A 527326-nucleotide genomic window follows, 5' to 3' on the forward strand; every position below is an offset into this window, starting at 1 on the left:
GCACAAAAAATGTAGTAAAAAATCAGGTATGGCAAGTATACTTATGATTAAAGAGCAAAATGTGTGTATGTGTGTGTGTATATATATATATATATACACATATACACACCCAGCTTTTACAAAGTAGTATCAACAATCAATAATATAGTATCAGTCAATAGTGTGGTAGCAATAGTCTGATAGCAGCAATCAATCACAGAACAACAATCACTAACAGCAACTACCAATTAGACATATATTTTTGCAAGTTACTAAGAGCTTTTCATTATTGAAGCAATGTATCAACAGTGTAGTACCAGATATGATAGATTATTTACATAGATCTATAATATCAACATCAAGGGAATCAGAGACAGATTTCAGAAAGTAACAGACCACCCCAAAGTGAGGGACAAACTAATCCCAGAGGTGAACCCCACCATCCCAGAAATGAGAACACAAACCAAACCTGCCCCAGAAGTGGTTCCAAAAAGGGGGACTAATGAGATTACAGGCTGTCTCACTTCAAAGGTGATCTGTGGTACAGATCTGTGGAGTGAGAACACAAAATCTCATAGAAAGTTAATGTGGAGAATTCAACCTGTTTAGAAAAGAAATAGTAGGTGTGGCAAGGATACTCCCAGGAAGAAAGACTCAGCTTTGTGTAGAAATTAGACTTGTTTTATATTAGAGACATGAAATGGCACAAAATATCATCATTTTGTGCAGCCAATAAATGTTTCAATTTCTGTTTTTCAACTGATGATGGGGTTTTCTGTTATTTCAGAGAAATTTCTGTTTTTCTTAGACTGTTTTCCACTTTCTTGAATGATAACGTGTCATTTCAGTTCCTTGTGTTTACACTTATTGCTAGTATCTCAGGATGTCTCCTCTCTCCAGGTATACCAATGTTATTTCCAAGCGACCAGCTTCCCGTTTCAAGGATGGTACCAGTTCATAAGTTTAGTTCCCAGGTTCATACCTTCCAAGCTGGCATTTTCTGACAGTATTTTCCAGCAGACATTTTCTTCTGTTCAGCTTCTTTTTCCCCTCTAGTCAGGCTGTCCTTCAGGCAGCTCACATTACTGGTGCATCTAAACAGAAGTCTCATTTCCAGTCTGATAATAAGCCTTACAGCTTCTCGGAATTCCAGTTTTGTCAGATGTTTCTTAGGTATTACATTTATTCCAACTGCTATCTTAAATATATATTTTAATTTCATCTCTATTCTGTATCACATGTTGTTTTTCAGCACTGTAACATTTTCAGAGAAAACATCAACAAAAAATTACATCATTCCAGAACTGTAAAGTGGAGATTGCTTTAATTAAAAGTCACTTTTGTTGATATGGGAACAAGCTGCAGAAAGAGATCAGAGAACACAGAGGATTTTAGGCCAAGCCTAGTGTGAATATTTTGGAAGATTATGACAAATTATCTACTGTTTTGTCACACAAAATGTAAATTTGTATAGATAATATTTTCTGAAGGCTTGAGATTTTCAGGTTAGTGTATGTCTATTTAGCTATTATGTAAAGGTCAAGAGTATACAAAAAAAAAAAAAAGGATGCAGGACACACACTGTGGAAAAATTGGAAAAATAAGAATTTATCAGTCTTCAGAACTCGACTGCACATAGCAAATGAAAATTCACAGAATCACAAAACAGTTAAGCTTGGAAGGCATGGCTGGATTTCTTCTAAGCCCAAGATGTCAGCTCAAAACATGATCAGCAAGAGCAGGTTGATCAAAGACATGTCTAGTCTGGTATTGAATAACTTTAAGGATGGAGATAATACAACCTCCATGGAAAATATGTTCCAGTCCTGGACCAGACTCCCAGCAAAGAAGGTGGGGTTTAGGCTTAAATGGATTTTCTTCTAGCTCAACTCTTTTTGTCCTCTACTGAGAAGAGGTTGGCTCCATAGTCTTTGCTTCTTTTGCTATTATAAGATTCCCCAGAGACATTTCTTCTCCTGAGGCCAAACAGACCCCTCTGTCTCACGCTCTCCTTGCATAAAGGATGCTGCAGTCTAGAATCCTTTAAGGCTCTGGGGTAGAATTGCTCCAGTGTGTCTATCTCTTGTAGGGAGCCCGCAACTGGACGCATTACTCTAAATGGGAGGGAAAAGAAGGTGCCCCTTAGACTGCTTGTGATGCTCCCTCTAAAGCTGGAGGTTGTTGGCTTTCTTTTCACAAAGGCACATTTTTGCTTTATGTTTACCTTGTGGCCTCTCAGGGCCTTTTCTGATCAGCCATTGTCCAAAGCCTCCAGTGGGTGATACATGGTGTGCTATATTTCTTCCATTATACATGGGGTTATTTCTTCCCAGAGGAAAGACTTTCAAATTGCCTTAGAACTTGTTTTCTTGCTTCTCTATGTCTCCGGGTTGTCCATGACCCTCTGAATAGCTGCTCAACCATCTCATGTATCAACCACTTTCCCCAAATTTGTATTATGTGCAATCTTGCTGCTAGGCATACTTTGTCCTATCATCCAGGCCATCCAGAACTGATAGAATACTGAAGAATTTAAAATTGTCATATTTTTAAACCAGTGAGTATGACAACATGGAGAAACCTTTCATGTGTCTTTGCATCAAAATATTTAGATGGGAAATAGTTTTTCTATATTTATTTATTTATTTAACTTGGGGTTTAGAACTGACATAAAGTAGCATAAGGGGAAATAGTGTATCTGTGACCTCAAAAATCAGGACTTTTCATGCTTAATGACAAATCACGGAATCACAGAATCATTAAGGTTGGAAGAGACCTCTAAGACAATCCAGTTCAACTCTTAATGAAGTACCACTGTGTTCAACATTTAACATGTCTCCAGGTGTGACATGCATATGCTTTCTGAACACTGCCAGGGATGGTGATTCTATGACTTCCATGGCAGCCTGTTCCAATGCTTGACAATGCTTATGCATGAAGAAATATTTCCTAATATTCAATCTAAACCTCACCTGGCCATTTTCTCTTGTCCTGTCAATTGTTACCTGGGAGAAGTACACTACTTCCAGGTAGTTGCAGAGGGTGATAAGGTGACCCTACTTTTCTCCAGTTGCTCTTCATGACAGTAATGGTCCCTTCACCAGCTCCATTACCCATCTCTGGACATGCTACAGTACTTCAGTTTGTTTCTTGTAGTGAGTGAGGGGCCCAAAACTGACTTGATATGTGGCCTTACTGGTGCCAAGGATAAGGGGATGATCCCTTCCATTCCTTCCATCCTGTTGGCCACACCATTATTGATAAAAAACAGTAGTATTTGAAACAGTAGTATTAATTAATAGCAATTAATTGTGAAAAGTGAGAGAGTTACATTTCACTTATGTGCTTCTTGTCATAATATCAAGAAGTTACAGAAGTCCTCATATTAGAGAGAAGAAAGATCTCTTACTTCAATATTCCTCCTCCTCTTTTCCCAGTCTTGAAGGACTGTTCTTTTTTCTAGAATTATTCACCCATCCATTGTGCTCTATGTTAGCAACTCTAACATGGCAGTAGCAGGACGATGTCACACTCCACATCTCACAACCACATTGGTATTTTTCCTCTGGTCCTGGACTTACACATCTTGAAGTGCCTGTAAATGTCACCATGCAAGCAGGGAGCAGCTCATACCCAGGGTTACTTGTTATACAACAGTCAGTAAAGTAATGCTTAAAAGCACAATTCACAGATCACTGATATTATTCTGACAAACCATTCAGCAATTTAAATTTTATGTGTCTCAGACATGAGCATGTGACCATGTTTATTGTTTTCCTTTCATTTCAGAATATGTAATTTTTGGCAGAATTAATAAAAATCCAAATCAGCCAAGGACAAATTAATGATCAGACAGAAGTTTAGATTATGTTTTACAGTAACGACTCTGATGGCAAAGCCAATTTGTAAAGAAACTTATCTAGTGAGGTGTAATATTGATCACATCTGAGTGTTTTGGTAGAAGGAAGATAGTCAAATCTGTTGCTGTGAAGTCAAAGAACACTTAAGAATTATAGTATTAGTTGTACTGTGCAGAATAATAGACAGATGAACTAAGGCTGAGGAATATTTGATTCTGTTGGCTCAAAGAATAGCTAAAAGATCTTTGTAACAACAAAGAGCAGTATTATCTTGTACTTTTAGCATACTTAAATTAGTTTATTGACATTTCTAATTAGCTAGTTCTTGAAATAAGATTCTATGCAAATCATGACAGACAGAACATGCTGCTTTAGGATTCAAGGTGAGGACACCATGATTTAGCAAATTAGTGACAGTAATTATGGAGCACTCCAACAAGACTGGATCACACCAAGAAAATACACTGAGATACTGGTGGGAAAAGAGTCCCAAATCAGAGCTACTTGTGTTCTTTGGAAATGTGCAAGATGTTTGGAAAAGCCTTAAAGAGCATTTGGTGGTGCTGACCTGTTGAGAAGATGACCATAGCCATTTAAACATATCAGCAAACTGCCCAGAAAAGAAGGCTGGGCAGAGAACAGTGAGAGAACTGCAAGAGACAGGCTCTGAGAATTGTGTATGCATTAGACAAGCACGCATGTATGCTGTAGTTTCTGATAAATGTGAAATGAAACATTACTACTGTGCTGCAATACCAGCAGGCGTGCTTGTACCTATAGCTGAGAAAGCACCTTTGAGTCAATAAGCACACAATTGTGTTGTAAGAGTTGTGCATGAATGGAAGCAGTTGAAGCAAGAGAATTCTTCCTCTGTATCAGTCAGAAAGGCAGATACTCAAAAAGAAAGCCCAGGAGCAGAGCTAGTATTGCTCATTGTCCAAATAACACCCACTCACATCAGAATGTCTACATCCAACGCTCCTTTTGCAATGCTTTTCACTGCATCACACTCATGTTTTTCAGACTTTTGCTCTCTGCAATCTGAAAACTGATGAATCATAAAATAACCAAAAAGGTCCTTTCCCACAGAGAGTGAAACAGAGCCTCCCTAGAGATCCTTGTGTTGAAAGCAGTTGTTCAGCATTGTGTTTTCCCTAAAGTCCTTGCTCTTTCTGCAGAAATAGAAAAGAATATCTTGGTTTTGGAAGAGCTAAAGAAAATAATGAAACATATGGGGCTTTTATTTGCAGTGTTAAATTTTAAAATATCCTACATGCATTATATATTATTTTAATATTGAGGCAAAATAATGAGTATATTAAGTCAGACTTTATTATTACAATGTCCATACTTTCTTTTTGAGATTACAGTTTCATTTCTTAAGCAACTATCCATGTATTGATTGACCGGTACTATACCAAAGCTAGACAATTTCATTTCTACGGTGTTGATTTTTTTTTTAAAGCTGTTGAAATTTCTGTGTTCCTTAATGTCAGAAATGTGTGCCTTTAATGTCAGAAAAATTAAACAGAGTGTACTACTTTCTTACTTTCAGTGTGGTGTTCTAAAGGCTATGGATCATTAAAAATACTGCATTATTTATGTGGCTGTATAATAAAAACACTGTTACTATGCACTTGTGGTGTTGTGCTAAATTGAAATGTTGAACATAATAATCCATTCATTTACTAGAAAGGGTCGATGACTAGTCTTACACTTAACATTGAGCATCTTACTGATCTGCATGATTAAACAATTGTTAATTTTCCTACTGCCTCTGGTCTGGAAGATGAATCTCTTTATTAACTTTCTAAAAATAAATTTCCATTACAGGAAGCTTTATTAGAAATGGGCCTGCTTGTGCATCCAATATTTTATCTTCTCAGATTTCATCTTAAGGCATTGCATTAATTGGTATGTAACATAAGATATGAAGTGTTCTCAATAGGAAAAATGATGGATCACATTAGAAATATTCAGGGAAAGGAGAAGAGAAATTCAGATGATGAATCGGTGTTACTGGCTTGTCATATCTGTGGTTTTGATGTGTTTTGTATGTGTGAGAGTTACTAGCATGTATAGGACTACATTTCCTTATATACCATTTGATAGTCCCTGTTGAAAAGATTTTTGAGGAAAAAAGGCATATTTCTAACTTGTGGTAATCTTGCTGCGGTAGCCAAAGGTCCTAGTCTGAATCAGGGCTCTAAGATGTGAAGCTGTAGGAACAAAGTTCTCCCAACTGTGAAGTGGTATAGTCCAAAGGAACTGAAAAACCATAATGAAATGTGGGACAGAGATGGAAAAAGTGAAAAATAAGAGAGGGGCAGGGTTAATTTATCAGAAAGGTAAAGCTTTGTGTTGGTTTAGAACTTGGAAATTTCACAGACTTTCAGAACAGATTTATGCAAGTGAAAGGATTTACACCAAGTTCATTGTCTTCCAAGACTGTCATGTAAGTCTTAAGGCTTCTGTCATCATTTGGTTCTTTCACAGGATTTTTCATGTGGTATTGTTTTTTGGTTTGGAGGTCTTTTTCTACAGGAAATAGGAAGGCTCCTAAAGTCTAATAAGGGATTAAATTTCAGTACAAGTGCCTCCTGCTGTAAAGTTTTAGTTCCTACAGTTTGTCTTGGCTGTAGTAACAAAACCAAGAAGAGAGCAAATAAGAAAAGAGATATTGAGAATACTTGTGTGCAGTAAGTTGGCCCTGGCTGGGTGCCAGACACTCATTCAAGCCACTCTATCATTCCCTTCTGCAACCAGACAGGGGAGAAAAAATATGAAGGGTTCATGAGATGAGATAAGGACTGGGGGAGGTTGCTCATCAAATACTATCATGGGTCAAACAGACTCATTTTATGGAAATGAATTGAATTTACTGTTAACAAAATCTGAACTGGATAATTAGAAGTAAAATAAATCTTAAAAACACCTTTCCCCAACTCCTCCCTCTTTCTCAAGCTTTACTGATGCCTAGGGATTTTTTTTGTTTTTATATATTTTTTCATATATTTGTAACTTTGTAGATTTTTAATGCCTAGCTTTATAGCCTCTAGCACCTTATTATCCTTTCTCACACTTTGGAATAGTAGCTATGTCACATTCTTAAAATTCTGTTTAGTCTTATTTTCAAGAAAATAATTTCTAACATGATGTTTTGCACTGGAACTTAGGAGACATAACAAGAAATAGGGAAATAAGCCCCTGGAGCAACTCCAAGAGGCTGACCCTAGGGTGTATTGCTGGGGCAACTTGTCTCTGATTGGATGTACCCGCTAAATACACTAATACATAAATACATAAATGTTATAAAATTAGAAGAAATCCTGTACTACACATGTTCACCTATGTTTTGTGCACCTGAAAGCTTTCAAGATCTACTCTTTGTACTACTATTTTAACATTGTTTGGAAAAGTTTTTCTTCTTATTCCAGGTAACATGGCATGCTCCCTCACAATGGTACAGGAAGATAGTGAATGGGGGTAACAATCACTTCATCACAGGTTTGTCCTGCTGCTTCTCAGGGGGAGGAGTTTTTCTCCTGCTTCAGTGTGGGGTCCCTCCCACAAGAGATAGTTATCCACAAGCTTCTCTATAATGAGTCTATCCCATGGACAACAGTCCTTCACAAACTGTTCCAATGCAGGTTGTTCTTCCATGGAATGTAGACCTCTAGATACACCATACTCCCGTGTGGGTCCTCCATGGGATCACAGGTCCTTCCAGGAAACCTGCTTCAGAATGGGCTACTCTCTCCACTGGTCTGCAAGCCCCAGCCAAGTGCCTGTTTCAGCACAGGTCTCCCCCAGCTTTCTCTCAGGCATCTAATTGCTCCTCCAAGGGCTGCAGGTGGATCTCTGCATCCCCTTGGACCTCCACAGGCTGCAGGGCACAGCTGCCTCGCCATGGTTTGTCCCACAGACTGCAGGAGAACCTCAGCTCTGGCACCTGGCACACCTCCTGCCACTGACTTTGGTGACTGCAGAGTTGTTCCTCTCACGTGTTCTCACCCTGTTCTTTTCTGGCTGCAGTTACATCTGTGCAATCAATTTTTTCCTACTCTGTTGTTAAATCTCTTATCACGGGAGCATTACCACCATTTCTGACTGGCCCAGCCTTGCCACCAATGTCCATCTGTCTGGGAATCAGCTGGGATTAGTTCTACAGGGATGGAGGAAGTTTCCAGCACCTTCTCACAGGAGCCATTCCTAGCACCTAAAACCTGGCCATGCAAACCAAATGAATTGTGTATATAAAAGAACTATCAAAAAAACTTGGAAAGTGTTAGAATTAATAAAAATTAGTAAACAAATGCTGAGCAAAGATCAGAACAGATTTTTTAAAATAAGTCTAAATGAAACCTGATATCTAGAAGCATCTAAAGTTCTCTTTTTCATTGAGTTAATGCCTTATACATTTTGTATACATGTTCTGCCATACTCATATAATTATTCTAATAAAGAAATCTCAAACTTCTCATTATTAAGTTTTCATGCTTCTTATATAATTGCACTTGCATTACTACCACCTGCCTGTGAATATTTTTTCCCTGCCATTTTCTAAGTCTTTTACATACAAACCCAAAGGCTATACTCTTCTTCATCTTTAGTTATACCTTGTTTTAATCATAAACTTTTTTTTTTCCAGCACAAAAACTGTGTTTTAAAACACTCCTGAAAATTCTTACGGATGTAAGATCCAGATAAAATCTCCAATCTTCATATAAATAGTGACATGTAATGCAGTCCAGGAAAAGATCAGCCAGGTTTTCAGTTGTTTTTTTTTTTCATTTTTCCAGTACAAATTTTTATATGAATGCCTTATTTCTCTCTTTCCCTCCATAAAAGAAGAACATGATTCTTGAAAGGTAGCTTGTGATTACACTGTGTCCTGAACATCTTCCGTTTAAATGGCAATAGTGCTGGATTAATCCACAAGAGTTTGTGACTTCCTTTCTGCAAGCCTACCAAAACTCACCTCAGTTATGGAAGACCCTTGATGTAAAATGGCTCAGCGTCTCAGCAACAGCACTGAGGCAGTGATCTGAAGGAGACCAGGAGCAAGGAGTGGGTATTTGTCTAGATAGCCCCACTAACAAAGCCTGTGCCTATTGCATCACAGCCCTTAAGTGTTTGACATTCAGTGTGGGAGAAAAGGATGACTCAGAGGAAAAGTGTCCTTCGACAATATCTTACACTTTTCAAATTTCCTTGGCTATCAGGAATGGTAAAAATATGGATTTAAAAATACACATGTACACATAGCACTTAAATCCCATCCAACTTTAAAAAGTTCTATTTCTGTGATGTTGTGCTTGTATACATGTTTTTGTTTTGTTCAAGGGATGTAAAATGGAACCTCTACTTGTTTTTCTGAAGAGTGACTCTGAAGTGTGATCAATTACTGATGCCCAAATATTTCTCGATATCTGAAAATACATTTTCTTTTTCCTTGGATCCAGAGGTGATGTGAGTTCCTCTTCTGACCCATTAAAGTGCCTCGGACTGGCTCCCATATTGATATTAACTATTATGACCAGTCTCTAAATCAAGCTGGTCTAAAAATGCACTGAAGGGGTGGCTTATTGAGACATCCAATATGTTCCCTTCAGAGTGAGGGAAAACAAGGGATCTGAGAACACACAGAGTCTGAAGAAAGCCAGATGATCCCCAAGGGGAAGCAGAGGACAGCGGTGCCCTGGAGGAAAACTCTGCATTTGAAATCAGTAGAAAGTTTGTTTCCTCTCTGGGAGATTCAACCTTCATTGCTGAATTCATAATTTCTTCCTTGTTTTAAACTTCATTTCAAGACCCTTTGATTTCTAATTTAAGTCCAGTATTTTAAGGATTGCAGAGCACCAACTTTTCTTTTTCTTTTTCTTTTTTAATTTCCCCAAAGCTAAAATGGTTTATGCAATTAAATGAGGTGTACAACCAAGTGTTTAGCAATTCCTGAGGTAGCAGGTACTTGGCAAAGCATCTGTCACTTATCTGTCAAATCTTTCTTACAGTGCCTTGTGATAGCTGGTTGTGCAATTAATAGCACACAATGGGGAGATGGAGAAGGAGATCACCAGAGATTCCTGTATTCTTTTGATCTGTCACCCTTTGTAAACCATACACACTGATGTTCAACTGTTCAACATTTTATTTTTATGAACAGGATTTTCTAGGACCCTGCCTCTCCTTCCTAGCTTGTAACCCTCTGATCTGAAGAGAGTTTGACACCTCTTTCACTGTTGGTTTCTGAAAATAAGCAAGTGTGAAATAAGGTAGAAATATTTTCTGCAATACTGCTATTAAATGTGGATATTAAATGTAGAGATCAGAGTCCTTGTGATGCTAACACAGCTTCTCAGCACTGACTTCCCAAAGTTCCTGTATGCTGGATACACAGCCCATAGGTTAACTCCAAAGTTTATGCATCACACCTTGCAGCCAATAAGTGAAAGTCATTGAAGAGGCAACTGCCACCTCTGATAAACACAGCTGAGGCATCTTTTACTTTACCAATAAGGCTGAGTCCTGGAGCTTGTACTTCCTCCAAGCTCTGTTATTTTACCTGACTGCATCCTCACCCTGGTCCAGAAGAGGCCCCGTGTTGCAGCAGCCATCAGAGCAGTGAGGTCTGGGTGTTCCACCCAGCAAGGTGAGCCAGCAGTGAGGCAGCAGAGCAGGGCTGGCAGAGGTGGTGGTGTCACCAATGAGAGCCCAGGCATACGTCCTGTGGTCCCACCTGGTTCAGTGCAAAGGGTTGAGGCAATATGGAATAATACGAAGTGGGATTTTTAAAGGATGTTTTCTGCTCTCCCTTTCTCTGTCCAGTCTTTAGTCTATGGAATGTGTGAATTCAACAGATTCTGCTAGATCAGAAGATAAGGCTACCACAGAAAGTTCCCTGAAGATAAAGGGCCTCTCTCTTTATCCAGGGAAGATGAAGAAGTCCTAAGACATACCCAGGGGACAAAAGGTGTGGGTTTTTTTTTTTTTTTGTTTTGTTTTGGTTTTGTTTTTGTTTTTGTTTTTGTTTTTGTTTTTGTTTTTGTTTTTGTTTTTGTTTTTGTTTTTTTCTGAATGTTGTAGAGAATGCTTGGCTCAGGCCAGAGCATTGTACCTACCTTCAATTCATGTTTCTGTAGTAAACATGATATCAAATGTAAAAGACAACACAAAAGAAGGCAATTTACAACTGGCTTCTAGTCGGAGTATTGAATAGTATATTTGCTCTAAAACAGGAGCCACTTTGAGTCAGCTGGAGACTGTCCAATAGTTTTAAAACTATGTGCTTAGTTCTTATTGCTTTTTAAAGCTATTACAAGAGAAGCAGGGTATTAATCTATTTTTATTAAAGGCAGTATCTGTGTGTATTCAATTTCCACAGGCCTGAGGCAATATGTTACTACAAACATGATAAGTAATTTCAGTGAAGCCCTTAAAGAAGATATTAGTTGTAAGAATTCCTTAAAAACCATTTATCCAAAACTTATTTAATGTATATTTGAATGTATAACTGCAGGAGCAGATACCTCTGTAACTTAAGAAGCAACTTAAATCTCTGTGGATCCAGTCTCTTAGAAAGAGTAGTATTGATATTTTGGCTTTATGTCCTATAATTGCTAAAGATAAATTTTTACTTCAGTGTTTGTAATAAGCTTTATAGGTATTTGAGCACAACTGTCCTGTGCTTGTGTTCGATAAGACTATATTACTGGCAGCACCAGACAGAGCAAATAGGTCTGTAAAAATCTGAACAAACCAGACACATTTGTAGATGTAAAGATAGCTTGCATGCTTTAAATTAATATTTTTAAAGTGAGTTGACAGTTTCAGCTATACAAAGAAAATTCTATCAGTAATGCAGATTTTTTTCTTTAGAATAGTGTCTTGGGGTGATTTTATGATGATAGCTTATTCCCTAATAATCTGTTTTATACCCAGAAATGGCTGCTGTACTTTAAGATGAACCAGGTGGCAGGACAGGAGACTGGGAACCCCCGCCGGGCTCTGTTCAAACCTTGCTCTCTCTCCGGTGTGCTCAGGCTGCGGTGTGGACCGGGACCCTACCTTGTCCCTTTTGTTGCATTGGTTTCTGCTAGCTTGAAGCAAGAAGTTTCTTCTTTTCCCCTTCCAGTAGCTTGGAGGTGGTACTGGGAATCCTCTCAGTGGCTTTTAGTTTTTTTTTTTTTTAAATTTTGATCCATCTAGGGAGCTGGCGGGGGCCACCCTGAACCCAGGACCTTGGGGAAGCAGAACCAACACAAGAAAGGACACTAAAATCTACCAATTTTGCCTGCTGTGAGGAGACCAATGCCAAAAATCCAACAGGTTCCCAGCTGCTGTGTGAAATTTTTTTCTCTTCCTTCCCCTGAGACAAAGGGGGCCAGCTCCCACCTTTTCCTCCCGGCCACAAGGTAAGGTAAGGGTGCAGTGTAAGGTTCAGTTTTTTTCCAGTGCCTTCTTGGTATCTTGCATTGTAAATAAACAGTTTATTTTTTTTTTTTTCTTTCGCTTTCACCCACTGATATTCATTTCTCTTATTGGCTAAAAGGTATTGCTGGAGCCCTTTTCTTTAGAGAAAAAGCACTCTTTCCAGTGTGTTTTCTCCTAAAATTTGTCTCTAAACAGAGACAAATGGCTATGTAGTCATGTCAGTGCATCTGTACAGCTTAATCTGTATTCTTAAAGTAAAATGGGCATATGTGCTATTGGCAAGTTTGGGTGTCACAAAATAAGTAGTACAAGCACCAGGAATATGGAAAAAGTCACTGTATTCCATTGAAATCTAGCATAGGATTAAAGTAGGGCACTAAAGCTAAGGAAGTTGTCAAGCTAAAGGATACAGGAGATGTTTCTAAGTAATACTGATGGCTCTAAATCTATCTTTAAAATTTTTTTCTTACACCCTGGCAGTAGAGTAAATGTAGACCTGTGACCATGCCTGAAGATGAACCTGCTAAGGATGTGCTTTTCTGCGCTTTGGTATTCAGATCCTGTACTAGCTATGGTCAAGCCTTGCTTCTGGAAACTTTCTTGCTGGTGAAACTACAGGAGGTTAACAATGACAGGTTGTCCTTCTTCTGTTGTAATTTCTAACAGAGAAAAAAACCTCTGTCCGTCTTAGATGGTATTGTTTAATCCTCCATGGATAACTGTTTCATACTTTGGTCTCAGTCCTTAGAAGTAAATTACACTAATTGATTTGAGGAGTTAATTCAAGGACCAAAGTGCAATTTTAGTCTTAAAAAGTAACTAAGCAGGATAATCATCTTGTTTTTTCAGTGAAAATTTAGAATTTTCCACTCAGGGCTCCAGTTTGAAATTTGACTGAAATACAGTAATTCTCAGGCAGGCAAGCTCTATGAAATACAAAGTGGACTCAGGTTTTTACTAAGTTTCTTTAAAGTATCTGTTTTATTATTAATATGCTTTTAATACTATCTCTCTGATTGTTTTAAAGACTGACTATAAATTAAGTTAATGCAAAGACATTAAAAGGCTGCCTTTTAAATTTTTAACAGGAATAAAAATATCCACAGAGCATGGACTGTATTGAACTATCTGGATCTGATCTACAAACAAGCGAATACCATTTCACACTTTGTTTTAAATATTTTCTTGGAAGTCACAGATGCTTCTCATTTGTATTTTTGTAGCCACTCTTTCCTAGGTGCTCTAAATATCAGTTAAATGATCTTTTAGAGGTTTCCAAAAAGTTAAGGACAAATTTCCATCCACATGAAAGATACTGAGAAAATGAAAGATGGAGATTAATTAATTTAAATTGTAGTTAATCCCCTCAACAACTACAAAAACAAAAACATCAAATAAAACTAACGAACCAGACTAAACCAAACCCACCCCAAAACCACAAAAAAATTCCCAACCCTTCCCAAAACATATTGGAGAAACGGAAACAGAGGAGAGAAAAATAAAGTAGCTTGAAATACTGTCTTTCTTCTCTAGCAGAAAGCTGTAATGGACTTGTGTGTGGGAGATCAGACAGCTACAGAAGCTGAGCTGGGTAGTGCCTCCGTCCTGGCCCTGGTACAGTGAAAGCTGAGGGAGAGACAAACTTAAGGCAAGAACAAAAGTGAAGACATCGTGTCTGGTGATGCTGACTGCTCTGACAAGAGAAGAGATAACAAGGCCATGGCTTGGCAAAAGAGTTTAACAAGGACATTACCAGCATAAGAGGGATTATTGAGAAGATTGTGTTTCTAAAGGGGACTAAGACAAAAGGGTCTGAGTGGAAAATTTCGTATCAATGTAGCGACCTATAAATACTGGTAAACTGTGTAATAAACTGGCTTTGCTGTGCTGGCATAGCAGAGTCCGTGTCTGTCAATCCCTGCAAATGGTGCTTACTGTGTGAGAAAGCATAGATTTGCCTATCTGGCTGCCTGGCAGGGCACTTGTGGACTAAAAACTGTCAGGAAATTCTGATTAGATTGTCAGCAGTTTGAGATGTGACATTTTGGACTGGATTCATCATCTGGCTGTGTCTTCATTCTTCAAATGAAGAAGTGAAAAGCCAGTTATCTCACAAGGTGAATTTGACTTTTAGCTGGTTTATACTGTATTACAGTTGTGAAGTGTAGGAACAAAACAAATAAATATTCTTGTCTACTTAAAGCAAAACTTTTTTCCATTGTTTTCTTATTTTCTTTTTCTTTCTGTTTCATATTTAGCTGTTCAATCCCATAAGTACAGGAGTTTTGCATAGCAGAACAGTAACTTTTTTCACTCACATGAACCATTATTTTGAAAATGTAAGTCTCTTAAAACATTGCATTTGCCACATGTATATTATAGTTGATAAAATCTCTTTTTGCTGATTTTCTTTCAAATAAGAAGCAGTGAGTTAATAAAGTTTTCTTCATGTTTTTAAAAAACCACACTCAACTTCTCTTTTCTTTCTTTGAACAATGTAGAGCTCCAGAGCTTTAAGGACATGGGATGATATTGGTGACTTCTAATATGATCCGCCTTCCTTTTCAGATCATTCTCCTCATCCTGAACTAGTCCACACAACTACGTGTGAACTCAGAAAATTCAGAGGTCTAACATCACAGGCTTGAAGGTCTGCAACACCTCTCAGCTATCAGGATTTGTGGAAAAATGTTGGCTGTCACTCCAGATCTCATAGCTGAATCTGGAGGATCCCAGCTGCTCAGCTTTGTAACCTGTTGGGATAAGCTATGCCTCAAATTTCCTTTTCAAATATGAAAAACAAACGTGGGGAGGACACTGTGCTGTCCAGTGTCTGGAATGCATGTGTTGGCAGAAGAGCAGGGAAGTGTGCCTGCAGTTTCTGACTAAGAGATGACCCAAGGGATCTACTATTGCCCTAAATGGATGCACTACAGAGCATGCATGTGAGTTATAGATGTTCCTAATCAGTCTAATCTAATCTGTAATGGAGAAAAAGCATTTATCCTTTACTATCCCTCTGGAAAAAAAGCTGCATGTTTACACACATGTGATTTGTTCCTATGCACCTATGATTACAGATATGAGGGTATGCCACACCTTACATATTAACAGGATTATTGACTAGGAGAAACAGTTAGCAAAACATAAATATTCTTGGCTATTTGATTGCTTTGGCAATCAAATCTTTCTCTGCACGTTAGATAGAACATGAGACATATCCAGGAAACTGAACCAACTTATTTAATGAGCTGCTTTATTAAATTTTTACCCTAAAAACAGCTAAAAAATAGGTTTCTTCTCTTTAGAAATTAGAATCTCTATCCAGCTCAGAGTAGAAGATGACTTTGAAGACAAAACAACAAAGTATGGCAGAGAAAAGATACTTCTAACTATTGCAGTGAAACATGGTTATAAACAGAATTGAGCTTCATTTTCTTTTCTTTCTTCTTTTCAGTTTGGCTGTAATGAGCGGTGTTCAGAGTTCATAGATTGTTTTACACTGCTGATGAGTCAAGACAACACAGGAGAGCTTCTGAGCTGGGACCTGCAGTAGCTTCCAAGTGTGAGTCATAGTCACTGGGGTGTCTATTCTCTGCGTTTTCTGGGAATCACAGAGTCAAGAAGGCTTGCCACAGACATCAGCTTTACCAGGAAGTCCTGATCTAAAACAAAAAAATGACAAAGATCGAGGGTTCATCAACCAACAGGAGTGCAGACAGCTTCAAAAGTAACTGAATTTGGACTCTGAATACTTGGCTGAGAGGAGACAGTAAGTATTATTCACTCATTTGTTATCATTGTTAAACAAAATGCCTAGAAATACACAATAATGGGATAAGTGTGAATCTATCCACTGTGCTCATCCTGGGAAATAAATGAATGAACATATCCTGTTACAAAAGAGCAGAGATATGAGAGGAGCATAAGAACTTCTTACTTCTATTGAGGAATTACTGGCAGCTACTACCTCTTAGCATTGTCTGCTGCAATCTTATGCAGTTTACACCTTGCCATCAGGTACCCACTAATGTAGTTTTGGTGCTTTTCATCCCCGAAAATTGAATAATTGGAGGGGTTTTGTTGTTTTTACCCTACATCAGGAATCCCAACAGTATTCTTCTACTTTCTCTTAATGATGAGAGCTTGTGTCTGTGCCAAGCAATTTGTGGTATAATTTGTAGGAGTTGTATGCTGTCCAGAATGTGCTACACTAATGCCTCATCTCAAGAATGCCAGTAGTACAGTGACTTTCTTTTAATTAACTGTGATGTCAGCTTCATGTAGGAGGCAAACTCACAGCCTGTGAGTTGAATCTCTAAATTTCTGATCCAGGAAAGAGAATCATAGCATGTAAAGGCAAGCAGTATTTGATATAGTTACAAAAATTTCCATGTGTTTGCTCTCTGAAGATAGAAACCTGAACAACACTTGCAGGAACTTCTATGTTTTTACTGCTAAAAGGCCTGGTCTGAACAGAATAATAAGAATACTGTGCACACAAAGCATAGGAATTTGCCATTAGAAAATCAATTTGCTGAATGGAGTTTAAATTGTCCCAAATTATTTCTAATATTGAAAGAGAATGAAGTACAGGGATGGAGAAAAAAAATAGCAATCTATTTGGAGATGGTGTTCATTTCTCATAGTTTAGGCGAATCCTATATGAACAAGTTAAGAAAATTTAGAAATAGAGTAACATTATTCTCCAGAAATTTGCAGGAGAATATCACTGGTTTCACACTTCTCCTGTCTGACTAATATTCAATTCTGATCCTTCAAAAGATGTTGAAAAGTTTCTCAAAGTTTTCAAGTTGCAAAACCATCACAATTCCCTCAATAATGCACAATTAGGCATGTTGTTTCTATGGCTATGCTGCAATCCTCACCTCTATAGTCTCCTGAGAGGAGTAGCAGAAATATTTTTCTTTGGAAATAACTTAATGCATGGGACAAAATGATGCTTTTAGTAAATATTTAATTTGCAAAAAGGGGTAAAACTAAAGCAAAACCAACCATCGAAATGAAAGATATCCAACAAAAGAGTTCATTTATCTGAACAGTGACCCAGTTAGTTCTTGGTTTGGTACCTGGCTCAGAACATAGCTGTGTTTTCTTGAGAAATTACTAGGCATTTATTTCATGTGCCTTGATGATCACTCTGAATTTGGGAACTGTGACTTGTGAGCCTCTGGATTCAGCTAGGTCATACTTATTATTCTGGCAACTCTTTCTGACAGGAATTCTCATGGGCCCACTGGTTTTGTACTGGTTACCCACTACTCAACACCAAGACTAAAAATTACATTGGTGAACACTTGGAAGTGCCTGGAATTCAATGCCTTAGGCAGTTGCCCTCTGTTACAGGGGATAATCTCTGCAGTATTCCTTCAGCCTCACAAAAAATATAATTAAATGGCTAAAACTTCTGCAAATTTTTTCCAAGTCTCATTGTGATTCTGGATCTCTTCTCTGGTACCAGGTAACACACTCAAAGGGTCTTTCAGCTGACAAAATGAATGATTTACAAAGTCTAGGATTATTCCAAGACATGTATTTGTTATTTATATTCACCCTTTCTAGGGGTCTTTAAATTGCATAGAGCCAACCTCTTCTTTCAGCAATCCAGCAATAATATTGTTCCTGTTTTCAGATACAACTTTTCTTCAGAAATTACCTACATTTTGAAGCAAAAGTAAAAACTCTTCTGCCTTGATTGCTCACCTTCATATGGAATCTCTCTCAAAATACAGTATAGCTTCTTTTGCTTTTTATGCTAAAAAAATTTATTTTGTAGATTGGAGTATCAACAATTCCGGATGACAATGTCCATAAAACATAGATGAGAAGTAGAATCTAATTTCTGTAGTTTGCTATGACATTTATAAGATTGTGCAGCTTAAATATAATGATATGGAACATTGTTTCATGTTCTGTTTCAACAAAGTAAGATGTTTTTAGTAAGCAAAACTGGCAAGTGGAAATCTTTTCCTTGAGATGAGCTAGATTAACATCTTCAACACCCAGTTACATCTTTTTGCTTCAGCTTGTTTTCAGAGGGGTTACCATGACACAAAACCAGGGTAACTTGTTGTTGAGTCAGGCCTTTTGTCTTACTGTATTTTTTGTGAAAGCACAGTTTTTAGCACCATTATTGCCAGACAAAGAGATAATTACACGGTTGAGAAAGATAGTTTTGGACGCTCAGCACAGTCTGACTTACTCCAGTGCCCCAGGCCTCTATTAAGAACACTCCAGCATTATTCCTACGTTTACATTTGGCATACTACTCTTATTATTTGCTTTATTTTCCTTTAATCAGGGTTGAAAATGCTATCGTATTCCCTTATTACTTTACATTTCTCACAGAGTGCTGTCACACTCTGCAGTCAAAAAGCATGAAAAACCTCAAAATAATTGACCTTCTCAGACTGAGATGGAGCTTAAAAGTCAAATGGTCAATTAAGTGCCTGTAACAACACATTGAGCAATTTTTCAGTTAGGAACATCCACTTTCACAGTGTCTGAAATCATCTGGGCCAATGTTCACCACATAAATAAAGTTAAAGGATGTTCTGTGAGATAAGATCACATTCTATAGCGCAAAGACACACAAGAAGTGGCATAAAAAATGGAGTGAACTTCACTGAGAGATAAACTGCTTCTCCATTTTCCCCCCTCATAACTCCAAAAAGGCAGTATTAATTTTCAATGGAGGAAAAAATCTGAAAAATTCTGATTCAGCATAATGGCAAACAACTTTTGACTCAGCCCTGAATTTACACAAACGTGAAAATTACTTTAAAAAGAAGTGCTATGTCACAGGTTTGGTAATTAGAAGATGATATTGGGCACCACCAGGGTAAAAGGCTAGAACATTAGCATGCCAGTGAAAGTCTATGCTTTACAGCAGAGTTTATACTGCTTTGTTTGATGTGACTTTAGATGTGCCAGGTGTTGGTACATCCAACAATATTCTCATGAGAGACCATTCTGCAGCCAACAATTATCACTCTGGGGCAAATGGTCTCCACTCTTCCTTGCCCTTGCCAGCTTGCCATCTGAACACAGGTGAGTCAGCTCTGTGTTCTGCTTTGAGGTGTCTTGGTAAGTTCTCAAAAATGTTCTTGATTTTGCAGAGCAAAATCTTGTGTTTAGCCTCAAGGAGGAGACATTTTCAATTTTTTTTTTTTGGCCTCACAATACTGAGGCAAAATCCCCATTTTCCAAGTTGTCTCAAGTGACAATTGAACAGCTTCCTCATTTTACCTGAGTTACCAGCATGGATAATGCTCAGGATGTGCAGACAAATGTGTTAATGCACATGGTGACTCCACAAAACCACAGTACCTTAAGAAATGGAAGAAATAGTATCCATTTTAAAAAGGCACTGCATGCTTTTTATACTTTTTAATCAATACATTGGTCTTCATATGACTCTGAATTCTCAGGAATCATTCTAAGCAATCAGAACAGGAACTTAATCCAAAAGCAGCAACAGTCAGAACATATTTTCATGGCTGCTTCTTTCCTTGAAGAAGGATGTGATTTCTGTTTTGTCAGTTTTAAAGGGTTTGCATCCTTGTGCTTATGGTCTGCATTTCTAGGTCAACAGAAGTAACACAGTGTGTTTGTGATCTTGGATAGCTTTTACAAAATACTAGTTGTACCAGTGACTTCTGAGACTGTGCTACCACACTGATTCTCTAAATACCATAAATATATTACATAAGCTTTTTAGACTACAAAAATGCTTGGGAAGAATAATGCTAATAGTTATATATTATTGTAAACAAAAGTGTTTTGTGTATATACTAGTCTATTACTAATTGAATCACAAATGCATGTTGCTGTACCATCACTTATCATTTGTGTTACCATTGTTTATTTTTTCTGTATCTTATCTTTAAAATTAAATACAAATTTTACAAATCCAGGTACAACTAAGGAAGCAAGGCAAACTATTTATTTTAATTTCAGGTCAAAAGACTAAAACAGAAAAAATTAAGCAGTCCTACAAGTATTAAAAACCTTGTCCAATTTGCATATAATCTTAATGGTGAGTTTTGCATATAAGTTTTGCACATCATCTTAATGATGGTGTTCTTAGTATTTCCTTCCTTGCTTTTCAGAATAGTAACATTCTTTTCCACACATGCCTAAGTCTGCCAAGTGGAAAGAGCTCCTGAAACGAAATCTGAAGGTCTGCATTTTAACAATAACAACCTGAAAAATTTTTTTCAGCTATGCTAGATGTATTGTGTCAACTCAATCCTGGATTTTTGTTAGTCCTCTCACCACATAGAAAGTTACACTGAAGCTGCAGTGAACTTCCATGTACCCAGATTTAACAAACCGCAGTAGTTTTCATCCACTGTACTTCAGTCCTCTGACCCACATTCTGTGGTCAGTTAATAAATTGAGTCTGTAAGGTGGTTTCACACTGAGATTGAGTAAGGATGACAAGGAGAGGGACCTACATCAGTGGTTTCCTTTCACAGTACACTTAAATACCATCAAATCCACAATCAATGGCAATGCACACACATGTTTAACAAAGCTTTTAACCTTTTAGCCATCATGCCATCTGCCTTTCAAGAAATACTGCTTGTGCTTCAAACAAGGGATTGTGTCCATCCTACATTTTCTTATGACTAGAATCTCTGGGTGGATGGAGGCCTGGAAATCTCTTCAACTACTCCACTGCCTCTCAAAAAAAAAAAAAAAAAGTTTTAGGGACTGCTATGCAAGAGTCATTCCATGAAACAAATCCTATCAAAACACCATATATAGTGATGGGAAAGACTAACCTTTTCTCAGTGACTCCTCTTGAGCTGCCCAAGATCTAATGTGGGTACATATGCAACATGAAGTAGGACATGCAACTCCTTCCTTTAAAGAAATGATAGGAAAAAAACCCTTGTTTTTTTTAACATAAGTACCTCAGCCTTCAAGAATAGTCACACAAGTGGCAAGAAGTGGAAAGACCAGGGACACCTGGACCATGCTTGGTGAAGCCCTGTAATCTGCATTGGACCAGCAACTTGGGATGCCAAAAGTAAAAGAGAGATTTACACACATCCAACTGTGGGTAACTATTACCTGTACTAAAGGGCAAAACCAACACATGAATTGGATTTGGCCACCTGTGAACCCTGACTTTAGAAAATTATACTTCTCTACAGAATACTGGGAAATCCATGGCTGATATGATGGCACAAAGCTTTAATGAGGCATGGTTATGTGCCAAGAAGAAGAATGCTGCACAGAAGATGTTTCATTCTGAGTGTAGGAGCTAAAAGAAAATTAATTGTGGGGTTTTGAATACTGGTGAGGACAGTAGACAGGAAGAAATATTCCTGGGGTAGATAAATTAACAGGAATTGGCTACAAGAACATGAGCTTTTAGGCTAGATTTCAGAAATTACTTTGCTTCAGGAGGGCTCTGCTTCATTGGTTAAAATAGGTTGAAGTATTTGAGTAGCTGGGATTCAGCAAGAAAACACCAATCAATTATTCTGAAAGCATGAGAGTCCCCAGGGGCAGAAACAAAAAGCAAAAACTGGTCTGTTACAGGTATGTGTGTATTTGTCTTATAACACACTTTGTTGCTGAACAGTTACATCTTTGGCAAAAGAATTCCACTACATGTAGACTTGATGAAGAATCATCTGCTTGAATCAAGATGAAAACAAAATATTACTGGCTATTAGTCAGTGAAATTAACCTTGTAAATATACAAACTGTAATGGAATGTGATACACATGAAATTGAAGGGGATTTTGCTCATTGTTTTTCTGGAGAATGTTCTTTCATATCTCTTAACTTCATTGACAGAGATAAAAAATGACCTGTAATCAAGAAATATTTTTGGATGGAATGATCAAGGAGAGTCACTTAAATATATGCATCTGGAATAAAAGCTTCCACATCTGGGTAGTCACCTTGCAATCAGTAGAGAAATTGGTACTTTCAGGAAATGATCCATCTGATATGGATCAGACTTTAATGTAGGGTGAGATATTTCAACCACTGTCCATCTCTCCCGAGTAAATTTAAAAGAAACATAGAGTTACGATGTGAAATTCTACATTTAGTAAGATAAATCCTGATGCTAAAGTCCGCCTCTACTGCTAAGGAAACTCTGTCTTCAGAAGATTCTCCAGGAGAGATCTTCAAAAGCAGATCAAGATGGGCACAGCTAAGAAAGGCTGTGTTTATTTGATGTCAACAGGTATGAGGTATGAGGTTTGATATCAAACTTCTGGATTTTTTCAGCTTCTTTTCTAGGTGTGAGACCAAATAACTAACAAAATCAGAGAATTTTTTACTGCAGAGATAAGTGGTCAGTGGTACTTGTAAGGAATAAGTCAAACGTGTCATGCCAACCTCATCTCTTAAGTGTGGGGAGCAGTGAATCCACAGAAAGTGTTTCTTTTCCTTGTTACAGGGTGAGTTCATCTGTTTTTTCATCTGCTTGTCTCTCAGCTGGGATGGACTAAATTCTGAAATAGCTGAAGAGATAAAAGATCTAGAAAAAACCTGAACACTGCAGCTAATGTGCCACTGGTGTTGTTAGTTACCTCACCTATATATTTGTATTTACCGAAAAAGTTTAGAAGAAGGCCTATGACATGAGTGAGGTGTGGCATCTGACAGTATGGAATCCCTGGAAGAAAGAGATGCCATTAGGAGATACTTCTGATGGGAACAGATCCCAAAAAACATTGCCTATGTAAATGCCAAGTAAAAGTACCAGCCTCTGAAGAGAGAAGGTGATCTTCAGGTAAGATTCGTAATAAAACTGCAAATGGTGGAGGAAAAACAAGTATTAACTGCCTTATGCTGATGAGTTTGATAGAAGGTCCTTTTTGCCCTGTAATTTGTGGAACAAATGTTCAAGTGAAAATACATTTAGTGAAAATTTAGGCATCAACATGGAGTGTTGACAAAAAAAAAAACCTCCAACAATAAAAAAAACCACAGGAAGACAACAAAATCAAATATTTTGGACATGAATAGAATGCACTAACAAGAATTTTCATATATCTAAGAAAGATAATCTGTTCAAAAACCTAAAGAAAATTCCACTGAAAGCAGGTATAAACTTTTGCTACATTGTAACTTCAAGCTAACAAATGATACCCCAGGTAAGGCAAAAAAGTACAACCCAACCAGGATTTAACTGCTGAGGACTAAGCAGTGCATGACAGGTAAGCTTTAGTTAAGGTGATAAGAATTTTTCACAACTTCATTTTAATGACCTAAGATGTAAGGTGAATTCACATTAAATAACTGAATACTGACAGCATTCATCAGGTCAGCATTGTTTCCAGACAGAATTGTATTTAATGTGCTTAATCTAACTGTTCCAGCTGCTTGCCTTACCTAGACATTTGACTAAGGTACCAAACCCACAGTGATTTAAGCTAACACCTTCAAAACCCAAATGTTTCCAGACTTTAAACTTTTTTTGCATTTCTTGTCACCAGAATGATGACTATGATCTCTTTCTTTGACTCAGAGGCCCTAGACAATATTGTTGAACTTAGAAAACTGACACCAAATGGTGCTTCTGTCTTAGCTGGACGTGACCATGTGAAAAAACAATGTTATCTCAATCTTGTGAGAAGGATTTATAACTGATGATGGTACATCTTAAAATGTCTCCTGCTCTGTATGGTTGCTGTGGGAAACTGAGTGGAAGTACCATAGAAACCTGCAGAACATTATGTAAGAGAGTCCCTCATGCCCTGTGAGCAATTCTAGGTGTTGTGGAGAGGAGAAGACTCTGTAGGAAAATACAAAAAGATCAGAAAATCTTGGTGGCCACTAAAGGCTGTGGAAACCATAGAAAATAATCAGCAAGGGAGAAGCTTCATAAGTAGTTGAGGCAGGGAGAGGATGTAGGGAGACATCCTCTGGAAAAAGTGTTAAAGGGATCTGCACAGCTTCCATGCTAGACTGTATTCTGAAAATAATCTTGAATCTTGAGGGAAGCCTCCAGAAGATAGCAGAGTGACTTTGCAGCAAACTTGTCAATATGTCCTTTTAAGTCAGGCCAGAGAGCAGCTGTCAGCATCAAGAGATGATTCCATAAACAGTGAGTGAGATAGACATTTTCTGGGAGCAGAATACTTTATTGTACTGCAAAGAAATTACCAGGCTTTTTATAAAAGTTTTCCTATTTTCTTCTTGCTCAGTCTTCAAAAGAGTTAATGTCATGTAAATTTTTCTATTGTATAGAAGCTGCACAAGCTATGTAAAATATAACTAGACACAGGAAGAGTCAAACAGGAAACAGAAACTGTTAACAGGTATTACATTTATGTGTTATTAATCTCTAGTACCAATATCCTTTAAAAAGGGAAAGAAAATTAATCATTGTCCTGTACATGTGATTTTCAGTTAAATGAAGATTGGATTTACCAAGACATTCACAGTATATTATCTATAAGTGGAATAATTACCTCCATTTACAGCTGCTATAAGAACCATCAGGATCTGTCAGTCCTAAATCAATCAGTTGGAAGCAATTGATTTCTGACCTTCTAGGTCTCTCCTGGTTTGACTGCTTATCACTGCTCAAGGCTGTTATCTGTGCCATTGTGACAAGAGGCAAGCTCAGACACCATCAGTAGTTTTGGAACACAATTACTGTGTCCTCTGTATGCTATCAACAATGAACACAGCCATACAAGCAGTATTTCCCCTTGGAGAAACAGGCCTTATAATGAGATTTGCTCTCTGTTAGAATGAAACACTAACTAGCACAACCATGATAAGCATATCTGCATCAAAACCTAAATGATATCTATCTTGAGCATTAAATTACAGAGCTTTCTTTCTTCAGGTCCCTGTATTTGCTGTGGCCTAGAAGGACAAGGACTTAAAAATCATTACCACAAGCAGTGCAAAATATTATATACTCTGTGTGAATGTAAATGATGAGAGCAGCTGTAACTCAGTAACTTGTGCTAAATGAAGCTAACTTGCAATGTTCCAGTAACTAAATTTTCAGATGACTGATGATTTTAGATCTTTTAAATTAGTGTACTGGAGACTGGGGTTTGGGGAGTCTTTCTTTGTCTTTTTTTTTTTTTTTTCTTATTTATCTTATTTTACATTGACTACTCTAAAGGAAGATTCAGAATATCATTGGCTCAATGTGGCCAAAAAATCCTTACAGTTTGGACAGCTTTTAAATGGGAAGAAAACTCAGAACGGGCTGTCAGATTTTTATTATGGTGCCATTCCTGTCGAATCCTTGTAATTGGAAAGACAAGCATGATTTGCACAACAAAATATGTATGTGCAAACAGACTTGTAGAGAGTCAGCTGAGTTATCTGAGGAAGAAATTACATCTATGAACTGAGGAAATCCATGCAATTGATATAAACTTAACCTGAACAAACACTGTTTGGAAATAACCCAGCAAAATAGAACATTAGTGCTGATCAGTTGCTTTGAGATGTCTGTTGCTGAAGTCCTACAGGTAGGCTCACCATTTATGTTTGCTACCAGGCATCCAATGTGGTAAGTGCATAGCTGCAGAGTCAAAAAGCTGCACTGTTTGTCTGGCTACACAGAGACTCACAGGCGTGGTGGATAAGATAGGCTGATGCTGAGGTAGGAGCTCACAGTGACAATATGAAGGGAAGGGAGGGGCAGGGGTACAGGACAAGGCAGGGGTGAGGAGGAGGGGAGGCCCAATTTGGCATGTGGTGGAGGAAGATACCTTCCCAAGTCTTTTTCAATTCTACCACCTTTGGGATGATGTTTGCATTCATGCATTACCAGAAAGGTACTGGTGGAATCCTGTCAGACAGAAGAAAGAATGCTGACTTGTACTTCAGCAGAAAAAGGACATCCAATGGTCCTAACAAGTATTAGTTTTACTATCCCCTCAAAAAATACTCTAATTTTGTTTATAAATGAGAAGGCTCTTTCCATCCAGTCTGTGATGTGATTTCTTATTGATGAAAAATAATGCTGGTCTCATAGCAAATGTGACCAAGCACAACCAGAACACTGTGATTAATACCTTGAGCCATCAAACAGACAGAGATTTTAGGATGAGAGGCTGGATATCCATCAGGTCATGGGGGAGACCACAGATTCAAAACCCTCTGGGGATATGAAAAGTGGCTGTCCATGGTATGGACAGAGTCTCTAGGAGAGTGATTGTCCTTTTGAGAAGACCTCAGGTAGATATCTCAGGCAATATTGAACTGGAACCAAACAATTAAATCTTCAGATCCTCTATGGATTCCTTGTTTAATAGAAACATGGTAGTTAATAAACTTTTCCTTTCCAATTTGGTCTGTTTTCTCTCCTTCCCAAAATAAAGAGATGTGCTGATTTTCTTGAGCACAAGGTGGCAGGATTCAGCTTCACTTTAAAGCCAATGAAGGCTGAGCGGCGCTCCAAAGTGATAAGGTAAACACGCTATTTGCATTTTAGGAATGCAAAATGAGCCAGGACAAAGTAGCTAGATAAATCTGCAAATAGGTGGGACACTGGAAAGATTAAAATGCAGGCTAAAACACTCGGAGACTGTCACATATTTGGAGGAAATTCAGAAAAGTGTAGTATGGAAGCCAAATTTTGCCATTTAGGGAAAAGATACAGGATCTCATGTAAGAGAAGGTACAGCTCAGAGTAGCTGTCAGCCCAAAAGATGCTGTCAAGTGGAGTTCATAGGCTTGCTCTGAGTCATAGTACAAACGCGTGTCTTTGACCACAGTTCTAGCTTGAATGCAAGAGCATCTTCATGTGAAAAGTTTCATGGGAATTGGGATATTTCGCTGGAAAACAAAACGTTTCTGAAAAGATCATAAGGTCCCATGAACTTTCCAACCTCTACCTCTTACAACAGCTAAAAAATCTCAAACTGTAAGGAAAGTTTAAGCAGTTTATTTCTGCGCAGTTTTGGTAAGACTGGTCTTTGAGTACACATTCCTTTGGATGGGATAGGATACCACAGCACACACACTAATTATGTGGCCTTTACCTGTTCCCAGACTCTGTGGTATAATTCCTTATTCCTCCACCTAAACAACAGTACTCTCACAAGGAGCCTTTGAGTTTTCAGCTCCTACCTATTTTCCAAAAATACATGTTTAAATCTTTACAGATATTTACTATAATTCCTATGCTGTGACACATTCTTTATGTATGGGGTATGAGTTAAAGTTTCAAAAGTTTTGAAGTAATCACTCAACTTCAGAACAGCGATTTCAAGCAAACGGTGAGTTTTTCAGAATCTTCAGGTTTTCCTTATAATATATTCAGATGAATGTTTTCCCATAACTTTATCTATGTCAGTAAAATAAAAATGGGCAAAGAAACATGTATTGCAAAGGAACTGGGAAGTCATTGATTTGTTTTCACCTACCTAAGGCAAATATCTTTACCAGCTTGGAAGAGGTTTACCTCATCTGCTCTGAGAAGGCTCTATTACTCAAGATTGAGTGTTCTCTGAAGTGATCTATTTGCTGTGCTTAACTGTCCTTTTCAAAAGTTTTCATGATGTCAAACATGAATCTGCCTTGTTGTAAATCAAGTATATTAATCCTTGTCCTATCCTATAGAGAAAAAATATTACCTGTCCTTGTTACATATTTCAGGGGTGTTATTGAACTTCCTGTCAGACTTTCATGAACTGAAGAAAGTGAGTTCTTTCAATCTTGACTCAATTCATATTTTCTAGCCCTCTGATCACACTCTATAGCTTTGTAATATTATGAAGTCTTTGCTATAATTTTACCACCCTCAGGATGATGTTTTTTCCTGTAGCATTACCAGAAAGCTACTTGTCTTTAGTGGTTTAGTTGTGGCTCTTCCTTAAATACTGATTCATATTGTGGCTCTTCTTTAAGTACTGATTAATAGGAAGTACTTGAGCATTTTAATTCTCTTCTACTTTCTTGAATCTATGAGAAAAAATATGCACAGAAAACATAGAAATAAAACTTCTCTATGTAGAAATGAAGTAATGATTTACCACCAAATTTCTTTGTACAGCTACTCTCTAGTAATTCTAGAATTTAAAGACTCGAAGCAGGACCTGTGCCTGTAGAAAGGGCTGCTGTTTCCCCCAGCAGCCAGCAATGGTATTTCTTGATGGAGCATTCTGTATCTTTCATTTTGACAACTTTGGTGGCCTGAAAATATGACACTTTTAGTTTGTTTCTTCCCACATTCTTCTCCCAGTCAATTTTGGTAAAATACTAATTTTAGGGAGAAAATAGATTCTTAACAGTATTTGGCAATTTTACCATCATATTTTCATGCCTGGTAATTTTTGACATTGTCAAATAGAAATCTATGCGTCTCAGACCTTCTAAGATTACTGTACAGTTCAGCAACACTGAACTGAAAAATATTTTGAATTGCAGCAAACATAAACTGATGTTTACCACAACAGGTACTCTTCTCCAAGTGTTGACTCAAGCTTTATTTAACACTGGTCTGCAGCCTTATGATTATACGACCTGGCCTACAGAACTTTACTTTTTCAACACTATTGAATTATCTAATTAGCCAATTTGATCCAACGGCATGGTTTTATCGAAAACTTCTTTGGCAACTCCTCAATTTCACAGATTCACAGAAAACAGAGATGTCTGTGAAAGACTAAGGTTCACTATATGCTGATTAGTATATATGCTGATTCAGTATATATGATTAGACTAATGTGAGCTTGTTGCCATAGGATGGCTAGGAGAGTTAAAATGGTATTTATTGCCCTAAAGAGGTGATATCTTTGTGTTCCTCCAGGGGAGAGAGAGGGAATAAAGCACATTTTCCAAAGCTGTAAGAAGACTTGGCTGGAGAACAGTAATGCGGGTGTTGCAGCAAATTACAGGTTTCAAAATTTCTATCCTGTATTAAGGCTCTTTCTCAAGGTTTTTTCTAATTTGACTCATATTGCAGTTTATGCTATTAATTTTTCTTTCTCTTTCCTCCAAATTCTTTAATAATCACCAATGTTTTCCTCTAGAAATTGCTGCATGACATTTTAATTTTTCTTGTTACCCCTCCATAAATATTTTGTTCAGAGAAATACTTTACTTCAAAGTGCTGAACTTCATAGAGCGGCAGTATATTCGGAGTATCTATACAACAATTTTACTTAAACTTCAAAACTTTGGTTAAAGGTATAATGACTGACAATTCTTTTGATTTAGTCTGCATTTGTTGATTTATGGGGAGGTATATTATTTCTGTATGGTGTGTTTCAGTTAAGTATGGCTATGACTTTCTTAGTAGGATGTTCTTTTAATGCAAAATCAACCCATGCCTGGCCTACAAAGCCACCTGGTCAGATGTGGGTTTTCCTGTTAGCCTGAGCAAATGCAAATGGAATGGAGTGTGTTTTCAATTAGTAAGTGTCACGTCAAATTGATTCCCAAGCACCTTCTAACAACGTATTAACTGTTCATTCTGTACCTTTGTAATAGGAATTCTTTCTTCTTTGATTCGCCCTTATTTAGTAACTTCAAAATACTCACCTGGGTAACTAGGTAAGAAAGGACCATCAACATCTTTATACTTAATGGTGAGGTGGTAAGTGAAGAACCTGTTGTCACAGGCGAAGGACTACCTGCCATGTGCCAGGACAGAAGCACAGAATCTCAGAAACGGCAGTGGAAGAGCATCTCAGATCAGCTGGTCTTTGCACCTGCGAATACGTGACACACGTATGTCGCTTCAGCCTCGATGTAGGGGAATGGTAACTACTTCTTGAGGTGCGCCGTGTGCCGTCCCAGCCGGGCCTGGGTGTGGGTGGGCGCGGGCAGCGCGGCGCCCCGCGGGCCGGGCCGCGGTGCACGGCGGCGGCGGGACGCGCGGTGGCGCCTGCGGAGCGCTCAGCGCGGGGCACTGCGGCGGGATCCGCTGCACCGGCAGCGCTGCGGAAACCCGCAACCGGGGGTGGGGGCAGACAAACGAAAAGCAGCCCCGACCGCGGAGCTGTCAAGGCGAAAACAAGGCATTTTAGGGTCTCTCATCCGTCGTCTCCCGGAGTTCTGGCACGACGCCCGTTTATCACCCGGTGGCGAGCTCCCGCCCTGGAGCATGCCAGGTGCCTCTCGGCACGGTGCCTCCGTCCTCCCGGCGGGGCACACAGTCCGCGCAGGCGGCGGCGCGCTGCCCATCCCGTGGGGTGCGTGTACGCCTGTATGAGTATGTGTGTACATGTATATGTACGTGCGAGGCTGAAAGCTCAAGTACGGACTGCCTATTGGTATCTGCTCTTCGGCACCCTCCCTTTCCCCCGTTCCCTCCTCCTCCTTCCCTTTTTTTTTTTTTTCATTTTTATTTCAGGCTCATTTTGTGGAGTTTCTGCCCCTCTCTGCGTCAGCCCCACGTCACTTTGCCGGCAGCTCCCCGTCTTGGGCTGGAGCAGGAGCCGGAGCGGCTTTATTATCAGCTGGAGGGAGGGAGGAGGAGACGGTGCATAAAGGGGCGAGCGCGGAGCTCTGAGCCCCGCCGCCGCTCGCTGCGCCTCCCTCGCCGCCCGCTCGCCGTCCCTCCGGCGGGCAGCGGCCGCCCGAGCCCCCGCAGATAGGAGCGCAGCCTCCGCCACCTGCCCCCGCCGCCCCGCGCGTTTTGCAGCATCATCGGCAGCAGCCGCGGGGGCAGGCGGTGCCGCTGTCCGCCCGCGGGGCTAGGGGCAGGTGCCGCGCCGCGCCGGAGGCCCCGCTCGCCCCTGTGGCCGCGGCGCGCAGCTCCGGCGCCCCGCGCAGCGCCCGGGCGGTCCGAGCCGCGGGGCGCCCGTGGCTGCGGCTGCGGCGCGCCCATGTGAGCCCCGGTCGCGGCGTGCCCGCCCGCGGCGCGGAAGGCTGCGCACCCTCCGGCCGTGCGCGCCGGCAGCGGCGGCGGGAGCAGGAGGAGGCCGTCGGGGCAGTGCTGGAGTGAGCATGGTGTCCTGGCGGCGGAGGCCGGGGCCCGGCCTGGCGCGGCTGTGGGGCTTGTGCTGCCTGGTGCTGGGCTGCTGGCCGAGTGCGCTGGGCTGCCCCGCGTCCTGCGGGTGCAGCTCCTGGCGGATCTGGTGCACGGGATCGTCGCCGGGCATCGCCTCCTTCCCCGTGCCGCAGAGGATCGCCGAGGGCGACAATGTTACCGAGATGTGAGTACGGCCCGGGGCCGGGCGCGGGGGCGACGGGCCGGAGCAGGCGGGGGAAGCCGCGGGCGGGGGCGGCGGGGAGCTGACCCACGCCAGAGGCTTTTGCTCCGCGGGCAGATGCGGTGCTGGAAGCCTAAAAGCCCCGTGTGATTTTATTTGGACGCGGCTTGCCAGAGCTGCCGCCGCCAGCCCGTTTAGAGGATGAATCCTAATTGTTCGCGATGCAGGTCGCGGGCACCGGGGCGGGGGTCGGCGGCAGCGGGACCACGGGGCAGCCGGGCAGCGGGACGGGCCTGGGCTTCGCCTCCGACCGGTGCCCCAGCTGCTGCCGCGAGCTGCGCACCGCTCAGCCCGCACCTCTGCGGCGGCAGTAGGTATAAAAGGAAGGGCTTTTTATATTTCTTTTTTTTTTTTCCTTTTCTTTTTATTTTTTTTTTTTTCCTTTTTTTCCCTTTTTTTTTTTTTTTACTTTTTTTTTTTTTTTTACTTTCGTTCTCTCTGCTTATCGCTGCGAACCAAGGGTATTAGTGGGTGGTTTGCCCTTCACCCCAGATTTCTCATGTTTTGGTAAAAAAAAAAAAAAAAAATAAAAAAAAAAAAATAAAAAAAAGTAAAGGAAGTGATGCGGCAGAAAGTGACAGCAAACTGTCTTTCATACCCTAACCATAGGAATGCGAACCTGCTTTGACCTTCTCAGTGGAGGTGGTTGGAAGGGAAAAATACAAAACCTGCAGAGGAATGAACATAGGACTGCTTGTCAGCAGTTGGGAGGGAATTAGACAACCCTAATTAAGCGTGAAGAAAAAAGTTTTTTCCTCTCTTTCCCATGTGGAGCTTCCGTCCTCGTTGGCCTCAAAGACACAATGCGATGAGGGAGTTCTGTAGCTTTTTGTGTTAAATCCGTCATAGTTTCATAGTTCCGAGCACCATGGCATTCATGTCCATTGCCTAAGCAAACCTCTTGCAGAGCAAAAAATTTTGGATACCGGGTGTATAGATGATAGATCTCGGGAAAAACCTTCTCAAGCTGTTTTGTTTGTATTTTCCTACCCCTGTTTTTGAATTGCTTTCTGTGACATTTAATGTAAAAGATACCATTATATTTGCCCCAAATCTATACAGATTTCTCACTATTTGTGTTCTCCATCCTTCTTCTGTTTTTCACTGTTTTTCAATGTCTTTTAGAAGAAATAAAAAAGTACTGTGCAATACTGTGTGAGTTTAGATTAAATTCTAGCCCTTGGGCTGCATTCCTACAGTTCGTTGAAGTCAATTTGCTGCATTTCCCTGCATTTGCTTGGGGGAAAAGCTGGAGGCATTAATTTCTGCTACTCATGTATGGCCTACCTTTGGGAGAATTTTTAGGACCTGTGATAAAGAAATGAGTCTTTCTGAGTTATAACCGTTATTGATTCAGATGTTTTTGTAGATTGCTTAAATAGAAAAAAAATACTTTGAGCTATGCATCTGTGATCATTTTTATAGGCTTTGGTAGCCTTTTTATCCACTGCATTCTGTTTAGAAGTAACAGGGCAATTTTTATCTTGAATTTAATCTCTGGTGTGAAAGGCCAGAACAGAAAACACATATTGTAAATATGTTTTCTTCCATGATGAGCTTAAAACATGTCTAGTCATTTTACATTGATACTTTTGGCTTTAATTTTTATGGGTTTTTAAAGCATCATTTTCTATATTGCTCTTTTTGATTTTTACTGTATCATTCTGTGACATTGCACATTGTTTTGTTTGGTGATCTAAAAATAATTTTGAGTCATGGATTTCTCAGGAGATGCTGTTGCACGTATTTGAGATGGTATTTTCATGTGTGCTTTTAACATAAAACACAGGGACCCTTTAATTAGTTTATAGACAAATTAAAAATTGAATTGCAGTAGCTGTCATATTATTTCATTGTTTGAGCTCAGTAAACACTAAGTACGTACAGAAGCAGTTCTAATACAGTAGGTACAGATTGTGAAACTGTTTATAACACCACAGATCTTGCTTAATTCTAGCTAAGAAACAGGTTTAAGAGACTGGATTGTTACATTTCACTTAGCTTCAGCGTAGCTTCAGGCCTGTTTCTTCTTTTATGTGCTCTGCAGATACATTCCGTTGGTCTCTGGTGGAATTACTCAATTACTCTTGGTATAAATAACATGTAGAAAGCATAAGACAATTAATTTGAAGAATTTATTTGCATGTATTTCGTGAGTATCTATTGAAATCAATCCTTCGCTTGTTGGTTACGTCCTGGTCTTGACAGGAGTGCAGTCCTAGGCAAAACACCCACAGGCACCCAGGGCATGGATCCTGAGTTCAGTTCTTTACCCCAGACACAGGCACTGGGAGCGCTGGGATAACTGCATGGTCAGAGTGTGAAACCCATGGTGGTGCAGAGGATTGGCTCTGGGCCAGGTGGGTGGCACTGAGCAGGCAGGATGTGAGTGGGCAGCCAGGGTTTTCCACTTGGCTTTAAGAGATGGAAAAAGATGGGATGGTGCAGCAGGAATAACAGAGATGAGGTACCATGTATCTGGCAGCCACCAGCACCTAACACTCAGGTGTTTCACTGTTTTGGTCCACAGGTGGATTGTGCTTTCGAGTTTATAAGCAGTCTCATCCTAGTCTAGCTATTTCTTGATTCCTGCTTGGATTCAGCATCCAAATCTATGGAGAGGGTACTTCTGCATCAGCCCTATGAAGGCCAGCTGCTGAAACTTGGTGTGGGAGGGCATAAGATTATTTATGCCTGGTGCTTTCTTAGTCATCTCTCTCACTCTTTCCCTTCCTGGCTGTTTTTGCATAGTGTTCTACTACAGTAAATGAGACAGATTTTAGATTTGCCCGGTTGGTTGAGATGATGGTCTTTATCTGGAAAACAAGTACTGGTGCTTATCATAACAGACTGTACTTGTAATAATTGTCTGGTCACTTTGATATTATTTGAGATAAAGTGAACTCCAGAGTGAGATTCTGCGTTAGTATAAATGGTATCAGTCATTGATACATTAAAAGCCAAGGACCAGAGTGACAAAAGCAGAATTACTTTATCAGTTTTGTAAAATCCATGCATTGCAGACACAATGGCAAATAAGTCGGCCTTGTTGAGATCACTCATACGAAAATATTGATAGGATAGTAAAAGAGAAATTTTTAGAGTGGTCAGGACTTGTTGTAAAAGGACCAGTGTAATATTTTCTCATTAAGGAAAATGTATTGCTGTTGTATCTCAGTGTACATGACTCTTCAAATGACTTTGATTTAAAAGTGACATCTTGCAGTACAAATATATTCCTGGCCTAGCTTCACAGTTCTGCTGTCAAGTCATTAATATGTTTACTTATGGTTATTCAGGCGAATGAGGTTTGAAATTAATTGGTGTTTTTCAGGAAGAACGGCGTGCCAACAAAATAGTAGGTGACTTTTAAGCTCTTGCCTATTAAAAGAGAGGTGATTGTGTATTGCGTACATTTTAAAACCACAAAATAAATTTCTAATGCAGTTATATAAAGCACTCTAGAATTGTTAATAAGTAAGACAGGATAAGTAATTTATAGAGTAAATTATTTAACAAGTCATGTGAACATGTACTAAAAAAAGAGTGTGTTTAAATTCATTGAAGCTCAGAGCTGTTGGTATTTTGAGTCTTTTTCATTCTAGATTTTGAGACTGTTGTAGATTTAATGCCATATAAAGCTGTCTATGAGGCTCCTCAGCCTCTAGCCCCTTCCTCCTCAAAGCAACTTCTGGCTGTGCATCATTGCATGACTTGGCTGGATTGAGAAGTTATTTCTGGTGACTTGGAATTGTATAATAAAACATGAGACACCAGGCTACAAATTATTAAAGGCATTTTGGACAGTGGTGATGTAATAGCTTCATTTAGAAATTTGTCCTTTTTTTTTTTTTTAACTTCCTTTAAAGGTCTGGGTAATTGGTTAAGGTGAGTTAAAAGTAAGCACTGTGAAAATCAGTTTTGTAATTTTTAGGCTCTAAAAATACTCCAGGATCACAAAGCACTGAATTTTATATATGTTCTTTTCTTTGCTCCCGGGGAACCTTTTGTATGTGTTGTTCTAGACATTGCCCTTCTGGTTTGTGAGGACTAATGGGGCTCCTGAAGGTTTCCACTGAGGCTGTCTCAATCAGACAGAGACAAAACAGCTCATGAGGCTAAGGCTGGAAGAGAGCATCATCCTTCAGGAGGCAGTCAGTGTTGGGCAGGGTGGCAGGAACACTTTCTCCCTCAATATCTTTGGTCACTCAAGAGTTTTGAAAAAGGTTGGGATGTATATAGTGCAATGAAAGATTTGTTCTTGAACACATTGTTTTCAAGAAACTTCCATTTTTTCCCATACTAATGAGGAAATAGGGCTTGGCAGTGCAGCCTGCGATATCTTTAGGATGGCATTTTCCAGATTTCTCAGGTTCTATTTTTTCTCCATTATTTTTATGCTGACAAGTGTAACAGAGAAAGTAGCTTAGCAATATTCTGGGTCCCTAATCACCATAGAGCAAAAAAAATTTTACATAACTGAATATGGGCCTGATTTCTCCATTTTGGTTTTCATTTTTAATTAAAGAGGGATCTCCTATCTCCCCTTTTTTTATTTTATTGCAATTCTTTCACCCATGTTTGTCATCTGTCTCTACACAAACATCTAAGAGTATGGCCCTTAAGGTGGTCATCCAGATACCCTTGCCCAAGCAGGAGAAATGTAGCAGGTAACAGAGCAAAGAAGTCTAAAACTGCTTCAGTGTGTTGTTGATGTCAGATGTATATTTAGCTTGTTACCTCTGAAAAACTGCTCTTTAAAACTGCCCTTTAAAAAGCAAAGCAGATTATATAAAAACATGAATTTACATGCATTTCAAATGGAGAGATAAATCCATAGAGGTTTGAAACCTATTGCTTAGGTTGTGAATATGTTTTTTTACAGGATGCTGTTATGTTTATGAAGATCTCTTAATCCAGATGTATGTAGTACATCATTGCTGTTAAATTATATATGATCATATATAATTGGGATGCATCTTAATTCCTGGTTGATTGTGAACCTATATTTTCAGAAAATGCAAAAGGCAAACCGAACTACTGCCTATCCTGAAATGCACATATGGAGTTTCTGTGTTTTTACATAGCTACTATTAATCATAATGTTACAGTATCACGGGATCACAGAATGGGTCAGGTTGAAAGGGACCACTGGTGGGATCATCTGGTCCAACCTTTCTGCTCAATAAGGGTCTACTGGAGCATGTGGCACAGCATTGTATCCAGATGGTTCTTGAATATCTCCAGCGAGGGAGGCTCCACAACCTCTCCAGGCAATCTGTTCCAGTGCCTGGTCACCGGCACACTAAAGAAGTTCTTCCTCGTGTTCAGGTGGAACTTGCTGTGCATCAGTTTCTGCCCACTACCTTTGTCCTATTGCTCAGCATCACCAAGGAGAGCCTGGTTCTGTGCTGTTGACGTTGTTCTTTCAGATACTTCCATACATTGACAAGATCACCTCTGAGTGATCTCTTCTCAAGGCTGAACAGGCCCAGATTCTTCTACTTTTCCATGTAAAGGAGATGCTCCAGTCCCTTAATCATCTTCATAGCCCTCTGCTGGTCTCTCCTAGGAGCTCCATGTCTGTCTTGTCCTGAGGAGCCCAGAACTGGACACAGCACTCCAGATGTGCCTCACCAGGGCTGAGTAGAGGGGCAGGATCACCCCCCTCACCCTGCTGGCACTGCTCTTCCCAATGCACCCCAGGACACCATTGGCCTTCTTGGCCACCAGGACACACTGCTGGCTTATGGAGAGCTTGCTGTCCACCAGGAACCCCAGATCTTCCTCCTCAGAGCTGCTTTCCAGCAGATCAGCCTCAGCCTGTGCTGGTGCCTGGGGTTCTTCCTCCCCAGTGCATGACCCTGCTTTTGCCTTTGTTGAATTTCAGACAGTTCTTCTCTGCCCTTCTCTCCGTACTGTCAAGGCTGCACTCTGGGGTATTGACCACTGCTCCCAGCTTTGTGCTGTCTGTGATCTGCTGAGGAGGCATCTGTATCTTTGTCCAAATCACTGCTGAACAAATTAGACAACACTGGGAGACACCACTTGTGATGGGCCTCCAGCTAGACCTTGTACCACTGATTGCAGCTCTTTGGGATCTGCCATTCAGCCAGGTCTCAATCCAGCTCACTGTCCACTCATTTAGTTTGAGTTTCTTAAACTTGCCTATGAGGATCTCATGTAAGACAGGATCTAAAGCTCTCATCCATCCAGGTAGTTGTATCATCATGGAAGGCAATCAGGTTGGTCAAGCATAATTCCCCTTTGCTGAATCCATGATTCTACTAATGAATCAGAACTAATTCTGATCACCTTCTTGGCACCCATGTGGATAAAGATGGCCTCCAGAATGGGGCACTTTCCAAGGATCAAGGTGGAGCTGCTGGCCAGTAGTTCTCTGGGTCTTCCTTCTTGCCCATTTTGAAGACTGGGTTGATGTTTACTTTCTTCCAGTCCTCAGACACCTTTCCTGATCGTCATGACTGTTCCAGGACAATTGCAAGCAGCCCAGCTGTGGTGTGTGCCAGCTCTTCCTCAGCTTCTTGTGAATGCCTCCCATCAGGACAGCATCTTTTTATTTGTTCCAAGTATCCTGTTGCTGCTTTCACTTCTTGGGTATCACCTGCTTGTGTTTCACTTTTGACAGGAGTTTTTTGCTCATCCATGCAGCTGTCTTGCCCTCTTTGCTTCATTTTTTACTCATCAGGGTGTACTGGTCTTGAGCCTGGAGGAGGCGATGCTTGAATATTTATTGATCACCTCTCTTGGACCCCTGTTCTCTGCAGGGCCTATTCCCATGGGATTCTTCCAAGAAGATTCTTGAGGAGGCTAAAGTTATCTCTCCCAAAATCCAGGATTTCAATCTCACTTGCTGCCCTGCTTCCTCCATGCAAGGTGCTGGACTCCACAATCATCTCATGATCACATTGCACAATTGTAGTGGACTTACTGGAAAGGAGCCACACCGTGGAAATTCAGTATTTATGTTTTTATTATATTCTTGTAAGAAAATTACCTGCATTGAGTGTTGATCGTGGACAGAGGCTATAGCTGAAACTTAAATATTTTTAATACCAATTCTGCTATATCTGTTTCTGTGTTGTGTTTTCATTGTTAGGATAAATTCTTGGAGTTCAGGTTTCAGGTCAATATTCTTTTTTTCCTAGACAAGGCCTAAAGTAATGAGATTTTTTTTTTTTTTTTCTTCAGAAGTAAGATAAAATGGAAGGAAGCAGGCCAAAGTTGTCCGAGGTATTTTCAGAGGCACTTTGAGAGATTGTAATCTTTGAGTGGTGTAACTTGAACTTTACTTTGCTAAAGCAAACTAGTCCTGATCTTGCAAGGTAGTTAGATGCTTTTTATTTCAGGGGGAAGCTGAGGCTGGGATTCTGGCCTATGTAAAGTCAGTGACAAAAATGAATGGAGTTAGTGTTTCGCCAGCAGAGTTTGGAGTATGTATGTGAAGGGTGAAAGGAACCTTGATTCAGGCATTTTCCTGCCTTTTTAAAGTTTGGAAGAGATGGGGCTTGTTGCTTGATTACTTGATGTGTTTATGACTTGAATTTTTTTTTTTTTTTGCCTTTCATGTGTTTTCATTCTGTATGAATATTAAATACTTTGAGGTAAGAGGAAGCTAAGAATGAGTATTTCAGTATTGCGGCTCCAGCTATGTATTGGTAGAGGATATATGGTTCATTGTATACAGTTTTCTGATGTATAAATAAAAGGAAGGCAATGAATTAATCAAAGTCAATCTATTGCTGAAACAGACAACAGTGAAATGATAACACTTCTGAGCTTCTTATGAAAGCATCTGTCTACAGAGCTATAGTAGAGGCTGGGAAAGTTGGTTTGACAGGTGGGCCAAAAGAAATCTTCCAGTTTTAGATATAAATGAAATTAGTTTTACCTTTTTAATTTCCTAACCATGCCTGTAAGACTAAGTAAGGCTGTGTTCAGGAAGTATCTTGTGGACCATGGCTGCCCCACACTGCGCAGTAAGATTCATGTGAAGAGTGCACTGGGTGTGACTTCCCATTCTTTTGCAACAACCGTCTGGTTTTCTGAGTGCCAGCCGGCACGGCAAGCATATGCGGATAAATCATGTGCACATCCTGGGCATGTCAGACTTTCTGGGCATGGACTGGAAGACCTTCCAGCAGCATGTGCTCTGGGCATCATGCGCTGGCCCTACTAATTATGTCTGGGACTGTCTCAGACCTCAGCATTTAGAATCTGGCAACTTCCTACTAACTGTGTAGCTAAGGCACTTAACTCAACTGGCTACTCTCCACAATGGAGAATGTGCTTCTTCCAAGAAGTGATTCAGGAGGCTAAATTAGGATCCCACTGCAAATTACCCCATGCAGTTATCCCCTTCCATCCCACTGACTACTAAGAAAACAGTGGTGACTTAGTTCACTGGGGTGAGGAACAAAAGCAAGACCTTCCTTTTAGCAAGCGGGGTCATAGTGTGGGGTAAACTGATTTTGTGGTCCTAGGTGAAGTATTTCAGCATGCATGTGAAGAGCTGCTCTGCTAGAAGCGGAGCATAGGTCTGAACCAAGGTCTTGCATGTCAGCATCTTAACTGCTGGTCCTGTATGGTGTACAGATGTGGGCTTGCCTTGGTTCTTCCTGTCTGAGTTGCCTTCTTTGGCATGGAACATTCAAACGTGCTTTTGGGTCAGAGAGCAGGACAGTCTGTTTAGCTAAGAAGCTGTGATGCTTATTTGTGTAGTGAGACAGCTGAGTCCTGCTCCTCTTCGCTGAGTCTCAAATTACAGCCAAAATGAGAACAGTACAAACAGGTAAGGTGAAGATTTCCCTCTTTCAGATGGCTTTGTAAATATGGTATCTTCTGAGAGACAGGAATCATGTTTCCTTAGGGAGACAAAGAAATTGAATCTGGTGCCCCAGATGCCACTGGAGCATTATTTACAGCATTTCCTCCAAATGTGATCTTCAGCCTCATAAAAAGACGTCTTTTTTTTTTTTCCCTCTTCCTCACTCACTAGGTGGGTGAATAGTCTACTGCCTATTCATCTCCTATTCTCCTCTCCAATCTTGCCTCTTCTAATTTTTAGAAACAGGTTTTGGAACACATTATGCATACAATGATCGTCACCTGGTAAACACATATACTGTACCCTCTAGCTGGGAGCAGTTTTGTTTGCTCCTTGGGTCTAACTATGTAATGTGCATAAGCATATGTTTTAAGAGTGTTAAGTTTAGAATAGTAAGTAAGCGTCTTTCTAAGACTCTATTGTGAACAAATCACAGGGTCACATCATATGCTGAGTTGGAAGGGACCCTCAAGGATCACTTGATGCCCTGCACAGAGTACCATCTCCAAGAGTCACCAATGCTTTTTTCCAGTGCTTCTTGAACTCTGTCAGGCTGGTGCTGTGACCATTTCACTGGAGAGCCCGTTCCAGTGCCCAAACACCCTCTGGATGAAAAACCTTTTTTTCTAATACTCAACCTAAATCTCCACTGACACAACTTCAGGCCATTCCCTCAGGTCCTGTCACTGGTCACCACAGAGAAGAGATCAGTGCCTGCCCCTCCTCTTGCCCTCATGAGGAAGTTGTAACTGCAGTGAGGTCTGTCCTCAGTTTCCAGATTGAACACACCAAGTGACCTCAGGTGCTACTCAGGGCTTCCCCTCAAGACCCTTCAACATCTTTTTTGCTGTCCTCTGGATGGTCTCTAATGGTTTAATATTGTTCTTATAATTTGGTGCCCAGCACTGCACACAATATTCAAGGTGTGGCCAGTGCAGAGCAAAGCAGAACAATCCCCTCCCTTGACTGGCTGGTTATGGTTTTGCCATTATTTATAAATATAACAAAATTACAAAATTACAAACATTTTGAATTGAGGCAAATCCATGTGGCATCAAGCCACAAGGATCACCTAAGTAGAAAATACTAATGCTGGATACTACTTCTGCTATAGATATCACTGCAAATCCAGAACTGTGTTTGTGTGCTATGACTGTCTTGTTACCTGAAGCTTGTGTCAGTTAGGGGATATGAAGGTAGCACAGGTGCAGAAATAGTTACCATTGCCTTAGAGGTGGATGAAAGAAAGACTCCCAACATTTCTCCCAACTCTTTGTGGCATTCCCGTCTGCATTGACACAGGGCAGTTCCTTCTGTTGCATGGTTTGATTGTGTGCAGGGGTTTTGCCTGCTTTAGAGCACTTCTGCATGTTCTCATGAGTTCTAATGAACAGTTTAACTTGTAGCAGTGTCTGAAATGAAAGTTTTAGGAGGTGAGAATCCCAACAGTTGGAGGCATCATCAAATACCAATCTATCTTACATTTGCAGGTGAACACTTCACAATTACCACCTATGTCTTGGGCCAGGGGCACTGCTGCAGAGGATGTGTAGGGTGGAGGAATGCTGAAAGTGTGTCTGGTACTGGCGTGCAGTCATGAGAACCATAAGCAGAAGCAGGCTGGAGGATGAGAGAAGTACTGCTCCAGGCATAAGCAGTGGCAGGGACAAAAGCTGTAAAAGTAAATGAAGAATGATGTGAAAGTAGTGGTGATGAGGAGAAGGCAGCTTTTCAGAGGTAGTAAAGAAGGCTGAAGGCTAAAGATGTCACCTTGTGAAAGAGGTACACGTAGGGCAAGAGTTTCATTTGAAGGCAAAATGGTAAAGAAAGTGATCTAAGGTTTGAAACTATAATGTATAGTAATAATATGTGATATGTAATACGTTATATATAATATATAATGAAAATAAATGCTTACAAAATAGTGTATTTTCCTTCTACTTCAAAAGTATAACAACAAATACAGCCATGAGCAGGCTTTATGAGTACAAGCTGATCACTGTCTAGAAGGAGCATTGCATGTGTCACATAGCAGAACAAACAGAAATACAAAGACAAAACTCAAAAACACAGGCTAGTTGTCTGGGTGTGCCATTGTGACAGAGAATTTGCTCAAATTAAACTGGCCTAGTACAGAAATGTGGAAAGGGAACAGTAGCAGCCATGTGGCAGTCAGCACAAGTATTAGAAATATTCTGGATTCTGACAATTGTGCAGAAAGTGTAATAAACACATCATTATGATAATATATGCCGTGCCAGTAAGAAACTACTTATATTAAATGAAGAACAGGATTCCTCAAGTGGAATAATGCTAATAGAAGAAGCTATGAATTCAAAAGCTTGGCCAGCTACAATGAAGAGTGGACTACACTATAATGTAAATAAATGTGATGAAGTGAAATAGGAAACTCTGAAGAGCACATAAATGCGAGACAGTGAATAATGCATCTGAAAGGTAATACAAATGATGTTGAAATGTTCCCTGAAAAACACACAGGCTAATTTTAAGTAGTAAGATTGGTGTCATCATACAGAATGTGGCAACCTCTTCTGGTGCAAGACAGGATGAGGTAACCATGAAAAGGACAACCCATAACCTTTTTGGAATGTTTCAGTAACATAATGTGAAATTCTGTTAATGCGTGTTTTTCATTAAAAGACAAGAGTGTCTTGGAGAAGACACAGATCTGTGATTAGGGCTGCAAAAGATATTTCACAGGTTTTGGAAGGGAGACTAGGAAGCCAGTTGTGAACTATGGCAGCAGATGGTATCATTTGCAGAATGGAAAAACATCTACTTGTTGGGTTCTCAGTGTAATAATTGCACAGAAAAGGGGTAGAGGTTATGGCCATATATAGGCTCTCAGGACTTAAATAAAAATAGAAGAAAGAAACTTTTTGCTGGCTAATGGAAAGGGTACTATTTTTTGAGATGTCAGGAGTCAAATGATCCAGCAAGTGTAATGGTATTGACAGGATATAGATGGATTTTCCTAGCTAGAGGCCTTTAAAATTTGCATCTTTTCTCCACCCTTTGGAAGTACTGCCTTTTGATCTGTACCTGGCATGAAGTGCACTGCATGCAGTGAATGAGACATTAAACAGGGTAGCAGGTGCAGATATATGTCTTGATGATCCAATGATCCAGAGTGGACTGATTGGAGTATTTGATATTCTAATAGCCAGTAATTTTAAACTGAATAAAACCAAATATTTATGTCAAACAGTGAGAATTGTATATGTGGAAGAAGACTGACTTCAAAGGAGATTTCAGAAGGAATGTCTTATATTGACTGAAAGAGTCAAGGAATACTGAACATGTCAGAACCCATAGGAGGAAAAAACTGTTGTGGGGGACAATGATGTATGTCAGAAGCTATTTAATTACAAAGGATGTGTGGCTACCTAAGACATCTCTTCCAGAAAGTCTGTCTCAGCATGGGCATGAAAGGAAGAGTATTCCAAGGTTTTGACAGCAACCAAGAAGCTTTAATGTTTTAATTCACCGAGGGACTTAAAAAGATGCATATAAGGGATGGCTGTGTGAAATCTTATTGTGCTCTTGTGGAATGGATGTTTTTCCATTCTCATTTGCATCAAGGCCAGTGACAACTATAGAGATCATTTATGCAAGTGCTGAAAAGAGAGTATTTGCATTACTACCTTTTGAAGACTAGGTGGTTCTGCAGGAGAAAAAACTGTCACTTGTATTTGTATTTATTCATTCCTTTGAGATGTTCTTTCATCCTTGCAAAGAAATAATATCATCAACAACAATACTAAAGATTAGTGTTATGACTGCTTTCTGTTGAGAAATAATGGAAAGCCACCTTTGCTACTCTCCTTTTGTATGTTAATTTACTGTGTGATTTTTAGCATATATATTATAAAGGGTCTGTATCATAGTTTAAGCCTCATGCTAGCAATCTGCGTAGATTATTTCATACACAGGGGATGAAAACATGTTTTGAAGATAAGTATAAGGTCAGAGATTAAAATATATCTTTTAGAATAATAGGTTATTGTTTGGCCTCCTGACAATAAAAAGGAATATCAACATTTCCAAAATACCTTTGCTAAAGAAAAACAAGTCTGAAGCTGTCATGTATTCCTGGAAAAACATCAAAAATTCATGTCTTGATGCAATATCAAATGTACAAACTTAGGGATCTCGAAGAGGAGGACAGGTTTCTAAGTGGAGAAAATACTTAAATAAACTCTACATGCATTTGGGGGAAAGTAATTCTGAAGATGGGGTCATCAAGAGCATAAATCTGGAAAGCTGTATGAAATGTCTTGAGAGTTTGCTTGATTGGGTAGTCTGCTCTCTGAATAGAATAAAACAAACACCTTGAAGTTAAACCAGAAACATAAGTAAGACCAAGAGTGAATTACATTTCATTTTCCCTGCCTTACAGTAACTTTCTTTAAACTTTGCATTCCAGGCATATTCATTTATTTTTACTTTTGCCTTTCATGCTATAAAGTGGGAACTAATGTTGGCTGGAAACTTCCCATTTTCCAGGCAGCTGTAGTCATAAGCAAGAGCCCAGATCTGTTCCTGCAGTACCAAAACAAGTTTGGTATCGCCACTGAATTCCTGTTTTCTTCTGCTTTAAACTGGTGGGTTGGCACTAATTGTTCAAGATGATGGCTTTGGAGAATCAATTTGCAGTGGCAGCTATGTGCTACTAACTGAATAATAGTATACTGTGATGGCACAGAATGTTTGGGCCCTGTGGCCTCCTGGCAGTTGACACAGCCGCACATCCAGAACAGTGAATTGTTGAAATTAACTGATCTCTGACATTGCCTGTGAGATGTTGAGTTCCAGATTGTCCTGAACAATGCGTTACCTGAGTATGGGATGTGTGTAGTGCAGGATTTGCTGAAAAAATGGGCATGACTGTGTCTGTGAAAAAAGATCCCAGAGCTAATTGTGTTGTCTCCAGAGCTGCTGTACTGGCACGTGGAGAGCTATTTCCTGAACTCTCTGTGACTTGTGGTTAAATACTCTAAATGTGAGGAAAAGCCCTTAGGGAACCTGTGATAGTGGCAACCAGTTTTTCACTGTTTGTGAAACACAGGGTGATTCACGGTTAAAAAAACCAAACAACAACAACAACAACAACAACAAAACCCACAAAAAACCAAAAACAAACAAAAAAAACCCCCCCAAAAACCCCAAAAAACAACAAACAAAAAAACCCACCAAAAAACAAAAAAAAAACCACTGCAGCACTTGCTCAGAATTTTTCAGGAGACACTGGGCAGCCAAAGGAGAAATCAAGCACTGATATTAAAATTTCTGAATGCTAGGTAGGTCCACTGTGGATGTTCTTGACACACTGCATCTTTCCTGAGTTATGGCACACTCCTCTAGCAGTAGAGTTTCTGTTTCCTGAAGTTATTCTCATTAAATCTCATACTTTTGGTACCAGATGGAGGAAGCAAAATAGAATAAAATAATTGGAGTAAGCTTGTGTATTTGTAGAATATTTGCTAGGTTTAGGTGTCTGTATCACATTCATTGCTTGTTAGAAAATTCCTTCCTAGAGGAAGGTTGGTCCTATGCAGGCAGATTTCTTGATTGAACAGAGATTATAGCATTGATGCCTACATCTGTCTGAAACTTTATATTCCTGATATGCAGCTTGTGTAGCTCTGTGCTTCATTTTTCAACTGTTCGTACCATTTCAGCATTATTTTAAACTTGGTTTCAGAGGGGGTACAAATGTAACCCAGTACAATATGCCAGATTTTATTAAGTATTGTATCATTTACAAATTTTACATGGTCTTAATGCATAACAATGAATCAGTCTGCATTTGTCGAAAAGGCCTCTAAGTTTTAGTCTACCTTTTAAAGAACATGGTATCGCATTTGAGTTTGTAAGAAGATGTGGCACCAGGGAAGATTGCAATGTTTAATTCTCAATATTAACATACAGCTCTCACAGTAGTCTAGACTAGGGACACAGTGACCTGTCATTAAATGGTAATTAATCTCCTGACAGTTCAATGTCTGAAATGTGCTGCCTTTGTCCTCTAAAGACTTAGTGAAAAAACACCTTGGAATATAAAGCTTTTCCAGAGTTCAGAAACATTTCACCAGTGAGTGTTTATTAATTTTAAAATCTTTTTTTTTCTATGAACTAGAGCTAGACATATAATTTATTTATTTTTTGGAGTGTCAAGAAAATATGTTTCACATAAAGGGAGTTTTTTTGCAACAAAAATACTTTTCTGCATTACAGTGTTTTTTGCTTGAATTCATGTTGTTAAGACTAGCATGTGCTAGTTTTTTTCTAATATGTCCTTATAGCTCCAGATGGAGTAATATACCTTAACATGCATTAAGCAGGAGGAAATAGAGTAAGTAAGTTGGGAAGGCATATTTCTGCTGGTCTTTTATATTCAGGTTAAGGAAAATATTTGAAAATTGGCATGGAATCCGTTTTTTAAATTACTAAGGAATTACTAAATAATCTAGATGGTTTTAAAGATCAGAACCCACTTTCTCTTCATGCCTTTGCAGTTCAGAAGTTGCTTCACTGATGTTAAACATAATCTGTATCCTTTCACTTTTATAATGAGCAAAAGTGAAGACCACTCTCTCAAAGGAGATCTTATTTGGAGGAGTTGACTCTTATAGGTGAGGATTTCAAATTGTTGTTTCCAAAATGCTACGACGGTGGTGAAGGGTGAGTGTGTGACATTATTCAGCAGCTGCTGAAGTGTGGTGAGATGAAGACGCTATTGTAGGTTGCAGTGTGCAACCTAGGTGTGTGATTCTGAATCCCTTTATTAGAATTATTCAGTAGTTTACTATGTAGACATTAAGATAAAGTCCTGAAGAAAATTATTGTTGTTTACTCTCTACTCATTGAAGGAGATGCAGAATGCCATAGTATAATCAAGCAAATAGCTTTGTAGGCAGCTAAGGGCTTGATTTAGGGGCAGCAGCCAGTATTTGTGAACTGATATATGTGGTCTGTCTGGTGCTATCCAGCCAGGCTCTGGCAGAGCAACAGTGCTGTGATGTTCAGTGGGAGCTTCCAAGCTCTTCACGTGACTTCAGCCAGCTGTGAGTCAGTATGTTTTTCTTTTGTGCTACATTAAAAATGTTCCGTTGAAGAATAGGGTTGATATTCTTAAGGGCAAGCAGGGAAATTACATTTCTCAGTGTCGCCCACTGCAAGTCAAAGCTTTTAGAGTATTAATGTTTGATGATAAGTAACATTAAGGTAAAGTAGTTGTGAAGAAGGTAAAAATAGACTTCAGTTAGGGGGAGGTTTTATTTCAGATCTCCCTCTAAATTAAACAGAAGAGCAACTTCCCCTTACAGGGTAGAGCTACATCATTCTACTCCTTCCTTTCTCTCTGCTATGACATGGCTGCAAAGGCTTAACTTGTAACAGACTTGTTAAATGAGTAAGGAAGTGTAAGAGGACGTGACATGCTTATGGTAAATTATGTCTTTCTACTCTTTCTTCAAGGATTTCCAAGTGCATCAACTTTGCTTTACTGCTGTGTTTTGTACTTCTTTTACAAGTGTATTGCAGGGAAGTTATTGAATTAATTGCACTTAGACAAAAGTTCTTCTGGGTCCCAGCCAGTATGGTTGTGGAAAAGCAGTGGTTTCTTTTGGTTCTTTTAGCTAGAAACTGGAATTATAAATCATTCATCTTAGAGAAACCAGTACCAGCTCAAAGGGAAGAATGCCCTGCTCTCCCCCACCTAGGGTTTCTTCTAAGGGATGCAATAAGAAAAAGAGAGGAGATACCACAAATTCATACTACTACTCCCCAAATATAATTTATTTGGTCTATTTCCTGATGGACCGATACCAATCTTTTTATATAGACTGTGTGCTCATACTAAGATTTGTGTTTGATGTAAATTGTGAACTTCATTGGCTTCAGCAGAGCTGAACTATTTTATGCTGAGGCTTAACACAGGATCTAATACACTAACAAATTTTCGTGCAACAGTGTAACATGTCATGTTCTGGAGTTTCTTGTAGTGAGTGGTTCTGGTTAAATATTTATGTGATTAAAATTGCAATCTCAGGTTTGGATTGGTGGTATGTGTGTTTAAGTAATGGATCTGCATTTTGGCAGTATTTGTCAGGTTTGGGTTTGGTTTTGTTTTGTTTTGTGGTGGTTTTTTTTTTTTTGTTTTGTTTTTTTTTTTTTTTTTTTTTTTTTTGTTTTTTAATGGCCTAATTCTTAGCTAGTGCAACTGGTTATTTTGTTTCTTTTCTTTGACTCTGAGTCTCTTCACACTTTGTGTTTCACTGTCCATTTTCCTCAATTCCTGCTCTTATGTGATTTTCCTATCTCTATTTGACCTTGAGGATTACTGTTGTTTGATAACTGATGACAGGATGAGGAAGGTACCTTTGAAAACTCTTGCATAACTTTATTTTAGCATTAGGTCCAAGTGGCAGAGAAGACGGATGATATTTAACTCAAAAATGAGTTCTTCAGGGCATGTTTAAAGGAAGTATGTTCATTGACTTTCAGGACTCTTAGATGAAGGAATTGATAGATGTTAATATACTATTTCATCACTATTACTTGCCAAAATATGTAAACTTACCAACCCACCAAAAAAATCCAACCAAACAAAATAGATTCATATATATTGAAATATTAAAGTACTCTGTCTTAAAAATTCAGGAAAGGAAATATGAAAAACAAAGCACTCTTATCTTCTAATGGATACACTTTGTTAAGCTTATGCTGGAAAGTCTTGCGGAGCAGTCAATGTCATATGATGCTGTAATAATGTGTTCCATCTAGCATCAGGTATTCTTTTTACTGCTCTTCTTTTTCCCAAGGGACAATGGATGCCATTAGGGGAAACTTTTTACTTTTACTGGTGCATGGTGAGAGCATAGCCCCAGTCAGCACTGCAGCTTTGGAGGAGATCCCAACTCAACTCAACCCAACTTAACTCAGGCTTCTGTTGGGATTTAGAAACACAATAAATTTCTTTTAACGAGGTAATCCATGCACCAGCTCAGGTGCATGGATTACCTTTGGAAGAGCAATATACATTCTTACTAATTCACCAGAATTCCCTTTAAATAAATTCTAAAAAATGCTTTGAATGAAGAAAAGTTTTCTTTTAACAAAGAAAGACTCATTCATTTTAGGAGAACCTGCATCTTTGGATAGTTTGTGATGCATGTGAAAACATATGTCTCTTTAACTTTTAATCTCTCTTTAAGTTTTTTATTTTGAAACACATGGACCCTTTAGCAAGGCATTCGTTAAATCAGGCATACTTTCTGCCCATAATGTCAGAAAAATTGCAGTTTCCACTGATTTCTTCTTCCTGTACTGTGTGATTTCCACTGTGAATTTTTTTCTTCCTGTAGAAGAAGTAATGATACATTTGCTGTGAGCATTTTAATTTCCAGACTGTGGGATGTCACTTGGTATTTATAGATCTCACATGGTCATAATACAAAGGACTGGCTTGCATGCTCACACCCTTTTAGGCAGTTATTAAGGATATGTGAGTGGACTCGGTACTTTAGTCTGATACAGCAGTTTCTTGTCTCTTAATTTCTGCTTGTGTGTATAACATCAAGAAGTACAACCTCTCCTTTCTCAATTTTCCCATTGCCACACCTTGTAAAAAGAACTGAAATTACTTAGTGTCAGGGAAAAAATAAGTGTAAAGAAGTGATTAAGTTAACAACATGAAGGAAAAGACTAGGGAAGTATGATTGTCTCTTATAAGTGGGGATAACTCCAGTACTACCTTTAAACTTGCCCCCTTTGCTGTTGTTAAACCTGTGGGGTAATGACATGTGTGTTGGAGAATGGTGACATTGTAATCCAGCTTTATTTGGCCTTCAGGTTGACTTGCTTTCTTCATTTCCCCTGTGTAATAATGAGCTGCTCCCTTGTTCCAAAGTACCATTGAAATGATGAGGAAGATTTTAAAGAGCACTTTTGTTTTGCAGCTGGTCTAATTAGGACTTAGAACTAATTACAGTAGGTCAGCAATCATGACTGACTTCCATAAATAAGTGCATGATTTCTGAACAGTCAGAAAGTCAAGGAAGGATCCTCTTACATACTTCTTTCTGTTTTGCTTTTTCAACAGTTACATCGCAAACCAGCCGAATTTGGAAAGTATCAATGACAATGAGGTTGGATTTTATGTTGGACTTAAAAATCTGTGAGTATGAGATACATTTTATACAACTTTTTTTTCTGTATTTCTTTTATAGAAGCATGTAGAGACCTTATCAAGGTTATGCCTAACTTTGTGTATTACTGAAGAAAGTAGTAAATCTTGCAGCTCGACCTTGTAGAGATTTCATCCAAACTCTTATTTTAATAGTGATTTTCATTACACTTTCCATCATATTTTAAATTAAACATTTTAACAGTTTTATTTATTTTCCTAGGACTGTGGTGGATTCAGGCCTAAGATTCGTGTCCCGTCATGCATTTGTGAAAAATGTGAACCTACAATACATGTAAGTAAGAATAATGTCTGCATTCTAAGTCAAAACTGCCCAACTCATGTTAATTTATTTATTGTTAATTTATTTCTATCTCTTAATCGATTTCTATCTCATTTGCATAATTTAAAAATATTTTAATGAGACAGACTTAGAATGGTCTTCTATTTTAGTTGCCCTTAAATAAGACATATATGGTAAGGAACTGGTGGATCATAGAAACATACTGTGTGAAAAAACCATCCAGTTCTTTATTCTGTCTCTAGAAGTGTCTTTTGTGATAAGTAATGTAGCACAAAGAGTGTGTCTCTTGAGGGTATGATGTCCACAGTGTGCATCACACTCAGTGACATGGTTTGGACTAGCCCTAGTCTGATTTGATGAGCTGAGCATATTTTAGCAGCTGCAGTGCACGAGATGCATGCATGGAGCACATCTAATATTTTGATCAGTGTATGTGCCCAGAGACAGTGATATGACTATCAACTGAAACTCTACGGGTGATTCACTTAGAAACTCACTTAAGATCAGAACCAATGCTCCCAGAACAGAATATAGGAATGATGTTGCTTTCACACCCAAATGTGATTTGTAGTTCATGACCCATAGGAAGCAGAATTTGTACCTGCATGGCTTTTTGACTGTGTTTTCCTAGAATTGTTATGCTTTAGATTTAGCAAAGGATGAACTGATCAAAGCTCTCTTTCTACAACTTTTGTGCCTTCTGTGTGGGACAGACATAGAGTAGCTCACTTTGCTACTTACATGGGAAACTGTGGATCATATGAGTGGCTTAGTTCCTCACAAGTACCCTGTTTTAGCTAAGTATTCCAAGTGTGTGCTTTAGTCCATACATCTTCAGTAGATGAACACTAACCTATACTAATATTTAACCGAACCCTTTGCTTTATCCTAGTGAGACTGGGAAGACATAATGCCAAACCTTGGCTTTGTAAGACATGTCCTTGAAAAGGAAAGAACTGTTGAACAGAACACAGGGTTCTGTTTGATTTGATTGCTTTGCTCATGAGATGGAATCACTTTCTGACCGGTGTTTTCTAAACAACAGCAATTAATTTGTATAAGGAAGTAGACATGAATGCCCGTTTCTGTCTTGACAGTAATTTCTATCCTTAATATGGAACAGTCACCAGAGGAGTGTGAACCAGATCTTGCAAGCCTGTTAAATTTATATCACTTCATATAGTTATTAATAAAGAGCTTTTACTATAATCAATTGGTGATATAAAGGAAGTATGTTCCAGAGTAAATTCAAGTGTTTGCCTGTGTAACAGTTGCTCAGTGAATTATGGCTGTAAACTATGAAACTCCATAAAGCCAAGTGCATGTGCACTGGCTGTGGAAATGTGCAATAAGAACATGCTGTCTAAGGGGCATATTTGCAGAGAAAGATTTAGTGATTCTGCTGGGAAAGAAGTGGGATTCTCTCTCTGTGCAATGAGGCAGAACAAAGCAAATTCAAGTCTGTGATCAAAAGGAATATTGTGTTACATTTTTGCATCTTTTCCCCATGGCATTAGCTGCTCTGAGGGAATCTATTGGGATACTGTATATAGATTAAGACACTGAATCTACTCATCTTGAAAGATGCTACAGAGAAGAACAGTGGAGCCAGAAGAAGCTTGTAAAGCAAGTAATATAAGTAATATAAGGAGGCTCAGAGCCTGAGTATGTTCAGAAGATTGAAAAGGAACATACAACATTGCAATAGGTCAAAGAATAATGATCTGAAAATCAAAGAGGATTGATTTATATTAGATATGAGGAAGAAGTTTTTTGCAATAAGGGTGATGAAACACTGGCACAGGTTGCTCAGAGACATGGTGGATGCCTCAGCCCTGGAAGCATTCAGGGTTACATTGGATGGGGCTCTGAGCAAGCTGGTGTAGTTGAAGATGTTGGAGAGTTGGAATTAGATCATCTTTAAAGGTCCCTTAAAATATTCTATGATTCTATGCTTCCATGTTTGTCTTATAATTAAAAGAAGAATAGTTATGATGAGGAAAGGAATTGGTTCTCTCCACGACCGTGAGTACAGTGTGAGAAATAAGGAGTTTAGTTTGGAGAAAGATCAAAATAATTTTGGAAGGCCTTTCCAGCTGTCTGGGCAGGTAGACACCACCTAGAGAGTGTGATAACTGGTATGATCCTCTTGAGAAGATTTTTTGCCTGTTGCCTTAGGGAAATGAGTTTCTTCCAGTCACAAAATGAGTCTGTCTCCAGTGTTTGCTTTTAACCAAAACTTAGACAGGTAAACAAGTTTTCAGAAAACTGACTGTTGAACAGGAGAGACCTTATCAAAGTTACCACTTAAAGGAAAAGTATCATTGTACATATGTGAGCTGCTAGGCTTTAAAGAATCCAGTTGGATAAGATGCCTCTAAAAGTTTTTCAGCCATAGCAGGAGCTTCATTTGAGCATGCAGTCAAACTGGGAATATGTGTCTGCTGGTAAGCAGACTTTGGTAGAGCTGTAACTCATGAAGCTCCTTGTTAGAAACAAATTAGACTGACTTGACATCTGTTCAGTTGATATGGATGAGTTCTTGATGCAGAATACTTACATTATGAACCAGAAGATTATCCAGTCTCGTACTGTGTTTCCTTTTGGTGGGGATTTAGTAATGTTGGCAGACACAGGATAAGCCCAGATAAGATGGAAAATATTAAGTGGCACCAGCTGCTCTAGATGCACAGGACAAAGAAGTAAGTATAGAGGTATTTTTTTACTGAGGCTGATCTGTTATCCCTGCAAAATGCATTTGTTTGTTTTCTTTGGCAAGTTATTCTGCACACTAAAATGTTTCTGAAAGCCCCACTGGATCATGGCTTGTTGTCATCACCAATAAAATTCCTGTTGACTGCCTGTGAAGGAAGTATAGCTCTTGTTGTGGTTGGGACAGTGAAAACTATTAAGTGCAAAGGGAATTTCATTTTGCAAGGGTAATGTACAGTACAGGTTTTGAGAAGTCTTACATTTTATTTGGAAACAAATTTTTTACTATCCCATAAAGAAAACTAAAAACATTTTTCTGAAGATGGAGATAACTTTATAAAAAAATTAATGCTGTGATACTGTTACAGCTTTCTTTTTTGTTCTATGAAAAATCTTTTGATATAGTTAAGGAGCTAGGTAGTATTTATTTTATGTATGATACAGGAGTATCAGTTTAAAAAAACTTATTAACATGCATTTTCTCAAGGCCTTTTTTGTCATTTCCTTATTTTTTTGGGAAAGCTTAAGTGTCTTTCTAAAATTATCTATCATGACAAGATTTGAGTAATAACATAAACAACAGGAAAATGAATGTCCTAATAGATGCTATTAAAGTGTAATTAATAGCCTTGCTGATCTAATTTTGATGTTTTCACTGCCCGTAGACTCAAGTTAGCCAACAGTTTCATTTTTGTAGTGCTGTAGTTTATAAGCTTATTTGCTGCTAACAGCAATGGACCTGTGTAATACACATGCATATTGTCAGTACCTTTAAATGTGAAAACATTTCACAACAAGTGCCTTTTTACAAAAACTTTAAAAAATAGTTGTTATGTGCCAATCTGCATCACTGAATCATAGATTGCGAGTGTAGTGTGTATGTACAGCTCCAGGTATTAAAATGTATTTGTATCTCTACACTTTTCAGGTTTAGGTAAGGCAGCCAAAGGAAACCATTTGAGATCAACTTTGCAGCAGATTTCCCCTCGTTTGCACACACGGCTGGTTCCAGCCATAGGCAGGGCAGGGTGTTGCCTGTGGAGGGAGACTGAGTGTAGCAAAATGGCCATATCTTCACCTCTTTCCCCCAGTTCTCCTTAGATCTGTTCTGTCCTTTCTTGCCTCCCCTTTTCAGAAGCACTATAGATGATAGAACTCTATAAATTAACTATAGAATTCTATAGATAGAGCTATAGATGATAGAACATGATGCTAGCTCTGCAAATCTTTATGTGGCTTCTCAGTCTGGTTTTGTTCTACTCATATTTACTCATATACTGGTTTGCTTTTAGATGAATTAGGGCTAGCAAGTTTAAAGTGAGCTTGATATTTTCAAATACAGGCATACTTTTGATTGAATTTGGGTCCTTTCCCTAAAGTTTAGATTTGGAGCCAGGCTCTGTACTCTTGACATTTTTTTCCTATAATAAAATACCCTTTAGAACCTCAGATGTATTTTCTTTGGGCTGCTTGCTGTGGTCTTTTTTGTGCAGCTGAATTGGGAAATTAATTCATATTCTCTTTCCATGAAAGTGGAAGTGGGATCATTGACTACTTCAAAGTAAACCTGGCAGTGATTTTTTTTTCACTTAACATGAATTAAGGAGACCACAATAGAGATATCTGTAGTCAATAAATAAGTGATAACTTTATGAAAAAAAAAAAAAAAATTAAATTTTATATAATTTGTCAAAGTATCGCTTAAGGTGATACATTTACAGCAGTGGTCTGCAGGTAAAGCTCATTTCATATCTGGTTGTGTTTTGGGAAAGGTAGGATTTATTTGATCTGCAGGTAAGAGAGGCATGCCTTGTCTGGCGATACCATAGGGGCCCCCATACATGCCTCTCATCAGTATGGGAGCAGAAGATCTTCCTGTGTGGTGAGTGAAGAGTTTCCCATGGAGCGATGGGGTTTGTTGTGGCTCCATGTTGGAGGAAAAAGCCCAAGTCAGTATGAAAATCCTGCTTCTTTTAGTCAAACTCCCAACACAAAGCATATGCATACTAGGAAAAAAATGCATAGTGACAATTTTTGCTTGAACATAACTTCTGTTCTATATGCAAATTGCTCCTTAATGTTGATTTATATGATCAGGGTCCATGAGTTCACCTGACTAATGAAATAGTAGCTCTTGTGTTTTGCTCTCACATGTAAGGACCAGTCAGTTTGTAAACTTCAGACTCTTTGCCAGAAGGAATCAGTGATGAAATATAATCTGTTTGATTCTGCTCGAAACAGTTTTAGAATATCCAACTTGTAATTTATGTGAAAATTATCTTGTACTCAAAAATCAACACCTGAAATTTTCAAAGTAAATACTGTGTTCTTTAGTCAGATAAAAAAAAAATACTTAATCTTGGGGTTTAGATGCAATGCAACGGTAAGTGTGGAGCCCCTATGGAACCTTTATTATACCACATAAAACTCATGGTATTTTGATTCATAACACTGATTTGTGCTTTACTGCTGGCAGTTAAACAGTTTACTGCCCTCACTACCTTTAATTCATAGACTGATAAGACTGTACAAAAACAGCATAATTTTGCTTTAGGGTGGAGAAAACAGTTTTGTAAGCTATGAGGGGAGAAGTATTTCTGTTTCCTATCAACATTTCTTTGTTCTGCATAATGGGAGAAGACCTTTCACTTAATTACCACTGAAAACCATAAATGCTTAATTGACATAAAAAAGCCCAATATAGGCATTTTACAGTTTTCCTTTTGATCTTCCATGTGGGTGCATATTGCACATACAATTTGAAAAGAACAACTAAAAAGCTCTGATGTGGATGTGTGCTAGCATGTGAGGAGGGCTTATATGAGTACAGAGTTTGGTGCAGCATCAAAGAAGGGGATACACCCATTTCACATGAATAAATTGAGCATATAATTAACACCTGGACTCTGCAAAATAGTTTTGAAACACAGTCAAATCTGCTGCTTTTCTGCAGTTGACAAAGTGCTAAAAGTGAAAATATTGATCCCTGTTGAGTTTGATATTGAATGTACTTGACATTAGATGCTGAGTGGACTCAAGTTCTTGAAACTCTTCAAACCATCAAGTAAGACTGAACACTACCCTTTTACAACTGAAGTCAAAGGACTTTTGGAGCTGGTTCTAGTTCTTAATTGCTTTTTCAAGAGACGCAAGTTGTATTTTTAGTGTAAGAAGAAGCAATTCTAATTAATGCAATCTTTCTCTTTTGCCATAGCAATTTATCCAGAAACAAGCTCTCAAGTTTGTCCAAGAAGCCTTTTCGCCATCTGGGTTTGTCTGATCTGTAAGTTGTCATTTCTTAAAATATAAGTTTATTTTTGGCTGGAATGGAAGAATAACACTTCAAAGTTTGTTCTCTTGAAGGTAGAGGAATTAGAAGTGCAGTTCTAGTCCAAAGAAAGCATCAATTCTGGACACTTAAATGCAGAGAAATTTTTATTCCAGGGCTTCAAGGAGGTTAGGTATATATTTTAAAGCAATGTAGAGGTCAAAGCAGCCTCTTCCTTCAGCTTTAAGATATTTTATTGTGAGATTACTTCACACAAAACTAATGGTGTTTATTTAGGTATTTGAACTAGTGAAAATACAGTCTTTTGCACATATTCATATAAGATTGTCTCTTTTACTCTTACAGTGGTGTGGCTGGCTATTTAAGAGTATTTTTATTTTCTCAAATTATTGAGTTTCACTATGCTTTATGTAATTATTTAGCAATGAAAGCACTGGTAAACATTTCTTTATTGATTTTTTTCAATACTAACATTTTTATTCTCTGTTACATCTGACATATATTCTTATTGATACATGTTCCAAAGTTTTGGTCATCCTGTGCATTCTCTGCTAATATGCAGAGGGTCTGCAGGAGTTCTGGGAGATCTTTTGGCTGCAGAGGAGAGGGAGGTTGCTCTCCTGGATCTCAGAACAGAGTCAGAATTTGTCCAAAGTGCCAATCCAAGTATTAATTACCTGACACGTAATCCTAGTCCTCTTCTGGTAGACTTCAGCATGTGAGAAGTGAAGTGAACAAAGCTCAGTGGCACAAAAAGAGGTTATGCCCCTTAGGTATACTTTGTAGATAATTAAATTGGTATAATTATTTTCTTTATGGCCCTGGGAACACTGCTCACTGGAATATTCTTTAATAACTTGAGCTGAGCTCTCTAATGAGGAGTCTAGGTAGTTGCAAAGCTCTCCCATTGCTCCATGTCCCTTGTTGTTCTGTTGCTTGTGCATGAAGAAGCAGGGCAAATGTAGTGGGAGTGAACCAGATATGGGAAAAGTGGATATTGTGAAGGTTAAAGAGAGTAGTATTTGTCGTATGGAGGCAATGCACAATGATGTACAAGTTGAGAGAAGAAGGGGATACAAAATTGAGGTAGAGTGTTGTGGGCTTGGCAGAGGGAGTGTAGGACCAGAGAAACTGAAGTTATGCAAACAAATGTGATAAAGTGAGATAAAGAGATGTGGGGGAAATGAGGGAAAGAAAGTGGAGGGATAAAAGCAGAGCCTCAAAGGAGGACAAGCAGTGATAAAATCAGTATAGCTGAACAATTCTGTTGATAAGAGTTTAATACATAGCTGCAAGATCAGAAACAGAAGAGAGGAGGAAGAGTGTTGGTAGGTGAATCTGAGATATGAATGTTGTCATTAATAGCTTCTGAAAAGCTTCCCCTCAATCTGACAAACAAGTATGTTTGTCCTATCAGTGCCTTTGCATATAAAAATGTAAAGGGATGAGAAGTCTAGAATGTGTAGCAGAGGTTAGTCACCAGGTATTACAGAGCAGGAGATGCCACTATGGAAGGTTTCTTCTAGAATAAATGAACTGCAGCCATAAAATTAGAGCAAACAACATAAAGACTCGGAATTTGTTTACTGTAGGTCAGAATTTTTTTTCACATACATGTCTGTAAAGGGTCATTATAAGTACAGCATCCAGCCAATGATGTGCCTAACTCCTTAGATGGGTTTAGCACAAAATAAAACACGTGAAGAAGCCTGCTCAGCCATTGGGCAAGAGAAATTTCTCTTTATCAGGAAACCATAGTATGAAACAGAAGTAAATGTCACTGTTTTGAAAATGCATGAGATAGGCTTTGACCCAAAGTTATCATGTTCATACTATGTCTTGTGCAAACAATTTTTGTTCATGCTGTGTGTTAAAGTCCAGAGGATGACTTCTGTAAATACAAATTGCTCCTTCAGACTCTTTTGAGGATCCATGCTATTGTTTCTCCTCAAAGAACTTGAGATGGCTTTTGGGGAAACTGCTCTAATAAGACAATTTTTTTTCATGATTTGCACACTTCATGTCTTCAGGAGGCATTTGTGAGGGTAGATTCTGCAAGAAACTTGAGCTTCTGTACATCAAAAATACCTGTAAAACTTTGTTAAGAATGACTGTTCTCTTGGTAATGAAATGCCTTAAACAGACACTTGCCCATCCACTTTATTGGATCTCATGTATGCCAGTAGAAGGAGAAATAATACTGGTCACTCTTTATGTAGATATGTTTCTGTTCATATTTAACATGCATGTAATTGCATTACAGTGTTGTGTAGCTTTGTTAAATTTTAAAACTGCAATTTGTTAAGTTTGCTAAGCTGCGGTTTAAATTCCATGCAGGGTACTGTATCAATTTCTATTTCAGGGCTATTTTTTCATTTAGTATTTCTTCATGACATTGCCTACGGTTTTACTGTGAGGTTTTTCTAGAGTGTTGTAGCGGATGAATTTTAAAGATTAGGCAAAATCCTTTTTTGTGATTAAAGTTGGTAGAGTGTGTCTATAATCCAAGACTGTTTGACTTTATAAAGAATTTACCACTCCACAGCAGTAAACCATTTCTGAAGTAACTGAGTGGTAGCTCAGGTGTAGGAGAGATGAATTCTAATAACTTCCTGATTTATTAAATAAAATGGATCTTCTCGAGCAGCCATTCTCCACGGGCTCCTGACTTACACTGATGAATTTGAAATAGTAGCCAAATCCCTTGCGTGGTCTCTCCTGCCTGTGATATTCTGGGCCCTCAGTGGATGCAGCGCTTAATTCCCATCATGGAAACTGCTACCAACTTGGCAGTTTACTCTGCACTGAGCTTACCAAGGGTGCATGCGTTATTAAAGGGTGCATGTCTTAATTAAAGGGTTCATCCTGCCTTCCTTAATCTTCCTAATGAACTTGCATTTTTGCCCAGCTGAATGTTTGAAGCCCCCCTGCCCCTCATTTTTTTCCCCATGTGTGAGACACCTTATAAATAAATTGGTGTTTAACCTTGCAAATAAATTGGTGTTTTTTCCTGTAGGATATTGGTGGATAATCCATTCAAGTGTTCCTGTGAAATCATGTGGATCAAGAAATTTCAAGAGACCAAGTTTTACACAGAAACTCAGGACTTATATTGCATAGATGACAACAACAAGAAGACAGCCTTGCTGGATATGAAGGTCCCAAACTGCGGTAATATTCTTTTAACATAAAACTACTGCTAAATTATTGTAAGCCAGGGAAAAACAAATATGCTTTTCTATAAAGTACTTCTCAGAATGAGAACAATGGAAAGGTTGGTGGTCTTTCAGTAGTCTTTTACCCCACATGGAATGGTTCTTGAACTTCACAGAATCACAGAATATCCTGAACTGGAAGGGACCCATCAGGATCATGGAGTCCAACTCCTGGCCCTGCACGGGACACCCCAAGTAACGCTGTGTACCCAAGAGCATTGTCCAAATTTTTTTGAAGTCAGGCAGAATTGGTGCTGGGACGAGTTCCATGGGGAGTCTGTTCCAATGCCCAAGCAGACTCCTGATATCCAGCGTAAACTCGCCCGACTTTTCTTCATACCATTTCCTTGAGTCCTGTCATTGGTTACAAGTGGGAAGAGATCAGTGCCTGCCCCTCCTCTTCCCCTCATGGGGAAGTTGAAGAACCCAGTGAAGCCTTCCATTAGTCTCTTGCAGGCTAAGTGATCTCAACCACACCTCATACGGCTTTCCTCAAGGCCCCTCACCAGTTCATGTAAACCTGTTCATTTTTCTCTTGATCCTTTAAGAATGTACCATTATTCAAGTGCAAGGGAACAGAATACTGATTATAGATAGCAAACAAGTATTATACAGAATGCATGTGCCTTTTTTGAGCTAAATATTAGTGTTTCCAAACTCAACAGACATTCATAGCTCAATTTTACCTACTTGAATTTTTTTTCCAGGTATTTATAGCTAATGAAGTCTCTCTCTCTATTTGCTTTCAAAAATACTAGTATTAGGGGCATAGGAAGAAAATGCAGAACTTGAGCCAAATTAGCAAGAGCTCTGTTCTCCATACAAGTGAAGCTCTACTGAGTTCACTTTAAAGGCTATACAAAAGAGTTATATCAATCTTAGGTCTGTGGCATATTGCAACATACTATTTTAGATATATGGATCTAGAAAAATATTGAATATTATATATCAGTAAGGCCATCTCCTTGCCTTTTTTATATACAGTTTTGCTGCCTACGTATAGTCCTGGGATAGCTGGGGAAAGGTTTCACTCACTAGCTGGAGATTCCTACTCCTCTGTATGTAAGGGGCAGAAATGGGGTCTTTCTAACATGATGACACATCTGCTGAACTCTAGAAGTAGAGTGGGAAACTGGGGTCCCCAGCAACAGGCAGGCAGGCAGGAAGGAAAGAGAGCAAGAGAATCTTCATGAAGGGTTGATTTGGACAGGAAAAGCTATAAATGAATGTGACCAGTAGGAGAAATTATACCTTTTCTCCTTCCATCTTTGCCCATTGAGCATCATTTTCTCCACTGCCTGTGTGGAGGGTGTGACATCCTCTGAATAGTAGTTGCCAGCAAAGAACAGCCATGGTGGGGACCACTGCAGCAAGTGCAGCATTTACTGCCAATAATGTGTTTGTGGCCCCATATCACTGTTGATCTTGTGCCCAGCTTCTTTCTGGGGCCAGGTGTGGTGGCAGAAATGGTGTTAGTGTCTCATGCAATCAAAAAACCCCCACATGTTCTGGAAGTCTTGTGAGCTGCAGAGTTGGTTTTGTGTGCTCCAGGATCTGATTTACCTGAAATGAGAGAGATACAATACCTAGCTGAGCTAAATGGACCCAACCTTCTGCTCCAGCTGGATGAACTAGAAGGTAAATTAATGTGCTGGGTGTAGAGAGGTCGGCTGTTGGACTGAGATCAATTATTGCAAGAGAGAAACTCCAGCTCATTTTGTAACATTCTTGGCTGGCACATCTAGAAGCTACCAGGTTGCTAGGATTTTCATTTGAAAACTTTTAATGTTAAATTCCCAGAATTAAACCTGTGAGAGTTTAGTTCTTTCCCCTGATTTCTTAACCATCTGCAGCCAAAAGAGTCTTGTCTCTGGGCCCTGGATGCTGTTTAGGTGTATGTGTGTACACATGCATGCATCTTGTGGGCATATCTTGACTAAAATACTTGTCATGACAAGGAAAGGTGGTACTTCCAACTAGAAGAGGAAGAGGAGGAGGGAAGGTGAGTATATACAACACTTGGACTGGAATTTGCAGTATGTGTAATTTGCATATAGAAAACATCCATTGTATTGGAAGATCTGAGTGGATGCCAGCATATGCCTACAGATAATTTATGTTAGTTTACAGAGCCCAAATATCACCAAATTTTACATCACTTTTCTTCCCCCTTTTTTTCTTTTGTTTTAGCAGCTGTTTCATCTTAATTTACTTTTTCAAAATTAACCAATGCAGGACATAGATTTTTCATAAAGATGACAGCACATTCTTTTCCTAGACATAGAGTAGAGAATGCCTGGTGAAGAGCAATGACCCCCATATTGGTGGGCTGTGTTCTGGAAAATTCAGTGGCTCTTGGTTTCGGTATCTTTGCAGGTATTTTTCTGTATTTTAAAGGACAGGACTTAGTTTCAAAACAAAACCACAGATGAAGCTGGTATATTTCATTTCCAGAACCTTTAGGGAGGCTAATATGTAGAACTGAAATAGAAGAGAAATTAAACTTTTGACATATTGAATTTTTTTTCCTGTGAACCCTTTTTTAGATGTTTTTTAGCTCCCTTTAATGTGGAGAGAAATATTTGGGTGTGCTAACTTCTGCTTTTTTATAGTGAAACATTTTCTCTGCTTTTCTAATTTTCTCTGCTAATAAAATGGTTCCATCTCATCTTCTTGATAAATTTGTTTTTTCTTTCCTTCTTTTTAAAATTTGTAAACTAAGCAAAAGTGCAGTCTTTGTGTTACTAAGGGGTGACTTCATAATGTTATAGTAGGAGGCTTATGCAGTTTTTTTGAAAATAAAGAAGTGTTTTGATAAGAGGATGTTTTTCTGCTGTGTGCTGTAAATGAATCTTTTGCTGGGTAGTAGGTAGAGGCCGATGTGATTTATTGATCATAGGGCTTTGGTTTGTAGGTAATTGATGAGAAAATTAGCAAATTTCTGTGGTACTTTGCTAACTGTTTGTACAGTACGAGTGTTCAATAATGTGCTGATTAAAGATTGCCATTTAGATGTAATCAACTTTATGATTTAATTTCTTGAGGTTTAAAGTCAGGTATGCTCACTCACTATCTAGAAGATCCTTTCCAGCTGCAATATTAAAAGTATCAATCAATAATTATTTTTCCAACTGCATTTGAAATGTATGTAGATACGATGAAAATTATCAAATTCTTCTATGTTTGAGGATCACATGTAATTACTGGAAATTACAACTGAAAATCAAAGATTTTCAAGTTGCATCTACCACAGAGCCTTTTGTGTATAGAGGTGGTGATGTTCAGATTTGCCATTTGTTCAGAGAATTTGCCAGTTGTCTGTACAGCATGGACAGCACCACCACCTGGGACATCTCCTTTTGTTTCCATCTGGTAAATAGCACTAGTAAATCAATAAAGAGAACTAAATTAATAAACACTTTATTCTTATTAATGCTTCTAAGCTCTGTTGGCTATTACCACTTTAGAAGAGAGGCATGTTCTGTGCCTTGGTTAAGGTCACTCAAAAGACTGTCAGTCTGCAGATCACCTGGAGCTTGCTGAATGCCAGGGAGGCAGGACCACATCCTTGGGACTGATTGTTGGTGTGTTGCTTGCACCTCTGGCAGACAGTTACTGAGCCATTACCATTGATTTCAGTGATATGGAAAGAAGTCTTTTTATCTTCTGGTGTTTTGGGAAAAGGCGTGGCTGCTACAGCTGTCTCTGCAGTCCTGTGCAGAATTTGTATTGCTTTGCATCTCAGTCTAGTTAATGGCATTTTGCCTTATCTGTCCAGTTTAGTTTTGTATATGGAGAAGTGATGCTGAGTCTTTCTTTCAGGTTTGCTTACTATGCTAGCTTTGGATGCTTTTTTTAATCATATATTGTTCCTTTAGGTGCCTGCTTTCTTATCAGTGGTCACATATGCTAGCTACAATCTACTGAACAATGTTGCAGATTAGTTCCCTGTGCTAATTTGCTTTACATATCATTAAGGTATATCCAGAATGGCTGGCTGTTTACATCTGCAACAGAACTGTTGTTGTGTCTAAGACCTGTGTGATGTAATGATGCTTACATTCTTTGCCTGTCTTTTCTCCTGCACACAGACTACTGTGGTGTTGCTTTTAGTGCATACTATGTATGCCCGGAAAAATTTTGGAAGTTGTTGTAATGTAGAATTTCAAGCTTCAACAAAGTAATTGTTTTCCCATTTCTTGCTTGTTGGGGAAACCCCTGATTTTTTACAGGCAATTGCTCAGATGACTGAAAATGGACTGGAACTGGGTCTAGCTTCATTTAAGCCTGTTTCTGGTGATTTTGCTTTTCGTGCTAGAGGTAAATATGTAAGTGTTAAAACGAGACTGGAGGCAGTTGGTTATAAATCCTAAGAAGGAATAAAGGCAAACTGAAGGATTGACACTTTTGTTTATTTGAATTTGCAGAAAAGATTTGTAGTATTACTGAGCCAATAAAATAAGCATTAGAACTTAAGCAATCACAGTACAATGCAGTCTAAAACCACAAGCAAAGGCATAATTCAGTGGGTGTTGATTTTTTTTTCTACTATCAGCTAGATTTCACTGATAAGACTATTAGAAGGAGAATATTACAGGCAAAATTGAGTTTTAGAAAAGCCTTAATTGTTCTCAGTGTTTACGTTTCAGAATATTCATGGATTCTCTATCCTATGTTGTTTATTTTGGCACAAGAACTAGATGTGGTGAATGATGTGTAGTGGCAAACTCTTCTTATTTTCTCTGTAAGAGTTTTAATTCTTATCTGTGATTGTGAGCTATGTGAGAAACTTCATTTTTTTGTGAGACTTTGACAGTAATGGGGTTCACTGTTGCTCTCAAGTTGAGTTAAAACTTAATAAAATAATTTTCTAGCTTCTAAGTGGAAATAACCAAAATTTTATGGAGTTTGAAATGCAGCAGGAATCCTGTATTCAAAGATACATATATAACTTTCTTCTGAACATACAACATTTAACTACTTGCAAATCAAACATAAACTTTCATACAGATGTTTAGACATAACAATCCATGTAAAACAGAGATTGTGAATGATGATAGTTGAGCCACATGTGGCATATGTGAATGTCTCATAAAAAAAAAAAAGCTGATTTTTGTTTGATAATACTGACTCAAGTTCTGCTTTAATGTCAATAAAGGAGATTTGTAATAGAAAGTAGATTAGAAATAGAAAGAAGTAAAGCATTATCGAAGGGAAAGAAGTGTCTATCAGGTCATGACATATCTTTTCTGGTGATATTTTTACTATGCTCTGTCTAGGTGAAGACTGATGACTAGATAACTCTACCAAAGTCTAAAGAAAGTGCTGTTTTCTTTAAAGGGAGAGTTCTTTCTTCAAGGCATCCCTTCAGTAATATATTTGGCATATGGTATACTTGGTACCAAAAGTGAAACCCATCATTTTACTTTTTTTTATGTTGTTCTCTGAAAATGTTCTTGTTTCAAGATCTGTTAAACTTGTGGCTGACATATTCAGCCCAATGGCACTACCTGTCTTTGGTTTTCCTTTGAAAGCTAGTGTGGATCATGTAGCTTAAATGCCATGTTAGAACAGTTTCACCAGATGTAATTTAATTTCCTTAGCCATTCAGAAAACATGGTTGGATAGACATGATACTACAAACAAAAGAATTGTTGATAAGGTTGTTAGCCTCTGTAAAAACACTTTATCTCAAAATTCTTGCAGACAAAGTGTTTATATTATTACTGGGGACCGTGTAATAATATGCTAGATCCTATTTTATTCAGCAGTTTCCTATTGGAATACAGACTACACCTAAGGGTCTTAAAAGAAAGGTCCTGGGAAGAAGTTAAGGAGCTGATGTAAAACTTGGAGATGTAAGCCTTTCATCTGGTTTGAAATATCAGCAGTGGCCTTCAGAGCTTCTGTAGAGGTTGACTGCAGATGACAACTTGGTGTCCAAATGAATTTGTGTGGATGCACATGTGTTGGTGGTTTTTGGCTGCATGGTGTTCATGATGGCTTTTGAAGCCCTGGGTGGTGATGGTGTGACACTTCTGTGGAGACACAGCTTGTCGCTGTGGTCGTGAAGAGGAGTTAGCAAGTCTTGTGGTCTTTGCTGTGGTATGTGCTGTAAAGAAGTTTGCTTCTAATGAAAGCTTTAGTTGTGGATGGAGTGTTTAAAGGCAAAGTGAGAGTACATTTGATCTGGGAAAGCAATACTTTAAATTAGACTCATCATCTTCTGATAGAGATTGTACTTGTTTATTGTTTTCTGTGAAGGTTCCTGGTTCAAAGTGGCAATGGCATGAGAGGAGGGAGATTTCATTTAGTATTTTAAAATATTTTGGAAGGCCAGTGAGCTGCCATGTCTTTAATTCTACCTCCTGACAGAAATACATTCTGCCCGACCTCTACAAAGTACCATTGGTACATTTGGTCATTGTGGAAAACACCCATCAATATTTACTGTGCCACATGGCAAGCATATGTCTATTCAGCCGTGATTCAGTGCTTTATTCAATGGCTGCGTATTCTCTTGAAGATTTGAAGAAATTTTGATCCAAGTTTTTTAAATTTACATTCACACACAGTGGGTAGAGTATGGAAATCTGGGGAAGTGGGTCATAATCGCAGATTAATTTTCATCTTTTCCTCTTATTCCTCTTAGATTAATACATTTACTTTCTATTTTAACTTATTGGAAATTTCAAGTTTTGTTGTTCATGATGGCAAAATCTTAGTGAAGTGATAGACATGTGTGGTGGTTAGTATCATGAAATGAAGACTGGAGAGGAAAGGGATCTTAGATCTTCAGAAAAAAAATGGAGATGGGGATCTTTGGGCTCCGGAAGATAAATGAAAGATTAAAATTTGTTATAAATGTTCTTTATTTCTGCTAATTCTGTACATTATTTGCCTAACATATTTTTTTAATCTTCATTGAATATGTTTGTGCCTGTCATCTTGTTACAACTTCTCTGAGATTTCTGCAATTTTCTATGTAATGAGGATTTTAATTCTGTGGTTGTGATACAACAGGAAATGGAAACAACTGCTTGTGTTTCTTTCATTCATGCTTTGCATATAAATTTTTGGGGTATCCTTTTTATAGTCCTTTGAAGATGCAGCCAGGCTGGAAATCTGGCTCTGGGCTTGTTGGCTGCAGGCTTTTGTTAAGTGAAACCCAAGAGGTGAATCACATCAGCTCTTATCTTTATAGCTAGAATTACTAGAATGTTTGTCACTGTTTTTTTTGTTTTGGTGGTTTTTTTTGGTTGGTGTTTGTGTGGTGGTTTTTTTTGGTGGTTTTTTTTTTTTTTTTTTTTTTTTTTTTTTAGGTTGGTTTTTTCTGTGGGTTTTTTTCCATTTTTTTTTTAAGCCTTGAAAGCACATAGGAAAAGACCTCTGGAATTAGTAAATATTACTGCCTTTTTAAACAAGCACAGTTTCAATAGAATGATACAAGGAACATTGTATCATCGTATCCTGCTTTCCATACATCCAGTTTTGAGCAAGTAAGACCTCTGATATTTGCAGATCCATGTGGATGGTTGCATTGTCAGCCATCCTGTTTTCAGGCTCCGGACAATGCAAGTAGTGGCTGTTACCAGGCTGTACTGTAGTGATGTAATTGTATGTTTTGTCTCTAGAGGGAAAAAGCCAAACCAGGAGAATCAAGAAACCTAGTCTTTATTGGAATCTTATGTGAGGAAAGTAGATTGATTTTAATCACTGTGCCCTAAGAATTGCAGTGGATGTTTTATAAATTAGTGGTTCTGGTAGGCTGCCAGGAATGGTGCAGTTTGATAGATGGTTGCTGCCTCAGTATTATTTTAATCATTCTGTGTCTTGATATATTTATTAAAAATATGGGTTAAGGATTTCAAGTAAGGATTAAAATTACCTGGTTAAAAATCAGATGCAGAAAAAATTGTCATTTTTTTGGTGGTATTTCTTGTTCTTATTACACAACAAATTGGCCTCCAAAAGCATGCCAAGAAAACAGGAGATGACATGGGCCATGTTGAAAACCATTTACTGATACTCTGTCATGTCTAAACTCCTGGGAATTTGTTGAGGCCAATGAAAATCAGGGGCTTAGTGTGCAAAGGATGGCATAAATGAATGCAATATTGAATTTACAGTATTCTCTCAGGTACTAATTTTTTCATCATGTAATTTCTTAGGTGTTAGTGAGGCTAATTGACCATATTGAGATAATTTTTAAAGGTTTTTTAGCAACTGAAAAAATCCTAGAACTGAGAAGGTGAAAGTTGAAGCAGAAAAAGTGAATTTGCTTTTATTTTGTAAAAAATTTTATAACTGCAGATAGTGAAACAATATCTTTGTTGTAATGGTGGATTTGCTTCTTCTGGATTAAGACCACCTTCTTTTTAATGTTCCTTTAGCATACTGGCTAAAGTTCTTGGTGCTAAGAGTTGAGTTACAGAGTAGAGTTTTTATTTCTCTATTAGATTATATCCTTCCTTTGACATGTAGTGACAGTCTGGCTCTAGGAAGGCCAGTTTAAGTTTTCTATAGAAAGTAATACGTAACAGCATGAAGTCTTGGAAAGCCCTGTAGGAATACAGGCACATTAATTTTCTTAATTTCCATTGACAGTTGTGTAGCCAAATGTAGTAGTAACCTTTGAAAATGGCATCCAAAGTGTTGGTTTTGTGGTTGCTGAAGTCCCAGCTGTGCACAGGGAAGATGTGAGTCATTCCCTAGTGATGCTTGACAGTTTCACTGTCTGATGGCTTTAGGCCATCCTTTTGCACTAATGATGGTCTGTGAAGGTAAATGCCCCCCCTCCCCCAAGCCCTACTTTAAGGAGTGTTTGTTTCTCCTAAAGTATGAGATGGAATTTGAAGAGACTCAGCTGACATAAATTAGTTCCTCCTGCTTGTCTCTAGTTCTGTCTAGTTGTGCTGGGGTGAGGGAAGTGGCTGCTTATTCTAATCCAGAGCTGCCTATTCCTGAGAATAAAGTGTAATCATGCTGAATATGAGCAAATAAATCCTGCATGCGATAAAAGCACATAGCTATTATGTACCACTGCATAATGGAAACACATGGCTTTTAGCGTACGATTTCATCTTTCAAACTGTATTACTCTCTACATTACAGTTTAAAGTTCTCAGTAGCAGGTTCTGTCCTCCCATTTTTGTTGAGATTGAAAAGCTTTGAATAGCTTATTGAAAAGAAAGAGGAATTGAAAAACAATATAAAAGAAGGTGGTCTTAAAACAATCATTCAGAAACTCTCTTTACCCTGTTCCACCAAAACAGGAGAGTGCTCAATAAATTTGAATGTCTGTGAGAAATTCCAGAGTTCATAAAAGGAAGAGGTGCTTGTATGCAACCCGTATACAACACATTGTTGCAGAAGGTGAAGGTAAAGAATATAGCAAACTTCAAATATACATCAAAAATCAATCAGGTAGTAGCAGGATTATTGCTAATATCCAGAGTTATAATAATTAATTCTATCAAAGTTTGGAACAGAGGTTGTGTTTTGAGTTTTGAGGCATGGATTAATCTGTTTGACAGGTACCAAGATTAAACTTGTGGACGGATGATGTCACGTCTACCTTGTACAGGCTCTTATGCTACAGTCTAATCTTACTATGCTGGCAGTATACAAAAATATTTGAGTGTCCTATCTGATAAGTTTGTATCAGCTGCTGTTTACAAGTCCTTTAAAATGTACATCCTTGTCAACAAAAGTGATAGCTATCTAAACCACTGTGTTTAACCAAATTAACTCAGAAGTAAAGGCAGCATGGCTGGCTATCTCTGAAGTTCTGTAAGAGTCAAAGTGTTGCTGGGCAATATAAATGGTCTCAGACTACACTGGGCATACAAACTGAGCATTTGTGTGTGTTAAGGTCCATTGTGTTCTTTTAGCACACAGTTATTTTTCAGTACAGATTTTGCTGCTTAGTGTCATTTCTTTGCTGGTAAAGGCAATGTATCACATGTCTAGATGAGGCCTTATGTTTCTGCATTTCCCAAACAGAGCCACATCTCAACTAGTGTGGATTCTACTGTGGAGCAATCTGGGTGCTGCTGGAAATCAAAGCAAAATTAGCCTGCAGTTAAAGCACACTATCTCAATATATCCAACAAGAAAAAATGAATCCCAAGACAATTCTTGTGTTTTCCACCCATCTTAGGATTGGGAAGAAGAGTAAAAGAAAACACACACAATAATGTGATTTCTAATCTATTCTATCTCTAGTTCTAGCTCCATTCCATTCCATTCCATTCCATTCCATTCCATTCCATTCCATTCCATTCCATTCCATTCCATTCCATTCCATTCCATTCCATTCCATTCCTTTGTACCTTTTTAGATGCAGGGGCCTTACCACCGGTTTTTAGAACTTTATAAACATACAGAATAACAAGCACTATTATTTTATAACCTTCTGGCAGGATGCAGCATGATGTAGTTGTTTCCATTAGAGATGTGACACCAACATGACATGTGCAGACTTCTGCAAATAAAAAGAACTAGATCTAGTTCTGGGTAGGAACCAGAGCCAGTACCAGAGGAATTAAACTTCAGTTGCTTATCCTATGAATAAACACATTGCAGGAAGAAGTTGTCTCAAAACTTAACAGCTATTTAAAGGAGAGCTCTAAGGGACAAAAGTTATTTTTATTTTTGCTTGCATGAGAGGTTTCACATGAAGAGATGTGTTAGTAGGAGCTGTGCCAGTTTGCGCAATGAAATGCTAATCTATCATTTAGACCTCCTCCCAAGTGGTAGGGTTAAGAAGAGTGGGATCTTTATTCTCTTTGCATATTCTGGTCTGGCAAGAGTAATTGGAATAGTATTTAGAGGTGTTGTGGAAATGTAACTTTATAAAGAAAATTATCTCATTACTTCTCCCCTTGTTCTCTAACTAGCATAATTAATATCCAAATGTTCCCTAAGATTAGTTTTATTTCCTGCTCAGCTAGTTGACAGACACTGGTGAGATCTGAATTCACAGCAGGCTGGAGCAGATGGCTACCTTCGCTAACAGATTACTGCATCAAGGCATACAAACTCCCCAGCTCTGTCTCAATAAACTTCAACACATGATTTATAAAGTGAACATAATAGAAGAAATCCATGATGCCTATAATGGGAATCATATTACCACACTACTTAAAACACTGTGAGAATTGCCTGAGCAGTTATTGTATACTTGTGCTGATCTTCAAATCTTATTAGGCAGGAAAGCATTGTCTGGAAAATTATTCATCTATTTTTCTGTATTGCTTCCACTCAGTTATATTTTATTGAACTAATTTAAGGGAGGTTTCCAATACATCTAGCTTCTGTTGAACCTCCAGCAAACATATGAATGTGTTCACAGTGATTTGATGGTTATTTATTTGTTTTGGACCTTTTACATAAAGAAAAATTTCCCTGTTACACTTCTATACCACCAAGTCCATGATGAAACTGCTGTACTCTCAACTAGAAAACAACCAAAGAGAGCTGTTGTTTCAGAAAAATAAAAGTCATTGCAAAACCATGCATAAATGTCCTGCACAGCAGATAAGCGTGATTATTTGAGATTATAAATTGCAAGTAAAATTTGCCTGGAACACTTGATGTGAAATGCCTCATAAAGAAGACCAAGACTCTTTACTGAGTGTAGCAGCTTCAAATGATGACCTAATATCTTTTAAGGAAGATTTTATTTCTAAAATTTTGCATAATTATTTGTTGCATAAATAAATACAATCTGAATCCCTCTGTGCCTGAAATCTACTGATATTGCTGGTATTAGATTGGACAGGGCAATTCTATAATTCTTTATGGTTTTGTAAACATTCAGCATAAATTTACACTCTGGGAAGTTTCTATTGCTTTGGGTGCCTTAGAACAAGGTGCAGAGTGATTTATAACTCTGTAAGATGGAGAGGGAGTCCTAATTCTTGTAAAACCTGGTCTTGTTTCCTGATAAGTGTATCTCAGTGCTTTTCTGCTTTCCTGAGGACAATAGAAAAATCAGCTGATGTGCCTTGAGTAAAGCTCTGTGCAATTGTTAACCCTCTCTTCTGTCCTTTCCCTTCTCTAGATCAGTCTATTAAGTTCTCTGTTTTCCTCCCTTTGAGCTTAAGTTTTAGGTTTTGCCCTGCTCACTCTGAGCTGTGTCTCTGTATGGGAGAGGGGGCTTCAGTCTCTTGTGGGACACTGGGAGCTAATTGGATTTTCCTTTTAGTGTTGTGAAGAAAAGTGGAAATACCACATCAGTGGAACCCAAAGGTTGCTTCATAGCTGTTATAAAGAGACAGATACAATTTCCAGTTTTAAAGAGTAAAGGGAGAGGATTTTTTTCATTTTGACGTTAAGATAATTTCTGTTTGTGCGCCTGGCATATATTCCTATATAATTAATGTGTTAATGTATTTACACATGCAGTAATGTTTTCTTAGGATGTGAAGCAGATGAGGTGCAGAAAATGCATAGCAGCAAAAGATTATACTTTTTTATTTCCAAAGATGTTTGTACTGTCTGACTGAATTGTACTGACTACAGTGAATATTTGATGTATTGCTTGCTTAGAGTTGCATGGTGTCTATTCTGTCACATAGAAATACATGTCGGGTTATTGTGTTGTTGTTTCTATCACAGACTTGCCCTCAGCAAACTTAAGCAATTACAACATCACCGTGGTGGAAGGAAAGAGCATCACGCTGTACTGTGATACTACTGGTGGGCCACCCCCTAATGTGTCCTGGGTGGTAACTAATCTTGTTTCAAACCATGAGGTAAGGTTCATATTCAAACATGTGACAATTCAGGTGACACCTGCTGAAGGATGGAATTAAGTTTCACATCCAGCTCTAGTTAATTTTCTATTAAAAGATGAAATAGAAAGTTAATGTTGGAATTACATTTATCTTCCAGTTACTTTCAATCAAGGGTGACTGTGGCAGTGCTTTTGGGGAATGACAGACATTTGTTTCTCAAGATTCTCATTTGCACTCTGGTTTTTTGGATGTTCACTTGTAAATGAGAGTAATGTAAATTTTTGGAAGTAATGTGAATTGGAATTCTGAAACACAAGGATTTCTTATTATCACTGATACCTGCCTACAGAGACTGAATTCAATCTATACTGATTGTGAAAAAAAACTTTGGGTCTGTAATTATATTATATTTTCATTTCATAATTTGGTGTGTTGGAATTTGGTTGTAAATATTTTGTGGCTTGTTTAATTTTTCTTCAACACACTTAGCAGCAACAAAAAGCCTTGAAATTTAAGATCTTACCTAAAATACTGTCAGGTTGGTTTTGTTTTTGTTTGTTTTTTATAATGGTGTATGAATATCTTTCCTCATTGAAACAATCTAGGTAGGGAAATTTTATTTACTGGGCTCTTTATATTTTAATTTTTTGTTTTTGAAGACTGTGTGCTGCCTAAGTCCTTTCTGATGGAAATATTGAAAAAGGAGGAGCATATAAGCAGCTGCTGACTTCATAAATTGCTATTTCACATAGGAAAAACCCATGTTTATTATGAGTTTATGACATTTGCTTTCCTATAACCATGATGGCGTACACTGTGTAAAGCTTCTTAGTCTGAACAAAGTGTGGGCAGTGTACCTTCAAAACTCTTTCAAAAACTGCAGTGAGGAGGAGACAGGACCTCTTGAGTCTCATAGTTTTTATATTTTCTTTCCGAAGTTCATTATATCAGGCTTGTACAGAATTTAAATAGTCTGTCTTTCCTTCCAGCTTTCATAAGTAAGAGCTCTACAAAGCTGTAGTTGTAATTTTAAAATTTTCTCTGATCTGTAAGACTCCCCAAAGGCATCAAGGCATCAGTCGTCATCAAGAACAAGAAATTAAAACACTTTGGGGAACCTCTGCCAAGTTGCACTCTTTCAAAATTTTTTAAAAGTTTTAATTCTAGGAGCCAAAACAAATGTGGGACTCTGTTCAAAAAGTGAGATCACCTAATTTTTTTAACCCTCCTATCTTTGAAATGCCATGGTCAGTTTTCTTCAAGTTTTCCATGAGTATTCTATCCTGGCATAACTTCGCCATACTATTGTAGAGGAGCTTATAGTATAGGCTGGCTACAAAAGGAGCCATGGAGCACAGCAGTCTTTTCAGTAGCAGAAAATCATGAACCTTTTAGACCTTATTTGTGATTCTCAACTATTCTTTTCTATGAGTGTTGCTTTTGGTTTCTTTTCTTTCACTCCCATATCTCAATTTTTGCCTTCATTTTCTTCATCTTGTATGCTTCTTTTAACTGTTTCCTCTCACCTCTTTTAAAATAGGGACATTAGCAAATGTTAAAATTAGCTTTTAGTTCTGCAAAGCTAACCTTTATGTTCTGAGTTTCTGTGTTGATGGAGGGTTTGACTGATGTTGTTTAGATTTTTCTTGCTCTAGGTTTCAGCCCTGAGTCTGTGTTTCAGCCCCTCTTCTTTCAGTCCAGCTTTGGGCATTGCTCAGCTCTGAGAACCTCATAGTCAGTATGTTTTTTAAGGTTATGGATAGGCACTCAGCTTTCTAAGGATCATAAGAATAAAGATTTTTAAGAAATATCATTCTTACCTTAATTAGCTTGTTCTTAAACACGTAAAACAGCACTTAGGCAATAGCTTAGGTAGTAGAAGGTATGCAGTTCCTTGTGGAAGGTTTCCTGAGAAAAGAAAGCTTTCAAGAGAAATTTGGTTAAGAAGGAGATGTCAGAAGAGAAAATGTGTCAAGATACAGTAGGGCTCAGGAGGCAGCAGTGGAAGAGATGTCAAACACAAATTTAAAGGAAAGAGAGAAAAGCATGAGTAAAGCAAGGATTGAACAGAATATAGGCAGAAAGAAAAAGTTCTAGAGAACAGGCAATTAGACCATAGAAATCGGTCATGAAGTCAGAAAGAGGGATGAGCAAGGGTATATGATAAAAGGGGAATAAACATTTTTCCTATATAAGAGGGGGAAAAGCTTTTGTGTAGAGGTGATAAAGTGGTAAAAAAAGGTCACAAACTGGAAGTGACAGGGCAGAAACTCGGTTGAGTGCAATGTTTGTAGCAGGACTTTGCAACTTTGACTCTGCTGCCACTGAGTGTTAGAATGAGCTCTGTACATGTTTTATGTCTGTTTGGATAAGACACTAAAATAAGGCTTTGATTAATTGTGGACAGATACAGCTAAAAGGAAGGGAAAATGAAAAATGCTATTCAGCTGTGGCTGGTAATTCCCTCCCTCTCCTTTGTTCTTAATGCTGTGGTTGATGCATACATGTTTTTCTGATCATTTTCAGAGTGACACAAATAAGAACCCTGCCTCTCTCACCATCAAGAATGTCTCATCAATGGACAGTGGACTGGAGATTTCCTGTGTAGCAGAGAACATTGTGGGAGAGGACCAAGCCTCTGCTGAGCTTACGGTATTCTGTACGTATGTGGACCTCCATACAGACCTGGAGGCTAAACTGCATTGGCAGGAACTGTTCTGGCTAATTTTTTTGACCTTCAGGCTGTTGAAATGAAAACCCTTAAGATGTGTGAACTATCTACTGCAGTTAATGCTAGGAGTAGCCCAGTCAGCCGTTGTTGCATTTATCTTTTTCAGCTCTGTATTCTGCAAAAAATGTACTTCTGACTTCTTTGTCTTCCAGTTAAAAGAATCTGTAAGTAAAGGTCTGAAATGCTGACTACTGAATGGCACTGTCAGTGTGGGAAGGTTTGTAATGGTGTGTATGTACATGCACACTGTCTTAGAAATTGCAAAGCATGAATTGCAAAGGCTAGTAGAATTATATAAGACTAGACGTTTAACTTACTACCTAAAACAACAGCTACTTTGTTCAATGTTTGTATGGCCAGATGTGAATTTTGTTTGCCTCAGCTTTGAATAAAGCAGTTATTTCTCAGGGCCAAGGAAGGGAGAAGGGGCATATAGTGTAGAGAAGCACTAGTTTCTCAGATCTGAGTTCCAGGCTGAATTAATTTGACATGAGCTATACAGCATGTTTTCACAAGTTGCAACCCTCTGTTTAATTGAAGATGGGAATGGAACAATTTGTAGATGGCAAATTTTGCTCAGCATGTGCTTATGACAGAGTAAACTAGAAAAAAACATTATAGATGTAGGTTTGTTTGTTGAAATTGGATATGTAATAACTATGGGAACAAACATAAACTAGAAATGTTTAAAGAGTGTAAATGAGATTCTGGGCTTGGAAATGTTATGGGTGATAAAAGGGAGTATAACTAGAAGAAATTTGATTTAGTTAAGAGTAAATATAAAGGAAAATAATGGGCAAGGTGTTGGAATAATATCTTGAGGGAAACAGAAGAGGTCTGTAAACTTGAGGCATTTAGCAGATTTGAACACAGAATATATAAAATAAATAATTTTTTATCCCTGACAGAATAATCTAGAGAATTAAGTAATCTGTTTTGTCTCTGATTCTGTTAAGAAAATAATCTGTAAATCTGGATTCTTAGCTGAGTGTCTTTCCAGTAGTACTTGCTTTTGGCCAATTTTAAATATTTTCAATACTGCTCAATACTGCTATCTTCCTTCAGCACTCTTGTGCACTATCTTTAGAGCAAAGTAAAGCTAAAATGTCTCTCTCCTCCTTCTAAGTGATCCAGTAACTGAAGTTCCCACACTTTACATGTTTTAAGTGATTTAACACATTTTCAGTCTTTGAAACTAGTTTATTCTATTTCTTTCTAAAGAGTGGCTTCAGTTCAGTTCAGCATAATACTCTAGACAGAGCAGGTATGTTCCTTTGTGAGTATTCTTCAAATAGGTACCTCTCCATCTAGTAACTTACTTTTGTACTGATGAATGAAAAGTACTTCCAGGAGAACTTGGGAGGGAGGAAGGGAGGGAGGAAGGGAGGGAGGGAAGGGAGGAAGGACATGTTCAGAATATTCTGATGTTCTTCACTCTTTTTTCCAATATAGTTGCACCAAATATCACATTTATTGAGTCTCCGACTCCGGACCACCACTGGTGTATTCCATTCACTGTGAAAGGGAACCCTAAGCCCACATTGCAGTGGTTCTACGAAGGAGCTGTACTGAATGAGTCTGAATACATCTGTACTAAAATACATGTTATCAATCAAAGTGAATACCATGGCTGCCTTCAGCTGGACAATCCTACACACCTGAATAATGGTGCTTATACCTTACTGGCAAAGAACGATTATGGAGAGGATGAAAAACGGGTTGATGCTCATTTCATGTCAGTGCCTGGAGATGGTGAGTAAATTTTTTTTTTTATGCCAGTAATTGCAAATTGATGAAAGTGGTGAAATAGTGCTTTTGGCTAGTTTAATTATTTTGGAGACAGGTTTTTGTAGAACTTTTTTTCTCTGAATGAATGTCTACAATATTACTTGTAAAATAATGTTTTTCTTGAGCATTTTCTTGTTTATTGCTTCTGAAGGGAAGTCATGCCAGTGCTCTGTAAATCTTCCCTTTCAGTAGCCATCCTTCCTGCTAGTCAAGGCTAATGGAAAGTTCCTGTTTCTGAAGTTCTTCCAAGTCTCAGTTCTTATCCTGAAAATCACCGAGTGCCAATTCAGCCCCTCTATAACTTGCTGAACTGCATATGAATGGAACTAGATAGTGTGCTTGTGTGGCATCCAGTGCCTTGCTGCAAAACTGATAGTGCAGATAAGTGAGCTCATGATAATATGTTGTTTTGGGACCAGAGAGAATTGGAGAAAAAAATTAACCAAGAAGGAGGATGGATAAGGTCTCAGTTCTTAACAGGCATTTTTGCTGTCCAATTGCCATTTGTCTAGATGGCAGCCAGGCACCTACATTGCTAGGAGCATCAGCGTTCAAGATGGTTGCAACTTCAGTTGCTATAAAGATTCCCCTTGCCATTTCTAAATACTATGTGGGCATGCTCAAGGTGGAGCAGCTCACTGAATTGCAGGGACTACTGTAAGTGATTAATGTTTACTATAGTTTGATCTTTTCCCACATCTTCAAAGCCATACATGAAGTGGCTGTAATAACAGTCACTGTATGTGCAAGCATATTGGAACATGTGGAAGAAAACTCTGAGTGGACCTTGCACATTTGGAGTAGAAATAGAAGTGTAATCTTGTGCAGATAATTGCATAGTCATACCTCAAAATATGAGACTGTATGTATCTTTGGCTTTTTGACCATGTGATATAAATAGTTGCCTTCATTGTTTTATAAAACAGCAGTACTCTGTAATGTTCTCTGATGGAAAAGAAAAAGTGGTGAATATTTAAATTCTCTTCCTACATCTCAGGCCACAGACAGTAAAAATTTGGTCAGTATCTCATTTTTACCCTTTCAGCTCAGTTTGCAGAAATAGGGAGAGAGGTGGTAGGTCTTTTGCTTTCCCGTCCTTAGGAGAAGATGAAGAGCTGATAAAACTGGGCTTTATTTACTCCCGCTATGCTCTCTGCTCCTCTCCTCTTTTTTCTCTGAAGCTCTTCCTTAAAGTGACTCATTACAGAAACATGCCATTGTTTCAGGTACTGGTGGCCCCTAATACTGCATTTTAATTGTTCAGCAAAAAAACAGTTCATCTGGATGTTCTGTGTACAGTGGAAGTTCTCTTACACCCTGATTATTCAATTTAATGAACCTGGCTTCAGCTAGCATCAGCTACCTCTAATACATTAGGTGATTTTATAATTTTTTTTGGTCTTTGATCCAAATCCATTTCCTCTACTGTTTTTCCTTTATGCTTCTGTCCACAGTAAATAGAACTGTAGGTATTGTCTAATTTAGAAAGAAAACATTATTTATTTGTTCCATTCCTTTTGTATTCCTATGGAATATAAGTCTACCAATATAAACTGTGCAGTCTTCTTTAAGAATTTCCCAAGATCTGTGGTAGAATAAGCTTCACAAGAAGAGTATAGAGGAAATGGGACTATGTATAGATAGGATGTAACTGCATCAGAAATTAGTTCATGCATAGTGGATGGCACCAAACCAGTCTTAAAAATTAACAACAGGGGAAATGGCTTAGCTACTTAGCCTCCTCAATATTGTTTTTAGTTTTTTTCCTGCAAGAATCATGGAACTGAGCTTCAGAAAACATCACAACATCGTTGTCTCCTCCACTGAAGCTCGCATAAAAGCAAATGCATCATATTACAATTTTTGTTCCATTGCTATTTAAAGCACTGTCAGGCTTTTTCAAATCCTTAAAAGGCTTTTTCAGTCCTGTCATTAGTGTGTAGTTTCTTCTTTTGGCCCACATATTGTACACTGAAGCATAAAGATTAAGGCCCACACCCTGGCATTATGTTCATTTTCATGTCTTCATGACTGAATTAAATACCAGTCCTGATGTTTCATGGGGTGGGGTACATTCTCTGAGCTTTAAACTGATTCTCTGGTTATTGCATCACTTGACCAAATGCTCTGAAGATAAAAAGATAAAAAAAAAGAAAATTTAAAAATCCCCTCACCTATAATCCGCATACCTACCCAAAGTAGCAGTATATACCTGAAGCATGTTCTACATCAATAGTGTAATAGTCCACTTTCAGAGTTGGATCAAACATGATGAAGATGTAATTTGTGCTAAGATGACCCTAACTTTTGGCATGCTTCTTGAAGGACTGTTTTTCAAAGGTCTGAGGTTGCATGCATGAAAGAGAGGAAACCATGTGCTGTAGTGGGATTTTGATTGTTCTAATGATACCCAAGTTAATGTTGTAAATTAAGAATTAGTTTTAAATGTGAAGACCTGGAAGAATGAATTTCATCTTTTACTAGCTGAGTTTTTTAGTCTGCAAAAGTTCTTGGTTTCCAGTTCCTGTTGACTTGATTATTTGAGACTAACTGCTGTGAACAGGAAGCAAGAAATGGTCATAGCTTATTCTGGAGGCTGTTCTCATAGAACATGATCCAAAATGGCTAGTGAATGTGGGAGACATTTTAACCAATAATAGATATTTTTAAATAAGTTTATTAATCTACTAACTCTCTACATTAAAATTCAGCTGAATGAGTCCAAGTCACATATACCTTGTCAAAGTAAAAGAATATGCTAAATGCCTTAGAAGTAGCATATTGCTTGAGCAGCAAAACATGTTTTTTTCAGAAGCATGTTTTTGGATTGATTCTCTTGCTGCTGCTTTATTTTGAAAATGCCACATTTATAAAGAAAGAAGCAAACAATCCAAGTGTAGTTGATGTAGATTGTAAAGATGAGTGAATAGGACCTGGCTTTTGATAGCTCATTTACTCAACAAGCACTTCTAATGGGGGCCAAAACAAAGGTGCCAGTCTGTGCTTGGCCTTGAAAATAATTGTGTGCAAATGTGCAAAAGGACTGTGTTAAAGTTTAATGTTAAAATAACATCATCTGACGATTAAATTGGTATGTTTGTATGTGCTAAATAGAAAAAGTAATACTAAACAGAAATTTGGGAGTTGTCCACCATCTTTATTTGAAGTGTTTAGTTATATAAAAGATATTTAAATGGAATTGGTGACTTCTTATTTTATATGCCTGGGAGGATGACATAACCTTCTTGATTTATCCCAATTGCAGTAACCAGAAACAAAAATGTTGACATTTAACTCATAAATAAAGGACTAGGATTTTTTTGGTTGCTTGGGGTTTTTGTTCCAGTTCGGATTACAGAAGGTGAATTAGAAATACTGTTTTTCTGCAGCTGGATGTTCTACACTTGGAAAACTGAATCCATGAACTTTTGTGGACAAAAATCTCTGGTCAGATTACTTGAGGGTAGATAGTCAGGCTTTCTTTGTTGGTTATTTATTTCTGCCAATTGACATGACAGTTCTCATGAGGTCTATTGACATGTGTCCCTAGATACTGGAATATTTTCAAGTGCATTTAAAAATAAGCCTAATTTTCTGCTTCCATTCTACACATAGGTTGCAGCTGGTATTTTCAGCAGGTTCTTGTGCTGTTAACAAAGAGGTTCTGCTCTTACTTCACTGTGACTTTATGCCCATGAGATGATATTGCTATGGATTTACTGCATAGTAGTATAAACAGAATTGTGCTTATTGAAGTTGCATTAAACTTCAGAGATATTAATTATTTGTTAGTTTTATTTCCAAGCCTGCAAAAATAGAGAGAAAAAATGTGGAAGAGATAACTATAAGCCTACTACATAAACTATGCTAGAGGTACATTACAGATCAGAATGAAGGGGTATGTTCAAACACAACACAGGTGTCTTGCAAAACATGAACAGCAGTTCACTGATTTCTGTAGCTGTTCCATGCATTTTACTCACTTATGTGCTAAACCTTACATACATGCAGTAAGTAATTAGAAAAAACTGCAAACAGAAACTAGTAAAATTTAGGGAAAAGTAGACTAGATAGGTATCTATTTGCCATGGTAAAGTCTGGTTTCTGAGACACCTGACTCTTCCAGTTATAGTTCTGTCTGTGTATCAGGTGTGCAGCTGGGTTCTTGGAAGCATACTTTTACAGAGTGAATCAAATGGTGCTGCTTAAGCCATTTTTACCTGTAGCCTTTAACTTGCCAGCTCACAGCTTAAAATGGTTTGCTCACACAATGATACAATAACATAATTTTTTTATCAGGTAAAAATCAGTGATTGTTAAAACTCCACAGAATCTGCTTCCACTTGAATTCATAGAAAATTTTACCTTAGATTTTTCTAACAGGAATAGTTATTGTTGCACTCATTCCATATATATATATATATATATATATATATATATATATATATATATATATATATATAAATAGTGGAAAGTAGAAGTAGGATTTTGCTCAGTTGTGAAATTATGCTTGCCCCTGACAGAGTTAGCACCATGTGCACATATAACATGTAGAAAAATATTAGCCTTTGGAATAACTCTAAGATGGTTGTAAATGTAATTAATTAACTGCAGTTATTGATGTTGGTTTGCATTTAGGTAGAGACTTGTGATCTCTATGGAAAATAAAGTCAACTCTTAAAACTACTCGTAAAGAAATGTTTATTCTGCCAGCATTTGCAATTTATTTACAAAGCTTTTCTTTCTTTCTTTCTTTCTTTCTTTCTTTCTTTCTTTCTTTCTTTCTTTGTTTCTTTCTTTTTTTTTTTTCTCTTTTCCATGTACAGGTAATGGCCCAATTTTGGATCCAGATGTTTATGGTATATATTTGATTTTCTTTTCTTTTAATAATAGAAATGAAGGAACTGAAACATTAAAAGTTCAAATGTTAGGCTTGGTTAAATTGAAATGTCACATAGAATAATACAGCTCTAAAAGGTGCTTTGTGGTTTTGGTTCTCCAGCCTTATATTTAACATATGTGATGACAATATGATGTTTTACTTACTATGCTGCTTTTGATTCACATTAGGAGAAGCATAAATCCACTGCTACAAATGGGTGCAGTTGATCCTGTAGGATGACAGCTGCGTGATGTAGTTCACAGACATGAGATTTTGTGAACCTTTTGGAGGCATTTCTTGGAGGAAAGAGAGTTTGTGATTTCTCTTTATACAACTTAATTTATTTTTTCAGGGATGATTCCATACTTGTTTTCCCTCCAAAAATGTACCCCTAAATCCCACTTAGAAATGAAGTTGGCGCAAGTAAGTTTTCCTGTAGGCAATTTATTTTGCTCTGTCCACTCATTTGTACCTTCCCTTAATCTCTCTTGCATAAGCAGACCATCAATTCAGTGGTAGCTGAGTGTGTGCCAGGAGATTTTGATGACACAGTGTTCACATTAGTTTTTTAGTTAGGCAAAATGTACCAAGTGAAAGCCAGTGTGCACTGAAATAGAAGCTGCAGAATGCAAAGCAACTGTCTGGTTTTCAAAAATATTTCTGGTATACTTCTGGTGAGTAGAAAAGTTCATCTTACACAAACAGCTTGAAGTTGGATCCTGTTTGGAGTACTTTTATTTGGATGAAATAGCCCATGACTCAGGTTACCTAAAGCTGATCTAAATGTTATTGCTTTGATTCCATTCCACGTCATTAAACTTTAGCAAATGTGCAATTGAAGCATCAATTTGACTTCAAATGCTTAGAAAAGAGGATAGCTTCCCCTCCCTCTCTTTCCAATTTCAATTTTTTTTTTTTTTTTTTTTTGAGGAGAAAGAGAAGGGAGGGTTGGGGATGGAAAAGTGGGGATGGTTTGCACAGTTTCTTCATGTGTTGTAGTATATAAGCTGTATGCATAAAGATTTTGATTCTGAGCTTTTTATCAAAGTCCTGATGCCTGTGTATGACTTTAGCCATGTGAGTGCTGTGCTTTGACTGACTTGGGTGTGTTTCTTCTGAGATGTGTGTGTGATTGAGTTTTGCTAGAAGATCACAGCCTGCAAGACCTAGTCCTGGTAAAGGCAGCCTTCCTCTTTATTTCTGGCTGTTCTTTCTGCTGCTTGAAACTGCTGTGTGATGTGAGGTGATTTCCAAATGCTTTTGTTAAGTATTTTGAACACACAGCAGAAATCAGAAGATCTGATGAGGTGACATCAGGCTGCATGACATTGAGTTTGCCGAGGGGAGTCCTGCCTGCATGGGGCACTGCTTGCCGCAAGCGTGAGCAGTCACTTGTGCCTCTGTGGCACCTCTTGGAAAAGATAAAGAGAGAATGCTGTCCTGACATCATCTGGAAATTAACTAAGAAAAATAAACTGACTCACATGGGTCTGAGCAGGACATTGAGTGCAAAGCCAGCTCCCTTGGCTCTGAGTTCTTATTTTCATGATGCCTTATTTTCACGAAGCCATGATTGGTTGTGAGCATGAGAGAGACAACCTGCCCCATATCTGCCAAACCCCAGAATGACTGTGCAGAGTAACCTCCTGGTGCTGATGTGACTGTGCTGCTGTGTCTATCCCAGCTACCATGCACCTTGTTTGTGAGATGGCTACAAAATAGTGGCCAGCATCAGCTGTAAATCACTGCAGCTGTTATTAGTCACTGGTGGCTGCATGAGGTACAGAGCACCAGACAACCTGGCCCTAAAGCAATATGAGCCTTATCTAGCATGAGTCAAAAGGCGTTATCCTGTCTGTAGGAGTGCTCAGTGTCTCTGTCCGGATTTCATAGTGAAATGAACAGGAATTTGTTCAACTCAAATCATCCAGCTTGTGCTGGAGAGCTGTCGCGTGTACTTTCCTTTCCTGATTCACCCATTTCAAGGGGCTTTGAAGATCTGGCAATACATCAAATGCAAATGATTCACAGTTAGACAGCAAGCAATGTCAACATACCACCAGTATACCAATGTAGCCTACCTTAGCTCTTGCCCATTTTAATATAAAAGGGCACCCAGAGGATTCATAGACCAGACCTGTGGTTCTCATTAGCTCTCCAGGGTATGATTTCCAGTAGTTTAGAGCAGGCTTGAGCATAAACAGAACTACAAATAGCATTAGCTGTTATTTACAAGCGAAACTGGGAGCAAAAAATTTCCTTCTTCAAAGTTTGTTTTACAGAGTCAGAGCAGCAGAGGCTCTAAATATTAGTTTTATGTGTTAGTCTTACAAAACTATAATAAATAGATGATTGGCCAAAACCATCTTTGTGAAAATTTTCCCAGCTAATTGTAGAGGAAGCCCAAGTTTTTTAGGCTGAAGTACTTCTATAAAGTATAAAGCAGACTTTGCCTGCAGATAATGAATTAGAAGTCTTCTCCACTTCTCTAGCAAAGGATGTACTTATAGTGACAGATGGTCAGCACAGAACCTTGTCTGAAAGGCCAGGCTGCTTGTGCAGGTAAGCCATTTAGGCAGCTATTGTGCTACCTGGATGAGCAAGGGATGCTTGATTCTCCTGTTGCAGCTGCTCTAAAGTTGCTCCATGGTAAGCTACACACACAGAGATGCAGTGCAAAGTTGGAGAATTCAAATGGTAAATGATCAGGATTTTTTTTTTCTCTTGAAAGCTCTGTGTATTCAATATGTATTTTGTCTTGAAAGAGTCCTGTCCTTTGGCATGCATAGTTTAAAGCCAAAATGCACTATGTGAGTTGTTTAGACATTCTGACTGTAGCCCTGGTGCCAGAGATAGCTGACAGCTTCCTGTACCCAAAAAAAAAAAAAACAAAAAAAAACCTGCAGCCTGCAAGTGCTTTGCAGAAAGCAAATGTGTCCTTGCATGCCTGAAGATCAAAAGCCCAGTGCAAGTTCTTACTAACACTGCCAGCTGAGCTCTCCAAATTGGCCTTGGGAGCTAAAGGAGAACAGTGCTTAGTTGCAAGCCCTCCCCGTTCTTGCTTAGCTGGAGCTCTGTGCACAGAAAAGCTCATGTTGCTGTAGTTAGCAAGAGCTTTTTCAAATTCACATTTAAGATTTCATCTGCAGACTTATTTTATTCTGATTTTAATCAAAACATGTAAAGAAATACCTATTTAATTGCAAACTTAAATTACGATGCTGGAGGTGTATTTTATAATAGGTGCAGTTATTGCCCTTTGTTTCTTTTATCTGCATAAATTACAGTCATGAAATTAAAGTGTTATGTGTGTTCCCAGATGCAATAATTAAATAAATGCATTTAAAAATTTTATTTTAATGCATGTTTATCATAACTTCATCTATATAACATTTAATTATTTTTCTCTCATTTGAATTTTTTTTTCAGGAGATCATGGTCTCTGTTTTATTTTGGATGTCTGTGTTTTATTTTGAAGTTCCCATGAATAATTGAGCCATGATCATTCTTTGTATGGAATAGTTCTGGTTTTGTCCTGGCAGCCATGTCAGTGTAATTATTTTTACAAATCAATCAAATTTCTTCATACCATCTCAGGCACTTTAATTTTTAAAGGTTTATCAGTATGATAGCAATGATAAACCGTAGCCTCTATGCTTATAAGATGTTTTTAAAAAAATTTTTATTAAACAAATGAAAACAGCTTTTTCACATTTTATATTAGTAAGATGGCTTGACACCCATCTGCCAAGTTCTTCTCAGCAAAACAAAAGTGCTCAAGCTATTTTCTAAGACTGTCCTATATTTGAGTGAATACAAGGCTGGTGAAGTTCATTGTAGAGGGCAGTCTTTCATTTTTAATGGGAAGTCAGAAGCACATAAAAATAGCTCTATGGATGGAGTTCTCATTTAACTCTAGTGTTTCCAGTAGGGATACTCATTATGATGTATATTGCTATTTTTTTTCATGTTTGTCAGTCTCAGCACATTTGTTCAATTACATGCCACAGTGATTCCTCCCAAAACATTTCAGCTTCTTTAGCAATCATGAATTATGTCCAAAGAGCTGAAATTCCTCAAGTTTATAGTGGCCTTACCATTTTAAAGAGCAGAAATAATATGGAAAAACATTTTCCAATCAAAGTTATGAAGTTGTAAAAGCAATACTTTTTCCTTTCTTAAGAGTATGAAACCACACCTAATGATCTTGGAGATGCCACAAATAACAGTAATCAAATCACTTCAACGGATGTTTCCAACAAAGAGAATGAAGATAGCATCACTGTAAGTATATGCATTGTTTCTTGATCTGTGATTATTTGTGGACTTTTTGGCTGTACAACTTACAGAAGTAATTATTGCAGACGCTATAATAAGACTCTGACCTATAAGAAAACTATAGCTGTTACTATGTGGTGGTCAAAATTCAGGAAAAAAAGGATGAGAAATAAAATCAGTGCTCCCCACTCTTGTCATTCCCCCATTTTTTTTAAATGAGTGAATCACTTTTCAGTTCAAGTAAAACTGCTGGTTTGTGTCTTGCTTTTCTGAAAAATGAAACTTTCATTTTTTTAGCCTAAAAGTTTGCATCTAATTTTTAGTCAAGGAGAGCAAGTCTTCATTTACAAAACAAAGACCTCCAAGATTATTTGAAGATTGTTGGTTGAATACCCATCCTGGAGTCACCTAGAGGTGTTAGAGAGGTGATATGCTGCAATGAATTTTCAAAATCTAACTGTATGTTTTAAGACATGATTTCTTGTAAGTTTTTTGTTAAATGGCTTGTGATAGATTTTAGTGCAAGTGGCTGAACTGATAGGCTTCCTAATTTGCTGCCTTGCCTCTCATGCTGTCCTGAACTGAAATGTTGGAAACTGATAGTGGGTTACCAGCCTGGTTGACACTGCAGCCTCCCTCCATCAGTGTCTCTGTAAAACAGCAAGCAGAGGAGAGTGTGCATTCATGAGTCAGACTGTCATTGGGACAATGTGCTAAAGACTGTGAGGATCCAAGACAATCTTGTCTCATCTGATAGTAGAGTTGAACTGCCAAGGTGGTAAAGGTGGAAACTGTGGAAGTCCACTGGTCCAAGCTCCCCTGATAAAAGTAGGGCCTGCATGGTTCTTTATGGTTGTGTCCCCTCTGGTTTTGGTTTTCCAGTGATGGCTCCTTCGCAGCCACTCTAGGTAATTTATATGGGTATTCAAACATCCCCACAGTAAATTCTTTTTTCCTATGTGCTGCTCTTATGTGTTTTCTTGTAACATGCCACTCTGCTGGAAGGGAAAAGGGTGATGTACACTCTCTCCCACCTGACTTGAATGTGTAGGATCTTAAAAAATTCTCCTAAGTGTCTGAATCTGTGTTCTCTGCAGAATAAAAGAAACCTCAACAAGGGTTTGTTTTCTGTACTCTTTGATCTCAATACAATTGTTTCCCAGTTGAAATTAATCTCTTTTCATAACTGGATTGATATGAATGTATGCTGGATGTCTTTCAAGACACAAAACCAAAACAAACAGGTCTGTTTTCATCCTCTCCTGTTTTAGGTGTACGTTGTTGTGGGAATTGCAGCACTGGTGTGCACAGGCTTAGTAATAACCCTCATTATTCTGAAGTTTGGAAGACATTCTAAGTTTGGGATGAAAGGTAAGCAGGGTTGGTTTTACATGTTCCAGAATTCTTGTGGGTTGTATGAACTGACATTGTAGTCTGCTGAGCTAGGAACAGTCAAAATAGCTACATTAAATTCCACGACATTTAATATTTTGATTATTCATCAGGTAAGTAAGGAAAGAGGTAGATGCAGGCAGTGTAGGATTTTAGATCAAAAACTTCTGTTTTCTTTTTAGGATAAATACAATTTCTGCCGCAGCAAAACCCCCTGAGGCAATTCCTGGAGTAAAATATTTCTTAAGTCAGTGTATGTAGGAAGAAGATAGGAAACAAAATTTATTCACAAGTTTAAACTCAAGTTTGATTGATGAGAATCTATGCTGTATGTAAAAGGAAGTTTAGGCAGTACTACATGGTTCCATTAAGGTGATGGGGAAGCAATAATGACAGCAGAAGGTGCATTTGCAGTGGATCCTGTCATAGTGGTGCTTTCTGAGATGAATTTTCATGTGCTTTTTGGGGAGCAGCATCTGGAGAGAGTCACAAGTACCCATGTCCCTGTGGAGGGGGAAATCTCAGCCCTTCATTTATTCATTTATGTATTTTACAGCCAGGTGGAGGTATGTGTAACACAATGGAGGTATGTGTAACCTGCAACAATTCTGTTACTATATTCTTTTACTAATATCATCAGTCTGTGTCTGATGATGTGGGTGAATTTGTATCTAAAACTAAAAAGAGAGAAAATTTTAAAAAGAAATAAAAAAACCCCAATGTGCTGTCTTGCTGAGAGACCTAGAAGATGCTTTGCTGTATGCTAAAGGCGATGAGCATTTTTTTCTTAAGATATGTAGATGAGGGTCTGTGGAGAACATGGTAAGTAATCTTTTGGTAGACTCCTGTTAATCTCATGTCCTTCTTCTAAATTGTGCTTATTATAAAACACTACCTCTTGGATGTATATTTTGGTAATGATTACATGCTCTTGGTAAGTGCTCCTGTCAGAGATATCTACTCTATATTTTGTGTTCCTGTATTCTGTTTAGAGTAGATTTCCTGGAACAAATGCAATTTGAGCAGAACAGAAACATAGTCGGTGCAGATCAACTGCTGGGATGGTAATCTTGTCTCTCACCTCCTTCCAATATGCCTCTGTTGTTTGGGGTAGCATTAGAAAAGAACAGTCAATGTGAAATACCCTGAGAGGGTGCTATAGTGGTAGTTTAATAAACAGTCTCAGTGGGGAAATGGAAAGGAGCTGAATTCCAGTTTTCCATGGAAGATATTTATAAAACAAAATTTTAAAATCCTCTTCAAAATTAATGATGATTTTTGTATTCATAAGAAGTAACTTCCTTAGTTACATCCGGCAGAAATGCACAATAGGCTATGCTTCTTTTTTCTGTTATGTTCAGAGAACACAACATGGTCACTCAGATACCCTGTCATTAAATGTCTGCACACCCTCAGCAAGCAATTTGGAAAAACAAAGTAACCATTCAGTAATTGCAGCAGTCAAACTGTCACTAATTCTATTTTTCATGTATTTGGAAAAATTTTCCATTGAAAACCAGAAAAAAAAGAGTGTATATAGGCTAACATAACTGTGTGTCCTGCAGGAAATATCTTTATGTAAGGGATGACATTTTCATGTCATTTGGGTTCTGAGCAGGCATCTGCAGCTTCTGTAGACATTGTTCTATGCCTCCTACTTTTAAATGTCAGTTTATCCCATCTTTTATATGGGCATCATCTGCTTACTTCTTAGACTTGAAGAGCTTGAGCACGGTTAGAGTGTGGGACTGACAGTTGCCAAGTCCCCAGAAAGAGCTGTGGATCAGGCAGGTGTGTCTGAGCTGTGGCTGTGTCAGAGCTACCCGTACCTGGAAGCACTGCATGTGCTGAGGCTGCCACAGAGCTCATCTTGAGGTCTTCTTTCCAGTACTGTATGGAGCAGAACAGCTTCCAGTCTATGTGTTAGAGAGCAACAGCGCCTCTGGGTACTTCCAGTTCTCTGGCAGAACTGATCAATATGTCATCAAAGTCTGTTGAGGAGTTGTGTAAAAATAAATTAGCCCTATTTTCTTACTTTTCTCTATTCATTTGGTATATCTAAGGTAAAAGAATAACTTGGGGTATGTTCATTTTACTCGGTTACCTTTCCAAACTGTAGTAATAGAGAGTTTTTATAAGTTAGGAGGACAAAGTAAGCACTTGGAAACATTCGGTTTAGGATCTTCTGTATTCTGATTGAAGTTGGATTGTACTGTATGAAGCAGTAGTTTTAATTCTTGCCTTAATTCTTTTTATTCTGTCTTTCAGAGCTAGGGGAGATAGCAGTTTCTAATGATTGACTTTAGGAACAGTATTAGTACAGAACAGATCTGTGGTCTGTGCTAAAGGAGTCTTAAAATAGGGTTAGTACAAAAAACTCTCATGTTGTGCTAGACTTCAGACTTCCATAGCAAAATTCATCAGAATAATTGGTGAAATATAATTCTCTATTTTGCTGCTTGTGTACATTTTAAACACCTTATACAGAACCTAGTGACAACAGCTTTGTATGAAAAGCTGTTTTTTGTTGCTTGGATCTGGAGGTGAGGTTTTTAGAACCTTGCAAGATGCTGTAGCATAAATGGTGAAAGCTTCATTTAATTTCCTAAATGTGTTTGTTAAGACTTGTGGGTTGCTCTTACGAAACACCTTGGCTTGCTTTCTTGCTTGCTTGCTGTGGGATGTGAAAATGCTTATGGTGGGAATTCACTGGAGGCTGCCAAGACAGCTCTTACTGTTTTGTGTTTATTTCTGACTCCATCTAACCAGCTTATGAAACTGAAAACTAAGAAGGGAACTGGAGTAGAGAGGACAAAGGAGCATTTGTGAACTCCCTGAGAGGATTTGTGGAAGAGTAATTCTAATCCTGTTTTATTCTACTTTGCATGTTGAATAATGATGGAAGGAACCAAATGGTTTGCAGCATAACCAGCCCAAAACACAGTTTGCAGATGTTACTCATCCCAGTAAGCATGAAGGGAAATATGAAGAAAACTGGTGGAAGATAAATTAGTGGACAAAATTCAAAATAGCATTATTCAGTTAAAAGGATGAAAACATTTTTGATGATATCAACTGTTCCTATTCCAGTGACAACACCATCCGTGGTACTCCCTGCTTCCTGGGAATCTGGAGGTGGATAGTCATGGAAAAGAGTATTATCACGGCAGCTTTACTGATAGAGATAAATGGAGTTTGTGTAGGTTTTACCAAAGTCAGAAAGGAAAGAGAAGCCACTCTCGCCCCAACCAGTGTCTTCTGTCTTTTAAGTTAACAGATAGAAACTGACAGAAGTAGAGGGAAACGTGTGTACTTGTTCTATGTTGGGTGAGAGGGATTTTTTTTTTTCCATAGGTTGATATGAAGTGTCTGTCAGTGCCTTGAGCTGCATGCAAAGATAAGGGAAAAAAAGAGTCTGAAATTTATATTGTATTTAGGCAATGCCAGCTGTCTTCTTGTGTCTGTGGGCTTGCATGTCATGCTTTGAAAGGTGCTTCTACTTCCTCAAGCACTCTCTGAACTACCTCCTGTATCTAAACATATGTCCTGACTATGAATTCTTCCCCTCTATTTGAAGCCTTGCAAGTCTGTGCCAGTCAGGCTAATCACAGAATTTACCTTTCTGTGATTAGGTAATGAGATTGTGTGGTTGATCTGGGAGAGAATGTCTTTTAGGACAAACACCCAAAAATACTATCTTTCCTTAAAGTTCTTGCTAGCTGCTTGTCAAGTTTTTTGGATTAAGTTTAAAATTTGGATGGTCAATGACAGTGCTGTTCTCTTTCATCAAGCTGATTAAAAATCAGGAACACATCCATTGATTTTGCCTGCCAAAATCTAAACAGGGTATTTTCTCCTGCTTCTTGATAGCTTTTTCTCTCAAGTGATCTTTGTAATGTATGTGTTGGGCCATGAACATCCTTGAAAACCTTTTAAATAAAAGCATTGGTTATTCCAACAGAAGCACACTGTTTGGAAAATAGTTCCAAAATACTTCTTCTTTTCAATGTATCACAGTTCATTATATTTTATTTGCTCCTAACCTCTTGTAACTTTTTGAGCTTTGGTCCAAAAGACAGTACAGGGGAAGGCAGCTTGGAATTTATTTCAGTCCCAGCATATTTCTCAGTTGTCTTATCGTATTTCAGTTTGGGTAAGAAACACTAAAAAGCATGGTAAGAGTCTCCTTACAAAGCAGAGTTGTCTTTCTGACACAATGACATAACATAATTACTGACTTTAACTCTCATTTACCCACCAAACACATTTACATGACTAAATACAATCCAGATGAAAGTAGAATGCCTTACCATTCTGTCTGAGACTTTTGCATATTCATTTGGCTGTTTTGGAATGTGTTACTTAAGGGCTATCAGGAAAGATCTTTTGTGTCTTACTTGTCTGTAAGCATATAGCAAATGGGTATTGTTTTTTCTGCTTTAATATATTTTCCATTACTTCACCTTGTTGGAGAGGGGCTGATTGCAAGGGACTTTAAAAAACCCCTCTCTTTCATTCACAGTGATGATTGAAGAATTAGGATTTTTGAGTGTTTAGATGACTGAGTAGTTTGAAGTATTGATCTGGGAAAAGGGAGAGTTTTTATGTTTATTATTAACACATGCATCACATGTTTTGCTTAAGCAAAAAGCTTATAGAGTAGGAGGAAAAGTGAAATTCAGTTAAAATAAAAATACTTCTTTGACTTTTAATTCTAAAACAATTACAAAATGAAATGATCTACAGTTTGACAAGTATGACCTAATATTCAAATTGGTATGCACTAAGCTTGTAGCAGTAATGGCTACAATTTTGCTTTTTCAGACAAATCGTTAAAAAAGATCAAGTTTGTAGTTGGGAACACATCTTCTGCTTGACTTTCAGCAAGGCACTGAAATACTGAGTTTTTGAGTTTCCACTTTTACCTATAGAAGTGATTTTTTGCTGTGTTGTACCTACTCAAATGCCAATTCTGTGGGTGTCGATCCTTTAATATCTTTAGAACATTCCATTACTTAGTCAATGAGCAGAATATAAAAGAGGGATCGATTCATGTGAGTCAGTGTTGTAAGATCATATGTAGAGCAAAATGAATGTGCTCAAATCTGCAGTATTTTTAGTGAGTAGAGAATGTAAAGGCAATGATGGTATTGCTCATCTGAACCACACACTAGGAGGTTTTTTAATTGTTTTACAGTGACATTCCAGTCCCTGTAGTCATGGCTCAATCATACAAATTGTCTGTTTTAGGTGCATCACTTGTTAATGGGGACTGTAATATTGCTTTACCACATGAATGTTTGAAAAATAGAGTTGTTAATGCTTCTAAGTACCTTACTTTGAAGAAGCAAATTGCTATAAGTGTATCAAAGATTAAGAGTTTATATTAACTGATCCATAAAGGTAATTTTGTGTAAAGGATTTTACAAAAGTCTTAAAATATTTAAGTTACCATTCTCTTGTGTTTCAGTAAGAAAAAAAAAAGAGCACTATTTATTGCATTGGTTTGGGTCTGTGTCACCCTATTAGAGTATACTGTTAGACATTTTTAGAGTTCCATTGTTCTTATTCATATAAAATTTGATATCTAGGTCTCAGTTGTCTGTTTTGGTCTGCTATTAGGTTTTCTGAGTCTAATCCTAAAGTGCAAGATACCGTAGAAGAATTTAGCTGTTTCTGTATTGGGAACAAGCAAGTAGATGATGCCACATATTTATGAAGATTTATGAAGACATCTCAGATCTGAACTGGGGAATTTTTAATGATGCAGTGGTGCATTTGACTCTTTGATTGCAAAATGTAAACTCGGTTGTAATGATTGAGGGAGAAAAGAAGTTACTAGCTTGCTTAGAGCTTTATCTGATTCAGACTACTATGGTGGTATTATTAACACTGATATTATGAATGAAGAAAAATTATCTGAGACCTCATGGCCATTACAAGTGAAAAATAAGGAAAGCAAGTGTAAACAAGTACCTGTTGTATCTCATTCCTCCTCCCCCTAAAAGAGTATACAAGCAGGAGATGGGATGAAGGAATATGCGTGTATGTGGTGTGCATAAAGTGAAATGGAGAACTCAGGAGATGCTGAGTAGAGGACAGCTTACAGATGAAATGCAAAGAGATTGAAGAGAAAACATGGATACAGTAGAATTGAGGAGAGCTGAAAATTGTGCTCTCTGAGGTTCTACCTTGGTATGGGCTGAGGCACAGAGAAATAGCAGAGCTCCTAGTTCAAGGTAGTGAAAGAATAAGATAGTTCTGTAGTTTAATCTGCAGAGTCCCAACCCCATGTTCAGTCTACATCCACATTTGCTTTACAGGTCTTTATTTTACAGTTTCTCTTTTGATTTTTTTTAATGTACAAAGGATGAATTCCCACCTGCTTGTGTATGAACTTTTTGCCCATACTATTTTGTCGTGCTATTTTGGAAATGTGTTACTTTGTGAGGGCAAATGGTGGTTTAGCCCATGGAGAATTTTAGAAAGAAATAAGTTGGGATATTGGAGGAAATAAGGGTGAGAAGAATGGAAAGTGGAGAGAAGGTAGATCATGATAATGGGAAGTTTACCAGTGATAAGACTAAAGAATCAGAGTTCCATCAGATGAAACAGAAACCAGTGAATCACAAAGGAGGAAAATTAAAGAACAGCAAAGCTGGACTATATTCTCTTCCTTCCTTCCTTCCTTCCTTCCTTCCTTCCTTCCTTCCTTCCTTCCTTCCTTCCTTCCTTCCTTCCTTCCTTCCTTCCTTCCTTCCTTCCTTCCTTCCTTCCTTCCTTCCTTCCTTCCTTCCTTCCTTCCTTCCTTCCTTCCTTCCTTCCTTCCTTCCTTCCTTCCTTCCTTCCTTCCTTCCTTCCTTCCTTCCTTCCTTCCTTCCTTCCTTCCTTCCTTCCTTCCTTCCTTCCTTCCTTCCTTCCTTCCTTCCTTCCTTCCTTCCTTCCTTCCTTCCTTCCTTCCTTCCTTCCTTCCTTCCTTCCTTCCTTCCTTCCTTCCTTCCTTCCTTCCTTCCTTCCTTCCTTCCTTCCTTCCTTCCTTCCTTCCTTCCTTCCTTCCTTCCTTCCTTCCTTCCTTCCTTCCTTCCTTCCTTCCTTCCTTCCTTCCTTCCTTCCTTCCTTCCTTCCTTCCTTCCTTCCTTCCTTCCTTCCTTCCTTCCTTCCTTCCTTCCTTCCTTCCTTCCTTCCTTCCTTCCTTCCTTCCTTCCTTCCTTCCTTCCTTCCTTCCTTCCTTCCTTCCTTCCTTCCTTCCTTCCCTCCTTCCCTCCTTCCCTCCTTCCCTCCTTCCCTCCTTCCCTCCTTCCCTCCTCCCTTCCTCCCTTCCTCCCTTCCTCCCTTCCTCCCTTCCTCCCTCCCTCCCTCCCTTCCTCCCTTCCTCCCTTCCTCCCTTCCTTCCTCCCTCCCTCCCTTCTTTATCTATCTATCTATCATCTATCAATAATTTTTGAGTCGTCCCAGTTCTCTAATGGTTTAAGCACCATTTACTATAAACTACATATGTGCTTGGTTTTGATCCCTCTTTGAGGAGCTCTCAAGGCTCAATGCTAGAAAACTTAATGCTGAAAACCCAGCAGCTCTTAAACACTCTTGCTTGGAACATTAATAGTAGATAAATAGAAGGTATTCTTGGTAGAAATGAGGCCCACTGTGTGATCTCCAGGAAAAAGGCTGATGTGGAAGTGGCTGGTACCAGAGGCTTCTCCTGAAGGCTGGGCCAGCTTGGATTGACTTTCCACAGAACAGCTGAGGCTGACAGGCAAGTGTCTAGTCTTACACTCAGCACGAAGCAGGGTGAGCTGGTGACGTTTATAGTGTTTCTTCTTTCAGAAAAAAAGGAAGTGCTGTAAAACCATTACTGCAGCACTGCTGTTGCATCTTAGGAAGAAATGAAAAGGTACAAAAATTTTGAAGAATTAAGAAAAATCAAGACAAAAGGTAGTCAAGATTATTTAATATCCAGTAAAAGAAACACATGAGGTTTTACTTCAGTTCTGGGAAAAAGTTCAAGTAAGATTTTGTAATTTGAATGAATAGGTCCTTTTTATATCTCATTTTTATGTACACACCCTGATGCATGTTCAGCATCTTCCAGAATGTCTATAACCTGGGCTCAGCATTGTATATTAGCTATTAATTCACTGCAGCCAGTGAAACCCCCAAAGTGTTCTCTTTGTGGGTAACCAAACACATCTTTTCCAAATGACTCACAGCTCTTCTCAATTGCTGTTTTTCTGGAGATACTGTACCTCACAATGCTTCCTCACTAGCGTCATATGAGTATGCCTCTCTGCCTCTGCCCCACAGTGTCCAGTGTTCCAGCCTTTCACATTTTTGTACTTTAAATGTTAGGTTTACATTCAGTCCTCAGTTCTGATGGATGATAACCCAGTGTAAGGATCAGAACAGTGTGTTATATATAATGACTTTTTTCCTCCATATATGGATCATGAGTGACATAGGAACGGTCATCCTAATGAAAGAACTTTTTGTGCTACTGTCAAAGTCCGTTTTGTCCTGACACCTCTTTTGTATTCTGCACAAAAATCACAATTGAGAAACTGGATTTAGGAAAATGAGATCTGTCTTTGAAATAAATAAAAAATATATAGGGCAGGATTGATAATCTTTCTAATTTGTTCTGTTTGATTTTTTTGAAGCTTCTTAAAAAAGAGGTCAGAGAGGGAGCAATGTAACAGGATTCTCTTCATTGAAGTAAAATGGGCAAACTATCTAGTAACTATTAATTAGCCTACATCAGTTTTATTTATGGTGTCAAAGGCTAATGCACTGTTCCTTCAACTGTCTGGCATGGCCAAATACCCTGGAGCACAAGGTGGAGTTATGTAAACATAAAAGTAAAAGAACTATTTATAAAAGGTCCTTCACCTTTCCCTGACAGATGACAAAATATGTGAACTAACTGAAAGATTGTAGGTTTAGTTTAGATATTGGGAAGAATTTTTTTACTTTGAGGGTGGTGAGGCACTGGAACATGTTGCCCAGAGAAGTTGTGCATGCTTCATCCCTGGAAGTGTTTAAGACCAGGTTGGGTGGGGCTTTGAGCAGTGTGGGACAGTGGAAGGCTGCCCATGGCAAACAGGTTGAAACCATATTTAACACCCATTCTGGCCCAAACTGTTCTATGATTCTCTTTGTCATGAAGCTTCACTTCTTGGCACTTTGGCCAGCCAGTCATGACTGTGGTCTTCCTCCATTAGTCCCTTTGCTTCTTGCCTCCTCTGAATATTGATGGTGTGGTACTACAGAGCTGGCATGTCTGAGAACTCAGGCCTTTTCCCTCATAGCTATTTTGGATTTTAAAGGCATCATTTTCATAAATAAGAAGGGGACAGCCTACAGTTGTGGCACAATTTCTGTATTGCCACAACTCTTCTGCCAAGCATATGTGGAAGCATGTGCAGCTGGAAGGAGTCAATTTGTAACCCATGTGAGTAGTGTGATCACAAATTTACCTCCACATTTGATGGGGCCAGCCCCAACATGGAGACATGCCATGTATGGCCTTTAAAGTAGAAGAAATTTTAACTTTTGTTCTGGTCAGTAGATGTGAGTAATTCAAACTGTGAGAAAAACATTCCTTTAAAAGCAGTAAATTGAGTTACCAGAACCCTTTATTTCACACAGGAGGTCTCAGGCATAGGAGCTGGTGGCCGCAGCTGAAATTTTTGGTACCAAAGGTCTTCCAAGACAGGTTTGTGCCCTTTTAGAAAGTTATATCTGTGACTTGTAGCAACAGGCAGCAACAGAAATGTAACTTGTAATAACATTCCTTTTTGCACAATAGTCTGAACCAGAACCTGTTGACATCCCTTGCTTTTATTGGAGAGGGCCCTTGCAGTGTTCTGTCACACAGTTTCTGAAGCTGCACTGTTATCTCTTTTTCTCCTGTGGCATTTGGGCATATGCACTACGAGCTGTCCATGTTTTCTGTCTTCAGCTGGCTGTGATGCAGTTGTGCGTTTGTTGAATGTCTCGCTAGTAGTTTGAAAGTCAAGTTAAAACCTTCAAATTAGAAGGTCAAATTGTGTCTTTGTGACTACCACAAGCAAAATATTTCTGCCCATGGCCATCTTGGAGACCTCTAAGCTCTCACAGCTGTCAGTCATTTTGGAGAATAGTAGAGAACCTCCCCTGCTAAATTCCTCTTTCTGTGCTTTTGAATGCTGGCTTGCCAGCTAGGCAGGTGTTGTAGCAGCTTTTCATGGTGCCTGGAGCCTGTGCATTGCATCTGCTTTTGCAGTGGTCTCTCCCAGCATGCTGCAAGCAAACATTAATGTAGACTATTTTACTGCCATCACAAGAAATCATGCAACCTGCCAGTGGCTTAGTAAAGCCCAGGTGCCTTGAGAGTGCAGGTTGAGAGTCAGGTGGATGGCACAGGGCCTGTTCCTGCCCAACAGATGTGAGTTTCAGCAATACAGCTATTAAGCACAAAGGCATCACCTCTGGCACATGCAGTCTTTGTGATGTGGTGTGGCAAAGGTGTTCTGGTATGTGCTTGTTCTGTGCTAACACAATCCCTCAGGCAGATGCTTTTGGCTCATGTCAGAGGCAGGGCAATAGATGTTTGTCTTGGTTTGAAAAGACAGTTATCTGTTAAGGAAGGCAGGAGCCTTCCTTGAAATGTAAAAATGTAAACCCCCTCCCTCTGAATTATTATAATTTTGAAATTAAGGGGCTCTCAGGCAAATATATGGGAATAGGAATAACAATTATTTACTAGGAGAATTTTTAAAAATACAAATGCAATAGAACAAAAAACACCAGAAAAGAAACAACTGACAGAGTCAGAATACAACGTGACACCCTGCTGGTCAGGGTATTGGTAGCTGTCCTGATTAAATGGTGGCTGCAGTCCTCCTGGAGCGACAGATGTAGTTCTGTTGAAGCAGTGATCCTGTAGAAGGGTGGAGTTTTCCTCTGAAGGTCTGCGGGTGGTGTAGATGGGCCTGCTCTTCCTCTGGCAATCCAGTGGAGAAGACAGATGCTCCTCTGGGAATCCAGTGGGGAAAGATTGTCTGTAGTTCAAAGTCTCAGATTATATCCAGGAAGAATGCTTGGTTCCTCCCCCTGGGCAGAGCATCTCACAATGGGATGATGCAATTTTATCAGTCATGCAGTGAGACTCAATGGCCCATTAACAGAAGATATCTCCCGAGAGGGAGGATTGGTTGTGGAAGAGATAAAGTAAACTTCCCAATTAACAGAAGACAACTGCTCTACTTCTGACAGATGGCACATAGCATACACACATATTTTACAACCCAGGACAATGTTTCATTTGATTGGACCAACATGGCTTGTTCTTGTGTTCTGTACTGCACAGAGGAAGGCTGACGAGGGAGGGAAGCTTTCCTTTCTGTTTATTAAGCACCATGTTGATTTGGTAAAGAAAAATATAAAATAAGTACACATGCCTTTATTTTAGAAAAGCAGTAGAATAGTTTGGAATGTCTTATGGTTGACTTACAGTGCAGTTCAGCCGATAATCTATCAGAGGCAGAGGATTCAGAGGAAATATTCTTGCTTTCACTCCTTGGCAAAGCAGGCCATACCTGAGTCTTGGACATAAGTCTGTCCAGTTGTACGGCTCAGGCCCAAGTGTTTCAAATTCAAATAGTGAGAAGTTGATAATGCTGGAAGAAGAATGAGACTGTCTTTTTCTGCCAGTCTGCCAGTGTTGTCTGTGGTAGCTCAGAGCTGACAGTGTGTACCCTCCTCGTGCTAAAGGAAGAGGGATTCTATGTGTTTGCAGTCTTTATGCAATTGGCTGTTGCCCATCCATGTTCTCTGAAAAGTGTTCATGCTACAGTAGGCATTCAGTATTAATCACCTAGCATTTAAGTGATTAGGTTTTGAGGCCATGAGGTCATTTTCACAAACTTTAATTTGCTCCCAGCAGTCAGGCCAATGTTTTTACTAAGTAAAGCCTATGCTTCTACAAGCAGGTGCTATGACTAGATGAAGTATAAAACTAAGCACTGTTCTCACTGACCACGAGAAGTAGGTCTCACTGGTAGTAAAAGAATGTTCATGTGCACTGTTATGTGCATCAGCTGGCCTTGGGGCAGTGATCCTTGCCATTGAGCTCCCATACTCTATGCACACCAAATTAATTCCTGTCATTTATTACTTGCTTCTTAAGAACAAGGCATAGATCTTCTGAGGGTTTTCTAGTGCCTCTTTCAGCTCTCCTAGGTTTCAAGATTACTTAAATTTAATTAGGTACTTCAGAGTTGGCTAGTTAGGTACCCTGTCTTTTTCCAACTGCATTCCATTGTGTGTGACTACTGATAACCTTTCTGCTCCGTTCCATTCCTGAAAATGCAATCAGAATTGTGAGCAATATTATGGAAATGCTTTAACTGAGATGTAATCTTGCAGTTTAACAACTTGGCCACAAATTTGTTTGCTTCAATGTGAGGAGCTACAGTGGCAGCTTCAGAACTCAGTGTCTGTTACGTACTCAAAGAGATATCTTGATGTTTTAAACTGAAGCAGTAGATGTGCTAAGTGGGGGTATTTTTGAAGGGTTTGAGGAACTAGGCTGCATAGAATGCACCATTGGTATCCAAATGTGTTGATGCAGTTGAGACATCCTTCATAAATTACAAAAAAAGGTCAATGAGCCAGAATGGTCTTTTACGTTATGGCACCATTAACTGCTCTGCCAGTAAGTGAATGTAGATGGGAATCAGGCACATTTAGGTTGATGGGGGTCAGCATTTCTTTGGGAAGAGAAGAGCTGCAGGCAGAAGTCCTGTGGTTGACTATGTCAGCTTCCATGTAAATCTGAGAAAGTAACATCAGAAACTAAATCTTCCCAGAGAACAGGTGGAACTTCATCTTGGCCTTTAGCTCCTCAGTTAACCTTGGCACAGTAACTGGATTCTACATGAATGGACATCTTAGAGTGATTCGTAAGTAGCTTTTTTAAATAGGGTATGAAATATGAGTGGTTTGTGGTATTGCTGATTCCAAACATGGCAGGACTTAAAAAAAGGTAACAGTGAAGAACCCCGGGTAATAAGGTCTCTTCTGAGCCTGCTCTGGACAAGCAATTCTTCTCTGTCTTAGCTACAAAAATCTTACGGAAGAGGGAGTTTACAGAACTGAAATATCAGAGGGTGCCCTTAGCTGCACTTCAGATGCAGCTGACTCCACTGGCTGGTGTGTGTGTGTAAAGCACAAAAGGTGCAGCAAAAGGTGTTTTGCTGGTGCCAGTAAGAAAACTGCATGAGCCTAGTAGTAGACACAACACAGGTTGTAGACTGAACTGATAAATCCTTTTTACACAGACTGGTTACATGTGCTAGTGCATTCTTGTTTTGGTGTATAGTCAGCTACAGGTAGATAAATATCTTCCTAAATGTAACTCAAAATAATTTGCTGCTTCATTTAGCAGAACTTCATGGTTTTAATTTGTCCAGTATCGTCATAGTTTAGTCTTAAAAACCAAATATATCACTTTTTAAAATATTACGTGACTTCACTGCTTATGATGCACATTTTTTGTGCAGCAATATGATTGCTGTTCTGACACATTTATCTTGTTTAATTTCACTAAAAGGTGTTGCTAACAATGTAGAAAAGGTCTAAAAGATGATAGATCTAGGATGGGAAAATATGGAAAATGAACCTCACTTGATTTTGCGTGATTATTGCAAGCAGAACAAACAGATTCAGTTTTCCTTTTCTGCAGTATAATATTTTCTAGTTCTTTGTATAGAGCTTCATCTGTCTTACATGGCAGGACATGTGGTTGGAGATTCCACATACTAGTGCTATCTTGACTGCTACTTCATGAAGAAAATTACATTTTCTCCTTTCTGAGGCAGACTGTAAGGAATTCAATAATTATATTGTAAGCAAGTGTAGTGTGTGGCAGTTTTGGTTGAACAAATAGTTCTGAACTGTAAATCATGCAAAACTCTAAGCACAGAAGCTGAATGATATCTTGAAGTAGCAGGAAGTAACTGTCATGGGTCAAGAGTAAAAGTCATAGGTCAACTGTCATGGGCTGAGTAAGGGTTTTGTTATACACAAAGGTGACTCTAGTCAGAAGAACAAAAGTCCAAGAATAAGAGCAGGTGAACCTCCTGCAAATCAGTCATTGAGCACAATGAAAAACACAGTTAAAATCTTCAGAGACAGATGGGATTACTTTTTTCCAGAATAAAAACCAAAAAAGCCCAAGCCTGATATTGTACATGACCTGAGAAGTGAGGGAGTGAGGGAGAAGTGAAAACAGAGACAAGGAAATACAGAAGAGGAGGACTTAAGGTTCAAGTGAGAAGACTAGAAAAGGTGTGCAGGTAGGGAATTTCTGAAGTTGTGATGAGGAAAGAGGAAAAGGGTGCTGTGTAACTAAGAAAAAACAAGCCAAAGAAGGCAAAAATCACACCCTTTTCCAATTTTGTACTGGAAGGATTGATTATATTGTGAATACAAAGAGAAGAGTATGAAGAGACTAAGATGGGAGCCCAGAGCTGTGTAGGAGTTGCTGGGATTGAAGATGCCATACTTGGTTGTGATGAGGAAGGTGGGATTCTCTTCAGTTCTGTTGGAAGCACTACAAAAACAGGCATAGTGTGATTTCTTGTCTATCTGGGGAAAGTCCCAAACAGGCTTTGAAATGGTTCCTGATATTGCGAAGAGAAATGAAGAAGGAAAAAAATCTGTGAGAAAGTGTATGAAGAAAGGAGTGAAAGCAAAAGAAAACCCTAAGGGGAGAGGATTGAGAGTTGTGGAGGGTATCATCTCTGATGACGTGAGAGGCCTGATAATGTATTGCAGAACAACAAAGTAAGAGCATTTTCTAAGTGCGGATGGTACTGGAAATGCGTATTTACAAGTATTTTGCAAACACTGCCAGACTTTGTCCAGTCACCATGACTGGGCCCAGGAGCTGTTCTGAGCTCAGTAACAGCAGAGTGAAAGCTTGGGAAGCTAGCTTTTCTTTTCTCTAAAGGCTGCCATACTGAAATGGAGCTCTTGCAGTCAGTGGAACTGTATGGTCGTGAGGCTGGTTTGCTAGTGTGGAATTTGATATCAGAAGCTGTCTGTGTTTCAAAATAATATCATGGGACTAGAGGAAGACATCTGTGTTTCTGTTGTAAGTGATGTCCTGCTGCTTTGTTATTAATAGTGTCCTGCAGTCACCTGTTTTTCATGGTGCCCCTCAGTGAATTTGCATAGTCTTGAATTCCAACACACCTTTTTAAGAAAACCAAAAAAAAAAAAAAAAAAAGGAACGAAAAATTAAAATATTAAACCTTGAACCAAGGCCAGATCAATGTCACTAAAAATGCAAGGTCAAGAAATGTGCTTCTTTTGCTACAGCCACTATGGGATCAAAAAGGTAGGAAGCTGAGATAGCAAAGCTCTGTACAGTGGCATTCACCCACAAGATTGGATGTGAACATATCTATCCAAGAGTACAGTAACAAATGCAATCAGCAGCCAGAATTTTCTCTATTTCAATGAATACAGTGAACTTCAGTGTGTACAATATGTACAATTAAAATAATGAATGCAAAAAAATGAGGCTTCTCCCACCCACCATGTGCAAATCCTTGTTCATGCAGAAGCAGCTGATTAGAGCTCTGGATCAGCTGTGTAAAATTAGAAGGATGGTTTGTTCTGGCATGGTGTTGGGTGCTGTAGGGTTCAACCAGCAGTGAGACAAATCTCCTTGCCCTAGCCTGTCTTATTGCTTTTTCAGCACCACAAACACCACTGATGGAAATAGGAGCCACCTGTCAGTGCAGAATCAGCACTGTGTTAGATTCCACAGACAGCAGATTTGTAACATACATAGAAGGGGAAAATTTTGCCCTTGGTCTGCAAAAGACTTTATACATAGGATTGTATGGAGATCATTATTTGCAAACCATTACAGGTCCTCTCTGACCTGTAGTTAGGTGGCTGTAGGAGTTATAGCCAAGATTGCAAACTTTTTTTAAGGAGATATGTTCTACTGCCTTTTATTCTTCCTTGATTTTGTATAAAAACAGCCATGGGGCTGAACACAACCATGTAACCAAAATGGGAAGGTTTTTAATTTGAAATGTAATGGGAACGAGACCATTTAATAATGGTCTTTTAATTAGGAATATTCTTTTCTGGTTTTATCAGAAAGAATTAATTAATAGATGTTATAGACCCTTGGATATGGCATTTAGATATTGCCAGTTCATAGCATTGTAACACATCATTCATTGCTTGAATCTTAAGGAACAGAGCTAGAGCGCAAATGTAAGCTGATAGAAACATGAATGAATCTTCTCTGTCTGTGTAGCACCGTGTAATTCCTGTTTTAAAGCTCTTGCTGAACTCACTGTGTTGTCGTCTTAGAGGGGTTTTGTGCTAGGACTGAAGGCGCATTTATTTCTGGCTTTGCTATAGAGTAGGCTTGTGCATTGTCCTTCGCGTGTTGTACCCATCTGTTTCCCCCTTACTTAATGAGTGTCTGTGTCATTGTATAACTCACTGTTTCTTACCTTTGCTCTTTTAATCTTTTTTGGACTTTTCTTTTGCTAGCATACAAAAATGTGTATTTCCATGGTGTGAGCAGAAGTGTTGTATTTCAGAGTTCAGGGCTCAAGGGATAATCTCCTTCTGAATGCAATTATTCCAGTACAGAATTTTTAATTCTCTATATACTTGGTGTAAGATAATGGCTGGCATATTATCTCATGACATTATTTCTGTAATTATTAAGTAAAGAAGCTGCAGTGTTACTGTGGTGACTTTTTATATCCTATTAGTGTAGAAGGCAACTGAATTTAATTCCAGTAGTAGCAATTCCTACCTTTGTCAATGTTACCATATTATCCTTGATAAAGATGGCATATCTAATCTCTAGACAGTGAAAGTATTGGTAATTAAAGGCAATTAAAGGGAAATTAATCACATGGATGTTTTGAAAGTAACCAATTTCTCTCACGCGTGAATTCACTCTCTTGGACAACACTGTGCACTCCTTTGTGCTGTCACAGCCTGTATACTTCTGCTAATGCACTGCTGTGTGACAGTGAGGACAGGAGTCACCATATTTCTTCCTTCTTGTAGTGGATGGTAAACAAAACAATTATTTCATATTTCCACCTTGCTGGTTTTTGTTGTGTTGTGTCTCTTTAAGAGGAAATTCCTAAAGTCAATGATCTTTTGGCTATTGGATGTTTTTCTTCAAGTTCACTTGATTTGATTGCATTTAAAAAGAAATCTTGGCTTAATTGTTTCCCATTTTTAATGTTGTTGATTTGTTTAATAAAGGTAGAAAAGTAGTTTTATAAATTAAGTTATGACTTCTGTTTAGAAGTGCATTAATAGGGGATGATTTTCTTTAGGACTGCTAGATGAGCCAAGAGCAAAGGAAGGTGCTTTGTGTTACAGTAAATAGCGCTGTGGCTGGACCTACTGAAGAAAAGCTGTTGAAGACAGACATTTGTAGGAAAAGAGGCCATAGAAGAAAAACTAAGGAATATGTTGAGGAGGGAAAACCTGGTAAGAAGGAGGATGAGTCAATTTGAAGATAAATAAGGAGAAAATAATCACACACCTTCCTATGTTTAATCTAATGGTAGGCTTTTTGCTCCCCATTTACTTCTGTCTATCACTTTAGTGCTAATCAATATAAAACAGCAGTTATTTGAATTTTTTCCTGCCACACAAATTATAGCTTTCCATGTAATTTTATTTTGTTTCATTCTATAAAGAGCTTTTCTTTAAAATCAATGACCTAAACATGTCCTTTTTTAGGGCCAAATTCCTCATAGAAGATATGCTCAAAGTTCTTTAAGGAACTTTTAATTTCCAAAGAATTATCAAAAGACTGGAAAGCCACATTCTGTCTCAGTGGTACAAACAAAAACATAGTAGTAGCACAGGCAATTAATAGCATCTTTTACTCATTTACCATAATTAATATAACATGATTCAACACACACACACACACACACACACACACACACACACACACATATATGTGTGTGTATTTAAAAGTATATGTAACATTTATGTTGTTAAGTGTTACACAGTCTGACACACACAAACTTTGAGTGCTTATCTAGAGGTGGTCTTCATGTTGTCTCAAATGAATTTATAGTTTCTTTTCATGTATAGGTTGCATATGAGCTAGTTTTGAAAAGCCAAAAGAAAAATGCACATGGATATGTAAAAAGCTGGAGTAAGGACCATGCTGTGGGAGCTCATTAATGATTCAGAATGGTTGGTTTCAGTTTTCCCTCCTTCCTTTCACAAGGCAAAATCCAATCAATAGTTTCCTTTCAAGGTCAGAACTGCTGCTTGATGTCTGTCCTTCTCACAACCCTTGTCCAGTCATAGGAGTGTTTTGAAAGATTTAATTACTATTTTATTAGAGATTGTCATCAATAACTTAGCGTAGTTTGACTCGGACAGACAATCGCATTATTACTGGAGAGGGCTTTGCTCTGATCCAACTGCAAGGGTGCTGCTTTTGTAAACAGCATCATGTCAGGCATGAAAGGGGCTTTTCCACTGCTGTCCTATCTCCAGTAATACTGTGGTTTCATTATGGACAGGAAAGCTGTTAAGCAGAGTTATATATCAATTATTTAATTTTGCAAGATTTGTAAAATACAGTTGAGTTTGAGAAAATTTTCTATCTTTGCAAAGGAAAGGTTGTTTCCATTGCATGGGCAATGATGCTTCTTAATGTGTTTTGGTAGTTTGTTTTCCAGAGCTGCAAGTGAAATATGTATTTTAAAAAAATATTAATATGGTTTTTTATCTGCCATTTTTTTCTAGATTTTTGATAAATTTCTTTTCCTTTATTTAGAATTAAGTTCAATGTAGGCTAAGTAAACGTGTTGCATGCTCATTAACTACCCTTACTTCCTGAAGTTATATTGTAAATCCTAGGGGAAGTACCAGATCCAGTATTTTAATTGCAGCAAAGGAAACAATGCTCCTTTAATGGCAGTGGAAATATTTGTTCCTGTAAAATATCTTTCCTGTTTTGAGAAATATCATAAACAGTCAGAAATACAGAAAAATATTTTAATATCTTTTGTTTAGAATCCTGTTAGAGTACTCTTTCAGCCAAGCATTTTCTTTCTGAATAAGCTGCCAAAATAGAGTTTTGATGCTTTGTCAAAAGGCAAGCAAGGCTTTGTGTCATTCCTTAAATGCTTCAGTTCTGACAAAGACATCATACTGCTTTATAGTGTCTGGTTTTTGAAAATTAAATTCTCTGACTTTAAAGTGATATTTAAGATCTGTTAACTTGACTTGATGAGCTGAATATATTTGCAGGAGCTAAAACATTTGGTCTGGTATAATTTTTGTGTTGGCTGAAAAATAATAAACAACATTCAGGCCATCATCTCTGCTTTCTCCTGCCTTTTAGGAAAATCTGGACAAGATAAAGCTCAAAAGTCATGACAGAGTTCAGAGTTATCATAATAATTCTAGGAGCAAACTTCTGAAGCTTAGCTTTATTATAGAATATTATGAAATTAGTCGTGCTTGTTGAACATGATAGATCTGGATTTGTTGTTGGTCATAATCCTGAATCAGTCAAAGAATATCCACAGTTCACTTTGCTCATTCTACTGACATAATATTTAATATGGTCTAAAAAAATTCTTTATATATTCTATTGATTTTATGGTGTTCATAAAATGCTAGTAATAGAAAATCTATTTCTATTGCTGTTTTTTTTAATGTTAATGTAATTTCCAAGGAAAAAGCTCTTCAGTGACTCATATGAAATATATTGGAGGGAGTTTGTGTGTACATATATATATAAATGTGCAGTTACACAAATTTTCAAGTGGTATAATTTAAATAGATTATTTAAATTGAGCATTGCCATTTGGCTGGGATTTGCTTTTATATATTTTTTATTTTTAGATGTTTGTCCCTACATTGAATTAGTAACCTATGTCCAGGTCTGCTGGCTACAGATCTGCTGCCTTTGCATGTGAAGTTAATCTTTTTTCATGTTGCAAAGAATACCCAGCACTGAATTTACAATTCTTCGGTCCACATTTATGTGATCTCAGCCACATGCTGAGGTACCTTGAAGCAGAACACAGGGAGATGTGGGTACCTGTTGTTTAGCTGCATGGGTACCTCCTGCCTTCAGCAAGGGAACACCAGGGCCTCTGGCACAACAGAGGGGCACTTGCAGAAGCTTTAGGCAGCACAAGTTGGTTACAGGTTACTTTTAGTACCGGGCGTGAGGAGTAGAGCCATGTGCTGAACAAGCTGTTTCAATGTTAATTATTAAGGGGTTTGCCTCCCGGTGATACCCATCAAAAGCAAAAGTCCTAGACAAAATCATAAGAACCAAGTAAAAAAAAAATTCTTCATGCAGTATGACCAAGCCTTGAGTCTGACTTTTGTGCCAACTATTAGTACCACAAGTTTGTCTTTGTAGGCCAAGAATAGACACCAAGAAGAATTTGGCAAGTGACTGAAGAATATCTTCTTGCTGCTTATCATAAAGCATGATCTTGCAATTTTTAATATTTTTAAGTGATGTGTGCTTCTATAGCTCTAAAACACGTGTGCAATTTGTGTCTGGTAGAATCCAGTCCAAAAAATACCAGTAATGACAGTCTTATGTTATAGATGGTTATGAGTGAAAAATGCGAAATAAGAACAATCTAAAAATATCACAATGGATGTTTTCTCTTCTGCAGTGTAGAAAGAAAAATAAAGCAATTGATGAAGAAATATAAATTTTAAAATGAGTGGCATTGGCAATTGCAGTCCAAACCCTTTACATTAATTGCATTAATGGTAATGCATTCCATTCCAGTTCATGGTGAAGTAAAAGGAGTTGGTCTGGTAGATCAGATATGGCTTTCATTGCAAGACTGCGACAATGAAGGTGAGATTATAAAGGTATTCAGACTAACATGTAAAGATTGTTATTAAATATACCTGATTAATTATTTATTCTTAGAACAGATGCCACTATAAAATACTACATATGTTTCAGTTATTTTTTCAGGATGTATGTATTCTGTTATGTATATTTGTGTATACATGGATACATACATTTCTGGTTGAAAAAATACACATGCAGTCAAAATTGTGAATAATTAATGGTGTATATTATGTTCCCTTATGAATCTGGGAAATTAATGTCAGGGATTTGAACAGAACTTGAAAGGTATTTTTTTTCCTATTGAAATATTTGAAAAATTGGAATGGTCTAAATAACCATGTGAAAACATAAGTTGCTGTCCTGGTTTGCTCATTACAAATACATTGTGGAGCAACTGTTACAAATCTATTGGTGTAAGCAAACCTAGCTGTGTATCCAGGGAGATGCTGCAAATCTTGGGCTTCTACTTAGGCTTGTGTGTGGTTTGGGTGGGGTTTTTTTAAAGTTTTTTAACGTTTATTCAATCAACATCTTATTTTCCAGTCCAGGCAAGAGTAAAATCACAAAAGCTCTCAAGTACCTTTAATGCATTTTTCTGACAGAATGTCAAAAATTGCTTTGTGTTCCATCAATAGTAATTCATGGCAACACGCCTAAATAATTACTGTTGGCCAAATGCCAGACTTCTGGGCCCTACACTAACAAATATTGGTACAATCATTTTGAAAATTATAAATTTAGTTGCAATAATAACATGCATCTCACATAACTGACTCACCTCTTCCAATTAACTTCATGTAATCAGAAATAACTTAGTTCTGTATTATCTTTTAAGTGGTCTCTCTGGACAATAGTCATAGTGTGTGGTTTGCACATACTGTATAATTTGACTTTGTTTTGGGGCAATGCAGAGCAGTCTTTGAGGTTACCAGTATGCCATCAAAGCCAATGGGGCGAGGGCATGGTCTCTGACCCATAGGGAAAGGCATAGATTGTGTCCACAGGTTTAAAACTCGCTGCTCCCTCATTCCTCAAGTAGGATGGCCCTATAAGTACTTGAAAAAATATTTTGACACATGCTCTCCTTTGAAGTGTACTGGAACATTTTATAGGAGACTGTTGTTTGTCTTGGGTCAAAATAGTAACTTACTTTAATATAGATTAAATAACTGTGGATAAAAGAAAAGAAGATACAGCCCTGCATATTTTTATTTACTTGTAAATATGTGCCCTGAACCTTTTTGTATTTGAAGTCTTTACCTTAGCACATGGGCCTGGAAGCAAGTAGTCTTGCACATACCATTTACACCAGAGAGATTCTGGCTTGTTAACTACTGTTTGGATCTTCTTATATGTCTGTTCCATGTCGTCTTTTGTGTCTGAATTCACATGATTAGGCAGGTATGAAGTGGTCACTCAAGCTATAGTTTACAGTGGCCTTTATCTTTTGGGACGAGGCTGGGGACTTGGGGATGAGATGGGAGCCCTGTCTTATGTAAGAAAGAAAGCAAGTGTTAGCACTGTTGCTGGTTCTTTGTGCAGTGGCTGTAGCAGAAGTGAAGAAAATCACCTTGGCCAACACTGGCAGCATCATGGCCAAAGCATTGCCAGGTTCCTGTACTCCTGACCTGCAGTTGTTGCAGGCTGGAACCCATTTAGTTTCTGGAGCCCAAAAGCAGGCCTTCTGATTGCCTGACCAAAGAAGAGTCAGGTGTATTCTTATGCCTACTTATTGATTGAAAAGTCAATTTGACTGTGAAGACTGAGGACTCTGCTTTTCTTAAAAGGCACCTTTAGGGGAATTGTCACCAAGAAAAGTATCAATGTCTCTTCTTTGTTTTGAAATATTATTTCAAATGCATATCAAGCATTTTGTTAACCTTAATACATGTACAAGATTATTCTTTGTGTAGAAAGATGGAAATTCAGAAGGCTCACCTCAGCAATGCTACAGAGATAATTGAGCAATAGAAATACTCCTTTCCTGGTTCTGTCTCTACAAAGTTATATGACAGTAATATGCTGGAGAGTGGTTTTACTTGACCTGGTAACAGGACAGGAGTTAGGGTTTCAGTTAGGGAGAAAGGGAAAGGATATTTCTATTTCTGTTTAAACACCTTGGAAATTTCTGTTCCTAGTGTATCAGTGGTAGCTGGCACTCTTTGGCAGACAAAGAGTATTCAGACAGAAATTCGAAGTTATATAACATATATGGCATCCTGTGTGCCAGATGTAGATGTAAATCCATGCACTTCACTTGCAATTTCCTGCAGTAAGATAACAGTCTTATTCACTGATTTGCTAATAGCCTGCTCTGGCAGCTATGGCAATAACACATGGTATCTCTTACAGATTTATGTCTCATTTATTTGATGATAACTAAATTTATAATTACATAGTATCACATAGTAAAATTGTTTACTTTTACTGTAAAGTGCCTGGGTCTACAGGTGGGGCTTTTTGGCAGTAATATAGGCAGAATTAGCACATTAAATGTACGTGATTTGTTGCATCAAAAGGGTGCTGTAAGAGGTAGAATTCATAAATACGAAGAGTGGAATCTTCCCTTATCCTAAGACCACTTTTCTTCTCCTTTTCTTGGTGTATCCTTTGAAGAGTGCTTCTTTGAATGGGGAACCATTTTGTGTCCATGTAAAACTGAGAACAGAGTAAAGCAAACCAAGGTTAGACTGGAGTAAGTGCACGTGGTTTTCACTATGGTTCCAAGTAGATGGGATTTGGAAGATTCAAATTCCTTCACTTAGTACTGTTTTGTGCAGTATTTCTCCTTACAAATATTCTCCATCTTCTGCACTGGGAAGGGATTCCAATATACTGTAATATCCATGGAGGAAAAAAAAGTTTATGGAGCCTTGTAATAGGTGCAGGACCTGAATGCACATTCTTCAAACTGCCTACTATTGTATGCAAAACTTCAAGATGACTTTTCAGGAATGTAAAAGTAGGCCTCGAGATTCAGGAGGAAACATCCTGTGCCTCATCCTTCATCACCCTCAAAGGCCATGTGTTACTGCAGAGGACTATTTTAGCTAAGGTTCAGTGGACAGCAACTCGAAGGTTGTCTCTTTCCTATTCTGTGACATTGGATTTGAGGTAAGAGATAACTAGAGACGTTCTTTCACTCTTTTGTCTTTTTCCTTGATGAAGGCCGTGGGTGACTGGCCACCAATTGAAAGTAACTCTGTTCACCAAGACTCTGTGGGTCCATGTATCCAGATGGTTTTTAACCCTGAGAACCATGCACTCATCCAAGCCATAGGCAGCCAGTTTCTCCAGGAAAGCACTGTGGGGAAGGCTTTTAAAGGCTTGACTAAAGTACAGGCAGACAACATCCATAGTCTTTCCCTCATTCACTAAATGTGTTGCCTTGTCATAGATGTAGACCAGGTTTGTCAATCAGAACCAACATGTCATAAACACATGCTGTGTGGGCCTGATCACCTATGGTACCTACATCTTAAGTTTTCAGTCCAGAGAGAATTTGTGGGGTGAAATATTTAAGCCAAGGTTGTATCAAAATGGGGCAGTGATCTCTGGCCCAGACTTAGAAGTCTGCAGAAGATGGATGAAGAAGACATGCACAGAAATCATGTAGTTTATCTTCATGTAGCATAATATTAATGGGACTATCTGGAATTTGGCTCTTGGTTGTTTGCTCTCAGTCCATTATCTTGATCATTGACCACAATCAAGAATTATGAGATTTTTAAAGGAAAATTGTTAATTGCCATGTGGAGGTCCTTGATTAGTAGTGACTGTAAAGGAAAGCAGTTGAAATTAATGAAGTAAAGAAACCCTATAGTAGTTTTACTGGAGGCGCCGAGTGATTGTGAGGTGAACCTTTTAAGAATTGTTCAGATTTCACAGACACAAGGTAAAATGTCATAGCAAGGAAGATGGAGAATTGCTCAGTAACATCTGTGAGGACAGTAATTGATAAAAGGTGTTAATATTGTAGTAAGGGAACAGTAAACAAAATAATCCTATTATAAATGAACATAGGTGATACAGTTCCATAACTCCTATAGTACTGTAACAAGCACTGTTGTTTCCCTAATTTGTATATAAAAACTCTCTTGCCAGGTCTTATTAAAAGGTCATATATTGAAAATGCAGAATATTTGAAATTACTCAAGATAACTGGATGGTATTGTTGTCTTCAATATTTGGGTAGAGACAGAATGGTTTCAAAATTGACAGTGATTCTCTTTTTCAAAGGGGCAAGACATAATTATGCTGTGTCCTTCAAGTGCTCTGAACTTCCTTGTGGCTGTAAACTGACTCTTGTCAAAATTGTAGCTGTGTAGTAGCATCTCTGTATTTTACATGCATTCTAATGAGTGCATTAAACACAAATTCTGGAATGTCATAAGGTAAAGGGCCTTTTTTCCTAAGACCTTTGACTTTTCAAGTACTTGCAAGATGCTTTGAGAAAGCATCCCTTGATTTATTGATTGATGTCTGAGGAATACAGTGTTTCATGCAAATGCTGTGTAAAATAACCCGCAGATATCCATTTTTTAAAATGTGTATGCAAATAGTAATTGCTACACTCCTTCCTGTGAGTTGGGTTTCCACTAATGCACATATTCTGTGATTCTGTGGGGAGCTGTTGTTAATGTTGGGTTCTGTTTCAGTTTCTGATCAGTTGCTTATTCAGAGTCTCTCTTTTTTCCTTAAACTGTCCCTGAATTAGAAGCTCTGTAAAATATATATATTGGCTGTCTCTGAGCAATGGTCGTTCGAGCTTCAGTTCTTAATGTCCTTGACTGACTAATCAATAGGAAGCAAAACAACTACAGCATGAGCAGCAGTACTGTAAATGGAAACTTCTGTTGGATATTGCACTGAAAGTCATGAGGGTAATGACTCTCATTGAGAAAGACGCAATATTTTTTCCTTCAAGAGTGCAGAGCACAAATGTTTTCTTTTCTGCTGCCTCCTTGGAAAATGACTATCATATCCAATGCATCATAAAATAAAATCAGAAATAAAATCAAAAGTCCAGATCAAACTAAAGAAAAACAGATTAAGGCATTAAATGATCCTTGTTAACAGTATAGAGGACAGTTAATACAAAATATTTTTGGTCTCTAAAATGTTGAGTAAAAATGTCCTGTTTTATAATTTCTTATTTCTAACTTCTTTTATACTGAGAACAGCTTTATGTGGTTCTATACCTAAGTATGTGTAATTCTGTTTTACCTCCATTCTCATTTCATAAACAATTAAATAGTTTGAATACTGGCTGCAATACTGACGTTGATGACTACAATATTATTATACTTATTTGGAAATCTAATACAGGTGGAAGCATCCATAAAATTACAAGCTATGTATCCTTATCTGCGGGGCATAAATTTAGACATTAGAGGAAGAGACAGTTATAGTGGAAGAGAAATCTTTATAACATACTGTATATTTTGAAGAAACTTTTTAGCTTTGTGTTGCTGTAAATAGTCCTGAGTTTAATACAATTGTGTGCTACCTTCCTGTTCAAAATAATGGGAGCATATAAGAGGGTCAAAACTCTTTACCTTGTTGTGTAACTTCATAGGTCAGACTATTTACTCTCTTCTGGTCCTATTTTTCCTATTTACTAAGTAAATTTGGTTACAGGAAAATTGGATCAGAAAATAGAGACTAATGTTGAATTCAGATACAGAGTTTTCTGTGAATTCCTGGCTTCCAATAAGTTGATTTGTCTTACATACATGCTTTTATCCTTAGGTTAAAAAAGTAATATTTATGCTTGTCATTAGAGCTCTTAATTATATGAATTACAAATATGGTCTTAGTGCTTCATGAGATAAAAACTATTTTTAGATTAAATAAAAAAATTGCAGTGAATATTTACGTTTTTGTGCTCTGAAACAAAAGGCAATATTGAGCCTAGTGCATGTAAAATCTGCAAAATCCTAAGAAAATGTACATATTTCTTCAGAGAATTTTATCTTCTGCTTGCTCTATAAGACAAGACGTTATTCTTCCTTGTGCAACAAAAATTTTGCGGAAGCTACCCAGGAGCTTCTTCTTGCTTTCCAACAAAAATTAGGTGACATTTTGTCCTGATTTTGCCACAGCATTAGCCAGCACTGCTTTTTGAAGCAATGGCTCAGATCCAAGAAGCAAATAAAACTAGGAATAAATTGTTTAATTGTCTTACCTTTTTGAAATGAGAAACTGACAAATTTTATAAGACTACTTTTTTCGGTAATGCACCTGCATCTTACCTTTGCCTTCCTCCTTTCCAGTCATCAGCTTGAACTTTCTCCATAGGAATCACAATTCATGTAAAAAGAATGAAGAGATACATGCCATGTATGCTCAATTTAGTCCACTCTAGAAAAAGTAAAATGTACATTGATTTTTGATTCAAATGCTTTGTTTAGATCAATGCCACAAACAATATTCTGAATAAACCTTATGCAAACCTTATGCAATATTAGAATAAACATTATGCACTTGATGAAGAGAGAATATGGAATGAGACTTAATGTCACAGAAAGTTTCAGTTGTGCAGCACTTCTTTTGCTTGTACTTTCCCTTGAATGATTTGGTTTAGACACATGGTCTCCAAATTTATGCAACTCATATGTAAAGACATAATTGGCAAGTGGGATAAGAGTATATAAAACTTAATTTTGTATTCAGTTAAGTCATCATTATGGGAAACTTTTATTTATTTTGACAGAGTATAGGTCGGGTTGTTAATGACCAAGAGAGACTGACTTCAGATCTCCAGTTTATTACAACTCATTGAAATATAGTATTCCAAATCGTGTTGGAGCAATAAGGATTTTAGGCAACTAAAATTTAGCATCTTGCTTTGTGAAGAAAGTTTTGGAGAATGACCATCATGTAATATTTTCCTTCCTGAATGACTTAGGTGATGGCTTGTAGGGAACATAACCAGTGAGAAGTGTGATTGATATTTTTGAGATTGGTAGAAATTGAGTCCATGAATGTGTAACTGTCTCAAGAACAGTGATTTTCCCAAATATGTGAATTAGATGTTATGACACATATGATGTTACAATGCTGTTGATTGCTCAGGTTTTTTTGTTGTGTGCTGGTTGAAGATGGAAAAAAATTGGCTTCTTTACATTTAAAAAGGATCATGTTTAAAGGCTCTTCTTTCAAAATCAGTACAGTAGGTATAAAGGTAGGGTGGTTCCTGTTACAGTTTTCCTTTCATGCTTTCCACTCTAATGAATTGAAAATCTGGGAACAGTTAGTTGGCATTTTATACAGCTTCCAATCAGAGTAAACTCTCAAAAGAGTACAGATCATGCAGTATCTGAGATACAGGTCTGCAAAGCTCATGAGGTGGTCAACTGTGGTACTTCTAGAAAGTAGGATTAAAAAAAAAGTCCTCACTGGTAGTTCAACCGGATCCTTATTAATTATATAATTCAAACTACTCTTTCTATTAAGCAGTTAGGCTTAAATTTGATGTTCCCAAAATAGTGTACTCCAGATTCTTTATGATGTTTGTTTAAAGACAAGTAATTAATTCAGTGCTGATTTCAAAGCTTTTTGAATGAGGAAATGCTATTGGAGTAAAGTTATCACATTTTAAACTACTTATTATTTTCTTTACTGTCTTGGACAAATTTGCATTTCAGAGAGACAGATACATAATGTTCCTTCAAAGGATGAATGAAGTTCTGTCATTCCTTGTACAGGGACGATGAATAGTTTTTTTCTGTCTTCCACTTTCATTTTGACATTCTTTTATTTTTATTCTTTAATGTACTTTCCTCTGCAAGTCTGAGTGGCAGCTTATATAACAGCAGTGTACTTTTAAAACTAATATTAAACTCAGAATCTAGCACCTCAGCAACAACTCAAGCCAAAATCAAGCTTTGCCTCAACCTACCTGACTCCATTTGAACTCTTGAGAAGTCAGATAGGAGGCTGGCAGTTAGAACACAAGAAATCATCTTCTAAATATCTACTGCCCGTAATATTTTGCCTTTGTTAGTTCAATGTCTCCAAATAGTCAGACATCCAGTATACAAATGAAGTTTTGTTTTTTAAAGCACTTCTGTTCAGTTTCTCCATCTTTATATTTGTCCTGTTTCCTTGCTCCATTGTCCCACTTCACCCCAATCCCCACAATTATTTTGTATTCATATATCCTTTTCTATATACTTCACCTGGTTTCTTTCTTTGTTTTAGTGATTAAAGCTAATAGGCACACCTTTTTTCACCTTTCTCTTCCTTTCACCTTTTTTCTTTCTTTTTTTTGACTCCTTTCTGTTAATAGGTTTTTTCCTTAAAATATATTTTTATTGTGATTAATTTTTCTGCCTTCAATAGGAATTGCAGGACTCCCATGCCTTTGTGGACTTCTTGACTCCTGTAGACTGCTCAGTCATAGGTCTGAAGTTTCTCCCATAATGGTTGTTTTAGATGTCATTGTTGGCTACCAGGGTTACTAAAATACACACAAATGCAACTAAGACTATAGAATAATAGAATCACTTTAAGATTATCAAGTCCAATCATTAACTTAACACTGCCAAGCGCACCACTAAACCATCTCCGTAAGCATCTCTGGTGGTTTGCAAGAAGACATCAGCTTGCCTTCCTTAAAATAGTTGTACCACCTTCCCCTTACCTCTGCCCCTCCATCATGACTTATCATGTGAAGTTTGCAGGAGTTGTAAGCAGATCTGGTTTGTACCTGTGTTTTGCCCATGTGCTGTACACTAAATATTAGTCCTTTAGTTGACAACTTCTCGAATTAAAATTCAGAGGTGTCTTAAAACACAGCAATATGATTTCACTGTGATTGCAGCAGACGAGGTAAGGAATAATCTAAAAGTCAAAAAACCTTTCCCTTGCAATGATTTGCTCTGGTGTTAAAAGTGTGGTATAAATGTGTGTTTTTATGTAAATACATGTACATGTCCTTTGTTTTAAGTTGCCAAGAACATATGCAATCTCCCATATTTGAGAAAACAAAATTCCAGGAGGGGTCTGAATGACTTAGGAAATTCAAAAGGAAAGTAGCACCTATGCAGTAGACTTAATTGTAGACTACTAAAATCCCCAATGATATTTCTTCTTTTCTAACCTATAACTTCTAAACATCCTTCAGACAATTGCTTACTGTTCTGAAATGAGGCTTTCTTCAACTAATACTCTATTTTTGTCTGTGAATTAGCAGATCTCTTTGGGGTTTTTCGGCACCTTACATGAAACCTTAATAACTGTTTCAAAGAAAAGGCATTTTGCCGCACACTTTTGGAAATGTGGGATTGTACAAAGTTAGCAAGTTCAGCATCTGTATGTGTGATTACCTACTTCCAGGGTAGAAACAAACAAAAAAATGCGATGCATTGCGTTGCAATGAATTAGTCATTGCTACTGACAGTGAAATTTACTTCTCTTGAAGCTGATAGTGTAAGTCCCAGTCATTGAAAGCAAATAAAGATTTGGGTCTGAATTGTTTAGATTTCTGTGGAATATGGGTAAGCTTTCAGTCTTCACAAACAGTGAGAACTTATCAAAACAAGATAAAAAAGCCCACAAAACCAGACAAAAATTACTACTGAAGTTTACATTTGCTGACTAATAGTAAAACTCTCACATGTGTTTTTTTCAAATGTCATTAGAACAAGTAATGGTGGCTGTCAACAGTGATGTACATAATAACTCAACTGCATCAGATAACAACAGACTAGGTAAGGCAATGCTGTTTTAGGACATATTTGTGCTATAAAGTCAGCTAGTTGAATTACACACAGGACCCTACATAGCTTTAAAAAAAAAATTCTTATCCTTAGCCAGTCAGGTAAGTTTTGGGGGGATAGGTTTTTCCTTCATCTCAGAGCAGAACACATTCTGGGGAATTTTATGTATTTCAATGTGCCATCATATTTAGTTGTTGATTTTTAAGTTCCTCTTGATATTTAAATACAATTGATTTCAAGATAATTGAAATATATTTCAATTGAATAATATTTCTCCCAGCTCCACTTTTTTCTGCCATTACAGAGGCAGTTAATGCCACTGAGGGCGGCACCTTGTTCAGAGCAGGCAGAAAGGATGACATGCACAGAGCTAAAGTGTGAAACAAAAGTTAGAGAGGATCCTAGTACTTAGAGTAAGTCTGTGGCATAGTGGGGTACCCTACAAGTAATTGGGCTACCAAAATAAAGACAGAGGACTTGACTGTGCACATTGGGCTGTTCTCCATCAGCCTTGGCATAAGGCAGAGCACCTGGCTGAGGTTTTTCTAAGCCATGCATAGCACGGTCCGTCGCTGGAGAATTCTAGACTTACTGCGTTACAGCTCAATCTGAGTATGCTGATATGTTAAAGACAAAGAAATATCACACATTATACATTTTTATTTAACAAATGAAATCTTTAGCAACAAGATAGAGGTAATGTCATCATTTTCATAAATTCATGTTCAGTTTTTATGTAATTTATTTATGCTTTAAATGCTTTTTATGTCTATGTGTTTGATTGTCAAGTATTCATTTGTGTTTGGTCTTTTGTATTGATTTTTCTTTGACTTTTTTTCTTTTTTTAAGCATGATTTCTCACACTTTATTTTGTTTTTTTTAGGTTTTGTTTTATTTCATAAGATCCCACTGGATGGGTAAATGAAATAAGGAAAAGATGAGAGAGGGGCTGTTGAGCTTGTGGAATCTGTATGCTGCACTGTAGGGAGTGGACAGTGTTCTTGCCCAATGAAGTGCCACCTCCCTTGGATTTCTCTTTTAAACATTGGTTATGTTTGGAGAACTATACATTCAAATCAGTAGCTGTTTTTCCAAGAGCAGGGAAAGGTGAAGCCCTGAGGCAGCTAAAAAAACTCAAGAAATTCCAGAAATAAGCTACCACACCCTTTCCTATTGCCTTGTCCTCACTGTGTCTTCCAAAATGACATTGAAATGAAATTATATTGTTTTCTCTGTCAATTTTTTTTTTCTGTTTGAGCTTAACTGGAAAGATGTTGTTTTTATAAATAATATTTATCAAAGGTGAACTGCAAAGCTGCTTTTATTTTATTGAATTAACACCTCTGCAAAAATTTCTACAATGCTTAGTTTGAGTGTGTGTGCAAGCTCACTGATTTCTGTGGAAATGCTCACATCCTTAAAGTTAAGTTCTTGTATATTGGCAGGATATGGTCTTAACTCCTGAAGCAGCAAATTGCAGAGCTGGCCCTGCAAATCTTATGTATGTAGTTCCACTGACTTTACCAGGAAGATGGGGAGTCTAAGTTATATACAGAAAGGTGGCAGTACTTTTTGGTATTTGGGTATTGAACCGGTGCCATCAGTTAGACATTCAATCAGGTTGTGCTTACTCAAGATAGTCCCTAAGTTTGAATAAGCACACAAATCTATAGTAGGCCAGTGCTGATTCTGAGCCAAGAGCAAGAAGAACAATGTGGCTGGTCCTTCAGATGTAGACTTAGAGGCTTGTTTAACTGTCCATATTTAACTGTGAAGTATGCTTCAGAATGTGCTTCACAATACTGCAGAGAAGAGTCTACTGTAACAAGTAAAGCCAAATGAAGGCATGAGCATATTTCAAGAGCAGGGCTGCATTTAGATATGGTACTAGAAATTAATTTTCATTAGATTTATGTATCAAATCCTGAGGATCTACTTTGATCTTTTCCATTTAGGGAATTTTAAGTATGAAGTTTCAGGGATTTTTTAACTGAGAGTTAGCTACAAAGACTAGTAGGGAAAGACTGAGGTAGATGCTTACATTTCTGTGTATTCTGGTCAATTTTTTGAGCTATGATTTGAATTTAGTTCCTTACAATTATGTTTAATGAAATATATGGTATTATTTTGTCCCTAATGTATTTACTTTTCATTGTTGCCTGTTTTTAATTTCACCCATTTTCACTCTTCCATTGTAACACTATTGCCATTTCTTTACTGCAGTCTTTTAAGGCCATACACCATCCCTCTCTTGCTACAGTACTGTCTTGACACTTTAATTCTGTTTCTGTGTATTTACTTGCTTTTTGCCTTCTAAGACTCTTAATACTTCAATTTTTTTCTTGTGTTCTCTTGAGTCTCTTGCATTCAAGTTCTTTATTCCTGCTGTGCTCAAGTTTCAGAAATATCCTTATTAGTCAAGACACGTGTCCACATTTGCATACTTCTAGGCCTATATAGGGAGATACTTCCTTTCCCTTTCCACTAGTTAGGGAAGGGGAGATGCAGTCGCTAAAAATCTGTCCCAAAGATGTATTCTACTCCCCACATTAAAGAAGAGGACAGAGCTGGAAGTCTACTGATGACCTAGGAATCGTGTTGTCTTTGTCACCCTGCACATACTGTGGTGATTTGGGGAGGGATGGCAGCAATTAAGGATATCCATCATAGTTCCTGTTTGAAGTTAGATGTCATCAAGTGCTCTGCTGTTCCTGAGAAAGAGTATTAGGAATGTCTGCCTTTTTTCCTCCCTAAGTCTGTGTCTTATAAGACATGGTTTTATTTTCCAGAGATCATAACTTTCTCTTCTGCTTACTGACTCATTTTACCTTCCTTTTAATTATTTTCTTCTTGGACTTCTTACTTATCCATGAAGCTGTCGTCCTGTTGAAATAATATCTGATATCATAGAGGTGATTCTGAATCAGTAGACAATCATCTAGTGGCAATATTTGAACTAAAGTCAGTGGACTTACATCAAACAAATACTGGATCTTGAGCAGAGCTTGACCCGGTAGCCCGAATTCCAGTTTGATGTTTTGCTGGGACAAAGTCAGCATATTTCAGTTAAGTGTTCACAATTTATTGCCAAATTAATGAGGTGAGAATCTGAACCCTTTTCTTTTGGCAGGGTAAAAGCTAACTCGCAAAGCTGGAATTTGGCAGTTGACTTTTGAAATATTTAATTTTAAAAAGTAGTTCTTTCTGGTTCATAATATTTATATGCATAAATATGCACAGTTATTGATTGGGGATTTTACATAATTTTTTTGTAATTTATTTTGTAGCACTTTGCAGTTCATCTTTATCGCATAGGGGTAGGTTTGACCTTCAAATGTTTCAGAATGTACTGACACAGTATTTTGGATTTTATGTAATCATGGAGGTAGTTTAATAAACAACAACTGATCTATGCACCACTGAAATATATATATATTTTTTTATATCTGTATTGTAGAATATCCTTCTTACATATTTTGTACTACATTATGTTAGACACTCAGTACATTATTACTTGATGCAGATATTCATGGAACATTATGGATTACAGCACATGATTTGTTACTAATAATGTCTTAGCACAGACGTTTAATGCTTGATGGAAAAAGCCTACATGTTCCTACAATGTTTTTTTTCAGTATGTGGACAGAGCCTCTTAAAGCTAAGGAAGCTAAACTCTTAACATGGAAATTATGACACCCACTAGCTTCTGTCTTTCAGCTTGATTGTAAGTGACATTGCTTGTAACTGTAGAGATTCTGATTTGCCCAAATAATATTGATTTACAAAGGGCTCACTTGATTACAAATTCTTGACCTCCTTAAAGTGAGACTGAAACTAAAAAACTTACAGGAACCATTAACATGGTAAAAATTGATGAACATCAAGGATTTGACATTAAAAAGTTTTTATATTGTTTTACTGAGCAATAAAAAAGGCTATGAAATGTCTAAAGGCAGAGTTGCTATTTTTTTTTCTCTGTGCCAGACATGAAACTAAAATAAAAGCATATTTTTAAAGTTCTGATAGAAGGGGTTTATTTGTACTAGAATTTATTTTAGATAGACATTTAATATGCTCAGAGACATGTTGAGATAAGCTGTTGAGCAGTTTGATGGGCAGATTAGTTTGGGGCCTGGAGAGGAAGCACTGCTGGGGGTGGTGTGAGGCAAGTCATGTCATCCAGTCTGTTAAATAAACCTGTTTCTGTTGAATGTGATGGAAGTTTGACCAGTGGCCAGGACTATGTTGCAAAGAAGTGCATTGTTCCCAGGCAGAGGTCAGAGCTGCGCTTGCTACAGCTGCCTGTCATGAAAAGTGAGGCAGGAGCAGTTGCAAAATGTCTGTTCCTGAGGAAAGCTGTCTAGGGACCATCTCTTTTTTAGGGGGAAGCTCACAGCCAGGGCAGAGGCTACTATGAAACATTTTCATGGTAATATGTGTCTTGACTATCGTAACCTGTGAAAGGCAGTCTTCACCCTTTCCATTGCCTTTGTCTACCAGCTGGACCTCTCCCAGGCAGCAGTGAAGCAAAACATGCATTTCAGTGGGAGCAAGATCAAGATCCTTGGAAACATCAGACAGTGCCAAGAAAATCTGTGGACAGCTAGTTGAAAACAATTTTACTGCAAATAGTTCTAATGGGGATTGCTTTTTCTTTTTTGACTGTTGGAAGAAGGACTAAAAATCAATATTTTCCTAAGAAAGCAAATTCCTAAGCCTGGTTTTTCAAAAACTATAAAGCATAGGAATTTTGCCATATGAAAATGGCCCATACACTTCCAAGTGGCTCTGTCAATAGAAGCCTTAATACAAAGTTTGTCAATCCCTTTACCCAGTTGTCTGTGTTGACACCTAATCACCACCATGAAGACCATCACTTTGTTTTCATCTATTTTAATGCTTAAAAACTTGCAAATGGTTTGTAAAGATGAAAGTTATTATCCAACAGAAAATAAAATCACCCTTTCTAAGCTCTTTTTTATTCAGACATTTTTCCAGTTAATAATAATAATTATTGCTAATAATAATATTTTATAATTTGAGATAATTCAAAATTATTATAATATATATAATATATAAAATGATATAATATATAATAGATTATATATATATATATATATATATATAAAAAATATTATATTATATTATATTAGTAGAATGAGCAGCTAAGTATTTTGTTCATGTTTTTTTCAAAAGAAAACCCCAAAAGGTTATGTAAAGGTTTTTAGTATTTTCTTCTTCTCCATCATTCTCTCTGGCTTCTTCTCTTTCTTACCACTTTTTGGTGGTTCTGTTTTTTGTTCTTCAGAGAGCTCAATGTCCTACTTTGTGACTTGGGGTAAGGTCTCTTCTTAGGGCACAAATGTGTAGTGTCTTGGAATATCCTTTTGAAGGACTCTGTCATTGATATGTGACGGTGTAAAGTACTCTAGATCATAACGTAGGTCCATGTTTTGTGAGATTTTCATCATCTGATCTCCAGAACATGAGTTTGTGGGTGGTTGGAAGCATTCAGCATGAATGCAACATCATAGGGTGCACAGAGAATGCTGGTGCTGTGTATTTCACATGTCACAGCCCATTTCATTGTCCCACTTCCATAGGAATGTGTATGCCCAAACTTTTGAAGCTGACTTCCATTTGCTCTGTTTTACTTTTGTTCATACAAATTAAATCTGCTCTGAAGATAGCAAATGATGCATTGTTTGGAAATAAATATAGCTGTTCACTTCCACAAGCATGTATGTGACTGATCTTTGAGAACATGGTATTGTCTTTTAATCAGCCTCGAGATTAACTGGTTGACTTACTTTCATCCAAAAAAAAGCAATAGATTGGAAGAGCCCACATGAGAGTGTGTATTGTTTTAGTATGGACATGCTATATCCTTTTAATTTTAATAGCAACCTTCCATGACTGGCTATATTTTTGCAGCTGCAAGGAGTGTGTTGGATAAGCACGTGTTCTGGCCTGCAGCAGAGTTGTAGGCAGCATAGAGCCAAACTGCTTTCATTTTAAAGAGAGCCATTCCCCCATGGTCTCTAGAGGCAGCAAGTCACAGCAGGGTTACTAAGCAGATTACCTCTTAATATAGGAGGAAACTTGTCTCCTTTGCATACGTTACTTTGGTCCTCAGCTGGAATGACAAGAACAACAATAAAATTTCAGGGAACTATCTGATATTCTAGGAAGTAAAGGTTAAAGTCATGGCTTTCTTATGATAGCTATGTTTTTCTTTGATGTAAGCAGAATAGGGCTTCCTTGTCAGGTGTGTCCACCAAACAGAAAAGAAATCCTGATTTTTTCCTAAGTATTTTAGTGTTTTTAGAGGGTTTGTTTGTTTGGTTTTTTTTAACACAGCTATTTCATAGGTATCACTGACCTTACTAGTGTCTGAGCATAATTGGGCTGCCACACCACTGCACAAACCCAAGACCAGAGTCTTAAACAAATACACTTCAAATCTTTCACAGCCATTCAGAGCGCTCTGTTCCTGACTCTTTTTTTTATATTTCAGGCTCAATTTAAAAACAGGAAGAGTCATTAAGTTGATTTAAAAGTACAGGACTTTATATTTTCCTAAAATATTTTTCCAAAAATATTTTTTTCACACATGGAGAAAGGTAATATTCTAAATTTTAGAGTAAAATTGCCTTCTGCCATAGCATCACATCATGAAAGCCAAATAGCAGAACAGAGACAGTGGGCAGAAACTGATGCACAGGAAGTTCCACCTGAACATGAGGAAGAACTTCTTTGCTGTGCAGCTGACCAAGCACTGGCACAGATCATCCAGAGAAGTTGTGGAGTCTCCCTCAGTAGAGATATTCAAGAACCATCTGTACCCAATCCTGTGCCATGGGCTCTGGGATGACCTGGCTTGAGCAGGGAGGTTGGACCAGAGGAGCCATTGTAGTCCCTTTCAACTTGATCCATTCTGTGATTCCATGGTTTTAAAAATTATTTGCTGTTATCCTTCAGCAAGCTGTGAGTCTTTTCTCCCACTCTTCCCTCTAATTCTTTGTGTTGAAAATCTTTCATGTTTCTTTTAAGTAACAGACAATCATTGTTTTTATTCCCAGATGCTACCACAACACTTTGCACAATTTATAAAAAATGTATTACATGAAATTACTTTTAACAGGCCAATAAAGTTCTATAATTTCATATCATTGTGGCTTTCACTACCTGTAAATTGATCACATTTTGTATTTCATTAGTAATTGTGCACTGCATTGAAAAATATGTCGATTTTTGAGTTCCTCACCTGTTACCTTATAAGCATTCCCCGCCCCACCCCCCCACCTGTTTACAGTAGTTTTATTTCTATTTAACATACTTTAATTTAAATGTATGTATCATTAAAATGTACATTCAAACAAATGTATGTGCATTCAGGTCAAACAACTACATGTTCAGCTGTTGTCTGTAAGACACAAAGTTTTACGTATCAGGCCATACTTCATCTACTTAACTTTACACAAAAAAAGTTTGGTTAAATACTCAAGTACAATGTGGTGATTTTCCAAATTATTTTGAGGAAACAGTGCTGTGATTTGAAGGCCATGTTTTGCTTTGGAACTTCTGTTTGTTGGCCTGAGCTATCTGGATTTCTTGACAAATTTAATGAAAAACAATACAAAAGAATGTTGAAGTGGTTGTGTCATATGTTGTATCCAGGATTTTTATCTTTTTTGCTTTTCACTTGGGCATTTTATATTTTCCCATTAATGTGATTGCTGTATTTGGACTACAGCAGATTACATGTTCATTTTCTGAAATGTTTTGTCATGTTTTTCTCCTCTGGGTTCTTACCAGATCTCTGAGTATTGTACCAATTCTGCTTTCTGTACCCATAGGCAATTTTGAAATTTTTCACTTATTTGAACAATTATGATGTCATGCATAAGAACAAATTTTACACATAAGATTTTTTATCATCATCCATGTAAAATATGCTTTTGGAACTAATTTGGTGTATCCTCAGTATCTAGGAGAAATAGCCTCAATATAAAAGTCCGTTCTTTTTCTAGGAAGGGCTTTCAGTACAACAACTATTAGAAGGAAATTCTGATGTTGATTGAGTTGGTAGATACAATTATTTTGCAGAAAGTATTCAAATAGTATAAATTGTTAGATTCTTCAAAATGCCAAGTAGAAGAACATGCTGAGATTGTGATGTGTTTGATATTTGTTTGTGTAGTAACAAGCTTGCCATTGAAATACTGTTATAGAAGGTTTTCAGACTCAGCAGACCAAGAAGCTGTTATCTAGGGAGAAGAATCAAAAATGAAGCTGAATAAAGGAAAAAGTGAAAAATAGCCATTTACACTGCCTGGGAAATTAAGAAGTCTGTAAAGAAATTAGGAACACTGTAAGAAATAAAAAAGTCTTACTATTCTTGGTAATCCAAATTAGTGTAAAACTGTAAACAAGGGTTTATTTTAAATGAACATGAATTGCAACTTAAAAGTATTGTTGTAGAAGTCTTGATTTTATTATTTTAAATGGGAAAAAGAGATAAAACATGTATTGGATATTTGTATCTTGAGATACTGTAACTTCCATCTACTTTGATCATTAAAGTACTTCAAGAATAAATAGTTAATTTCATAGGTTAGTTTATAATTCTGATGCTATTTAAAAACTAACATGAATTCAAAGACCACTTTTGATTAATTGATGTTTCTTCCTTTATTATGTTAGTGACCAGGCTTTAAAGCAAAAATGCAGAGCACATAATAAGCATGTATTGCAGCTTCATGAGAAAGTTGCAAAAAGTCACAAAATAGTGTTTGATGATATATATATTGTCTTTCAATTAGAAACTTTCAGCAATGTGTTTTTACCTATTAAAAGCAAATACACTCTATAGTTTTCTAAAATAACTGTGAGTAAAGAGAATAGAAAGGTGCATTTGAAAGACATGTAAAAAATTATTTTAAGTTCTTTCTTTGGTAATTTAAAAATTTAATTTAAAGACACCTGTTTGTTTTATTTATGCTTTTCTACTGTAGTTTTCAAATTCATATTTTATTTACATTATGCCATTTTTTGATGCCATTATTGTGTCTTCTGCTGTTGTTGCAGCAAACTTCAGATCTATTTCCTTAATACACCGTGACTATAATCAGTAAAATCTCAAATAGTGTCTCATGATAATTTAGAGTATGGATGTGACAGTGCCTTTTATACCTGCCACCTAAAAGTTCTGTGCTATTTACATGTTCAGAGGGAAGAAAGTATTTTTACTGGCTATTCTAGCCACAACACCTTCCCAAGACAGCTGATGTGCAGAACAAAAATATGCAAGTGTATGTTGGGAGCCACACATCAATGATAGTGTGGCCGCAGGGAGAGAGGAATGCACCACCACAACCACTGATTGCAGTTCCTTAATAACTTCTTATAGCTCATGTTGCATGCTAGATGTCAGAGAGCAGAAGGTGATGAAAGTCCAGATGAGCAATTGGCTGTAAAGTTTCATGATGACTATTTTGTTCTATGGAAGAGTCACCGTGTTTTCCCCTTGAAGGGTTTAGCAAAATTTCAGTGTCTACAGCACTGAAGTATATGATGCCTCAGGAATGGATGTATCATCCCTGCCTCAGGGAACAAGATCCAAAAACACAGTTAGGTTTATATAAACCTTTGTCTGAGGACTGGGTAAGGTTTCTTTCTTTTTTTTTCTCAACCTGAGTATTTATGATGTCTTTACTCCAGGAGACATACCAGCATAGACCCTGCTGGCCAAACCAGAATCACCCCTTCTTTTTCTAAAGATGCATGCCATCCAATCAATTTTCATGTTTCTTTGTGAGAGTTAGCATGATGCTGAGGTCAGAGCTTATAAATGAGATTGCACTTTTCATCCTTAAATGTCTCAGAGAGAAGGTCAATAGGACTAGCCATATCAGAGATTTCTGGTACACTTTGTTCCATGTAATCATTGCATAGTCATAAAAAGTTGCTTCACTTACATCAGATGTCTTAAAAATCCTAGGAAAAATTAGAGGATTCTAGGTACCTGTAGAGATTAACTATCAGAATTATAACAAAATGTGAAATCTTGATAAGTCTATGCTTTTAAAATTAAAACATTTATATAATACTCCCATTTTCATTCAGATTCAAAACTCTGTGTGTTGCTGTAAATATGAGACGGAAGTCAAAATTATGAAAGAATATCAGTGTTGGCTTACTCCTGGTATGACCTGCTCATTGACTTTTCCCATTAATGTCAGGGGATTAGAAAATCTAGGAAGTCAATTTCTCTCTTAGTTTTATTTTCTAGGAGCCAAAAGTAATTTTTTTGTTATCTGAGATACTACCTGTATTCTATAATGTAACTGTCTGCCTGGCTTGGTGAAGTCTGTCTTCTGGGTACTAAGCAGCCCATTGATGGATATCTCAGTCTCTAATAGCATTTGTGAAGGTTTCTGCACAAAACTGTGTTATTAGTAGTTGCTTAGATGTATAATTTTAAAATACATTAAATGTTTTTAAAATACAACCCAAATCATCAATTCTGCGTTTGCTTATGAGAGTATGAATCAAAATCAGGTAAGTTGACTGTGATTTGCCTGAGCATTTCCTTTCTCCAGGCATTTGAAGTACAGTTTTTGAAGCAGAACATGCTAAGACGAGCCTTCTACTTTCTGTGTGGTAAAACAAGTTACCTTTTCCCATATGTCGGCATTGTTTTTCCTTTGGGAGTTGGCATAGTCTCCTTCCAGGTAAAGAAACACACTTTATCAGACTTTATCAATGTCTCAAAAAAACTGTGAAGAGCTGCGTGCCTTTTCAAGAAGAAGGCAAAGATTTATCATCATGCTTTTTCTTTTTAATGAATATGCCAAGTTTCACACTGATGGAATCCAAATGTATATTTATATATATACTGTTTATATATAAATATAAATGTATATTTATATATATATACTGTTATATATATACAGTATATATATTTATATATATACTGTATATATATATATATACTGATAGTTGAACTCAACTATCCTGGTACTCAGGTGAAGTTGTTACCTGTCATTAGGAGGTGGTGGTATAGCCTCTGGAATCAGTGGTTCCTAACTACAAGGCTCTAACATTTTTTGCTCCTGGGATCTGGTCTGAATGTGGTGAGAGTAGCTGTAACCACTAGTGATAGGTAGATGATAGCAGTTTGATCAGTGATTGCCAGGTGACTGCTACTCGTGCCAAGAAAGGGCAACCTTTGGCAGAGGAAGCAGAGATGGCAGAGAGATTGAGTTATGCTGTGATCAACCAAATCAAAGAGTTCATTGCCTCTAAGAGTGGAGTGGAAATCTTGAAAACCTTATTTCTCCCTTGTGGAAACATGCAGATTTCGCTTCAGGTGCCATTAATTAGGCTACCATGAAATTTATTTTTTTAATACAGAGTATAAATGTAAGTTTAACTTTGCATTCATGAGGTTTTCCACCTACATGTTACAGGCCATAAAGGGTCTGTGTCAATGCTTTGGTTACACTAGAGTCCTGGTTCTGACCCTAGATAGACCACAACACTGTGTTTCGCTATAAAACAAATCAGGGATGTTTATTAATCTGAGATTTTTGTCATCACTGCAGTTATGGATTATTACTTGTTGTAATCATGCTCTTAAAAATGAGATTTTATTTTAAAAATTAATCTATAATTACATTTTTTTCCTCATAAAAATTGTAATGAGTGAGTAGCTCAGGACTTACTTTTTCCTTCATTTTTGCAGACTGGTTAGATAACAGCTGTTTCAGGTTTTCATACCCTTGTTCCTTGGGCACTGCTGCCACATCATGAATATATGGAGAAATTGGTTGGTAAATGAAGAAAAGTTGCAGCTCTTTTAACATAGCAGATCCTAATGCCTCAGGGAACCACTGACAAACATAACCATCTGAAATGTTCAGTTGACAAATCACGTACTTTTAAAAAAAGAGTTTCTGTATCCATTTAAGTTAATACGACCCAGTGGAGGCCAGTAAAACCTGAGAACCCCAAGAAAGCAGCATCCCCTCCCTGTAGAGCCAGGAACCCACCTAGAGGGCAGCAGGTTCCTCTGGTTGCTGGTGTGGTCCACCTGCCCTGGCAGGAGCTCAATGAGGCTGTTAATGTCTTGACTACTTCCTGCCATCTACCTTTAAAATTGTTTTATCTCTGTGGCACAGGGCCAACTTAAAGCCTCCCAAAGGGTCATATGCCCGAGCATGCTTCAGCTGCTGGAATGGCATTTTATGGATGGCTTCAGTATTTTTTTCGTAATGATGAGCTTGCTTCACTCCATCCAGCTAGTGCTGTTTGCTAGGGATCCAGGCTTGCTGCCTTGCTAGTTCCTGCCACTTTTTGGGCCTTGTAGAGGAGAAGGGAAGGGATACACTGCAGGAGGGATTCACTTCTGGCTTCCAGCCTGCAATTAAGCACCCTCCAGCAAGATGGCTTATCTGCCTTGGATTTTTCCCCTTCCCTGCAAGCACACATGACTGCATGACTGAAAGGTGAAAGACCAATATCTTCCTAATTTTAGTAGTCCCAGAAACATCGTAAAGAAAATCTAGCTCTGTAGCTTTTACATGTCTGGTAGCATGCAGCAAAATCTCACTGTCTTTAATCCTCTTCTTGGCAATACTCCCACTGGCTTCGGTGGAAGTTTTGTCTGAGCATGACCAGAGTTGGAATTTCAGGTTTTGGTCCTACATTAATTTTTCAGCAAGGAACAGAAATGGATATTATAGATTTTCACTTAAACATTAGAAAGACATAAAACTGACATTCTCTATAATGTAGTAATACAAATATGGGCAATTACCTTTTTGGCATTGTCTTGTGGGAATAACACGAATGAATGACTTTAACCCATTCCTAACATAATTCATGTGCAGCCATATATTATAGATGCTACCTTTCAGTGACATAACTAAGTGTCACAACCAAGTGCCACAGTAGGAGAAGACTGCATTTGCCAAAAAGGTTGTCATCATTCTTAATAAAAAGACAGCAGTCCTAATTTCACTGTCATTCATAGAAATTTTAAACCAATGTCAATATAATAACTTTCTCCTGGTTGATATTAAGAAGAAGGAAATTAGACTCTTGATATTGCTATTCCACTTTATCTGTTCAAAGGATTTCATGCTTAATATTTGATTCAACTCTTTCACCCTATCTCTGAATTTGCTTTTCTTTACATTTGTGGTGAACTAGCTAGTTGGAGTTTAGCACATTATGTTGGATTTTAAAAAGGAAAAAAAAAAAAAAAAGAAAACCTCATCTGGCAAAGAGAAGGTAGTAAAATCTTTGGGGGAAAATGAATTCTTTCTAAAGACTGAAAACTAAGAACTTAGAGTTTACTGAAATTATGGTATAAATGTGGTGATTAGATAAATAGATAAATATACATCTCTGGCAACTCTGAGAATGAAATACCAATTATGCTCCTGCACTGAAGTCCAATTATTGGTTACCTACTACTGCTGTGGTTGAATTGATTGTGGGCATTTTTCACACACATGTCTGCCTTTTGCAGCTTGGTCCTTTGAGACCATTTTGTGTGTGACCATTGCAGATGCCAATTTTTAATCTAGCCCAGTGCAATAGATGATTGTGGCTATGCATGGTTGGTGCTCCTGTTTTTTGTTTTCTTCCTATTGATCTCTGAAGGTGAGAAGATGATTTTTGCAGATCAGCTCAGAGATAAATTAGTTAGGAAAGTTTATAAGGTCATCTACTTCAATTGGTACCAATAATACACATGTTCATTAGATTTTGTGTGGAATTACAAAACCATTTTCTTCTGCTTTATAGTATTTGCTTTTAATGTGGTCAGGAATAAGACTCTTCTTTAGCAGTTTCTTTTTGAGAGTATTTGATTTTTATGCAAATCTGTTCTGGTAAATCTGTTGCTAAGAAACAGCCATGACTGAATTTTTGATAAAAGAGGTAACTAGACTGAAAATAAATGAATGTCATTCTAGAATACTTGAATTTCACAAGTACTAATGCTGTTTAATCCTAACATAAAAATGACAACACCACAGGATGCCATGTTGTTGTTGGAAAAAGTGAGGATAGAGGAGACAGGTGGTCAAGAGAGACTCAGTTAAGTGTGATAAATGAAACTCTTTATAAAGGAGGAAGTGAGTAAATAAGCAGAGGAGGCGCATCAGAAAAATGCTAAGGGATATATAAAAAATACTCAGAAGAAGCAGCAGAAGTAACAAAAAAATTTTATGTGGAGCATCTTGGATGAAGAGACACTGCATTGTTCAGGGCCTTAAAGAATGGAAGTAGAGAATCTTCCAATATTTTAGCAAAACTTCATTGTTGTGTCCTGACCAATTTCAGAATTAATGCATCCATTTCCAAATCTGCTGTAGCAAAACTGCCAGAATTTGTGGTGTGGCCTCTGTTGTGGTGGCTGATCTAGCTGATCTAGGTTTGAGTATGTGGCACTTTCCTGCTTCCCATAGCAGCAATTTCAAGGAAAGCTGGCAAGAGAGAGGTAACAGGAGGAATCTCCAGCAGATGAGGCATCATGTGGTAGGGAGGAGGAGGAGGTGTCTGTAAATGGCAGTAGAGGTTTATCATGTAGAGGCAAGACAGTGAATTTGTGCAGCTAATCCTATAGCTTGTGAGTGATGCTGCTGGAACAGAAGTTTGACATGTTTCCTTTCTATATATGAGTGTCATTTGCTCCACTGTAGTAATTTTTAGATCTGCATTAGAAAAAGATTTTGAGAATGTAAAGCTTCACTGCCTTAGGAATTATGCTTTGGGAAACTAGGGTGTTTTTGGAAGGCAATTCTGCATCTTTGGTCTGAAGATATTTTGGCTGGGATATTCCTCCAAACATCCTGTTATGTTTCCTACCATCTCCAAAGGTGAACTGTTCTTTAAACAGTGTCCAAAAGAGCTAATCAAGCATAATCTGGAAATCTATAACAATGAAAACGGCTGGTTTTCTTTTCTTTATGGTTTCTTAGAGGTGCACAGAAGTGCTAGAGTGGGCCTGCTGGTAAGACTGGTCCAAATACTTCACCTGGATATGACTAGTATTTTTCATTACACATATCTCTGAGCACCAAAAAACTTCACAGAAGAAGATTCTTGTAGCCATCAAGGTTTTCTGAGCATGGCCTGTGATCTGTTTAAAGGCCTGGGATATGTATGTTTCTGAGTGCTGTGAGACAGGTTCTGGAGAGAAATGGCTGCTGTTGCACAGACACAAAAGGAACCAGTTTCACTGTTGCTAAGTAATCTAATATAAATTGGAATAGAATGTAAGGTGTTAATGCTTAGGAAGGAAAGTTAGCTCTGTCTTCCTTAGCGCTCACTGAGGGCTAGTTTGGAACAGCTTGTCTTCCTTGACAAAGTCCTCTGCCCTTCCAGCAGCCCTCTTCCAAAGGCCAGCTACTACCTTTGAAATACATGCAAAAATGGGGCCATCAACACCCAAAGCCTGTTTACCTGTGGTGAAAGCATAAAAACCTAAGGTGAAAGTGTTTGGAGATGAAGAGGAGGCAGTCCATGTCAGTGCAAGTTCAAAACATTTTTAGATGGGCTGTAAGGTCATCTCAGTGAGAGATTAGTGAGCAGCAAAACCAGATCTCTGCAGATGTTGTTTACAATTTGAACATGATGTTTGGGTTGATTTAGTTTTGCTTCTTTATAGCTTGTCAGGTTTAAGGTTAGCTAGTCAGGTTGTAAATCGAAAAATATTTGGAAGCTGTTATTCTGGAATGCTTGTTGGGAACAAATTCAGAGGTATATTTCACTGTAGTGTTGATTTTATAACCCATGCAAATGTTGAGGGCCTGTAATAGTCTTGCACTGACAAAAAGTAAGAAATTATGCAAGAATTTGTGTTACTATGTCATGTAATTAAGACTTCCACTGATTAAAGTTTTTCAGAAGAAATAAAGGGACATTTCCCACTGAAATGAATTGTATGTAAAAAATGCTATTAAACAATGTGTGTTCTACTAGATTAACCCACTGTGTAGTAGAGCACAGGGGTTCTTCTCACCCAGCTAAACCTATCTTTATTCTGTGGGCTGGAAAAGTGAACTGCTGATGTATGGAAGTATACATATTTCATTGAGCCGTGATGTGTATTTGTTGAGCTCTGGGCTTCCTTTGGTTCTGAATAGACATAAATCAACATTTGAAGACCTAAGGTGTTTCCTATAAGATCACTCATCACTCGTACTATCTTTTTATCATTATGGAAGGTTAGGGATGAAGGAGCACCTGGGAGATCCCTCCATATCCTAAATCTGTATCAACTAAACCTGTATCTTTCCCAAGAGACATTTTTCCTCATGTGGCTTTAAGAGCTCCAGAAGTGGAGATTTCTGAGTCTTCTATGAGCAATTGCAGTGCTCATGGAAGCAAGATCTATTTCAAAGTTCCTGAGGATCTGTTCCTGGGGACCTATACTGAAGTTTTTACCACAGTCTTTCTTAATGCACTTTTGTCATGAAACTTTTAGTTCCTGGTTGTCAAAGACATTCAATAAAAATTGTAACCATGCATTGGAAGGCTATCTTTGTGTACCTCCTCTGAGGATAAAAGAAATCCCAATTCTTCAGTTTTTCATCAAGTTTCTGAGTATTTCTAGATTTTTCCAAATTGTATTTTCATTTTATATGCTTGAATGGAAGAGGCCTGTAGATAGTATCTCTCTGCTTCAAGGAAATAATCATTGAGGCTTAAAAAAATTTAGATAATATCATTAGTAATGCTCCCCCCCCCTTAAAAAACCCTGCATAATCAAATACAATTCAAAGTCAGGGAGCTTTTCTCAATCTAGTGTATCTGCCTTATGATCTAACTATGTTGAACTGAACAGAATTAGGAAAATTATTCAAGTTAACTACTCCAAATAGCTTTGTTCTTCTCTGACAGCCAAAGCAGCATGGGGAAAATTTTATTGCTTCTGTACACTTTGTATTTATCTTCTAAACAACAGAGGACCTCATTCCCAGTCTTAGGAGTGGGAATGCTCAAACTTGGATTATTTATGAGAAGTCTGTAAGTAAGCAGTTTTTAATTAAATAGTTCTTTAATGAAATGAAAGGCAACAAGGATTTAATTTCAGGTGAATTATTATTTTTTTGCTTGATGCCAGCAAGTACATTCCAGCTGATCTTTTTTGTTATTGTGGTGATTTTTCACTGTAGCAGTTTTGAAGGATAGTAATTTTACCCATGTTTCCAAGATATCCAAGCCTGAAGGTGACTATAATGAATAGTGCTGATGATCTATATTAAAAAATGATAAATCATTTTTTCTTAAATTCTTTCACATTTTCTGCCTTGTTTCTTTAATTTTATGGCTCATGTATTAATATTGATTAATATCCCATATCCCAGCTATTTTTTTTCTTAGGTGTGTGTTTCATTTGGCTACTAAAAATGAGAGGCCATAAATTCCTCATTCTTCATAACAGAGCACATCAGCTGAGCTGCAGATACTGCAAATGTGTCCACAGAGCAGTGAACAGCTGTACAGCCACCGTTCATCCCATATCTGAGGAGGGCTATGAGTCCCAAAGGGCTCTGTGGTTTGACAGCTGGGGCTGCCAATTCCTCCCAGGTTCTGGTCATGAGTTTGACAGAGATCCCACCTTCAGTGCTGGGTAATTCAGTGCTAAAGTGCTCTTCCTGTTGCCTCCAAATAAAAAATAATAGTAGTGCATAACTCATCATGGTTGATCTACGTGGATTTATTGGTTATGGTACATAAGAATGTGACAATGCATGCCAGATTGCAGGTGTTAGATCTGTTTCACAAATGCCTTCCATTCTGGCTGAAAGGGAAAAAGAAATCAGCAACCTTTGTGATGCAGGTTGAGGTTTTGCTGATAGCACCCCTGGGGAGAGCTGGCCATGAAGTGAAACCGGGGCAGAGGGGTTAGGAACTTTTCCTCCTGTCCAGACAAAGTATGTATTAGACACTTCATTCTTTTTCCTACAGGGCTTTGCAGTGGTGCAAAGGAGGTTTCTTGGGCGAACTGTTTTGCTAGTCTGGCCCAGACCAAGACACCAGTGTCTTTATCCCTGCCCCCTGTAGCTGCGTGACTTTCAGAAGTCACTTGCATTATGAAGAGGTCCCCTAGGCTATCCTTGGGAGTCATCCCTTGCAGAAACAATTGCTCTATGCTTGTGTGTGAGAGAATGCAGGAATGCACGGATACAGGGGAGTATAGAGGAGGTTGTGAGGAGAAATGCAGCTGAAAGGAACTGACTGGGATTCTTTCACAGTCACGCACCAGAATAAAACCCAAGCAAACAAATATGCAGCTGTGGCTCTTAGATTCAAAGCCAGAACAAAAAGCCCTGATGAAATATTGAGTGGCTAAAATCTGTGCATAGTCATGTCAATGGAAATTACCCAGATTGTGTGTTTGTTCCTCTGTAGAGGAGCTAGGAATTTGAAATAAATTTTCCTGCAAGATGAACATGTGTTTTAGGGAAAAGACATCTTGACACCTAGCAACACTGGAAATTTGGTACTGTAAAGCTAAATAACATACCTGTTATTTCATTAGATTCAAAGGTATGCATTACTTAAATTATTCCATGTAGAAATTAAGATAATCCAACAATGTAGATAATTTGCTCTGTATGAAAGTGGTACAGTGACAACCAAACAATTAGGCTTCTTCTGAAGCTGCAACAAATGAGAAAAAGTTAAACATTGACTTTTCACATGAAGACAAAGCCAAAATACCTTTTATCCTTCATCACCCAAACAAAACAATTCACCATTGAATTGGTCTAATTTCATCATGATTTTCAAACTGATTTCTCCAGTTTGTTTTGAAATAGTTGAGAGTGAACAGATTCCTAAGGATTGCTTCTGGAGTTTAAACCCTGCTTTTCCACTCTCCTTTGAGAGACCTTCAAGAAGCCTACTTACTTTTTTTATTCAGGAAATGTTAGAAGCACATGCTGGTGGGAACAGAGGTATTTGTCTGCTGGATGTGAGGATGTTCTCCAGCACTCTGTTTGGGTTCTCCCGTCTTCCTGGGAGCATCCTCTTGGATGGGACTAACTTCTTGGGCAGTGTCAAAAGGTTTTTCTCATCTCATATGTCAAGAAGCAACAGAGTACAAGCTTAAACAAGCACTGGTGGGTGTAAATCAGTTAAACAGATTGATGATACCTGTCAGAAGATGTGAAATTGTTTATCCTTTAAACACTAAACCCTGGCAAGTCTCCGTTTTCTGAGTCACAGACTTAATGTGTAACAGTGTGGGTTTTGGCTCAGTGTACTGTTCCAGGGTAGAAGGACATGCACTCTTTGATCTGTGAAGAGCAATATTATTTAGCAGGGTGGACTCAGGTATAATACTTTTTAGGGTGATCTTGTGGGGTGTTTTCACCACAATAAAGGAGGTTTAACCCCCTAATACTCATTTTGCAACTGCATGTGACAGTGTCTGTAGAGATGGCTACACACAGACTAAGACTAATGGCTGCTGTCTGGGAAGCTGGCAGGGATGGGTATATGAGACAGGAAAGGTCAATTAGAAGGTGGGTAGAGGCAAGACGTGCTATTGCTCCACACAGCTGAACTGCTGACAAAACTTGGGAGTGCCTTGCCTTGAGCTTTCCCTCATTACAAGCATTAGCAACTGCAAAGCAAAGACCGTAGTTTTAGTAAGTCCACTTTAGATCTGCAGAACAATCTGACTTCACTTTGAACATCTGCACCAAGAAAAGCAAGACTTAACTTGTTTCTCTGAAGCATATTCAGTCTTCTTTTGGTTGGTTGGTTTGGTTTTGGGGTTTTTTCTTGCGTTCTATTTACATCTTTTAATTCAATTCCCTATATACAACATACTGCATTTTAAGACACCAATAGCATAAAATATTTTTTTCTATAATTGCATTTCTTTCTATTCTGCTGGCTTTCTTGTTCAGTCTAATAGTAGTGGTACCACATTTGGTACCACCGTTTCTGAACATGGAAATACATTTGAAGTAAAACTTAGCACCTTAGCCAGGAAAAAAGTGTGCCAAGCTGTGATTGATTACTTGTCTTTGAGAGGGAGTAAAAGACAAGATCATGGTTTTTAGAGTAAAGCTGAAAAGGTGCCTCTTCTGGTGAGACAGTTGGCTGGTGTTTTGATAAGAGGAAAAATTGAATATCTGCTCTTGCTGAAGCATAAAACTTTCATTTCAATCATGCAGAAAATATAAAAATCTACAGCAAACATGGGAATCTCACAGGACAAGAAATCTTGTGTAATTGCTTTTCAGAACAATGTATTTAACTAGTGAAAAAATACATCCCTCCCAAAAGGAAAAAAGGAGAAGATTCTGTATAGCCTTGGAATTTAGTAGAGGTGCTGACTGATGTGACATACATTTGCTGTTGTGCTCTTACCTTTACAGTGTGCTGTTACCAGGTCTTAGCACAGACTGATCCCTGTTCCTAGGGGAGCTAAGAGCCAATGCTAGTGCAAGGTCCATTGAGAAACCATCCTAGGAATCAACATAATTTTTCGTGGAAGGAACAATATTTATTAAGGCATCACAGCACAAAATTTTCTCTATAAATGCTGTTTTTTACATGACCTGCTTCCTAACAGTTGAGTAAGTAGATGCATCCTTGCAAATGCACAACTCCAACCATAAAGCTAAAATCAAGGTAGGTTTTGTGGTATTTTACTACCCCTATTGTCTTCCAGTGTGTCTGTGTCATTAGTAGGGACTTTGGGGCAATTGGAGTGGTGTGTGTTGCACAGAAAAGTGTCATGCAAAAGTAGCTCCAACAAATAGCAGTGTAGAATGCATGCTAAAACTGCATTAACTCTGATGGTGATAGGAGTATAATGAACCATTGAAGAGACTCATAGAATAGCTTGGGTTGGAAGGGACCTTAAAGGATCACCCAGTTCCTAGCCCACTTACCATGGGCAGAGACACCTTTCAGCTAGACTACCCTGGCCTTGAACAATTCCAGGGATGGGGCATCCACAGCCTCTCTGGGCAACCTTTCCCAGTGCCTCACCCCCCTCACAACAAAGAATTTCTTCCTAATATCTAATTTAATCCTGCTCTCTTTCAGTTTGAAGCCATTGCCCCTTGTCCTGTCACTGCATGCTCTTTTGGTTTTATTATAGCTCATCAGTTTCAAATAGAAGTGGTTTTTTTTTATGTCACAACTTTTTTAGAGAGCTGCTGGGGTTTTTTTCTACACAAAAGGGATTTTTCTTGAGCCTAGGTGATGCAGAATGGATAAGTATTTAGCTTAATATCAAAAAGAAGAGAAACTCATCTCTGTGGTGGATAGCCCACATCTTCCCCAAAGCAGAATACAGATACATGTCTGGCTCCAACCTGTCTTCTTAAGAAAAAATGTCTAAAAATGAAATCAAGGCAAGATTCTAGGCAGCAGACTGGTAGAAGGTCTCTGGAGTCTTATTAAGAGTTTAAGCCAGCTGTGAATCAGCTCTTGGCAACAACTATTGACAACTGATAACCCATGACTTTCACTCCAACCTACTACATTTTGTCTAAAATTTTCAGATTTCAGGTGTGAAACAAAGAGCAGAATTTATCAAAACCAGAGGCAGGTGTAGTTGACTGAGTGTAATTACCATACTTTTTCTACCTTTGGCAAGTAATTCTATGACCATGTTTCATGTGGATGAAACCACACTCCAAGGTGGTTCAAGAAATTATTCTTCATTTTGAGCACAGAGCCCATTCAGAAAAGGACAGCTCTCATTTGTTGTTAGCACAGGGGACAGTCTCATCTTGCATCCTAGAAATGCTTTTACATTACTTGAATATTATAGCCAGCTGCAGAGCTGGCTGGTCTATAGCTGTAATGTGGCTTAGTGCACTCAAATAATTAAATGTAACATTTTGATGAATAGAATGAGTAGATAGTCTAGCAAATACACAAGTGTAGAAATGGTCTATGTAAAAGTTTGCTTACATTGATAAAAAAGGTCAGGAAAAGGGAAGTTTGAAAGGATGTAAACTCTGCCTCTGATACACAAAAAATTTCATCTGAGGGATTCTAATTGTCTTAATTAGAGAAGAACTAGACAGGGAATAAGATTTTGAATTCAAACAACTATTCACAAAAAGCATTGGTGAGATGTTGCTAATAACAGGGATCACAGAGTGATATAGCAACAAGGTTCCTAGAATTGAATTTTTGTTAAATGGTTTTGTACTGCCAGGAATTGGAATGAAGTTCATCTTATTTTCCAGATTTCCCTCACCTACATGAGAGAGCTGTATATACTTGAAACCTGCTTCATTACACACAGAAGACTAGCTTTTACCAGCAAACCTAATTGAGTAGATTTACAGAACAGCTGTCTACTTTTCACCTGCAGCACTTTGCAGTTTATACTGGTTGAAAATAGTAGTTCACCCTACAAAATTGGATCTTGAAGTATTGCAGAATTTATTCAATGAATAGACTGAGTTCCTTAGTCATTATCCCACTTTAACATCTAGAAATGTGTAATGGTCACTTTTCCTTGCCATCACTGCATGTATGTTGGAAGCAAACAATGACAAAAGAGCCTCCTCCTGTGCAGCAGAGAGCAGCATGATTGAAAAGGACTGAAAGACATGCACCTATTACGTTTCAGAGTGGAGAGAATTTCCCTGTTTGCTGTGAGTTAAAGGATTTGATCCTCATACAAAAATATGTTAGTGTAAAAGTATTTTTTCCCAATAAAGTATTAAACAGCCTGGTTTTTTTAAGTGACAAGTAGAAAATCAAAGTTTATAGATGTAAGGATGGTGTCTACCAAAAACTGAATGCAGTTTTAAATGGGTTGCACTCCAAATGTTTGTGCAAACAACCCTTATGCATCTGAAAAATGTGTTGTGACTTAGCATAAGTATTGGCTGGGCCCTCTGAGTGGCCCATTCCCACAATTTGTTAGGCTCTGCCCTTCATTACAGAAATTTTTACCAAAAATTCTTTATCCGGGCGTCTTTCCCAGTAGAGTCAATCATGTGAGGATCTGAGTGATCAGTAATGACAAAACTAGCCTTGGTATGAGTATTTCACTTGATAAATTGCAAAGATCTAGGCTTTACTTACATTTGTCAACAGCAACTTTCCCATGAAGTGCCAGGTATTTGAAAAATTACTTCTAGTGTTTCAGGCTGGGGGGGGAAGTACTTTTTCAAACTATGAGAACGTTTCCCTCATGCGCCATTAAACAGCTGGGGAGAAAGAAAAGCTAGACAGGGGTGTGAATATCCTTGTGTCTCAAAATATAGGGTTGAATAGCCGCATGCCGGGATATTTAAGTTTTATGGCTGTGAGCCGGATGCATAATGATGAAGTAGTTTTGTTAATGATACAGTGAGCCACAGAAGACCAGGAGTTTCTTTAAAGCTGCCTTTTCTTTGCTGTGCTTGGGACTGTCCTTTTTCTCATCTGGTTCTTCAGCTGTATGTCTGCTACGGTGGATCCCACTTGTCTTCTCTCATGTCCTCAGTAATGTGCATACAGAACCTGCTGGTCTCTCCTCTGCATTTCCTATCTCTCCTGCAGACACAGCTGCCGTCTACGTGGCTGGTTACTCAGCTCTGTCTTGCCTCTACAGTGTGCCTTCTGTCCCATCTAAAACTCAGTCTGGGAGTCCAGCATGTTGCATTTGGGTGACTTGGACTAAACACAGCTTTTTATTGTCCTCAAGATCTTCTCTTCTGCCCCATTCTTCACGGGAACATTTGCTCAAGCTGTTGCTGCTGCCCAAAGGCTAAATGCAGTTGGCTGAAGATGCTATTTTAGGATAGGCACTTACAGAGGGTGATTTTTTCCATCTCTTTCTAGCATTGTCTTGTGATTGTTACAATTAAAATATGTGAATGTCATCCCATTAACATTAGTTAATGTGGATGGAGAATGAAGTGAAATGTGTGTGATCTCTTCAGTCCTTCAGTCAGGACATTATGCAAAATATCTTTGCTGCTTAATGGTGCTTCTGGTTTTCTAAAAGTGGAAGAAGTAATGTGTAATTTAAGTGACAGGGTTAGATGTCAAGAGTTGGAATGTCATCTGTGCTGATTTACTGCTAGTTCAAAGGCTCCTGCAGTTCACAGAAATGGGACACTGTGCTAAGAATATTTTTTAAAAATCCATTTACAAGGTTTTATCTGTGTGGCACTTTCATTAAAAATACAAAGCATGGAGTGAAAACAAAACAAAAACTATCACTGGATTACCGTTCACAATAGACTTTTTTCTGGAAAGTGACTAGATTCATATATGGACTGGGGAACCAGTAGGATGTGCCCCTGGACAGGATGAGCCTCTCTGCAGTAACTGCAGGTTTTACTCCTCTATTCTTCTCAGCATCTTCTCTGTACCTCTGGAACTATGCAAATTGTTCCCTGGATTTTTGCCCTGAACCATGTTTCTTTCAGAAATTAGCAGCTTCCCACATCAGGATGAGCTCATTTGCTCAGTGTCTTTTTTCTTGTTGTAATGCCGGGTAGGGCAGGCATTCCCTGGATTTGTGATGTTACTGCTGTGTGCTTCAAGTAGGGCATAAGGTAAAAAAGTTAATGTGCATATTCCATAGCTTATTTCTGAGAATTACAAAATTATTTCAACAAGTTTTGAGACGTTGCACAGTGACAGACTGTGCTGAACACCAACATTTACTCCAGGTGATGTACCAGTACAAAAACTTGTTTTGATTCCAGTTCCTAATGGACAAAAAACCACTGTTCTCCATCTGCACCCAGAGATACAAAATTTTTGAAGTAAGGTCAACAAGGCACACAAAGAGAGCTGTTGACTGTAGGAATGGAGGACAACTGGCCAAAACTTTAAAAAAAAAAAAAAAAGAAAAGATAAATTACTCATGTGAGGGAAGAGAACCATACACTGGGTTACAAGAAAATCTTTGTTTCTAACTCTAGGTCCTTCTTCAGTCATCAGCAATGACGATGATTCAGCCAGTCCTCTCCACCACATCTCAAATGGCAGTAACACTCCATCTTCTTCTGAGGGGGGTCCTGATGCAGTCATCATTGGGATGACAAAGATTCCTGTAATTGAAAACCCGCAGTATTTTGGAATTACCAACAGTCAGCTCAAGCCAGATACCTGTAAGTACAAACAACTCTCTGTGTTTCAATCATTCATTTTACCTGTGCAAGTGTTGTGGCTCCTTAACAGAACCAGCAAAACAAAATACTCTAAATTCCTGGGAGTGGAATGGTGGGGTTAAAATGTGTGCTATTTACTAAAGGTACATGGGATGAACTGCTTTACCTCTGTCTAAGCCAAATTCAGCCCTTGTGACAACGCAATGAAGTGAGCAGTGTTGTGCTCATACCCTGACCCATATTTTCATCAAAGTTACTGGTAGTCTTTCCATTGATTTCAGTGGTCTTTGGCCAGTCCTGTGCACTGAATGTATTCTTGGGAGAAAATAGATCTTGGATCAGAAGCAAAAGTCAGTATTGTTACATATGCACTGATCATATCAACATCACCAGATCATATCATGATATCATATTAATATAACTTAACTTTCAAATCTGAGTATTTGTAAAGTTGTAAAAATTGTAAGGGTTAAGTCTTCAGTTCTTGTAATTTCTTTGTACAAATCAACCCCCACAGACAGAAATTGTTTTAAATGTTTAAAAGCAGAGCAGAAGAGAAGAAGGTTGCATGATGGACAATATGTATCCCCTACAAATTCTTTCATATTCAGTTAGTAGGAAGTGAAATGTGAAAAAATATGAAGAGCTAAACATATTGAACTATGAAGAGTTAAAAAAAAAATCACTTACTTCAGATGCTACTTTTCAAACATAGTAATAGTTTCAGAGTTAAACATGTGACAAGCTGGGGTTTGAACCAGTAGCATTAATGTACATAGCTGAAAAAATACATAAAGGATATTGTGATAAATAATAACTTCACAGCTTACTATTTCTCATCAGGACACTAAATTCTCTAAGTGTTTCAGAGAAGGTTGTTCTGAAGTGTCACTGGAAATCTCAGTTTTTTCTCTAGAAGTCAGTCTAGAGTTTCCAGTATAATTAGTGACACTGGGCTTGCAACTAAGGGACACTACATCCTGTCTGTATCCTACCCTGAAAGATATCACTTTCTAGCACAAACTGTAGCATAGGAGCTTACTGTCAAGGTTGGAAGCCTTTGCCTCCAACTTTACAAAACTTAAATGCTGTAACAAAAATAATTTTTGACCTGTGCATGTCAGCATGCATGCATGACATGAATGCATAACTTCTAACGCTGTAAAAAAAGACTGATGCTGAACTACCCACTTACCTTGTGAATATTAATGCTTATTTAGATCCAGATTGTTACATTAAGCACAGTCCCGAAGGATGGTCCTGCAACAAGAGGTCTTTTTCTGCCTTTTTATTGTACATCCCTGATGTTCACTATTACTACAGTTTTTTTTGTGTGGGGCTGTTTTGTGGCTAGAAATGCTATATTACCTCTTATACCAGTGGACAACAGTCTGAATATGTAGTGAGATCACAAGGAAATCACTGAACTGGTGACACATGAGAAAAATGTTATACAGATGCATTCTGATTAGAACACTAATTTTTCTTGTGAAAAATAGAAGCTGCTAAAGAATCATAAATGGGCAGCATCCCTAGTAGCACTCTCGATGCTTTTAAACATGAGGCTACTGTATCTCTGTTTCCAGCTGCACTAGACAATTTTAATTCTTTAAATAAACACCAGTAACTGCAGAATTTTTAACATCAGCATTAATGTTGAAGCAACATACCTGCTCTTCGGGAAAAACGCAAACTGAACTAAAATACAGAATTCTCTCACATTTAGTAAACTGCACATTAAGTACAGACGCATTAAATCATGGCTGAGTTGTGTTAAGTAGATCCTGATCCTAAAAATACATAAGTCTGTATTTGGTTTTCTGTGCTGCAATGAAACCCACATGGTGTCAGGGAAATTAATCACAGTACATGAACTTCAGTTGGTGTATAAATGCTTGCAGGATATGCTTCAGGACTTTGCTGTGGTGCTCTGGGGAGGTCTGAGGGGTTCATTCTCTGCATTCTGCCACATTGCCACTGTGGTCCCATTCTTTGTGTTTTGGTGGTGGGGTGGTTGTGGTGATTTTGCTTTAGCAAAGAGAATCAGGTAAATTATGGTAGTGTATAAACCAAGGCAGATTTGTTCTAGCACACTGAGCATCTATCCAATAACAAAGTGTAATTAAATTGTCTTGGGCAAAAATGGGCTTCCCAGATATAATGTCACATATGCTCTTTCCTTCTTTCTCAGCTGTTTATTATTACAGAGCTGTGCTTGTCCTTTCTTAACCTGCCAACTTCTTCCTGACTGTGTATATCTGGTATTTATAAAACTCTATCCTAAGTACTTTTGCACCTTATTCCTGTATAAAATAATGCCAGCTTCAAATGTCATATGGTCTCTCATCTCCAGCAAGATAGTTAACAATTTTGTTTATTTCCTCTCTGATCTGTGTTCCATTGTTCACCAGCATTAAATCCAACAATCACTGACAGTCATGCTGGAAAAGGTACTTCTGTATTTAGTGTATGTTGGTCTGTGCATGGAGGTGAGACATCAAGCTAGGTGAAACTGTATGCAGATTGTATTATAGTTTTCACATAAATGAAGCAATACTTTTGCTCTTAGTAGTAAGTGAAGCTTCTTTTTTACTTAATTAGGCCACATTTTGACTTATCTACAGGAAACCATTTCTGAATACAGTGTATCAAGCTTCATTGAAAAGAATTAGCTGTGCATGTGTTTAAAAGAAAATTTAAACATTTATTACAATCAATGTCATTTGAAATCCCATCCCTGTATCTTTTAATTTGGTCCTTTCACTACTGAATAACTAAATCCAAAGAGTGATGACTTCTAAAGAGTCTGTCTCAGGTTAAAAGTTACAGCACTTTCCTCCTCTTAAGATGCAGCATTCAGGGTGGGAAAAGCAAACTGGTGAAGACCAAAGACCCATCAGCTTCAGTGGTCACTCAGTTCCAGTGCTCACTCAGAAGGACTGCATTTCTGTCATTTCAGCACAACATTGGTCTCTACCTTTCACTGATGTAATAGTAGAAGATTCCATCTCCCATTTGGAATTGGCTGATATTTACTGCTTAACTACCAGCATTTCTCATCAGTTCATTCAGCATATGTCTGTCTGACATGCTATCCCAGAGCTCCTGGCTTTTCATTTCCATGCCATGTTCTGTTGCTTGATGCTGGCTGGTGGGTTCATCTGCCACTCTAACACCTTGAATATTTTCACCTTGAAATGATACCGTCTGAGGCATACAGACATGTTTCAGACACCTTCCAGACTTCTTGGGTCCTTTTTGCTTGAAAGCAGAAGGTAGTTCTCATTTGTCAGGTCTTGTCAGAGAGCGAAAATTCTGCTTTCAGATGGGTGAGAAAGAGCCAAAAGCCTGGACATGCTACAGTGCTCTTTGCAGTTAAGCCATTGTAAGCCAGGCACTGGTGTGTCCACCTGCAAACCTCTTGCCTGGGAATTACCAACAAGATTCAGTTGTTCATGTTGAAAATTGAGGCATAACTTTGTAGTGAAGTGACATCACCAGGTCCACGAACCTTGCATGGATGTCAAATCTTGCAAGATTTTTGTCTCCTGAAATCAGCTGGACACTGTAATATCTTGGGAGCATAAATCCTAACCTTTACTAGAGGGTTACCTTCACTAATCTTATAAGTTGTCACGAACCTTAAGATATTTGAGATTTTAATTAATATTATGGTATTTTAAAAACTAATCCTCTACACCTCTTCACTGAAATTGTAGTTGTTGAAGTTATCAGCCAAGACTACCAGATCAGTTGAAAGAGGACAGAAGAAACAAATCCATTTTCTCAAGGAACAGCTATGGACTTTCTTCACCACTTAACTTGCCCTGTACTTGGAATGTATCAGTCCATTACTGCTAGACTTCTGTGATTAATGGTGGAAATGCAGTGTGTAAATAACATGGTTGTGTTGGTAGAAATGTGAAAAGCCAAACCTCAGGAGAGGTCACAAAATGTCAGTGGAAGTGCCCAGGCTGAGATTTTTAGGGCAGAACTTGGATAAGAAATTTCTTGCAGGTGGTTTTGGGATTTTGAGAATCAAACTGGTCTTTGAGCCATATCCCAGTAACTCCCAGCCCTGCCCCACAAAGGCACTGTGGTTGTTTGGGTGCTACTGAAAGGAAGGTTAGAGCTTTGCCCTTTAATGAAGAGGTTTGCAAGCTCACAGTTTCAGGCCCCCTATAGTGGAGAAATAGCTGCACTGACATCAGTTTGCACCTCCCAACTAATCTGTACTTGCCACTCACTCAATTTTGTCAATTTCATTGATTTCAGTGTTGGAAAAGAGCGTACTGTACTGGGCAGGCTTATTGATTAGTCAATGGATAGTTTAGTGGTAAAATGTTTTCAGTGACTAGCCTTATAAATAGCTATTGCATTTCAGATTATATGGTGTGGATTGTGATTTATGGGAAATTTGGGTATATTCTGTTTTTTCTGCATTTTCAGATTCTGTTCTTTCAAGTGTAGGAGTCTGAATATGCAGTTTAGATAATAGCTATATTATTTCTAGTTGGCTTCCATTAGGGAAAGTCTGAAGCTGATTACAAATTGGCAGAAATAATTTTTCTAAAATAATTTTTATTTATTTTGCTGATCTGAAAAAATTAATTTAGCCCATAGTTCCAGTTGCAGAGTAAATTGCTGATTGCATGTGCAGTGCTAATTTTAAAGGCAGAAGTTTTTAGAGCACCCCTCTTTTACCCCTTCTGAGCACTGAACCTTTCAATTTATGCTTAGGAATTTTTGCATTTTAAGGATTGTTGCATAATTAGTTAAGGGTGACATCAATCTTTTTCTGATTTTACTTGTTCTTGAACAATATATTTCTTTTTAACATATGCATAGCCAAATTTTGTGTGCTAGCGCTCTGCTTCAGTCCACCACCTTCTTTAATGAGTTTTGAGGAAGAAAATAAATAGGACAGTTATTCTTATGATTTTATCATGACTCCCATAGTACAGGACTTTTTTTTTTTTTTGTTTTTAAAACCATAGGCCTTAGATTCTGGTGATGATGTCAGATTTCATTTTTGGATAAAAAAAAAATCTGAAGAAAAATTTCAGAATATAAGGCAGAGCCCAGCAGCCTAAGAAAACAGAAAAAAAAAATCTGGATTTTTTTTTTTTTTTTTTTTTTTGTTCTTTTGTTTAGTATATTATTTTTTGGTTTATTCATTACATCCTTTTTAAAATTCAGCTTTGGTTATTTGGGAGCATTTGAACAGAGCAGAAGCATAGGAGTGGGCAGAGCTGGCCCATCTCTTTCACTGTGGGGACACAGCCCTGTCACAACCAGAGCTAGACATTTGGGCCCACTGAGCTGCAGTTCCTCTACCAGGCTGGCTGCAGAAGGGTGCAGCTAGTTGTAGTTCAACCCCCTGTTGTTTTTCACAGCCCTGACCACTCACACCTTACAAGGCAGTCTGGCTTATCTTAATTTTGAAGCATGTTGGCAACCTTCTTCCCAACCCTTGGATCAATACCAGTGAGTCATTCGATACAAAAAAAAAAGACGTAGTTGTCTGTATTTCCAGGGTAGGTGCAACAAAAGGAGGAGCTGTGAACTCTGGTCTGTATTTGTCAGGCATCCTTGTCCCAGGAGTCCCACAGCAGAGCCTGGCACCAGCACATGTTTCTTTGCTGGGTGCTCAAGCTTCACTGCCAGACAGGGACGTGACATCTCTGGTGAAACAAAACCTGCTGGCAAGAATAAAATTCACCAGAGAGTTTCTGTGCTGCAGGGAACTGGCAGGCCTCTGATGCAGAGCAGCATATTTGTCTGTTTCTGGGTGCTGCTCATCCTGCACAGGCAGTGAACTTTGGAAAGTAGCAATGCACAAAATACAGACTGCCTGCAGTGGGTTGTCTCCATCTGACTTTATTCCAGACTGTGTCTGTCACCCTGCATTTTCCTACAGTCCTGAGGAATAGGGGTAATTTTTGCCTAACATTATAAGGTAAGAATTAATCATGTTGGTCCCTGTGCACAGAAGGATTGCCCAAGACAAACACTCTGAGCATTTCCATCTCTTTTGAAAGGCTTTTCTATTTGAGTGACTACAAAAAAAAGGGCTGCTGTAGTGTTTTCTTAGCCAGCTAAGCCCTGAGGCTGGGGATTTTCCATCAACTCCCAAAGCTTGCAGAGCTGAAAATTTATAAGCAGCTCATTTTCCTATAAAAGACACTATGACCTCAGCAGCCAGAATGCAGAGGAGCAAAACTGATGAATCTTAGGAAAATCCAGACTGGGAAGAAAAACCTTTCTGTCCAAGGTGAACTTGTTATTCCTGGCATTAATTGTTGGTTGTGATTGTGAGGTTTAACAAGGCACTCACTTTGGACTCTTCAGATGCTGAAAACTAAAAAAACTTTATATGCTGAAAGACAGGCATGGATGAGGTTGAGATTACAAGGAGGTATATAAAATAGATTTAGTTGTTGTCCTGATACTACTGTCTGTTTCATTTTGGAGATACTTTATTGGCTGAATAAGGATATAAAGATAAATGACGTTTTATGTTATTATTTTAACTTAATACATTTGTAGTTTGACTGCATGTTTTAATCCCTGATTGCAATCACATTAAAAAACATGTGTCTTTACAGTTGTTCATTCAAGTCGCAGGTATGTCAGAAATGGCTGTTGTATATATCAGTGGTGTCTTTCCATTAGTTGCCTTTGACTTTTTTTTTTAACTGGGCAAGAGATTTTTCTCCCAGACCATAGCCTTCTGAGTCTCAAATATTTTTCCCAAGAATGTGATCACTTATTTCCTTTGCCCAACTAATAAAATGTAACAGGGAATAAATGCATTTTAGGGAAATCAGATACTTTTACTCCTTCTGCTCATTCTGAGACTTAATAAACATGCATTTTTTTTGTTTTCCAATCAGATGGATGAATTCTCCAGTAGACAGAAAGCTTCAACTTGAAAAGTGTGGGATTTTACCTCATTAAATTTCAGAATTTGAAAGGAAAGCTTATACTTTTCCTCATGAAGTGTTGAGGTGAACCTGCAGAATCACTTTTTTCCCCAGGATATAACTATTTTTGTTAGTCTTGATCTGTCCTTGAAGTCCATTTATGCCTAATCAAAAAAGGAAGATATCATGCTCTCTGCAAAATATTTGCATTTCATCACACAGAATGTTGTTCTGTGACCCAGATTATTCAGTAAAATATTTTCACTGAAGTCCAGATGCTGGAAAAGCAACTTCAAGAAAGAACAGCTTTGACTCTGATCTCTGTTTTGTGGATAGCGTAAGTGTTTTACCACCTGGAAATAACAGCACATGAAACATACTTCAGGGTAAATAGCAGATGTTACAAGGACATCTGAGCAAAGAAGATCCAAAGTATGCATTTCAACTACATAATATGAGTCAAGACAGTATGAAACTTGCACTCTCAATGAAGTGTCCAGTGTCAAAATTTAGGTGAAGCCTTAAATAAAAGCTTTAAATTGCTTAAATTTGTCAGGTAGACTTCAGATAAGAACACTGTTCTTCCTCAGCAGAGCATTGAAGTACACTGTCTACATTAAGCCCAACTATGGGCTTCAGTCACAGAGCACATTTTATGAAAGATAAGTGAAATTAAACACATGTTCAAACATTCTTTGTAATTAGAGAGAATTATTACTCAAGGTGAGTAAAAGCACCAATGTGGTGCTTTTACTGCAGTGTAGTCTCCATGGCATTGCCACATTCAGTTTATCATTTGATAAAACCTCTGTATCAGAAATACATATAGAGTTTTGTCACCAGAACACCTATCTAAATCTGTAACACGTAAATGACAAATAGCAATTTATATTCTAATGATTAAGTTATGCTTTTAAGGCTCTGCAAACTAGGTTCTATGGGTGATGATTTTATATACAGAAACCTGCATGGGTAGTAATTAAACTGAAAGGGAAAAAAGAAGATAACCCATTCTGAAAACAACCCTGTCATGAGGCTATGCATGGGAGTGGGATTTGGCCTTGGATTTATTTCTTTGTGTTAGTGAAAGTTCTGGCTAAGTGAGAAACACACATCCCAGGGAAGTAAGAATAAAATGAGAAATTTTAAATCTGAGAAATATGTAAGTATGAGAAAGTTAGAAATAAATAGCTTGGTAGCCAAAAGTATTTCATAAACCCTGCTTCTAATATTCTTGAATTCATTACCAAGCAAGTTGCATCATTATTCAGAAACACATTTGTGTAAAAATGCAGTTAGCCCTGAGCATGAACTCAACTAAAGATGAACACTGGGAGAAAGTTATCAGGAATAAAGATACCCACAGTAAGCATTGGTTAAGACAAAAGTAGTATTTATTGCAGTTACAGTGTGATGAGCCATGTTGTTTTTCAGCTGTGTGTAACATCTTCACTGCTCTCACCAGCAGCTGTCTCCTCAGCAATTAAGGTTTTTGGTTCTTTTAGACTGACATCTTAGAGAAGTTTAGCAGTTTGTCTCCTGCAGGACCATGTGGCTGGCTTTGCAAGTCTGCAGATCTGCCACAGGCAGGGAGGCCTGGATGGCCCGTTATGCCTGCAGCCGTCAGAACTCTGAATATATGCATGCCCCTATGATTCTGTGCACAACTGGGGCAGTACTGACTTGCACAGCAGCTCACACCCAGCAGGAGTTCACCTGCTCAGTCTTGTTCCCCCTTTTTGCAACATAATTTGTACTCTGGCTACTAAATTGTACCAGGGAGCTGCTTTCCCCCTGCATCCCACTGGAGATGAATATGAGGGCTGGGCTGCAGAAAGCTTGAGCTTTCAGGTGCTCTTGGATGGTTAATGTCCCAAAGCCTTTTTGTTCTTCAGCCTGTGCAGCTTGGTTATCATATGTTGTGAGAAGCCTTTCCCAGCAAAAATGCCACTGAGGTTCATAAAGTTTATGTTAATTTTGGTTTTGACAGGTTTTTGCTGGGGAGCTCCTCAATGTCTCAGACTTCTCTGCATCTGTTTTACAAGCATAGGGTAGACCAGCAACAAGATGAACCTAACAGACATTTAAAATTTTATCAGAGATAAAATAATAATAATTATTTAAAAATAAAAACCCAGTTGGTAATATTATTAAGTAATCTGTAATGTTCTTAAAATATTTTTTGTCAGCACTAGCTTGTTAATAAACTTCTAAATAGTCTTCTCATGTTCTACAAGATCACTTGGGGAAAATGTAATTTTTTTTTTCTCAGTGGAAGATGTTTAATTACTATGCCCACTTTAATTTAGATATATATATTCTATATAGTAAAGTACCTGAGTTCAGCATGTTTGGGTCATATAAAAACTAGGATTATGTGAGTAGACAATTCTGGGAACGTATTTCCATCATTAGTCAACAGTTGAAATGTATTTTATGATCATTTTTTAGAGCTCTTCCTTTTTCACTTGCCCTTAAGCTAGTTTTCTTTTGATTTGCTGCACAGAAGTAAGAACACCTTTCATTACCCTCTGCTTTCTTGGTTAAGGATGCTGAAGGGACCTCCACTTACTGGCAAATGTCTGAGGGACACAAGGAGAGACAGTCAGTCCTTCAGCTCAGTAGCATTTGGCAGTGAGGGTTGTAGTGGCTTTCTCAGCCTGTGACTGAGCAGAACATTCCACAGAGGGTGGGCTATTGATCTTCAAAGGTCAGAATGTGGAGTGAATTATGAGGCATACAGATCTGGTATGAGGTGAACACTGGATTGGTCTTATCTCTAGTCCATCCATGCCCATAATAATCGAAGACTATTATTTGTAGATTGAGAAGGACTTACCGGGATTGAAGTACAAAACTCCTGAAAATACATGTCAAATAAGCCAAGTCAAAATGCTGCAACAAGGTCTGAAATTCTTAAAAGTTCTCTGGACAAAACATTGTGCCGTACTTATGGCTAGCAACTTGCCTGTTAGCTTTGGGGGCCAATTTAACAACTAAATGGAAAATGTATTGCATGGGAGCAGTTTTTTGCATTTATAAAAAATATGTGGTGTATACATATCAGTTATTTCCTGTTTCTCTATATTGCAACATATCTCTGTCTCTAATAGTCTCTAATACTAATACTCTCTCTAGGGAATTTTTTTTTCAATTTCTGCAGTTGAGGAAATCTACATTCCATTTTTAGGTGTCAGCTAGTCCACGTAATTTTTTTTTTCAATTTCTGTATTTGAGGGAATCTAAATTCCATTTTCAGGTGTCAGCTAGTCCGCTGAAACAGCATTCAGGTGCTAAATAAAACTAAGCAACTGGTTTTCTAAGGAGCCCTAAACAGCTTCAAAGTTTAAAATCTGGTCAAGAGAATTCAGAGGTTTAGTCAGCTTAGTACTTTGGGAAATTCCAGTAAATTATTGCTTCACCTTTAGCTACCTAAATGCCTTTGAATACTGGTTGATGGAAACTACTGAAAGTCAGTAGTTGCACAGGCTGCAGGAAAAGGCTGCAAGAGGATGCAATCATACAATCTCTAGTTTATATAATTTTGAAGGAAAGACAGATTTGACAGAATTTTCAGAATTTTCTACTGCCATTATGAATGAGCCAGAGTTTCAGCTAGAAACTTTCTGAATAAAGCCATTCCCACACAGCAACTCTTATTTCTGACTGTTGCTGATGATTTCTTTAGATGGTTTGGTTTTGGTTTCTTAGGCTTACTTTCCAGGATGTACTTTTTTTTTTTTTTTTTTTTTTTTTTTTTTTTTTTTTTTTTTGGTGCCCACAGCTTGGAAGACCTGTGGCTGACTTAAGAAAAAAACCCCAAGAAATATCTGGAAACAATACCCATCAAGTGCAACATGTTCCACACAAAGTAGGAACAGAAAAAGGGAGAAACAAATGGAAAAGAAACAAAAACTTCAGCTTCAGCTTTTGGCAAAGAAAACACAATAATTACATGTCTGATTTGTTCCAACCGCTTTGCAGGAGGACATGATTTATCCTGTCCCTGTTTTATCCTCATCAGGAGAAAAGCAACAGTTTTGCAGTATTTGCAGACTCCACTCAAGGGAGATGAGACTGAAATAGCAATGGGATTGCCTTCGGACAGAAATTGCCTATGTAGGAAAGCTTGAAAAGCTCCTTCTTGGGTGGTAAACAGCAAGAGAAAAGCTTACACATTAATTCTCCAACCTCTGATTTGGAAGTACCTTGTTACACAGTATTATGTTCTAATGGGTTTGTGGTGCTTTGGTCCATGAAGTTCACTTGTACAACGGCAGGTGTGCAAAGGTGCTGTGTAATTGGGTAAGAATGAAATTATTTGTGTTATCATTGTCCAACAATGCCATTCCTGCTTATGTTGATGGTAAATTCTCACTTCATTTTTCATACTTTATCTGCTCACTTCAGGAATGGACAAATTGCTACAGTGGATCACAGTAGTAAATCTTCTAGTACCTGAAAATGGCAGTACCTATTAGAAGCCTTTCTTCAAAATAAGCATCCAAAAAACCTTAAGTTGTGTATTTCTTTCAAGTCTTCTAACACCTAGAGATTGGTTAATGCTCGGTGACACATTGATGTCCTTTTGTAAATACTAACCCTGTCTAATAAACAAGCAGATATTCCCTGATTACTATGCAACACCTTCCCTGGCATTAACAGCAACATATTTATATCCTTCTATGGCTGAAACACTCAGGACCAGGAGAGCAGAGAATAGAGATCAGAAGCAGCTGTAAGGCCAGAAGGTCAGAGATCACCCACAGCCATTGCAGCAGAGAGCTGATGCTCGTCTGTCCTGGTAGGTAAAGATGTATTAGGAAGATCAGGAATGATTAGTGTCCTGCACTCAATGCAATCACAGCCTTTAGTTCTGCCCCGAGGGCTCTGAACCCCCACAGTATTCACAAAGTAAATGGCACTTGGAGAAGTGGCAATGGAGAGTGGCACCCCATCTGTAGCAGGACAAGCAGAGGCAAGTTTGCAGTTCCTCAACTTCGGCAGCCCAGGGCTGACTGCAGGCTGACTGCAAGTCACATCAGTTCTGTGGCCACTACTGGGCAGGGTGGATTAGTGGACTGGACTCCTTCAGATGCCATAGCCAGCACCAGCATGAAGCTCAAAAGCTCTGTGGTCAACTCAGCCTGGCAGGAAAGGGCCTTTCGGCCTTGTGCCCACCCCTGAGAGGAGACGTCAGTGCATTTTTTAAGTGAGGTGTAGTTTCAGACACAGTAAATCACAGTTCTCATCCGGAAGATGTGGTATAGGAGCACAGACTTAAGACTCAAATTCACAGAGAACTTATTGGAGAACACATTTCCTTTTTGTCTTAGCTTTTTTACCTGAAGAGGAAGATGACTATTTCCCAACTTGCTAAAGGCTTTTGCATGATGCATTCTAATGTAGCATATATATCCTTGCTGGAAATGGTTTCCCACATTTACCATGAGGTTGAATTGCACTTTAAAGTTACAGTTTTTTGCCTCTCTTCATGGCACCATTTTAGAGAACCCTGAAATTGTAGCACACTGAGGAAAAAACACAGTGCAAAACAGAGAATATATTTTAGTAATCATAGAATCATTAAGATTGGAAAAAAACATCCGAGATCATGAAGTCCAACTTCTGACTGAATGAGGAAGATGAGAAGATTCAACTTTTCTTTGCAGTGATAGCTTTCCTCAAGAGGTCCAATCCAGAATTGATTTCCCATTTTAACCAACATGAGTCTTTCCTGCCTATTGATCTCTGTGTGTTTTGAGATTGGCCTTAACATCTGAAACAGGGTTGTGGTAAATGGCAACATTAAACAAACTGGTAAGAGATTTATTCTGGACTGGTAGGTTTCTTTTTTTGACTGCAAAACAGTGTGTTTTCAAGACAGAGCAAAGCACGCAGGTGTTCATTGCTCCTGCAGAAGACAGCTTTGCCATCTCAACCTTGCAGCTTGTGTTTATTGACAGAACATGTACACAGTAATACATACAGCACTTTCTATGGGAAAAACACATAAAAGCGTTGTACGTTTTTTATAACAATGGAGAAAATGTGTACAGAGAAATGCTTGTGGGTTTTGGTTTTTTTTTGTCTCCTCTTGGGATGGAGTTCCTGCCTCTGTTTGCCATAGTTATTTTTCATCATATAAAAAGGACTGTGTCCACCCACAGCGAGCTCTTGGCCTCATCAGACCAGTCATACATCCCATACAGATGTCTGCAAAAGCTTTTAAGAAACATTGTTATGCTTTCTGTGGTGTTTCTCTATAAGAATACTATATACAGTCATGCATGTTAAAATCCACAGTGTTCATTAGCTAAAGCATCTCAAGAGATGAGTTTTAATTTTTAAGAAGGAAGAACAATTATTTGAATGGAAATGCAGTCTCAGGAAAGATATCAATCCTAGGTTTAAATCTTTCCTAGATCTTGACACTCTTGTGATAAGGAAAGGAAATCCTGGTTCACAAGCTAGGATACAAACCCTCCATGGTCACAAGCTGCCCATTATTCCCTACTCTGCTTACTGGTTGAAATTCTGAGGCTGTGTCTGTGCAGACCTGGACTTTGAGTTTTGCATGGCATATTAGCTCTCTGGGTAGTCAGTCTAAGACAGCCATAGATCAAAGCCTATTTGGACATATTCAAACCAAACCCAGATACTACTGTTCTTTGTATTTGGAATTAGCTTTTGGGTTGTTGCTTTTAAGTAAATTAATGAGCCATTTTATACTGTGCAAGCTAAGCATTTCTGCATTCAGAAATTCAGATACACTTGGATTATTGAGATTTTTTGTGTTTGTTGTTAAGTTGTGCAAGCTGTAGGAGGACTGTAAGTAAAATCACACTTTTGAACAGTTACTGTGATCTAGAGAAGGTTGATAGTTTGATTCATATGACACAATAGTTTCTTCTCCCTGACTTTTCAACCCAATGAAAGGTGGGGGAGCAAAGCGTTAGGGAAAAATAATGTAAAGACTTATGAAATGAACCCTGTACATGAATACAAAAATATGAAGTATGCTATTACATTTTATGGCAAAATTATAGAACAAAAGAAAGTCAATGAGAACTCTAACATTTTGGTTTACCTTTAACAGGCAGCTGCTCCATGTTGGCAGAACACGGTATATGTCCTTAGGCTTTGCTACTGGGAATAATGCCCATGTTACAAATATGAAGAAAAAATCTTATCTTTAGGTGCTATTTAAGCCAGCAAGCACCTTAAGGTTGATCCTGGTGTCATAAATATAAACTGCAAGAAACAATTACTGACAAAACTAATTAGACTGGACAAAACTGAACCAACATCACAAAGATGCAGCAGATATAAATCATGCTCAGACAATAGGGAAAGGAAAATACAAAATCCTATGACTCGCACCCAAGCAATAACCAGAGAGGGCTGTGGTAAGAAGTAGCACTCTAGGAGACAGCAAAGTCTACAGATTTTTACTCCTAAACCGAAAGAAGGAAGGAGAGAATGGGGGAGGAGAAAGGAAATAAAAGATAAGCAAGACAAAGGGTAGGCCTGTTGTCAATTTACTATGATGAAACCAATGTTTTCCAGCTGTACTTATTCAAACTTAACACAATTACAATTACTACCTACCTTGTTCTCCATGGTTTCAGGATTAGGATTAAGAAAGCAAAATGATTTAGGAAAGTAGTCTTTGCTTTTGATACATCACCTGACTTGTTAAACACACAGTGTTTGATTAAGGATTGTCTAATTGCCTTTCACCAGGCCAGTAGGTTCATTAAGTTTTGCAGTTTTGCTGTGTTTCATCCCAACAGCTGACTGGGCTGGTCAGGTTGAGAAGGGAATTTACCCACACTCCTCTGTACCCCAAGTAAAGAGAACTGGAGGTTGGTGTGGCAGGGCATTGTAACTGTGGCTTTAACAGTTTGTTGACTTCCTTTCATAGCTGTTAAACTGATTTTATTGCTTCTCTATATGTTCAGTAGAGGTATTGTATTATGGTCATAATTATAAATATCTCAGATCTTTGGGGAGTGTGAAAGGATCAATAGAATACAAGACCAAAAAAAAAAACAACCTCTTCTAGATCACTTTTTGTTTCTGTATCGGTCTGTGCCCCCCACCTCCAGGCCCCAGATTCTACTTATGCTGCTGGAGATACAAGGAGGAAGATTGCTAGGATGCTGGGAGAAGGGAAATGTAACAGCCGTGCATGCTATTATCAAAGGGTCTGAGTATTCAAGAGGTGTCCTAATTTACATTGGCTGCTGAAAAGCTGAAGAACTATTCTTCAGATTTTCTTTTATTAGGAATATTGATATAACAGCACCATCCTTACTGAAGATGATATGGCCCATCATAATCCAAATGCTGAGTTCTAGCACAAAAATACTGTTGCATGCAAAACTTTTTCAATTCCAAAGGATTGGTAGATAGTCTTTGCAGTAGCATAGGAAATAAAATGCAGAATCCCTCTTTCATTATTATCATTTTGCTCAGCCTGGGGGAGATTTTCAGAGCAATTTCTTTTAAGTCACAGAACTCAGATCAGAATGTAAAGTTGGTCAACTGGGAGTCCACATTGGTAGAATGAGGAAAATAGTCAGTGGAGCAATGTCCTCCGATGTGCTCCACTCCAGCACAGCTCCTGTGTGAGACTGGCAACTAGTTCTACATCTGATGGCAGCCTTGAAAGTGTGGTCCCACCATCATAACGCAAAGTGAGATGAAGCCTTTACCAACCACCTTGTACTGCCAGAATAATATAGCCTTTACTGAATTATTCCATCTTCTGTAAAAGTCCTTCCCCTCCAGAGCTCCAGTAGTAGCTGAGATTTTAAATGCACAGAAGTAAAGCTGTTCAAAAATAGAATTTTCCTCCCATGGGAGATTTCAGCATTTTGAGATTATTTGCTGCTTTAAAATATAAGAGAAAGCAGAGGGAACTTGGTTTGTTTCAAGTTTCAACTTGAACTGTTGAAACAGAAAAATACAATCTTCAATAAAATTTAAACAAGTTGGTATTTTAAATTTTTTTTTAATATTTCAATTTGTGAAAATAATTCAAAAATGTGGGTAAGAGTGTTTTTGTGCGTGCTTGTCTGGGGGAGGGAAAGGATTTTTCCATTTTGGAATGTTAAATTTGTTTCTTTGTTTTAGAAAGCAAAAAGATAACTCGAAATCACCAAATATTCTAAACTTTATTTTACATCATTAATATTTTTCAATTATTTTTTTTACTAGCTTTATGCTAGAATTAATACTATAGGAATCAAAATTTTGAATGTCCTGACCAATATTTAATTAATATTACTATATTTTCTTTCATTCCTACATCTGTTTCCATTAATTTTCTTGTTGAACTTATCTGATAAGGGACTCTAAAGGACAAAAAGTTGTATGTTACTGCAAGTGATATCCATCAAGTCCAAACCTTATTAGATTAAAAGGTGAAACTCCACTGAAGTCAATGGAGCTTTAAATGTTGGTACCACCAGAAAATTTGACCCATGGAATGCACTTGCACTGTCATATTTTGAATGCTTTTCATTTTCATGACAGACATTACTAAAGGAGTCTCTTTTCAAACACTTATGCATCTATTAATTTAAAAACCCGTTTGATCAGAGAGGTCAAAAGCTCTTCTCACCACCATAGGAAATCCACGGAAATTTCAGCTTTCTGAAATACCACAGGTATCCAACAGCATTAAAATATTAATGATTTTTTTAGGTTTTTCTTTTTAACCATGCTTTTTTTTCATGAATCAAAAGTGGTGGAATTTAATTGTTTTTTAATTGGAAGGGCAAGCACTCCAGCAGGAAAAATGTCACATTAAAATCAGATTACTTCCAACTAGTCCATAGAAAAAATTCCCCTAGTGAAATGGCCTGATCCCTGATGGCTTTTTATCACTAATGTCATGCTATAATACCATTTTTATACTGTGTTTCTGGCAATTTTCAGTATTATCTACACAGAAAATAGATTGCAGATCTCCTACAAAAGCTCAGTGTTTTTCCTATTTGGCTATACAGTAAAGCTGGAGTTTTCCCTCCTTGCCTTATGTTGATATTTTTCTTTAAAAATAGAAAATAATGAAATCACTTGGTATTATTTCCATACATTACTTTAGACTCCCATGGTCCAAACAAGACCTCACTGTGCAAAGCACTGGGGATTCTGCAGGTGCACATAACCCTTGCCTGAAGAGCTTTTGGGCTATGGCCCCACTCCTGTAACCTGGAGCTACTTGGTTGTCCAGTGGGCAGGTTACAGGCCTGGGGCTTCACGCACAGGGTGACGAACGGGGAAAGGATTGGTTGTCCTGCCTGTATGAGCAGGAACTCCCAGTGATTAAATCCTTTGCCCTAGATTACACTGGAAATCTGTGTCTGACCCTGAGGTGGAAGCCAGATATCCTGTGTGGCACTCTCATCCCCTGACCTATCCGTTCTTTCTCCCCACTGTCATGTTGGCTTCCAGCGCAGAAACTTCTAACCAAGGAATTTTCCATTGAGTTCTGCTGCTGATGAGTTTCTTTCTCACCAATAGGTGGAAACTGACAGCCCGGTTTCTCAGGTGACACAAGGAACGGTTCTGCCATCCCAAATGAGGCAGGAAAAACATCACGCAGAACAAGGAATTTTCCATAAGAAACTGTACCATAGCAACTGAAAAAGACGTTGAAGCACATTACACTTTCTCAGCTTGTTGCAACCTGTGCTTTGATGCAACAGGACATCAGAAAAGTGAAGACTTGGGTTTTTTGTTTTTCTTTTCCTCACTTATTTCTTTGGCCAGGAGAGTGATTGTTTTAACTGGTGCTGCTTGATCATAATGAATTTATCGCAAAATTATGTAACCTTTCTACATCTGTCTCCAAAATCTCTGCCAGAGCTTATGTTCTGGCATGCATTGTCATGCTATAGCTGGGGAGGAAGAGGGAACTACATCTGCAAACTTCCATAAGAGATCACAAGCTTCTGAAATTGTAGGATAACTAACAAAATAGTATGCAGAAATATATCCAACAGGCACAGCTGAGCAATATGTGGCATTAAAATAAAGTTGAGTCATTAAGAAGTAGTGATACAGAAGCTAGAAAAAGTTTCTGTCTTTTTTTTCTAAACACATCCCAGATATAATCATATCTGTCTAGTGTAACAGAAAAAAAATCGCTGTGCAGAAAAAAGTGGCTTGTGTTGGTTTGGATATGAACAAATTCTTTCTGTACTAGGCATAGTATTTATGTAAAATATTGCATAAAATCTTTAAGGGAATCTTTGCAGGACAGATGTTTATCTTCCTGAGCAGGTACAAAACACTGTTAAGAATGAAGAAACATGAATTAACAGGACCTAAAATGTTTAAGTGAGAAAATAGGGAGATAGATGTTTAGCACTACTAATTACCTGAGGTCTAGAGATCCTTTGTTTTGAACAGGAGCAGTTTTGTCATCTTCCTTTTTTTTCTATTTTTTAGAGTTCATGCTGCACCCTGCCCGTATTTTATCTCTCCCCTGTGTTCCTACTCACTAAACTCCACAATGTGGGCTACCCTCCTATCCTGTATATCTGCAGATATTAATTACTGAGTGAAAAACTGCAACACATAGCACATTTTCTATGTGTGCACTCTCTTCTTATTCAGACTCACAACTTGTTCAGTTTTGGAGGTATTTCTGTGATAAGACATCCCTTGTTTCTGTGAGACTGTTTGTTTCAGGTTCCCTTCAACGTCAGTGACAAGTCTGTCACTGATTTGGGAATGTTATGTCAGAATACTGAAGAACTGGCCTTGAACTGGACTTGAACTAAACATGCGGGAGAAGGATTTGTCACAACTGTGCTTACCTAGGGCTTTCAGCAAGGTCTTTATGTGAAAGCACAGTTCTTTTTGGACAGTAGCAAGGATAATGCAGATTTTTTTCAACCTGTTTCCTCATAGCTACTGTCCTAGCTTTCAATTTAGTAAATTATGGAGGAAAATATCTTTTAAAATAGTTTTGAGATTTTTCCTAATGATGTTGTTCCAATGCTTAGCTAGAATAGCCTTCATTAGGATGCAATTTACCATTTTCCCCAGTTTCCACAACAACTGGCATTTCAAAAGCTTACTTGGCACAGTATGAAGGCAAATGATACCCATAGCCCCTGTTCAGAAATCTTCATTTGTTTACAGCTATGAAGGTGTAGAAAGAGAGCTATTGCAAGTAGTTTTGAAGTGCTGGTTGTGGCATGTTAATCCCCAAGGACCTGTTTATTTTTGTGGAGGATAGTACATAAAATACTGTAAACTAACAGCATAAAGACGGAAATAAGCAAAGAATTAGGCCACAGCTAGCAACAGATCTCACATTTTTCCTTTGTTCATGGCAAGTTTTTTTCTTTTTTTTTTCTTTTTTTTTTTCTTTTTTTTTTTAATGTGTCTTAAATTAGGGGATGCTGTGGGTTTCTTAATTGCTTTCTTCAGCAGTTTTTCTTTGTGACAGTTAATCTGGAAGAGCCCCACTTGCTTTCCCAGCTCACATGTTGTAAGTGACGATTACTTTCATAGCATACAAGACAAATCTGAATACAATGAAAGAGAAATCATGTTGTTTTAAAATATTTTTTTTCTGAATGTATTGCTGATTTGCTTTATTTTTGAGTGCATTATAATACATTTTAAGGAGACCAGAATCAGTAAAATTACAAGAAAGTATTTATTGCAGTCAAACTCATATCTGAAGACTTCCCAGTTGAGATTTTGAACCTAAGATGGCAGTGAGGAGTTTGTGCCATTGTTTTCAAAATATACCAAGTAAGAATCATGACGAATACATAACTTATGCTTTATAACTTTGTGACACTATTCAAGTAGAAAATAACTAATATTTTTTTTTAATTGCCAGTATTAGGAAACAGCTAGGTATGCATTTCTGGCCTTGTTTTCGTGGTGGGGAAAACAGTCATGTAGGGATTCATTCAGCAGAAGCCTCATAAGAGTTGTTTGCCAAAATGTTTATGATAAATACCTTTTAATCTGTGTGTGTGTGTGTATGTGTGTGTGTGTGTGTGTGTGTGTATCTAGTCTTCAGAAGCAAAAAATGTTGTCTCTGTGTAGTTTCTCTGTAAGGAAAAATGAAAATCAGTAATAGTTATTTTTGCAGTTAGAGCCTGTTATATTCTTGGAACATATGGCTGAATTATCATTCTCTTACTGAAGAAAATGTTACAAGAAGGGAAGAACAAATATGACAAGCAATGTTGAAAGCAATGCACTTTAGTTAGTTTAGTTAGTTTAGAAAGTCAGTTTAGAGTTGTACATGGGAAAACAATAGAAAAACTACCCAACAAATCTTGACATTGGTTTATAAATAATAATGTTCGCTTCTGACCCTTCCTCCTCATTAAAATTCTAAATGACAGGCTAGAAATACAGAGCCCTGAAAATTGCCTAAGGGCTATTCTGTGGATTTTAGACTACCAAAAGGCAAAGTATCCCTCCAGTCTGACAGCAGACTTCAGATATGTCCCTCCTAAAAGCAAGTCTGTGCTTGCCCTCCTGCTGGTGGTGGTCTTGCAGGAGGCAGCAGTTAGCAAACACTGCCCGTAAAGTGGTCTGTTAGGCTACCCTGGTGACATCTTGGCTTAACAACACTCCAGTGTTTTAGCTAAGCACAGGCCAGGAGCTTATCAAGGGACAACACCCATTTCCTTGGCTGCAACTGTCAGTTCAAGCAGCTTAGACAAGAATTCAGCGTTTTTGCTGGTAACAGTAAAAATCATGGCAATTTTTACCATTTCCTTTACTGGTAAGCACGCGGGGTACTCTGCCATTTCAGTGCAACAAATATAGCAGCTGTTTGTGTTGGTTACTGCTGCTTAAAATGTTTCCCGGGTTGGTGAATACATAGGCAAACTGGTAGTTGTTGCTCTGGGGGAGAACTTGAACTTCAGGAGGGAGGTGAGAAAAACCCTACATTTTGCCTATCTTACTTCTGCGCAGGCTAAAGTTGCTGTAAATATCATGGTGTACAGTAGTTGGAACAAAACAGTTTTGTTTTTTAAGAGCAGTAGTCATATAGATACTGGATGAGAAAAGAACCTTTCTGGTCCATGTGTTTCTGGTGTCTTGCAGAGACTGCCAGAATTACATTTGCATTAATTTCAGTCTACAACTAGAAGATTCAACCGAAAGTACTTTCCAAATATAAAGAGCACAGGGGATAAAAAGGACTATGATTACAACATCTATTAAGCTTTTACAGAATATCGTATGTATATACTAGTTATCAACATAAAATGAAGTGGTACTAATTGGGCAAAGCTGCCAACTCAGTCTTGTTATAAGTGTAACAATCTTCCTTAGGTCACGTTCATTATACTGACATTGTATGTCAGACCTTGAATAAAGTTCATTCAGCCGTTTCTGCTGTTCTTCTTGTTTGCCCTGCTATGTATATGTGCTGCTATCAGTGAAAGTTCATGTTTCAGCAAAGACTGGGTCTGTGTGCTTTGGGAAATATATGTCTCAGGTGTCTGCCCAGTGGCCACTTCTCCAGCAACAGCATGACTGTGGGAGGGCATCCTTTGATCAAATCACGCCTGGTGTTTTCCTCATTCATGAAAATTGACTGGAACAAAATGTTCAAAGCCCTTTCTTTTTTCCTTTCCTCCTCTTTTTTTCCTCCATCTCTTACTGTCTTTCATTTCCATGCCTCAAAAGGCTGCAACTGGATTCATTATTGTGTGAGAAATCAGCAGTAAACATCTATGCATTTTGCTTCATTTGGACAGCTCCTGTTCTTAGTGACAGCTGGTTGGCTCAGCACACTATAATTATCAAGTCAAAACCAAGATGCTTTTAGGTAGTGAAAGCATATTGGCAGAGACTGAATGTGTCCTCAACCTCATCATGGGCCATAGCTTTAAAAGATCCATTTGGTGGTGGATTTTTGGCACTGTTGGTACTGGGGCTCTGACAGTTTGTTATCACACTGGACCCTGTGGGAAGCTGTTGTTATCCTAAAGGAGTATATGTCTTTGTTTTTCATTAGCTCCTGCCATACTGTATAGTTAACTTTTGATCAATGTATCTGTGTTCATTCTCTTTCTCTAAAATAAAATTTTATTGATGTGTGGGAGGGGATTTATATGTGTTAGTGAGAATTTACAAAGGCCTTACTTAAACAGTTTCTGAAGGAACCCTTGCTGAGACCAAACACACCTGTGAGTTTGTTGTCTGCAGTGGAACCAAGACATTTCTGATGCTACTTTAAGCACGCCTCCATTCAACAGACTGACTATGGGCTGACTGAGTGACTGGTGCCTGGCTGTCCCTAGCCACAGGAGCATAAAGGGTGAGGCATTGCCTAGGATCCACTAAAGGACAAGTGGCCCTGGGCTGTATGTTGTACAGATCAGTTGCAAGGAGCTGAACGTAATGGAGACTTTTTCTCCCTCATCAAATTTGTTTTAGCAAAGGTGTAGAATTCCTCCTTATTTCTCTGAAATATAGAGAAACATAATTTCAGCTGGCAGATAATGCAATCCAGAGCTCAAGTGAATGAAAGGAGATTTCTTATATTCTTTGCTACCTGTGTTAGCTAGGTGTATCTGTTTTCATGTTGCATGAAAATAACATGCTGAACCAAGACAGAAGAGAAAATGTGACTTTTTTCTTGTAAGAGAAATTGCCTGGGAAAGTCCTCCTGTTCCCACTGACAAGTTTTCTCACTTTATCATGGAGCAGGCTGGGTTTTCTATTAAGGCAATTAGAATAGGTGCTCATCTTACTGCTATTAAAACAAACAAACAAACAAACAAACCAAACCAAACCAAACCAAAAAAAAACAACCAAAAAAAACCCCCAAAAACAAAAACCCCCAAAAACAACAACAACAACAACAAAAAAAAACCACCAACACACAAACAACAAAAAAACCCCCCACCCTTTAGTGCTCTCAAATTTGGCTGGGCTACAGTTTAGTGTTGTTTATGGATAATGTCCAAGTAGGAGTACCACTCTTTGCTTATGCAAAGGTCAATGCAAGGAGCATGGTACAGTCTAATTTGCATCCTTCCCTTGGACTGGGGAAGGTTGTCAGACCTTGAAAAATGATAAATCACCCAAACTGTAGAAACTTCATGGCCTTTACAGATGAAATAATTTTTTTGTATAAACAAATACTTTATTATATTAGTCCTTTGGAGGATGCAGGAGAGAATAATCGGGTCAGCAGAGGAGGTGATGTGTGGTCTGCAATAAGTAATAAGATCTTTTCAAACTTGAAAAATTAAGTCTGTGCTATGCTTGTGTGAAAACATAGAATTTATTTTTTTTTTCCCCAGTGCATTTATAACAAGACAAAAGAAAGGTCATCTTTTGTTTGCAATTGTTAGGGCTTTGATCCTGAAAAACCCCCAGCATGCTTAGTCTTGCCAACCCTTTGTGAATCCATTTTGTTGACCTAAAAGAGAAATCTTGCAGGTCTTTTCATTTGAAGGTAGTACAATGTAATAATCTTCTGACTGCACTGTGGCTGCTGTAGAGGTATCTGCCACAGCCCAGTGGTAAAGATGAATTTTCTGGGTGTGCCTTGCATACATGTGCTGCCAATTACATCATAAGCACTGGAATTCTGAAACAGTAGCAGGGCCAAGGGGAAAATGCCCTATGGGGACATAAGCCTCTGTGTATGGCATGTTACAAAACAAAAAGGTGTGCCAATCTGGCAGTGGAACAAAAGCAGAGCAAGTACCTCACCATGGAAGAAGGCAGAAATGCCGAAGGACAGCAAGTCTGTAAAAGGGAATAGCTGCTTGTCCAGGTTTGTTCACCTTTTATGATGTTTTGGTCTTCTCTCCTGTCACATGGGTTTTGGGCAGTAAAAGGCTAACCCTTTCTGTGTCCCCACAGGACAGAGGGTGGACTGATGTTCCTGCCATCTCAGTGGGCAGGAAGACTCGAGATGTTGTTTCTTCATTCTGATGAGTTTGTTTTTCAGTAAATAATGCAGGGTGAGGAAGATTTTATCATTTGGTTGTATGCAGCATCCAGTGTCTTTATCTGTCATTTGGGGATCCTCCTCAGAAATGGCTAAACCCTTAACTTTTCCTTGTGTTTAAAGACCATGTATGGCAAAATCCAGGAGGGAAGGAGGTACGCACAGAATCCTAAGAACAAACCACCATGTAGCAGCAAAGCCTTAGCTGTGTGCAGTTAAGGAAGCAGGCAGAGACGGAGCCTTGTGCTTAGGGGAAGTGTTTATTTTGATTGGCTAAAAGAAAGAAAAGCATAAGATAAAAATGCGTAAGATTCGTATTTCCTCATAAAAAACCACACAATGTGTTGCAGCTTGATAGAACTGAAAAAGAAATGGGAAAAAGACTTAAGAAAAAGGTAGGTAATTTGCTCAAATGTGACTGGGTTCTGTCATGCTGCTATGATTTTTTCATTAATATTGCCTTTTCTTTCTATGCTTAGTTAGCTGCAAAAGGGCAGACCTACCCATGTAATATGGTTGATCAGATGCTATCCTGTCTTTCAGACAGTTCAGAAAAAGGTAAAGATTGAGTATATGCTTAACTTTTAAAAAAGGGAATAGAATTTCAACTGTGAGCCAAGCATATGGTTAATTCTTTCACAAGCTTGAAAGCTCCATTTGCTTTTAATATTTAGTTTTGAAAGGCCATCAGTAATACCCTTCTGTACTCCCTCACGCAGAGCTGTTACCAATAGGTAAGGCTTTATAAAGCCTTACCTAGCAGTAACAATAAAGAGCACTCCTTTGCACCTGACTGGGGTCCCTACATCGCTCATTATTGCAATGTAAAGCCACAAAATTATGTCCTTTTCCTTTTAAAATTAAAAGAGAAAAAGCAAAGCAGAGAAATGTAGATCAAAAACCGCTCAATCTCCTTTGAATTTCACCTTTATACCCATTTACTCTACGCTTGAATATGGCTCATCTCTGGAGGTAGTTTCTTTCAGGTCCTACTTCTCAGGCTGGCATCCTGGGATGCCTTTCAGACTATGTCTATTTCTGAAAACAGAGATAGATAAGAGTTAATATTTAGAAGACAGTATGTTCATTGGCCCTTCCCCCTCTGCAAGTATCTATTATATGAGACATGCTACATGGTATTCCCCCATCCTTTGCCAAGTGTTCCTATTTCTGTAATACAGAAAATTCCTAAAGATTAGCATTGTGTGGAGGGAAAGGATTTCCAAGTCTGAACGAGAAGGGTGTTCATGTTGAGATCATTGTCTCCAGTTAAATATGAAAGACAGACCAGATCTGCCCCCATAAAATAATACTAACAGGTTTTACACAGCAGCTCACACAATAGCCTCTAAGTTGTATGTTGATTAAACTCTTGGAAGAAATGCATTGAGATTGGCATTTATAAATTAAGTGTATACATATCTGCAAGGCAGTGTTTTGTCAAAATTCCAACTCAGTTTTTTGCTTAAAGCTGATTTACCATACTGTGCTGAAAAGTTTTTAGTAGGCTGGAAGAAAGAGAAATGCAGGATGATTAATATATGGTACTTTTTATGAAAATAGCCAAATTTAGCTTTCAGATATTCTGATATATCCCAATTGTTTCAGCATGCAAATGATCAGTTTTAGGTTGCTAGGGCTTGAAGGTCTTGTGCACCTCAGTTTTAATATGCAAGGGCAAGTTCCTGTGTAGATAAACTGTTTATTTTGGTTTTTTTCCCATGAAGCCTGAATTAAGTTAATCAGACTCATACATTTAAGACAGTGATATCATTTTTGTTAGAATTTGTTCTTAAGTAATGCTTATTTGAGTACAGAAATCTAATGAAGTATGGCATCATGACTATATGTAGCTAAGCTGACAGGATCTTGGTCAACTAAACCAAATAAATCACTGCAAAAAAATGAGTAAAGTAAAATGGCTCATTAGGAATCAAATAGTAACCTCAAAAGACAGTAAACGCTTGTGTTTCAGACAGAAAAGAGCCATGCCAGCTACAGCAAAATGAGTTTACAGTGGACAAGATCTGTGGTGCCCCTGCTGCTCTGGGCAGGTGGGTGAGAACTAGGCACACTCCAAGGTGCTGCAGCACTCTGCTACAAAAGGAAGCATAATTCTAACCCAGGAAAATAAAAATTCTTGGGTTTAAGTATATATCCGGTGAGAATTTAAATTGTAAACAAAGCAACTGAAAGGTTAAGCTGCAGCAATCACAGATTTATTTGATTTACCAGCGGTAACTCCAGACAAGTAGGAAGTAAGTGCCTGGGAATTATGTCATTCCTGTGACAATCACTTGTTTGCATTTCATAAATGCCAGTTTTTCCAGGAAAATCACTTCTTGTTCAACCTGGCATTAGATCCTAAGTGGGCCATCCCTTCTTTAAAGCCCATTTAGGATCTAATGCTTGTGAGAAACTTAACAAATCCCTGATGCCCACCCAAGAGATAACTGGTTTACAACACTGGAATTATACTGTGTTTTTTCAAAGACACAAAACAAGACTGAAAGTGCTTCAGAAGCTGGACTTGCACAAGTGGTATGAAAAGGCCCAAGTGCCTTTCTGGCCTTATTATTCTGTGAGTCCTCCCTACTCAGTTTTCTATAGCTGGTACCAGCACCTTTTATTTAGAGCAGAGTACCAAGGTACTGAGAGGAATTTTTCTGTCAGCTTATTTTACTTCTGTTGAAGAAGTGTGAGTTGGTTCTCAGCTGTGAACTATTATATTTATGTATACATAATGGTGTGTATGTGTGTGTGTGTATACATACATATATATATATATGTATATATGAACATCTATATAGACACACATATGTGTCTATATAAATATGTATATGTCTATATATGTATGTATATACACACACACACATAATGGTGTGTGTGTGTATATACATACATATATATATGTATATATGAATATTTGTATAGACACACACAAAAATATGTGTGTATACATATATATATATTTAGACATGAAAACATTATTTGTTTGTTTGTATCTGCAACAGCTGGACATGAGTCTTACATGAGCAACTCTTGCTGCTACATTGTAAAAATTAAACAACAATAGTACTACACAAAAATTAATATAGGATAATAAGTAATGAATTATGTATCCCAAACCTGTATGGGATAAATGCATCAAATAATCAGAAATATACAACTGAGCTGGCCTATTTCTGCATCCAGGGAACACTGACAGGTCAAAAGGTTGAAAAAAAAATAAAGGCATTTTTGTTGGCTTTTATTGCCATGTTAGAGAGCAGATATCTCAATAAGCCAAAATTTCTATTCTGGCAATAGCTTGTGGAAACTGCAGACATGCTGCTACTGCATAATCTGATGGCCATTAGTCTAGACTTGCTGCTTGCTCTTTGTAGTAAATTCATATCTTTCTGCTATAGGATTCCAGCAGAACTTCTTTTTTTGGAAGTGGCAGATGCTGTAAAAATTTGATGCACTATCTAAACAATCACTTGGCCATTTACATGTGTATTTTTCTGTAAAGGTCTTAGAAATAGTTCAGTCCACAATTGCAATAGAAATAGTGGGAAAAGAAATGAAGAAATTTGCAAAACTTTTTTCTATGGGACGTTGTGTCACATCACACAAGCTGAGTCTTTTCTATGACTGCTTTTTGCTTATGCAGCTGTGGTTATGTTTGTAATATCACCTTGCCTGGTTTCTTGGTATCTTAGAGGTCCTCATTATCTTTGCAGAGTCCTGATACAGAAAATTTCATCAGGACTGTCCCTCATGTGCACCACCAGCAAAATTTAGAACAGTATCCTCAGAAACAGACTCAGCAGATAATTTAAGTGGGCATGCAACACAAAAGGCTCTTACAGTGTTGGTAGTTCAGTGAGCAGTAATGCCTGTCAGCTGTTGTCTGTTTATTGTCCATCAGTGAGTCCATGTTTCAGTCTCTCCATTAATCTCATCACTTTTCTCATGAGGTAGATGGGAACACATTTGAAACCTACAACATTTGTGGTATTGTAATTGGGTGAGGTCTTCAAGATGAGAAACTCACATGAATACCACATAAGTTTTAATTTTTGCGCTCCATAGGAAATCCAGCCTTGAAAGGACTAGTGCAATCTATGGATGTGATCTATCTCATAAGGAAGATATGAGATAGGGAGCTGATATTATGTTTTTATCATAACCTTGTGGACAGTGGCTTCCAGTTGGAAAAAAAAAATCAACCGGAAACAACTTCTCTTAAAAGGATATTTAAAAATTTTACAGAGTCATGACAGTGACTGGTTAACTGAAGAAAATGCTTTCCTGGGGGAAGGGACTTCTGTCTCTTTGCCTCACCAAGAAGGGTGTTGATTACACTTGTATAATTCCAAACCGGAAAAGGCTACTAAAACTGTCAGAGAAAGTCCCCTAAAGACAAAGGAAGGGATATGCAAGCCAGACAAGTTAATGATTAAGAGATAAAGAAAAAGGCATGCATTTTTATTAGCAATGAAATGATTATGCATGAAAGCAAGGGGATAGTTCAGACTTTCAAATCAAGACTGGCACAGTCTCTTTCTGGAGACAGTCTTCTGCCACATACAAGTTACTTAGCTCAATATCATGCTCCATACAGTTTAGAAGGTCAGCTTAGATGGTATAATGGTCACATGTGGTGGAAGAATGTTAAGACCTATTGTTTGTGACTGAGGGAAAACACTTCCACTCTATCATATTTCATTTATTAAATATGAGCAAAAAATGTTAATAATTTATACTGTATCTTGCTGTCCCTGGCTGGATTCATTCATATCCAACTCAGGGAATTCGATGTGATGAGGTGATCTTGAGTTGCCTGTTCTGCTGGAACTGATTCCAGAATGTGGTGTGACCCTCTCTGTTCAGCCTCACCATCAAAGGTAGGTTACCTAGGGAGTGCAGTCTCATACCTGGAAATATGTATTGCATCATTTCCAGTGTGGCATACTTCTGCTAGTGAATGAAATACCTAAAGGTCCAAAACTATTGGTGAGCTGCTTTCTGAGACCATGAGATGGGAAGAGAGACTTTTTCTGTAGTTGAACTCCCTGTTGTCTCTGGTTCCCTGAAGTCATCCATGGGAGCCCCCTGCTTTTAAGCACATGGCTGTGTGGGTATTATTTTAACTTAGCCTCTTTTCAGCATTTACCCTTCTTTAATTTGTTTTGTCTTGCTTCATATTTTGTAGTTCATTTCCTGCTGAAGTGTTTCAATTCAGCTTGGCTTTTAGCTTAATGAAACATATTTTTTTACAGTTATCAGTAAGATTTAAAATCAGAGATTTTATGCTATTCAAAGTACAAATAGCAGGTCAGATGCAATTGCCATTTAGAATCAAAGGAGGAAAATACATAGCTGTCATTTGAATGTTTGTGTACATTTTCTTGTGAGAGTGTTATGAGATGACTTCTTTGTTTATGTCCTCTTTGGCCAAATTCTGCATTGTTTCTTCAATGTAAATCCAGGATAATCTCTTGGACTTTAATGGAGATAATTTGCTTTATTGTGATAGTAACTGAAAGCAGATTTTGACCTGAATTTTCTAGTGTGTCTCCTGCTCGAGTATCCTTCCACTGAAGACAGTGTCATTATGGCTGGGGCCCTGAATGTTCTAAAAGGATTTTTTTCCTTAGCTTATATATCCATCACATCATATGTCTTTGATTTACTTACATTGTTCTTACATTTAATCTCTGCCCATCTAGTCATGCTTTCTGTTGATTTTTATTTGTTTGGTAACTCAGCATAGTTCAAAAAGGTAACAGGAATGGATAGAGCATAACAAGTTACAAATACATTCTGTACAGATCTTTTCTGCACCTTGCTGTGTTTCAGCTTTTACAGTTTGGTTTATGGGATGGATTGTTTATTCAAATGCCTGGTTTATATGAGTGTTTAACAGCAGCTGTAAGTGTACTACCAAAAGTATTGAGTGTGGTTTTTATTTATTTTTACTCTATTGTTTGTAAAGTCTTCCAGGATCTTCACAAAAAAAAAACAAAACCCCTTCTTTGTACTGCTAGGCCAAACATTAGCAGTATAATGGGCTCAAAATGCAGAGGACCCACACAAAATTCAGACTGTCTTCATCACCGAGTCTTTGGCAACTGTGGGCAGAAAAAAATTAAAAACTGCTTTTTCTTCCTTTCTCCTCTGAGAAAGGAACAGAGGCAGCCTCCTGGCCATACTAGTAAAGCAGAGGGAAAGAGAACTCCTCAAGAGACAGAGTTGGATGGCAAGTTTTTTAGGGGATGGGAAGTAGCACTCATTTGTTATCAAGTATTTTAAAGCTCAGGTGCTGAGATGTGCCACACTCCGGAGCTCAGGTGCCATGCCAGGGCAGCAATCTTTCAGCTTTGCTGGTCTGCCTTGTGACCAGTATTAGCAGGGGGCAGCCATGCTGGTTAACTTGTGTCCATGGGGAAAAGGTGTGTTTGGGTTCAGACCTATCTTGTGATGACTGCATTTTGAGCCTTTCCTGCAAAGCCAGTGCTGAGGATGAAATGAAAGTAAAAAGCAACTTCGTACTGACTGCAGGGGACCTGCTAAGGTAGCTGGCCAAATAAAGCATCACCATGACAGAACTTAATTTTATGCTAGACCAGTATGTCAAGAGTAAAAAATGAAGCTACTGTGAAGTCTCATCTCATATGTACCTAATGGGATGTGTAGCCTCTCCTAGAAGACTTGGCACTGGAAAAGGAGGCTATGAATACCCCCCCTGAAGCCATCATCTGTGGGGAAAGCAGCAAAGCCTGATGAGTCTGGTGGGCTGTGGGGAGAATCCAGTCTTCCCCACTCTCTGCACAGGGTACGGGGGGCCTGCTTGCCTGCTGGCCAGGGGCCTTCTAGCAGGCGCCAGCAGATCTGGGCGAGATCTGTTCCTTAGGTGTGCTGCCCACCTCAAGACAGCAGATGAGTGCTGGGTTGCTCACTCTCCGAGCCTACTCCAGCACCAGATTTCCCTCATGTCCACACACAGGGATATGAAGTGTATTTACATGCAGTGTGCTCATGTTAGGGTCTGTAGCTTAGGGTGTGGAACGCATATTTTCTTTTCTTGTACACTGTGGTCCTTTTCTCCAAATGCTAGTGATAGGAATAGGGACAGGCTGTGCCGTTTCTCCCTACTAATGTTATCATCAACACTCCTTTAGTCATGGAGGCAAGGTGGTTTTTGTGTAAGTGGTCACCTGGTTTGGAATAAGCATGTGACCAAGTATGGAGGCAGGTGTCGGTCTGCATCTGGTTAGATCCTAAATTATTGGCAGGGTTTAGTCCTGGTCTCTGCAGTTGAGCAGCCAAGGTGAGATGTTCACCCTTGCAGAAGCCAGCCTGATGCCTGTGCACTGCTATTTAATTTGCTGTGTTTAGAATTTAAGTTGCAAATGGGCTTCTTCCAGGCAGGGTTAAATTTCAGCATTTGCAAAGACAGCTAAGTGCACTGAGGTTAAAATCATCAGCAGATGCTGTCTGGATTGTACAGTTTCAGCAACACAAGCTGTCCACCCTACTGGCAGCTAAACTGCCCTTAGAACTGCTTTATTTAGCTTGAACATTGTAAATTGATAATGTAGTCTACAAAATTTAGTACAGTATTTTAAATATTAAAGACTTGAATAGAAGATTTTGCTGAAAGGAAAATGTAAAATAAGTAAAAAAAAAGTTCCTGGGCTTCAGTATTTCAATCAATTGATTCTGGGCAGCAATTGAACTACGATTCTGTCCACTATGTGGACTAAAACCTTTGTCCATATTTTGTTTCTTTTACTTCAAATCAATACTGTAAATCATGTTTGTGAGAAACATAGGAAAGCATCTTAATCAGTTGCATTTAGTTGAAAGAGGACACATTTGGTTTTCTTAGAGGACACCTTTGGTTTAAGTTAATTTTAAAAATGTTTTGATTTGGACAGGAGAGTTCTGCTATTGTTAAAGGTACAAAAGTAAAAAAGGTGTGAGAAAGGCTTGGTTTGTTTTGTGATTTACTGTCTTAATGTTTTTTAAAAAGTAGCATTAGGTCTTATGTATGCTTTGCAGCAGTCATCCTAACATGATGATAAATGGCCTGTTCCCAGGTGACTCTTAATTCCATGTATTCTTATCCAGAAAATGCACTACCCTCCAAACACAAATATATAAACTCAGGGGTTTTTTGCAGAAAGTGGTAAAAACTGACATGTGGGCACTTTGATTCCTTCCCTACTTTACAGGCAATCCTATCTCCGTGTGGCTGTAAGCATGGGCTCCATCCCATCTTGAACTTGCAGCTCCCGTCTGACCTCTATTTTGTCTTCTTTTCACAGTTGTGCATCACATCAAGCGCCACAACATTGTTCTTAAAAGAGAACTGGGAGAAGGAGCCTTTGGGAAAGTCTTTCTGGCAGAATGCTATAACTTGTGTCCTGAGCAGGGCAAGATCTTGGTGGCAGTGAAGGTAAAAGAGTCTAGGGTTACCATTATTAATTCATGGTTGCAACTAATGCTGTTTTATTTGTAAATGATCATGTTTGCCTATTTCATAATCCAGTGTAACTGTTCTGATACATGTAGAAGAGTTCACAAGGCTAATGCAGTGTTAAGAGAATTTGGTATTTGATCTTGCTGTGGATTATGAAATGAGACCTGAATCATATAAGGAAAGGGAGGAAACAGATTGCATCATGAGGGGGCAAAATCTTTTATGGTCTGTCTGAAGAACAGTTAGTGAAAAATAATGTATAGGTTATTAAAATGCATGTGATATATATGTGTGTCTAAAAAATAATCTGTTATTAGCTAAGTGAATAGGTTATGTGTATAATTTCTAGGCAAAGAACAGCTTTCTGTTTCAGGATTGAGCCATTCTTTTAGTCAGCAACTGAAATTATCTGTGGGTAGTTTTCATTAATATAGCTTGGAGACCAAGCCTGCTTCTCTGCACAAAGCCCTTTTATTCCCCCCAAAATTCAAGAGGTGAGGTTAGCTGTTGACCTTAGCTGAGGATGTATCTAGCAAACAGTATTGGGGAAACTACATTCTCAGAGTTTGAAAACTTTCCTGAAAACAACCTCTTATCTCCATCTGTAGTGTTCTGCCAAAAACTAAACCAGTGTCCATCATTTAAAATATCTCATTAAGTGCAGGGGGAATAGATGTCCAGAATTTGGGCTATGCCAATTGACCAGAAAATAATTTTATTTGACAGGTCATAATTAGGCAACCATTTTGGATGAAAACACACAGTAAAAGAAATCATGTAGATCATATTTTTGAATTTGGTAACAAGAAATAGAAATTCACTGTCTTGAATCTGACAGTGGAAGAACATGAAAGGAGAATAGTCTTGTGAAGTGCTCCATCAAATGTAGGTTTTTGGGTTTATCAAGGTTATAAGCTTTTCGATATTTGGAGTAGTTCAGTCATGGTGACTGGTCAGAAAAATATTAAGCCCTGAAGGCATATATCATAGACAGGACAAAGCAAGAGATAGGAGATAACAAAACTAGATCTAAATGAAGTTTTTGTTGTATTTTGGTGGTTACAATGGAAATGTCCTTTCCTCTAACACTTTAGGGAATTGCTTGATTAAAGCAAAATTAAAATATTTCCATTCACTTGCTCCTTTTGAAAGTCCTGTCTAAATGGAGCCTAGCACTTCTGCTGTTAAATGTTGCACTGCACTTTCTCTCTGCTGCTCATTCTCAGTGTAAATTAAATGGAAGATTATTCAGTCTTTAAAGGTACGTGTGTCTCCATATGTAGACCTAGATGACAAATCTATGCATTTTCTGGACAACTTGTCATACTATTTTGGTTTTTTATTTTTTTTTTTTTTACAAAATCCTCTCTTTATAGTGTCCTTAATAAGAATCGCAAGCAGCTGTGGGAAAAATTACGTCTCGGAGCAGGTTATGCCCATTTTATGTTTCTGTCATTGCCTCTTAAAGATGTGACTCTAGCTGTTGTCACAGAGCAAATTTTTTGGTGAATTGAGCCGCAGTATTGATCTTCACGTAACTGAGGGTTAATTGCCTGATGCTTGTCTCTTTCAGTGTGGTTACCAACCACAGATAACAGGTATCCCTCAGCCGCAGAGGAGGTTGAGGGATGGAGCCTCCACTGGAGTGCAGAGAGCTATACTGCACTTCAGTGCAGGACGGTGTCTGGACTCCATCCCTGAGTTAGTAGTAGAGGAGCAGACTTGGATGCCAACAGCAATGAGCAGCTCCTCCTGACACACAGCAATGGCTTTAGAGAGCTTCAGCACCATGGGTAAAACCAGAACACACCAATACTATAAGATAGATTTGGTGAGCCCATGGCTTGCTGAAGAGTAAGGTGGTGCCAGGGTGATTTTATCAGCAAGGAGGCACAGCCTCAACCATGCAATAGGGGTCAGGTTGGCTAGTGGTCCCTGTCAGCTCCCTGTACCTGACAGTTGCTGGAAAACTGTATGGCTTGTCCCTGGCCCTGAGCCTCCCTCCTTCTAACTCAACATGTTCCCTTATCAGTCAGCTGGTATCCAAAATGCTGAGGTTGCCATAGCAAATTATTTAGGAGCTAAAAGGCCCATAAAAATCTGGGAAGATAAAAAAGATCAGGCTTAGCATAAAATACCAAAGAGCATGAGCTTTTGCTCCTTTAAAGAAGAGAAAAGCAATATGTTTAAATTGGTTTTGATTAGTATGAGCTTTTTGGAGATAACACAGAGTGCTTGGAAATACTTTCCATAGGACAAAACCTGGGCATTGGACTAGCATTGCCCCCATAGCACATCATATCAGGCACTTCTAGAGACCAGAGGGTGGAGGAAGGAAAAATTACTGTTTTCTTGAGGTCCCAGTTTGCTGGGTTTGTTCAGGCCTGGTTGAGTACTGTCTCCTCACAGGACTGAATCCCCAGGCATAATCTCACGCTAGTGTAACCTATCCAGAGCAGGAGGTGAGGCTGACAAGGCACAGATTAACAACTGCCTCTGGCTCCCCTGGGAGGTTTTGCTCAGCTAGAAAACTGCTGTGTGTGTGAGAACATTTCCATGGCACCTGCACAGAAAAACCAAAGATTTCCAATTCTTCAGACCTTCAGTTCTGAGAAGACTCAAAACCACCTCTTCATTTCTTGAGGAGACATACCAGTCCAGTCCCATATGTTGATGGGAAGCAGTAGGAATTATTTTGTAGGGGAAGGCTGAAACAGTAAAAAGTAATAGTAGTAGTCATGTTGCTGCCTTGAGAGTTTGGCTACCAGTTCCTGCTGGTGTTGGTGACAGCCCCATCCTCCTGCTGCTGCTCTGACTTGCCCATGAGGGCAGCTCTGTGGTGTCAGAGTGGCACAGGTGGTGTCAGACAGAGTGGTGTCAGAGTTCACACTCACTGCAGAGCACAGGGCAGCACAGACCACATGGAAAGCACATGTGATTGAATCTCAGATCCTACTTGGGAAAACCTCCTGTCGACTGGTGAAAGTGCTTTGTATGCAGAGCTTTGGCATTCTTGTCAGTAATGATAACAATAATTAATATGTCTTTCCTCTCTTTGTGCTCCTAGGGTTTTATTTTGGTTTTTTTCTTTTTTTCTTGTACTGACAACAAGCTAAATGCATTAGTCAATGTCATTTCTATGTAAATTCTACATACTTATTAATTTTTTTACCTTCCAGTCTCCTCCTTGCCTGACTGTGCCAGCTCTCTCTCATGCATTGTGTCTGTTCTATGCACTGCATGAAGTAATGAAAAGGAGATTTTGCAATGCTGGATGACAGAAATTGTAGTCAGCCCATGGTAGTAGAAACCCTGCCTGAGTTTCACCTGAGTTTTAAACTTTTCTGCATTTTGCTGTTTTACAGAAAATGTGGAATTGCCATGGCAACTGCTGTCATATGATAATTTTGCTGTTTCTGTGAAATAAAAAGCATCTTCTCAAATATACAATATGCCATCCTCACAGGACAGAGCTGTCAGCATTTTTACTGTCTTTCCAGGGAAAGAGCCTGCTGGGAAGAGCATCAGTCTCTGATTCTCCCTGGCAGTTTTTTTACAGATTGTTTTTATTTAAAAATGGGTTTTGTATTAATTGTTTTTCTAATTCTGTTATTGAGAATAATTACTGTCCAATTACTTCACATATGAAACTACCATAGAGAACTCCAGTGATGACAGAATTATTACAAGTTATTTCAGTATATGTAACATACACTGGACTGTGGGTTGGTGCCTGTATCATGTTAAAGCATCATCCCAGCCTGGAAGTATTGGAAAACATTTCAATTCCAGTCCTCACTCAGTTCAGATATGATTGTGTGTGGCCCATAGTCGGAAGCAAATTAGAGTCCATGATACGGCTGTGTATATTAACATAACATGGCTAGTGAAGCTTTGATGAAGCAATATCTTTGCTGCATCATTGGTAAAGATTACGGAAAAAAGGATTCTGTGCCTGAAGGCATGTTAAGATTCAGAATCACATTCCTCAGGGAAGGGATATCTAAGGCATGAGTGACTTCTCTTGCCTCTAGGATCCACAGAGGCTGAAATCCACAGGTAAGAGCCCCTGAACTTGGAACACAGCAATCCATCCTGCCCTAGTCCTTGTCCCTCCATCTGAATTTTAGTATGGTACCTATTCAGTTTTCAGGACCCAGGACTGCGGTATCACAAGGATGTGTTTTTTCCAACAGTCACCTTCTAGCCTCTTCTTCCCACATGCACACATATAATACTAGAAAAGTGGACAGAATTGTCCCTGTTGAAGAAAAAGTCTTCACAAACCATGACTACTGATGCTAAAAACTCAGTTTGTTGGCAGAACAATTGGACAGTATCAACTTACTCTCTCTCTGTTCTGGTGAGTGTGGTTGGTCTCATGCTCTACATATTAATTCAGGAGAGAAAGTAAAGGGACTAGACGGCCAGGAAAAAGACATCTTTAGTTAAAACATTGCCACTACTTTTGTGTCTCATCTTCCATTCTATTAAACCTAGCTATTGTTAAAATCCAGAGATACAGAGCCCAGACAGCAGTTTCTGTGAGGAATAAATTGTGACTGTTAGTAACTTGCCATCTTTCTCTTGTGGTTTTAGAAATATTTTTTGAATTAGTGCAGTGCAACCACTGTACCTCTTGACTACAGAGACTATTAGTGGTTCATTGTCAATTATAATTATTCCTCATTTAATTGGTGTCAGAACTTGCTTTTTTTGTGTGTATGAAAGTGTTTTCTTGCTCTTGAAATGCGGTTTGTAAGAAGAAATCAGAAACTGCCTATGTGTGCCAGTTAAATTAGTATTATTTCATTATACAACATTTAAGCGTCCTATTTGATCCAGTGACGCCCCAGAATTCCTCTACGCATCTGCTTTCCTCTGTGTCTATCACCTTAGGATTTGACCTCCAGTTACTTACTTATATGCCTAATCTTTGCCATGTGAGTAGATATGCAAAATTTCAAAGTTTTTGGCTGAAATCTTAGATTATTCTGGTCTGGGGACATACGTGTAAATCTACCTAATGTATAGCACACCAGGAACTAATATCAGCAGTACAAAAAGAATGCATCCACATTACCAGCATGCATTTTAAACAAGCAGAGTTTTATTTTAGAGAAATAATAAGAAAGGTAAATACTAGCAGGACACTAGGGGTCTCTTGAGTTAAATGCTCAAGGATACAAACCAGCTGTGTACTAGTATATTTTTGGGATGAGATCAGTTTATTTGTTCAGTGTTTGGAAAACACTTGTCACAGCAAGAGCATGAGTATTCATACATTCTCTTACAAGAAAACTGTTTGTTTGGGATAACATGTGGCAGGAGAATGAAAATTGTACTCCCATTATTTAATTGCACTTCAGGATCACATCTGCAATTCTAAAAGAGTTATTTAGAAAGTACTTCCTCCGTCCTCCATGCTGTACTGTGTCCTTATCTTACCCCTACAGGGCTATCCCATATATTTGCTACCTTCTGTGAACATCTGTCCTTCCTTATATTTTCATTTTCTCACCAGACACTGAAGGATGCCAGTGATAATGCTCGTAAGGACTTCCACCGTGAGGCAGAACTGCTAACTAACCTGCAGCATGAGCACATTGTCAAATTCTATGGTGTCTGTGTTGAGGGTGATCCACTCATCATGGTCTTTGAGTATATGAAGCATGGAGATCTTAACAAATTCCTCAGGTAAATCCATGAACATGTATTTTGATCCTGAGCCAAAAGTGGGCAGAAAAGGTAGCTGTTACTGGTACTTAATGTGAAATTAACAACTACCACTGGAAAAAGCTGACACCTAGGAAAACAAGTTGTATGACTCTGGTCTTTTGTACTGGGATGTGGGGCTCTGCTTCTTTACCTGTTTGGAAGTACCATCAAATTAAGCTTTGCACCAAAGAAATATTGTTTAGAAATATTTTTTCCAATATATTTCCATGTATTCTGAAATGTTTGGTTATAAATCCTACTCCATCATTCCTGTAGGAATGACTTTCTCACAGGCTTTCTGGTAGCACTTGGAAAATCCCACTCAACACCTATTGCTATCTGTAGGTGTCAGAGAGCTTCTGAAGTCTAACCCTTTTTCTCTTCCCTCCTCTCAGTGTTTTGGAAAGACTGTTATAAATCTGCAGCAAGAAAACTGAGCCATGGAAACTTCTGTGAATTGGAAAATGCTACACTTTGGGATCCAGATTAGGGTTTTATCTCATAAAGATACGTTCAGGAATGTGCATAGGAAATTGAAATTTGGCAGTAGAGCAATTATAAATGAACAGATGATAATAGGTAACCCATGATACAGGAAGTTATGAACAGAGGCCTTGTGTATGTGCCATTTCTACCAGCCTACAGTTTTTGACATAAAAATAAACAGTTAAGACATGGCATTTGCTCTGTGTTAAAAATATAACAGACTATTCTTTCAACGTCTACTGTGAAATTTTATCAATAAATATCCAAAGGTATTTCACCATACAGAGGTCTTTCCTGCTAAAGATAGCTAGGAGTACCACCATTTTGGAAAGATATCTCTAAAAAAGCTGTAAAATAATCAAAATAGATGTCTCATTAAATGGATTAATATTTTCTATAGCTAAAATGACTATGATTGCTAATGCTGCCATTTATGCATTTTTTGATAGTGTATGTGATATGAATTTGCTGTCATTCTACTACCTCTTTAAAAAGTAGCCACACCATAAAACAAATGACATCAACTAGCATCCTGCCTTATTGGCAGGGCTAACAGGTTTGACAGAGAAACTGGGATCTGAACTGGGGATGCAGAACAAACACTACCACTTTTCCCACAGTGGTTGTCTCTCTGGCAAAGGATTTAAGTATATTTTAGAATTAAGGACACTTACATTTGTCTGCTTGTCTTCTGCTGTGAATTGGGAAGAATGCTGTTTCCCTAGATGCCATCCTAGTACATTTTCAGAGCACTGAATTTCCATTAGAAGATGCCAGATTCTCAGTTGATGAGAAATAATTTCTTACTCCATAAGAAATACTTATTATGCCTTGATTATTTTTGATTGGCTTTTTCTTACGTTGTACTCTGATTTTGAATTATTGTACAGAAAAGTATTTTAGCAGACAATATATTTCCTACTTTAAGGCCTTCACTTTTAAAAAAGCTATTAATCAGCCCTTGTCTTTAGAACATAAAATGATTATGCTGGGACAAGCTATTAAACCTAAGCTCCAATTTGTCATTCCTCTCACATTTTCTGCAGCTTGTGCTGCAGACCAGAGGTTCACAGCAAAGTGAGCTGTTCCATATTTCTTACCCTGCAGCGCCACCAAAGGCTGTTGGGGAAAAATTGATCTGAAAATTTAACCCGAATGAGCCTGGCTGCCTATATGCAGCAAAAGCCTGTTCAGATCTAGGACTAAACCTCAAACTCCTGCCTGCCCAGGGCTTGGTCTGGGGACTAGTGGATGATACGGCTGCAGAAAATATCTGTCAATATCCCTGGCTGTTGCAGACACTGAAAATCACCTCATTTATGGCCAGCACTGAGCAGACAAGCAAGCTGGATGGAATGTTAGGAATAATCTACAAATTCATTTAGATACAGACCATGTCCTCAGGGACACTAGCAAAAGAGAAAAAGTTCTTTAATTTAGCAGCTCAGATATTCATGTCTAAGAACATTTATTTTAAAAATCCATATATGATAAAGGTACAGTATTTTTCAATAGGAGTTTGCTTGTGAGTTTTAGTTGGAGATTTCATGTCCTCCCATTTATTCCTGCCCACATCAACCTAGACCAGATGAATGGCTGCCAGTGCATACTCTGTGGCAGAAAGTTGTTTTGCCTGGTACCAGATACAGTCCCATCAATGCTGCACACCCTCCTTCATTTCTTTCTCACATCTGTCACTTTGCTCATGGAAGTCTTCCCTTGGGGCAATTTTAATATCATGTTTCTAATTGGTAGTGTCAGATTGATCTCACAGATTTTGATTAATTTGAAAATCTTTTTAAAACTCCTGTGCCCTTACCCTAGAGAAAAATTAAGGCCTCAATTGAGGAGGGAAGGCCTCTATTGAGGAGGGAAGAGGAGAGATGGTCTCTTTGAAAGAATCGTTTTCAGGAATGGAATTAAAAAAAGGCTTCTGAAAACACAGAAAAATAGAATGGATGGAAAAGGATATTTAGAACATTATAAAAATGTATCAAATGAGTAGTGATTGCCAGATTACCTCATTGGTTGGATAAGGATTAGCTAGTAGTTCTTCCTGCAAACATTATTCATATGAATGCTTATATCTGCATCTTCAAGATACTAGGATGTACAGGCATACCAGGGCTCACATAGTTAAGACAGGTAAACCTCATGTGACCCAGTACTTCGCTGGGCTTTCCTAATGCAAAATATCTCTGTTTTTGATGAAATGCATACAAGTATTCTCATTAATCAGTTGATTGTTCTTCTTAGGAACTTGCTAGGTCTTGAAAACCTCATATTTCTGAAGCCGTTTTGTTTTTCCAGATAGTGTATGTTTTGTGTCCTCTCCCTATTGTCAAGAATTCCTGTCTCAGGCAGGACTCACCCTTGGTGATGAAATAAGCAAGAATTCTTTCCTGCTGTGCATTTGGATAGGAAATTAGAAGTATAAATTTAAAATTGCTGCCCTTGTTTCTCAAATGGAGAAGGAAGTTAGCTCTTTCTTTTTTAAGAAAAGATGGAAGGGTCAATGGCCTGTATACCTGTAGAAATCAAGGAATGCCAGTCAATTGTCAGTCTTTCCCTCAATTGTTTTTCAGTCTTACAGAGTGACCTTGGTTCCCAAGCAGGTTTGTTTGTCAGCATTTCTCCAGAAAAGATTACTAGAATGGAACAGGAGAAAGATTATGCTTTCTGACAGATGGATACTATTGTGAACACCTATGCCTTATTTCCTTGAGTAATACAAATCCTGTTTGTAGTGTTATTCACACCATGTATCTTTTATCAATGAAGAAAAACAGTAAATGAGAAAAGCCATGACAAAAAATTTTCCCTATTTTTATAATACTTTTGATGGAGTTCTGTGGGCTGATGCTTACTAATGCCTTTCACTTCTTCATCTTACAATGGCCTATCAGTATATCAGATTGTGTTTTGGTGCAGGGCACATGGACCAGATGCAGGACTGATGGCAGAAGGCAACCGTCCTGCTGAGCTGACCCAATCCCAGATGCTTCACATTGCCCAGCAGATCGCTTCTGGTATGGTTTATCTGGCATCACAGCACTTTGTGCATCGGGATCTTGCTACCCGGAATTGTCTGGTTGGTGAAAACCTACTGGTGAAGATTGGGGATTTTGGGATGTCTAGAGATGTGTACAGCACAGATTACTATCGGGTAAGTGAACTTCTGTCATAAGTAATAAGCTAGGTCTTGTTTAGTCTTCTTACCACATTGGTGTAACTGATCTGCTTGTATACTTAACCATCTGTCAGCTAATTTAGAGCCTAGCATATGGAGAACCTGGTTCTGAATGAAAAGGTTTTGGTTAACCTGGAGAGTTAATCAGAGTAGTCTGTCATATTCTGTTGTTTATATTTGTTGGGTTTAGATTCTAAATCACAGGAAAGTTTTTTCCTCTGGGCAAAAATTTTGCACGTTTGTTTGGCATAAGTGAAGAAGAAACAGCAGATAAAAAGGGTAATCAAATTTGGCCCAACACTTTGAAACTATTAAAATATGTTCTTAAATACTGCAAAGAAAAAAAGAAATGGTAGCTTTGGGAAGCAGTTGTATAATGTATCAGTTAACCAGAGGAAAAATAAGTGCTGGGCAGCAGCAGTGACCAGTTACTTTATTAATAAGACATTAGGTGAGAAGTTTGTATAGTGAGCACCTGAAAGATTCTCATGTCTTAAGCCAGGGATTTAGTCCTACTTCTTAATGTTGAAGAGTGTTTTGCTGAAGGTAAGAGTAGCCCATTGCTCTTTTTCATTCTGACTGTTTTCCCTGAGCTTGGTTGCCATAAAGTGCTATCTGAATTTTGCAAAGACCTTCTGAGATTGCTGGGCTAAACAAACTGAGTGCATTAATGCTGTTGTTGACATAGTCTTTGTACTATGTGGTTATTCATGTAGCTGACACCATTTGCTGTTTGCTATCACATTTGTAGTTTCATTATTGGAAGGCAATCATGACCAAGCTGATAATTTACAAACCCTAGAGTTTATCCTGTAAGGTAATCTCATAATCTTTAAGCACACGCTTTGTATCTGCCTCTCTACTCCTTATTTCTTTTTCCTTTTCCGTTATTATTAGCCAGTCAATTTGGATTGTGTTATTAAAGGAAAGTGTCACCTCACCATCAGTATTGGTGGGATGCCTGGGAATAGATTGTCACTACATCTGGCTAAGGCTGGACAGGGCAGAGGATGCTACACTTTTGAAAATTATTGTTGAATGCTGATTCACTTAAAAGTTCATAAGTAACTTTTAATTTACCTTACAGTTTACTTAACTGTAAATGTTAACTGTTAATTTTCTTTCCTTTTAAAGACAAACCTAGTATTTAGTAAACATATGATCCAGATTCCTCTTATATATTGTTATTTTGGAAACTGGCACTCTGAATTAATGATTAACGCAAAACAAACATGACTGCACTTCAGGGCTTGAAAAAAAATATACAGGATGGTAATAACTTTCTCTGTGTTTTAAAGGACACCAGTTAACAGAGACTAAGGTTTCTTGATTTTGCATCTGATTTTGCATATTGCATTTTTTGCACCACTTGTTGGGACTGAAGTCATGTCTCTGTTCCTTACTTCAGTGTTGTCATGTTAGTTGTTATATTAAGAATGAATGTATATGCAAGACAGTACATGTTTCCAAAGGTTGCTACAGTCAGAGGCAACAGTTTTGAACATATGCTTTGCTTATTTTTGGAAAAAAAATAGTAACTCCCCCTGCTGCATAAAAACTACCTGCAAAAAGGGATAGAAGCTCAGTAGTCATATGGCCTTCCTGAAGACTACTGAGGCAACAGTTTTGAACATATGCTTTGCTTATTTTTGGAAAAAAAATAGTAACTCCCCCTGCTGCATAAAAACTACCTGCAAAAAGGGATAGAAGCTCAGTAGTCATATGGCCTTCCTGAAGACTACTGAGGCTTGGCACATGCATGTGATGGTGTACGGACTCTGGTATCAGTGTACCTGCTCACATCCGTCTGGGTTTAATCCTTGAGTCTTGCACGTGAGTACTCAAGCAAAACTTCTATCCACTGAAACACAAGTTTAGAACAACACTCATGACCCAGAAGAAGCAGGAGTTCAGGAAATCCTGGGTAACCTGGATAGTCCTTAGGTACCTCTCAAAGGATCTCATTTAAGAGGTACATTTTATTTCCCACTGTCCCTCATAACAGAATCACTCTTTTATTTCCTTCTTTTCTCCCTTATCTTTACTTATTTTTGAGGTGAAGGAGGGCTTTTGGGAAGTCCAGGATGTAACAAAGGAGAAGAAAGAGGTAGTAGTGTGAAGAAGGTGCAATCACTGTTGTGAGAGAGGGAGAAAATAAGGTGGAAAGGTAATTGTGAGAGATGTTAGTGAAAGACAGAAAGGTAAATGAAGAGAGAAAGAGGTAAACAAGTGTCAAAGGGGATGGTGTAAAATAGCATAGCCCCATCCAAACTGGTGGTATAAGCTTGCAGAGTGATGGGTGGATATGAAACTTCAAGTTGGGAAGTTGCTTGTTCTACACAGTGAGAAAAACATGAAGGACAGCTTCTCTGGTGCTTCATGTTCCAGTTGGTTTTTAATTAGTGCAGAGGAGGGATAGAGCCACAACCTGCCACGCTACCATATTTTACAGCTGATAAAAGTTTGAAGTTCCAGTTGAGCCTGTGAAGTTTTGGCCTGCTCTTTCTGGGATATATGTGGACTGGTCATAAGATGGTCATGAAAAAACCAAGGCAGTGATGAATTCCCAGATGGCTGCCTGGAGAATTGCATCCTTGGCAGGCCTAAGTTAGTGATAACACTGGAATGGCACTGACATACCATACCTAATTGCTTATAGCAGGCTAAGTCTTTTTAACTGCTCAGGCTTAATCACTCACAGAGAAGCAAATCATCCCCAACCCTGACAGCTTTATCTGATGCTCATTGGAGAGATTTGCACAATTCCAAAAAGTTCTGCAAGAAATGGTTCGTCATTGTGGGTTTTAATACACTGGAATTGGTGGGGGTTTTTTTGGAGCCTGCCACTCAGTCATGATGTTAGATTTGCCCAAGACGACTATTTATAGCTTGTTTCTGTAAGATAAGGATGATCCCAAGTCATTGTGCACTGTAAGATTTTTAATGACATTCTGCATTGAATCAGCTCAGCTGTTAAGAGATGCTTCAAGGAAGAGTGAGAGAGAAGCAACCCTTGGACTGGGAATACATATGATGTGTGGCCCTGATTGCACAAGCTTTCCTTTTTTCTTCCACTTTCTTTTTTTTCTGTCTCTTTCATCATGAAGGTGGGGGAAGTCCTGATGTACATGCTACCATCCAATGCAACAGCAGTAGGGTTTGATAGCCAGACCCCGGGACATGAAAAAACTGTGATGGTTTTTCTTACCAGAAGTGCTCTACACCCCAGGCCAAATTTAAACAACTCTCAAGTAATTGGTTTGGCTTGTGAGCCAAACAACGCTAGCAACACTGCTGAACTGCAATCCTTATAGCACAAAAGATCCTTTCACAAAGTTATTTACTTGGAGAACTTAGGTCTCACATTTATTAGGGGCTTTTATTTGTTTTTTTGATAGCTGGGGTTTTTTGTTTGATTTCCTACCCCCACAGGTCAGGGTTTCCTATCTTACTCTATGATACCCAGGTAATTTTTTAATGTAGCTTTCAGTGTTTTTAAGTGCTGACACTGAAGCCTGGGAAGAACTACTTTGTTCTTGCATTCAGAGATAATATATCAGAGCCTTTTTAGGCTTCCAGTTCATGTTTACAAGTGATTGCTCAGTACTTGGTCTTAAAATAATTTCAGCATTTCTTAATTATAAGCAAAAAGCTTGAGAAAAAGTAGAAGTATTCTTATCCCAGTACTTGGAAAAACTCAACATGGATATGCTTTAAATATCCAGCCTGGTCAGCCAACTACAGGCTTGAGCCAAGGTTTGGGATGAAACTGTGATCTCACCAGGCTAAGCAAGAGCTTTGCCATTACCTTCATTAGGACCAGAGTTTCACCCTTCCCCACTGTTATGTCTGTCCAGTGTAGGACAGACATTCTGTTTCTTATTTAGATTTATGGAGCTCAGTTTTGTAATCCCTATTTTGCTATTGTATAACCTACTTGCCTTTATGTAACAGCACAAGAAGAGCAGAGAAAATATGGAGTCCTTTTCTCAGCTTACACAAACTGCTCAAAACTCTATTAAAAGACTGGGCCTGGTGAGGTTTCCATCTTTCTTTAAGGCCCAATTTGCCTTAAAACTACAGAGAGGTTCACAAATTAGTTTCTTTCATTTCTGATACATATCAGGCAGAAGACTCAGAGGATATATTTCATTCTGAATTTCAGTGACTATTTCTCTTTAAAATCTTCTCCACATTTTGTACCATTTTGCTATTTAAAGACAGCATAGCATGTCAGATTGGAAGAAGAGATGCGGGTTACTGAGTCTAAGCCTTTCACTCTTGAAGGAAGCCACAGAGTAGGTGTTAAGGATAGGAGCAACAAGAACCTGAGACTTCATCATGCTGCAGGGAAAACACCAACACTCACTAGTACTTTAGCCCCTTCTATATAAGACACCAAGCCCCATAAAAATTTTAGTCTGCTAGGGAAAAGGAGAAGTTTTCAACAGTGTCCTAAGCACCTAAAGAGAAACTATGCTTGGCAAAATTTCCTGAGAGATCTTAGGAAGTCAGTCACACCTGGCACACAGCAAGATGTGAGAGCAATCCCCATCAGACATTTCAGTGAAAATTGCCTTCTGAACTGACAAATTGTGGGCCCAAGCCAGCTGCACCAGCCTGTGGCATAACTTGCTTTTGGTAATGCTCCTCAGAGCACATCTGGCCATGTTGCCTGTCCTCAGCACCTTAGAGCAATGTGGGAACCAAAGATGATCCATAATCAAATCAAACTACAAGAGGGAAAACAAAAAGGCAAGTCCTGAAGGAAGACTCTAGTTGAAATAGTTAATAAGGTGTAGCCTGCAAAATGCTGACAGGCTTCTTCTCAAATACTTATCAAGTACAGAACTGGATAGCAGCAATCTTGTGTTTCTGAAGATTTCTAACTCCTGAATCACTCCTATCCTGTCACACAGCCCCTCCTCTCAAAGTGGATGCTGCAAATAAGTAAAATCCTGTGTTGCCAGTGTTTTTTCCAGAAGGCTGCACAACAGCTTCTCTGTCCTAACAGCTACAATTTTTTTTTAAATTCAGCAACCTGAATTAACTCATGAGCAATACACACCTACGTGATCACATTATTCTTCTCTCTTTCCAGCCTTTAAATCTCAATTGTATTTAGAGAAACTACTCCTGTCCCCTACCAGACAGTCAGAAAGAAGGCCCACTGTCAAGAAAAAAGTGTCTTTGTTTTTTCCCTTTCACACTAGCCTTTTCCAATGACTTTCAGTGTGTGACAAAGCAATTTTTGTATATCTTCCTGCTACAGACATTGCTAGAACTGTGACTGGTATTTTTCAAATCTGGTATATCCCTTTCTTTGATTAGAGGTACCTCCCAGCCTCTAATGAAAACATGCTGCATAGTACATCTAAACTCACACAGTCTGTGTCATTGTCACATGTTAACTGTATTGTCAGACAATGCCCTGGGCCACTCTCATCTTCTACTTCTTCCAAATGAAGAACATCCCCTTTTTTCCCCCTAAGTTTTTAGTTTCAGTCCCTCGGCGAATGACTTTGTAATTCATACTGGCACATTTTGTACCTCTAGTTGTTGAGAAAGACTGTTTTTTCTCTTTTATTTTTTTGGCTTCTTTGGGTGCTGGGTTGGTTTTGTTTGTTGTTTGTTTGTTTGTTTTTTGGGTTTGGTTTTTTTTTTTTTTGTTTGGTTTTTGTTTTGTTTTTTTAATTAGAATTCAGGTCTTGTGTAAATTGGTGTAAAGAACTAAAGAAACAGAATCAGCCTACCAAAAAGTAAACATCTAATGGAGTGAGAAAGGTTTGTTGGGAAGTTTTCTAGATTTTTGTAGCTTTGTTTCCTAATGTTTCCTTGATACTTTCTTTTTAATGCTAACATTAAGTATTCTGGGATGTTTGTCTTTTTAAAAAATAGATTTCCCATGAGCTTTCAGTTAAGACAGAAGAAGCTATTAAACCCCTTAACTTCCCAGACTTCCAGAAAAATTAATGATTACTTAATTTGCCATTCCAGGCCTGTTTTAAAAATACATAGATTTTGGACCTTCTTACTGCATAAAAAAGATGAACAACTTTTTTGAGACAACATTTTGACACTTGTGAGTGTTAAAGGCCTCAACAAACACTTCTTATTCTGATTTTTGCTGTTCCTTAGAAAGGCCAAAGTAGTAATTTGAAGAACAGTGAAGTAACATTAAAATTAAAGGAGTGAAAGAGCATCCTGCCCACTAACCATACCCTCCTCCCTCCATGTTTGAATCTAGTGTTGTAGAGTGGTGTATTTCTGGAAACTGCATGATATACTTTTCTGGTGACACTCTATGAAATATTTCCCAAAAGATAAGGCTAGTAAAATAATCACCAGAGAGTGATCTTGTTTAAGCTATTTCCAGTACTTAATGCCTATTTGCAAAGAGAATTAATGCATGACAGCAAGGGGCTAAAAAAAGAAAAGGCTGGTTTATCATTATTTGGGCTGTAACTAGCCAGGCAAACACCATGATACAAATGTTTACAGTGAGGAACAAGTGTCTGTCTATTCTGAAAGGGCAATAGCAGCAAACACCTGCAGGTCTCAGCTGTCACTACAGAGATGAATACCTGTGTGTGGGAGTTTGGAGGAGGCTGCACTAAAGAAAACAAGAAAGAGTTACTGGGAAGTCAAGCAGCTTGTCAAGGCATTCTCGTAGGTGTGTGTATTGAATTGTCACAGTTTGAAGGCACAGTTTGAAGGCTTTTTATTAGCTGCTATTTTTGCATCCATTGCTCAAAAGGAAATTATCTGCTTCCCTACATGGACTTCTCGGCTTTCCTCCTCCGTCAGAGTCTCATTGCATCATGTGTAGTGCTGGGGAGGACAGAGGGTTCCAGCAGCCCTGGAGGACGTGCACAGATGATTTCATGCAACTGGAAACAATACAAAAAATAACAGGCCAGCTTGAGAGATGTAAATCCAAAGTAGCTGCCTTGAAGTCAGTGCAGTAGCTCTGAACTTAAAGTAATATAATCATAAGCAGAATTACACCTAATGATTTTAAAGGGTTTCCTGAAAGTCACTGCATCATCAGTATCATCAGTATTTAAAAACTGGTATGCACCAGTACAAAGCATTATCCTGATGACAAAGGATGAGCACCATGGCTTGATATTTGTCACAATTTGCCCATGCCAGAATATATTCTGTGTTGTGCAGGAGGCATGGTCTTTCCCCAGCTTTTACTTACACAACTACTGGTTGGATTCCGGGTTTTGTTTGGGATTACAGCTGTTTAAATTTTTCAGTTCTTCACTGAAAACTGAATTTCAGCTTTGTCTTAAGCAAGAACAAGTTCCAAATTTTAGTGCAGCTGTGGATGTAGTCACTTCCTAAGTGAAGTTTTTTCATCATCTTCACATCAGGGTTATTGGTCTTGCACTTCTGTTTCCATCTGTTTTCACCAACACAGATCCTAAGAGGGAAGTCCAAGAAAGTTCTCCGTATTAGTGTTAAGAGAAGGAACATCAGATGTCCAACATGTGTAGTGTGCTGCATTTAACAATAATTTCTTACTAAACTCTGTCTTGCAGGGTTAATGACAGGTTGGTAATATAGAAAATGAGACTTTAATTGGGAGGTTGTGACATACTTCACTCGGCCAGACTAAAGCCCCCTTTTGCTTTAAATGTGCAAATGGAAAGACAGCTTCATGGCTCCTATAGTACATTCTCCTTCAGTCTGTGAGATCAAAGAGTGTAAGGAGGGCAGAAACAAAAACCCATAATAACTAGGTTGAAAAATTAAGCTGATTAAAAGACAGACTCAAGTGACCTTGTTGCTGTGACTAGTTACTTGATGACCCATTGAATTTCAGTGCCTAATATTTCCTTTGTAAATCCACCAGCACTAGATTTATATCAACGTGGTTCTCATGCAGCATGTCAAGAAACAAGTTCACCTTGAGAAAAAAGTTCAAGACAGGAGGCAGTACCTAGAAACATATGCAGAAATCCTGTTGATCTACGGTATAGCATAATGTGTTTAATCTATGTTAATCAAAATATTAAAGTGTTTGGAAATTTTCAAATGGAAATTTTTCCTCTGTTTGCTTCTGTTAAAAGCTTTAAGAATTTAATATTTGGTTCCACACTGGTTATGGGACAGATATTACAGTTTTCAAGGGTCCGGAAGTTTTGGATTTCCCGCCCTATTGTTAAAGCATTTTAATGGAGTGCTTTTCTGCTGGTTACTCCTGCAGTATGCAGTTGGTAAGAGCCATAGGATCCACATGCACGCCTATAGGATAACAGGAAGTTTACACAGTCGTCGTCACCAGTGGCTGACACAAGCTTTTCTGTTGAGGGGCTCTTAGCACAGATGTTCATTAACTTAAAAAGTCCTTTTAAAATTATACATACAAAACTGAATCATTCTCAAAAATAACCACACATATGGATATAAATTGCAGGAAAGCAATGATTCACACATTGAAATTAGCCTTAGGAACTGCAATTTGGAGAGCTTTGCAGAACTGTGATCGTAATCGCTTCATTCCATTAAGTAGCAGCAGAGCTGTACAGAGCTATTTTTTTGCAGGTGCTGAAACGATTTAACTGTTGTTTAGATGATTAGCACATAAGAGAGCCATGTCCTCAATCCCATCGCTGTTCACAATTTGCTGGATTGTACTTGGAATATTGGTGGAGGCTATTTCCATTGACTTTACTAGAGCCAATGTTTTGTCCAGGGTTTTAGAAAATGAAAAGTTTATTGTCAACTTTTTCTAGGCATAAAATGACAAGAAAAATTACTAAGAAATTTCTGTTGTTTTTCCTCCTGCACCAGACCTTTTTGCAGACTAATAAAGCCTTTTAGTATGGGGAGGAACCACGTGCAAATATCTGGAGATACTGTACCGCAGTGCTACAGGTTGTCACTTTCAGCAGTCAATCTGCAAAGCAATTTACAGCATTCCAAAGGTTAGCAGCTGAAACTGTTGACTTTTTGATGTGTGATGTGCCTAGTGTGAGGAAAAGATGGTGTGGGAACAAAATCAGTGAAAGATCTCTGGGAGCACAGTCGGATACTGGAATGGCATCTCCTGGGTGCTGCAGAGCACTGGTGCGATCTGTGCAGCTGCCACTGCCACCGCTGATGGTGGGGACAGCACAGAAAGGCCACCCAGAGGGAGCAGTCCTTAAACGGGAATTCTCCTTTGATGTCTGGTCACAGAATCGGCTCCCAGCAGAGTCTTTGCAGGCTTCCAGCTGGAAGGTTTTCTTATGCAAATGGCCTCTATCCTTGCACTAAAGAAAGCAGTTGCTAGGCAGTTTTCCTAAATATGCATTTTTTACCCTGGGCTTGACGAGCAGTCGGCACTCTTTTGGCCCAGAGAACTCAGGAAGCACGGGAAGGAAGAGCTAGACAATTAGACTATGAAGCGGTACGGTGTAACAGGATGGATGGAGAGGATGAGAGGACAGCATCAGCTAGTAATAGAACCGAGGCTACAAATCTGGCTCTTTGTGTGCAGACAGCAAAGAACTACTGGTGGTGATGGAAATGGGGAAGAACTGCAGATCATTTCCATCTTCAGTGCACTCTGGGTCCTTTCTCTGTCCAGTGAAGCTTGTGTCCCCTCCAACCTGATGTGGAAGGGAAATCAGTAGCAAAGATTTCATCAGAGGCTGTTGGCATCAGTGACAGAGAACACGCAGTCAGAGAATCTGTGGTTACCTATGTAGCTGTAACAGGTATGCCTTTGTGAAATGTTTTCAATAACAGATGTCATGAACAGTGGTGAAGTTTTTGATGCCTTGTCAGGAACAGCTCTCCAAGTTTCCCAGAAAGTGAGGACTCCAGAAATTGATACTGCATCTTGCAGTCTCAGGAACTTTGTAATTAGACATCAGAGACAATTTGGCTTTGAATAATATCTTACATAAAATGGAGCCAAAACACGTATAAAATGCTGTCAAGCTTCTATCTGTGTCCTGACTTTAGGAAAAGATGAAGGCCTGATTTAAGGTGCATGACAGAATATGCATCTTCTATCAAGGACATACTAAAGAATTAGAAAAGATTGTGGTGACTCAAATACTTCTGTCTCCATCAGGTGGGTAAATAAACATCCAAAAGAAAAGCCATATGAGCGGGAAGTAACCTCTAACCTCATTCTTTACAATGTACTGAAGTGCTTTCAAGAAAAAAAAAAAAAAAGCAAAATAACTAGCTTTATACCCTTGAATTTGCTTTCAAAAGGTTCTATTTATTTACCCTTAAAAATATTCTTGCAACACTGCTGTCCAGTCCATGAGGATTTGAAGAGCTTACATTAAATTTGATGTACAATCAGTTCCTATTTCTCTTAATTTCATCCAGGGCTTGATATTGCCATAGTGGTGTCTCAGATGTTTGGGCTGGGAGCAGAGTCAGACCCATAGAAATTATCAGACAGAGCTACAAACACTGAAAGGTGGTGCAAATGAAATTTCAAAACTACTCCCTTATTTAGTCTTATACTTGTTTTGATGTCCTGAGAGGTATATTTTCCATCTTCAAGCTATTTTCCAATGGTTTGGAAGAAGTTTAAGTTATAGAAATCCATGATTTTTGAGTCTCATCACTATATTTCCATCCTCTGTTCCATGCAGTTCAAGCTTTTCCCACATGTTCAAGGTTTTTTTCATGAATATAAGTCCTGGAAGTGAACATTGTAAAATGAATGTCAGTCCAGTTATTCACATCATACACTTAGAAGCCAGGATTTTAAAGAAAGAGCTTTAGTATGAGACTTTGGATAATAAGTGTGTAAGTCTGGAGATCTACATCTACAAAAATATTGATTGTGTATAATAAAGGAGTAGACAATGAAAATAAAACAGAATTAAATCCATTTAGAGATAAACAAATCTTGAGGCTACAGTACTGTAAAGCACAAAATATTGGGTCTTTTCTGCTGCTATTGAAAATTGGTATGACCTAAGCAGTTAGGGTTACACCTATAGAATTTGTCTAGGAGGCAGAAAGACTTTGATACATATTCAAAGAATGAAATGTATACCTCCCAGACTAATGAGCATACTGGCATTGGCATTACTGGGGACAGAAATTTTACTTTTATTCTTATTAATTGCAAATTTGTAATGGCTTTGTATCTGATTTCACCTCCATGTTCACTGCTGAATCTACAGGGTGAAAAGAAATCACATCCCCTGTGATCCAATTCTTGCATACCACACCATGAAGAAAAGAAAAAAATTTTTTTGCTGGAAATATAAGATGGGGTTTTTGTTAACTGATAAGTAAAATATGATGCAGTCTGAGCCTCCCTTAAGGGACTGTTTTATAACATCATCTAGTCCATTTCAAGGTGTGTGTAAAGAGAGGCCTTCAGATTATTTTATGGCCTACAAGATTATGTCTCTGTAAATCTGGATTTAATGGTGCACACAGAAAGCGAGAAATCTTAACAGAGCAAATACATTTTTCTCCTTTTCTTTCTCTTTTTTTTTTTTTTCTGGCAGTAGAATTTTAAGAAGATAAAGAACTGTTCATTAAATGTATTTCCAGATATTCTTTGATAACATGTCAACATTGCAATAATTTCATAGCCAGTATAAATGTAAGAGGGGGGAACAAAAGCAAAATGCATGACTGTCAGTATGATCACAAATTATTTTTCTTAATGTTTTTGTCATCTATGTTCCTCATACTGCCTCAGCCCAGGCCCAAAAAATAAAACTGTGATGCTATCGGGAGAATATGGATTCCTTCCACATTGATTTACCAGATGCCTGTCACCACAAAGTCGCTTTGGAAGGCTAACTGATAGGCTGGGCTCTTTGCAAATTACTGCTCTGCATGCAGTCCTTTTGCAGCTGATTATGCTGCCAATGTTATTTTCTGACGATGAGGTTTAGTGCAGCATACTGCCTGGCACTATCCTTGTAAAAGATTTTTCTTGCTTGTGAGCTAAGCAAAGGGCAGGGTCCTGCATTCTTGGCAGCCTGTCATATGCATGAGCTGTTTGTTTTTTGGATTCAGCAAGCAGAGTTTTAAATCATCTTTAGCAAAACAAGACACTGAGAAAAAAGAGAGATCAAAATAGAGCTGAATATTTCATGCAATAATTTTGGCAGCACATCCCGTCTTGTCTTCTAGATTGAAAGCACCAATGAAAAAGGGAATTTTGCAGTTTTCAATTGCGTGACTTTTCCATGCTCCTTGAGTATCCTCAAATATTTTAGGACTGGTCTCTCATGCCATATCAACCATTTTTAGAGAAAAGAATCTAGTGTTGAATAGTTGTGTGGGAAAAGCATAATTGTGTTAAAATAAAGGTCAATGCCTATACAGAGTGAGTGGAATGTGCCTCTCAACAGAAAACCAATAAATACTCTTTGAATCTGCAAAACAGAGATTGTATATTGTTTAAAATATATAGGTCTAATATTGCCATTTTCTGCAAAGGGAATTATGTTGAAAGTAATTAAAAATCCTTCACAACTTCTACCTGTTCACATAGACACACAGAGTTGAGATTCTTACACCAGTCATGCTTGGAGGAACATACTTTTTTGACCGGTAAGTATTTCCATCACAGTTTGGAAATGCGCTAATTGGTGGGTTTGCAGCTTGTATATGCACACATATTATTATTCAGTATTAACCTGGTTTTCCATCTCAATCAACGTTAGTTCATAGAGTAAAATGCTATATAGAAAATGAGGAAACTGGAGGTTATGCTGTCCTGCACATGGTAAAAAGCCCTTCAAATACATATTTAAATACAGCTAAAATGGCATAAATTAGAAAATGCAAGCAAGTTTCATGGAGAGGTTTATACAGTTCTACTGTACAGTGTGAGATTGAAGGTACATCTAGTCTGCAGACACTGCTAGCTCAAAAATTGTGACACAAGCTTAATGCAGACTGCAAAGCTATTCAGAAGCAGGATGAATGTTCCTTTTCTGAAGGCATACACTTCTTCCTCTGTGCTACTCACAATGTCCAAGCTAGTTGCTTGAAATGTAGCTTGTGTTTATATGTTTTCAACTGTGTCATTAGGGATATAGAAAACAGCATTATGCTAATTAACATGATCAGAAAAAAAAAGATATGTAAATAAAGCTTTCTTCTTTAGTTATTCCTTTTAATCTATTACATCTTAATACATTTGTTTAAGATAGAAGACAGGAAAAATGGGAAAAAAAAGGAATAGATCTGAATCTGTTTAGCCTTCAGAATACATAAAATAGGCAATTAATCTGCACCTGTACTTGAATAACTTCCTGCTGTAAGTAAAGTTTACAGGGGTATTTATGGATTTAAAAACTGCCTGAGAACCTCAAAATTCCTAGCTTTAAAATAATTGTGATCCCAAAATTTTGGGAGTACCTGTCATCTTGCTGTCCTCCTGCTGCTGTTCAAGTCAACTTTGAAAAACAGAAAGAACTAGTTGTTTGGTTCTGCTTAAGAACTGGAGAAACTTGGATTTTCTTTAAATAAAGATGCAGATAGTAGATGGAAATTGTGTCCCTAAATCACATGTAAAAGTGGAGAGCAATAAGTTGCAGAATTATTGCTGATTTCATCTCATAAAGGACACAGAAAGTAAGCAAACATACAAAAGAAGGAAAGGCTAATGGACAAACAGGGATACAATGAAAAGGGGCAAAAAGCATTTGAGATTGGCTTTGAAAAGAATAAAAGAATACCAAAATAGACAAGAGGAGTTTCTTGACTGTTTAAATGTCAAGAGCATGAGGAGGAAATTGTTGCCACTGCAGACAGGATGATGTGGGAAGAAGAGTTAGTTCGGCCTGAAAGCAAAATTAATTTCTAACATCAGGTCTTGAAAGGATAGTGATAAATATGAAGATACAGGCAAAGGGGCCATTGGGACTAAGTGAATATGAAGGTTAAACCTGGAACACACACAGAGAAGAGATCCTCAAGCAATGAGGGACATTGACAGCCTGTTTTATGATTGTAGACAAAGAGGTCAGCAAACTTTTAAGGCAATATAAACCAGCCCTGCTGCCCAAAGCAGAGGTCTTGCCCTCCTCTTGTCTCAACAGCTAATTCCTCCAACATCTGCTTTTATACGCCAGCATCAATGTTTCTGCAGCAACTGAACAAACTTCATTAATGAAACATTCCAGTTGAAAAACAAGCTTTTTTTTTTTTTCCTTGGTTGCAGAGAGGACAGAATACTTCTCCAAACCAAAGTACAGTACAAGGGCATTCCTGATTAAAATCTTTGTTGAAGGAGAGTCTAAAAGAACTGTATTATATGAGTGCTTCAAAAGACTAAAATAAACTTTGAGGATGAAAGAATACTATTGAAACTAAAGAACAATGCTCACGTAAGAACAAATTTATGCAATCTGGCTATCAAAGAATTTAAACTATCAAAGAACTTAAGAATTTAAAGAATTAATTTTAGACTAGGGAAAGATTCCTAAAAATTAAAGCATGAGGTTCTTTGACAACCTGTGAACATAGAATAATCTCATTTTAAGGTGGTACTGTGCAATTTATGAAGGAAATTATTCAATGTAGACAAGCTATGCCTCAGGACAGAGGACCAGAGGACTTGGTGTGCTCTGCATAATTCTTAGCTTAGGTACCTTGAAGCAAATAAAGAACCAAACTCTTGATAGTGTCAGAAGTACTTGGTTCAACAGACTGCCAGCATGAGTAGCAATCTGAAGCACAGATACTTTTGTCTTGATCAGTTTACCCCATCATTAGTTTGCACAGAATATTCAAAGTAGAGCTGTTAGTATTTATGAAAGACATTTCAAAGTGGCTGAATTTTCAGGGCAAGGAAAAGGTTTTGAAAATATTTCTTAGTTATGAAAATACTTGTCAGTAAGTCTGCAACTCTTATTTGGAACTTCTTCTGTTGCTGTGTATGAAACTACGCACACAGCAGAAAACCAGGTTTGACTATATCTTCTCCATGACTGTGACAGGAAAAGCCCATCTTTTAGTTCAGCATGCAGTCTCTTTGCTCTTGACTTTGAAAAGATACAATTAAACTTTAACCCTCAGCATTCCAGGAACTCTGGGAAGGTTGGGTTCTAGTTTTACAGACACTTCTGTTTAACTACAAGAGGAGAAAATACTGCTTTACCTTGTCTCACTTGTCCTTCATTGCTTATTAGTGAAAGTCAGAAGAGTTTAGAGGATAAAAACATGTGATGGTTCTGCTTTTGCTCCAGCTGTATCATCTTTCTGTTTTGGGGGGGTGGGGGGTGTTTTTTTTTTTTGGGGGGGGGGTGGTGGTTGTTTTTTGGGTTTTTTTTAAGAAGGGTGACAATTTGAAGTCACCTTTTCAACTCATGACCCTTTCAGAATATGAGTGGCTCCTATTCATAACAAGAGTATTACAATCCTTGCTGGTTCATCGAGGTAAAAGCTCATTTAGGTCAAAAAATTGCAACTTTATTGCAAAGTGAAGTACTGGGGCTTCCACACTGGATTGTGCTGGGTTCTCTCTGGAGTTTTAATGTATAACAAATTCATCACATTCATTATTGCATATTATATGCAATACTCCCAGCTTCTTTCACAGAAGGTACAAAGCCATCACAGCCTCAATAACCCTACAGCATTCAAGTTCTGAAAGTCTGTTCACGTTCTGGAGATCCCAAGTATGATCAGAAAGTCCAGCAACAGTCTAGCACTGATGTGACAGCCAGGACGCTCTGTCAGTCTTCCTGAATCTTGCATGGTGGGGATAGGAAAATGGACAGACTTTTTTTCCTGTTGGATGTAACAGAAGAAGATGTAATAAAGCAAACCTATACCTCTTATTCTCAAAGGTGAATGGTATTTTTCTCTCTATCAACCTTTCTAACAGCTCCCACAAATTCTAGAAAAAGCATAATATTTTGTTAGAAGGGGACCAGCGGAAGTTGCCTGGAAGTTAATTGAATGGTTCATCCTTTCTTCTATTGCTGTGTTTGGGACCCTATTGAATAACATCAAGATGAGCTATTTGATTTCCAGCAGGTGTCTGAGTGCATTTCTCTGATCTTGGTGTTCACTGCAAGCATTGGGAGCCTCAAATTGAAGGAAACATGAGCCCCAAGGTGGCTATAGAAATTTTGCTCCACACTGAAATCGCAGAGACTAAAATTCTGCAACTGTAATTTCAATTATATAGGATGATTCTGTGCCTTTTAAAGTCACAGAATTCTGTGTCAACTACTCAGAATTTAAAAGGAGCCTGGAGACTTATGCAGACAGGTGAGTTGAATTACAGTTATTGCCAGACAGCTATTTCAAGATTACTACTCTTTGAATAACAAATCCACTATCCCCATCAAACACAAACAAAATGTGATGTTTACTTGTCCTTCCAAGATTCTTCTGGCATTCAACTCAAAACATGAAATTTCCTGTCCTTCATCTCCACACTTTCTTCTGCTTTACAGAAAAAAACCACTGACCCTTAAAGTTGCTAGTGTTGCTAGGTAATGAAATTAAAAGACTTAGATACTCATTTGGTTTCAATAGTTTTTGATGTGTAAATACTAAAACTGGTTCTCTCATGTGCATGAATGAGCAGGGAGATGGGCATACCCAAATCTGTACTGTTGTTGTTTTCCACTTCTGTGGGACCCCGCCTGGAGCGCTCCATCCAGCTCTGGGGCCCTCAACATAAGAAGGACCGTGGAGTGAGTTCAGAGGAGGGCCACTAAGATGATGTCAAGACAGGCTGATAGAGCTGGAGTTCTTCAGCCTTGTGGTTAAGAAGAAATATTTAACAGCTCCCTCATTTCTGAGCACAGTCTAGCAAATTCGCAGAATTCAAAAAAGGTTGTATAGAAAAATATTTTAAGATCCTGTAATTAAAAATGTTTTCCATAATGCATATTTAAATTACTAATGGCACTGGGATCTTTTGATCCAGAGGGAGAAAACCCATATGTATCATACATGTGATATAGAAACATTTATATAGAAATGATACAGTTGTAACATGTGAGCAGTTGCACTGATGAAGTACATTCACAAATATTTCTGCCTTTATCTGCTATACATAAACATAGTTACCCAAGGAGGTGTTGTAAAATGCCAAAGATCTTCAGACATTTCATTATGTTTTAATTAAATATGCAAAGGTGATTTTTCATTTTCCTACCAAATGAAAGGTTTAACCCATTTCTGCTGATGTGAAATGTGCCTGGTACATAAAAATAAGCAACAAAGTGTGGTGCAAACTCAGCCCGTCTTCAAAATTAGACATCTCACAGATACATGGGGGTCTCCATTCTGGTCTAATCTCTGACTATACGGATACTCTCCTGACCTTCCTACCCTGCCCAAGCAAGTTCAATATGGAGACTATCTTTTCCAAAAAATGACCGAGCCTGTTCTTAGATATGAATCACATTTTCTCATGAGTTACCTGCCCTATCTCTTGCCAGTTTTTGTGGGCATTTTCTTATACTGTGCCAGAGTCTGTAAGATCAGAATGTGGGATGTTAGAGGTTACTTCTGACAGTTTCCATTTTTGCCTGTGTGTGAACCAGTCCATAGATTTAGTCTTATCCTTGCTTGTACCTGCTGTTACTGTCCATTTCTGTGGAAACAACTCCAGAATTTTAGTATCCATTTTGTATAAAAATACTTTCATCTGTTCTTAATTTATCTCCTGGTAATTTTCTTGAGTATTCTCTTGTTACAGTTCTTCAGACTTTGTTAATGACTATTCTGCAATAGTTGCTGAGACCTCACTTTATCCAACATTTTAGTGAATTTGTAAGCAACTGCACACTGAAGGCCGTGCCTTTGTGAAGTGGCAGAATTATGCCCTGTGCCATGTTGTTGGTACCTATGCTGGTGATGCTTGCTGTCTTTAGTTTTTGTGGTAGCTGCTGCTTATTGAGCTGTTTATCATGCATTTAGTTAACTGCATTAACTAGTCCACCCCCTGCGTTGAACTCCCTGGCAATGTGCTTCCATCTCTAGGCTACTGAAGATGTTGAATGTAGCTGGTTGTAACACTGGCCTCTGAGGATTTCACTACTGCATTCTCTCTGACCTGAGAAGTGACCTTGAAATCCTACTTACTGCTTCTTGTACTTTAACCAGTTTTCACTCCCTGAAAAGGCTTTCTAAACCTAAAATGGTTTTCTAAACATTCTAGCTGCCTTTATTTTTTTTTTTAATGGCCTGTGATGTAGAGCTTTATCAAAGGTGTTGGTTTTGAAAATCCACAAATGCTTTGTCTGCTGTATCACCTTTGTTCACACTCATCCTGTGCATCACCTTTGGGCTGATAGAGTGAGATCTTTTCCAGCAGAATTTTCTTCCCACTCTGTTCAGAAAGATACAGAGAGGGTGAGTTTTTTCCACTTATCAGCTCTCTGTTTCTTTTAATGAGAAACCTGAAGTTTCCCACCTGCATGCCTTCTGATTCAGACGAATCCCTGGTAATGTTAACCAGTTTCTCTGTTTGCTTGGAAAAAAATATTCTTTACCTTTTTTTTTCGTTCATGTAAATCCTTTAACATTTTTTGTTTCAAACATTATTTCCTAGTCAATAAAATTACTCTCAATTGTATGAATCAGGGGCTTACACAAATGCTGCAAACCCTGTAAAATATTTTTCTCTCTTAGTTTAAGCATTCTTATATCTTGCAAACAGTTATTCTGCACTTATTCATCTTTTATGTACCAATTTGTGTTGTAGCAGCTCACATGTAACAGAGCTAGGGTACTGAAATTTATAATGGTCAGTCCTTTTCACTTTTCAAATCAATGGCAAGATCAGGTGCAAGGCACCATAAAAGTCCCTGAAAGAAACAATCCAAGCAGAAGTCTCCATTGGTGGTCTTAGCTAAGGAGGAAGTAACACTTTGAGAAGCCAGTTGGGCTGTGTGTTCTTTGTTGTCATGCCTGAGACCTGCTCCCTAGCCTGCACTGCAGTAGGTCCCCCTGTTTCACAGGAATACCAAGCAGTGCTTTTGTTGGGTGTGTTGGGTACTTCAGCTCCAAAACCCTGTGACATTTTATGGCACAGCAAGTTCTCACTTGTATCTGAAGTAAATTTTCAGTACTAAGCTGGTTGTTCAAGAGGTTGGAACAGAGAAGGAGAGTTGAAAAATTTGTTATGTCCCTTGCATAAGTGAGTCTGCCTGGGATATAAACAGATTCATCTTGTCTTCAGAAAAGTGCTGACCCAGTGGGGTTTTCTTCTTCTCTTGTTTGTGTATTTTGGGGAGCACGCCAGTTTTATTGACCTTCTGAGGGCTCCCTTCATGAATAAATCATATCACAGGGAGCTTTGCTTAGAAATAAGACATGCAAGGAGATTTGCCATTGCTGGCCTGAAAGCTTACAAGGAGACTCAGTAGAAGAGACAGCGTCCCTTGAAGGCTGAAATTTGAGTGCTAAGATTGAAGAAAATATTCATTTTACCTTTATTATATGCTCATAAATCCTCAGGAGACAGAATTGAGGACAAAAGTGCAATTCCCACAGCCACACAGCCTGAAGCAGAGACCAGAATTCTTTTGGACACAGGGCTGGTGTTGAACTAGGTGCCTGCCCAGAAAAGGCATCAGTGCATACAGACTGTGCCACAAATGCTGCATTTTCATGCAACTCCAGTCCAGCAGTTAGCCTGAGAAAGGGAGGCAGGATTGAAAGGCTGGGCAGAGGATCACAGCCTTATTGCCTAGGCTGGGGTTTGTCCTCTGCCAGCTTGTGCTTGAGGCCCCCTCAAACCATTTTCTTGCTGTAATCAGCCCTTTTTCTGGCTAAAAACAGTCCTTAATATGTGTGATCCAGATTTGGGATTGTCAAAATCTCCTTGATGATATGGTATGTGCATACACTAGGGGTATTTGATCCAGACAATAAATGGATAGGACGAAGGGGGCAAAAAGAAATTTGAATCATTATGAAGAAAAAAGCTGGTAATCCTGTTTTTTCCTAAATGTTTGATTCCTTATGCTGTGTATATACTCCTCTTGGGCAGTCCCTTCACAGAACAGCACAGACCTGTTCCTGACACCGTCAGCCTTGCACCTTCCCTCTCCTCCACTTCTATTCCTGCTCCAGCATCCTCTTCTTTGAGCTTCACCACTGGAATCCTCTCCCAGGGATGATGGGGCAGGTTCAGGGTGTTTGACGGCTCAGTTTCCATGGCAGCCAGGCTTCCCTGCTCCCAGACAGCAGCTTAGGAGGAGAAGGGAAGGAGAGGAAGGGAAAGTCATTAAATTTGCCAATTAGTATGCAGGGCCAGACAGTGGAGGCAGCAGTGGGGGTTCCCGGGCTGCAGCAGGCGAGAGCTGAAGGGCTGCTGTCCCTGGCTAGGCAGCAAGCAGGGTCCTACACAGGATACACACCCTCTCTCTTGCATATGAGCTCTCCAGCATCATTCCCACCCCACAAGAAATATGGGATGTGAAAACAGAGAAAGCCCCTAACAGGGACAAAAATTATACATTCTGACATGTCCAGCCAGGTCTCATGATGATATTCAGCCAGAGACCGCAGAGAGGGGAGGGAGTAGGGGAACTTAATTTGAAGACTTGATATTTTCTCTGCAGCCTCTTAGCTTGTAGCCCGTGGCAGAAGGGGATTACAGAAAATATGCAGCTTGAAGACCAGGGTGTATTTTTATAGGAAGAGATGACAGGGGTCTGCTAGACTGTAGTTATCATGCCGAGCAATATGCTGCCCCCTCATGTAGAGCATCTACTTTCTCTTTACTTTAGTCTTTTAATTCATTTCTTGGCCTAGTCCAGTTGGTTTAAAAAAATTCTCTGTTCTGTTAAATGGTTGCAACATTTTGTCCTGGGCTGACAATATTTCATTTTTTACTGAAATTTCATGTAGCTGCGCAGGATCTGCAATGGTCTGTGGTGTTTCTGAATAAACAGGGCACTGTAACTGTCTGTCATGGTTTAATCCCAGTGAGCAACTAATTACTGCACAGCCCCTGGCTGACTCCCCACCTCTGCTGGGATGAAAGGGAGAATCAGACAAAAGTAACACTTGTGGATTGAGATAAGAACAGCATAAAAATTGACATAAAGTAAATTATTGTAATAATTATTATTTTAACATTTAGTATTATTAACAGAAAGGGGAGGTGCAAAGGAAAAAAACCCAAGAAAAGAGTGACGCACAGTACAATTGCTCAGCACCTGCTAACCAATGCCCAGCCCATCCACCAGCACTGGTAGCTCCCAATCAGCTCCCCGCAATTTATACAGTGGGTATGATGTTCTGTGGTATGGAATATCCCTTTGGCCATTTTGGGTCAGCTGCCCTGGCAGTGCTCCCTCCTGGCTTTTTGTGTACCTGCTGGCTGGCAGAGCGTGGGAAACTGGAAAGTCCTTGAATTAGGGTGAGCACTATTCAGCAGCAATTGAAACCTCAGTGTTTTATCACCATTATTCTCATACAAAGTCCAAAACTAGCACTGTACCAGCTAGTACGAAGAAAAAAGAAAATTAACGCTATCACAGGTGAAACCAAAACACAGGGAGAGATTATTAGATTGTTTCATTTGTTGTGCTACAATATTTAATATCTGAAAGGAGAGCATTCTAAGTATCTTAATGGGACATTGATTGGTAGTATTTCAGATTTTTTTTTTTTTAACAGCTCATGATCACTTTCTACCATCATTTCACTTTCCATGGCAAGAGTCTGCCTAGAGAAACATTAGAAGCATTTGCTTATTAATTAATTATTTTGTTGTTGCTTGTTTTTGTTTAGGCTGTAAGATAATCCATTCTCATCTCAATTTAGTTTTGCTCCCTATAGAATATTTTAGTGCTTTATCTGGGATCCAGTTGTTTTAAGACATGTTTTATTGATCTCATGTGAAGCTTTGTTTATTTTTTTCTCTGAATATCTATAAAATGTACCTTCTCTCAGTGCAAATATTAAGTATCTGAGTTGTATATGGAGCAGTTGCAAGCAGAGGAAGAATTCTTTCTGGAAGGGATAATGAAAATAATTTAGAGACCAGTGATATGCATTAAGCCACTAATCATGCCTTTGCCAGCCTTTCACCGTGCCAAGCTACACAGGGCTTGGAACACACTGGGAATCCCCTGAATGTTGCACACCCACATATTCAAAGAGGTGGCACTGTGTGCAGGAAGCTGCCCTCCAAAAGTATAATGATCCCTTCCACCTCCCAGCCCTCCCACAGCAGCCTCTGCTGAGATTCTTCTTATACCTCTGTAAATCTTTGCTTCACCTCTGCATCCATTTAGAGGTTGCACAGTATCAAAAAATATGCTGCAGAATGTGTGACCTAAATTGAGCATCAGTCACATTTTATTTTAGATTATCTGAGTAATTTTTGGTTTACATTTTCATTCAAACTGAAATATTTTGGGAGCCTCTGGCTGCTGTGTTTTTCTGAGAAACACCAGCATTTTTAATTTTACAATTTTTTGTTGTGCTCAAAATTCAGAGAAAATATTCAGTACTTTTGCCTGATACAGAATCAAAGGCATTTCAGAACATCAGTAATTCTCACAGAGACAAGAACTTTTTTTTGACCACTTTTTTTTTTGAACTTTTTTGTTGAGTAGAATAGCAAGAGTACCATAAGTAGCTAGGTAAAAGTTCATTGAAATCACTTTGAATGTGTTGTGAAAGAGATTTTTAAGGGGAGATTTTCTCAGATCAAAAGTACAACTTTTCTGTTGCCTTGTTAACTTCTTATTCTGCTTGTCCCATATCCTCTGCTGCTTATGATTCTTCTGAATCACAAGGTGTTAACATAACAGTCAAAACTTATTGTGATTCTTCTGACAGTCAGTCCTTAGACTAAATACAACAATCGCTTCCTTTACAGAGCTTAATTCTACTATCTTCTTCTTTGTATCAGCAAAGTAAAACAAAAAGATCTCGGGCTCAGTTGCACATATGCTGCTTCTGGATGCCATTGCACAAGAGAAAAAGATTTTCCATTTTTTCAGAATAGTAAAAGATTATTGAATTCTAGAACTAGCATCCTAACTCATGCTTATAGATGCAGTTTTAGCTGTCATTTAAGTTATGGCATCTATCTCTTTCTCTGCATAAACAGTCCCTAAAACTATATAATAATTAATATTAACAAGCATAATATAGTGTTAACATAAAATATTAATTTTTAAATACATTTGAATCTTCCAAATCATAAATGATGTATTTTTTATGTTATTACTATATAGTGTTAAAGTTAATTATTCTGCAGATGACTTTGTGGCAAATACACTGTAGTGATTGGTATGCACTTCAGTGTTAGAAATCAGCAGAAGATGAATAGTATTTCTTCCCATGCTCTTCATCTAAGAGCATCATGAGCAACTAGCATGGTATAGCCTTAAATCCCACAGAGATATAATTTCACCCTTGGTGCTAAGGCATGATAACAGAATGCGAGCCTTTCACATAAATAATAAAGATATTTACAGATGCCTAGCTTGGCGGTTGTGTGTTTCAACTTGGGCTCCTAAGGGAAGTAGACAGTAATGGAAAAGCCTTTTTGGCCCAGTGTTGGACATTGCAGAAGAAATTCCTGGTTCAAATGCAGAATAACTAAAGGCATATACTATACTTGTCCTGCAAGACAAAATGCAAATGTACTTCTGTTTTGGAGAAAACAATTATATCTCTTCCTATGATGGCAGACATAACCTCAGGACCTGTAGAAATTTGTGGCTAGTCTGCATGCTGTGATTCTTTCCCCAAAGCTCTGCCTGAGTTTCACCTAGAGAGCCCACCTGCTCTTGCTGACAGGTGAAAAGCCCAGGGCTTTTTGCACAGCTGGTCACAACCTGTGAAATCCATCAGGAGCTGGTGAAAATGGCCTTGTGTCTGTTCACCCTCTGTGTTCTTCCCATTCCCACATCCTCTTTTCTGTTCTACTGATACTCATCTTGATTCCTTTCCCTATTTCCCAGAACCAGGGTGCCATGTTGTTGCTTCATTCTGTAGCTGCTTCTTCATTAAAGTGCTCCTGCTGAGCATAAAGAGGCCCTTACTTGAGCAAGTACATCGGGGGGAGTAACCTATATCAGGTTCATTTAACAGGGAACATTCTCCCCTACTTTTGCTATAGTTAAGACAGTCGTGGAGGCAATGATTTCCTTTTGCCATTATTGTGTTCTCCTTCACAGGGAGACATGGACTCTGGAAAGCTGTCTGACCTTACAGAGCAAGAAGTTGAATTGCATTTTGCCCAGGAATTGTAATGCTTAATTCCTGTCTGATTCAAATTGGCTCACATATGATATACATTGCTATCTCTTCAAAACAGGCAAGGAAAGTACATGGAACCTTATTTCTGCCTTTCAAATGTCTAACTTCCGCCTGACTATTTCCACAGCTCAAGAATTCTCACAGAAAACTGGAAGAATCTCTTGCTTTCTGCCAGTGACACACTGATCATAACAGTGACGTGCTTTACCAAATACACTGCAGTGCCCTATAATGTCATGTATAGATATACATATACAGTAACATATCAAAATTAAGTGGCATACATTTTGGGATAAAGTCTCCATGATCTTGCATTAATCCAGTTCTTTCACTACCTAGTGCAAGGTTCTCAGCATCAGAGCACCCAATCACTCATAAAGCAATGAGTATGTAAATACAATATATCAATATAATGAGTATGTAAAATGTTCAAAGAATTGAAAAGCAACTTAAAACAGATGAATGCACACTTCAGCTACTTGAAGGACATTAATTTAAAATGTCAGTTCTCACATGTACTTGCCATACTAGCAAGGCAGCCTCCTTTGTCAGCGTTAACTACTCAGCATAAGCTCACTGATAAAATTAACAAGTCATAAAATTAACCCTCTGTTTTGGAAGGCTGGAGTTATTATACATAATGGGTTTTCACAATACAGTGGGTTTTCAAACTCAAAATTATGATGGTAGGAAAAATATTCTTTTAAGAGAAGATTCTATTAGAACTTAAGTGTTGCATCTACTTTTCCTTAACAAAAATATCTCAGTGACTCTCAGAAGAGTCTTGCAAGAGAGCTGCCATCTGGCAGAGAGGAAGCGAAAATAAAATGGGCCTGCTGCCTTAGTGTGGGGTCAAGGCTAATGGGAACACCAGAACCACCCTTGATGGATACAAGATGCCGGGAAGTTTTTGTTGGAAATGACCACAGAGGTTATTTAGGTGAATGTGATGGCTTAATACACAGAAAGAATAAATAGATTTGCCTGGCAAAAAAGCAAAGAAAATTATATACTAAGGGCTGAAACACATAACATTTTAACAAGAACATCATTGAGTGCATGTGATAATATTCTGTGGGGATCATGATAACATGCCCGAAGAGTAATAAAGTAGCATGATTTTAAAAGGAAATGCAGGCTTTATGAAACAATATTTCAGAAGATTTCATCCAAAACAGATAAAAAATATTCATAAGTACAAAGACTCAAAAACAGTATTAGGGCTGTATTAACCCCCTGTGATATGAAAAGGTAACGCCGCAGGTACTATGGTGAACCCATTTGTAATTTTTTACAAGTGACTAGAAAAAGTGGTGGTGATGTTGTTGTTGTTGCTGTTATTATTATGACACTGCAAGCCTGTGTAGGAGCCTCATGTATATCAGGACTCCATTGATTTAGATATTATACAAGCAGAGGTCAAAAATACTAGTTCCAGCCTAACAGAAAGGTTACTTGGTTTTGTAACAAATTTTTACAGAGTTTGATTTGGAAGTGCTAGCCAGAAGTATTCCAGATAGTCTTAAAAAACTGGGTCTGTAGACAATCTCAGAAAACCCCTCAAAAACTGAAATATGTTGTCCTAACAATATAGTACCTTCATTTCCCACTTGGCTTATTTTGAATGTCTCCAGCTTTTCATGAATCTTGGCAACTCTGGAGTATGGGAAATCCATATGTAAAATTTATATTGAAGATTATAAAGTTGACCTTCAGTTCTAATAGTAGACATCTAAAAAGTTTAATTACTTGTCCTAATTACTTTGGTGTAAAGTTGCAGCCTATTAAAAAAAAAAAATTGATCTAATCTTTGAGCTCTCCATTTTACTGCAGATCCTACTTTTATTGGAGCAGGTGAACTAAAATTATGTTTCTATATTTATTTTGAAGAAGAGGAAGAAGAGGATTCCATGTGTAATAGGATTCTTATTTATCCAGAGAGGAAGATAAGCATATATGAGGATGGAACCACCTGCACAGTTACAATAAGGAATAGCTTCAATCAGAGGAAAAGGTGGAAGGAGTGGTCCCTTGGGGCACCACAAAATATGAGAGAAAAGCAAGGAAAATAGGTGTAGTTTTGTGTTTCTTTTCCACCCATCTCTTCTTTCTTCACACACTAGTGACATTTGGTGAAGGATGTGAGGAGTACATTGCACAATCTGTAGAGCGGAGATCTATATGGCAGATCTTCAGAGAGTCCTTACCTGAAATGCAGCAGTGCTGGTGCAGAGTGCTAAATCCTTTCAAAGTTTACTCTATCTTCCTTAGTTCCCCAGGATACCTGGTAATAAGCAAGTTAAAGGGGCTTTCTATCAGAAAGCCAAACCTCCACCCTCATGACATGCCATTATTGAATGGATGCACCCAGGGAAGATTCAGGGCCATTTCTTACGAGACCAACACTTTCTGACAATGCTGGCTTCTTGAGAGTTTATCCAGCTTTGTTTTGCAAGCAGAAGGTAAGATTCTTTAGCCTCACAGGCAGAATTTAAAGCTCAATGTTGGTGTTAAACAAATGCAGCCATGTGAATTCCAAGAACCATTGTACACACAACACAGGATATTGTTTCCCAAATGGAAAATTACAGTGCTGATAGTAGAGACAAGCACTGACAAGAAAAATGAAAAAATAAAAACCCAACAAAACAAAACCAAACTTAATATAAAACCAAACCTCAAATTTATGGTTCCAAGCCCTCTGCTTGTGCAAATTTTCCCTTTACACCAGTATAGGAATTTGTCCAAGAGCTATAAAATGAGTTCATCACTCCTTGGGCTACACTTTGGCTCTTGTATCCAAGAACAATATTTTAAGCATGGCTTGAGGAATAATTCAACATAAGAATTTGATGAGAACAATTCAGGATTTTGCAAGCTCCATAGGAGGTTTTTTTGAGTTTTTTTTTTTCCTCCAGTAATAGCAGTTACTTGTATTTTTAATGATTGTGTTGCATGTTGTTTGATGGATGCCTCATTTCAGAGCAAATGCCTGTTTCAACTCATAGAATGATGTTGTGACACAATTAAGGAGAGAAAAACTAGAATTCATGGAGGGAAAACAACAGAGAAATTTTTTTCTGTTCTATTTTAGTGAAACTTTTATCTTGCATTTTCCAGTTTATGTAAACAAATTATGGCCCAGAGAAAGTGTGAAGCAGAAAACATCATCAAGACTGCAGAAGAGAAGGAATATGAGTACAAGGATCTTGTCATTGCCTTGTTTATTAGCATCTGGGGGAAGGGGGAAGAGGCTGTCTTAGAAAATTCAAAGAACTGGAACATCTGAGACATTTCAGCTAGAAATTGTGGTGCTCCCATGCAGTGTACATTATAAAAAATAGTTTTGTGACTCACAAGGGAGAAGTAATACTACAAACCAAGCTCTGTTGCTCCCCTCTTCTCCTGTGATGTAATTTGACATGATCGATAGAGCCAGACATGCTATGTTAACCTACAGTAAATTTGAAGAAAAATGTGGTTTTCAGTAAAATATGGGAAAAAGTTGCAATCTTTAGTCACTAAGAAATAGCTTTCAGACTTGACATTAGCAGTAAGAGCTTTTCCATTGAATGCAGACTGTCTTATGTGTTGTGATATTTGGCTTTCAGAGTCTGTGTTCAAGTACCTGCAACTTATTGATATTGACTGTGCTGTTCATCCAGCATCTCATCACATTACACGTCCAACCCCTAACTGAAAAAGCAAAAGAGTTTTGAATTTTAGCTGTGACACAGATTTGTAGAGGCTAGTTTTCCAGTGCATATTAAAGATTTTTTTAAAAACCTCCTTAGCCCTGGTAGCCCAAGCTACTTAGGATTAATATAAAAGTGGGATTTGATTTATTGCAAGCTGCTTTGAAAATCAGAAAGGCAGTAGCTGCAATTCATTAATATTGCATTGCAAAATTGTTTTGCTGTTGACTTGGACAGATTAGATGATCATCCTGGAGCCTGTGAGGACTTTAACATGAGTCATTCCAGCTGCTTGTCTACTTAATATCTCTCTTCACTACTTGGTACCACCAGCAGACACTCAGATGTGGAAACAGTGATAAGGTACAAGGGATATAGTAGCAAGTTTTTGTAAGCACTTCAATATCAAAGAACCTCTGAGCTCTACATTCTGAGCTGAAAATCATGCCACATACGGTTACTGGTCACTATATATGCTGTAGCATAACTTGATATGGAAAATTAGGAGAATGCAGAGTGTTTTAGAAAGGAAGGGCCATCTGATTCAACAGATCTTCTCTGGCTTTTCCAATCTCCTTGCCTTTTCACTAAGATCCTGAATTCCCATGTTCAGAAATTAATTTAGGTCTATACTGAATTCACTGAAATACACTGTTCAAAGTGTCATTCCTTCCAATTTTCCACAGCATATCTCCCTTTCTCATACCTTAGGCTATTGTTTGTTGTTTAACACTAGAATACATTATCATTTTGAATCAGAAGAAATTGTATTTTAAAGGAATAGACCTTTTTCTGTTCATACACACTTGATCTGTGATGCCAAAAACCTGTTATCCATTCATTTTAAGTGCTACAGATTTCTACTCAAGTTAACTTCCCTTCTGTCTTTCTGATAAGAGATGTTTCTTTTAATCAGAGATGTGAATCACGTCATCTTCTTTACAGTACTCGTCTCATCTTACATCCAGAGCACTTAATCTTCTTTTCTTAGAAGAGTAAATGGCCTGTAGTGCAATAACTACTACAGTTTATTAATTATCCTATTTGTCTGGCCCAAATTGATGCTGTGTTGTGAAAAACACAACAATTGGCACCATTTCTCTATCTGTTCAACTTAACATTTTAAGATCTTTGGATGATGCTGAATTGCAAGATGCTCTAGATGATTGACCTATTTTAATTTCATGTGGTATCTCCTCTTCATTTCTTCTTTATGCCAAATTATTTCTAGCCCTCCGTAAGCATTGCTGAGAGGTTTAGTAAGGACTGCATATTGCAATATGTGGCCCATCTATACACAAACATAGGAATAACTTCTCCAAATGCCCTTCTAGTCCAGGATCCTGTCACTGTGAGAAACTGATAACTGTGAAATAGTATGGAAACATGCTAAGCACATATTAATATTTTCCTCAAGTACTCTCTTAGCCTCCAGCATTCTGCAGTTCCAGACCTTCCTGGGCCAGAGACAGTATTTTCATATTTGATAGTCCTTGTCAGATTTTATCCTTCATCAGTTTGTTTAATCACTTTTTGATCCCAGATAAACTTTCCACATTGGCAGTATCTCATGTCAGTGAGTTCCACAAGCAAAAGTACATTAGGTGACAGGTGGCCTCTTTTTGTTCATTATGAACCTGCCATTTACACATTTTTCAGTACCTTCTGGTTGTTTTGTTATGTGAACATCAGAGTAACTGGTCTTTCTTCATCTTCTCCATACTGCTCATGGTTTTATTGAGGCTAATGAGAAGAATTTTATCTCTGTGACACAAAATTGCCACGCAATAATAAAATGATGTTGAGTAGTTTAAGAGAGAATTTACAGTGTAATAAATGTTGTAGACCATGTTTCACTTTTCTGACAAAACCACTGATAGAATTAATAAATCAAGGTTAAAAGTGAAAATGAAAGGACACGCTTTTAGCTATTGTCTAATAATATGCCTTATTTAATAAATCAGTAACCTCTTGCATTGGAGTGGTATGGCTTATTATGACTATGAAAATAATATATTGCTTTTCTGCAAATAGATATGCAAGACTGATATTTCAAGAGAAGACAGTGACTTCGTCTGCAAGGCCAGGGCATGAAAGAAATGAAAATAACAATTATTGATTTTTTTTCCTATGCTAAGAGAAACATTTGCCAGCTTTTATGAGGGGGAAAGAGCAGATGTTCAGCAAGAGAGAAGAGGTTTTCAGTTTTAGCAATAAGACATGATAATTTTTGCAGAGAACATTTCTTTGCAGTTATATCATCCTGAGATGGGGAAACAAATCAGAACACCAAAATATAAATAGTGAAAAATACCCTAAAATGGCATTATCTTGCAAGTATACTGGATTTTTTTTTTAGGAGGGGGTAAACAAATGATTCAAAAGATTCAGCTTCTTTCTTGTTTGACAGACTAAGGTGTGGTTGTGTTAAAGAGATTGAATATATACTTCTCACGTGACTTTTAATTTGGACATTTGCTGAACTATGTTGCTGCACTCAAGTCTACCACCCTGAATTTCAAAAGGCCTGAAAACAACAGGACTCTGGAAAGATGTACCAGACAAGCCAGACAGGACATTGGGACAGGATCAGGGCTGAACCCCTGACAGTCATTCAGCTTCATTGGGCTAACAAAGTAAAGAGATTACTTTTATTCTCTTGGCAGAAAAAGCATCACTAGTCTTTACAGAATATACAAAGTGCTATGACACATTACTGAAATGTCACTCTGCAGGAATCGTGGGAACATGGGAACGTGAAATGTTAATGAGGAAGTCTGTTTTCCAAGGCTATGCAATTGGTTACTGTGCTTTTCAGTGCATGAATTCAGAGTAATCTACTACTTAAAGAAATTAGGGGGAAAAAATAGAATCAGAAAAGGGTTATGTAACAATGCCTGAAAAAGCTGGGAATTCTATTTGATGTCCTCTCGGAGTGCTGGAACCTCCCCAGACATGGTCACTGGCATTTAGGAGGAAGACTGTTCTGACTGTCCTGTCCCTTGTTAGCCGCTGCAGCACCCTGCAGCTGGGTTGTGGAGCCCCAAAGCTATACATCACCCCCAGCACCACAGCCCCTGGTTACAGTTAGACTGGGCTGCAGCTGGCATGCATTGCAAAGGAGCAGCCAATCCCTCCTCATGGTACTCAGGTGACTAAGGCATAAACCTGGTGTGAATTGATTGAGTGGGCATCTTAGCAACAGTACCCGTTGATTTGCCTGAGGGTCAGGTTCTGCAAGAGAGATCTGATGGGCTGGCTTAAGGACAGCTGCATGAGGCTCAACAAGGCATAGTGCTGGGTTCTGCACTTGGGTCATAACAACCCCATGCAGTGCTCTGGGCTGGGGCAGGAGCGGCTGGAGAGCTGTTCAGCAGAAAGAGACTTAGGGGTACTGGTCAACAGCCAGCCAGGTAGCCAAGAAGGCCAATGACATCTGGGCCTGTATCAGACATAGTGTGTCCACCAGGACGAGGACAGTGACTGTCCCACTGTACTCCACACTGGTAAAGCCACATCCCAAATCCTGTGTCCAGTTCTGGGCCCCTTGCTCTGAGCTACTGAAGTGTGTCCAGAATGGGGCAACAGAGCTGGTGAAGGGTCTGGAGCACAGATCTTACAAGGAGCAGCTGAAGGAGCTGGGGGTTTTTAGTCTAGAGAGAATGAAGCTGAAGGGAGAATTTATTACTCTCTATAACTGCCTGGAAGGAAGCTGTAGTGATGTGACACTTGTTCTTTTCTACCATGGCTCAAGCGAAAGGATGAGAGGAAATGGCTTTAAATTACACCAGGGAAGGTTCAGATTAGACAATAATTTTTCTCTGAGAGTGGTTAGGCATTGGAATAAGTTGTCCAGAAAAGTAGTGGAGTCACAGTCTCTGGAACTGTTCAAGGGGCATCTGGATGTGTACTTGGGGACATGATTTAGGGGTGATTATGGTGATGCTAGATGGTCTAGAACTAGATGATTAATTAGATGATGAAATAGATGATCCTTCAGGTCTCTGACAACCTTGGTGAGTCTGTGTGACGATTCCATCTGATTATTTCTTGTGCCTTGTGTCATATCTGTTCAGCCCCACATACCCCTTGTGCCTTCCATATCTCCGCAGGCTGGCTTCCCCCAGCTCCACCCACTGTCTTCTGTTTCCAGTAGGAGTACAAGGCTTTATTTGGTTTTCATTTGGATGATTGTGAGAAATCAATTTTCTCACAATCATCAGATAACAAGGCCTTGGATTTCTATGGCAGCTAGGCCATGAAGTTGGAATAGTGAACATGTCAGGGTATAGACAGATATATTTTTAATTGGAACAACTTAAACTATAAAATTTGAGGCCCTGCTTCAAAACTAAGACGTGGTCCTTCTATAGCAGCCCTAGAAGATTAATGTTTGCAAATAGATTAAAACAATGTTTAAGGCCACCTTCTCTGTCACCTTTCAAAGTGCTAAATTCATTGAAAAGATGAATTTAGCTTTTGCTTAAAGCGGTGACAAGTGCTAATGAAATTGTATTGTTGAAAGTGCAACATTTCATACATTGTGGTAGCTTTTCCTTAGAACAGCTTCTTTAGAGGGCATGACAGCTCACTGATTGGGCATAGCAGTCTCCTCCCTGTGAATTTTTTGCATGTTGCAGAGGCTAATTCACCAGGTTTTCTAGCCCAGTGCTGCTAGTGAAAGCAGCTAGTAAAAGCTAGCTAGAATATAATGAAAGGCTATAGCTGGGCTAGCGTGTACTTTCATAAACTGGCGTATGGAAGTAAGTTCTTAAGTCCATATTTCTGTAGAAATACAATTCTAAATAAAATAGAATTGTGATATTGTGTGGTCTTATGATAATGCAGCTGCTTTCAGATAAGTATAAAGAAAATCTACTCTAATATGTATACATAAAGTGGTCATACAGCTACATTATCTATTTTAAAGTCATAGCATATTAAGTTAAAACTCTAATGCTTTTAATCCTGTCATAACTTTAGCTAGACTGAATATAAAGGCTTTATTTACACATAACTATAGCCTGTTCAGCACAAAACCATTTGAAATGTATGTGTCTCAAGCAGCAGTGAAATTACAGTGTGTGTGGCACAGACTTTACACTGCAGAACACTGGTGATACCTGTGAGCTTTGTAATAACCTGCATTTCTTATTAAAGGATATGCTGAAGGCATCTCTTTGAAGCACTCAGAACCTTTACACTGTGATCAGTGAAGTAATGTTTTCATTCACTGGTGCTTCTTGGATAAAAACCTCCTGGCCTTGTTGAGAGTATGGCAACAGCAAAAGGCACCCCGCCTCTCTTCACTGCTGTTATGGCACAACCCTGCATGCTTGGACTCTTAAGATAAAAATCAAAAGAAGCTCTCAACAGATGCAATTTGTTTCAGGCACCCTGCAAACAGTTGTGTCAAGTCCTAGGCTTCAGTTCAAAAAGCTCTGAAGTATGTGCTTCATTTTAGGCATACAACTAGCAGAGTCCTTAATGCTTTTTTGAGCTGAATGAGAGTTGAGTCAGTAGCCACTGACTTTTAATAGAGAAGGAAACATGCATTTTGAAGAAGTTCCTTTGGCCCATACTTGTGGTTTTGATGGAACTGAACTGAAGTGGAAGGTGCTCTGAGACCATGGGTAGACGCACAGCATGCCATAGATGATCAGTGTTGCACAGGTTATCTTGTATTCATTGCGGTGCCATCTGTCAAGGAGACCACCCTGTATAATACTTTTGTTGATATCTTGAAAGGCAATAAATTCTATCTTCATAAAGATGTTGAGGTGTTTGAAGTAATAGGAATGACAGGGATGGAGAAACCTCAGGACTTCTCAGTTCTGGTTAAGTCCTCTGTCCAGTGAACTCTTGTGCCTTCAGGGACAGAAATGGACACAGCTCCAGGCAAGATCTGGGAAGAACACCAGTGAACCCTGTGCCTTGTGCTTACCTGTAAACTGAATTCTTGGTGTCAATACTAACAAGTCAGCCTTGCTACAACTTCAAAGAGAGACAGCTTGGTGTGTGATGTTACACATCAGAGGTGATGTTACTCTAGAGGAGATTGTCCTTCATTTTCCTGAGTTACATTGAAAACTCAGCGCAGAATCCTACCAGAAATAGACTGGATATGTACTGAAAAAACATTAGATTTGAAGAGTGATTGGGGATTTTTTTAAATGCTTTTTCAAAATCTCTTGATTTAAGATGTGACAAAAAAAAAAAAAAAGCCCAGGACAAAAACCAACCAAACAAAAAACAACCAAAAACAAAACTTAAGGTTACATGTTTTATTGTCTCGGGTTTCATTAATTTTTAAAGTAATGAGTCAAAGAAATTGCTGAACAAAACCTGTAGTAGAGGTTATATGATGAGCAGATGTAAGAGCCATTTTAATATTTGATGAGACCAAAACGTTCTCATCACTAACCATCTTTTCATGGCACTTGCTTTTTTAATGGGTTTATGTGGCTGCATATTTCTAACGGACTAACTTTTTTTGTCTTTCTAATTAAATACCTCTAAAGACTGGCTTAAAAGTGGTGGTGGTTTGGAAGTGTTTGGTTGTCATGTCAGTTTAGGTTATGATAAGTTGGGAAACTGAGTGTTTGGTTGCATCTCAGTATGTTGGTGTGTTCAAACTCTCCACATCGAGGGCCCTCTCAATCAAAGGTTGATGAAAAATACCAAAGCACAGAGACTTATAACCAGTCTTCTGCCAGAGAGATATACTGTTAACATAGAGACAAATGGGCCAAATTGGAAAAAGCACTTAAAATGTGTATTCATTCTCTATCAAGGCAGTGCACAGGAAATGGGTCCCTTTTTAAATGGCTTGGACACCTGTGCAGAGAGACCTGCATGGAGTCAGAAGCACATCCACAGTGTAGCCAGAAACTGAAACAGGGAGCCACGCCTGTCATTCAACAACCTGCAAAGTAATATTCCTCCATAACTCACTCATATATCTCATGTGGAGAAAAAGAACCTCATAATAAACCAAGTCTAAGTCTATGAACATTTTAGCATGACTTTCTATGAAATCAGTAGTGAACATGGATTTCACTACTGATGAATGTCTAGTGATGCACAGAACAGGACTGAGCTCCCACAGTCATTGCTGTTTGGTGTGCTGCACTAATCGCTGGCAATTCAGTGTTAGTGCAGCATTACCATAACCCTAATGTATATCCTGTGTGATTTAGAAATGTTAATCCCAACTGTTGTGTTTTTCTTCCATTCACTGTTTGAACATGAGAACAAGAAGGCCATTATTTATAACAAATGTTACATCTCAAAGGAGAAATTATGTTTCAAATTTACAGAATCCTGAAAGTGTAAATGTGGTTTCATAACTAAATATATTTTCAGAACGGAAAATGAGTTAATCAAGAGTAAGATGTCCTTGAAAAAGCTTTTTTTTTTTTATTTTTTTTTTTTTAATATTCCTTGGAAATATTCTCAGCTGTCATGGTACAAAAGTAACTAGCATATCTGTACATCCATATCACAGTATCTCAGCAGTTACACTGTTTAAAAATTACTTAAATAGATTTCTTTATTGATGTGGTCCAACCACAGTAGGACATGCCAGGAACAATAAATTGTTTTGAACCTGGAAATAAAAATACTTAAAAAAAAATAAATTAAGTTTAGGAAACCTACATCTAAGGAAGCTTAATTTTCTGAGGAAAGTTAAAAATGTTCTGAAAGGTCTCAGAAAGACATTAATTCAGTGAAGGTCCCATTCAACAGAAGTTGATTTGAGGTAGGAATCCGTATCTTACAAGTTGTTTGTTATCAAGGGAATATATCCAAAGGACTGGTGGTTTTTTTTTTAATGGACAGAGTTGTTAACATGGAACAAAATAATTTGATGTATTAACTGTGACACTTAACAACAGAAAACAGCACTGCTTTGATTCAGTCAAAATTAGGATATTCAACCATACAGATCCAATCCTACCATTTCATACAGTCAGACCATGGTGTCTTCATATATTTCAGTTGATGTTACAGAGTTTCTAAGAGAATAATCTTTCCAGATTTCATTTAATGAATCTTTTTCAGTTTCTTGAATGTTAAAATAGAGAGTAAAACTGGCCTAATTCAAAGTTGGTTTGTAATGTAATATGGACTTTCCTGTTCCTTAGGTAGGGTGTGCCAAGTAAACGTTCAAGATTAGTTCAGACTTCAGAAACAACATCTTTTGAGATTTTTGTTGAGGAACATATTGTGTGGTACTTATTGTTGCTGGGGGAGAGGAGTTGGAACCATGAATCTGCTGTTCTTCAAAGCTCCTCAAAGTGAATGTTACCAGATGGGGAAAAAAAATAAACCATGGATTCTCCATGTTTAATGTCATCAGACTGCCTTGTGAGGGTCTGAAGAAACTATTTCTAACTCTTTTATTTGCTTTTCTCAGGTTGGGGGTCACACCATGCTGCCCATTCGTTGGATGCCTCCAGAGAGTATAATGTACAGGAAGTTCACCACAGAAAGCGATGTCTGGAGCCTGGGGGTTGTATTATGGGAAATCTTTACTTATGGCAAACAGCCATGGTATCAGCTCTCAAACAACGAGGTTCGTGTAATATATTCTCAAATTGAATTGGAAAAGCTGTTATGCTAATTATTGGTGTGGCTTCTCTAGAAAAAGGACAGCAACAAATTTATTTCTTAAAGGCCGACACATATATATGGCAATTTTTTGTGTTGTCATTAACCATATGCTTGAATTTCTTCTTTTTTACCCTTTTCTCCCCTGAATGGATGGAAGGTGTTGAAGCAGAACCAGAACAGTTGCAATTTAATTTTTTCCTTTGCATAGCATAAAGTCTGTTATGGATAGACTATGAGACAATAAAAAGGATCTTAGCTATCTCCTGAACAGATGCATCATACATGGTTCTGTTTCAGAGTGATTGTCCATAACCAGACAGATTAGATTGAAGTAATCAAGATATCTCATGATTTCTAGGCAGTCACAAGTATCCCCCTTCCAGAGATTAGCCACCGTGATACTCAATAGTTTGCAGAGGGTAGAGAGAAGGAGAGGCACTGTTGCTTTATGAGCAGGTTGAAAATTTATCCTCCCTCTGAGGTAGTAGTTGGGTAGAAAGAGAACCTATGGGATTAATTCCCAGCTCCAGTTTCCTTATGGAGTGGTCAGCATGGGTAAACTTAACATGAGTGAATTTATTGCTCTTTGACCACTTACATTACAGTGAATTTTCCAGATCGTATACTGCTGCTCATTCATCTGCCTAGAAAAACAGTCCTTTCCAAAGATGGCTTCATGGCAGCCACCAGTGAGGCTGCTGTGGTTAAAATTAACTCTTACATGGGTGAACTCTATGTAGCTGGCACAGCTGTGGTGATCCTTTGCTTGTGATTTCTCATAGGTGATTGAGTGCATCACTCAGGGCCGAGTCCTGCAGCGACCTCGCACATGCCCAAAGGAAGTGTATGACTTGATGCTGGGCTGTTGGCAACGGGAGCCTCACATGAGGCTCAACATCAAAGAAATCCACTCCCTCCTTCAGAACTTGGCCAAGGCATCTCCAGTCTACTTGGATATTTTAGGCTAAAGTCTCCTAGCATTTCTTCTGGGCTGCGGGAATGAATGTGTTCAACTGCCGCTGAACTACATTCAAATGTGTTCTTAACTTTGACAGTATTAATGACAAAGTTGTGGAGAAGCTTTCAAAGGGCAAGCAATGTGTGCTTCTCCATCTGTAGACACAGTATTGACTTTTTAGACATTATCAAGACGTATCTTCTCTCTTTCTCTCAGTTTCTATCTTTTTTTTCCCCTTCTCTCCTGTCTTTCTAATCAATTTGGCTTCTGCATTATTGTAACTCTGCATAGACAAAGGCCTTAAAAACCCAATCTGTTATATCAGCAGACTCTTCAGTTTGCCCACCAAACTAACAATGCCTTGTTGTATTCATGCCTTTGATGTGGATGAAAAAAAGGGAAAAATATATTTGACTAAAACTTTGTGATTTCTGCTGTATAGCTACTGGGAGTTTCTATGGATTCACCTCATTTTTTTTGCTTCAGCCTGTGGGTGGAAAAAGAAGACTGGTGTTCTCTACATGAAGAATGTTCTTTGCAGGGATAAAACCAGATAGAAAGAAGACACTCATGTGTGATACACTATCTGGAGGACCTTGGGAAATCAGGTGGCATCCAACCCTACAAGAAAACACTGAAGTGATTTGATGGAAGACAAGAAGGGGTCTAGCCATTTCCCTGAAGAGTCTTTCTGAGGACTAAAGGGATTGTTTAAGGAGGTGCTTTGCCAGCACCATTCATTGCCAGAACCAAGTAAAACAAAATAAGATGCTGCCTGCACTGCACGCAATTGTGTTACAACATGATAAGCTAAACGTGTGCCCTTTTTTGTCTTCTGGTAGGATATTGTCATGCCACTGGTGTAAAAATGTTCTCCAGCTAGTCTTTTCTAGTAAAGGCTGAAGCTAGATTTAGTTACATACAATATTAATTTCAAGATTACATGTTGAAACTAAGGATTTTGATAGGACAAACTATAAATGCTGAGGCAGGCATCTCTTACGCTGTGCTTGTCCAGCAGCATATTCCTTCCTTCCTCAATCCTTTCTTTTTTCTTTTTTTTAACCATGCAAGCAAAACTGTGCATGGTCTTTGTCGATTAATGCCCTTTGTGAAGAAACAATCACTCATCTCGTAGTACACCCTCGTAGACATAGTAAACTCATAATGATATAACCTATATTTCATTAGAAGGGGCTAATGGATGACATTAGCCATGTTTAAATGCCTTTACAATGTTATAGATATTATAGGCTGATATAACATGAATAATCTAAAGCACGGAGATCACTGGTTATGTTTGAGACATAGCAGGGGATAAAGATCTCTAGAAAAAACAAATTACTCTGTGGTTATGGCTTGCTATTCAGAGTGCAAAGATTCTGACCTCAGCGTCATTTTTGTATTGGTACTATTGCTGTCATAACCAACATATACACTTTATTAAATAATTTATTTTTGTTTGGATTGGCATTGTATATGTATAACATTTGCATGGCCACTGTGTTGATGACCGCTGCATGGGCATACATGTTGTTTTTCAAACTAGAAGTTGACAATTTGAAATTTAGAGCTAGGATTATTTTTAATATGAATTCTTACAGATGAAAACCTACCTTACCTATTCCTCAAGACTTCTGCCTCCCTCTGTGAGGGGGCGTTATTGCAAAAAAGTGATCTTTCTTTCCATTTTCTCTTTTTATTATTTCTTATTGATATGAGCCAGATCAAAATAGTCCATCTTCGTGTTGGGGATATTTTATTTAATAAATTAAGCATTTTATTTTTGTAAGTGTTCCCATAGCACATTTAATATATAATTTGCTCGCATGTATTATTTATTGAGGCACTTTAAGTTTTTCCTTCAGAAGCTTTTAGAGTTAGCTTATAAAAATTCTGAACATTTTCAGAAGAAAACAGTTCACTGGACACTGATGAAGTTTTACCCTTCTCAATGTCATTGAAAAGGCAGCATTACAAATAAACATGACAGTGTAACTACAAAGCCATACTCAGTATTTCTTTAATAAACTAGATGTTATTTCTTAACTGCTACTGAACTGGAAACACATAAAAAGCCAGAGGAAGATTCCTATAAAATGGGCCTTAAGATTTTATCTAGACTGTCTTGGAAGTTCTCACAGAAAACTAGAAAAAGACTGAGCATCCAGTGAAACCCATTCTCTTGAGAATATGAATGTTATATTTTAAAGGAATTTGAAATTGATCTTCAAAATAACAGTGGTGGAAAAGAAAGATATCAGAGTCCTCTTACTGTGCAGTAGGAAGAGGGTGCAGTTGGTGGAAGGGGCTGCTAAGTTTCTACCTGCATGTTCTGTCTTAGTTTCTTCTGAGGTGAAGAAAAAAGCATCTGAGATGATGCTTTTACTGTGAAAGAGTTCCAGCCCAAAAGCAAGCAGTTGTGTTTTGCAAGCACTGAAAGAATGTATACCAAAAATAACCACAAGACCCTGAAATGTACTTAGTGGCATCTTCTTTTTGGTTTACTAGTGAGACTTTTAGAGTCATTTCAGAGAATAAATAGTATTAAAATGCATTGTGCAATAACATAGCAGTTTGTTACATTTCTAAAGGACCAAATGTTCTACAGAGCCACCACCTATAACCTTGACCTATATCGTTAATGTTCTTGATAGTGCATAAAATGTATAATCACAGTAGAAAAGCTGTAAACTGTAGCTATACATAGTTTGCCTTTGTTCATGAAAAGATGGGTAAGTGTAGCAGAGTGAGCAGAGAAGAGGAAGAAATATGTTCAAATCACAATGAAGGGTGAGTATATGTGCATATTCATCATGCTTGCACTGTCAGGTAAATCGTGTACACTAAGTATGACAATCAGGCTCATTTAAAAAGTCTTTCTGGACATAGGACTTTCTGTGCTATGAACTGACCATATATATATATATAATATATGTGTGTTTGCATATGGCATATATATATATACACGCACATAGCATATACATGTATGCCTATGTCTGTTGTATTTTACTTATATATGTGCAGACATGCATGCACATTATGTATGGGCTGTGTGTATATGTATAAATTTACATACACCTCTGTTATTACAAATTATGATTAGAGTGCTATTAATAAATTGATAATGTCTGCTGAGTAACCAAATTTTTTTTCTTTTGATATTTCTTTTTCTATATTTGTAAGATTCAACTTTGTAACTGGTGTGCAGTAGAGGCAGTGCTAGAATGCCAGAGATTTAACAACGAGCACTTTTCTTCCCCAGATGATTGCATAAAAACATTTCTTCCATTCCCATCTCACTTGTTGATGTCTCACAATTAAATTAACAGATAAGCTTCCAAGCTCAGAAAACAGAGTTTGTTTTACTGTCTTTTCTGGGTTTGTGCTCCTGTTGTTTTATTGTTCTAGCACAACGGTGCATCTCCATTCTCATTTTGTGCTTGCCTGCAGTAACTAAATAATTCCAAGAATGAGCTGGACTATTCACACTGCAACATGACTTGGAGAACAAGAACACTGACATTCAGGAGTAATAATAGTAGCATTCGTCGCACTCTCTCCTTCACTCTCAATAGATCTGCAGAACTCAGAACTGACCGTGGAGAAAAACACTTGTAAAGCAACAGCATCCCATGATGGCTGATGGAGTGTACACTTTTAAAAGGACTGCATTCATTTTGACCTGTAAAGCAAAATATCTATATATTGTCTACAGGTTAATAAGTAACTGCTTTTTTTTGATCTTGTTCTTTTTTTTATCCTTGCTACTTTTTATCACTTTCTTTCCTTTTCTCTCTTTTCCTGTCTTTCCTCCTTCTTTCCTTCTCTTTTATTTCTTTCTTTCCCTCTCTTTTTGTCTCTATCTGTACCCTCCCCACCTTTATAAGAGATTGTGGTTGATGTAGACTTTTACAAAACACTTTAAAAAGAAATTAAATAACCCAAATGACTAAGGTATAATGTATATGTGCTAGAACTAGTCCACATTTGGGTTGTTGTGGCCTGTAACTGAATTTCAAATACTGCTATAAAATGTGGGGGAGGGGAGAGGGGAGGGACTGAAGAGAAAGTTGTGTTGGGATTGCTAAAGAGAATGAAGGTTTCAATAGCACAGGAAGTTATGTTTTATTTTTGTGAGGGCTGGAATAAACCACTGCTGCTTTGAAGAAGAGGTCATTTAGAGCCTTAGTTAAAACAACTTTGTTTGGGCAGGGTGGGGGGATGTATTGTTCATCACAAATATGAAGCAAAAAAAGAAAAAAGTGTACATGTTGCAGGGAAAACACTGTGAAATTCACAATAGAAACCAAGTGACTATTTTGCCATCTTTTAAACATATGTCTCAGGAGAAGAAATGGGAAATGATGGGTGTTATTTTTCCGTCTATGCATTCTGCACAAGGTCTGTGGGGATTTTTTGTTTGCTTGTAGAAGGTTCTGAGTGATGACTGGCTGATGTTTTATAAACACTGAATATTTGAGCAAGGATTATGGAAGCTGCTAGTAAGTGAGGCCATTGATTAGAATACATGAGAAAACAGAACAAATCAAATCTATCCAGAGGCCTAATTCTTGCAGCTTATGTGTACGTTTCTGTAACTTATGGAAAAGCACCTAAGAATGTTTTATATACAAATAATTTAATTTAACATTTATGTTTAATTGAATCACCAGTAGAGAGAGAATCAATTAATTATGAAATATTTGTCCCAGCCCTTCTCTCCACCTATACTTTATGTGTATATATTTCTAGATATCACTCCGTTTGTCACTTTAGGTAAAGAGGAAGATATCTACATACAAATATAAATCTCTATATTGTCACCAAATTGTGACCTGGTGTGTAGAGCTATCTTTCTCCTTTCTTTTTTCCTTTTTTTTTTAAATTTATTTAATGTGATGTCTCTGTGGAAATATTTAGTGGTTCTTGTTTTGCAGTTTGTTACAAGTAGTCATTGCTTTAAAACTTTCATTGCATCTTGGCTGATTTCAAAGTGATGCCTAGGTATCAGTGTTAAAAGTTTTGTTTGTGAATCATGTGACCAGCTTCTCTCAACATGACATGGAAAGTCTCTTGTATTACAGTGTATTTAATAAAAATTATGTCTTACAATAAAAAATGTCATCCAAAAGAAAGACAAAATTATTACTTTAAAACACTAAAAATTTTATGTAGTGTTGTGTGTTGTTTTCTGTTGTTTGAATGCCTTTGTTTACCTTTATTCTTCTTAGGATGAAATTAAGGAAATGTTTGGTATACTTAGAAGCATGGCAGGTTTGCAGTCTAAAACTGTGAAGCGAAAGCAGGTCGCTGAACTCATAGTTCATGGAAGAGTTAACCAAAATTAATAGGACTAAGGAATGGCCATCTTCATGGTAGACACATTTTTTTTGTCTTTAGTATCCAAAGGAGGATCTTATTCAAATTCTTGTTAATTTGGGCAGCTGGCAGCAAACATCTGCTTATCTTCTAGCAGAAGTAGGCCTTCAGGTATTTTCTGGCACTTTCCTAAAAGTGTCCCTCAAACTGCAGCCCTGTTAAAAATGTAGTTTTTTCTTTTTAACTCATGTCAGTCCACTATGAATATATTGTGAACAAATATAGCATTAAATCTAAGTCCTTGATTAAGATTCAGAACATGGACAATCAAAGGAAGGTTCAGCAACTGTATTAGTGATCCCTCCATAATCTCGCTTGATCTCAACCAAGCACTTCAAGGTCAGAGTAAAACAATACAAGAGCCACTTCATGAATGTATGTGTTTTCTTCTGCCAAGAGACCTCTTCAAGATTAGATGAGCTGCCTATAAACATTCAAAAGGTCAAAGGAAAATAATCTACTGAGAAGAAGCCTCAGGATTAAACCTGTCCAAAGCTGAAAGTATCATTAAAACACTAAAAAATTTTGTGGAAAATTCATGTTCATGCAGTGGCTTAGAAATGCCTTATCTTTCATGGTAAAATCCCGATGCCTTCTGGATTTGTTGGGTTTTTGTTATCCCAAAAATAAGCACCTCTCTGCAGGCAAGAGGTTGTGATGAAGTCTGTTTGGGAGCAGTGAGAGCTTCAGAAACCCCCAGCATATAGCATCACGCTGCAGTCCCATCAGCATGGGTGCAACAGCCTGCACACACTGCACCCCTATTCCCTTTCCCCAGAAATTTTTAAGGCTAGGGGCATGCAGCTGCAGCAGGGACAGGACACTACCACTCCTCATGGAGGCTTTGCACCTAAGACACAAAGCCAGATGAGCCAGCAAAGCCCATGGAGTGCCTCAGTAGTACACTCAGAATTTTTGCAGTATTACAGCAGGCAGACAGGTACCTCTCCTGAGCAGCCCAGCCTCCCCAAGACTCTAGTTTAAGTTTCCCCTCCCTGGGAAACTCTGTACCCACAGAGTCCCACAGAGTCCCATTGTCCTTTCTAACTCAATCCCAGGTGGAACCTTGGGCAGACAAGAAGTATTTAATCACTTGCTCATCAGTTGGTCCCTTGAGGGAGAAGAATTTTGTATCTTCTGCTTGTCCCACCTGGGCATATGCAGCCCTACAGTATGCACTCTGTATCAGGGCAGAGGTTCAGTTTAAAAACAGTGACTGGTGCCATTTTTGTTGCCTTCTGTTCACTGCAACTGTAAGGGCAAAGATGTTGGTTCAGGTTGTACAAGAGGCTTGTGAAAAACTAATGAGTCTGATAAGCTCCTGAAGCTCTCAAAATATGTCAGAATTGATAGTGTGTTCAAGATCACTCATGCACAGCTCAGCAATATGCTTCCCTCAGAGCACCTGAAGTTCTCTCAGCTTACTAGTGCCTACCTCCTGCATAAAATCCACAGAGAGTTGTGAAACGCTGAACAGGTCAGCAAGGAATATGCAACACAAGTCCTGCACCTGCTACTGCTAAGTCTCAACAAATTTCCACAACTGTTTTCATAGTGAAGAAGCCTTTGTGTTAAATGATTCATATAACTTGAAAATCATCTTGATCACTGTATTGCTTTAAAGGTGATTCACAGTGCCTCTTGGTTGTTCCCATTGGTATTTTTAATGGCTATAATAATTTCCTTTTTAAATGGTGAGAAAGCTTATGTTTAAAAAAATGCATGGCCTTATAAAGGACAAAAAAAGATATCTTGGATCTACTCAGAACAGGGTAGGCAGACTCTACTTAACCAGCTCCCAGGTTTGCTTACCAAAGCAGCTTATAAATATTTGTCATAAACCATTGGTTCTGGCAGGAAAGATTTCAGGCAAGAAAGAAAAATATTTGAAGTAAACACCTGAAGAGCTGTCCAACTAATTTCTATGCTAAGAGCCCCATGCTTCAACCTCTTGAGCATAGATTGACCTGCACAAGAGACACAGTTTCTTCATCAATTCATGGCTTTTGAGAGTTGGAAGATTTTAGGGCTTGGGTCTATTTAATCAGTGATCGAGTAAAGAGTACTAGTAAAAAAAAACATAGGCAAAACAGTGGAGAGGAGAACAAATGTTTTACTTTCTTGAACTGATAATCATATCATGCAAATAAATTTATTTTAACAAGGAATAAAAATTTGAACTAAAGAGCATGTGCCCTTTATGGCTGGGATCTGTATTAAATAGAATGCAAGGCAAAAGAGATGAATAAGAAAAATCAGGGAGTAAGAGTATAAAATATGCTGTAAAAATTAGACATGCTGTCTAATTTGTTGTCCTCATGTCTGACCTTAAAGACAAATAAAACTGATACTTGGAAAATTATTTACATATATTTTGAGCACTTCCAAGATGGAAGAAGATGTTTCTAGGTGTAGCAGTTCTTTATTATGATACAATGACTGCTAGTGTTATGGAAAGTCCACATCTGTCACCACTATCCTGATTTTTGTCTTTGGGTTTTTTTTCTGAAACAGTTAATTTAAATACATAAAAAGTGATATACTGGTATTCAGTGTGTTGCAACATGGCCAGAGCTGACTGCTGGTTCATTAATCTGAGTTCTCCAGTCAACCCAGTTAGGAACTGTTGGGAATGGCTAAGTAATTTATTGATGATTAGCAGGAGTGGAAGTATTGATTTATACCAGTAACTCTCAGGGTAGGTTCCTATTCAGGGTAAACCAGGTCCTTTTTGGAAAGCTGAGGCTGCACAAGTAATAACAAGGCATTCATCACCTTCTGCTTCACAATCTGAAACCAATTTACAACTGGTGAATTACAGCTAATCAAAGGGGGAAAAATTTCCTCTCTTGGACACTTTTCTGTTGCCCTTCTACCCAGTACTACTAGCCCTGGACCTGGGTAATATTTAAATTGAAGGTCTTTTCTTTCCCAGCTTGATTTAGCAGGTCAGAACCTCCCAGTCTGGCAGAGGTGATCAACTTTACCCTTGAAGCAGACAGTTCTTTGCCAAATGTTTTTTGCACCTGTGTCTTCTAATTTCTGAGCCCTGCAGAGACAGCAGATGCTCTCAATATGTGTGAGGGCAGGTGAACAGTATGTTTTATCCATGTAAAAGAGAGGAGAAAAAACATGGAAATGGGAGCCAGCACAGCCCACAAAACCTGACAGAAGCTGAACTTGTGGTCTTCAGGCCCCAAGTAGGGCTGAGGCCTGGGGTATCTACTGAGAAGCAGCATGGGAATATCTCTTCTCAGCATGCTTGCGCCTTATGGCCCAACACAGATGTTTCCCCCACTCATTATGCCCCACCATATGCCAGGGATAGACCAGCTGCAACACAGCTGCCTCCACAGAGGAGAGCACTTGCCTTGGCCCCCAGCCTCATGTGACTGTTGGGCACAGTCCTGGCAAACAAGATGTCCCTGTCCTCAATTGTCTGAACTGATTCAGCTTGTGCATGTTCACACCCTGATAGAAGTGACTGACATGATTCCTTTCCACTGGCAAATGCTGGTGAACTGCTAACAACAGGATTCCTCTTCCTCTGCAGTGAATTGGGACAGTCCCATGGTATGCTTACAGAAGTGTTGTGGTGTATCTCCAGCATAAGCAGGGTGCATGTGTTTGTGGTCAGCTTGAAGTCTTTAATATTCCTTGACTCTTTCCAGAGGTCTCTGTATCAACCCCCAGGACTGATATACTGGAGGAGAGGAATGAGGCAACACACTTCCACTGAGGTGTGCAAAGGACTAAGTGTGCAATGGTCTTGGTCTAAGGTGAGTGGGAAAATATATTAATCACTGTGATGGGAGGCTCCTGTCATTCTCTTCATCAAAAACACTGCACACAGCTGCTCACACTCCCATATTCATGCACTGCCATGATGTCAAAGCACACAGTCACCAGTGAGAGAGCTGCAGCACTGCCTGTCTTGGCATGCACAGACTGGTGTTTGTGATAAGGGGTGCATGACCTCAGGAGTGCACCCTCAGTTTTGAGTGAACATGCTGGATGGGAGGTACCACTCATTGCCACTCGCAATTTGCTATTGTTTGCTGTGCAGTGAGCTGATGACTGCCTTTGTCCCTGTATCTTGGTCTTTGCCATTTTTGGGTGCCCTGTGCAGCTGCTTGAGGTCAGCTGGCAGTGAAGTGGATGACTCTCAAATAAACCAGGAATGGACACCTTGACTCTGCAAGACATTGTCTAACTTCACCCTGGCACGGCAACTGATAAATCCTTCAGTAGCATAATGTAATACCTGTCCGGGTTTTATTGCATCCATTAAATCTATGAACAAAGGAAGAACAATATGGCTTGTCCTAGAGACTAATCATTCCTTGGAGACACATCATGTTTGACTCAATTTCTCATCCTGGTGACCAGCTGGGTGGCAGTAGCAGAATTTGCACCTATGTGCCTCACCATTGTGGGTGAAATGCCTGCTCAACAAGATGCATCCTCACAGCTCTTGCTGAGGTTGGTTTTGAGAGACAGACATCAGCAGAAGGAGAAATACACTGACAGGGCTCTGGACAGAGTGGTGCCAGATGGGCAGAGGAGCAGTCCTGCACTCCTCATGCAAGCCACAGCTTTTGCTGCAGCTGATCACTGTTTCTAAAACTGTCTCTCTATTCATTGAGTGATTTTTTTAAAGCTGTTGAGTTAGTCTTTTCAGAGCACCACTGACATGCCCAGCTCCTACAATTAACATTTCAAGAAAAATCACAGCCAGGAACAATAAGCCCTTAGGAGACAAACAAATGGATCTCACATCCCCTGCTCCCCTCTGCCACTTCAACCCAAAGTGGAGGGAGTTTGGCACAGAATTTGTCTTCCAGGTCCTCAAAGCATGTAAGTCTGCAAAAGACCCATTATAAACTCAGGTTGTCTCTTTCTGCTTTGGATTTTCTTTTTTACTGCTTTGTGATTTGGGAAATTATGTGGACAATTGTCACTAGCACCATGGGAGTTTAGCAACCCAGAATCTGAAGAGTCTTGGAATAAGAGAAAGCAGATGGAGACTAAACATGGTGCCATTGATTCTGCAGAGGCCACAGAATAAATATGCACTTCAGTCAGTTAAAATAACACCTATTGGCAGTAATTGTTGTTGGGTTTTTTGCCAGTGGGAGTCTAATCACTCTGGCAAGAGCTACATGATCCACAAGCTGTTACAGTGTGCTTTTGGCTTATCTTGTGTTGTACAATCTCACAGATTTCCATACTAGAAATTATGAAGGCATCAGTAATGTTTGCAATATGAAATAGATATTGCAGGATATGCAGCTTTCCCAAGCTATGCAAAATGCTATTGCACTATCATACAAATTTCTTAGTGGTTATTTTTAGACTAGATTTACTGTTAAGCACCTACGTGGCTGTGACTCAGGGCAGGGTCCAAAAATGTCTTTCCAAAGTCAGAATGGCACATAAAGCAAATTTGGCTGCCAGCTCTTTTTGGACAAAGTTAACATTTTCCTTAGAAAGACAGAAATACAGCCAATGAACATGAATATTCTTAATTTCAAGTCTGTGGCACCAACAAACCAGCCTAGCCTCCGCACAACTAGCAGCATACAACTGCAGAACTGGTGTTGTTGAGGACTGTAGAATCCAAACCAGGAGAGTATGGGCTGTGATGTGGGATGTCTTCTGAGACCCTGCCCAGGCATCAAACCCTGCTGCTGTTTTGCCTTCCAGAGGTCAAAATCTAGGAATCTCAGTGGAACAGGTTGAATGCTACAAGATTTGGGAGAGGATTAAATAATCTCATGTCAGACTAAGAAACTGAGCCAGAGCCAGCCTGAAAATCCCTGAAATTGACAGTCTGTATCAGTACCTTGAAATGCTAGCAAAGCTGTTGCATATAAACTGAAAACAACAGTACTAGTGAAAGGCAGAAAAGTGCACCTGTTATTATATTGATCCTTCTGGCTGTGTGGCTACCTGCTCTGTTACTGACAGCATTCAGTAACACTGTCACATTAAGGTAACCCTTCCATTCTGTTATTTTCTTTTCAAAACATACCAGTGATTAAATCTATGTGGGCAACCGGCATCTTGGAAAATAACGCAGCACAGATTTATTATGTTTTACCTTAAAAAGACACTACCAGCTGCCACCTGGCCTCCATTCTCACCCTACACCTGGCAATTCCCTGGTGAGGAAGACATTCAGTGGAAGAAATACACATCAGCTTGTTTTTTTAGTGGTGCTTAGATGAGGTTAATGCTGGCCACCTTCCTCTTACTGGTTATTCAAAGTTAAGTTTCTACATCTTCCACTTCTTCTCTGACATAAAGACTTTGTCAAGAGAGATGATTTACCATGGAAGTGCCTCTTAAATAGCCCAAAATCAACACATATCAGTATCTGTACAATAAATACAATAGAGTACTACTTACAATGCATTATTCTACATTCACTGAGTGATAATTTGTGCAGAGGGTTGCAACTAACCCTTATTCATTCAACTATTGGAAAGTAATTATTCAAATAAGAAATGTTCTGGGCTTGGGAAAGAACACAACTGACAGGTGATTAAAAAGGCAGAGCTCCAGTTGTTAAAATAGAGCCACTGATGAGGTAGCCATTCATGAAGAGGCTGATACACCCCTGCTGGGTGCTGGGTAAGACCTGTACTCTCAGAGAAGTGCAGACTTTTTGTATGTTCTAAGAAGGCTGTGTTTTATTTTGTAGGAGATCATTATTGGTATACCGAGTTGCTGCCAGACCTCAGAAAGTCAGGATACACGGCCATAAGCCAGGCAGAGGGAGTTCAGCCCCTCCCTTCCCTGAGATGGGAGGCATTAAAAGACAACTAGAAAACCAGTGATATTTACTCTGTTGTGAGCCTGAAGACAAGACATGGTGTTTCACACCAAGGCGTGGGTCTTCCTAGTTTGGGTTGGGTGGGTCACAGCTGGCCAGGCTACCAGGAACAGCTCACAGCAAATGTACGTTTTGTATATCTCCTAGATCAAACAAATAACTGTTCTGCCTCAGACTGGAGTACAGGACACAGTGCAGATTTTTCCAGCCTGTTGCTCTGCATTGGGAAGCTCTTGCATCTCATTCAGTTGTCTCTGACACTGGGACTTTCACTAGAAAAGTGTGCAGACTAAACTGCTCTATTGTTTTGCTTAGTTGAACTATTTTTTTTGTTTGTTTTAAAGAATACAGTGTATCATGCTATGACACTTGTAGAGATTATGAAGAACGGATTTTCTGGTTCAGTGGTTCACTGCTCTATTTCACGATGAGTAGGGGAAGGAAGATCTGCAATGAATATCTATAATGAATATCTTTCACCTCTCTCCAGAAATAAGTGGTAAAAATTTATTTTATGCAATTGGTGAGACTTGCAAGAGATTAATTATGCTCAGGTGCTCCAATGCCAGTCTGAATGATTTGGTTGAATGAGCATGGGGGTGGTTGAACAAATTTTCCATCAATTTCCTCCTTTCTTAGTTAAATAATTGTTGTGATGCGCTAGCATACCCATATAAATGACATCCTGAAGACAGGACAATTTATGCAGCAGTTCTTCCAAATCCAATTCTATTTGTTATCTGCACAGTGATTAGAATTTACTGTTGTTTGTGATGCCACTGAATGAGCTCAGTGAGCCATTACCATAAGGACTTCTGCTCCTTGCCTCTTCACTGATGCTTGACACAGCAGTATGCTCAGGAAAAGATTGCCTTCTCACATGCTTATTCATCCCTTTATTACAACTGTTCATACAGTTACTACTGGAGTTCTATTTCAATTTTAAAAATTCTAAAAATGCCTTAAATAACACAGAATGTTAAAAAAAAAAGTTATCAGTGATACAGTTTAATACTGCCTTTTACTTGCTGTTGTTGAAAACGCATTATTTCAGTGAAGAACTAGGTCACTTCAATGCAGTTGTACAATAAAGAAAAGAAATTACAGCTATATGAAATATAGCAAAATACAGTCATTCTCTGGAAACAAACAATGCAAGGTTCAACAAAACAGAAGTGACTTGTTTCACCTGCATGCAGAGAAGTGGAGATAAAAGAATTCATGCTGCCTTTATTAAATTTCATAACATGAAAATTGATAGTGTGTGCTTAGTCTTCAAGGGAAGTGCACTATCCACTGGTGTTTCTTCACTGTCAGACAGTTCCTTAAGCTTTCCTTTAAGTCAGTGGAAATCCTGCTGTGGCTTTCAGATGGCTCTTAATCTGACTACTGTTGCATAGAGTGTATTCACACACCCTAGGCTTGCAAAAATCTCCCAACAGATATAAGTTTTCCACCAAAAAGAAACACTGAGACACTCTAGACACAAATGTATGTTTTTACCTACATCTGAGATAATGACTACTTTACTGCTCAGTTGCTTCTCATGCTCATCAGCTTTTCCAGCATCAACAGAGGCAGGAATAGAGAAGAAACAAAATATCATTGAGTCCCTGAGCAAACCCTTTCTCCTTAAATGTTGCATTTATCTCAAGTAGTACTGTAGAACAGGACACATTTCAAAGAAAGGCCAGAAAAATCATGGTTATTGCAGCAGCTATCATGAAAGAAAAGCCTCAGTGGCACCCTAAATACAGTCCTAAGTTTTCAGACCTCAGGAAGATAAGATGAAGAATTGGCAAATCCCAAGTGGTGTGATGAAGGTGAATATTACGTGATTACATTTTTCAAGATGTAGTTGCTGAGAGCAACAGAAAATGCATGCTCTGGAAGCAACAAAACAAGACAACCCTCTTCAATTTAGCTGTGTAACATTACCAAAGCTTCTTGTGGGCAGTAGGAATGAAAATGGATTGAAGAATTGCTGGACATCTACTGAAATCTACGGAATAATTTTTAAAAGTAAGACACCATTACACTGGGGAGGTACCCCAACAATTGGTTTACATCCCACATGAGGGTGGGAAAAGACTCAGTTTATTATTATGTGTTCCTCCTGTCCTTGTCCTTCTCCAGACACCTGTTACAAGTGGATCCTGGAGTTGGGATACCTTCGATCTATCAGGGTAAAACCACTCACCTAGTTATTTGACTGCAGACTTGATTTTTCAGCAGTACCATTGCTAACAATAAGAATTTATCATGTACTATGAAGTATTAATTGCAATGCGAACAACACTTTTTAAGATTAGTATCTAAACAATATTGCTTCTGAAGTGAAAATAGTTGGTTGGGTTGTTTTTTTTTTTTTAATGTGTAGTTTTGTTGATGAACAAAAAATGACCTGACAATGAAATTTCACATATTTCAAGTAAACGCAATCTTAAATAAAAGTCTCATTAAAATGGAGATTAAAGAGATTTAAATAGTCCATGTTCTTACTTTTTCACTATTGAGTATTTTTTGAAATTGTTAATGGTTTTGGTATAACTGTTTTTCTATTTGTTACTTTCTGTCTCATATAAAATTTGCTTAGGATTTACTGTAATATCTAGTGAAAATAACTGTAACAATATGTAATGCACAAAGTATACAAAGTGATGGAAAAGAAATATTTGTGCTCATACATTTTTCAGTTATCATCAAGTGATTTTCTATGAAATTAACCAGATGCGCAACTCCTATTCCCAAAGTGACTTAAATAAATATCAGGTGTTTGTGATAGCAATGACAGGTTAAAGTCCTCAAGTTTTTTGAGGCAACTTAAGAAATATGGAACTACACTGAAGATATAAATGGAACTAATTGTATAGTTCCCCTATTAAAAGTCAGATAAAAAAAAATGCTGCAGATTGTACAACCTCTGTTAAGGTCCCTTTGTTGCTTTGCAGTGGTCCCCAAAATCTCCTGTGGTGAAGGTCTTTGCTTCAGGAGGTACTGTTACAGTTTGGCAGGCTTCTTATACAGAAAGATTATCATGTCCCAAAGCTTTCAAAAGTGTAGATTATATGTGAGGAACGGGTTGCTAATGTCCTGTATATGCATTTATAAATCCTGTCTCCATAGCAAGTCAAATGACAAAATGCTCCCTCTGCAGGGGTGGGCAGGACAGCTCAACACTGTCTTCACTTTTGGAATTTTAACTACAACGTCAACTTCTTTTAAGCTCCTACATGCTTATTCATGTATGTTCACAGTATGTATGTTCTTCTTTAAACAAAAATAAACAAAATCTGTCTTTCCCAAAAGCTTAAGCCTGGGATAGAAAGAAATGTATAAGCCATTAGCTCCAAAATTAAATTGTCATGCAAATTATTACATAATTGATTTAGAGAAATAAGAAAGAAAGAGAATCCTAAAAAATCCTAAAAAAATACCCAACAAAGCTTGCTGCTGTTTGTTACCATCATGCAGCACAAACCACATTGCATAAACAACATATTCATAATTATCTTTAACAATAAAAACAAGGATAAAAAAAAACCCCACCAAGTAAGAGAACAGTCAGCCACTTCACTGGTGTCTCTGAAGACCTTTTTTGGATGAGAGTTGGAAACAGAGGCTTACACTGAGAATGGCTACTTAACTGGTGGGTGTGATGTTACCTCAATGCACCAGAGAGAAACAAATACTACAGAAAAATGAGTAAAGATTTTAGTCTGTAGTGGATCCCAGACCAATTTCTGGGGATAACGTAACAAATAAATAACAGAAAAGAGTGACAACAAGTGCATCTTATGCCACAGGAAAACATTTTAAAATCACCTGTTCATCAGACATCATTTAAGGGATTGGAATCCGACAAATGAATAATAAATCCCACTAATCTTTCTGCAAAACAAGTACTTTCGTTCAAAGTAAGATGGGAGTCTTCATGTTCACATAGCCTGAGTTTTTTGTCGTCAGAAACACTGTTGAACAACAACATTTCTTATTTTTGATGCTTTTGTGGTCTCCTCCACTTGTCTTTTTCTTATTCACTTGTCTTAAGCTCTGAGTTTGGGAAGACAAATAAACAAAATTAAAACAGCACATGTAGAGTACATGATGAGTTAGATGAACTGGAGGATACAGATGCAGAATATTGGAAATGTGACATTCCATCTCAGGCAGAAGGGGTGAAAAACCTTAGCAATCTGAGGTAAAGCTATCTGTAATGTCAAAAAATCAGGTTTCTGTGAAGAAACATTTGATTGTCTTAAGTGACTGGGAAGCTGCAGGTTGTTTCAGTTGTACAGGTCACCTGTGCTCAATCCAATAAGGGATCAAGAGTATCTGTAGATAAGACTAACAGAGTCAATCTAACACAGGCATAAGGCAGCCAGTTGCCTATTTTAGAAAACCACCATTCATCCTGTTAAGCTATTTATACAGTGATAATATTCTGAATATAGAGATATTTGTACTAGGAGCTTCCTTATCTTATGCACTCAATAAACATTGTGTGCCACATTAATTGTATTTAGCAGACAGCTAATTTATCCCCAATTGATCTTGGGAAGCTATAATTCACCTCAGACATGTGAGTAATTGCCTCCTCTTTCTGTTACGACAACACCATATAGAAATGCTACAGGATTACTGGGATATTTGCCATAATAATCACTGACGAGTAAAGAGCCCCATCCCAGGAAGGTTTGACATAAACATTGTGCTTTCAGTACAGTGACACAGTACTTACAGTTTAGGAGTGCATTGTCATTATAAACTGAATCATAAATAGATTCTTTTGTTATCCATACTGATTAATAACCCTGTATACTGTAGGGCAAAGGTACTAGAGCAAAATTATTAATAATTTGAATTTAAAAATTTTCTAAATTCCTGTATCCACAGTACCTAAACAAAAAAAAAAAATAAATATATACCTCTCAAACTATAAGCAGGGCAACTCACCATTACATTTGCATTTGACACACTAGTTTAAGCTAATGCTTCCATTAAACCCTTATATATTTATTCCTGTGTTTTTTGTAGTATCATGTGGTCTGCTGATTATGTAGCTCCATCTCTCATAAGTATCACCAGAAAATAAGAGCAGATAGTTATAGAGGCAGAGTAACACCAGTAGAAGCAGGGAGACAGGGATGTCATGCATGATTGCACACCCATTCTTAAAAAGTAATACAATGCAAACATCTAGAGCCAGCTGGCACATCAACCCTCAAATTGTACAACATCTTTTGGAGCATCTTTTGTCAAAGTAATCACAAAGTTGCTTACAACTTTTTCTGCTACACTCCAGAAGTTGTGCAGGACTATGTTGGGGATTAGGTTTCTTTCCATTTGTTCCTTTTTACTTACACAATTTTTTCCAAGAAGTTGCTAGGAAATACTAACAATTGGGTACTTAAGAAAACAAAAGAAGTCGCCCAGTGTCCTGATCGCCAAGTAAATTGTATTCTATTTGCCATCTGTATGGCAGTTGTCTCCTGTTAAGTGGGCACCTTTCCTGATCTCTCCCACAACCACTCCTCCCTCTGGGAAGACATCTGCTGCTAACAGGCTATGGAATGTCACTGCATGACTGATAAGAGCTACAGCATCCCATTGTGGGGTGCTCCACCCAGAGGGAGGAGCCAAGCATTCCTACCCAGATAGAATCTGGAGCATTAGCACAGTTTCTCCACTGGATTTCCCAGGAAGAGGAACAGTTGCTCCCCCACTGGATCTTCAGAGAAAGACTACACCCTTCTACAGGATCCCTGCTCCAACAGAATCACACCTGATACTCCAGGAGGACTGCAGCAACATTTCCAACTGGTCTGCTAGCAGCACCCTGATCAACAGGGTGTCAGGTTGTGTTCTGACTCTGTCAGTGTTGTTTTAGTTTAGTGCATTGTTTATTTTACCTTTTTATTTTCTTACCTATTAAAGAACTGTTATTTCCTGCGCCCATATTTGTTGTCTGAGAGCTCCTTAATTAAAAAATTTATAGCAATTTGGAGGGGGGGGGTGGGGGGGGTTACATTTTCTATTTCATGGGGAGCTCTTGCCTATCTTTCCAAACGAAGACACCAAGGTCAGGGGAGGAGGGCATCTGGTTGCACTTCTCTTATCTGGGAGTTTCTCTCCAAAGGGCAGAAATACTGCAGGAATTGGGCAGATAAAGGATGGGGCAGGGCTACTCTTTCTCTCTCTCTCTCTCTCTCTCTCTCTCGGCTTTGGAAGAGGATGGCTGGAGTTGCTGCTTGGGGAAGGGAATTTGCTGCTGCCACTGGAGCTGCTTCTTCTGCCGTGGGTGAGCCTTTGCCACTGAACTGAGACCTCATTATGACCCACCTCTCTAAAAGAGGGACCCATCCCCGTCTGCTCGGGTGCCCGGGGTCCTGAGCTCGCCTCTCCCTGCCCTGCTGGGAGCCGGGCCGCCCCCGCTGCTTCTTCGGCACTGCTCCGAGTTTTCACTGCAGCCCCGCACCCGCTGCCTGCCGAGACTCCTGCCGTCCCAGCTTGGTGCTCCTCAGAGTCCTGCTGGGGCACCGGGATCGGCTCCCCAGGGTTTGTGGAGCGAAGCCTCTCTCCCCTCCCTTCCCGTCCGTGCCCGGCCGCCATCACGGCGCTCCGAGCCCGCGCACAGCGCCCCCTGCAGGCGCGGGGGAATCAACGCCCCTGCCCCGCCCGCCGGGAGCCAGCAGCGCCCCCTGCCGGCCGCGCCCGGCACTGCAGCCGAGGGAAAGCGCCCGGGCCGGGAAGGGCGGGGCCGGGCCCGGCTCTGCGCGGTGTCAGGGCCGCAGCCGTGCTTGGTCGTTTGCTTTATCGCACACACTGGCAAAGAACTGTTATTCCTTCCTCATCTCTTTGCCTGAGAGCCCCTTAATGTCAGAATTATAATAATTTGGTGGAAGGGAGTTTATATTTTCCATTCCAAGGGAGGCTCCTGCCTTCCTTAGCAGACACCTGCATTTCAAACCGAGAGGTTCCAAAACCAATAGTTTCCAAACACTGCTTTGCCCAAGTAAATGGGGACAATGGAAGCAAAAGGCGTCCTTTAAATAAAAACCTAGTGTAATTTAAAATTTCATGGTGCTAAATAATTTTTCTCAGTTGTTATGAGAATAATAGTTTAGAACATTATTGGAAATACTAGAAGAAGAAAATAGTAGAACAAAATTAAATTAAAACTGAAATGAAGAGAAAATATTCATTGTGTCTGCAGCAAGTGAAAATTCCCTACCGAAAAATTTGGTACACCAAGAAAATCTTGTACTTTTCAAAGTAGTAATTGTATTTTTATCTTTATTTATTAGCTCCCTCTAATTAGTGACAAAGCTGTAATGATGGGTGAAATCACCTTCAAGAGGACAGGTGGCCTTCATTACAATCTCCATGCATTGTTCGCTGAACCTGAAAATCTCACCAGAAATACAGAGGTTCGTACTAGATTAACAGAACCAGTGAGGTTTGGTTGATAATCTTAAAACTGCTAGATATATTACACAAATTCTTGCCAAGAGTTTAATTTTGTTTTAAGACAATTTGAAGTATTTTTTTCTCTGTTTTGGCCTTTTATTTTCATTCCTTCCTAAGGGTGTAGGAACAGACTGCTGAGTTCATCTGCTTTATGTCAGTCAGAAATGTCTCTGTACAGGGAAGAAAGAAATACTGCTAACGGAAAATACTGATTTAAGAAAAACAGCAAAATTATTCTGAGCATATGATAATTTCTTCTCAGTATTTGAAAACTAATGAAACCACTGAAAACAAACTATTTAAAAGAGTAATTAAATCCATAAAACAGAGCAGATTGAATTTTCAGTTGCTTTTGTAAAATTCACAAGGAAAATTGCTTAATAACAAATTTTATGCAGATATCTAATTTTTCCAGAACTTTAATTCACAACAAATTTTCTTCCTTTCTTACATTTTCCCAAAGTACTTCAACTTGACTGAATGAAGAAGGACTAGTTGTGGACCAAGACTTTGTAAAGGTTATGAAAGCACATGACTATAATTTTTAAAAGGATTTGAGCATTAGTTAAATCAATGATAGCTTCTGAAATTTGGTGCATCTCTCTGATAAGATTTTTTTTTAATTACACTTTTTTAATGGCAAAGGATACGTTTAAGATTCTCTTTCTTCTAATTAAAGTCTCACTGACATTTTAGAGTACAATTCAATTGCTACTGCACATTTGAAGTGCCTCAAAAAACTTACGGACCATTAAAAAAAGATAGTTTTACTTTCCTTCATAGATGCTTTCATACTGTAGAGAAAAGAAATCAAAGCAAAACTAGATTAAATCTGTTGTCCCACTCTGGCATGGCTCAAAGTATGTGCCAAAACCCAGGACCTTTCATTTTTGTATGTAAAATGTGTTAATTTGTCCCCGCCAAGCCCACAGGAGTATTTGCAATGAGCTGACTGCCTGAAGTCAAGCCTCAAATTAAATGAGACATTAGTAATCAAAAAGCTGTTTAAGGATGTTTTTGCAGTTACATTTTATACCTAAAAGTATTTTGGAACTGTGGTATTTCACATAATTTTATAACTAAATATTTTTCAGTCATTTACTTTTAAAAGTAACCATTATTTCACTATTTATTAATTTTAACTATTTTAAATTTTAATTGCAGTAAATTTTTACAATTGTAAAAATACCCCATGCATTTTACACCAGCATGGAAAATCACATATACACAAGTAAGCAAATGCATAAGTACTATTTAAATTCCTATGCTTTTTGTTATAATCAGCATGTACTTAGTAAAATGATACATTAAAGTATCAGTAAATTTCTGTAAATCAAATATAATTTATAGCTATGCAATAAGACCAAACATGTCTGTATATATGTGTTTCTACACAAATACATACAAAAAACTAGCAGTGATTTTTCTACTCAGCAAATTGTATCAGCCTATGAGTTTGTATATAACTAAGTAACCTGCTCACTCTCATGGAGGGCAAGAAGGGATAATTGTGTTAAATAATTAATTAACAGGATGATAGTGTAACAATGATATCTGAACAATATGGCAGAATTTCAAGGTCTCATCTGGAAAAAAACTGTACCAGTGCTTTTTGCTGATTACATTTAGATATAATTTCCAATACATTAGAGAATTTACTATGCCCTTCAAGAGCTAGTAATGCATCAATTCAAGGCATTTAGTTTTGAAAGTATTTTAAATATTACCAAGGAGACAATTTTCTTCCTGTCTGATGATGTCCTTTCGGCTCCAGTATCAAAATCATTTCATGTGTTTTGTAACCATAAAACCATATCTGAATGCCTCATCCTTCACAAATGCAAGTTAAACTTCACTTGTGATTAAATTTGAATGAAAGGATATCGCTGATTTCTAACAGACTTGATGGACATCTGTCTTTGTTGTGATGCCTACAGAAATTGAATTCCTTAACAAGTAAATCACTCTGAACAAAAAATGCTAATAAATGGGAGAGCTTTATGGGATGGAGATGAAAAGCATGTTCTCCATTGTACAAAGCCCCTGCAGCAAGGGTGTAGCCAGCTGAAGAAGTAAATAATAAAATTGTTTTTCAAATGAAAAAACAAGCCTTCAGGCTTCCATCTACCTAAAATAGCCATTTTTAGGGTATTGCTCTGTAGAGGTTCTAGAGGGACTTGTGGACTGTTCAGCATGGATCCGGAGCACGGCTCTGCTCAGGTGCTGTACAGCCCCACAGAAAGGTACCAGCTCACAGGCTTCTTAAAAATCAGTCTGGAAAATCAGATTCTTTGAAAGACGCACCTTTCTGGGGACAAGCTAGCTAGGACACTGAAACCTCAAAGACTCCAAAAACAAAAATTCTGAAAACCACATCCCATGCATCACTACTTTGTGCCACTCCTGACATGCATGGAACACCGGGTATGAACCATTTCTCAGCCACCTGCAGTGCTCCTGGCCCTGAAATTGTCCTGGATGCTGCTATTGCAATGAAACTGGTGTGGAAAACTCATAGCCAACTCAAGTCTAAACCGGCAGCTAGATCATTAGGGCAGCTGTGAGAAAAAATTTATGAAGTTTAAGGCCAGACGGGACCATTCGATCATCTAGTCTGACCTTGTGTACATCACAGGCCATTACATTTCATCTTGTTATGACTATATCTTGCTCCATTAACTTTGTTTTATTTATGTGTGCTCTTCTGTCAGGCAGCCAGACCTAAAGTCAACACAGGGAGAGGCAAATACTTATCACTTCCCTTAGAATTGTGTCTAATTGTTCATCCTGGATCAAGTAAGGAAAGATGTGTCCTCAGTTTCCATCTAAATACATTGGACCTTTTTCCACTTGCTGGCTTGTCCACTGTATCAAAGAGCACTTTATCAAAGATTATTCACTGTATCTTCAGATTATTTCTTGAGACATTTTTTGTTTGGTTTTTTTTTGTCTTCTGAGTATTTCAAGATTTTCTGAGAAAATAAGGAAAAATTATTCTGGTTCTGTCTGGAAGAAGCTCTACTTGTTTCAGTCCTAACACGAGTTTTGAGTTCCTTTGGGTTTTTTCAGTGATATTTTACAGCTGTGAAGGATTCTCCTAGTAGTCTCCTACAGTACAGAGACATAACATTACCTTAATCTTGTCCTCTAATCACTTCTTCCTTGTTCACACACTCATTGCTGTTATTAACTTTGTTATCACATCAGTGGAATTTCTCATGTTGTATTGTTTTTTGCATTGTGACCTCTAATGCTCATTGAGGCCCATTGAGTCCCAGTATGTGTTTTCAAGTACTTTCCTGCCTTCTTTGCTGTTAAGCATACAATCTAGCTGTTATGTACATCCAGGGCTCTGTTGCATGGATTTTTTTTTAATCACTGTACTCACTTCTGTGGTGAGCAAAGGATCAAACTCTTTAGTATGCTCCTATAAATGGTTTGGTTCAGCCTCAGGCTGAAAATGATCACTTTAGAATTGAAAGTGTTAATGTACCACAAAGTAACCCTGGGGTCCCAGAATTAAAGGCACATTTAATACTTGGTCCTTAAGCAATTTCAGTTCAAAAGTTTAAAAATATTTTAAAAAAAATTAGGGTCTTGCATGTTGTTGCCATTCTTAATTTTTAGTCCTCCAGATCTGTGAGATCACATTTTCTGTACTATTTCCATGAAGCCTGAAAACATGGAAAGAAGAAAAGGACAATTGCTTATTCAAATTAAAATGTAAGATATTAAAAATGGAGCTCCTATCATATTGAACTGGATATCCTGATGGACTTGCAGGAGCAGCAGAACTGCAGAGAATTATGGAAATGCTTTCTTTTAAAAGCTACTATTTTCTCAAGTAAATTTAGCAAGGCTAACTTTGTAAACAAACAGTTAATGGGAGATAGGCTTCATGGGATTTCTTCATTCACGTCAGTTTGTTCATCCTGAACATAAGGTCAGTGATCCTCCTTCTTTAGGACTATATCACATCTCCAAGAGATATTATGTTTTGCATCTATATTGGCCACAAAGTGGAATTAGCAAACCAAGTGAACATTATGTCCCTTGCTATAAGCATATTTCATTTAAACCCTCTTATCCCGCCCTTTGTTTCACAGAGGTGTACTTCAGCTTTTGAATGCAACATTGGAAAACAAGAGACAGTGTGCACTGAAGCTGGGAAAATACCATGCTTTATAAATCGAGGGGAAAATCTGGCCTTCATTATAGAAAACTCAGAGTGAAGTCCAGACTCTACTAGAGTCAGTAGAAAAACTCCTATTGACTTTATAGGGGTCATGGGTCTGCTTTGCTTTCTGAGGTGAGTGTTGGAGAGATTAGTTTCTGTGTCTCATGTTTTCTAGGTTATAGGCTCACCAGCCTCCAGTCTGCAAAGCAAAAAAATTGAAACAAATCCAAATAATTATCTTCTCTTAATCTCCAGCATCTCTCTTAGATACAAGCTGCACTGCCATACTTGTTAATAAATCCTGATATTCAGCTAACAGAACACAGAGCAGTGATTCCCGAACTTTTTAACTTCTATTTTTCAAGATAAATATCTTTTTCCCACTCACACCAAGCTTCTCTTTCTCCTCTCTAAATGATGGGCCTGGAATGGAGGTTGCAGATCCAGGGGCAGCCTACTTTCAGCCCTGACATTAAAGCCCTTGGTGAAGGAGCAGTGGGCAAAATAGCTTTAGTCTTTGATGGATGGATACTTTCCTCACTGTATTGCTCCCAGGGCACATCACCAGAGAAAAGCATGATTCCAGGTGAAGGGATGGAGTAAGAGTGACTGATGAATGTACTGTCATTGAGTAGATGTGCTGTCTTTGAGTTATAAAACACTACACTAATGTCCATTCCCCTGAACATCCCATGGTTATGTACACTGCTGCAAATAGGCTATTAACTCAAAGTTCTTTCAACCAAAAAAACTGCAAAAAATCTTTATGTGTGCAAGGAGGAAACTTCTATTCCCCAAACATATCAAAGGTATGTTTGGTGAAAAAGTGTGCTGTGACAGAGAACTACATCTGGACAGGGCACATGAGGGCTGTCTGACTTCTAGCCACAGAGAAGTACTGCAGGAGCAGAGTGCGAGAGAAATGCTGCCCTTGGACCTGCTCCTGGTTCCCTGCAGCCTTTCTCCATGTTTGCTGCTAGACGCTTGTTACACCTCCTGATACCTCTCTATAGGAACCTACTTAAGTGAAAGGCTATCTTAATAATTAATTTCCTTCTGGATCATCTTGCTTGGGTGATCCTTTTTGATTTATCAAGAAGAAAAGAACAAAGCTAAACCAAACCCAACCCAAAACATAAAATGGCACAAGACACAAGTCTTGTCACCTGGCATAAAATAACATTTCTCTTGTGTTTTCAGCTGCCACTCAGAGAGCTGGTGAGGAGAAAGCACTCTTGGTCTCTCCATCCTGAGTCAGGAATTAAATAGAATTTTTGGATGAAGAAGGTCTGGCTTGAAATTCCATTTTAACAACATTCAGATCTTGGATTAGAGATGAATGCAAAGGCTGTAAGATTCTCACTTCCATGAACATTCTGCATGTTCTTGTGATTTCGAAGTCCAAACTCTAAACAAAGCATTTTTATGTTCCAAAAAATGTTTCTTCATTTTCTTTTTCTTCAGCCAGCACTGCCTAACAAAATAGATACAGCTTCAGAAGTCACTGTGGTTGATCCAGAAGTCAATCTCTGAAGTGCTACACAAAGCGAACCAGTGGCTGAATCTCCAGCTGGTACCAATCACTGATCCTCCATATAAGTCAGCAGCCAGTGGGGGTAAATGTGAGATTTATAGTCTGGTTACTGCTGTTTCCCTGGTCTGCTTTGCACAAGAGAAGTGGGTCCTATCAGACATAGAAAAAACAGAGACCCAGATTTAATTTTTTGTGGGTAGTAGCTCCGTGCAGGAAAATTTAAAGGCAGGCCAGGCACAGACTTTCACTTCTGTTGTCCAAAAGTGGAATATGAGTGCTTTTTCCTCACTATGCATAAAACTTAAGAGAGGACATAGACTAATTCTAAATTGTTTCAGGCTCTACATATCTTACTGCATCTGTCAGGGTCTCCTGGAATTCTATAGCAGTCCTAATCTACCCAAGTCCTGGGGTCACTGCTGTCCACAGAAGTTTTATTTACACTTACAAAGTGTTGCTCTAAGTTCAGCTTTTTCTTAGCATTTGGGTAAGTGATTCACATAATGATTCTGCTTATAATGATTGGGAGCAGTTAATTCTGTATTGTTATGAATGCTGGCTGCCCATGAGGACCCCTCCTTGGACACCATGAGTATTAGGGGTGCTTTCGTCATGGCTGCTCCGTACAAGGCTGGAGAGCATAAAAGGTAAGGAAGCAAGCAGGCTGGTGGAAGGATATGGGGTGTCCATGACTTGTGCCTGTATGTGTGTATATGTATGCAAGCAGAGGAACACAGCAGCTCAGGAAAGGGGATTGCCTCCCTAGTTACCCTCTCCTCTCTCTGGCATCTCTAGATTGAGTATGTGGGTATGAGAAAAGAGAGAAAAGGGCTGTCCCTGAGAGCCCTTGTGGATATTGAGTTACCACCAGGAGCCCATTAGCAGTAACACTATTAATCTTCTCACAAACATTTAGAGAATAAACCACAAACCATGCAAGAGCAGGGATGGATGAAGCATTGAAAAGTGGCCTATCTTTCAGAGCCCAGAGGGCAACCACAACTGCAGGGCTCTACCGAGGAGCAAGTGAGCTGTGATCCCTGCATGACACTGGCTTACCAGCAGGACCAAGGTTAAAAAGTGAAATGTGACCTGCAGGAAGACCTGATCTTGCAAATGTCCTAGTTCATTTGGCTCAGGCAGACTCAAGGAGCCAGGCTGGGAAAGAGAACCATTGGAAAGATTCAGTGGTGGCTGCAAGGTCACATAAATCTTGATTAGACATCTGAGGGTTTGCTCCTGATGCATTAATTATTTTTTGTCTTTGATATGAAATTCATCAGGGAAGAAGAATTTTGCAGGGTAAAGTTCTTTATGAAGAGTATATGAAGACTGTCCAGGAATTGTGCCATTTGCTGGTGCCCTTATCTACCACCTGCACCTGATCAGTCTCTTCAGTGTCTTTTAAATATTATTCACTAATGCTGTTGAAGCATCATGTGATTATTTAGCAGCTACTTGGGAAATCAGGAATTAACATGCATGTAACATCATTAATATGGGTGTGTCTCTGTCCTCGGGTGGCTTGAATTCTACCTCATTTATCACCATCTCCAGCAGAGCAAAACCTATTGCTTCTAGTCTGACCTCTAAGGCAGAAAAGAAACTCCAAATAATGTAAAGGAGGAAAAATTTCACTATCCATCATATTGAAAATATTGGTGACATCCTCTAGGTTCATCAGAACTAACAAAACCTGAGATTTTAGTCATTTTTGGTATTGTGGGACATCTTTTCTTGTCTGTGTTTCTTTGGCAGTGGGAGAGGTCACACAGGTTGGTATTGTCTAGGAGGATGGATATTTTCACAGTGACAAAAAGAAGTCAGAAGTTAGTGCTTTTTGCTAACCTCACTGTCTCTGGTGGTGTTTATTTCAGTTCCACATAGAGAAGGATGGGCTCCTGCTTGATGAATCTAAATGACCTCGTAAACCAAGTTTAGGTCTTCAGTATGATGGTACATGGGACATGCACACCATAGTCAAAATGTAGCTGCACACTGAAATGCACCAAAGGGAAGTGCATTGGACAGGTAAGCTAGAGGTGCTCTGACTAACAGGGCCAGCAAAATCTATCCTAAAGCCAAGGCAAACATTCAGAGAATGGCCAGTACTCATCTCCATCTTAGTCTTGCCACTTCTGGACTTGGCTTGGTCAATCCAAGCAAGAGATAGGAGTTTCCTGTTGTACTATTGTGGGGTTAGACCTAATAATAGAAGCACTATTTGAAATTTTAAAAAAAAACCTGACCCTAAAAGCGTACTGAAGGTATAATCAATTTGAAGACAGCAATCATCTCCTGTTTGTTTAAACTGTGGTGTGTACTCAAGCCCATATGTACAGCACAGATGATTAGACTGCTATCCTTCTTGCTGAATATGAAAAGACTGCACATACAAAGAGGATAGCAAACTAATTATCCAGAACACTGGTTTCCAAGATACAGTATATGAAGATTAATGTTTGCATTTTCCCTTAGAATGGAAGATAGTGACCTTAAAAAAATTGCTCTGAATTGCAGTAATGAACAGTGAGAATAAATCAGTTTCTTCTTTCATTTTCAGCCCTACAACATAATCTCCAGCTACATAAGGAGATTTTCACAGCTGGCAGCAGCTATCTCTATGTTTATTATTATGTCTACACATTGAAGTTGGTCCTCTAATCAATACAGCAATAAAAATTACTACTGCACCTGTGGCTTCTCCTCTCCAAACCCAAGTTCTCCCCTTCTCCAACACCAGCATTCTTGGGAGCTGAAGCAGCAGGGCTTGAAAAGTTCCATACAACTTCCCCATGTTGTTTTTTTGACCTCTGGAGGCAATGGAATGGACAATGAGAGATGCCAGGGGGGCAGTGAGCCAGTGGACAATGGGCTGGAGAGACAGTTTCAATGGGCTTGAGAACCTGGCCCATATGCAGGCTGCCTTATGCTCACTAATTTTTACCTGCCCTAACCTAGCAGGTCAGATTCATATAGTATTAGTGTGACAAAACCACCATGGTCTATCATCAAGAATGAAATTCCTCAGAGTTTGCCCCGCATTGGTGATGGTCACTGATTATTAGCTGTCTTTTCAGTGTATGAAGTTGCTATTCAGGCAAATAACTGAAGATAAAATAAAGCCTGAAACTGGCAGAGAGGTAAGCAAAAATAAAATTGAAAAAATAAAAAATTAAGGCTGGCCTTGCTGTGACAAATAGTCACAAGAATAAGTGAGCTTTATTTTTGAAATGTCTCTATAAACAAAGACCCCCACACTCAGTCATTTTCATTATTTCAGTTTGGTTTTGCTCTTGTGCACACTAATAAGATATGACTGTACCTGAACTGCCCTAATGTTAAGAATTTCCTGGCTGCTGGAGAGCTGGTAAACATAGCTGTTATTTTAACAGTCTCCTCAGCAGGCAGGATAGTGAGCCTAAGCTGAGCAGCAGTTTCTCTATCACCCCTACCCAGAGAATATCTGGGAACAGCATGGATTACACACATGAGCAACCTGATCCTGGGCCAGGGAATTCAAAAGTTGAGTCATGTCACCACACAATTCAGCAGTAGGCAAGGTCAAAGATATCAGGATGCACTACTGTAGCACTAAAATCAGGTGCCAACCTATGCATAAGACAATGTCAGTATATAGTTTCAAATACAGAATGCAGCCTGAAATAAATTTATTTTGAACCTTAGGTCCTGTTTGGAAAAGTGCTCCTACAGCGGAGCTTTCAAACTGGAAATTACATCTAGCACATTATCTATAGTTATTGGGCCAGTCTAGTGATGCCCCACAGATTACCTGATTGAATAGGAGTGGAAGAACTGATACTAAAAATAATTTGTAGCTACATTTTTGTGAGTATGAAGAGAGAAAAAGAGCACAAGTAGCACATTGCACATGAAATAAGCCATTTTACAGTTACCTTTTTGTTTAAATTGTTTGGAAATGGATCTGTGAGTTTTTTACCTTGGTGATGTGTTGGGTTTCGGGTTATTTTGCTTTGATTTAATCTTACAAACTGAAAGATGCTCATTTGTGACCCTTTATTGGTTCTTGACTTAAGTGTTTTGGGTGTCGTGATCTTTTTACAAAAAATTACAAGTGAGTGAAGCAACACCCTTTGTACTGACCCTTATCAGACCTTGAAACGTGAGGTTTCAAGAAGCTGCAGAGGTGACCAGTGTATGAAATTTAGTTAGACTGTATTTCACAAAGAATATATCAACAAATCATTCATACAGTATTATCCTCCCAGAATTTTAGGAAATATCAGGTAAGCTTTAAGTTTTTATTATTCTCTCCTATTTTTTTCCTCTTCTTTGTTGTGAAGACATAGTTAAATAACATTCAAGACAAATAAAATAAAAACATTGTTTCTATTTTTTTTTTTTACTCCTACCAAATGTCCTAGCTTCTAACCATAAGCTAACTTGTAATCTTCTACTGCAAAACCATGAGTGCCTAAAATCAACCTCTTACCTGATAAGTAGGTGTATAAACATCTCATGGCTTCATAGGACAAAAGAGCTTTTATTTGTGTGTGCATTGTCTAGCCTGGGTGAACAAACAAGGTTTTCTAACCTTGAGCACCCTTAACAGTCAATGATCAGCTTCTTAGAAATGTTCCAAATAGTTTATTAAAAACTTAATGTGTGGTAAAATTCAATGGTACACTGTTTCACTTTTAACCACCTTTGCTGGTAAAAACTATGACTTATTTTTCCATTTTTTCCCTTGCCTTCAGGTCAAGGGAAACCACAACTGGTTTTGGTCTGCTTGTTTCTTAGCAGTACAGTTAAGAGTATTATCTTAAATTCATGTGTCAGACACTGTGGTGTCTTGAATAAAAGAAGTGGAAAACACCAGTACTGGTACATGTTTCTTCTTTGGGTTAGTTTATTCCAAATATGAAGTAATCACATAATTTCGTACAATTAATTCATTTGCATCTTCTCAATTTCCAAAAATAGGTGCCCTTCTCAGTTGAAATGGTAGTTCTTATTGAAGCAAGAACCTTGCTTTGCTCTTTCACTGCTTGAGCATAGTTGAGTCCAGAACATTTTCCAACTAACTTGTCCAATTTATAAATGGTCAAAGAAGGTACATGCTAGATGTTTTTAAAGATAAATGGACCAATACTTAAAAAGCACTAAGAGCCTTTTCATCTAATATGTTCCCAGAACATCATACTATTTCCAATTATCCTGCTTTTCTTCAAGCCTAGAAACAACAAATGAAAAACAGATGTCACATTCTATTGAAGGCTGCTGATGGAATGGTAGCTGCTCTTGCTTATTGGAAACTGTTTTAGGAGTTATTTCCCTCTCTTTCAGTTACCATGACAATATTTGGCCTAATCCCATGGGGTTTTTTCACATCTAAGAACACTGTGTAGGCAAGTGGAATTATCATAAAAATTAATCCTGTTCAGAACTGATAAGGAATGTCTTAACAGTGCCCTTGTTTTTAAGTGTTTCATTGTTATTATCATTCCTTCAAGAAATGTTATATGGAAAATACAAACCTGTAAATGTCTTTGGTTGCAGAAATTGTTCCCTGAATGTAGTAGGCTGTGCATCATGTTGCCATGAAAATATCCTTTTTGTGTTGATAATATTCCTACAAAGAACAAAGTTAATCTGCCAGATTTACCTATGAAAGTGTAAAGATCAGCTCCCAGATTTATCTGGGTATCAAAAAATTTATTCAATGTACCTTGTGTTTAAAAAACCTAAAAACCCCAAAACGTTCTAGATTTGGCTTCTTTAAAAAACACCTCTAATCTGAAAGCATTAATTTGTACAGATAAATACTATCACAAAGACACTTAGCTATCCTACTTATAAGCCCCCTTCAGTCTCCTTACCAAGTCCCTGTGGTCTGAATTGTAGGCTGTTTAAAAACTTGCTTCTTAAAACCTCATGCAAGAGAGTTACTAATGAGGGGAAAAGGCACATGCACTGAATGGAACGATACCTGTGGCAAATACATTCATCTCAGCTTTCCTTCTGCATGCTAGCAAACAAAAAATTATTATGATGTTCAGGGTCATTTATGTATGTGGAAATCATTGTTGGGGGAATTCAGAGTAGTGTCCTTTAGTACAATCAGCATAAGCTTACTATGCTGTAAAAATGCATGTGAACTAACATGACATGCCTTCTGCTGGGGTTGCAAGTTTGATTACTAAGGGTCATAGTGTTAATTTGATGCATTTAGACTTCTGTAAAATATTTGGTCTGATACCTCATTACATCTTGAATATGAAATCAGAAAAATCCAAAATCAGCATAACCCACATTAATCATAGAATCACACAATTCCTGAATGAAAAAATTATTTGGGTTGGAAGCAACCTTAAAGATCGTGTAGTTCCAACCACCTTTCCCTGCCCATATTGCAGGAATATCTTCCACTACACCAGGTTGCACAATGATCCATCCAGCTTGGCCTTAAACACTTACACGGATGGAGCATCCACAACTTCTCTGGGAAGCCTGTTCCTGTGCCTCACCACCCTCACAGCAGAGTATTTTTTGATATCTAATCAAAACCCTCTCTCTTTCAGTTTCAATTAATTCCCCTCTTTCCTGTCTCTATATATTCTTGTGAAACGTGTCTCTCTGTCTTTCTTGTAGGCTCACTTCAGGTACTGGAAGGTCACAATAACATCAACCCAAAGCCTTCTCCAGGCTGGAAAAAAACAACTGTCTCAGCCTTTTCTCACAAAAGTGTTTCTCCACCTCTCTAATTATCTTAGTGGCTCTTCTCTGTATTCATTCCAACAGACTGATGTCCTTCCTGTGCTGGGACCCCAGAGCTGGGTGCAGGGTTCCAGGTGGGCTCTCAGCAGGGCAGAGCAGAGGGGCAGAATCCCCTCCCTCCCCTGCTGCCCACGCTGCTTTGGATGCAGCCCAGGACACGTTTGACTTTCTGGGCTGGGAGTGCCCATGGCTGGGTCATGTCCAGCCTCTCAGCCACCAGCACCCCCAAGTCCTTCTCCCCAGGGCTGCTCTCATCTCTTCATCCCCAGTCTGTGCAGGTGCTGGAGGTTGTTAAACCTCATGAGATTCTTATGGGTCCAGTTCTTGAGCTTGTTCAGGTCCTTCTGGATGGCACCCTGTCCTTCAGGTGTGTCATCAGCACCACTCAGCCCGGTGTCAGCTGCAAATTTACTGAAGGTGCACTTGATCCCTTTGTCTACATCATTAATAAAGATATTTTATAACATTGGTCCCAGTACTGACCCCTGAGGGACCCCACTTGTCACTGATGTCCATCAGAACTCTGAGCCATTGATCGCTACCCTCTGAATGCCCCTGCTGAAGCCATGATGTCTTGAATCCCCTCCCTCTCCTTCATCTGCCTTAACACAGCTTCTAGAAGGATCTTAGTCATAAACCTAAAACTCTTCCCATGCCTACAGATGGGGACAGATTGGAGGAAGGCTGTGAATCTGTAAAGTTTTCAACAACTGCAGCAGATTAATGTTTCACTGTTTGTGTCTGAGTTCCATAAAGTCACTCCTTTATACCATGCAGGAATACTATGTCCTGCTTTGGAAAGGATCAGAGATGAGCTAATGGTGTGAACAAAGGCAGGAAAACATGGTTTGGAAAAAAAGGTCAGGGATTGCCATCTATTTGTTGGACTAACAAGAAGATTAAGGATTGATGTGCTATGAAACCTCTGACTACCTATATGAGGAATTGACATTTGATGTGCTTGTATTGTTGGAGAAAAGCATATATGTCAAACAAAGCCTGGAAGCTAGAAGTGACCAAGGCAACTTTAAAAATTAAAAGAAAAATTAGACCATTGTATGTAATTGACAGCATTAAAAGAATATGTGACTTGTTACGATAGATTCTTGATTGCTGGTAAATTGGGTAGCATTGAGATTAATTTTTAGATGTTACACAGTAGTTCAAGCAAAATCTAATAGAGGGTAGTGCTGTCATCTACTCAACACAGGGAATAATAATTCATGATTACAGTTTTGGCTACTTGGAGCTTGTATAACCAAACCTATGACATTTTGTTCTACAACAAACAATAAAAAAAATCAAAAATAATTTTTTCTAAATAGTAACTTGGATTATGACCTGGACTGGTATCTACATATGTAAGGCAAAATCCAATAAATTACTTCTATCTTGTGACATCTGAGATTCAAACTCCTCTTTGTACCCCAAAGAATGCATATTAATATATACGGTACAATAGATCTCCATCCATCATGGATGGGAACTAGAAGCCAAAAGGATCCTCACAGGCATCCCAGATGGCATTTAATGAATATGCTTAGGCACATAAATGCCTCTTAAAAAGTTAAACTTGAGGCCTTCCTCCCAGATGAAGGACTTTGGAGCACAGAAAACAGATTAGTAGTATTTGTTGGCAGACATTGCATCTACTTCTTCCTCTTTTTGCATGTGCCACCTCGTATGTAGTTGAGGTACTCACTTTCCATTTTCCATTAAAAACTAACGTATGGGATACATTCAGATCACTCAGTTTCGCTAACTACAATTCCCACTTCTTTTAATAGATGCAGATATATTGTACTGAATTGAGAGTTTCCATATTTCAAAGAATATTTCAGATGGCATATTAATAGTTTGTTAATTATTTTAGTTTAAAAAGTATTGCAAGGAATTTCCAATTTACATTTGTGTCTTTGTGTCTTCTGAGGATGGTTTTGTGCTATGTAGGAGGTTACTATTCATTTTAATTGCTTGCAGTACAGCACCTCTTATACCACATCTGTCAGTAGACATTCTCACTATTTTATGCATATATATCTATTCACACTTATGTTTAGACTTATACGTCTGTGTGTATGTGTACATACAATGTTTCCATGTTACGTATTTTTGTATACATTTATAGAAACACAAACACAAACACACACACACACACACACATACATACATATAATCCACTAAAATGGATTATGAGTTTCTGACAATTCTTAAATGAGTGCAAATACATCCTTCCCCTCTCCCAAAAACACAAACACAAACACACACACACACACACACACATACATATATATAATCCACTAAAATGGATTATGAGTTTCTGACAATTCTTAAACGAGTGCAAATACATCCTTCCCCTCTCCCCTGCCCACCCCACCCCCCCACTACCATAGATTAGCAATTTTAAAACATATTTTCTACCAAAAATTTCCAGGAAAACAAATGGTCTTCAAGTTATAACCTGAATATAAAAGTGAATGTTGATGTTCTAAGGGTACCCTGATGCTGTGGAACACCTGATCACAGTCATTAGCATAATAACCTAGCATTTGTCTCTCCTACTGTAATACTAAAGCAATGTTACATAATGTGCAAGGGATGAAAATTGCCTCTCTATAAAGGTGAACAAGTACTCAGTAAATAAGTTTCCTAAATAAAATATCATGCAAGAGACCTTCCCACTTGAGCTGAAAAATTCTCTGTGTAATTGCAGGAAGGTGTGCATTATGGGTTCAAAAAACAAACAAGTTGATGGACCAGAATCGAAGTAGATAATACAAATTAATTTCAGTCTTGATTTTATCTTCTCCAGTCACCTGTACATCTAAGATTTGAGGCACGTAGTATTTTGAAGAAGGAAACAAACCCATCTGTGTTTTCTTCCAAAATACGGTTATTAACTGGAGCTTGAAAATAAAATTTGAAAAGATCACCTGGATATTATAGGGTTTTCTTGAAGCTGGCAGCTTTCCTGTCCTGACACAAGACCTATATTTCAGAAAGGTTTAGCACAGGACTTTCTTAGGGTGGTACATTGCTTCATTCAATATTCTTGCAGTGATCCAAGGCATTACACTGAGTTATGAGCCCACCCGTGCTAAGTTATCAGTGACTTCAGGGAGTTTGCTCATGTTCAAAGTCTGAGCTGAGACTGACTACATTTCTTGCCTCAGGAGGCACCATGTCTTCTAAAAGGTTGCTTACAAGATCTGAAACTATGGAAAATGTGATTTTTATGTTTTCTGGTTACAGATCGACAAAGATATGCCAAGATCAAAGAAAATACATATCATAAAGGGCAGCCTGGGTGACTGTTTTTTGGTTGCTCTTGAGTTACACAAGTGGCTAATATCTGAAAATTCATCCTTGCACTAAGAAAGAATGTAACATTAATAAGCCATCTCACTTTTACTTCCCTGTGTGTATATGATATACCTAAAGTATCCAGGCCTTTTCTATACACATAATGGGGAGGGAGAAGGCAAAGGAAGATATAGTAATGTGAGTAGAAGGAAAGGACAGAAGAATTATAGAAAAAAATGCATTATTCACATTATTTGTGATTTAGTGTAAACAAAACGATGTCACATCTGTTCTAATCAAAACCACAACTTCTCAATGAGTACATATGCTCATATATGAGTATACGTATGTTCTGAAAATGCAGGCAACAACTGGCATATCGCTCAATGAAAGAAACAAGTAGATGAAGCACATCAATTTCATCTAACATCAGTCCATCCAGCACAAAAACTCATTACTTAGAAACAAATCAGCTGACTTCATGGAGATAAATAAAGTTTTCATTAGCCCCAGCTAGAGGGGATGTAGGCTAGACACACACTAGAAATATAACTGTGTCGAACTGTTTGCCACCCTAGCAAACTGCAATGGTTTTAGCCAACTGCTGCCAAAGGCATGTCAAAGTCCTGACAATCTTGAAGGGTTCAAAACAATGCACTTCAGAAGATGAGCAATATCACTGCAATGGCCCATAGTTTCTGAATTTTTGATGCCCTTTTCTGAAGTTTTCATGCCCACAATCACTGTGAAATAGTTACATTAAAAAAAAAGTAATGAGTATTTACTGAAAGAGGAGAAATTTGGGTTAAATATTAGGAAGAAATTTTTTACTGTGAGGATTGTAAGACACTGGAACAGGTTGTCCAGAGAGGTTATGAAAGTCCAAACCCTGGCAGTGTTCAAGGCCAGGTACGATAAGACCTTGAGAAACCTCTTATAGGGGAAGGAGTCTCTGCCCATGGCAGGAGGGTCTGGGACTAGGTGATCTTCAAGCTGCATTCCAACACCTTTACATTTTCTGATTCTATGATCCTATGACTTGGACTTTTTTTCTGAAAAGATTCAAGCAGATGCATTAGACTTGTGGGATCTGTGCTCTGTCTTCTGCCTGTCATGCTCACACAGGCTGTGCGGTGGAGGCATCCTGAGGAAACTGACAGTGATGTGAACAAATGTGCAAGGTTCCTGCTGCCCACACCAGCATCAACCTGCCAGTTACCTGTTGTGTCCAAAGATATTGACAGGAAATTGGCTGTTTGAGACTATTTCATGATGGGTTTTGTTCCTCCTCAGAAACACAAAAGTATACTTTGTTAAGGAAAACAAATTATCAAGGCTGAGAACTTTTACTTCCAGCAGTTTTCACTGAGCTGTATTTAGAATAAGAGAGCTCCACCCTCATAGTGCTGACAACAGCTATTTAATCTAATTGTTGAAGGCATAAAGCAATTTCCTGCCTGAGTACATTAACTGACATTCAAATTACATTATCATGCATTCTTTCACTCATACTCTGAGGAAAACAGGAAGAAAAATAAAATTTAAATTTGTCTGTTGACATCAAAAAAGCTGACCCCAAAATCTGAGGGGGACTCAGAAGAGCTTACAAAATGTAAACTTGAATGTTGCTGCACTTATACTGCTGATTTTGGTTGTGTGAAATATTAGGGCTGGAATTAAGTCTGCCAAAAAGTAAAGGTTTGGAATGTCTAAAACAATTCTTGGATTTGTATGTAGTTTTTTAAGCAGCTCAAGCTGGAGGCAAAGAGATGCTTTCCAGAACACAATTTTAACATTTTCAAAGCGAGATGTTTCTCACAAATTTTTTTTCAACATTTAGCTAGCAATGATAGCTAGATAACATTGAAGTATCCAGATTTGATCTAAAGATTTTGTTTTGGATCAAGCAAAATTGTTTGTCAATTCATGATCCTTTTCCTTAAAATATCTGTTATTTTATTATTACTCTTGCAGTCAGTTGGTTGCTAGCATGCCACTTGACAATCACAGAAGTATGCAGCTTGGGAAATTGCCTTAGCAAAAGGCTGGAAGAAAACCTGGGCAGTTTTTGTAATGGTAGCACAAGGGGTGGGAAGGGCAGAGGCAGGAGGAGAAAACTGTAGGAAGTTTCATGCCAAATCCCTGATGTTACAATTTTAAACAGGGATGATAAATAGAATAATAAAAAGAGCAACGAGGCTTTCAAATTAAGATCTTCTTCTACAAATCTGGTCTAAGAAACAAAAATATCTGCAGGAATGATTTTTTAGCCTCATTTCTTCTATGAGAACCTTTATGCCCACAAAGGGAAAAATGACACAGTTTTTCCTTTTTAGCTTCCATATATTGTTAATGTCACCATAAACTGAACTACTTAAGTGGTGTGAATTAGCTATAGTGAAGCAAAAATAAAATAATTTTAAAATTAAGTTTGAACTCTTCAAATTGCCTGTTTAGGGTTAAATGAACATTTCAGATCAAAGAGCTGTTCTAGCCTTTATCTTTATTTAAAGCTGGCTGGTTTCCTAAGTCCAAGTTCTTACATTTCACATGGTGGTTACAAAACACTAAACCACATTGTAAGACAATAGAAGTGCAAAATACCTCCTGTTTAATAAGATCAAGGACTTTCAAAAAACCAAATTTTGTTCATCCTGTACCTTACCTTCAAGGGATCAAGGACTTTCAAAAAACCAAATTATGTTCATCCTGTACCTTACATTCAAGGGAAATATAGGCCATGTTTTTAGACTAAAAATGTAATACATTGTTGTTCAAAGGCTCACTCTGTGACTGTAGTCGTTCAATTATTTCATAATTGTGTTAATTTATATTATTTGTAGAAAGAGCATGTTTGAAAGAGTGATTGGTTTTTATTAACAAGCACCCCTACTTTGTTATCTGGCCACATTTGAAGAAATGTAACCCTGAGCCCAGGAGCAGTATGGCAATTACAAAGATTGTTCTTCACTCTGAAAAAGGCCTCTGCTTTCACCAAAGATCAAACATGGACAGGAAAAAATGATGAGGTAAAATTGGACATGAATAATAGAGCTTTCTCTCATCTTTCATTGTAGACTAGTTGGCCCAGTGATAAGTTTATACGAGAATTTCCTTCACACCCGCTTTGTATTTACTTTGGGATGGGATCTTGCTGTGCCAAGAACTTTGCAAAGCTGTGGGAAACAAATGCTGTGACAAGAGGGAGGGAAGGTTGCAATCCACTGTGTACAGACATTTTCTGCTTAGTGGTAGGTGTGGAAAATCTTCAGTTTTGCAAATTGTTAGCAGTCTCCTTCCCTCACTGGTGGGTCTCCCCACTGGTGTAGGTGGTGGGTAAGGAGAGCCATGAAGGAGGTGAGCTCCTTCATGGTGATGAGTGATACCCTCAGTGCTGAAGTAGCACTGGATTGTGTCACTGGAGCTGACAGCACTCACTGTTCTTCAGGTGACAAAGTAGGGATGTCAGGTCTGGGGTAGAAAAGGATTTGGGCAGAGACAAGAGTTCACGGGAGAAAAGGACAGAGTCATGAAGAGCTTTGGAGGGGAGGAAACCTGCTGGGAAGGATGCCCATCTTCTTTTTAATTTCCTGCATTATCAGTAAAGGGGGTATGCAGCCTTAATGATATTTTTAATCCTCCTTGAGTTAAATTGAAGATTTGCATTTCTGATTGTAAAATTCGTATTTGAAGTACTTATTACTGTCTCAGGTAATTCCAAAAACAAAGAATCAAAAAGAAGTTTTAATTTTTCGCCCCTTAAAGAAGAGATCTAACCTAGGATGCTCAACCTTTATTCACAAAATTAGGAGATCTGCAAGAGATTGAATAAGTTCCCCAGGAAAGTGGAAGTGAAAAACATTAAAGAATGGAGCCACTGGATACTTTTTTTTTCTAATTATGGGCTAAACCTGTAATATAGAGAATATATTTGAAAGAAAAAAACACATAATCTTGCCCTTAACAAAAACAAAACAAAAACAAATTACAAATTACATTACTGAAGGTGTATATATATTTTTGTTTCAGTGGTTGAAGTCTTACTGTGCAACAGCACAGAAGCGCCCTTCTGCTTTGGATAACTTCAATGCTTGCTACATAGATAATATCTATCTCTAAGGAAAAAGGCACATTTCCAGGTCAAACATTGACATAACAGAATTTTACTCACGTCCATTATTCCAGGAAATTTGATGAAAAACTCTGGTATCCCTGAGGGAACTGGCTGTTACAAATCTGAGGTGAAGCCATCCCATTGAGTATTTGAAAGTGTTTCATTGATAATCCATAGCATCTCTTTCTCTGTGTATATCTGGTATATAAAAGCTGTTAATGGTGCATTATAGCACATGTTGCCCTTAAATAGGATATGTCATTGTTTTAGGTAATATTTCATTGTCAAAGATACCTTATTAAAGGTCTGAGATGCTTTTCATGCCACTTCCTGACTTTATTCAAGTAATAAATTTTTTGTAAAGTTCTCAAAATGTTTACATAATGTGTAAGAATCAGCACCTCTCTCAATTTATTTATCTGTGTATACAGATGGAGATCTCTCTTTCAAACTGAAATCTGAATTACGCAGCTAGTCTAAAACCTTGAATTAGCAGAAACTGATGACCTTTTATTTTCATAAAGGATAGTGTTATCAAAACAGGAAGAATTTGACTGAAAGAACACTGTGTCTTTTATATTCCTTGCTTCTCTGCTCTCACTGAACTGATAAAATGTTCCAGGAACTTCATCTCTCTGGGTGGGTATGAAAATATACTGGCAAGATTTCTTTAAACAATACTACAAGGTGCCTTCAGAGCAACAATTTGATTTTGTTTTATAAAGAGGCTGTGTGAGAAAAATTGCTGTGAATATGAATTCTCTCCCTCCATCTCTTCTTTCAAGAGATGATTAATGAAGTGTTGGGTTAAAAAAATAAAATATAATTGTGCTTGTTTTTTATGAGCTATGGTATTCTATGAAAATTAGACTTTCTCAGAACTGGGGAAAAATTATCCCATAGATGATGTCTACTCATTAATTACAACAAATTACAAATAAATTGGATGGGGATGGTGAAGCTCAGATTCATTCAGGTAGAACAGCAGAGCAGATTACTCAATACACAGCATGCAGAAGCATTGCCTGATTAATTCAAAATCACTACAATCATTTCAGGGTTTTTTCAGGGAAATTTTGTGAACACTCACACAGAAGAACTTGTCACTCACCAGTAAGAAAATATGTCAATGCTACTTTTGGAAACAATCTGTGATATCTACTTATCATAAATGACAGACTGCAAGTACATTCTCTTCTCACTTATTTGAACATTTTTAAAAAAAAATAACCCCATTATCTGCTAGTCTAACCTCAATACCTGCAAAATATGGAGAAGATTACTTAAAGAATAATACAATCATCGGACACAGTCAACAAATTTGTGGAGTCACAAATGGAAAGCCCTTTCTTAAGCAATTTGATATCTTTGTAAGATTACCTATTTAGTGAATGAACAGGAGGTGGTGGACATAGTTTTTCTTGATATTAATAAGGCTTTTGATGCTGTTATTCATAGCATCCTTCTGGATAAGCTGTTCAGCTGAACAGGTACACAATGTGCTGAGTGAAGGACTTGCTGAAGTGCAGAGTTCAAAAGTCTGTTGTGCTTGGGGCTACACATGGGTTCTGACCAGTCACCAGTGGTGTTCCTCAGGGTTCAATTTTAGGACAATTTCCATTCAATATGTCTATCCATGGTCAGGATGCAGGCGTTTAATACACCATTGGCAAATTTGCTGATGATACCAAATTGAAGGTACTTTTGACTCTCTCAAGGCTCCAGAGCCTTGCAGAGGGATCTGAAATAGACTGGAGCACTGGGTAATTATCAGTGGCATGAAATTAAGCAAGAACAAATCCAGATTCTGCCCCTGAGATGCAGTAAAGCTGGGCACACGTAAAAGCTGGGAGAGGAGCATGTGTAGGGCAGCCCTGTAAAAGGGATCTGGGGGTGCTGGTCGGAGCAGCTCAGGGTGAGCCAGCAGTGTGTGCCCGGGCAGCCAGGAGGGCAAACCCATCCCGGGGTGCATCAGACACAGCATCACCAGCTGTGATTGGGATCATCCTGCTGCATTCAGCCCTGCTGCGGCCTCACCCTGGGTCTGTGTGCAGCGCTGGGCCCCACACTCTGAGAAGGGTGGGCAGGTCCTGGAACGGGGCAGAGGAGGACAGCAGAGCTGGTGGAAGGGCTGGAAGGCACATCCTGTGAGGAGCGGCTGAGGGCTCTGGGTTTGTCTGGTTTGGAGAGAAGGAGGCTCAGGGGTGACCTCACTGCTCTGTACAGCTCCCTGGGGAGCAGATCTGGAGAGGGAGTGCTGGTCTCCTTTCCCTGGGATCCAGTGTCCAGAAGACATAGGAATGTGTGCCAGGGGAGGTTCCAACAAGAAGTTAGGGAATATTTCTTTACCCATGCAGTGGCTAAACCCTGGAACAGATTTTTTAAGGGGTGGTAAATGCCTCAAACATACTAGTGTTTAGCAGGCACGTGGACAGTGTACGTAATAACATGCTTTAACTTTTGTTTGGCCCTTAATTGGTCAGGCAGTTGGACTAGATCATTGTTGTCTCTCCTAACTGAAATTCTTCTATTCTGTTCTATTCTCCACTAAAGAGGAGCTGAGATTCTAAGAAATACTTGCCTAACGCATTAATTCTTATCCTCATTTGATCCCATACTTTGACAATTCCTGAATTTCAGCCCAAAATACTTAGACTGACTTGGAAAATTACTCTATTTCAACTGTACCATATGGTTTAGTGAAATCAATTTTCCCTGGCTTGCTTGTATTTCATTCAGAGCCAGTCAAAAGAATGAAGTGGCTTTTCTGTTTCTGGCATGAAAAAGAAAGTTCCAGTTAAAACTGAAGTAAAAAACAAGTATCTATAAATATTATAAATCAAATAGTTCTCATTTTGTTTATGTTATGATTTTTAAAATATATGCTGACTTATATTATAAAAGCAAGTATAACTTAATGAAGTTTTTAATTAACAAAGTGTATAAACCAAATAATTAATCACCAAAACCTGCTGCGCATTGAGGGGCAGATTAAAGAAAAAAGGAACCATATTTAGAAAAAAAATATAAGTATTTGAATAATTATTACTTATTCTGGTGCAGATCAAAGTTTTTCTAAAGCAATCATTAATATATAACACATACATAATTAGAGTATATAGAATTATCTAAAATATGTTAAGAACTTCCACTTTCTAAAATGAGTAATCTCTCATCAGTGATTGAGGGAAAGATTCATCAGTCTCTATAAGTTTCAGTTGTCTCAACCTGTTTCATGCATCCACATTAGAAGAAGCAAAGGATTATTTACCTTGTTACTTCACTCCTCTGTTCTCAGATAACTATTTAAATTGTGCTAATAATAAAATTTTTCATATATAGTGAATCCACTGGACTCTTAATGTGCACTGTGCAGGTAAGCAATGGCCTCTTTTCTCCCAAAGCATTGCATGAAGAGCACCACTGAATTGCTCTCTCATCCAAAATCCAAAGTCCAGGTCATAAATGTCTTTTTCACACACAGAAAAATGTGTGATTCCCGTTCATATATACATGCTTATATTCACTTTGTCAAAAACAAAATGTTTATCTTGACAATGTACACATCTTTCCTGAGGAACAGAGTTTGTTTTGATAGCTCGTTTACTCTCATACTCTTTCTTTTCTAAACCACAAAAATTTCCCTCCTTACTTTCAAGGCATGTTTTTCTCTTTCCATATCTCCTCCTGAGGCTGTCTAGAAATCAGGCAACTACTGAAAAAAAAAACCTGAAAATGTTGTAAAATGTTGGAAAAAGCTGTAAGAACACCAGTATTGGACTGTTTTAATAAAATGTTTATTTGAGATTCATTTAAGGTGTTACTAGAACAAATTACTGTGTGCAAAGCAGCTATGGGGGTAACTAGATTATGACATCTTGCCTTTAGGATTCTGACCTGATTATATATTTAAGCATTTAAGCTCCATGCAAAGATAACTGCAACCTTTATTTTCTGCTATAGCTTAAGGGATTTTTTTTTTCCCTTCTGTAACCACTGCTACATGTCCACAAAGTGTGAAAGGCCATGGGCCTAAGGTTGGAGAGGTGGTTATGAGGGATCCTTGTAGTGAAGAATCTCAAGCTATAAAATCCAAATCTGTTTCCTCCAAAAAGATATGAGCAGGGAGAGCGGAAATTACCTTTCCTGTGACTATGAAATATTCATGAAGTGACAACCAAAAAGTATGACAGCATTTTGCCTCATATTTTCTCAGAGTGCATCCAGATAAGCTTTGGAAATTGAGCAGAGGCAATTCAAGATGCTGTGCTCCACGTGTTGACAGTGACTAAACTACAGCTAAGTAAGCAAAGACAGTAGTAACCACAGGTTTCTCAGCACTGAAGTTCACAGCCTATTGTATTAATTTCAGGTGTCCTGTGTTTTGTTTTCCATATGTGACTCCAGATGGGTGCATTGAAAGGTCAACCCATGTGCTTTCAGGAAGGTTAATGCAACCAAGTGGAAAGCAGATAGGAAACACAGAGCCCATCTCAGTCTCCTCTTACTGATAATCTGATTTGCCTCTCCAAAATACTTAAGATTTTTGGACACCTTTTCTTCCCCTTTTTGTGTTACTCTTATGTATCTTATTGTACAAAGAGCACACTATCTTTTATTTTTTAACTTTAACTTTGAACTACATTTTTGGCCAGCAGAGCAGTCAATGGTAATTGCTTCCAGTCTAATTACATTTTGATGGGATAATATTTCCTTTTATCAGTTCTGAATTTGCCACTTTTTGATTTCTTTGAATGCTTCATTGCCACATTGTTATAAGACAGGAAGGATAAAGGTTTCTGCTCTACTTTCTCTTTAACAATTAATTATTTTTTATGCTCTTATCCTGTCTCCTCTTATTCACAGCCTTTGACAAATAAACAATCCCAGCCTTTCCAATCTATTTCCCTAACCAGATTTCTCATGTGCTTAAATATTTTCAGTGCCCTGCACTGACCTCTGTCTAATGCTGCAATATCCTTTGTGGGAGGGGATGCTGGGTGAAGTATTTGAATACTAAATAAGGCTCTGCCATCTAAGTGTATTCCCTACTGTAACACAAAGAGCAGAAGATGTTGTGTTTCAGAAATTTCATAAAAGGCCTAATGTCTCATAATAGCCTAGGCGGCAATAATATAGGGCTTATGGTCTATTTATTAAAAAAATCTCCAATATGACTTTATTTTGTGCAGCATCTGTATCTGGAAATGCTTTATGGGATAAATATGAGAAGAAAAGGTTTCTGTGGCAAATAATGGCGGTGAGATATAGCAGCTAAGGATAGATCTGAAAGAGTATTTAGACCCACAAATACATATAGTCCAAGAAAACTTTTATTGTTACAATTTGCTATGTAACAGTTGGCTTTCATGCTTGCAAAAGGTGTATCACAAGATATGACTAATCTTGAAAATGTATAACCAATATAGCACAGGCAGAGAGCAAGATACCACAAAAGGAGAATACCAAGTCTAAAGTGGCACCAGAAGATCAGCCTGGAGTGCCTCCCTGATGGATCCTCAGAGACTGTAGCTATGGACTTATGCAATGCTGTGGCAACCTGAGGTGGAGTTGTGGTAAATGGGCTCCAAGAAATGTGCAAAGTCATTTGTGTAAGTAATGCAACTGCAATAGAATAAAAGACTGCTTACTAAAGAATTGAGTGTGCCTCTGGCTGCTGCCACACATCCAATGCTATTACTTTTGCTTTATTGATCTGTCTCTTATTATCCCTTATTAAACTCTTAAAATTTTGAGGAGTGGGCTTTGTTTCTCATGTTGCTGTAGTTTGCTAAATGAGTCTATAATCTCAAAATATTTCAGCTGGGATGTGTGTTTCAAGCAAATATTCTGTTTGCCCTTGTTTACTGCAGTTTGGTTCTCAAGGCAGGGCACTGTCATCAAGTAGATGAGTAAAAAGACAAGACAGTCAGTAATAGGTGTCCAGCCTCAAGGTTCAGCCCAGACAATACAAAAAAAAACTTCTTCAATGTGCATAATGCAGGCTTCAGGTTCCCTGCATCTCATGCAGTGCTATGCAGACACTGACCTGCTTTATTCTGCACCACCAGATGGTCAATGCATTTAAGCAGCTGAGCCAAAGGCCTAAAACATCTTACAATTATAGTAACATTTTCTTACATAAGTCTCCCAGCACAGTCTCTACTAACAGATGAAGAAAGGTGTTGTTGAGACAGCCCCTATCAGGAGACTTTTCAATGTTTAGTGCCTGTATGCTGAAGGAGAAGAGATACCTGGGATGTGGTTTAATCTAAGCTTGTGTAGCAAAAAAAATGGATTTCTGATGAAAAGGCCTCATAGCATACAAGCAGAATAGTGGTAATGACTTTGTGGAGCACAGGGAGGGACAGGGATTTTGGAAATAGAGAGCACTGGACCTCCAAACACTGCTGGCAGGGAGAGCAGACCCATGTTATGATTGCATGTGTATCCCCAAGAAGCTGTCCTTGTATTCACCCCCAAAACCTGAGTCGGGCCTTTCCCCGACCCACACACCCACATGCACACAGATTTGGCTGTGCCCATATGACACCTGTGGTTTATCTTCAAGGTGCTACCCAGAGCTTTCCTGCAGCAGCATGCATTGATAGGAGGCAGTGACAAAAAACAGGGGTAAAAACAGCAAAGGGAATAATGCCTTTCATGAACCTTTCAAGTTCTTGTTACTTCTTCAGACTGAGAAGCTGAAAGGAAATCCCAGAGGAAATTAAGATTAGAGAGGGGGAGAGGAGACAAAGAACAAAGGTCAAGGGAAAATACCTGGGAATAATTGTAATGGTGAAAATGTAGGAAAGGGATCAGCCAGTTGCCTGCAAACCCCATTGATTAGCAACACAGAAAAACCCTTAGTGCCGTATCTTTTTCTCCAGACACAGAGGGCAATGGAAATACAATCATCTGTTTGCAAAGCAAAAGCATCAGAGGATAAAGATAGGGCACATATGGGAACATCTGCTCTTCCTGAAAGATAAGCATGTAATAGAACGGGACCTAAGACAGAATCACAGGCATCAGTTTATCAGTTGTGCAGTAGAGAGGAACTAGAATTAAAGGCAGCAAAATGAAGGGAAAGATAGAATGCAGTTTAAAATAACTATGAAATTGAGGGTGCTGCTTGTTTGAATAATCCAGAGGAAATGTTTCTGCTTCATCCTTTCTTGAGTCAAATACTAGAGCCAAATAGTTTTTAAAGTTTCAGTAATTCTCACTACCAGTGGTGAAAACTGGGAGCTGTACTAAGTGTTTACAAAGTGAGGATGAGATGAAAGATAAATCTCACATGTAAATATAAATGCATTTAGGAAAAAAAAAATAAAGTAGAAATAAATGTAAACATTAGAATAAATATGTATTGGATAAACAGAAATAGTTATAGTACATAAATGTATAGTTAGAGTGCACCATAGACACGATTGCTATAGCTACAGTTGTATTGATGTTTCTAATTCGAACCTGCCAGACTCATGCTTCTATTCAGAAAAGGAGGGTCCCCAGTCAGTTATTCTATGGAAGCTTTCTATAACTGCATCCCTTGGAGAGTGTACTCTAAACCATTCTCTGTGGGGAATGTGTTGAATAGAGTAGTGGAAAGCTAGAAAGCTAGGCAAGATTGTAAAAACAGGCAAGTGACTACATATCAAAGTATAACCTAGTTAGCACAGAGGCAGTTAAGTAATTAAACCAAGGCAGTAGGAAGAAAGCATTTGGTTTTGTCACAGCAAAAGTGGCATATTCCAAAACAAAGCAGGCTGTTTAAGAGAATTATTAATATGGTCTAATTTTTATTATGTACACAGCAAGTTCTTGAGACACTCTTCCTCTGAGTGTGAGTGTCCTTTATATGTTGTGGCTATGTACACAAGTCCCCATGCAAAATAGATGCTGATTTATTATATCTGAAAAGTTATTTTGATCCTCTGAATGAAAAGGCATAGGCTTGCACAAAGCAGCTTGTTATTGTTTTGCACCAGTAAGCATTGTGCATCATTCCTTTCTACATATGATGGCACTGGGTAGAGATCTTCCAGTTTAGGTGTGACAGACACATGCAAAAATAAGCACAAATCAACAAGCTCACAGACACACAGAGACACACACTGTACATGTGTGCAACAGTTTGCAGGACTAGTCCCAAAAATGGAGTAAAAGTGTTGATGCAAAGAGAAGCTGAAGGATGCTGTTTGCCATGCACAAGTTGCTAGGTCTCACAAAGTTCCAGAATGTCAACCTTCATTAAAGTGGCATGTCTTGGTAACTTCCTTATTTGCATATATATAAGTAGAGTGCCTGCTTTTAATGGTTCACTTGCACAATTGAGATGGAAGAGACATTGACAAAGGGCTTTCAAAATGTTTTTTCTTTTTCTTATACTATTGCTGTTTTGAGATGATTGTACACCAAATAACAGCTATGGCTTCAAAATTAAGTAAATCTGATTATACTAAAATGATACTCATATCCTTATTTAATAAGATATAATATTATTGCAATATTATATTTAAAATTTTCCTTTTGATCAGAAAATGGTCTCAAAATTGCAACCCTGATGATAATATAACCATAAGAAATCTATACTGATGACATTAGAACACAGTTATCAGCCTCTTGTTCATCCCCAAAAGTAATAAAACCTTTTGCAGTGATTTATCCTGAAATATTCTTTCTTGGTCAGAAATGCTGATCTTTGTACAGAATGTAATGAGAGGACTTCTCATGTATAATTGTCATTTAAAGACTTCACACAACCAAGTGGGATGAAATTAAACTTACATAATTGCATGCTCTAAGCTAGAGAGATCTCCCAGACATGATCATGCTTAAGAGTAATCAACTGCCTGGGTTCTACTGCAGGCAAGACATAGTTTGACTGCTTGAATTGTCTTCTCCCTCAACTGAACTTGTCACATGTGCTTTGTGGGAACCATGGTTTTGGTTTGTTGGGGTTTTTTTTTTGTTTCCTAAAATTTATGTCTCTGAAAATAAAACAATATTAAAATTAAAGTATTTGCTCACTCACATGGACTCAGGCAGAACATACATAGAATCTACTGCATGGGGCTGGCTTGGGGAGTCAGTCCAAGCGATTAGAAGTATTGGCTTTCATAATAGAATTATAGAAAGGCTAGGTTGGAATGGACCTAAAAGGTCACCCAGTTCCAAGCCCTCTGTCATGGGCAGGGACACCTCCCAGCAGACTAGGTTGCTCAGGGTCAAATCCAGCCTGGTCTTGAACACTTCCAGGGATGGGGCATCTGCAGCTTCTCTGGTCAACCTGTTCCAGTGTCTTACCATCCTCACAGTATTATTTATTATTATTTTGTTATTTATTTCTAACTTCTAATCTAAGTCTCTCTTCTTTTAGTTTAAAACTTACTCCTTGTCCTATCATTATTTGCCCATGCCCTCAGTTTTGGAGTTCCCTTTGAGTGCTAGCAGGCTGCTGTGAGATCTCTCCAGAGCATTCTCCTGCCCAGGATGAACAATCTCATCTCTTTCATCCTGGGTTAAGCTAGGAATGCAACTAGGATAGTGAAAAATATATATCTTTTAATTAAGAGCTCCAATGAATTAAAGGGTTAAGTTAGAAATACAGTTAGCAAAGATCATATACTGTGATTAGGTCTTAACAAGGAAACTAAGAAAACCAAGTTGGAATAACTGAAATGAGACTGGGAATGACTGGTGATATGTGAAGTATTGTAAGAGTGCAGGAACCATATTTTTGGCTTCTAAAAATGGGCTTCTAAGAATGAGAGGAGGTTTGGACTGTGGCCAGCAGGCCAAGGAGCCCTGCCAACTTGACATGGGTGAAGAGTTTACCATGAGGAAGACATCTTACTTCTTTCCCAGAAGCCCACTGACCCAATTAAAGAAGATAAATGTGCAGCCATAATGGACATTCAGCTAATTATAATACAAGATAAGACCTAATGTTTATGTAATCAGTGTTGTAGGAACAGTCCTGAAAACCTTCTGAATATGTAAAACTTTTGGATAAACAGAGAGTAGGAGTTTGTGACTTTTTGCACTTCTTTGGGAGGTTACTCTCCATGTGTCCAACGCTGTAATAAATATACCCTCTTTTCAACTTTAATTAGTTGTAGAGTCTTCTGTCCAAGCTTTGATCCTGTATCCACAAAAGTGGTGTTCCAGCCCTCTGATCATCTTTGTGGCCCTTCTCTGTACCACCTTAATAGGCCTATGTCTTCATTGTGCTGTGGACTCCAGAACTGGATATGTGGGAATCTCACAACAATAAATTATTTATGCTACTGATTTCCAAGATTCATTTTTGTAATTCACTTTTTTAGATTTAACTTTGAAGATACAGAGAATGGTGTAAAGAGTTCCATACTTAAGCTGTCATTGTCATGTCCTCATGACTTTCATAAAAATTCAGAAACAACATCTGAAATTGCTCAGAAACAGACTATCATTATTCTCGCGTAGTTGGTAATTTTCCTGCACTGTTATTAAATTATATTTATATTAATGTTGTAGAACCAAAGGTATTGCAGTTGAACTTTCTAACACATTAACACTTTGCTTTAGTGATCTCAAAAATCATAGCTTTCTGCTAAGCCATGTTAAAGACATGTGTTAAAGATAGATAAGTTCTACCCAGAAGAGTAAAAGCTTTAAAAAGCGTTGATGCACTTATCTCTATTCCTTCCAACTACCAGGCGAGCAGCTGGTAGTATAATTTAAAGAAAAAACAGCTAATTTTCTGTCTCTTTCCCCTTGCTCCACAAATTTCATTGCAAAGTTGTAAACAGCATTAGAAAAGCCTGAAAAATATGAAACTGTAAGCTTCAAGTCTAAATCATATTATCTCCCACGTATTCTGAGCATATATTCAGGATCTTGGTTTGGTTACAGAGGTTTCTAGGAGTCTTCTTCAAGGTTTGGGACCTTTCCAATATACATGGCTTCATTTCAATCTGTGGTTTTCACTTGAGATGTGATTAGCTTTTCTTCATAAACAGCTTTATGAAATGTTTACATGTGGAGCAAAAGACCTCTATGTAAATTTTATGAGGGTTTCAGCATTAATGATTCAGTACAATGAAGGAAAAGCCTCTAATATATTAACGTGAGATGAAAGGGAGTAGGGAAAACTCACCCAAGTCCTTCGGAAGAACAGATTTGTTACAGACAATGATAACAAAGAGTAGAATTATTGATTATGGTTATATTTACTTATGTACAGCCATATCCCTGATTCACCTTGGTAGGACATACAACAAAAAATCAATAAGGCCCATATTTTCCAACACACCTCCAAATCTGAATTTCAAATTTTCAAGAATAAGGTTAAAAATAATAAATATCTTTGGTCTCCTACTGTCCTGGTCTATCTGGACTAATAGCAAGTTTCAAGATGAGCTTTGCAGAGTGTTCCCAGCTATGCAGACACATAATGGGGCTGCCTAGAAGGTACAGTGTGACTTCCACAGCCAGTGACACAATGTCTGCAGCAGTGAGTGTGGTCAGAAGGATGGGCAGTCAATTGCATTGTTTTCACAGATACACTGGGAGACTGAATTCCCACAGAGGCATTTTCTTGCCTGTTTTTTATCTTTACATCTGACAGACTGTGTCGGTGCTAAAGCCAAATTGCTCTACTTATGCCCCCATTTATTTTTTAACTTTTTGTCTCAGTAGGAAATTTAATCCATTTTTAGACACAGCACAACAGACAGAAAGAGAAGTCTGCATTGACATCTGAGGCATTTCATTCAAGTTGCCCCAAAATGCTTTAATGAGCATAATCTATGCGCATACCTTAAAGTTTAAAATAGATTCCCTCTTCTTTGGAATTCAAGCCACATAGTGATTTTGTCTCATGACTGTCCAGAGGATGGGTGACAGCCTTGACAGAGCTGCCTAAGGAGCCAGACCTCTCAGGAGGAGTTTGAGCACTCTGGCAATACAAGGCAGGTGGCTCAGATGAACTAAGAGTAAAATAAGAGAGTAAAGTAGTATTCCTTGCATTTTCTTATCTCTGTATAGATCCATGTCATTAAAGTCTAAAATTCAGTTTTACCTCTGAGGTTTCAAAGTAATTAAGAGTGCATACATATGTGTAGTACAACAGATTCAGTCTATCCTTCTTGGTGTATCAGATCATCTGGATTTACGTAAAACTTGGAAAGAAATAAATGAGGTTTTGGCTAATGTTTCACACCAAATGAATTTCACTTCACTCACATAAATCGTGAATAGTAGACTTTTATGAGACAGAATGTTAAGTGCCAAAGTGCGAAGCTGTAGTGCTGTCCTGTCTAGTGCAGATGCCTCTTGCCCAATGCTTGACAGGCAAGAGCAAGAGACAGAATCTCTGTTCATGAGCATCCTCATCTTTCCCCAGGACTACTGCTCAGGACTTCCGATGGAATGAGTAGTAAGGGTTGCATCTGGCCTCAAAGATGCACTGGAGATGGTTTATCTTGCTTTGCTCTAAGAGCTGACAGACCAAACAAAAAATTATTTGCCCTCTCTTTTAAAGTAGAAGCAACTGATATAAAACTTCACCTGCTTCCATCTTTATTTAAGGATTTTGGACAGTCTGCAGACATCTGCGTCCTACAGGGTTTTATTCCAAAAGGGTGTCCCTGGTTATGATCTGGCCTTTTCCACCCAGAACAGCACATTGAGCCTAAATATTATATTATCATATAACGTGTATTACATACGTTTTCTGATCTGAGAAAAGACTTAAGTAAAACCAGAACTCCTGAACTTTTTGGGGTAGAGCTGTCTGTACCATTGCTGGTTTTGGTATCTGATGTATTGCTGAACTAAAGCTCTGAGCCAAACTGAACATAAATCTGGGTTTTAGAACAGCAGAATAATGTGTGTTCTCTTATCCATGTAGCCAGTCTCTGAAAGATGGAATTTTTACAGGATTTCTTTTGCAAACACAAACTTCACACTACAATATCCTTCTCCCTTTCCATCCTTCTCTGCTGCTTCTATGTACACGTAGATGCACATAGAAATGAAAGAACTCCCATTATGCATTCATTAAAATTGTTTAATTAAGCTGCAATCTCATTTAGGGAGGTCACACAAAACATTTAGTGTTGGGAAACAACCACTCCAGGGCTAAGTTATGAAGAGTCCTTGAGAACAAAGACAGCTAGAGTCTGCCCACTGCAGTCCCAAGAGCACTCTTTGAATGGCAGCATTGATTCCTGTTGTTTCCAAGCGCTGACAACGAAGGAAAGGAATGGAAAGCAATGCCCTACCTTTGAGAATGTAGCACCTGTTGCAGATGCTGCCTCAGTTAGCATTTACCTGTGTAGGCAGGCTGTGGTGAATAGGTGCTATGAGGGCTCTCAACTAGCAAAATCTCTTTCTAAAGCACAAAGCAGGGAAAAACACAGGTGAAAAACATGTCCCCTCTGGACAACTGATGAAAGAAAAACAGGGAAAGATATCTGTAAGAATGGGGATGTTTTCATGATTTGTAGGTGGTTTGTGCTTGAGGGAGGGAATGGTCAGTTAATTACTCACATAAGTAAAGGCAGAATTACTGTGGTTTTGGAGGAGAGCCATGCTCCACACCACTGTGGAGAACAAGCTGATGAACTGCTTCCTGAGTATCACACATTATCCTTGTAGCCTTGACATATGTTTGCCCTGTGATTCAAGAGCAGCTTTGCATCACTTATAGACACAGAAAAATCTACAAGCTACCCTGAAGCTACATTTTGAGGTTGTTTATCAACAAGACATGTCCCCTAGTGCCCTAATATAATGTCTGAATTTTTTTGTTTTTCATAAGAAAAGTTGAAAACATCTGGAATACAGATAAATAAGAATTCCTCTAGAACCTGCTGAGGAGCTTTATTTGGAGGTTAGTATTCAACAGGAATCGGATGAGAAAGCTAGAGTGTATAGGATTTCCTGGTGAAATTTATTTAGAAACACAATTTCACCTGACAGAGATTTATATTTGCATGAGATTGTTTGCATTTAGCCCAAAGAATTGTACAGCTCAGCACAGTTTGTAGACCTTGATAGCTCCCTGTGAGGATTGACAGACATGGACTCTACTATGACAGCAAAGCAAAACCAGTTTATTACACTAGGTTACCAGTATAGGTGTAGGTCACTGCATTCGTATAAAATTTTCTACACCAACCTCTTTGTCTCAGTCCTCTTTAGAAACACAATCTTCTGATCATTCTTCTTATGCTAGGAATGTCTTTTGTTATTTCTTTCATCAGAGCAGTCAGCACCAGAGGGTCAGAGTGACCAGACACGATGTCTTCACTTCTGTTCTTGCCTTCCATAGCTTCCACTGTACCAGGGCCAGAGCTCCCCCTGCTAACACAAGAGAGATTTCTTCTTGCGATTTGGGATGCACCTGGTACATCCACTCTGGGTTGAAGACTTCACTAGAGACTGAAGTTCAGAGGCAACACTGAACTCCAGTGGAGCACTGAGTTTCTTTACACCTTCACATTTTCAGTGCAATGAGTCCAGCGCAAAACTCATTATTTTGAATGAAGTAGAGATATTGACTTGGAAACAGTTAACAAAAGAAATGAAAAATAATGAACACGGACCAGAACTTATGCTAGTGGAAACATATACACACCCATAAATTACTACAGGTGTTTCCAACCTTGTGCTAGGAAGAGCAATGTTAATAGAAGAGGCAACATAATGAATGGGGTCCTAATACTCATCCTTCATTTGGAAATGGTAACGGCATGAGCCCTGGCTTCATCAATAACTTATTTAAGAGGGAAATGGACCCTGAAAATGTACCAGTCTTTTCCAGGGCAAAAGAACACTGCACTCCGGAAGAATATTTAGCTTTATTGTGTGGCTCTGGGATGTGAGAGCTGTGTTTTACCTTTTGGTGCTCTTACTACCCTAAAAAGGTTAGGAGAAACACAAAGAGATTGCTTCATCCCTGTTTTATGATCATGGACACCGAGATCCTGACAATTCTCTGACCTGAAGAGAAACAAACCATAGATGTAGCAGGCTCTGGAAAGATAAAGAACTGGAACATTTCTTAACCTCCATTCTTCACTACTTTTAGCAAGACTTGCCAAGCTCATGCGCCTAAAGAAAATACTAAAGTGATTTGAGCATGAAAAGAGCTTGCTGAGAGGAAGCATGAAAAAATGACAGGTAAAGGACAGGACTTTGTGACCAAAGTGACATGGCACACATCTACCTACCATCTCAAAATAAAACACAGAATTACATCTCAGAATAAAACTTGACTGTCTCTAAATAAATCACACAATTCTGTATCTCTCAGAATCATGGTACAGGAGTTTACAGTAAATGCGCACATCAAGTCATTGTAGCTTGCCTTAGTAAATCTGTATCAGTTTTCATGCTTTTCATTTGTAACTGTTTACACAGAAATAGCATAAATAACTGTATCACAAAATACTCCTCCATTTATAAAAGTCCTGACAATTATTTTCCTCTTGTCTTTAAGTCCTTTATTTTCTAGGATCAGTATTTTTAAATCTAACAATTCTAAGAACACTCAGCAGAAGCTTAATAGTATTCATGCTATATTGCTCCAAATTCCTATGCTGGTAATTTAGAAACATTCTCTTTTACAGAAGAGTGAAATTTTTCTATGGCCTACACTGCATTTTCCCTGTATTTCAGTCTGACCAGTTTTAGTGAGGGTACAAAAATAAGTTTTCTCATGCTTAACAGTAATTCTGATCATCAAAACAAGGAGGCTGGAATGTGAAAGGAATCCAAAAGAACTGTACATCCAGCTCCCAAGTGCTAGGAAGAAAAATGCATAACTTCTCTCCCTTTCCATGAGATCACAGCTTCATATTCCAAACTGTCTGTGTGTGTTAAAAAATAGACCTGAAGAAGCTCTCAAGAAGGCATCTTCTACATGTACTTGACCCAACACAGGATCGGCACCCATTCTTATCTAATCTTAAAAACTCATGGCTGCACAGACAGTGCAACCTTTTCAAAGAGTTGCCAGAAAATGCCTCTCTGTCACCGTCTTCAGAGAAAATGAGGTTTTGCAGGACCATTTAGTATTTTTTAAGACTTACCACAGCCCTGCATTCACCCTATCTCTTTTGAAGCTAAAAATCTCAATTTCTTTCAAGTTCTCACATTTCAAATTTTTTTGAAAACTTGGAACATTTTTGTTTTCCTCTTATTGCCTCATTTTAATTAGTCCACAGCTTTCTGGAAGCGTCATGTGCAAACGAGACACAGTACCCTGATTAAAGCTGTGTGGAATAGAAGAATTATTTCATATGTTTTGTCTTAGGTCTACTAAAACCCTTTTTTATGCTGTGTGCCTTGCTCACAACAGCACAGCTTTACTGACTCACATTAAGCTTTCCATCCACCCTAACACTTATACCATTTCTAGTATTCTACCTAGCTGTTCCATCTCTCTCCTGTATGTGTGATGCTGCCTTGCACTCTTCTATACTCCAACCTCTCTTTTTATAGAACTAACTTCTTCAAACGATCCAGGTAAGGGGGTTTTGAGTTGTTTTATCCTCCTGCTTTAATTTTCATCCTATCCCTGCCCTCTATTTGGTGCCTCCCAGTCACATGTTGCAAGTTTGTTGGCATGTTTTCTCTTCCAGCAGGTTGATCATTAATGCAAATCTGTTATCTAAGGCAAATCCTCTGAGCTGCTTCATGCAATACAACCTTACAGTCTGATAATAAATCCTTGCTAACAGCTATCCATGTCTTAATACACAGCTTGGGCTCATCATAGAGAAAGTTTATTGTTTACTTATTTGAATGGGTGGTAAGTTTGGAATTTAAAAAAAAAAATAAATAGGGAAATATGCAACCACAACTCAGACATTAGCTAAGATCCAAAGAAATCAAAATAAAAGGCTGTTTTCTTTGTCTTGTCAGTACTTGAAATAACTTATGGCTTCAAGTCCTCTCAATATTTGTCTCCTCCAAGTAGAAAATGTAACACATCTTCACCTAAATATTTTTAGATTACAACAGTGAAAACTCACCTAGAGTTTCTATAGCTCTTCAAGAAGTTGCTTTTCTGTAATACAGGTGCAAATACTAATGTTCAGCATCTGCTTTTGGCAAACACCTATTTAAAACATCTGCCTTGGGACACAGAAAACCCTCTGATCTGTCTCAAATCTTTGACTTAGCAATGTGTGTGATGTTAAAAGCCTGGCTTCCTCAGGCAGAAAATGAGTTTCGTCCCACACAAGGCGAATAAAATGGGAATGTGAAGTTCAGTATAGTTCTACTCCCATGGCCCCAGGGCTCAGAGTGACCAGTCTTCATTCATAGATGGGCTTCTTAGACACATTTCCTTGAGTTTTGTTTGCCTTGCTGCCGATAATGTCGTTATTTAGATACATTTTTTCAATGAAGTCCTAAGTGGCAGTTTCAGACTCATAAGGTAGCTGTCTAAGCCCGAAAGGTATAATTTAAGAACTAACGGCATATTCTTGCTCCAATTCAGTCAGGATGAACCACGATGAATCAGTGTTTATTATTTTAAGTTTCATTGTATTTGTGACTCTTGCGAGCAATTTAGTACATAAGTGCATGGGGTAAACACTTACAGCTGGCACAATAACACAGATGCAGGCTCATGCTGCACTTTTCAGTCAGTTCTTTGTAGGTTCTGAACATGCAAATTATAGTCTCAGCAATTTTCTGTCACAAGGGAGTTGGCAATGTTGCACTCAGAGACACAAAATCATAGCACAGACCTGTTTCAAAAGGCTTCTTTCTGCAAGTCCACTTTCAGACTATGGCTGTCAGTCAATAGGGTAACATCTACACATTTGCCAGGGGCACCATTTTCATCCCTCAGAGCTTCCTCTCCACATCCACTTTCAAACTATGTCCCTGGTGCATGTCCCATAGGGAAGGTGCAGAAACCTATTTAATTGCTCACATTTTTCTTCTGTGAAGACAGGAAGAATTGTGTCAAATGTGAAACTGTCAGCATTTTTCCCATGTTTTCTGGGGGAAAGCATCATTGTCATTGAGACATAACCAGTAGATAAACCATTTCTGAAATAGTGATATCAAATTAAAATTGGGGAAAGACTCTGCTATAGAAATATTTTATTATTGCTCTCTGAAAACAGAAACACAAAGTTCTCTTTTGATGGTCTGTTATGTAATATGCTTTCACAATCTTTGGAGTAGAATAGGTAATTTTCATTTTTAAGTCTGTGTATTCTCTAAAGACCACATAGGAAGCACCATACTACAAAAAAAAATCTGTACATTTGCTAATAAAACTTTTTAGAAACTACACTTTCAAGGCTCACACTGTCTCATGTCAACCTGTAGGAAATTAGAGAGAAATCTGCAATCACTCCAAAACATGCCAACATTTCAAGATTGATTTCATTAAGTAATCCCCTGTGACTTTTGACTAACCATTTTGGCCCTTTTGTAATTTAGGCTGTCACAAGAGAAGTCTATCCTGCTGTGGTCAGCATTCTAGAAAGAACTGGGATATATCTTAACCCAAAGTCATTTCCACTGCATTGACTTCTGTGAAAATGCTTTTGAGGTTACTCATTAGGTATTTTATTTGTAATTTGTCTTAACTCAAACTCTACATGGCACATGCTGTGTGCTCCATTTAGTGCCCACCTTACACACTTGAAAATATAATGGGAAAGGACCGTGGCTACTTTCGGGGCAAGAAAACTCTGTGCACTATAAGACAGCCCAGAGTCTGGGTAATTAAATTTGTTTTGGCTCTTCAAAGATCCCCTCTCAGTTATCTTGAAGGACATAAAGTGGGTCTATGCTCTTCAATCGTGACAGTCTCTGGAGGCCACAGGCTCTTCAATGAGCCATGCCAACAGAAAAGACTGGTGCACACTGCCTGATTTCCATGTTGTTCGGAAATGGCCCTTCCATGGAAAGCTGAAACACACAGCAGCACAAATCCATCATGTTTTCTGTCTGCTGCCAGGAAAGATGACTGCATAAGCTGCTTTTTTTATGAGAGGTTTGTGCACCACTGTTATTGTGTAGTGCAGAACTATGGAAGGGCAGCCAAGGACGTGCCCTTGCTTTTAAGAAAAGAACCAAGTAGTTAAAAAAACCAGCTTCTGTCGCATATTATATTTCAGTCCCATTCCACTGAATTGAATAGTTGCAAGACTATTTGTATTGAAGACTTGATTACAAGTGATAACATTGTCCAAAGCATGCCATTGCCACCTATAGACAGCAAAGAAAAACAAGTCTTAGAATGAACAGTTTTAAAACTTTAAAATTATTTTGAGGGGCATATCAGAAATCCCAGAGAGATAAGAGATTTAAAGGGTCTGGCATGTCATCCTGTACTGGAAGTCGTGCTTTGTCCCTTAGGTATATGGGTCCAGGTCTTTCCAAGGAACATTTGCTGGAACATAATTTTAAAAAAATAAAAACAGTGTCCTTTCTACAACACCTTTTACAACACATCAGCCAGAACAGATTGCATGCCAATTTGGAAAAGCTTTAGCTGTTCACATGTTTTTAAAATGACAGCAATAACTTGCAGGCAAGCTAGTATCTGAAAGCTGTGGATAGAAAAATGTAAGGATGAAGTTGGGACAACCCTTATTTAACTTTTATCGGAAATTATCCATATCTTGCAGATGGACAGAGTAGAAGAAGTTGGAGGTATTTAGGACCTAGCTGCTACAGAAAGCTCATTCCAATCCAATCTTTCTGATCAGTCATAACAGATCTGGCATCTCTCTCCCTGTCTGCTTAGCACTTCAGGATTACTTGTATAAAAAATAAATTACCTGGACCTATCGCTTCAGTGAGCATGGCTAACCCTTTCTGAAACAGTGTGCCTAGCTGTAAATATGGTTTGAAAAGCTAGCACATCATCAAGAATATCTCAAGAAATGCAAAATCAAGAGACTGAGGTTCTGAGCTGTGGGGTTTTTTTCATGCATTGCTCCTCAGAGGGCAAAACTCACTGCACTTTCTTTTACCCTGTTTGAAAAGGGTCAAGTTTGCAGACGTGGCTGCTGATCTTCAAGCAAGTATATCTACATCTAAGTGCCTTTTTGAAAGCAATCTGATGACATTTAGCTAGGAAGTCTCACAGATTCAACGTTGCAAGTGTTTAGCATGGCTAACAAAATGGCTGACAATGAAGAACCTTCTTTGGTTGACATTGATATCCATAATTAATTTCAAAACTTTTATCCCGTATGTAGAAAGGTGGGTTTAAATTCTTTACACAGCATAATTCTTGTCTGTTAGCTGAAGTCCCACTAAAAGATCTGTAAGCCATAGCAGGTTCTTAGGGACATTTTCAAAATAGAGAAAGATGCCCTCTTTTTGACAGCATGACATAATTCACACTCTAATTTTATTTAGGTTTGAGAATCTCTTAAATAACCAACAGTGGGTAAAGTCTGTGAAACCAAGTTCGAAAGCAATATAATTTTGTTTTCTTGTATTTCTGCCAATAAAAATCAATAAAACAAATCACTAGAAAAGTTTAACAGTTCTGTAGTGTTCACCAGACAGAAGCTGCTTCTTTAATGTGTTTTTAATACAGACTCACTACAATCAGGGAGCACTCTGCAGCCCTGAGGATGATGGCTTTGACCTTCATACATTTAATGTATAACATGCTCCTTAAGCCCTCTCATTTCACTCTCTACACGAAAACACATTATCATGAGGGTAAACCACTCACTTAGGCAAATTGCCTAAGTAATTCAAGTACTTCCAGACAGAAAACTGTCTGGGTCTGCTCTGTAGCTCATTGAAGTCAGGGTCCTTCAATGAGAAGAGGGAAGAGGGAGAGATCAGACAGAGCAAGAAGATTGTCTGAGAACTTATTTGATCTTTGAAGTGTTGTCTAGAAGACTCTATGAGACCCAGGTAATCTACAAAGCTTCAGAAGCACAGAGCTGAACAATTTAACGCTTGAAAAAACAAATTATTGCTGACTGTGTAATTTTTTTTAACTTTTCATGTTCTAACAATTCACTTAGGACAGTACAAATGTAGGGGGGGAAGCCCCCACAAATTACATTTAATGACACCCACAATGAAGAGGTATTTAAAAATATGCTTTTATAACAGGCATGTTTTGAAATAGGTATACAACATTTAATACATTATTTGAGGTCATTAATACTGAGGTACAAAGTATTAAATAATGCACAGATTTTAGGAGGATTTGCCTCTTTACATATAATGCATTGTGGCTTTTGTTAAATCTGTGTAGAGATTATGTGTCCCAAGTTACAAAGTACAGGGAGGGATAGGACTCTCTAGCCAATCTTGCACACAGAGTGTTAAGAAACAAGAAAACAAACAAACAAAGCCCTATTTGATTTATTGTGATCTTTTGCATAAGATGTTCTCATGAAGAATTGCAGCTCTTGACCTGTCAGTGTCTGAATGATGACAAGAGTCTCTGCTCAAAGGTCCTGGATTCGGCTATGAATTTTTGTACTTGAAGAGAGCACCAGTCACACCTGAGTATGTGGGACCAGTATTGTTGATTATCTTGGACTACACAGAAGGGAGATCCCAGTTCTCTTAACTATGAACAAAAATGATCCCAAACTGTTTTTCTTGCATCTGCAGCACCAGGTTCTACAGACCACTTAAAGTCATGTGCATTTTGGTAAGTCTTGCAGGAAATGCTTGGAGTATCACTGGCTGGCCAAGCTCTCTGCCCAAGATGCCAACCGTGTGTACGTGCAGATGGTCTCTACCCTCCAGCTTCACACAGCAGGGTTGTCTGAAATCCCTGCCTGGAGACTCCCACAATGATACATCAGGCTTCTTGGGCAGAACATCACCTCACCTGCACTTAGCCTATAGGCAGAGGCAAGCTGGGAAGTTTCAGAAAGACAAAAAGTTTGCTATGAATCTGCATTTAATTAAATTAATTCAGTTAAGTTATGTTCCCCTACCTGATTGCAGTCATGAAAATTCCAATGGAAAATAAATAATATTTGCCAGCCTTCAGCTCAGGATACAAATGACAAGGTCAAGGACTTTTTAACTGATTTGTTAACAGCCAATTGTACATTTTACCATAACCTATGTGCTTCTCAGACTTATGTGTCCCACAAGGGCAATTCCCTACTGTTAAGTGCATAGCGTATATGCTGACCTCTTGCAGTATCTGTCTCCAAAACTGAAATAAGATCACCACTAGCAAGTATGGATTTTCCATTATAGCTTCTTAACACAGAATAAAAAATTGGTCAAATTGGAAGGGACCACAGTGGGTCATCTGTTCCAACCTCCCTTCTCCAGCAGGGCCACCCCAGAGCACATGGCACAGCATCATCTCCATTCAATTCTTGAATATGTCCAGTGAGGAAGACTTCACAAACTCTCTGGACAATCTGTCCCAGATTCAGGTGGAACTTCCTGTGCATCAGTTTCTGTCCATTGCCACATGTCCTATTGCTCAGCACCACTGAGCAGAGCCCAGCTCCATCCTCTTGACACCCTCTCTTCAGAGACTGACAGACAGTGATGAGGCTCCCTCTCAGTCCTCTCTGTTCGAGGTGGAACAGGCCCAGCTCCCTTTCCTTGTAAGAGACATGCTCCAGTCCCTTAATCATATGTGTTGTCCTGCACTGCTCCAGGAGCTCCAGGAACTCCATGTCTCTCTTGTCTGAGGAGCTCAGAACTGGACACAGCCCTCCAGATGAGCCTCACCAGGGCTGAGTAGAGGACGTGATCAGAGGATAAGACAACTGTGGGTTGACTTTAATTATAAATTGAAAGGGACAACACCCAAGCTAGAATGAAGAAATAAAATGAAGGGGTACAGACACCCAAAGTAATAAAATGAAGAAGTCCAGCAACTCAAATTAATAATGAGGAAGCTCCAGAACACTCTAAATATTAAGATATTTGTTTGAAATCTGTGAGATTTTAAAAATTCAGATTGGGTCTTTCTGTACACCTTGGCTGGGTCTCATAAAGACTTGTAGCAGAGATCCTGCTGTTGCTATAATTTCCTAGACCTCTGAGTACCAAGAAGGAAAATAATTATGCAATTTTTGTAAAACAAAAACTGGCAGAACTAAAAAATTGCCCGTGAGAAAAAATTTGGCCATCCATAGCCACCATTTCAATCCTCACACGGATAGATGACTGTATTTGGAAATATGCCTGTGTACAATTCTGGTAGCTAGTAGCCACCATTAAAACCTTCATTTCTTCCTCAGTCCTAAAAAAATTGCAAGAACTGCTACAGCTCTCCAGATTCATATCAGATATTTTCCTTTTTGGTTTTATTCTTACCTGTGAAAAAGCAAAAAAATATTATTGTCCCTTGAGCTGCTGTTCATATATCGGATTGTTCATGTCTTTCTACCAGTAGAACAAACTATCTGTGAAATGCTGAGCACTTTCTAAAGTGAGCAAATTATAAAAATTTTCCAGTAATGTGTTATAGAAAAATACCCTCTGATAATAGGCACATTTGCAGAGTCCCAACTTTGACAAGGACGCTCCAAAACACCTGTATTTACAATTATGAACATTGTGGCACTAGATAGGTTTTTATAAGCCAAAGGGAGTTTTTTCACTTTACAATCATTATCAGTCTTTACAGTGGAGGTTGTATGAATAGTTGGCAGGACTTCCAGGACAAAATTTTATCCCTTATTGGTAAAGTTAGATTTCATTTGATGTAGAGGAAAACAGAGAAAGTAAATAGACCTTACATGTCTTCTTTTAGGAGCACAAACATTTACATTTCTACTTGTGGTGCAGTCTGTTTAACACTTCTCCAAATCAACTTAATAAATGGTCAGCAACAGTTGCAGAGTGGGACAGCCCCTGAAGCCATGAGAGGTAAAGCACTTGGGGGGAAGAGTGGGAAGGACACAGGAACATATCACTTCAGCCAGCCCCAAGAGCAGTTTTGGGTAACAACTTAGTGCCAGTGCCAAAAAAAACCCCAGGAATAAAACAAGACACAAGTGAACAAGAAAGAAGGAAAGCAAATGGCTAGAGAGAGAACAATTTACTTCCCTGCAGATCCATTTCAAACCCTTTTTTTGGATGAAAAGTGTTACCGTGAACTCTTCACTTATTTATGCCACCAATTTAAACAACCTTAACAGAAGGTCAGGAGTACATCAGATTGCTGTGGGCCTTTTGTTTCCAGTCTGGTATCTCATTTCCCTCAAAGATCACTCACTGAAATCCTACACAGCAATGAAGCTGAAAGGAGGAGGAGGTGAAAGGAGAAACAGAAAGATTGGTAAAGAATCGGGATTTTTTGTGATCCCACAAAAAGTCACACTGCTCAACAGAGATCTCCACTGTGGCTTTAAAGCACAGTAGAAGCTATTCCCTGTTGCATTTAGTTTGCATTTACACATCTTACACAACCACTAGCGTCTGATGGCCCTTAATGAAGTAGAGTTGACCTCTGACATTAGTCCCATACTCTACTGACGGTCTTTCCTTTTACCCTCCCAGGGCAGGACTCATGATTTACAGTATAAGACAGCTATGGCAAGGTTGCTTCAAGAGTTCACAGCTATGCAAGGCAAACATTTAAAACAATATTTTGAACAGTTTTTGCTAAGATGCTTTTGCTAATTTTTTGAAAACGAAACAATTGCTTACTCATGACAGCAAAAGTAATTCCATCTGACCTCTGTTTGAATAACTCAAAATTGTTTCCTAATAGTACAAATTATTTAAAAGGAATAAAAAATAACCTGTAATGTAGCCAGGAAAAGTTTATTTGACAATGGCTTCCAAGTGTCCTGAGACTTGCACCTTAAATGGCTACAGCTTTCCAAAGTAATTCTTCAGCAGGTGAAGCCTTTCTGACTCCAGACTTAAGACTGACTACTTTTCAGTGCATGGTCTAGTTCATTCTGGCTTTGGTGGGATTGTTGTGTTCAGTGTAAAGCACATCCTGAACTGCTGCAGTAAATCAGGCCACAAAGAAGAGGTCATTTCACTGTGCACTTGCTAAAGAAGAAGGCCTTTCACAATCTAATTTTTTTGCCATGTTTTTATTGAAAGCTTATTGACATTGGCAAAATAATATAAAACATTCTTCATATAAAAATATTGCATTTATTTACAAAAGTGTTCTCCAAACTTTGTGTAATATCACAAGCTGACTTTTAGATATCTTATCATAGCACAGTGACACTCACTTTCAACTAGGATTATTCAAATCTAATGTGCAAAGATTTATATAGCCATTTACACAAGATTTTCAACTTTATGGAGAAACAAGAATTTTTCTAACAGAAAACACAAACACAAGTCTGAAAATAATGCTCCTATTTAAGTCTCAGATGCAGATTTTATCTTGTATTTGATTTAAACATATCTACTCTGAAGTCTCCATTAGGTGAATTTCAGTTTTCTAAGATGCCCCATTAGCTAAACAAGTGTGTTATCCTCAAATGTCAATAAACTTTTCTGAATATTGTCTTACTTACTACAGCTTCTCAAATAACAGTGCAGTGAAACAATTAAAAAATGTTACAAAGACAAGGAGGATTCCATATTCCACAGTGTTTTATTAGTGTTATGAGTCAATAAAACTTTAAGTGTGTGATTAATCACGATAACTAGAACTATTTGCACATTTCATGTTGTTGTAGTATACAATCAAGTGACATCAATCTCTTTCTATGTTGACTTAGACATATTTACATAAAATACCTCTTTTATCTGTAGTCTTTCTTAGTGTTTCTATTCTGAGTGAAAAGAGAACTTTGTGTTTTCAGGTTTTTGAAAGGTTTTTTAATTCTCTAGCTTTCTCCACTTTTCTTGTCTGATACAGAATTTCACCTGGGGACTTTACAAAACATGCAGCATTTTGCCCCATTGCCGCAATTTAGTCAGAGTTTCTATCACAAATGTATCCACAAAAAAATTAGTTATCAGTAGACTATAAAATGTGGTAACTGTGCACTGAAAATGTCCTGGGTTGATTAATTTCAATCTGTTATTTGTTTGCATTTTGTAGCAGATATAAGCAACATTGCAAACAGATGTCTGTTTTATTTCAGAATAGAAAAGGGCTACAACGGGTTGGCAAATACAATTCACCCCACAGATGTAGGACACTTATCTGTTTTCTCTAGCTACTGCTAAGGTCATTCCATCAAGTGTAAATGACAAGACAATAAAAAAACTGTCTGTAAATGAGCTGAAAGCTTACAAGCTAGAAAACACAAGACACCCTAGGAAGATTGCAGGAGGTACCAACGCCTTCTCAGTACTGTTCACTGAAATAGCAAGACTGTGCTCACTCAGGATATGCAGCTGGAAGTCTGTGTAAATCCTTTAGTATACAAATATTATATATATGTATATAATTATGTAATATTATATATATATATATATATATATATATATATATATATGAGTGTATATGCCAGTCAGAGAGGTGAAGGGCAATGCAGTGACAGCAGTGATAGCAGCAACAGAGGGGCTACTGTAATTTCTGGGGGCAGGACACTAGAATGAGCTGAGCAGGGGATTCCCAGAGTCAGGAAAACATAAACAAAAGCTAAGAGACACTCCAGGAACTGTGAGCTCTTGCAAGCTACATTTCATTAAAGGCAATTTATTTCCATTTAGGTTTACTTCTTCTTGAAAAGAAATGTGTTCAACTGGTTTTGAGCCGAAATCATAGAATCACAGAATCACAGAATCACAGAATCACAGAATGGTTTGGATTGAAAGGGACCTTAAAGATGATCCAATTCTAATTTCTGCCACCATGGGCAGGAACATGTCCCACTAGCTCAGGTTGCTCGGAGTCCCATCCAATCTAACATTGAACAGCTCCAGGGATGGGACATCCACAACTTCTCTGGGCAACCTGTGCCAGGGCCTCATCACTCTCACAGTAAAGGATTACATCCTAATTTTTTTCTTATTTAGATTAGATTTCTTCCGATCTAAACCTACCCTCCTTCAGTTTGAGGTCATTCCCCCTGGTTCTATCACTACATGGGCTTGCCAAAAGTCCCTCTCCAGCCTTCTTGCATCCCCCTTTATGTACTGGAAGGTTGCTCTAAGGTCACCTCAGAGCCTGCTCTTTTCCAGGCTTTTTCCAACCCAAACTGTCTCAGTCTGCCTTCACAATATAATTGCTGTAGTCCTCTGCTCATCTTTGTGAGCCTCCTCTGGACTCACTTCATCAGGTCCACAACCTTATCTTGGGGGATTTAGAGCTGGTAATTACTCCAGTGAATTACCACAAAAGCAGAGTAAAAAAGGGGAAAAAAAAAGTAAAAGAAATAAAATGTCCTAACTCACATATCATAGGTCTTGTAATTTAATAGTCAAGGCCTAATGATTTACATGTGTTTTGGCAATTGAGTAAGTAGGTTAATTCATGCAATGGGGGCAGAATAGAGGTCATTGCAGCAGCTCTCCCACACACTGGTTGTCAGGGTGATTAAAATGACAAGTTAACAAGTTCAGAAGGTCCTGCACTGAAAAGTGTAACTTTACCTGAACTCTTTGCTGCAGCAATATGGGGAGAAAATATGATAAGTGAGGACTTTGGACCTAGTCACCAGTATATAGATGATGAGCTAAGGTGAAGGCACCGTGACCCAGGGGATCATAGTTAAATGGTTAAACTTGTCAGGTCCTAAACTGAAAACAGCCTTCTGCATAGTTTGTTTTTTGCTTCTGCTGTTGAACAAGGTCTGTGATTTGGTAGGAGTACTCCTCTGCCCACATTTCCTTTGTGCAGGGTCAGAGACACTGTGGGTGTGGCAAGAAGTGGAGGGTCTTCACTGTGAGCCTTGCCCCAACTGCTCCCTCCCCCCACTCCCTGCCTTCAGATCCTCTGCTGCATCCTTGACAGAGTATTTCTAACTAGGGGTTGAAAATTTAATTTAGATAAGCAACAGTCAGAGGGAAGATGGAGCAGATGGGCCTGGACACCCGATTTGGGTTCTCATTTGCATTTTCCAGGACAAGAGTTTAGAGACAAGGGGAACACATCTGCCTCCTGCATAAGCAGAGAGCCAGATTTAGTATTGCCTGAGGATTCTGGCTGAAATGTAAGCTCCCACACAGATTTTGTTAATTTGGTCATGTTCATTTAAGGTAAAGAAAGAAGGAAAAAAGAAAGGGTTTATGTGAAACACAATCCAGAGGCTTACACAAATTACTTTTGCTCCAAAGTCATGTTGTAGTCCTGCCCTGATCTTCTTCACTGAGAATAAAGAACTGCAGACAACATCTATATTTTCTGTTGTGTCTCCTACATTTCTCAAGACTGGCGCTAACACAAACCACCTCATTGGCACTAAAACACAGATATAACTCCCAGAAAGATTTTAACAGGGACTACCAGAATATTACACATTCATGCAAATGTCAGAATCACATCCCCCTAAAGTCTTAGAGAGAGTCAGATATGCAATTTAACTCCAGTTACACAGGAGCTGGTATGCCTTTAGGTCAACACATCCCTAAAAGCAGCATAAGATTTTACTGACAAACATGAGGGCTGACATTTGCTTAGAAAATTTTATGTTCAGAAAAGCAGCTTTCCCCTCCATGGTGTGTTGTTGCACTTAGAAGCTGGACGAATGTCCAGCTTCATAGTCATATGTTTTCTGAAATAATGGGTGGCTTTTTAAGTAGTGTGGCAAGATTGATTCAGGGTGCTGATCTGTTGATGCTTCCAGGGTCAGCTTGTTTCCTAAATAAATGAGTGTCTTTTCTGAATGGAATGTATCCCTTTTTGCCAAGGTTTCCTGCTCCTAGGCAATTCATCAACTTTATTTGACAGATACTTTTTTCAAAGGAATGGTTTTTATTTCAAAACAACCAGGTAGTTTTATCTTCCTCAAAATAATGTAGTGTTCCCTGTTGGTTTCTCCATGAGATTTCTCAAGATATTAGTCTAAAAAATTCAGCCTTCCTGAAGAGGGAAGGAGAACTGGTACTTTCCTTTCATTTGGTATTAGAAAATGTGGGCTGACACCTGAGCACTCAAACCAAGACCATTGAAGACCTCAGAGTTTGGGCAGACAGGCAGAGAGCAACTGACCTTGCCGCAAAGTCTAACGGTGTAACTGTGAAAATAATGTATGATCTTTTCACCTGAATTTCAAGCATCTGGCTTTTTTTCCCCTCATCATTGATGTTCCCTCTATGCGCCAACAAGGTTTTTTATACAAAAAACCTTTTTATTCCTTTACATGCCTTAACTTTATGGGTCTGTGTCCATGTACATACATACATATACAGACAAAAGACACAACCTGTATATGAATAGATGCATCTTGATTCATCTGTAATGTCTCATTACTTAAGAGAAAATTCCTCTACTGATGCCAGTTGGCATACACTTCTTATTGTCTGCCATTTTCCAGATTCAAATACATTTAAAGATGAATGGTGCAAATTAAGGTAATGGAAGCAAACTAACTTACTGCATTTTCTGTAAAGGAAGGTGAAGTTACAAGAAAACTGCTGGTAAAATGCTGTATATTGACACAAACAATATGTTATTTTTGTATATGGTATATTCACATATGTTAAATCTCACAGAAGAAAATGGTTCTTCGCTATTTGAGAGACAATCACTCTGATTTCAAAATTTATTTATATATCGTAGGATTGCAGTAAGTCTCAAAGCATTTCAGTCCTTGCTTTTAATAAAAAGAAACTTAGGCCTAATGAAATGAATAGATGAAAAGAATCACTGGCTAAAATACTGTTTATGTTGGAGTCAGTAGCAAAACTTCAATCCAATTTCAGACATTAAGTAAATTAATTTATACAGCTACACAAAAGAAACTTAAATAACTCACATATCTCTTATATAGTGTTGTGGTTTACAGAAATAAATTGTATATAGAAATTTCTATTCAGAGCTTGAAGCAAGATTATCTTCAGGTAGAAGATGTGCCCACTTTTTTATATCCAAATAAATGAAATTTCTACTAAAACAGATAAGGAATTAGAATGCTGCCTTCAGAAAAATTCCATGTTTTTCTTTCTCTCAGACAAAGAAATACATTCCACTAGCCATTTTACACAGAAAATGTTAGGAGTTCAATTTTGATTTTTAGAAATTGAGGTTGTATTAGAACAAGGGGTGTGTGTGCAATTATACCTGTATACATAAACAGATAGATTGCACCCATATACAAATTTTCACACCAAAAGAATTAACACTCACTATTTTCAAGTCGACTTCCCTTGATTTCTTTTCTGTTTCCTTCTCTTCCAGTCTGCTTTTGCACACAAGCTGGTGCACTATATATAGCACTGAAATTGAGTGATATCTTTAAAAACGCCTCTCCTACCTAGTTTTACTGCAAGCAGCTCCAAGTGTAGTGCTTGCTGTAGTCAAGGGCTTAGAGGGGCTTTGAGGGCAGGTAGAGATCACAGCCTGAGGCTCAGGAGAATGTGGGGAAAGGAGTCATAGAGTCATAGGATGGTTTGGGTTGGATAGCACCTTAAAGATCCTGTATTTCCAGCCCCCTGACATGGACAGGGACACCTCCCATTAGATCAGGTGTCTCAGAGCCTCCGTCGACTGGTCTTGAGAATTTCCAGGAGTGGGAAGTCTCCAGCCTCTCTGGGCAATCTTCTCCAGTGCCTCACCATCCTCACAGTACTTAGAACTACTTCCTAATATCTAACCCAAACATACTTCAGCTTAAGGCCGTTTCCTCTTGTCATACCACTACATGCCCGTGTGAGAATTCCCTCCCCAACCTTCTTGCAAGTCCTTCTTACATACTGAAAGGCCACAGCAAGGTCTGCCCAGAGCCTTCTCTTCCAGGTGGAACAGTCCCAACTCTCTCAGCCTGTCTTCATAGAAGAGGTGCTCCAACCCTCTGATAAAGCTCAGAGGTTTCCTCTAGACGAGTGCTCATGTGTTATTTACGCTGGGGACTCCAGAGCTGGAGTAAGTGCTTCAGGTGGGGTCCCAGCAGGGCAGAGCAGAGGTGCAGAATCCCCCCCTCACCCTCCTGCCCACACTACTTTGGACGCAGCCCAGGGCACAATTGGCTTTCTGGGATGCAAGTGAGCATTGCTGGGTCATATTGAGCTTTTCATCCCCAAAAGTTCTCTTCAGGGCTAGTCTTGATTCATTCTCTCCCCAGCCTGTGCTTGGGATTTCTCTGACCCTGCTGCAAGATCCTGCACTTGGTCTTGTTGAACTTCAGTAGGTTTGCACAGACCCAATTCTCAAGCCTGTCAAGGTCCCACTGGATAGCATCCCTTCCCCCCAGTGTGTCAACCACATCACACATCAAACTTGCTGAAGGTGCAGTCAATCCCACTGTCTATGTCGCTGGGAAAGATATAAAAAAGTGACAGTTGTTGGCATAGACTTCCCTTAGGATTTCTACAAATGCTCAAATGACTTTCCCCATGTGCTTTGGCTTTTTCTCAACTCCCTTCCCACCCCAACAGTCTTCAGCATGAAAATCTGGATATTGGTGGGACTTCTCTAGGCTACTAGTTTATCTTCCTCTGATACACAAATGGGGAGACATAAAAATTTCTTCTTTTTTTCCCCAAAAACTTTGCCAGGATCATTACAGCGATGTGTCTAAATAAATGGCCATAAGCCCCACTGACCCTTGGACTGGCAGGGACAATCCCTGACCTGTATTTCATCACCAACATGGTGTCAGTGGAAGGTGAATAACCATGCATGGAAACCTTGTAGGAGGAGAGCATCCCAGAGCCTGAGTGGCTCATTCTGCAGACCCCCACACCACAGGTATTTGAATCTGTTGCACATGTATGAAGGAAAACAGAGACACATCCCCATGGCTGAGTCTAATATATAAGAAACACTTTCCCATCTGCCCCAAATTATCTCATTCTCAACTCTCCTGATACAAGCACTGAAATCTTTCAACCTTCACCTTTCTGGAGAATATGTGAATTTCAGCCAGAACTTAATGAAATAAGTTTCAACTGTATCACTGATGTTTGAGTCTCTTCATAGTGATCTGGCTCAATTTTATGAATCCCTAGTCCGTATTAATATATTATATCTGAATTCATTTCCCCCTTCCCGTGTCCCTTCAGATATTATTATGCCTTATTGCAGTTACATAAATCCACTGCTCTAATCCCATCTTCTTGTTTATTAGGTAATGTGGTATGCTCAAACATGACTGGGTGATGAAATTGTATTATTTGTTTCATTTAATATCCTGAAATAGATCTTAACATTTCAGCTGTTGTGGAATATAAAAGAAACACAAAAGACCAAACAAAGTCAGCATGGAGACATTTTTATACTTAATGATCACTCCAGTTTCCCACAGGCAATAAGTAGAGCAGCAGTGGTGACACCCCTCACTGCAGTACAGACAGTCAGCCATTAGAATGACTGTGAATTGTTTCCTTAAACTATTTCCAAACAGTGCATGATCCACAACTGACACGGAAAGCAAGGAAAGACATAAATATCATGTCACATTTATTTGCTTCTGAAAAGAACTGATTTTTTTTCAATGCTCTTCCATTAAATGAGGGAACCTTTAGACCTGTAATGTCACCCAAAAAAAGTAGCTAGTTTAAATCCCTTAAGTTGCTCAAAACTTTTGCTTGTCAGCCCCAGTATGAAAGTCCACAGCCCTTCAATGAACAAGACAGGTCATCCTCCAGACTCAAGAAACCTCATCAGTGTTGAGGTGCTGGAGAGGACTCCACTGGTAAGAGTCCTACTGCAGACTGCAGTCTTGCACGGACCTCAAAGCCTGTGTGTGCTGGGAGTCCAGGGTGGGCTGGTGGCTCAAAGTAGCATGACAGAGGGAAACTTGAAAAAAAATGCATCCTGAGAGACACAGAGTAGGAGCTGCTGCCAATTTTATGCTCCCAGGGCCAGATATGAACCACAGTACTTCCCCTTAAGGTAGGATTTCATAGCACTCTGTTGGTCTTTCACAGGTCTGTTGTTCTGGTTGCTTTGGATTCGGTTTGGTTCATCTTTTAAAATCAAATTTTATTGCAGTTCTCCAATGACCTGCAACAAAACAAAGGAGCCTTTGCATTCATTCTTCTTCTGCTCTCTGGAGTCTTACCAAGATGCACTGAACCACAGCACACCTGGTGTCAGAGCTAGAAAAATAAGCATAGCAGTAGAAACTTCCTATTCTACTAAAATCTGGAACTGGTTTTTACAAAGCCAATAACACCAACAATGTCAATAACCATGTGGTGGACTGCTAGGCATAATTACCTTGGCTAGGGTATCAGATCTTTGGGATTTGTGTCCTCTACTGAACTGAGGGGTTGTTCCTTAGTGTTATATTCTTAGAAATTCAGTCTCAGTGTGAAATAGGTCAGAATTTATCAACCATTTTTATCAGTTCAGGGTACAGAAAGTGAAAACCACTGACAAAACAGTTTAAAGCCAGGCTGAAATCTCTCTACAAATGGCAGAATACAGCAGATACTTGATCAGCCATCAAGGATCATTACTGGTTTAATTTGTGTGAAATGAAAGAAGTTGTGAATACAATCTCTTAAAGCAGCACTCAGCTAAATGGGTTATTTTTCCATTGGTAGCATTATTAACATGTATCTTTACTTTACTCCAGGAGGAAATGGCAAAAATTATCACAGTCATCTTCATTTTACTGCTGGAGAAACATGATGAGTGATGAATGGTTCTTAATATCATAACTGTCTATACAAAAGGAGATGAAGCTGTAACTAGAGAGCATTGTTCATTTTCATTTGTTCTGAGATACATCATTCTAACATGCTCTTTTCTCTTGCCTTCTTAATACCTTCACATTTGATGTGTGAAACACAGAGAAACTAATCTTCAAAATTTCTCTCATGTAAATAGCTATTCCTTCAAATGTCTAGAAAAATCAAAGAAAATATTGTAGGCAACTTCAATAAAACAACTTATTAAGTTAAAATGAATCAAGATGTATTTTGTACTTCCTCTCCTGTATGGTATAAGCAGGTGCGCAATTAACTGAAGAAGTGCACCATACAAGTGCACAGGGAAAAGTATGTTGTGGGTGGAATGCACATCTTGCCATGCAATCACCTAGTATTGAAAAACTGCCGCATTTTCTGAACACACAGGCTTCTTCCATCATTCAGCATTCAGCTGGAAAAGCTGCAGCTGCAGCTAAATTGCTCAGTAAAATCTCTGTTCTCAGCATAGTGAGGAGCATGCTCTCCCTATACCATACCATACCATACTATACCATACTATACAGCATTCAGAATTACTCCTGCTTCTTCTGATTTGGCCATTGAAATGTATTTATACGACAGATGAAGAGAAGCTGAATACAAATATCAACGTGCTTTCCTTTGATATTTTTTATCTTTATAAAAAATAAAAAACTATACAAAACTATAGTGTTTAAATTATAAAAAAATTGTAATTTTTATTTACTAATCTGATAACCTTTTTCTGGTGGTTAAAGGATCCGAAGGATGACATGGCAGGGAGAGGCCATGCAAACAGTGAATATGATTGATACCAGATCTTGCTGTGTTCAATGTTTTTACTGCCTGTGACTGACTACCATATTTCCAGGGAGCTCTCTGATTTCCCCAGCATTGGCTTCTGGCAGCAGAAGTGTAGCGGGTCTTCACTAGGCTCCTCAGGGGATGGTCAGATACAGTGTGAAATGGAATTTTTTATTTGTTCCTTTTCAAAAATAGAATGCCCATAGCAGCCTTTGAGGAATAAATGACTGACTTCTTGTGGATTCCATTTTCCCTGGGCTATGGCCTGGCCCATCACAGACAACAGTCACTTAGTATCTTCCACTAAGGCAACTCATGCTGCTAAGATGCTCTTTATTTCCCTTACAGTTTGAATTGCTTCTCAGAAACCATTCTTCAAAGAAGCAAAATTATCTTTGTTTCAAGTAAAGCCAATGGGTAATGAACAAATATTTTTAGCAAACATTCATATCGAGGAACATCTCTACCAGGTTCTTCTTCAGTTACACTTTGTCAGCCTAAGAAAATAACAGTTGCTGCAACTTTTGCTCAGCGTTAATATCTTGCAGACCTTCTCATCTTCTCATTTGTCTCCTCTAATATCTCTTAAATCCTTTTCATAAATTTCCAGGAAATTATGCCTTAAATGAAATGTGTTTGTCTAGCTGAGATCTACCAGATGATGCACAGAAAACACTAGTTCCATCCAACATCTCACACAAGACCTTCTGCCAGTATATTGCAACATGTGATTTGCCCTTTTCTCCCAGCAACATCAAAGTGCTGACTCAGGTTGAGTTTGACATCAGCTGTAACTCATAATCCCTTTTCCGTGGTGCTCCAGTTTGCTGCTTAATCTCTTCATTTCTACACGTCCTGCTGATCAAAATACTTCACACTTTTTTTTCCTTTGGTTTACATCTTTAATTTCAGACCACTAGTTCAGTATATGAAGAATTTTTATCAATGATTCTTCATTGTCATTCATCCTGGCTCAGTATCATCCATGAATTCTAGGAGCATTCTTTAATCCAAGCCACTAAAGAAAATGGTGAATGAAGCAAGCTCTGCAGAGACATGTAAGGTTCCCTAGAGTAAGCTGGAAAATGGCTAAGATTAATTAATATTATTATTATTTCCTTTTTTTATTCATAAGTCTTTGTGTTATAGAACAAACAGCTGTGCCATACGGTGATATCTTCTCTACTGCAGTCTACTTACAAAAAAGCACATCAGGCCCAACACCATGTAGAAGTCTTAAAAATATATTAAAAATATGCAATTATTTTTAAAATATATACAATTTATATATAAAATTTCTGCTGTTCTTTATTTGTCTGGCTAGTTGCCTCCTCAAAGGTTAGTCTGATGGGATATGTTCTTTACAAACCAAATTTGGAAGAATTTTATCTGATTTGTTCTCCTCTAGGTGCTAATGAACTGACTGTGCAATCAGATTTTAGCATCTTCCATGCATTAAAGTTATCCTGATGAGTCTGTACTTCCCCAAGTCATACTTCTATCAATAGTAGGTACAACATATATTCTCTTGTCCTTACAGATTTTATCTATGCTTCTCAAATTCTTGAAGTTGATAACTAATAGTTTAGAAAATCCTTTGGCTTCACCTGAAGTTCTTTGGGTTAAATTTCAGAGGCCTCTTTACCTTGAGCATTTTTAAATTACCCAGATTTTCTAGCCTTTCTTTGTCTGCCCTACATTTATCCCTGCATTAAAATTACTTGCAGTGACAAACACCACTGGCCACATCACTTTTCCATCAGTAAAATGAAAACAGAAATAACTCCCCAACATTCAATTCAATACCATGCATCTAACCTGGGTGTTTCTCATCCCTTTATATTCATTTTTATTCCAGTACAGCAGGTAGTTGACAGAACAATCTTTGGCACCTCCTGTGTTTCCTCCAGCTGTTTAAATATTTGTTGTAGTTTCAGCTTTTTTGAATTGCCTCCTGCACTACAGATTTGTTTTAAGTGATTGTTTGTAGAATGTTTTCAGTTAGAATTTGCTGTAATTGTTATTAATAAGTTACAGTTCATGAACTATATTCATCATTATTTAATTAATCATTTTCTATGGTATTTTGTTTGGCCTTCTAGTAAAACATCTGCCTATATCTAATGTTTTGGGAACAACATATCTTCAGAAAAAAAGGACTCTGGGACTTGCAATGGTTGTTGTGATTATTCCCTTAATCTGTCAACATGTGCAGAAAGCAACGTGGCCCAGTCAGAAACTGTGCAGCACATTTTTTCAGAACAATGGGGATTTGTGATTTTGTGAAGTTTGTTTGTCTTTTACTTGTTTGTTTGTTTGTTCCATTTTAAATGGAGACTGGGACAGAAAGCAAGATCCAGCTGAAAGTTTCCTGAATTTAGATATGTATCTCCCAGCTGCATCAGTGCAGCAGAAGACTGGGAATAGTTTCTGAACTGCAGAGAGGTCCCAGGATATTTCAGCTGCATTTGTAGTTTACAATGGAAGAGAAATGCAGCAGTGAGCAACATGTAAAACATCTCTCCTGGAGGCTGGTACAAGAGCAGGCAAGTAAAAAAGTGGGAATAATTTGACCAGAAAGGTTGTTAAGTCTCCATCCTTGGCAAAATCCAAATGGAACTGGAGGTGATTCTCAGCAGCTTACTGTAGCTGACTGTGCTTCAGCAGGTATTTGGACCCTACATACTTCAGACATCCTTCCCTATCTCTGTGTATCACTGGTCCTGTGAGATGGCTCTTCAGGTTGGCGCTGGCCTTCTATTCATGTGACTGAAGAAACAGCCCTTCATTTCAGAAATGGAGAGGCCAAAAGAGTTTCCGGAATCATATCCTTTTTTTCTCTCATGCATACTTTCCCCAAACTTTTGCTAGTTCCAGTTGAATTCCACCATTTTGGGCTTCTGTCTCAGAGCTGACTCTTTAATAATTAGTATTCTATGTTTTTCTTCAGAATGAAGTCATTAACGACATGTCAATATGTTCTCATAACATGTAGTTAAAGGTTTGGCTTTGTCTTGGTTGCAATCAATACACTTCACTGAGTACACAGCTCAGTATTTTAATTTGTTTTGTTGCCCTATTGTGAAATTCTCCTTTGAGTGGTTGTTTCAACAAAATAGCAAGTACTGGAAAATTGCTTTTATCCCCAAACTCTTTTCTTTCAACATTAAAACATCTTTCCTTAATTTTCTGTTGCATAATACATACCACAAAATCCAACTAACTTTTCTTTCCTTTGTTCTTTTGGACTAGGTCCACATCAAGCTATGTGAAGGAAATAATAAACCAATTGATCAACTAGTTGGGTCGATAGCTCTGTTTGACATTCTACATTAAGCAGTAACTAATTGCCCTATCCTAAATGCTTTTAAAAACATATCTAGAAAATCAATAAGACTAACTGCATTTTAAACAGAAGACTGTACACAGCTACATACAAGGAAATGGGCAGCGATAACTGAGGCATGTGCCACATCATTAGGATTTTCTGCTGTTTTCCTTTTTGCTTCTGTGAGTCTTTATTTACATTCTTTTCCCAATAGCCTCTTGCATTTGCATACAATAGCTCACTCAAAATGTTAATAACAGATGACCACAGGAACTATGAACTTTTTTGGCTTCCACCAAGGCACAAACATTTTGTTGCTGAGTCATAGAGCTGGAGATGTATGCAGGCAAGTTAGCACTTGCTGACTCAGCTGGCTTTCACTTTTGCTGTGTACAAACTTCCTATTTTCTCTCATTCTTCACATTTTTCTACCCCCTGAGCAGTTATTTCACCTGCTTCACTTGTTCTGTGTTATGGTGAGGCCTGACACACTTCTCTAGCTACCTGTTCTTCTGAATGTTTCCCTTGTAGTACATTCTAATCTTCAATTTTAAATTGTTATGCTCTTTTTAAAAATTATTTAATGTGTGGCCAGTCATTGAATGGCAACAGTAAAAAAATTAAGATTTTCAGAAATCCTTCAATGAGCAATTTTCACATTTGGAATACAAAATATTTAGGGAGTTACTACAGTAAATGCTCCTTTGCCCTCTAATCCACTCAGATTTTCTAATCACTAATTTTATATCAAAATGCTGGGAATATTTTAGGGTAGAAACAGCCAAAACAGATATACCCAGAAGTGATTTTGTAAGCACTAATGTTCTCCTACAAATAAAAATCCCTCCTGTGAAATCCTGGCCTCTTCAAGGTTTATGAAAATTTTGCCATTGATTTGATTTACTTCTATCATCTCAGGAGCAACATCTGGTGAGGGTTATTTCATAAGAGGTGGTTTAACAAGCAGCCTGAGAACTAATCTCCCGACTGTGACTCCTAGCACGCTTGACTCTTCATAGAGGTTTGTGATACCATATTTTTGGTGAGTGACAGAGGCATGACACACATAACCACAGATGGTATCATGCTGTATTTCCCTCCTTCCCTGTAGAAGACTTGCCACAAGACAAAGTTCCCATGGCTGTGTGCACGTGCATTTCCTTGTTTGAGACAGATACCTTCAATGAGTGAGCAATCCAAGGCAATTCCACATAATATGTATCATCTTAAATTTAATGAGCAAATCAAGATGATTTAACATGATGTATTGTAATAGAAGGCAAATGATCCTTTTCAAAATCTTACACATTAGACAAAATACGTCAGAGGTGGAAATTTTCTATGTAACAGATTTGGACCTGATTGCAATAATTTAGGAATATTATAAGTCGGATTAGTTATTGAGCTGTTTGATCCATGAATATGTATTCATAAAGTGATTTAATTTAATAACTGGATTGTCGGGGAATGTGACCAGAAAGAGTGAGGATTGAAACCCTCCCTAGCAGACATTTCAGACACACTAAAAGAGCTCTTCAATTTGGTGCTTTTATTACAACTCCCTGCTGTGCTCAACAAGTTTAGTTACAAGTCAAAGCATATAAAGATGAAATTTCAGTTAGGTTTAAATTAAGTCCCATAAAGAGAACAAGGAGGCTAACAGTATAGTAAGATGATCCCAGACTTGAAAGAACACTTGAAAATTTAGTGCCTAAACAAGCACTCATCAAAGTGACATCTTTTATATTTTAAAAATCTCTTTTTAGAATTTTTCCCCCTGCTTAAAATTGAATATCTATTTTAAGATGACTTCTTGGACAATTATATTTATTACCTGTGACTTCCTGAAGGGAGGAACAAATTACCATGCCACATCACACTTGAGGGTCAAACATGGTTGGGTTTCAAGGACTAGGTCATGTGGCTCTTAAGAGATCATTTAAGTGGAAGTGATTCTAATCATCTGCTCTAAAGACAACAAGGCAGAGGTCTGAGATAAAGAAGAAAGTCCAGAGATGTTATCACAAATACTGCTTTTCCAGGAAAGTCAACTGTCATGAGAAATGATGGATCAAATAACGAAATTATGAGTATTGTACTGGTTAGATAGGCAATTTTGCTGAATTTGAGCTAAGCAATTTGAGAATTTGAGATAACGGAAATGGAATTCTGGAAACAAAAAAATATAAATATGCCAATTTTCAAACAGACCATGGCAGTCTCTAAAAAGACTCTACTCATTCCCACAGGTATATTAAATCACAAGGCAATCAAAATATCTTTGTATCCACAAAAATTCTTAGATGTAGTTTTCAGGGACAATTTTCAAAACTTATTTTACTAGAGATATTTTGCATTTCTTTAGAGTCAGTTGCAACCCTAAGTATAGGTGAATAAGCTTGTCTAAACCTGTGATTTTTGCTGAACATTACAGTATCTCTGATGTGTCTTTCACGATGTGATGAGTGTTGCCAACGTGGAAAAGAATCCTCAGGAGAACCATATAGTAATATGTAGGGGTCTTTACCTGTAGTGTTGGAGAAAATCTTATTGTCTGCAGCTGTCAGGCCAGGTGACCTCTGCTGATATTTGAGTGGTCTCTGAATGTGATGGAATGCTGAATGTTGAAACCGCACAGGGAATATTTTTCACAATTCCTTTTTCTCCTAGACAACACAGTGTACCCTTTTATGTGCATTACACATGTTATTTACCAGTTCTTTTGTAAAGAACAGAAGTGTCTTGAGCTAGAAACATGGATGTGAGTTTGCAATGGAAGGTGCTATGTGCACTTTGATCAAATTCCTTCCTACTGTGTCTGTCACCCCTACTTTAATTACTATCAGCCTTCTATGTACTATGCTGCCTCTTCAAGACCTTTCACTGTCTTAAAGAAGGCCTGACCCACGTGGTTTGAAGACTGCATCCCCAACATTTAATTACAGAATTTGCTTTTGCAGAATAAGATGGACCTGGATTGGACCTGGATCCCAGAGTTGTTCATTACCTTTACTCCCAGTGTGAGAGAGAGGTGGCTAATTAACAGCTTGGAAGATAGGACATGAATTTAGAGATGGACACCAGAACAAACAGTTCAAGGGTCATCTTCCGCTCATAGTTGTGTCCATCTCCTATAATTAGCTAATGAAAATATTTTGTTTTATTCACTCCAAGGCAAAATGATAGAGGGAGAGCCTTTATGCAAGCCACATACTATATTAAAATTCTTAGGTAATGGAATAAATAAGAAAATTTCACCTTTAACTTGAGGGATGTCAACATGATAGCAGTATTTCTAACTAACAATTTTTCTTCGTAATTCATAAATTCCTTGAGTGCCTTAAATGTTTCTCTTTGTAATAGTTGCCATTCCTATCATCCATTCCCCTCAGCTTAAGAATGTTCCTCTCAAATCAAGTTTGTGTGCAAAATATTTCCTTACCATGAGAAGTGCATTAAAAATTACCATCAGTGGAAGCAATACCAATACGTTGTGATATATTTCAGCTTGGAACCATCTGTGGTGGGAGATAGTTTACAGTAAATTGCTTTTTCTTTAGGGTTCCTCTGTGCATTTCAAGTCCATATCATTCTTCAAGGCAAGTATATGAAATATATCCTACAGAAATGCAATTATTTCCAAACAATGCCAGTCTATCCAGAGTAGAGCCAGTATACTGGACTCTCAAAATCTCCACTTAATATCATTTACATCAAATCCTTTAAAAGAAATAAGACTTGTGTTTCTTCTAAAATGCACTTCTTTTGCTGTCTTCCTCTCATGAAGGCAGAAACATGAAAGAGATTCTTTAATTTACAGTCTTCAAGGACTTAAAAATAAAATTCTAATTCAAGATGATTATGGAGCAAACAGGTGATTCCAATAAATTTGGAACACATCTGACTAATAAAGGCATATGATTAATAAAGGTAGCCAGGATAACTTCCTGTGAAGCCAGACATTCCTCAAAAATCTATCCTATGCAAACAGAATGCATCAATGCAGCATCTCTTTAATGAATGAGTCACAATTCACAACAAATCTGAGATCTGCCATTAAAGAACCTTGGGAAGAATTTTTCTCCTTTTTGTGTAGTCTGAAAGGCATCGATCCAAAGAGGTGTGGGAAGAATGAAAATGCTGCAGATAAAGTCCATAATGGCTCAGAGTCTGGAGAAATTATAAATAACAGGAAAGATATTACTAAAGATACAGCAACTGGTACTGGGAAAAAAGTCCACCACCTAAAGACAAATGAAAATTTTATATCCAACAATTAAAAACATAAGTTTGCATTAATGGCCAAAACCTGCATACTGGGAAATTTGGAATATGTTTTAATAACCTCACAGCAATCTCTTTTTATCAAGGTTTGGTATCTCTTTAAAAGGGTTCATTTCACCTTTACCCATTAGGCATAATTGGGCATAATGAAGGAATTACTGAATGGAATTTTAGGAAAATTAGAAAAGGTCTGATCAGGGAATGATTAGTCCCTTCTAACTCCAAAAATTGATATTACATAAATTAAGTACTCTGCATCAAAAGCTTGATTGTTTCAAACCAGTATATTTATTTAAGAAAGTCTGTCACAGTAGTCACACAGTAATTGCATCTTCTTGGAGCTGTGAGGCGAACAAAATTACTGCAAGTAGATTCTCGTACAAAAGCAAACAAAACCACCAAACTCAGGCCCAAAACATGAGCAAGAGAGAGGTAATGAATACAGTTTTACCAAAAAAGCTCAGTAAACATATTTCCAAAAAACCATGTTGACTGCACAGATCATTTTATTCTGCAGAAGCAAAACAACTGAAGATTAGACCATATTCTGCAAGCTTGAATCACTCAATTTGATCTCAAATGCTATTTAATCTTTTAGTATTAAATATGTTCAGTTTCACATGAAGAAATCATAGTATTTCAACATTTTTCAAGATTCTGCTCTCCCCCAGTTATCTCCAGTTGAAAGAATGCAACCAAATACTATAGAAAAAGCCACTGGTTCCCTGCAGTCAAATCAAATTGTGTTTTGTGGCAACAGAAAATAAACAAGTTGCCATTTATTTACTGCAGAGCCTATTTGAAATTGATTGGCCAACTAAGTTGTCACTCTTCTTTCAGTCAAAAGTAACTCCTTGAATCATCTGGTTTGCCTTAATGGCAAAGCAGAAGCTTTTAAAGTAGCTGAGTAGAGCTGAAAAGGTGTCATCCATTGCTTGCTAAGCCATTTTAAACCTTTGATCACCAAGAGGCAATGCATTCAAGATGAGGGTCACCTACATGTCCCAAGTGCACTTCCCCAGAACTTTCCCCTTGTCTCCTGCAGGGCTAGAGGCAGCAGAGTCTATTATTTCAGGCAGTGCAGGCAGCATCATTGCTTTATACAGAGCATACCACGTCTCCTTGACAAATCAGTACATTGCAACACTCATACCCGATGGACTTGTTTCTGAGGGTTCCCAAAATGTGACTGAGACAATCATAAGGAAGACAAAACATAACATAAAATTACAAAATACTTTTATCAATATCTTTTTCTAAGACAGTGGTCTATCCTTTGAAAAAAACTATAAACAAATTATAAAAATATGTAACCACAAAAAAACCCCAACTGAGCAGCCAAGTCATCTACCTGTAAAGAGGTTTGGGAAGGGAAAAGGAGTTTGTTTCTATCTTCTTCCAATACACTAACAACAAGAAAGTTCTTGTTTATCAGATGAAGATTCTTAATTTTATCCTCTCACCAAAACATTACCTTGCAGCAAGGCTGTAGAAAAACCAGACACTGTTGCTTTTAGTTAACCCAAAGTCTGGGAAGTCATCATTGCAGCTTGAAGGATGGTAAAGGCATGGCATTAATCTGCATAGGAATACAGTTTTATAGTTCCTATCAACCACTGGAGTAGATTAAGGGCTTTCATTTGGTTCCTCTTCTAACTGAGATAGCTGACTAGGAAATCAGTCCTGTTGTGCCTCCTGAAAATCAGAGAACAAGGCTTGACAATTTTGTCAAAGACATAATGGGCATACTACTCTACTGCACTTCACTGAATGTGGAGATAGCTTCTGGCAATAACTACTCCTGATTTAGGCTCCTAATTTGGTGCCTAACACCATCTATCAGTAATCTTGATCTTACATCCTGAATCATGCATATTCTGTACTTAATTTTGTTTAGGGACTTCTATATCTCTCCCAAGATGGACTCAATTAACTGGTGTCTTAGTTTCTAAAGCCATAAAAAAGTTTCTGTAAGTTCAGAAAATACCAGAGAAAAGAGAGTTACAGGTGGATATGCTAAATTATTACAGGTAGAGGGCTAAATTAATGTTTCATTTTTAATTAATTATTGCATTTCTTATTTTGCAAAGTCTGTTTCTGTTTAAATCACACTTTTGCTTCTTTTCTTACACCAAGCTCACTTAAATTAGAAATAGTTTGTTGCCATAGCAATGTTTTTCCCTTTGTAGTTTTGTTATTTCAGGTTCATTGCAAACTGCACTGCATAGCAGGAATTCAGACATGGAAAAATGTTTCAAATCATCTCCTCCATCCTTTGGACACCATACAGCTGGTGCTTAAACTAGACATCAGAGTTCGTAGTTTATTCAAGATGCTATCTAGTGTCATCAGAAGTGATTAGAATTGCAATGCATTTAACAAAGTGTTAAATAATGCAGTTGAATATTTTTGTCACTACCCAAGCCGATTTTCAACTTTCCAGTTTTCCCTTTCAGCACAGATAAACAGTCTGCCCTAAAGAACTCCTACCCCACTTCAGTGTATTTATAGAAAACCAGTATGCTAAAAATGAACTGTATAACTCTCCATCAGCTTACAGGATTTCTGTGACTGCTATCAGATACTGTTCCTTGTTATCACCTCTGGTCTGCTCACTTGACTCATGCCGCTGGAAGGTTGAGTGAAGATCTGGGCAAAACTTTTACATCTGGTTTTAATAAGTGGTTTTTTTTCATGTTTGGAGGCAGGCAACTAGCACAAAAATAACAAGGCCAGAACAGTCTAAAACCTCCATTATAGAGAACAAAATGGTGGAAATCAAATGAACTAATACATAAACAATAACAGGTGGGAATAGCAATGACAGTAGTTACACTGCTTGCAATCATTGTCCATTTTACAATGAACAGTAGGAGCTTTTTCTAATAAAATGCATTTTCTCCACTTTTGTATTCCTACCCAAAGACACTTTGGGTGTTATGTAAATAACATAATGTTATTTACAGTGCAGTAAGAAGCTTGAAACATAACATCATTGTCATCGCAGGAGCCGAAATCCACTAAGATCTTTCTCCTCAGGAGAACAGGAGAGGGCCTCACACCACAGACAGGCTGATTTGTTTTTCAGTCCTCAGAAACTGAACTACCTCCTTCTTGTTTCCACTTTCTGTTCAATAAGCACCTTTTGAAACACGGTGTCAAACACACCAGCAAGGCTATTTCTACTAGAACAGGATGTCTGCATCTGAATCATAAATCACAAACAAAAACAGTCTGGGGGCCTTGCAACATTTACCTCAGTTACTATTTTTCTCCCTTGGTTTCAGAAAGTGAGAAATCTCTAATAATAACCTTACAAACAACTTGGCTTTAGAATGTCAGCGAGCTCATCTGGCATAACATGGAGAAGACATTAGCTTTGTGAGTAGTGTGCCACTCAGCTCATCGAGGACACTTGAATCTCCCCGTTCTTTCTGTCACTCCACGTTTTGAGCTACTTTGTTTAAAATAACATTTTACTGTAACTCTCAAATACCATAATTCACATCCATCAAAACACTGTTTTCCCTGTCACTTTTGTCTCCATATTTAACACAAAATCTGTAGGTAGGAAAGGAATTACAGATGTCTGACACAGTGAGCTCAGGGCTGCTGAGCATGAGGAGGAGGACACAGTTCCCAGGACATTACTCTCCAAAGCAAGTCCAAAAGAAGCCAGTGGATAATTTGTGAGAATTCACCTGGTGAGGTCAAAATATGGTCTTCTGCTTGTTTAGCGCTCCCATGTTAAAATATTGTCTCTTCTAAAAAAAAAAGAAATTTTTGAATAAAATCTGCAAAATAAGTGCAGTGGCTGTGCTCTGGAAGAACATTATCATCACAGCTGAGCAACAGCCCCCAGTTCTATATCAACACTGAAATCAAGGGACTCCATGCTGGCACAAACATCAAGTACTGTAACTTCAGCTGAGGCTTTGCAGGCAATGATTATAAAAACCTCATTTTTCCTGTGAATTTGACCTTGAAGGGGAACTGAGACCCACAATTTAGTGTGGGTGCTTTCCAGGACCTTCATATCTCCCATTCATGGTTAACTGGTTACTTTGGAGGGTTCATCTCAACCTACTATTTTCTCCCTGTCACCATTATGTCCATCAGGAAAACACACCCATTTCTCTAAAACTTAGTCTAAAACTCCTTTTTTATATGAAGAAGATACGGAAAGATGATGACTTCTGAGTGTGAATAAAACAGCCAGTTTTGGAAACCCTTCAAATTCAAGCACATGCTTGAACTGCACTTCCCTTCCTTTTATGCATGCTGCCTGACTGCAAGGTAGAGGTCCTGGCAGAAGCACACTTCCCAAGGGAAACAAAGACATTAAAAACCAAATATTCCCACTGACCACCCATCAATATTTAAATCTTGTTTAAAGAGTGATTTTCAGAAAAAGATTAACTGTGCAGATTATTACCATCCTCTTAGTGAAAACATTGAATCACAAAAATCAATGGTGTATGTGTAATATACTCCCACTCTGTGTTGAGATTTATTTATTTCACAACACAAACTCCTTTTCCCTCATGTTGGCTCATGGTGAAAGATGTTGATTGGTCAAGTTCTACCCTCAGAAATGTGTACACAATATTTACAGAAATAATACACAAGCATGTAAGAATACAATTTGACTTAAAGGTCAAAAATTGTGATTGTTTAAAGCTCTTCTGAACTGTAGCAGGAGAAGGGACAAAATTGCTTTTTGTTTATCAAAACAAGGAATAAAGAAGAATGACTTTGCAGGTAGTTGAACAATGCAAAAACATCTGATGTTCAAGTATGGTGTATATATAGGAAGAGGTGCAGGAGCAGGTATAAACTTGCACTTAATTGTACCTAGAAAACAAAAGTGGAAAAGTTGATAAAAGATTACATAGTGAACCAGGCTCCTAAACAAATATTTTGGCTGGAGAAAAACTACACTTTTTCTAATGCAAAAAAACTTCTGTGGATCTCCTTTCCTGATTTTCCTGAAGTTCAGGAGAATGAGGGCATATTGCTGCCTTATGTTCTTTGGGACAGAACTTACAAAAAGGCAGCAAAAAATGCAACTGAAAGAATTTTCAAATGCCACTGAGACAGATGTGTGGCAAACTTGTACTGACTTGTGTGGACAGCCATGACAAATCCTGCTGAGCCATATGCTTACCAGGCAATTCAAGGTGCTCTCACAGCACCTTGGGGCATGCAGCAACACCTGGCAGCATCTCATTCCACTGTGCATATGTTGCTCCCAGAACCATCCAAATGGCAGCACCTTAATATACCTTGGGGGAACCCCAAAGTCTCATCTCATAGCTCATCTGGGCTACCAGAGTTATCCCTTTCTTGGTGGCTAATGGTCGCTCCCTGGCAATGAGATATATGCTCCAAGCACTTTTGGGGCCTCAGCTACAGCAGAAAGGCCCATTACTTTTATTACTTCTTTTCTCACTTTGTTTTTCCAGTTCTCTGACATATTGATTGCTATAATTTGGCTGTCCTGCAGTGCTGTCCATGGATACTGGATAGTAATAGATAGATATAGTAATGCTGCACAACAAATTGATTTCTATCCTTCCACATGCATCTATTCAGGGCCTGATTTAAGTCATGACCCAACAGATAGCAGGTGGATGTAATAAGCAGATGAGAAGAGCAGAAACCAACACAGATAAGCACAATATGGCACAGTGGTTACTCCAAACCAACCGTTTGCTTAGTCCTGTCCTGTCTTTTATAGGGGTCAGAGTGGAGAGGAGTCTTAAGGAGGGTCCTGGCAGAGGTAGCATGCAGTGGGGTGGTCTTTGAAGGAGCATGGTCTATGCATGAAGTGCCTGGGGTAAAGCCTAGGGTGGCGTCTGCTGATGGTTATGTTAGTGCTTTGCTACTTGGTTGCTTAGTGTGAATGGCAGTCATGTGTCTTTACATATTTTTTTCAATATCTAGAAAATTTCACAGGTATGAGTCTTTATTGAAGAGTGTTTATCTTTGGTTTCCCCTGCAGAGAACACCTAGGTAAATAAATGCACACAGACACACAAAAATGTGCAGATGTGCATCCCCTTCAAACAATAGCAAACAGTATATGCAGAGTTAAAGCACAGAAGTCAATATGTGCCTCAGTGAAGTGCACATAGGCTTCTTCCCTTGAAAACACATACTTAAGTAGCCACAAGCAGCTGTCGAAAAATAAAGATCTCCAAGAAGTCAAATTATCTTCAAGCGTGTTGTACCTTTATTCGACTAGACAACCTTCTCAAAGTTCTTGAGCCTCACTAGAAACTTGCCCTTGTGTTCTACCGCACAGGCCATACTTGTTTCACTTCTAGTAGGACATGACTGAGATTTTAAGTGCCTGCTTGTAGGCTGTGCAAAAAAGAATTGCCTCAGGTCCAATGATTTAATATTAAGCAGTAGTTTCAAGATGAAGGCTGGAAACTGGAGAAATCCCTCTTTGGTGTTTATGTGGTTTAGAGACTAAGTGAACTGCATATTTCTCTTTAGTAAATCTGTGGTCAACTTGATCACTTTAATATGGCAGCTAAGGTGGTTGGAGGGGAAGCGGTGTATTGAAAAACCATCAGCCTAAATATGTACAAAACCACAGAAAGTCCCCACAGACTACTTCCAAAGTCTCCACAGACCACTTTTTCTGGCCATGGAAGTATTTTTTGGGTTGTTGTTTTTTTTCTTTTTTGTTGGTAACGAGTCTAGCTTAAATGATAAATAATAAGTGATAATAACAGCCAGCTGGTTCCCATAGAAAGGAAAGTGACTGACAGAGCAGCTGCCATCCTGCTTTTTCTCACTGCCCTTGTCAGCGCTTCCAAGTTCCTCTTTTATGTGGTATATTAACAGCACTGTTATGACTCCAAAGCCCCAGATCATCACAAGGAACTCTGCTGAGCAGAGATTTGAATGTGCTTTTTCAATGGAGTCATCAGCCAGTTTTCATTAGAGCCATAGAGAGTGTTCCCCTGTCAGAAATTCATGATGTGACCTGTGGAGCATGCTTTTCTGCTTCTGATATGTACTTCCCAAAGTCTTAGCTGGTGACAGCTGAGAGTGTTTTCAGATTTCTCTGCACAGCACCCCTGCATGAGGCATTGTGAGAAACCTCTGTACAATTCAGAAAATCTGGCCCAAGTTTTGCAGCAAAGTTCTTCTGGAAGATGGAAAAAACTAGTATTGGTCGATGTTGCTTTCACTGACATTGCACTTAGGGTCTGCTTTCTTAATAAAATACTATCAACTAGAATGTTCAGGATTTGGACACAGTTTCTACTAGTTTTCCTGGAAATTCTATGCTGAAAATCCATGCATTGAAGAAAATACTGGGATTCCTAATGATTTTGTTCAGGCTGTTCCTGCATGACTGACATCAAGAGAATGTTTACCACTAGCTGGGATGAGGTTCTAAAGTAGAAACTTCCATTTTCTAAGTATAAATTCATGTGACTTTCCCCATACCATGTTCTTATATATGTTGTTTATTTGGGTTTTCCCCCAAGCTTTCTTTCTTTCTGACCTCTCCAAGAAGTTTTCTGACTTCTCCAAGAAAATCATCATTACACTTGTGATCAGTGCAGCCTTTCAAGGTGCAGAATTCTATGAAGGAAAGAGACCTAGGAGAAGAAGCACAGAAAACTCAAGCAATCCCTAAAGCTGTCTCTGCTGGCACTGAGAGCTGGTGCAAGAGGCAAGTAAGCAGTTGCAGAGTATGCAAAATTTCCTTATGGATGCACAAGGAGTGGGAGCGTGGCTTCATTTCTAAATTCACTCTGTAAATGTAACTCACAAGTGGGACTGAATATCAGAAAGGGCTGCAGTGTGGAGGACTAGGATTTCCCCTGAGACTTCCACTAAGAGGAGTGCCAAGAGCTTTCCTTACGTAACAATAATAACTTACTTTTATACTTACGTCCCCAGAGTGTTGCGATGCTTAATTAGTTAATGTTTGTAAAGTGCTTTGCAGATGCAAAGAGTAATATACGTACTAAGTATTATTAACTGGCAGACCTACACGTGTGAGGTCCCTACAGCCAATTAAGACTAAATTATTCAGCAAGCTCCCTAAAAGTATGAAACAAAGAACAAAGAGCTCTCCCTCAAAAACACTAGAGGCCCACTTCCACAGCCTCCCTATGTTCCACACCCCAGGACCATGGAATAAATATTGCCTTTGTTCCCTTGTCACTACACCCCAAGACAAGTCAGGAGGACAAGGTCCATGAGAGCAAAGAGTTGCCTCTGCCCCACTGGGTTAAAGACAAATTTTTCATTTGTGACATGGTTACAGTTTGAATTGTAGACAAACATGTTTTGTGACTGTCTTCTCCTGAGTAAGATACATGGGACATCTGCTTCCAAGAGGGCTTGGAGCCTGATTTTCCTAAGCCCAGAGTTTGCTACCCCAGACAACTGCAACTGCCAAAATGGAGCAATAAACTGCAATATGAATTACAGATTAATTGCTGTGCATTAATACTGTCGTGGGGACAGGACATTTTCATGCTTATTATCCCAAATCGTGGTTTCTGTCCCCTGCTCCGTTTGTTGTGTCTATCGTTTTTGTCCTTCCCCCCCCCCCGCCTTGGGGCTGGGCTTTTTGCATGCTTGCTTGGCCGGCTGGCTGCTTGCTTGCTCTTCTAGCTTTGCTTCTCTTTCTTTTTTTTCTTGCTTTTTTAGCTCGCTTGTTTTTTTCGCCATTTTTCTTTTTCCCCTCCTTTCCCCGGTTTCTGTTGTTCCCTTCCTTCCCCTTCCCCCCCCCCCCCTTTCCCCCCCGAAGATATCGGACCGGCACCGGGCAAGGGGCTCTGTCCGGGGTCTGCAAGAGAAGCTTCGTACCCTCCGCAGCGAAGAGAGAAACGGCTCGACCCCTTGGACTGGTGAAACATCTGTTGCCATCTCGGGCTATTTCTCTTGTGCTGGGAGTGTTTTTTTGTTGTTCTTTAATAAACAAGCTTTTTCCACTTCCCCTCTGAAGAAATTCTTCCCGAACCCAGTGGTGGGGAGGGGGGAAGGTGCGGAGGGTTTTGTTTCCTATAAGGGGCTCCTTTGGAGATATTTTCCCTAATTTGTCCTAAACCAGTTCATATAATTTGGTGGCCCGTACGGGGAAAAGGACAAAGTGGAAAAAGCATCCCATTGTGACTGGCCCAGGGGCTCCGTGTATTCTGGGCATAGACTTCCTCCGGAACGGTTATTACAAAGACCCAAAGGGACTCAGATGGGCTTTTGGCATAGCTGCTGTAGAGGCAGAGAATGTTAAGCAATTGAACACCTTGCCTGGACTGACAGAAAACCCATCTGCAGTAGGACTCCTGAGGGTAGAAGAGCAGCTCGTGCCAATTGCGACCTCGACAGTGCATCGCCGGCAGTATAGAACGAATCGAGATGCCGTGATCCCCATCCACAAAATGATTCGTGAGCTGGAGAGCCAAGGGGTGGTTAGCAAAACCCACTCACCCTTCAACAGCCCCATCTGGCCTGTGCGTAAATCTGAAGGGGAATGGAGATTGACGGTGGACTATCGTGCCTTGAATGAAGTGACACCACCACTGAGCGCTGCTGTGCCGGACATGCTGGAACTCCAGTACGAGCTGGAGTCCAAGGCAGCGAAGTGGTATGCCACTATTGATATTGCTAATGCATTTTTCTCCATTCCTCTGGCAGCAGAATGCAGGCCTCAGTTTGCTTTCACCTGGAGGGGCGTGCAGTACACCTGGAACCGACTGCCCCAGGGGTGGAAACACAGTCCCACTATCTGCCATGGACTGATCCAAACTGCATTAGAGGAGGGTGAGGCTCCAGAACATCTGCAATACATCGATGATATCATTGTGTGGGGGAAAACGGCAACAGAAGTGTTTGAGAAAGGAGAGAAAATAATCCAGATTCTCCTGAAAGCTGGCTTTGCCATCAAGAAGAGCAAAGTCAAGGGACCTGCTCGAGAGATACAGTTCCTTGGAGTGAAGTGGCAAGATGGACGGCGTCAGATTCCCACCGATGTCATCAATAAGATCACAGCTATGTCCCCACCAACCAGCAAAAAGGAAACACAAGCTTTCCTAGGCGCCATAGGGTTTTGGAGAATGCACATTCCGGAGTATAGCCAGATTGTGAGCCCTCTCTACCTGGTCACCCGCAAGAAGAACGATTTCCACTGGGGCCCTGAACAGCAGCAAGCCTTTGCCCAGATCAAGCAGGAGATTGCTCATGCTGTAGCCCTTGGCCCAGTCAGGACAGGACCAGATGTGAAGAACGTGCTCTACACTGCAGCCGGGAACCATGGCCTGTCCTGGAGCCTTTGGCAGAAGGTGCCTGGTGAGACTCGAGGCCGACCATTAGGATTCTGGAGTCGAAGCTATAGAGGGTCTGAAGCCAGCTACACTCCTACAGAGAAGGAAATTTTGGCAGCCTATGAAGGAGTCCAAGCCGCCTCGGAGGTGATTGGCACGGAGGCACAACTCCTCCTGGCACCCCGACTACCAGTGCTGGGGTGGATGTTCAGAGGAAAGACTCCCTCTACCCACCATGCCACCAGTGCAACATGGAGCAAGTGGATTGCTCTCATCACACAGCGCGCCCGTATTGGAAACCTGAATCGACCTGGGATTCTGGAAGTAATTACAAACTGGCCTGAAGGTGAGAATTTTGGTCTCGCTGATGAAGAAGAACAAGAAGTGACACGAGCGGAAGAAGCACCACCATACAACCAACTGCCGGCAGAAGAAACACGGTATGCTCTTTTTACTGATGGTTCTTGCCGCATTGTGGGAATGAAACGGAAGTGGAAAGCAGCTGTATGGAGCCCCACACGACAGGTCGCAGAAGCCACTGAAGGAGAGGGTGGATCAAGCCAACTCGCTGAACTTAAGGCCGTTCAGCTGGCTCTGGACATTGCTGAAAGAGAGAAGTGGCCAAAGCTCTACCTCTACACTGATTCGTGGATGGTAGCCAATGCACTGTGGGGCTGGCTGGAGAGATGGAAAGGGGCTAACTGGCAGCGTAGAGGAAAGCCAATTTGGGCTGCTGAAGAATGGAAAGATATTGCCACCAGGTTAGAGAAACTACCTGTGAAGGTTCGCCACGTAGATGCCCATGTCCCCAGAAGCAGAGCTAATGAAGAGCAGCAAAACAATCATCAGGTAGATCAGGCTGCAAGGATAGGGGTGTCAAAGATAGACCTAGATTGGGAACACAAGGGAGATTTATTCCTAGCTCGATGGGCCCATGATGCCTCAGGCCATCAGGGTAGAGATGCCACCTACAAGTGGGCACGAGACCGAGGGGTGGATTTAACCATGGACAGTGTTTCTCAGGTTATCCATGACTGTGAGACGTGTGCTGCCATCAAACAGGCCAAGCGAGTGAAGCCCCTATGGTACGGTGGGCGGTGGTCCAAATACAAGTATGGGGAGGCCTGGCAGATTGATTACATCACACTGCCTCAAACCCGCCAAGGCAAGCGCTACGTGCTCACAATGGTAGAAGCCACCACAGGATGGTTGGAAACCTACCCTGTGTCTCATGCTACCGCCCGTAACACCATCCTGGGCCTTGAAAAGCAGGTCCTTTGGAGGCATGGTACCCCTGAGAGGATTGAGTCAGACAATGGGACTCATTTTAAAAATAATCTTATTAACACCTGGGCTAGGGAACATGGCATTGAGTGGGTATACCACATCCCCTACCATGCACCAGCTGCAGGTAAAGTGGAGAGATGCAATGGATTGTTAAAGACCACCTTGAAGGCATTGGGTGGGGGGTCTCTCAAGAACTGGGAGCAGCATTTAGCCAGGGCCACCTGGTTAGTTAACACTCGAGGTTCCACCAACCGAGCAGGTCCTGCCCAGTCTGAGTCCCTCAATATAGTAGATGGAGATAAAGTCCCAGTGGCCCATGTCAGAGGTTTGTTGGGGAAGACAGTATGGATTAATCCTGCCTCGAGTACAGGCAAACCCATTCGTGGGATTGTCTTTGCTCAAGGACCAGGTTATACCTGGTGGATAATGCAGAAAGATGGGACAACCCGTTGCGTACCTCAGGGAGATCTGATTGTGGGATGATATCATTGTTTGTTAAGCGTGACCACCATTGTCTGTACATTAGATCATACAGACATGAAACAGAAGGAAATATGAAAGTGTCGAAGGTCTGAGCAAGTAAGAATGAAAGAAAACGTGTAAGTGTGGAAGGTTGGAGCAAGTGAGAAGAAAGTTTACGTTGTTCAATAACATGTTCACGATATGGGATAAGGGGTGGAATGTCGTGGGGACAGGACATTTTCATGCTTATTATCCCAAATCGTGGTTTCTGTCCCCTGCTCCGTTTGTTGTGTCTATCGTTTTTGTCCTTCCCCCCCCCCCTGCCTTGGGGCTGGGCTTTTTGCATGCTTGCTTGGCCGGCTGGCTGCTTGCTTGCTCTTCTAGCTTTGCTTCTCTTTCTTTTTTTTCTTGCTTTTTTAGCTCGCTTGTTTTTTTCGCCATTTTTCTTTTTCCCCTCCTTTCCCCGGTTTCTGTTGTTCCCTTCCTTCCCCTTCCCCCCCCCCCCCCTTTCCCCCCCGAAGATATCGGACCGGCACCGGGCAAGGGGCTCTGTCCGGGGTCTGCAAGAGAAGCTTCGTACCCTCCGCAGCGAAGAGAGAAACGGCTCGACCCCTTGGACTGGTGAAACATCTGTTGCCATCTCGGGCTATTTCTCTTGTGCTGGGAGTGTTTTTTTGTTGTTCTTTAATAAACAAGCTTTTTCCACTTCCCCTCTGAAGAAATTCTTCCCGAACCCAGTGGTGGGGAGGGGGGAAGGTGCGGAGGGTTTTGTTTCCTATAAGGGGCTCCTTTGGAGATATTTTCCCTAATTTGTCCTAAACCAGTTCAAATACTAATACATAGGTGGAATACTATGCACATGACTGACAATCTGAAAATCTTCACTCAACAAAGAAAACCAAAGAAAGCAACAAAAATGTCCCAGATATGGTTCTTCAGACACAATGGTTCTTCAGACTTAGAGATAAGAGATCATGTGATATATAACCATTTAGCTGTTTAATATCTGGCACAATGAGAATTGCTTGCACTATTCTTGGCTACAATTATTTTTTTTATTCCTGTTTTTTCCTGTCTTTCTTTCTTCCACATGCATACCAACTTTCCTGTTCAATTTCCAAGTTGACTATGTTCAGTATTATCTCATAATACCTTTACACTAAAACAGAAGTATGTTTTCTGGCATCAGAAAAATACAGTGATATAAAGATAGCTGAGAGTATTTTTCCCATCTTGGAGTCATCACAAACAAAGTGTGTGTCATTCAATACTCGTGTTGCAGTTCAGCTCAATCCTGAGGTTATACTCAGAGGTAACCAAACTTTCCTGGCTCTAACTTGTGCCAGAGACACCCTGGTTGGCTTCAGACTCTCTCCTTCCTCTCATCCCTTGGGAAGAAAATGTACTATTTCTGTTTGTCTCAGCCAAGAGAGAAATGGATATGCATATGCTGGCAGTCATTATCCTGTCTGTCTCTAGGCATGGAAAACACCAACAAAACCCCACCTGCTGTGGCAAGCCCTCCAACATAGAAGGTAGAAAAGTGCATGCACCCTGACTGTTGATGAAAAACACTGCTGAGTACTGGGCACCTAACTCAGCCAAGTGCCCACAAACTATATATAAATAAAATAAAGGCAAGTCTTAGGAGGTTTCCACAAAACTATGCTTACTAATTCAATGTTTCTATTACCACATACAAAGAAAAAAAGTACTTATCTTGTACTCCTGCAGACTTAATATCAAAAATCTGCTTAAATTGTTTGCATAGCTGACCGATGACTGAAGAAACTATGCAATACTCATACACTGGAACCAAAATCTGAAGGAATTTCAGCAACAAGTGTATCACAAAGTAGACATGCAATGATGCAATTTTTGCCACGGCTGATAAAAAAAAATGAGAAACAGGTTCCAAGAGCACAGTACTTTTCTCCTGTTAACTAGGAGAGAGACGTCATGATCTTACCACAGGATCTGCATTAGCAATACAGTCAGAGGTACTTACTAGAGACACAGAAAACAGCACGTGTAAGATATTTATTAGGTGGATTTTCTTCCTCAAATAGCTGTACACACTTCTGTCAAAAACCTATTGTTTGAAAACCACTAGTTGAAAAGCTGCCACATTTCCCTTCAAGAACAAAGTTGTTCCTTTGTGGTTTTCTCCATTCCATCTCACCACAGATCAGCTGATGAAGGCTCATCTTGTAACCAAAATAAATACAACCAACATAAACACATTTTCCATGATACACTAAGATCATCTGTTATTACCAGGCCTTGTGGTAACAAACCCTTTTATGAAGCATTTATTCAAGGTTTGTCTTTCCCAAACTGTGGGGAATACTTAATTTGTTTTCTAAGCCGTACTTTGTGTAACTAAATAATTAATCTGATTGATATTCTATCAATACATCTTTCTTTAATGGTTAAACATATGTTAATAATTCAAATATCTATGGGTGACCTCTTTGCACTCCTGTGATTTTCAAAAACCCCAGTGCTCTTTGAAGGCACTCTATCATTATCGTGCGCGGCACAAGTTAAAAGCCTTTTGCTCTTTCTTTTCTTCTCTTTTTTTTTTTTCTCATTCACTAGTCGGTATCTTGGCAGGAGGGGTCCTTTAGATCATCAGCAACCTGGGGCTGGTTTTAGGTGGAACAGGAAAGTTCAAGTGTTTCAAACTGCTGATTCAGGTACAATACTTGAACAGAGAGTAACTATACTGAGTGGGCAGAAGAGTGTTACACAGCACAGTCCTTTTTGTACACATCTCACAAAGATTTTGAATTGTAATTAAATTCATTAACAGCGTCTGAAAACCTTTAGATATTTTCCTACTTTACAGGTTATGTAATTGTAAGTTATTAGAGTCTAGCAGTCTAATGCTGTCAAATCCCAAAAGAACCTAACAGCTCTAAAATACAGCCTCTCTTAAAAAAATTTAGCATGTGCTGCCTACAGTGACAACAGTGATGTTTCCAGGCAAACCGGAAATATTTTTAAAGGAGCTCGGAAACAGCAAATACAAAAGTCTTCTCTTATGTCCTGAAAGGCATTTATAGGGAAACATTTCCCTGTATTCCATATATGGGGGAAAGGTGCCTTACTGTCAAGTTTTCTACATTTTAAGGTGAAGAACAGAGCTAACTTCCCAAAAGTTACATCAAAATCTTATAGCAGAGACCATAAACTGCAACAGATATTCTCTTCATTCCTGGCTATTGTTTTAAAATGAAAATACAGCTCCTTGTTAAAGTTAAGCTGACATATAACAGACTTTCTTATCATCCAGTGAATCTTCATGTGTACTTTTGCATTGGTTTTCTCCAAAAGGGTATGTCAAAAATCTTGTTGATTTTAGTGTACTGGTTCTGGTCCAGATTAGCTGTAAGGGAGTGGAGCCTGGAGCTGTCTGGGTGCGGCTATGACGCTAATGATACTCTTTAGCATTTTGAATTATTGATAGCAGCTGGGGAAAGGGAGTCTCCTTCACATCTGAGAACAAAGTGGAGCAAGACTGGCAGATGGAGTGGTGAGGTAACATTAGTCCTGACCAGAGGGATCAGTTTGGGTGGTGTGGCTGATGTTGGCTTGAGCTCTTCACCTTTTTTTCTGCCTTTATTATCAATGTTGTTGCTGTTACTATTTGTTATCTTATTGCAGTTTCCTGTAAATCGTTCTTGTCTCAGGCCATGGTTTTTGCTTTTGTGTCTCCAGTTCTCCTCTCTGGCCATACGCAGGCGGAAGTGGGGGAAAAGGAACCCAGTGAGCATTAAAGTGGTTTTGGAGTCTCAGCGTGGTGGGAGAAGGCACCAAATTGGGGAACAGCATTACTAAGCCATAACACTCAGGACTTCTGATTCACACAGTTTGGAAAATAAAGCAGGTTTCTTAGGCAAACCAAGTCTGGAGACTAATTATGGGAATTATGGGAGACTTTTCTTGGCCAGCAAAATTGTGAAGTGTTCCTGTTTTTCTCTCTCCTGCAAATTTATGTGTAAAACAAAAGCAGAGACTGGCTTAGAATGGACACAGCATGTGGAGTGGAAAAGACTTAGCTCTCTTGTCTGTGAGGAATTATAGTAAATATAACCTCTGAAGAGGTTCTAGCAAGTAGCACAATGGTTACCTGTCAGAACTTCCCCTGTGCAAACCAAGAAAAGGTTCTGAAATAGCAGCTCAGTATCAGGATAAGGTTTGCTTGACAGAGCCAGACTCATCTCTCATCTCAACAGCAATTCAGGACAAACAAACGCACACACACACATACAGACACACACACACACATATACACACACAAAGCCCATGTGCTTTCCTGACATTTCCTCGAAGTGGGACACACCTGCAAGTCTGTTAAATCATGACCCTGTGCTCAGGTGTCAGCCCATCACTTCTTCGCAACAGAAATCATCCCAGGAATTACAGATCTTAGTTCTTCTAAAACAACTGAAGTCTGTATCAGAGAGAGAGGGAAACCTTTTTCTGAGAGCATAGTGTGGGCAAGCATTTCAACAGCATACACTGTGCCATGTGGTCAGATGACTTGTGGAAATCCTCCTGGTTTTCAGTCCCAAGGGAAAGTCTTATATCTCTAAACCCACACATGCTGGAAGAATGTATTCCAAAACAAAGAATAATTCAAAATTCAGTTTTGAATGTTTTTTGTTTTATCTGTGCCTGCTTTTAATATTTATACCTCTCTCCATGGCAAAACAAAGCCATTTTTCTTTTTTAAGCTAATTTTTTACATTGTGGGAAACATGATACAAGGTAACAAAGCCATATGTAGCATCCTTGGAAGTCAATGCAAAAAACAAAACCAGACCGTTTGCATGCAAAAGTCTGGCCCAAAGGCACAAGCAATTCTAAAGTGTTGTTGAGGTTAGACAAGATTTATATCTATGAGGATGGCAGGGGTCTTTCTTGAGGAGTAAGGGATAGTACTCACAATCTTTTACCGAACTTGCACATAGCAATGACCAAAAATAATAATTCTTCAACTGCAGTTTTAAGTTGTTTATGGCTTTGTAAAGCCCCTCAGAATAGCTAGCCACAGATTTAGAATTATATCCCGATGGACAGAACAAACTCTACCCTTTTTGTTGCACGTTACAGTCAACCCACTTCTTAAGTATTATTTAATACAGGCATCAAATACAAGTAATTTACCATAATCTTCAAATATACAAATATATACCCACATGACTATAACCAACAGCTGTCAACTTGCAACTAATTTAAAACCTTTCCTCACAAAGTCACTAGGAGCTATATTTCCTTGCTAACCAAGATCACAATCCTTTACATAGCTACTACATCATTAAAATAAGCATATTTTTCTCCTTTGTGTTTACTCTATTTAATTGTTAATAATCTAAATATTTAGGAACATGGTTTTATTCCCTGATCACTACTTCTATGGGCACACTGCTGTTGCTCTGATTTGCTGATGAACCATCTGAGGCACTGAAACATGAATTAGCCAGCTGGAAACCACACAAGGTAGTAAAAGAGCCAAAATTTTAACTAAGCATTTCCAGATCCAATGCCCTTAGTTCTTTAGACGCCCCAAGTTCTTTGTGCAGGAATCTTTTTGGAAGAACCTGGTTGGATGAATCAACAGAGCTAAAATAGGAACAGTCTGATCCTTATTTTAATATGGGGGTAAAGTTTTGTTTGTTTGTTTTGGGTTTGTGGTTGTTGTGGGTTTTTTTTTTCTTTCGGTGTGATCCCTGACTTGCCCAGGATTAAAAGTACATTCACACCATGACAATCACAGGACTACACCAGCCCTAAACTAGAGTTTGTGGTAGCATCCTTTCTCCAGAGGTTAAGGTGCCTTTCTACCTTGGCTCAGAACATTTTGGGTCCTAACAATGTCCCTCCCTCCTATTGTGGCTGCACTGACAGAGGTCATCCAGAGCATCTCTGGTGCGTGTTCCTAGACCTGGTTCATCCTGCACTGTCTAGCCAGAGATGGTGGCTCTCCTGCATCATGAGTCTCTTTTTCCAATTTGTAAAACACACAGCAAATATCTTCCCATGGCTTGACAACCTCGTGTAGATGAATGGGAATTTTGCAAAAGAAGAAGACACGGCTAAGAAGCTCTATTCTTTGAAGTGCCGAGGAAACTCTTACTGCTTATCAAACAGCCTACAGTGCTGGGTTCTGCTCTGGAAAACATCAGTTAGTTCTGGCTTTGTCCTCTGACAATATAATAAATATTTGATAGCCATAAGCTGCCTAAATGCCAGGAAAGTTTCTAGGAAGGAGACATGCTCAAATCAGCTGTGCACACACCTCACAGCTTTGCAGTGGCATGGAGTCAGGACCAATCAATTGGGCCTGTTTGAGAAATTAATTTGGCAGCTTTGGTGTAGCTCATGGCCAACCAGCAGTTGGACTGAAAAAAACCAGCGTTGGGGCTGGCATTGATCTGAAACTTCTGTGTGATATATCCATCCTGCATGCAAAAGGTCAGCCTTCCCCATTAGATTCCAGAATCTCAGCAGATTCTGGATGTTTTTCCATTTTCAATTTTCTATGCACACAACTGAAGTAAGAACTGTGGTGTCTCTGAGATGAAAAAAAATTATATAAAGTAGAAAAATTTCTTCTCGTGGCAACTAATAAAGAGTTAAAACCAATAGGAGGGATTTTTTAATGAACTCTGGCAGTGGCTAATATTTTCCACTGGAACAGTTTCCTATTGATTATGGGTTCACACAGATATTTTGTATTTTGGGGTACAGTGCTGGTATTTTCTGAGGTTACCGTTCTGATTTTTGTGATGGTAGACAAAATGCTTAAGAAAAAAAATGTGTTGAATCAACATATGGAAGTAAACCCTGTTCTTCAAATTGTTATTTCAGCATTTCAGTATGATAAAATATAATAATGCCATTACTTCAAAGCATGTTTTTTAGGTGCAATTTCCACATAGGCTTTTCAAAAACCATATATTCTGAAACTTCCTGTTCCATAAAAGAGGAGACAAAACAGCTAAACAAATGCATTTGGACATGTTTTTATTAAAATAACTATTGAAATAGAACAGTCTTTGTGGCAAGAAAATCCTTTCTCCAAAGAACTACAAAGCATTATATTTCATAACAAATAAAAATCATCAGGGATTTCAGTTCTTGCCCTGCCCATGTTCCAGGAAATTTTTCTTCACAATGCATAGAAAAAGAAATTTGTTCCATGAAGACTCACTTTCCTGGTCAACATTCAAATAATCTAAGTGACTTATCAAAGAAAAATCTGCTTATTTTAGAGCTGTGCATGATATAATTTGGATTGTGGTGCTGCTTTACAAGTCTGCTTTGTGCTTTACTGTGTTACTCTGTCTGAAATGTATTCAATTGAAGCACAGTTCAAAGTTAGTTAAGCAGTTCGAGCAATAAATATATTTGCAAAATGTGTGGGGTGGGTTTTTTTTGGTTTTTTGTTGTTGTTGTTGTTGTTGTTGTTTTGGTTTCTTTTTTTTTAAATGCAAAGATGGTGGTCCTGTTAATATTTAAGAATTTGCAGACATCAGACCTTCCTACCAAAGACGACTTTTATTAATAGTACAAAATCTACAACACTGCCTATTCATCTTGCACAAGAAAATGGAATCCACTCCAGATATTGTAAGACATTATGTGAAGCTCACTAGTCTTGGTCCTCCAGAATTATTCTCTTCCTTTGCAGGATTACTCCAGCACCACAAAACAGACAGACCTTCAGTAAACCATGACCCATCACACAGTTGAGTGGGAAAGTGGAAATTTATTTATACTGAGAATGTTGTTCAAATTGAAAAGCTAGAGGTCTAAATAGGAGAGCTTCTTAAGCATGTCTTACTTACCAGACCAGCAGTATGAATTCCAGATTAACTTTTTTTTGAATGCACATGAAAGGGACCAAGGTAGGACTGCAACAATTTTCAAAGTAGATCTAGCACAAACCTGGTCCTGGAAAGGCTCTGGAAGGTTTCTGCAAATTCATCACCAGCTGCTAACAAAGATAAAAGACTTCTTATGGCACTGAATGCTGCCTTTTATCTTGAGTCTACCATTTTGCACTAGAGCACAGATGAGAATAAAGCAAAATCCCTGGAACAGAGAAAGCTACTTTTCTTTTGAAAATAATGTCCATCTTGCCATGACAGTTGCGCTTTTTCTTTCTGTCACTTTGCTTTGTTGCTTTTACTGTAAACCTGAGACTTGTTGAGAAAAAATTCTCATGGTTTGCTTGAAGTTCAGGATTCCTGTAGAACCTAATGCAACAAAAGTTATGGTCCTACCTGCTGGGGGACAGTGTTTGGTTTTCTGGACAACAGAATGAAATGCATTTGTTTCGCTTTCCGACCAAGAGATATTAATTGGTATACTTGCACATGGTACATGTATTTCTCATAGTAAGGTCTGATCCCTGCTCATTGTACAGAGACCCTTCTGCATAACAGCTAAGGGGCATGTACATTTCTACCAGTAGTTTGGTATACTTTCATTTATGCTGCCTTGTGCTCAGAAGGTCTTTGAGTAGGAAATCCACAGTGAAAAGTCAGCATGCAAGCAAAGAACTGTTTTGCCTGTTTGTGCTTCCCATCAGAATCCTGGAAAGGGCACTTCTGTACAGCCTTCCTTTACCCAGCCAGTGAATCTTAGGCTTGCTGAGGCTTTTCTGCTACCCTGCTTGTCATCCAGTACTTGCTGAATGCCATAGATTGGGTTTTGTAGGCTGTTTTGGAGAAAGAAACAGGTAAGAATAAGAAATACCTGGCTGAAAGTCTTTGTAAAGGAATTATGAACCCTTTCTTTGTTCTTCCTGAAATGCATATGCAGTTCATGCCAGCTAAGGCCTATATAAACCATTTAAATCATGGAGATAGACTGACTTTGACCTGCTGAAGATCCCAGCCTGTATCCTGTTGGTACATTTTGGCATGGCCAAAGACTCACTATCTTTTTTTTTTTTGTGCAGATGGAGGTACTTCATAGAAAAATCTCTGAAGGATCAATTGAAAGAGAAAGACTGAGTTACATAAAGATATATTCCAACTTGTATCATGCAATAACCTGACACAAAGACATTAACAGTAAATTCTTGTGTCATCTATGAGAAGTTCTTGTAGAAAAATTATTCTGTCATTAGAGTCATTCTGTCATGGGCCTTCTTCCTTTTTTTTCCTTTTCAGCAAATTATCTCTAAAATTCATATTTTGAGTGGCCAGACTTCTCAGCAGAGAAGTCTCAGAGAGGGGACATGCAGAAGACTTTTAAGCTGAAAAAAAATCTCACAATAGTTGGTGAGTACTCAAGGTACCTCTTTGAGGGGAAAAAAAGGATAGATGCATTCTTAAATGCATTTTTAGGCACACAAAACATAAAGGACCTGTTCCATCTTCATCTGCCAGGACAAAATTCCCAGTGAAGCCCAGGCTTAAAACCTTCTCTCACTTGTGCTCTTTCACTTCCAGCACAGCTCTGTTCACCCCTGACTGATTATTTTTCCTTTGTCATGGACAAAATCTTTCAACCAAGGAGGAAGCAAACATACCAAGGATTTGTACAAAGACCCCTACACACCCTGGAAGCTGGACATGGCACATCACACTACCCTTCTACCTGAGATGTATTATTAACTCTGATGAGTATTGCTAGAGAAATACGAAAACTTAAATACTTCCATGAACTCAAACAATAGTGTCATTTCATTAGCTTACTGAACCAGCGGAACTGAAAGAGACCTCATGCAGCTTCCTTCTTCATCTTCTGCCCACATGCCTGTTAATGCCATGATCCTGAAGAATTGCCTGTGTCAAAGTCATATTGTACAGAAATTGCATTCTGACATTTTTCTAGCATGTCAGATATAGTTACTCAACAATCAGAACATCTATGCCTTTGCTGTCCTAACCCTTAGAAAGTTTTGTCTCTGACATTGTTCTTCTTATGGAGTGGGGTTCTTTTCTCTTTCCTGTAAACTTTCATCTTTCTAGGGACTATTATATTTCACTTTGTATGGGACTAACAATTTTCAGTAGAGCCTGCCCAGGATTCATAACTATAACAACATAGTGCATTGACACTGGCCAGATGCCAGGCACCCAGCAAAGCCACTCTCTTACTCCCCTCCAGAGCTGGACTAGGGATAAATAAATAAAAAAAAAAAAGACTAAGGGTTTATGGGTTGAGGTAAGAACTGGGAGACATCATGCATCAAATGCCATCAGGGGAAAAACAGGTCCAACAGCTTAGAGATACGACGTGAATTTATTACTGACAAAATCAGAGCAGGACAATGAAAGTAAAATAAGCTCTTAAAACCACCTTCCTCCTCCCCCCTACCCTCCGCCCTCTCCTTCCTAGCTGCATCTCCTACCCTGGCAGCACAGGGAGACAGGGAATGGGGGTTATGGCCAGTTCATCATCCAAGGTTTCTCCTGCTGCTCAGGGAGAGGAGTCATTCCCCTGCTGCACCATGGGGTGCCTCCCACAGGAGACAGCTCTTCATTAACTTCTCCAACATGGGTCCATCTCACGACCAACAGCTTTCAGTGAACTGCTGCAATGTGAGTCCATCCCACAGAAAATGGTCCTCCCAAAACTGCTGCAGTGTGGGTCACTCTTTCACAGGGTGCAGTCCTCTAAGGTCAGGCTGCTCCAGCATGGGAGCAGAGCCCCTCTTTCCACAGGTCTTTCACAGGCTCACAACCTTTTCTAGGCATCCACCTGCTCCAGCATGTGAGTGGATCTCTGCATCCCCATGGACCTCCATGGGCTGCAGGGTTCAGGGCTACTTCACCATGGGATGCACCACAGGCTGCAGGGGAACCTCAGCTCTGGCACCTGGTGCACCTCCTGCCCCTCCTTCTCCACTGACCCTGGTGTCTGCAAGGTTGTTTCTCTCATATGTTTTCACCCCACTCTTCTTTGGCCACAATTACATCTGCACAATAACTTTTTTTTTTTCTTTCTTCTTAAATCTTTATCACAAAAGCATTACCACTATTTCTAATTGCCCCAGCCTTGGTCAGCAGAACATGACTTTGGAGCTAACAGGGGTTGGCTCTGCTCCATTGGACATGGAGGAAGCTTCCAGCAGGTTTTCACAGAAGTCCTGCAGTCCCTCTGCAACACCAAAACCAGGCCATGCATACCCAGTTCAAACATTTTGATAGATTAGACACCATCTTTGGAAATGTGATTTTGATACATAGGTTACACACATACAGGAGAGTTCTAGCCACATGGCTTTAGGCAATTGTGAAGAGAAAGTCTTGTTACAATATGCATAAGTCCTGTTATGAAATATATTATGACATTTCATTTATGTGGAAAAATTAATTTAGAAAAATCTGAATTTAAAATTCAAGTATATAACACCTGTATCCCATTCCATTCTAAGCGCTGCTGAAACAGCTGGCCTGTTGTTTACTGAGATGAAAATCATATGTGCTACTTTGGGAAACCAGACTCTATGGTCAAGCTCAAATAAAATGTTTGCACTCTTGTTTTAGGACATAAACCAGTATCCTGTAATCTCTCTGATCACTGCAGGTTTCTGACATTATTGTTCAGCACCTCAATTAAAAAAACATACAGCCCTTCTCATCATATTCAGACATATTAACATCTCTGAAAACTTTTTAGGTTTTAAAAAGTCCAGGAAAAAGTAATTTCATTTATGAAAGCTAAAATCATTTTAGTCCTTATTTACAAATTTCTAAAATGTTCTTTAAATAAAAAAACTTAAGTAACCTGTTTTTCCAGAGGAAGATTCACAATGATAGGCTACATCCTTATTTTAATCTCTGTCATGGTATACTGTTCTTAAATTTAGAGGAAAACCACTCTGAATGACTCCTGAAAGAGAGATTCATATATTTTAAACAGACTTTCTACACACAAGCCATACTGAAACACTATCTTTCCCTCCATAAAGATTTGACTTCATTATACCAAATGCTAAAGACTGTCTCACTAGGCAATCTTACACTTTGAGCTCATTTCCTAAAAAGTGTTTTGATTTCCTAGTAGAGTAGCAGGCACCAGGAAAAGATATGCAATGCATTTTTCCTGTGTTTATTATTTTCTCTTCCTACTGGAGCTTTCTTTTTGTCTCATTACATTTTTCCCATTGCAAGTTTTGGTCAGAGTCCAGGGGATTGCGGTCAGGTTCTGCAGGGATTTTTCTCCTGGTTCTTTCTCTCCATGCATATTTCATGTGCCCATTACTTTAGGTGCCATAAACACAAATTAAAACCAGCATCATTTCTGTCAGAAAGGGCCATATTTCTCTACTCATTCATTATTTATATTGGTTCCTTAAGTGGTGTTCTTGCTTGTTTGTCTCTAATAGAGGATACAAAATATTTCACAGCCTTTGTTTGTTACCGAGACTGGGCCGATCAGGAGCTTCACTGAACTTTAAAAGCAATGAGGCTCATCTCTGCTGATAGATAAATCCATGAACAATGTTTGCTGCTGAATAATCTGCCCCAGGCAGCCACAGAAACCACATTAGCCTCACCTTTCACTGTGTGTCATGGTAGAGATGATTCCTGTGCTTTGGGCCCATTTGAGCATCGAGTATTTAACCTCTGCACGTAGAATGGTCTATGAACCTACATGGTGCATATCCAACCTCCGAACTGGAGTAAATAGAGAGGTCTCCTGAGTCACTGTGTCTGGTCTGGTGAAATTCTCCTTCTTCTCAGGGACGAGTTCATTTAAAAATCCATTTGACTTCCCTCTCCTGCTGCTTTGATAAGGACATCTCCAGATTCTCTGTAATTTTTACAAAGCTTCCTATTTCATCTTGTATGGTCAGATTTGGCTCACCTTTTCTTTTTTGATGCCAACGATATTACTCTCTGATTAGCCAGTTCTTTCCACCACAGTGCATTACCAGCCAATATACCTTGAGGGAACAGCTGCAAAATCTCAGACATTTCATTTTGTTATGCAAAAATGGATCTGTAAAGCTGAAGCAGAGACCACTAATCTTGACTACTGGTCATCTAAGGCTTGGAAAAATCATGACACTAAAATGCTTTGCATTTTCCTGGGCAAATGGAGGGAGTTTGCTTCCTACAATCAAAGCCTCTGCTTTTTACAAATTCGATCTCTTCCACACAAAGAGGAAAAACACACATTCCCTTTAAATATGAGAAATTAGCTTCTCTCTATGTCACGTGAATGAAGACTAAAGCACTAAGAACATCTAATCCTATGAAATGCATAATAAAATTGTGACCACACCACATTAATTCTACTTTATTCGATCAGAGTGATCAGTAGATCTGTGTCATCATGTGCAACAAGTCATCAAAAAAAAAAAAAAAAAAAAATGGCAAATCACTGAGCCCACCCCAAAGGGGTTCTGGAGGACTCCCATCAGTTACCAGCAGAATAAATTCCCATTACACAGGCACAGGGCATTTGAAAGACATTTTATTTCCCCCTCAACATGCCCTGTGGCACTATGGATATCTTGTTGAAGGAAAGGCAACAGCTCAAGTCTAGTACAATCCTCATAATTTTGTGAATCCCAGAAGGACCAGAGCTTCATTTGAGAGCAATCTGTGGTTTCTGGTGCTGTCATTGACAGCTAACCTTGCAATTAACCTGACTTTGAGCACCCATTCTGCTGTCCTCTTGGAGAGCTGAAGGACAGTAAATAAATGCCTTGGCAGTGGGTGTTTGCTGTAGGCTAGTCTGTTTCCTTACTTTCAACATGTTCCAGCTAGGATTGGAGAAGGTACAGCATTCCCCTTACAGCCTGCTTGGGAAGAAGGAAGGAGAAAGGAAGGGAAAGAAGGAAAAAAAAAATAGGGTCAGTCCATGAAGGTCAAAAATTAAATACCAAACATTTCCCAGGCAAAAATTAAATCCCAAGTATGGCCCTAAGACCTACCAACTGTTTTCCTTCTGCCACCTATCCTTACTTAAGGGACTCTTGATAACAGAGATAACTGTTCCTACAATATTTACAAACATTTTAACCCATTTCCAGAAATTTCTTTCCTCCCTTTCTCTAGGGAGTACTTTAGAGAGCAACGAAAGCTCTAAAGCAGAAGAGCTCTATCAGAGTAAAGGAATAGTATTTAAAATTAATTAAGAAAACAATATTAGGCAGGCTATGAGCCTTAGGTTGTGACAAGACATCACTCTCTCCGTGTCTTCTGCAGGCAGCAGCACAGCACGGACAGCAGGGCTGCTGACAGGGCAGGAGTGCACTGCCACCAAGTGCAAACCCAGGTTCTCCGCATCCTTGTGCCAGGAAAATGTTTTTTTAAAGCCTCTCTTCACACCCTCTTTTCAGCCCCTCGACTTAATAAAACTGTCACAAGTCCCACAGCTGGTCATATTGGGTTTTTTTATTTTGCAGGCTGTAATTAGTCCATCATTTCATAATTTTTACTCTGTGAACTATTATCTCAGCCTGTTCTTTCACACCTTCTTTATAATCATCAGTTTTTTAAAGTAACTCTGTATTGACAAAAACTGTTAAAATCATTGACCTTTTAAAAAGCTGGTTATATTAACTGTGTGATGGCAAGGCAGGGAGCAATCTGCAAAGTGCAGAAATAAGAAATCTCCCAGCTGCACTGAGACGAGATGGTAGAACTTGGCTTCAAGACTTAGAAGACAAGATTAGGTCCTTCCTACATGAGGAATATGGCTTCAAGACTTAGAAAACAAAATTAGATCCCAGCTATGTGGGGATGCTGAGGAAAGGTAAGCTGAGCTAATTTAAGGTGTAGATTTAAATTGGATCAGGCAAATCACATTATATTGCAAAGAGAATTAAAAGAAACAGATTTAATTTTTTTTAAGTCACCTGAGTGATGTAATGCAATTTTACCAAAAAAATTATTTTAAATAAAATTGTATTAACTTTCCTGCAAGTTCTTGTCCAGGCGCAGACTAGCCCCAGATCACAATGCAAGTGTAAACAGAAGTGGCTGGAAAATTGTGATATTCCCTCTTGTCATGCTCTCTGGCACTGGTTTTCTGAAATTAATTTTGTTTTGCTCCACACTGGTGTCAGAGAAAGCAGCCCGGCACCTGTTTCCACTGTCTGAATGCTAGGCAAATATGCAATGACTGTCTCTGGTTCAGCCACCTGCAGAATGAGGAGGCTACTTTTCTTTAGACAGGGTAAATGATGAAGAAAATGTTTATGAAATACTCTCGTCTGTTTGGCACTAAAAAATATAAGAATAAACAGAAAGAACCTCATACTCAATTGTTTAAGTAAGGATAGACAGGCCAGTTATTTTACTTTCCTTTTCTCATTATACAATTAATAACAATATAAGCATTTGTGCTTAGCAATTAAATATTTATGCTATCAATGAAATTAAGCAAAATTCCCTATAAATATAAACAATGGAAAATTTGAGCCTCAGAAACTTGTTTTCAGAATCAGGCAATATTTAGGAATTTCAGTTAGACTCTGCTCCATCAGAGTCTTCAAAGCCAGCCTGCACCTTGTTCCATTCTCTGGATGCCAGCAAAATTGTTCACAATTGCCATGAACAATACACCTAGCAGGGCTAATAAGCAGTTCCTTGCTGACTCAGTTTCATATCACAGTTAAAGGTTAAGGAAATAAAATAAAGGAAATGTGAAAGGCTGTTACTAAATATTGCGTTTTATTCCCAGCTTCATAACAGTAGAGTGGACTCTACTAGTGATGCCCTATCATCTCTCCCTTGATGATTGTCTGTATTAAGTCATACTACTACTTACTTTTAATATCTATATTCCCACTAGTGCTCTTCATCATTTACATATCATACATCAATGAAAATAAAAGTTCTGAAAAAACTTTCTCTGCTTCTTCCTTCTATTTTCCTTTCCAGCCTTGGGGAATATTAAATGTAGGTTGGAAAAACCACTAAGAACACCGAAAGCCAGCTGACAAATCCCTTGCTTAATTAGAAACAAGTGGCCTGGACAAGTGTAACACCAAAACGGGCAAGGTAGGAAGTTTCTCATAGTCTTGCTCTGACATGGCCGCATGTGACTCTGCCATGCTTAGTCTTTGCTGAGCCTGTAAAACATGGCACCAGCCTGTTGTGGAAACCCTGCAGGCATTAATCATAACCAAGTTCTGTCTTGTGTGCTTCATGGGAAGAACCTAGGTCAGGCAGGGACAATGCTGCCAGGGCTGAGTAGGCACGGTGGTGCAAGTTGGTTTGGATCTTTAGATGCCCCTTCCTGGGGAGAGATTGGAAATGTAAAATAGCCTGCATGTTGTTTTCAGAGCAAAACACATGCACCCAAGGCACATGCTTTCACGTCAAGTCATCCAAAGGGCTTTCAAATCCAGCCAGGATCTTCAAGCTGCAAATAAAAACAGGAAGAGATGGACAGTGACTGACCTTAAACCACTTTTAGTATAAACCTCAGCTGGATTTTGCCACTAAGCCTTTCAGTACCAAAGTGAAGTGAAGGAGCCCAGCCAGGCAGATGAACTGAAGACTACTGAAGGTGGCAAAACACAACAATGCAATGGAAAAGCAGGGGTAAAGGACTCCTCCCAAATGTGAGGTCAAAGGCTGGGCAGTCCTTCCAGGACAATGCTTCCAGACATCAGCTTTTGGGAAGGAAAATGCAGTGAAGGAGATTGTGCAGTTGCAGGGAGCACTTGTTTTAGTACAAAACTAATGAAGTCAGGGAAAAGATCCTGATTAAATCTGTTTTTTAACATATTCTGAGGGTGAAAAATAATGCAGTAGTAAAGAAAAGATAAAGAGAAAGCCAGGCCATACAGGACATTTACATTAGGTGGGATAAGCCCTGCAAATGTGCAGTAGGGATTAATTGCACTATGGCAGAGATGGACTAGATGACTTACTGTAACAGTTCTGGAGGTAGCTAACAGCCAGAATATAAGTCATCTTGAAAATGCAGCAAGGAAGATTAGTGTCGCAAAGATTCACAGCAGAAATGGCACAGTTCTTCTGCATGATAATAAGGAAAAGCATAAAGGGGTGAATTAAGGACAGAGGGTTGGTTTTGCATTTTAATTTCATTATTTTTGTCAGGTTATATTATAACTTAAACATTTCTAAGAGGTATGGCAATTTTGTTAACTGCAAAATTTATATCTGTTTTATTTTTGCTTTTCCTTTTCTCCTAAGTAGGAGGGGGAAATATCTGATGACAGATTATTAAATCCTAAGTGGCTGATGCAGCTTGGCAATAAGCCCTTTTACGGGGATGAATGCTGGAAATAAGTCTGTTTAGTGTGTGCACTACATGGTTATATCACAATTTTTTTCAGGTAATCACCTTCTAAACAAAACCTCAGCCTTTATATAAGAATGACTTTACCCTAGAGACTCAAAAATCTCTCAGGGAAATCTATATTTAGACATCTCCAAAAAGTGACTTATTTACCCTGTTCAATACACTAAATCTGGAGATTAGATGATTCACCTGACAGACATCAGGACTTCCCCAGGAACTGTTTCGTTCTGATAAGCAAATGTGCATTTCATGCCTGCTTACCAGAGAAAAATAACTGTATTTGCACAATATCTTGTAATGACTCTAAAGAGGTGTTTAAACATCACTAGCATTTTCAACCCCTACACAAAAAGCAAACAAAACACAAACACAGTCAATATTGTCCCTATACAGTGGGATATTCAGCTATGCTGGGGCTTTGATTCAGGGTTGGTGAGCATTTACATCTCTCAGACATCTGCTGTCTTCAGACAGGCAGTCATTTTGTCTTCAGACTGGAGCAGGGAGTGGAGAGTCTACAAAGAAAATGTGCTTCTTAAAAATGTAATTGAGTCCTCTCTCAGGGTATTCTGACTGAGAGCACATGGCTAATACTCATGTAAAGGAAAGCAACATTTCTACAAAAAAAGAGTTGTTTATATAGGAAGAATGCTATTCCCGACTGTCTTTTCAAGGTGGCTTGAAAAAATAATGTGAAGTGCAATAACTATAAAGAAGGGGAAAATCGATGTCTTTGTTTAGCATGGGAAGCTAGATCAATCCTACAGCAAGAGCTTATATTTTTCCCAGATGGTTATGTTTCCCTAAAGGCAAACTCAGAACTGATTTTTTTTCCAGACCTCTAGAATTTAGGGAAAGGGACAATATAAGAATTCAGACAAGCCACCTAGATTCTCTTTGTCATGTGCAAATGGACAGTATCAAGAACAATTTCCCAACTGATGAATGTTCATACCATTTAAATTATTAAGATCTACTCTAGTCAGCAGCATAGTGATAGCCAGTGGTTTGGGCATCTCCAGAAGAAAGGTCAGGAGTTCCAGAAAATCTGAGTGGATTAATGTAGAACCTAGTTTCAGAGATATATGAGATACTTTGGTGAGTAGCAACAGGGTGGCAATTTGCATAAGAGACTGATGATAATATTGATACTGTCACTTTCTGGAAATGGCAAACCATTTTTAGAATTCTAAGTGAAAACTATTCAATTTTTATTGAGCATATTATGAGATATTCAGTGTAAAGGCTGGAAACTCTAAAAGCTTCAGGAGAATCAGAGGTCAAAGAGACAGGATCAAACCGAAAAAGCTAATAAAGATGCAAAGGATACATTGCTATCAAATTTTCAACTCAACAAGGGTTCTCCTTTGCAACTGCAGAAGGAAGAATTTCACACATTGGGTAAACAGAGGCACTGATATGGGAAAAGCCAGATTTTCAAACTGTGTTGAAATACAATGAAAAGGGGATAAAAATAAAATGCTATGGTTTCTTTGGCTTTATGACTACAATAAGTCCAAGCTTGTCTCCACAGGAGGTACTCTGCTCATACAGGCTTAAATTTCCTTCCACTCCAGTGCAGCTTCTCTCTTCCTTTTCTTCCTCTGCTTCAATCTCAGTAAAGATGACCAACTTGTGACAGTGTGCATGTCCTCTTTCAGGCTTCTCAGTGCTGAGGGTTCCAGTTTTGCCACCATAATTGTAACGGATGTCCAAACACCATATGTGGAGAAGAAAAGTCCCTGCATTGAATTATGTTTTCCAGCCATCCAATCATAGTATTTTGCTCTTATAAAACATAATGCTGTTCATTCAAAGACCTCTGAGCTTCTAACTGATTATTTAATTAAGTCACAAAATGTTCCTGTGATCTAGAAAAGTATTGAAGTGAGTGAGTAAACTAGTATAGATGAGTAAAGTCATTAGTCAAGATGACTAACAGATGAGAAATGTATTAATAAAGAGTAATTGCAGTAAAAAAAAGAGCTAGAAACAGGTTAGAAGAGCGATTTTTAGAGAACAGTTCTGAACACCTACACTCTTTCATATCCAGCAGAAGCTGCAACAGTTCAGAAGCATCTAAAAACCAGACTAGATCTGATTTTCCTAGGTACACTGACAGGGACAGAAGAGACACTTCTGAAACGAAAGTGTGTATGTGGCATAAGAACACAGTGCTGAACATGCCTCTTGAACAACAGGCTGAACTGGGTCCTCCCTCACCTACATGGACAACCACGCTGTTTCACCTAGGAGTCCTTACAGACCATACACTACTCACCACCCATCTACAATGTCAGTTGTCATTTTAGATTATACTGGCCCAGAAGTCTGTCCTGAGTGGATCTCACTGTTGCTTGCCTCCAATGGTTGATACGTGATCCCCTTCCTCCATAGATATCTTTACCATAACTGCATGACCAAGACAACCATGAATCTATTCAGTCATCCCATGTTCAGTTTCCCTGCACTCTATGGCTCACCAGCACCTTCTCCAGAAGTAACAGGAGAGAGGAGCAGAGAGAGACAGTGTCATTTATTTCCCCTGTTGAGTAGTGAGGGTACCAAAGGGCTGATGGATGCAGAGTAATGCTTAGGTAAGATTGACAACTATTTCCTCCTGCTTCATACACATAACCAGCACCCACCTGTTTTCCTCCCACCCAGAGATATTTTTGAAAGCTTCTTCTAGCAAATTTCTGCACCAAAATTAAACCCATATAGCTCAGCCTTATTGCCGTGTTCCCACGTCAGCTGTGTGTCATGACAACAGATGATAGAAATGCTGCTATTCAGGCTTCAGGGTACGTGTTTCTTTTTTTTTTTTTTTTCCTTTTCTTTTACTTTTTTTTTTTTTTAATTTTAATAGCTTTAAAAAGAACTCTGAACAAAAGTGCTTGCTCCATGATGCAGCGCTGAGCTAAAGCACACAGGGCAGGTATACCTGCCCACATGCCAACATGCAAAAATAAGTAGAGTGGGTGAGGTTTCCTGTGGCGCTGTGGGGGCTGAGGGAGAAACACTCTGAGGAGGAAAGAAGATGACAAGATATGGGAAAATGGAGAGGCAGAAGCAGAAGCGCTTCCTTTCCCTGCACACCTCCCCTGTGGGCCTTTAGCAGTGGGGCAGCTCCGTGCATCACACATGGATGTCCCCGTACTGCCCCACATCCTAAAACGAGGCAAACCTCCCTGCTTTGAGGTGCTCCTTGGCAGACTCCAGCCTAACCCACCAGAAAGGGCCCTGTTTGTCTCACCCTGGTCTGCAGCGAAGGAAAGGAGTTTTGAATTTCCAGGCAGGAAAATCTTGCTCTGCAAAGATCATCTAAGTTATTTCATGGGAGTAAAGCACTAACAAATAAAAGCCTCCTCACACAAAACATTCCCACAAGACATAATTTCTCCCAGGTCAGACAGGCAGATACTCCTTTCTAGTCAAGAACCCAAATTTTGTATTTATGGCCTTGGTTTTGGTCATGAGCTTTTTTTTTTGGCTTTGGTTTGATCTTGGTGTTTTTTGGTGGTTTTTTTTTTATGTACAGCTAGATCCTGAAGGAAGAAAAAGAAATGAACCTAGTAAAATCATGGTCCAAGTTACTTTAGGATCAGGCTATGCAAGGGCAGTCAGAAGCTTGGATGAAGAAAGGAGGGCTCTCCAGCTGGAAGTGCTGCTGTTCACAGCTCATACTTCAGTAATCGTCACATTTGTTTCTGTTTCACAGCATCATAAAAGACAGCAAGCAACTCCTGAGCCAAGCAAGAATTTAAATACATCTTTGAGGCCTTTCCCATTTAGAAAATCGCTTGTGTCTGTGTTTGATACTAAGGGCTGCTCCTGAATATAAATGCTTCCCTGAATCAGGGCTACACAAGTATCAGAAGCTTAGATCAAGGAGCTGATCTGTCCAAATCAGACATTAGAGGCATGATGAAATGCTGCAGATCTTCCCTTTAATGAAACTTAGTTTATGAAAACCCTTTAATAAAGCTGCAGTGAGTATATTTACATTCCCAAAAGAGAAGAGCTCTCTCTCAAAACGAAAAAAATTACCACAATTAATAATATACTGATATTCTTCATAATGCCAGTAGATTGCAAGTTTTTGTTGAGCTGTTCATCATTTTGAATTTCCATGCATCTCTTTATTCCACAATCACATCTACACCCTCTGGGGCACTTTAGGGACTAAAATTGATTGCTGCATATTAAAAATAGCAAATGAATCTCATTATTTCTTTTGTACCTCCCCAGTTTATTCAGCATACAAAAGACAAAATCAATAGCATCCTGCCTGAGGAACAGGGTTATTTTTGTATTTTTTTAATACTGCTGCAGATTTTTGGCTTTACTCTTGAAACTGTCATGCGTTGCACCAATATATTTTCACTCTATGAGTTTTCAGATCATCTGCATTTGCTGTGCTAATCCCGGATGTTTAATAGCAAGGAAAATAGTATTTATATCCCATTCATCTCTTTCTCCAGCATCTCCTGCGTTCATTTTCCATTGCCAACAGTCTGAATATTCAGAAATATTCAGAAATTTGCTTCTCAGTGGTGCAGATCCAAGTAAGCATCTACAAATAAGCTTATGTATGATTTAAGATAAATTTGGGCTTGAGGAGCTGAGGTGGACCCTTGAGCTGAAAGACATAACAGGATAAAGGAGGAAGGGGGTGTTCATATGGGCTTTACTTTTTGGGGAGAGCTGGGACTTGTAGACGTGGGTAGAATTCTGGAATTGGTCTGCTTCTTGTTTTAGAAAAGAAATGTGATATTTCCTTTCCGTCTATCTTTCAGCACTTCCACAGTTGTCCACTGTTTTCAAACAGATGTAAGTGGAAGAAAATTATTCAGGAAACAGTATCTTTAACACCTCAGCATGTGCATAATCCAGGTGACCTTTATATGTCTAGATATTTTTTCCCGTCCACTTTGTATATTTTTTTCAGATGAAAACAAAGGAAATTCAGTGTTTCAACCCTGCTAAGTCCTTTTTAATACAATCTCCCTCCTGATTTATTAACAGATGGACTTGCTACCAATAGTTGTCTTTCCCCAGCACACTGATAAAATGCTTTCTCTTTGTTCTCATGTATCTGAGAGAGGTAATACACTTTGCCCTAACTTTGCCTCTTTTCTCTGAAATCATCAGCTGCATAATTACCCTGCACACATGGATTCTTATACTGCCCCAAACCATTCACTGGTTCAGGGTATTTGATTTTATTACTCTTGATCCTGAAACACAAGATTCAAGACTTTCCATTTTATGACAAAATTATTTCTAGTGTTACTTTTAGGGTATGTTTTACTATTCTCTTTTGTTTCAAGGCAGAACAGAAAGCACGAAAAAATACACTTTTTCCTTCTTTCACCATTTCTTCTGGGACTTTTCCCTGAAATGTGAACACACTTTTCCAGTAAAGCAAAGCAGATGTTTTGCAACAGTTTTCGCAACTGTAAGTCCCTGACAAGCTATATATCGTAGATATGTCCTGTGCAGCAACCATTGCATGAGTATCTTTACATATAACAAGTTGTAATAAAATTAATATTAATATGTACCCCAGTAAGTTAATCTTCTTCCTGTTTGGGAAAAAATTAACCTCTCTTTGTATTTTCATATATATATATTTCTCCCCATGGTAAACTGATTTCAAGCAAACCATATACATACTCACAGTGATGTGAATTTGTGATAGAATTTGCAAATATTTTAGTTGCATTTCTTTGACTTCTGTCTAATTTTTGTCTGACTCAGGTGTGATATGATGTGTCTAAACTCTGAGTAAATGCTTACAAATTTGGAAAAAAATTGAGGTCTGATATGAACTTATATTAAATTTATCTTGAGTGCACTTCAGACGCACTGATTGCATCTCAACCAATGTACCCAAAGAGAAGTCATCCTTGAAAGACATCTTGACTTTTTTTTTCCTTTAGAAAGTACAATCATTATCAGCTTGCTTCTGTTTCCTTTTTCCTTTCACTGAGGCAATGTTTGTTCTCGCTAAAAAATGGAACCAAACAATGCTATTATGTGAGTCATCAGAAAAGAGCAGCAGCAGTCATACATGGTTGTTGATGGTGATCAGTTTGAATTGCTTAATGCCCCCCTGCCAGTCCCTTGGAAACTTTGGCATTTGGAGGATAACTGGGATTTACTTCTTTGGGTAACTCGGTGCCCTGCTGCTGCTAAGACCATAAGCAAAACCAGTTTTACCTGAGAACTAGGTTTGCATTCCCAAAACATTGCAAGTCTAGTGCTGCAGACTTTCCTTAGCTGACTGCAAAACATCAAATACTAGTAAGGAAAAGTGGAGATTAATGCCTTCTAAGTAAAATACAGGATACATCCCTAGCTAGTCCAGAATACACCTAATTTTGCTAGATGTCAAGAGATGTCATGCTGCCACATAAAAATGTTTCCTATTGTCCTTAAATTGATCGTTCAATCCACTTGCCATCAAACAGTAAATATAGCCTTTCTGCTTTCATCTCACTATAAAAGGGAAAAAATAACAGATATGTGTGGCAGTAATTATTACATCCCATGGCTTTTTCTTTTTTTTTTTTTATTTTTATGAAGAATAGCATACTATCAGAGCAGCAGTAGGCAAAAAGAACAAGAAAAGAAAATTCAGTCTCTTTCACATTTTACTATGCAGAAAATTTCTTGTCTCCCTGCAACACTTCTAATACTGCCATCTGAGTTAGAACCTCACATCTTTGTGCGGTTGCACATCTGACAATAGTTGGAGTAAGACTTTGAGGCGCACATCATCAACACGTACATAAAAAATTACAAGGCCGAAACAATTCCAAACAATGCAAGAAAATTACTGAAATTAAAAAGGATTGAGAAATATGTTTTCCTTCTTGAATAAAATGTCAGTGCAAAAGAAATTCAGCAGACCTCTTGCAGCTTACACTGCAGAAAAACTGTCATTCTCGGATGTGTTCTGCAGATTATACTAGTCAGCAATAAAGATATGTTTGTTCCGTATTAAAACAGAGAGAAAGGGGAACCACAACACTGAAGCACCACTTTCAGGTTCCCAAACGGAAATTAAACACAGCAGTAGAGGCAAATTAACAATATTTAGCGCACCTAACAAGTCGTGACAGAGCAATCGGCTGGTTACTCGGCCCGGCGCCGGCCGGCAGCGGGGCCCGCGGCAGCGAGCGCCGGCAGCCCGGGGCGCCGCCCGCCGCGCCCGCCACGGGCGGCGCCGGAGCGCCCTCTAACGGCGAGCGGCGGCGCGGCGGGGCTGCGTCACGGGCTGCGCACCCTGCGGGGCCTGCTGCTCAGGGACACCCCCCTGCTGCCCAGGGACACTCCCCTGCTGCCCCGGGACACTCCCCTGCCGCCTAGGGACACTCCCCTGCCGCCCAGGGACACTCCCCTGCTGCTCAGAGACACTCCCCTGCTGCTCAGGGACACTCCCCTGCTGCTCAAGAACACTCCCCTGCCGCCCAGGGACACTCCCCTGCTGCCCAGGGACACTCCCCTGCTGCTCAGGGACACTCCCCTGCTGCCCAGGGACACTCCCCTGCTGCTCAAGAACACTCCCCTGCTGCTCAGGGACACTCCCCTGCTGCTCAGGGACACTCCCCTGCTGCCCAGGGACGCTCCCCTGCCGCCCAGGGACACTCCCCTGCTGCACGGGGACATTCCCCTGCTCCTCTCTGCCCCCGCCCCGCCGGCAGGAGACCCCTCGAGGCTTGTTCCCGGGGCAGCCTACTCCCAGCCGTGCTTGTTTATCCTCTCATACAGGGAGGGAGGGTGGGAAAGTGCCACTGAATGGGAAGATTTTGCAGCATGCTGTGGTCTCCCAGGGATTTTTGGCAGGTTCTCATTTCCTCGGGGAGCCAAGAACATTTTGTCTCTGCATCTCACATAGTTCTCTCTTGCCTTCGATGCCGTGCGGTCTCGAGGGGCAGCGCTGCCTGGAGACATCTCAGAGGGGCTGGCAGCTTCTGTGGAGCTCGGGTCACAACCCACAGCGAGTGTAAGGACGAAAGTCCAGGACATTAGGGTACAGGCAGCAGGGATGGATGAGGGTGACTCCAGATGTTCGAGACTTTGGCCCAGGTCAGCCTCTAGGCCTTATGAAAGGGACTTAAGAGATATTCTTGGCAATTCCTTCGCAGTCAGAGACAAAAGTGTCAGTGCAGAATTATCAAGCGTAGGGTCGAAGGCCTGGCCAGACATTTTAGCAGAAATCTGTAATTATGGCAGTCAAACCAATACATTCTGGGTCATTAAAGAGACACTAAGTGACACTCTCCCACTGGCACAGGCCAACACTCCTCATCAGTGCAGGCACCTACAGAGGGCAGAGGTTGCCTCCATGCCCAGGGCTCAGGAATGCCTCGCGCTACTTGTCAGCTTCTTACTGCCAGCAGACATGAGCCTTTCATCCACCCTGGTGATGCACCATCATCATTGCTGGAAATCCCAAGCGTGTTATGGCACTTCTGCCACATCAAGCTATATTCTCAGTCCATAACAAACATCTCCTGGAGACACAGCAGGCACCAAAAGCATCCTCAATGGGTTTACCCACACTGAGAGGAGACACCAAGGAGGTGAGGTGTGAGACCAGATCTGTATCTCACTGTATCAGTTGGATTCAGCATTGTTACCCGCAGGGGCCAGCAAGGGGGAAGGGGAAGAGAGGCTGGTGCCATGCACACCCTCCCATGCTCATCCACAGCTCCCACTCCAAGAGTGGTCTCACTCTGGTGGCCACCAGCAGTCTAGGAAAAGCAACTTTCACCCTATTTTATGGGTAAAAATGGAAGAGTCTGGAGAACAAAGGCTATTATTAATTCCCATCTGTTGAAAGTAGGCTGCAGCTGTTTTGAGAGGTTTTCCTGCAAGCTATGCAGATCTGCTCAGAATTTTAATGGTTGTTTACCAACCAAAGCATGCCATTGAAAGAGCAAGATGTTTCCAAGTAAACATGGTGTGAACATCATTTCAGCCTAGAAATAAATGTCTTCTTTCTTGCAAATATTTTTCTAGGTGAGAAAAGACGGCTTTGTATTTGGTTCTTTCATTTTTCAGCTGTTCTTTTTTTAACTCATCCTCTGCCATCTAAGAAGCATACAGAAGAGATATCTTGAAATATGCAATGCAATTTAACACACACAAAAAACCTTGTTAACCCCAGACATTTAGTGTGGTCACTGTAGGTAGCCCTACAAAACACTGCTGTGTGGTTAAAGTAGTATGTGCCAGTAAAACTGGTATCTGTCCAAAGAACCTAGCAAGCCCTGAAGAAAAACACTGCATACAAAAGATGAAGAAAAAAAAAAAAAAAAAAGGAGAAGGCTTTGTTATATTCTGGTAAGTGAAAAGACATGTGACAGGCTTTTTACCTTATATTTTCTGCCGTGGTCATATTTTGAAGGATATTGTTATTGCTGAGAAATTAACATGTCTTTAGCCAAACTCTCTAATGTGTGTTATTTATATCAGAAATTAAATCCCTGCAACCATGCCTGTGTTTTATGGCTATGTATAAGTAAAAGGCCTGCTTCTATGATATTAATACATGGAGTTTCTCTATGACATGTATCTTGTACATAGCAGAAAGGAGCACTACAGAAATGCCTCAGATAGATACAAAAAAACCCCAAAGGTATTTTGCTATGGTGCATTAGAAATCCAAGCTTTTTTATTTATTCTATTTATTCCATTTTATTTATTCCATTTATTTATTTATATGAAGTGCCTGACTTGGAGAAGGTATTTACAGCTGAAATGACAGTCCCTGAACACAGCCTAGCATTCCCAGTATTGCTGCTGTAATTGGGGGATGGGAAAGATCCACTATCACCCGCCATTTAGCCAAAAAAGTTATTACCATCCTGCATTTAAAAAAGACCATGCATGAGAAACTGGAAAGACAAGAGAGTTAAGTGACATAGTAAATGGTCACCAGGAAATTACCAGGAAATTAATATAGCATAGAGGCACTCCTAAGGAGAGAGTTGGACAGCCTGCTGCTATTTCATCAGGTCATGCAACTGAAAATATTAGTGAGAAAACTAAACTATTTATCTTTCACTAAGGCAGAAGTGAAAAATATTCTGGGCAGTCTGACCTTCTAATCTGAGTTAAGTCAACACATAAACAATAAAAATGGACTAATATTTCAAGGAATTTTGTTTTAATGACTGTGGGGGTTCAGGTTACCATGGGGTGTTTTCCTGTAATATGATAGAATCCCACTAAATGGTCATTATTTGACTTCTGGTAATGGAGACATGAAAGCTCTCTACATGTCCTGTGTTTCTGTTACAGGGGTCCAAAGGCTACTGAGATGGGTTTCATCCCATATAGTTTTGAATTTATTTTCTCTTAATAAATGGTAACCTAGAGTTTTGTATAATGGCAGTCCAAAGTGGATTTCTGCTTTGTGATAGCTTATTCATGGCAACTAGCTTCTAAGGCAGTATGTGAAAGGGAACAGCTGTGAACTGATAAACATTAGGAATTATTAAATACATTTTCTACAAATATAGCACTTGCCCATTCCTTACAAATATTTTTTTCTGTTTTGAAGTTCAGCCTTCAGTATAGCACAGACAATTGCTGAAATAAGTGTTATAAAAAAAAAACACAAACAGATGGGAAAACAGGGAAGTGATAAACTCAATAAAATAAATGGCATGACCTAAATTCACCAGAGATATCAACTGAGTAAGCCAAGGTTAAGAAATCACCTCTCACTGCCCAGTGTTTTCCTTATTAAGAGTGTTGATGCCCTCTGCCTTGGTCTGAAAGACAGATGCCATTTAAGAAAAGCAGGAGCCTCCCTTGGAATGGAAAATTTAACCCACTTTCCTCCAAATTATTGTAGCTTTGAAATTAAGGGCCTTTCAGGCAAAGATATGGGAAAGGAATACCAGTTCTTTGCTAGTGTGTGTGTGTACTAGCGTGTGTGCGAGTGCGTGTCTGTGTAAGCAGGCAGGCAATCGGCGCCGCTGCTGGCGCAGCGAGCGGGAGCAGCGATCCCAGGGAAGTCTCTCCCGCTCTTTCAGCGCTTCTGGAGCGGTTCCAGTCGCAGCCGGCAGGGGGCGCTGCTGGCTCCCGGGGGGCCGGGCGGGTGCGGTGATTCCCCCGCGCCGGCAGGGGGCGCTGTGCGCGGCGCGGCCCAGGCCCTCACGCGGCGATGGCGGACGCTCTGGCGAACACGGGCCCCAGCAGGAGCCTCGGAGCCGCGGCTGGAACGCCAGGGTGGGCTCACCTGGGGCAGCAAGCAAGAGGCAGCAGAAACTCTGCAACTGTAACTGGAAGCGCAGGGTGTCCTGGCAGGCAGGGGATGCGGAGCTGCGGTGTGGTAAAAAGCCGGAGCTGTGGCAGAGGAACAGCATGGCTGGGCAGTGGCAGCCGGGCTCCCAGACACAGCCGGGAGAAGCTCCCTTGGAGGGAAAAGGGCTCAGAGTTCAGGGGTTTTCCCTGAGGCACCCGAGCAGATGATGAAAGTTCTTTTTTTAGTGAGGTTGTGTATTAATGAGGTCCCAGTGTAATGGCAGCTCTTACGAGAAGAGCAAATGCAGGCTCTCTCTCCTTCCAAAGCCAACAGGGAAGAGAGCCAGGACCTGCACCCGACCATTTCCTCCAGTCCGAACCTCCAGGTATCTCTGCTGCTCCAAGAGAAACCCCTCAGATGAGAGAAGAGCAGCCAGGTGCCTTCATACCCTGTGCTTGCTTTTTTGTCTCTCCTAAGTACCAATCGTTATGGTTTCTTAGTGACAGATGGGACAAAATTCCATGACAGAAAGAAACAAAAGGAAAAATCCTAAATCCCAACACCCTCCCATCTTTTAGAAATGTTGAATAGGATTTGGTGATATAATCCAGCCACCCCCAGGTTTTTTTAATGCATGCTGGCATCCATGGATATGATCGCAACAAATCTACATGTTATTTACTATGGTATAATATCAAGAAAGCACATTACCTGAAAATAACCTGATTTAATATATCCTTGATTTTACCAATGCACTGTCTGCATGAATCTGTAGGTAGACAGATAAATCACAGAATCATAGAGTTGTTTGTGTTGGAATGGACCTCCAGAGATCACTAAGTCCAACACTTCTGCAGTTAGCAGGGATGTTTTCAACTAGATTAGTTTGCTCAGAGGTCTGACCATGAATATTGTCAGGCATGGGTTGTCTACTAGCTCTCTGGACAACCTGTGCCAGTGTTTTATCATCCTCATTGTAAAAACTTATTATATCTTATTGTGAGAAACAACATTAATAATGTTTATTAAACCTTAACAAAAGTACTAAATAAGAAAAAATTACAGCATTGGGAGCCTCCCCACCCCACCCCACACCGTGGCTGTCACCCACCTGGTCCTTTCCAAGATGGATGCTTTGCATTTTATATCTCTAGCCCCTCCTAGAGCTTTGCCAGTCAACTCCTTCCTTGCTGGCCAGTCATGCAGGTCACTTTCTTACATTCTGATTGGAGGTCAGGTGTTAGCATAGTAACAAGCCAACCTTCCCAAACGCCTGGATTATTGAGACCATCCCATGATAACAATACCGGTAAGGAACACATTGCAGTAACATAACTATACATGTATAAAACTTTTCTTAATGTATATATGTTGTTCACCCCTTAATTGTGAGAGTCAACCACCTCATTACTCATCTATAACATAATGTAAATTGACCCTCTTTCAGTTTAAAACTGTTATATGTATTATGGTAATTTGTGCTGGTAGAGAATATATAGATGCATGAAATATGTCCAAAATATAAAATCCTAAAACACACTAGCAGGAGAAAAGGAGTTGCTTCACAGGATGATGAAATCGCAGCTGGCAGCTGAGGAGGAGGTGTGTCATTAACATACAAAGTGAACCTATCCCGCACAGGAGATGGTCGTTCTCACTGGTGTGAACAGGAGAGCATCCAGCAATGATGGCCCATGAAGATGTCCAACTTAGATTAAACAGAGCCATCAGGGAAATACATCTGAATACGGCATTCTGGTAACCAAAGAGTGGACACACATTGGTTCCCAGACAGGGTTTTGTCCAGCACAGGACAGAGAAAGGAAGCAACACGAATATGGAGAACCCTGAAAGGATCGCCACGGGCTAGAAAAAGGGCATAAGAGCAGACTCTGCGAAGTGGCATTAGTGAACTGTGGGGGATTCGGCGCGATAGAGGTTGGATCTGTGTTCACCCAGCTCTGAACCCAGGGTTGGTGCGGTTCCTTTGATTGTTGGCTGTCAGGACTGTATATCAGTCATGAAATAAATTCTATTTTTATTTTTATTAAATTGGCTGGATCAATTTTTGCCTCTAACAAAACTATCACCCCTTGTCCTATCACAACAGATTCTGCTAAAAGTTTTATCCCCATATTACTTGTAGGCCTCTTTCAGTTGTTGACAGGCTGCAACGAGGTCTCCCTGGAGCTGTCTCTTCCCCTGGCTGAACAACCCAAGCTCTCTCACTCTGTCTTCACAGGAGAGGTATTGAAGGTGGTTTCCAGCTGGGCTATGCCCGGTGGACTGCCTTGGCCAGGATAACTCAGTGGAGCTCAGCACAGCGTCCAAATTCCCAAGCAGCTCCCTGCCGCAGGCAACCTAAGCAAGCTTAAGTGATTTCAGCTCTTTGTGATTATCAGCTCTTTGTGATTTCAGCTCTTTAGCTTGCTAGGTGCAGCAGATGCAGGGAGAGAGAGGAGAAGTGCTGTATGAGGTTCCGAAGAATTCTTTATTGATCTATGAAGGTTCTCAGTGACAGCTTCTTCTGCCAAACCAGGCAGAAGTAGGGGTTTATATACCTTACAGGGGTTTTGGAAATTGTCCAATAGTAAAGGTCAGGGGAAAGTGACCTATGGGCTTACAGAGAGATAAGCAAGGTGCAGAAGAGAGGGGCTTCTAAGGCCCAATCATCGTGACTTGGCATTTCCTAGCTCAGGCTTCTGACCTCCAGGGAGGCCTTGCAGGCCCTGGGCCTGCTACAGAGAGGTGCTCTAGCCCTCAAGCTTCTTGGTAGCTCTGCTATGGACCTGTTCCAATAGGTTAATGTCTTTCCTGAGCTGAGGACCCCAGAGCTGGAAAAGCACTCAGGATGGGTCTCATCACAGTAGATCAGAAAGGCAGAATAACTCCACCTGCTGGCCATTACTCTTTTGATGCAGCCCAGGATATACTTGGACTTCTGGGCTGAAGGTGCACATTATCAGGTCGTGTCCAGCTTTTCACTCACCAGCAAACCTATGTCCAGCAGAGCTGCTCTCAAGGAGTTCTTCTCCCAGTCTATATTTATGTCTGGTATCACCCCAACCCAGGTGGAGCACCTTACACTTGGCCCTGATAAATGTTAAGAGAGTCTTGTGGGCCTACTTCTTGAGGTTGGCCAAGTCCCTCTGGATGACATCCTGTCCCCAGGAATTTCAGCTGCTTGATGTCATCTGCAAATTTGCTAAGAGTGCACTTGATCCCTTTGTCTGTGTCATTGATGAAGACATTAAACAACACTATCCCCAATACAAACCCCTGAGGGACCCCACTCATCACTGATCTCCATCTATTGAGCCACTGACCTCTAGATGCAGCCATCCAACCAATTCTTTATTCACTGAATAGGCTACCCATCAAATCCATAACTCCTCAATTTAGGGAGAATGGTATTATGAAAACCATGTCAAAGGCCATACAGAAATCCAGATGGATGGTTTTCATGGCTTTTCTCTTGCCCACTGATGTAGTCACTCCATAATAGGTTTGTTCTCCATAGGGGAGTTTCCCTTTTAGTTGCCCACAGCCAGTGCTCTGCAGCCCAGTGCAGAACTGTTAGATTTCTAGTGCTAGGGAATGGGCAGGTAGCAAGTAAGCCGCTTATCCATGTTACCCCACTGCACAAGGTCCTCTCTTTCTCACAAAAAAAAAAAATGCACAGAAAAGGATAGTTTTCTAAAAAGTCTGAATCACAGTAGAAAGTGTCCTTATTTCAGAATGTGAGATCTCATTGTCAGACTGTTGCAATGCTTTGGGAAATACCTTCTCTCACATTGTTTCTTCATCTGTCTCCTCTACATCAAAAAGCTTAGCACTCACTGAATTCCTTCATCCTTATGTCTCAAAACCATGCCATCTAATCTGTGCATTCCAATAAAGCATGGCTCACATACCTTGTCGCTGCTGCCACTTGGGACAAAACAATGCATAGTGCTAGTTACAGCAGTAGGGCTTGGACCCACATCATGGATCATGACATGGAGAACCAGGGAGAGCTCTGGCAGTTTCATTTGGGGAGCAAAGATATGAACTGAGTGGTAGGACACTAGCATCCTTTGGGTTTGAAGAGAAATTCTCATGAGAACTCAAGGGATTTTGCACTCCAGGAGGATTATGGCTTCACCATTACAGCCAACACAAATGAAGAACCTCTCTACTAAATGAGCTATGCTAAAGTGTTGCCAGGGGTTGGCAGCAAGGAATTCAGGGGTGGTTTCCTTGAGGAGAGCTCAGGGACTGTCCCATGCCCAACATGGATTGTTCCAGTCCATGCTGAAATGGCACCCCCACTGGCCAGAAGTGAGCGGTCCATCAGTCCAGCTAGTAGTGCCTTTGGAAAAATATATGTAAGAAAGGATAAAAGGCATCTCATACTAGTTTTGAGAGAGGAGAGTGGGAAATATGTGACAGCAACAGCCCTGCAGACACCAATGTCAGTGCAGAAGGAGAGGGAGGAAGTGGTCCAGATGGTGGAGCAGGGTGAAGACCATAGAGAAGCAGATGTCAACTCAACACAGCAAATATTTACTCCTTGACTGAACCACCAAAAAAATACTGTTGGTGTTTAGATATGGGGGGTGGGGGTAAAACGCCTGGTTTTTTTGTTCAGGGAAGTCCTTGGACATCTTCCAACTGTCTTTGAGAAATATCTTGCAAAAGTGGTAGCTCAGAAAGATTGTAACTTGGCTAAACTTAAAAGGTCTTGTACTAGCCTCTAGATTTGTTATCATACAAAGAACAATCTAGAGTAATGTCCTACTTTTTCCTGTGTAGAGTAATTTCTCACCTAGATTAATTTCCTACTTCTTTTGTCACATCAGTAATCCAGAACCATATTATATTGAAAGAGTGTGGATTTTATGTAATACAGTGATGAAAGTCAAATGCTTCTGTTTTTCTACTGCTCATCTGAATAACATTAAGATAGTCCACTTAAGTGGTCAGCATAAATTTCATTTTAGAGAAAATAAGCCTTTTTTTCCAAAGACACACTAGAAAGTATCCTTAGTGGTAGCAGTTTATATAATATTTTTTTTAAAGAAAGCTGCACTGAAATTACTACAGCAGTTGTCTCAGTAAGAGTACAGCACTACCTAATCAGCATCAGGCAGTGTGACACAATTAGTTCAGACGCTAGCCCTCTGTTTCCAGTGTATTCTGCAAGCCCACAGTGTATTCAGTGTACATGTTGCTGTAGAAAGCAGAAGTCCTGCTAATGCCAAGAATATTTACCTCATCCTGTTCTTATTTGGACACTTACTCACACTCTCAGACACTTGTGCAGATGCACATGGGGGAGATGTGTTGTATCATTGACCACATGAGTTGTGGCGTATTAGATTCTCCCAGAGGTCCTTATAGGCCAGATTGCATTTCCCATAAATTCTGCAGTCAGAGAGCAGCGGGCTGTTAGCTGAGGTAAGGAAAACACTGCATCAGGAGAGCTGAACAGAGCAATATTCCCTAGCAACAGCTTACCACAGTGGGGGGATTAATCCTAATTTACTTAATAGGACCAGAAATATTTGGAGTTGTTTGAACAAAATAAAATATTTCAAAGCCAATTGGGCTGACCTTATGTGAAATATTAACATGTCATATCTGAGACAAATGGAAAACTTCGTGATGCAATGTCATTTTTTAGAAACTACACTTCATATTGTGAAACCATTTAAAAACCCTGACTAGCTTCTTTGGCCAAGAAGAATCTTTCCTTTTCTTGCTCTTGACTGTATTTCAAATGCTATAAACATCAACTTTTACTGGAAAGATAACATCACGTTAAAATTCTAATTAAGGCAAACAAAAGCTGAGAGTGCTTAGCATAGGCCTTTTTATTCTAGATTCGCCAAGTCATCAATTTAGAACAGGAGCAAGCCAAATAAATATGACAAAGTAGAAATGAAAAATTGTCTTTCAGATACACTGTGCCATTTATTCAAAACAGACCAAGCAGAACACCTGGCTCCTTAATATAGAACAGTAGTTGGGTCAGCTCCATTAAGGGAAATTGATTTCAGCAGAGATGATCTTGGAAAAAAAAGTAATTTCCAAAAGAAATTCATATGGAATCACTTGTCATTCCCTGTTCTTCCTTTTCAAATCTGCTTCAGGGAAAAATTTTCAGGAGCATTCAAACATAGTTTTAAACATAGCTTCCTTGTGTCTGCTTCCAACAAAACTCTTCATGCTCTACTTCTGATTAAAGGATCTGTTCCCATCAGATTTATACAAACACCACATTTTATGGTTTCCAGATTCCAGTTCTAATTCCATCAGCTACTGCTGGTCTCCTGGTTATTCTTCACCTCCTGGTAAAGAAATTACCACTTCACAGGAATAAGTTATTTAATGTCCAAATTCAGCTAAAACAATTGCAGCAGAAGGAATGAAAAATTAAGATCTCAAAGTTATTTGATTTTATTATGAATTAGTTATTTTATTTTAGTCATTGAGTCTAATTCTGTGATACAGTTAAGAGCCTTTCCCTGCTAATTAATGTTCACACCACTGCTAAATTCAGGTTCAGTTTCAGTAGCTGGTAAAGAGTTGTTCTTCTTGTCTTCATCTTGTAACGTCAAATATTTTCTTGGTCACATAGGCAGAGATGAATTTGGGTAGGAAATCAAAACTGCAAGTGGGATGGTAAAACATCTGCTTTGACAGAAAACAAGATCTCTAGCTCAGGAAAACAGAATCAGACTGATTTCTGTCATGACATTTCAAGAAATCCAAGTTCAGCATCCTAGAATTGCTTGTGTGTTGTGTAGCCACCTTAAATGAACCATTATTCTCTAAACACAAGATAAATGAAATTGCTTTCTTCATGTTTTTTCTGCCTTGCCTTCTTCTCTCTCTTGCTTCTGTGTAGACATGTAGATATGTAGATATGTCCTTCTTAGGAAGGACAAATCTAATTTCTTTTCTCAGAAGGTTTCAGAGAATCACAATGTGGTTAAAGTTGGAAGGAACCACTGAAGGTCCAACCTTGATACTCAAATAGGGCTATATACAGCAAGTTTCCAGGTCCATATCCAGAGAGCTTCTGAAGATCTCCAAGGAAGAAGATTCTACCACCTTTCTGGGAAACCTATGCCCGTGAGAAGTCAGAGTATATCCAAATTTTAGAAATGTTTTTTAAGCTTCTTAAGTAAGCTTATAGAAGATTTATACATTGCCTGGCACAAAGAGCCATCTCCTTGTCTGGTGGACAAGTGATGGCTGCTTAAACTAAACAAGAAGAGCACTAGGGTTTGCAATCATGGCAGTGTTTGGAATCTAGAAACAAGTAACATCAGTATAAGATTATGCATGTAATTGTATTGTCACACAGGAGGATTTAGAGTGTTTATCTGCTTAACAATATTTGAACCACTTCAGTTGCTCTTCAACAGCTGGTCAGCAGTAGGATGGAGGGTTCAGTGCAAACTTAATGAGGAGGGGCTTGGGAATCACTATTCTAAGCACTGTGCTAGGAAACATATACATTACTGATATGAGATGGAGCATACTAGGTTTTACTGTTGCAGAACGTACAGATTGTGTGTTGTGTCAGACACATCCACTCTAGCCTCAAATTTGGCAGAAAATCAAGGTGGTTTTTGGCCAGGCAGAGGTCATCAGGAGTATAAAGCATCAGTAGAAAAGTCACTTTTTCTTTCTTTTGCTTCCTTCCTTGCCTATTTGGATTGCAGGAGCTAGGTTTGCATCACAGTCCAGGGTGGTAGCTTTCAGTAATAGTTTTGGCTGCAGTATTTTCTTTCTAATTCAAATAAGGTTTTTGCATTAAACTATTCACAAAGAGCAAAGCTTTTCTAAAGATTGAGACTTTTGGTTTTGGAGAATTACAGAATGGGTAAGGAAAGGGAAGGGACCACAGTGGGTCATCTGGTCCAACCTCCCTACTCAAGCCAGGGTCATATGAGGTGTGGCACAAAATTGTGTCCACACAATTCTTGAATTTCTCCAGTGAAGGAGACTCCCCAAACACTCTGGACAATCTATTCCAGTGCTCCATCCCTCACATAATAAAGTTCTTCCTTTTATTCAGGTGGAACGTCCTGTGCATCAGTTTCTGCCTGTTGCCTCATGTCCTATTGCTCAGCACCTATTGCTCTTCTCAAAGAAGAGCCTGGCTCCATCCTCTTGACACCCTCCCTTCAGATACTTCCAGATATTGATGAGGTCCTCTCTCAGCCATCTCTGCTCAAGGCTGAACAGGCCCAGCTTTCTCAGCCCTTCTTTACAAGAGAGTTGCTCCAGTCCCTCAATCATCTTTGTCCACTGGACTCTTTCCAGGAGCTTCATCTCTCTCTTGTACTGAGGAGCCCAAAATTGGACACAGCACTCCAGATGTGCCTCAGCTGGGCTGAGTAGAGGAACAGGATCGCCTCCCTCAACCTGCTGGCAATGCTCTTCCCAATGCACCCCAATGCACAGCATTGGCTTTCTTGGTCACTAGGATACACTTCTGACTCATGGACTGCTTGTTGTCCTCTAGGACCCTAAGGTCCTTCTCCACAGAGCTGCTTTCCAGCAGATAAGCCTCTGCCTGTGCTGGTGCCTGGGTTTATTACTCCCCAGTTCGGGACCCTGCATTTGCCTTTACCAAGAATTTCAGAAGGTTCCTCACTGCCCATTTCTCCACCCTGTCAAGATCCTTCTGAAGGGTTGCACAGCACTCTGGCATATGGCCACTGCTCCAAGCTTTGCATATAAGTGACCTGCTGAGTAGGCATCTGCCTCTTTGTCCAAATCACTGATGAACAAGTTAAGCAACACAGAGCCCAGTACTGATCCTTGGGCACATCTCTAGTGACAGACCTCCAACCAGACTCTGTGTCTACTCATTACAACCTTCTGGGATCTGCTGTTCAGCATCTCTTTGTCCAGTCATTTAACTCACACTTCCTGAGTTTGTCTATGAGACTGTTGTGAGAGACACCATCTAAAACACTGCTGAAGTTAAGATAAATAATATCTACTGCTCTTTCTTCAGCTATACTGGTTGTTGTTTCATTTTACAAAATGATCAGGTTGTTCTAGCATATTTTGTCTTTAGTGAATCCATGCTGGCTACTCCTGATTACCTTCTTGTGACCCTTTTGTGTTCTAGGTTTTGCTGCAACAAAAACAACGAATAGACAAATAAATATTCTTCAATCTTTATTTATTTGTGCTGTGGGAATAAAACCTGATATAAATGTGAGGATTGCATTCATTTAGCTAGTGTGGGGTTAACTTGCTGTGGACAGCCCCTCTCCTGCTGTCAATAATATCTAAGTATCTGTGTCTGTATCTTTTTCTTTGTGCATATAACACTGAACATCTGCAAAGAACACAAGTGTCATGTTAAATGCCAATAAGGTAGTCATTTTATATCCCCATAATGCCTAGAAGTAGTATGATTAGAAGCATTATTGAAGGCAGTAGAAAACTTTTGCTGTGCGGTGGCTTTTTGCCACTAACTCTTGAAAACTAGTGTTGAAATATTTGTGTGTTGACTTTTTGGGGCCTTGTATTTTTGGAGATTTTGGGTTGGGTTGTTGTTTTTTTGGGTTGTTTGGATTTTGTTGTTTTGTTTTTTGTGGTTTTTTTTTTCTTGATCTTGACCCCAAGCTGCTGAATATGAAATAAATTCAATAGATCACATAAAATTACACCCTATAAACACTTGGGAGGTAGGATATCTACTGGAGAAGCACATTGGCAAAAGTGAAGTTCTCAGTTCCAGAATTTTCCCCATGAGTGATGCATTCTGAACCAAAATGTGGCTTTCTGACAGCATTTACTAAGAAACCCTGTAATTCTGTCCAAATTGTTTCCAAGATGGCCATACTTACCACACTGTATCAAATAAACATGCCTCAAATATACATTCAATACTTAAGAAACTTTCACCTTTTGTTAAACCAGTATAAATCCACTGAAGAATTCAATCAGTGAAGCTACTTACTTACTCATATATCAGATTATCCATATGCTATCCATTGTTAGTATATATATATCCCATGAGTGTTTATAACTGTATTGTTACAAAGCTAAAAGAAAAAATTTGGAAAATGAACCTTTCTCCTGCCATTATATATTTTGTATATATTGCCTTTCCACTAAGTTGCCAGTGCACATATGCAAAAAAAAAAAAAAAAAGGCAGACTGAATATTTTATATCATTGGAGCTCTATTTTGCAGTCATAGAAAAGCTGTAGAAGGCAGAAAATGTTTTAAGAAGGAAACAACACTACAGTCTACATTTTTATTTCACGAAAATGTTGGCAACATACTCAGCAGGGTTCTCTGGAAATATTTAACTGTTGCCCATCTTTTTTCAGCATAAGCACCAAAAAGAAAGGTGCCTTTTAATAGTTTGTTTTGGCTTATTTGTTCTTAATTTGGAAAATGTCCTGACACAAAATGGATAATCATCAAAAGAACTGATGTCAGGTATCAATCCAGATAGACAGGTTCAAATTAAGGAGACATAATTTATGTTGACATTTTGCAGGATGAGTGCATAGGCAGGGGAAAACCACACAATTTTTAGAGTGTTCAGGCAATCCGTTTGTATAAGGACTAATGTGATAACTTTCTCTGTACTTCTCTAACCAGAGAATTATTTCCTATTAAATATGTTGTAATGTTCCTATTAAATATGTTGTAATTGTTGTAAAAATATAATTTCTTGTAATGCACAAGAAATACCTTTATTCAAGTTTGATTTACTAAGCCCAAATCTAATGTAATGCTCAGAAGACATAGTTTTCCATATAAATTTAGGGGGTGTGGGGTGGGGGTGGTTTCAGCCTTCTAAATCAGTGCCAAGGAAGGAGAACATCACTGGTTAAACTTTGAGAGCACTTTAATATGTGGCATAGTAATGCTGAATTTTAACCCAGACTGGGGGCTGTATTCTATTTTAGATACAGGCATACATCTCCATATGACTTCAGGAGTTGTGCTTGCAACCAAGGGCAAGTTTTGACATTTAGACGATTCTTTTGTTTTCATTTTAAGTGCAAATCAGATACACTGTTTTTCTGTGGTTTGAAGGGAGAGGAGGTACCACATCACCTTTATCCTAAAATGAGACATTTCCTTTGTATATCATAGGTAGAGAGTGAACTCTCTGTCATTAAGTAATCAGTAAATAGCTAGTAATTGAATAACCAGTTAAAGATTCAAACCTTCCTGTAAACCTACAGAGACCTTCTTTCCCTTATTCAGGTAATTGTAGTATAAGTGACCTTGTACTTATGTTTTGGTAAAGGTCAGGGACAAAGTTAAAATAGCAGCAAGAGGCTTTGTGGAACCATTGGCAAAAGTTTTAGCTTTGTGTATTTTTAATAAGGAGACTAATCAGCCATGCAGACAAGAATAAAGCATATGAACTTCTGCTGGAAAGTTGGCAAATCATGATTGAAAACATTGCTATGGTCAGGACTACTAAAATGATGGCTTTCAAATGTTCCTTTTTGCTAAATCCCAGCAATCTTTCATTGAAACTATCAGTACTGCTTATTATATTCGTTAAGTCCTTTCTTAGAGTCAGAAATTCAGCCTTTGGCCTCATGTGGCTTTGGTACTACCAGATGTTCACGTAAAAACCTCAGGACTCATTTGCTCATTTTTGTTTGTTTAGGGCTCTTCCTCCTTCCTCTCATCTCACATTTCAGCACAGGATAGCTGTACTTTTTTCCTTAACCTTTCACAAACAATTCAATCTCAGGCAAAACCCATGCACACAGCTTTGCTTGGTAGAAGGACAAAGCTAGGAGTGAGTCATGCCAGAAACATGTGGATGACTGGTGGGAGGGCTCTGAATAGGGTTATAGATCAAGCTTCCCTAGTGCTTTTCCACTATAGATCTCATAGAAGTTCACAGATGTTAAAAACAATTATTCATGCTGAAGAACTTGACACACATTAAATGTACATTAGACGTCTTTCCCAAGACCTCATAGTAAGCTTTACAAAGAGTTGAAGTCAGGCCATATGATTTCCAGTGCCAGGCATTTTTCTCCAGTATGTCATAGCCCTTCAAAACACTGTTGATTATTGTTTTTGAGCAGAATAAATTTTGTGTATCAAAGACTGAGACATCCAAGTCTCCTGAAGTCAGGCTCTGAAATCCATGTAATGAATAAATAGCAATACTTGTGAATACTCTAGAGCAGGCATATGTCGCCATGGACATCAGTAGAACAGTCTTCCCACTCTCTCTGCCTGCATCTGTTATGCTGCCCTTAAGAATTACATGCAGCAAAGGTCTGTGACAGCACTCCACAAAAAGTGTTCTTTGTGTATAGTAAGAGAGACACAGTGAGGATGAGATAGTACAAAGCCCTTTACAGGTGTTATTCCTGTTGGTAGCTCCTTCCACCACACCAGCAGTTTACCCAGGCATCCTGCAGATTGTCATTTTCATTACCTTGTTACCCTGGAAAATAGAAAAAAAAAAAACCCAAAAACTGTCTTTTCATGTTTTCTTTCTTAGTACCGGATCCAGGCCCTCCCCTGTGTTAAAGGAAAGGTTATAATAATAAAGTCTTGCAGGGCAGACATGGAAGGTGCAAACACAACATGAGGCAGTTTTGGGTTTATAAAGCAGGTTTTCCTGAAGGGCTTGAAAGTCCTTGTTATATACAAGGAAAGACAATTTATTGGTTAAAACTATTAACATAAAAAGATTCATTTCCTGTACAGCTTTTCACACTTATCTAAAGCATATATTGCTTTCTGTAGCAACATCTTCTGAAATAAAAGAACTCACTCATTCCTGTTTTCAACAATATTTGTAATATCTTGGCTGCTCTGTAAACATCATTTATTCATGTCAGGAAAAGAAAAAGAGGAAAAGACATCTTTTTGTCAGCCACTAAGGTATCAATCACTAGGATATGTCCTCCAAAGTGAGAGTATCACATTCATGTATATATCACTGATAAAAATCAGACTTACATCTAGCCACATGTTTTATCTAAAGGTCTGGACACAGAGAGGAGATATGGTTAACACCATTTTACTACTCCAGAAACTTTTACAAATGAAAAATCTGAAATGCAAAGGTACCCATTTCACTCTTACTTGCAGAAGCGAGAGGAGGTGCCTCAATATGCTGGAAGTGTCATGTTTTTCCATCCTTATGAGACTTGACAAGCTCTATTTTGCATCTTTCTCAGATGTTTTGTTCTACTTTTTTGTTTTCATCTTTGAGGAAAAAGACAAAGAGAAGAAGGTGAGGTAAGTGGTAAGACCTAGATTAGTTAGTTCTCCATGCAAAAATATGTCTTCAGTCAGAGAAGCAACAGGGGAAAATGGTAGTATTAACTCAGAAATTAGAGATTTAGTGGATCTTTATCCAGTGGAAAAAAAAATAAAATACTGTAATATAAGAGTAACTGTTCTGTGCTACACAAGTGTTATTTTAGCTTCAGAAGTGCTGAGCGGAGGGCTCGTGTTCCCCTTGGTCAGCTGAAGACTCTCATGTTATTAAGAAAGACTGTCAGGAAATGGGTAAGCGTTATTGTGAGAGGAAACCTGTTTCAACTCCCATGATTGCAGTTTAGTACAGCTGCACCCCAAGAGAACAACAGCAAGATTTATTTCTTTTATAAGTCTCAATTTTACAAAGAATAAAACAGTCCTGTTAAAGAAAGCTGAGCACAAGTGAGCACAAGAACTGTCTGGGAGGATGTAAACACAAATGAGAGAGAGGAAGAGAGAGCACAAAGAGAGCAGCGGTGTGCATGTACAGACAAAAGGGAAAATAAACATGTTTCTGTCTAATATTTAACTGGTTGATTTAGAGTACTTAAAGAAGAATACTAATGATAAAAACTCCAATATTCTAAGTAAAAAAAAAATTAGTAAGAAGTAAGGCTTGTTTTATAAGTGCCACCACCTGCAAAGCACAAAAACCAGGCACCCAGGCAGACAGCCCTTGTTTTGGCATCTCACAGTCCATCTGCAAAACCAGGTCCCAGGGGGTGATTTTCTTGTCTTCCAATGGCCTGCCACTTCTGCCTTACATCTTATTTTTTTGTTTTGCTCTTGCCATGGTACAAGCAAATGTGCATTAATAAGCAATGCTTGTGTTGCACTGGCTGCATGCACGTGAGGCAGGTGAACCTGCCTTGGCACCTCATCTCATCCCAGAGGCACAGACTACACTCAGATCTGCAGTCAGGGATGTGAAATGGGGGATAAAGAATGCTAGGGTGCCTTTTGTGTCTTGCCAGTCACTACCTGGGAAAGGATCAGCAATTCACTTTGTCTTTTCTGCCTTTTGTGGAAAACCTTCTGTATAAAGGCTTTCCAAAGAGTTGGACTTTATGTTACTGCAGGTGTCTTCCCAAAATGGGCCTCCTTCCTGTTTGTGACTGCTGGTGCTGCTAGGCTGGTTGTGACGGCCTGTTGTTCCCCACCACTGACCCAACGCTCAGACCCCTGCCACTCATCATCATTCTGTCTTTGCAGCCATCCCAGAGAGATTCCCATGCCTGGGGAGAAGATCAGAAAACAGGAAATCACATTCAATGCAGTGACCATGTTAAGTCTGCAAGAAACATCCTACCCCCAGTTTGCTGTTTTGCAGTTGAGACAAGCACGTCTGCTTCTCAGCTGAGAAAACAGAACAGCTATTCTTGTTATTATGAAAAATAAAAGTTGAGGAAACAGACGCAATAAAAGAAAAAGCCCAGCCATCAGAAAAAATACTAAGCAAACAGCACATCCTACCAAGAGAGATCATCTCCACATTTATTTTACTAATGAATAGCTAAATCTGATATATGTATACTTAAATGTGAAATACTGCTCCCATTGGTCTGAGAAGTTATTGTTTGAGTGTGGAGAAGACAGGAGAGAAATAATGTTATTTTGTGAGAAATACATAAAAATAACTGCTGAGATGCATTCCCAAATACTGCGTTAAAAGACAAAATTCATTCCAGTTACTGTCATTTGGTGGATCTTTTATTCAAAAGGGCATGGCCTTCACTGTTGATCCCAATCTGTGTATTGCAGTGTTCTCTGATGGTGATTTTGGCATGCCAGTTCGGAAACATCAGCATTCAGAAATGGGAGAAGTTATACATTTTGGTTATAACAGAGTACCTAGTCAGAAGGTACTTTGTTTTCTGATCTGCTGTGGATAGAAATCCCTCTGACAAATCCTTCAGTCCTCCTCTGTTTCTGTTTCCCTGTCTGTATACAGAGAATCAGCTATTTTTAAATTGTTATGAGAAGATATACTATTTTGTGTACAAAGCCACAAATACTGGTTTTTGAAATGCCATCACCTATCCCTCTCTATTGTTAGAGAAAATATATTGTGATCTGAAGGACATAAATATCTGTATGTTATTGTTTGCATGCAAAGTCAGAAGCATTATAACCCATTGTTATTTTTTATATGAGGCATCTGAATAGAAAATCGTATTTCAGAAGGAAGGTAGAACATGGGAAAACATGTGGTAGCCATGCCATACCTCCTAAGACTTTCTTCTAGTTCTTCTTCTATTGCTGCATATATATTGAAAATAGAATGAAGGAAAAGGAGAAAAAAAAAAGAGGATCACATTAAAGAAATTGGTACACAACTAAAAAGAAGAAATCTTCCCACTGATTTCAACATATTCAGCTTATGACTTTTTAAGTTTAATAATTTTTAGATAATTGTTTTGCTCTACAAGCCAAAAGATAAAATCACAGTTAAAAATTTCAGAGCCAGTTTTATTTTCTTAAGCAAAGAAGTGAATGATCATGCATTTATTACAAAAAGTAATCTTACTGTTAAAGCAATTTTGAAAATAAATAATCTGACTTATTTTTGCCTTATTTTCATTGTCAACTTCTCCTTTTAGATAGACAGGTTGTATTCCACTTTATGTCATTACTCACAGAAATCCAGCAATTTGTTGAAGTCTGTATTTCCAAATGCAGAAAAACATATCTCATAATTTAATTTTTTTTTCTCTATTTGTCTGTCACTGATTTTCAGAGAGTGAAAAGAAGATATTATCACAGTGTTGGTTTTGTTTCTCTTAAACATCTGTTCTCAGATGCTAGGTCCTCTGATGTTTTAATGTATGCAGTAATAAGGCACTTGTCCCAAAAAAGCAGGAAATTGTTAAAAATCTTTGGGAAAACGATATGTCTCTGAACTTGCTACTAACAATACTATCATAAAATAATGCAGAATAAACTTGTGTCTGTCATCATTCAAAGGGATAGCAATTTAAATTATGAAAGCGTCTGGCTCCAGAATTTCAACCTTGTCGGTTCTCAGGAATCCTGTAGCAAAACAGTATCCAGATTTTCTTGTTTAGAGCAGATGTTTTCTATTCCTTTGCGTATAGGGGAACCAATATATATGAAGAAATTTTTTAGACTCTCTCTAATAGCAACACTTACATGAGCTAGGTATGCATTACTAACCCTTACTATTAAATGTTCTCATCTGTTTTAAGAGTCATTGCGAGGATCACACACTTACCAAGTGAAAGGGGTAGGCTCTGCTATCCCCATAAGAATATGCTTCTCATTTTCCTGGAACATGACTGCCCCTCAGACTTTAAGGGAAAGAGAAGAGAGAGACTTTTCTTCCACTCTAGTCTAGCCACAGGTAGCCAAGCAGAATTTCTTTTCCATGTAGCTCTTATGAAGCCGTTATCAAGGAGATGCACTATCTCTTTCTCCCAAAGAGAGGATGTCAGGAAGGATACCTCCAGCTGCTTCTCAGTCAGAAAGATGGCAGCTCTAGGTGGAAAAATCTAGGGTATTTTCTACAAGGGAATGGTCTCTCTCCTGAGAATGACACCTCTTTAGCTACTGGGCGTTCATAGCTTTTACTAAGTGAGAAACCTCCCACCACTTGTTCTGTAGGGTTTGCAAAACCAAAGTGAAATTCAGACTTTAAACAATAAAATGGGTCAAAAACTTCTTAAAAATAGCAAAAATTCTGAGCAGAAAGCCAGAAGTTGATACAAAACTCTCTTACCAGCAGATGTCAGACCTCTGCTATTTCCAGAGCATCCCAAAGAACACCTTTTTTTCTTCATCTCCAGCCTTTCCAGTCTAGTATCTTTCGAGATATCTAGATGTCCTCCAATCTAGAAATCATCTCCAAAAGAAGAAGGAAGGAACAGAGAAGGAAATTTATTACACCTACACACACTGCAGCCAGAAACCTACTTTCCCTTTCTGGTAGTTCCCAGTTTGCCTCAATCCCCTTAGTTTTTAACTACCACCATAACTTTAAATATTTTGCTGATTTACAAATTTAGAATCTGAATTCTGCTTCTGTGAGTGCTGTAACCATGTCCAAGGGTAGGATTGCTGGTAATAACAACCACGACTTGACTGCCAGCAGCCAGCTTTTGGAGGAATCAAAAAACATCAAGTAGCAAGGACTACTTCAGTTCTCGGCAGTCAGAGGGAAAAACAGACCTGGTACCATATGAACCATCATCCTCCTACCTCCTGGAAGAAAGAATCTGAGGGGTTGTCAGCTATAATTTTTTTCCAAAAGAAATATTGCCTGATATTATAATATTTGGCATCCTTTCTATATTAAGCATGCATAATCAGTTGTTTTATTAACTAGTTATTTAAAAGTTCAGTGATAGACACCTCTTACCCACAGCACAGAGTATCAAAGACATTAGAAAAAGACACTCAGCTTGCCATGGTGCAATTTTTGAAGTGAGGCAGGCAGAGGACAGGTATCCTACTTGCAGAGAAAGGCCAAGTATAATACCCAGAGAAGCTATGGTGGGAAAAGGAGAAAGTGAAAGATAGATGATGATACAGAGGAAGGAGGGAAATCACGATCCTTGCTCAGCAGAAAGTCCCACAGGGCCAAACCAATAGAAGCTAGTATTTCCTGAGGAGTAATGTGATCTGTCTGTTCAGCTGGCTTTCTGTGGGAATCGACATGGTATAAAAAACATGTCCCTAAAATGCAGGTTTTCTGCTGATCCCACACAAGGAATATTGTGATCAGGAGAAACATATTCTGATTTCATCTAGGGGAAACCTCTTAGGAGCTATTTCCAGTCAGCTCAGCTGTGTTGCTCCACACATCAGAAGTGACTCAGAGTCATAATAGCTTGAACAAATAAACAAGTAACAGTTCAGAAGAGAAATCAAAGGCACAAGGCAGTAATGAAAGTCATGTTTCCAATTGCTTTTCATACAAATCATCAGAAGCTAAATCAGTCAGTCTATAAAAAAGGGATGAAACTTTGTTCTCCGTGTCTTGGATTACCTTGTATATGATTTGCAATTCAGTTTCTTTTGTTTTTCTTTGCCTTTTAAGTAGTTTTCTATAAGCAGAAAGCAAAGAAAACATCTTGATTTTGCAAGATTTTTCATTTGAAGGCAGATGAACTAGTGGCATTTTGCAGTAAGTTTTTTAATTATCTTTTCTTTTTAGGATCTTTCTCTTTAACTTAGCACTGATGCACTGCTTTCTTTCACAAAGGTTCTCTTTCTCTCTGTGGGTGGTTTTGAGATTACAATGGCCTAAGAAACCCTTTCTTCAAAGAATCATTTGGCAAGAAACATTAAAGTATATTTTTCCATGTACTATTTTCCATGTCTTTTTGAATTTGGGGTGCAAGGAAACAAAGAAAATGTCAATTTCTCCTAAAGCAGGTCCAGCTTGTTCATCTGGCCTTCTAGAAACATCAAGTCATGGGAAATCAACAGGTTAAAAAGCAAGCACAGTTTCCTCACATTCCTTCTTTCAACAGGTACACAGGGATTTTTATTCCAGTATCACTGGCAGGAATACAAAAACCAATCATGTACTACAGTTACTGTCATATTTCTCCTAGAAAATTAGCCACACAATTAACATAAAAAATTAAATAGGAAATTCTCATGCATAGCACTATAGAAATATAGCTTGAAATATTAGTTTGCAAATAACAACTTTTTCAAAAAAACTAAAAATGTATGGATTGTGTTAGGGAATTTGGGTCCAATTATGCCCCATTAATCAATATAAGGTACAGGATGTATGGATAAAGATGTAGGATTCACTTTGATGGACAGTTTTCAGTGAAAAGTGTTTTATTGTCCATATTTCTATTCATGGCTGGGACAACTTAAATAATGGGTTTTTGCCAGAAGAAAAGAGTCAAACATTTGGAAAACTGTAGTGCATCTCACTCAGGGCAAAACCAAAAGTAATTCTATCTCCACTCCGGGGAAAAGCACCCACAGAACCTACTAAAAACTTCTCACTCACCTCTATTAAACCTCTGTTAATAAAGGGTGGGATAAGCATTACAGCCATAGGTTCACAAGAGATATATTACAGTTAAGCAGTCCAAGAAGTTTGTTGCCTGTTTTGTGAAGGCTAGTTCATTGAGTATACTGTTGCAAACCTCATTAAAGCTCCAATTTCAATCAGATAATTTTGCCTGGCAACAGGATCCTTAAAATGCGTTTTTCTTCTTGGGTGTCGGCTTTAGATTCAGATCCCAGGTTTTTCCCTTAAGTCATCTGAAATGAGGCTGCAACTTGTCTTCCATACACCTAGACAATAAACAAGAGGGATCATGCACAGGTTTCTGTGGCAGACACAAGGGTCCCTTTCCCCTTCTGCCATGTGAAGATAACACCCACACTGCACTCAGAGTGCAGTGGATGAAAAAAAGGAGGATAAACTAAGTGCTTAAGAACATGCAACTTCCAGCAGAGACGGAGGTGAGAACTAATTGCCTTGTTTAGTTCCCAGTCATAATCCTAGGGATTCATTTGTGGCTGTTTTAAGTGAGATATGCAAACAACTGCAACATCATATCTACGATTGTGCTTCTCTGAGTTGCCCAGGAATGGGGTGAAGACTGCATTACTGCTGAACCTCCAAGGACCACAACATAGAGAATTAAGATTATTGAACTATTTTTGTTATAAACCTTTGCTTTCAGCTATATGGGGCATTCTACAGTTTTTACCTTTCAGTCAGAAATTTTCTAAGCTAGCCTTTTAAATTAGTTCTATGTACTTAGAAAGTTTGTTGGAGGACATGAATACAAAAAATCCTCCTACATGCTTTAGAACAAAAGGGAAGTAGAAAACTATGCATTTTCCTCAATGCCATGCAACAGTCATAGATTCATTTTGCACCACTTCTGATTGAGAAGGTTAAAAAAAAAAAAAAAGAAAACCAAAATAGTTTAAAAGGGCCAAAGTAAATATTTAGCAGGGAGAAAGTTAAATAAAGTATATGAAGTCTGCGTGAACATTAGTCTAGTTTTATGGTAAAAACCAAATCCTCAAACTTCTCCTGGAGCCCCATATTTCATATTTTTGGAATGTTTCTCTGCTTCTCCTATCAATTTTTGTGAGAGCAAGGCAGAGCAGCTCCCAAACCTTTCAGCTTCCTACACCATCCCAGCTGACCCCAGGGGTACTTCACCTGTGTCTCCCTCAGTCTCCCAGGGGATAGCTGCCACAGAACCTTCCTGAAGGACTCTTGGACTTTGCCTAACTTTCCTACAGACAGCCCTGTTATGGCAAGTGCATCGCCCAGGACAGCCTCATTAGCAGCAGCTCACCAGGAAAGTGGGGCCCCCTCATTCAAATGGTGGATCCTCTGGCCTACTTGCAACTCTCTTAGCTGCCAGTGCCAGGGTATTGCTGCTTGTCTGGTGGATTTTGTTACTGCAGCCCTTCGAACTGGCCTTTGACTTGAGACCACCAGTTTGCTTCCCAGAAGGGGATTACAAATAAGCCAATGCGTCATGTCAACTTATTATATATACTTCCTGGAAAATGCCAGCTGTCCAAACCAATGAACTATACAAAAAGCAGTTCAGTCCACTAACAAATACTTGAACTACCCATACAGCTTCTTCTGGTGTACCGGAGCTCCTGGAAAGCTGACACATCTCATACAACAGTGTGACATTTTTGATTTGTAATGAAGGATGTTGTAATGCTTTCCTGCACTGATACAGCCCACTTGCATAGGAAAAACTGTAGCTGTTCTACGCCATTGGCAAACAAAACTTACCTGGCCTAAAAAGCTGTTCAGTATTACAAGGAGAAGACTGAGTAGAAAATCAACATGAATTAGCTAGCAATTAAATAAAATAATTAGTAAAATAAAAGCTGAACCAAATCTTCTCTTCAAACCACACCTGCATTAAAATTCTTCTTTTAGCTGATATAGATTTACATTGTACCCCACAAGCTGCTACTTCTCGTGTGCAGATCCAACTGTTCAGAGATTATAGGAAATTTACCCACTGTGTTTCCCCACCCTGAAGTTATCAATTGTTGAAACTACAACATTTTACAGAAATATTCAGTACGGACACCAGTTCTCATGAAGAAAGGGAAAGAATTTCCATTAACGTGTTGAACAAGTCAAGAATGGGGTCATTTAGTTTTAGCCTTACTTTAGGTTTTTTTCCCAGATTTTTGATATCTCATTTTGATTACCACAATGGTTTGGGGTTTTTTTATGAGAGTTATTTTCAACATTTGCTGTTAAATTTGTAACATTTGCTGCCAATTAGAAAGTCTGGTTTCTGTACACTGTCACCAAATCCATTTTCTGCCATTCAAGGTATCTGGCCTGTGAAGGAGTAAAGTGGATTTCAATCAATGGCTGGAATCACATAGATAAAGGAACATAAATATCCTACAAACACTGTGTTAATGTGATAACAAGATTACTTTTATGTTAGATGTTAGGTTATGTTAGACCTGTGATTTTAATTTTTTCTGCTTTATTTATAGTGTTTTGCAAATATGTTATTTGTGGCTGTATCTCATCTAATCAAATTAGTATGTTAGTCTAGGCCTGTGAGCCATCCCAGTGAGTTGAAATGCTGCTTTTGTGAATACACTTGAAGAACAGAGTAATAGGAGCCTGCAGAGAAACTGGATATCTATAAAAATTGTGAGGTCAAAAAGATGTACCACTTGGCATATCTTAAGATACTTCTCAGCAATATTTTAAAACAGAGTACTGGCACAGAAGGATGGTTTTTGTTCCTTCATTTGGTTAAACAGACAAAATAATATCTGAAGAACATGGTGAAGAAAGTCACACAGCTGCAGTTTAAGGGGTGTCAGCTTCTCTTTGCAGTTATGACTTAATTTTCTTTCTGCTTCCTCTTGTATATACAGTTGTAAGTCTTAAAACTAGATGTATTTGGTTTCCTAAGTAAATACATGCTCCACTACTTCCTTCTATTTATTTAAAATAGGCAGCGATGAATGCATGATATTAACTAAAAAGAGAGAAAAATGGAGTGATGTCTGACACAAAAGTTTATATAACAAGAGCTCATGGTTTTGTGCTGGTGAGTGTGTCAGGTAGATTGATAGCCTGCTGCACCTGGGATCTCAAACTTCCAAATTTGTTTTATTGGCCAGATGCTCTTTTTATTGTCTCTCACCACACCTGTGCATGTCCAAACTCACCTACACAAAAAAAAGAGGCTGCAGACATTTTTCAATGTTGCCAAGATCCAGAGTCCTGGGGCAGAGCAAGGTTAATACTGGCATTTGAACCCAACACTAATCAACACTAATGATTCTTTGGTTTGGGGAACAGTGTCAAAATCATATCCACAGCAAAAGATCAAGGCTGCAGACTCTTGACTTGCCTTTGTGAACATGGGGAGAAGGAACAGCTTCTGTTGGTCTCTGAAGAGGTGGTTAATCATCACATAGGCGCTTTTTTCCAAAGCATTCGAGAGAATGTTTGGCTTTCATTTGCAGTAAAATAAACAAAATAGTTCAAGGGATAAATTTTGACTCGCAGACTATGGTTATCATCACACAAATTTTAACCTGCCCCTCAGTCTTGCAGTTTTTTCAGTTGGATTTGCATAGCTAAGAAGAGTGAATCACTAGGTTCATTTAATGAGCTGATAGGGAAACATCAAAAAGGGATAGTGATTTGCCTAAATGTCAGATGGTAATCAGCACTGTAATTACGCAGCCAGTTTTATTCAGAATGGATCCTTTATTGATATGTACTGCTCCTATGTACTTATATCCTGCAAGTGGCTGGGTGCAAAAGCCAGTCTCTACTTCAAAACTACTTTATGAGGCTCTCCTTCCTGGCATCAGATGTAGCTTGTTCTGGAACCTCCTATCTCAAGGCCATATTCAAGTACCTGCTAAATGAGGGACAGAGCCTTTTCATCCACTCACATTATACCAAAGACAATTACAAAGTTGTCTGCAAATGAGTAAGATTTTTCTCTTTTTCATTTTTCATTGAAATGCATTACAGCTGCAATGTCTCAGTCTGCATCTGTGACTTTCCTATATTTAGGCACCAGTCAGTCAGAAGGAGAAACGTTATTAAAGAAACTACTAAACACATGCAGCCAGAATTACAAGAAAGTGAAGACAGAGAAATTAATGAAAATATACATAATCTCAGTGTTTCAAACTATATATGTACTGCTTATGAACCTTTGTGAAATAGAGGAAATAAGATTCCATAGACCTACAAAAGCTGTGGGAACCTTGATAATCTTTTTCAAAATAAAAATGCTTTCAGCAAGTCCTGAAAAATAATTTTCTAGTGACTGGAGCAAAATGAAGCAATTCTCTATTTGCAGTATGTTGCAAGTAACTGATGCTGTTTTCCTTGCTGTATGGAGTTGTTTCATGAATTGTTACTGAGGTGGTACAATGACTGTTAATTTGTATTAAAATAAGTCTTGCTTCCATGAGAAAGCTTAATGTAACACAGTAGGGTTACAGGATATTGCTAAGACCCAGCACATCTTCCTCTATGCAATATAATCATCTTCAAACCCCTGAATTTTCTTCATATGCTCTATTATCAAGCATTTGAAATAGGGCTTATTTCTCAGTCAGTAGACCTGGCAGTTTACTACGGTGTCCTTTCTGGTCAATTAGAGACACTGAAATTTTTATCTGCCTTTGTTACCGGTCATGGTACTGTTCAGGCATTAGCTGTGCACAGGTTTCACTGTGCTTTTCTCCCCATTACAATGCTATGTCCAGCAGGTGCTGGTCACTGTTGTCCTGAATCAAGTACTGAAGGAACCTGTCTATTTGAAAAAAAAACAACCAAAAACTTAAGTAATACTTAACACACAGATTGTTATTAAGTAAGTAATATATAACACACAGCAATATTTAACCACAGGTTAGCTGTTACATTTCCTTGTATTTTGTCTGTAGTGTAGTATGACAGAATACTGTAATGTTTCTCTTCTCCTGCAATTGCAATAAAATCTGCAGTTAAAAAATTGGAAGAGATTGTATAAACTCAGATTATAAAACTTCAAAATTAAAGACTGCAGCAATGATAAAAAATAGAATCAATAATGAATAAAAATTCATAAACTTCTTTAAGTGTTTATGCCATAATTAATAAATTTCAAAGAAATAAGCGAATCTCATGTCACAGGACAGAATGGATAATACAGCCTATTTTTTAACAAAGTCTAGGCTGAATTGTTAACTCTCACAACATGCCATCACGTCATGGTACTGTTTCTTAAAAAGTTGTTATAGTAGGAATAATTTGTAAGAACAGTACCAAGCAAAGAGAAAATATTTTTCATATGCTTAATCTAATTCCAAGATAAAACTGCTCCAGCTCTGTAAACTACATTCTCCCCAACAGATTAAAATTCAGGGTCTTATTGAAGAGTTTGAAATTATATCTATTTTCCTGCCAGCTCCTTAGCACCAAGAGCTGAGCACAACAGACCTTGAAGCAAACAGTCGTGCAATCTCTTAGTTCAGCTCATGGTCTTGAAACATAAACACAGAACTGAAATAGAAGATTGTTCTTTTTTGAGAACAGCAGTGTCTGCTAGACTACTACAGAAACAAATTTAAAAGTTCAGACCTTGCCCCTTCTAGGGGAAATTTCTTGTGGCAAATCAGAATCATCAGTGGGGTTATGCTCCCAAACCACAGCATCAATCTTGACTTCTCTCAGATGAAAATTAGTTAATTTGTTTAATGAGAATCCTCCAATCTAGAAACAGAAAAAGAAACATCAAGCTAAATATCATGTGAACTTTAAATCTTACCCCTCTTCTCCCATGGTAGTAAGCCACATGAGAACAGAGGAAGGAAAAGGAGAACAAAGTTTAAAAATAGTTATTCCAGGCCTAGAGTATGCCTCAATCTGCTTCTCTCTTCTCCCCATACTTCACTACAATAAGATCTCAGAGCTCAGTACTTTTGGAAAGTTGTGCATGTGTCAGGGAATGTTGTCTTCTCATATGACACAAGCATAAAGGAAAGAGAAGACATACTGGTCCCCCCAGCCAGGTAATTTTTGTGTCAGAATGCTGAAGTGGATTGCATGAGTGAATACGAAGTCTTCCTGAGCCTGAGGAGCATAGTATGAACTTATAAGATCCCCAGAGTGAGGGTCTTCTCATGCGTTCTAGGGTCTCCAGAAAGATCCCGTGCCTTGTGAACTCACCTCCAGTTCCCCTGTGCAGCCCCAGAGTGGTTGTGCCTGGTCTGCCCTTGCAGCATTCTGCCTGCCTACAGAGACTCACCCCATTCCGCTCTCCAACCCATTCCAGCTGCACATCTGAGGCCACCTGGGACCATCTCTGGCCTTGGCATGGGAACCTTGCCATCTCCAAAATTCCTATCCTGTCCCAGACCCCAGAACATACTTTGTCAATACTTCTTTCACACTCCACACATCCAGTTTGCATTGGACCTGTCTGTGGGCAGACAGCATTTGCCTGCTGTGCTGTGCCCCTGCACACCACAGCCCACAGCTGCTGTGTACTCTCCCAGGAGGGATGGGAGACAGAGTGTGTCTTCAAGGTCTGCAGAGGAGAGAAAGGCTGTGAAGACAAGTTCGTAGTGTGACTGCCATCTTTCAACCAAAGCAATCTCAATTTTATTTTTTTTTAAATAAAAGGTGAACAAATTGAAATATCTTAAAGGAGGGAACTTGATCAAGTGAACATCTACCCTCTGAAACACAGGCTGATAATTTAATAAATTCCATTATTTCAGTTCTCACCTTGTAGATTATGTTGTTGGTGTTATCATTGCATGGTTCAAGTTTTCAAGTTGGAAAAGGCTTTAAAGATGATGTAGTTCCAAACTCCTGCCACGGGGAGGTTCACCTCGCACTAGATCAGGTTACTCAAAGCCCATGCAGCCTAGCGTCAAACACTTCCAAGGATGGGGATACTCTCTCAGCATCCTGTTCCAGCGCCTCACCACCCTCACAGTAAACGTTTTCTTCCTATCATCTATTCTAAATATTCCTCTCATTTCTTTAATCCCCATATTAAAATCCATTAGATTTTGGAAGACAGCATAAGTAAAGCAAGAGCAACTTTTAAAAGCAGAATTTTTGATATTCTGGCCAAGACCTAAACTTAGGGCAGACAGTTTATTCTGTTTCCACTCAGAACACATTTAACAGGTTGTGTACCCCCTGCAAAACTAAGGAAAGTTGAAGACAGCAATTATTGTGGCTTTTTCTTATAAAGCTACTAATTAATCCAGTCTCTTTTTCTAAGCTTTTTTTTTTCTGAATCACCAAAATGCTGTGTTTCATATTCGTATATATTCTGTAATTCTCTCACAATTTTTAGGAATTGCTATAGGAAAAAAAAGTGGCAGACAAGAATTTTCTTTTGCATGTTTAGATTACAAACATCTCAAAATTAATTATTTCTGTGGTCCATTTCTAGCCTAATGAGGACACGAATTATATTTTTTTTAATCTCTTTGTGACATTAAAGAGAGTTATTTTCATAATTTCAAACATCACAGACTTCAAACTTGCAATCCTCCCTCTGCTTTTTGGAACTTTGTATCTCTCAAGGTCTGTAGAATGGAAGAGCAATTATCCCTTTTTGCATTAACATAAAGAGCAAACAAAAGCATGAATAACAGCCCTTTTAAAAACTTAAAATAAATGCAATTTATATTCTGAAGAAGTGAAGGATCTAACACTGGAAATGTTTGTTTTTTTCAAGTTACTATTTCTCATTCTGCTGTAAACGTGATTTCTTTGTATTCTTTCCTTTCAAAATAAGCACAAGATAAAAAAAAAGGAGTTTGAATCCTTGTATGAGGGTATCTTACAGAATGTTGAGCTTTCTTATTATGTAAATAAATTAATAGTATTTTACAGTTACCCTGTCAAAATGTCTATGTGCTCTACATATGTTAGTACAGATCTTGTCAGATTTTTTCTTCTTTTTTCAACAAATATAACTTGATGAAATCATTTGAAGATAGTGAGACTGAAACAGCATTTACTGGTTCCTGGAGTGCAGTGAAAGACCTAACTGTGTGCTCCATATAAAATTGCATTAGTGTAAAGCTGCATTTAACAACTTGAAAGTTGCCTGTACAGACTCTCTTCAGGCCTCATATTTATAAGAATATAATAAGAATAATAAGAATTATAAGAATATGCATATATCTTTAGGTATAAACTTTTTTTCCCTTACACCTGTGCCTTGTTCACTGCATGAAAGATACTCTTTACACTTAATGAGTGTATTCAGTATTTTGTTTTGTAGCTATTGTTCAGTGCAGGATCTCCTGCCTTCTTAACTTCACACTATTCAAGTTATTCTGAAACAAAAATCCTCCAGTTCCTTTCAGGACTCTTAGAAACTTTTTTTTTTAATACAATGACGTTAAGCACTGTATATTTTTATTTAACAAGGTCAAAGTAATGGAGGGCTTCTGTCCTGCCTTTCCTTTGTTTAGATTGAGACCTGTTAATGTTGACCTCACAATAATAGTGTAACGCATCGTTAGCACACCAATTAAGTTTTAACTGGCATCGTGGGTTTTCACTGCCTTAAACACAGTAAACAGAGAATATTTAATAGGACACAAAAACAGTAGTACAGGACTTTCACTGGGATAAAACAGCACTTCAGTTAACTGAAAATGTTAAACAATACTGAAAACAGCAACATCTGCACACATGGAGTGAATATGGTCAATAGATGAAGGGAAACAAAACAAGCTTCTTTTGCTGCGGGATTTTAAACAATCTGTTTCTGCTAGGGGCAGTTATATTGTGCCTAGATTAAATGGCTCCTCATATCTCTCCTAGATCTGTCGACACTTGCTAAGTGAGATTACAAACTCTTTCCCTGGTTCAGTAGCACACGTCCTATACCTTTTCCAGGCTGTCAGAAGAAATATATTAACATGGAAATTATGTCAGCATAAAGAATCACTGGATATTTTTGCTATCATATGATACCTCTGGTATCACCTCATTTATGAGTTAATTGCTGACTATTCAATACAACAGAGTAAATTAAAACAAACCAGAGAAAGAAGGTTAAGTATTATTTAACGATTCCTGCTGGCATTTCATGGTCAATACTAGTTGAAACACACCTCCTTCACCACTACATTAGGCCAAAGCTTGCCTCATCATTAAAGACACCCCTTCAAAAGGAGTGTTGCCAGGGAAACACAATGTAAATATGACCTGTAGTAGCCACTCGGTACTGCTTGGAAAGTCTCCTGTCCATAAAAATGGCTTCTCCTTCCTCCACCACTTCCACTTCCACTGGTGTGCAACCTTCTGCTGTTTATTTTGTTATATTTACTGGCAGCCAGGTGTATGGTGAAAATAATGAAATTTCAGATGCATAAACAGAAACTCTATAAAAATAAGACACAGATTCACCTCAGCAGCTTTGGAACATTCTACACTCCGTAGAATGCCATGTGGGCTGCTTTTGCACAGTTTTATAATTCCTAAGGGGATTATTTTAATAACCTGTCATCATGTGGGCATGTGAATATTTTACGCATATAATACTATCAGGCAACACATTCTGAGTATACTACCAGTCATCATAGCTTTTATTATAGCAATCAATATTTTTGTATCCTTAAATGATGCAATATAAATGCCCATCCCATCTTACTAACCTTGATCTGGAAAGTGCATTGACCTACATTATGAAAGAAGTTTTCAAGGTTGTCACTAAAAAGAAGAAAACAAAACAAGCCAGGGCTCATGCTGTACTGGCTGTAGCCTTGAAGTGCTAAGTGGTCTTTTGCAAGAAACAGTATTGTACTGCTTCTTCTCCCTGCATACCAGGAAATTTCGTTATTCAGATCCAGACAATACTAAAATTTAATTAGCTTTAAAATTTTCTGAGTGACTGAATTTTAGAAACAGCATTTTAGTGATCGCAGAAATTACACTGAATTTGTTTTACCTGAACTGTGTCATGTCCCTATCTCCCTCTTGTTTTTATGCATTATAAATTAGTACATACTTTGCCATATCATAACCTCTTCTCATCCTCCTTTGGAATAATTTAAATCCTTAGCAGTTAGAGACATATAAAACGTTTCACCTGGGAATGAGAAAATGTCTTTTCAAATTTCCTGAGAGTTAATCAGTCTCCAGCAGACACATTTAGCTTAAATGTCTCTTCCTGCAAACCCCAGAGCTCCATCAACATATAAGCCTTCCCACACATAAAGCTAGGATATCAAACACATCCTTTCCACCCTCAAATTGGAAAATACTTCTAAAATTTTGTTGTTGGACTCCAATTATGTTATTCTATTTGTATGAGCACCTGTTAAGGGTGAACATAAATCCTTGGGATGTAAATCACTAAATTTAACAGGGATGGTGTTGTAGTTAGATCCTGGTTTCAAATACCTGAAAGGAGCTTGTAGTCAGGTGGGGGTCAATGTCTTTTCATAAGTAGCAAGTGACAGGACAAGAGGAAATGACCTCAAGTTGTACCAGGGGAGTTTTTAGACAGATACTAGGAAAGATTTTTTCACTGAGAGGATTATCAAGTATTGCAGCAGTCTGCCCAGGAAAGTGCTTGAGTCACTATCCTTGGAGCAATTTAAAAAGAGTTCAGATGTGGTGCAGGATATAGTCTAGTGGTGGACTTGGCACAGTTAGGTTAATGGCTAGACTCAAATATCTTAGATATCTTTTACCAGTGAGACAATTCTCTGATGCTGTGGTTTTACTCACTGCCTCTCATGGACAAAAGGCTGCTGGGATGTTGTTATCTGCTATTCAAAGTCCAAGTCTGCTGATCACACCAATGTTCTGGTGAGCACTGGTGCCACATGCAGGGTGGACTTCCATGCAATGTTCAGCCCAACAGAGAGACACCTCCCACCCACTGGCACACATTGTCACCAATGGCCCAGCCAGTGACTCCTATCCAGCTGCTCCCTGGTCTTCCTTAAGATTTCTATGCTGTGTTTTCTTTCTTGAATCCTTGATTGGTGAATGATCCCATCTCGACAGCCCTGCTCACACCTCCAGCATTACCTTTCATACCACTCTGGGGATGTTCCCACAGCTGTGCCAGCAGCCAGGCCCCAGGTCAGCAAGCAGTGTCCCATCAGGGCCTCCCGCTACAGCATGGTAGGAAGCTCATCCAAAGATTGTGGAAAGGGAGTTTCATAGGTGGCCAAGTCATTACTCAGGACCCATATGCCTTTGCTGTTCACATCTACAAACCAAAAGGTACTGTGTTTATCTTATTACATTTTCTTTCATTAACAGGGGGACTTCGCCCCATAGCCACTTCACCCTGGTGGACAAGTCATGGAGGAGCATGGATCTTCTTAAGCACTAGTTGATGTGACCCTTAACAATCGCTAGTTGTGATTTATTTTTCTGTCCCTCTCACTCTACCATACAGCACAGCTGACAGGCAAAAGAAAATGTGTCCACCAATCTCTAGAGTTCGTGACACAGCAAGGTGAATAAGACCTCTTCTTCTGCTGTGACTGACAGCATTTTCTCCTCAACATAGGAAGCTGCGTGAGAAGGAACACCAAGTGACTTGGCTTCCTGATAGAACTAGCTGACCAGGAGCCCCTCTGCATGAGTACATCTGATTTGATCCATCTCCCTATTAGATTTTGGGGTCAGGTGCATGGAGGGATTTTTAGAGTTAATATGTCTCTGAATTCACTCATAGATCTGAAAAATTATTCTTCCAAAATACTTATGTTCTAAACATTTTGCCTTTGGACAAAAGGAACTGACAAATGAGCTACTGTACTTAAATAGATGATTTGGGGAGTCTCATTCTGGAACACAATCTGGTGTACAGCAGCATTTGATAACAGCAGCATTTTCGAGCAATACTGACTGTTGGGATTCATAACAGAAAACTTTTGTCAACTGTGAGATCGGACCAAAAAGAAGAGGATGACATCACTGGCTCATCACATAAGCTGAAGGACTGACTTGACTAGACTGGATGCTTCAAAAGAGGAAAGTAACCTAGAGCAGACATGGATTAAACTGAACGGGTGTAAAAGTGTACACAAGCACAATGTACTTTTAAATTAGACTTGTGTCTTTTGTGATTACACAAAAGCCAGAACAGGAAGATGATTGTTGCAGAGAATCTGAAAATTTTGCACAGGACAAAAACCCAAAGCATTTATTTTGGAATACTGCCTGACCCAGTTTAAGACTTTTCATTTGGCAGTATAAAGTACTAAATTGTGTGGGATGATGATCAAGGCCAAGTATTAAGGCAGCCTGTTGGCTGAAGGTTTGCACAGCACATCTCAGTTTATCTTCATAAAGTGTATAATTGAACCATTTAAATCTGTGGGGTCAGCTGGGCTATTGTTAAAGTTTATGTAAATACAGTACCATTAAGCAAATACTATACAAAGTATTAAAGATCATTTGTCTTCCTTACTCTGTACTTTGTGTCTTGCTTGTACTGAAATCTTTTCATGTCCATTTTATTTTGGGAACAAAATGAGCATGAATGCAATGCTATCAGCTAAGAGCATTTTATGCTATCACAGTAATTTATTATCTTTATATGTCTGGAGGGACAATGTAAAGAAAAATCCTATTTCAGATCATTTAAAGTGAATATCCCCTCTCTATGTTAATAGCAGTATTTCATGTGTGGAAGTACTATTGTGGAATTTCGTTAGTCAGATTCTTTTATCAGTTAGCATTCAGCTCAGTGAAAATTGACAGTAGCTATGCAATAATAAGGTGCTGCTGGTATATATTCTTCCAATCTACCATGAAAAAAGCTACACGCTCTAAGCACAAACATTTTGTGGTAAGAATGTTGCAAGGACAGCAAGAGGCAGAATCTGGTTGACACTTCATAACCACATAATTTGGATCAGCAAATCCTACAGTGCGTCATTTCCTTTCACGATAAACCCATATTTTGTACCAATGTCTCTTTCTGAACTGCTTCAAAAGCTCTATAAGAGCTCTAATAAGAGTTGTACTGAATGAAGTAACACTACTGTATTTTGGTGGGGTTTTTTTGTTTCTTTCTTTGCTTTTGGGTTTTTTCTTTGTTTTGTTTGTTTTAAAAAAGGCAAAAATAAATACAGCACCTAATTTTTTCTAATAACTAGAAATAAGGGAGTGTCTTTCATAGTTATGAAGTATTATTTAGGGACTAGATGAGTTCTTTATATGATATTGTTAAAAACAGTCAAGACAATGTATTCTTTACTAGGTGTCACAGCTGTTTGGCATCTTGTATTTAAAGCCCACCTTTAAAAGTAGCCTAGAGTTAGTTTACTTAAGCAAACAAGATGTGAGTTCACATCTCAAATGACTTGCGTCCTGATGACACTAGAAACAGTGACAAAAGAAAAATATCCTAAGACTAATTTGACACTGTGATTATTGTAGATCCTTAAAATTATTTAGACAACAAAATTTGTGAAGTTGTTCAACTTAAAGCAATGTGACAGGTGTAGTTAAATAAACTGCAAATGTATTTATAAAAGTTACATTGATGACTCCTAGTAATCACTTGCTCTTTTCAGACAGCTGGATAAAGCTAGATTACCTCACTTTATCTTGAGTTTTCCCTCAAAAAAAATTGCTGAAATCTTAAAATTGCTGCTACAAAAACATACATAGTAAAAATAACTCAGCTGCAATCTGAGTTAAATTGTAAAGGGATGACTTATTGAGGAATAATCTTGTGCCTTTCCTAGATCTGATTAATAGCCTATTAACTGTGTGGGAGGGAAAGAGTCTCACCATAAGGCTCTTCTGTGTGCTTTGCAAAGATGTTCATTGTGGTTCATCCTGTCTTCATCAGTTTTACAAACATTGCTGAATCTCAGGAATTTTTAGATAGTTATAATTCAGTCAATTAATATGCAAATGCTACTCTAAGCCTGTAGCACACTAAGTTTAATTTCACAGAAAACAAAATATGTTTTTTTAAATGCTATGCACACTGATGTCCTTACAGGTAAGAACATTGCTGCAAATGCTAGAATGAGGAATCCTTAATTATCACTAGCCAATAATAGGGAAGCAAAAGATTGTAAGTAATCCTTTATTACACATTTTTATTAGTAAGTATTGGTATTTGGGGCATGCACACTAACACTGCAACAATTATATTTATTACAGTATTACAACAGAAATTATCTAAAATCTTGCATTTTTGCATTTTGTGAACACTGTTTACTGCTTCTGCAGTCTTACTTGAGATTCAAACCAAACTCCCTGGTAAGTCAGGCTGATAAATATATCCACCTCGAAAAACGACCAGGCAAGATTTTGGCACAAATTGCTTTAAGTTATATTACACTAGGGGATGTCACCAGTGAAAACACAGTACCAAAATTTGTGATGCAACTTGAATTATTTCTGGAAAGGGAATAGAGTAATTCATTGTCCAGCAATTACTTAGAAGCAAGACAGACGATGTAATTATTTTTTATAGTCTTATTTGTTGTTATTACTGGAGGAAGATCTAGGGATATCTTCTTTGTCCATACAGAATCAGTCACGCTTATAGCAAAAACCATCATTTAAAACCAAAGCCAGATTGAAATGCCAATGCATAGAATAAAGACAGCAAATTGTCTGGGACAGACCATGCTCAATGACTGATTCGAGACAGTCCAAGATGCTGCCATTCTTTGCTATCATTCTGCCCATTTCTTCAGGGCAAATGCCAGAGTAACACTTGAGTGTGCTCAAGTGTTAGCTGTTCCTTTTTCAGCCAAACACCAGACTTCCCACCAAAACACATAAATGGGTGCACCAGCATGTCTGTCAACACGACTGCAACAATGGCAACAGGTATTGGAGAAGGGATAAACAGTATGGAGCAGTTCTCACTGCAGCAGTTCTTCCCATGAACTGGCATCCCCGTGAGCACGAATGGAGACTTTACCTTTCAAAAGGCAAGTACTGGGAAATGTCTGAGGTAACAACCTTTGCATTTTCAACAATGTGTAAGATAGGGAGAAAGTTTCACCTCTTGCATTTGAATTACACTTGCAGAAGCTCAGACCAACAGCTGCCAGAGTGACATCTAACACCTAAGTGACATCTAATGCATAACTGCATTGCAATCTAATGTATAAACATGTTGTCCTGAGACATTATATAACTCTTTTTTTGCACAGATTTAAAGCTCTAGGAGTCATGAGAAGAACTAATATACATACATACATACTCAGGAGAAAAAGACAATTTTGTACTACTAAGACACCATTCCTTCTAAATGGATGAAGTATATTTCTAGTCTTGCCAGTAGCATAAAAATAGTTTTCCAAGACTAATACAAATTCATATGAAACCTAAGAAGACATGCACAATGCAGTTAACAAACATGTGGCATCCTGCATTCTGTGAAATTTAAGTGAAATTGTTTATTAATAATTTTATTTATGAATACTACTCCCACTGAAGTAGGAGCCCTTAATGAAAATCTATTTATGCAGATAACTAGTCTAAGACTAACAGGGCAATATGAGCATTCTGAACTGCTGTCATTGGACAGAAAAATAATTCAAATTCTGTGGGGCAAGGATAATTCTTCCATTTGACACATTCCACAATTCCTCTACTTTCACTGCAGAGGGCTCCTCTTCAACAGGGTAATAAATAAATCTTATTTACAGTATGTAGTTCACAGAACACAAGGAAAGATAACTTTCACTGCAAAGAAAAACTTAAAAAGGAACAAGACTCTAAATGTTTCCAACTTTTCCATGTTTTCCATCCCTACCTCTCTCCATATGTTTATTAATATAAATTTAAGCCTTTAAACAAAAATACATATATAAATAAAGTTGCATATAACAAGGAATCAAAACCCCTACCCCCGTTTCAGAATCACAATAGTATGGACAGGCATTACCAAACAATGCTGAATTTGAAAGAACAGATCCTGGTGCAAATCCAACTCCTGGCTGAAAAACACTGATACAGTCAATTCTCATAAATTTTATTATTTTTTCATCCCTCTACTGAAGATGCTCTTCCCCTCTGAAATACAGTTTTATTTGGAACAACAAACACACAGAACATCCTCCTCAGTTAAAAACCTGGTATAACTTAGAAATGTTATTCTTCATGTTCTTAAACCTTTGCTCATACAGAAGAAAATGAATGCCACAACTGGGTCACATCAAGTAAAAATAATTTTTGAAAAGTATTTTTCATTGCAAAACATGTCAATTCTGTAAACCACGAACTACAACTCTCTTCATTTCTCTATTAGATCTTATTTAAGCAGAGGCAAGAGGCAATAAGAATTAGAAGACGATAGGAGAAGATGAAGAAGTGCAAATTCCATACTTGACAGCTTGACTTTAAACATGAAGAATACAGAACCACAGGATAATTATTCAGCCTGGAATAGACCTCAGGAAATCACAGTCCAATCTCCTTATCACAGCAGAGTTAACACTAGGTTGCAATCAGGCAAAAAGGTTTAAACCGAAATGCACTATCCCCCTTAAAGCAGTTGATTTGGGTCTATAGTTCATGTGCCTCCGGTAAAGTGAACATTTTTTAACTACGTGCATATTCAAGAAGAAAAACGGAGCAGCTGTGTAGCTGAATATACAGAGAGTGTACATACCTGACCTCTTCCTGTAGACAAGTACACTTAACAAGAAAACTTCTTCAAAATAAATCATGCCTATCTCATGGGTGAGTTTTATACAAGAGTCTAGTTCTTCTAAGCACAGGCTGCATTGGTCACTGTGCAAAATTCCTGAACTCTGAACAGACATTAGTAAGAATTTTCACTTAATACTGTGGCAAAACCACATAATCATAAGAAGCAAGAAACATGTGCAAAAATTCATACATCATGTTATTATTTTTAATTTAGTAATTGAAGTGTTTCAGAGCAGGCACTACATTGCTTCAACACAATCAAGTATCATTGAAATAATGTCAAAAAATAACCTCTTCACCTCAGTATACACACGCGCATATACACAGACATACACAAATTAATTTAAAAAATCTGTACATATGTATTTTTCAGGAAGCAACTCAAAGAACTGTAGCACAAAAAATTATTTTCTGTACTCTAACACACTAAAAATTATAATCCATTTCTCTGAAGATAGGGTTTAAGGACACAAAATGCCATGCAGTACTATTTAGTAGAAAACGAAGTGGCAAATAAATTTATCTATTTAGGGCTTAAAGAATACACAGAATTCCTTAAACAAAACAAATGCAAATTTATCAGAAATATTTACTGTCCTTGAGCTATGCAGGCCCCAGTTATTTGTCTTAACTGAAGCTTATCCCCTTTGTAGAAAACAGCAAGTATGTGACTGGAAATTCAGGATACTTTATTTTCTGTTACTGGCAGCAAAGCTGGTTCAAGAAAGGAGTATCCTTGTTGAATCTGGGTCTGAAAGTCCATCATCTTGATTAGTTGCCTCATAATCACCTGCGTTATCAGCTAATTCAATGTCTTCATCATTACTCTCTGCACTGTAATCAACTTCTTCAAGGAAGCGAGGTTCATCTTCATCCAAAACATATGTAGTGGGGCTATAACAAACAAGAAGCTCCATTAATCATATTAAAAGTATTATTTGGATTAACACATTCAGACCATGTGCCCTATCCCTTTCCTGACATACAGTAATCCAAAAATTACCTCAGAAAAGGGGCAGATTACCTGAAATGGGACTGGCTTTTAGTTGCTTGTAAAACAGCTGAGAGACAAACCCATGCTTGTAATGTTTTGAACTAATTAGTTAGTCACATACAACTCGTTATCCAAATGCACCATGACAAATCTGCTACACTAATGGCCCATAAGAACTTAATGTAAATACAGCAATATCAGAAATTGCTGAAGAAGGATCCAACTACCTAAGGACACAGCCATTGCTGTAGGGTATAAACAAACTGCTGTATTTTATTGAAAATAAAACACACTTCACTGAAAAGCATTATACTGATTATACATATCAGAGATGACAGAACAAGGAGTCAAGGTTACACCTACAATTAAGCTTCCACATGAATCACTTAACTTCCATCAGATTCTCACACATTTGTATCCTGATAAAACTTAAAATTTGTCAAGCATTGCAACTCTGAGGCAATGCTCTTAGTGAACTGATGCTATGCCCACAGAATGGTCTATGCCCTTAACTAATAGCACCAAAGAAAAAGAGGATTAACACCTTCAGTGTTAACTGGAAAAAGATTAAAATACAACTTTCTGATCCTCTCACCTCCCTAGAACAGAGGAAGGGATGACGGGGGAGGCAGAAAAGTATTTTCCAGATCCAGTTTTACTCGGGACATAAAAAGCTATCTGCTTAAAAGCACTAAATATTTCATAAGTATTTTTACATTCATTTTAAGCCCTAAAAAGGTTTTGTAATGCATTTTACCTAATAATCAAATCATACAGAACTCATACAAAACAGTGAGAATGTTCTTATTGAGAAACATCATAAAGAACCTGTAGAAATAGTTGCATATTAATTTTAATTAATTTTCTCTGAAGATACAAAAAACCTAGCTTGGCTGTGGCTTTATAATTAAAAGGACTAATCACTGCTTCTTTCTAAAGACCTTTTAGGAGCTCAACTGCACCACTTGAAATCTGAAATGCTATCTCTATTCAATATAAATAAATTTCACGGTATTCTTCCTCTACCTGTAATTTCAATGACATGCCATATTGTAGTATTTTGTACTGTTGACAGTTAATTCAAATACTGGGAGAAAAACTGTTCCCAAGCTTAGGGGGGAAAAAAATATTTACATTCAAAACTATCTGTATCATGGTTCACTAAACAAGCCTGTACTCTATTAGCGATGCGAAACAGAAAGCTCCACAAAACAAAATACTTCATAAGTTATTTAAGGGCAATAACCCACTGATGGTTAATGAACTGGGTGTTTAAAATAAAATTGTTTCCATTTAGGAGAGACAAAGAGTGAGGAAAATAACCAGGATCTTTGCTAAGAAGTCTCTTTCATTTCACATACGGGGAACCCAACATACAATAAGTATACATGTTTTGCACGAAGCACCTGTGGGAGAACGAGCAAAGGAATACAAATTTTTTGTTCTTTCATCCTGTGATGCTTTCTGCCCTAGGAAGTCACCACCTACCAACAATTTCTTTAAGGAAAGAACAAGTCAGGGAAATAAAAAGTTTAAATGTTCAGTTTATTTAAAGAAACAAATGAAAGGGACTTCACCAGATGTATCACATTCTGACAAGTTCATAGATTTTTTTTCAATTTGTGCTTCTAATCACTTAACACAGGTACTGATTAATTCATTTTTGTATGCAAGGAATCCACACTTCAGTTGAATCCACACAGAATAGACTGTGTAGTTCAAAGGAAATAGAGCCATTAAATCTGAATGTTGACCAAATATTATGTAATAATTCTGAACACTGACAGAAAACTACAAAGAGCTATGTCAAGGAGAAATATTTAACCAGTGACAATGGAATGTTTAAGGCATTAGAGTAATCACTTATAAAAATTCATCTTAGTGAGGTATATAGAATAGTAAAGCTCTGAAAAATTCTATCCACTTTTTTTAGTTAATGCCATTATTTGGATACTAAACTGACATAGAACTGGACACAAAAGGAAACCACAAAGTTCAGCTCTTCAAAGTGTCTTATCATTTCATATAATATGTCCTGTATTATATTGTCTTGAAAAATATGGAAGTATACTTATTCAATATACTTTTTTTAATAGTTGGATACATTCATTTTACCTACACATGTATGTGTAGGTAATGCCCGTAACTTCTGAAAATTCATGCACTGTGAGCAGTTATAAAAAGCCAACCTGTTTGCTCTAACACATTTTAGGCATTTGCTCTGGCACATGTACATCCAGAACTGAGGGATATGTGTCACATTCAATAAAGCAAAAAATCAACATTATATGTCATTTTCTCTGTTCAAGAGAAGTACCATTAGAATAGATCAAAGATTAGAACGGATCTTACTTAGAAAGCTACATAAACCTTTAAAATAAAATCTGTCTCTGAAATCTACTGCATATTAGTCTTTGCTTTCTGTTACCATCCAGAGCAACACACCACGACTTCTCAATTGTGTATTACTCAAATAATACTATAATATTTACTAAGGTTATTTTTTCCATTTTCCCCTTCCTAAGTTTCCATTCCTCATAAAACTCTATCTAAACTGTGTCACACACTACTCATATATTTGCTTTCCCATGAGATGCCGTCTTTTGATGTAGCAAATGTTAGCCTTGAATATTTAACTTTTCAGTAATCTCTGTTCTAAAGGTTAGCATGAATCTGAGAAGTATAATTATTATTCCACTGTTTCACTGAAGCTGGATCACAAGAAATATAGAAATCAAACACCTAAAAAAAGTCTTACTGTTTAATCAAATTCTTTATTTGCCTCCCTGCTGCTCCCCACCCTCAGCATATCTTGTAGCAATATATTTTTAGCTGCTGTCATGCTGATTCTATGGGCTTTAATTTCCTAACTTTTCCCTTGGGCTCTTTCTAATTAACTTGCTCAATAATCCTTCTTCCTCTACTCCTACACCTCCTACTTTTTCTTTCAAAAGGAAACTATTATTTTTCTCAGGTTAGCAGAGGTTGTTTATCCCACACCTACAGTATCGTAATGTAAAGGATGCCATGATCCTTTCTTTGAAGTCATGGCTGTTGAAACAGAATACTAAATGAAATTCTGAAGTTCTGCATATTTTACCTAAACAACATTTTATGGGCAAAAAGAGGAATTCCTAAATGCCTGATTAATACACGTGATCTAATATTATGGTCTGCAAGTTTATGAAGAACTTGAAGAATATCTCTTGCATTTAAAAGAGTATTTTCTTCATCACCTGCCACTGAATACAACAAATTTAGGAATTAATACAATAGTTTCCTAGAATGTATTTTAATTATTAATTAAAGCATACTTTAATTATTAAGGTCAGCTAGGCACACACAGCACTGATAGCAGCAACAGCAGTGGCAGCCATGGCAAGTTCTGGGGGCTGAGCACTAGAACAAGCTGGGCAGAGCCTCCACGGTCAGAGAAACATGAGTAAGACCGGAGAGCTCCACCAGGAACCATCAGTTCTCATGAGTGAGGCTGGCATGGTGTGAGTGTTGCCAGCAGATTCAAACAGCCCCGGAGAGTGCGAGCAACCAGGGTGTGGTGCCATGGTCAGGACATGGCGCAGCAGTTCTCCAGGAAGGACACACAGAAAAGGCCACATGGGGAGGAAGAGGAAGCAGTCTTCTTTAACAAAAATGGCATCTATACATCACAGCTGTCATACTAAAACCAAGAGAGACCCACAGCCGCATTGGGTATATGTCTAGACCCAAACAGACTTGCTGAAGACTAAAAGAACCACCTGGACCCTCAGCTGCAGGAAACTCCATAATCTGAAAGCTCCCCTCAAGCCCTGAAGGCAGAGGTAGTTGTCATGGGTGCAAGAGTGCCCAGATCGGTAACCTGCCTTTTGTGCAGGTTGCCATGTTGTGTAGAAGCTCATCAGGCAGCATGTGATCTGGGAATCCAAGCAGGAGACTGAGGTATGGGATTATGCACTGACACAGGCAGAGAGGCAGCTGCTTTAAAACCTTAGCAACAGAAGGTATATTAGCATCCAACCCTGAGATAGGCTTGATTTATTTGCAAGGCAAGGGAGACTGGACTCTCATCTCTGCTTGGAGCAAAAGAAAGAGTCTCCCCCTTGCTACCAAATTGCCCCTACATAACAAATATGACAGTACGAGGCTTGGAGAAGAAAACTCCACAATAAGTGGTCAAGAACAAGAAAAGGAGAATGCTACAAAACTGGTACAATGAACCATTCATATGAGTGCCACCAAAAATGCATGAAGCATGGTAATTACTGGAAATCCTCACTGAGACACATGGAAACAGCCATTTACCCTCCAGCCTCTCTAGCAAGATTTGCTGCCTATCAGGGCCACATTCATCATGTCACAAAGAGGTTACCAAGACAGGTAAAACCAGAGGATTATCAACCACTCCTACTCTTTCATGTAGGGTTGAATGAGGCTGCAACTATGAGACTGTGAAATAGCAAAAGGGATTTCAGGTCTCTTGGAAAGACGTTGAAGGGACCAAGAACACAGTGTTCTCTCCACACCTGGAGACTAAGAGCAAATCATGCCTTACCCATCTGATGGTGTTTTATGATGGGATGACTACAACAGTCAGCATGGGAAGATCAGCATACATCACCAACCCAGACATCCGTAAGGTCTTCAGTGTCCCATATGACATGATTATCTCCAAATCAGAGAGACATGGATTTGATGAGTGGACTGTTTGATAGGCAAAGAATTGCCTGGATGGACACAGCCAGAGAGTTTTGGTCAATGGCTCCATGTCCACCTGGAGGCTGGTGACAAGTGGGGCTCCCCAGGGCTCTGCCATGGGCCAAGTGCCCTTTAAGACCTTCTTCAATGACGCTGACAGTGAAGTCAAGTGCTCATGCAGCAGGTTTGCAGATGACACAAAGGTGAGCAGTGCAGTTAACACAACAGAAGCACGGCATGCCATCCAAACGGACAAGAACTGGGCCCAAGAAAACCTCATAAAGTTCAACAAGTTCCAGTGCAAGATTCTGTAACTGGATCAGGGCAACCCCAGTCATAAGCATAGACTGGGAAAAGAAGTAATTGAGAGCAGCCCTGCGGGGCCCTGTGGATGAAAAGCAGGACATGAGCCACTAGTGTGAGCTTGCAGCCCAGAAAGTCAACCATGTCCTGAGCTGCATCCTAAGCAGCATGGTCAGCAAGGTGAGGGAGGGGATTCTGCCTCTCTGCTCTACTCTCGTGAGATCCCACCTGGGACCCTGCATCCAGCTCTGAGGTCCCCAGCACAAGAAAGATATGGACCTTTTGGAGTGAGTTTTGAGGAGGCCACTAAGCTTCTCAGAGGGCTGGAGCATTTCTCCCACGAAGATTGGCTGAGAGAGCCAGAGTCCTTCAGCCTTGAGAACAGAAGGCTCCAGTGATACCTCCCTGTGATTTTCCAGTACCTAAACAAGACTTACAAGAGAGAGGAAGGATGACTTTTTATACAGTCAGAAAGGGATATGACAAGAAGTAATGTTATTAAACTAAAAGAGAAAATATTTAGACTAGATACTAGGAAGAAATTGTTTACTGTGAGGGTGGTGAGACACTGGAACAGATTGACCAAAGAACTTGTGGATGCCCCATCCCTGGAAGTGTTCAAAGTCAGGTGGGATGGGGCTGCGAGAAACCTAATCTACAGGGCTGCATCCTTGTCCGTGCCGGGTAGGTTGGACCTAGATGATCTTTAATGTCCCTTCCCATCCAAACCATGCTATGACTCTATTATTTTTTAAAACAAGAGTACCTTACTATGTGTTTTCATTTACATTAATGCTCCAAACATATTAAAATTTAATAAACCTTTTCACAAACATGGTATATTTTTTTCAAAATAATATTTTAATTGTCCCATAAAAGATATACTTGGGATTTTTCATTATCCACAAGACTCAATTACAGAAACGTTAATCCACAAGGTAGATGTAACCATTACCAATTTGAACCCCATGGAGATCAGAAGTTTTTTCACATGCCAGGGGATGTGTATACCTTTTACAACTTCGGAACAAAAAATTAAGAAATATTCCCTGTCAAAGTATGGAGAGTTGCAGCTACCTGGGGAGTTGGAAAAGGAAGGAGAGAGAACTCTGAAGTACTAATAATTTCTTTTAAAACTGCTTTGTCATGGGAGGGGAAAAAAATCTTAGATGAGAAAGACAGCTACAAAGTATCACAAAGGAATTGTTTCTCTGTAATTTCCCTTCTAATTTCTCTGTAGTGTCTCTATTCTCTTCTGGAGATTAGCAATCCTGCTGCAGAAGGCAACAGCACATACACAACTACAAGTGCTGTCCAGTTCAGCTGCTCTTAACCTATGTAGATTTTGTAAGTAATAAGGATATTTTCCCAAGGGAATTTCCAAGGCTCAACGGGATGTATCCAATTCTTTTCTAAGCCATAAGAATCTGGACATCCAAATCCTCTTGAGTAATTTTTTTTAGGTATCTTCACATTTAGAGTTACAGATTTCTTAGTCCACAGCTTAATCACAAGTATCAGCAACATGTTCTATGTGTTCTCACCCTGAAATATATTTTATGAAATTCAAAACTGAATCAAATCAGCTGGGATTCATAAATCATTTACTGTGGGCCATAGTAGTATTTGGATCACACCATCAAGAGTAGAAGAAAACTTAAAGAATGATAGGAAGAAACATATAAGCAGTTCATCACACTTGCTTTTTGTTTGTTTGGGGTTTTTTTCCTTGATTACTAGTTTCCTTATTTTGCCCTAGAGAAGACGAACAGTACTCTGAATACTACAGTCTACGCAGAATTAAAAGCAATCACTTTCACTGAGACCAGAGCAGAGGCTTGGTGCATGGGCACTGCTACCAGGCCCACAAGTGGAATTCTGAATCTGATTTTTAATAGCTTTTTCTTCCAACATTCAGAATGGGACAGACTGGACAAAAGCTGCAGTACAAGATGCCTTCTTTTTAACAAAGCTGTACTCCTAAGGTACTGGAAGAAAGTAAAGCTTAAACACTGCAGGAGAGTAAGAAGGAAAAAACCTTTAGTCCCAGGTGAAGAAGATTAGGAATACACAAATGTCTGGACAAAGTTAAGAGTTATCAAGAGGGAGGGAAATAAAATAGGGCAAAGCCAGTTTCTACCTGACAGCCTAGGCAGAAATAATCCCTTGTAAGACTTTGTACACACTCCCACTGCACATACCCCTCACTCCTTGCCTCACCAGTCTGAAGTTTTCTCTCAAGTGTAAGACTAAGTGCAGGAAATGGATTTTTCATCAAGTTTTTCCCCTTCCCACAGCTCCTTTTGGCTGTCTGCTTTTTCTACCATTTTCTAGACATGCTGGGTCCCAAAGCTCAGTCTACTTCTCTGCTATAATTAAATCAAATTAACAAACACAACCACACCATGTTCTAGAACACACCAATGAGGCTCAAAAGAATCATTAAAATTAACTAGAATTTCCAAAAAGTGGTCAAGTTTTTGAGCAAAGGATAAGTCTAGTAAGTCCTAACAGTTATGAATGTGGTCATATGTTTTTGTTTCATTGCGTATAGACCACATCAAACCTGTCAGCACAACAACTACAATTCTCAATACAAGACCAGTATTACATTTAGTTTAATCTTTTCCATTTGGAATAGGGATGAAAATACTGTCAAATGGGTTGGAAATAATTAAAGAAAAACTAAGTGTTTTATTAATCACATAGAAGGTTAAAGTTCACTACCGGAGGGAAATAAATCTACTTACTGGTTTATTTTTCTTGTTTCAGATATGGTTCAAAATGAACTCATTCAAATTCAACCTATGTGTAATGAAATACTAGCAATATATTCAAAAATATTAACAAGTACTTGGTCATTATAATTACAACCTGGAAAACCAAAAGGATTTGAGAAATCCTCAAAATCATTTGCAAAAAATAAAATCAGTGCTTCTTTGTTTAAATTTGCCTGTTTAGTCTTGAAAACATTAAAACTGTGCTTTGGCAAAAAGTAATACCTATAAAATCCAAAAATAAAGGAAATAACCACAATCTTAGTAATTGCTCTACTGTAACCCTACAGGAATGCTACAGCTATTTAAAAATACTCTGTTTTATACTTCCTATTGATGAACTTTTTACCTGCTTTTCCTGTAGGTAGCTTCTCATTTGTCTCTAATGGCAAAAGCAGCAAATCATGTGAGCATAAATAATGTATAAACAGTTCTTTCGTTGTAATAGAAAAGTAGAAATTGAAGTTTGGGCACATAAAACAAGAAGCAGTGTGATTGTATTCTGACCCATGACTTCTCAGAAGAGGAATAGAAAAAAGCTTTGTAAACTTTGCTTGACAGGGATTCTTTGTATAGGTCTACCGCTCAAGTTAATAATAAATGCACACGTTGGCCGAAATTTTTTTTTTAAAATATGGCCTAAGGTATACAGCAAAACTCTGCTTCTGAGCCTCTGGAAACAAAAGAATGAGACCACCTCTTAACTTCACCAATGGCAGTACTGAGCCCTTTGGCAAAGAATAGAAGATAATGTGCAAACTTGAATACTATATGGCACATTTACTGCTAATATTGGAGGTTCTGTGAACAAAATTGTAGTTTCTTATTTATCATAGAATCACAGAATGGCTTGGGTTGGAATGGACCTTAACAATTGCCTAGTTCCACCTCCCCTGCTGTGGGCAGGGACACAGATTGCTCAGAAACCCAGGTAACCCAGAAACACTTTTCAGTCTTAATGCCATATTTTAAATTAAGCAGTTTGAATTCACACATTCAGTTTTTCTCACAGAGATTCTCACATAGTTACACAGTATTGCTAGGTGAACAGAGAGCAATGTACCTATTTTCTCACTTCATGCTGTGTATTTTTCTGTTTTATGTTCTAGTGTTCTTAGATTTACATTTAATGACTTTAAGAAATAAAGCCATCAGGACTTAAAACTTAAACAGATGTTAACAGATTCCTCCAATAAACTTCAACATTTCTTATGTCAATGTTCCATATAGATTAAAAATATTAACTCTTACATGCACAGAATCTGATTTTTTTCCCACTCTCCTAATTTCTTTAGTGCAGAAGCACTTGATTATCACCTTTCACCATCTGTAGATTTGTAATACCCAAAGGTCATGTTAGGGGAAACCATTTAAAAAAAAATTCTAGGTATAAATTCACTTTCAATACACTGAATGAAGTTATTTAATCATCTCTCTGAAATTTACAATTTCATCTTGTGGTACAATTATTTTCATGATGTTCATGATCTAGTCTTTTGGATGGAACTGAACCTGCTGGGTTTTTTTAAGTTCCAGAGTACTGGTTACTTTCTTCACAGATCAGGATTATAAATATTTCTACATAGAGTCTCAGTAATAGTAAGCTTATTATGAGCCCAATGTTACATTTTACCTGTGTTCATACATAGCCAAAAACGTTATGTTTATGTAGGACTAAGCCTTTTATCAGTGCTTTCTGAAAATCCAGGCCAGAACAGTCCCTGTGCCACTCATTTGCCAGCAATGAAATGTAAATCAAGTTAGAGGCAGTCTTCCCCTGCCTCCAGCATGGCTGTACTTCATATGCAATTATTTTCCATACACAATAATTTTTTAGAGATAGCTGGATCAATGAAGCATTTTAGCTGGCAAAGGAAGTTCAAACTATGTGCATCTATTAATATACCAGGATTTGCTGTATTTCATAACATTAAAACAAGCTATGTGTTTCCATTTGTTGCTCTTCTCATCTAGCATTACTGAAGTTTGCTATCAAAGAGAAAGTAAACATCCCATCTCACCCTTTTTTATCCCATTCTGATACTAAAGTGTTTTTGATGTGTGTTTAGCTTCCTAGCAAATGCTAAGGGGGGGTGACTTGTGTATGACTTTCCTCAATTCAATAGATGCTCTCATATGGAAAATCCACCATAAGTAACATTAATAAACAGAAATCCAGCACAGATTTTTTTCTAAAGAATAGCCATTAACTACATGTGAACTAGGATGCTAACATCAAACCCAAGGCACAACAGAAAATTGAGATGCCATGCTTGAGGCAGCCAGTAATATAAAGTAACATGGGAATCTGGGGCTGTTTTTCAATGCCACTCCCATGGATTAATTGCTCACAACCACATCTTGATTCAAAATGCTGTAACTGAATTTTAATATTTCAAATAGACATATTTATGCTGAAGCTTTAATTCTAATAAAATTGACAGTGATATAACACAGATGGGAAAAATATTACAGTATTATTAACATATAATTGCAGTTGTAAATGAAAAAAAGTATGATAAATAGGTGCAATATGTAGGCACAATTTCCAAGTTAAACGTGCTGCACATGAGGAACTCAAGAAACTTGTGTGCTGGCTGAGAGGCTACCATTTAGAGGCCATCCACAATAGTTATCAAGTGAAACTGCTTAACAATCAGCCTGTATTTATGGAAGAATTACTATTTAAAAAAATTATTAAAGCATATGTTGTGGTCTAAGAATAGCATTCTCCAATTCATTCTCCAATGGTTATACTCCCGCAAAACTATGAGCCACCTCCCCTCCCTGCCAGCTGGAGGGACAAAAGGCAGAGATCACAAAAGGTGGAGATCAGAACAATTTACTGGAAACAGCAATGGGATAAGAAGGTAAAGAGTAACAGCAACAATATTAATAACAAAAGATATAAGAAAATAAATTATCCACAGAATACCAGACTGCTCTGTCTGCTGTGTTTTCCCCACTGTGAGGAATTCCTTATTCCCTGAAGAGAGTCCCTTCCCCCTGTGCCTGACAATGATGTGAGGTGGTGTAGAATAACATCCCCCCCAGCTACTGCAAAAATTAAACTTGTCCTGGATGGAACCAGGATGGCATATATGACAGAAATGCCAAGGGAACAGGATCTTCACTGCTTCAGTTCTGAGAGAGACCAATGCAACTAATCTGTGATTTTTAGAATTCTGTATTCTAATTACCTACACTAGCACTCAAATTTGAAGTGCTCAAAACACCAGCATTCAGTACCTTTTGAGAAAATACTTGAAGAATTTTCCCCCTTTTCACAGAATGGATGAGCTTGGAAAAAATCTGAGGAGGTCATTTTGCCTAACATCCCTGCTCTAGAGGGCCATCTACAGCAGTTTGCTAGGATCACATCAAGACATCTTTCAAATATCCCTGGGATAAGACTCTATATCCTCCACGGGAAGCTCATTCCACTGTTTGAGCATCCTCACAATGAACATATACATACACATGTACATATAAAAATGTGTCATGGCTCAGTGTCCCCACCAAGACTCTCCCAAACCAAACGCTGCTCACTTGCTCTACCCGCTTCCCCTTCTCCTTTCACTCTCTGGGAATGGAGTTAAGAACAGGAGGAGCAAAGTAAAAAATTACAAGACGAGATAACAACAATTTACTGGAAGCAGCAATAAGAGAAGAAAGGAAGCAACAACAACATTAATAACAGGTGAAACACAATGGAATAATTTACATAGAAAGTGCAACAATACCAGACTCTACCTGGCACAGTTTCTCTCCCCCCAGCCTGACCAGAAATGAGGGAGTGTCTTACTCCAGCCCCTGACAATTGATGAGATGGTATCAAATAGCACTAGGGCCTAGCCAGGCCCCTTTCTGGTAAAAAAATTAACCCTGTTTTGGCCAAACCTAGGCACCTTTCTATGTATATAATGGCATATTCAATTTCCTCTATAGTTTGTGCTCTTTGCCTGTCAGCAGATACCACTGGAAAGAGCCTGGGTCTACCTTCTTTACAACCTCCCTTCCAGTATTTGTATACTTTGAGCCTTTTGAACCTCCTCTACTCCACACTAACAGTCCCTGCTCCCCCAGCATTACCTCCTATAAGAGGAACATCAGTCCCTTCAACATCTTGGGAGCTCCTCACTGGACTATCTCTGGTAGGTCCATGACACTCCTGTACTGAACAATAGAGTTCTCCAGGTGTGCAGGCCTTGCCAGTGCTGAGGAGAGGGGAAGGATCACATGTTGACTACTCAAGAACACCCCCTCTTCAAATAGCTGCAAATACTTTCCAGGATTAGTTGTTTGATCACCTTATCAGGGATCACAGTGAGACTGAGCAGCCTTTAATTTCCTGGATTCTTCTCATTGTTCTTCCTGAAGACAAGCAGGACATCTGATTTCCTTTGAAAGCACCTGTTCCAATCACTATGATCTTTCAAAAATTATTAGGTGGCCTCACAGTGGGAGCTCAAAGTGACATCAGTGAGCTCCCTTAGTACTTGTGGGTGCATCTTATCAGGACCTCTGGACCTAGGTAAGATTAGCTTGCATAAGTATTCTCCAGCCTATTCCTCTCCCACTATGGGTAGGTTTTCCTTGCTCCAATCCTTCCCCAGTATCTGGGTCCTTAGCACACCAAGAACTGATTTTTCCAGTAAACACTAAGATGAAGAAGACAGTCAATACCTCAGCCTTTTACATGTCCTGTGTCACCAGGGCTCCTGTCCTATTCACCTGTGGGCCCGTATTTCCCCTAAAATTTCTTTTACTACTTATATACTTACAGAAGTTCTTTGATTACCCAAACCCACTTTCTGACACTATCTTTTCCAGGAATCACTAACTCAGCTTTAACCAAGCATGAAACTCGTTCTGACAGTAAAATTTTAGTCATTACAAACATCTGATGTTCAGCTAGTGAGCAAATGATACTGGGGAGATCCAACTATCACTGGAGCCAGCATATCACCACTACTCTTCATACACTTTTAACCACTTTCCTAAGACATCCTCCTATTGTTACTCCTATTGTTTTTATTACCTTTTAGCTTATGCTTTGCTTTTCATTATTATCTGTAAATGATAAGCATGAACAAGCTCCAGTTTCTCTTAATACTCGACACTCCAGGAACACGGATGGGCCTGAATGAGGGAAATAAACATTATTTCCCTGTCATAGGGTCTCACAGATGCCCTCCCATAGCTCTGCTAGGTTTCCATGTTCTACAGAGAAATTGCTTATTAATCTTACATCCAGTGTAAGTCTTATTGTCAAGTACTTCCTTGTTTCAACTGTCCAAAAGCAGTAACAAATTTCATTTTTTCCCCAAATTTCCACTCCATTGCCTTAGCAGGCAACATTAGTAGAAATATTATACCATGTAAATTTTACTTCTTTCCAATGATTTTTTTTTCAAGTCTTGAATTCAGCTTTATTAGTCTGTCAACCACATTTTCAGAAAAACATGTTTGTACATTCAAAATTACTTATTTGCTGTCCATCCTTATTTACCATGTACATGTGGATACTTCAGTGATGAATTACATGAATGGAAAAATGCAACATATGCATACATTTGCAAGCCTATCTACAGCTTTAAGAACCAGCAACTTAGTAACCTGGCTACTGAGCATATAATTTTTTTTTTTGTGACCCAAACTATTTATATAATTTAAGTTCTTCAAGTCTTATTATATATCTCCACCACAGGAGAAATAAGAAAAAGAAAGTTAGGAAGAAATACTAACAGTTCTTACTGCTTTACCTCACATACTTTAAGTCTGTTTAAACACATTTTTAATACCACAGCAAGTAAAAAAGAAAAAATCAAACAACATTTTAAAAGAGACAATTGAGACCTAAGACCTACTACTGAATTTTATGGCCTGTAACAACTCCCCAATGACATTAAAATGGCTAGTGTTTATCGCAACAGCAAATGCGACATATAGTCTAACTCTGTCTGTATTGTTTTCTTTCGAACTTTGAAGCAACTGAATTAATACAACAGGTCTCCAACATATTCAGATTACTGTTACAGTAACACAACACATCAGCATTATTTTTGATGAGTGGAAGAACATTTTTTAAAGAATCTTTACACCACTTGAGAAACTGCAATTTTTTTCCCAAAAGAAAAACTGAATATAATAGAAATGTATTACCTTGTCACTTTACAGCTTGATTCAATCAGCTCATTTTCAATATCCAACAGACTAGAAGGCAGGTTGTATTCCAAAGGTGAGGACATTCTTTTTAAACGCAGCAAGCCAACACAGAACTTTGCTCCCATCTCCTCCAGTTCTCTTGTACCTATTTGCAATCCCTAATTTGAAAAGAAGATTTAAAAATACAAAATAGGTACAGGCAGATGGACCCACACATACTGCAGAATAGCTCTTTAGGTTAATATTTTCTTACTTTATTTAATACATTATCTTGCTTTTAAAGACAGAACAAATCAGATTTGTAGAATAAGCAGAGTATCAGAGAAGACTCTGGAATACCTACATGATTCCTTTAAGGCTGAACAGACATATTCATATTTTTTGGAGCTTCCCAGTCTACACTTCTAGCACCCCAAAATTAACAAATCTTTCCCCAGTGGTATTGGAAGAGATACAATGTCTAGGTTCATAAGTATAAATTATTTTAAAATAAGAATTAAAAATACAAGATTCCTCAATATAAATTCCATCAAACAGAATGAAAAAAAAGGAGATAATTAATATCATAGTTGTGCTCAAATTCATTGCTATGTTTTAATACATAGGTAAGACTACCTAAGGCAGCAGTTACTCCATGAGACAGATGTCTCTTCCCTGCCTGTAAGTTAGGGACTACATGTGTTAATTCTGAAAGCATTTATTCACATATTTAGTAATTAAAACTAACAAGTAAATTCTCAAAAGCTATAGCTCTTTTCTAATTTGAATTACATAGCCAGGCATTTTCCTCTGTAAAGACCATTTAGAAGGTAGAACTTATGTAATGCTCTCCAAGTTTACATATCTAATAAATCCTCCCATGAGGTAATTATACATTTGTAATTTAGCCAGAAATGCAGTATACAGGGACATAACCTCTGACCTCAACTACTTTATAAGAAGAGTGTAATCTAGACTGAGCCTCAACAGCTAGGTAATTGGCTAGTACTAACGGTATATACACTAGCAAATTCAGTGGCACAACTCCACTCCATTTCCCCCTTTGCAACTTCTGTATCTCTGGAGAATCTAAAAGGACTTTAGCTTGGATCTTCTCAATCCCTTAACATACAGATTAGTTAAAAAGAAGCTTTGACAAAACAGGGAAACAGAAGAGCCAGGAATCGGTGGTAAGCTAAGCCATCAAGTACAAAAGAAGCAAAAAAGACTGAAGCAGGAATTTTTTTTTACCAAAAGCTAGGTAAAAAACACACAAGCTTTGTGTTGCCACAGTGACACTGCATTTTAAAATGCAAGGTTTAAGAGAAAGTATGTTGCTGCAGAAATGGTACAGCCCACATATTCTCCATGTGCTGTTTTGAACATACTTAATAGAAGAAAAGTTTGACTTTCTTCAGAGTTCTTTTTTTGCCTTGGTAATACTCATAAGCAAGGTGCTTTTTAGTAACAAGAAAGATAAATCTATATCCATGATTCTGAACAGTGCCATCCTCTGGCCAAATGGTACTGAAACCTGTTAGCAGTGAACAAGAGTTGAATAGTTGAGTATTATTCTTAATAGAATACTACTTACCTCTTTTATAATGCTTTTGTGCTGTAGATTTCAAAGCACTTATTAATAAAGGAAGAATTATCCTCACTGTACTGATGGAGAAATGGAGGCAGAGAGGGCTGAAGCGATTTGCACAGTGTCTCACAGCATGTCACTGACCCCGCTGGGAACAGAAATCAGTTCTCCTCACTCAGTGCAGTACCTTATCCATAGAGACCAATTTTTTGGCTTTGTTTTGTATTTGTTTGCACATCATTAACTTTCGAAGACCCCAATCATAGCTGGGGCTCCACTACGCTAATCACAGGAAGACACAGTCCCTGCCCCAAAGAGATTAAAATAACATTTAGGTCAAGAGGCAACAAAGTATGTAGAAGAGGAAGGAGAAAGGTAACAGCAATCTCACTGTTACATAGGTTACTAATGTGCACAACTTGATGGTTCAGAAACTTTTCCAGTTATCATCTGCATTTGTTGCTGAAGAATTTATCGTTAGTTGGCAGGTTCCTTATAGACAAGATTTGTCTAACAGAGTGTCTCTAAGTTGAAAAAGGACAAGAGTACAGCATGAAGGAAAATGCAAAGACAATTGTTATAAAGATGTATAGCGTGCGCATGTTCTGTGGCTGCTATTTTTAGCACAGCAGAAAGAGGATGTAACTAAAGAGAAACCTAAATGGAGCAGATTGGAGGTGGATAACTGGGAAACACCTGAAGGATAAATTTTGAATTTACTACACTGAAGGGTCTACACAATTGTGGTAAAAGTCTCATGCCAAATCTTGACTTGCTTTTTAATTTCTTTTATTCATAAGGGAGAATGTAATACACAAATGCCAAATACCAAATTTCTTAATTGATTCTTCCATCAGCCAAACTTCTTCATTTCCATGAAACAAGATCCAAAGTCTGGTTCAAGAAGTCATCATCACCATCATCAGTTGCCCTTTCTAAGGGACGTGATCTCAAGTTCATTTTCACTGAAGCTTCATTACATTTCTTTCCATTATCTTCTACTGATCTTCAACAGTTATTCTAGTACCTTTAACTGAGGCTAAGTTATTTACATGCTACACGCATTGCTTTTAAGCTCAAGCCATCTCAATGTTACGTCTTTTTTTTAAACTAAATTTCAATTTCTTTTTTCTCTACATCATATACAGCTATCTTTCTTCTAGAAGTAGAATTTTAGATGGAGGGTTGAAGTCTTCTTTACTAAGCATGTCATGAAGGTAGCTTCATATCAATAGTGATTAAATTTGCCACTTGAAAGCAAAGATACAAAACAAAGGCACTGCAGGCTGACCTCAAGTGGAGAAGAATATTCCTATAATACATAATTAATAAAAGGAAAACAGCTATATAAAGAGTCATAGAAGTCAATTGGTAAAAAAAGTCGTAAAATATATGTAGATCTGCTTTCTTATTCAGCAGAGGTTACAAAGACATAATCATTTCTGAGAACTTGAATTCTAAAGACTGAAAAATCAGTTACTGAGAAATTTGTTAACAAAATTTTTATTTCCTGAAGTCTTCTCTTTATGTGAGTTGTAAGATTGCCAGATAACAAAATCTTTTCAATTAACTTAAAAGTCAAGCAATACTTCCAAATGTATTAATCTTCAATCAGCAAAGACATTGATTTCTATTTTCAGGTGGTATGAATAATTGAAGACATTGCTCTTTTGTCTGGCATCTTAATTATGCTCCATAGTAGATCCTGGAGAATCCTTTCACCTGAAAGTTTGTTTTTCCATATCCTGAATCACAGATGTCCTGTCAATAGACTACAAAGATTCCATATGATCAGCTCAAAAAAATTTGCTTCCAGAGACAACTCTGTCACCAGAGATCCCAAACAGAGGTAAGACTAGCTACCTTCAGCTCAACAGCTTCCTGGCTGGATTCATCATTTTCCAAATAAAATAAATTAGAATAAAGATTATGTTCAGTTTGGCAAGTACTCAGTATTTCTTCCACAAAGAACCAAATTGTTAAGTAATCCTCTTCATGCTTTGAACAAAATTGAGCAAGGATGCTAAACCAGAGTAAGACTAGCAAAGTGTTTCCATCCCTCAGATCTGAACTCTTATGTCCTTTAAGATGGGAAGTAGGAGGGAAAGGAATTTCTACAGTTCAACTTCTCTCTCTTTTGAAATAACATATTATGACATATGTAATCTAATTTATACCATAAGTTTATTGACAGACTTACTGGCCCTACTCCTTCCACAAAATATATCTCAAAAATAAAGCAAACAACACAACAAAAGCCCCCAAAAAAACCCTGGGATTAAGGCTTTTTGTCTTTTTCTTCTTCTCACTGGAGAAATACAGCTCTTTGATAAGTCTAGTCACCTTGACTTTTTAGATATATTTTCCTAATAAGTTTGAGCATTATCATAATGAAGAAAAAAATTAAGAATCTTCCAGTATATTCAGAGGATGACTAAGAGCTCACAAATTGCTTTAATCCATAAAATGAATGGCAGAACAGTAATTCAGTCTCATCAGTTAGTTTATATGACATAAAAGAATGCTCTTCCCTTGAGTAAATGATTCTTCCACAAAATTCAGCCATTTGTTTCTTTCCTTACTGAAAAATAGCTTTGGAGGTTTAAGAATCTTGAAAGTTTGTCCACAAAGCATCTTCAATTCACTTTTCTTAAGTACTTCCTGTAGCAACACTGCTAAAGCCATGAGGGTCCATGTCTAAGAATATTTTCAACATTTCAAAATAAGCAAATTGGATGAGTTATCTTTTTTTAGAGCTCTATAATGAGCTTTATTATCTGAGGAATATTCTGACAACAGCAGGAATGCATCTGTTGTTAATTGACAAAATGTAGCACTTACAGGCCTACTGAAATTCTCAACGAAATTATCTGTCTTCCTACTCTATAGGGATATATGCACAGATGTTGGCGCATACATTAATATAATAAATATATCTTGTTCAACTCTCTTTTTCGTTTCTGTCTCACCCAGCCTTCTGATCCTCTTTCTGTCAAGCACCTTATTTGAGGCTTGTGATCATTTTCTCGATTAGCACGCCTAAACTCAGCTTTCAAGCAGAGGAAATCCACTCCTTCCATGCATGCTGTCTACTAGTGAGACACTACCAACAGAGTCACTTTTTGTTTTCAGATATGCAGCCCTGTTAACGGTTTTCAAGGAGAGGAAATGAAAACAAGTTTTAAGTCAAGAAGCCACACAACTATGTGAGTTCAGAGATCATCTGTAATTTGTAGAGCTGGTAAGCCGGTGTGAAAGTGTTTTGGTTTGTAAGCCTATTTCCCCAGCTATATGGGAAAATTCTGTAAGAGACACTGCTAAATATCTATTGAGAAGAGCCATGATCTGCCATGGTGAAGCCTGCAACTGCCATATGTAAAGGAAATTTTTATTATAGTATTGACATAAACTACTACCAAATCCTAATAATCAGTTGGGCAGAACAGTCCTGGGTTTTTTTAACTGCATGCATACACATGTGTAAAAAGCAATGATTAATATTAATCTTGTTAAAACAGCCCATAAGCATAACTGCTATGCAGCCTACAAAGTTGAAAATCTTATAATTTCATCCTAACGTCAGCCTACCCAGACCTTAAAAGCTTTCAAAAGCTTAAAGCAAGCAAGAATTGAGCAAGCAGGGTTACAGAAGATAACAATGCGAAGGGAAGAAATTAAAAAGAAATTATTAAGAAATATTAACTGATGTATTCTCTTACTTTATACTTGCCCTGGTCACATCCACATAATGTGCTTTCCATTGTGTAGCTCCTTTGTACTCCTATCTCCCTCCAGACAACAACTCGGGCTGTAGATTCCTTGGACTTTTCCACCACAAAGCTGCAGCTGCCCATACAGAATGCGGGGGCAGTCTGACTCAGGATCTTGGGGAGTGCCTGCAGGACAGCGATTTGAAAAAAAAAAAAACAGTGATTCCTTTATTTCCCATATGGATGGAGGTGAAAAGGGACCATGTAATCATAAACTACTACCAGAAACTTTGATGAGGTTTGCATTAAAAATGAAAGAAAGAAGCAATTCTCCATCTTAAGTTTTCAAACATCAGTGTGTTCAAGTAACAACGTCTTCAGGCCTTTTCCTAGATTTAAAATCCCTTTTTTCAGATTCAGTCACTAAAACTGTTAGTCATGAGAATAAGGATCAGGATACAGGAGAATTCTTCAGCTTATCACCATCCCTCCTAACTCACCAAGTTAAGTTTGCTCAAATTAAGGGTACTACATACTCCACATAAGTATTTAATTCAAATGCAGACTGTTTCAGAAGTTCCATTTACAGACCTAACAAAAGTAGTATTTTATTAACACATAAAATTCATTTGTATTCAGCAAAGCACCAGTTGCATATTTCACTTCAAGCATGTGAATCAAAGTTCAGTTCTGTTTACATGACAGTTTCAGTGAAAAGGTTATGCAAATATACATATTTTACTATTGCTAAATGACTGTTCTTTCTAGTTTTTGTTTGTGTCAGTTAAGAAAAAACACATAACTGCTTCAAATTTATTATTTCAGTAGTAATGCATAACCCATTAGTGCAAGCTTGCCCAAACATTTCAGTTTGCCTTTTTGAAAATGAAAGGCTTTTTCCAACAGCCCTTACTGACTACTGTCATTTGTGTACTACAGTAGTGAATGCTGAAGTGACAAAAACCCACATAAATGTGTTAGAGTGTTAGAGCAGCAGACATGATTGGCATCTGGCTCTACATCCAGGAAATCACACAAGAAAATCAAGAAGCCACAGATGGGGTTTTTTGGGTTTTTTTTTGTTGTTGTTTGTTTGTGGGTTTTTTTTTTTCTGTTTGGTTTTTTTTTTTTGTGAGGGAGATTTAAAGGAAAAAAAAACCAGAAAGTATCTGTACTCAAGGATGCATAATAAGTGTTTTAACATGCATTCACATGCTTTTGAAGTTTAAGTCTGAATCTTTTCAAAAAAACAGAGCCTGCACACCTATATGTCACACAGGTTTGCAGTTCCCATGAGGCAGCAATGGAGGGAGACAGAAGAAATAGGTAACTCTCCAAGGAACACATAGTTCTCTAAATTTTTTGCATGTTTGAAAGCTTATACAATGCAGAGGATGTGTTTGTGCAAGTTTATTATATATACCTAATTAGGGGCACATGTCTTAACTACACATCTTTATATAAAGGAAAAAATAAAAAGGAATCTTGCATATTTCCATATACAAAAACAAGTACTTCTCAGAACAATTCAGTTTCTTTTTGCCTTGTTGCTAGAATATTGTTTGCCATACCTCAATCACTTGTTTTTTAATCTGGTAATTATAAATGCAGAGAAGCATATTTTCCATCTATTTTCTATAAAAGTAATATTAAACACAAAACAAATTGGTGTAAAGAAACAAACAAAAAAAAGCACTCTATGTATAGTGTTTAAGCTTCATGAAGTGTACTTTGAAATACACTCACAAACTAAAAAGAGGTGATTTTAAATAAGTCTGTTTATGCTATAGAATCATAATTTGCATAGGATAGGACCAGGATACTACTTGAAAAGGACGTTCCAAACCCATGCCAAATAAAAGGTACAAATGTCAAACTCACCCTGTAAGCAGGGTCTTCCATCAGGTCACAAGAGGCAGCATTAACACTTGTATGCCACATTGTCTCTTTGATGCTGCAGCCATACATAAATACATTCTTTTTACGAGAATGACCATGATAATCACAGTAGACCTATAATAAATTATTTGGCAAAATAAACTCAAGGCATATGGAATAAAAATTTTAAGAAAGTAATAGAAAGACTTTTTTTTTATTTATACTCTTGAACGTTCAAAAGAATTAAGCAACAATCCTTTATATGATTAACTCTCATTAAGACAAAAAGTGTGTGATTCATCTAAGGAAGGTTTAACCTTCTAGCCTAGCCAAGTAACACATGTACATCTACAGGTTTGCAGAAGACCAGTTCTCCAAGTCAAATTTAAGTGTGACATGGTTTACAAGACCATATCAAAATGTTTAATTTATAGACTAGCTACATAGATAAAGTTAAAAAGATTCAGAATTGCTTACACACACATACTTACCAAAGGCAAACGTTTTATAGCAGCCAGATATTGCAGTAACCCTTTAGCATGGTAAATAGTGGGATGCAGATCTGGATTTGGATTTTGCCACTGTCTGTTTAAATCTTCTCCACTTAAAGAGCAACGGTGGCTATTATGGGGGGGGTGGAAAAACGCATGATGTAGTCTGTATTATCATACTTTTAAATAAGCCTCCCCCCACCTCAAGTTTTCCTCATCAACACTGCTTCTTTGGAAGAAGTCTGGCAAGAAACAAACTTCAATTTTCTAACATGCCAAATAATAGAAATGTTTGGGGTGTTTTAAGCTATGTTACAGAAAATCTAAAAATAAATTAGAAGTAGACTCTTAGATGAAGCCAACTGTAATATTACTTATTTGCTGTTGAAACTGAAGGTTTGCAATTCCATCCAAATTCTAGTTCAAAATCAGTAATTTAATACATATGGTATCTTTACAGTTTGGGTGTCTTCTGTAATTTAGAGACTGAAGTCAGCTAGAAATCTAATACTTGAAATGTGAAGTTGTCAGGAGACAAGGAGCTGTGTGAAAAACAAGGACAAAAAAACCTAAAACAACCCAGGAAACAAAAAGATCATCTCTGTATTCAGTCAGCTATCAGCAAGAACATTTAAACTTTCAGGATTTCATGATCATGCAGTCATCTTCACTATATTTGCCTTTAGACAGTGTCTGCTGGGACAGCCTTCTAAATTGTCCCTGTATCGTGAATTATTTAATCACATGTATTCTAGTATACACATTCTTTTACCTATATAAAGACAAAGTTCTACTGAAATCTGTAGTTTTATTATTTTGTTCACAAAACCTTTTAAAATAGTACCTATAGTAGATTAATAAAAACTGTAGCTTTATCATAGCAAAATTTCCATTTCACATGAACTCCCTGCAACCAAGTAAATGTAGACTGCTCAATGTTTACTCATAGTAGTTCCAAAAAGTTCTGACATATCCCTTAAATTTATCAAGAAAAGTGTAGCAATTGAAATAATTACTATTATAACTTCAATCAAACCAGGATACTCTATTACCCTTTCTCTTGCACACCTATTAATTTCCCAGCTTTTAAAAAATTATGTAAAAGGCTTTCTCAAATATAAGGCACTTTCTTTTTTCATGTAGACCATGAACTTGTTTATTTTTTTCTAAATGCAGGAGTGGTCTCGTATAACACTCTTACACAAATCCAAGACAGAGAGACAATTAAAATTTCATGTCAAATCACAGAGGAATGATTATCATTCATGCACAACTGGAAATATTTTTGTAAAACTGCAATTGTGAAGGAATGTAACTGCCTTTTAAGAAGCCAAAAATCCTAGCAATATTGCCAGTGTCTGTTGCTTTTTTATCATGTTACATATTGCATTTGCATCTTTGCAGGATTAGTTTAGATTATTTATTTTTAAATATTGATGCAAAGAATTAGAGTACAGGTTAAATATTTGTGATTAAATATATGCTTACTTTCCATTGATGACACCATCTGGATTGAGCATGGGAATAATTTTGAAAATATAAGATTCCCGTAAAGACTGCGCATTTGGACTATTGCTCATAAGGTATTCCAGTGTTCCCTTCATAACCCAGCTTGCATTAGTCTCTCCCGGATGCACACGGGCAGACAGGAATATATAAGGACGATTCCCTAAAAGAGATATCCACAGAAATTGCAAAATATTATTTAAGCTGAGTGAACAGTTTGTTGATTGGAAAAAGAGCCAATAGCCCACTGCATTTATAACAATGCAAAAAACATTTGTAAGTTGAGTATTAATGAGTATGGGTATTATTGATAGAGATTGCCACAACATTTTTGAAAGGACTGCTAATTACAAAACTATCACAATGGAACTTTAAATTTGATCAGACAATTATACAACTAATTTGAACTGGAAGTTATGATTCAACTTTCATTACTTTCTTCCCAATAGCAAAGAAAAATACTGAGGTGGACAAACAAACCAGGAAATGGCAAAAGCGCACTTCAAATCACAGTAGCTAGATGTTAGCTTTATGAAAGATTTTTTTTTACAAGCTAATAACCTCAGCATTTTAAGAAAAAAGTTACTTGTCCAGTATTCTTTTCCAAGAAGTGCTGTTTGCAAAATGTAATGTACAAACCTAGCAGCAAAAATTTAAAATGCATTAATATATATTCTTACATTTAAAGATATTTATATCTTTGTTTCACTGCCGCAAATACTTATTATTAAATACAAAACCAATCCTGAATACTGATGCCTCTCAGTTTCACGGAATTCATTAACCTTATTTTACATTGCTATTTTTACACTGCATAGTGGTTAAGACTAAATTTTTTCTACAAATACCTAGTTTTACATTATTTTCAGCTGATGAGAAAGAAGAGTAATACTTACTGAACTGACAGATATGTTCATAGTAATTGGACTCTGGCATGGCTGTAATAGTGACTAATGGACAGCTGTTGCCAGCCAGGGTCTCACAGAGAACGTCATGCCGAAAATATATCTGTTGAGGGTTGTGCATAGATTCCAGCTTCCTAAGATGCATCTTCATACCAAAAATAATGAAAAAATACTTCAAATTCTTTGCAGTCACATATGACAGCATATTTCAGAGGTACTATTTAAACAGATCTTTCTTTTAGATGTTCTAAAAAATGTTTAAGTTTCCAGGATAATTTTGACCATGAAATATAGATTTCTACATCTCTGACTGATTGAGTACTTCTCTTTACATAGTTTGGTTTTACAACTGCTTTGAGAAAGACAAAGGAAAAGAGGGTAAATTATTGTACACAGATGGTACTATACGGATATATGGAAGGTAAGAACCTCTGCTTCATTAAGGTTATCTGATCAGGGACCTTTTTGCTGCAAGGAGAGGTAATAAGTGAAGGAAGAATCAATACATGTGAACAGAGAGCCGAGATGTAATGGAAACCATAGCAAAGACCAAAGTCACCAGTCTCTCTTTGAACAAGCCATTAAGAACCTACAGACAAGGACCTGGAGAAAGTCACCTGATAAACAAGTGGAATGGGATAATTTGGCACATTCAAGACGGGGGTGTGGTACCATACAAAACTCAAGCACCTGATTCCTACAGTATGCTTTTAGCCATCTCTGCAGCCTTACTCTCTACCCTGTGCATCCAAGTGCTGTGTGGACTGGTGCAACTAAAAGGACAGGTATAAGTCAATTTGAGGTCAACAGCTGGAATGCATAAGGGTCTCAGCATCAGTAGTTGGAGAAGCCAACCTCCCGGGAGCATCCCTGTGGGTACCACAGGCTATGTGTCCCAGGTCCCAGCTACTGTTGGAATCAAAGCAGACTCCAGCAGCTGGAGCTGTAAGCACTCCTCACTCAGTGGTGTCAGCAAAGAAGCAAGGGAATGTCTCACTGCCAGTGACTACAGCGAGTAAAGGTGTATCCAACCACTGAGGCAAGGACAGTGTGTCCATCAAAACACATCTGTGGGACAATAAGGGTTGAGTTTCTTAGTGACAACACCTGAAGCAGGAACATGTGTTACAAGACCATGTGCCTGGTAACAGCTGCTAGGGATGGGGTGTCAAGCATATGCATCTTCCCTGCAGCTGATGTGTGTGAGGGCACACATGAAACTTGCTAGTAAACTTCAAGGTAAACTACCCAGATAGTATGGGCCCCAGGTCAAGGGAGGGGTACCTAGCAGGCAGACAGTCCATGCCAGCATCTGGACAGAGCCACAAGTGCAGAGTGCCTCTGAGATGAGTGTGCAAGTGCAGTTTGCTAGTGAGCACCTGGCTGGATGAGACTGCAAACCGGAGGCCTGCAAAGCAGGCAAGAGAGACCTGGGATTGAGGCAGAGCTATGGCACAGATGGGCCATGCCAGTGTTCCTCAAACATGCTTCCGATTCTAGAAAGTAGGCCAGCTTGTACTTTTACTAGTGAACAGCAATCCACACCAGCTGCAGAGGAGGATGGGGTGTCTGTCCCTGTTATACAAGTCACAGTAGTGTTACACAGGGATCTGCCTTGTCTGTGCCAGTCTGTGTAGCCAGCCCTGCCCAGCAGGAGTGGGCATGCACAAGTATGTGTGCAAAACTCTGTCTTTCCATGGGATACATACTCAGACTTGCTAGTGAATATATAAGCAAACAGGAAAGCAGAAGCTATGTCCATCAGCCTGGAACAGAGACAGGCACCTTGGTTGGCCTCCGGCAGCTGGCCAGGAGGAACCTCCAGGACCAGAAGAAGATGCTGGAAGAAACAGTTCCTTATAACAGCTCTTAACAGGTACTTCTTTCAAAAGCCAGCATTTTAGTGAAAAGCCGCATTTAAAGCTGCTATACACTGCCCACTGAATCCTCTGCTTTGCTTTTATTGCTGTGACAGAGGCAAACAACAGACATTCTAGCCAAATGAATTTAGCTTAGTATTAAAAGCCTAAGAAGACTTCTTTAGACAATTCATAAATCTAAAAAGATCTATAATTATCCTAGTTACAGCAGTTTTAATTACCAAAAAGTATATGCAGAACTGGATACAAGTCATTTAAGTCAAACACAAAAACACTCCATCAAATTAGCACAGCTTCCAGTCAATTATTACAGAATCAAAGAATGCATAAGGTTGAAAGTGATAAGAGTGGGCCATCCAGTCCAACGTCCCTGTTTCAAGCAGGGCCATCTTATAGCACATTGCACAGCATTATGTCCAGACAATGCTTGAACTCCCCAGGGATCGAGATTCCCCAAACTCTCCTTGCAATCTGTTCCAGGGCTTGGTCACCTGCACAGTGAAGAAGTTCCCTCCCATGTTCAGGTAGAACTTCCTGTGCATCAGTTTGTGTCAGCTCCCTCTGGTCCCAGTTCTTAGCACCACCAAGAAGAGCCTAGCTCCATCCTCTCAATATCCCTTCCTTCAGATACTTCCAGACATTGATGAGGTCCCTTCTCAGTCATCTCTGCTCAAAGTCTTTCCTCATAAGAGAGATGCTGCAGTCACATAATCATCTTTGTCATACCCAGGAAACCCATTAAACCTGTAAGCATCAATTTTATTTTTCCTGGGACTGTTCATTAGGACAACCTATACATTTGGTCAATCTAAATATTAATATTATGAACATTCTCTCTTGAAAGGAGCATTTTGGACTTCATAAAAAGAAACAAAATTAATTCAGTCATGAATGCAATAGATTATACTAATATTATAAATATTCATTTAGGTAACAGATACAGCTTCTCACAGCTTCTCACCTTTAAAGTTGAGTATGTATATGGATAATGGTATGCAAAGTAGCACACATCATCTTTGTGTTGGAAAGTCACTGTGAATGTAATTGTGTAATAGGATTTTCCTTTCTGGCCCCCAGCAGCAATTGAACTTCTTGAAAAGTGATTCCTAATTCAAAAAATTAAGGGAATACACACATTAGAGTAAACTTTTTCATACTATTGGTTATTTCTGAACACACATTCTAAGAGTCAGAAGGATTTTTAGTAACTGTATTTCTCTTTATGTATATACAGGTTAAATACAGGTTCCCACCAGCTTTAAAGATACTTTATTATAACAGTGATATGCACATTCATTTACATTAAAGTGATAAAAGGTGAGCAAACAAAAACAAGCAACAAAATAAAACAAACAAGAACCAGAAAAAGTAAACAAAGGGCTACAAACCAAGAAGGATTACATATTGATATGCTGCACCATCTGATCCTGTGTTTTAGAACTCCTCTGTCATAATAATCCCACCACAGATTACAGAAGGCTCATCACAAGGACCATGAGACCAGTATTACTGGAAGTTACTAATAGGATTTCAAGTAAGTATGCATATATATATGTTCCCTTAAAAGATTCCCAGAAACAGTGCCCAATTTCTAATAAAAGTATAAAATATTAACAGCTTAAATATTAGTAGCGTGCTTACAAAATGAGACCTTGTATATTTCTATCGCATTACTCTCTGCACTGACTCAGAAAAAAACCCCTTTTCACAACAGAATAACATAGAACTATCAAATGCATAAAAAATAACTTCTGCTCAAAAACTGTACCTTATGTTAATCTTCAGTGTAAGATTTGTTGTATGTTTGCTTTGTGTATGTACTCACTTGTAGTAACAAATGTCTGTCCCAACACGAGTCCAACACGGCCGAGACCGTAGTGCTTCCTGAACAGAATACATGAGGGGCTGCATACCTGAAAGAAGAAATGCATCTCACTTTAATGCTTACCATTAAACAGAAACATATTAGCAGTAATGGACCACATCAACACTTACACACCAGTATACAAATTACCTCTACTTATTCACTCACTATCAGAGTGCATTTTCATGAATGTCTGTGTATTGTACTGTGTGCTTTTTAAACCAGATGACAAAAGATTGCTGATTTTCAGAAAATAACAGCTAAAGAAAAGAGTAAGATTTATGGAAAACCAAAATGGAATGTTTAAAAGAAAGCTGAGGTTTTTTCATGAATGGTATACTACAAGCAGTGTTCAGTTCCACTCCATCCACCTCACACTATGAAAAGCCTTCACACAGTACACAAAAAATTGATACTATCATCCATTCATGTAAATAACTGAAAAATAACAGATGTTACAGGACAATTTTTTAACAAGTAACTCTTTAAAGTCTATTTTTGGATAGCATACTTACATTGAATACTTAATATGAAGTTAGAGGACAAAAAAAATACATACTAATTGAGTATCATTTATTTATTAGATTATTAGCCAATCACACTGACTGATTCAATCAATGTGTTAAAAAAATCAAAAGAAATTATTAAGTATGCACAACATACAAGAAATCTAAACTGACTGATGAAGATTAGTAAGTAACTTAAAAGCATCTTATTACTGGTCAAACTACCTGGTATTCTGTGACTTTACAGTGTGGATGGAAGCATATGCCAAAGGAGACTACAACATTACTCAGTAACAAAAGTTTGAAGCTCAAGGTGGGAGGAGGGATTTCTTCCTTCTTAAAGGAGAAATTTCAGAATATATATCAGGAAAAAACAAAAAACAGTTTTAAGCTGAGTGACATACACACTCCCAGACACGAGGAAGAAAGGTATTTTCAGCTGTTTGTAAACATCTCAATGAGGCACACACTGCAAACACTACTTACTACTTCTTAAGCAATGTTCATTTTAGAACCCCAGTATTTCAAAGTAGACTTATTTTTCCTTACCATCAATAAGACAAAACTGTTTTGAAATGCCTCCACTTACATTCACATCTATCCCTATGCAGAAATGATGAGAACTGTCATTCTCCTTGATCTGAGTGAATCAATGGGTTTTGTTCCTGTACTCCCCTGCCGAATGGTCCTAAGACAATTGAAGTTGCAGCTTACCAGTAAATTTCTTCTGCTTTGGCCTCACTTACAACAAAACTTAATTTTAAAAACTGACAGCCCTTGGTTTAAGATGCATTTCTTCTTTTTAACCACAGCTATCAAAACATTTTCTAGCAATACTATTAAAATAAAGAATTTAAACTGACAACATGAATACTGCTAATCCTGTGGAGGAAGGAAGGAAACAGCTAAGTTGACTACCACAGGTATTTTTTACATATTTCTTCTCAAAGAATGGGAAACATATCTTACCGTAGTTGAACTGACTGTTTGACTTTTCACAGTTGATGATGTTAAACCGGTAACCAATGCTAGTTTTCATTCCACTGACTTCAAAGTAGAACCACTGATGGTAATGATTGCTATTTATATCTGAGTTCAGAATTAGATCATACTCATTTCTGAAAATTAGCAAAATCATATAAATGATCATAAGAAGGAGAAATAAAATATCTAAACCATGAAAAGTAGAGTTGAAATATCTTACTTTCTGATCTGAATAACTTTGCGCAGGTTTCCAGATTCAAATTTGGAATTAAACTTCAAAACATCTGCCTCCTCTGGTACAGAACAACTATGAGTAGAAAAAGGGACCAAAATGAATAAAATGAACTTAGCTAAACCAAATAGGATTATTTTAGTCCTCACTTGTCAATTCAGAAACTATTTTGATCCTTCCTCCAAATATAGCCCATATAGCAAAAGCACTGTTAGGTCAGATCAAACTTTGTACGTAATCTGATGTAAATGTTATGAGTCACACCACAGAGAAAGTAGAACTGGTTTAGACTATTACTTGAATATTGTTTACAGAAAGGTAAAAACTTACCTCAAATTATCAAGGTCATATACAACTCTATCTATAATGTCATTTTGATAAATCAGCCTTTCAATATCTTGACAGATTTTTGTCCTAAAAAAGAAAAGCAGAGTTCTCACTTAAATTGTCACCTACTGTTTCCAATCACAAAAGAGGAATTGCCTCATACAGGAAAACTAATGAAGTTGACATGAAGACAGGGGTACAGTTCAGACAGACCTCAGCTTCACCCCCATTTATGTGTGCAAAGTCAAGGCGTACTTAAGCTTAAACACCTGCATTCAGAGCTGCCTGAATCCAGTATTTGTACATGAGGGAACTGAGTTTTCATTCACACACTCACTGGGTTTTATCTGAAGGAAAAATTGCAGTTTCATACTTTATAACAGAAGCAGAAATTACTCAAACATTACTTATGTTAATGCTTTAACACATGACAACACTTGATAACATTAGTAACTTAAATGAATCCTACCACAACCAAAATTAAAGAGTTTTAGAGAGTAGATTGTACAGTAAGTGTGTTAGTGAACTAGCTTTTCACCTCTGAAGATCTAGTTTCATTTATTGACTACATAACAAATAAGAAAGAATTTGGTGATGTCAGCCAAATTTCAGGTCTGTGCTTATCCACATCATAAAACCATTGCACAACTGGCAGTATCTAGGTCCTGGCTTGGAAAAGTAAGAATGTGTTGCAGTTCAAGAATGAAATATAGTGGCAGAGCTGTGTGGAAAAGCTTGCACAGCACCTGCAATAAGAAGAAAAGGAGGTAGATTAACAATGAAGAATACAGAAACAGAATGGTAAAGTACATTCAGGCTGGAAATTCTCAATTTAATTAAAATAAATACTATTAACAAATGAGAAACAGATGGTAAGTGCATAACTCTAGCACATTGTATTAAATTGAAATTAACTGAAAAAGAAAATAAGTCACAAGTTCAACTGACAATATTGTGACAAGGCTGACTCACCAGAATCCATCTGAATAGGTTCAGATCAGGACAGAATTATAGATCTGTGACCTTACACTTGATCTTAGAAAACTCATTCGATCTTGGCATGCCTCACCTCTAAAATGCCATAACATTTCACAGAAGTTTTGCCAAGACAAAATCCATCAATGAAAATTCATTGTAAGTATTTTATAAATAATAACATCCTTTAAATACCATTATAATAACCAGTATAGATGAAAGCAAAGAAGAAATAGCATTCAAGAGTAGATTCAAGAAGGAGAAGTAGTAGCAGACATTTTCACGTTCCAAAAAATGAAGATGAACTATTTAAAGAAAATTAAATGAAAAAGAAATCTAGAACCAACACTGTTCATGTGAGCCCTATGCTTAGAGATTACTCCTTTGTGGATCCTGATGATTAGAAAACACTAAAGTGTACAGAAAAAAAACCCTGAGCCAACTAAATTTTTAAGGGATAGAAATACTCCAGTTTATAGGGTATTTTACTATATAATAATTCTCTTCCTAAAAAGATAGAGCAGTGTAAAACACTTCAACCACAATCAATTTCATTTATCCTAACAGTAATACATTGGTGAGATATTTGGTAATAATTACATGCTACTAAATTTAAAAGAGAAAGAAGAAGCACTCCAAAGCACAAATTCAAAAGCATTTAATCTCCTGGCACATTGCAAGACTAAAATATACCCCCAAATCCTACATTGTCCTAATAAAAATAAGAAGAAAATCCATTAGGTCACACCTTAGACCCCACACAACATTTTCACAAATTACATTAATGGATTAAAGCAACTATTTATTTTCCAGGTAAGACTTACCCAATGAGCAGTAACTAAGTGCTTACATGACAGAGAACATAAATCACACTGAATGTCAAGAGTTAGGACACAGCTTTGTAAAAGACTTTAAAGCTTTTCCATGTCCCCTACCAAAAAATTTTTATAATCCACTATAAAATATGAAATCATGAAAAGATTATGCCCTTTTTAAACAAGGTCTCAGGAGATTTTTATGTTGCAGTAACAAGATTGAGTTGTTTGTAGAAAACAGAATTCTTAAAAAAGTATTCCTTAAAAATGTGATACGGGATTTTTGATTCAAGTTTAGCCATATTGCCTGCTATTTCATTCTTGTTCCTTCAAGACCTCAAAACTTTCAACATAAAAAATACAACAAAAAATAGAACATTTCAAGGTAAAATATACCCTAAAATTATCTTCATGGTCTAGAAATCAGCCTTATGTATTATCGTACAAGATTTATTTCTCCACTGCTTTATATCTAACAACGAGAGAAATTGTATCCAACTTTACTCAATTTTTTTATTCAGGAAAATTCATAATTATTAATTACTACAAAAACATACATAAGCATTTGCAAGATTTGTTTAAATGCAGTTCTTAGGTGATTTCTGACTCAAGACTATCTCCCTTCTAAATCAGCTGAATCTAGCTAATAAATAACCTGCTGGGGAAGATTCTCCTCCTTCATTATGCCATTAGTGTTCCAGCAGTTGTCATTTCACTACAAAGATCACCTTTTCATTACTTGTGTGAAACAGCTGAAGGATTTTCATTCAACCAGCTAAAGGCACTTAATCTCTTAATAATTTTAATATCTAAATATAAACATAAATCATTAAGGTGGTTATAGTTATGAGTATAAAGGTGAAGGCATTCAGTCTCATAATTAGGTAAGTGGCAAGGTCTCACAGCTCTACATGTTCTTCTAATGTACTCACATGTCTTTACAGTAACTCACTATGTAATATTAGCCAGTTCTTCATACCACTTCTGCAAATTATTCTGAAGAATCTCATCTCTCTTCATCATCTTCTATTATCTCTCAGTGAAGAAATAAAAGGGTGTGTTGATATGCTTTTGTTGTATGTCATTCTGCAGTACCTAACACAAAGTGCATCCTCTGCATTTGTTAACTCAAAATTCTCTTATACTGTGAACACTAAAGCCAAACACTTTAGTGTATTTTTTAACTTTTTGTACTATGTTTCCCTGAAAGACAGATTTTTAGTTCAGCAGAGAAAAGAGGTGAAGAATCTTTTCATTATTAACTGTCCCATCTTTGCTAAGACCTGAAAGGAGCATTCAGGTGAGGATTTTTTAGTTTGGTTGGTGGTGGGTTTTGTAGGTTGGCTTGTTTTTTTGCAAACTACAAAATTTACATGAGAAATGATGGGAAGGCAGAAAAGGAAAATATAAACTGAATTTTATATTTAGAAATTGAATCCCAGAATTAGCAATTACAGAATCAGACTGTGTTCCTCATTATGGCTCTGTGCTGACCAATGCATACTCACCTACCTTCAAACTGCTTTTCACTGGAAACAGTTTTAGATGCCCAAGTAAACAGCGTAACAATACTTGTTAATCACAGCCATAGTTAGGGTTGGGACCTCTGGAGATCATCAGGTTAATCTCATCCTAAACACTGTTTCTCCAAGGAATTAAAACAACAACAAAAAAAAGCAGCATGGTAACTCACCTCTGTACCCCATACCGCCTTTCTAGAATAGGTTCCTTAAATGGGGGTGGAATATGGCCAAAATAATCTGGATAGGCCACTTCCGAGTATTCTGGAATAGACTTTGTGTTCTTCACCATTTCAAGATAAAGATCACAGTCATGAACTGGTGATACATCAGAAACTTGAAACATGGCATGTTCTCCTGATGAACTAGATCTGGAATCCTCCTCCTCCTCTGAATCCACTCCAGTGCAGCAGAGTTTTCCCAGCTGGACAGATGATCCTTCAAAGAGACTACCTCCACAGGGTGAAACATGCTCACAGGGTTTACTGCAAGCAGGTGTGGCAACGCTAGCTTTGCTTTCTTTCTGTACTACAGACCCTGTACCATAACATTGATAATTTTTTGCACTGCTCTGGAGACTGATTCTGTCCAAGCCTTTCACAATTTCTTGGCTTAGATACTGGCATGATGGAAGCATGTTTCTTTGATCATTTTGCTGATGTAAATTACTGCCTTTCATGCTATCTTTCTTTGGTAGTTCCAGAAGCACTGGCCTTCTATTGTATTCCTCTGTCAATAAAGGACTGCACTCCTTTAAAGCAACTCCTTTTGTTGACGGGTTTGCTTCAGCAGAGTGCTCCTCACTGGCTGTAGGAACAACAATAGGCCCACTCAAATTTGCATCAGGTATAAAAGGCTTTGGTTCCTTGGAAACTAAGTCCAATTCCTTAAAAAAAAAAAAGGTGAAACAATAATTTAAAAAATTATTAACAAAAAAAGTAAACAGTTCCCAAGTTTCATGTATATTAGAAACATTTTCCTTTCCTTGTTTTAAATGTAATTTAAAAGGTGACAGCTGTTATAAGGCATCAGAGCAATGAAGTTTGTATTTTACAAGAAGGCCTTGAAGCAATAACAAGCAGTTCATTAAAAACAATGTGTAAAGTCAATGCAATGGCCCAGATATTTTAACTACCTATTTAAAGTAGGTATACAGCATTTAAGGAGATGCCTAACTCTCTTAAGCACTCTCAGAAATCTCACATCCTTCTTCAAAATCTTACTTTCTGCTGTATATAATAATCATACATTAGAAAACAGTTTTCCTTTATATCTACCCACAGTACCACCTTCTCAGTAAGACTGAAGCAACCATAACACATAATTAAATATCCTACAATAAAGTACTCCCATATGTAGGTGCAGAACTGCACACCCCTGATTCTTGGCTAGAGGAACTATCCACCCAAAAAAACAACATCCGAGTATATTCCAGAGTCAACCTGACATGGCCAGAAATGTCCTGGGATCAATATACTTTACCTGAAAGTTTTCTGAAAGTTCTGGGAAAAATCGCTCATACATTTTCAGTTCTTCTATGGGTCTTCCCAATTCCTGTCTAGGTTTCAGTTTATTAATATCACTCTCAATATCATCATTCTGAAAGATCACCAGAATAAATTAACCTTACATCCAAAATGAATTATGTTCTACAACATCAATCTGAAACATTCACCTTTACTCCTGGTAGAGGCATGCTTTAAAAGATAAAATACCACTATTTCAAAAGTAGCTAAACTGCAGCCTTCACCATGAAGATTTAGACTGCTCAGTACTATTAGTACATCTAAGCCTCTATTTCAACATCAATTCACAAATATCTCCATTTTCTTGCTTTCATCCAAACTTATACACAGATACCAGATTTTACATGAAATCTGTGCATATTGCCAGCACAGAACCTGGAATGTGAAGACTTAATCTGATTGCAGACAAAGCAATACTGCTTGTATGGAAGATACTCCTTCCACCAGGGCTCATGAGATCCTTGAATACAGTATGTTTTTCCAGTTCATGGACAAGCAATTCTATTAATTCCTAAATACACATAACATAAAAATACAGAATAAGGCAGTTCTGACTAAACACCCATCCATGTCCCACCTGGCAGCTAGAGAACAGGAGAATACCTCCCCTAAGTGGTACAAGTTAGAGGTATGATGTCTACCTCTACAGCTGGCTGAACTTCAGCTACCTTGCTGAAACATTGATCTAGTCAATCCCAGTCCAGAATGCTGGAAAAGGTTAGAGCAGCTCCTACATATGGACCAGCTTATGTGAGAAAAGCAGGCTGAGAGAAGTATAAGCTGGGAAGAGAACACTGCTAAAGGAGTCTGTGGTTCTGTTCCACTGCAGTCCAGATACATCAAGTGTGAAGCAAACAAATTTTGACAAAAATGCTGAAGCAATCTGAACAAGAATGGTTGATATTTTTAAGCAGCACCCACCTTCTTTAAGTTTCTGAAGCTCTTTTAATTCTATAAATTGCCCTGAAAATCTCCTCAAACTGCTTCTAACACTTAAAATGCACTTATATACCAGATTAAACAACTTAAGCAACTTAAATAAAAAATTGCTATACCAGACTTTTGCCTATTAATTTTGTGTCCACCAACCTTAAAATGTTGGTCCTTGTCATCATCAATTTCAGTTTCAATTTCTGATTCTGTTTCAGCATCATCGTTATCATCACTTTCATCCACGACATCATCCACTACAATACAAAAAGGTTTTGTAAGGCAAACTATACATTTAATCCAATTATACATGCTCAAAGAAGACTGTCAATGTTCAGGATTTATTTACTTTTTCATGTACTGCTTGAAAAAAATGTGAAAACCAACTAGCATATTAGTGCTGGGGGGTTTAAGTTTTCTCATAGTGTTTTCCATGCAGAAAATTTGCTGATTGTCATTAAAAGGCTCATTCAGAGGTTTACAAATTACACTGATTTTTTAGTTTACTCAGAATTATTATATGTACTGGTTTTACAATACTGACTATACAAGACTATACTTTTAATAAACCCAGACCTCTACCCACCCAACAACATTCCACATGTCTTTTAATATAAAATTTCTTCCTTTTAAAGCACTATGTATCCTATTTTCTATTGGTTTTTCACTTATTTTTATAATAGGTAACAAACCTATTAAAAAATCATATCATTAGTTCACTTTAGTAAACTAGGACATTTCTAAACAGGTATTATACAGTACCAATCTACTGCATTAAGCAAAGATTTAATTTTTGTGGGTTTTGAAACACACTTCTAAATCTATTTTCTACTTTGAAGACAAAACATAAACAACCTTTGAACTACTGGAGTCTGACCCACATGAAGCCCAATACGATAGCTTACTTTCAGACTATGATTACATTTTGTTTCAGGAGATATCATGAATAAAATATGTTAATAAGCTGACTTTGACCCTTCATTTCAGATTAACTTTCTGACAGCAACTTCATTAGTTGCTTACCAGGTCTGAAGCTGTTTCACCTTATTGGAATATGTATTAATTACCTGAAAATAATGAAAGGTGTTCACAATGGGATGAATCGATTTTCTACAATGAACCATATAAATGCTTTGCAGTACAGTGTTTTCTAGGAGACTGCAAGAGTCCAAGAAAGCAGCTCTACTTTCTCATCATGCAAATAAAGGAATAACCACAATAACATATAAAAGCCAGTGCTTCAAATGGAAAACCTTAATCTAAATTCATCACATCCTAATTATCCAAGTAATAAAAAGAAAGGAAGGGATACAAGCTCCTGTAAGACAGGATGTACACTACAACACGTTACACATAGGAGAATGTATATGCTACATGAGTTGAAAGGAGAGACCATTTAAGTTTGAATACAGCCTGTTCTTTACACTTCAGAGTTTGGTGAACATCACCTTTTTGTCCTTGTTTCCTCTTTGATTTTATAACCACATGTGCCTGGACAAAATTTCTACCACTTTAAACTTAACATTAGAAACTAGTGCTCCACACCAACAGTCACAGACCCTTTGCTCGTTGAGAAGTGTCTCACAGTCCTTTCAGCAGAGAATACAATTAAGTGCAATTGATTCCACTTTTCCATAAAGCAAAATTAGACATACTCAAGGACAAAGTACTACAAAATCACCATACCATCGGGAGGCAAATTGTACAGCTGAGCCACAGGACCACTGGCAGGAATAACTGGGAGTTGGAAATGGAAAGCACTTTTAATAGTTGGTAAAGGAAGACGATTTTTGGGAAAACATTTTCTCATTATTAGGCTGGATGTATTGACAAGAGGATCAAGAGTTCTTACTGCAAGGCACTCCTGTTAACAGAAAAATAAAGAAAAGTATTTCTCAAATTGAAAGCCAAACTGCGTTTATATACTATTTACAAAAAAATTGGTTCACGCCTTCTTTGAAGGACAGAAAAACTCCTACCAACTCAAATTCACCTTTAGAAATCCAAACTTCACCACAGAAAGGCATTTTCACTCTCTCTTTTTTAAAACTAAGTTCAACTGCCCCTCCCAGAGATAGCCACAGCAAAATAACAACAAATACAAATTTAATTTTATACTCTTTCAATGTTTCAGTGGGGTACAGAATATAATCCTTATTCCCATAATCAGGAATGACCATCAATCTCATAAAAGAAATATGACAAACTTGAGGTCATAGCCAAAAAGGCAAAAACAACAACATAAAAAACCCTATCAGGATAAACTTACCTGTGAAGTGTTGTAAAGAATTTTCATCCCATTGGCATCAATAAATGCTTTTCTTCCCAGTTTGATGTTTGTAACACTTTTAATGCACTGTAACACTCCTTTACGTATCAGCATGTATCTGTGTCGACTATCGTGATGGTGCCAATCAACATAAATCGTTATAAGCACCTGCACATATCCTCTGTCTACTGCTCTCCTGGCATTTGTTTCTTTGCAAAAAAAGTTAGGAAAGAAAATTAAAATTGCCCAGTGACTTCGATATTACTTTCAAATTTTACTTTCCATGTTTAAATTATTCTTTTTATCCAAGTAACTGAATTGTTTCAGTTTGAGTAGTACTTTAGCCACCCTTAGCAGAGTTTTACATCAACCTAAACAGAAATTACTGGAAAACTAAGACCAGTAGCCTAAACCTAATTCTTGGAACATTTCAGATAATTTTCATGGTTTCCTAGAAGAACAGCATGTATTACACTTAAAAGGCAGTTGTAAGATGCTGTCATCCAGTAAATTAAAAACCAAAAATATTTCTACAAAGCATATATATCACTATCTACACACACTATCCAGATACAAGATTTGAAACAAACTTCTTTTCACTAGCAATCCATACAGTTTCACAACTATCATTCAAATTTCATAAGCTGAAAATACTTCTACCCCAAAGAGTGGGTAATCAGTATGACAGCTAGACTATATATAGCAGACTAATGTTGTTAGGAAAATATTTAATTATATAAAGTATATGAAGTTACAAGTTAAAACCACTAAGGAGAAGACATCCCTAAATAAATGAACAAGACCTCCTGTTTTAAAGACACACCTTTTGAACACTTCATTTTCCTCCCCAGTATTAAAGTTTAACTGCCAATTCACAGAATGGAATACTGACAACAATTTGGAAATATTTCTTTCCCTAAACTTCCCAAGGAGAAATTGCAAAATTCATTAATACACAAACCTGTAAGACCAAGGTATCACACTGAATAAACATGAATAAACTCAGCAACCTGTGATAGTCAGTACTGAAATTTCTCACCATTTGTGTGAAATGGCTTTCTGCAAATCTCATCACATCTCAATTCTTATTCAACTCCACTAAAACTACTACTTTAACACAACTATTTGGAGAAAATGAGTTTTTAATTCCTTGCTAGTTACAATGCTGCTTCAAAATCTGCAAAGATGATGTTGTGAGGATCAATTGCTGCTGGCTGAGACAGCCCATGTCTGGAATCACACCATTGGTTTTGTTACCTTTAATTCCACTTCATGAGCATCACTGACAGATTTGTTATTGGGACCCAAATCCTAGCTATTCAGGAAGGTACTGAAGAATACCTGTAATTTTCCCTAGGCATCCAACAGATATTTTCAGATGTATGTGTAAAAAAGAGGCACAGGAGTTAAGCTATAGACATCTATTATTGAATAGCTGAGGTGAGTGAATGCAAAAAACTATTTGTCCTCCTTGGACCTAGATCAGCTCTGCAGAAGCAGTGCAGCCTTTCTGCTGCATAACTGACAAAACACTAACCAAGCATTAAACATTCATGTATATACAACATAAATAAAGCATCAGAAACTGCAGATAAAACTTATTTATATGTTTCCTAGCCTTATTTTTGTTTTGGCCACCAATTTAATGCTTAGTTTTACTGTGTCCATATATACACACACACCCATTATAGCTCAAGTAGACATTTTCTTGTAGTCAAACACTTACTTGATTTTAGCAATGCAGCAAGTGTGTCTAAAGCAACCCTGTCAACATAACAAGAAAAGTCAAAACAGCAACCAACCAGTAAGCTTAAAACTATACAAAATATTTACTGCTTACAGACTTATAAAGAGTCTAACTTCATGTTTTCCTGGTTGCACTGTAGCACAGACTTCACTTTTATATTACTACGAGATCATGTATTTGAAGTCTGATGACAAAACTTAAAAATATCAACGCAACATCGATAGAAACTTCCAGCTTTTGCAAAAACACTGTGACAACGTAATGTTTATGACCAACACTCACTGGTTGTGATATTCTGAAATTCATGTCTTTGTTAGCAGCAGAACAAGTACTTCCACAAAGTAAAGGACATTATTTTAGAAAAGTGTAGGCCAATACCTGCAGGCAGTATATGAATATACTGAGAAGCAATGCCCATCAATCTGTACTACAACACAAGATGGTCAGCATGAGATTTTTCTTGTACCCAAAGATCTTCTCTCAATTCAACTGTGCAACTACAAAACGTACATACTTATTTTTCACCTCTTTATGAAGATAGATTTGATTCATCTGATCTTAGACCATAAACAAGGATATCATGATTAGTCACATCATAGAACAGTACGTTCAAATCTGGAATTTTAGCTGAGCCTTAAAGGAACAGGACATGTTTTTTGAACCCTACTCCTGTGATCACAAACACCAGATTTGATCACATATCAAAATGTTATCTATTTCTTTTTGTAACAAAGTTAGAATATGCACAATATTAGATGAATACTTTGCTAATCAGATGAAAAACTTAGTTTTCCACTGGTATACACTTCAAAAAGGTGGAGTATATAAAGAAAGGATTATCTTCAGTTACATCCACTTGGCTACTTTTTAACGCTACATTCACCCAAAAAACCCAATCCAAATTAAAAAAAAAAACCAAAAAAACAACCAAACAAAAGGGCCCTAAATCTACAACCACCACCAGAATGGGAATCTAAAATCACCACTTTCACCTACACAATGAATTTTAATTTTTTTAACATAATAGCCCACAAGACAGTAATTGCTGAGGCTTCCTATTCCATGTTTTATGTTCTTGCCCCAAATGTCTATTTGCTTTGCAGAAAAATGGAAAAAAAATTTATCATCAAACAAAAGGGACAGTGTCACACTAAAAGCACAAAGCAGATAATAGAATTCGCTGAATTGGAAAAGACACACAAGGATCATCAAATCCAACTCCTGGCCCTGCACAGCACCACTCCCAAGAGTCACATCCTGTGCCTGAGAGCATTGTCTAAATGCTCTTGAACTCTGTCAGGCTTGGTGTTATAGAAACAAACTGAAAAATGATGGAATTGTCTTGATCTACTTGTTATGATTTGGGGTTAACCACTGTACAGTTTCCATGCAAGAATATCAAAGATAAAAAATAATGCATATTATTTTACCAGTACTGCAACTAGACATTCAAGTATTTTGTGTTTATCTACTGGGAAAAATTAAAATTTCTCATATTTGTGATACTCCTTCCCATCACCCTTCACTTTAATCTTCAAATATTAATTGCACTTGATTGCTCCAATATTGTTTTTCATTTACAAGTAAGTTTTGAAAAAACATACAAGGTTTTACCATATAATGTATTAAAGAAATCTTACTTACTTCATAAGGCTTGTGTTCCTTTTACTAAAAGGGCCAATAATCTTAAACATCAGTTCTACTACTCCATTCTTTCCCAGAGATACTGCATTTACAGCTGCAAGTTAAAAGCAATTCATTTTAACATAATGTAGTAAGAAAGACAAAAGAAAAAGATCCATATACTCAAAACTAAAAGTCACACCTGTTAATTTTCAAGTACAAAAATGGTAGACATTTTAGTCCTTTAAGACATACAGTGACAAGCAGACACGACTCTACACATAATTTGCATGACAACCCAATCCTGATAAAATTTGGAAAACAAGAAAACTTAATCATTACTTTACAAATAAAATCACATACTACTTCCAATGCAGACTTCTGCTTTCTTTGTTACTAAGATACAACACAAAACCAATTTTCTTTATAGAAATTCACAGTTTACTGAAACAGCAGGTTTTCTAAAATTTCAGGTTCTCTGACTTGCTGTCATAGAACATGACTACGGCCCTTCAGTATTTGGACAAACAAGTATATTCACCAAGATATGAAATCCAAGAGTCTGCTATAAAATTTAAAAATGCCAATTGGTAGAGCTTTCCTGAACTACACGTTCTGAATACATGTTCTCAGAAAAAAAAATATAAAAGTAATCTATTTGAATGGGAGCAAATGAAAAGAAATTATGCTAAGATCCATGTTAGAGAAATATGTGCTCAAAGTATATGTTTGAAGTCCAACAGCCAGCTCAAAAACTGCTGACACAGAGAAATTCCATCCCTGACTGAGTTTAGCAACATGTCCTCCTAACAAATTAGGAAGAGAGTAGCTAAGAATTTACTTCAATATAATAAACACTGTTACCACTGTAGAATTTAGTACGTGAACTCAAATGGCAATTTCATCATCATTAGCAGCAACATCATAACAGAATCTAAGTTAGGACTTACTCTAATAGTAACTATACACAAACTTGAAGAAAATCAGAAAATTACAAACTACTACTTTTGCTTTTCATAAAGAGTGAGAAATACAGAAAAACAGAACTGATCTAAGAAGTCATATTAGAGACAGTCTCATTTCCAGGATGAAGCAAGTTTTCGGGTAACCAATGTGACTAATGTTACTCTCTGTATTAGACTTTTCATTCTAGGAGTGTTTCACCTCATTGTCAGGACAGCTCAATAGAAATAAATCTTCCATGTTTCGAAAATATTGAGGCTTTATGAATTATTGCTGCTCATGTGAATGACCTGAAAACATAATCTTACAGATTCTCTGGGGGGGCGGGACTTGGCCACGTTTTAAATTTCTTGCACATAAATAAGAAGATTAACAACCATTTCAAGCTCAAATGAAAAAATTTAAAGCATCTAACTTATAGTAGAGATACAGAAAGAACCTCACTATTTTCATCAATTTTCTACTGCCTGCCCAAACAACTAGGCTCCTGTGGAAGAATGTTAGTCCAACAGTGGAGAGTGGAGCTCTTGAACAAAACAATTAAGGAAAACGTTAAATTAAGAACTAATTAGGTTAAATTGAAATGTTTTCTCTGTTAACCAAGTTCTAAATTGGTAATAAAGAAATAAATATAACATCAGAAATAAAAAACATGAGAATGAATAATAGAGTAATTATTTATCTCTAAGTGCTTCTGCAAGGAAACTGTTAGCATTTCTGGTTCAGAGATTTAAACATCAGCATTTATGCAAAGTAGATGGCTCAAAATTCCACACACCCAATAGCACTGATCAAAAAAAAAATTTTCTAGCATTTAAGCATTTTAAAGATATAAGGAGAAAATTCTCAGAAAAATAACTAACATTAAACAAGCACTCAGAATTGATATTTTAACCTTATCTAGATAAAAAGCTTTTTTCACATAGGAAAGAAAATAATTTTCTGCAATACTTACAGTTGGTTGAATAAACCCTTAATACTTGAAGACATGGCAATACTAGCCTGTGGTTCTGCAAATTATGCTTCACTAAATTCAATGGTATGTTTAGGACACCATTTATTCTTGCTTTCATGCCAATCTTCTTGTCTGACATCAAAGAAATACAAGACAAATCACACTGATTTTGAAATTGCTAAAAAAATAGAAGTTAAATTACTGAACCCTTTCTACTGATGTAAACTCTGCTTATCTACTTTCCACCATTCTTTCCTCCCCTCTAATTTACTTCACTATTTTTTTACTTCTTTACCAATTCTGAGTATGGGGATGCTTACACAATAACAATTATAAAACTGTAATTATTAAGCCATAATGTCACCTTTTGGGCCAATTTTCGCAAGAAGAGTATGAAGAAGCACCATTAGTTCTTCATTTGGTGGAGAGTCTTTGCTGGCAGTCAAAAGCAGCTGTAACAAGATCTGTGTCCCTCCTTTGGTGACTAAGACACTTGCTCTCCGACCACCACCTAGAAGTTAAAACTGAATTGATACAACTAAAGCCAAATAACAAATAAATATCTAAGATACAGTTATGATTAAGTTAGTTTTTAAAACATCAGTATTTTCTTCATATATGACTGCACTATGCAAGAACTTCTAGACTTACACTTACAGCAACAAACTATTGTGTAGGATTATTAGAAAGATAACTTCAGTCTTTACATTCTTTTAATTCTGCATATGCTTCAGCAGTCAACAACAAAAAACAAAATAATGGTATTTTATGAAAAACCCAACAACAATAAAAATAACTAGAGAAAAAAACCCACAAAATATTTAAAAAAGCAAGCATAAATATAATCATATATTACTCCTTAATGAAAACTTACCAACTGAGACTATCTCAATGAGAATATTCAATATATTTAGAATAGTTTGAGGATCTCTTGTATTCTGCAATAAAAAACAGAGATCTGTGTTTAACATGCAGTCTAATAGTGGTTTGGATACTTAAAGATAGGAGGAATTGCCACCACAAAATTAAATAGAACTTTGGATGTACCCACATAGCAACCATCCCACTATTCAGCCCAAATTAACCACAAAACCAATTAAAACACACTTTGTAGTATGATACATCAATTAGAATTGATAGGTGACAAGCAATTGCTTAAAATACCTAAGTATAAGGGAGAGAAAATCACAAGTAGGTTACTTGAAGAAGTATCTATTCATAACAGACCAACACAAGTTTTGAGGACTCCATAGGATAACAACATATTTCATAATACGAAATACATACATTTCATAATGATAGAATGCAAAACTGCTATGAACCCATAACCAAAAAAATTAAAAGATTTTACCTCTAGGGTTGACAGGATAACTTCTATTCCAGTGGAGCCCTTAGAAGTCATCTCCTTCCTGGTTTTTTCTGTCACAGAAAAAGACCAGTATTGGCTTGTAGTAAAAAAATAAGTTATCATCTACAAATTGACAAGAAAATTTACACTGCAAATAATAAAACTTACTAAAAAATACATATGTGTATATACTAAGAACGAAGTAAAAGACTTAAGCAATTTTAAAACTGATTTTTGTTTTCAATTGTTCAGCAATTTTGTGGTGGCCTAGAAAAAAAGAGTTAAGCAAAATATCAGTAGGAAAACTGCCTTCCAGATACTTCTACTCTTTACATATATATAAAATACAGACATATATACATATGAAGTGAATTATTACTTAAATTATAGCTATTTGGCAAACACAAAATGGACTCAGCACTACCAATACTATACTAGATATATATGGTATTAAACAGATGTTTTCAACAAAGAGTGACAAAAACAGATGTATAATCAAGTTCACTAAATCAAAACTTAAGTCTAACAAGGGAGATACAAAAAGCAAGGGTCAAAAGGGAAACTACTAAAACCACAAAGGTTAGATAATTACCTTGACTCTGGACCAGATGAAGAATCCTTGAGGTAACATATCTGGCATTGTCTGATTCTCCTAATACAGAGTCTAAATTTATCTTCTCCAGCTGCGACAGCAGGGATATAGTCCGAGAACTGGCAGAAACACTACAAAAAAGAAATTATTTTTCCATCTAAATCAGAGAAAAAAGCTCCTAACAACAGAAACTTGATGCTAGAGTAAAGGGTGTAGCTAATTCATTTCCATATTTTATCTGGATTGGAAAACATTCGTAATTCTCAATTCTGGCAAATCTACAGATTTTGCAAAGCCTGCACTCTAACAGACTAATTGTATGTAACAGCATCTCGAACAGCAACTGTGAACAGGGAAATCAGTTGCAGCAAGTAAAATGCAGCTATAGGTACAAATGTTCTTTATCTATGCCATCTAGAGTAACTTATATTTAATAATTTATGTTAAGTGACAGGATACCCTATCCAACCTGCCCTTCAAGGAAAAACTGGCTACAAACAGACTGAAAGGGAAAAAAAAAGCTCGTCTCACAGGATGGCATTTCAGAAAAGGAAGAAAATGTCATTTGTGAAGTGAGCAAACTATCACACACCAGCTGAAGAAAAAGAACACCATTTTGAAGAAAGAAACATTATGGTTTCTAAAATTATCATCCAAGTTTGGATTCATTTTGACTGCAAGGGCATTTTGGCCTCTGTCATGGGTTTATGCTGGCTGCAGGCCAGGCACCCAGCAAAGCCACTCACTCACTCCCCTCTGCAGCTGGACAGAGGAGAGAAAATTTAATGAAGGGTCATGGGTTGAGATAAAGACTGCAAGAGATCACTCACCAAATATAATCATGGGCAAAACAGGCTCAACTTAGAGATATGAAGGGAATTTATTACTGACAAAATCAGAGCAGGATAGTGAGAAAGTAAAATAACCCTTAAAAACAGCTTCCTGCCACCCTTCCTTCCTTCCAGCTCTGCCTCCTAACCCAGCAGCACAGGGAGACAAGGAGTGGGGGTTATGGCCAGTTCACTCTTTTACAGAGTACAGTCCTCCAAGGACAGGCTGCTCCAGCTTGGAGCCTCCCTTGGGTTCACAGACTCCTTTGTGCATCCACCTGCTCCGGCCTGGGGCTCCTGCACCAGCTGCAGGTGGATCTCTGCATCCCCATGGAGCTCCATGGGCTGCAGGGCACAGCTGCCTTGCCAAGATTTGCACCAGGCTGCAGCAGAACCTCAGCTCTGGTGCCTGGAGCAGCTCCTCCTCCTCCTCCTTCTCCACTGACCTTGGTGTCTGCAGAGTTGTTCCTCTCACGTGTTCTCTCCCTACTCTGGCCACAATAACAACTTTGTTTTATCTTATCTTAAATCTGTTATCACAGCAGTGTTATCACCATTTCTGCCTGGCCCAGTCTTGGCCAGTGGCGCGTCTGTATTGGGGCCACCAGGGATTGGCTGTGCTGGACATGGAGGAAGCTTCCTGCAGCCTCCCACAGAAGCCACACCTGCAGCCTCCCCCACTATCAAATCCAACAAAAAATTGACTTGAAAATGTATTTTAATGTAAGACACCACTTCAGTCTAGGCATTTATATAGACAAGTAGAAAGAAAGAATTGCTCTGTTTATTCTAAAACAGAGTCAGTATAGAAACTGTTTTATTTGTTCTATACTTTCAGATAATAAAAATTATTCAGAATAGTTTTGAGATTCACATTCTAAATCATTGGACACATTACAGCCTGACAGTAATTTTTAAACAGATGTTTAACATTTTAATTGTAGTCATGCAATTAACTACAGGAAACTATGACTTCCAGGCATAAACTACTTTGGCTTTTCATTCATAACATTAAAGTCCTAAAATAATCAATAATTCATTTTACACACACGTTGCTTTATCTACAATAAAATTAAAGTCTACAATACTAGCTTTATGAATAGTCAGTCAGTTTTGTTTATAATAATGAGGAATTATTATTATTACTCCTTGATTTACATCTTACAAAGGTTTTACACTTACTGTTAACTATTAAAATGTTAAAATTATGGGGAAAAGTTAGTTGAGGGCAAAAGTTATAAGCCATGAAGGCAAATTGATGTGAGGGCTGCACAGGAAACTGCTTCCACCACTCACTTTTCCACATGGACGTCTAAATGAGAAGCATAGCCAAAAATCAATTTCAGATTATAGATGATACTTCCAAGCTGCTAAGAACAAGAATAAGAAATGGTTATATTATTTATAGCTCTTAAATAGGAGTCATTTTATATTGTGAAGTAAGCCTATCACCTTCTCAAGTATTTGACAGACTCTGATTTAACTTTTTTAAAAATTTAATTGTTAACATGTTTAATTATTAAAATTTAATTATTTTTTCATCTAAATTAAATCTGTCTTGCATGCCGAAACATTAATTTCCTTGTGTAAGTAAAGCATTATCACTCCAATCCTTTCTCATCATCTAACACTATGCTGTAGAGTACAAAGGCATTATTATTTGCATAAGCTTTGTTTTGCTTATCTCTGCTTCTCCATTTATCCATTGACTTGAAATGCTCCAAAACTGACACAAGATTGTAATGAAATCCACAAGCTCTGTTGATCCAATACACAAACTGACCAAATTATATAGGATGTTACCTTCACCAGTCCCACAAGCAAAAGAAGTAAGAGTCCAGCCAATCCACATGTAAGCTGATGTGTAAGAGAACTACTGCTTCAACCTGTGTGTGTGTGTGCATGTCACTCCTATTGTGGTACACCATTGGTCCCACAATGAAATTAATGTAGTTGGAAAGGTGAAAACAATCCAAGAAAGCAAAGCTGATGCTCAGGAATTATTATTATATAATAATAATAGTAATAATAGCAGTAACAATAACAAATTTTTTTAAGTTTTTGCAAAGATAGAATTCACTCATAGGCATTAAAATGTCAGAGCAAACCTGATTTTTGACTGCTGCGGTCTGGAAAACTCAAGCAACACTGACACATGGAAGCCATTTACCATGTACAAGAAGCTGGCATCTAACACAATTCCTCCATAGTTAATAAAAGCTTTAAAAGGTTTAGGGAGGGCAAATAATTCTCAGTACTGGGTGGTATAACAACTTAAGTTCTAAGATTTAGAGTTATAATAGCCTCCTGGGGACAGAGTTTCTACCAACAGCAATAACTGCTTATTGCAGCAGAGATATCTTTAAAATGGTTTTAGGCTATTCATCTTGTATAAAGTCTTCCAACATAAATACAGCTATCTACGTTTCATGTCTTCAGCATACACAATTAAGCATCCCTAAAAATTAGCACCAGCCAACACTCAAATGCAAATAAAGTCTTGATTTCCTCTTAGTTATGGCTGAGTTTTCTTCTTAAAACAAGAATTTTACTGTTATTTACCAATATTCTACCCTAATCTACATAGTGGTTATACAACTATATGACAGTTTTCAATGCCTGCACAGTACATGAAAAAGATCACAGGACAGGAACTACAGCAGCCAGATAGACATAAAGCAGCAGAGTCAGTAATATTGCTGTGACCACCCACTTGTCCTCAGAACAAAATGAAAGCACGAGTTGTAATGAGACTCTCTCATATTTGTAATGTAAACATGCATGTTTTGATCAATGTACCATTCAGCATCCAAATCTAGAAGACAGCTCTCCAAAATGGAGAGGCACCATGGAATTCAGTATTTCCAATCCCACAAGAACGAGTCAGAATGAACTCTGTCCTGTCCAAAGTATGTTTTTTCTCAAGCTGCCAACACTATAGAACATCAAATGAATTCCCTGAAGACTGTGGCCAGACTTTTGTGGTGACCAGACAGAGACACAGCAGGAGCCAAAGACTCAGGGGGAAGAGCTGAAACTTTCCTGTGCTTGGACTTTCAAGGCATAAAAGCCCAAGGGTTCCTCCGTTTGTGGTCGCTCCTAGGAGGCACCAGCTGTGTTACTGCACCGTGAGTAAATTGGTTTGTAGAATGAGATATTGGAGACTTTGCTAAGGGAAACCTGGAGTCAAACTGGTACAAAGACAATGCAGACCAGTCTCAAGAATTCCAGTTGGAGCATCCAACATGAATTTGCATAATTACCCATAAAACCAGAAGAAGATTAACTATGGTTTCTACTTAGTCAAAAGCCATTGTCACAAAGAATGGGATGACTCAGACTGACCTGACACACCAACATGCAGCTCTCCAGGTTTCAAGCTGCAGTGAGTACCTGAGCTTGTCACTGATGCTGGGGCACAGAAACAATATGAGACTGGTTTTGCCACAAGGTGAAGAACCCTTCTTGTTATTAGGAGTGACATTTTTCACCCCATCCATTCTAAAGCCTTCTCATAAGAGCACTCTGTCACTGAGGGTTACATAGAGTCTCTATTGTCTTTAATTCTGAAAAAAACATGACTAAAGAGCACCAGAAGAAACTTTATAACACCATAAAAACTATTCTCTTCAGATCTGGAAAAAGACCAGAGCTGCTCTTCATGACATATATATGCCAAACCAGTCCCTGATGACCTGCAAAAATTATTCAATAACCATAGGCAACCTCATTCTTTATATCCCTTCATTTGAAAGATTTTCTCCCTGAAGTTTAATACTGTCATTTCAGGCACTTCTTACTAGAAATGCAAGTGTCCTTTACCTGTTCCAGTGACATACCTCTCTCAGCACAGTATCTTGCACATATTTCCATCAAATATTCTTAACCATTTTCTGCATTTTACGAGAGCATTTTGAAATAATTTACTCCTCCAGTAGTTTTGCAGATCTTTCGAGCTTCAAGTTGACCATAACTTCAACAACATGCCTTATCATGGCAGTTTCCCACCAGGCTGATGTCCAGCAGGGTGTCGGAGCCAGGATAACTCAGTGGAGGCTCAAGGAGCCTAAGCAAGCTATAGTGATTTTCAGCTGTTAGTGATTTTCAATTCTTAGTGATTTCCAGCTTTTTAGCTTGCTAGGTGCCACAGCAGCAGACGCAGGGAGAGAGAGGAGAAGGCCGTGTGAGGTTCTGCAGGATTCTTTATTCTTCGGGTGTTCTGCAAAGGTTCCCAGTGACAGCTCTTCTGCCGAACCAGGCAGAATCAGGGGTTTTTATATCCTACAGGGGTTTTGGAAACTGTCCAATTGTAAGGGGCAGGGGAAAGTGACCTATGGGCTTACAGAGAGATAAGCAGGGACCGAAGGAGGAAGAGAGGGGCTGCTAGGGTCCAGTCATGCTGACTTGGCATTTCCTAGCTCAGGCTTTTGGCCTCCAAGGAGGCCGTGCAGGCCTTGAGCCTGCTACAATGCCTCTCTTACAGATCGTTAGTAAAAAACTAGAATATTACAGCTAATTACCATTAGCTGTAACCAGAAAGAGAGAGAGAGGACATGCAGAAGTAAATAGTGCACCATTTCCTTCTGCCAGACATCAACTACCACTGATCTTGTCTCCAGTCAGTGCTCTACTCTGTCCAAAGACAACCAAAAATTCTTATTTTCTGATGGATTTACACTTTCTTTAAGCATTTTGTGGCCAAGTTTACCAGGCTTAGTTGACCTGGTACACTTCATGTCTCCACAAGCAGGAAACTCTTTCTTCATGCTACATTCAAATGCTACCGTTCAAAATGCCCCTCACACCATCACTTTGCACGCACAAAGGAAGAACCCCTGTCCTTATGTCAACTTAGAACATGACTCTAGCTAACCAGGGAGCTTTGTGGATTTCCTCTTTCTCTGGTCAGGAAAGCCACAAGTAGATAATACGGAAGCATGGCCAGAAAGTGAAGAACAGAAGACTTCAGGGCTTCACACTTGAAAGAGAACTACCTCAACAATGGGTTCACATTTGAAAGAGAACTTCCTCAATAAGAAAACATCTTCTCAAAGAGAGATTCCTCATTACAGGGACACTTCTTTCACTCCCAAAGATTTAAGCATTTGAACTCCGATAATGATGAAGTGATACATTCACAATCCTCCATTACCCACTGTATGCCACTTTCACTATGCAAATTCTAAAACACATCATTGTATCTTTCTATATGTCTACCCACAATGAGAAAGATAACTCTGAGCCACGGCTGCTCATAAAAATTCAATTATCTTAGAATGGATTTTAGCTACTGACCTTGCAAGAAGCCTTATAAAATATAATAGTCAAATGAGGGATGTCATCTACTACTACCTACCTACTTCCCCTGAAGCAGCAGTCAGCCAGCACGCAGATGTATAAGGGAGTTCCTTCTTCCCCCACAGTAAACAAATCTGCATTTTGGCACATTACCATGAGCCTTTAAAACAGGCAGGCTTCTCACGAGCTTGCCAGGATTTTATTCCAACACAAATAATTTCAAACTATGGTTTTGGGTTTTTTTCCTCAACCACTTCCACAGTTATCAAGTAATCATTAGAGAGCTGATACTTCTGATTATTCATAGCTATCTCTGTACACAGAGTCACCATAGCTTATTCATGACTTAGAGAACAACTGTTTTGAATTGCAGGCATGGAAACTTTCATTTTGTCTCTAAGTAAAGAAGAATAAATGGCACTTAAGTAGCAACTTTGCAAACATCTAATATTCTTTGTTATAGCATATTTTATGCACTACAAGTTTCAAGAATACTCATTGCTGACAGAGATCTTGCTTTGTTTATCATAATGCCTAAGGGGCTAGCCTACCACAAGAACAAAACATCAGAGTATTTTTACCATTTCTTTCTTCTCACAAAACCAGGAAAAACTGGCCTGTATAAACCCTAACCCTGTTCCATCCAAAGTCAGCAAAAGTAAGGATGATTCTACATATAAGAATTTAAAGTCAAATTTTAAATAGCTCCCAACATACAAACATAATTCACAGCAGAATATGTTCTTCATGAAAATTCACTTCCACACACAGAAAATAACTAGTACTTCAGAAAACTAAGACTGAAGCCAGAATTCCCAATTTTGCTGACTTTCCTTTTTTTTTGAATCAGATTAGATTATTTGATTTAACAAATTGGTTTAATCTGTGCTACCTTAAGGAAAAAAAAAGTAAGATTGAAAGCCTTTAAGTAGTTTCCTGATGCTTAACAGCCTTCCAGAGAATCTCACAAATTTCTCAAATGCTAGCGAAGACAAGTTCACATGAAAATAACAAGCACAGCTTTTCAACCTGCCATCTTCTACATCCCACTTTGGTTTGTCCTACCTATGTATTGAATTGCAAGATTGTTGCAGGATGACATCTTTTGACAAATTCACGGTTTCTTATACAGTATTATGAACATCTTTAATTCCTTCAGTAGAAAAATCTTTTTGTTTTACCTATATGTGCATAAAATCATGAAATTAACTAAATTTTCAATTAAATTTAATATGTATTTTATATTTGAACATGTCTAACATTAACTGAAGATTTAGATTTAAAAAGTTGGTTATTAAATGTGAAGATACTTTGTGTTAATCAACATTTACTTCCTCAGTGTTTCAGGACACCAACTAGAGACTCACAATGTGTATTTGATTTATCTTCTTACTAAGAAGATAAAGATATTCTTACTAAGATAAAGACTGTTTTTTCACAGATCTCAAATAGCTTGATGTTAAGAGGTGACTTTAGTTTTAAATTTACCTTTTTTCAGATGATGCTTTTGTTTTGCTCATATCGGAAATAGGATTCTTCAAATCACCATCTCTGACAACCTGTAAGATATTAAACAACTACCTATTATTGACATCTTTTGTTCTTTAGAGATGAAATGCTGACACCATACTGAATGTCACTTCACTAGAAATGCTAAATTAAGTTAATTCACAGTGATTCCATTTCTCTGCAATGTCACAGGCTCTTCTCCCTTCACACTATTTGATCCAGCTTTTAAAACAAACTATTGCTTTTTAAGAATGGGGTGTGATTCTGCATTATTATTCAGGCCTACCAAAGTTCAGAAAGTCTGATTACAATAAAATAGAGACTTGTATCAGTCTTTTACTAGACATTATTTTCCTGCCAATGACAGAATTTTATCAAGGAAAGTTTTTGCTGAAACCAGTAAATACATTTCTTAAACTAACTTGACAATACTATGAGATGACACAACATACTGATTTCTGACTTTATGTATCTATAGAATAACTAAGGCCAGAGGCACAGTGAGAAACATGGAGTATTTGGTGTTCTTATTTAAGCAGGGCCTCAATACATTCCTTGGACAGAAACCATATCGTGCCAAGGACTCAATTTTCCTATCCATCTAAGGACATAGTGTCCTCAGGGCACACTGCTTCCTCAAATGGTGCCTCCAAGCAATTAAGGTTGCAGCCTACAGGACCATTAACTGAGCACCAGTACTTCCATCTGAGATGTACTATGAGTGACAGACAAACACTCCCACTCTGAAAAAAAAGAATTCAGTGGTTAATTTAAAGGTAGAAGACAGAAAAGGAGAAAATGCATGTTGAAAGATATGGGTGCTGCAAATGAGTAAAATAAAGCACTCTCCACTTTGGAAATGCAGGCAAGAAATTTAGCCAACTACATACATACAGCTACCCACCACTACCTCCCCCATCCCCTTCCTCCCCAAAGAAATTTGGAAAACCTCTCAAAAATCCTTATTGTTCAGCACATAAAAATAATCAGGTTTTTATTACTGGTAAATTCCACTCCACTGCTAAAAGCCTAAAGCAGATGAAGTAAGAAACAGGCTTATTTCCAGACTTACCTGAAAGCAGAATATTATCCCAGCAGCCAGGAAGAAAATGCTTAACTTTTCACAAGAATTCCAGCTTGACCCAAGTTAACAGGTGTCTTCGCTTTGTCCAAGCACCCTTCTGGTGTACAGTATCTTGAAATCCTTTAAACAAAATAAAAAGTTACAAGAGAAGAGCTGTGTCCACCCCATTACTGACAATTTCATGAATTACAAAGTCTGGATTTTTCCAGCCATGTTGCTGGTCCAACTGGGTGGAAATCAGACCCTTGGATTCAAGTAACCAAGAGCTGTTTTGCTTCCAGCAAAAGCAGGACCTGCTGTCATGCACATGATGAACAGTCTGTCAGTGCCAATAGTGTGTACTGAACTGCTGTGCAAGTGGAGCCAGCTACGGAGCTGAACCATCTTGGTTCAGCAGCTGAACTGCAAGGTCTTGGTTTGTTTGTCTAAATTCACCACAAAGTATGTCAGTAAGCATTAAAGTGCTTACTGATGGCTCCAGGTCAGGGGTAGAAGTCAAGTAAAAAAGAAAAAGCACAAGAACAAAACAAAACAAAAAACCAAAGAAAATTAACAACAGATGAGAAGAAGCAAGAAAAAATGAAGAGAGAAATGCACACAGCAGCAATCCAGAGAGATGTGGTGGGACACCTGTGCATACTAAAGAAAAAAAAATTCTCTTTAACATTTGACTAGGTAATGCAAAGAAACCTCATCCAAATTAATTTAAAACTTTGAATATTATCCTTATTTTGAACAAACACTTAATAAAAAGCTAAAGGCAGATGGTGAATGAATTTACACATATTTAAAACAATCCGCTTGCCTTTCAGTGGTATCAGAGCAGACAAAAAATTAGCATCAGTTCTGCTTGCAAAGGACCAACAACTGAATGAAAGCACTTCAATTTGGAGGGAAGCGGGGCAGAGTAAGAAGTGCTGACTAAGTAGAACTCCAGACCAATAAATGTTGGATTCTCTGCAATCTCCCTTTGCCTTTCCACCTTGCCTGTGAAATGTTATCTCATTCATCCTCCCATCTAGACAGGGGAAACAGGCAGTCTTCACAAGACCAGAAAGCTGCACTGTAATAATTACTGTAATAATGCTATCAACAGTACAATAAATTATATGGCCTGCAAGAAGTTACATATAATTTTCACATTTTTCTTTCTCCTCAGAAAAGCACATATTTGCCTCACTTCCTAGGTGAATTCTGAGTCACCTTCTCTGCTGATCCAGATTTTCAATACCCTGAAAATTTGACACACACTCACAAAGTTCATAAGCAAAGAGGATACCCCCTCCAGCATTTACCTTTCATATGAAATTCTGGCATTTTCCAAAATCTAAAATTAAGAATAATACGGAATCCATGGAACTCCTAGTTCTTGGACAAATACTCTAACCACAAAACTACCAAATGGCAAGGATCATCAAAAAGCAGGTTTTTTTGCTCAAAACAATGGCAAAGGAACTCCATCCTCCTGAATATTAAGTTTATATACTAGATGAACAGCAAGATGCCCAGCCACTCTAAGGCAGCAATAATTCTGGTCAGATGTCATAACAGGATTCAGAGGAGATTTTACTGACACAAGTTTTGGGGGTCCCAGTGTAGCAAGGATGTGGACTTGTTGAAGCGAGTCCAGAAGGGGACAATAAAAATGACTGGAGTGATGGAACAATTCTCCTATACAAAGAGAGGCTGAAATAGTTGGGACTCTTCACACTGGAGATGAGAATGCTCTGAGGAGACCTTAGAGCAGCCTTCCAGCACCTAGAGAGAGCCTACCAGAAAGCTGGATAGGGACTTTCTACAAGGGCGTGCAGTGATATGTCAAGAGGCAATACAATTGCTTTAAAATGAAAGGAGGAAGGTTTGGCTTAGACACTACAAAGAAAAAACACAGTCACCATTACAACAGTTTAGTGCTGAGCATTTCTGTTGTCATTTTAATAACATCATACTTGAAAGAAATTGTCATAAAATAAAAAATAATGTCACATCTGAGGCTCAAAATTTTTATTTTAACCCATAGCACCTCTACTTTCATGTTAGGTTTTTCTTTCTAATTGAAACTGGCAGAAATATTACCTCTCAAAACCATGGAGAGTTTCCATGCTAAAATCCTGCTATTAAAACTTTCTCTTACAGGAAACAAGGATAATCTCTCTGTTGCTGAAGCTGAAGGACATTCTCAATTCATATAAACAGAACTCACATGTTCAATTGACCCAAATACTTTAACACAGAACATGCCTGCCCTGGAAGGACAAATGTAATTTTAATAACATTTAAAGTACCTTTGCATTTTCTTTACTTAAAAGCCTCTCACCCCGCAAGACCAAACTACCATTCACAAGAAAACCACCCAAATAATTTTTAAAAAAACACCACAAAATCCCAACAACAACAAGAAAAAGCCCCACAACCAGAAAATAGACTACTTCAAAGAGCCAGAGATGTCTGAAATTTTCCATGGCTAATTCTAGGTTCTTTCTGCAAAATGCTTTGTAATTGCATACCAAAAAAACACAGTTCTCTGCAAGAGAAACTAGAAAAACCAAAACCAAGTATTGATATACAAAGTTTATCAATAGCATTGAATCTGTTCTACTTGCACAATATTCTATTAAGTTTTTATTTTCCAGAAACTTCTGTTCTTAATAAATATTATATAGCAAGGTATATTTTTTGAGTCTGTTAAGTATATATTAAAACATGATATCTTATTATCATAAGCCCCCGAGTCACTAAAACCACATATCAAATTATACTTTTCAAGAGAAAAACCAAAATTTAAGTTTTTAATGTTTGTCTACCACAATAGACAAAAAACCTGTGAGATTGTTCATCAATACATATATATATATATATATCCCTGTTTTTCTTTGTATCCAGTGCTTGGTGCAACCCAAAATATTTTCAAAGCCAAAGCTCAGACTTCACTTTTGATTATCACGGAGCTATTTGAAAGGTGAAAAAAGTAACAAGTCTGCAGCAACTAAGTAATTGCTTTGATGTATACTTACTTATCAGACAGTGCAAGTAAGTAGCTGAACAAAATCTTCTACAGTACAAAAAAAAAAAGAGGCAAACTAGTGCACAGAAAAAGGAGTACAAAATCGCAGGTGACAGAATAGTGTCAATACACAATGCATTAAAAATTAAATAGAAAAACTATAGGTATGAACTGAGAAAACAGGTAATTATGTAAAAGGTCACAAATGCTAGGCAGAAGGGAACCTATGGAAACCCTGAAGCTGGTTACATTCTGGGCTTCCAAAGCACTTCTACTGCTCACAGAAGTACATGAGAGCTCCCCTAGTTCAGTACAGATTAAATCACAAGCAAATGCACTTTTCATATTACCTCATTTCATGTATCCCAAAGTTTCAGAAGCTGTTCATGGGTCAAAATATTCTTTTTTGAAGTACTTAAAAGTCTGTTTAAACAAAACCATATAAAAAGGCTTCTGCATTCTTTGTGCTGTAGGCAATCTTAATTCCAAATACCACTTGTGGTTTACATTTTTAAACATTGAAGTAAATTGTTTGCAAGAACAGAATTCACAAGTGAGAATTCACACTTGTAGGAATATATTCTGTGTTAAAAATTTAGGATAACCAGCAACACATGGCAGCAAGAGTCATGGTCTCTGTAGCAACAGCAACCTAGCCAAAAAGCTTGTAGACAGCAGGTAAACACCATGATAAGCAGCATTCTAAATATGGCAAAACCACACAAAGAACACACCATACTGAAATGAGCAGTATGTTACCTATCATTACACAGAAGAATTATTCATGAGGACAGCAGAATACTCCTCCTTTGACAGCAGTAAGAAATGGCCACTGCTATTAACACAGCAGTGCTGTCTCCCCCATCTCATCCTCTTGCACCATAAGGAGGACTGCACCTTTGCAAAAAGTCCCAGCAATTTTACCTTAAGTAGCTCCTTCCTCTATTTAATCCTTTACTCTTTCATACCTAACATATTGTTTTCAAGTTCAGTGTCTCAAGTGACAACTTACACAACTATAATTTTGAAAAAAAATGGTTAGTTGTGGGTTGTTTTTTGGGTTTTATTCCAAGAATACAGTTCTATTTTAATGGCAAAAAAACAAGCAGTTACTGCACATGAACAATTTCTTTAATAAAATCGTGATGCTTAATGTTAGGAAAAAAAACCTCACAAACTATTTGGAGATGGCAGAGTTATTTGTTTTATATACTGTTTTATATTCCAAAAGCTCAAGCCACAGAACAATCCATAAAAGCTTTTGTTACCTATAAACCACACTAAAAATCTGGGGAAATCCTTCCAGCTTCACAATTAAGTTTCAAGTTGGCAAACACTACATTGTGCTCAATCAAAATCCAGTAAATAGAATGATAGAATGATAAAGAAAGAATGAAATAATGATAACTGAGGTACTGAGAATCTGTTTCCTGAAGCAGATTATTCCTAGCCCAGTTTCTGAACCTTTACAAGCACTGGAAAACAAAAACAGAGACTCCTCCCCCCCACACCCCACCCCGCAAATGCTCTTTCATAGGAATTAAAGTCTCAGTCAATAGCCCAGAGAGAGTCAATTATCAGGATCAGCTGTTTTTTAAATCAAATTGTAAAATAGGATGGAATGGCACTGAGTACACACTGAACAGCTGTCTGTTCCTAAGATTTAATATATAGCAGTAGAAAAAGTTTTAGAGTCATCAAAGTATTATAATATACCTAAAAGTACCTTAGAAGTGTTTCTTCCATGAGAAAAGGTTTGTTCATGATAGTAGAAAAACTATTTCTTCCAGATGTAATTTTAAGACTTTACGTGGAAATGGCAGAAAATAATCCCTTACCTAATGACTACCAAGTCCTCTAAGCAGATAAAAAAAAAAAAGCTTTTGGTGGAAGAGAGCCTGATTAATAAATCTAAAAAAAAAAAAAATGAAAAGGCTAACAACCTTCACTCATCAAAGAAAAAATACTTCTGAAAATTGGTTGCTGCATTTCCCTTATGCCATTTACTATAAATATTTATAGGAGGGAACAAAAAAGTCAGCTGATGAGCTTACCCATTGCTGCATTATAGCAAAGTGCCGACTTTTTGACGTGACTAGATAAACTGCAGCATATAATCAGACATTCAAAATGACATACATAAAACTTCACAGACAACTGAAGCACCCAAGTCCTTTACAGCAAGTTGCCAACTATGTCATGCAGCCATTAGCACCAGTCCACTTGACTGCAAAAACAAAGTCTGACAAAAGTAGCCAAAAAAGCTAAGTAAGCAAGCAAGAAAAGCATTTGCTGGGAAAAGAATAAAACACCAGTACTTTATTTCTTGCCTGGAAAGAAGCTCCTAGAAAGTTACTAGCATTGCAGGCATAGGGTTACTTCAAGATATGACAAACTTGCTGTCATCAGGGTCACATAGTATCACGTTCAAAGCTTACGTGATTTAAGCTGACAGAAATACTGCAAAAGTCAGCTATGTCTTGCCCAGCCAGCATAACCCTTTCCTCAGGTAGAAGGTGAATGGCACAAGGAGGGAGGAGGAAGCAATAAAAATAGCCAGAAGGAAAAGGACAACAACAGCAGAAACTAGGTATTTCCCTACACCAAGAACTGAACAAGAACTGGAAACCTAAGAACTTTTTTCAGCTCTTGGAAAAGCTTAATACAGCGGAAAATGTCAGAGGTGCTTTCTAGCACATAACCTAGTGATTGCTCCTTTGTGTTACACTGCCTTGATGGTTAAGGTCATTCTGTAAAAAAAAAAAATCAACTCAAAGATCTAAACTTCCTAGTTTACTAACTGAATAAAGCAAACCTGTAATTCTGGTTTTAATCCAGATTTAAAAACAAAACAAAAAAAATCCATGGCTCCATGTTGCAGATTTATCTACTCAAATATACTTCAAACCCTCTCAAACCTCACCGGTGTTCAGAAACACAATCATAACAACCCACAATATTCCCAGCAACTGTTCTCCCTTTCAAAATCTTGATTTGTACCATTTAGCTTATGAATTACACTTGGAACAATTAAAACACTATTACCTACCTCCAGTATGCAACCCCTGGGCACTCTGTTTCTCAGTAATTTTAAGTTTTATAAAGGATGTAGTGGAAGTTTTTATGTGACTTGTAATATACTAAATGTTTTAGGGTGACATTTTAAGGACTGCTGCCTCTGCACCTGTTGCAAAAGAAATAAGGATGTTTGCATGCTCCCTCCTCTCCACTACTTTCAGTCTTTCCATGGTTACTGCATTTCCAAATGGAAACCATGCTGAATCACCCATGTATCCAGGACACACACTGGATAGTTCATAATCTTCTTGATGCTTAGCATAGGATATTGGACAGTTAAGCTGTGGATAGTGGCAGGGCCTGAAAACATACCCAGAGATACACTGCTGTTATAAATCTCTCCTAAGCACTCACACAAACAGCTGCCTTGTTCAGTACTCTCACACTCACTCCAAGAAACCTGACTTCCCCTCTAAGTTCTTTAAGGAGTTTCAACACTTCAATTACTGCAGTTATACTCCAGAGCCAGGGCGACTTGATTAGCACTCAGTGCTTTTGAGCATTAGCAATTTGTATCACGGGAGCAATCTCCTAAGAGCAAGCAGCTTACAGATACTGGAATTCAAGGAGACGTTTCAAATAACATACTGAGAGCCAAAAAACAGGTGATCCCCAACTGTGTCTAGCAGAGTATCACCATGAATTTTAAAGACTGCAAAGTTTCTAATCATGTGACACACTGCTGACAAGCTGTTGAGTGAAAAGTTGAATGTCTTTCCTAAACTAAAACCTAAACGTAAGGTGAAATAGCAAACTCCTTCTGTAAGCCAAAAAGGACTTCAGAGAGCCCTTCACCTTTTTCTCTTTACATGTAGCTTCTTATACATAATTTCAGAGAAGCTGCTCCTAGCAGCAGTAAGATAATTAATACAAATCTTCTGCCAAGACAACTGAATATTTTTCAAGCTCAAAAGGTTAATCTGGAAAATAATCTGTGAAGTTCTTGACCATGAAAACTAAAATATGAGCACTGCCACCTCCAACGCTTGAACTGAAAGTTAAGCCTGAGATGAGGTATCACTTCACACAAACATATATCAGGTGTCACTTCACACACACCACGACTACTCCTTGGTTTAAGATAATTTCCACCCTTTTTGATAAAAAATAAAGACAGAATCCTTTTTTTTAATGAAACCCTTTTTTGAAAAAGGTATTTTGTTTAATTTATACTAGCATTAAAACAAATCACAGTAGTGAACTGATACATCAGAAACTGTGTGTTAAAATTATCTTGACATTAAATATGAAAGTCTTCTGGAAGGGAGATTATTTTGTCACTCCAGCTCAAGACATTAAAAGATATTCCAACACAGACTTGCACTCACAACACACAGCACGAGGCATAATTTCCAGAAAAACTCTTTGGTTGTAAGTATAATTTCAGTGAAGGACTAACCAAAAGGTGGGGCTATCCCATCAGCAACATCCAGTCACTCAGGGTTACACAAAATACTGAAAGCTACCTGCAAAACAGAGAAGCCTTTTCATGAAATATGACCTATAAAGGTAGTGCAGACACATATTTCTTTAAAGAAATGTCATTCATGGGAATACAATGAGCTAATTTCCGAATGCTGGAAAAACTAATACACAAAAATCAACATTCACACCACAAGGCTCTACAGAAGTTTCATGGTGTTTTTACACCACACAGGTACAGAGGAATTCACTTTCCATCTATATATACTATTGAAAGATTATTGCTCTAAGTAACCACAACAGTTCATCCAGCTGAGGATTTCTAAATATCTCACGCAATGTCGGTCCCTGAAAGCAGTTTACACTGAAGAAAAACACCACCCCACCCTGATGTGCAACCTATTTCTGAGACCTCTGTCGAGCATTTGAACTGGTACCTACAACGAAACACTTGCTCTGCTAGATTTCCACCACTGAAGGAAAAAAAAAAAAAAAAAAAGGCAGGAAAAGGAAAAAAAGGAAGAAGAAAGAAAAAGAAAAACCAAACCCCAAATGGTAACAAACTCCTACCCACGGAACGTTAAGTCAAACAGACGTTGGGCAGGCCAAGTCCACGCCACATGAGGCAAATGTTATCCCAACAGTATTTTCCACCCAATGCCCATGCTGGGTTGTCCCGCCGGAGGGGCAGCGGGGACAGAGCGGCAGCGTTGGGGGCCCGCAGGGCCAGGGCTCACGGCAGCCCTGGCTGGTGCAGGGCCGCCCGGCACGGGCCGGCTGCGCACCGCACGGAGCGCGGGGACAAGATCGTCCCGCGCCCGGCGCGGGGCTCCGTGCCACCGGCGGCTCCACCCCGTGCCGCGGCGGACCCGACCGCGGCCAGGCCCGGAAACCAGGACCGCTCCTACCGTAGCGCCTGCCACCATCTCCGCGGGCGAGAGCGCGCAGGGCGCGGCTCCCGCAGAGACCCGCGGTGCCCGAGCGGCCCCGCACGCATCCACCGGGGCCCGCGGGGACGCGCCCGGCAGCCCCGGGGAGCCCCGCACGGAGGAGCCTCGTCCCGCCCCGCCCCGCCCCAGTCCCGATCCCGGCCCCGGCCCTGCCCCGCTGCGGCCCGCTCCGCCCTGCCCGAGGCCATGCCTGCCCGCCCGTTTCACCTTCGCGCAGGCGGCCAGTCAGCCCGCGGCGCTCAGGCGGGGCCGCGGGGCGGCGGCTCCGCGCTGCGCCCCGCCGTGCTCCTGCGGCGGCGGCAGGACCTGCCCGCACCGCAGCGCGTCACCGGCCCCGCCGCGCCCCGCCCGCGCGCAAGCGCCGCCGCCGCCGCCGCGGGGAGCGCGGTGCCCGCCCGGCCGCACCGCACGGGTGGTGTGAACCTCCCTGGCTGGCCGCGCCCGCACCGGCCACTCACGCCTGAACGGTCCATACTTCTGTGAGATGCACAAGTATCTAATGGGAGGTGGGGGCGAGCAAGAGCATGGAAGCAGGCTTTTCTCAGTGGGAGCAGTACGAAAAGGGGCAATGGGCACAAACTGATGCACAGGAAGTTCCACCTGAACATGAGGAAGAATTTCTTTGCTGTGCGGGTGACCAAGCACTGGCACAGACTCTTCAGTGAGGTTGTGGAGTCTCCCTCGCTGGAGATACTTAAGAACCCTCTGGACACCATCCTGTGCGGTGCGCTCTAGGATGACCCTGCTCGAGGTCCTAGGAGGACCAGATAACCCACTGTTGTCCCTTCCAACCTGGCCGATTCTGTGATTCTGCAATACTTTCATGGGGCGTTTTCCCCCAGCCCAACCTTTATACACAGTTTGTTGTAAGTACCTGAACCCAAAGAATGCTACTGCCTAGGGCACTGAGGCACCACAGAAGGAAGTAAGAATATTCATAGTGATTCGTTAGTCAAAGACTTTGTATGCCTCCTCACACGCCCCCCCCCCCCCGCCCTTTCCCCTGAGAATCTTTGCAAAAGAAAAGTAATACCTCATATGTTCCACAAAACACTTTATGGTAAATTAAGCTCCATGTGCCTAGCACCTGGTTTTGAGCCATGCATTATTATCACTGATGACTTCTAGAAGTGGGTAATTTAATCTCCCTGACACTTGTTAAACTGGAACAACCAGGTATTTCTTTTCTCATTAAGTTCCTCAAATGAAGAAACTACTAAGAATCTGTGGACAAATCTTTATATTGTGTTTACAAATCTGACATGGGAAAAGGAACCCTTTAATAAAAGGCTGGCAAACAGAAATCAAGTTCAAATCCCACTTACACCCATTATAAAGGCACAACCCCTAGTAGAACGATGCAAAGTTAATCTCCCAATAACATTGTGTATCCATGGAGTTACCCATTCTAATTCTTGTTCAGTAAAAAGCAGATTTCAGATCCTTTACACTTTTATTCATCTTCCTTTTCAAAGTACAGATACCTGACTACAGCTCTTACAATTTCTGTCCTACACATATCATTCAATCTACTCACAAAGGTAAAAGTAAAGATAGCCACGACTTTTCTACTGTCGAGGAGGTAGCTGTGCATTTTTTGTGACAGTTTGCAACTCTTCCACAGGGCTGATTCGCCTGAAGGGTGGTTTATAGTTACTGTTTGTTAGTCCTTGAACTTGGGTTACAATGTTAGAAAGGTGAATTCTGCTTATCATCCATGCAACAGTACACAGATGATCCGCACAGCATGCATACACATCCATACAGAACAAAGCTGCTTTACTGGCAAGTCAGCAGAAACCAATGCAAGTGAGGAGCAGTGAACTAATTTTGTGGAGGTATGACAGATGGACCAGAGATCCTGGTTCTCCTACCTCCTATTTATGCATAACTGCTTAGATACATTGTAAGTCCTTACCCCACCATATTAATAAAATGGATAGTCAGATGTCCATTTGTTCAGTTATTCACATGGTCTTTCTCCAGCAAATAATTCCACATTAATTATGCTTCCTAGAACTTGTAAATCTATGGGCTATAATCACAAAATGTAAGTGTATCGGGAAGCACCTTTCTCCCTCTCTCTTACAAGTTTCTCCAGGCATCTAGCATGAATGAAAAGAGCACATTATCAGAACACAGAACTTTGCCAGCGCATTGGCAACAGGTAGGAACAGTGTCACTGGTTCCATAACACTGGTCACATTGGGAAATGGCTAAGTGAATACTTAAAGCAGAATTCAGCACAACTACAAGTTGTCTGTGAATTCTATTAATGGAATCATTTTAAATGCATAGCTCTGTCTAAAGCAAAGCAGAAGACATGGAAGTACTCAAGTATGACTCAGGCAAAGACAAAAATAGTATCCGGCAGGCTCTGGAAAGTAAAGGACAAATAAAGGGGCGTAGACAAAAATCTCTCAAATATTTTGAAGTTGAAGTCAGAGTCAGTTTATTTAAGTTAGTTATGAAAATAATGGTTTAAAACAGCTTTGTATGTGTCCTGGCACATGACAAAAATAAATCAGTTAAAAATATGAGAATTTTCTACTGAAAAGAGAGGACCCAACAGTAGCTCCATTAATTTAATGCTGGCAAAAAGTGTGATCTCATTTAAGAAAAAATGAATGATAGTGATGGGCCTAATTAAAATACGTATCAGTTACTGAAATCTATTAACTTTTTTCACTCAATGTAAACAAAAAATGAAGACCATAATTTAAGTGCTGCATTCATCTTGATTATTTCCCCCAAAAGACTGTTCTATGCAGAACTCCTATTTTTACTAGCTAAATATTTGTTTATGGAAGTTAAAGGTCACTGAACAATTGAACCTAGAATTGTTTTTTTTGGCAGGTAGACTGGTTCCAAGTTTAGGATTTATTTCTAAGGAGGACAACTTTACCTTTAGAAAACCTGACTCTGATGTACAAATGGAGTAGCAGAACATTGCTGATCTTATTTACATAACAATTATCACCAATTCAGATGCATTTTACTTACATGAGACAGCAGGGATATGCCCTAGCTTTATTTGTTTTCAAACACAATACTGTGTGCAAATGTGAATTGTTTATCCATCGAATTTTTTATAGAAAGTTAACATCATGATTATTCTTTTGGTTTCACAAAAATTTTAACATTTCAAGTAGAATCTTTAACAAGCATACAAAACTGTTCCAAACGACTTACATTTAATTTAACCAGAACAAATAATAAATCTGAAAATAAGTTTATGGCTAATTATAGAGTCATCAAGTAAAAGCTTGATGGGGAGCCAGGCATGCATCACTGAAAACTGCAGCAACAATAATACTGGATTGTGGAGCAGAATGGGTTCTACCAAACTTAAGTCTCTAGGTTTGACCAAGTGACCCACCTAGCAGATGAGAAAAAGGCTGTGGACATTGTCTACCTGAACTTCAGTAAAGCCTTTGATACTCTCTCTCCCACAGCTTCTTCCTAGAAAAATTGGCTGCTCATGACTTAGACAGGTGCAGTTTGCTGGGTTAAAAATTGGATGGATGGCTGGGCTGAGGGTGTTGGTGAATGGAGTTTTCTGGCTGACAGTCACTACTGCAGTTTGCTAGGGCTCACTGCTAGGACTGGTCTTGTTTAATGTCTTTATCAATTCTTTGGAATACCACCCCAATTTGCAGATGACACTAAGTCAGGTGGGAGTGTTGATCTGATGGAGGGTAGGAAGGCTCTGCAGAGGGATCTGGACAGGCTGGATCGATGAGCTGAGGCCAGTGGTATGAGGTCCAGTAAGGTCAGGTGCTGAGTCCTGCCCTTGGGTCACAACAACCCCTTTCACTGCTACAGGCTTGGGGCAGAAAGACTCGAAAGCTACTCAGCTGAAAAAGACCTAGGGGTCTACAGCAGATCCTGACCTGGGACATTGAGGAGTGTGGAGTGTGTCCAGAGAAGGGCAATGGAGCTGATGAAGGGTCTGGAGCACAAGTCTTATGAGGAGCAGCTGAGGGAGCTGGAGGTGTTTAGCCTGGAGAAAAAGGAGAAAAGGATGCTCAGGAGTGGCCTTATCCCTCTCTTAAAGCTACCTTAGAGTGTAGCTTGCAAGGGTCAGCCTCTTATCCCAAGCAACTAGCAGCTGGAGAACAACACATAGCCACAAGATGGGCTAGGGCAGGTTCAGGTTGGGCATGAGAAAGAATTATATCACTGAAGGAGTGGTTAAAGCATTGAAACAAGCTAACCAGGCAGGTGGTGGTGTCACCATCCCAGGAAGTGCTTAGTAAACAACTAGACATGCAACCTGAGGCTATGGTTTAGTTGGCATGGTGGTGATTAGTCAAAAGTTGGACTAACAGGTCTTTTTCAACTTTAATAACTTTATGATTTGTAGGAAGTTCAGTCTTAGGAATATACCTTTTAATGGGACAATACATGGGCTTAGAGAAGGTAACAAATATATACCAATCTACACACCGTGTGGAAAGGCAAGGATATCAGAATGTCATAATCTAAAAAAAGAAGCTTATAAGTTTACATAAATCAAGTTGTGTTCATTTAGTATTGTTGGCGAGGCAATACAAGCAACAAATTGAGTCACAGATGGCTGACATTTATGCAGAGACTCAAGTCTTCAGACAAAGATAGGCTCCTCAGTCCTGCATTTTTACAGGCTACTAAAAAAAGTATTTACTACTAAGTAAGCCATACAGCACGACTTCCAGGGTCAGACTATACAACTAAAATAATCACCAAAAAAATTAAAATATAATTTTATCATGGTTAGCCCCTCTGGAAGCAGGAAAGGGTTGTAAAGCATTAAAACAGACTGCCCAAGAAAGTAGTGGAGTCACCCCCTCTGGAAGTGTACCAAAAAGTGTGTGGATATGGCACTTGAGGAGGTGATATAATGGTGAAGGAACATGGTGGTGGTGCTGAGTTGATGGCTGGACTCAAAGGACTTTTCCAACCTTAAAATTTCTCTGATTCTATGATAAGAGCAAGAATAATAAGAAAAAGCTCTTCAAAATAATTTAGTGGGTAGCAACATATAAGCATCTCTAGATTGTATCCCGTTCCCTGTAATTATCAACCAGACAATCATTGTTTCATATTAAAACTTAACCTCTACTAGTTAAATCTGCCTTGCCTGTTGCTATACACCTATTACTGAACAGATCCAGTCAGCTCCAGGTAATGAAGCTAACAACTCTCCATAACTCTTGAAAACAATCACTCCTTCCTTTGGAAGCCAACACCTGCCTACACGCACATTGGAGAATTTGGTTTTGACTCTTTATCTCTAATGTATCTTATCAGTTAGAACACTTTTTTTGAGATTATCTTTTCTACTCTCTTATGCATGTATTTCAGAGCATAAAAAAGCATTTTAGTTCAATTTCACATCTGTGACTTCATTCAGCTAATTTAGCCTTTGCAATATTACAAATGCAATAACACATCAATATTCTTCACAGAGAATTCAGAATGTATAGATTTGCTGGATATTTTCATCTAAGTTTCTGGGGACTGGGGGTGGGAAGGAATTGGCATTTTTTCAGAGCATGAAGAGGACAAGTTTCTAAAGTGATGCACTGTTTCACAGGTTCATACCAAGTCAGCCACTTTTTTCCATATGCCTACTGACAATCACATTTAATTTATGCATGCAGAATATTAATATAATTCCCGTCCATGACCCAACCAAAACCAAGACTGAATCTCATCTGTTTCAGTCTATCAAGAACCTCCATACTCACAGTGTAAAAAAAAATAAAAATTAAAGGTTTATCATTTTCACCCTACCTGAAGGTCACCTTCTTTCTGTTTATGAAGGTATTTGCATACTTTGAGATTTCTCACTTTCCCTTTTCTCCCTGCACCAACTATGTCCATTAAGAAGCACATTTAAAGCAATGGTAAGTTCCTGAAAAATCAGCACTACTTTAAGCAAGGTAAAAGGTAAGAATAATCTTCAGAAACAAGCATGAGATACCTCCTTCTTGGGTCAAGGCTGTGAAGATATCCTGCAGCAGATGACCATTTCCACAATGGACTTACAACACCTGTCACGTGAGGGACAGGACAAATCTCTGCTATTTAGAAAATGATAAACAATTGTAATTTTCTGCAAACACGTCAATAAGTAGTTCTACACACTTCAAATTCTTTAGAGTAAACAAAACAGACTTATCTCTTAAATCTGATTTTCATTTCACACAGTACTTGAAAGACTGGAAATGCCTTTTTGCTTATGCCAGTCAAAATTTCTTTTACAGAATTTTTTTTAAAAGCCAAATACTAGAGGACAAGTTTGCTCACTTCTTAAGTATCCTTAAAAAATTCATAATGCTTTAGTATGAGTTTCTGCAGTGTAAAAATAGACACCCTGTGTTACAAACTCATACAAAATACATCAGTACCTTCAAAATTAATGTAACATCATTTCGGAAAGACAAAAATAGCAGTCAGTCAAATGACTGCACCCTAAACTGTCACATGGTTAGCTGAAGTTTTCTTAAACAAAGCAGCCTATTTAAGTCAAGCGTATGATGACATGTTCTAAATGTATTACAGGAACAAAAGTACTCCATAATTAATACTGAAGCAAGTTCCTCATAATCCTTGATCTACTCCCACTTCACCAAGACAGAAGCACAAAACATGCGTTGGACATAACCAGCAAGTATTATATGAAGGTTGTTTTTTCTTCTCTCTTGCTTAACATTGTAGACTACTTTGTGGTGACTAAGGAAACAAGGGATACTTTTGTAATAAACTCCAAGGCAGTTTAAATACTAGTGATTTTGGTAAACTATCCCCACAAAAAATAATAATTGTGTGCGTAATCCAAAAATAAATAAAAACTGATTTTATTTCTCTGAATTTTCCCATGTGCATATCACATGTACCAGAAGTTAGATCAGCCCTCCACAGCATTTTGTCAAGGCACTTCATTGTATCATTTCAGGTTGAAGTGCTTTGATGCTCCCAAAGCAAAGCATCTCACCTTAGAGGTTATTGCAGTGAACATGTATTACCTTTTTTAACTGCTATGGTCATTTCACACACACACAACCAATCTGCTGTTCATTTTTGATGCTTGGTACTTTTGTCAAGGGAACTGATAATTGCTTACATTTATTTAGGATGAATCCATTGCCATGATTACTTCACAAAAGTCAGCTTATAATTTCAACCATAAAGTCTGCACAAAGACTTTAAAGAACCACAAACAGGTATTTGCTGATTGAATACTCTCTGACAAACTTCAAACATTTTCAGAAAGTAATTTTTGTTAAATATCGTGGGGTTTTTTTAAAAAGAGACTTTCATGGTGAAATTATTATTATATGGACTACAGCTTTTCTGCCCTGAAACTAAAAATAGAATTCCCCTGAAAATCAACTACAGAAGAGAGTGGTGATCAAGCTATCACTGTCTTCTGTATTAAAGACAGGTAGGTTTCATGTACAGATCTTTCAACCAACATCAGGCTCAATAATAACGATCTGTTCTTTCTACCAAAACACTGGGATCATTACAAGATGTGTGCTATATTGTTGTATATCACCCCAGGAATTCCATAGAAGTACAGTGCAGCTGTGAGCCATCAGACATTTCAACAGCCATTAAACTAAAGATAACTTATTCTTTCAGATGTAGGTTGCTGTCATTGGTTTAACAGGAACTCTCGCTGAAATTTCTCTTGCTTCCTACCAAGTACAAATGCTCTGTGCTTTGCATGTTGAATAGAAAGGATGGTGGATAAAGTTAGTGCTTTTATTTTAATCTCTAACTTTTTTTTTCCAAGACCTTGGACATAAAATCTACTTAAGATAGCCTCTACCAGGTCAGTAAAGCATATTAGCCACTGTCTTTTACGTTGGTGATCTTGGCCTGAAACTGCAAGCATTGAGTTATGATAAAAAGTTATGCTACGGCTCCCTAAGACATCATCTCACGTCACCTGGCTTCCCTCTCAACAGAGATAATTAGCACATCTCCGTAAACCCTGTACAGAACAGAGAGTAAAGTACTCTCTAGCGCATGACGTTCATTATAACGGAGTGCGAAAGGAGGGGTAGAGAACGTCTGACAGAGGACAAAAAACAACTTCCTTGGAGTCTGCTTTCAGTCCAGCCCTCGGCGCTCGCGCCGCACCTGCCCCGCGCCCCGGGCGGGCAGCGGCAGCACGGGCCTGCGGGCTCGGCCGGGAGGCAGCGGCCGCGCCGGCACCCCGCCGGCAGCGATTCAGACACTCACAGAACGGGCCAGGCTCCAGACACGAGGTCATTTGGTGCAACCTCTCTGCTCAAGCAGAGTCACCCAGGAGCACGTGGCACAGGCTTGTGTCTATACAGTTCTTGAGTATCTCCCGTGAGGGAGACTTCACAGCCCCTCTGGGCAATCTGTTCCACTGCTCCGTCACCTGCACAGCACAGAAGTTCTTCCTCGTGGAAGTTCTTCGGGTGTAACTTCCTGTGCATCAGTTTGTGCCCATTGCCTTTTGTCCTATTGCTGGGTGCCACTGACAAAAACCTGGCTCCGTCCTATCCACACACGCCTTTTAGATATTTACACAGCGTTCATAACAGACCTGGAGACAGACTCTGCTCCTGCGCCCTGCCTCCCGCGGCTCCCCCACTGTCCCCCAGCCGCTGCTCAGCCCTGTCCCCACCCACACACGGGAGCCTCACGGCGCCCGAGCCTGCACCGCGCTGGGCTGGGCTGGGCTGGGCCGGGCCGGGCCGGGTCGGGTCGAGCAGCCGCAGCCCCGCCCTCCCTGCCCCGCGTTCCTCGCGGGCGCAGCGGGCGCCGAGCGCTGCCGCCCCGGCCGCTCTCGCCCCGCCTCGCCGCTCTCGGTAAGCGACGGCCGTGCAGGGGCGGACGGGGTGGGGCGGCGGAGCCTCGTGTGTGCGGCTGCGCCGGGGCGCTCAGGCCGGGACGGCGGGCTGCTGGAGGCGGCAGTGGATCTGCGCGTGTGCGGCGGCGGCCCGGCCAGGAGCGGCGGGCGGCGGCGTGGGACGTAGCGGTGAGGCCCGGGGAGGGTGCGGGGCGAGGGCCGCAGGCAGAGCCGGCAGAGGCACCGAGGGAGGGACGGAGGAAGGGGGAGCCCGCGGCGGCGGCGGTACTGGTGCCCCGCAGCGGGGCGGGCGGCGCGCTGGCCCCTCCTCTGCGGCGGGGCGGAGGAGCCGGGCGGGCGGGCGGGCGGCCGTGCCTCGCGTCCCCGGGAGGCTGCGCGGGGCCCGCTGAGCAGCGCCGGAGCTGCGGTGACCTGTGGGAAGAGGCGAGCCTTAAGGGCCTGATTGTCCCTGAATGCAAGGGGGAATTTAATTTATTTCAACTGGTTTCCCACGTACTTCTTCCCCTGAGCCCACCGAGCCTGGCAGTCCCTGCGGTCGCTTGAGAACTGGTGACAACCTGACCGCCCCCGATGGGGAGTGAGCCTGGCTGGGCTTGGTCTTCTGTTCAAAAGCCTTTTGATCCTCCCCCTTGTTTTTGTTAATTGCCGATGCCGCCTGGAGGTCATCTGCCACTGGGGCCTTTGTTTGAAGCTTCCGTGGCTAAGCTGCTCCGAGCTTGCCGAGCTCGCAGCTGTCTCTTACGGGGGCTCCCTCTGCAGAAGGGCTCCGCGTTGCTGATACCTCACGGGCAGGCTGACCCTGAAGGAGTGGAAGTCCTTCGGGGTGCCCGCGTGTCGGGAGGTTGTGAAAGAACAAAACCAGCTCGAAGTGGCTGGTCGGTGGAGTTTAAAGCTTATATTCCAGTCTGAACTTGCTTAAGTGCTGCAATCTTGATACTGCTTTCTGCTGAAGAAATCGTAGGAAATAAGTATCTTTTCAGTTTTACAGTACCATCTTTTTAATTTCTGTTGCAGAGCAGTAGGAAGGTGTATAGTCTTGACAGTATAAAAGAACAAATAGAAAATTGTGGTGTCTGTTGTTATGCTTCTGATTTTATTTCTAGTTTGACAATAGACACTTCAGTATGGGTCTGTACAGTTGGTGTTCTGGTGTCCTTAGTTTTTGAGGTTTCACAGCCTACAAGCTACTTGTAAAGAAACGATTCATAAGAAAAGCTTTTTCTTAAAGTTTATATTAATAAGGGGTTTTGTGTTGGTCCTGTCTGACAGTAGATATTTAAATAAAATGTTAGTTAATTTCCCATTCTCACCTGATTATGGAAAAGGAAAAAAATTATTCCTACAAAGCGCCTTCTCTAACTTGTGCAAATATGTGGTGTCTGACAGGAATTTAAACGTGCAGCATCATGGTTATGAAAGCTACACTAGAAGATGATGATTCAGGATGGGAACTTGGTATCCCTGACAAGATGGAAAAGAGTAATACCAGCTGGATAGATATAACACAGGATTTTGAAGAAGCTTGTAGAGGTGAGTTGTAGTCATTTCATTCTGAGAAAACTTGGAATCCGTTGGAGGCCTAGGCGTAGTTCTTTGAGCTCTTTTGAGCAATAGTTTGACCCAGGTTCAAGCTTCAGTTACATTGATTCTGTGTTAACTCCGACGTTGGAATTGTCACGAACCACCTCACTTTGTTTCCTATTCCAGATTGCGTAAATACCTTTTTAATTAAAGTTTTTTCATCTTATGCATTTTCACATCTGCTTTTTTTTTCCTTTGTAAAGATTTCTTACTGTCTCTTCTGCCAAGTGGAAATGTCATTCCTGCATGCAGAGTCAACACTCTTGTTTCTTTCTTGCATATTTGTGGTTCTCCAGGGTCCAGTAATTCATTTAATTCATCAGTGCATAATTTTTCATCTTCGAAATAAGTCTCAGTTTTTGAATTGATGCATTGCATCTCAGTAATGGGGAAGCAGTTGCTTCCATTTAAACAGTGCCTTTATTACTGCTAGGTGCTATTGCTAGTTCACAGTTTTTTCAACTGATTTTATGATGACACTAGGAAAAAATAAATATAAAAACTGCATCTTACCACACAGAATATTACATAATGATAAACACAATTTCTGTATATTATTTCTCTATATGACTTATCAGCTATACCCATCAAATATGTCTAAAGCCTCCTTTAAAAGTTATGAGGGAAAGCAAGCTTTTCAGTAGTGTCCCCTGGAAAAGATTAAGACACCTGCATAAAGGAAGTAGAGGAAACAGCTGTATTTCAGTATTTCAGACTATTCAGGTGCTACTATTTCACAGAATAATCATCACAGAATGATTTGTGCTAGAAGGAACCTTAAAGACCCTCTCGTTCCAACTCCCCTGCCATGGACAGGGACACTTTTTGCCAGACTGTGTTGCTCAAAGCCCCATCCTACCTGGCCTTGAACAGTCACAGGGATGGGGCATCCACAGCTTCTCTGGACAACCTGTTCCAGTGACTCACCACCCTCACAGTAAAGAATTTCTAATAGTATCTAATCTAAATCTCTCTTTTAGTTTAACAGCATTTCCCCTTGTCCTGTCAGTACATGTAGTGCTAGGTGGTTTCCATAGACCCTTTTCTTCTCCAGGCTGAACAGCCCCAACTCTTTTAGCCTGTCTTCACAGGAAAGGTGCTTTAACCTTCCATTCATTTTTGTTTGCGTCTTCTGAACTTGTACCAACAGATCCATGTCCTTCCTGTGCTGGAACCCCAGACCTGGATGCAGGGTTCCAGGTGGGGTCTCATCAGAGCAGAGGGGCAGAATCCCCTCCCTTGACATGCAGCCCAGTATATGAGCTTTTTGTGCTGTGAGTGTGTGCTTCATAATTCTAAAACTTCTTTACTTCCTAGAATAACAGAGGGATGAGAGCACACTGTTTACCACTGGGGTTTTTTTTTTCAGTCTTTCAGTCTTAAAAGTGCTTTGTAAGTAAAAGCAGTAGTGTCATGGGTTGACCTGGGCCCGATGCCAGGCACACACCAAAGACACTCACTCCCTTCTGCAGCTGGACAGAGGAGAGAAAATTTAATGAAGGGTCATGGGTTGAGATAAAGACTGCAAGAGATCACTCACCAAATATAATCATGGGCAAAACAGGCTCAACTTAGAGACTGAAAAATGAAGAGAATTTATTATTGACAATATCAGAGGTTAATGAGAAAGTAAAATAAGCCTTAAAAACAGCTTCCTGCCACCCTTCCTTCCTTCCAGCTCTGCCCCCTACTCCAGCAGCACAGGGAGACAGGGAATGGGGGTTATGGCCAGTTCATCACCTGAGGCTTTTCCTGCTGCTCAGGGAGAGGAGCCATTCCCCAGCTGCACCGTGGGGTCCCTCCCACAGGAGACAGCTCTTCATTAACTTCTCCAACATGGGTCCATCTCATGAGCAGCAGCTCTCAGTGAACTGCTGCAATGCGAGTCCCTCCCATGGACACACAGTCTTCCCAAAACTGCTGCAGTGTGGGTCACTCTTTTACAGGGTACAGTCCTCCAAGGACAGGCTGCTCCAGCAGCAGGGCCCCTCTTTCCACAGGTCTCCCATAGGTTCACAACCCTTCCTCAGGCATCCACCTGCTGCAGCCTGGGTCTCCTCGACCAGCTGCAAGTGGATCTCTGCATTCCCGTGGGCCTCTATGGGCTGCAGGGGCACAGCTTCTGTACCATGCAGGGGAACCTCAGGTCCAGTAACTGGAGCACCTCCTCCCCCTCCTTTTTCACTGACCTTGATGTCTGTAGTGCTCTTCTTCTCCCATGTTCTCACTCGGCTCTTCTCCATCTGCAGTTGAAACTGTGCAGTTTGGGTTTTTTTTTTTGTTGTTTTTCTTAAATCTGTTACCACAAGGTGTTATTGTTTCTATTTGGCCCAGCAGCACATCTGTCTCTGGAGCCACCAGGGATTGGCTCTGCTGGACATGGAAGAAGCTTCTGGTAGCTTCTCACAAAAGCCATCCCTGTAGTCATTCCCCCGCAAGCTGTGAAACCCAGGCCATGCAAACCCAATGCAAGTAGAAGTGCCTTATCTGCTTCCTGAAGCTTGTTCTTGGCATAAGGCAGTTTGGTGCATGACAAGACTACCCTGGAAAAGTTGTGCTAATAGGATGATTGTAATTGTTTGTTTTGTCCTGTTCCTTTATAGAGCTGAAGTTAGGAGAACTGCTTCATGACAAGCTGTAAGTATGTGTGTGGGATGGTTCTGGCTTTTAGATAAAATTACTGCAAACATGTTGATGTTACCTAATAACTAAGCTTTTTTTTGACTTTTACTTTAAATAAAGTATTTGAAGTGTATAGAGTATCATACATTCTTAGTGGTATGTATATGCTGCACCTGTATGAATGCTGAACATATCTCAAGCTCTAAGTATAACATTACATTTTGCAATGTGATTGAATTGTATTTCAGAAGTTCATAGCACATCTTATGATCTATAGTGATTACATTACTGCACTATCTTATGGGACATGCTTTTGTGAAAAAAGGCCAGAAAGACTTTAAACCTGGTTGCCCCAAATGTCACTATTAAGTATTTGATAAACAATCTGTATTATTTAATGCCTTAATGCAATGTAAATAACATGTTAAAGCAGAAAGTGAGAACTCTACACACTGAAAATATATTTCAAAGAAAAGCATGTGGTAAGGACTTGCTGAATTTATTCAAGAATGATTAATTTAAATAATTTAAATATTTTAAAAATTAAATTCTTCCTAGTAAAGGTGTTCACTTCAGTAAATAAAAAAAGTTATATTTGAAACTAATAGCTCAGAAGACAGAAGTGTGCTATTAAATTAAAACCTGCTTAAAAGTGTGTGCAAGAATGTCACCAGCTAGTTACTAAGTAGAATCAAAGCAAATTTTTAGATGTAGTTTTTTACATAATAGCATTTCAGAACAAATACAGAAAATACAGAATTTCAATGTGCCACATGTAATAAGCTTTCTGTATTATAAAGCCTGTTGCAGGAGTTCTGACAAATGTCGTGATAAAGTGAAGCACTGTATCTCTTCATGTGTAGGCAAGTCTTTTGGTGTGGCTCTTCTGCAAGCTTTTTTTCTTCTTCCCTGACTACAAGTGATATGTTGTCTCATGCTGAGGGGTTTTTTTTGCATCAGTTTTGTTAATGTGCCCATTTTAAACAAAGCTGGTATATTCGATATATATTAGTCTGTGTTATGTCTATTGTCATTAGTGTGTGGGGAACATATCTTGTTTTTTTGGGATGTGATGTACTAAGGAACAGCTTCTTCAGTTAATGTCAGTTTATGATTTTACATGATGTTTAAGAAGATGCTATGAAGTTTATAGAAACAAGTGTGCAAAGATATAGTAGTGGGATATTTCGCTCAGGAGTGTTCTTCATCCTTAGATAAAGGCTAATAATTTTCTTTTATCCGTTTCTTTTTCTACTAATTTGTTGAGAGATCCTTAACTTCCAGAAAACCATGATCTCTGAAGATCAATACTAATGTTCACATACCTTATTGTCTATGGTCAGAATATAGTGTACTTGGTTTGTCATCCTATGTTCTTTTTCTTTAGTTTGCGAAGACTATTTTGTATAAAATAATTACATTCAGCACATTTATTTCATTTGTGTTCTTAGTTTTGGTCTTTTTGAAGCCATGTCTGCCATTGAAATGATGGATCCCAAGATGGATGCCGGCATGATTGGAAACCAAGTTAATAGAAAGGTTCTTAACTTTGAGCAAGCTATTAAGGTTTGTGTGAATATCCTGGCTTTGCCTACACTGTCTGTAGAAATGTACATTTTTGTCAAATTACAGCTAAACACAATACAGTATAATTAATGTTTTCAATCTTCTCTTGACATCTATGGGTTTTTTTCCTTTTGGATAATTAAGTAAAAAGTAGCTTGTAATGCTTACCTTTCTTGTTACCTGCATTATCACAATGATGCTAACTCTTCCAGTGAAAAGTAATATGAAATTATTGGTTATTGATACCTCAAGTAAATATATCTCCAACATTGTTTTGCAAGTCACTCTGTGCTTCTCCAAAATGTGTCTTTTATCTGAAGATGTATTGGTTAGCTTCTGTTTAACCTGAAGGGAAACCAGCTTCCTTAAAAAAGCTCATTCTTTGAGTTTATCAGCAAGAGCAGAAGCCGGATGATTTACCAACATTGACAGTAATGATTAACTTTTGATTTATGATCAAGGTAAATTGGAGGACAGAGGTTGAAAGACTTGCTGTTATTTCAGAAAAAGTAATGCACTCAGAGGGAAAAGTATTTTTTTTTATGGTGAACATTTGGAATGGAGTCAGAGAACTCTGTAAAACACTAACTAAGTCATATAGAATGTATCCAGGATTGCATACATTGGGCAAATTAACTTAGGAAATTTGCAGCCTTTTTGGTGTTGACCTTTAATGTAGTAAAACACTACAAGTATTTCCAGTTTAAAAAGCAATCTTCAAGGAATTGATCCTGCATATTACTCCTTGTTAAATCTTTATTATGATGATATAGTTTTATGATTTTAGTGTTAGCAGTTAATTGGTTTTAAACTTTTCCTGGCTAGTAATAAATAAGAATTCTTTTTTTAGTCTTCTCTTTGGGTAGTTTTATGTTTGTTTGGTGTTAACTGATGGGAATGAAAAGTTTTCAAGAATTTGAGACATGTAAAGCTGATTGGTAAAGCTGGTGGTATACAATTACTCTGAAGTCTTGAACAAATTTTATTTTATTTTTTAGGTTTGGTACAAATAAGTTGTATTTTATCTGTATGCTTTCATAGTATTTAGGGTTTTGGTTGGTTTTTTTTGTTTGTTTGTTTTCTAAGGATGGCACCATTAAAATAAAGGATCTCACTTCACCTGAGCTGGTAGGAATAATGGACACGTGTTTTTGTTGTTTGGTAAGCATCTTTCTGTTCTTTAGGTTAGATGGTTTTGCTTTCAAAATATAATCCTTTAATCGATCTTAAAGAAAAAAAGAAGAAAAAAAACTAGCAGAACTCAAAAAAAAATACCAAGCAGAAAATACATACATATATTTTAATTTCCATTTAGTTATTTGCATTATTTGTTTTGAAAGGCTTAATTTTGATTTTTAATTTTTTTACTATGAGAACTATGGAAGATAGCAGGTAGCACCTTAAAAACTTTAAAAGATTTTATAGTTTCTGGTTTTATAAATGCATGTTTCTGATTGCCTGCTTTGTATTGATGTTTGACTGTGTTGGAAGCTGAGTGTGCAGTAACTGGTAGCACTCTCTTGATCCTTACTGTACAGCCAGAGTTGACTGAGCTTACAAAAGCATTTTGAACAAAGAAAATAAATCTATTTAGTAAAAATAAGTTGAATATCAGTTACTTATTAATTGCATTTTTTCCCTGTGTATATGCTTTAATTTCCTCAATGAATGATACTCATTATTTTCAGCTATTCTTTAAAATTACATCAAAAATAGTATTTTTAAAAACATTTCCAATCAGTTTAGTCAGAATAACATGTAAAGATCATAGTATATCTGATTCAGTGTAACATCGTTTTGTTCTACTCCTGATCTCCAGAAGGGGACCATATTAAAAATATGGTTCTACTCAATTTTTTGCTATTTTAAGATAGAAATATAAGTTACTGAATCGTTCCCTGTAGCTTAAGGAAACATGGAAGTGGTAGAGAGGGGATTGTGACCTGAAGCTTTTACGTTGTAAAAGAGAGAGAATATGAAGACCATTAGTGACTTGTCTCATAGTCATTTGCATTTTCCATTCACTATTTTTGCAGAGAAAGTTTATAAATGTGAAGCTCTCTTAACATAATGTCATCTCTAAATCACAGGGGTTAGACCTGAACTTCAGAGAATAGGTTTATCCAATGCCAGAATTCTAGGCTTGGAACACCTTCACTTGCCATTTTTTGGTACTTGGAAGGTTGCCTTGATAAGGCAACTTTAATTTTAAGGTTTAATTTCTTAATGAGTCTTTGAAGCCCAGTAAAATGGAAAAAGAATGGATCTATAAAAAGGAGGACTTGGCTGTCATGAGTTAAATATTTAATTTCCTTTTCTCCAGATAACATGGTTAGAAGGACATTCCTTGGCACAGACAGTATTCACTTGCCTTTATATTCATAATCCAGACTTCATAGAAGATCCTGCTATGAAGGCTTTTGCTCTTGGAATCCTAAAAATCTGTGATATTGCCAGAGAAAAGGTTAACAAAGCAGCTGTTTTTGAGGAGGTATGTGTTTCCCATCTCCTGTGCGGTTAAATGTGCAACATTATACCATAATGCAAGTAAAACAATGTATTAGTGACATTTGTTAATGTTTGATTCGAGGATACTATGGGAATAGCAGTTCATCATCCTAAAAGTATTAGACTGGATATCTTTAAAATGTAGTTTTCCCCAATGCAGGTGTTTCATGCTGTCTTCTGCATTTTCTGTGAATACTGTAGCCACATAAATACTTTAATCAAGAAGTAGTGCAAGTCTTGTGGCTAACCATTTGAAATACGTTTTGAAACTGTTTAATTTATTTATTTTTCTATGTTAGATAGTAATGATTACGTTTTGTCTAAAATATCCATCTGGCAATGGGATCAGAGTCCTGTTTTCTGCCCTCAGCTCAGAGAAAATAGAGATTCCTCTTGGACAAGTCCCTCTTGCTGACTATATCTAAAATGGATCAAATACTACTTAGCAGCTATAGTTCTTGTAACATATTGGTAGGGTGTCACTTGATGAAAATATGAAGGGCATATTGGTATTAAGGATTTATGCAGAAAATAATTACCTGAAGCTGGATTTGGGTGGGAAAGTAATTCAGTGTATTCAGAGTGCATTCTCTACTTGATGGAATTAAACAAAAGCACACCCCATGCTCACATCCCCAATCACTCCTCCAAAAGAGAAAAAACGGCAAAAAGACCCAAAACCTAATAAGAAAACAACTCCCAAAAAACCCAAACCGAAAAGAAAACCTTAAACCCCAACTTGAAAATGTAATTACAGCTTTTATATTTCACTGCATATTGCTTCTTTGATTTTTCTTTTTTAGGAAGATTTTCAGTCAATGACTTATGGATTTAAAATGGCCAACAGTGTGACAGATCTTAGAGTTACAGGTACAGTTTGTGCTTTCTTTGTATCTGTCCAGCAGCCTCTTTTTCTTTTGAGCATGTGATTGCTTTCAGACACATCTGATTAATTGCTAGGAGTCTCAGCTAAGTTTTTTATTTATCTTGTGGAAATTGCTGACTTGGTAAAAAAGAGACGAAATTATTTTTCCTTGGAAAAAAGGTTCAATTGTCATTTTTTTAAATCCCTGAGAAACAGAAGTGCTTTTAGATGTGCCAGTGAAGTGTCTAGGCATGAGCTCAACATGGTAAAGTTACAGACCACTGAAAAGTGCATTGCTTGAATTCTGCCTTTTTGCCTCATAATTTGTTGTTCTCTAAATAGGCTCCTGTAGAAAAAAAGCAATCTGGTATCTCTACAGCTATGAATACATATGTTATTAAGTACATGCATCAGTATGTACATTAATCTTTCAAGGCACCAGTTTTTTATGTGTATTTCAGCTTTCCATTGATCTATTTTTGAAAAGCTTGTGCATGCTTTAGCTTTGCATCAGTTGGTCTATATTCTAATCTTTGGTTGTTCCAAGACATCCCCACCATCCCTTACAAGGTTATTTTTTGTCTAGTCTTTCACTAATGGGTATGTAAAGCACTTTTAAGTTTGATTTTCCCCATAAAACTTCTTTTCCTCTGAGTGGTGTAGGTGTGCTTCTCAGCTTTTAATCATGCTGTGATTTTTTCCAGGTATGCTGAAAGATGTAGAAGATGACATGCAAAGACGAGTGAAGGTATTGTTTTCTTGTTTGTCTTGTCAATTATATTTCAGGTGTACTTAACATTGTTTGGGGTAGGGAATTGGATTATGTGGAATGAAGGAGGTTTGTGTCATTAGGGTGGAGTTTTTGAAGAACTGCCATAATGGTTTGTGCAACATGCTTTTAGTTTGCCTTCTAGCTAGATCTTCAGACTTGAAGCAACTACTAAGGAGTTTACAAATCAGTAATAGTAGAAGCTAGAATCATGATGTAGAAGATAACTAGGCTGGGACACAGAAAGTAGGTATTTAACATTCAGGTTTTAGGCAGATATAGTATGTAATGTTAAAGAAGTTACTTAATTTTCTTTTACCACAGCTTAGAGTGTAAAGCATTCTTGCACTTTCCTTGCTGATTTGCAGAATTTAGTGAGATAGATCTTATTACTATAGGAGAGTCATTCAAGTATCTGGATTATATTTTAAGAATGTTTGAATTTGAAAACTGATTTATTGGGTTATTTAACAGGTGGATGTTTTAGAGAAGGCAAAGGGATTTTATCAGTAGCTTCCCTTCACAATTTTTAGTAAATTATTTGACATTTCTTTACCTTTCAGAGCACCCGAAGTCGACAAGGAGAAGAGAGAGATCCGGAAGTTGAACTTGAAGTAATGAATTGTTTGATTTTTTCCTGGATTTCATGAATGTGAATGGGAGATTTAAACATGGTGTAACCACACCCATGCGTATAAGAAGCAGCCAGGAAGTGTGACCACCAAGGAGCATGGGGAAGAGCTGGCAAACAGCAGGGCATGCCGAGGCTTTTTGTGAGGCAGTTTGTGCAGGGAGGGCAGGAGTCCTGTGGGAGTTCTGTGCACCACAATACAACAACACCATTAAGGTATTAGAGAGTGTCCAAAGAAGGGCCATGAAGATGGTGAATGGCCTTGAGGGGAAGCTGTATGAGGAGCAGCTGAGATCTCTTGCTCTGTTCAACCCGGAGATGGAGACTGAGGGGAGACCTTATTGCAGTTACAACTTCCTTGTGAGGAGAAGGGGCAGGCACTGATCTCTTCTTTGGTGGTGACCAGTGATAGGAATTCAGGGAAAGGCCTGAAGTTGTCGGGTGAGATTTAGTTTGGATATTAGAAACAGTTTTCACCCAGAGAGTGGCTGGGCACTGGAACAGGCTCCCCAGAGAGGTGGTCACAGCACCAAAACTCTGAGTCCAGGAAGGTTTGGATCCCACTCAAGCTGTTGGGGTGTGCCAGGAGTTGGGCTGATGATCCTTCTGGGTCTGTTCCAACACAGGATATTCTATGATTCTATTATCAAATACCTACTGCTTAATAATCAGCAGTATGATTTTATTACAGCATCAACAATGTTTAGCTGTCTTCAGCAGAGTCAAGTTTACCCGCATCTTACTCACCGTCCTAATAGCTTTTACAAAAAAAGAGGTATGTTCATTTGGCATTTCTGTGTTTGCATTGGGATCCTGTGAAATACCCATTTTTCATTCTTTAAGATCAGGTAATTACTGTGTAGATTGAGGAGATTTGAATTGATGTGGATGGAGGTAAAGCTTTGAGTCAAGCCTTACAGTGGCAAATACTCAGTTCAAAGTGGGAAACACAGGGAAGGCTAGTAGCTGACATTATGGCGTTGCAGAAAGACAAGAGTATTAATTACAAAACATTTAAAAATATTTATGGATTTCTAATTACTCTTTGCACACATAAGTAAAACTTCTTGTTTGAGTTCAGTTCTCTCCTTTGGAGTTACTTGATGCTGGGCAGTATTTTGTCCATATCAGAAGAAGTGTGTTCTTTTTCCTTCCATGTAATACGGAGTTTTATACCAAAGATGTCTACATATCTTTGGTCTGAGAAGAGGAATTTAGTAGTCTTCCATACAATTTGCCTGTTTTTTGAATATATGATTTCCTAATTGTTGAGAGGGCTAGAACTACATGCTCCCCCCCAAGCAGACTGTCATGCATTGTGTGCAAGACTTTCAGTTGTAACTACTGTAAAGTCTTACACAGCAAAATTTACAGCACTGAATTTATGTACAGATACATAAAATACACTACTACACAAAAATGTTGCATTTGGGGATTTTTTTCAGAGCTGGTTATGTAAAAATATCAGAATTTTATTGCCCTTCCTTTTTTATACTAACATTAATTAGATAGTCAAAATGTATTGGTTCATAATAATAATAATAATTGTTTCCTGCCTTTCAGACAAGTGCAGTTGCAGAAGCTCAGAAACTAATGACTCAGGCAGCTGACTTGCTCTCTGCCATACACAATTCACTGCATCATGGTATGCAGGCACAGAATGATACCACTAAAGGAGGTATGTATCAAATTACACAATTTTTTCCTTTCCTGGGTATGATCCCTTCATAAACACAAATACCTTTGTGTTTTGAAATAAAAAGTTGAAACCAGTATTTACTTTGAACTAAAACACTCGTTATACAAGTCATTACAGATTTGCATTGTTTGATTTTAATTTTATTTTACCAGGTGGTGGTTCTCTTGAGAGCAACACTGTAATTTCAAAGCGGAGATAATGTGAACTTTTGATTAAGTGCATTGCACTTAGAATCAGAGTATATACCATTTTAAAATATGGAACAGTACTTCACTGTTTGTACACGAGGACTCAGGTTTTTTTAAAGAGTAATCATTGTTGTAGTTGGGTTGTTGGAGTCTCAGGAAGTTAACTGTCACTTAAAGAATTCATTTTGGCTAATTGAATAATTTGTATTATTGAAAGGGGTTCTGAAAACACAACTTAAATGCAGCTTTTCTCTGTCTCTCTCCACTCCTCCTTTAGATCATCCTATTATGATGGGGTTTGAGCCACTGGTTAATCAGAGATTGCTGCCACCAACTTTCCCTCGATATGCAAAAATTATTAAAAGGGAGGAAATGGTCAATTATTTTTCCAAACTAATAGACCGAATAAAAACTGTATGTGAAGTAGTCAACTTAAGTAACTTGCACTGTATACTGGTAAGCATGAATATTTCTTATTTATTGCCAGAAATAAGATCTGAAAATGTGACTTGGAAAACAATCATTCCATATAAGCATGCTCTTGCTCACTGGAGAGAAAAGTGACCACTATGTATATATTTGGTGTTTTTAACTGTTAGGCTCAATTTCAAAATTTACTATCCTTCCTTATAGTTACTACTTTTCTTCTTTTGATAAAGACCTTTTCTTCTCTCAAACATCATACTTTTCCTGTAATTCATTAAATAATTATGTGTCTTACTGGCCAAGGCCAAGCAAGTTTCTTTGGTTGAATAGCTGTGTCTACAGCAACAGAACATAATTCTTTGCTATATGTCTGATTTTTTTCAAATTCATTAAGCAGTATTCTGCACAGATGCCTATGACACAAGAGGGCACTAAATAGGTGTTCCCTAACATGCTGTTCCCTAAATAGGCCTGAAGTTAAGCACCAGCTTATATTCTTTCCTGAATAACTGATGTTACTCTTAGTTACTGCCTACATTATTAGAAAACACTTAAGAGCTTGAAATATTTTTTGGTATCCATGCATTCACTGACTGATAAGAGATACAGTTACAGTGAAGCTCTCATCTTCCTATTTCCTGTTAATTAATGAAAGGAGTGTTCGCATGAAGCACCTGGTACCATTTAGACCTTACCTGTGTTTAAATAATTTTTTTAAAATCAATTCTCAGTTTTATTCAATACCTGGTATAGTTACATCATGATTGTAATAATGTCACAGTATTGTTTTACTGTCATCTTTCTAGTTGTAGCATTTGAAAATTCAGAAATCATTTTGTTAAGTAACAAGTAATTGCAGAAAATCTTCAAAATATATTTTGTTCTGTTCAAACTATTCATGGTCTGTTTCTTGCAAGCTGTTGTTGCTATGCTGTTTATGTATGTTTTTAAACAAAATATAGGTGTATTTACACAGCTATATATTTGTTTAGGAAATATGCATGTGTGTGTGTAAAAATGATTTGGTGTACGTTTATACATATATAAATTGGCATATTAACCTGATTTGTCTTTTTTCCTTTCCTACATATATGTTAGGACTTTTTCTGTGAGTTTAGTGAACAATCACCATGTGTTCTTTCAAGATCCCTGTTACAGGCAAGTCCTAATTATGTCTATTAATAAAATACTTCTGTATTCGTTATCAATTCCTGTTCTTTAAGTATTTCAACAATTTTCATATAAGTTAATAATAGTTAAGTGGTAAAAAAAAAAATGTTCTGGTGATACTTAAGTATTAAGTATTATGGAAGAAATGCTTTGCTATGAGGATGATGAGGCATGGGAAGAGGCTGCCCAGGGGTGTTGTGGATGCCCCACCAAGCGTTCCAGGCCAGGAAGGTGTCCCTGCCCATGGCTGGGAGTTTACAACTAGATGATCTTTAGTGTCCATTTCACTGCCAACCATTCTGTCTTTCTGTATAGGGAGGTTTATGTTTTGATCTATTTTTAAAATAATTTTTAAACACTGTTTCTTTTATCATTTTAGTACATGCTAATTAAAACAGAAAGCATTTAATTTTTTTTCTCCACCATAAAGCTGTGCCTGTGCACACGTTTTTATGCTGCTCTCTGTGTGCTTTGCCATTTTGGGATTGGTATTTTTATTAATCTCCCTGTTTGGACAGAACTTAATGTACAAACTGCTTCTATTGCTACAACAGTAAAACTGATGATTGGTGCAGAATAATAGGGTGCCCCTAGATGCCAGAACTTCTTTACATTTGATCCCTATTAAACCATTTATAGAGCCAATGGGCTGTATAACTGTGGGCGAGTAAAATGTGTTCCTAGTGTGTGTTTTCTCACCTTCCACTACATGTGTTTGTGTAATTCCTGTGGGTGCCTGACAGCAGAGTTTTTTCTTCAGCTGCTGAAGGGCCATGTAAGAAAGACACAGCACTCATGGAGGGAAGTTAAATGAGTATCAGACATGACTGATGTAAGTAGTAGCATCCAGAGGGATTGAAAAACATCAGCAGTAGTTTGGAGATACATCCTTATCTGTGTCCAGAGAAGGCACATATTTTTTGCTAATCTTCAGAAATGTCTGATTTATCATCCAAGAAATTAAACAATTTTGCATGCACTCTATTATGCAAGTACTAGAGCTGTATTTGGTGTCCTGGGAATATCACAGAAGTGTCAGATCTCAGTATTTCTGAGTCATTAACCTTGGACCTAGTTGAACCATTTTAATTTTTAATGTAATCTTACAATTTTATTATATAAAAAAGTATTGCCAGAGCTTTCTATTAGTAATTCTACAGCATTACTTATAACTTAAAGCATGTTTCTAAAAACACATCTTTACTTTTAGACAACTTTCCTAGTAGATAACAAGAAGGTGTTTGGCACTCATCTCATGCAAGACATGGTAAAAGATGCCTTAAGATCTTTCGTCAGTCCTCCAGTACTTTCTCCAAAGTAAGTGGATCTTGAGTGTACTTGGTTATGTTTACATGTCTGATGAAAAGATATTTCTGCTTACAAGAGCAATGACAAACGTACAAAAACCATACATTTTGTACATAGTGCTTATGTATGAAGGACTCGGTTGCTGTTGCTGCACTCATGTTTTCTTTTTTTGTTTTGTGCTATATAGACTGGTGGCATTTGTAAAAATATGTACGTACATGGATATTTCCTTTTTAGGTGTTGTCTTTATAATAACCACCAGGCAAAAGACTATATTGATTCCTTTGTCACACACTGTGTTCGGGTAAGTGTTCTTTCCTATTATAACCTGTATGTGTGTGTGAGAACTTGGCAGATTTGCATACATTTGAAAATGAGACAAGTTATTTTACACACCTGACATGAAGGCAAAATTGAAGAAGTTGGCCATCTTAAATGTTAGTGCCTTTTAAAAATCCGGTGTAATTATTGCTGGTTTTCTTCTGCTTCCATATTTTTATTTAGCATTTCACTTTATAAAAAATCTGCATCTACTACCTCTTTACAGAGTAGTTTCATGTCATAAATGCATATCACTAATAAAAATGAAATTATTTTAACATTCTGTTAAGTTTAAGATTCTGTTGGTGAATGTAGCATGATGAAAATCTTAATGAAATCAAAATTATTTAGGTGGGAAAATAACTCCAAGCTCATTGAGTCCAAACCAGCCCTGCCAAGTCCATCACTAAACCTTACCCCTAAGTCCTATGATTACACATTCTTTAAATATTTCCAGAGATGGTGACTTAACCACTTTCCTGAGAAGCTGATTCCAATGCTTGACAAACTTGATTGTGAAGAAATTTTTCTTAATATTCGGTATAAATGTCTCATGGCACGGCTTGAGGCCATTTCCTTTTGTCCTGTCACTTGACAGAAGAGTTGAGCCCCATCTGGCTGCACCCTCCTTCCAAGTGGTTGTAGAGAGTAATAGGGCTTTCCCTGAGTCTCCTTTTCTGCAGGGTAAAATAAAAACACCCCTAGCTCCTTCAGCCTCTCCTCACAGGATTTGTGCTCCAGACCCTTCACCAGCTCCATTGCTCTGCTGTGGACATGCTCCCTCAGTGTCTTGTTGTGAGGGGCCCAGAAATAAATGAGATTTGAGGCAAGGCCTCACGCCCCAGTACTGAGCACAGAGGGACAACCACTGCCTTGGTCCTGCTGGACACAGTGTTTCTGATCCAGGCCAGGATGCCATTGGCCACCTTAACCACCTGGGCACATGGATTTAGGCATAAGAAATACCTCTTTAGCCTCAAGCATTTTGCTGTGGTGACCTTCCTAAAGGATGCTGACTTAATCTCACATCAACTTGTGTGCAGAGAATTTGGCTCTTGCATAACTCCATAGAGTTTACTTTCCTGCTAAATTGTACTTTGTAGGGAGTAGTCAGGAACCCACCTCCTAATATAGATGTATAAACCAGATGCCTAAATAGACATCATAGTACTTCTGTAGTTTCAAAGTTGTATTGGTAATTTAAAATTACACTTTGCTTCTTTCAGCCATTCTGTAGTCTGATTCAAATTCATGGACACAACAGAGCTCGTCAGAGAGATAAACTAGGTCACATCCTTGAAGAATTTGCCACACTACAGGATGAGGTAATGTCCTAGGCAGCAGGCCAGCAAAGTTTCTTTCCAGGTATATTACTGCCAGAGTGAAGCGTGGTACTAAATTCTAAATCAATGATGGAGAATCCTTAAGACAAGGACTCCTAAAATTTAGCACATTTAACAAGAAACTGTTAGAATGCATCCAAAAACTTTGTGCTACATGTGTTGAACAAAAACATACTACATTTTTTAAGATTAACTTTGTCCAATAAGTAGACTTCAGAATGACCTGTTGTGATGTAATTTAATGGTAACTGTACAGCTTTAGTCTCTATCCTGCTTGTGATTATCAGTCTGCAAGATGTAACCAGGGGGAGATAGACAAGGTGTGCTTACAAGACACCTTTGAAAATTTGGCCTTATACCTACATAAGATGTAAACTGCAAAATTTTATAATTATTAAAAAGAAAGTAAAAAAAAAACTCTTAAAAATATGTGCTCTGATATAAATAAAAATTATTTTGGACATCTCTCAAGAATGGGGAGAGATGAGAAGAAAAAATATATTCTCTCTTGCTGAAAGTAAGTTTCCTCAGCAGTGAGAGCCATATAATAATAAAATATTTCCTAAGATGTATATGGCAAGGAGAACAATTGAGGAACTTGGAGTTGGAGGGAGATTTTGTATGCTCCAACTTTCTTCAAGATGGTTTGAGTTTGTTGTAGTATTGTAGCCGAGGCACTGTTTTTTATTTTGTAGCAGGTTATGTGGATTGTTCTGTTTAGGCTTACTGATGATACTCCACCTGTGAGAGGCTGTCTTCCATGGAACTTTCTTCTTAAGACAAAATTTGTCTTGGCAATATTTTATTAACTCTGGTGGAACACAGTGTGTTTCTTGCACATAAAGCTTATAAAATTATTTTTTCAATAGAGCTAGTTGTTTGGTTTTTTTAAAGAAGTAATTATTGTCTATATAGAACAATGAACAACAGCATGTAATGGGTTCTGAGATTGTGCTCATGTGACTGCTAATGATCTGTATACAAATACATTTAAAAATTACAAATTTTAGCTATTTAATGTTCTTGCTATATTACTGTATAGCATATTTTTGTTCTGTGCAGCAGAATTTACTTAGGTGAGTATCTTTCCAGTTTTCTGACAGTTCTAGACTTATTTCCATCTTTTAATGTGGAGCATAAATTTACCAACCCAATTTGTTAAGATTTGTGTCTGGCTTAGGGTGCTGTTTCAGTCAAGTATTTTTCCTCTTCTGTCTATTACTTTGAGGTCCTTTGTTTTTTTCAACAGGCAGAGAAAGTAGATGCAGCGCTTCATAGCATGTTACTGAAGCAGGAACCACAAAGGCAACATTTGGCTTGCTTGGGCACCTGGGTCCTATATCACAACCTTCGTATTATGATACAGTATCTTCTCAGTGGCTTTGAGTTAGAACTTTACAGTATGCATGAATATTACTACATCTATTGGTAAGAAGATGCTTTATTGACAGCTCTTTGAGGAGGCGTGCTCCCAGAGAGCTATAATTACACATACTAGATGGAGGGACTTGAAATATGATATTATGATCTCAAGCTTGATCAACACTGTTTGGTTTACCTATTTATGATATTACAAGTGGAGAAAAAAAATCCATTGGTCTCTAGCTTTTTAAACTTACAAAATAGTGTACCTTTTTTTCCTGAAATAGTAGTTCTCATTCTGTTTAGCTTTTTGGCAGAGTGTCTTTCATTGACAATGAATGAAATGTGTGGTGATTTTGGTAGGCAAGAAGCATGCAAGAGAACTGCAATTTTCATTATTCTTTTCTGCCTTTGTAGTATCAGGATCACTAGTCTTATTGATCGCTAGTATTCTGGAAAATTCTGCAAAGTTTTAAGTCATAACTGTAATCTGAAAGTTGACTAGCTAAAATTAACTTCTTATCTGGGGTATATTTGAAGAGACATCCTGCACCTTTAGGGAAAATGATCACATTATCTGGAAACAGAATACTTTTATTTTTCCACTTCTATTCACATTAATTATTTTTCATAGTTAATGGCTTGTGCCAAAAGAGAATTTAAAAAAAAAAATTTAAACTACCAAGAGATTCCTATGTAAGCCATAAGCCTTCTTACTGAAAGATTAAAACAGTGTGAATGGCACAAACTTCAATGCATCACATTTCTGTGTTGCTTCAACAGTGGATTAAGTATTCAGTGAAGAAATTAATATTCCAGAAGTTACCAGAAGATGGCAATATTTTTCAATTAGTAACTCAATAAGTAATATCAATTTTTGTATTAGACAGTATTTTTTTACCTGCCCTTATTTCCCTCTATCATTTTAATAAAACCACTCTTAGTTGCAATTGTCATGTCAACTGCTTTCTCAGGGGAAAAAAAAGGAGCAGCAGTTTCTGAGAGGTAATGTGCAAATGAAACTCAAATTTCGCAGTAATTTTTCTTCAGATTAAAACTTTTTTATAACTATTACTAAATTTTTATTGTGCTCCAAATCTGTAATTTTTTTTTCTATTTTTTTCTCCTATTATTTTTTATTTGATGTCAAATAAGAGATTTATTGGACTCACTTCCACTTTCTAAAAAATGTTCTTAAAGTTGTCTCTTTAACTCTGAAGGAACTGTATATGGATGTTGTGTGTCTGTGGGCTTGGCCCCTTTATGTAATAATTTACAGCTTTTTAATGCTTGAAAAAGTCAGTTTTGTCAGTCAGTCTTGTTTCTCAGAATAACAAGTCATTACAAAAATAGAAAAGGTATTAACACAGTATCTTTAAAAAAAACCCTACTTGATTTGGTGGCAGAAGAGTTCCAGAAAAATTTGGTCTTACAGGAGTTATGAAATAAGAAGCTTAGACTTCAATTAGTAACTGTATAAGAAGCTTGCATACCTTGAGCTGTTTGTGTTTGAATCTGAACCAGAACACGAATGAAGACCAGTGTGTTGATTCCAGCCATGCGAAACAAAGAGTTTTCATGGCCCATAAGCATTGTCCTTTGCCAGGACATGTCCTTTACCGCTTGGAGCAAATGCCTGGGTGCTGTGGTACAGTGCGGTGCGCTGCAGCCCGTAACAGCTCCGTACGGATTCTGTGCAGGTACCTGTCCGAGTTCCTCTACGCCTGGCTGATGTCAACGCTGAGCCGTGCTGACAGCTCTCAAATGGCAGAGGAGAGGATAATGGAGGAACAACAGAAAGGCCGTAGTAGTAAGAAAACCAAGAAAAAGAAGAAAGGTACCTAGGTGTAGAGTGTTAACATGCCTTTTTTTTCCCTTTCGTGCAGCTATGTAGAATTAAAATTCAAAATTTAAACAGGCAACACTGATATGGGTAGGAAAAATATCCTAATGTTTATGAAGGCTGAATGTAAAACTTTTTAAGAATTCCTATTTATTTAGTTAGTATTTTACTTTCAGCTAGATCTTTCAGAAAAACACAAACTCATTTATATTCACCGTATATAGTTTCTTCAGTTGTGTTATGTGTTGGACCATCTCAGAGTTTATAATTCCTGGAGAATTATGCTTTTAGTGACTGTAACTAGATTCAAACACTAGACTTGCAGCATATTTCTGTAATTTCTATTTGGTTTTAGAGATTCTTAAAGCCTGTTTCTTAATGATACAATGGTGAGTTTGCCTTTCTTTTCCTTGCCACCATTTCAAGGGGAACAATTGGATATGAACAGCTCAGGATCATATAAACTAAATTCCCTTGTCTCTAGAAGTTCAGAAAATTACTAATATACTTGAGATGCCAAGTGTTGGGCAGTTTGGCACTAATTAAACACTGGAAACTAAAGGGAAACTTAAAAGAATGCTGTCAGGATTATTGGGATAAGAAGTGCTTTAACAACTTAGCCCTAGAAGTCAAAAAGATCCCTGCACTAAGCCTCTTGCGTATGGACTGTAAATCTCAGGCTATTGTTGAGTGTTTTATAATGTTACGGGAATACCACTGATCAGTTTATTCCATTCAGAGGAAAACTGTGTTCATGTGACTGGTAGGTGTGTCCTAAGGTTTTTTATGTAACCAGGAGTCAGGTGAGCAGAAATGCATGTCTAGGCTTTGTATACTTCAGTTATTTTAAAATATATTTAAGAGTTCTGTGACTTTGTGGAAATTTGGAAGAACTCCTCTGATCTGAAATTAATACATGTACTTACACTGAAGTAAGAAATTTTTTTTTTTGTAAAATTTGCAGTTCGCCCTCTCAGCAGAGAGATCACCATGAGTCAAGCATACCAAAATATGTGCGCTGGGATGTACAAGGTAACTCACTTGTGTTCTATTTGTTTCAAATTTTTTTGCAATAGGGATCCTGCATCCATTGCATGCCTTCTTTTTTTGTAGTGGTGCTGGAAATTAATTTCAAATTTATAATTTTCTATGGTAAATTCGGTACAGTCTTTCTATCCTTCCAGTTACATCTACATCATCATTTTGGTCTTCCTCACAGCAAAATATGACATAAAGCTAATACTTTTCCCTATATTTATCTTTATCTTTTAGACAATGATTGCCTTTGACATGGATGGCAAAGTAAGAAAACCTAAGTTTGAACTGGATAGTGAACAAGTTCGATATGAGCACAGATTTGCTCCATTCAACAGTGTTATAACACCACCTCCAGTGCACTACCTGCAATTTAAAGTGAGTAGTCTTCAAACGTGATGCTGCCCATGCTTTTACAGAAGTCATTTACTCAGTCGCTTTAAGCACTGTCATGGTCAAAATAACCTCAAAGTTCACATTGAAGCTATGTCACAATGGCCAGGACTTCCAGCTTTAGTTTTGTGCAAGTTATGTTATGTTCAACAACTTGTGCAAGTTATTGAAGTCTTTATAAACTTAGATATTTACCAGTTGGCCTCATATGGCACTTTAAGATGGTTCTGTTGAGTTGCATGAAAATAAAATCTCATGCAAGTCTATTAACAGACTTCTTGGCTGTGGTTAATTACAGCAGCATGTTTTTATTAGTGCAGCAAGCAAATGGAAAAATAAAAAAATTTTGAGTAGTGTTTAGAAGGAACCAGTGGAGGCTTGTCTTGACAAGGGTCCTTCTTGAAATAGCATTATAAATCACATTACCTGTGTCTTTGTCTAGACAAATCTTTAAAAAGTCAAGGTTGAAAATTTTCCAACCTCTTTGGTTAAAACTGATCCAGTTATTTTTTTCTGGTCCTTTAAGTCATAGAATAACTGAGGGCTGCACTATTTTTTTTCCCTAATACCAGTCTGAATTACCAAGCCACAACCTGTCACCTCTCATGTTACATTGTCTGTCATTATGAACAAGGAATCTTTGTCTTCTGACAGCTTTGTAACTGTCTTTCAAGTAGCTGTAGGCTGCTATTAAAATTACCCATTAGCATCCTTCCTGTAAAAATTGAAAATGTCCAGGTCCACTGACCTCTCCTTGTGGCTTATATGCTCTAGGCACCCAACCATCTCCACATCTCAGCTTTCCTGAACTGAGTGGATCCAGCCCTGGATGCAGTATTTCAGATAACAGAACACAAATACTGAGTTCAGGGTGATAACCTTCCTTGATATGCTGACCATACTCCTGCTAGTATAATCCCATATGAGGCTTGTCTGATTTGTAGTAAGACCACTTTGCTGGCTCATATTGAACTAGATGTTTGTAGTACCCCTGGCTGCTCACCCAGCTGGTTATTAGTCTCACTTGTGGGGTTAGTCTGTATTGAAACAGTGCTATTTTCTATTCCAGTTACTCTTCCCCAGTTTAATGTTACAAATTGTTGTAGTGGAAATTAAGAAATTATCATGGTCTTGTCATTAAAGGTTTTTTTTAATCCGTAATCAAGAAAAAATTTGAAGAATTAAAATTATATAAAATGAAGTTTTGTAGTTTCAGCATCTGACTTGGTGTAGCTTTGTATATCTACTTTTTTCCTATAATATCATACCCTGTTTTGTGCCACTGTTAAAGCAAATGAATGGCGACTTGTTCAAGAGAGAGACTGTTTCATAAAGATTATGAGAATCTCATTATGTTTCATTATGCTCACTGTAGTACTTGAGCACTGTGTTGTTGCTTGGGTTTTGCCATTTTAAGTAAATATTTCCAACTTCAGTTTTGATTTTTTCAATATTTACTTGATTTCAAATTTCAAAATTTAGTTGACGTCACTCTTCTCTTGAATACAGTAATGTGATAAAAACAATCTCCTGGCAATTTTTAATTTCAATTTTATATATTTTAATATGTATTTATGTTTTTCTGTAACACACTAGGAAATGTCTGATTTAAATAAGTATAGCCCACCTCCTCAGTCATCAGATCTCTACATGGCAGCTAGCAAGCACTACCAGCAAGCTAAAATGATTCTTGAGAATATTCCGAATCCAGACAATGAGGTAAGACTGAAATACTAGGAAAACGAGTATTTGCTCAAAATAGAGTGGTTTTTTTCAGCTGGATCTCCTTGAGATCCAAAATGTACTTCATCAAAGTGGTGAGCAAAGTTGAGTGCTTTGATTAAAGAGTAGACAGTGGTCTGTTTCAGTACATCGGCTAGCATAAAGTTGTGCTCGCTGTTAAAAAAAAAAGTTCTCTCTGCTGTGGACCTAAGATGCTGGATAGTAGCTTATTTCCTTGCATGTTGCCTTCTAGCCCCTTTCTAAAAGCACAGCACTTTTAACCAGACAGTGATAACATGCCTGTCATGCTTAGTTGGCATCTAGTAATTCAGACCTGAGAATTCCTCACCTGAGAGGTGAGGAAAATAGGTTTGAATATCATTATGATGAAAAGAGGATTGAGTTTGGCACTTGTTCCCTGGAGCAGTTTTCTCAGCACTGAGCTGTAAACAGGGGTAGCAATTTCTCCCTCTGTCTATAGCCTAAAACCTTAAGTGTCTGTGACTGTATTTTGGAGCAAGGAGGATGCTTTTTGTGTCACATCTAAGCAGATTAAGAATAGTTACAGGATTAGGTTCTTCTGAGAATTTAGGACTCACTTTTTCCTCTCTGGATCATGGTGGTACTCACACATGAGCTATCCATTTGAGGCCAAGATAGTTAAGAGGTAGTTTTGAGCACATCCAGAGAACCTCCATGCAAAAAGCCACCAATTTCATGCATGAGTTCCTCTTACCATTGTGCTGCGATGTTGAAGATTAGATGCCTAGAGTCTATCTATACTTTATTTGTGTGGGTGCCACAGAACTTGCTGTAGTTCCCAAGTTTTTGTTCAAGAATTGTTAAAGCTGTGGTTTCTGTGGCCTGTCAAATTTTTTTAAAAGTGACTAATAAAATAAATTTACCCTTCATTAAATTTAATTAATTCAGCTGTTTCAGATTTAAAAACAAATCTGAAACAGTCTGACCTCTGTTAAACAGATCCTGTAAGAAAACTCCTGTATTGCTAATAGAATATCAACATTACAGTATTATCTTTGAAATAATTGTGAGGTCAAATGCTTTGACTTGAAGACTTCTTTCTGTTTTATGTTTAGGTCAATCGAATTCTAAAAGTTGCAAAACCCAATATTGTGGTCATGAAGCTGCTGGCAGGAGGCCACAAGAAAGACTCTAAGGTAAGGAAATGCCAGCTCAATTGAACATAAAAAGTAGTAATACATACATTAAGGTTGGATTCAATGATTTGGAGATATTCCAACATGAATGGTTCATCTAATTCTGTGTAAAGCCACCATAGATCTCTTAAGAGCCAAATGAGCACATTCAAGCTGTAGTTACTCTACGAACAGGACAAGTAACTTTATTTTTCCCCTGGAAATAGTTTGTTGTAGTTAACTAAATATGGAAAATTCTAACCTATAAAAGTTTTGAGAAAAAAAATGGGGAAAAGCATGTTGGACAACAGAGTATAAGGGTACTCTACAATAGCGGGAACAGCAGCTTGTGTGAACAAAGTTATGAGAGTGCTGTCTGCCACAAGGACTGTGTTTTTTCAATCTGTTGCTGTTTAATTTTTTTTCTGTCTGCACGTTGTTCTTGTAATGAGTATTAAATGGAGTAGTACTGCTGTCTAATATCTAATCTTAAATCTTCTTTAAAGGTTCCTCCAGAATTTGACTTCTCTCCTCACAAATATTTCCCAGTTGTGAAGCTTGTTTGAAGTACAAGAGATTTTTTTAGAATACCTGAAGAATATCTGTAGCAGATAGCAGCTCTCAGAGAGGGAATAACTAGTGCTGCACTCGGACTACGAGGGACGTCCAGGATAAAAATACTGTCACATGGAATAGCTGTAGTCTGCTGCCTTTATGTGATTTGAATGACAACTGCTGTTTTAAAGTGGTTTGTATAAAGTTTATTGGATTTTGTGCGTGAAACTGATCTTAATCAACTGTATTATTAAAGAATGTTGTATCCTACTTGATATCATTACAGACTTTAATCATAAATAATTTTTATTACTGTGTTCTGACAAAGTGGTGCATTAGGAACTGAATAAAAATCATGCAATAGAGCCTCATGTTTGATGTGCACAGCTAAGCTACTGCATTTACAAAGTCACTTGGAGAAATTTTGAGTTTCTGTAGTTTTGTTTAATTGTATCAGAATTGCTCACTTTACAAGTAGAGAAATCTTGGGGTTTTTTCCTCACTACATCCTCCAAGCTGAAATGATCTCTAGAGATCAAGAGCACATGAAAGTTAGTCATTGAGCAGTTCAGTGAATGATTCCTAGCTGGATATTTGGAATTTGTTCCTTTGTCTTTGTTCTCCAAGTGCTGGAGCATCTGCACAGCAGACACTCCAGTAGTCATTAGCAATAGTACCAGACAGTGAAGACTCTATTTTACCAACTCTGCAACTTTGTTACAATCCTAGTATTTGCTCATGCAAACAAGGGATTGCTACATTTGCATGATTTTTATTCTCCATTTTTGACTGCAATTAGGTTGCTGCATCCTATTGTCTTCTGTAGTAATTTTCACGTAGATTTCCAAAACTGGAGAAGCCCCAAACCTATCCCTGCCTTCCTGGAATAGTTATGCCTTCCAAGCTTTCAGATGTGAAATAACCGAGGTAAGCTGTTGTGTTGTAGCAGAAGAGCAGCCAAGGAAAAAATTATTTTCCTTTGCTACAAGCAAGGAAAAACTGTTAAAAAAGTGGACGTGGCCCTGGCCAAATCATACCCAGGCCATACAAGCAAATACTTTGTTGGACATGACAATTCTTCATTTTTGTGTACAATGACTTTCACTGTAGGGATGAGCTTGTAACTCCATACTGGCCCTACAAGACATTTTTTGGTGTTAATACCATAACCTGATTTTACTGTGAATTAATATCACTTCAGCTTCATCCCCTGAGCAGCAGCACTGCCGAGCTACAGCTTGAAAACAATGAGTAACCTCTGAAGTGGAACACCCACTTGTCTTCCAGCAATTTGCAGCTTCCTGAAATAAGCAGAAGTACTGTCCTGAAGACATGTTTTTCCCAAATTCTCTGCTAACGAGATGGTATATCACATTACATGTTTGCTTATCATCATGATTAATATATTTGAATGCTTCCATATAGCTGCCAAAGGAAGAATAAAAAGCCTGGAATATGTAGAGGTAAAATGGCACAGAACATTCATCTGGCTTCTTGTAAATAGTCACAAAATCTTTCCCATCTTAAAGATCCTGAACTACATGACAGTAGCTCAAGTCTTTTACTTGCCTTTTCTCCAAAGCAAGCAGCAAGTAAAAGACAAAGCAAATTACATGTGATTTGTGGAACCAAGAAAATAGTAATAATAATATTTCCCCTTTTCATTACAATTAGAACTGGATGAATTGTACAAAATACCATCAGTACACTAGAGAAGATTACTTTTAAATGCTTACCTAAAATGGATTAAGTTTAGTTGGAAAGAGAACCAAACCAAAGTGCTAATATAACACCAAGATGATTAGGGAAAAGCAGTAATGCCTCACACAACAAAAAACTTCAGTGAGAGACAACACTATATACACCACAGTTCCAAATTAATCTCTTTTAATTCTAAAATTCTGTACATTAGATATATAGGCCTCTTGCCTACTAGAAATCTAGATTGAAGCACTTGGAGTCACTGTGAATAAAACTGTATTCCTTCATTTTGAACATTGCTCTTATGGATGTTTTCAGACCCTTTGCCCTCAGAGGTCTGCAAGTGTGCTTTGTACAGAGGTGGTCATATTTATGGAGGACAACATCCAGTTGGCTAGGAGAAGCCCAAAGATGTACAGACGCACAGCCAAAACAACTAGTTTTAAAATAATCCTCTGGCAATATATTAATTACCCTTAAATGTTTGATTCTTTGGAATTTTTAACTTGATACTGGTAAAGCTATTCATTCAATTGAATATAGTGTTTCACTGTCTATTTTTTACTGTTAGAATATATGCTTTTTAACAATCAATATTAAATTCCTGGTCAACTTAAATCCCAGCTGCATAATTGTTTACAGATTAAGTCCTAGGAAAATGCTCAGAAAATGGGTAAATATTTTTATCCAAATTATGGGTAAACACTTTGATGTTCAAACATGTCATTACTTGCAAAAAAAAAAAAATCCCAGTAACCTGAGTTCCCAATACTTGTCAAAAGACATTCCTCATTCCTCTTCTGTCCTGTTTACAAGCATGTTTTCCCTGCTGTATTGACTGTAGTAGCCTAGAGCAGTTAGGTCTTACTTAAATGGTGAAAAACTGTTAGTGAACTGTTTCTGTGTTTAGGCTTAACAAGTATCTTTTGATTTAAACTCTAACTTTCATTTGATGACTCCTTTCATACCCAAAAGAACTAGCTTCATCTTAAGGTACAGGAGCTATAAACTAGTACACTGAAGAATGACACAGCACAAAAGGAGTTACAAAGTGACATGCTTTAACAGAAAGCAAAGACAAATTTGTTTTTTTTTAAAATGGAATGCTGGTTGGCAAGTTGGCAGCTGTCTGGCTGCTGTGCTGTCTCAATAGAGGTTGGTTCATACTCACAATATTCTAAACACAGGTGCCAGTCTTGGGAGCAGACACAAATATAAAAATTTCTTAAACCAGCTGGTTATACATGGTGGTTGGACTGCAGTAAAGGGTGCCTTTGTGGTAAGTAGAGGGCATTTTGTAGCTCACAGCAAGTAAAATAGTTTTTAGTTTACATTTAACAAGTTACAGAAAAGACTGCAGAACATTAACAAGATGATACATTGTGATTAACATACAACTTCACAACAACTAAATCTTCACCTGTGGAAGACACTGCCTTGTCTTCTATATGCATAATCTGGTTACCTCCTTAAGTCCAGCAGAGAAGATTAGTCACGCTGAACAGCTGAGATTGCTGTCCTACAAAGCAACTGTTGTACAAAATGCATTTGCATTCTTCTGTTTTCACAAAAGACAGTGTCTGGGTGGAGTAAAGGGTAGTTATAGGACAGCATTTCAGAGGGCTTCTGTCATGAAAAGTTTATGAGTTTGAATTTTTATGCTACACTTGTGCCCGGTAGTGGTAACCAAGCCAAACTGTAGTACTGACCTTGTGGAATCCAGCAAAGCTTTCAGAAAAATCTTCCTGGCTAATCTCTTAGCAAGAAGCTTCTATTGTCTGAATGTTTTGGTTTTTTTTAAAACTTTGAAGCTAAGAACACATCTTGCCAGTGTACTGTAGGAATTTAATTTAGAGGCCCAGGTACATATATCATTCTGCATAGTATCTGAAGACTACAATTGTGCTTTCTCAGTCTGTGTTGCAGTAAAAAAGTGCCAGAACAGGCACAAGGGTAGACTGCAGCATGGACTGGTTTTCATCCTTCCTGTGTTCTGTTACAGTAACACAGCCCCTTAAATTCTTAAAACTAAGCTGGGGATTTCTCTACTGTGCATTGCTCAGCAGAGAGATCCATCCTTGTCAGAGGACTTATCATCTGCCACCAATCCACCCATAGGCTTACAGAAGTATGACTGTACAAGGTAGCCAACTTCAAAGTTACTAATTTTATTGCTACCTGATTGCAATTTTATAATTGATAGGAAGGAGAAAGCCATTGCAGAGGCCAAAATGCTTTGAATCAAGCCTCCAGAGATTTACTTCTTTTCCTCACTGCAACAGTACTAAAACTTCACAAGAAAATACTACTTCATTTGGGCCCTTAGTCAAGCCTTTAGAAGATAATCAAAACTTTCTAAGATCACTTTGCTTGGATCATTGCTGCATTTGGAGGAAGAGGTGACTCAGTTGTATCATGACCTTCCTTTGTTCACTTCTGTCGTCCTTCACCATTGTCAGGTAAGTGGTTCTTTGTATCTTCATGGTTTTGAACTAATGAGGGGAAAAAAAGGAAAAGGAAAAGGTACAGAAATCTCTTAAGAGGCAGTAGTTCTTCATATAGAAAGTTCTATCTAGAAAACAAATTTTGTAAGGACTATTAAATACTATATAGTACAGTAAAGTTACAGATATCAATTAACGAGTAGGTTCAATGATGCAGAAAATACATCACACTACAAACATGGGGGAAAGTTAAAAAAAACCCAGAAATTAGCTAGGTATCACTTGTTGCAGGATACCATGCAAAATATGATCTTAACGCTTTAACCATATTTAGGTTAAAACTGGGTTTTTTCTTTTTTACCATTTTCACTCCCAGCAAGTGCTGCTTGCTTGTCAGTTTCTGATTCAGCTTCATTCACATCTGAATTGTAATCGACATCCTTGTCCTGGTTCACTGCTTCACGGTCCCGTTTGTCTGGAAGATTAAAATAAAGTCATTTTATGCTATACCATCTGCACACAAGAAGAGTGACTGTAAACATCTTCCACAGAATTAGGTTGCTGCTGAATGAATTGCTCTTCTGAGTAGGTTTTTATATTATTTTTTCTTTGAAGTGTTAATTTTCAGAGCAACTTTGGCTGTAAATCCTGCCAAAGTAGATAAAAGATAATCTTTTGGGATTTGGAAAGCATAGCAAAATCAGCTAGCACTCTGATGAATATAAAGAAGGAGCACTGCATCATTTCAGAATACACTGAATGACAGCCTAAGGAAGGGCAAAACCTGAAGTAATTGCTGAAAACCCCTTCTTGTTTTAGCTTGTCCAGCAAGAAGAATGCTATAACTATAGTAAAAAGTGTTAAATGATGTGCCAGGTTGTCACAAAAGTACTTTTCTCCTAGAAGATTTCCTTCACCCAGCCATTAACTGCTCTCAATCAACATTTCTTGACTATCACATTTCTTTATATAGAGGACTCAGACATAAATGGTAAAATTTCTGATTGCCAAACTATTGTCCGTATTTTTCAAATAATCAACCAGAAAAAAAGGTAACAGCAGAGAGGTGTAAGCAAACCTCACTTAAGATGGATCACAGCTTCTCTTCTAAATGTTCTTAAAACAAACCTTCCAGTTAGTAAGCGGCTAACAAAGAGGCTTGAAAATTTTAAGCCTTATGTCATTCATGTTCAGACCACCACATGCAATAGATTTTTATAGTTATGGACCTAAATGTCTAAAAATTTCAGAAGCAGCTCTTATTGAAAGAGGATGCCATGGACTACTGAAGAAGTCTTTCTACCTTAAGCTCCTTTGGCTACAAGGAACCTGTACAGTAAGGTTGAATAATAAAGCCTGAACATCCTCCTAGCCTTTTTAGCTCACAGAAATGCAGGCCTTTGAAAGTGAGTTTTCATGGGCTGCATGGCAGAGATTTTTCCTTGCACTAATTGTTGGATGATTTTTTAAAAATCTAATCTTTCTGCTATTTACTTCCATGAAAATTAAAACAGTTTAGGTAACTTGTAATTACATCTCTTTGGGGTATAGCCTGATCTGGCCAGCATCTTTTAGGACTAGCTGGAAAAATACTGCTTTAGCAATGCAGATGAGATTATTTATCCCTGCCAAGTTAGCAACAATATTAACACTGAAACCTAAAATTCTAAGGATGCGTTTACTAGAAAAGCATAAACAGCATATTTTGTGGGCATCAATTCCTGCTCTGACTGCCATAAGGCTGCCTTTTGATTACTTTAGGCTACTGACACCAAATCCCTCAAGACAGTGGAATGTCTAGACACTGGTCAGATTTAGCCACAGTATCAATACTCTGCTGCTTGGTGCTGTTGAGATGTGTAGCTCAGGGTCACTTGACACATGCCAGAAACTGGCACCGTTACAATATCTCATCCATGTTTTTGAAGACTCACAACAGTAAACTTCAGGTATCTGAAGTCCGAGTCACCAGTTTTATTCATGGTAGCTAATTTTGAAATACGAATAGCTAGTATTCACACACTGACACTGTAAAAAGACTAACTGCAAAACATCCATGCGTCTGTCCTCTACTCATCAATGCTTTGGATGATTAACATCTCATTCTTTTCAGATGCATCACATTATTTTAAAGCCCCAATACCAAAAAGTTTTGGGGTGAATTTCCATCAACACTTTGTAGAGCCACTGGAGAGATAGTAGGGCTGTTAGGGTGATGCAGATGAACTCAGCTTGGCAGCTTCATGTTGCACAATCAGAAGCCTCCATCTTTAACTCATGGATTGTAGGTGACTGCTCAGGACTGACACCTTCCATATCACATTGGCCTTTATGAAAACTTGTATTAAGTCTGGCCAGCTTCCACCACTGTTGTAGAAATCATGCCCTATTCCACACTTTAATTTCTTTACTTTTCATCTTGTTACTGTTTTTAACAATACATGACGTGCTACAAACCGGCCTTTCCAGGGAGCAAGTCATCCTGCTTATCATCGTAATTTAGGAACTGTTCCCTCTCAACTTCCTCACTGGCAGCCTGCTCTGCTGCTGGCTCTGACATATCTTGCCCAGCTACATGTTTCTCATCCTCAGGTGGATTTGGGTCCTTCTCTGACACAGGCAGCATCTCCTTGTGACCTGCAGCAGCCTTGAGCGACTCTTGAGGTTTTTCCAACTGACTAGAAAGCTGCTCTTCTTCTGCCTCAGGGTCCTGTTTTCTCATGTCAGTTGGGCTGTCTGTTCTTTCTGAAAACAACAAAAATGATTCTGAGTTAAAACAAAATGCTTTCCAGTGGGGCACAAGTTAAAAACCTTTAATAAAGAACGCTTTATATTTCTCACTAAATGATTGGTTTCCTCTGAAATAATATCTTCCAATACCAAAGATAAATACCAAAGATAAGACAACTTGTGTTTTTCCTACTGGGAACAGCTAAATAAGGAAATTTTATTTACTGTCAACAGATTCATGCTTCCTTAAAATTTTGGTATGTGTGGTTGGGCAAGAAATAGAGAAGTTTAAATAGAAATTGTGGTGACCTATATAGGCATTAGGTTTCTGTGTGTTACATCTCATTATCAACAATAAAATTGATTTGGTGTTCAAAAAAGTAGCTCAGGACAAAGCATCACATAGGCAGATTTGCAAGTGTCCAAGCCTGTTCTTGTTCAAGTGCAAGAGTACTATAATGTTTAGTTGACATTAGCATATATCTTTTCACCAGTATCTGCATTTCTAATTTTAAAAATGCATGAAATTTCTCAACTAAACTATATGTAGATGCTGTCTTCAGCTGCTAGCTCTCTAAAATGAGAGTTGCATGCTCACAAGATTGTAATTTAAGATAGCATGTAAGAGTAAATAAATTTAAGAATTGAATTTCTACCACACACACTCCTATGCAAAACAGACATACAAGGATACATTCATTCAAATTAATAGTTTCTGAAGTTTAGTGCCAAAAGGAACCATTAGGCTAACTAACCTAAACCCATTTGTATAATTTCTTTCACTTGCATTTTGCTCAATGACAACACATGGGAAGTATGGATGTGTGTTTGTTGTAAGCCTAACTTTCACCTATTCCACATGGAGGAGGGATACCAGGCTGAATATGTCAAACTTACTAAGAAAGTAAATTTTAAGTATGCTTGAAAATTATTCCTTCCAAAAGTTGGGTATTTTCTCCACATTAAATGAGGAAGATGACTCCAGAATTGTGAATATTTCTATTTTCTGATGTGTGCAACATACCTACTACAACAAAACTGCACCAACAAATCTGAGTAAGTCTTCCTTCAGCTGGAAACCTGACTGATGTTCAGACTGTTGGTGTCATTTTTTTCATCTTTATTTGGTGTACAAAAATGTTCCTAAATGTTCAGTTTACAGAAAACAACCTTTCTTAACCAGTTGTTAGCCAGACAAGGATTTTCATCTCACCTTTAGCCTGCATAAGGTCTGTCTTTCTTATTGTAGGTACTGCTTTAGGAACATCTTCATTGGTTTTCTGCTGTTCCAAGTCAGCCTGCTTGAACCCTGTTTGCTTCAAGGCTGGCAGTTGAGTATCAACCTGTAAAGTGAATGCAGCAGATAAGCACTGGTCTATATAACTGCACCTATATTTGGAAAGGGAAGTAGAATTTACGTAAGAATTTTGCACAGAGAAAAAAATCCCAACACACTCAGAAATATTTGGACTGAAATTTTTATTGGTAATAGATGTACTGTACAATTCTGAATATGCAGTAATGTTTCTATGTAACAGCATCAGAATTTCAACATACCTTATTTAACTGCAGCTAATGATGAGATTACTGTCCTTGGTTATATTGTATGTCAGAGTTGGCATATTTGCCTACCTGAGACCCGCTTCCATCTCCTCCCTATCTCAGTATCTAGTGGCTGGCAGTCCTGTGCTTGGTGCTGTCCCTGTCAGTGAATCCCCTCATCTGTAGCATATGGAATAGGGAGCTCCAGAATGCCATGTCATCACCTCTCCATAAATTACTCCCAGACCACGTGAATTAAGTATTTGGGAAGGTAGGTTTGTAGTATACCTCTTAAGAGACACAGGACTCAACTTATGATTCACCATTAATTCCAGGTGAAAATGAAAGATGGTCAGTGAACTGAGGGATGTACCCAGGGGCTTTCACACAGGTGAAATTAAGAAAGCCCATACTCAAGGAGGGGAATCTGGAGCTGCCTGTAGAGAATGGTGATTTCTGGCTATGTCCTCCATGTTTCTGGAGTTGCGTGAAGGTAGAAGAGGTTTGAAAAGATGGGATGGGCATGCTTCCCCTAATGTAGGCCTATGGTTCATATGGTACCCCTTGAAGCACTCAGGCTGTTCTGTTTATGGTCATTGCTCATGCAGTCAAGACCCTGCTTGCCCTGATATATGGAGTTATTCTTTCCCCACTGTCATCTTAGAAACACTAAATGAGGGTATAAAGCCAGGGCCAGTGGGGAAAGAGCAGAGCTCAGTTGTTTGTGGATGAATTTACGAGAACAAGCAAAGAGAAAGAATTGAGAGGAAACCCATTTGTTCTATGGGGATTTTTTGGTTGCATTTTTATTTTTTGTTTCATTAAAAAAAAAGCCAAATATGCAGAAAAAGAGCAAGCATATGCACATTCAGAGATACAAACCTCTTTGTGTCTGGTACCATACGAATGACTGGGCAATCTTATGGTACAGGAAGTCTCACAGTTGACAGTATTGTTTTCTGTTACCAGTTGTCATTGGTACTGTCAAGACTGTAGGTTCCCATTTATCTAAGGAGGGCAGTAAAACACTATGTTGCCAAATGTTCATTCAGTCATTTGGAAAAATGACCACAGACAGAAGTAGGTCAGTTACCAAGAAGCCAGATTTGCAGCATGACTACTTGGCTGTTTTGAAAAGCACTTAATTTCCACCAAAGCCAGGCAGAACAAGATCTTTTTGTGTCAACACCATGAAGCCCAGTATCAGCAACTAATCTAGCATTAATGCTTGGTTAGTGCAGTAAAGATATTCAGAAGAACTCCATCTTCCTTCAATCAGTAAAACAAAAACACTGTGTTTAAACATGGTTCTGTTATGTAAACATTTTAGCTCCTTAAGATCAACTCTCTATAGTAGAAGTCATCAGAAACTGAACGTAAGACCTTTTTTCGCTTTTTGTTGGGCATGAATTCTTCTGCAAAAATACTGAGCCTGGACTTAACAGCAAAAAGTTACCTATTAATTACACATGCAAAATCCCTTTACTTGCCTTAAATTTCTAGCTAAGTAATTCTTAATGTCAAATAGATTCAAAAGGTTTATACTGATTTTTTAAAAATTTAAGTAGTTGGATAAAAAGATCGTAATTTAACATACTGTATTTTCTTCAGCCAAGAAGTATACATAATTCTTCAAATTATAGAGCGCTAAGTAAAGCTGTTTAGTTATTAACCAACCAACACTCCATTTTCTTTCTGTTTTAAGACAGATTTTTCTATTACATAAGCACATACATCTTAAAAATAGGAATTACTCCAGCTTAAAACACTGGCCAAAAACATACATAAATTTGTCAGCGTCATCTTGCACTAACTATAACTGTGTATGCTTTTATAAAAGCAAAAGGTTGAAATTCTTGGGCAAGCAAACAACTGAGAAAGTTACAGCTTTGCCAAAGAAACACTGCCACAGATACTAGGAAACACAAACAGACTGAAATTATTTAGGCAGTAGCTATATTATCCGTTAGCTCATTTGAGACCACCCTATTTATATATAAAAAGAATAAGAGATAACCTGCCCTGCCTTACAGATAATCTGTTTTGAGTAAAATTTGCCTCCAACTACACGCTTTTGTTCAGGAGACTGAAATTGTCCTGCAGAGGGAGGGGCTTCAGTAAAACTCCTCAAGTTCCTTCTCAGATAATTTATCTTCCAAACTGAAAGTGGTAAAAAACCCTCAAAAATACAACAAACACATACACAAATAAACAAAGAAAAGGAATCTAGTGCAAGTAATTGTAATTAAAACCTGTTGCAAAGCCACACTAAAAATTAAGTTGGCCATCTCTTTATTAGGGTCTTCCCTAAGTCAACTTTCTTAAACAAGATATATTTGATTAATACATCCTCTCCAAATTATGCAGATTCTATTTATTTACAATGATGTACTTATTATTTACTTTTTATCTACTTATTCGATACTGTTTATAAAAACTGTTGACAAGAGCTGTAACTTTTATTTTAAGGCATAACTGGATACCACTTCCTGTTTCTAATGCTTCATTCATGTTGCAGCTCTCACATAGTGCAGGTTCCCAGGATAAAAGGTCACTTTGCTACTATAGTAGTTTTGTCTCCCCCATTTTACATAGAGGACTGAAACCATTACCTATGGGAATCTCTGGGCAGACGTTTTAGCTGTTTTCTCACACGCTTTTTCCCTTCTTTGTAAATCCAAGATTCATCCCTCACTGCCTTACCCTTTCCACTTCTGAAGCCATCAAATTTAGCCTTTTCCTAACCAAAGAGAAAAGGGTGTATTCCACTAAACCTCCACTGCCTTTGTAATGAGAGTAGGCCACTCAGGTAAAGGCCCCACTGCAGTCACATGTGAAACACCTAACTACTGAAACCTCTGTTTCTTCAGTGATCCTGAAGAAAGGGCTATTTTGATACAGAAATAAACTGGGTGCCTTCTCACACAAGAGCCTGATTGGCTCTTTCCAGGGCCATCCATATAAGCTTAATCAATCAAATCCTATTCCTGACCAAATCCCACATCAATGAAGAAGCATCAATAATTCACATGCAATGACAACAGGATGAACTGAAATCAACCTTTTCACAGGATTTTCTGCCACCCTCTGCGCCCCAGGAGAAAAAGCCAGCTGACACGCAGCCAGCCTATTTGCCAAGCATGCCCTACCCTAGTGAGCCTTCAATAGGTTCAGCAATGAATTTCCGATTCTTTGGCTCAGAATATCTGACATTAAACAGCTAAGACATTTGATTATCCCTTTATTTCTACAGTAAAATGCTGACATAAAGGACTTCTGCAAAAATTTATAGATGAACCTTGGACTACAATATTCAGGGTTTGCTGCTTCTCTGAAGTGATTCACAGCTTATCCTCATCATTAACACACAAAGCAACTAAGTACTTCAACAAAGTCAAAAGGTACTGTTAACTAAAGTTCAGTTGTGTAAATATTCCTTAAACCCACACCACTTTTGGCATCACCTCTCAAATTCTGCCCATCTCAGAGACACAGTGATTTGGAATCTCCTACAGGACATCTCCTTGTTCTGTCCTTGAAATTACCCTATTTCCCACAGATCAGAAACATTAAACAAATGCTGAAGTAGTGAAAAATTTAATGAGATGGAGTAATGCTAACAGGAGATAACAGAAAGGTAAAGAAACACTTAAGAATTACAAAAAAAGTATTTTCAAGAAATTATCCAAACCATACCTGGCTATCTTCAGTGAAGTCTTTGTTTTCTTTGATTTGTGGTACATCTCTACTCTTTTTTCTAAGCTCATCTATCCTTTCTTCACATTGTTCTTTTAATTCTTTCATCTGATTGATGCACTGTGAGCTGAAAAAAACACAAACAAGACAATTAAATCTAATCTAGACTCTTCTATAGTGTAATTTTGTACAATTATCTAATTTTTTTTCTTGATATATCTATTTTTTTCTTTATGTTTTATTACTGCCTTAACTCTACTACCTGGTTTTACATTTGAGAAGTCACTAGGAAAATATGAGGCATTGACCTAAGTCCTAAGGACAAATTCATAGTGCAGGCAAGTTCTATAGGAAGAAATTAATTTAAAATACTTTTGTCTGACAAGCTACATGATTTTTCCATTGTGTCTTTGCTAACCACTTAAGTCCAGGTAACTTAAAATCAATTGTGATCTTTGAAGCATTTCTAGTATGATTACAGAAATTAATATTTTGGTTTTAGCCAGAAAGACATAACAGAAAGTAGCAGTTGAAATAGGAAACAGATGTAATCTACTGTTCAGCAAAGTGCAGTGCTGCAAGATGCAACAAAACATGTTACAGAAATGGAGTTCAGTAAGTTCCAGAAGGAATATATTTTACATACTTTTAACAGTTACACAGCACCATTAGGATCTCAACTTTTGTGACAGCAGTCTTCTGTCTGCATCCATGCAGCCTGTCTTGCCCTCACAGCTCCCTAACTCCTAGGTAAGGTCTGCTGTTTGCAGCAGTGTTTTTCCTAAAGCTGCCAGGGCAGTGTTCTCCCCTTCTGTGGATGTGCTGGGGATCCTGTGCAAAGCCCAGGAGTTTTGTCAATCTGTTTCTCAAGGCAAGTGGCTACAGTCAGGGCAAGATAATCCTTTCTCTCCCACTCTCTTCCCTAGCTGTTTTATAGCTTTCAGTTTATATCAGAGGAAGAACATGACCTAGTGAACAGCAAACCAAGACAACCATTACCCCATAATACACACAGACAAGTCTTAGAAACTAATCATCATATGACCCCAAGTATGCTCTGACTCCACTATGAAAAGGAACAGCAGTTTGAGTGGGTCCCAATAACCAATGTGTCACACTAGGGAAAAATATGGATGAAAAAAATCACTATCAATGTCAGTATCCACAGCCCTCACGAGCCTGCTCAACGAAGAGCAAGCTCTTGGCTGGAGACGACATTTTCTAGCAACAAAGAAATTTGATGGGATTTTAAACCCTTTCTCCTTTCTCTCTCTCCTTTGTTTTTCCACTCAAAGGTACTTCCAGTTTTTACATATACAATCAGCTACAGACCTTGCAAACGCATCTTTCTGCATTCAAAATCTTTTCCAGCAACCTTTGTACAACAGCATGTTCAACATAGTTTCTCATCCCCATCACTAAGACTAAGAAGGGTGGTGAATTTCTCCTTATTCTGGCTCTGACCAGTGTTATTCTGAGTGTCAATACCCTCTGCACAACAGCAGCTGTTTCAGACAGGCATGTTGCAGTTTCTCAAGCTGAAAATAAAGTACTATGTAATCCAAAGGAGTTTCCAGGCTACATGCACTCTATGAGAGCAAGTGACTCATTTTCATTGCACTTTCACCCTTCTCCTTCTCCAACCCTGCCTCTCAAAAGCAAAAAATCCTTTCTGTAGTTCACACCTAGAAAGGAAGAACAGCATTACCTTTATTATGTTTTCTTGTAGACCAGACATTATTCTAAAGTCTGATTTGACAGTGCTAATACAGGGAAGAGTCACCAAAATAAGCTGTGCTTTAAGCTGGTGAACATCAAGGACAGTAAAACAGCATAAGCTTGAGTTATACTCACATCACTATTTTCTAAGAAGTAAAAGGACATATTAATTGTGTAACAGTTTTCAAGTTTGAAAAAGATGTAGTACACAGACAACCTGAAGTCAGAGACTGAGCATTTGAGAAAGCTTGCACTTTGATCCCAAAATGCAGGTGAAAATAAAGTTCATTTAACATCTGTGACAAACCCTCACCATTTGAAGCTTATTATCTGTAACACAATTCCCTTCTTTTAAAGGAGATACTCATGCTTACAACAACTTCTAGAGTAAGGGACAGCCTTAGTTTCTCCACCTCATCCCATCACCGTGACATTTCAAATGTGCTAAACTAATATTCTTAAATTCAGTGTCTGTGGCATGTTTTCTCCTTCACTACATAGTTAATTCAATGACACAGAGCTCCCCTGTGTACACACAAAGGAGCCCAAATAATACCCTCCTCAGCTGCTCCCAGGCCCACCAAGGGAGCCACCAGCCCATCCAAGGGGGCTCCCAAGAGCCTAAAGGAGCACAGAGGCACAAAGGTGGAGAAGAGCCCAAACTAAAAACTCATAAGGAGGGACAGCCCATGTAGACCAATCCCACAGCACGTTTTGTGCTAGCAGACACTCACTCTCAGGACAGTGTTGTGTGCACTCATGTTTTATGTATTCTGTATACCTGGCCATGTACAGATGTGGTCTGCTTGCACAGAACACACGTGCAGCCTCTCCCTGCTGGGCTGCTGGATTTGCCTATGCCCAGCATGAGAAACAGCGCACCTTTATTCTCCAGGAGCATCTACCATCTTTTCCTTTCAACCCTACCAAAAGAGATTACTCCTGCACTTACACTCTTGCACTTGTCAGGTCTGCAAATACCACACTAATTATCAGACTTTTTACACACAGTGAGATTTCTAAAGATGAAGTTATGTAATAAACAAAGCTCTTAGGAACAAAAATGCATTTGAATCTTGGAAGGTATTCAATAACAATTTCAACAGATGAGTCCAGAAACTTCTGTTTCACTCTGGCTGCTGCAAGACAGAAGGATCAGTGTGCCAGTGAGCCTTTGCTGAAGAAGCTCTAACCATGACCAGACAGCACTGGGCACAGTGTATACCAAGGGTACGTTGTAAAGTTGACTGCTGAGGAATGTGTGCTCCTTTTGCACACAACACCAGTAAGGCCAGATAGCTCCTGCTGACTTCTGCATGGAAAATGCTAAGCTCATTCGAAAAACTGCTAAGATGAAACTTCAAGACTCAGGTACAAGAAGGAACAATGATTTTCTTTTTTCTTCTAAGTTCAAAGATTTTGTTCTTATGCATTTCATATGCACAACTGCTTTTACCACTGTCTTCTACAGAACAGCAACTGAATGTTTAAAAAGAGTGATTTCCAATGTGCTGTTTGAAAAAGACATTTGACTTCTGTTATCTTTTTATAACATTTTCATTATTTTTATATGAATAATATGATCTCTCTATTTTTGCACTGGGCACAGTGTACTTGCTACCCAAGGTGCAAAACCTTCATCCATGCAAATCCAGGTAAAACAAAGAAGCACATAATCAGGTCTAATGCCCCTTCCTGGAAAGGCAGATGAACAGAGAGGCAACGCAGCAGTTTATTCCTAATTGGGAGGGGAGGAAGGAAGACAGATTAAAAATAGCATTTGGAGTCTTTCCAATAATTCTTATTTTTCTAAGCTCATAATCACATTGGGAAAAGGTAGTTTGTAAGCATTTAAAGTGACAGTATTAAGTGAGCATATAGCAAAGAGGAACATATATAGCCATGCACCATCAAATATCCATTTCTGCAATTACCTAAACACAATGTAAAGTTAGTTGTGTAAATTCATTTAGCAGAGAAATATTAACATTCCAACATCCTCCCTAAAGGTAAACAAGCACTGTTTTAAAAATACATGTTCCTCCTAGACCTGTGTGAATACTGCATAGTACTGAAGCTATAAATTATTTTATGAAAATTTGAGTCCAAAGTTTGTTTTCCTCACTTGCACTCTTAGGAAAGAAGTCTAGAAATAGAATATGAACATTTAAGTATTTTGCAGCAAAGCTGGTGAAGATAGCATTGTTCCCTGTCTGAGATAACTGCCTTTACAGACTCCCATGAAGGCTCTGTAGGGAATGGTGCACCTGACTCAAGATCAACCAGAAGCAGCTCAGCTAGCCGTTCAACTACCACATGGCTGATTGACCACACCTGTCTCTGCACTTACCCTCAGAAAAGCAAGCCTATCTTTACCAGTGTATCATGCTCAGTTCTTCACCTTGAGCCAGCCCACACCTTGGAGCTATGCTGTCTGAATACAACCTTCCTCTGTTAAACAAAGAGGGACTCATAAGCAGGGGTGCTCTGTCAGTGATTTCCTCAACACAGCCAGGTTTGTAAATATTCACCAGATATGTGTGATAAACCTCCAAGTTTTCCTAAGCCAGATGAACTACATTTGCCATGTATCACTTCCCTGCACGTGTATATCAATCCAGTGCTTAACAGGTATACCTCTCAAGTGGAGCATGACTGTCCAGCAGATAGATATATTTATGCTATATACAGATCTATTAGTTCTTGCTGATCTCAGAAGAAGACACTGGAAAACAGATTCACTGACTAGCATAGAACTAACAACAGAGGTCCATGGGTCTCAGGTGTGTCATTTAACTAAACAGCCAACAGACAGTGCTTAACAACCATGGTACACAACTAACAGAGGGGGAAGGCGCCCCTTAACACACATATAAGCAACCCAACTTATTGAAAGGCAGGTACAAATAAAGATTCCAACTTCCTTCTACATTTCTGTTAGAAGTCTTAAATTCTCCAGTAATATAATCCATTTAGGTAATCTTTATTACAGAAGTAATAATAAAAAAAAAAGGTGATAACCAACTGGTAATCAGTAAGTACCATAGAAGCACTAACATTAATCTTTAATTCTAAGGTGGAGGAAAAAATAAAAACAAGAAAATATTTCCTTCAAGTGTAGCCTGCAGAATTCAAGTTCTTTGAGTGTTGTGTTCCAGTTCCACTTTCAGTTATAATTCCTACAAAACCTGGCAAAACAATGGCTGCTGAAAAAAGACCTATCACTACAACAATTACATTCTTGCAGGAATATCATTATGAGAACATGCAAACAGCAAATTCTATTGCATTTTTATATCTATGCACAAGGGGGAAGATACTATAGATTGTGAAAGCAGGTAAAAGAAACAAGAATATTACTGAGCAGAAAGAACAGAGGAGAAATTCCTAGAATTGTGTTTAGTGTAAGGATATTGATAAGTATTTTCGTTCAGTTATCCATGCTTTAAAATTCAGTGGGAAATCTCAAGAAAAAGCCATGACTAGGTATGTCATTAAAGCAAAACACATGAGTCTGATGGTACCAGAAATTCCCAAGTCCTTTGTCAGCTCAATAAGGTATAGCTTCTCATAAGGTATTCCCCTATCTTAATTCAAACTTCTTCACAATTTAACCTCTTCATGTTTCAATTTTCCCACACAATTCTTAAGTGATAATATTACTACCTTTATCCTCTTGCAATAGAAGGAACATCAAGAAGTATCTGGGCACAGAGATGACTAACACTGGAAAGTTAATGCTCTTCTCCAAGATCAACTGTGAGCAATTTCAGATGAGTCTCTTTAAACCTTCTCTTTAAAAATGTGCATTTACTGACAGAGCTATGGCAAACACAAGAGTACTCTGGGTTATAATCAAGTCACCTATAATTTGGGAAGTCATCTTTCCTAAAGAACATACTTACAGGTCATATGAGAACTTCTTCTGAAGGTTAGTCTGGTTCTTCTGAAACCAGTAAACATCCTGCTGTAGCTTTCCATATTCCGTCTGTAACGCTTTCAAGTGTTCTGGTCAAATCAGGATTAAAATACACATTAAAATACACATATAAGTACAGACTCTAAACCAGAAATATCAAAAAACAAATCTGTAATAACAATGTTAAATTAATTCATCTGTCATGCCAACTGCATTTCATACACAAATGCATCGATAACTGTTGAATTTATTCAACAAGGGTGCACAGGATCTGGTAAGAATAATCTTTCAGCATAATATACTGGCAAAACAGTAAAATACATATTTTTACCTACTTTTCCTCTTAAGGAATACACAGAACTCATTTGCAAACCCTGCTAGGTTGCAGTCTAGAAAATCTTTACATCTGTGAAATCATAATCAGAACACAATATGAAAGAGCATTCACATTTATCAGTCATATATAGACAAGCTTGCAATGCTTCCCTGAATAATACGCAATTTATACTCATGTTCCTTAGCAAAAGAGGCATCTATGATTTAGAGTTTTCTTCCTGACAGAAACTTCTGCGAGATGGCATCAGAAGACAATACCACGACATACTTACTACTTTATAGGATTCATTCCCAAGTACCTCCCGAATACATTGCTAACAACAATTCTGAAGCACTACCATGAATAGAATTTAATTAGACTGACTTTTTTTTATTTATTACAGGATTTGTGAATTCCTCTGGTGCTAAAATGCATGATCCCACACCTCAGGGAAGAATGTAAGAACATGTTGCCAGGTAAAATGAAGAAAAAAGGTATTAACTTAGTTCTATTATATTAGATCATAAGAGCCAGGAGTACTACATCAAGCACTACCTGGATAAATCCTTCTACTGTTGAGACAGACTAGACTGACACTTAACTGGAGCTATGCAGTATGAAGTATCTAAGTCATGGCAGCTCCTGTACCACGCCCATGACTTGAAGAAAGGCAGCATTCTCAAAAGACCACAGAAAAATGCAAGTCTTAAAAACAGAGGGCCTCAAAAACACTATGGGAGAGAGTCACAGGGGTACCACAACATACCTCGTAGACTCTGAATCAATCGATCATTTACTGTGATGTTATTCATCAGCATCGCCTGAAAGAAGCAGAAAAAAAACAGTGTTTTAATTGCAAAGGGCCTGTATTACCACTATAAACAACACCTATCAAAGCACTTGTAACAAGAGCTACTTATTGTGTGTCACACTTGTGACAGTGTCACAGTTGAACAAAACCTTTTAGCTGCTTTAGAGATCTCTTACTGCAAACAACAAACATTCATTTTTACCCAGATGTTCCAGCATAGGAAAGTGAGGGAATATATCACTGCACAAAGTAAAAGAGGAAGAATTTAAAGGAATTTATAGATAATAAAATTACTTGTCACTTTATTCTAATTTCATCTCATGACTGGAGTCACAGTCAGACTTACTGCATTTATTTCTTGATGGAAGAATACAACATCACAGCTCACTATCAGTTACCCTCTCACTCAGAAATCAATACATCCGCATTCAGGCATGCAAAGATGATCTATGAAAACATTAATCATTCAGCATAAAGCAACTCCATGAAAGCAATGTGAAACCGTTGCATTGTGTCACTTTTCTACCTATCTTCTCAATTGCTTTCATGTTGGAGTGGCCTTCTTCCACTCCTTTGCTTCGTTTTCCCTCTCATCCTGAAGAGGTAGTCAACATAGGAACGCATTTTGTCTATTCTTTCATCAATCTCCATCTACCATTTCATATACACACATTTCCCAAAACACCTGAAAACTGAATCAAGTCACAGCTAAGTGAAATTATTCCTGTGAGCCAAATGTCAGGATAACTCAGATTCATATTCAACATTTATCAAGTGTGATGCAGAAGAGTTCTTAAGAATACAAAAAAGAGATCCATTGACTCTTCAGAAACAATCCAGTCCAGTCTACTAAGGTATTTCTCAGGCTTCATTGTCAGTTCCCCTATTATCTTTGTCCTGGAAAACTTCAGGGTTCTTCAATGGCCCCAGAAAATCAACTCCCCTGTTTCCCAAAGTTTCTGCTCTAGAATTGATGTGTGCGTTTATGTCCACATAAAGAAAAAGAAGGAACAGCATCCACTCTGTCTGCCCAAGTCACCTTGAAACACTGACAGCATTATTGGTGCCTTTCTTCCCAAGGCTACAGTAATAAGAGCCAGCTGATTACATGAGTGCAGCATTCAATAAATCTGAGTGGAACAGCACCCAGCAGAGCAGTAGATTTGTCTCTGAATGACCCTTTATAGTCACACTTCACAGAGGTGGTCATTCAGCTACATTTCTACACCATTCTATATGAACAACTGTTTTGTGAACACCACCATGAAACCTCAAGGGAAAAAATGTCATGCTCAGGCAAAAAGAAACTCAAAAACCAGTAACAACTTATATGTAGGCTCGTTTAACATCTCTCCCTCTCCTTTCTCATAGGATAGGTAAATAAGAAATTCATTTGTTTTCACTGATTTATTGGGAAAAGGAAATTTATGTTTCACTGAAAATTCCAAGTGTGGACAGTGTAGTCAGGTTGTTTCAGGATTACCACCTTCAGGACAATACAACATTGGCCATTAGCAGAAACTGTCAGAGGACTAGAAAAATCAGTATGATAGAGCAATTTATAATTTTATGTTCTTACCATTTTTTGTGGGGCTTTGTTGGTTTTGGTTTTATTTATCTGGGGGGAAGGGGGGGAAGGGTGGGAGCAAATGGGGAGGTGGGTCCGTAAAACCAAACTCCTAAATGCCAGGATCACTTATGTGACAGTAAAACATACAAGTGTTACATATTTTGAACATTAGGACAAAAATAACTGTGAATAGCTGAAGTAAGAAAAATTACTTTCCGCATTAAAAAAGTCTCTTTGAACCACAACAGGGAAAAGAAATAAGTCTGCCTTGGTCTTTATGGATTGCATATAAAACTTCCTTTTGGCAATGCCACACCTATCTCCTTGAATGTGTGGGCAACAGTCCAGGCAAAACCCTGTTAAATCCTAGTTAGATGCAAACTTGACCAGGAAATACTGTTTAATAATTTACAGCACAGTATTGCAACTGCCACCTTCCAATCAGACAAGTCAATAACATCAGCCTTCCATTCTTCCTCCTATCATTCAAGTGTTAACTCATTTTCATCTTGTGGCTGTAAATTAAGCAAACATTACTTACTTTTGGGGTTTTATGCTAGTCAAGAATGAAAACTGCTGGGAAGTACTCAGCAGACACATGCCAGTACTCAGTTCTAGAAACTCACATTTTAAACTTCATTTAGCCCACAAAACAATAGCTATAATCCCATGAGCAAAAAATTCAGCCTTTGGAAAATCCCCCTATCACCATACCAGAATCTGAGATTCTGTGATACAGTAAATCTGTAACAGAGAACCAGTTTATTCTATTTATAAACGTGTTTGCACAGAAATCCTTATGACTACACCAAAGAGGAAAAAACTAAGTATTTTGATTGGAGACAATGCTGTGGACAGCAGCGCTTCAGACATCAAATCTCAAAAGTCTGAGTCATGCTTCCACCAGCAGTGTGGGAAACAAATTCTCCAGCTGTACAGCAATTTTTTTAACAAAGCAGCTGAGGACTTGTTATTCACCACAGAACATGTCTACATAAGGATTATTCCACTTAAGAAACACAAAGCTAAAGTTACTGTTTAAAAATAATGAAGTGTGATGCAGAAATATGCATGAGGAAGCTTTGCGATAAATTATTTGAAGTATTTATTTTGAGCATATACTTGGACTATGTCAAAGCATTTCATCTGAATAATGCCAAACAGTATTCCCCGTACACATATTCCCTGGAGGAATTACTATAGTAATTGCTCCAGCATTTGCTGCTATCAAGAGCAAGCTAACCCAAGCACACTGAACTGACATATGTCCTTTCTAACACTGACTGTATGTGGTGGATGTAAAAGCATAATGAGCAAGTATATAAAAGCATAATTGCAACAGAAAAAAGAAAGCAAATAGTTTGATAAGCATAAACACTAAAACTTAAGTAAAAAGGGGCTTTGCATACACAAATATAGCGCAAAGGAGACAAAGATAAGCCACGGGACGAGTAACTCAACTAGTAAGAACAAAACCAACTGTGAATAAAGCAAGATGGGAAGGTAAGATTTATACATGCAGAAACAGACACTTTAATCAGGGAAAAGCGGGGCACTTATTTCATGATTAACTCAAACTGATTTAAGTCCTTCCAACAAAGAGAAAGAGTAGCTCTGTCTTGCATCTTCCCACGACTCCCCACACTACTCTGGCATTAGCATGAGAATAATGCTGGCAACACACTGATGTTTTAGTTACTGCTCAGTAGCGCTTACACTAAGGCAAGGATTTGCCCATTTCTCATGCCCTGCCAGCCAGCAGGTGCACAAGAAACCAGAAGGAAGCTCTGTCAGGCGTCTCAAACTGGCCAAAGGGACATTCCTTACCATAGCCCATTGGACATAAAGTGGGGGAGGAGGCATTGATAGCTGCTGGGGGACAAGTTGGGCACCACACAGCAGGTGCTAAGCAATGAGACTGTGTATGTCTTGTTTCTGTTGGGTTTCATTCCTCTCAGTTATCAAACTGTTCTTACCTCAACACAGTTTTCTTCAAAAATCTAGAGAGAGATGTGGAGAGTGAGGAAGAGTCTGCATGATACTTAGTTGCCAGCTGGTGTTAAAACATGAGAACCAGCCACAAAAAGACTTCTTGCTGCCAGGCCAAGAGACAAAGAGCTAAACTACCTATTAGTGTGTGGGGAAAACATTCATAAATATGGTTTTCAGGGAAATATTTCTCTTTCAGATTGATCATTGTGTTGCACACTCACATATACTTCAGTGGAGGCACATCAATTAAGTAAGCCTTACAACAAATTTCAAGCTCAAAATTGAGGAGGTATTATTAATTGAAACCTATTTCCCAATAAACAGAATTCCATTCAGAAATTGCACTTTTCCTCAATAAACATAAAAACCCCCACCCAACCAACAAAAGAACCCCAAACAAAAACCACATAACCAAACAAATTAACAACCCACACACCTAACAAAACCTAAATCCAAAAAAACCACCTCTGTTTCTACAGAGTGGTTCTGCCAAAAATCTGAGACTCAACCTTGTTTCACAGCCTGTGCTAAAAGCAATCTAGGTTCTGTTTTGTCACAGAGAACACAAGGACATGCACACCATGACATGATGCAGTTCTTTCTTCAAAACCATGGAAATTGCCAAGTTAGTTTCTTAACATTTAAGCACAAGAAGGTGGTATTTGACACACATGAATACAAAATTACTATTACAGGTACTGGGCAACACCAAGTAGATTGGAGAAAAAAAGCCCCGTGAAGCTACAGGACTTCACTTCACTTTAATCACTTTCCCTCATTTTGTGTTTAACCATAACCCAAACAGTAGGTAACGTAAGCAAAGCAAAATCATATGACATGAGAATATTAATATAAAACTTCCTTATTTTTTCTTCCCACTATGTGAAGATATATGTTGAACAGAGGTGATCTGATGTACCAGTTATGAAGAGGAATACTGATTTCCCTTGATAATTTAGTAATATTGTGCTACGGCAAATATGGGACATGAGGCAGTGCTTATCTCAAAGCTTCTCCAAAACTAGAAGACACAACACTGTTTGGGTTGGAAAAAAAAAATTAAAAAACCAATACATATATAGTCCTCAGTGAAAAGGTACCTCTCTACTCTCTCCTACAGACTACTGTATTTCCTTCTGAGTGGAGTAGATTCGCTGCATACCAATAGGTACTTTGTGTCAGAAGACTGTGCTGGGAACTGAAATTTTCCCAGAGGGAGGGCACCAGAGAGCAGCTGTGGCCAGTGTTAAAAGATACTGAGCAACAGGACAATTACATGCTTCACACAGAACATACAAATCTTGGCACTTCTCAATAAAACAAGATTTGGGCTGGAGAAGATTTATGTAAATCCAAAGAAAACTACCAACTGCAAAATCATTCCAGAGATATTAAACATATTGTTGTCCTGTTATGCTCTTCAAAGAGACGTCTGTGGCTCTGTACATCCCAGAAGCTACAAGTCCTGAATAACAACCACACAGATTAGAAACAGCCTTTTTTCACACCTGAACTGTTGTTATCAAGTGTTCATGTAAGACTACTTGATCTCATCATTCCACTTCTGTATGGACTTCCAGAACCCATTTCCTAAATCTATACTAATCCTTAAAAATTCAAGCAGGTCTTTTAAAAATAGACTGGCGACAGTGTTTTATACACTTTCAGACCTAAGAAAATAATTACAACAGTAATTTTCCAGAACTACATTGTCCCAGTGAATGAACCCACACAGTATGACAGGCTCAGACTACTGATCTTCTCATCCTTCAAGTAGCACAGATACAGCTCTACTACAAAAGAAGACAGATTTAACTCAAAGTGATTACGCTGCTAGTGACAATTACTTTAACTGGGCAAAACACCTTACTGGTGTTTTGGTTTGGTATGAAAGTAAAACAATACTGTAATTATTCTGTATTTTATCAGCAGAGTAATAAGACACAGTGAGCAGAGACAAACTGCAATTATGACGGGTCTCAAATGTTACTTGTGACTTGCTCTTGGTTACAAGTCCAGATTGTGTAAGTATGCCTCATATGTGAGTTTCTTCTACAGCCAAAAGAGCCATAATTTCTTCCTCAAAAAGTGGGAGGTTTGAGAGGGACCAATCATTCCTACAGAACTGCTGAAAGCACTTTAATTTTTCTTTAAGAACAGCAAGAGCTAAGCAAAATCTTATTTATGACTTGAAGATCTCTAGTTAGTTATAGTTTGTAAAATTCTTGTAAAAGGATTGAGTATCTCAGGATTTGGATTTGCATTCATTCTTCCTGACTAGGTAAACACTAGCCACTAATCCTCACAGAGTAAAAGTTCAGTTCAAGGAGCAAGCTTCCCACAATCAGAAAGGGTGAATTCATTACTTGCCTACCAAGAATCTCAGATTCCACTGCAATCCATGGAGCCAAAAAACAAGGATATATATTTACATCGTGTATATACCATCATATCTTGTGTATATAAGATATGAACATCCAAAACACATTTACACATGGATAGAGATATACATGAACAAAAAAGCTCAGAAATTGTCTTTTCTTATATTCTATTTCCCTTTGTACAATAATCTCTGGTCCTAGACAGCTTCTTCCAATAAAGGTCATTAGTGAGGAGAATTACACTTTCCCTCTCTTCCCTGCCACTGCATCAGAGGCATTCCTGAATTACAGTGGATGAATACACACCAACTTGGCTGATGTCTTCTTCTGACAAATGCACAGCTTTCCAGAAAAACAGCTCTCCCTACTCTTGCTGGAAAACAAACAGTGTCTCTGCAGAATATTTGTTTGTGTGTCACAAGAAAAGCAAATTTTGAATTTGATGCAAAATGGTCCATGGGCACATACCTGGTCACCCTACCACTTCAGGCTCCTGTGTGAGACACACGCTCTTCTCCAGTCACAGAACAGAAGTCAGGAAATTAGTCCAATGCACCATTTCCCTAGGGTATCACTTCCTGGGGTTTCAAAGCAAGCTTTACAGACTATTCCATTACTGAACAACTGTATTTTAGGGTGATAGAGGGAAAAGCACTTAGAAGGCAGGAATTTAAACTACATCAGCCCCAAAATCCACCTTTCCCAGCATACCACCTCTAACACTGAAATGCCAAATGAATTCCAAGGCAGCCAGCCATAAAGCACAGTATTTTCCAAGCAGCAGCTTCTTCTGTCTGAGGAACATTTGGAGACAGAACAAACACCTTGGAAGTGGGTTAGGTGTTTGTCCAAGGTCATCCAGTTGCTCATTAACCTACACAGACCCACTGTAACTGGGTATTATGGATGCCATGCACTTGCAGCTTCACCACCTATTACATGAAGAACACTACCTTCTGCTCAGTCTGAACTACAACTTGATGATGGCATTTGAAGCATATCAGTGAATACAAGACAACCCTGCCTTCCCTCTCCCAGCCATTAACATTTTGTTTACCATTTGGAATCCTGAAGATGACTGTGATGGTTCTACTCTGCTGACCCTTGTCCAACCTGTAAACCACGCCCTGGATTCCTGCAGAGAAATTACTGCACAGCTTTGGTGACCTTTGCTCTCCTCTCTGCACCTTTCACAGCACTTCAAAACTCCACTGGTGACCCCCCACACACAGAACAACAATTAACCCAGTCTATTTCTAAGCCGCTTTGTAACTTTTGCCTCGTCATTCACCGTTGCAATACCACTGTCTGACCACATGGCTGCATAATATCTCTACAAGCCACTTCAACTCCAGGTGCGAATGTGTTCACTTGTCTTCTTCACCTTCATCACCAACTCTTTCAGGAGAAAACTTCAAGATGCTTCAGAAGAAAGACTTTCTTTTCCAGAAGCCACATTGACTGTTCCCCAGATACCACATTATACCCCATGTACAACAGCAGTTCTAGTTCTGTAAAATACCTATCACTACTTCTCCTGGCCTGGATGCCACATTTTATGAACAATTCCTATATGTCCCCTAGGCTCAAAAACACCACAAGGAAAGTGGATTGTGTGCTGCCACCTACCACTCATCTAATGCCAGAAATATGAAGCAAAAAGATGTTACATCATGCTTGGCAGAAGTAACATTTAATTCACTAAACCCCTTAAAACTCCAGGATAAGGTCCAGTCACCATCTCTCAACATTTGCCCCTCTTGCTAGCCTGTGCTGAAAGCTCTCTGGCCAGCTCTTTCAGTGTCTTTTAGTAGCTCTGGCAATATCTACTTATGGAAAGGAAGGATAATGCTCCATTATATTTGCCCTTTCTTACCTTTTAATTTATTTTTTTCCATTCATCCGTGTGTTTTCACTCCCTGTAGGACTGAAGCAGAAGGCAAGAAAATGCCACAGCATTCAGTAGCTATACCCAATAAGGAGGCAGAAGTGACAAGATTTGATTACTCACTTGAATCTAGTCTGAATATTCTGAGATATCTTTTCAAAAAATGCACACATTGAAAAAATAGACAAATTATACCTCATTTTTTTTAAAGTATATGCAAAGACTGAACACAAAGAGAAGAGAGAAATTATCAAGGATACATGTTTGTCTCAAAAGAAGTAAAAATAATTGGTTTATTATTTCCTTGAAGACTTGGGGTAAAGATTATTTCAGAATAAACTAATGATATATGACATTGATGTGCACATTCTACCTTCCATTTTTACTCAATTTTTATTCCTCTAAGTTCTTCAAAGATTAATCAGGTGATATTTTTCTCAGGCAACATATTTTGAGGAGCAAACCATTCCCTCACAGTGAACCTGCTACCTGAAGAGTACCTATTACCATCACAAGATGTGACTGTTCAGCCTGCAGAACATAACAGTCTTGGAAAGCTGAGCTATAAATTCAGTCAAGAGACTCTATGGGAGAAGCAATTGAATACTCTCAGCTAAATACTTCGACTAATAGGGAGAAAAGTGATATTACTGACTAACAGCTGCAACCAAGGTGGTATCAGCAACAGAAGGAAAATACACAGCAAACCAATTTGCAAAATACTACACAGCAGGAATCACACCTACTGCTATTTAAGTAAGTTTGTTCACATTCTTCACAAAGGAATACCAGCCTACTAGCGAAGCTGAACTGCCAGGAGCACTGTTGAGAAAGGCTCACCTTCTCATATCTTCCCAATACCATTGAGTTTTGGAGGCAGAAAGCCAAGATGCCACAAAATTTGTAATGCAATTAGAAATAAACGTCAGCTATTTAAGCTTACAAATATAACTGGGAACATATCTCTTGGTGCATCTTTCTCTTTTTCTCAATTTTTAAAACATTAGTATAAAGGAAAGAAATTGAAGGGACAATCCAAGTACGGTAACCATTTATAGAGAGGATGAGTTTTATTCAGAACTGCTGTTACTTGCAGCTTCTAGTATTTCAAAATAATACAACAAATGCTAAAATGTCCATTCAAGGTCCATTTTCTCAATGTCATACAATATAATATATTTTGCCACACCAACATTGACTGTAAGTTGCAACACATGAGTACCACTTCCCATAGCAGAGTGTGTGTTGGTAAACAACAGTCTCACAGAAAACTGTAGCTAGGAAAAGCCCTACCTTCTCTTCCTGATGTACTCTGTTGGCATTTTCCATCTGAAGGCTGTGCAAGGACTGGATTTTGTCAATCTGCTGTCGCTGCTTCTCTAGCTCCCCTTGGAATTCATTCTTTTTTTGTTCCACAGCACCCCTCTCCGCTGCCGCCCTGCGGACTTTGCCTTCCAGATCCATGACTCGACCCTGAGGAAGAGATTAGCCAAAGAAAGCAGAAATGCTTCCCCCTTGCCAGAATCTTGTCCAATATATTCAAGGAATAGCAAATTTTACAGCACTAACAATGCAGATATCATGAAAGTCCTGTGTCAGCCTGGGATACTAGTCATACACATAGACATACACCTCCCTAGTTTTATGTAAATTAACAGGAGTGCATACTGTGTAAAGACTGTAAAATTTCTGTTAAAGATGAGAAAAATTAAAAGCTCAGTACTTGAGCTTAAAAAAAAACCCCAAAACATGAACATAAAAAAGATTAGAGACTACAGTCCTTCTGAAGTACAAGGTCAAACAATTTTTAATTTAGCCCATACAATTCTGACAGCTCTACACTTCTCAGTGTTGACCCCAAACTAACTCAGTATGAAAACTCAGCTGTCAATCTGCTTTCCTGGAAGAGCTACAAAAGAGTAGAGGGAGGACAGCACTGCCCAACTTTTACATGAACAATTCACACATGGCTATTACACAAAGACATATAGGAGAGAAATTCATTCATTCATAAACAGAAAATATCAGTCTTCTTGACTGCTCAAAGAGCAGCTACAGTCAGAAGAAAGCTCAACGCCATCACATCCTGTACATAAGATGACAGAGACATAAGCTAAGGAATCAAGTCCGATGTTTTCACAAGCTTTTCTCCTCCCCCTGCCCTTCTCTTTTTCAAGTACCAATTTAGTTTTGCAGGATGTTGTTTCTAAACATTTTGGATTAAAATTGTTCTTCAGCAGCAACGAGGAATATGAAAACATGCAGGGGGCTAGGGATATCAACAGAACCTACCCATAAGAAAAAAGACCTGGTGATTCCAGGTAGACTGAAAATTAGATATAGTAAAACTATGCATGTTCCAAGACCCCAAGAAAATGTACCAAATCTTCTTACACCACAGTATGTAGCATGTCATGTCCCACCTACCCTGGCTCTTTGTCACAGAAAGAAAGAAAAGGGAGAGGAGCCAGAGGGAAAAAAAAGGAAAATTATTTGCAGTTTAGCTGGAATAGCAAGGAAAAACACTCCTTCTGTTTCAGTCATAACAGCTGCAAAGTCTTGCCAACAAACAAATAGGTGTACAGAGTGCTTTAGAAGCTCCATCCATGTTCAGCTATGCTTTTATTCCATTCAGAGTGTGAGACCACGCCAAAGTGAAGTAATTTTCAGCCTAACTTTAGGAGAAATGTGTAAGATGGTACAGTACATGAGTAATATCAGAGGACCTTGTGTCTCTAAGTTATTGAGATCAAGATAAACCAGGATGGTGTCATATTTTTCTCACTATCAGCTGCTTTATGGCTGTGCAGCAACACTTCAGTGGTACTGACACAGTTACTACCCACTGTTAGCCACCATCCTGAGGCCACTGACTGAAGGGAATGCAAGGGATGACCAAAGTCTTGGAAGTCATAAGACATAATGCATGGCCAGACACAATTCCCTGTTTGAATAGTGCCTGTTCTGAGGTGAAACAGGAATTCAACTCATTCAGCTGTCCACTCAGTACTAAAATTTGGCTCAATTACAAAGAGCAAGCAAATTCACTGGATAAACTGGGAAGGAGCTCTCATGAGTCACATTTAATCAACATGCTGTTAGTTTTTAGGTCAGCTTTTTTAAAACAATAACAAAACAAAAAAGAAAAAAACGAAAAACATTAACTGTCCTGCAGAGATTGTCACAAACCAGAAACTTGACTCACATATCTGACATCAGAACAAATTGTCCAGAAAGGATTAAAACCCAAGCTCAACAGCCACAAAAAATATAGTTATCATCAGAAAAATATAGTTATCATCGGACAAGGTAATTATTACATGTGACTTGTATGTCCTTCTTCAGAAAGACCACTTAGAAACAGAAATTCAGATTTTGTTCTTGAACAACCCAGATTACCTTCTGGGAAAAGGTACAGTATGCATCCAACATTATAGGTCATGTACAAAGACAAATCCAAGAATATCAGCATCCAAGTTTTGACTGGGATAGAGTTAATTTTCTTCACAGTGACTGGTATGGGGCTCTGTTCTGGATCTGTGATGAACACAGGGTTGAGAATATAAAGATGTTTTTGTTATTGCTGAGCAGGGCTTGCAAAAGCCAAGGCCTTTCCTGCTTTGCATACTACCACAATGGCAAGGAAGTTGGGGGTGCTTGGGAGGGGACAAAGGAGGATGGCTTTTGTCACATCTTTAATGTGAAACAGCACAAGACAACTGAATGTTTTGTGAGAGCAGAAGTAACAACTATCACACATGCAGGTGTGTTCAAGTTTTGGGTTCCTCTCATGTACAAATAGGCATCCGTCCCATTCCCCCACTACTGATAAGCAACAACTGTAAAATTTGTGGAAGTTCCTAAAAAGCTGAAGTTCCTGACTTGCCACATGAATGAGATTCATCCTTCTTGTGAACGATGTTTACTACTTTCAGAAGTACAAAGTGACATGCAGAGCAAGAGGAATATTACCTGCAGATCCACGCTGCGAGAACTTGCAGCCCAGTAATTGAAACCCAAAACAATTAGGCACGCCACGAGCGCAGCCATGAGGAGTGGTGGAGACTTCATCCCGCGACAGCTGTTTCCTAGTCCTACCATTTCAAGAAAAGAACAAATCCGAAGAATCACAGCAAGTATGGAAACCTGCAAATTAAAAAGAGCACATTAGACTGCATCCCCAACTACAGCTATTTTATACATAGAATAAAACTTTCTTTGTAGCAATGCAACAGCTGGCAGCTGACAGGCTTACACCCAGCAAGGAAGGTAAATGTATTAGTGTTGACCTGTCTAGATATTTCCATCCGAAAGAAAGGTCATCACACACTATCAGATTGTACATAAAGCTTCATGTGCTCTTGAGGGGGATGTCTTGAATACTCCTAACAATATAATGAAAATCTGCAATAAACAGAACCAGTCATTCTTTTATCATTCATCTACCCAAAAATCTACACAGACAACACTGAGCTAGAGAATAGATAGCTTTTTACCTAATTTACTCAGAAAATTAATTTCGTCTTGCTGTTTGAGGAGTAATTTGCACTTTGCTTTCTAAAATTGGGCAGTTTCAACTTACTCCATCTGACACTATTATTCTAACTTCTTCTTCCCAAGCTGGTAAATAAATATGTAAGTAAGACTGAATCAAATTATTTAAAGAAGAGTCTAAAAATAATAATTAATATAAATATGAGCAGACACTCCACTGATTTCCATGCTACACTGCATTAAGTGTTCTCCATTTTGATCCTCAGCTGCTTTCTCTGCTCCTACAGAAAATAAATAATGAATTAGCAGTATCATGGATACTACTGGTTGTTACTGAGTTTTGTGTTATTTCTGTGAAACAGACAATCTTAAAAGATAGGCAGGGCCATAGGGTAGCTGCAATTCTCTTTGAAATATGCACACATTGATTATGGTGTGGTGAAATCTGTCTTAATAAGTTTAATGGCACCTAGCTTCATGAACCTCAAACTCCAGGGAATCTTGGCTGCAGTTTGTAGAAGACTGCTCCCTTGTAAACTGAGATTAACTTTTTTTCTTTCTGCACTCCTGCAGACAGAAGACAGCATACATAAGCACAGAAGATCAGGCAGACAGCAAATATATGTGTATCACATGACACTAGTTAAATCGAAAATGGGCACATTTACTAGTAATATATTGTACAAGCTTTCAAGGTACATGTTTTTAAGCAAAGCAACCTCTTCCCTACTGGTTGCAACTCTCAAAGGATTTACATGTGAACATACACTATAAACAAGGGAAATATGTGATGCCAACACTTTGCAGGTACCGGAAATGCAAATTTTACTGAAGTAAGTCCTTCAACAGCTCACCTATACCTCAGTGTTCACTTGTATTCTCTGCAAAATTCCCTCTCTGCAGTCAAGATAGATTATTTCTCATTTCTCAGCAGACAGTGCACAATACTGCCAGATTCATAAAGGTTTCAAATCCATGTGTTCATTTGAAAAGCTTCCTAATTTGTATTTGAGGATACATACAGAGGATATAAGAGTAAAATGTAGACTCCTGAAAATGTTGCTTCTTCATAAACACACAAACACCACAAAACAATCCAAAGAAGTCTAACACCTGAGACTTGAGTTTCTTGCCTAAAGGAAATGTCAGCTAAGGTGCAAAGGGACACATGCAGCACAGCTCCAGTGGACACCCACAGGGCCACATACACACAAACTAAGGTCAACAGTAAGGAGCAAAGACAAGGAAAGGAACCATGTTGTTTTATTTTTTTTCTTGTAATGCAAAAAATCAACATGCAGTAAATTAAAACACACACAGAAACATGCACAAATTTCCAGCAGAGAGCTGGAGTAGAGAGAATTGCAGAAACACATACATTTGCACAGACTATTATCCTACTGTGTCATCCTAAAAGAAGCACCTGGGAAGTACAGAGCCACCATGTCTTACACATGATCCCTGAAAACCAAGAACACCAGATCTTCAGAGTAGCAAAAATGAGAGCACACAGGGCACAATGAAGTTAGCACTGCCATCTCAGCAAAGAACAAGAGAATCTATTTACATTTGCATACCAGAACACAATACTGTATTTCAAGAAAGGTCTGTCAGAACCCATTATGAAGTCACCTGTATCTTGTTCTTTGCTGTAATAGTAGGTACACTTGACACATGGAAAAACTACAAACAGCACTGCAAGATGGAGTGATTCATTCTAAGTGTGACTTGAATAAAATAACTGGTATTTTTCCCATAGCTGTCAGAAATAGAGAAAACAGTTCAGATTGTCAGCAGTAACAGCTTGCACTGTAATTTATCTACTAGATAAATATATGGGACTAGCTGTTTAGCTCAAAAATTTCCAGAGGTAAAACAACTATATTGTTCAAAGAAAGAATGATTGGTTCACCATGCAGCTTAAAGCACTGGTACAAAACCATGCTAAAGAATGCCAATACACCTAGATAGCAGACAAATCTGGCAGCATCAGCACCTTTTCTGCTGTTTTCATCTGTTAAAAACAAACAGGCAAGTAAGTGCTGATATCACTAAAGCATGTTTGACTTCAGTGCATTGCTTTTTCTAGAAAAGAGCAGTGTTGTTTACCCTTAAATAATTTATATTAATTAGGAATATATTTTTATACTGAACAAAAGGAAAAGCAAAAGAAAAAGACATGAAAGACACAGAAGGCTCTTCTGTTCACGTACTGCAGATGCAAAATTTTATACCTCAGTTGCAATATTGATATTTCCTCTCTCGTTAAAAATAAAAACTGTTTAACTTTCTGCCACGGATATAAATGCTCACATATTTTGGAGGAGAGATAAGCAAATCAGCTCAATAAGCACATCTACATGAAAATCTGTTTGCACATGCTGTTTTTCCAGGAAACATCTGGTCTGGCACTGTTATTTGAGTTGGATTTAAAATAAGTTTCCAATTTTATGGGTAAGAAAGTAATTTTACTGAAGATGAAATTCAACAATGTCCATGGCAGATGTAAAAACAAGCATATTTGTAAAATTCCTGACTTCTGAACAGAAGATTTCATCCTTCTGTTTTTCCAACCCAGTGGTGCTTCATTGAGGAGAGGTTTTAGACTCTGAGATATTCAAGCGAATTTACATACAACATACTTTTACTTCCCACAGTAAGCAATTTTTTTTTTACTGTACTCAGATGAAGTAGGACATCTGATATCCAGCAATCTTTCACTACAGATAAGCAATAACATTGCCAACCAAGCCCCAAGACCAATACACTAGTGGTAAAGACAAAACAAAATGGTGCATTTCAGACTCCCCGAAGGAAAGCCAAGTCTCTCTGCTCGCAGGGTTCACCTCTGTGTACTTCCGTAAGACCCGCCGAGCAGAAGCAACCAGAAAAGGTGAACAATTCAATATACACACACAGCAGACAGTGCAGGCAGGCATACCTGCCTACCAACCACCTCCTCCACCACGCAGCCACTGTGTGGTACAAAGCCAGTATAAGCCAGGGCAGCATCTAAAGACAGACCACAGCCGAAGCAGCCACTGAAAAGTGAAGGCACATCTTCTCGGAGGTCTGAGTACTTGAAACTGAGTAAGGACAAAGCCTTACTAAGACTCCTGCAAAAAAAAAACCAGATACAAAAGCTAAAAAGAAAAAAAAAAAAAAAAAAGCCCCAACAAGGACCTAAGGGCTAAGGCACAGCACAGAGATCACACAATCCCATCCCAACCAGACTGGACCAGAATGGGGAAAACTCCACCATCAAGGGAGCCCCTCAGACAGTGGCGCTTTCCCCACCTATTGCAGATTCTTTTCCAACCTCCCAGTGAGCTTCTGGAAGAAGTCACTGAGGTTTTTTTCAGACATTATCATGAAATTCCTATGTCTGACTGCTTGAATTAAAGCATACTGTATTAACCAAGCAAGTTAATCAAAACTTCTTCAATTGACAAGTTAGTTAGGCATACCCAGACATAACTGAATCACACTAAAAGGTACTAGAACTTCAGTTTTATTTTAAAAAACAATTAAATGAAATTGGAAAAATAAGTAATTCTTAAAATAGTGCATCAGAGAGCGAACATCTGTGTGCCTGGTCTAAAGATGACCATTTTTTGGGTGGGCGGAAATAGAGTACAGAAAAAAATGAGTCAAAACCTTTCAGATTTCATTGTATAAATGGTTAACACAAAGTAGTGATTATCTTTGAAAGATAAATCCAGTTGGTTCTTACCCACAGCGGGATCTTACAAGTACCACTATTCACAGCCCCGTGGTGAGAACCAGCTACAGCCAGCAGCAACCTTTATGCTTTCAAAGTTGCACAGACTGTACGCAGGGCTCAAGGAACTGCACACTGTCACAAAACAGAGCATACAGATTTCTTACCATCCTCTGCAGCAACACTGTCTGAGGATGGTTTTTCCTTTCAAATTTGCAAGTCAAAAAAGGTCAAACTAACATTTTGCCATTGGAGATTTAAAGTTTGTGCACTGAACTCAAGTCTGCTGACCACAAACTTCCTATATGCCTTTCACAAGGATTTACAAACTGTAGGAAAAAAAGAAAAGAAAAAACACTCTGAAACATGCAGCAACAGCCACTACTCAAACTTCTATACTTTGGATTAATGTCACAGAGTCACTATTTACCAAAATTATACAGCTACACTTTTTATAGGAAGGGAAGGGCATTTTCACCACAACACATTCAGCAACTCGACTCTCATCCTGCTCAGGAATAACCATTTATTTGACAGTCAATTCAGGTGACAGGTCTTCCTTTTCTAATGCATTCTAAAATAGAAGTAGCAGATCAGAAAACTAGGAAAACCTTAAAAATGCACTATCTGTCCAAGGAAAGGGCCACTGTTACCATTTGTTCACTAATCATATTCCAGCTCAAGAAGTCTCTTGTCTTTCAAATGACAAGAAGCTAACAACCAAACACCCTCAATGCCCTTTATCTGATTAAAGAGAATTCCCAAACAGGTATGTGGCAAAACAGAAGCTAGAGGCTTAAAGTAGGTATCTATCCCAAGAACACAAGTTGGCTAACTAAATATGTTTTAGAATACCTGGATATATTGCCCAGGTATACTTGTAGATAGCAGTATTACCACTGAAAACAATATGTATGAAAACAAAATTAAACAAGCAAACTTACACACCTGAACTATCTCAAGAGTTAGTCAGACTACTCACTTATTTTTTTCATAAATTTTGTTGCTGCTATTTTTCCCATAAAAGATGAACCAGCTTAAGATCACAATTAATAGGACACCCACTTATCTTAAACGAAGACAATGAAACAGAGTAGAGTAAGTTTAGATATCTGATGAAAAACTCGGTAAATTGCTACCATTTCCCCACCACTACAAAACCATACATATGGTTTGACTGCAAAACATGCAGACCTCCCACGAGGAGTGAAAAAAAAAAATTCAACTATACAAATAGTTCCTTAAATGCAAAGTACTGCTAAGATGTAAGATGAAAGACTATTCAAAAAAAAAGTCAATTCAAAAGCAAGATTTTATAGAAACCTGATCAACTCCTTCTATCTTCATGCTGACAAAGGAATCCAATAAAGTAAAACAAATCAAACTTCCTGCTTGTAGGCGATAAACACAGCGCCTGCTGTGTACCCAACATCCGAACTAAAATTTCTGAAGAGGTAGGGGTAACACTTTCCCAAGCAGAGGCGGGAAGGCCTCTGGAGGCACGAACTTTTGAGAAGCCGTCAGTCCCCTGAGCAGCGGCACGGCCTCGGCGGGAAGGGACGGGAAGGGACGGGAAGGGACGGGACGGGACGGGACGGGAAGGGAAGGGAAGGGAAGGGAAGGGAAGGGAAGGGAAGGGAAGGGAAGGGAAGGGAAGGGAAGGGAAGGGAAGGGAAGGGAAGGGAAGGGATCAGGCTGCCGCAGAGCTAGCTCGGAAGGAAGAGGAGGATGGTCAACAATCTCAGGTCACGACCGCGGCTGCGACAAACCAGGAGAGGCCACCTAGTCCGACACTTCCCGGGAAAGATAGCCGGGAGGAGGTATCTCACACCTGCACTGATTTCTAATACTATTGTTTCTACCTCCGCTACGAATATTCAAAGATGTTTCCAGCTCAAGACCCTTAAGAGGGAAGGCAGGCTGAAGAGGCAAGAAAACGCTATCAGTATCCGGCAGGCACGCCAGTTAAGCCCCGGCACGCCGGCCCGGTACCTCTGCGAGCGCAGCCGGAGCGCGCGCGGGGCCGCCCTCACCGCCCTCACGGCCGGAGCCGCCCCTCGCGCCGGGGCCGCCGCTCGTCCCCCGCCGCCGCCGCCGGCCGAGCCGAGCCGAGCCCGCGGGGCACAGCCGGCAGAGCCGCGGCCCGGCGACCCTCGCGCCCTGCCCGCCGGCCTCACCTCGCCGTGCCGGCGCTGCGGCCCCCCGAACAGAAGGGCGAGGGCCGGGGCGTCGCCTCTCGTTGCCCCCGTCGCCCGCGGCGAAGAAGAGCGGCGGCGGGAGGCGGGCAGGGCAGGGCGGGGCGCAGCGGAGATCCCGCCCCTCGCCACCCAGTCCCTCGCCGTCCCGCTGGTGTCCCCGGCTGAGGAGCGCCCTGGGCTGCGCTGAGCAGAGCGGAGCAGGGTGTGCACCGGCCTGTGCCGCCCTGCGCTGTCCGCCCCAGCGGCAGAGTTATTCCTTGACCAGCGCTGCTGCTGAGTTACAGATTTCCTGTCTTCACCACAGGCGCTTCAGTGTCTGGAAAGCAGCACGTAGGGGAAGCTGAGTGTCCGAAATCAGAGATGGAGCGACAGAAAACTCAGGAAGGCTGTTTCGGTACCTATTTTCGACAGCCAAACGGATGACGCCGGTATTTTCTTCATTTTAAAAGAAGAAAAGTTAGTCAACCTGTTTGTTCCATTAACTCAGCTGGAGTTTCCACCATGTAGATAGAATCATAGAATTGTTTTGTTAGGAAGGAGCCTTAAAGAGGATCTAGTTCTAGACCATGGGCCTAGAACATCTTTCACTAGGCCAGGTTGCACGAAGCCATGTTCCAAACCAGCCTTGAGCACTGACAGGGGTGAGACATCCACAACTTCTTTGGGCAGCCTGTTCCAGTGCCTCACCACTCTCACAGTAAATTATTTATTTCATAATTTTATGATTTGTAAGGATTTCCGTTCTGATTTTCCCCTCTTTCAATATGAAGCCATTCCACTTTGTCACATCAATGCAGTTTCTAATGAAGAGACCCTGTCCATCTTCCCTGTAGGCCTCCTTCAGATACTGGAAGGCTGCTGTGACATCCACACAAGCTTCTCTTTTGCAGGCTGAACAGCCCCAACTTTTTCAACCCAATCTGCATGTTGTTTCTGCATTTTAGCTTTTGCAAGTGGCAGTTTAAAAAACGGAATCAAAACAGTATAGAAAAACTAGTGAAGCAGAAATTGTAGTTGCTGAAAAAGGCAAAATAATTTCTTTAGATGTGTGTGTGTGTGTGTGTGTGTGTTTATATACATAGCTGTAAATTTCTACCTGAACAAAGGCCACAAACTTAACAAAAGCAACCTTCTACATGTCAAAACATAATGCCAAATATGAGGTTTTCTTCCTGTCTTTGGAGACTGTTTAAAAGTTAATCAGTCTAACACCTGCACTTTAACCTTTTCATGGGAGAGAACATATATTTGTTATTATATATTTATTTTTTAAAACAACTCATACAATGGCTTTGTCTAGATCAGAACCAGAAAATTTTCTTACAACTACACAATAGATCACATCCCGCTAGTTAGGGAATTAATTGATTTCCAAGTGGGATCTACAATATTAATAAAAAAGGTATCATTATCTTAAAAAAAATAAATAGCTGTGCATTTTAACCAAGAACTAACAAAAACATGAGGGCACAGCATGTAACATATGTTACCCTGCAGAAAAATTAAAGATCTTAGCACCATCTCTTGGGACCAGTACTAGAAGCAATGTACTACTGTGCCTGAAAAGTCTAGAAGTAAAGGAATTTGCAGAAGCCTTCTGGAGGTGTATCTCCTGAATAATTTATGTCTGAAAGAGAAGGGGCGACTCTCAAAATAGATTACCTTGAACTATATTTTATTTCATAACATGCTGCTTTTTTTGCCTTTTTTTTTTTTCTTCTAAATGGTAAGCTAAACAAATCAAATTCTTGTGACTCTTTCTCTGAAAAGCATATCTTAACTAGAAAATGCAGTACTTTTTTTTTCCCCTCAGAACTACTGACGTCTTTCTGGTAGAATATAATTGTCAAAACAGTTCATAGAACCAAAGAATCTTGAGAGCTCTGGATATCATCGAGTTCAACCCAAACTCTGCACAAGGCAGGATGACCTAGACCAGGTTAAAAAGGAACTCATCCAAGTGGGTTTTGTGGTTTCCAGAAAGGGAGAATCCATTACATCCCTGGGCAGCCTGTTCCAATGCTCTGCCACACTCAATGTAAAAGAAGTTGTTCCTTATGTTAAGGTGGAACTTCTTGTGTTTTTGTTTATGGCTATTACTTCTCCTGTCTCTGGGCACCACTGTTGTAATGTGCTTTTATACTTTGTAATACTTTGTAATTGTTTTGTATCCCCTTATTTTCCCAGATGATGTACCCCATTTTGTACCCCCTTCCTCTACCTGTGTAATCATTCTCTTGTGTTGAAATCATCCCCCAAATCCCTGCCCTGGCTCTCTGTCAGTCACTCAGCATCCCATCCCCTCTATCCAGAACTTTCGGTCAAAGTCGTCGAGTGATTAGTCTGAGACCAGGGGTCAGCCCCCCCAAGTATTATGCTATACGCTATCCCAAATCTCCATCCCTAAAGTTTCATCCCTGAAGGGTCTTTATTGGTCAGCAAATGTATCTACCCTCAGTTTCCTCCCCCCCTTTAAATGTAACCTTGAGATTCCTTTTGTTTTACTCTGACCAAGGCGCACACTGAGGTGTGGGGCCCCCTGAGGAGCTCCGAATAAACCTTGGACCGGCCCATGCCGAGAGTCACCTTTTACCCTCTACCGATGTCTCCAGTGTCTCTTCTGACGCAAAGGTGACTAGCCTAGCTGCCCTCAGTACCCTCAGGGCACCAGAGAGTGTCCCCCCCGCTGTCAGTCGCTTCAGGGCTGCCTCCCCCCGTTGTCTGCCGACCCGGGGTTGGCTGGGGTTCACTGGGAGGCACCCCCAGAGAGATAGAGACACACCACTGAAAAGAGTCTGGCACCATCCTCTTGACATCCACCTTTAAGATATGGTGACTGATTCCAATGACCTTATTGTCCTCTACATGCCTGGGCATGACCTCCAGAATGGGCTGTTCCATTCCCTTTTCGGGTAGGGAGGGGAGGCTGACAGGGCATATCTCTCAGATCCTCTTTCTTGTCCTTTTTGGAGATAGCAGTAATGTTGACTTTGCTCCAGTCATCGGGCACCTCTCCTGTTCTCCATGCTTTTGCACAGATGATGGAGGTTGGCTTATCAACATCTGCCATCTCCCTGGGCTCCCATGGGTGCATCCCACCAGAGCCCATGGATTTATGGGTGTTAAGTCTCTCTAGCTGATCTCTAACCCAACCCTCTGTGACCACAGTGAAATCTTCCTTTCCCCACTCTTCCTCTCCTGCCTCTGAAGTCTGGCACTTCTCAGGGCTGGCCTCACCAGTAAAAACAGTTAAAGAAGGCATTCAGTAATTCTGCCTTCTCTGTGTATTCCATCACCAGGACACCCATCTGATTCAGCAGTGGCCCCACATCTTCCCAAACTTCATTTTGCTGCTGATAATACTTGTGTCATCCACTTTGGCATGCCCCTTAAATCTTATATTTAAGCTCTCAAATAGTTTGTATGTCCCTGAGTTGAGCTCAATACATGCCAGTTTCTCTCTCACACAAAGAAAAACTGCACCACCTCATCCTGCTGACCTCTCCTTTCTAAAAAGGACACAGGCATCCAAGCAACATTCCAGTCACACGAGCTATCCCACTGTATCTCTGTAAATGCAATGATATAATGGCCCTACCTTGGCACATGCTTGTTGCCACAGGCCCCCAGCCGGGTAATAATTAGCATTGACTCCATGATTTTCAGAAGGCTGATCAATCACTTTATTATACTGTACTTATTAAGAAACCCATCACCCTTACAGACAGTCACAATACAGATGGACCCAGTTGGTCCTTCAATCTAAACACCATCACCATTGGCCAATTAAGAAACCATCCTTTGGTAAACAAATCTCCATAACACATTCCACATTTTCACAACAACAAGTGCAGCAAGTGAAGATAAGAATTGTTTATAATTCTTTTCTCTGATCTTCTCACAGTCTTTCCCAGGACAGTGCCTGGGAAAGTTATATGTTGGTCTCTGTGGAGAGAGCTGCTGCCACATATGCCCAGAGATTTCTAGTTCTTGCTTATCCCCATGTTCTCTGCAGTTGTGTGCAGGCACATCAGGGAGGTAATCTAGCACCCAGGTTCCCTAGAAGAGGTGTAACAGGATTCCCCATAGCAATACACACTCTTGATCTGGATAGCCCTATGATTCTCATTTGAGAGGAGGCCATGGTAGCACTGGTTGGCATGGCCCAGGAAAAAGCAAAGGCATGAGCATTTCCACTTTGGACCCCAAAAGCCATTCAGTGTAAAGATCATCTCACCAAATTGGCCAGTCTGCTGCCAAAGATTTTCTCTCCCTTTTTAGACAGGCAGATCCCATCTATCCCTAACAGACTACAGTCACTGAAGTTCAATCCATTGCTAAAAAAGCCAAAGCTTCTTGATGGCACCAGCCACGAAGCCAGATATTGATCTGCACTATGCCTCTGCTTGTTTTCTTCAGTTGTGAGATTACCCTCTAGACACACATGTAAAAATTAATTTCAGAAAATCATTTTCAGATAGCAGAGGAACAAAAAATTCCAATTATTCAAGAAAGACATTAGTCATGTGTTGGTGAGAGTAAGGTCAAGAATTTTACTATACTATTACTTCTAAAGATCCCACGAAACAGGAGTCTAACTTCCCACAATGCAAAATGGACTTCAACATTTAACAAATTCTCTTTTTTCTACATACGATTAACTTAAATTGCCAGACATCTTTGTCTACTGTTGACCTGCTTTATCCATGCAATGTCATGCATTGTAGAGTTTGAAGATCCTGCCTTTGAATTATCATGTTAGATAATAGACAGTGGAGATTTTTTGTTGTTTTGGTTTTTTTCAAATTTCACAAAGTCAGAGCTAAACGCCAAAACCAAAGATGGCTGAGATGTTGAAGACAACAGCTGAAAGATGGATGATGTCCTCTGTCTCCTGTCTTCTACTTTCAAAGGTGGACATCTGAAATCCATATTACATTCTTCAGAGGTACAGGGCATATTACAGGATCTGAAAGATCACGTCTGCAACAACTTTCTCAATAGCAGACAAAAAGTAATATGTGGGATGTTTCTTCTTCTGCACAACATGTGCACATACATATTTTTAGTAAGTGTGTGGTGACTTCTGTGCACATTCAGGGTCTGACCTATCATCAAATAACCATGTAGGACACCCACCTAATGGATGTCAAATTATGGCCTGCATTTTTCAGGATGTACACCTTAGTGATGCCATTTGGCCTTGAAAATATATATCAAAAAAAACTTGAATTAAAATGAGTGGAGGCTGAAACACTGATAAAAAGCTGTCAAATGGAATCTTACTGCAGTCATGTGTTACTGAAGCACAGACAACAATAAGGTGTTTTCTTTTCCTGTCACCTATTCTGTGTGCTTTCTCTGAGCAGTTCTGAATGGTGCCCCTGGGCTTAACTTCTGCAAATGGCAACATTTTTCTAGCTTCTTCAGATCTGCAGAAATTGCCTCAAAGTGTCATTTTTCCTGCTTAATTGCACTGCCTCATTCAGAGAAAATGCCCAATGTGCTCTGATATGCAAACAAAGAGCTTCATGAAAAATTCAGACCAGCTGTAGGAATTACAGTTAGGCAGGCTGGTCTTGCTATGACAAAATCAACATCTGCTGTAAAAGCAATAAAACGCCACCTTAGAAAAGAACATGTTGACTTGGAGAGCTGGATCTTTACTAGATGACCTATCAGCTTTGCTGATTGGCTTATTTTTCTTCTTTGTCTTCTCTGCATCTTTGGTGTTTCGGCAGCTAACCTGTCCTATTCTGGGAAATCGGCTTTTCATTCATGAGATGCCTCTAAATGTTGCTTTAGGAGATTTATTGATTGATGTTAATCTTCCATATTGGTTGATGCCATTTTCTTGGGAAAAGTATTACCCACAAGCAATGGCTGTATTCACTCTTGGTGGTTCACCTTGGATGCCTATGGAGTCAGAATTAAGTCATCCTTTTCTCTTCAAAAATGATAAATAAAAGAGACCCTTATCTTCAAGCTATTTTGGCTTCCATATATGTAAGCCAGTAAGAAGAATGGAGCACATTATTTTCGCTAGTTGTTGGCTCCAGTTGTTGGAGCCAACATGTGCTCCAGTTGTTGCTCCAGTTGTTGGCTGCCCCTAGATGGACAGCCTTCTGTGACATCAGTTGTGTATGCAATGAAGGATGCCAGATTTGCAAGCATTTGCAAATCTTGTGTATATGTGTACAGTCCCATGCACACATGGTTACAAGCTAAACCTGGTTTTCCCAGAACATAGGCTGATATTCATAAAACTTAGGACCATTTAACTGGAATTCATAAAGTGAAGGATATTGCCTGACCTCTGCTGCGCAATTCCAGAGCAAATCAGTCTTCTCTGTTCTTCACTGAGTCAAAACAATAATGCTGTTTTTACCTAATGAGGGCACTGAGTGGCTTAACTTATTAGGGATAGCACATGGCTAGTCCAATACAGAAAACAGGGCTTAAAAGGTTGAAAAAATTCTTTCTGGGTCTTGAATGTCTACCCAGGAAATGGTGGTATTTTCTGGAAAAACTTCAGTGATACAAAACTGCAATTCTGCAGCAAAGAGCAGTGTTAACTGACGTGGTAACTGAACTCAGTTTTGGCTAGCTTGCCTCACTTAGCTCATAGGAAGATAAAACAGTGTTCACATTGTATAAGGGGATGTGGTAATGTAACGATATGTGAAATTACCTTGGAGCCACAGTATTCTAGCTCCACCTCGGTACAGGGCTCTGGTGTTGTTATGAACAAATGTTTGAGATCACTTGAAGAATCATTAGCGAGGTTATCATCAAAAGCCAAATTTAATATTAAGTGACATCACAACAACGTTTATTGGCAAGATTCACTCTACTACTTACAGGACAGGTAAGGCGCAGCAAGGAAAAACATGCAACAACAAAACCATACAAGATCCAAAATCAAAAGAGAAATGAATGGAGAGCTGTCTAAGAGTGTGTATGTGGCCAGAGGGGGGTGTGTGTGTGTATGGGTGGGGGTGGGTGTATGGATGTGTTTAGATCTGTGTGACAAAGGTCAGTGAGGGCAAGGGTAAAAAGGAACACAGCCAAAAACCTTAACAGTACTCAAACTTAACAGTAATTTAACTTAACTTATACCTTAAACTTAATAATTTAACAAAGGAACAACACTTAAGTGATACCTAACTTAAATGATATCTTAAATTTAATTTATAATGTAACCTTAACAATTTAACAGAGGAATAGGTCTTAGCAGCATTTAACCTAATTTATAACCTCGAAGTTACACTTAGCAATTTAGCAAAAGAAAAACACTTAGCATTTAAGTAAGGTTAAGTCTTAAGTCACAAGCTTACTTACAGGCCCAACTTTCAAGGTATTTAAACTCTAAGAAAGCAGCATTTCTCTCAGATGCACACATGCATGCAACACAGACAGAGTCAGTGCAAGCAAGGTACCTGTGAAAAATTCCCCTTGGAGATCAGTGAGAAACTCACTTCGGATGCTTTTACATTTCCTGACAGGTGAAGGATCAGGCCTTGAGGAGCAGGGGCATCAGACCAACACTTCTTGCTTTTTGGTGATCCACCAAGTACAGCAACCTTGACTGCTGGTCACAGCCTACTGAGGTCCAGGAGAGCTCAAAGGGTTTCATTTGGACTGCTGTTTATAGGGTCTCAAGACAGTAGGCTTTAGTCATAATGTTTCATCCTGGCCACAGTTTGGATTGGCTCTTTCTTTGAATGTGTGAGAACAGGAATGTTGTGCCATTGAGGCAAGAAAAATACTTTCCAAAGCTATTCATAAAGAAAAAAGGAGATTCTTAAACAACAGTTCCTGGGAGCAGACTGTTTCTGAGAAGCTCAGGCAAAGCTGAGCCCAGGCGCTATTTCCAAGGCTGAGGCCTAATGAACATTTCTTAGATCACAGTGCAGCCTGGAATGGGAGAGAGGGGGAATGCCCCACTACAGATGTCCATAAAGCACAGGCTGATTTACACCTCTTTACATGAATTCTGCACTACCTTGTACACAACACATGTGCTACGTATGCAGGTACAGGGCACAAAGGAAAACAATTATAAAGGTTATGTGGGAATTGCTAGAAGTACTTTGGAAATGCAGGTGGGAAATTGAGAAGTATCCAGCAAGGCAGTCAACCTATAAATTCAGCAGTAGTAAGACAAAAAGAGAAGTATATTCTGTTGAATTTACAGAGGCTCAAAGCATAAGTTTCATACAGTGGTATTTGTTTATGTGAAGGTAATGCTGTGTTTTCTGCGACTGGTGCCTGAGAGGCACAAGTGTTTGTGTGTGAAACAGATCTGTCACCTTACAGGTCACAACAGGGAGGTAGTACAGAGTGACAGCCTTACCAGTGATTTCGCACCAAGACAAAGCAAAGTATTTCCACTAGGGTTGCTAGTTAATTGTTTGCTCTTGGGCTGAGACTGCTGCCAACATTAACGCTCTGGCTACCTGTGTCAAATCTCCTTTTGTCAGCAGTTCAAAGATGGTATATACACTGAAACTGCCACTGAAACTGAACAAATCGTGCTTCTATACTTCCATCATAGCAGCAGGAATGCATCACCTTTGAAATTAATCACATCAACAGCATTTGCATCTTTTGCACCCCAAAAATATGGGTACCATAGTAAATCCTGAATTAGATTAGACACAGCCTCTGTGACAGTCTTCTCCTTCTGCAAACCTGCAAGTACTACTGTACAACAGGAACATTAAAAATAAATTTTGCACAACTGTTACTTGAAGAGACAGAAATAATTAGCGAATAAAAATACAGTGTATGGAGATAGCCACCAGATGGTAGCAAACATGTAGTGTAGATGTCTGTCAGATTTTCTCAATATACTGGATTTCTTGAAAGACAAAACACTCATGTACATGTTTAAACATGTGACCTCAACAAGCTGATCTATAAAAATACTAATGAAATTTTGAGCAACCACTCAAAATTTTGTACATCAAAAGCCACCATTTAGTTATATCCTTCATGATTACTTTGCTACTGTTAGCAGAACACATCCTTAGTGTTCCTTCTGAGAAACAAGAGAGACAAAAGATGATTGCAAAATTCAGCAGAATGATTGACAGTAGTCGTCAGAAAACTGGTTCTTGAATTGTCAAATTTTGTCCTCAGTCTAAAGTCAAGAAGACTCCTGTTTAGACTTACTAAACTGCCTAACAGCTTCTGCATAGAGATTATAGAAGTGAATAATGTACAGTGAAAAAAAACTTTTACAGGATCTTCAAACACGATTCTATGTTAATAATTAATTGGTCTTACCAAAGCAGCAGTGAGACCCTGGGCTCTAGACTGTTCTAGACAAATATAAAAATGTACCCTTTCTCATATAGAAAAATAAACACTGACCTCCTAATCAAAACCAGTAGTTCATTATATTTCTGCTGACCATGATTCACACAGCTGTAGGGACTGCATGATACATCTGTGGTCATAATCTCCTTAGACATTCAGACAGCATAACATTTAGGAAACAAGCCTTTCCAAAGCTGAGTGTATGTATAAGGGAGACTGCACCAGGCCTTTTGGGAGCTTCCTTTGCCCTTTGCTTCTGGGTGAAGTGCCAAAGCTTACATCTGCAGGGGTTATCACCACCAGATGTGAACAAACAAACACACAAGGAAACCAAATCAAAGAAACCAAACCAACAAACAAAAACCAAAACAAAGAAGAAAACCCCACTCCAGTCTCTACCATCCCACCACAAAATTACTGTTATTTTTTTTTGTAGAACTCTCTGATTCAAGAACTGAGATATTGACAGGAAAGAGGATGATATCTTTTGGAGAGCTCTCAATATCACTGTTATCTCTGCACAAAGGATGCTAATGCTACTTTGCTTTCCAGGTGTCTCAGGCCTCTAAAAAATGTTGTGTCAGAACCATGGGATAGGATTTTGGATCCTTTGCTTTCAAAACATGTGAAAACAACAGTTTGGGGTTCTATATACATGGATAAATTGTTACAAAATTACTGTCTCCAAGTTCCTTTTTGGTCCTTATGCTTTTTGGATCTCTTTTTTGTACCTCTTCCAGTGATACTCCAGAGGCAGCCAGCAGAGCTCTTGGGCAAGTATGCATCCACCATAACAAGATCTCATCAAGCCTCTACATTAAATAATGTTCTGTCTGGATTGCTTTGTTGTTTTCTGACAGCTGGAAAGATGTAACTTTATTACAGAAAATCCCTTGGTCCTGTTTCTACCACCTTTCTTATGATGACAGGAATTAACAGGTATCTGCGCCTGTCCTCTTCACCGGTGGCTGCAGTTTTCCTTGAGAAGAGGTACTGTTTATTATTATGTTCCATCATGTTTCTAGAAGATTAAAATGTTTCATGGGGACTAATTATACAGACAGTAGAAGTAGTGGAAAGTGTAATGCTAGCAGTGCTAATCCCATTATTGACTTTGTATAGGAAACAGACAGCAAAAAGACTATTTGGAGCAGCAGTGATAAATTTATTACCCATGGCACAGTGATGCAATCCTGCTGCTCTATCTTGGAAGACGAATCTGTGCAACTTTTGAAATGTAACTATGTGTATAGTTTCTTTGCCTGTTTATGGCATACCAAGGATAATTCCTGAAATAAATTCACAGTCCTTTGCACAGCCATGGACTGCCTTAGGTCCAGCAATAAACAAGGACCTTTCATGAGCTAGCAGCTCCACAGCACAGAAAAGCACAGCTGGCCCAAAATAGACTGGAGCTGTATCAGATCCGCATGTCACCCACCGTGCTACCCTGAATAGCTCTTTGTGGATACCACTTTTAGAAGTGCAGTCAGACTTGGCTCTGAGACAACACCCATAGGCCTTTACAGACTTGAAGGGTCTAAAAATAATGTGTTTGGAATAATATACTTCAACTAAGACTGTGACAACTCACTGGAGCATAGCTCAGTACAGACCATTTCTTTTGCTGCCTGAGAACAGTAAGCAGGAACTAATTGCCTTGATTGTTTCTCTTACCTAATTGTGTGAATTTGATTTTTAAGACCCTGGTATCAGCTGCATGTACAAGCAATTACAAACTTGAGAACCATTTCCCAAGCTGTTGCCGCCAACAGAATTTTGCCTGTTCCAATATACTCCAGGACAAAGGGAGAGCACAAACAGGTTTTCACTTTTCCCCCACCTCCCCCCACAATGGCTGCTCAGTAGTCCAAGTCTTCAGCCTTATTGCTGGGCATGATCTGTGTGTTACTCATGCTGCTAATATTACACTGCCATCACAGAAAAAAGGAAATTTTCACAAACTTCTCTTATAAGAAAACCACCTTGTCAGGAAATAAAAAAATCTCCCAAACTTTAGAGAAAATAGGGATTTCCTAGACAGACCTGTAACTTTTTTCTGTGTCTGCTTTCTGAGAGTTTGCCATTTGACATGGGAAGGAAAATCCAGACTGTCTTGAGGTGTCTTGATTCAAATTTAGTCAGTATCCTCTAGATAAACCCCATGAAGTAATTTGAAGCATTTGCCTAGCTGTTGTTCTTTGTCATGTTTCAGTGTATCTGCTGTGGTTTATGTCACATCTCCAACTCTTGACTTTTTCTTCACGCTTTTTTCAACAGGCTGCACCCTCTCAGTCTATTCTCTGCAGTGCCTTAGGAAACCACAGTCAAGGTCTTGCACCTGCATTACATAGAATTTACAACTGTGAATTCTGATGGTGATTTACATATAGTTCTGCTCATGCTACTTTGGCAATGCACAGTGACTTCAGAATCAAAAATATAAGAAAAGGAAAATTTGTGTTTCCTTTGGAACTATGCATGATTTATTTATAAAGCACAAATAAAGAGACTAAAGCTAATAGCTCTTGAATGTTATTTCTAGCTGTGTTACTTCATCTATATGACTTCAGGATAGGAGTATCTGTATTTGAGCTTCCATGCATGTATTTTTAACTTACAATGGCTCTAATCCTTTTAAACTGGTGGTTGTCCAGTGTGTGTATGTGCACCAAACATATGACAT

The 527326-nt window shown here is 38.6% G+C and overlaps 4 protein-coding genes and 2 long non-coding RNA genes across 27 annotated transcripts; 4 read left to right on the forward strand and 2 right to left on the reverse strand.

The window, feature by feature from the left end:
* The first annotated feature begins 30642 nt into the window (after positions 1–30642).
* Positions 30643–228017, forward strand: NTRK2 (neurotrophic receptor tyrosine kinase 2). 10 transcript variants are annotated; one of them, XM_064404313.1, is made up of 19 exons: positions 30646–31408; positions 50440–50514; positions 50747–50818; positions 56754–56822; positions 59845–59999; positions 72668–72804; positions 75313–75445; positions 76970–77269; positions 82132–82164; positions 86371–86471; positions 87737–87836; positions 105273–105383; positions 108688–108759; positions 143423–143611; positions 175831–175961; positions 181510–181682; positions 185121–185355; positions 221695–221853; positions 222674–228017. In XM_064404313.1, the coding sequence occupies exons 1-19, from the start codon at positions 31200–31202 to the stop codon at positions 222857–222859; spliced, it is 2640 nt and encodes an 879-aa protein (XP_064260383.1). In that variant the 5' UTR covers positions 30646–31199; the 3' UTR covers positions 222860–228017. The 10 variants fall into 10 exon arrangements, with proteins under 10 accessions (XP_064260388.1, XP_064260384.1, XP_064260389.1 ...); XM_064404314.1 differs by lacking the exon at positions 82132–82164 and having other exon boundaries at positions 30644–31408; XM_064404315.1 differs by lacking the exon at positions 105273–105383 and having other exon boundaries at positions 30648–31408.
* Positions 228018–241282: 13265 nt separating this feature from the next.
* On the forward strand, positions 241283–252597 carry LOC135291048 (uncharacterized). The gene is made up of 4 exons (XR_010353914.1): positions 241283–241370; positions 242377–242499; positions 250128–250281; positions 250814–252597. It is a non-coding gene; the product is annotated as an uncharacterized LOC135291048 (long non-coding RNA).
* An 89059-nt stretch (positions 252598–341656) lies between these two features.
* LOC135289912 (uncharacterized) lies at positions 341657–376842 on the forward strand. The gene is made up of 2 exons (XR_010352648.1): positions 341657–343204; positions 375685–376842. It is a non-coding gene; the product is annotated as an uncharacterized LOC135289912 (long non-coding RNA).
* A 1622-nt stretch (positions 376843–378464) lies between these two features.
* On the reverse strand, positions 378465–444631 carry AGTPBP1 (ATP/GTP binding carboxypeptidase 1). Of its 7 annotated transcripts, XM_064405599.1 has the most exons (28): positions 443912–444069; positions 435826–435957; positions 434733–434803; positions 427117–427247; positions 426528–426595; positions 426051–426114; positions 425541–425687; positions 425177–425308; positions 423280–423373; positions 421615–421652; positions 419889–420097; positions 419306–419483; positions 417779–417876; positions 416646–416762; positions 415337–416049; positions 411857–411940; positions 411515–411601; positions 411280–411428; positions 409766–409853; positions 408902–409046; positions 406052–406205; positions 405138–405318; positions 403650–403779; positions 403162–403293; positions 401290–401466; positions 396001–396161; positions 394877–394977; positions 381735–381960 (listed from the first exon to the last, which is right to left on the reverse strand). In XM_064405599.1, exons 3-27 carry the CDS (start codon positions 434762–434764, stop codon positions 394905–394907), a joined length of 3582 nt encoding a protein of 1193 aa, XP_064261669.1. In that variant the 5' UTR covers positions 434765–434803; positions 435826–435957; positions 443912–444069; the 3' UTR covers positions 381735–381960; positions 394877–394904. The 7 variants fall into 7 exon arrangements, 6 of the variants coding, with proteins under 6 accessions (XP_064261666.1, XP_064261667.1, XP_064261665.1 ...); XM_064405596.1 differs by lacking the exons at positions 394877–394977; positions 443912–444069 and adding an exon at positions 444499–444631 and having other exon boundaries at positions 378465–381960; XM_064405597.1 differs by lacking the exons at positions 394877–394977; positions 443912–444069 and adding an exon at positions 444250–444371 and having other exon boundaries at positions 378465–381960.
* An 8512-nt stretch (positions 444632–453143) lies between these two features.
* On the forward strand, positions 453144–482056 carry NAA35 (N-alpha-acetyltransferase 35, NatC auxiliary subunit). The gene is made up of 23 exons (XM_064405311.1): positions 453144–453298; positions 454517–454660; positions 457315–457348; positions 458785–458899; positions 459986–460060; positions 461223–461390; positions 462211–462277; positions 462977–463020; positions 463605–463655; positions 464364–464447; positions 465236–465350; positions 465837–466015; positions 467084–467143; positions 468366–468472; positions 468701–468767; positions 470011–470109; positions 471377–471555; positions 473190–473326; positions 474297–474364; positions 474605–474745; positions 476357–476479; positions 477580–477660; positions 478146–482056. Exons 2-23 carry the CDS (start codon positions 454537–454539, stop codon positions 478203–478205), a joined length of 2178 nt encoding a protein of 725 aa, XP_064261381.1. The 5' UTR covers positions 453144–453298; positions 454517–454536; the 3' UTR covers positions 478206–482056.
* Positions 482044–518936, reverse strand: GOLM1 (golgi membrane protein 1). Of its 7 annotated transcripts, none has more exons than XM_064405317.1 (11): positions 514981–515115; positions 509867–509964; positions 508876–509049; positions 506197–506376; positions 497028–497082; positions 495932–496034; positions 490308–490434; positions 486283–486412; positions 484797–485084; positions 482701–482814; positions 482044–482387 (listed from the first exon to the last, which is right to left on the reverse strand). In XM_064405317.1, the coding sequence occupies exons 3-11, from the start codon at positions 509002–509004 to the stop codon at positions 482326–482328; spliced, it is 1188 nt and encodes a 395-aa protein (XP_064261387.1). In that variant the 5' UTR covers positions 509005–509049; positions 509867–509964; positions 514981–515115; the 3' UTR covers positions 482044–482325. The 7 variants fall into 7 exon arrangements, with proteins under 7 accessions (XP_064261387.1, XP_064261383.1, XP_064261389.1 ...); XM_064405313.1 differs by lacking the exon at positions 509867–509964 and adding an exon at positions 509193–509307 and having other exon boundaries at positions 514981–515106; XM_064405319.1 differs by lacking the exons at positions 509867–509964; positions 514981–515115 and adding an exon at positions 518915–518936.
* Positions 518937–527326: the final 8390 nt, after the last annotated feature.

This window comes from Passer domesticus, chromosome Z (assembly GCF_036417665.1).
Source record: "Passer domesticus isolate bPasDom1 chromosome Z, bPasDom1.hap1, whole genome shotgun sequence".
NCBI classification, from domain to species: Eukaryota; Metazoa; Chordata; class Aves; order Passeriformes; family Passeridae; genus Passer; species Passer domesticus.

Excerpts from the sequence above, each read along its gene's own strand:
- NAA35 (XM_064405311.1), top strand. The coding sequence starts at position 454,537 with ATGGTTATGAAAGCTACACTAGAAGATGATGATTCAGGATGGGAACTT. Across the intron at positions 454,661-457,314 it reads TTTTGAAGAAGCTTGTAGAG|AGCTGAAGTTAGGAGAACTG; the intron begins GTGAGTTGTAGT and ends GTTCCTTTATAG. Across the intron at positions 462,278-462,976 it reads GACAGATCTTAGAGTTACAG|GTATGCTGAAAGATGTAGAA; the intron begins GTACAGTTTGTG and ends GATTTTTTCCAG.
- GOLM1 (XM_064405312.1), bottom strand. The coding sequence starts at position 510,853 with ATGTGTAAGACATGGTGGCTCTGTACTTCCCAG. Across the intron at positions 506,377-508,875 it reads CTCGCAGCGTGGATCTGCAG|GGTCGAGTCATGGATCTGGA; the intron begins GTAATATTCCTC and ends TCTCTTCCTCAG. Across the intron at positions 482,815-484,796 it reads CTTGCTCCCTGGAAAGGCCG|ACAAACGGGACCGTGAAGCA; the intron begins GTTTGTAGCACG and ends TTAATCTTCCAG.
- AGTPBP1 (XM_064405596.1), bottom strand. The coding sequence starts at position 434,764 with ATGAGCAAAACAAAAGCATCATCTGAAAAAAG. Across the intron at positions 409,047-409,765 it reads ACAGACATTTGTTACTACAA|GAATCACTTTTCAAGAAGTT; the intron begins GTGAGTACATAC and ends TTTTTGAATTAG. Across the intron at positions 403,294-403,649 it reads CTATAAAACGTTTGCCTTTG|GTCTACTGTGATTATCATGG; the intron begins GTAAGTATGTGT and ends AATTTATTATAG.
- NTRK2 (XM_064404313.1), top strand. The coding sequence starts at position 31,200 with ATGGTGTCCTGGCGGCGGAGGCCGGGGCCCGGCCTGGCGCGGCTGTGG. Across the intron at positions 56,823-59,844 it reads CATCTGGGTTTGTCTGATCT|GATATTGGTGGATAATCCAT; the intron begins GTAAGTTGTCAT and ends TTTTTCCTGTAG. Across the intron at positions 77,270-82,131 it reads CATGTCAGTGCCTGGAGATG|GTAATGGCCCAATTTTGGAT; the intron begins GTGAGTAAATTT and ends TTCCATGTACAG.